A 523,142-nucleotide genomic window follows, 5' to 3' on the forward strand; every position below is an offset into this window, starting at 1 on the left:
CCGACGCGCGTTTCGGTGCATTGGTTTCTTATGTCTCCTTTGATAGGGTGGTTTCGTTGATGCGGAACACAGACCAAGGAGGCCTTGTGGCAAAAGCCGACATCAAGTTAGCCTTTTGCCTGCTGCCAGTGCACCTGATTGTTATCACCTTTTAGGTTGTCGTATAGATGGTCTATTTTATTATGATACATGTCTGCCCATGAGTTATTCTATTTCGTGTCACTATTTCGAAATGTTCAGCTTTTTTTTTGGAGTTGGTTGTATGTTTTGAGACTGGCTCTACAGCTATTATACATTACTTAGACCATTTTTTATTCGTCTCTCCGCGAGATGATGACCACTGCCGTTTTCTCCTTGATTCTTTTGTCACCTAATACGGCATTTTGTGGTCCCCCTTTCACCAGATAAAACCATTGATCCCACTAGTAAGTTATCCTTCCTCGGTATTAAACTGGACTCCGATTAAATGGTTTTTACCACAAGAAAAACTCCTGAATATGATTCTAGGTTTTTGTGCTGTTAGCAAAGTGACACTGAAGCAGATGCAATCCCTACTTGGTCTCATGGTTTTTCGCCTGCCGGGTTATGCCCATGAGCTGGGTTTTTTCTTGGCACCTGTTGCTTTCCACCAGAAGTATCTCTAGACGGGAACATCGCATAAGGGTGACCAGACCTATGAAGGATGATCTGAATGTTTGGAGGATTTTTCTTCAAAGCTACAATGGTCGTTGTCAATCAACCGAAGTTTCCAATACCAAGTTAAGAGTTATTTACTGATGCTGCTGGGTCCTCTGGTTTTGGGACTATTTTTTGTAACAAATGGTGTGCGGATGCCTGGCCGGAGTCATGGTACAGCTCGGATCTGTGCAGTTTTGAGGTGCAAAGTTCTCAAACAGGAGGGCATGTTTTTGCACAGACAATTCCGGCATCGTAAACTGCATAAACAACCTTACAACTTTATCATTACTGATACTGGTGCTGCTTAGGCATTTGGTTTTTCATTGCCTTCAATTTAATATTTTGCTCATGTCATGTTCCAAGGTTTAAAAATGCTTACACTGATGCTCTATCAGGTTCTAGTTGGCAGGAATTCTGGAAAATCATGCCAGAAGCTTCCAAGGAAGGCAATCCATGTCCTCCTCTGCTATGGGATATACCAATGAGCGGATGATGTCTTTGCTCAGGTCTTCAGTGGCTTCTGCCACCTGAAACATGTATTGTATTGAGGTAAGGCATGGAACGAGTGGTGTGAATTGGTGGAGCCGGAGATCAGTGATATACATTTTTCTTCCCTTTTAGTAAAGGTTATTCAGTATTTTTTATACCTCAGGGACTTGGGGATAAGTTTTCATTTTCGCTTACACAGTATGGTCGATTCTAGAAATCCCATCCACTATGCTGTAACATCTGGACACTGCGGGTTTGACGCTGCATAGACATGCAGCATTAAACCCGCAGCGGCTCCTGACCGTGGGCACATATCCTTATGGTCTGAAAACTACAGAATATCCTATTGAACACCTATGGAGAAATCTTAAAATTGCTGTTGGGAGAAGGCACCCTTCAAATATGAGAGATCTGGAGCATTTTGCAAAAGAAGAGTGGTCCAAAATTCCAGTTGAGAGGTATAAGAAGCTTGTTGATGGTTATAGGAAGTGATTGATTACTGTTATTTATATCCAAAGGGTGAGCAACAACATATTAAGTTGAGGGTGCCAACAATTTTGTCTGGTCCATTTTTGGGGTTTTGTGTGAAATTATGTCCAATTTACCTTTATTCCTCAGTTTTTTTTGTGTTGTTCCAATACACACAAAGGAGATAAACATGTGTATAACAAGCCATGTGTAATTGCAATAATTTTCTGGGAGAAATACTTCATTTTCTGGAATAATTTCAAGGATACCAACACTTTCAGCCACGATTGTGTATGTATATACCCACTGGGCCTGTGAGGGTGAGGGGCCTGCCGACTCCATTGCTTATTTCAACTAGATGTGCGTCCGAGGACGCACATTCAGCTGAAGTGTATTGTGTTGCAGAGACCCATCAGATCCGTGCACAGCAATACACACTGGCTGACAATCAGAGGCCAGCAGCTGATGTCGAAGTGCACATGACTGGAAGCGCATGGCAGTGATGTTATGCGCTCCCATCACTTGCACACTGAAGTCAGCTGCTGGCTTCAGAAGAGGAAGCCACGCGGGGGAGCAGATGCGTGGGTGTTACGGATCTGGGTGGTGGAGCCTCTGTGCTGCGGTGCAAGGAGGGACCATAGGGGCGTAACTAGGTATCAACTCGGACTGACCAAGGTCGCACGGCGGCTCAATCGACTCCGTGAACCAGGGAAGGACCGAGCAGAGGGACCAGGTGCTACTCTGGACCAGTCCTTGTATGACAGCAGGTGACTCCCATGGGTCACAAGGCAGGGACTGACCGATACAGCCGATGAGCAGGGCAGGCAGGCTGACGGGTGATCCGGGTAGACGGACTGGCAGACACCATGGGTAACTGGCAGGAGCCTCCAGGTAAGCTGGCTGGTAGGCACGGCAGGTAACTGGTACGTTCTCCGGGTAGGCAGGCAAGCCTGACCCATAGACAGACTGGCGGGTTTGGACCGTAAGCAGACTGTCGGTCTGGACTGGTAGTCAGGCTGGCGGACTGGACTGGTAGTCAGGCAAGCAGCGGGACCTGAGAGCTGAAGCAGAGTTAGTACACAGAGCTACAACCTTGCCATTTTGGAGGAGGTGTCTTTTAAATGAGAAGTCATCCGGCCATTGGCTGGGGACTCCTTAGGATGGCGCGCGTGGCCCCTTTAAGAAGGAGGGAGCGCGCACTTGCCCTAAGCACAGTGCCCGGGAAGCTGTGCGCGCCAGCAGCAGCAGGAGAGCCGGAAGACCCCGGGCCAGGAGTGCGGAGGTAAGAGGGACGGCGTCTCTGCCTGTCAGAGGGCAGAGACGCCGATGCTACAGTACCCTCCCCTTTACGCCCCCTCTTTTTTAGGCCTGAAAAAAAAAATTTAAGAAGAAGCGGGGCGTGGATGTTCTCCCTGGGTTCCCAAGTTCTCTGGGCCAAACCCCTTCCAATCCACCAGAAAAAAGTTTTTTCCTCGTACCCTCTTGGTGGCCAGAATGTTCTCTACCTCATAGACGTCCTCAGACCGGAGCTGGGGAGGTACCTGGATCGTCGGAAAAAGAATTAAGAACAACCGGTTTGAGGAGAGATACGTGGAAGGAGTTGGGAATCCGTAAGGTGGCCGGGAGTTTTAACTTGTAGGCCACTGGATTGATTTGCTTGAGGAATTCAAATGGACCGATGAACAGTGGACTAGAGATGAGCGTTGTTCGACTCGAACTGTTCGCCAATCTCAAATTCGAGCTGTTTTGGGCGGTGTTCGAGCCGTTCGGCGAACACGAACGATTTGAAAAAAATTTGGCTGTTCGAAGTTATGTTCGATAACTGTTCGTGCACCAAAATCATAACTGGATTTTTTCTCAGTAATGATGAAAATTAATGTTAATACGCAGTTTGAGTGTACAGCGGGGCGGGGGGAGGGGCAGGGGATGGATCTCTGCAGGAATAATGAAGATCTCCATTTTTTTTTCTCTTTCCCGCATTTACAGTGGGGAGGTGCAATCTGTCAGCCTATCAGCAGCGCACACACGGAGCGAAGTGCTTTTTTTCACACAAGCAAGGGCATGTGTCATTGGCAGTGTATCTCACATGTCCTTGCCCTATAAGACCCAGCCATTTTCCCCATCGCCACCATTTTCTCACTGCTGCAGCTGCGTGTTAGACGGCACCGCTGTTGCTGTGTGCGCTATACCTTGTTAATTTCAAGCCAATTTTCGCACAAATCTACAGATAGCTTGGGAGTAGGGAATAGTTGTGATTGCAGTCCTTTTAAGGACTAGGTTACAGCATTTCCTACGACTTTTATCAGGCAGGTCTGTGCTCTTAAATAGATAGGTTGGGAGTAAAGACTAATTGTAATTGCAGTCCTTTTCAGGACTAAGTTACATCAGTTCCTATCAGTTTTTGCCAGGCAGGTCTGTGCCAGTGCTGTGCAAGTTTTTTTCACAGCATTTGGCTAAATCTAGTAAAGCTAATCCTTTTTGGCCTATTGCAGAGTGTGTTAGTCAGTGGAGTAGCCTATCTGTGTTGCAAGCTACACCACCTGTGTATAGAATACCAATTTTTTTACTGCACCTAGTGAAGTAAAACCTTTTGGGCATAGCATCATTCTATTAGTCCATCTATACTGACCTCCATCAGGTTGCAAAATGAATTTAATTTTTTTTTGCATCTAGCTCTGAAAAAATATTTGGGCTTCTAGCAGTGTGTGGGACTTGTTCTATTAGTCCATCTATACTGACCTCCACCAGGTTGCAAATTGAATATAATTTTTTTCTCCATCTAGCTCTGAAAAAATATTTGGGCTTCTAGCAGTGTGTGGGACTTGTTCTATTAGTCCATCTATACTGACCTCCATCAGGTTGCAAATTAAAAATAATTTTTATCTGCATCTAGCTCTGAAAAAATATTTGGGCTTCTAGCAGTGTGTGGGACTTGGTCTATTAGTCCATCTATACTGACCTCCATCAGGTTGCAAATTGAATATAATTTTTTTCTGCATCTAGCTCAGAAAAAATATTTGGGCTTCTAGCAGTGTGTGGGACTTGGTCTATTAGTCCATCTATACTGACCTCCATCAGGTTGCAAATTGAATATAATTTTTTTCTGCATCTAGCTCTGAAAAAATATTTGGGCTTCTAGCAGTGTGTGGGACTTGGTCTATTAGTCCATCTATACTGACCTCCATCAGGGTGCAAATTGAATATAATTTTTTTCTGCATCTAACCCAGCCAATAGTGTTGGCCTAATACCACAGTTTGGCCACTCAGCTCTGCTTGGTTCCCATCCATTGTTTTTTTGTGCAAACAACTCCAGAGTTGTGAATTAGTTAACCACCAAAATGAGTGGAAAAAGGCCTGCTGCTGGTGGAAAGGGGAATAGGCATGTTGGGAAGGGGAAAAAAAGGTTGTGTCCGTGGGGTAGGTGTTAAAGCAACAGTAACATCTGCAGAAGAAAGACCATCTTCCAGCCAAACTAAAATGTCTACTTCTTTTAGCGGACAATGTGATAAGATCCCTTTCTTACGGCCACGCCAATCGCTACAAATTCCAGATGAGGCACAAAAACAGCAGGTGCTTCAACGGATATCAAGTGCTCCTTTAAGTGGGCTCTCCTCCACATCAACTTCAACATCACAAATACTCCAGTCCTCAGAGGTGTCACCCCAATCGCACTTGCTTCCTCACAGCTCCCAAATCTCCAGCTGCCCGTCTGAGTATGAGGTAGAACAGATGGTTGAGTCTGCAGAGCTGTTTACTCATACTATAGCCTGGGAATCAGAGGTCGGCTCCAGCACTTCTGTGAATCCAGACGAGGAAATGATCTGCACTGATGCCCAGAATCTTTATGAGTCGGATCCAGGACCAGACGCAGAAGGTTCTGACCATAATGTAGACCCTCATTCCCAAACTGTAACTCCTGTTGGTGGAGACAATGAGGAAGACGATGATGAGACTCAAATACCTGATTGGAGCGACAACTTTAGTTTTTTGTCAGGGCAGGAACAGGTTGGCTCTGAGGACGATGGGTGTGACAACACACAGGGTGATGATGATGAGGTTGGAGATCCCACTTACTGTCAACCCACAGTCAGCCAAGAGATGAGGTTAGCAGAGGAGGTGGAGGAGAATGTTAGTGACGACGAGGTCAGGTTGCGCCTTCCTGGACAGAGACGTAGTACTGGAAGCACGTCAACAACTGCATCCTCAAACACAACTCTGCCTCTCACCACAAGTCGTGGTGACTCTTCAGGTCGCATGGGTGCTAAGCCTTGCATAGCCTGGGCATTTTTTCAGATCGATAAAGATAACCCAACTCGTGTTATCTGTAACATTTGTCAGCAAAAGCTAAGTAGAGGCCAAAAAATACATAGTTTGAGTACTTCATGCATGAACCGGCACATGGACATGAAGCATAAGTTGCAGTGGGAAGCTCACTGTGCTACATTGCGGCCTAGCCGGCCGGGCCAACCACCGTCTGCCACATCTTGTGCATCCGCGGCCTCTTCATCCTCTGTGACTGGGGGACAGCAGTCACACCTGTTTTGGGACGCAGACCTGCCACCTCTTTACCCGCAACAGCCAGCGTGATTGGCAGGTCATCATTTTCTTTGGAGGTGGTAACACCAGCTGGTGTTGAGCGCTGTCTGACATCGATAGCACCACCTTTGGATCAAGGCAACCTAACATGTCCGCCTGCATCTTCCTCACAGACCGGCAGTTTGCCGGGGACACCCTTATCAACCCTGTCTAAGCACAATAGCCAGCCCTCGGTCCCTCAGATGTGGACAAGTAAAAGACCATTTCCTCCTAGCCATGAGAAAGCTAATAGGTTGAATTTCACCATCTGCAAGCTCTTGGCTACAGAAATGCTGCCTTTCCGCCTGGTGGACACAGAGGATTTTCGAGACCTTATGTCCGTCGCAGTGCCCCAGTACCAGATGCCCAGTCGGCACTACTTCTCAAAGAAAGGTGTGCCTGCGCTCCACCAGCATGTCGTACACAACATAACCGCTTCTTTGAGAAACTCTGTGTGTGACAGGGTGCATTTCACCACAGACACTTGGACGAGTAGGCATGGACAGGGGCGTTACATGTCGCTGACTGGGCACTGGGTAACTATGGTGACAGCAGGACAAGGGGCTGCTGTCCAAGTCTTGCCGTCCCCACGAGTTGTGCGTCAATCCTCTTTATCTCAAAGTTCCTCCACTGCTTCAGCCTCCTCAACCTCCTCTCGCTCCTCCACCTGCACCCAAAGCCTGTCTGGTCATGCCACAAGCTTTCTAACTGCGCAGAAGGGATCCTGCACACCTACTTACTATGCTGGCAGTAGGGCTCAACGTCATCAGGCGGTTTTTACTTTGAAATGTCTGGGAAATGTGAGTCACACAGCTGAGGAGTTGTGGTCAGCTCTGGAGAACCAATTTCATGAATGGTTGACTCCACTGGACCTGAAACCAGGGAAGGCCGTGTGCGACAATGCTGCAAACCTGGGTGCGGCCCTTCGCCGGGGCAATGTCACACACGTGCCTTGTATGGCTCACGTGTTGAACCTGGTTGTCCAGCAATTTTTAGCCCACTATCCCGGACTAGATGGCCTTCTGCAGAAGGCACGGTCGCTGTGTGCTCACTTCCGCCGTTCGCATCCTGCAGCTCAGCGACTTACATCTCTACAGAAGTCGTTGGGCCTGCCACTTCACCGGCTAAAATGCGATGTGCCTACCCGGTGGAATTCAACTCTGCACATGTTGCAGCGATTGTGGCAGCACCGACAAGCCCTGGTACAATACGTTCTGACGTATAGCCTGGGCCAACGAGATCCAGAGGTGGGGCAAATCACGTTGGAGGAGTGGTCTCAGATCAGGGACCTATGCACCCTTCTGCACAGTTTTGAAATGGCGACGAAGATGTTTAGTGCTGATGATGCCATTATCAGCATGACTATTCCGGTGATTTACATGCTGGAGCACATGTTAAACAGAATTCAGAGTCAGGTGGTGGCACAAGAGGAGGTGGAGGAAGTAGAGGAGGAGGAGTTGTATGCGGAAGGGCTAACATCTGCAAGGTCCAGAAGGTCGGCAGCACCAAGGCGGCAGGCATGTGAGGGTGGGGGAGATGGTTTTACCAGGGCGCATGGTAGCAGCCAAACTAGTGAGGAAGGTGCAGGAGCCCAGGAAGAAGTAGAGGACGAACTGATGGAAGACTCATCAGATGAGGGAGACCTTGATCACATTTCTGTTGTGCGAGGTTGGGGGGAGAGGACAGAGGAAGGAAGCATGATTGTTACCTCGCCACCAACACAACAGGGACTTGGTGCTCCTGGATGCGCAAGACACATGAGTGCCTTCTTGCTGCACTACCTGCAACATGACCCTCGAATTGTGAGAATTAGAAATAATCCTGACTACTGGGTTGCCACACTGTTAGATCCCCGGTACAAAAGTAAATTTGCAGAAATTATTCCTGCCATAGAAAGGGATGCACGCATGCAGGAGTATCAGCAGAGACTGTTGCAGAATCTTACATGTGCTTTTCCACAAAACACCAGTGGTGCACGTAGTGAATCTTACAGTTCCAACTTGCCAACCTTGGGACCGTCGAGTGTTCAGCACTCAAACCGTAACAGAAACACAGTATCTGCTGGTAACATCAATTTTGCAGAATCATTTCACCACTTTTTTAGCCCATCCTTTGCAAGGCCACAGGAGACAAGAAGTCTGACACATAGTCAACGCCTAGAGACGATGGTACAGGAGTATCTCCAAGTAAACATTGAAGCCATGACTGTGTCACTGGACCCTTGCTCTTTTTGGGCTTCCAATCTGCATAAATGGCCGGAGCTAGCCACTTACGCCTTGGAGATCTTGTCATGCCCCGCAGCCAGCGTTCTGTCTGAAAGTGTGTTCAGCACTGCTGGTGGTGTGCTGACAGATAGGCGCACGCGGCTCTCCACTGATAATGTAGACAGACTCACGTTCATAAAGATGAACAAATCATGGATCCGAAACGACTTTTCTACCCCTGTGTCATCCTGGGGAGAGTAAAAGCTTGATGATTGGTTAAAATCACCTCACCAACCGTTTTAAGCTTTCAAATTACTAATCATGTTTATCTGTATCTTGGCTGGAAAATAATTTGGGCTTTGTAGCAGTGTGCAGTACTGATTCTATTAGGCCATCTATACTAAGCTCCACTAGATTTAAAATTACTAATCATGTTTATCTGTATCTTGGCTGGAAAATAATTTGGGCTTTGTAGCAGTGTGCAGTACTGATTCTATTAGGCCATCTATATTAAGCTCCACCAGATTTAAAATTACTAATCATGTTTATCTGTATTTTGGCTGGAAAATAATTTGGGCTTTGTAGCAGTGTGCAGCACTGATTCTATTAGGCCATCTATACTAAGCTCCACCAGATTTAAAATTACTAATCATGTTTATCTGTATCTTGGCTGGAAAATAATTTGGGCTTTGTAGCTGTGTGCAGTACTGATTCTATTAGGCCATCTATACTAAGCTCCACCAGATTTAAAATTAATAATAATTTGTAGCTGCATCTAGCCCGGAAAATAATTTTCTGGCTCCGAGATGCGCAGGACATATAAGTGCCTTCTTGCTGCGCTACCTGCAACATGACCCTCAGATTGTCAGAATTCTAAGTAATCCTGACTACTGGGTTGCCACACTCTTAGATCCCTGACACTCTTCGATCAACTTTTTCATTTTAATAAAGACCAAAAAAATGGTCATTTTTGAAATTATAAGCATTAGCAGGTTATTAGAAACTGAAATCAAACAGTTTTCAACTCAAAACTTTATTCTAGGTGATGTTAAATTTGCACATAGGACCCCTTGTTCGAAAGGAGCTTCTGAACTCTCTCGTCCATTGAATTTGTCAGGTTTTGGATGGTTTCTGCTTCAATTGTTTTGCATGAGGACAGAATACCCTCCCAGGGCTGTTGCTTAGATGTGAACTGCCTCCCGCCATCATAGACACTCCTTTTGATGATGCTCCAGAGGTTCTGAATGGGGTAGAGGTCAGGGGAGCATGGGGGTCACACCATAAGTTTGTCCCCTGTTATGCCCATATCAGCCAGAGATGCAGATGTGTTATGTGCAGCATGAGACGGTGCATTATCATGCATGAAAATGATCTTGCTGTGGAATACACGGTTCTTCTTCTTGAACCATGGCAGGAAGTGCTGTTTGAGAAACTCCACATACATTATGGAGTTCATCTTTACCCCTTCAGGGATCCTAAAGGGGCCGACAATCTCTCTCCCCATGATTCCAGCCCAAAACATTACTCCACCTCCTCCTTGTTGGCGCTGTAGCCGTGTTTGCGTGGGGTGTCCATCAACCAGCCATCCTCCACTCCATCCATCTGGACCATCGAGCATTGCACGGCACTCATCCGTGAACAAAACAGTTTTGAAATCAGTCTTCATGTAATGTTTGGCCCACTGGAGCCGTTTCTGCTTGTGTGCAGTGGATAGAGGAGGTCGACAGGATGGCGTACGCACAGCTGCAAACCTCTGAAGGACCCTGCATCTTGTTGTTCGGGGGACGTTGGAGGCACCAGGAGCTTCAAAAACTTGTCTGCTGCTTTGACAAGGCTTTTTTGCCGCTGCTCTTTTAACCTGACGTAATTGCCTGTAGGAAAGAGTCCTCAATTTGCCCTTATCAGCACGCACACATGTGTACTGTGAATCAGCTACATACTTCTTGATTGCCAAGACACTTCATCCTGATCATCGCACAATGTTGATTGTAGTCATGCCTTGACCTAAACACTCCACAATTTGTTGCTTCTCAGCAGCCGACACATCCTTTTTCTTTCCCATCTTGGCAGAAAATGTAGGCTGCTTAATAATGTGGGACAGCCTTCTTAAGTAGTCTTGCCTTTCATTGGACACACCTGCCAAACTAATTAGCACAGGTGTCTGCAATTGCTTACAGTGATATAAAGAGCCCTGACACACATCACCATCAATGAGTTTAACTGACAAACAAACAAATTCTTCCCTTATCACTCCTAAACACTTTTTGCATAATAATTTGGAACACAGTGTACATGTGCTTTTCCACAAAACACCAGTGGTTCACGTAGTGAATCTTACAGTTCTAACTTGCCAACCGTGGTCTGTATGGAGTTGTTCAATAAAGGGCCCAAAATTAAGATAACATAGACGGGAGAGGTCTCTATGAATAGGAATTCCTAAGTATTTGATACCCTGTGACGGCCAGGCAAAGGGAAAGTTAGACTGGATGGAATCCTGTATGGATTTGGGGAGGGAGACATCGAGGGCCTCAGACTTCGCTGCATTGATTTTAAAATTTGACCATGTAACAAAGTGATATATTTCAGCCATAACAGAAGGGATGGATATATATGATTGAGTGATATATACTAGGACATCATCAGCAAATAGAGAGCACTTGTACTCTGTGCCTCCCACCTCAATCCACCTAATATTGGGGTTATGGCGAATTGATGAGAGCAGGTGCTCCGTCACTAGGATGTATAAGAGAGAGGACAGAGGACATCCCTGCCTTGTCCCATTGGTGATTATGAAAGGTGATGAAAATGTTCTGACGCGCCCCCTGGGCCTTGGGACACCCGGAGCCGGACCCTTTTTGGTGGATGCTGGTGGTTGTAGTCTCTGTGGCGGCGACCCGGTTCCGTGGCTCAGGGCGGTCAAACCAGTGGCGGAACTATTTATGTGTTTTTGAAGCTTAAATGTCCGACTACGCCACCCATGGATTGGGGTCAGAGTGAACCGCCGCTGCAGAGCAGACCGCTGAGGCTGGTGTTGTGGGTGCAGCAGAGCGTAGCATAACTCCCCACGGGAGGAGTATAGCCTCAGGGCAGTGTATGCGGAGGATGGGGGTGATGGTGCAGGGCAGCAGCAGTAACGACACGGAGTCAGTGATGCAGTCCAGGGCCTTTATTCACAGTTCTTATTATCCAGACCACTTCTGCAGGTAACGGCTGCCCACGTCATACTGTGCTCACCAGGTGAGGGGCTCGGACAACTCCCAGATAACTTTGGAGCGATTCACAGGACCCCCTTTGTGTGTCCTTTGTCTGGCCTTTCTTACCAACCCTTCTGTCCGGCTGCCTCGGGCCTCCTCTTGGTAAACTTGGCGCCAGTTTCCCTGACCCTATGTGGTGCCTTCCTGTGTCACATAAAATGTCACAGCCTCCGGTTTCTAGCTGAGGGTCGTTTCCCGCCTCCACTAGTTTCGGGGACCGGTCTCCCCCTTTGGCCTGACCCCTCCACGCAGGTGGATTCTGGCGTGCGGTGGCGACTCGCCCGTCCGCACCCCTGGGATCCCTTCGCTCCTCGTTCCTGGAGCCTTCTCCGCTCCTCTTCCTTCCTTCTCCCTCTTCCAGGCCTGGGCCTCTGTTACTAGGCCCGCCTCCGGAGCAGAGCTCATGCAGAGCCCCTGCTCCCTGTCACTTCTGCTCAGACTTCTCTGCACTGAACTAAGATGGTGCCCACCTTTTATACTCCCTTCTCAATGCACCCAGGAACTGCTTCCTCCCTGCTCCTGCACTACAGGGTTCCCCTTCCTCAGTGTTCCCTCCCCCCACTCCAGCCAGGGACAGGGACTGTCGTGCCCATCTCAGGGGCATATTGGTCGCCCTGCCCCACTGCAATGTGAGGTAATGCATGCAGGTGTCGGGTCCTGATCCACACTCCATCCTTACCTGAGAGTGAGATATCACACCTCTGGGTGAGGTGCAATACCTCTGTAGCAACAGAGCCCTCAGGGTGCTACAGTTCCATTTATCTTCAGCCTAGGTGACGTATTGCCATACAGGGCCGTGATTTTGGCTATAAAAGGGTCCCCTAGACCCCCAAGCTTTTTAAGAGAATAATATATGGCGTGCCAGGAGACTCTATGGAATGCTCTCTCAGCATCCAACGAGAGTATCTAATTACAAATTTTTAACTGCATCTAGCCCAGGAAATACTTTGTGCCTAGTAGCAGTGTCTGCTAGTCAGCGGATTATCCTGGCTGTTAAGCAAGCTACACCACCTGTAGTTTGGACACTTAATTTTTTCAAAGGAAATGCTTCGGGACCACGGGATACTCAGTGAAGAGCATCAGGAGGCACCCAAAGGCATAGGGGCTGGGACTGGCGGTAGGATGCCTTGAGGTGGACAGCCGAGCTCGATCCTTATAAAAGCTTTCTAACTGCAGCAGCTTTAGTGGACGCTACTGGAGCTGGAATTACGCGGCTGCTGGCATGAGACTTGCCCTCCAATAGATCCTTGTAAAAGGATTTAAAGTGTACTCATTCAAATTAGAGAGACAATTTAAAATAAAAAGCTTAGAGCTGCCTCCACCACAGGGGGGCTCGCTTGACCCACCAGCGGACAGGCACCAGTATTGGGAGAGGGGGGCTGGCCGTCAGGGTCCACCGCAGCTCTGGCACAAACCCGGCGACACGGAGGTGGCACGGGCAGGAACGGACTGGCCGTGTCGGCTTCTCACTTTTTGGATTTTAGAAGGGCATGACATGCCTATATCTGTGTCTCCCCCTCCTTTTACTCCTCCACCTCTTTTCTTTTCGCATGACTATATGTACTTGTCACTCTTCCATGTGTTAGTTATGTCTTCTGAGCAGTTTGTCAGCTTTTGGACACCTTTGAAGGTGTTTTCTATGTGTTTCTATGTGTTTTTGTTTGCCTGCCATTGGTTTTAACAGTGTTCGAAGGTGTTCGACGAACAGTTCGGCAAACACACGGGTGTTCGACGAACTGAACCGAACTCGAACACTACGGGGGTGGCTCAACACTACAGTGGACCCAACTTATAGGAAGGTATTTTGAGACGAACATGTTTGGAGGAGAGCCAAACCTTGTCTCCCGGACGGAATTGAGGTGGGTCCAGACGTCTCTTGTCGGCATGTCTCTTCATCCGCTCGGAGGATTGAAGAAGTGCGGATCTAGTGTCCTCCCAAATAGTGGAAAATTCACTGACCAGAGACTCCGAGGTAGGATTGTCCACTGAAGCGGAGACGGGAAACTGAATCTGGGGGTGTTGACCGTAGACCACAAAGAACGGGGACTTGGAAGAAGATTCGCTCTCATGGTTGTTATAGGAGAACTCGGCCCATGGTAGGAGCTCTACCCAATCGGTATGGTGAGCGTTGACAAAGTGCCGGAAGAAGCTGGTAAGGATCTGGTTGATACGTTCCACTTGGCAATTGGACTGAGGATGATAAGCGGAGGAGAAATCCAGAGAGACATCCAGCAGCTTACACGTAGCTCTCCAGAAGCGCGAAGTGAACTGGACCCCTCGATCAGACACAATGTGGAGGGGTAGGCCGTGGAGACGAAAGATGTGATGGATGAAGTCCTTAGCCAGCACAGATGCAGACGGGAGACCAGGCAGAGGGATAAAGTGGGCCATTTTAGTAAAGCGGTCAGCGACCACCCAAATGACAGTACAACCGGCAGAAACAGGGAGATCAGTAATAAAGTCCATAGCAATGTGTTGCCACGGGGCAGCAGGTATGGGAAGAGGCAGGAGACGGCCGGCTGGAAGATGTCTGGGAACCTTGTTGCGGACACAGGATGAACAGGCCGTGACGAAGACTACGACATCCTTGTGCAGGGAAGGCCACCAGTAATGCCGGGTAATGAGCTTGAAGGTCTTCCTCTGACCAGCATGGCCGGCTAATTTATATGAATGACCCCAGTGAAGAACCTTCTTACGATCAGGAACCGCTACAAACGTCTTACCGGGTGGGAAACGAGACAGGTCCAAGGGAGCCACATTCATCACTTTGGAGGGATCGATGATATGCATATGCTCCTCCTCTTGATCGGCAGACAGGAAGGATCGGGACAAAGCCGACGTTCTTGTCTGCAGGGCGGTAATTTATTGTAAAGTTGAAACAGGTGAAGAACAAAGACCACCGGGCCTGACGAGGATTAAGTCTTTGGGCATTTTGTAGATATGCCAGGTTTTTGTGGTAAGTGTAGATGACCACCAGGTGCAGAGCCCCCTCTAGCAGGTAACGCCACTCCTCCAGTGCCAATTTGATGGCTAGCAGTTCTCGGTCTCCTATGGAGTAGTTGCACTCGGACGAGGAGAAGAGCTTGGAGAAGAAGCCGCAGATTACCATTCTCCCGGACAAAGATTTCTGGGTGAGCACCACTCCGGCTCCGGAAGAGGAAGCATCAACCTCCAGAAAGAACTGTTTGTTGCAATCCGAACGGTGCAGCACCGGGGCAGAAGAGAAAGCTTGTTTTAAGGAGAGGAAGGCCTCCTCCGCTTCGGACGTGCATTCCTTAGGATTTGCTCCCTTACGGGTGAGCGCAGAGATGGGTGCAGTCCGGGAAGAGAAATGTGGGATGAAGAGGCGGTAATAGTTAGCGAAGCCCAGGAACCGCTGAATCGCCTTCAACCCCACTTTAAGACGGCAGAGACTTTCTCGGGGTCCATCCGTAGACCAGTCTTAGAGACAATATAGCCCAGGAAAGGAAGAGAGGTCTGCTCGAAGAGGCATTTCTCAAATTTTGCGTATAGGCGATTCTGCCTGAGCCTAAGCAGGACCTGACGAACATCCCTCTGGTGTGTGGGTAGATTCGGAGAGAAGACCAATATGTCGTCCAGGTACACCACCACGCATGAATATAGGAGGTCATGGAAGATGTTGTTAACTAGTTCTTGGAAGACGGCTGGAGCATTACAGAGACCGAAGGGCATCACACCGTCCCGGGTATTGAATGCCGTCTTCCACTCGTCTCCTTGGCGGATCCGGACCAAGTTATACGCCCCACGAAGATCGAGCTTGGTGAAGATCTTCGTGCCTTTAAGGCGGTCGAACAGCTCTGAGATGAGCGGCAGGGGATATCTGTTTTTGATAGTAATCTGGTTGAGTCCCCTATAATTGATACAGGGGCGAAGTGAACTGTCTTTCTTTTTTACGAAGAAGAATCCTGCTCCAGCCGGGGAGGTCGATTTCTGGATGAATCCCCTAGCCAGATTTTCTTTGATATACTCAGACATGGCCCGGGTTTCGGCCAGCGACAAGGGGTAGATATGCCCCGGGATGGAGAGGCACGGGGTACCAGATCGATAGGCAATCATATGGCATGTGAGGTGGCAGTGTTTCTGCTTCCTTCTTGTCGAAGACATCTGCATAGGACCAGTAAAGTGCTGGTAGACCAGGTAAATTAGCCGGAGTAAACGGGGGTCGAGCTGGGCAACCAAAACCAGGCAGGTCTCATGGCAATCCTGCCCCCAACGGAGCACCTCACCGGATCGCCAATTCACAACGGGTTCATGTCTCTGTAGCCAGGGTAGACCTAGCAAAAGGGTGTGAGAGAGTCTGGATAGCACATGGAAGGAGATCCTATCCAATTGCAGCATTCCCACCTGAAGGGTTACAGGCTCTGTGACGAGCAAGATGGTCATCGGAAGGATTCTTCCATCCACAGAAGCGACTGCCAATGGTTCAGCCAGAAGTTTGGTGGGAATCTGATACTTCTCTGCAAGGGAATGAGAAATGAGATTCCCAGCGGCTCCGGAATCCAGGTGGGCGGATTCAAAGAAGCGGGTCTCTCCACAGGAAATAGAAACGGAAAGAGTCAAGGACGGAGAGGATTTACTCTTGCCTAGGACGACCTCTCCGAGCGGTCCTAGACACTGGAGTTTCCCGGCTTCACCGGACAGGAACGGATCAGATGCTCCTTACTACCAGAGTAGAAACAGCTCCCCTCGGCTCGGCATGTTTCTTGGCGAGACTTGACCATCTTGGTCTGGTCGATCTGCATGGGTTCGGGTGAGCGTGCTCGGGGAGTTGCTGGTTGGGAGGCAGGTTTCTGGAAAACAGGAGCAAGACGAGGAAATCTTTTTTCCCGGTTAGTCTCCTTAGCTCGTTCCAGGAAACGGATGTCAATCAGGGTAGCTAGTGACACCAGGTCATCCAGGATGGTAAGAATGTCCTGGCCGGCTAGCTCGTCCTTGATCCATCCGGAAAGACCCTCCCAGAAGGTGGACACCAGTGTCTCATTGTTCCAGGCAAGCTCAGATGCAAAGGTATGGAACTGTATGGCATACTGGCCCACGGTGAGACTCCCTTGGCGGGTAGGCAGAGTCGCCGCCGGAGCTGGTGCCGCTCGGCTCGAGGCGGACACAGGTGGGATGGACAGCGTGTCCAGGTGAGAGTTGACAGACCACAGGTAGGTCAGGATGGTTTCCTGTTGGGATCTCTGACAAGAAACCTCCTGGTACAGGTCAGCAAGCGCAGAAGCCTGGGGGCCACTGGGTTCCATGGCCCGTGCAAACTGTTACGGATCCGGGTGGTGGAACCTCTGTGCTGCGGTGCAAGGAGGGACCATCAAGAGAATGCCAAGAGTGTGCTAATCAGTCATCAAAGCAAAAGGTGGCTACTTTGAAGAACCTAGAATATAAGACATATTTTCAGTTGTTTCACACTTTTTAGTTAAGTATATAATTCCACATGTGTTAATTCATAGTTTTGATGCCTTCAGTGTGAATGTACAATTTTCATAGTCATGAAAATACAGAAAAATCTTTAAATGAGAAGGTGTGTACAAACTTTTGGTCTGTGTGTGTGTGTGTATATATATATATATATATATATGTATATGTATATGTATATGTGTGTGTATATATACATATATATATATATATATATATATATATATATATATATATATATATATATATATATATATATATATAATATATATATATATACATTCTATTGCCTGCACATTAAGTGGATAGACACTTAAAGGTATAAATACACCCTCTTCATAAACTAGTGATTCTTATTAGCAAGTTAAACATAGTAAAACCCTCAGCACTTATAAGGTGGAAGGAAAAGTAAAAAGCTGGTTCATATTGACCACTAAATAAACAGCAGTCTTCGTAATGCATTTATTGAGTTTCTGCATGGTTTCTTTCATCTGCTATTACAGTCATTTAAATGTGAGATATTGGACAGACCGGTCAAATTTAATTTGACCCTTTTTAACACAATAGATTCTTTTCACTTCAGGTGCTGAGAATGAAAATCAGGCAACATTAAACACACTAGAATATGAAGTGCCCATAGGTTATTGATGGGAGTAGGAAAAAGACATCATGTCCTGTACACTTTCATTAAGGCAAAAAAGATGAAAATTGGAGTCTTCAGCCATTCTAGTTAACAATTCTTCTCTTTCCTCTTATACAGAAAAGTAAATGAATAACAAATAGCAAATTAAAGAAATACCACTTTCAATGATACTAAGGCGTTATGCCCATGACTCTCTTCCAGTTCAGAGAATTAGTGTCGTAAAATGGTAGAATGCAATCTTATGTGGGTTTCCTTAATTCTGTTTGTACCATGGTAACTTTTAAATGCATTCCAAGTGCCACTATATTAAAAGAAAATAAGAAACAGAAGATAATGGAGACTGATAAATCACACCCATTTAAAAATGGTTGTTCAAGATGTCATTTGTTCTAAATTCATGACAAGGGCAAATTATATTTAACACCTTAATCAACTTGCAAATTTTATAGGGGCTATGTCCCTTACAATGCTCTGCATTTAGTTTAGACTGTTATAGATTTTCTGTAAAGGGAACCTGAAAACTAATACATGTTGTCCTAATGAATTTCCGAAACGTATGTTTGACTCTGAAACATTGCAGCCTTTCAGGGAAAATCATACTTTAAAAGCAGCTGGAGATCTAACCACATGAGTGACTAGTTGGAAAGTCCAGTCCCTGAAGGCTTCTCCCACCCACTCCTCTTGAGTGACAAGTCTTCCTGTATGCATGGATTGGGAGAGACCTCTGAGCCACTGCCAGCAGACGGGGAGAAGCCACTGGGTTCCCAACTTTCCAACTAGTCACCTGCGCGGCTTGGTCCCCGGTGTTTTTTAAAGTATGTTTTGCTCTGAAATGCTACATTGTCTCAGAGTCAGACATAAGTGGCAGAAATTCTAAAGCTAGTACCTGATACAAGTTGCCTATGGTTCGGGCAGCATGGATGAGCTGTCAGGTTCTTCTTATCCTTTAGCACAAAATGGCGTACATGTACGTCATGTCCATAAATGTCCGGTCTATCAAAATATAAAATTAATTAACCCATTTGGTAAACACCATAAAGAGAAATAAAATCAAAATTCCAGAATAATCAGTGCTCACAACTTCGTATGTAGCCCAAACTGGTATCAATAATACCTTCAGCTCTCCTTAGAAAAACATGCCCTTACACAGCTCTATTGATGGAAAAATAAAAACATTATGGGTCTCGGAAAATGGCAACTCAAATCAAAACTTTTTGTTGCAAATTTCAGAATTTTTTCAGAATTAGCAAATGTTTCTGAAGAATTTCACATGCATGTCTATGTTGAGAATTGTAGTCAAACATACCGTATTTTTTGGACTATAAGATGCACTGGACCATAAGATGCGCCTAGGTTTTAGAGGAAGAAAATAGAAAAAAAATTTAAGCAAAAAATGTGGTCATGATGCACTTTTATGGGGGAGGGGTCTGATGATGATCCTGTTATAGGGATAATGTCCCCCAATTCTGTACTAATATCCCCCCTCCTGGTATATATGTCTCCATCCTGGTATACATTGCCACCCATCCTGATATATATGATCCCCATCCGGGTATATATAATCCCCATCCTGGTAAATATGGTTCCCATCCTGGTATACATAGCCCCCCATCCTGGTATATATGCCCCCCCATTCTGGCATACATGGCATCTCATCCTGGTATAAATCCCCCCCCCCCCATCCTGGTATACATGGCTCCCCTATCCTGGTATATATGAACCCCACCCTGGCATATATGAACCCCATCCTGGTATACATGCCCCTCCTGGCATACATTGCCCCCCCATCCTGGTATGCATGGCATCCCATCCTGGTATACATGGTCCCCCATCCCCATCCTGGTATTTATGGCCCCCCTCCCCATCCTAGTATACATAGCCCTCATCCCCATCCTGGTATTTATGGCCCCCCTCCCCATCCTGGTATGTAATGGCCCCTATCACGCTGCACACATAAAAAAAAATAAACAATTCTACTCACCTTCCCTCTGCTCCCTTGCAGCACGGCATACTGTTCTGATGCCATGCACCCCCCACACGCCGAGGTTAGTTGCCGGAAGATTCACTGCTCCTCACACCCGGGACTATGGGAGTGGAGAGCAGTGAATATTAATTTACTTTAATAGCTGGCACACTGTTAGCTGAAAATTTGTGTCAAGACTAGAAAATTGCTGCTCACAGACGCTCTCCATTCAATCTCACTGAGCTACAGCTGGTTTGCAAAGAAAAATGGGCAAAAATTTCAGCCTCAAGATGTGCAAAGCTGGTATGCCCCAAAACATACCCCAAAGACTTGCAGCATTAATTGCTGTGAAAGGTGGTTCTACAAATTAATGACTCAGGAGGGCTGAATACAAATGCACATCACAATTTTCAGATTTACAGTATATTTTTAAAATATTTAGAAAACCATGTATCATTACCTTTACACTTCACAAATACAGTACAGACCAAAAGTTTGGACACACCTTCTCATTTAAAGATTTTTCTGTATTTTCATGACTATGAAAATTGTACATTCACACTGAAGGCATCAAAACTATGAATTAACACATGTGGCATTAGATACTTAACAAAAAAGTGTGAAACAACTGAAAATATGTCTTATATTCTAGGTTCTTCAAAGTAACCACCTTTTGCTTTGATGACTGCTTTGCACACTCTTGGCATTCTTTGATGAGCTTCAAGAGGTAGTCATTGGAAATGGTCTTCCAACAATCTTGAAAGAGTTCCCAGAGATGATTAGCACTTGTTGGCCCTTTTGCCTTCACTCTGCGGTCCAGCTCACCTCAAACCATCTCGATTGGGTTCAGGTCTGGAGACTGTGGAGGCCACATCATCTGGAATAGCACCCCATCACTCTCCTTCTTGGTCAAATAGCCCTTACACAGCCTGGAGGTGTGTTTGGGGTCATGGGCCTTTTGAAAAATAAATGATGGTCCAACTAAACGTAAACCGGATGGAATAGCATGCCGCTGCAAGATGCTGTGGTAGCCATGCTGGTTCAGTATGCCTTCAATTTTGAATAAATCCCGAACAGTGTCACCAGCAAAGCACCCCCACACCATCACACCTCCTCCTCCATGCTTCACAGTGGGAACCAGGCATGTAGAGTCCATCCGTTCACCTTTTCTGCGTCGCACAAAGACATGGTGGTTAGAACCAAAGATCTCAAATTTGGACTCATGAGACCAAAGCACAGATTTCCACTGGTCTAATGTTCATTCCTTGTGTTCTTTAGCCCAAACAAGTCTCTTCTGCTTGTTGCCTGTCCTTAGCAGTGCTTTCCTAGCAGCTATTTTACCATGAAGGCCTGCTGCACAAAGTCTCCTCTTAACAGTTGTTGAAGAGATGTGTCTGCTGCTAGAACTCTGTGTGACATTGACCTGGTCTCTAATCTGAGCTGCTGTTAACCTGCGATTTCTGAGGCTGGTGACTCGGATAAACTCATCCTCAGAAGCAGAGGTGACTCTTGGTCTTCCTTTCCTGGGGCGGTCCTCATGTGAGCCAGTTTCTTTGTAGTGCTTGATGGTTTTTGCAACTGCACTTGGGGAGACTTTCAAAGTTTGCCCAATTTTTCGGACTGACTGACCTTCATTTCTTAAAGTAATGATGGCCACTTGTTTTTCTTTACTCAGCTGCTTTTTTCTTGCCATAAAACAAATTCTAACAGCCTATTCTAATCAGCTGTGCATCCACCAGACTTCTGTACAACACAACTGATGGTCCCAACCCCATTTATAAGGCAAGAAATCCCACTTATTAAACCTGACAGGGCACACCTGTGAAGTGAAAACCATTTCCGATGACTACCTCTTGAAGCTCATCAAGAGAATGCCAAGATTGTGCAAAGCAGTCATCAAAGCAAAAGGTGGCTACTTTGAAGAACTTAGAATATAATACATATTTTCAGTTGTCTCACACTTTTTTAAGTATATAATTTCACATGTGTTAATTCATAGTTTTGATGCCTTCAGTGTGAATGTATAATTTTCATAGTCATGAAAATACAGAAAAATCTTTAAATGAGAAGGTGTGTCCAAACTTTTGGTCTGTACTGTACTTGTTACTTTGTGTTGGTATATCACATGAAATCCTACCAAAATACATTTAAGTTTGTGGTTGTAATGTGAAAAAATGTGGAAAAGTTCACGGGGACACCTGCTTTGGATGATATGGGGGAAGAATTCATGTCTGCTCCATCGTGCTTCCAAACATGTATAGCATGGTGCAGTAAATTACTCCTCACCAGAATTTATACATGTGTATCATGACGTGAATAGGGGTTAAGTTCTATAGAGCAATATTGCCTCTCATACGGATTCATATGAAACCTGACCAAAAGAAAGTTGTGGCATGCATGTTGCAGAGATATTGTATTGCCTTACAGCAGCATTGCTTCTATGGGTGATTATAAATCTAAGATATAATGCCATAAAGAGAAATTATGGCACCTGGAACACTTACAGTTCCATAATGCAGAATTACTCTATAGGTTTTGTACATGTGACTCTTTTACACACAACATGGAAATATACCTGAAAAGTATATTAGAAGAGGGGGTACTGCCCATATTAGGTTCCAATATATTAACTGCCCCTTTATTAGTGATATCCAAGTAACTTTAAAAGTTACTAAGTTAAAAGCATCTGTCACAATGATTTTACTGAATAAACTAATAGTATGACTGTATAGACCATATAGAATAATAAAAATGATAGCTTTTTTGTAGTAATTTGTTGTACTAGTGCTAAGGAATCAAGTTATGAGTAGTGAAGACCGAGCATACTCGCAAGTACTCGGTATTCGCCCGAGCATCTCAGTACTCGAGATGCTCGGAGCTCGCTGAGTACTTGCGAGATGCTCGGGCGGATGCTTGGGTCCCCTCCCGCATGTTTGGCGCTCTTTAGAGCACCAATCAACATGCAGGGATTGCTTGCCACTCATTGTAATGCAGCAGCCATGATGGTTGTGACATTACAGTGATTGGCTGGCCACACAGCGTCATCAGGTCTATATCAGACCTGGCGCCGCCATGCTCGTCACAGTCACTCCGGAATCAGACAGTGTAGGGAGAGGTGCTGCTGCGTCAGGGAGAGATTTGCTTGTTTCTAGTTAGTGTAGGGAGAAAAACCGTACATTACACATATCCATCTTAACAAACAGTCCATCTGCAGAGATACCAGGCATGCAGGGTATATAGGCAGGCAGTGTATATAGCACAATAGGTTTCATTCCAATTCAACCTTCTGCTGCTGTTAGATATTTCTATACAAAGGCCCAGGTCTCAGGGGCCAGGAGTACTTTTTTTTGGATCTTAATCCTCATTATTTGCTTAAAAAGCAATCCAGAGAACACCGTTTTTCTGCGCCATTTGCTTGTTGGCACTGCAGAATACAGCCAGGTCCTTTCCATATTACAGCGCTAGTAAAATTGTGTTTTCTCTGTCACACAGATCACATACATGTTTTCAGAAAATACTGCCATTTTTGGCCTCCATTCCAATTTTTTTTCACTGTGTCAGCGAAGTTTTTGACACCGGTTTGCTCTTTAAACTAGTTACCTACAGGCCAGGTATTCAAAACTCTGTTTTCTCCGACACACGGATCACATATACGTTGTCAGAAAATACTGCCATTTCTTGCCTCCATTAAAAATTTCTTTCAGTGTGTCAGTGAAGCAATTCACACTAGTTTGCTGTTCAAACTAGTTACCGTCAGGCCAGGTATTTAAAAAACTGTTTTGTCCGTCACATGGATCACATATACGTTGTCAGAAAATACTGCCATTTCTGGCCTCCATTAAAAAGTCTTTCAGTGTGTCAGTGAAGCAATTCACACCAGTTTGCTGTTGAAACTAGCTACCTACAGGCCAGGTATTTAAAACTCTGTTTTCTCCGTCACACGGATCACATATGAGTTCGCTCCAAACTCAGTCATTTGTAGTGAGCGTGGAAGATACTGTCCTCCATTTAAAATGGGCAAGGCACTTGGCAAGGGATGGGGAACTGGATGTGATGGTGATGGTGCATGCAGAGGCCGAGGACAAGGCCGAGGGCAAGCTGAAATTGTGCCACAACAAACACCCACATCTTCTCGCCCGACCTTCCTGTCCCAATTCCCAGGGGACCACAGCACACCACTATTGAAGCCAGAGCAGTGTCAAAAGGTTATTGGTTGGATAGCAGATAATGCTTCCAGTCACATAGCCGCCACCACCACCACCACCCTGTCTTCCACACGGTCAAGTCTCAGTAGCCGTGAGTCTGGACCGCATATTCCTCACCCTGATCCTCCTTCCTCCCACCATGCCGAGTGTCCGGAGACAACTGATCCCACACTTGGACACTCTGAAGAACTGTTCACTTTTCCATTTATAGATTCGGGCCTCTCGCCTGGTCCACTTGAAGCGGGGCAAGAAGAGATCGCATGTAGCGATGCCCAAATATTTGAGCAGCCACGGTCACATGAAGGCAACAGTGGTAAAGTGTCACAAGAGGTGGACGATGATGAGACACAATTGCAAGAAAGTCAGGAGGAGGACCAGGGTGCGGACGTAGAAGACGAGGTGGTGGATGATATAGTAACTAACCCTACCTGGCAGGAGGACATGCAGAGCGAACACAGCAGTACACAGGGGGAGGGAGGCAGAGCACCCCAACAGGCAGGAAGTAGCAGTGTGGTGGCCGCAGACAGAAGGCAGGCAACCATTCCGCGTAACACCAACACGAAGGAAATTGCCAGTACAACTGTTAGGTCTTCCCGAGTCTGGTTGTTTTTTAAAGACTCTGCCGATAACTCCAAAAAGGCCATTTGCATCACTTGCCAGGCCAGCATCAGCAGGGGTGGCAAAACGACCAGCCTGACCAGCACCAGCATGATCCGGCACATTGCAGCAAAGCACCCGACTTTGTGGGCCGAACCCCAGGGTCCAGGAACAGTGTCTGCGGGTGGCACCATTGCTTCTTCCGCTGTTGTACATGCAAGCCAATCCCCTGTCCATGGTGCATGCGAAGATGCCTCCTGCCCTGCACCTGTCGTTGCACACTCTCAAGTAGCAGCATCAGGAAGCAAGTCCATGTCCTTGTACCAGCGCAGCATTCAGTTGTCCATACCCCAGTCCTTGGAACGCAAGCGCAAATATGCAGCCAATGCCCCACAGGCCACACTACTAAATTCTCACATTTCAGGACTGCTTGCGCTCAAAATGTTGCCTTTTAGGCTCGTGGAGACGGAAGCATTCCGCAGCCTGATGGCGGCGGCTGTCCCTCGGTACTCGGTCCCCAGATGCCACTATTTCTCCCAGTGTGCCATCCCCGCATTACACAAGCACGTGTTGCAAAAAATTAGCCGTGCCCTCAACAATGCAGTTAACGTGAAAGTCCACCAAACCACGGACACGTGGACAAGTGATTGTGGGCGGGGATGGTACATCTCGCTGACGGCACACTAGGTTAACATAGTGGAAGCCGGGACCCAGTCGGACCTTGGGACGGAACACGTCCTCCCAACACCAAGGATTGCGGGCCCTAGGTCAATCAGGGTTGCCCCCACGATCTACAGCTCCTGCACCTCATCCTCCTCAGCCTCCTCCTCCTCTTCAGCCTCCATCTCCGAAATGACCACATCAGTCACAAGCTAGAAGCACTGCATCACTGCCTCGGCCAAGCGACAAAAGGCTGTGCTGAAGCTAATATGCTTAGGTGACAAACCGCACAATGCTGAAGAGTTGTGGACAGCTCTGAAAGAGCAGGCAGATCTGTGGCTCACACCACTGAACCTACAGCCAGGCATGGTCGTGTGTGACAATGGCTGGAACCTGGTGACGGCTCTGAGGCGAGGCGAGCTCACAAACGTACCATGCCTGGCCCATGTGCTTAACCTCGTGGTTCAGCTGTTTCTCAAATCCTACCCGGAGCTGCTGGATCTGCTTGTTAAAGTATGCCGCCTGTGTGCCCATTTTAGAAAGTCAGCTACAGCTTCTGCCGCCCTTGCCGTGTTTCAGCAGCATTTGCAGCTTCCGGCTCACAGACTGGTGTATGATGTCCCCACGCATTGGAACTCTACTCTGCAGATGTTGGGAAGGATTTGTGAGCAGAAGAAGGCAGTTGTTGAGTACCAGCATCAACAAGGCCGTCGGTATTCAGTTCAGACTCCACACATAAGACCTCAGGAGTGGACATGGATGTCAGACATATGTACCATCCTCCAAAACTTTGAGGACTCCACCAAGATGGTGAGCAGCGATGACGCCATATTTAGCGTCACCATCCCACTTCTCTGTCTTCTGAAACGCTCTCTGCTCACAATCAAAGAGGATGCATTGCAGGCGGAGCACGATGAGATGGAGCAAGGAACCATACAGGGTGATTACACACAGCCCAGCCTCATTTCATCCCAACGTGGATTGGGTGACAATGAGGAAGAGGAGGAGGAAGGACAGGAGCTAGTTTTATGCGCTATAGACGGTACTACCTGCACAGCAGTCATACTGTCTGTTCAGCGTGGATGGCCAGAGGACAGAGAGGAGGAGGAGGAGGAAAGCATGGTCAGTCATCCTCTTGGTGAGGACATGGAAGTCTTGCCTGTTTATGTTATGCTGCCTTTCCCATGAGCTCACGTTCTCAAAATTTTGGGTGACAGTTATTACTGGTTGGTGACATTTTTAGACCCACACTACAAGGAGAGCTTTATATCCCTTATTCCTGAGGCGGACAGGTCTACAAAAATGGGGCTGTACCAGAAGACCCTTGTTGCGGAACTATTAAAAAAATTCCCATCTGAAAACGCTGGCAGCAGCGTTGGACAACCAAGGAGTACAGGCGAGAGAGACACAACTTCAATCCAGCAGAGGCAGGGGAATACTGTCAAAGTTCTGGGAGAGTTTTCTCAGCCCCTCCAATCACACAGGCCCTGAGGCGCGGGGTACTTTCACAAGGAGTGCAAAGTTTGGGAAGATGCTGAGGGAGTACCTTGCTGACCATACCAACGTCCTCCGTGATTCCTCTGTGCCTTATAATTATTGGGTATCCAAGCTGGATACGTGAAATGAACTGGCGCTCTATGCCTTGGAGGTCCTGGCCTGCCCTGCCGCCAGCGTTTTATCAGAGCCGGTTTTTAGTGCCACTGGTGGAGTTATAACAGATAAGCGCATCCACCTGTCAACTGAAAATGCTGACAGACTGACTCTTATAAAAATGAACAAGGCTGGATTGGGCCAGACTTCTCAACACCACCGAATGATAGCAGCGTAACATAAACTCAAATCCAATGTCTTTTCTTGGGAGGTGTATTCCCATGCACCTTTTCACACCCAGACATGGGTATACGCTTCCTGATTTTGACCATATGCTCTTGTCCTCCTCCTTCTCCTCATCCTCCACCACCATATCACCAGGGTGACCATGGTCCGTGATGCAACACCCACGTAATTTTTTTAAAGGGTGCTTATGATGCCCGTTAAAAAAAAAAATTTATACAGTATGTTCATGTATAACCCCCAGGGGTAAATGTTTGTCAGCCCATACACTTAGTGTATGGGCATTACAAGTATAGGAGGCCCACTCCTTTCTAATGGGAACATTTTTTTATGAGGCCCTCCTCCACGTCTCTTCCAAGGGGCATTGGAGTGCCTCCAAATTTTTGGCAACCCTTGCATTCACTGCATAGGCAAACACAATGGGAGACCCACTTCCTAATAATGGGAACATATTTTCAGGAGGCCCTCTGACCTCAGCGTCTCTTCCAAGGGGCATTGGAGTGCCTCCAAATTTTTGGCAACCCTTGCATTCACTGCATAGGCAAACACAATGGGAGACCTACTTCCTAATAATGGGAATATTGTTTTCAGGAGGCCCTCCTCTAAGTCTCTTCAAAGGGGTATTGGGGTGCATCCAAATTTTGGGCAGCCCTGGCACTCACTGTATACGCAATAACAGTATAGGAGACCCACTCTTTAGTAACGGGAACAATAAAACATAGCCGGCTGATGGCTCTCTAAGAATAGTAAGGACGGACTGCTGGCCTTTTAAGAATAGTAAGGGCCGCCTGATGGCCCTATAAAAATAGGCTTTGAGACTTTCAGAGTCCCTCCTTCGTAAATGAAACACGATGTGTCTGATGATATCTCACACAGTTCAGGGCCAGATAAGGTTGTAAAATGTTAAAATGACATTTCCTGGTGAATGCATTTGTCACGGTTGAAAGCAATGCAAAACTGAAAAAACGCATCAAAAGCGCTACGTGTGAACATAGCCCAAGGTGTGGAGGAGCATTTTTGGTTTTGGTTATTTATTTTGCTTTATATACAAGTCATTACTCTGGAAAGGATGTTCCTTAACATATTTCCCAGTTTAATCCATTTTGGTTTCGTTTTGGTATGTTTTATTGTGAGTCCGTAAAAGTGGCGTAATACTCTGACAACGTTGTTGACAGAAGTGACCTGGGAGTCAGAAATGCTTCCAGGGGTCTTCTCCATGCTGTCCCCATGTCATTTGATCCATGTTCCCATCTTTTTGGGCAATTTTAGGCCCTCTGCAGTCCGCCGGGGGAAGCCGCCTGAAAAATGCTCACGTTTCCCATAGACTTACATTGGGCTCATTGCTCAGGTCGAGCACCCGAGTATTCCAATGTGCTCGACCCGAGCATTTTAGTGCTCGCTCATCACTAGTTATGAGGCAACATGTAAATTGGTCTATAAGTGCAAGGGGGACTGTCAATACCCTCTGACTGCATCATCACGCCCCTGAAGCACTTCCAGGCCAATTTGGCTGTGGCTTCAAAGTTTGATTTTTCAGTGCTGGTTTTCTGAATTACTACAATAAAAGTATCATTTTTAGGATACGCTCAAACTAGCGTACAACATCCGATGATTCTCTCATGCGAGAGAATCGGACGCTATACACAAATGACCCTCGGCTCAAACTTTGTCAGAGTTTGATCCAAGTGTCATTTTACTGTGATCCAATTCTCTCGCATGCGAGAATCGGATCACAGGTGTGCAGAAGATGGAGAACTTAATTTCTCTATCTTCTCCCTTCTGTGAGTCAGAGTATATCGGACTGCACTCGGATGACATCTGAGTTCAGTCCAATGATTTGCACACACCCACAGACTTGTATGGGTGCGCGTCATCTGATGTATGGTAATATAGATGTGGGGGAAGTCTGGGAGGAGAGAGAGTTTTTTTCCAGCTCTAAAGTTTGGGTTCCAATTGTTTCCAACGGGGCTCATGTTCTTGTTGAAGTTCGGGTACACGAACCAAACTTTGGACTAAAGTTTGGTCAAGTATCAGAAGCCAAACTACCACAGGTCTGCTCATCCCTATACGCTACCTATCGCAGTATGCAGCATTTTTTTTCTCATGCTGACTAGGCACTCCTCAATAGTAGAACATTGGAGCAAGTGCTATCCGATGAAACATTGGGTAGCACTCGTCCGAGTTATACGTCGGCTACTCGCTAGTGTGAGCGAGTCTTTATTGTTACATAATGACATATACAGCCCTACAACTAGTATCAATAGTAAAATTGCTTTGACAGGTTCCCTTTAATTAAAGGGTAAAATGTGAGAGGGCTCATTAGTGACATGTCAGGAGATTTGTGCAGTGGAAGTCTGGCTGCACTGCTTCCTAAACAGAGGGGCAGAATCAGGCAGTCAAGCTCTGCTCTTCTCTGAGAATGAAGAGGGGCTCAACAGTAGGTCTATGAAGCTGTGTTTAGTTTTACAAGAGAGCACCTGTGAGCCAAAAAGCAGGTCTGATGAACTTGGGCCCATCCATGTATTTTAATGGATGTCCATTTGTATGAAATACATTTCTATGAGTACTGTATTACATTTCTACAACTTGGAGAATTTACAGAGCCATTATGCAATCATATTTGTGAGTTGTGATGCTGGTTTGATTACATTTTTATTGCTGCTTTTTGGATTTTTAGCTTATGCATTTGACACTACTTTAAAAGTATGTGTAAAAATACATATTTCATAAGGTGTCACATATTTGTAATGGATGTATCAATAACACCGTGCATGAATAGTGCTGTATCTGTTAATTATATTCATTTTAGAAAGATTTCTCAAAGAAGTAAATAAATCTTTTTAAGATCTACAAGATGTATTTACCAATTATTACATTAGTAATAATTAATACTGTGTATTCTGTACATGAAAAAATCACGTTGATTCACTCAATACTGAGTGGACAACTACATAAAATGTGCTTGATAATTACTACTAATAATTTTTATTTATATAGCGCCAACATGTATTTCACAGCATTTTATAATTAGACAGGGACATGTAAAGACAATAAAAACAATACAATGTGACAAATTTCAACAGTTACAGGAGGAATGAGGGCCCTGCTCAGAAGCTTACAATCTATAAGGAAGTAGGGGGGACACAATAGGTAGAACGTGCTGTTATGTGTGGTCCAACAATCATATAATAAATAAGGATTTTAATATTAAGCTGCATGATCCGGTCATCAGCCAGGATCTGTCTAAATGCAGTTATCATGTGTGGTTGGGTGCATGGAGAATGTGGAGACAGATGAATAAACAGTAGCAAATTATGATTAATATTTAGAAGGGAACAGGGGAGAGTTGGGTTAGTGAGTTGAGCTAATAGGCTTGTCTAAACCGTTGTGTTTGTAAAGTATGCTTAATAACATACGGGATAGACGTTAGTCGGATCGTTTGGGGTAGTGCATTCCAGAAAATTCTTGGAGACGGAGGTGCGTGGTTCAGATTATGGAGGATGTTAGTCTTAGATCAATTGCAAATACAATATAGAATGCGCTATTGAAATTTGTAAATAAATATTGTGACAAAGTCACTGGTAAAGTGCTGGAGTGATATGTTTCACTGAGGCTATTAGCTTCAATGATGTGAAACCTGGAAGTCTTTTTAATGGGCTAGGTTTTTAGGTGAACAGCTGTAGAGTGGGTGGGAGGCTGTTCACCATATCTCCACCCCGGGGTGTGGTCTGAGACATAAGTAGCCAGCCTGTTGAGTCATATGGTGTTCAGTGTTTATGGAGAAGCGCACTCCAGAGAGAGGAGCATGTGTTTGTGCTAACCTGGACCATGTGTTTTTTTGTCTGCTAACCCTGAGTGGCTGCACCCCGGCAGAAGTGAGGACTGTGTGGTACATTTTCTTTTTGCTTTGCCATTTTTGCCAGAAGGGTCATGTTTACTTTTATGAATTTTATATTGGTTTGTGCCGTACCTGAATAAACCAATAAGTGATTTAAAGAAACAGCATTCCTGTTTTACCTCCATGTGTTGCCGAGTGAGCTGATCTAGCACAGGTGGTGCTAGAAGTGCGGGGCAAGATGCCCAGGAACCAAGTGTGACAGCTGTTGACAGACTGCATGTCCTGGGTGAAGGCAGCTACAGGGATAGAAGCGGTCAGACAAAATGGAGGAGCTGATCAAGCACCCTAAGTCAGCAGCAGCACTAATAGCATCGGGAGCAGCAGCAAGTACAGCAAGAGACAAATAAACTCCTGATGCAGTAGATTCAACACCAACAGCGGTAGATGGAACTCCTGGCAAGAGATGTCCACAGCAGATAAACCTCCCCTCCCCCAAATTCAGGTGATGACTCGCATATCCGGAAAGCGGTAAGACGAGCCATGCAAAAGATGACCCCAGGTAATGGTGTGGAGGCATTTGTGATTGTTTTTGAGCAGGTAGCAGAGTGGGAGAAGCTGGCACGAGAGCAGTGGACAGAGGTGCTGGCCCTCTATCTAACTTGCAAGTCCCAAAAGGCTTACATTACAGGATGCACAGGAAAATGCCAAATTAAAAACTGAAATTTTGGCATGTGCTGGTGTTACAATGTCGGTCAGAGCACAAAGGGTCCACCACTGGGCGTATTAGGGTGACAAAACCCCTCGCTCCCAAATGTTCGACTTATTGCATCTTGTTCAGAAATGGTTGCAGCTGGAGTCCTGCACTCTAGCCAAGATGGTAGTGCGGGTTGTCATGGACAGATTCATCCACTCCCTCCTTAGGCCGGTGCAGACCTTGGTTGCCTAGGTTGGTAATTATTGTCAGTCCTGTCCTACATGTCAGTTAACTGCTCCCGTGTCCTACTTCTGCAGTCCCCTGATCCCGCTGACCATTATAGAGGTTCCATTTGACAGAATTGCAATGGACCTGGTAAGGCCCTTAGTTAAGACTGCCAGGGGTCATCAATACATCTTGGTGGTGTTGGACTATGCAACACTGTACCCAGAGGTGGTACCATTGAGAAACTCCTCCACCAGGAGTATAGCGCAAGAGGTAGTCCATATCTTCTCCCGGACGGGCATTCCAAAGGAGATTCTGACAGACCAAGGTACTCCTTTTACGTCCAAACTAATGAGGGAGTTGTGTAAGGTTCTCCAAATTACCCAACTCTGGATGTCCGTGTATCATCAACAGATAGACGGCCTGGTGGAGAGGTTCAACAGGACCCTGAGGTCTATGCTTAAGAAGGTTGTGGAGAAGGATGTCTGAGACTGGGACTGCCTATTACCGTACCTACTGTTCTCCATTAGAGAAGTCCCTCAGGCCTCTATGGGGTTCTCTCCCTTCCAGCTGCTATACGGACTGCACCCCTGGGGACTTCTGGACATTGCAAAGGAGACCTGGGAAGAGGAGGTAACACCCCACCGAAACGTCATCGAACATGTGGCCCAGATGCAGGGCCAGATCATGAGGGTGATGCTGATTGTAAAGGAGAGCCTCCTTCAAGCACAAGAAGCCCAGGCAAGGGTCTACAATTGGTCGGCGAGACTGAGACGGTTTAGCCCTGGAGACTGCGTGTTGGTGTTGATCCCCACTATCGAAAGTAAGTTCCTGGCCAAGTGGCAAGGACCATACGAGGTGGTCAAAAAAGTTGAGTGATGTCAACTACAAGGTCCACCAACCTGGGAGAAGAAAGCTGTACCACATTAACCTGCTCAAACAGTGGCGAGACAGGAAAACAGTAAAAGCTACAAGAGGCGTTCATTAAAATTTCCACTGACCCATTTCTATTTATCACAGGATGCTGAAACTTGACATGTCTAATGAGATAAGTCTATATACGTTACGTGCCAATTTGCAACTCAGAACTGATAACGGTCTTGATTTTACAGGTGCTGAAATGGTGTGAGGTTTGATTATGGACCCAGTGGAATACAGAGCAGTCATCAAGTTCCTGTACTTGAAAGGCCGCACACCAAAGGAGATTTTTGATGAGATGAAAAAGGTTTATGGTGTTGATTCCCCATCATATGATGTAGTCAAGAACAGGCCTCGTCAATTGAAGTGCAGTCAGACTTCGGTGCAAACAGTTTCAATTCCAGGACGACCCCACTCTGCTACTGATGAACACACCATCCAGCAAGTGGAGGTCGCCATTTTGGAGAATTGTTGCGTAACCTTTCACCACCTAGCCCCCCAAAATGTCAAGATTAGTCTGTGGAAAAAATCATCCAAGACCATCTTCGCATGCATTAGGTATCTGCTCCCTGGGTTCCCCGGCTGCTCACATCTTTCCAGAAGCAGGAAAGAGTCGAATGCTCTCAGGCTCTATTGACGATGTGCCATGGAAACCAGGAGGACTTTTTCAACAGATTGATCACACAGGATGAAAGCTGGGTCCATCACTATTATCCTAGGGCTAAAGTCCAGTCGATGCAATGGAAGCATCATGACTCATCGCCTCCAAAGAAAGCACATACCCAACCCTCGGTAGTATTGATGGATTTCCTAGCAAAGGGTACCATGATCACTGGGGAATACTATGCTTCACTGCTCCGGAAATTGCGGGAGGTCATCAAAACCAAGAGACGTGGCACGCTCACCAAAGGTGTCCGCCTTCTGCAAGATAATGCACCAGTTCACAACTCACATGTTGCCCAAATGGAAGCATGTTCCTGTGGCTTTGAAATTCTACCGCTTCCCCCTTATTCACCAGACCTCGCACCATCGGACTTCCACCTCTTTCCAAAAATGAAGTTATTTTTGAAGGGCAAGCATTTTCCAGATGAGACTCTGATTTACGAAGTCACAACGTGGCTTTTGGAGTAAACTGTTGACTTCTACAAGCAAGGTGTTCACAGTTGCTTAAAGTGTGGGAGAAGTGTGTGTCTCTAGGAGGCACTTATGTAGAGAAGGACTAATAACTGCCAAATTTCATTGCTCTCAGTACACAGGAAGTGGGTCAGGGGAAATCTTTAATGAACACCCCTCGTACATGCCAGGGGGCCCATCCTGAAGCCTGAGTCAAGGATATCACAGTGGCAAAGACATTGTCATCGGCCCAGAAGCAACAGTGCCAAGAACTGCTTCAGTGAAACCGGGACCTGTTTTCGGAGCTGCCAGGTTGTACGCAGGTGGTGAAGCATGAAATCCTTATGGAACCGCATATAAGGGTGAACCAAAGGCCATACCAGATTCCCGAAGTGCTAGGCAATCACCCCTCCAGTGAGAGTGGGTGAGGGTGATTGTTCATCAGCATTCTGCATCTTTGTTACCTCCTTCTAACAAAAGGGGGCCGGCCGTGTCCTGGTGTGCATTTTTCTTGAAACCTTGGCTGGTGAGTACCATTGCCTTTTGCTATTTTCTAATTTGATTTTGGAATTTTTTTAAAAATTCTGTTTATTGTTCTTGCTATGCTGTCTGTTTTTAATGTTAGAGTAGGGACTCGCAAAACCGTGAGATCCCTTGACGATGGGTTGCGAGCTTACGTATTTTGGCCAAAATATTAACTAATACCTCATATGATATTTTTTGCACTTTTTTATCTGCCAGGGCATGGCCAGGTCCAGTAATGGTGACCTTGCGAGTTGGGGCTTCGCAACTTTGCGATGCACGGATAGGGTGCCGGGCATCCCGCCTAATTGAATAGGAGGGGCATGTAATAGGATGCTGGCTAGGCACGGTGCCGCGAGTGTGTGAATTGCACCCTACTGCAAGTTTCATCTGTGTGCAGCTTTAGTGCTAGGCAATCACCCCTCCAGTGAGAGTGGGTAAGGGTGATTATTCATCAGCATTCTGAACCTGTGTTACCTCCTTCTAACAAAAGGGGGCCGGCCGTGTCCTGGTGTGCATTTTTCTTGAAACCTTGGCTGGTGAGTACCATTGCCTTTTCTATTTTCTAATTAGATTTTGGAATTTTTTTAAAAATTCTGTTTATTGTTGTGGCTATGCAGGGTTTACTATAAACCCAAAGAAATGTGCCATGGGGAAAGAAGAGGCAAAATACTTGAGCTACATCATTGGAAGGGGCAAAATAAAGCTGCAAGTAAATAAGGTGGAGGCTATTCAAAATTGGCCGCAACCGTACTCCAAGAAGCAAGTTTGGGGCGTTACTGGGAATTGTGGGATACTATCAGCGATTTATCGCAAATTTCACCATGATCGCCACCCCCCTGACTGATCTTCTTAAGGGCATAAGATGACAATGACCAAATTGTCCTCTGAAGTGGAGATGGCATTCCAGGAGTTGAACCTCGCCCTATGTAAAGAGCCAGTCTTGGTCGCACCTGACTTCACTCTATAATTAGAAACAAACAGTACAGACAAAGCAATAAACTGAATCTTTTTTAAAAAAAAATCCAAAATTCAAATAGAAAATAACAAAAAGCCAATGGTAGTTACCAGCCAAGATGTTCAAGGAAAATGCACAAAAGGCTGCAGAAAGCCCCCTTTTGTAAGAAGGAGGTAACACAGGTGCAGAATGCTGATGAACAACCACTCTCAACCTCTTACTACATGGAGTATTTTCTATTTGAATTTTGGATTTTTTTATAAAAAAAAAGATTCCATTTATTGCTTTGTCTGTGCTGTTTGTTTTTAATTATAGAGTAGGGACTCGCAAAAAAATGAGGACCCTTGACGCTGGGTTGTGAGCTTACTTATTTTGGCCAAAATATTAACTAATACGTCATATTTATTGTTGAGCGAGCATGCTCAACACTGCTCGGTACTCGCCCGAGCATCTCACTACTCGGGATGTTCAGCGAGCACCGAGCATTTCCGGGTTTCTCGGGCGGGAGCTCGGGTCTCAGCCCTGCATGTTTGGCGCTCTCTACAGAGCCAATGAACATGCAGGGTGTAACATCTCTGGCGGCGTGCTTGCATGGCTTACCACCTCCCACCATGCAAGACCGCAATCTTGCCTATCAGGCAAGGCTGCACATTTTGCTCCAGTACCTGCTGTTAGTATGTGTCTTGTCTGCTGGCTTAGGGCGGTGGCGCTGTTGCTTTCTGATTCTTAAAGCTACAGTGTGCGCAGTCCTAATGCGTCCCCAGTGGGGAGTCACTGGATACTTAAACCCCATCCACCCAGTAGGAGGTTCCGGAGCAACACTTTCATTCAGTGTGTGCCTTGCAACTGAGTTGCCAGGTCCTGTCCTGTATTTTGTCTGTTTCCGCCCCTGGGGGCTGTATACCCAGGCCTGTTACCTATCTGTGACTTCTAGTCTGTTTCCGCCACCCTGGGGGCTGAGTTCCCAGGGTCGTTCCTGTATCTTGTTCCTGGTTCAGTTCCTGTCTGAACAGTGTCCTAGCCCGATACCTGTCTCTATGTCCGAACCTTCCCTTTTCCTGCAGCGTCTGAACCTGCACCTAACTTCAACGCGTTGTCTCTGTACTTCTGTTTGTGAGTTTTGAGTCCACTCGCTACTTCATTGTAAGTACCTTGTGTGTATCTGGTTTTACTTGTCCCCTTTCCCTGCCTCCGTATCTACCTCCTGTGTTTTAATCATCTTCCTGTATTTTCCTGTCTGTTCCATGAGAACAGAGCCCTGTCCTGTCTGCCTGCACCTTCTGCTCTGTTCTGCTCTGCTTATTCACCGCACCTGCGGTTCCGCTCTGCTCTGCTTGTTCACCGCACCTGCGGTGCCGCTTTGCTCTGCTTGTTCACCGCACCTGCGGTTCCGCTCTGCTTGTTCACCACACCTGCGGCTCCGCTCTGCTCTGCTTGCTCACCGCACCTGCGGTTCCGCTCTGCTCTGATTTTTCACCGCACCTGGGGTTCCGCTCTGCTCTGCTTGTTCACCACACCTGCGGATCCGCTCTTCTCTGCTTGTTCACCGCACCTGCGGTTCCGCTCCGCTCAGCTTGTTCACCGCACCTGCGGTTCCGCTCTGCTCTGCTTGTTCACCGCACCTGCGGTTTTGCTCCGCTCTGCTTGTTCACCGCACCTGCGGTTTTGCTCCGCTCAGCTTGTTCACCGCACCTGCGGTTCCGCTCTGCTCTGCTTGTTCACCACACATGCGGTTCCGCTCTGCTCTGCTTGTTCACCGCTCCTGCGGTTCCGCTCTGCTCTGCTTGTTCACCGCACCTGCGGTTTCGCCCTGCTCTGTTTGTTCACCGCTCCGGCGGTTCTGCCCTGCTTGTTCACCACACCGGCGGTTTCGCTCTGCTCTGCTTGTTCACCGCATTGGCGGTTTCGCTCTGTTCTGCTGTCCACTGCACCTGCGGCTCCGTTCCTGTGTCCCAGTTTGTACTGGTCCCTATCCTGCCTGCGTTCCTACCTGCCAGTACCCGCCTGTCTGCATACCAGCCGTGCCTGCCAGTGCCCACCTGTCTGCATGCCAGCCGTGCCTGCCAATACCCACCTGTCTTCATACCAGCCGTGCCAGCCAGTACCCACCTGTCTGCATGCCAGTCTAACCTGCCTGTTCCTGCATTCCCCGGTATGGGTCAACAACTGTGGCCGGGGTCTGACCTGGAGTCGCACCTGGTCCCTCTGCTCGGTTCCTCCTTGGTCCACGGAGTCGACTAAGCCGCCGTGCGACATTGGTCGGATCGGGTTGATACTTAAATACGCCTCTCCAGGCACTCCTCGGTTCATGGTACAGTGGGATCACTAATCACGCTCACGCCAGTCAGTCCGGACGCGAGCGTAACATTAACCTTTTGGTATTTTTTTCCCCCAAAAAAATAATTGAGTGTGTCTGTGAGTGTTCAGACACAAATATATCTGTTTAAAAGAGTCTGGTGTAGGCCAGAAAACTAGAACTGTGGTTTTGCAGTTCCATGGTTCAAATCTCTGTATTATCCACTTTTTTTGCATAAAAAAAAAAACATTTTGAGTGTATCGCTGACAGTTCAGACACAAATATATCTGTTTAAAAGATTCTGGTGTAGGCCAGATAACTAGAACTGTGGTTTTCCTCTTCCACAGTTCAAATCTGGGTGTAATCCACCTTTTTGCATAAAAAAAACATTTTGAGTGTCTCGCTGACTGTTCAGACACAAATATATCTGTTTAAAAGAGTCTGGTGTAGGCCAGATAACTAGAACTGTGGTTTTCCTCTTCGACGGTTCAAATCTCCTTATTCTTACCCTTTTGCCATTGATAGTGCGAGTGTAAGCTATTTTACTTCATTTACAATGGGCGCGGGGTACTCTTCACAAGGAGTGGAAAGTTTCAAAGGATGGTGAGGGAGTACCTTGCCGACCGTACCAGCGTCCTCCGTGATTCCTCTGTGCCTTTTAATTATTGGGTATCCAAGCTGGACACTTGGAATGAACTCGCTCTGTACGCCTTGGAGGTCCTGGCCTGCCCTGCCGCTAGCGTGTTATCAGAGCGTGTTTTTAGTGCCGCTGGGGGAATTATAACTGATAAGTGCACTCGCCTGTCAACTGACAATGCTGACAAGCTGACCCTTATAAAAATGAACAAGGGCTGGATTGGGCCAGACTTCTCATCACCACCAAATGACAGCAGAGTAACATAATGTCAAATCCACTGTGTTATTTCGGGAGGTGTATTCCCATGCACCACTTCACACCCACACATGGGTATACGCTTCCTCATTTCGGCTGTTTTTTGCTCTTCTCCTTATCCTCAGCCTCCACCACCACTATACCACCAGGGTGACCGTGGTCCGTGTTGCCAGCATTGCAAGTTCCTCCGTCCTAATTTTTGGCAGCTTTTGCTTGGAAGGCATGGGCAAAGACTATGGGAGACCCACTCCCAAATAATAGGAATAATGTTTTTAATATGCTATATTGCATGGCTCTTGTAAGGGGCATTAAACCGTCTTGTTAAGCTACTGTGACCTCCACGTCTCTTCCAAGGGGCATTAAAACCATCTTGTTAAACCACTCTGAACTCCACGTCTCTTCCAAGGGGCATTAAAACCATCTTGTTAAGCTACTGTGACCTCCACGTCTCTTCCAAGGGGCATTAAAACAGTCTTGTTAAACCACTCTGAACTCCACGTCTCTTCCAAGGGGCATTAAAACCGTCTTGTTAAACCACTCTGACCTCCATGTCTCTTCCAAGGGGCATTAAAACCGTCTTGTTAAACCACTCTTAACTTCACGTCTCTTCCAAGGGGCATTAAAACCATCTTGTTAAACCACTCTGACCTCCACGTCTCTTCCAAGGGGCATTAAAACCATTTTGTTAAGCTACTGTGACCTCCACGTCTCTTCCAAGGGGCATTAAAACCATCTTGTTAAACCACTCTGAACTCCACGTCTCTTCCAAGGGGCATTAAAACCGTCTTGTTAAGCTACTGTGACCTCCACGTCTCTTCCAAGGGGCATTAAAACCATCTTGTTAAACCACTCTGACCTCCGCGTCTCTTCCAAGGGGCATTAAAACCGTCTTGTTAAGCTACTGTGACCTCCACGTCTCTTCCAAGGGGCATTAAAACCGTCTTATTAAGCTACTGTGACCTCCACGTATCTTCCAAGGGGCATTAAAACCGTCTTGTTAAACCACTCTGAACTCCACTTCTCTTTCAAGGGGCATTAAAACCATCTTGTTAAACCACTCTGAACTCCACGTCTCTTCCAAGGGGCATTAAAACCGTCTTGTTAAACCACTCTGAACTCCACAGCTACTCCAAGGGGCATTGAAATGTTGTTTTTAATTAACTCTAACCTCCACGACTCTTCCAAAGGGCATTGCATTTCCTCCTAATTTTAGTCAGCTTTTGATTTTCAGTGCATAGGCGAACACTAAGGGAGACCCACTCCCCAATAATGGGTAGAAGGTTTTTAGTATGCTGTAATCCACGTCTGTTTCAAGGGGCATTGTAGTTCCTCATAATTTTTGGAACACCTGCCATTCACTGCTTAGGCCAACAGTATACAGGAGACCCAGTTGCTATAAATGGAAAAAACGGTTTAGTTAAGGCCCTCTGACCTCCATGTCACTTCCAAGGGGCATTGGAGTGCCTCGAAATTTTTGGTAGGCATTGCATTCACTGTATGCCCTATAACTGTGTAGCCGAACTGCTCCTTTTGGTACAGAAACATATCCTACATGACATGTGTGGTTAACTGGCCTGATATTGATGTGAATGGTCCCTGTTCCTCCTGCTCTTTCTCCTTTGCCACCACCTCATCCATCATTCATCACCTGAAGCTTTGTTTTAACAAGAGTCATACAACTGAGATAGTAGCAGGAAAACATCCAGCAATTCTCGGAGGAGGTAGGATATGCGCCAAAACGCTGACCACCTCAGGCCTAGCCACTACTACATACATGCGCTTGCATTCCAAGGAACAGAAAGCTAAGGAGATGGATGGCCTCATGATCATTAATAATTTACTCGTTGTGCAGGAGGCCAACCACTGCTGCTGTCTACCTTCTGAACTTTGTGTTGAAGCCTGATTGACCCAGGACCCACAATCCTCTATGTCTGGAGGACGTGTTGCATATCAGTGTCCAACTGTGTCCCGGCTTCCACAATATTAACCCAGTGTGAAGGCGTCAGTGAGATGGACCATCCCTGGCCACATTCACTTTTCCACGTGTTTGTGGTTAGGCTGTCCTTCCCACTAAATGCACTGGTAATGTTTTGGTATGCGCGCTTGTGTATAAGGCGCACCAGGACAAATAGAGGCAGCTGGGGACCGTTTATGGACACCCGGTCACCCCCCAGGCGGCTGGGGACTATGTGTGGGCACCCGACCGCGGGGCGGCTCGGGACCGAGTATGGATATCAGGCCGCCGACGCAGCTCTGGTGGCCAGATTCCGCCTCCACATGCCTAAAAGGCCCAATTTCAAGTGCAAGCAAGCAGTATGGTATTGCAGCCTGGGGGTGGGTGGGTGGCAGGCTGCATACTTGCGCTTGCATTGCAAGGAATGGGGGAGGTACAATTGAACACTGCCCTGGGACAAGGACTTGCACGGGGATAGTTGCAAGTCTGCATCTTCTGATGTGGCAAGGATCACTTCTGATGGGTGACCTGGGTGTTAGAGATGCTTCCAGGGGTCTTCCCCGTGCTGTTCCCATGTCTTTTCAACACTGTATGCATGTGTCACACAGCACATGGCCAGATAAGGTTGTAAAATGTTAAAATGACATTTCCCGATGAATGCATTTGTCACGGTTGAAAGCAATACAAAAGTACAAAAACACATAAAAAATGCTACTTGTGAACATAGCCCAAGGTGTGGAGGAGTATTTTTGTTTTGGGTTATTTATTATACCTTATACACAAGTCTTTACCCTGGAAAGGATGTTCCTTAACATATTTCACAGGAAAGCAGTTTCAGTTTCGTTTTTGAACGTTTTATTGTGAGCCCGTAAAAGTGGCTTAATACCTCTGACCACGTTGTTGACAGCAGTGACCTGGGGGTCAGAAATGCTTCCTGGGGCGATGCCCATGCTGTCCCCATGTCATTTGAGCACTGTCACTATCGTTTTGGGCACTTTTTAGGCTTTCTACAGACTGCCGGGGGTGCCGCCGCAAAAATGCTCGGGTCTCCCATAGACTAACATTGGGCTCGTTGCTCGGGTCGAGCACCCGAGTATCACGGTGAGCTCGGCCCGAGCTTCGAGCACCCGAGCATTTTAGTGCTCGCTCAACACTTGTCATATTATATTTTTCTGCCCTTTTTTCATCTTACAGAGTGCAGCCAAGCCCATCAATGATGACTTTGTAAATTAGGGACTTTCGCCTATGTTATGCACTGATAGGGTGCCGGGCATGCCGCCTAATTGAATAGTAGGGGCATGTAATAAGTTGCTGGCTAGACACGGTGCTACATGAGTGTGAATTGCACCCTACTGCCAGTTTCATCTGTGTGCAGTTTTAGTGCTAGGCAATCACCTCCTCCATGTAGTAAGAGGTTGAGAGTGGTTGTTTATCAGCATTCTGCACCTGTGTTACCGCTTTCTTACCGCCAGAAGGGCGGTGTTTACTTTTATGAACTTCATATTGGTTTATGCCTTACCTGAATAAACCAATACGAGATTTAAAGAAACAGCGTTCCTCTTTTACCTCCATGTGTTGCCGAGTGAGCTGATCTACCACAATATAAAGAAAAATACTAAATCATATTTATCTACTTCCAGACTGACCGTAGACTTTTAACATCCGAGTAGTCAACATTATACTCTGCACTGATGTTCTAAAACATCACTGGATAGTATAGCAGCTGAACAAGATTGTGCAGATATGGAAGCAGGTAGCTGGCTGTCACACATAGCCGGACTCCCCATAGACCAGTCAGAGAGAGTTTATTACTGTATCTGATAGTGCTTTCTCCTCTGAACCCAGTAATTATTGTTCACACTGATCACTGGGTGTAGGGAGGAAGCAGAAGAGGCCCTGTCCTAGGAGTTGCAGTCAGCTCTGTTATGCAGCCTGGAGGCTGAATCACTCCTGCAACTGGGGCTAATATATCAGACCCAGTTACAGGGGAAATTTGATTTTAAAAGTATTTTAATATTGAAATGCCCCCAAAGGTCTTTGTGCCTCCTGTAAGGTTATAAATGTATGAAATAAATGAAAAATAAAGAAATAAAAACCCTGTAAAATTAACTAAATTTAAGAAAAGAAGACACTGCCAATCTAAATCACTGTCTAAAGCAGAAAACATGTATCTGATATATAAAATAATTCTTATGGTAAAATATATGTTTTGAAAATGTTAAAAATTTATTTTAGCAGTCCTTTCTGGTCATAAAAAATGTGAAAAATAGCCTCATAATTGCTTTATTTTCCCACTGATATAACCTGATATCACCAAAACACAAAATAAAGAAAGAGTATGAAACATAAAAATTATTGAAAAGAAAAATTGAAAAGAGACTGCACAGGCAATCACTGTAAGTATCACTGGTTGCAATGGACAATACCTCTTTTGTTTGACCAAGCTGGGATTAGCTCAGCCGTGTAAGAGTAGCCAGGGTCTATTCCGTTTAGTTAGCAATCGGACAAGGATAGGGATTTATGTTTTTGATTTTGCTTTGGTGATGTGCAATTTGTGGAAAGCAATAAAACTGAACATGTTTGGACCAAAACCTCATTCTTGTGTGAACGCTAACTAATGCCTACCTACCCATGAGACTGAAACCCTAAAGTTGGTGGATGTAATGCGGGCGTGAAGTCCCAGAGAGCACAGGCAATTGCAGTGTAAAGATTGAATGTCCTGGATAAATGCAACTACAGCATTGCAAACACAGTTTAAAAGCATGGAGGAACTTGTTAAGCAATTGGTCCAGGTGCAGCACCAGCAGCAGCAAACCTAACAGGAAACCAACTGATTCCTAATCCACCATTATCAACAGCAACAACAGGAGTTAAAGTGTAGCACCCTGAGGATTCGGCTGCTACAGGGGTATTGCACCTCAACCCAGAGGTGTGATATTCCACTCCCGGGTAAGGATGGAGTGTGGATCTGAGCTCGGTAGGCTGCATGCACTACACACATCCCATTTCCGGGGAACAGGCCGACGGTACTCCCACTTAGAAATGTGCAGGTACGACCGAGTCTGTTCCTGGCTGGAGTGGGAGGGGGGTGGTACATCCCAAGTAGTGTAGGGGCAGATAGGGGGAGCAGCCTGGGTAAAGATAGGAGCTCATTGGGTGCTGGTCACCTGAGCTCACACATAGAGGGTGTATATAAGGTGGGCACCAACTAAGATCAGGGTCAGTCTGTCAGCCTTTGCAGAGGAGTCACAGGAAGAGGAGCAGAGCAGATCCAGAGAGAGAGAGAGGAGAAAGAAAGAGAGACCCAGAGGGGGAAACAGAAGAAAGGACTCTAAGACCCCAACTAAAAGCACCGGGTGAAGAGTCGGCATCAGGGTACCGGAACCCAAGCTGGTGGGGGCAAAAACACACCCCAGCCAGAGACCGGAGGCCGTGGGCAGCGTCTGCCACGGCCACCCACCACATCCACCACGAAGGCATACCACACGGAGGGTCAGGGAACCCAAGGCCAAGGGTCACCCAACAGAAGGCCCGAGGGAGCTGGACCTGGGTGGATCAATAGTGGGGACGGCCAGAGGAAAGGACAGAAGGAGAGCTCAGGGTCACGCTCCGGACTTGCTTGGGGGTTGGCTGGATCCAGGACCTGGTGGACGCAGCACGGCTCGGGTGGTCACTTGAAGCTGGAGTGACCGGAACATCAGCAGTGAGTAAATACCCTAAACTGCACAACCCGACTCTGTCTTCCTTTAACATCTATGCTGCACCACCACAACCCCCATCCTCTGCACCTGACCCCCTGAGGCTATACCCCACCCGTTGGGGGTTATACCACCAAAAGCTGCACCAACACCATCAGCCTCAGCGGACCCTGCTGCAGCGGCGGCCATAGTGACCGCAATACAACGGGTGGCGTAGTCGACATTAAGAACTTATTAACATCTGTAGGACTGCCACATACAACTGAGTTTGACACCCTGGGCACGGACCGGGTCACAGCCACTCGGAAGACTACAACTCCCATCTGATCCGGCTCCGGGTATTCCCCTAAAGAATATGGCCCAGGGGGCGCGTCAAAAGCAGCAGCTTTTGCAGCAGCAGCAGTTTCAGCAGTAGTTACAGTAGGTTCAGCAGCATCACCAGCAGCAGATGACTCTCCTAGCAGAAAATGTCTGGACCAGGGAGATGCTAGTCAAAATGAGGCAAACCGTATGGGAGGCTTTACATAAGATGACTCTGGAGGAAGACATCAAGGCATTTCTGACTGTATTTAAGAGGGTGGCAGACAGAGAGATACTGCCCCCAGAGCTATAGGCAGAGATCATAGCTTCATACCTTACTGGGAAATCGCAGAAAGCATACTACGACCTTACCCTGCAGGATGCCAAGGAGTATGACAAGCTGAAGAAGGAGATTATGGCATATTTGGGCATCACCTTGTCAGTCTGGGCACAAAGGGTGCACCTCTGATGCTAATAAAGGGACAAACCTCGGTCCCAGATGTTTGACTTGTTACACCTGGTGCAAAAATGGATGAAGCCTGAGACCTGCTTTCCAGCCCAGATGGAGGAAAAAGTGGCAGTGGACCGATTTATCCACTCACTACCGAAATCTGCACAAAGCTGGGTTGCCAAAGGAGATTTCAAGAATGCAGATGACCTTGTGGGTCTTGTGGTAAGATACTTGGCTATGGATAACTCCCTGAGCAACTAAAGGAGTCTGAGGTCATATTTATGGAAGACCCCAAAGAAGAGGCCCAAGTCCACCTCTGAGAGGCTGACAAAGACCCAGGAGGGGTCAGAGCCAGGTGCAAAGAGTACATCTTGTTCCATTGTCTGTTGGAGGTGTCGTGTCCCAGTTCTTATATCAGCCATTTGTCCCTTGACCTAGGAGCCAATGGACTGCAGCGTAGGCCTGCGATACTCTCGCTTTGTCTACCCTGCCTGCAGTGCTGTTTCTCACCCTGGCAAGGGACCTCAAGAATGCCAGGTGACTGTGAATGGTGTCCAAGAGACAGGACTTCTTTACTCAGTGATTCTCGTGACCCTGGTAAGGGCCATGCTCCCACATCTGCTAGTGCCTGGGAACAAGGTGGCGTAAGGTATATCCATGGAGTTGCCAAGAACTATCCCATGTCACAGGTCGACATAGGCACAGAGGGTGGTCCGGTGTCCCATGAAGTAGGAGTAATCAAGGACTTAATGCATGCTATTGTTATCGGACGTGACTTTCTATTGTTCTGGGACTTATGAGCTAAAGCTTCAGCACCCAGTAGTCCAGTATGCCACCAGGAGTTGGCTATAGTAACATGGTCACATGAGGTAAACAGTGAAGTTCCTTTCACTGTACTGGCTAGAGAGGAGGATGATGAAGCATCCCTTGAAGTCAAAGTCGCTGACCCGGAGGAGTCACAAGACAACTCAGGGACTATCCAGCTCAGAGACTTAACGGTAAAAGGTACTCAGAAAAAATGTAAGTGTGTTAAATGGTTTTCCCAGAAGCTGATAATCATTTTCCAGAATTTGCTAGACATAATGATCTGTTGTGTCAAGGGACTAAAGTGAGGGGCCAGGTAAAAGGGCGCCTCCTCAAGGCACAAGGGGCACAATCCAGATGGTATAATTGGTTTGAGTAAGACAATTTAAGTCTGGGGATTGAGTACTTGTGTTAGTGCCCAGAAAGAAGAACAAGTTCCTTAACCAGTGTCAGGTCCCTAAAAGGTGGGAGAAGTCAACTATAAAGGACACGGCCAGGGAAAAGGAAGCACTTTCCCATATATTATGGCAACCAGCTAAAACCCTAGAGTGATAGCAACCCACTAGAAACCCCTTGCAGGGGCAGGGTTTTGAAGTTACCAGGTCACTGGTTAGGTCATCAAACATGAACCTAACACTCGATTCAATTTAAAGCCCTGGAGAATTCCTGAGGCCCACAGGCAGGTAATCTCAGAAAAGGCAAAACAGAACATGTCATGGTTTGGGGTTGCATGAGAGCTGCCGGCTGTGGGAAGCTGCAGTTCATTGAGGGAAGAGGATTCCAGTGGCAACCTGTGAAGCTCTAGTGAACTAAATGCTCAAGAGAGTTAAGACAGTGCTTGAAAATAATGGTGGCCGCACAAAATATTGACACTTTGGTCACAATTTGACCATTTTCACTTAGGGGTGTTCTCAGTTTTGTTGCCAGCGGTTTAGACATTAATGGCTGTGTGTTGAGTTATTTAGAGGGCAGACCAAATTTATACTGTTATACAGGCTGTTCCCTGACTACTTTACATTGTATCAAAGTGTCATATCTTCAGTGTTGTCCCATGAAAAGATATAAACAAAAATTTACAAAAATGTGGGGGGTGCTCTCACTTTTGTGATATACTGTAGATGCTGATATGATCAGAACTAGTGTTGAGCCACCCCCGTAGTGTTCGGGTTCGGTTCGGTTCGTCGAACACCGGGATGTTCGAGGAACTGTTCGTCGAACTGTTCGTCGAACACCTTAGAACACCGTCGAACACCGTTAAAACCAATGGCAGGCAAACAAAAACACATAGAAACACATAGAAAACACCTGCAAAGGTGTCCAAAAGCTGACAAACTGCTCAGAAGACACTCTCTTTAAAAAAGCCGGCCGGCAAATTCAGCAGCGGCATACACCGGTACCCGACAATTTAGACAAGAAGGAATAGAGCATCACACATAGATTAGATAGATAGAAACATGTCAGCCACATATATAAGAAGTACAGTGACAGTGTTGCTTACTGCACTTGTCATTTAGTGTAAAGGATTTATTAAAAAAAATATTAGTGTTTTCATGCACCGTCTCTTTAAAAAAGCCGGCCGGCAATTCAGCATCTGTACCCGACAATTTAGAGCAGAAAGAATAGAGCTTCACACACATAGATTAGATAGATAGAAACATGTCAGTCACATATATAATAAGTACAGTGATAGTGTTGCTTACTGTACTTGTCATTTAGTGTAAAGGATTTATTTAAAAAAATAATAGTGTTTTCATGCACTGTCTCTTTAAAAAAGCCGGCCGGCAATTCAGCAGCGGTACCCGACAATTTATAACAGACAGAATAGAGCTTCACACATAGATTAGATAGATAGAAACATGTCAGTCACATATATATGAAGTACAGTGATAGTGTTGGTTACTGTACTTGTCATTTAGTATTAAAATAAAGGATTTATTATTAAAAAAATTGGCGTGGGGTTCCCCTTAATTTTAGGCTCTAGCGGAGGTTAAGCAGACGGCTGGGGCAGATGTTTGAAGCCTGGGAAGGGGGTAATACCCACGGAGCTTCCCAGGCTACTAATATCAGCCCCCAGCTGAATACATAGCCTTTACTAGCTATTAAAATGGGGGACCCCCCAAAAAAAATGACGTGGGGTCCCCCCTAATTTAATAGCTAGCAAAGGCTAGGCAGACAGCTGGGGGCTGATATTAATAGCCCAGGAAGGGAGCCATGAATATTGGCCCCCTCCCAGGCTAGAAACACCAGCCGTCAGCCGCCCCAGAAATGGCGCATTCATAGGATGCGCCAATTCTGGCACTTAGCCTCGCTCTTCCACGCTGCCCTGGTGCGGTGGCAGGGGGTAATAGGGTTGGGGTTGATGTCAGCTTATAATGCCAGCTGACATCAAGCCCAGGTTAGTAATGGAGAGGCGTCTATAAGACACCCCCATTACTAACCCCATAGTCAAAGTTAAAAGAAAACACAAACACCCAGAATAAAGTCCTTTAATTGAAATAAAGACACAATCCTTTATTGTTCTAAATTAAACCATACTTACCGTCACGCCCATTCCAGCTGAAGCCAACGATCTCCTGCAATAAAAGAAAAATAATAAAGCAACCTCATCCTTACCTTTCCATGGTTCCCACGACAGCTTCAGCTCTGCTACATCGAGATGACAGGCTGGACCGCAGCAGAACGATGCCATCCAGCCTGTCATCCCGCAGACACTGAGAAGCGCAGGCTTGCTTGCGCTGCTCAGCGTCTCTCTGTGACGACATCCAGATGAGCCGAGTTCATGTCCAATGAACTCGGCTCACCTCATGCACGTCACTGACAGCGTGGGAAAATTCTCACGCTGAAGCGCTGATTGCAGGAGAATTTTCCCACGCTGTCAGTGACGTGCAGGAGGTGAGCTGAGTTCATTGGACATGAGCTCACCTCATGCACATCACTGACAGCGTGGGAGAATTCTCCTGCACTCAGCACTTCAGCGTGAGAATTTTCCCACGCTGTCAGTGACGTGCATGAGGTGAGCCGAGTTCATTGGACATGACCTCGGCTCATCTGGATGCCGTCACAGTGAGACAGTGAGGAGCGCAAGCATGCCTGCGCTTCTCAGTGTCTGCGGGATGACAGACTGGATGGCAGCGTTCTGCTGCGGTCCAGCCAGTCATCTCGATGTAGCAGAGCTGAAGCTGTCGTGGGAACCATGGAAAGGTAAGGATGAGGTTGGTTTATTATTTTTCTTTTATTGCAGGAGATCGTTGGCTTCAGCTGGAATGGGTGTGATGGTAAGTATGGTTTAATTTAGAACAATAAAGAATTGTGTCTTTATTTCAATTAAAGGACTTTATTCTGGGTGTTGTGTTTTTTTTAAATACTTTACTAGAAATTCATGGCGGTCATGTCTAATACTGGCGTGACCCCATGAATTTTGGGCTTGGGGCCAGCTGATAATACCAAGCTGGCCCTAACCCCTTTATTACCCAGTGAGCCACCGCACCAGGGCCCTGGATGAGTTGGGTACAGCGCCAGAAGATGGCGCTTCTATGAACGCGCCATTTTCCGGGGTGGCTGCGGACTGCAATTTGTAGCGGGGGGGGGGCCCAGAAAGCTTGGGCCTCCCTGCGCTGCAGATTCCAGCCCCCAGCTGCCTAGTTGTACCTGGCTGGACACAAAAATAGGGCGAAGCCCCACGTACTTTTTTTTTAATTATTTCATGAAATTCATGAAATAATTAAGAAAAAAAGGCCTTCCCTATATTGTTGTGTCCGGCCAGGTACAAATAGGCAGCTGGTGGTTGGGGGCAGCCCGTTCCTGCCTGCTGTACCTGGCTGGACACAAATATAGTGCGAAGCCCCACTTCAATTTTTTTTAATTATTTCATGAAATTCATGAAATAATTAAGAAAAAAAGGGCTTCCCTATATTGTTGTGTCCGGCCAGGTACAGCAGGCAGGAACGGGCTGCCCCCAACCACCAGCTGCCTATTTGTACCTGGCCGGACACAACAATATAGGGAAGCCCTTTTTTTCTTATTTCATGAAATAATTTAAAGAAAATTGACGTGGGGCTTCGCCCTGTTTTTGTGTCCAGCCAGGTACAACTAGGCAGCTGGGGGCTGGAATCCCCAGCGCAGGGAGGCCCAAGCTTTCTGGGCCACCCCCGCTGCAAATTGCAGTCCGCAGCCACCCCGGAAAATGGCGCGTTCATAGAAGCGCCATCTTCTGGCGCTGTACCCAACTCATCCAGGGCCCTGATGCGGTGGCTCACTGGGTAATAAAGGGGTTAGGGCCAGCTTGGCATTATCAGCTGGCCCTAAGCCCGAAATTCATGGGGTCACGCCAATATTAGACATGACCACCATGAATTTCTAGTAAAGTATTTAAAAAAAACACAACACCCAGAAAAAAGTCCTTTAATTGAAATAAACACACAATTCTTTATTGTTCTAAATTAAACCATACTTACCATCACGCCCATTCCAGCTGAAGCCAACGATCTCCTGAAATAAAAGAAAAATAATAAAGCAACATCATCCTTACCTTTCCATGGTTCCCATGACAGCTTCAGCTCTGCTACATCGAGATGACAGGCTGGACCGCAGCAGAACGCTGCCATCCAGCCTGTCATCCCGCAGACACTGAGAAGCGCAGGCTTGCTTGCGCTCCACAGTGTCTCTCTGTGAGGGCATCCAGATGAGCCGAGTTAATGTCCAATGAACTCGGCTCACCTCATGCACGTCACTGACAGCGTGGGAAAATTCTCCTGCACTCAGCGCTTCAGCGTGGGAGAATTCTCACACTGAAGCGCTGAGTGCAGGAGAATTCTCCCACACTGTCAGTGACGTGCAGAAGGTGAGCTGAGTTCATTGGACATGAGCTCACCTTATGCACGTCACTGACAGCGTGGGAAAATTCTCCAGCACTCAGCGCTTCAGCGTGGGAGAATTCTCATGCTGAAGCGCTGAGTGCAGGAGAATTCTCCCACGCTGTCAGTGACGTGCATGAGGTGAGCTGAGTTCATTGGGCATGAACTCGGCTCATCTGGATGTTGTCACAGAGAGACGCTGAGCAGCGCAAGCAAGCCTGCGCTTCTCAGTGTCTGCGGGATGAGAGGCTGGATGGCAGCGTTCTGCTGCGGTCCAGCCTGTCATCTCGATGTAGCAGAGCTGAAGCTGTCGTGGGAACCATGGAAAGGTAAGGATGAGGTTGCTTTATTATTTTTCTTTTATTGCAGGAGATCGTTGGCTTCAGCTGGAATGGGCGTGACGGTAAGTATGGTTTAATTTAGAACAATAAAGGATTGTGTCTTTATTTCAATTAAAGGACTTTATTCTGGGTGTTTGTGTTTTTTTTAACTTTGACTATGGGGTTAGTAATGGGGGTGTCTTATAGACGCCTCTCCATTACTAACCTGGGCTTGATGTCAGCTGGCATTATAAGCTGACATCAACCCCAGCCCTATTACCCCCTGCCACCGCACCAGGGCAGCGTGGAAGAGCGAGGCTAAGTGCCAGAATTGGCGCATCCTATGAATGCGCCATTTCTGGGGCGGCTGACGGCTGGTGTTTCTAGCCTGGGAGGGGGCCAATATTCATGGCTCCCTTCCTGGGCTATTAATATCAGCCCCCAGCTGTCTGCCTAGCCTTTGCTAGCTATTAAATTAGGGGGGACCCCACGTCATTTTTTTGGGGGGGTCCCCCATTTTAATAGCTAGTAAAGGCTATGTATTCAGCTGGGGGCTGATATTAGTAGCCTGGGAAGCTCCGTGGGTATTACCCCCTTCCCAGGCTTCAAACATCTGCCCCAGCCGTCTGCTTAACCTCCGCTAGAGCCTAAAATTAAGGGGAACCCCACGCCAATTTTTTTAATAATAAATCCTTTATTTTAATACTAAATGACAAGTACAGTAACCAACACTATCACTGTACTTCATATATATGTGACTGACATGTTTCTATCTATCTAATCTATGTGTGAAGCTCTATTCTGTCTGTTATAAATTGTCGGGTACAGATGCTGAATTGCCGGCCGGCTTTTTTAAAGAGATGGTGCATGAAAACACTATTATTTTTTTTGATAAATCCTTTACGCTAAATGACAAGTACAGTAAGCAGCACTTTCACTGTACTTCGTATATATGTGGCTGACATGTTTATATCTATCTAATGTATGTGTGATGCTCTATTCTTTCGGTTCTAAATTGTCGGGTACAGGTGTATGCCGCTGCTGAATTGCCGGCTTTTCATGTTTCACTGTTGGCACTGTTCCCATCGATTTGGGCAATCACTGTAATGCCACAACCACCATGGCTGTGGCATTACAGTGAGTGGCAGACAATCCCTGCATGATTGGTGCTCTAAATAGCGCCAGACATGCAGGACACGCTTTTGGTGCACGAACAGTTATCGAACATAACCTCGAACAGCCGAATTTTTTGCAAATCGTTCGGGTTCGTCGAACAACTCGAACACCGCCCAAAACAGCTCGAATTTGAGATTGGCGAACAGTTCTAGTCGAACACCGCTCATCTCTAATCAGAACCTCATTGCTCAATACATTTACAGTAGTTTATATAGACATACTGAACTGTATTTTCTCCTGTATTGCGTTCAAATGTTCATCCCCTAGAATCCAAAACATTCAAGAGCTTCTCAGTTCTGCAGATAAATCTCTACATGATCCCCCTAATATATTCATTACATTTTCTTATTTGTTTCACTAACAACAGGTAATAAAAGTTACATATATATTTTTAAACAACCAGATGATAAAGAGCCTGGAAACAGCAGGAGCATACATTTTCAATGTATTTGTCAAAATTCCATGTAGAGAGGCCGTCTGCACAGAGAAAGTTGTCAGAAAACAATGCTGTGTTTGGAAACTTAACAAAAAGTATTTTTTTATGACCCTGATGACCCTGGGTATTTTCAAATTCTTCATTCATGACAATAAAACAACATCTCTTTTTACATCACCACAACTTCTGTGTTACATAGGAAATCTTATGTTATTTTTCAGCTTTTAACACTTTTAACGACCAATGATATATATGTACATCATATGACCATTAAAGGTCTTGTACGGCCCTATGGTACAAGCAGGCCCGTATTGGCAATTTTCCGAGGGGCGCATATGCATGGTGGGCCGGCGGCTCTGAACTGCCAAATGGGCCGCCAGACCTTTTAAAACTTTTAAATGAAGCCCCTGTGTGCCCACGCTGTCTCTCTTGCACGCGCTGGCACGGGCTGCCGCATGCATTTGCATATGCGCTGACAAGGACCTCCTGTGCGCGCATGCCCTAACAAGGCTGCACAGCATCCGTGACGGCCCTTGTCACCACGTGCATGCCACCACGGCCCTTGTCAGTGCGTGCAAGAGAGACAGCGTGGGCACACAGGGGCTTCATTTAAAAGATATTTTTCAACTCACCGGTACCAGTAATTGTGAACCGGGATCAGCTCCTCTGCATGTCAGATGCTGCACGTGCTGCAGCTCCTCATCCATCTCTCCTCTATCTCCCATCTCAGGGACCTGGGTGAGTCCCAAAATGGAAACATTTATGTATAAACAGCATTCACAGTTTTACCTGTATAATATATATACAATATATCGATGATACGGTGACTGTTGTATATATTGTAATGCAGTGGCTTGCTGCATTTCCAAAATGTCAGAGGAGGAGTGTTCTAGCTGACCACGTACCTCCCCTTCAGGTGACTGATCACATGACTGTGACATCATCACAGGTCCTGTACGCACAGAAGGCTATATAAATCCAGGTCGTTTTTGAAAAAGTAAAGAAGCCTGGTCCCTGTTTCTGGGACACCATTAGCCTGGAGAGGCAAGAGGCCTGGTCCCTGTGTCTGGGACACCCGTAGCCTTGGAAGGCAAGAGGCCTGGTCCCTGTGTCTGGGACACCAGTAGCCCTGGAAGGCACGTGGCCTGGAGACAACTTCTCGGGAGCCTTAATCCACATCTGTGGCAGAACAGAGCTGATAGAAGCAGCTAAGACCCGGCAAAGGTAAATTGGTGCTTTAAATGAATATTGATGTTGTACCTTGAAGTCTGTATCTGAAGCCAAGCGGGCATAGCTGCCACTGAAAAGGCTCTAGGATATTATCTGTGTAACATTCCTGCGAGCCACTGAGATGGACTATGTTATAAGCAGCTTATGATGTGTAATAAACTGCTGGACTTCATATTACCGGAAAACGTTGCATGTGTGCTTTAATTGACCCAGTGAAGTGAGTGCCCTTCAACATGATCATTAGCGCTACCTTACAATATGTTATGTAGTTGAGACTGCAATTATACACAGCAGCCTATATATGACAGCAATTGCTGTGTATAATTGCAGTATAACCTATATAATGTATATACAGCAGTAGCAGTATCACCTATATATTGTATATACAGCAGTCTGTATACATTATATAAGTTATACTACAATTATACACAGCTGTTGCTGTAATATATATAGACTGCTGTGTATAATTGTAGTATCACCTACATAACATATATACAACAGTCACCGTATCACCTACATAATGTATATACACCAGTTTATATACATTATATAGGTGATACTGCTGTATATACAGTACAGACCAAAAGTTTGGACACACCTTCTCATTTAAAGATTTTTCTGTATTTTCATGACTATGAAAATTGTACATTCACACTGAAGGCATCAAAACTATGAATTAACACATGTGGAATTATATACTTAACAAAAAAGTGTGAAACAACTGAAAATATGTCTTATATTCTAGGTTCTTCAAAGTAGCCACCTTTTGCTTTGATGACTGCTTTGCACACTCTTGGCATTCTCTTGATGAGCTTCAAGAGGTAGTCACCGGAAACGGTCTTCCAACAATCTTGAAGGAGTTCCCAGAGATGCTTAGCACTTGTTGGCCCTTTTGCCTTCACTCTGCGGTCCAGCTCACCCCAAACCATCTCGATTGGGTTCAGGTCTGGTGACTGTGGAGGACAGGTCATCTGGCATAGCACCCCATCTCTCTCCTTCTTGGTCAAATAGCCCTTATGTAGCATCGGCGTCTCTGCCCCCTGCTAGGCAGAGACGCCGTCCAACTCGCCTCCTCGCTCCCCGCGCTCCCCGCTCTGCGTTCTCCAACGCTCCTCTTCCTGCTGCCGGCGCGCGCAGCTCCCCGGGCACTGTGCTTAGGGCGCGCGCCCACGCGCTCCCTCCCTCTTAAAGGGGCCGCGCACGCCGTCCTAAGAAGTCCCCGGCCAATAGCCGAGGATCCTCCCATATATAAGGCACCTCCTCCAAAATGGAGGTGCCTGAGCAAAAGTTGTTGCACAGTGTTTCTGACCTCTGCTTCAGCCCTCAGGTTCCGCTGCTAGCCAGACTACCAGTCTTGCCCGCCAGCCTGTTACCTGCCTGTTACCTGCCGTGCCTGCCAGCCCGCACACCTGGGAGCACTTGCCTGTTGCCTGCCTGTTACCTGCCATGCCTGCCAGCCCACTCACCTGGGAGCACTTGCCTGTTGCCTGCCTGTTACCTGCCGTGCCTGCCAGCAAGCTCATCTGGGAGCACTTGCCTGTTGCCTGCCTGTTACCTGCCGTGCCTGCCAGCCCGCTCACCTGGGAGCACTTGCCTGTGACCTGCCTGTTACCCGCTTGTTACCTGCCGTGCCTACCCGGAGGCTCCTGCCGTCACTTGCCGTGACCACCTGCCAGCCTACCTAGAGACTCCTGCCGTCACTTGCCGTGACCACCTGCCAGCCCACCTAGAGACTCCTGTCGTCACTTGCCATGTCTACCTGATAGCCTACCTGGAGGCTTCTGCTCACCAGCCTGCCTGCTGTGCCTACCTGCTATTCCGGTCAGTCCCTGCCATCTGTACCATGGGAGTCACCTGCTCCCTTACAAGGTCATCCCCAGAGTAGCACCTGGTCCCTCCCTGGTCACGGAGTCGTTAGCCGCCGTACGACCAGGGTCGGTCCGAGTTGATACTTAGTTACGCCCCTCTGGGTCCCTCCTTGCACCGTAGCACAGAGGTTCCACCTCCCAGACCCGTAACACCTTACACAGCCTGGAGGTGTGTTTGGGGTCACTGTCCTATTGAAAAATAAATGATGGTGCAACTAAACGCAAACCGGATGGAATAGCATGCCTCTGCAAGATGCTGTGGTAGCCATGCTGGTTCAGTATGCCTTCAATTTTGAATAAATCCCCAACAGTGTCACCAGCAAAGCAATCCACGCCATCACACCTCCTCCTCTATGCTTCACGGTGGGAACCAGGCATGTAGAGTCCATCCGTTCACCTTTTCTGCGTCGCACAAAGACACGGTGGTTGGAACCAAAGATCACAAATTAGGACTCATCATACCAAAGCACAGATTTCCACTGGTCTAATATCCATTCCTTGTGTTCTTTAGCCGAAACAAGTCTCTTCTGCTTGTTGTCTGTCCTTAGCAGTGGTTTCCTAGTAGCTATTTTACCATGAAGGCCTGCTGCACAAAGTCTCCTCTTAACAGTTGTTAAAGAGATGTGTCTGCTGCTAGAACTCTGTGTGGCATTGACCTTGTCTCTAATCTGAGCTGCTGTTAACCTGCGATTTCTGAGGCTGGTGACTCAGATAAACTTATCCTCAGAAGCAGAGGTGACTCTTAGTCTTCCTTTCCTGGGGCGGTCCTCATGTGAGCCAGTTTCTTTGTAGCACTTGATGGTTTTTGCAACTGCACTTGGGGACACTTTCAAAGTTTGCCCAATTTTTCAGACTGACAGACCTTCATTTCTTAAAGTAATGATGGGCACTCGTTTTTCTTTACTTAGCTGCTTTTTTCTTGCCATAATACAAATTCTAACAGTCTATTCAGTAGGACTATCAGCTGTGTATCCACCAGACTTCTGCACAACACAACTGATGGTCCCAACCCCATTCATAAGGCAAGAAATACCACTTATTAAACCTGACAGGGCACACCTGTGAAGTGAAAACCATTTCCGGTGACTACCTCTTGAAGCTCATCAAGAGAATGCCAAGAGTGTGCAAAGCAGTCATCAAAGCAAAATGTGGCTACTTTGAAGAACTTAGAATATAAGACATATTTTCCGTTGTTTCACACTTTTTTGTTAAGTATATAATTCCACATGTGTTAATTCATAGTTTTGATGCCTTCAGTGTGAATGTACAATTTTCATAGTCATGAAAATACAGAAAAATCTTTAAATGAGAAGGTGTGTCCAAACTTTTGGTCTGTACTGTATATTATATAAGTGATACTGCGACTATACACAGCATTCACAGTATCACGTATGTAATGTATGTACAGCAGTCTCAGTATGATATATATTCAACAGTTGCGGTGTCTCCTATAGATATATATGTGTGTCTCCTATGTGGTGTATGCATCATAATGCAGTGCAGTCTTAATATAGTGTGTAAGGTAGAGTTGTGTGTATGTATAGTATATAGTGTAGAGATGTTTATATAATATGATTTATATGTATATAGTGTGGACTCCACACTATATACACTGCTATATCTCTACAATGTATAGTATATACACTGCTCCACTCTAGATTCCTTAACACAGCATATAGTATAGAGTTGTGTATGTTGTGTATATGACGCGCCCCCTGGGACATATTCCTTTTTGAGGGGAATACCCGGCACCGGATCAGATGGGGGGTTGTAGTCTCCGAGCGGCTGTGACCCGGCCCCGTGCCCAGGGCGTCAAGCTCAGTGTTATGTGGCAGTCCTACAGATGTTATAAGTTCTTAATGTCGACTACGCCACCCGTTGTGATGCGGTCACTATGGCCGCCGCTGCAGCAGGGTCCGCTGAGGCTGATGGTGTAGGTGCAGCTTGTGATGGTATAACCCCCAACGGGTGGGGTATAGCCTCAGGGGGTCAGGTGCAGAGGATGGGGGTTGTGGTGGTGCAGTGCAGACGGCAATGAAGACAGAGTCGGGTTGTGCAGTTAAGGGTGTTTACTTACTGCAGATGTTGTACTGGTCACTCCAGCTCCGAGTGACCACCCGAGCCGTGCTGCGTCCACCAGGTCCTGGATCCAGCCAACCCCCAAACAAGTCCGGAGCGTGGCCCTGAGCTCTCCTTCTGTCCCGTTCTCTGGCCGTCCCCACCAGTGATCCACCTAGGTCCAGCTCCCTCGGGCCTTCTGTTGGGACACCCTTGGCCTTGGGTTCCCTGACCCTTCATGTGGTGTGCCTTCGGGGTGGATGTGATGGGTGACCGTGACAAACGCTGCCCACGGTCTCCGGTCTCTGGCTAGGGTGTGTTTTCTGCCCCCACCAGCTTGGGATCCGGTACCCTGTGCCGACTCCTCACCCGGTGCTTTAATTTGGGTTCTTGGGTCCTCTCTGTTTTCCCCTCTGGGTACTCCTTCTCTGCTCCTCTCTCACTCAGGGTCTCTCTCTTGCTGCAGGCTGACTTCCTCTCTGCTTGCTGTCTGCTCCTCTGTAGCTGTCTTGCTGTCTCCAACTGACTTGTTCTCTGCATCTGACCCTGATCTTAGTTGGTGCCCACCTTATATACACCCTCTATGTGTGAGCTCAGGTGACCAGCACCCAATGAGCTCCTATCTTTACCCAGGCTGCTCCCCCTATCTGCCCCTACACTACTTGGGATGTACCACCCCCCTCCCACTCCAGCCAGGAACAGACTCGGTCGTACCTGCACATTTCTAAGTGGGAGTACCGTCGGCCTGTTCCTCGGAAATGGGATGTGTGTAGTGCATGCAGCTGACTGAGCTCAGTTCCACTCTCCATCCTTGCCCGGGAGTGGAATATCACACCTCTGGGTTGAGGTGCAATACTCCTGTAGCAGCCGAATCCTCAGGGTGCTACATTTACTTCCCCTGTCCTGTGTACATGGTGTAAATCTCAGTATCTGCTCTAATTATGAATGTGTGTATGTATGTATTGGTGTATATATATAAGCAGCACTCCAATTCTCCGATTAATTGTGGAAAAAGTGGAGGACTTTTCTTTATTAGCCCTTGTGGCAACGTTTCGGATCCATAACAGAACATTTCTCTGTTATGGAACCGAAACATGGCCACAAGGGCTAATAAAGAAGAGTCCTCCACTTTTCTCTTATTTAATCGGTGTGCTGCTTTTTTTCTTTTTATAAATCCCTTTGTTTTAAGGGTATGTGTCCTGAAAGTATTTCACCCACTGCTTAAGATTTGGTGGTGCTCAGTTATGACACGTATATCAGGGCTGACGTCACCACCCGGAGTACCGGGGAAAGTGACGGAGCCCTGGACAAATGGAGGGTCCACTAGCCACCGGGGACTTGGCACACTGTGGGGCTCAGGACTCTTGGTCCCCGACCTCACCGAGTCATACTTTTAACTGTTTCGATATCCTGGATGCCAATACTGTTGAAAACAATGATGGGTGAGGGAGCCGTTCCCTGATTCTCCCTTTCCCATCATTCCCCCTCTGTGTCTGATCTCTGTGAGTTCTCAGCGATGCAGGCATGATGATTTTCACTACAGCGCCTTCTGTGCTGAGCAGTGCAGAGGGTCGAAAGACGCTGAGGAGACCAGAGCAGGTGGTATGGGGTGAGGTGAGTATTTGATATTTTTTATGTATGGAGCATTATATGGGGCCCATTATACTGTATGGAGCAATATATAGGGCCAATTATACTGTATGAAGTAATATATGGGGCCCATTATACTGTATGGAGTAATATATTCGGCCCATTATACTGTATGGATTAATTTCAGTTTTTCTTTTTCAATAAATTTGCAAAAATTTCTACATTTCTTTTTTTTTTTTTTCAGTCAAGATGGGGAGCAGAATGTACTTTAATGAGAAAAAAATGAACTTTTTAGAAGTTACCAAATGGCTGCAATGAAACAAAGAGTGAAATATTTAAAGGGGTCTGAATACTTTCCGTACCCACTGTATGTTCAGTAAATGCACTCAATACTTGGTCGGGGCTCCTTTTGCATCAATTACTGCATCAATGCGGCGTGGCATGGAGGCGATCGGCCTGTGGCACTGCTGAGGTGTTATGGAAGCCCAGGTTGCTTTGATAGCCGTCTTCAGCTTGTCTGCATAGTTGGGTCTGGTGTCTCTTATCTTCCTCTTGAAAATATCCCATAGATTCTCTATGGGCTTATGGTCAGGCAAGTTTGCTGGCCAATCAAGCATAGTAATACTGCTGTTTTTAAACCAGGAATTGGTACTTTTGGCAGTGTGGACAGGTGCCAAGTCCTGCTGGAGAATGAAATTTCCATCTCCAAAAAGCTTGTCAGCAGAGGGAAGCGGAAGTGCTTTAAAATTTCCTTGTAGAGGCTGCGCTTGACTGGTCTTGATAAAACACAGTGGACCCACACCAGCAGATGACATGGCTCCCGAAACCATCACTGATTGTGGAAAATTCACACTAGACCTCAAGCAGCTAGGATTGTGTGCCTCTCCACTCTTCCTCCAGACTCTGGGACCTTGATTTCCAAATGAAATGCAAAATATATTTTCATCTGAAAACAACACTTTGGACCACTGAGCAACAGTCCAGGTCTTCTTCTCATTGGCCCAGGTAAGATGCTTCTGGTGCTGTCTATTGGTCGTGAGTGGCTTGACACAAGGAATGCGACACTTGCAGCCCATGTCCTAGATATGTCTTTGTGTGGTGGCTCTTGAAGCAATGACTCCAGCAGCAGTCCACTCCTTGTGAATCTCCCCAAATTTTTGAATGGCCTTTTCTCAACAATCCTTTCAAGGCTGTGGTTATCCTGGTTGTTTGTGCTTCTTTTTCTACCACACTTTTTCCTTCCACTCAACTTTCCATTAATATGCTTGGATACAGCACTCTGTGAACAGCCAGCTTCTTTAGCAATGACTTTTTATGGCTTACCCTCCTTGTGGAGTGTGTCAATGACTGCCTTCTGGACATCTGTCAAGTCAACTGTCTTCCCCATGATTGTGGAGCCTGCTAAAACAGACTAAGGGACCTTTTTAAATGCTTAGGAAGCCTTTGCAGGTGTTTTTTGTTAATTATTCTAATTTACTGAGATAATGACTTTTGTGTTTTCATTGGCTGTAAGACATAATCATCAACATTAGCTGAAATAAACACTTAAAATAGATCAATCTGTTTGTAATGACTCTATATGATATATGAGTTTCACTTTTTGCATTGAAGAACTGAAATAAATTAACTTTTGATGATATTCTAATTTTGTGAGAAGCACCTGTACTTGTAGTCACATGACCTCCCATTCCCTGCACCGACATCAGTGAATCCTTGCTGTATGCAGTACGCTTTGAGGATTCTCAAGTCTGAAGTCACATAGAGTGACTGCAGACTTGAACCCCAAAGTCAGACAACCCCTTTAAGGAAATATGAATGCTTCAAACACAGTCAGCGTCAGCCGTAATATACAGCTGATATCCACCTCTAACTTTCATGGTTAAAGCTACATACTAATAGGTACCAGGCATTTAAGCAGAGAGACACAGGGGAGGTGCTAATGTGTTGATATGGCAACTGGGGACCCATTAATGGTTCTATTAGCTCCCATCTTTGCACTCTCTAGACACAGCTTCACACAAGATTTCTAAATTTACATTATACTGCAATAAATAGCTATTTCACTGTATTGTACCTTTGATCAAGCAGGTCTAGGTACTCTAAGAAGACTAACATATAATTTTAAAAATAGTTAAACATTTAAAAAACAAAAGCATAAATTATTCCAAATATTAAATCATTAATTTTAAATATTTTACTTTATTATTTAAAGAGAAACTAAACCTTTATAAGGTTCTTTCATATTTCAATGCCAGGGGCATAGCTTGAGACCGAAACCAGGTCTGTGGAGTCAGGGGGCCTCCTTCAGTTGAATGTGCATCCTCAGATGCACATTCTGTGGAAGTGTATTGTCGTGCACAGTCACCAGCACACTGAACACGCCGTTGGCCAATCATAGGTTTGTAGCTGACGTTGGCATACTCATCAAGGGCAGTGTATGACGTCACTTCTATATGCCTCCCTGCCCCTTTGCACTGGATATAGATGAGAGGACACCGAATGTCATGGGAGCGAGGAAAGATAAAAAGAATAATTTCTTTGTTTGCTTTTAAATGACTTAGATAAGAGCACCAGGATTGAAGACATTATAAAACAAAGGGTCTAAGATGGAAGACCTTATTAAACAAAGGGGCCAGGATGGGGACGTTATTAAACAAAGGGGCCAGGACAGGGGCCATTATTAAACAAAGGGGCCAGGACGGGGGCCATTATTAAACAAAGGGGCCATGATAGGGGGCATTATTAAACAAAGGGGCCAGGATGGGGGGCAATATTAAACAGAGGGGCCAGGACTGAGGACATTTTCAAACAAAGACAGCTGAAAAAACAAAAAAAAGGAGTGCCAGCCAGAGAGCTAGATAGATCCACACTGGGAGGTGATAAGTTAAAGCACCACTTACTTTGTAGGGGTGAGGAAGATTCCTATCCCCCTTTATGTCCAGGTCAGCCTCTCCTCTTCCTTGCACAACGGATGATACAGTGAAAGTTATGTGCGGAATTGATTACGAATCCTGATTAGCACCCTCTCCCCCCACAGGCCGCCATGAAGCACGAGCATATTATTATCTCCAAACTGAAAGTAAAGATTACGCAAGAACCACAGGATGGATTTCATCAACCAAGGTATCATTTTAATTAGTGTAATGTTGCCCATCTGTTTGATGTTTTATCTATGTTTCTTAATCCTTTCTCTTAGGATCAGGGTGGTTCTTCTCACATACTGGAGCCCACAAGGGCACTCCAGTATATAAATGATGCACTTTAAGAATTGTTGGATTTCAAAAAATTCCCTTGTGGTATTGCTCTTAAATGTTTTCTGTCTATGGGTGATCACTTCACATGTCACACTTTTCCTTCCCACATTTGTATACCCCTTTTATATTGAAACAAATATTATTAGTAGCATTGATAAGTTTCTTTTTCTTTAGATTTGAATATTAGGGGTCTATGATTTCTTTAATTGTTTTTGCTTTCCTGTAAACCATGGTTGGATGATTCTTAAAGCCTTCACCAATTATGGATCATTGTTCAGGATCGCCCAATGCGTCTTAAAAATATTGTGTATTTGTTTGGCATTATTACTACCTTATTTTTCGAACTATAGGACACACTTTTTTCCTCCAAAATTTTGGAGGAAAGTGAGGGATTGCATTTTATAGTTTGGTTGTACCTTATAATGTGGCTGTGGGGGGAGGAGCGGCAGCATTGGAGGATCGGGTCACAGGAGGCAGGAGCCAGCTTCTGGGTGATCACATGTGCTTGCTATTAAAGAGAATAAATATTCACTGCTCTCCACGCCCATAGTCTCTCCCACCTCTAGACGCAGGCTTCAGTGCATAGTGGTGGGAGGGACTATGGGCATGGGGAGCAGTGAATATTAATTTTCTTTAATAGCGGGCCCACATGATTGCCCCCCAGCTGCAGGAGTCAGTGGCTGCTGCTAACAGTGTGCCAGCTATTAAAGAGAATGAATATTCACTGCTCTCCACGCCCATAGTCCCTCCCACCTCTATGCACTGAAGCTGGTGACGAGAGATGGGAGGGACTATGGGCGTGTGGAGCAGTGAATATTCATTCTCTTTAATAGCGGTCACATGTGATCACCCAGCCGTTGCAGGAGCCGGCAGCTGTGGCTAACAGTGTGCCTGCTATTAAGGGGAATGAATATTCACTGGTCCACACGCCAAAAGTGCCAGGCATGGGGAACAGTGAATATTCTGGCCGCTGACCTTGGTGTGTGGGGGCGCATCGTAGTGACGTCATGCGCTGCTTACACGCTCAAATCAGCTGATGTCACCAGAACAGGATGGTTATTTCATTTTTTTATGTGTGCGGCGTGATGGGGGGCCATATATACCAGGATGGGTGGTCATGTATACTAGGATGGGGGGGGGCATGTATACCAGGATGGGGATGGGGGGCTATGTATACGAGGAAGGGGGCCATGTATACCAGGATAGGGGTGGCATGTATACCAGGAAGGTGTGCCATGTATACCTGAATGGGAGGGTGGGGGGGTCATGTATACCTGGATAGCGGGTCATATATACCAGGATGGGGGATATTAGTACAGAATTGAGAGACATTACCCCTATAACAGTGTCAGCAGCAGACCCCCCGCCCCCTTAACAGTGCATCATGACCACATTTTTTGGTTCAATTTCTTTTTCTACTTGTCTCCTCTAAAACCTAGGTGCGTCTTATGGTCCGGTGCATCTCATAGTCTGAAAAATACGGTGTATCTACTGACAAAAGCCAAATTATATTTTCTTTCCAAGGCTGAGTTTTTATCTTTATTCATCTTGTTACTAATGCACTATGATCTATCTATTTGCCCATTCTATGATTTGTTAAGGATAGCCATTTTCATGTAAGCTATCACCTATTTTATTCATCTGAGCTAAAGAATCTTTTTCCTCTGTAAAATTCCTCCTCATGCGCATCATCTGACCGGTGTACTAAATGTAACAGGCAAAACTGAATAATGGCGTCTCTTATCCTTATTATAAAGTGTGGCTTTTCTGGATTTACTTTTAGCCCTCATAAAGGCAAATTTTATTGATTGTTTGCTATAACCTCTACTAGAAAGTCTGTTCTCGAAGGAAAGTGTAGTCATCTGAACAGCTAAGTCTGGCCCAAAACAAACTCACCATTAGGCATAGCCTTTATTGTTTGTTGAGGATGGCAACTGGAAGATTGCAAAATGGTGTTTTCTATGATATCCTTCCTAAAAAGAAAAGTGTGATCTTGGTAGTAGAGAGGATTGCATGGGTGAGTATCAAATACACTTTGAAGGCATGAATGAAGATGTAGTTTCTTTTTTTCCCTGATATCGTCTTTGGGCATCTGCCAGTAGCCCTCCCACCCCCACCCCTCCTCCTCCTCTTGTGTTTTTTTGTCACATTATATGAATTGTCCATCTCCCAATGATTACCAGAATTGGAATTGTCTAAACTAGAATTGTTGGATTCACATTCACATTCTGAAGATGAAAAGGAAACCCCTTTATTCATATAGCTGTCTCTTCGTACTCGTGCACTGTTGGGGCTGCGGTACTTGAGAATAGATTTTACTTTAGGTTCCTCTTGCTTTTTATTTTTCCAAACATAGACTCTGTCATTTTTAGAATTCATTAACCCCTTTATCCCCGAAGGTGGTTTGCACGTTAATGACCAGGCCAATTTTTACAATTCTGACCACTGTCACTTTATGAGGTAATTACTCTGAAACGCTTGCACAGATTCCCCTGATTCTGAGACTGTTTTTTCGTGACATATTGTACTTCATGATAGTGGTAAAATTTCTTCGATATCACTTGCGTTTTTTTGTGAAAAAAAACGGAAATTTGGCAAAAATTTTGAATTTTTATGCCTTTAAATCAGAGAGATATGTCACACAAAATAATTAATAAATAACATTTCCCACATGTCTACTTTCCATCAGCACAATTAGCTATAAGGGTTAAAAGTTGACCAGCGATTTCTCTATTCCAACAAAATTTACAAATCCATTTTTTTAGGGACCAAATCACATTTGAAGTCACGTTGAGTGGTCTTTATGACAGAAAATACCCAAAAGTGACACCATTCTAAAAACTGCACCCCTCAAGGTGGTAAAAACCACATCCAAGAAGTTTACTAACCCTTCAGATGTGTCACAGGAATTTTTGGAATGTAGAAGAAAAAAATCAACATTTAACTTTTTTCACAAAAATGTTACGTTAGACCCCAATTTTTTTTTACAAGGGTAACAGGAAAAAATGGACCCCAAAATTTGTTGTGCAATTACTCCTGAGGACGCCAATACCCCAAGTGTGGGGGAAAACCACTGTTTGGGCGCAGAGCGGAACTTGGAAGGGAAGGAGCGCCATTTGACTTTTTGAATGTAAAATTTGCTTGAATAATTAGCAGACGCGATGTTGCGTTTGGAGAGCCCCTGATGTGCCTGAACAGTGAAAACCCCCACAAGTGACACCATTTTGGAAACTAGACCCCTCAGGGAACTTATCTAGATGTGTGGTGAGCACCCTCAACCCCCAGGTGCTTCACAGAAGTTTATTACATGGAGCCGTGAAAATAAAAAAATCTAACTTTTTCCACAAAAATGATCTTTTAGCCCAAAATTTTTTATTTTTATAAGGGTAAGAGGAGAAAATGAAACCCAAACATTGTTGTGTAATTTCTCCTGAGTACGCCGATACCCCATATGTGGGGAAAATACACTGTTTGGGCACATGGTAGGGTTCAGAAGGGAAGGAGCACTGTGTGACTTTTTGAACGCAAAATTGTCTGGAATCGAGATCGGATGCAATGTCGCGTTTGGAGAGCCCCTAATGCACCTAAATAGTGGAAACCCCCCACAAGTGACCCCATTTTGGAAACTAGACCCCTTACTGGAGGATTGTGCACTTTTGTCCAAACCAGGAAGTTGTCCAGGGGAAGAGGTGCTTGAGTAGTTGTAGTGTGAGGAAGAAGGAGCATCATGGAGTTCTCGGTGCAATGGAGAGAAGTGTACGCTCTGCATGTACAAGCTGCACAAGGCCGGGTCCAGTCCCTAGAGCACAGAGACTTCCAGAGTCTGTGCTAAACTGTGAGTCTGCTCGGTCTTTATATAACGAGCAGGAAAGTGTTTTACCTGGGAGCTCAGCAACCGCATGGAGTCAAAGACATTGCTGCAAGAGAAAGTGGGTGTTCTGACAGGATTCATGTTGCCTGCTCACTGGAAGGGATCACAGATCCAGTAACTGTTTACCTTGGACCTCTGGGGATCCAAGGAATCGTCTACCAGAGGTATAATTAGCAGCAGGAAGGCTACACAACCTCACAGCAGAGAATCTGAACCCTTACCATGCAGGCCTGACCAAAACCCTGTATGTGAATTGCATAGAAGCTTCTTGAACTGCTTGCAGAACTCCAGTAAAAGGTAAAAACTGGTTATTACCCTTTCTAAAGCTAATTATTTTTTGCTGCGCCATTCCTGCTCCAACTTCCCTGGGAGCCAGCCCTGGTTGGGAAGGGTTAATCATCTGGCACTGCTCATCACCACCTAACTCCCAGGGATCTTCACTAGCACAACCCTAACACAACCCTAACCCTAGAGTTTATTTTTTACGCCATTCCTCGTGCGGTATAAGTGATTGGACGACTTTATTCTTCGGGTCGGTGCGATTACAGCAATACTAGATTCATATCGGGTTTTTATGTTTGGCAGCTGTCACACACTTAAAGACGCTTTTTTTTTGCAAAGACTAGTTTTTGCAATCACTTTTCCATATTTCGTCCAGCAGAGTCATGTTAGGGCTTGTTTTTTGCGGGACAAGTTGACGTTTTTATTGGTACTATTTTCGGGCACGTGACATTTTTTGATCGCTTTCTATTCTGATTTTTAGGAGGCCGAATAAACAAAAACCAACAATCCAGGAATTGTTTTTTTTTATTCCGTTCTGAGTATGGTAAAATTGGTAAGGCAGCTTTATTCTTCAGGTCAGTATGTTTACTGCGGTACCACATTTATATTGTATTTTTTTATGTTTTGGCTAGAGATGAGCGTTGTTCTACTCGAACTGTTCGCCAATCTCAAATTCGAGCTGTTTTGGGCGGTGTTCGAGCCGGTCGGCGAACACGAACAATTTGAGAAAAATTCGGCTGTTCGAGGTTATGTTCGATAACTGTTCGTGCACCAAAATCATAACTGGATTTTTTCTCAGTAATGATGAAAATTAATGTTAATACGCAGTTTGAGTGTACAGCGGGGCGGGGGGAGGGGCAGGGGATGGATCTCTGCAGGAACAATGAAGATCTCCATTTTTTTTTCTCTTTCCCGCATTTGCAGTGGGGAGGTGCAATCTGTCAGCCTATCAGCAGCGCACACACGGAGCGAAGTGCTTTTTTTCACACAAGCAAGGGCATGTGTGATTGGCAGTGTATGTCACATGTCCTTGCCCTATAAGACCAAGCCATTTTCCCCGTCGCCACCATTTTCTCACTGCTGCAGCTGCGTGTTAGACGGCACCGCTGTTGCTGTGTGCGCTATACCTTGTTAATTTCAAGCCAATTTTCGCACAAATATACAGATAGCTTGGGAGTAGGGAATAGTTGTGATTGCAGTCCTTTTAAGGACTAGGTTACAGCATTTCCTACGACTTTTATCAGGCAGGTCTGTGCTCTTAAATAGATAGATTGTGGGAGTAAAGACTAATTGTAATTGGAGTCCTTTTCAGGACTAGGTTACATCAGTTCCTATCAGTTTTTGCCAGGCAGGTCTGTGCCAGTGCTGTGCAAGTTTTTTTCACAGCATTTGGCTGAATCTAGCAAAGCTAATCCTTTTTGGCCTATTGCAGAGTGTGTTAGTCAGTGGAGTAGCCTATCTGTGTTGCAAGATATACCACCTGTGTATAGAATACCAATTTTTTTACTGCACCTAGTGAAGTAAAATCTTTTGGGCATAGCATCATTCTATTAGTCCATCTATACTGACCTCCATCAGGTTGCAAACTGAATATAATTTTTTTCTGCATCTAGCTCTGAAAAAATATTTGGGCTTCTAGCAGTGTGTGGGACTTGGTCTATTAGTCCATCTATACTGACCTCCATCAGGTTGCAAATTAAAAATAATTTTTTTCTTCATTTAGCTCTGAAAAAATATTTGGGCTTCTAGCAGTGTGTGGGACTTGGTCTATTAGTCCTTCTATACTGACCTCCATCAGGTTGCAAATTAAAAATAATTTTTTTCTTCATTTATCTCTGAAAAAATATTTGGGCTTCTAGCAGCGTGTGGGACTTGTTCTATTAGTCCATCTATACTGACCTCCATCAGGTTGCAAATTAAAAATAATTTTTTTCTGCATCTAGCTCTGAAAAAATATTTGGGCTTCTAGCAGTGTGTGGGACTTGGTCTATTAGTCTATCTATACTGACCTCCATCAGGTTGCAAATTAAAAATAATTTTTTTCTGCATCTAGCTCTGAAAAAATATTTGGGCTTCTAGCAGTGTGTGGGACTTGGTCTATTAGTCCATCTATACTGACCTCCAGCAGGTTGCAAATTAAAAATATTTTTTTTCTGCATCTAGCTCTGAAAAAATATTTGGGCTTCTAGCAGTGTGTGGGACTTGGTCTATTAGTCCATCTATACTGACCTCCATCAGGTTGCAAATTGAATAAAAAAATTTTCTGCATCTAGCTCTGAAAAAATATTTGGGCTTCTAGCGGTGTGTGGGACTTGGTCTATTAGTCCATCTATACTAACCTCCATCAGGTTGCAAATTAAAAATATTTTTTTTCTGCATCTAACCCAGCCAATAGTTTTGGCCTAATACCACAGTTTGGCCACTCAGCTCTGCTCGGTTACCATCCATTGTTTTTTTGTGCAAACAACTCCAGAGTTGTGAATTAGTTAACCACCAAAATGAGTGGAAAAAGGCCTGCTGCTGGTGGAAAGGGGAATAGGCGTGTTGGGAAGGGGAAAAAAGGTTGTGTCCGTGGGGTAGGTGCAGAAGAAAGACCATCTTCCAGCCAAACTAAAATGTCTACTTCTTTTAGCGGACAATGTGATAAGATCCCTTTCTTACGGCCACGCCAATCGCTACAAATTCCAGATGAGGCACAAAAACAGCAGGTGCTTCAACGGATATCAAGTGCTCCTTTAAGTGGGCTCTCCTCCACATCAACTTCAACATCACAAATACTCCAGTCCTCAAAGGTGTCACCCAAATCGCACTTGCTTCCTCACAGCTCCCAAATCTCCAGCTGCCCGTCTGAGTATGAGGTAGAACAGATGGTTGAGTCTGCAGAGCTGTTTACTCATACTATAGCCTGGGAATCAGAGGTCGACTCCAGCGCTTCTGTGAATCCAGACGAGGAAATGATCTGCACTGATGCCCAGAATCTTTATGAGTCGGATCCAGGACCAGACGCAGAAGGTTCTGACCATAATGTAGACCCTCATTCCCAAACTGTAACTCCTGTTGGTGGAGACAATGAGGAAGACGATGATAAGACTCAAATACCTGATTGGAGCGACAACTTTAGTTTTTTGTCAGGGCAGGAACAGGTTGGCTCTGAGGACGACGGGTGTGATAACGCACAGGGTGATGATGATGAGGTCGGAGATCCCACTTACTGTCAACCCACAGTCAGCCAAGAGATGAGGTCAGCAGAGGAGGTGGAGGAAGATGCTAGTGACGACGAGGTCAGGTTGCGCCTTCCTGGACAGAGACGTAGTACTGGAAGCACGTCAACAACTGCATCCTCAAACACAACTCTGCCTCTCACCACAAGTCGTGGTGGCTCTTCAGGTCGCATGGGTGCTAAGCCTTGCATAGCCTGGGCATTTTTTCAGATCGATAAAGATGACCCAACTCGTGTTATCTGTAACATTTGTCAGCAAAAGCTAAGTAGAGGCCAAAAAATACATAGTTTGAGTACTTCATGCATGAACCGGCACATGGACATGAAGCATAAGTTGCAGTGGGAAGCTCAGTGTGCTACAATGCGGTCTAGCCGGCCGGGCCAACCACCGTCTGCCATATCTTGTGCATCCGCGGCCTCTTCATCCTCTGTGACTGGGGGGACAGCAGTCACACCTGTTTTGGGGCGCAGACGTGCCACCTCTTTACCCGCAACAGCCAGCGTGATTGGCAGGTCATCATTTTCTTTGGAGGTGGTAACACCAGCTGGTCTTGAGCGCTGTCCGACATCGATAGCACCACCTTTGGATCAAGGCAACCTAACATGTCCGCCTGCATCTTCCTCACAGACCGGCAGTTTGCCGGGGACACCCTTATCAACCCCGTCTAAGCACAATAGCCAGCCCTCGGTCCCTCAGATGTGGACAAGTAAAAGACCATTTCCTCCTAGCCATGAGAAAGCTAAGAGGTTGAATTTCACCATCTGCAAGCTCTTGGCTACAGAAATGCTGCCTTTCCGCCTGGTGGACACAGAGGATTTTCGAGACCTTATGTCCGTCGCAGTGCCCCAGTACCAGATGCCCAGTCGGCACTACTTCTCAAAGAAAGGTGTGCCTGCGCTCCACCAGCATGTCGCACACAACATCACCGCTTCTTTGAGAAACTCTGTGTGTGACAGGGTGCATTTCACCACAGACACTTGGACGAGTAGGCATGGACAGGGGCGTTACATGTCGCTGACTGGGCACTGGGTAACTATGGTGACAGCAGGACAAGGGGCTGCTGTCCAAGTCTTGCCGTCCCCACGAGTTGTGCGTCAATCCTCTTTATGTCATTTTTCCTCCACTGCTTCTGCCTCCTCAACCTCCTCTCGGTCTTCCACCTGCACCCAAAGCCTGTCTGGTCATGCCACAAGCTTTCTAACTGCGCAGAAGGGATCCTGCACACCTCCTTACTATGCTGGCAGTAGGGCTCAACGGGAGGAGTATAGCCTCAGGGCAGTGTATGCGGAGGATGGGGGTGATGGTGCAGGGCAGCAGCAGTAACGACACGGAGTCAGTGATGCAGTCCAGGGCCTTTACTCACAGTTCTTATTATCCAGACCACGTCTGCAGGTAACGGCTGCCCACGTCGTACTGTGCTCACCAGGTGAGGGGCTCAGACAACTCCCAGATAACTTTGGAGCGCTTCACAGGACCCCCTTTGTGTGTCCTTTGTCTGGCCTTTCTTACCAACACTTCTGTCCGGCTGCCTCGGGCCTCCTCTTGGTAAACTTGGCGCCAGTTTCCCTGACCCTATGTGGTGCCTTCCTAGCGGGTGGAGCAAGGGGCTGCGCCACATAAAATGTCAGAGCCTCCGGTTTCTAGCTGAGGGTCGTTTCCTGCCTCCACTAGTTCGGGGACCGGTCTCCCCCTTTGGCCTGACCCCTCCACGCAGGTGGATTCGGGCGTGCGGTGGCGACTCGCCCGTCCGCACCCCTGGGATCCCTTCATTCCTCGTTCCTGGAGCCTTCTCCGCTCCTCTTCCTTCCTTCTCCCTCTTGCAGGCCTGGGCCTCTGTTACTAGGCCCGCCTCCGGAGCAGAGCTCATGCAGAGCCCCTGCTCCCTGCCACTTCTGCTCAGACTTCTCTGCACTGAACTAAGATGGTGCCCACCTTTTATACTCCCTTCTCAATGCACCCAGGAACTGCTTCCTCCCTGCTCCTGCACTGCAGGGTTCCCCTTCCTCAGTGTTCCCTCCCCCCACTCCAGCCAGGGACAGGGACTGTCGTGCCCATCTCAGGGGCATATTGGTCGCCCTGCCCCACGGCAATGTGGTGTAATGCATGCAGGTGTCGGGTCCTGATCCACACTCCATCCTTATCTGAGAGTGAGATATCACACCTCTGGGTGAGGTGCAATACGTCTGTAGCAACCGAGCCCTCGGTGCTACAGTTCCATTTATCTTCAGCCTAGGTGACGTATTGTGATACAGGGCCGTGATTTTGGCTATAAAAGGGTCCCCTAGACCCCTACCCCAAGCTTTTTAAGAGAATCATATATGGCGTGCCAGGAGACTCTATGGAATGCTTTCTCAGCATCCAACGAGAGTATCTACTTACAAATTTTTAACTGCATCTAGCCCAGGAAATACTTTGTGCCTAGTAGCAGTGTCTGCTAGTCAGCGGATTATCCCGGCTGTTAAGCAAGCTACACCACCTGTAGTTTGGACACTTAATTTTTTCAAAGGAAATGCTTCGGGACCACGGGATACTTAGTGAAGAGCATCAGGAGGCACCCCAAGGCATAGGGGCTGGGACTGGCACTAGGATGCCTTGCGGTGGACAGCCGAGCTCGATCCTTATAAAAGCTTTTTAACTGCAGCAGCTTTAGTGGACGCTACTGGAGCTGGAATTACGCGGCTGCTGGCATGAGACTTGCCCTCCAATAGATCCTTGTAAATGGATTTAAAGTGTATTCATTCAAATTAGAGGGACAATTTAAATTAAAAAGCTTAGAGCTGCCTCCACCACAGGGGGGCTCTCTCGACCCACCAGCGGACAGGCACCAGTATTGGGAGAGGGGGGCTGGCCGTCAGGGTTCACCGCGGCTCTGGCACAAACCCGGCGACACGGAGGTGGCACGGGCAGGAGCGGACTGGCCGTCTCGGCTTCTCACTTTTTGGATTTTAGAAGGGCATGACATGCCTATATCTGTGTCTCCCCCTCCTTTTACTCCTCCACCTCTTTTCTTTTCGCATGACTATATGTACTTGTCACTTTTCCATGTGTTAGTTGTGTCTTCTGAGCAGTTTGTCAGCTTTTGGACACCTTTGAAGGTGTTTTCTATGTGTTTCTATGTGTTTTTGTTTGCCTGCCATTGGTTTTAACGGTGTTCGAAGGTGTTCGACGAACAGTTCGACGAACAGTTCGGCGAACACACGGGTGTTCGACGAACCGAACCGAACTCGAACACTACGGGGGTGGCTCAACACTAGTTTTGGCGCTTTTACACAATAAAAACAATTTTATAGATAAGAGAATTTTCTTTGTATCACTTTATTCTGAGAGCTATAACTTTTTTATTTTTCGGCTGATGGAGCTGTATGGCGGCTTGTTTTTTGCGGGACAAGGTGATGTTTTTAGAGGTACCATGTTTACTTACATTTGTCTTTTTGATCGCGTTTTATTCCCTTTTTTTGGTGGTATGGTGATAAAGCATAGTTTTTTGCTTCGTTTTTAATTTTTTTTTTTTGCCGTGTTCACTAAAGAGGTTAACTAGTGGGACATTTTTATATGTCAGGTTGTTCCGGACTCGGCGATACCAAATATGTCTACTTTTATTGGTTTGCTTGTTTTTTCATAATAATATTTAGCTATGAGTACAGAATATTTTTATTCTTTTTGGATTTTTTTTATTTTTTTTTATATTTTTACAATTTTTTTTCACTTTCTGACACTTTTTTTTTACTTTTACACTTTGATTTTTTGCAGGCTGATCACTTGTATAGCATAGAGATGCAGCAGGATCTCTATGCTATGCTGCGTGTCAGTGCTGCACAGGCAGAAGTTACTTTGATCGCGCACTGCGCATGATCAAAGTATCTTCCTGCTGCCTGGTGACCCGGATGTCATCATGACGATATTGGGTCACCATGACAACTACCGGGACCCAGCACAGACAGTGTGGGACGCCGGAGAGGAGGTAAGTAGGTCGCGCTTACCTCCCCTTGCTCCCGGAATGCTGCAATCAACTTCGATCGCAGCATTTCGGAGGTTAATGTGCTGGGAGCTGTGCGGCACTGCTCCTTGCACATAGCTGACACCCGGCAGCGATCGCACCGCTACTAGGACAACCCCTTTGTTCCATACACAACCACAGGCTTTTCATTCACAAGGACTCAATAGTACACAGCATTCTTTATCCTGCATGGAGATGGAGGGGGGAAAGGGTGTGATGAGGGAGATGATCTCTATGACCGGCTTCCTTCCAGTCTTTATCTTCCTGGCTGATAATAATCCACACTTTTAGTGAAGGGAGTCTAACTGACCTTTGTTTAGCCCTCCTAACCTGAATTCTATTCCCTTGCCTTCTGTCAGATACAGATCATACGCCACCTTTCTCTTCGGCTCCGGCCAGACAGTAAACAACTTCCCCACAATCCACCTGGGGCTCTGCTAAAATACTCCCCTTCTCCTGTGACTGTGTTAACCCCTCTGGTTGCTGGATGCCTCTGCAGCACAACACTTTGTCTCCTGTGCTTGTGTTACTTCTAATAGTTGCTGAATGCTTTTAAACAACAGCACCACTTCTGCATGTCACACTCTGCAACAGCACCACTTCTGCATGTCACACCCTCTTAAACTAAATGTTCAGCCCCATTAAAATAAAAACACTTATACTCACCTTCCATGCTGGCTCTGTTTCAATGGTGTCTGCACTCTGGGTCCTAGGGCTGTGATGCGATGGAATGACATGTGATGCCCAACGACCAATCAGTGCTGGCATCACTGTCACCACCTTCGAACAAACTGAACATGAAGGGGTAGCCAGTCTGGAGCTGATTCCGGACTTCCTCTTCATGTTCAGTTCGTACAAAGGCCGGGACAGTGACGCCAGCGCTGATTGGGCGCCGAGAATCACATGTTATTCTACTGTGTCACAGCTCCAGGACCACTCAAGTTCCGACACCGCTGGAGCACAGTCGGCACAGGAAGTGAGTATAGGTGTTTTTATTTTATCAAGGCCGAACATTTAGTTTAAGAAGGGGTTGTCCTAGTAGTGGCCAACCCCTTTAAGTCTCTGCTGCATTTGATCTTTTTCAACTTAGTGCTGGAATCTTCCAAGGAGTTGAGGTTATCAGGCTTTTTTTGATAGAAAATGTGTATAGTCCGTGGAATCCATATATTTGGTGTCTAATGTCCTCCTTAAATTTATTCAATCTCAAATCCTCATTGATAACAATTAAATCCATAAGTTGTAGTGAACATTTCATGATTTCATGAGGATATCGTTCCATGGTAATAGAAAACTATCAGAAAAAATATATATTTTTTCAAACATAACTTGCATGGTATCATCTTTCTGTTATATAATTCTTCAAGTATACAATTCCTGGCTGGATAATTTTTCCAATTGATACAGGGAAAATATATATTCTTGTACCGTGTTAGCCAGTAGTTAGAAAAATATTTAGATTTGAGAGTTTTTTATGTGTTTTGGATGGAAACTGTCCCATTAAGGTATGTAGGACGGTCGATTGGTTTCCGGTACAAGGATGTCTCTATTTCATTGTTCTATAGCTTGATGATGGTGTCCAAAAAGTTAATTTCAGTACAGGAGTAGTTGAGTGTTAGGTTGATGGTGGGATGAAATCGATTAAAGTGTTCATGGAACGTCTTCAGCTGTTGCTCAGACCCCGTCAACGGCAAAAACTTAGAACAAGGATGAATCATCATCGCCACACAATAAAAGAAAAAAGAACAGATCTGCCTGTAGCCAAGCATTTTTGTTCCCCTGATCACAACATAAAAGATATGAAATTACTAGTATTAAAAGGTAACTTCAAATCTCAAAGAGAAAGAAGAGTCTCAGAATATAAACTGGTGATGACCTTTAACACTTTCAGAGCAGGAATGAATGTGTCGCATGGATTTATGTCATTCTACATCAACTAAGGAATGTACTCCTCAGAATTGTGAGGCCATCACAACACTGGACCTGGTCACAGGACAATAAAACCTTCACACTCCGTATCTATTAACTGCTAAAATATTTATAGCCAGAACTGTTTATCTCTTCCATAATAACTCTGCTTTTCATCACCTGTCTTACCTATTGCATTTTTTTTTCTCTTGTGTGTCTTATTGTGTATAAATATGTGACTCTTCAGATTTTGTGGTATACTATGCCTGATGAAGAGACCTGAGTAGTCTCGAAAGCTTGCAATTTGTTACCATCTTTTCAGTTAGCCATTAAAAGGTATCAACCACTGAAGACTCGCAAATCTAAATATATCCAATTAATACATTAACCCTTTAAGTTCAGACAAATCAGATGTTTGGTAGTCAGAGTCCTCAAACACCTGTGCTAATTTCAGTAAGCGTTGGTCAATGTTGGTGAGTCATTCACATTGCACATATAAAACGTAATAAGACCAAAAGATTATCACAAATATATTGTTATATTATTTATAGGGTATATAAAATAACATCCAAAGGGGTAAAAACTAGACTCTATGTGTCCCAGATGTACCTCAGATGAAACAGACCTTATACACATGATGTGAACATGTCTATGCTTACAGATGTTCTAGACTATGGTCTTAAAAGGAATTTGTCAGCAGATTTTTGCCACTTCATCTGAAAGCAGAATGATATAGGCAAAGAGATGCTGAATCCAATGATGTATCACTTAGTTTACTGGGTGAAGCCATTCTGACACAATCAGAGGGGAAAAAACAAAAACAAGCAAAATACCCAAATAACTGGAAGTAAATGGGTAAATCGCACAGTGCAAAAATAATGATAAATAATAAAGGGTATTTAGTTAACATAATTTCGATCAAAATAATGTAAAAGCCATCCCACCACTTCATGGTAACCCTTATGGGACAGTCCTAACGCTAATATTAAAACCTTACCATTTGTCAAGTGACATGCATATGGACAAGGGCAGAGAGACTGAACCCGTAGTAGAGACATAGACTTGAGCGGCAGAATGAACCTTTCAGCTCAGACAAAGGGCTGCCACACCCTTAAATGCACTAAAGCACACTAAACTGCAAACAAAAAACCTGGGAGTCTGAACTGAAACGTAAATTGATGTGCATGCTGTGACGCCAGCGCTGATTGGGCACCGAGAATCACATGTTATTCCACCGTGTCACAGCTCCGGGACCGCTCAAGTTCCGACACCGCTGGAGCATAGTCGGCACAGGAAGTGAGTATAGGTGTTTTTATTTTATCAAGGCCGAACAATTAGTTTAAGAAGGGGTTGTCCTAGTAGTGGGCAACCCCTTTAAGTCTCTGCTGCATTTGATCTTTTTCATATTATTGATGGAATCTTCCAAGGAGTTGAGGTTATCAGGCTTTTTTTGATAGAAAATGTGTATAGTCTGTTGAATCCATATATTTGGTGTCTAATGTCCTCCTTAAATGTATTCAATCTCAAATCCTCATTGATAACAATTAAATCCATAAGTTGTAGTGAACATTTCATGAGGATATCGTTCCATGGTAATAGAAAACTATCAGAAAAATATATATTTTTTCAAACATAACTTGCATGGTATCATCTTTCTGTTTATATAATTCTTCAAGTATACAATTCCTGGCTGGATAATTTTTCCAATTGATACATTAACCCTTTAAGTTCAGACAAATCAGATGTTTGGTAGTCAGAGTCCTCAAACACCTGTGCTAATTTCAGTAAGCGTTGGTCAATGTTGGTGAGTCATTCACATTGCACATATAAAACGTAATAAGACCAAAAGATTATCACAAATATATTGTTATATTATTTATAGGGTATATAAAATACCCCTTTGGATGTTAAAAACTGATCTAAAACTAGACTCCATGTGTCCCAGATGTACCACAGAGGAAACAGACCTTATACACATGATGTGAACATGTCTAGGCTTACAGATGTTGTAGACCAGGGGTCTCAAACTCAGCTTGGCATATGGGCCGCACACGAAAAAACATTTAATTTGGGGGGCCGCATTATTTGCATGACAAAGTGACATTTTTAGTGATACCATTTTATTTTCTATACACCTTTTGAACTGGTCCTCATCTTGCAGACATGGTCTCCCCTACAGGTCCCCCATACTGCAGACATGGTCCCCCATACTGCAGACATGGTCTCCCATCCAGGTCCCCCATACTGCAGACATGGACTCCCATCCAGGTCCCCCATACTGCAGACATGATCTCCCATCCAGGTCCCCCATACTGCAGACACGGTCTCCCATCCAGGTCCCCCATACTGTAGACATGGTCTCCCATCCAGGTCCCCCATACTGCAGACATGGTCTCCCATCCTGCAGACATGGTCCCCCATACTGCATACATGGTCTCCCATCCAGGTCCCCCATACTGCAGACATGGTCTCCCATCCAGGTCCCCCATATTGCAGACATGGTCTCCCATCCAGGTCCCCCATATTGCAGACACGGTCTCCCATCCAGGTCCCCCATATTGCAGACATGGTCTCCCATCCAGGTTCCCCATATTGCAGACATGGTCTCCCATCCAGGTTCCCCATAATGCAGATATGGTCTCTCATCCAGGTCCCCCATATTGCCGACATGGTCCCCCATCCAGGTCCCCCATATTACAAACATGGTCCCCCATATTGCAGACATGGTCCCCCATCCAGGTCCCCCATATTGCAAACATGGTCCCCCATATTGCAGACATGGTCGCCCATATTGCAGACATGGTCCCCCATCCAGGTCCCCCATATTGCAGACATGGTCCCCATATTGCAGACATGGTCCCCCATATTGCAGACATGGTCTCCCATCCAGGTCCCCCATATCGCAGACATGGTCTCCCATCCAGGTCCCCCATATTGCAGACATGGTCTCCCATCCAGGTCCCCCATATTGCAGACACGGTCTCCCATCCAGGTCCCCCATATTGCAGACATGGTCTCCCATCCAGGTTCCCCATATTGCAGACATGGTCTCCCATCCAGGTTCCCCATAATGCAGACATGGTCTCCCATCCAGGTCCCCCATATTGCCGACATGGTCCCCCATCCAGGTCCCCCATATTACAAACATGGTCCCCCATATTGCAGACATGGTCCCCCATCCAGGTCCCCCATATTGCAAACATGGTCCCCCATATTGCAGACATGGTCGCCCATATTGCAGACATGGTCCCCCATCCAGGTCCCCCATATTGCAGACATGGTCCCCATATTGCAGACATGGTCCCCCATATTGCAGACATGGTCTCCCATCCAGGTCCCCCATATCGCAGACATGGTCCCCCATCCAGGTCCCCCATATTGCAGACATGGTGCCCCATATTGCAGATGACTCGCCCCCTGGGCCGTGGGGCACTCGGATCCGGGCAATAGGGGGAACGATGGGAGTAGTAGTGGCAACCCGGTTCCGTGGCTCAGGGTGGTCAGGCCAATGGTAGTCTGCTACGTTCTGCTGATAATGTCCGACTACGCCACCCGTGGATTGCGGTTATTAGGAACCGGCGCTGCATGCAGACCGCTGGGGCTGATGAGGTGTGCAGCTAGGGTAGTATGACTCCCCACGGGAAGAGTGCGGCCCCAGGGCAGTATAATGGATGTTGGGAGTGATGGTAGTGAGAGTCCCAGTACCGGTAGTGCTGGAGGCGCGAAGGAGCACACAGACAATAGGTTGCAGTCCAGGGTCTTTACTGAAACAGGTAAACTGACCCATAAACAGTCCCAGCTAGGAGGGGACCTGGATGTCTGAGAGCAACGGGGAAATTGGCCCTGGTCAGGGTGAGGGTGTAGGCCTACCGTGCTTTCTGCGCTCCTTCTGGCTATCTCCTTGTTATAGGGTAACAGCCCACGTTTCCGAGCTTTCTGTGTATTCTCGCCTGTATGGCCTGCGACGTGGGTTCCTTTCTGCTCCCAGCCTTGTACGGCTTTACTGGTCCCTTCGGTTGTGGCAGGGCCTCCAGGCTTCTTAGGCCAAGGAATATACAGTCCCTTGCGGACTGGTTATCTGCTGGGGGATGTGGAATCCTCCCAGCCTCAGACACCAAAGTCTGGTAAATTAAGTCCTCTTTCTGCCAAGACAGGCTCTCTTCGCCTCTTGTCTCTGGCTTGTGGCTCTCCTCCTGCCACACTTCCTCTTAGGTGCAGTGCAACTGTCTGTCCCTGCTCTGCTCTGGGACAAGTCTCAGTGCTGAGACAGGCCATCAAGTTCTCTCTAACCCTGCCCCCAGCACCAGCTTTTATAGGGGCAGCCTGCTCCCCCTACTGGCCTGAGACAGGAGGCATTGCATGCTAATATTCCCCTGACTAGAGAACCTCCCCCTTGCTCTCAGACACAGCTTTATTACATTTTGTGGCATCCAGGCCAGGGTGACACATTCCCCCCTAGTAAAATTTAGTACTCCGGGACTAAACAATAAACAGAGACAATATGCATAACCATAAAACATTAATAGACAAACGACGCACAGATTGAGTTCTTAAGGTCACAGTGTGGCCTGTGACCGGGTGTCCATATCACCAGTACAACGGGGAGCCGTAACCAGGTGGGGGTCTGTCCTACCCCAAGTCCTTTACAGTCTTAGTTCATTCCTTGTTTAGGCTCCGAACGCAGTCCATACAAGGTCCCAGTTATACAAAGTCCATAACCTTTGAGTCCTTACGGTAGCTGCAAGAAACTGAAACATAGAATTACCAAACATGCATATAACTTGGCAAACAATTCAACATTTGGCAACAAGGTTATTTACAATTTAGTGCATCCTATATTCTCCAGCGAGCGGGTATCTGCCCCTTTGTGCTCCTGGTTGACCTCCTTAACCCACTGTCTGGTGGTGGACCAACCTGGCTTTCCCCACTAGCGTTAGGGGTACAGCTACCAGCTGGGTGTACAGGTAGGGCAGGCAGCTGTCTGCGGGTCCTTTGGCTTACCGCAGGCATGGCAGGCTCACTGTCAGCAGAGGGTTGACTCTCCTGGGCTGCTGGTACAGGCTCTTCTGCCTCTGGAACCGCTTGCTCCTCTTCACCTTCCGGCTCTTGTGTTGGTTGTTGCTGTGCCGGTTGCAGGAAATGCAGGACGGGTACCACTATGGCATCATTTATGCGAGTCCAGGACTGAGGGAACTCTCCGAGAACGGTGCTGATCATTTCTTCCTTGTCCTCTGCGGGTTCAAGGTCACTCTGATCTTCTTCTGCACTACGGAGTTGCTCGGGGCATCTTTTGAGGTGGTCCCTGGAGACGACACTAGTGGTTTCTCCTCCGTCCTTGGTGATTATGTACACCTTTGGGTTGTCGTGGTCAGACTGCAGTACGGTGTAAGGTTCCCTTTCCCACTGGTCGTCCAACTTATGTAGCCTTCTCTTTCGCTTTAGGACTTGCTCACCAGGTTCTAGGGGACCAGCAGGGGCGTGATGATTGAAGAGTTTTTCTTGCCTCTCTCTCACCTGGGCCAGGCTCTTCTCCACACTCTCCTGTACCTTCTTGTACTGCAGTTGCCTTTCCGTATCCCAGTCCGCATCCGGGGAGGTATCCTCAGGTATTAGGACTCCCATCTCCAGGTCTACGGGCAGCTTACCTGGTCTAGCTCGCATCAGGTAAGCCGGGGTGCAGTTTGTAGCATTCACCGGGATATTGTTGTATAGGTCTATCAGGTCTGGCAGTTTTTCTGGCCACAGGCTGCGTTCCTCCAGGGGCAACGTCTTCAGGAGATCAATGACTATATTGTTCATCTTCTCACACATCCCGTTGGTTTGGGGGTGGTAAGGCGTTGTACGAATCTTCTTACAGCCATAGAGGTTGCAGAACTCCTGGAAGATTTCAGCCTCGAACGCTGGACCCTGGTCTGTCAGGACCTGTTCCGGATACCCGTGTGGACGGCAGAAATATTGCTGGAAGGCTCTGGCCGCTGTTTGGGCTGTCAAGTCTTTTACCGGGACCACCACGAGAAAACGGGAATAGTGGTCCACGATTGTCAGGGCATAGATGTACCCTGACCGGCTTGGAGCCAACTTGACATGGTCTAGAGCTACTAGCTCAAGAGGCTGCGTGGTGACGATGGGCCTCAAGGGTGTCTTCTGGCTGGTGCGGTCCTTCCTCCTTTGGTGACAAAGGACACAGTCTCTGCACCATTTTTCTACAGCTCCTCTCATGCCGACCCAAAAGAATCTTCCTCTTAGTAGGAACTCCAGTTTCTTCCAACCGAAGTGTCCCGCTCTGTCATGGTAAGCTCCCAGGACCATAGCTGCATCCCGCCTTGGAACCACGACTTGCCAGGTCAGCTCGTGCGTCCGGTGGTTGACAATCCTTCTGCACAACTTGCCTTCGTAGAGGAACAGCTTGCTCTTCTCTTTCCATAGCTGCTTGGCTTCCTCTGGGGCATCTGGATTTAAGCGGGCATCTTCCCGGGTCAGCAGATCTTTCACCAGGCGGATTGCAGGGTCACTATCTTGGGTCTCGGCCCAGCTGTGGTGAGGTAGGGGATTGATCATCACAGCTGTTAGATCCTCCTCCTTCACGCGGTGAGAGTATTGAGCGGCTCCATACCGGTGAAACGCGGGGAGTTCTACCTCCTCCAGCTCTTCTGGGTCTTCGTCACCTTCAGGTAAGTGAGGCATCCTCGATAGGGCGTCAGCGTTGGCATTGGTTTTTCCGGCCCGGTACTTGATCACGAAGTCATAGTTGGAGAGACGGGCCATCCACCGCTGTTCTAGGGCACCCAGTCTTGTATTGTCCAGGTGTGTCAACGGGTTGTTGTCCGTGTACACGGTGAACTTCGCGGAGGCCAGGTAATGCTTGAAGCGTTCCGTCACGGCCCACACCACCGCCAAGAATTCTAGCTTGAAGGAGCTGTAATTCTCCGGGTTCCTCTCGGTGGGCCTCAGCTTCCGGCTGGCGTATGCGATCACCCGTTCTCTGCCCTGTTGGTTTTGGGACAGTACCGCTCCCAGTCCCACATTACTGGCGTCCTTGTGGAGAATAAAAGGCTGGCCATAATCAGGGTAGGCCAGGATCTCATCCCCCGTGAGGGCCATCTTCAACTGGCGGAAGGACTCTTCTTCTGGTTTATCCCACTTGAAGGGTGGCTTTTGACTTCTGGACTTAGACTGTCCGATCAGTAGGTCTTGCATTGGAGCTGCCATCTTGGTAAACCCAGGGATGAATCTTCGGTAGTAGCCTACCAACCCGAGAAACTGTCTCACCTCTTTGATGTTCGAGGGGCTTGGCCAGCTCTTGATTGCCGTGACCTTGTCAGGGTCGGGGGCCACTCCTTCCGCGCTTACCACGTGCCCTAGGTACTGGACCTTTGGTTTCAACAGGTGACACTTCGATGGTTTCACCTTCAGGCCGTAGCCTGCCAGGGCTTCGAACACCTCAGCCAGGTGTTTGAGATGGTCCTCGTAGGTCTTCGAATAGACGATCACGTCGTCCAGGTAAAGGAGGACCGTGTCAGTATTCCGGGTTTTCTAGGTAACCTTGTGAATGATTTTGCCCTTTGTTAAGATGGAGTTTGCTGTTTTTGTATGCCCTACTTCGTGTTCGTTTGTTTAAAACCCAGCTCAGGTGCTGGCTTCCTTGCTGGAGTATTCTGCTTCCGTTTCCCTTCAGTCCAGCTGCCTTGTCCTACTATTATCTCCCAGATCTCTTGTGTATTTACCAGGTTAATCTTCACGTGTTTCTCAGCAGTAGCAGCAGCAGCAGCAGCAGTGAGCTTCTACCTGTGGCTCTGGACATTCTCTGCATATGTAAGCTACACTCACTGTGTTATCATTAACCTGTTGACTTTGGAATTTAACCCTTGGCTCACTCTACCCGGTAAGAACTGTGTTTCTGAACTGTGTTGTTGTTTAACCCTTCGTTCACTCCCTCCGGGGAGGGCTGCGGGAACTATTTACTGGAATATTACTTAAATGTGAACTTGTTTCTGGACTTCCCTGAATCTACGCCTCATCTAGGATTAACTTGTGAACTTGTTCTTGGACTTCCCTGTGGCCACGTCACTAGTGTGTCAGACTTTCCTTTTGATCACATTTGTGTGAGGACTCCGTCGTAAGAACATTGCAGACTTTGCTATATAGGTTCCAAAGACTTAATATCGCTGGACTTATTTCATTGTATGTCACTACGGGTTATCTGTATATTGTTTTTGGGTGTTATTGCTGTTGCACAAATACATTATTTGCATTAAAGAAACCCGTCTCTGCTTGTTCATTGCCCCACGCTATCAGAATCCTCGAGTTCCTACAATAGTATTACAGGATACTCCAGCCAAAAGGAGGATTCTGCTGGGGCAATGACGGAGACACGGGCAGACAAGCTGTTCACCATAATTAACTCCTTGCAGCAGGAGATAGAGGTTATACACAATAAGATTAGAGACATGGCATCCCAGGTTGACCACAACGCACAGGTGTTTGGTCAGGCTCTCCAAGATCTACGTACTAAGTTAGAAGTCCGGGAGGCCTTACCTACTGAGCCTACATCATCCACTAGTATGCCCAAAATGCCTCCATTCCGGTTTAATGGTGACCGAAGTCAATTCCGTGGGTTTGTTAACCAATGTATATTATTCTTTGATGCACATGCCTCCTATTACCGGTCTGATAGATCTAAGGTTCTATGTATTATCATGTTGTTGACATCACGGGCACTGGCTTTGGCAAATCCTATGGTTGAAAGTCATGATACCCGTCTAAATAATTTGGATGATTTTCTGACAGCCATGGCACAAATGTTCGACGATCACAACCGCCGTGCTACCGCTGAATCTGCCTTGCTTTCCTTACGCCAGGGGAAACGTTCAGTCATAGAATATGTTACTGAATTTAAAAGGTTAGTGGTGGACACCAACTGGGATAACAATGCTTTATTGCCAATCTTTAGAAAGGGTTTGTCTAGTGCAATCAAGGATGAGCTAGCTCGTTCAGAGTCTCCACAGGAGTTTGAGTTGTTTTTACAACACTGTGTTCGTATTGATATCCGTCTAACTGAACGCAGACAAGAAAAATGGGCAGCTGTAAATCGTATCACTAATTTCTCTCTTCCGTCTAGGGAAACCACAGGCAAAAACTTGCGGGAGGCCGAGGAGGTGCCTATGCAGGTGGACTCGCTACAAAAACGTGAGAGTAATGAACGCCGCGAATACCGTCTCCGTGAGCGCTTATGTTTTTATTGTGGCCAATCAGACCATTTCCTTATCAATTGTCCTAAATGTCCCAGGCGACCCAACAAGGTGTTGGCGGTAGTAGGGGATTATGATAACACTGACGCTGAGTCTGAAGTTTCGGAGACCAGTCTACATCTAGATGCTGTTTTTCCCCCTATATTGATGCCGACTTCCTCTAAAGACCAAGGGGAGAAATATTCACATTGTTCTCTTCCTATTCAGATTCAGTGGGAGGGACAGTGGATATCAAGTTTCTGCCATGATAGACTCTGGAGCAGGTGGGAATTTCATGGATTCTTCTTTTGCCAGGGAACATGGTATAAAGACGCAACTAAGAGCTTCACCAGTCACTATGGAAACGGTGGATGGTTCCCCATTAGTTTCTGGACCAGTAGATCGGGAGACAGTGCTTCTGGAGTGTAAGATGGAACCAGACCATCAAGAAACACTTTCATTCATGTTAATATCTTCTCCTCATTTTCCTGTAATTTTAGGAATTCCCTGGTTACGGTCACAAAATCCAAACATCAATTGGGAAACCAAGGAGATATCCTTCCTCCCGAAGTGTAGTCCTACCATCAGTCCAGCGGTAGCGGTTCCAGTCACCCAGAACTTGGAAGAGGCAATACAGGTACCCACTCTCCCTCTGGTTTACCAGGAATTCTCGGACGTTTGTGACAAGAGGAAGGCAGATCAACTTCCCCCACATAGACCGTATGATTGCCCCATAGAATTGCTTCCTGGGGCAGCGATACCTTTCGGCCATGTTTACCCGCTGGCGGCTCCGGAATTAAAATCATTACGAGAATATATAGATGAGAATTTAGCCAAGGGGTTTATCCGACCATCTTCTTCACCAGCGGGAGCCCCTATATTCATTGTAAAGAAGAAGGATGGGACTCTAAGACCCTGCATAGACTACCGGGAGTTAAATAAGGTAACCATTCGTAACAGGTACCCGTTGCCGCTAATTCCGAAATTGTTGGAAAGAGTTCGCCAGGCCAAAGTATTTACCAAATTAGATCTTCGCGGGGCATATAATCTACTTCGTATACGTCCCGGAGACGAATGGAAGACAGCTTTTAGATGCCGGTATGGACATTATGAATATTTGGTGATGCCATTCGGACTCTGTAACGCTCCTGCTGCTTTTCAATATTTAGCCAACGATATTTTCAGGGATTTATTGGACCAATATGTGGTAATTTACCTGGATGACATTTTGATCTTCTCTGATTCCTTACAGGAACATCGGGAACATGTTAAGATTGTGCTTAGACGTTTGAGAGATAATCATTTGTACATCAAACTCGAAAAGTGTGAATTTCATTGCTCCGAAATCCAAGTTTTAGGCTATATTATTTCTCCTCAGGGATTGAATATGGAGTCTAGCAAGATCCAGGCAATCTTCGACTGGCCGGTACCAGGAAACATTAAAGAGGTACAACGATTCATTGGTTTCGCTAACTTTTATAGACGTTTCATCCGAAATTTTTCAGAAGTTGTCCGTCCCATCACTCTCCTCACCAAGAAGGGGAAGAAGTTTATATGGTCTTCGCAAGCTCAGGGAGCCTTTGATCGCCTCAAGGTTTGTTTTACCACGGCTCCGATATTGATGCATCCGGATCCTGCACTGCCTTTCATCGTGGAGGTGGACACTTCTGACTGTGCATTGGGAGCTATCCTCTCACAACGTACCGGAGACAAAGGTTTGCTGCACCCGTGTGCCTTCTTTTCTCGTAGGTTATCTTCTGCTGAACTGAACTATGATATTGCAGATAAGGAACTTTTGGCAATTCTTTCCGCCTTTAAGGAATGGAGACATCATTTGCAGGGAGCAACTCAACAGGTAGTAGTACTCACGGATCATCGTAATTTGGAATTCCTTAAGTCTGCCAGGTGTCTTTCTCCTCGACAAGCTAGGTGGAGTTTGTTCTTGAACCAGTTTAATTTTATTATTTCGTACCGCCCAGGTTCACGTAATGGGAAAGCTGACGCATTATCCCGAATCCATATGGTGGACTCCGTGCCTGGGACCCCGTCTAAGACCATCTTGTCTGATGCCAATTTCGTAGGAGTGCTCCAGGACCGGGACTTGTGGCAGGAGATCAAGCTGGCCTATGACGGTGACGTATTTCTTGCTGCTCCACCTGACAACATGAATCTTGTCCTTTGGAATGGTGTGTGGCTTAGAGGTCGATGTATTTATGTCCCGGAGGCTGTGAGACTTCGAATTCTCAAATTGGTCCATGACTCTGTATTGGCTGGTCATAGGGGGGTACAGAAGACGCAGGAATTTTTAAGTCGTTTTTTTTGATGGCCTACCTGTTTGAAAGATGTGAATGACTATGTCCGCTCTTGTGAGGTTTGTGCCCGGTACAAAGTTCCTCGCGTGTCACCTACTGGTCTTCTTAAACCGCTACCTGTACCGTCTCGCCCTTGGGGGTCTATTTCGATGGACTTTATTGTGGAGTTACCCACCTCTGGCGGTAAAAATACTATTTTGGTGGTAGTAGATCGTTTAACGAAGGCTGCTCATTTCATTCCGTGTACCGGACTTCCTTCAGCTACAGAGACAGTGGATCTGGTTATCCAGAACGTTTTCCGGCTGCATGGGGTACCAGATGAGATCATTTCTGACCGGGGAATACAATTTACCTCTAGATTCTGGAAAGGATTTTGTTCTGCGCTCCACATTAATGTTTGCTTGTCTTCTGCATACCATCCTCAGACCAATGGGCAGACTGAACGGACAAATCAAACCTTGGAGCAATATCTACGCTGTTACGTCAGTCATTTGCAGGACGATTGGCTGAAGCTACTTCCTTTAGCGGAATTTTCATACAACAACTCTCAGAGCAGCTCTCCGAAGGTAACGCCTTTTTTTGCCAATCTGGGATATCATCCAAATATTTTGCCTAGGTCTCCGGTTGCTATTTCGGTACCGGCGGTTGAAGATAGAGTGGCGGTGTTGCAACGTAATCTGGAAGTTTTGAAGGACACCCTGACCGTAGCACAGGAGCGTTACAAGAAGTCGGCCGATAGGTGCCGGTTTCCGGAACCTATGTATAAGGTAGGAGACGCGGTTTGGTTGTCTACCAAGAATCTAAGATTGGGTGTTCCTTCGCAGAAACTGGGACAGAAATTCATCGGTCCATTCAAGATCACTGGGATTGTGAGCTCTGTTGCCTGTCGGCTGAAGCTACCACGGACTTTAAAGGTACACCCAGTATTTCATGTTTCTTTATTAAAACCGGTCTCTCCTAACACGTTTCAGGGACGTATTGTATCTCCCCCTCCACCACTGTTGGTTGATGGTGAAGAGCAATTTGTGGTACAGGATATTGTTGATTCGAGACTTCATGGGAACCGGCTTCTGTATCTAGTCAGATGGCAAGGTTACTCTCCCGAAAACGATTCTTGGGAACCAGTAAGTAACATCAATGCTCCCCTGAAGGTCGCTCAGTTTCATCAGAGATACCCGGACAAGCCTGGTCCCGGATCGTCCGGAGGCCGTCTTTAGGGGGGGAGTAATGTCAGTATTCCGGGTTTTCTAGGTAACCTTGTGAATGATTTTGCCCTTTGTTAAAATGGAGTTTGCTGTTTTTGTATGCCCTACTTCGTGTTCGTTTGTTTAAAACCCGGCTCAGGTGCTGGCTTCCTTGCTGGAGTATTCTGCTTCCGTTTCCCTTCAGTCCAGCTGCCTTGTCCTACTATTATCTCCCAGATCTCTTGTGTATTTACCAGGTTAATCTTCACGTGTTTCTCAGCAGTAGCAGCAGCAGCAGCGAGCTTCTACCTGTGGCTCTGGACATTCTCTGCATATGTAAGCTACACTCACTGTGTTATCATTAACATGTTGACTTTGGAATTTAACCCTTGGCTCACTCTACCCGGTAAGAACTGTGTTTCTGAACTGTGTTGTTGTTTAACCCTTCGTTCACTCCCTCCGGTGAGGGCTGCGGGAACTATTTACTGGAATATTACTTAAATGTGAACTTGTTTCTGGACTTCCCTGAATCTACGCCTCATCTAGGATTAACTTGTGAACTTGTTCTTGGACTTCCCTGTGGCCACGTCACTAGTGTGTCAGACTTTCCTTTTGATCACATTTGTGTGAGGACTCCGTCGTAAGAACATTGCAGACTTTGCTATATAGGTTCCAAAGACTTAATATCGCTGGACTTATTTCATTGTATGTCACTACGGGTTATCTGTATATTGTTTTTGGGTGTTATTGCTGTTGCACAAATACATTATTTGCATTAAAGAAACCCGTCTCTGCTTGTTCATTGCCCCACGCTATCAGAATCCTCGAGTTCCTACAATAGTATTACAGGATACTCCAGCCAAAAGGAGGATTCTGCTGGGGCAATGACGGAGACACGGGCAGACAAGCTGTTCACCATAATTACAATAGTATTACAGACCGTCTCCAAGTTTCGGTGCCCTAGACAGCATTCCATCAGCCTCTGGAAGGTCCCTGGTGCGTTGCAGAGCCCGAAAGGCATACAGTTGAACTCACTCAGTCCCATCGGGGTGGTGAAGGCGGTCTTCTCCTTGTCAGCCTCTGCCACAGGAACCTGCCAGTACCCGCTAGTAAGGTCCAAAGTAGAAAAGAAGTTAGCTGATTTTAGTGCGGCTAAAGACTCCTCTATTCTAGGCAGCGGGTATGCGTCTTTGTGGGTGATACGGTTGATTTGTCTATAGTCCACGCACATTCTCATGGTGCCGTCTTTCTTTTTCACCAGAACCAAGGGGGCTGCCCAGGGGCTACAGCTGTCTTTAATGACCCCAGCTTCTTTCATTTCTCTTAGCATGCCCTTGGTGTTCTGATAATGTGCAGGGGGTACAGGCCTTTGTCTCTCTTTTATTGGTGGGTGGCTCCCTGTGGGGATGTGGTGTTCTATCCCCTTTACTCTGCCGAAGTCTAGCGGGTGCTTACTAAAGACTCTCTCGTACTCCTGTACCACCCGGTAGACTCCTTGTTTTTGGTGCAGGGGAGTGGAGTCAGCACCCACATGGAGTTTCTGGCACCAGTCCTCCTTTTGCTTCTGGGAGCCATTACCCTCCGCCTGAGGAGATGGAGGCAAGGGTTCCACGGCCCTGATAGCTTTGTGTTCGACAACAAACAGTTTGGCGAGTGTAGCGTACCTGGGTAAGTGTACTTCCCTCTCCCCAATGTTGAGGATACGGACGGGCACCCTCCCATGACGGACATCAACCACCCCCCGGGCTGTCAAAATGGTGGGCCTGCTGTCTGAGTACACGGGTTCTACCATGGCTTGGTAGTCTCTACCTCTCAACCCGATTGCAGTCCGACACCAGATCATCATTTCACTTTTGGGAGGCATGGAAATGGGGAATGGGTCACTCAGTCTTACGCTACCGATCTCACCACCAGACAGTTCTACCTGCTGCCGTCTCATCAGGGCTTTTATCTCCTTGTTGAGGACTCTCTGTTGGCTGGAACTAGCATTCACCGCCACCTGTTGTAGAGTTACAATTACCTCTGAAAGACAATTTTCAATTACGTTAGTACCCACAGTTATTTTAGGGTGACTTTCACGTCGGTCAATGTCCACAATAATTACTCCCTGTGCCGGTAGTTCAACTTTACCAATCTTAATGGTCATCTCCTTGAACCCCATCTGCGGCACGGGTAAGCCATTACTGGCGATGATGCTCAAGTTACTGTCTGGATACCGTGTGATATCAGCATCAGTCCAATACTTAAAAAGTACATAAGGGATAGTGGTTACTTGTGACCCAGTATCCAGCAAGGCGCTCATGGGGATACCGTCCAGCACCACGGGTAAAACCGGGCGCCCCCCAACGTACTTATCACGCCAATTATAAGGGCCTGGTGATCTTAAGCCTGGGGGTTGGCCCTCTGCCCCAGGTTGGACCCGTTTAAATTACAGTACCTGGAAATGTGTCCGGGCTGGTTGCATCGACGGCAAATGGGCTGTCCATCCTCTGCGTAGCGGTCTGTGGGCCTCCCTCGGAACGACGGGATCCTCCTCTGTCGACGCCACGGGACATCCTCCGGACTTGAAGCCAGCTCGATGGGTCTTGACGGGTCCACTTGCAACGCCTGGACGGTCCTGGTCAATGCCGCGACGCTCCTGGTCAGCTCCTGGACTTGGTGGTGCAGGTCTTTCGACGGGGCTTGGTTCAGGGCCTGTGCATCAGCCCCCACGGGGTCCATAGAGGAGGGCGCCGCCTCCTGGTGGTAGGTGAGAGCAGGGCGCCGGGGGTTTATAGCGCCGCTGGTTGCAGATTCACGGAGCACCCTTATGGCCCTGTCCTTAAATTGGGCAAAGGTCAGGTCGGGGTTCTGAAAGAACATGAGGCGCAGCTGGGCCCTGTGGGAGCTGGACAGCAGACCTTCTATGAATTGTTCTGTTAGCAGTTTATCCGTTTCCTGCACACTGCCAGGGTCAGTTTGTTGGATAGCCCTCAGGGCTTCCTGCAGATTTAGGGCATAGTCTCTGATGCTGTCCTGTGCCCGCTGCTTACATCCATAGAACCTCATTTTAATTTCAGCGGAGGTACGTGTGTCAAAGGTACCCCGCAGCCGGGCCAAAATACCCTTCACAGTCCTTTTCTCCTCAGGGGGCCATGATTTTACCTCCCTTTGGGCTGCGCCAGTTAACTGCCCTGTTAATATGCTGACCTTCTGTTCCTCTGTCAGGGGGTAAACCTGGAACAAACTGTACAGCCTTTCCTTAAAGTCAGTTAGGGCATGGGGCTCCCCTGAGTACTTGGGCAGCCAGGCCGCTCCAGGGATGTAGGGCAGGGAAAAGGGCATCACCGCTGCTGCAGCCGCGTTGGTGGTAGTGGGCGCCTCTGTGTCCGACATCTTCCTCCCCCCTAGTCAAGCGTGGCCTACTTTCCGACGATCCTCTTCTGTAGGCCGAGGCTCCGCTGCTGCTGCTATGGACGAGGACCTGGCGTCGCGTCCTGATGACGTCAGCGTCGCTCTCTCTCCCTTCCAGGACCTTGCGCAGCGTCGGTGCGTGGGGCGGAGCTTCGGATCTCGTGCGGTTTTGACGTCCACGTCCCTCTTCTTCCCGCGTGGCGTCCTGAAGATGGCGTCCGATGGCGGGAAACAGCTGCGGATGGCGGGAAGACGGCAGAAGACGGCGGGAAACGGTCCAAGATGGCGTCTGATGGCGGGAATCGGCTCTGGATGGTGGGAAACTTCGCCACAGGTAAGTTACAAAAGTCTTTTTTCAGGCACGCAGTACCCGGTGGTTGCGGGCACGAAATCCTGCCGACTACGCCAAAGCTGACTCGCCCCCTGGGCCGTGGGGCACTCGGATCCGGGCAATAGGGGGAACGATGGGAGTAGTAGTGGCAACCCGGTTCCGTGGCTCAGGGTGGTCAGGCCAATGGTAGTCTGCTACGTTCTGCTGATAATGTCCGACTATGCCACCCGTGGATTGCGGTTATTAGGAACCGCCGCTGCATGCAGACCGCTGGGGCTGATGAGGTGTGCAGCTAGGGTAGTATGACTCCCCACGGGAAGAGTGCGGCCCCAGGGCAGTATAATGGATGTTGGGAGTGATGGTAGTGAGAGTCCCAGTACCGGTAGTGCTGTAGGCGCGAAGGAGCACACAGACAATAGGTTGCAGTCCAGGGTCTTTACTGAAACAGGTAAACTGACCCATAAACAGTCCCAGCTAGGAGGGGACCTGGATGTCTGAGAGCAACAGGGAAATTGGCCCTGGTCAGGGTGAGGGTGTAGGCCTACCGTGCTTTCTGCGCTCCTTCTGGCTATCTCCTCGTTATAGGGTAACAGCCCACGTTTCTGAGCTTTCTGTGTATTCTCGCCTGTATGGCCTGCGACGTGGGTTCCTTTCTGCTCCCAGCCTTGTACGGCTTTACTGGTCCCTTCGGTTGTGGCAGGGCCTCCAGGCTTCTTAGGCCAAGGAATATACAGTCCCTTGTGGACTGGTTATCTGCTGGGGGATGTGGAATCCTCCCAGCCTCAGACACCAAAGTCTGGTAAATTAAGTCCTCTTTCTGCCAAGACAGGCTCTCTTCGCCTCTTGTCTCTGGCTTGTGGTTCTCCTCCTGCCACACTTCCTCTTAGGTGCAGTGCAACTGTCTGTCCCTGCTCTGCTCTGGGACAAGTCTCAGTGCTGAGACAGGCCATCAAGTTCTCTCTAACCCTGCCCCCAGCACCAGCTTTTATAGGGGCAGCCTGCTCCCCCTACTGGCCTGAGACAGGAGGCATTGCATGCTAATATTCCCCTGACTAGAGAATCTCCCCCTTGCTCTCAGACACAGCTTTATTACATTTTGTGGCATCCAGGCCAGGGTGACACACAGACATGGTCCCCCATATTGCAGACATGGTCTCCCATCCAGGTCCCCCATATTACAGACATGGTCCCCCATCCAGGTCCCCCATATTACAGACATGGTCCCCCATCCAGGTCCCCCATATTACAGACATGGTCCCCCATCCTGGTCCTTATCTTGTAGACATGACCCCCATTCCTGTTCCACCCCATACTGCGGCCAGGGTCCCCGTCCCCCCATACTGCGGTCAGGGTCCCCGTCCCCCCCATACTGCGGTCAGGGTCCCCGTCCCCCCATACTGCGCACAGTGCCCCCCTGTGCTGTATTTCACATGACCGAGAAAAAGAAAAAAAAAGATTCTCACCTGTCCTCCGTTCCCTCGGCGTCCTTTATGCACCTGTGGCCCACAGGCACAGACCCCGTAACGATTGCGGCTCTCTCCAGCAGCCGCCGACATCAGTGTATTGCCGCGCAGAGACCGGCTCTCTGCACAGCAATACCAGTGTCAGCCGCCAGCCTATCAGAGGCCAGCAGCTGACCTCTGCGCATGGCAGTGACGTCATAAGCCGCTGCGCTGGAAAGCAGATGTCAGCTGCTGGCCTCTGACAGGCCGGCGGTTGACACTGATATTGCTGTGCAGAGAGCCGGTCTCTGCGCGGCAATACACTGCATTACAGCTGATGTCGGCGGCTGCTGGAGCGAGCCACGATCGTTACGGGGTCTGTGCCTGCGGGCCGCAAGAAGCAGCCGGAGGGGCAGCATGCGGCCCACGGGCCACGTGTTTGAGACCCCTGTTCTAGACTATGGTCTTAAAAGGAATTTGTCAGCAGATTTTTGCCACTTCATCTGAAAGCAGCATGATATAAGCAAAGAGATGCTGAATCCAATGATGTATCACTTAGTTTACTGGGTGAAGCTGTTCTGACCCAATCAGAGGGGAATAGCATATGAGTGTGGCAAGAAAGTTGATGGAAAATATGTCATTAGTAAATACGTGAGTATATAAAGTAAATCCACACCAAGTAATGCATAGGATAGTGACAGCAAAAAAACGGACAATCTATATGAATTAGATAAAAGAAAAGAGAGCAAACCAACCAACAAGCCCAGTAAAGTCAGAAGTGTATTAGAGTACGTATATACTTTATTGAAAATCAGGAAACCAAAAAATGGGTATACAAAGAAGCAGGGACGCACACACAGAATTTATAAAAACAGAACATCACAATAGGGAGTCATATTTCCATAATATAGTACAATGCAAATAGATGTATAGGACCATCAGTCACCAGTTAACAGGGTGTAGAAGTGCCCAATATAAAGTGCAGGTGCAAACAATCAGATAGAGAGTAGTAAGGGCTGTACTTACTGCTAATATAATGAAGTAACTGGAGACTCCCGGTTGAGTGACATCTACCCCGACGCTCATGTCGGCAATGGCCTTCATCAGGGAGTCTGTATGTACATAGTCTACTGACAGCTGCTTATCACAGGAGGGGGCGAAGTTGGATCAGGAGTAGGGTTGAGCGAGTATGTTCTGTTAACCCTTTCGGCTAGTATGCTCGGGCCGAGCTCCGAGTAGTTACAGCTGCTCGGTGATATGGTTGAATCGCTCCTGTGTGCATGATTTGCAACTGTTTGACAGCTTTATTACATGTCAGGAATGTGTAAGAAATAGACATTCCTCCCATGTAATAAAGCTGTCAAACAGTTGCAAATCATGCACACGGGAGCGATTCAAACATATCACCGAGCAGCTGTAACTACTCGGAGCTTGGCCCGAACATACTCGCCGAAAGGGTTAACAGAACATACTCGCTCAAAACTAATCAGGAGGCATGCATGTGCCAGCTAGTCACAGCAATGATAATGTCCTAGTGATAAAACCTTCATTGTAAAAAACAACAGCACACAGCTTAAAGGGAATCTGTCAGTGGGTTTTTGCTATGTAATCTGAAGACAGCATGCTGTAGGGGTTAAAACACAGATTGCAGCGATGCCTCTATTATCAGTCTCTGAAGTTTTATTTCCTTACAATAATTGTTATAGCACCAGGAGCTTATCATTGCTATGAGGAGCTGGTGGTGTGAGCTTAGGTCCAACTCTCCCCCTCCAGGATAGGCGCCTCACTGTCTATGGACATTGTATATACATAGCCTGGTGTGGGCGGGGGCAGCTTCCTCAGCTCTGCTGTAGTGCTAAATCTAAAAGCTCTGATTGTGTGAGAATGGTTGCACTCAGTAGTCTAAGTGACACATCATTGGATTCAGCTTCTCTTTGCCTATATCAGGCTGCTCTAAGATGAGGTAGCAAATACCTGACAGATTCCTTTTACTAAGTGACACATCTTTGAATTCAGTGTTTTAACCCCTAGCTTATGCTGTCCTCAGATTACATAGTAAAAAACCTGCTGTAAGATTCCCTTTAACCCTTTCACGACATGCGCCGTACATATACGACGCATGGCTTGTCTCCCCCTTTGATGTGGGCTCCGGCGTTGAGTCCGCACCTTTCCAGGGACATGACAGCTGATCTGATCAGCTGTCATGTGCCCCTAACAGCCGAGGGTGGAATCGCAATCCACCCACAGTTGTTAACATGTCAAATGCCGCTGTCAATCTCTGACAGCGGCATTTAACATGGCTGCGTCGGAAGCGGGTCACTAATCCAGCCCATCTACACCAGTGTCACACAACTGCGGGTCGCCAATGGGTTTGCATGACAACCCGGGGTCTGCAGCAGACCCCTGCAGTTATCATTGCCGGGATGCTATGAGCGCTGCCCAGTGGTCGGCACTCATAGCAAGTGAGCATTTCTGCTACACACAGCAGGGCTGAAGCCCTGCTGTGTGTAGCACAGGCAATGAGATGATCGCAGCTTCTAGTCTCCCATGGAAACTATTGAAGCTGGTGAATTGTAAAAAAATTTTTTTATAAATATTAGAAAAAATATAACAGTTGAAATCACTCCCCTTTCATCCCATTTGAAATAAAACAATAAAAAAAATCAAATATACACATATTTGGTATCGCCGCGTTCATAATCGCCCGATCGATCAATATAAATAAAGAATTAATCTGATTGGTCAACGGTGTAACGAGAAAAAAAATCAAAATGTCAGAATTATGTATTTTTTGGTCTCCATAACATTGCAATAAAATACAATATCGAGCGATAAAATCATTGTAAATGGTATCAATAAAAATATCAGCTCGGTGCTCAAAAAATAAGCCCTCACCCGGCCCCATAACCCGAAAAATAGAGACGCTATGGGTCTCGGAAAATGGCAACTTTTTTTTTTTTAACAAACTTTCGATTTTTTTTTCACCACTTAAATAAAAAAGAACCTATACATGTTTGATATCTACAAACTCGTAATGACCTGGAGAATCATAATGGCAGGTCAGTTTTAGCATTTAGTAAACATGGTAAAAAAGAAAAACAAATGTGGAATTGCACTTGTTTTTGCAATTTCACCGTACTTGGAATTTTTTTCCAGTTTTCCAGTAAACTATATGGTAAAATCAATGGTGTCGTTCAAAAGTACAATTTGTCCCGCGAAAAACAAGCCCTTACAAGGACATATTGACGGAATAATAAAAAAGTTATGGCTCTGGGACGAAGAGGAGTAAAAAACGAAAGAGCAAAATCTGAAAAGCGCAGCGGCGTGAAGGGGTTAAAATTAACAAATCTAGTAATGGGAGTGACAGTTAGTAGAGATACTATAATATGTATTTTGGGGTATGCAGATGAAATGTTTGTTGATGAACAAGGAAAGGTAACAATTGCTAGACTTTTATATACAGTCAGGAAATTAATTACTTCACATTGGTTGTCGGAATATCCGCAAACGTGTAGGAAATTTGTTAATAGGGTTATTATTATCGATAAAAAAAAGGGTTTACCTTAAACAAGGTAGACCTTTTTAATATGAAAAAATATGGGCTGCTTGGTTTAATAATCCAAGGATAGCAACATCTGAACTGTTGTGAGAAGAATATTTCAGAGATAAATATGTCAATTTCTAACAAGTATATAACTGGAACATTTGTATTGTGAGGTGCCTATGGTTACAAATGAGGAAACCTAGGAGCCTCCAAATTCACATATACGCTGAATCGGCCAAGTAAATTACAAGTAATATTTGCTAATTTATTATACCTTGAAATATATTAATGGACACTTAATTCGCAGTTTATTTTCGGAAGAAAAACGAATGTCACAAAAGTAGAAATTGATTTTAATAAGATATTTGCTTATACTGAAGAGATATGTCGTGCACAATTTGTTGGTTTGTTTTTGTTTTATGATATTTCTTTGATTATGTATCAAGCTAACAAGGTAATAAAGGTTATCTGATTTAAAAACAAAAGAAACCAAGATGGGGGACATCACTAACCCCTTAAGGACCAAGCCACTTTGTACGTTAATAACCGATCCTCATTTTTCAATTCTGACCACTGTCACTTTAAGAGGTATTAACTCTGGAACGCTTCAATGGATCCCCCTGATTCTGAGATTGTTTTTTTTTCATGACATGTTGTACTTCATGTTAGTGGTAAAATTTGTTGATATGATTTTCATTTATTTATGAAAATATCAATAATTTGACAAAAAAAAATTAAAATTTAGCAATTTTCAAACTTTAAATATTTCTGCACTTAAATCAGTAAGTTATACAACACAAAATAGTTAATAACATTTTCCATATGTCTACTTTACATTAACATCCTTTTTGAAACATAATTTTTTTGTTAGGAAGTTAGAAGGGTTAAAAGTTTATCAGCAATTTTCCATTTTTCCAAAACCTATTTTTTTAGTGACCACATCACATTTGAAGTGACTTTGTGGGGCTATATGACAGAGAATAGACAAGAGTGACATCATTTTAAAAACTGCACCCCTCAAGGTGCTCAAAACCACATTCAAAAAGTATATTAATTCTTTAGGTGCATCACAGAAATTAAAATAATGTGGAAGGAAAAAATGGAAATTTCACTTTTTCCAACAAAAATATTGCTTTAGCCCCACATTTTTCATTTTCACAAGGGTAACAAAAGAAAATGGACCATACAATTTGTTGTAAAATTTCTCCTGAATATACCGATATCTGATATGTAGTGGAATACTACTGTTTGGGCGCACGACAGGGCTCGGAGAGGACCATTTGACTTTTGGAATGCAAAATTGTATGTAATAGATAGTGGACGCCATGTCGCATTTGCAGATCCCTTGATGTGCCTAAACACTGGAAACCCCCCACAAGTGACCCAATTTTGGAAACTACACCCCTCAAGGAATTTTTTTAGAGGTGTGGTGAGCATCTTGAACCCACAGGTGCCTCACGGAATTTTAAAATATTGGACAGTGAAAATTAAAAATGACTTTTTTGCCCCAGAAATGTTGTAGTAGCCTCAACTTTTTCATGTTTACGAGGAGAGACTTGGACCACAGGAGAAAATAGACCATATAATTTGTTGTGCAATTTCTCCTGAGTACAGAGATACCCCATTTGTGGTCAGAAACTCTTGTTTTGGGCACACGGCAGAGCTTGAAAGGGAAGGAGTTCTATTTGATATTTGAAGTGCAAAATTGTCTGGAATAGATTGTGGACGCCATGCCACATTTGGAGAACTGCCAAGGTTCCAGAACAGCAGAAGCCCCCACAACCGACCCTATTTTGGAAACTACACCTCTCTAAGATTTCCTCTAAGAGTGTAGGGGGAGTGCATTTCACAGAATTGAATAACATTGGGCTGTGAAAATGAAAAGTTAAATTTTTTCCACTAAAATGTTTTTTTAGCCCCAAGTTTTTAAATTTCAAAGGGATAATAAGAGAAAATGGTCCACAAAATTTGTTATGCATGTCTCCTGAGTACGGCAGTGCCCCATATGTAGTCAAAAACTACTTTTTTAGGCACAGAGCAAAGCTAAGACGGAAGAAGATCCATATTGGAGTGCAGATTTGCCTGGAATGGCTTGCGGGTGCCATGTCACATTGACAGAGCCTCTGAGGTGTCAGAACAGCAGTACCCCCATAAGTGACCCCATTTTATAAACTACACCTCTTAATGAAATCATCTAATGATGAAGTGAGCATATTGACACCACATGTGTTTCACAAAATGTTCACCATTGATCGGTGAAGAAAAAAAAATTAAATTTTTACCACTATAATGTAATGTTGTATAATGTTGCTTTAGCCCAAGATTTTACATTTTCACAAGGGGAAATAAGTAAAAATGACCACATAATTTGTTACACAATTTCTCATGAACAATACCCCATATGTGGCTGTACAGTACTGTTTGGCCGCACGGTGAGACTTGGGATGGAAGGAGCGCTATATGACTGTTGGAGAAAAAAATTTCGTACAATAGTTTGCAGACTCCATATCCAGAGCCCCTAAGTGCCAGAAGAGCAGAAACCCCTCAATTGAACCAAACTTGGAAATTACACCGCTCTGGGAATTCCTCTACATGTGTATTGATGATTTTGACTCCATGGGTGTTTTCCATAAACAAGCAGCAATGAATGTTCCTAAGTGAAAATGCAAATATGTCATTGTAGTTCCCATACATTGTAGTGCCCAGTACATTGTAATGCCCATACATTGTGCCCAACACGTGCTACAGGAGGCATGAACCCGGTAAATTAAGTGGGCTGTCCTCAATACTTTAATGCCAAACATGTGGACGCTAACTGAAGTATAGGCACACTGTGGAACTCTGGAGGAGGAAGGCATTTGGATTTGGGAGCGCAGATTTCGCTGGATTTCTTTTGGTGGGAGCCGCATCACTTTTCCAGAGCTTTTGTGCTACAATTAATGTGAACACCTCTTACATTTCTGTTAACACATGATGAACCTGAGTGGGGACTTGTTTTTTTGTTGGGTTAAGTAGAAGCTTTGATTGGTGTCATTTTGGGGTACAGAACATTTTATATCATTTCACATTTATTGTGCGCTCTAAGCTGAGCACTTACATCAGAGTTTCCATCTAAATCTACAAAATACGTGATTTTGATGAAACCCCCAAGGGATCCATTCACAAATGAGGCAGCAGAAATACTCTGGACTCTGTGTGGCTTCAGTTCGGTGGTATCCAGCTTTCAAGAGGTACACAAAACGGTGGCTGACCACACTTTTATGCACGCCTAAAAAGACGGGCACCACCGGATGATAGGACAGACTCCACAGTGTCCCCATCTGTCTCATTATAGGGAATCTTCCACCACAGGTTCCATCTGAATCACGTATTTCAGAGATTTACATGGAAACCCCCGTGTAATAGGATGCTGACTAGGCACGGTGCCGCGAGTGTGTGTGAATTGCACCCTATTGCAAGTTTCATCTGTGTGCAGCTTTAGTGCTAGGCAGTCGCTCCTCCAGTGAGAGTGGGTGAGAGTGATTGTTCATCAGCATTCTGCACCTGTGTTACCTCCTTCTAACAAAAGGGGGCCGGCTGCGTCCTGGTGTGCATTTTTCTTGAAATCTTGGCTGGTGAGTACCATTGCCTTTTGCTATTTTCACATTTATTGTGCGCTCTAAGCTGAGCGCTTACATCAGAGTTTCCATCTAAATCTACAAAATACGTGATTCTGATGAAACCCCCAAGGGATTCATTCACAAATGAGGCAGCAGAAATACTCTCGACTCTGTGTGGCTTCAGTTCGGTGGTATCCAGCTTTCACGAGGTACACAAAACTGTGGCTGACCACACTTTTATGCACGCCTAAAAAGACGGGCACCGCCGGATGATAGGACAGACTGAGTCCACAGTGTCCCCATCTGCCTCATTATAGGGACTCTTCCACCACAGGCTCCGTCTGAATCACGTATTTCAGAGATTTACATGGAAACCCCTGTGTAAGCACTCATCGTAGCGCACAGGATAACTGTGTGCTGAGCCTTACTGCGATCTTTGGGAGACAGAATGAACAAATAAACAGCAGGTCAAGAATTGGTTTTATTTATTTTTTACGCCGTTCACAGTGTGTATAATATATATGATTAGACGACTTTATTCTTCAGATTGGTGCGATTACAGTGATACCAGATTTATATAGTTTTTTCTGTTTGGCTGCTGGCACACACCAAAAAACGTTAAATATTGCCATATTTTGAGAGCTATAATTTTTCTCTATTTCTACCTACAGAGTCATGTGAGGGATTATTTATTGCGGGACGGGTTGACATTTTTATTGTTACCATTTTCGGGCACATAACATTTTTTGATCGCTTTCTACCCCGATTTTTGGGAGGCAGGATAAACAAAAACCTGCAACTCAGAGATTTTCTTACACTATTCTTCGTGTGGTAAAAGTCATTAGGCAGCTTTATTCTTTGGGTCAGTACAATTACAGCGATACCACATTTATATACTTTTTTTTATGTTTTGTCGCGTCTACACAATAAAAACAAGATCATAGAAAAAATATTTGTTTTGTATTGCTATATTCTGACAGCTATAGCTTTTATATTTTTGCATAGATGGAGCTGTGTGGCAGCTTGTTTTTTGTGGAACAAGATGACATTTTCAGAGATACTATTTTTATTTATATTCGTGGTTTTGATCGCTTTTTATTTCACTTTTCTCCAACGGTATGATGAAAAAGCATAGGTTTTTTTCCACTTTTTTTTTTACGCCGTTCACTAGTGTGACAGTTTTATAGATAGTCGTTCTGGACGTTGCGACACCAAATATGTGTAGTTTTATTGTTTATTTTTGTTTTTACATAAATATGTGTATTTATTGGTGTTGGGTGGGGTTGTTTTTCTTATAATTTTTTCAATCTTCTTAACTTTTTTTATTTTTTTTAATTAGTCCCTCTATGGGACTTTAATTTTTTTTACTCTGATCACTGGTCTCATTGGTCTCATGCATTTCAATGCACCAGCTCTGCAATGCATGAGACCTGTGATATTACACAGGCAGATCACCTGTTACACCCTACCTATGGCTGGGTCTAATGGGCCACTGTACCTGGCACACCAGGAGGTCCTTGTTTGACCTATGGGTGCCATGACAACCATTGGCCTCCCGTGATTTCATTGTGGGGGGTGCCGATGGTGGTGAGAGAGGGCTCCCCCTCCCTCTAACAACCTTGCATATGCCGCAGTCGGTATCGATCGCGGCATCTGGAGGGTTAATCAGTCAGGGGCAGTGTGGGCACTGGCCCTAGCTGATACCACAGGAGCTCAGCTGTCAGTTGCGCCAAGTTTCCGGCAGTGATCGTGCAGGGAAGTGCTGATATTTCAGCACCTCCAGCACAATCATGCTGTGACCGGTCAGTCAGATTGACTGACCGATTACAGCAATCAAAGAGTGGGGACCGCTGAAATGGGTTAATGCGTCAATGGCCAATGCCGCTCAGCTGTCAGTGACAGTTTTAATCCATGATGGATTTAGAACTTCATGATTGTGGGAACTGACACCTGTTCATGACGTGCTATGTCTGTCATTGGTCATTAAGGGATTAAACATACTGACCAGGATTACAGGATGGACCCTATTACAGGTTGGGAGATACTAAAGAATGAGGCCAGAATGAGGCATACTATTTCAGGATTGGAGACATTATTAAATGGATGGACATTATTAAGGTAAGGGTCCAGGATAATCACTGTTATGAGGGCCATACATTATTTGTTTATGGTAATAAGTGGGGCACATAATTACGGTATGGGGCTAATTGAGGAATGTTGATATTGTATGCAGGCCAGAATAAAGGACACTATTACTCCAGGATGGTGGACAGTACTAACATTCTCCATTGTGGCCCATACAGTATTAATTATTAATTTATGAAGCCACAATATGGGATGTTCCAACTGTATCAAGGTATAAAATGTGGACAGTACTACTGTATGGTGGCAAAAAATGGTGTACGTAACGTTACTACTGTATTGTTGCCACTGGGGAGGGGGCATTATTACTGTATTTGAGCACAAAATTGGACATTACTACTGAATGGGGACATAAAAATACATTTTAGTATAGCATGGGGGCCTTAAAAGAGGACATAAGCATTAATAAGGTATGGGGGCTACAGAGGGAGACATTTCTACTTTGAGGGGGTAACAAAAAAAGACATCACTACTGTAATAAATTTGTGTGGATTCTGTTAATAGGGGAAACAAAAGGGGAGGTACTGTTACCATGCATGAAACCAGGACGGTATTATTGCACTTTTCTTCTTTATCTGGCACAGTGTAGAAGTGGGGAAAAAGTGTAGAGGGCAATGTAGAAGTGATCAGTCATAGACAGGGCTGCGACCAGGAATTTCAGGGCCCCATGCTGGCAAAATTTTCGGACCCCCTTGAGACTCCGCCCAGGCTCCACCCAGCTCTGCCCACACCCCTCGAACCTTCCATAGTCACACTGCCCACTCTTGGAAAAACTCCACTTCTGCACCACGTCCTCACCAATCACACATTAACAGTTCCCATTGAACACCATATCACATATATAGCCAGCAGCCTATGTTTTGGCCGAAAGATTTTTTAAGCCACCACCACGACAAGGTACACTCTTTTGGCAGGGTCCTACTCTACTCTAACCTATTAAACATTTCTTAAAATATTCAATACTCATTTTAGGTATATTTTTATTTAATTTTCTTTAAGGGAATGTGTCACATAAGTTTTTTAAAATAAACAATAATATCACATACAAGGGACAAATACCGTTACACCATGGCCGGACCACATATTACCACCACATAGTGACCGAATAATATCACATACAAGGAATACCGCCACACCATAACCAGACCACATATTACCACCACATAGTGACTGAATAATACTACATACAAGGAACAAATACTGCCACACCATGACTGGAGTACATATTACCACCTCATAGTGAGGGCTGGCTCCAGGTTTTTGTGGGCCCCGGGCAAAAGAGTCTCAGTGGGCCCTTTAACACGTACCACCATTCATGATGCACAGATACAGCATAGAAATATAGGTATACAACACAGGGCCCAGGCTGTCCCCTCATCCTTCACATATGCAGACATGCACACCACACACGGTATGCACACATGCACAGTACGCAGACATGCACACACGCACAGTACGCAGACATGCACACACACATGGTACACAGATGACATGCACACACACGGTAAGCAGACATGCACACACACATGGTACGCAGACACGCACACACAGTACACAGACATGCACGCACACACGGTACGCAGATATACACGCACACACGGTACGCAGACATGGACGCATGCACAGTACACAGGCATGCACACAGTACGCAGACATGCGTGCACATGCAGACATGCACACATACAATACACAGACACGCGCATACACAAACATTTACACGGATATGTGCACATACAGGCATATATACATATTTGAACACAAATTATTAAAAGCACATATAAAACAGACTATATATATATATATATATATATATATATATATATATAGTCATACACACACACAGTCATACACACTGACATACACACACATTCACATCATACATACATGCACATGCACACACACACTAGAAATATATTTAATATGGAGATTGGGGTAGCTGGCAACAAGCCTCGCTCACCTGCCCCCGGCCTGTGTCTGGTCCAGCTCCTCAGATATGTGCAGGGCCACCGGTGTGTGTGTCACAGACATGGCCCTGGACCATCAGGGGGGCCCACTTGCCGTCAGGGCCCCGGCTGCTCCCCCAGCATCTGTGCAGGGCCGCAGGTGCTGCTTGATTGCCGGCACTTCACCAGACATGGCCGCGTGCAGTGCGCTGCTTTGGAAGTGCACTGAGCTGTAGGGTGAATTGCTGCAAAAGGAAAAAAAAAAACTCCTTAAATCTTCTTCCTTAGCGAGTGTGAACGAGCTGAGTGTGACCGGAGCGTAAGTGCAAACGAAAGTAAGTGTGTGACTTGTTTTTCAGTGACTTTGGATTCAGGGAGTTTGGAAGGGAAGAATTTGGACTGAATTGCTGTCTGTATTTTATTAACTCTTTACATTTCTTTTTACTTAACATTTCTGTCTAGTGCAATCCCCATTAGGAAATGAGCTCCATTATTGGCAATGCTATCCAGTGTACATCTTGCCACATGTATGCATTCCTTGAACAGTTGGTCGTGGGTGCATACTGCTGTGCGAGATGTGAGCACGTTGTGTGTTTGGAAGCCCAGGTACTGGATCTAAATGAGCAGCTGGCAACACTGAGATCCATTGACAATATGGAAAGGAGTCTGCTGCTCACTGGGGTAGATGTGGGGGAGGGTGGTAGTAGGGAGCTTCAGGACAGTGAGGCCGCTAGCTGGGTGATAGTTAGAAGGGGGGTAGAGGGAAGAGTGCCAGGGAGGCTAGTCCTGATCTGGCACACCCCAATAAGTTTGCAAAGTTGGCAAATGAGGGGGGTGACGGTACAGGGAAAGCCGGAGGAGTGTCAGCTCCAGTAAGGAGGGAAATAGGAGAGCAGGGCAGGCCAGGCAGGTGCTGGTAGTGGGGGACTCAATTATTAGGGGAACAGATAGGGCAATCTGTCACAAAGACAGGGATTTTCGAACAGTGTGCTGCCTACCTGGCGCTCGAGTCCGGCACATCACTGACCGGTTTGACAGATTACTGGGAAGGGCTGGTGAGGACCCAGCGGTCATGGTGCACATTGGCACAAATGACAAAGTTAGAGGTAGGTGGAAGGTCCTTAAAGATAATTTCAGGGAATTAGGCTGCAAGCTGAAAGCAAGGACCTCCAAGGTGGTATTCTCTGAAATACTACCGGTACCACGTGCCACGCCAGAGAGGCAATGGGAGATTAGGGAGATAAATAAGTGGCTCAAGAACTGGTATAGGAAGGAGGGATTTGGGTTCCTGGAGAACTGGGCCGGCTTCTCAGTTGGCTACAGACTCTACGCTAGGGACCGGCTGCACCTCAATGGGGAGGGTGCAGCTGTGCTGGGGGAGAAAATGGCTAGAAGGTTGGAGAAGTGTTTAAACTAGGGATTGGGGGGAAGGGTATTCATTTTATAGATGAGGAAGATAGTGCAGATAGTGACCTAAGCACAAATAAAGAAATTGGGGGTGGGGTTAGAACAGTCAATAAAGTAAGAAGGAATAGAGGTACAGAGAGATACATAAAATGCATGTACACTAATGTCAGAAGACTCACCAACAAAATGGAGGAATTAGAATGAATTTTGTTGGAAAATAATTATGACATGGTGGGGATATCTGAGACGTGGCTGGACGAGAACCATGACTGGGCAGTTAATTTACAGGCCTATAGTCTGTTCAGAAATGACCGTACGAACAAGCGAGGGGAGGGGGTGTGTTTATATGCAAAATCATCCTTTAAACCGATCTTGCGGGAGGATATACACTACCGTTCAAAAGTTTAGGGTCACCCAGACAATTTTGTGTTTTCCATGAAAACTCATACTTTCATTTATCAAATGAGTTGCAAAATGAATCGAAAATATAGTCCAGACATAAACAAGGTTAGAAATAATGATTTTTATTTGAAATAATATTTTTTTTCTTCAAACTTTGCTTTCGTCAAAGAATGCTCCCTTTTCAGCAATTCCAGCATTGCAGACCTTTGGCATTCTAGCTGTTAATTTGCTGAGGTAATCTTGAGAAATTTCCCCCATGCTTCCTGAAGCCCCTCCCACAAGTTGGATTGGCTTGATGGGCACTTTTTGCGCACCATACGGTCAAGCAACTCCCACAACAGCTCAATGGGGTTGAGATCTGGTGACTGCGCTGGCCACTCCATTACAGATAGAATACCAGCTGCCTGCTTCTTCCCTAAATAGCTCATGCATAATTTGGAGGTGTGCTTTGGGTCATTGTCCTGTTGTAGGATGAAATTTGGCTCCAATCAAGCGCTGTCCACAGGGTATGGCATGGCGTTGCAAAATTGAGTGATAGCCTTCCTTATTCAAAATCCCATTTACCTTGTACAAATCTCCCACTTTACCAGCACCAAAGCAACCCCAGACCATCACATTACCTCCACCATGCTTGACAGATGGCATCAGGCACTCTTCCTGCATCTTTTCAGTTGTTCTTCGTCTCACAAATGTTCTTCTGTGTGATCCAAACACCTCAAACTTTGATTCGTCTGTCCATAAAACTTTTTTCCAGTCTTCCTCTGTCCAATGTCTGTGTTCTTTTGCCCATATTAATCGTTTCCTTGTATTAGCCAGTCTCAGATATGACTTTTTCTTTGCCACTTAGCCCTGAAGGTCAGCATCCCGGAGTCGCCTCTTCACTGTAGACGTTGACACTGGCGTTTTGCGTGTACTATTTAATGAAGCTGCCAGTTGAGGAGCAGTGAGGCGTCGATTTCTCAAACTAGAGACAATAATGTACTTGTCTTGTTGCTCAGTTGTGCAGCGAGACCTCCCACTTCTCTTTCTACTCTGGTTAGAGCCTGTTTGTGCCCTCCTCTGAAGGGAGTAGTACACATCGTTGTAGGAAATCTTCAGTTTCTTGGCAATCTCTCGCATGGAATAGCCTTCAATTCTAAGAACAAGAATAGACTGTCGAGTTTCACATGAAAGCTCTCTTTTTCTGGCCATTTTGAGAGATTCATAGAACAAACGTAATGCTCCAGATTCTCAACTAGCTCAAAGGAAGGTCAATTTTATTGCTTTCAAATCAGCCAAACCATTTTCAGCTGGGCTAACATACTTGTGCAAGGGTTTTCTAGGATTTTCTAAGCATCCATTAGCCTTCTTACACAGTTAGCAAACACAATGTACCATTAAAACACTGGAGTGGTGGTTGTTGGAAATGGGCCTCTATACACCTATATAGATATTGCAATAAAAACAAGACGTTTGCAGCTAGAATAGTCATTTACCACATTAACAATGTATAGAGTGTATTTCTGATTCATTTAATGTTAGCTTCATTGAAAAAAAATGTGCTTTTCTTTCAAAAATAATGAAATTTCTAAATGACCCCAAACTTTTGAACGGTAGTATATGTGAATCTAATGGAAATGTAGAGTCCCTGTGGGTGGAGATAAGGGGAGGGGGGAAAAATAATAAATTACTGATAGGGGTTTGTTATAAGTCTCCAAAAATAATGGAAGCAGCGGAGCATATCCTCGTAAAGCAAATAGATGAAGCAGCGACTCAAGGAGAAGTCATTATTATGGGGGACTTCAACTACCCTGAAATACATTGGGGGACAGAAACCTGTAGTTCAAGCAAAGGTAATAGGTTTTTGACAACTATGAGAGACAATTACCTTTCACAACTGGTTCAGGACCCAACAAGAAGGGGGGCACTGCTAGACCTAATATTAACCAACAGGCCAGACCGCATATCAAATATACGAGTTGGGGGTCACTTGGGTAATAGTGATCACAAAATAATAAGTTTTCATGTAACCTTTAATAAGATGTGTAGTAGAGGGGTTACAAGGACACTAAACTTCAGGAAGGCAAATTTCCAACGGCTGAGAGATGATCTTAGTGCAATAAACTGGGACGATATCCTGAGACATAAAGCTACACAAAGCAAATGGGAGACATTTATTAGCATCCTGAATAGGACCTGTGCACAATATATACCCTATGGGAATAAACATGCTAGAAATAGGAGGAAACCACTATGGCTAAATAGAGCTGTAAGGGGCACAATAAGTGACAAAAAGAAAGCATTTAGAGAACTAAAGCAAGTAGGTAGTGATAAGGCATTAAATAAATATAGAAAATTAAATAAATTCTGTAAAAACCAAATCAAGGCAGCAAAGATTGAGGCAGAGAGAATCATTGCCAGAGAAAGTAAAAATAACCACAAAATATTCTTTACCTACATAAATAGTAAAAAACTAAAAAATGATAGTGTTGGCCCCCTTAAAAATAGTCTGGGTGAAATGGTGGATGAGGATGAGGAAAAAGCCAATATGCTAAATGATTTTTACACAAGAAAATCGCATGACAGAAAACATGATTAGTGATAACAAAAATTCTCCATTAAATGTCACTTGCTTAACCCAGCAGGAAGTACGGCAGCGTCTAAAAATCACTAAAGTTGACAAATCCCCGGGCCCGGATGGGATACACCCACAAGTGTTGCAGTAATTAAGTAATGTCATAGATAGACCATTATTTTTAATCTTTAAAGATTCCATAATAACAGGGTCTGTACCACAGGACTGGCGTATAGCAAATGTGGTGCCAATATTCAAAAAGGGGACAAAAACTGAACTTGGAAATTATAGGCCAGTAAGCTTAACCTCTACTGTGGGTAAAATACTGGAGGGTTTCCTAAGAGATGCTATACTAGAGTATCTGAAGAAGAATAACCTCATGACCCAATAACAACATGGGTTTACGAGGGACCGTTCCTGTCAAACTAATCTGATCAGTTTTTATGAGGAGGCAAGTTCCGGACTGGACCAAGAAAATGCAGTGGATGTTGTGTATATGGACTTTTCAAAAGCTTTTGATACGGTTCCACACAAAAGGTTGATACATAAAATGAGAACAATGAGGATAGGCGAAAATATATGTATGTGGGTTAAGAATTGGCTCAGTGATAGGAAACAAAGGGTGGTTATTAATGGAAAACACTCAGACTGGGTCTCAGTTAACAGTGGGGTACCACAGGGGTCAGTATTGGGCCCCCTTCTTTTTAACATATTTATTAATGACCTTGTAGGGGGCATACAGAGTAATATTTCAATATTTGCAGATACACTAAACTCTGCAGGGTAATCAATACAGAGGAGGACAATTTTATATTACAGGAGGATCTATATAAGCTAGAAGCTTGGGCTGATAAATGGCAAATGAACTTTAATGGGGATAAATGTAAGGTAATGCACTTGGGCTGAGGAAATAAAATGTATAATTATATGCTTAATTGTAAAACACTGGGCAAAACTGTAACTGAAAAAGACCTGGGTGTATTGGTGGACGACAAGCTCATGTTTAGTGGCCAGTGTCAGGCAGCTGCTGCAAAGGCAAATAAATTAATGGGATGCATTAAAAGAGGCATAGATGCTCATGAGGAGAACATAATTTTACCTCTATACAAGTCACTAGTGCGACCACACTTAGAATACTGTGTTCAGCTCTGGTCTCCGGTGTATAAGAAAGACATAGCTGAACTAGAGAGGGTGAAGAAGAGCGACCAAGGTTATTAGAGGACTGGGGGGTCTGCAATACCAAGACAGGTTATTACACTTGGGGTTATTTACTGTAGAAAAACGATGGCTTAGGGGTGATCTTATTACTATGTACAAGTACAGTGGTGGGGAAAAGTATTGGCACCCCTGCAATTCTGTCAGATAATACTCCGTTTCTTCCTGAAAATGATTGCAATCACAAATTCTTTGGTATTATTATCTTCATTTAATTTGTTTGCAAGGAAAAAACACAAAAGAGAATGAATCAAAAATCAAATCATTGATCATTTCACAAAAACTCCAAAAATGGGCCAGACAAAAGTATTGCCACCCTCAGTCTAATACTTGGTTGCACAACCTTTAGCCAAAATAACTGCGAACAACCGCCTCCGGTAACCATCAATGAGTTTCTTACAATGCTCTGCTGGAATTGTAGACCATTCTTCTTTGGCAAACTGCTCTAGATCCCTGATATTTGAAGGGTGCCTCCTCCAAACTGCCATTTTGAGATCTCTCCACAGGTGTTCTATGGGATTCAGGTCTGGACTCATTGCTGGCCACCTTAGAAGTCTACAGTGCTTTCTCTCAAACCATTTTATAGTGCTTTTGGAAGTGTGTTTTGGGTCATTGTCCTGCTGGAAGACCCATGACCTCTGAGGGAGACCCAGCTTTCTCACACTGGGCCCTACATTATGCTGCAAAATTTGTTGGTAGTCTTCAGACTTCATAATGCCATGCACACGGTCAAGCAGCCCAGTGCCAGAGGCAGCAAAGCAACCCCAAAACATCAGGGAACCTCCGCCATGTTTGACTGTAGGGACCGTGTTCTTTTCTTGGAATGCCTCTTTTTTTTTCCAGTACACTCTATGTTGATGATTTTTCCCAAAAAGCTCTACTTTTGTCTCATCTGACCAGAGAACATTCTTCCAAAACGTTTTAGGCTTTCTCAGGTAAGTTTTGGCAAACTCCAGCCTGGCTTTTTTATGTCTCGGGGTAAGAAGTGGGGCCTTCCTGGGTATCCTACCATACAGTCCCTTTTCATTCAGACGCCGACGGATAGTACAGGTTGACTCTGTTGTACCCTCGGACTGCAGGGCAGCTTGAACTTGTTTGGATGTTAGTCGAGGTTCTTTATCCACCATCCGCACAATCTTGCGTTGAAATCTCTAGTCAATTTTTCTTTTCCGTCCACATCTAGGGAGGTTAGCCACAGTGCCATGGGCTTTAAACTTCTTGATGACACTGCGCACGGAAGACACAGGAACATTCAGGTCTTTGGAGATGGACTTGTAGCCTTGAGATTGCTCATGCTTCCTCACAATTTGGTTTCTCAAGTCCTCAGACAGTTCTTTGGTCTTCTTTCTTTTCTCCATGCTCAATGTGGTACACACAAGGACACAGGACAGAGGTTGAGTCAACTTTAATCTATGTTAACTGGCTGCAAGTGTGATTTAGTTATTGCCAACACCTGTTAGGTGCCACAGGTAAGTTACGGGTGCTGTTAATTACACGAATGAGAGAAGCATCACATGATTTTTCAAACAGTGCCAATACTTTTGTCCACCCCCTTTTTAGGTTTGGTGTGGAATTATATCCAATTTGGCTTTAGGACAATTCTTTTTGTGTTTTTTCATTGAAGACAAATTAAATGAAGATAATAATACCAAAGAATTTGTGATTGTGATTCATTTTCAGGAAGAAACTGAGTATTATCTGACAGAATTGCAGGGGTGCCAATACTTTTGGCCACCACTGTATATGAGGGGACAGTACAAAGACCTGTCTACTGATCTTTTTACTCTGAGGCCAGAGACGGGGACAAGGGAGCATCTTCTACGTCTGGAGAAAAGAAGGTTTAATCATAATCACAGACGGGGATTCTTTACTGTAAGAGCAGTGAGACTATGGAACTCTCTGCCGCATGATGTGGTAATGAGTGATTCACTATTAAAATTTAAGAAGGGCATGGATGCCTTTCTTGAAAAGTATAATATTACAGGTTATATATACTAGATTCCTTGATAGGGCGTTGATCCAGGGAACTAGTCTGACTGTCGTATGGAGTCGGGAAGGAATTTTTTCCCCAATGTGGAGCTTAGTGTTTGCCACATGGTTTTTTTCTGCCTTCCTCTGGATCAACATGTTAGGCCATGGGTTGAACTAGATGGACTTAGTCTTCCTTCAATCTTAAAAACTATGTTACTATGTTACTATGATTCGACACACAAGAACAATTAAAGGCGCAGTGCAGACCCTGGCATGTCATTACTACCAGACACAGCTGCACAGCTCACTGCATGCGGCCATGTCTGGTGAAGTGCCGGCAATCAAACAGCACCAGCGGTCCTGCACAGATGCTGGGGGAGCAGCCAGGGCCCTGACAGCAAGTGGGCCCCCCTGATGGTCCAGGGCAGCAGCATTTGCCCGGGTGCGCCGGGTGCTGACGCTGGCCTTGCTCATAGTGACCGAATAATACGACGTACAAGAGACAAATACCCTTACATCATGACCAGACCACATATTACCACCACATAGTGACCGAATAATGCCACATAAAAGGAACAAATACCTCCACACAGTGCCAGACCACATATTGCCACCACATAGTGACCGAATACTACAATACTGATCATTAATAAAAAAAACACAATACTAATTTAACCATAAGCGCCGTTATACACAGGAGTTCTGATCATAGTATACAGTGTATAGTGTCAGTGTACAGGTAATAGTGATCAGCAGTGACATTATAAGCAGGAGCTCAGTGTATAGTGTCAGTGTACAGGTAATACAGGGATCACCAGTGACATTATACACAGGAGCTCTGCGCATAGTGTCAGTGTACAGGTAATGCAGTGACCACCAGTGACATTATACACAGGAGCTCTGTATATAGTGTCAGTGTACAGGTAATACAGGGATTACCAGTGACATTATACACAGGAGCTCTGTATATAGTGTAAGTGTACAGGTAATACAGTGATCACCAGTGACATTATATACAGGGGCTCTGTATATAGTGTACATGTAATACAGGGATCACCAGTGACATTATACACAGAAGCTCTGAATATAGTGTATAATGTACAGGTAATACAGTGATCACAAGTGACATTATACACAGGAGCTCTGTACAAAGTATATAGTGTATAGTGTCAGTGCAGATAACACACTCTCTAGATGAAGTTCTTAATCTTCGCTTTTCTCCTTCATCCAGCGCAGACCACCATCACTTCTTCCAGGCAGGACTTGTCTCTGCATAAAATAACGCACAGTTATCTAGAGCACATTCCCCAACTTCGATACTCTGCAGCTGAATACAGATGTGCACCCACCATTAATATATTAGTTATTATGCAACCCACCATTCCAAATATAAATTGTAATCCACCACTGCGTCCCCACTAACTCTAAAGAGCCACTTTCCCCATCTAATAAATATATAAATTAATCAGAACCTGTACTCTTTCCCCCAATTCATTACCAGTCACACTCCGTCATCCTCAATGCCCCCTTTCCCAATTTATTATAATTACATGCCCCCCTCCACCTCAATTCATTTTGTCATGTCCTCTCTCTCACACACGCCCTCTTCATCATCATTTACTCGTCCCCACCCCCAATTCATCATCATTTGATGTCCCCCACCCTCAATTCATTATCGTTTGCTCTCCCCACCACCACCCTCAATTCATTATTTTCTCTTCCCAATCCCCCACTCACAATTCATTTGCTCTCCCCCCTCTACTCCTAATTCATCATTAGCTCTCCCCACCCCCACTTCATCTTATGATCTCCCCACCCCCCACCCCAAGTTTATCATGTGCTCCCCCACCCCCCACTCCCAGTTCATCATATGCTCTCCCAGCTCATGTGCTCTCCCCACCGCCCACTCCCAGTTCATCATATTCTTTCCCCACCCCCCACTCCTAGTTCATCATGTGCTCTCCCCACCCCCCACTCTCAGTTTATTATATGCTGTCCCTATCTTCCCACTCCCAGTTCATCATGTGCTCTCCCCACCCCCCAATCCCAGTTCATCATGTGCTCTCCCCATCCCACACTCCCAGTTCATCATATGCTCTCCCAGTTAATCAAATGCTCTCCCCACCTCCACTCCTAGTTTATCAAGTGTTCTCCTCACCCTTCCAAGACCATTTAATTAATTTTGTTTAAAAAAATAGTTTTTCATAATCACCTCCCATACGATTCCCTGCAGGCGCAGCTCCACTTCTGGACAGGCATCCTAGCGCTCAATGTCGGCGAGTATGTGTACGCGTCGTCTCCAGCGCATCACAGAAGAGGTGGAGGGACTCCCTTGGAGCTGTTCGTCCGTGAGAGCTCCAAGGCTGAAGCTCCCTGCGCTGAGATGTACGCCGCCGGCGGCACGCCAGCACACGATGCCCCGGGGCCCGGTGAGCAGAAGCACAAGAGGAGGGGCCCCAGACCGGGCCCTTGCTCTTTACTGCTATTCACCGGGCCCCATAAAACAGTAATGCTCTGATGGCAGCCCTGGTCATAGATATGTGTGTTACTACAGAGACAAGACCTTGCTGAAAGAAGTCATATCGGTCTGTTCCAGATGAAAATAACTTGAGTTTATGAGTGGACGGCAACTTTAGTGACCAGTGCCAGGCATCTGCTGCCAAGGCAAATAAAATAATGAGATGCATTAAATGAGGCATAGATGCTCATGATGAGTACAGTCATGGCCAAAAGTTTTGAGAATGACACCAAAATTATATTTTCACATGATCTGCTGGCCTCTGGTTTTTATTAGTGTTTGTCTGATGTTTATATCACATACAGAAATATAATTGCAATCATATTATGAGTACCAATAGGTTATATTGACAGTTAGAATGAGTTAATGCAGCAAGTCAATATTTGCAGTGTTGCCCCTTCTTCTTCAAGACCTCTGTAATTCTCCCTGGCATGCTCTCAATCAACTTTTGGACCAAATCCTGACTGATAGCAGTCCATTCTTGCATAATCAATGCTTGCATTTTGCCAGAATTTGTTGGTTTTTGTTTGTCCACCCGTCTCTTGATGATTGACCACAAGTTCTCAATGGGATTAAGATCTGGGGAGTTTCCAGGCCATGGACCCAAAATCTCTATGTTTTGTTCCATGAGCCATTTTGTTATCACCTTTGCTTTATGGCAAGGTGCTCCATCATGCTGGAAAAGGCATTTTTGGGCGCCAAACTGCTCTTGGACGGTTGGGAGAAGTTGCTCTTGGAGGACATTCTGGTACCATTCTTTATTCATGGCTGTGTTTTTAGGCAAGACTGTGAATGAGCCGATTCCCTTGGCTGAGAAGCAACCCCACACATGAATGGTTTCAGGATGCTTTACAGTTGGCATGAGACAAGACTGGTGGTAGCGCTCACCTCTTCTTCTCCGAATAAGCTGTTTTCCAGATGTCCCAAACAATCGAAAAGGGGATTCATCAGAGAAAATGACTTTGCCCCAGTCCTCAGCAGTCCACTCCCTGTACCTTTTGCAGAATATCAGTCGGTCCCTGATGTTTTTTCTGGAGAGAAGTGGCTTCTTTGCTGCCCTCCTTGAAACCAGCCCTTGCTCAAAGAGTCTCCGCCTCACAGTGCGTGCAGAAGCACTCACACCAGCCTGCTGCCATTCCTGAGCAAGCTCGGCACTGCTGGTAGTCCGATCCCGCAGCTGAAACAGTTTTAAGATACGGTCCTGGCGCTTGCTGGTCTTTCTTGGGCGCCCTGGAGCCTTTTTGACAACAATGGAAGCTCTCTCCTTGAAGTTCTTGATGATGCGATAGATTGTTGACTGAGGTGCAATCTTTGTAGCTGCGATACTCTTCCCTGTTAGGCCATTTTTGTGCAGTGCAATGATGGCTGCACGTGTTTCTTTAGAGATAACCATGGTTAACTGAAGAGAAACAATGATACCAAGAACCAGCCTCCTTTTAAAGTGTCCAGTGATGTCATTCTTACTTAATCATGACTGATTGATCGCCAGCCCTGTCCTCATCAACACCCACACCTGTGTTAATGGATCAATCACTAAAACGATGTTAGCTGCTCCTTTTAAGGCAGGACTGCAATGATGTTGAAATGTGTTTTGGGGGTTAAAGTTCATTTTCTGGGCATATATTGACTTTGCAAGTACAGTAATTGCTGTTAAGCTGATCACTCTTTGACATTCAGGAGTATATGCAAATTGCCATTACAAAAAATGAAGCAGTAAACTTTGGAAAAATTACTATTTGTCTCATTCTCAATACTTTTGGCCATGACTGTACATAGCTTTGCCTCTATACATGTCAATAGTGAAGCCACACTTAGAATACTGTGCACAGTTTTGGTCTCCAGTGTATAAGAAGGACATACAGTATCTCACAAAAGTGACTACACCCTTCACATTTTTGTAAATATTATATCTTTTCATGGGACAACACTGAAGATATGACACTTTGGTACAATGTAAAGTAGTCAGTGTACAGCTTGTATAAGGGTATGTGCACATGATGACTCCCAGCCTGTGGCCCCGATGCTGCAGAGGATATGCAAATGAGCCGCAGCTTATTGTTTTTCACATGCGGACTTTCCCCATAGGGGTTAGGTCTATGGGGAAAGCCCGTGTAACATGCAGGGTGGTATTCATGGGCGAGTGTAGCAGTGTTTTCTTCATCACACCGGCCCACTACACAAATATGGGGATGTGTTTGTCCCTGGATGTGTGTGGTGTGCTGTATGCTGTAGAAGTCTTTACTCACTTTCATCCTGGGTTCGGACGGGTGCAGATCCTCTGCGATGTCAATAAAAGATGACACCATTCCTTTAAAAACAAAACAGTCCAATTTACTTCTTCAGCACGGCCATAGAAATGGGATTACAGGTACAACACTTGTTGAAAAACACAGCATTCACAGATGGTAAAGCACAGTCTTAATCCCCACACGGTGCTAATCACGGTGAGACTCGGACCTAGGGGAACTGCCTCTGGACTTTCTGTGGGGAAGCTCCTGCTTCTACCCACGGCTCCCAATACCTGACTCTAGCAGGGACTATGGCGCTTCTGAGGCTCCCTAGTTCAAGCACGTCCATTACTGCCTATCGGCTGGAAGAGGCCAGGATCCACAAATTGACCTTTAGAGTATAGATTAAACTGTGGTGTGCCCGCTCCTGTTAATCCTCCTGGTTTCTCCTACACACACCCGTCTCTCTTCTTCTCTGTCTCTCCTTCTTCTCTCTCTCTCTTAAACTGACTAAGATGGCCAAATCTCACTCCCAGAGATCCCTCAGTCTCTAGCTTGTCACTAAGGGTGGCCCCCAAACTAGTTAACCCTGTGTCCCACTGACATAAGGGTAATGTAGTATCAAACAATACCTCTGCTGCCATCTAATGGCAGTACCTGAAAATAACACATTTTCAGATGACTAAAACATACATAGAATTACTAAAACAGTACAGTTCTATAGGGGAGTACAGTAGACATTCTCCACACACCCCTCACACCCGCATGCGGACCCGCAGGTGAAATTGACATGCTGCGGCAGGTTATTTTCCGTAGGTGACCCGCAGGTGCCCAGAGACGCATAGTGGACATGGGATTTCTACAAATCCCATCCACTATGTTGTAACATCTGGCCGCTGTGGGTTTGACGTTGCATACGTCTGCAGCGTGAAACCCGCAGCGGCTCTGGATCGTCTGCACACACCCTCACAGTGTAAATTTGGTTTGCCATCTAAATAATTCAACACACAGCCATTAATGTCAAAACCGCTGGCAACAAAAGTGAGCACATAGCTGAAGTTGAGCAGGTGCAGAGAAGACCAACCAAGTTTATTAAGGTAATGGGCGGACTGCAATACCAAGACAGTTTATCAATCTTGGGGTTATTCAGTTTGGAAATACAAAGATTTAGGAGAGATCTTATTACAATGTACAAATATATGAGGAGACAGTACAGAGATCTTTCTAATGATCTTTTTACACTTAGGCCTGCGACAGGGACAAAGCGGCATCCTCTACATCTAGAGGAAAGAAGGTTTAATCATAATCACAGACGCAAATTCTTTACTTTAAGAGCAGTAGGACTGGGGAACTGTCTGCTATATGGATGCCTTTCTTGAAAAATATAATACTACATCTTATGGGTACTAAATTCTGTGATGGGTTGTTGATCCAGGGTACTATTCAGACTGCAGTATGTGGAGTCAGGAAAGAATTTCTCCATTAATATGGGACAGTTATCATCTGCCTCATGGGGTTTTTACCTTCCTCTATATAAACATTGGTGATGAACGAGCATGTTCTGTTAACCCTTTTGGCGAGCATGCTCAGGTGCTCGCAGAGTATCTTCAGCGTGCTCGGGTGTTATGTTTAAGTCACTCCGTGCGCATGATTTGCGACTGTTTGACCGATTTAATACATGCGAGGAATGCCTACTTCTTAGGCATTCCCCACAAGTATTAAAGCTGTCAAACAGTCGCAAATCAAGTGACTCAAACATAACACCCAAGTACGCTGAAGATACTCGGCGAGCACCCGAGTATGCTCGTAAATCTCGAGTAACGAGCATGCTCGCTCATCACTAAGAAACATGTTAGACTATAGGTTGAACTCAATGGACTTATGTATACCTTCAACATTAAAAATTATGAAACTATGAAAATTGAGTTTTTGGGATGGCTTCTTCTCCCAAGTCATTTGACAAAATCCTTTAAATAGTCGCTATGGACTTTTAGGATATGTACTTCTAATAGGTGGAACTTGAGTCCATGCCTTCCTCTTCTCTGAAGAGGTTACTTGGATACAATGAAGAAAAAAATGTTGTTTGATCCAGATATAGGTAATTTAATGTATATAATGTGCTAGTGGGAGAGTAAAGCTAAATGGACAGTGTCAACCAGGGAGTGTTCCCTTGTGTGAACTCAGAGATAGCCAGGATATACTCACCTCTTTCTCATTTCTGTGCCAATAAAGAGACAAATCAGCAGCCAAATGATCTGCAATATCACACCAGGAGCAAGTAGTATTCAATGACATGTATCTTCAGAGGATTCAGATACATTAAAAATAATTGTCTCTTTGTGTCTCAACTATCTAAGGAAAGCATATTATTATGACAGGTCCAGCTAGCTAAATATTATGCCATAAAATGGCCAAGAAGAAGTCATTTACTTTGACCCTTCAAGCTGTAGGACATGGAGTTTAAGAGGTTAATAATTCTTTCTTACCATTTCCAGTTGGACATGAGACTTTAGAGAAATCAACCTTTGCTGGTTGTGTCCCTGATTAGCAGCTGTAAATAAAAGACACCAGGGTGTGCGTTAATTACTGAGGTTAATGATAATTCAGAGCAGCTTTACATTTCCTGCTCTCTTCAACAAGTCACTTAATCATCTGATTGGAAGAGTCAATCAATTGTTTTACAGCCCAGACGATTTCTAAAGGTTATAGCAATACACAAGTCGAAATTAAATAGAGCACAAGTTCCAATCTGGACACACAGCATTTTGCAGCAAGAAAAAAAAACAACTCAAAAGTATCAGATAAAAATGTCTCCATCCTGAGAGCATACTTGGCTTTAAAGCTCTTTTAATCTATTTATTAATGCCCTTGTAGAGGGCTTAGATTTGCCTTTGAACCAATCACTGTTTTGATGAGAACACATAGAATATTGTTTACAGTGTTGGATACAAAACAGACATTGCAAAGCTAGAAAAGTGTGCAACCAAAGCAATAAATTATATTGCAGTATATATGGCTGATATATTATCAAAATTGGGGTTATTCAGTCTGGAAGCAATAATGACTTAAAGGGATATTCACGTTTCAGCAAATTAAATGCTATGCTTTGTATAATAATAAATGTAAAATTACAAATCAAAGTGATTGGCTGCAGTGGTGATGTGAGTTGTAAACATGATATCACCTCTGCAGTCAAAATACGGCTCGTACAGAGACCAAGGCAGCAGCGGGGAGCCCGTCTGAGGGGAGAAGGGTGAGTACCATCTGTCTTTGTAATTTTACATAACTGAAATCATTTGGCAGTTAATGACCTGTCATGGCCCCCATCCTGTAATAAGGTCCCCCTTCCTGGCCCCCATCCTGTAATAATGTCTCCCATCCTTACCCCCATCTTGTAATAATGTCTCCCTTCCTGTCCCCATCCTTTAATAATGTCTTCATCCTGGCCTCATCCTATAATAATGTTCTCTTTCCTGGCATAACGTCTTCCTTCTTAGCCTCCATACTGTAATGATATTTTCCATCCTGACTCTTATCCTATAATAATGTTCCCATCCCGGCCTCCATCGTTTAATAATGTCTTCGCCCTGGCCCCATCCTGTGATAATATCCCCTGTTCTGGCATAATCACACTGACACTCATCCTGTAATAAGGCTGCCAACTTGACTTTTTAGGGTTTTTTTTTAAAGCTTCTGAAAAAAATCATGTACAGACAACATTTTGTACAGACATATTGGAAAACCATAATAAATTATTATGATTATAAGTGATACATGGCTACAATCCATAATTCAGATATGAAGACATTAGGCTTATTCATTGTAAACTGTAAAATGATAATAATTACAGTCAAAATAATTTGTTTAAGTTTCTTCATCTTCAAAAAATCACAAATGCCTTACGTTTTTTTACAGACAGGGCAAAAAAGGGACACATTTTTATGGACTGTCCTGGAATTTCTGGACGGTTGGCAACCCTGTACTCACCCCATGCTTTAATAATCTCCCAATCCTGGTCCACATCCTATAATAATGTTTTCCATCCTGGCCCCATCCCGGCATACTGTCTTCGTCCTGACCCCTATCCTGTAATAATGACCCCTTAGTGCCTGAAATCCTGTAGTAATGCTCCGTTCTTGGCCCCTATCCTGTAAAAATGTCCCCATCTTGGCTCCCATTCTGTAAAAATGCCCTCCATCCTGGCCCTCATCCTGTAATAATGTCACCATCCTAGCTCCCATCCTATAAATAATTTTGCCGTCCTGGCCCACATCTTCTAATGATGTCCTGGTCTGGAACCAAGGACCCAGTCAGACTTAGTCATGTCTTTCATGCTGTTCTCTTTGATGCCATGCCCGGCGAAGACATTCCTGAAATTCCTCCTGAAAGCTGAAGGCTACCAGGAGGAATAAAGTTAAGTTTCACCCAGAAGCCAGGCTTTCAGTGCTTATTACATGTAGTTAATGGTAGATGTCATCAAATTTGAGTCAAATTTTCTGAAATTTGGAGGCTCCAATAAGTTCGAATAATTTTTGATTCTATCAGTTCGAATAGACAAAAAAGGCCCTCCACCTTTTTACACATTGCAGAGTATTGCATCAGCATCATCACATTAGCCTCATATCTGCAGGTTAAAAGAGTTTTTTGACATGACAGGTTCCCTTTAAGCAAGCATGTATACATACAATTAAAAAAAAAAACAGTTTTAGCTGCTTTCTTGCTAAAGTATCTTTAGTCACAAGGTTAGAACTTTACTACAAAATTCATCTTTGATATAAATTTTACCTATTTGTTATTTACCTGTATGTGAGATACATATAAAGCGGGAAGGAAGTGCTGAACACATCACCAATGTGATATAAGACACACTTTTTTCCTCCAAATTTGGGAGGAAAATGGGGATGCGTCTTATAATCCGAAGTGAGCTTACCGGGTGGGGGCGGCAGCAGTAGATAAGAGTCACAGGAGGCAGGATCGCTGTTTTAGGAAGCCAGCGGTGGCGGCAGGAGTGGGGCGATGCTACAGGCCCTGAGCTCTCATAAGATGTCGGTGCCAATTAGCGTAGTCCTCTTTCCCAATGTTTTCCCATTGGTGTGCTTTGAGAAAATGGTCGCCTGAGGCAGCACATGCACAGATTGAGATCTCGGAAGACGGGACATCTCTTGAGATCTCAATCTGCACATGTGTCGCCTCCAGTAGCCATTTTCCTGAAGCCAACGAAAGGGAAATCATTGAGAAAGGTGACTGTACTCACCAGTGCCGACATCTTATGAGAGCCCGGGGCAGGAAGCATCGCCCATTATTGCCGCCGCCGGCCTCCTGAAGCAGCGACCCTACCTCCTGTGACCCTGTTTTTCTATTTTACACTCCAAAATTTGGAGTGTGTCTTATGGTCCGATGCGTCTTACAGTCTGCAAAATTCGATAAATATATTTCTAAAGATACTATTGACATGAAATTCTCACCAGATGTCGGTAACATCCCATCCAATCCACATAGGCAAAGAAATCAAACCATACATGTCCATAAATTGATTTATGTGTAATAATGAGAAATGACACAGTGAAAAAGTATTGAACACGCTTACTGAAATGTATTTAATTCTTCATACAAAAGCCTTTGCTGGTTATAAAAGTTTCAAGATGCCTCTTGTATGGAGAAACTAGTCGCATGCATTGCTCAGTTGTGATTATGGGCCATTCATCTACACAAACACTCTTCAAATCCTGAAGGTTCCATTGGCTCCCTCTATGAACTCTGAGCTTTAGTTGCTTCCATAAATTTTCTATTGGATTCAGTTCAGGAGATTTACTGGCCCATTCTGGCAGCTTTATTTTCTCTCTCTAAAACCAATTGAAAGTGTCCTTGGCTCTGTGATCATTGTCTTGCTGAAATGTCCACCCTTGTTTCATCTTCATCATCCTGGTAGATGGCAGCACATTTTTATAAAAAATGTCTTGGTACATTTGTGCTTTCATCCTTCCTTTAATTATATGAAGTTTGACATTGTCATATGCTAAAAACATCCCCACACAATGATGTTCCCATCTTTAAACTTCACTGTTGGTATGGTCTTTTTGGGGTGCGTTTTTACCTCCAAAAATGGTGTGTGTTATGGCATCCAAAGAGTAAAATTTTGGTCTCATCTGACCAGACTTCATTCTCCCAGTATTTTACAGGCTTGTCTAAATGTTGTTGAGCAAACATTCAAAGAGCTTGAACATGCTTTTTTTTCAGCAATGGAGTCTTGCTTGGTGATCGTGCATACAAGCCATGGCAGTTACTTATGGTTTGTTGTTACCGACATTTGGTGATAACTTCATGTCATAGCACTTTTAGAAATATATTTACTTAGAAAATTGGTGACGTGTTAAATACTTATTTCACCCGCTGCACATTTCACAATGCTCATGTAGAGTGTTAAAAAATGTTTTAAAATAATTTGAACTTCTACATTTTGAGCTAATTTTATTGTTTTCATAGTTTTTTATTATTGTATTAATTGTACTGGTGTGTGGAAAAATACATTTTTGTGGGTTATATTCTGAAGGATAGTAAGTTGAACTGCATGCATGTGTATCTTTTTAGTCTTACTATGTCACTAAGGGAACGTCCGATTATATCAGATGAGTGCTATCCGTGGTTTTCACGGATATCACTCATACCCATGATATTTTATGGGGTTATGCGCATGTCTGACTTTTTATCAAACCACTTGGCTGATTTTGAGTGTTGGATCAAAACTGGCAATGCAAGTCTATGGGTCAGTGAATGTAATCAAACCAAGCTTGGATGACATTCGAGTTTGGGCTGATTTTCACTGACAGAATGGAGAGGATGGACAAACTTTTTCCTTCTCTCTTCCGAGAAAAACTGATACCACTTTGATCAAACTCCCATCAGAATAATCCGACCATTTTTCTCGGAGAGAGAGAAAACGGTCGTGTGCAAATACCTTAATTGTGAGCCATTAAATTAGTTTTCAAGAAGTTTAAAAAACTGTTCAGCCGTTCATACCTATACCAATGTATGCTCCCATAAGTGTTGCAATATTTTATTAATTCATTTTTTTATATATATTTTCTTTGAAGAATTTGAAGATAGTAGCAAAATCGGTTAGTCTGTTGCATTCTTTACAATTTTGATTTAGGTGGATTGATTCCGTAATGTCTACTTGTGATCCAGCAGCCCCCTTTAGCATTGGCATACGGGAATTTTGCCTTTATCCTGATACACTTTTTTGCTCATACATACAGGAGGATGGAAGTAGTGAGATAGTAGCCTGTTGCTATCTTGGTTTGTGCATGCTTCTTCCCTCCACTACATTAAAAAGGTAAAAGGAAAAGCAATCTAATTCAACACTACATGAAATAGAAAGCACGCTGGAGCCATGGTAACCTAATCTTGCTTGATTTTATAGACATCTCTTCATTATGTGGCTTCTTTTGAGATCTATTGATTACTACAGCTACTTGGAGAATGCTCAACCAGCTCATCTCGGGTATTTCAGACTTCTCGGCTAAAAGAGGTCTGCTGAAGGACCCTATTTTAGGAACTTTCAATTCAGTCGTCTTTTATGCACATTTTCTAAAGCAATGCCTGCATCTTTTGTGGGGCCCATAATGCCCATATTATGTTGTGTGTTTTCTAAACCAAATAGAAGAGAAATTAAAGAGTGAAAAATATGAGGAGGTTACCTGGCAGAGAAAAGTCTGACAAATAAGCTGCTCCTAAATATGTATACTTTGGCTTTATGCAAACAGATTGAGGGAAAAATCTATACAAAAAAAGTGGGAAGCTATTAATAAATCTATTTCCCACTAAGAAAAAAAACATTAAGTATAAAGTAGCAACATTAAGTAGACCCACAATATTTTATTCGAAATAGCAATTATCAGTTATAATCTGTAGGGAAGAAGAAGGCAGCAAAGGTTCAGTTTATGTGCCGCACCACCTCACGGCAAATAAAGCATTACAGCTGAACTAATAAAATCAATTAACTGTCCATGTAATGCATAGACATGAAGGCTCCTCCACAGTCACGCTACATACTCATTAATGGGAGATTTTTGGTGACTGTGAAATAACTGTGAATAAAAAAAGGGGCAGTAATGGTTGTCACTTAACCTTCCAAGTTGTGAAAATGGTTGAATAGAACTGGCAGCTTGTGAATTTTTCACAGACATGCACATTTTTCACAGCTTTACATTTAACCATATGCTTCTTGCACAAGATGAAAAATATTAATTGAACTTTCTAGAGGACAATGCTTCCATAATATGGCATACAGAATATAAAATCTGACTAAAATGTACCATATACAACACTGTAGAATATTAAAGAAACAATAGAGTTCCCACAGAAGTCCACTGTGGTTTGGAAACCTTATCGCTTCTTCTATATCTTCTCTATCTTCTGAACTTTCCTCTAAGCTGATTTATTTTTTACATCAAAATTTAACTAGTTAAATTAGTGGTAATCGAGCACTAAAATGCTCGAGTGCTCAGCACTCGAATCAAGCAGGACGGACGCTTGGACGAGCACGACTCGAGCATTTTTCCGGAAGACCCTACCCGGAGGGCTGGGGGGATAGGAAATCGCTGAAATGGATAGAAAGAGCACTCAAACGGAATGGGAACAGTATGGGAAAGACACCTGGATGCATTTCTGACTCCCAGGTCGCTGCTGGAAACAACGTTCTCATCAGAGTATTACGCAACTTTTACGGACTCACAATAAAACATACAAAACTGAAGATAAAGTGGATTTTACAGGAAATGTTAAGAAATATTCTTTCCTGTATAATCTCTTATATATAAAAGCAAAATTAAAAAGAGGAAAAAAAAGGCCTCCTCCACCCCTAAAAAGAAGGATCATCGCTCATCGTATTTCCCCGTCACCTATGACTAAAGTAAATATAGTAGAGGGGAAAATAAGACTACACCCACCGGTAGTCACTGATGAATGAAATTTTAACATTTTACTCCCTTATCTGGGCATGTGGTGTGTGTGACTTAGTCAGACACATCCTGTTTAATTTACAAAGGAGGGACTCTGAAACTTGCAAATCCTATGCGGACAATGCAAGAACTGCCAAAAATTAGAAGGAAGAGGGACTCCGATACACCCTGTATTAGACATGAAGGCGGACCTCATACACATTCTGTTAAAAATGTTAGGTAGAGGGACTCCTAGACTCATAAAGCTTATGCACTAAGTGCAAGGACTGCCAAAAATTAGAAGGAGGGAAGGAGGGACGCATTTGGTGAAAATTTGGAGACAGTGATGCATAATGACCCTCTAAAAATTTGGAGTGAGGGCCGCATGATTACCCTTCATTTGAATTGGCTTTATGTTCCGCTGATGTCATCCGGTGAGGTTGAGAAGTCTAGGTCAATCTAGACCTTGTTCATTTTGAGTGAGGGCTACATGATGATGATGGCTCTCTAAAGATTTTGAGTGCAGGACGCCTGTTGACCCTATAAAGACTTTGAGTGAGGGCCGCCTGATGACCCTATAAAGATTTTGAGTGAGGGCTGGCTTATAACCCAATAAATTTTTTGAGTGAGGACCGCCTGATGACCCGGTTGATATGGTGGAGGAGGACAAGAAAAAGTAGAAACCATGAACCGTACACCATTTTTGGGAGGGAAGGGGTGCATGAGAATACACCAGAAATAAAGGAAAATTTGAATTGGCTTTATGTTCTGCTGCTGTTATCCGGTGGGGTTCAGAAGTCTGTGCCAATCCAGGCCTTGTTCATTTTGAAAATAGTCAGTCTGTCAGCATTTTCAGTTGATAGGAACATCCGCCTATCAGTAATTATGCCCCCGGTGGCACTAAAAACCCAGATCTATGACCTCTGTCGCCAGCGTTGTCCGATGGGAATTTTTTTACTAATTGTTTGACTAGGGGCTTCTGGTATTGCACCACTTTACTAGCCCTCTCCGCCGCAGGAAGGAGAGATGGAAAGTTTCCCAGGTCGGGTCAGTGACTTCATCGTCCACTACCTCATCTTCCACTTCCGTACTCTGATCCTCCTCACTTGTTGACTTAATAACATCACTTGTTAGCAATTGTGTCTCATCATCATCTACCTCTTGAGAAATTTATTGCCATTCCCCACCATCGTCTTCTTCTGACCATGGCTGTTCAAATATTTGGGCATCGCTACACATGAGCTCCTCATGTCCCTCTTGAAGGGTGAGAGGCCAGGGTTACAGGGTTTCAGTGTGAGAGGCCAGAATCAATAAATGGAAATATAAAGAGCTCTTCGAAGTGTCTGAGTGTGGGATCATTTGTCTCCTGGGACTCGCCATTGTTGGAGGAAGAAGGATCTGGGTGAGGATAATGTGGTCCAGACTCTTGGCTAGTGAGACTGGACCATGTGGAAGATAGGGTGGTGCTGGGAAACATACTAGAAGCATTATCTTCCATCCAACTGACCATCTGTTTGCACTGTTCTGGCTTCGAGAGTGCTGTCCCATGCCCCCCCTGCAAAGTCGGACAGGAAGCTAGGTCTCGAAGATGAGAGTGTTTGTTGTGCTCCCTTCCACAGCAGGCACAGTTTCACCTAGCCCAGGGCCTCGGCCTCTGCATGCACCATCAGCAGCACGTCCACTTCCCTGTCCCTTATCGCACACCTTGCGCATTTTCAATTAGGTACAGTGGGGAAAATAAGTATTTGATCCCTTGCTGTTTTTGTAAGTTTGCCCACTGACAAAGACATTAGCAGTCTATAATTTTAAGGGTAGGTTAATTTTAACATTGAGAGATAGAATATCCAAAAAAAATCAAGAAAATCACATTGTATAAATTAGATAACTTTTTTCATTTTGCAGTGAGAAATAAGTATTTGATCCGTCTGGCAAACAACACTTAATACTTGATAGAAAAACCCTTGTTGGCAAGTATAGCAGTCAGACTTTTTTTGTAGTTGATGATGAGGTTTGCACACATGTCAGGAGGAATTTTGGTCCACTTCTCCTTGCAGATCATCTCTAAATCATTAAGATTTTGAGGCTGTCGCTTGGCAACTCAGAGCTTCAACTCCCTCCATAAGTTTTCTATGGGATTAAGGTCTGGAGACTGGCTAGGTCACTCCATGACCTTACTGTGCTTCTTTTTGAGCCACTCCTTTGTTGCCTTGGCTGTATGTTTTGGGTCATTGTCTTGCTGGAAGACCCAGCCATGACCCATCTTCAATACTCTTACTGAGGGAAGGAGGTTGTGGCCAAAATCTCGCAATACATGACCCCATCCATCTTGCCTTCAGTACGGTGCAGTCGTCATGTCCCCTTTGCAGAAAAGCACCCCCAAATTATAATGTTTCCCCCACCATGCTTCACGGTTGGGACGATGTTCTTAGGGTTGTACTCATCCTTCTTCTTCCTCCAAACGCGGCGAGTTGAGTTAATGCCAAAGAGCTCAATTTTTGTCTTATCTGACCACAGCACCTTCTCCCAATAACTCATAGAATCATCCAGGTGTTCATTGGAAAACTTCAGACGGGCCTGCACATGTGCCTTCTTGAGCAGGGGGACCCTGCGGGCACTGCAGGATTTTAAACCTTTAAGTCGTAATGTGTTACCAATGGTTTTCTTGGTGACTGTGGTCCCAGCTGCCTTGAGATCATTAACAAGTTCCCCCATGTAGTTTTAGGCTGATCTCTCACCTTCCTCATGATCAAGGATACCCCACGAGGCGAGATTTTGCATGGTGCCCCAGATCGATGTCGATTGACAGTCATTTTGTATTTCTTCCATTTTCTTACTATTGCACCAACCGTTGTTTCCTTCTCATCCAGCGTCTTACTTATGGTTTTTAGCCCATTCTAGCTTTGTGCAGGTCTATGATCTTGTCCCTGACATCCTTAGAAAGCTCTTTGGTCTTGCCCATGTTGTAGAAGTTAGAGTCAGACTGATTAATTGAGTTTGTGGACAGAAATCTTTTATACAGGTGACTATGTAAGACAGCTGTCTCTAATGCAGGTAACGAGTTGGTAAAGAGCATCTAACTTGTCTGTAGAAGCCATAACTCATAATGGTTTGTAGGGGATCAAATACTTATTTCTCACTGCAAAATGCAAAAAAAAATATCTAATTTATACAATGTGATTTTCTTGATTTTTTTGGGGGGTGATATTCTATCTCTCAATGTCAAAATTAACCTACCCTTAAAATTATAGACTGTTCATGTCTTTGTCAGTGGGCAAAAACAGCAAGGGATCAAATACTTATTTCCCCCACTGTATACATGCCTGAAAACTTTCCAGTATTAATACTGCAATAGTAATATTTATTCCTTTAAAGCCCAGGGCGTACTAATACTTATCTGTGCCCTGGGACTTAAGAGCCTGATATGTATTAGTACGCCCTGTCTTTAATGCGGCACCGCGATCGAAGTCGCGGTGATCGCATTAAATTTCCGACACCATCTTACCTCTGGGTAGATGGCGTCGTCATCCCAGGGGCGGTCACCGCCCCATGACCCCCTGTAATGAATGTAAAGCCCCCAGACTGTGATTGGAGCAATCGATAATGACTTTGATCGCTCCAATCAGAGTACCTGAATACAGGTGACCAGGTGGTCACAGGAAGGTGTCACCTCCCTGTGACCCCCTGTGGTGCATGCTCTGCCCCAGCCATGTCTGACTGGTGCGATCAATGTCACCAATCAGATGGTTGGGGTAGAGTATGCACCACAGGGGGTCACAGGGAGGTGACACCTCCCTGTGACCGCCCGGTCACCTGTATTCAGGTACTCTGATTGGAGTGATCGATGTCATCATTAGAGATGAGCGTTGTTCTACTCGAACTGTTTGCCAATCTCAAATTCGAGCTGTTTTGGGCGGTGTTCGAGCCGTTCGGCGAACACGAACAATTTGAGAAAAATTCGGCTGTTCGAGGTTATGTTCGATAACTGTTCGTGCACCAAAATCATAACTGGATTTTTTCTCAGTAATGATGAAAATTAATGTTAATACGCAGTTTGAGTGTACAGCGGGGTGGGGGGAGGGGCAGGGGATGGATCTCTGCAGGAACAATGAAGATCTCCATTTTTTTTTCTCTTTCCCGCATTTGCAGTGGGGAGGTGCAATCTGTCAGCCTATCAGCAGCGCACACACGGAGCGAAGTGCTTTTTTCCACACAAGCAAGGGCATGTGTCATTGGCAGTGTATGTCACATGTCCTTGCCCTATAAGACCAAGCCATTTTCCCCGTCGCCACCATTTTCTCACTGCTGCAGCTGCGTGTTAGACGGCACCGCTGTTGCTGTGTGCGCTATACCTTGTTAATTTCAAGCCAATTTTCGCACAAATATACAGATAGCTTGGGAGTAGGGAATAGTTGTGATTGCAGTCTTTTTAAGGACTAGGTTACAGCATTTCCTACGACTTTTATCAGGGAGGTCTGTGCTCTTAAATAAATAGGTTGTGGGAGTAAAGACTAATTGTAATTGGAGTCCTTTTCAGGACTAGGTTACATCAGTTCCTATCAGTTTTTGCCAGGCAGGTCTGTGCCAGTGCTGTGCAAGTTTTTTTCACAGCATTTGGCTGAATCTAGAAAAGCTAATCCTTTTTGGCCTATTGCAGAGTGTGTTAGTCAGTGGAGTAGCCTATCTGTGTTGCAAGATATAACACCTGTGTATAGAATACCAATTTTTTTACTGCACCTAGTGAAGTAAAATCTTTTCGGCATAGCATCATTCTATTAGTCCATCTATACTGACCTCCATCAGGTTGCAAACTGAATATAATTTTTTCTGCATCTAGCTCTGAAAAAATATTTGGGCTTCTAGCAGTGTGTGGGACTTGGTCTATTAGTCCATCTATACTGACCTCCATCAGGTTGCAAATTAAAAATAATTTTTTTCTTCATTTAGCTCTGAAAAAATATTTGGGCTTCTAGCAGTGTGTGGGACTTGTTCTATTAGTCCTTCTATACTGACCTACAGCAGGTTGCAAATTGAATATAATTTTTTTCTGCATCTAGCTCTGAAAAAATAGTTGGGCTTCTAGCGGTGTGTGGGACTTGGTCTATTAGTCCATCTATACTGACCTCCATCAGGTTGCAAATTTAAAATAATTTTTTTCTGCATCTAGCTCTGAAAAAATATTTGGGCTTCTAGCAGTGTGTGGGACTTGGTCTATTAGTCCATCTATACTGACCTCCATCAGGTTGCAAATTAAAAATAATTTTTTTCTGCATCTAGCTCTGAAAAAATATTTGGGCTTCTAGCAGTGTGTGGGACTTGGTCTATTAGTCCATCTATACTGACCTCCATCAGGTTGCAAATTAAAAATAATTTTTTGTCTGCATCTAGCTCTGAAAAAATATTTGGGCTTCTAGCAGTGTGTGGGACTTGGTCTATTAGTCCATCTATACTGACCTCCATCAGGTTGCAAATTAAAAATAATTTTTTTCTTCATTTAGCTCTGAAAAAATATTTGGGCTTCTAGCAGTGTGTGGGACTTGTTCTATTAGTCCTTCTATACTGACCTCCAGCAGGTTGCAAATTGAATATAATTTTTTTCTGCATCTAGCTCTGAAAAAATAGTTGGGCTTCTAGCGGTGTGTGGGACTTGGTCTATTAGTCCATCTATACTGACCTCCATCAGGTTGCAAATTAAAAATAATTTTTTTCTGCATCTAGCTCTGAAAAAATATTTGGGCTTCTAGCAGTGTGTGGGACTTGGTCTATTAGTCCATCTATACTGACCTCCATCAGGTTGCAAATTAAAAATAATTTTTTTCTGCATCTAGCTCTGAAAAAATATTTGGGCTTCTAGCGGTGTGTGGGACTTGGTCTATTAGTCCATCTATACTGACCTCCATCAGGTTGCAAATTAAAAATAATTTTTTTCTGCATCTAGCTCTGAAAAAATATTTGGGCTTCTAGCAGTGTGTGGGACTTGGTCTATTAGTCCATCTATACTGACCTCCATCAGGTTGCAAATTAAAAATAATTTTTTTCTGCATCTAGCTCTGAAAAAATATTTGGGCTTCTAGCGGTGTGTGGGACTTGGTCTATTAGTCCATCTATACTGACCTCCATCAGGTTGCAAATTAAAAATAATTTTTTTCTGCATCTAGCTCTGAAAAAATATTTGGGCTTCTAGCAGTGTGTGGGACTTGGTCTATTAGTCCATCTATACTGACCTCCATCAGGCTGCAAATTAAAAATAATTTTTTTCTTCATTTAGCTCTGAAAAAATATTTGGGCTTCTAGCAGTGTGTGGGACTTGTTCTATTAGTCCTTCTATACTGACCTCCAGCAGGTTGCAAATTGAATATAATTTTTTTCTGCATCTAGCTCTGAAAAAATAGTTGGGCTTCTAGCGGTGTGTGGGACTTGGTCTATTAGTCCATCTATACTGACCTCCATCAGGTTGCAAATTAAAAATAATTTTTTTCTGCATCTAGCTCTGAAAAAATATTTGGGCTTCTAGCAGTGTGTGGGACTTGGTCTATTAGTCCATCTATACTGACCTCCATCAGGTTGCAAATTAAAAATAATTTTTATCTGCATCTACAGTACCTCTGAAAAAATATTTGGGCTTCTAGCAGTGTGTGGGACTATTTGTATTAGTCCATCTATACTGACCTCCATCAGGTTGCAAATTCAAAATAATTTTTTTCTGCATCTAACCCAGCCAATAGTTTTGGCCTAATACCACAGTTTGGCCACTCAGCTCTGCTCGGTTACCATCCATTGTTTTTTTGTGCAAACAACTCCAGAGTTGTGAATTAGTTAACCACCAAAATGAGTGGAAAAAGGCCTGCTGCTGGTGGAAAGGGGAATAGGCGTGTTGGGAAGGGGAAAAAAGGTTGTGCCCGTGGGGTAGGTGTTAAAGCAACAGTAACATCTGCAGAAGAAAGACCATCTTCCAGCCAAACTAAAATGTCTACTTCTTTTAGCGGACAATGTGATAAGATCCCTTTCTTACGGCCACGCCAATCGCTACAAATTCCAGATGAGGCACAAAAACAGCAGGTGCTTCAACGGATATCAAGTGCTCCTTTAAGTGGGCTCTCCTCCACATCAACTTCAACATCACAAATACTCCAGTCCTCAAAGGTGTCACCCAAATCGCACTTGCTTCCTCACAGCTCCCAAATCTCCAGCTGCCCGTCTGAGTATGAGGTAGAACAGATGGTTGAGTCTGCAGAGCTGTTTACTCATACTATAGCCTGGGAATCAGAGGTCGACTCCAGCGCTTCTGTGGATCCAGACGAGGAAATGATCTGCACTGATGCCCAGAATCTTTATGAGTCGGATCCAGGACCAGACGCAGAAGGTTCTGACCATAATGTAGACCCTCATTCCCAAACTGTAACTCCTGTTGGTGGAGACAATGAGGAAGACGATGATAAGACTCAAATACCTGATTGGAGCGACAACTTTAGTTTTTTGTCAGGGCAGGAACAGGTTGGCTCTGAGGACGACGGGTGTGATAACGCACAGGGTGATGATGATGAGGTCGGAGATCCCACTTACTGTCAACCCACAGTCAGCCAAGAGATGAGGTCAGCAGAGGAGGTGGAGGAAGATGCTAGTGACGACGAGGTCAGGTTGCGCCTTCCTGGACAGAGACGTAGTACTGGAAGCACGTCAACAACTGCATCCTCAAACACAACTCTGCCTCTCACCACAAGTCGTGGTGGCTCTTCAGGTCGCATGGGTGCTAAGCCTTGCATAGCCTGGGCATTTTTTCAGATCGATAAAGATGACCCAACTCGTGTTATCTGTAACATTTGTCAGCAAAAGCTAAGTTGAGGCCAAAAAATACATAGTTTGAGTACTTCATGCATGAACCGGCACATGGACATGAAGCATAAGTTGCAGTGGGAAGCTCAGTGTGCTACAATGCGGCCTAGCCGGCCGGGCCAATCACCGTCTGCCATATCTTGTGCATCCGCGGCCTCTTCATCCTCTGTGACTGGGGGGACAGCAGTCACACCTGTTTTGGGGCGCAGACCTGCCACCTCTTTACCCGCAACAGCCAGCGTGATTGGCAGGTCATCATTTTCTTTGGAGGTGGTAACACCAGCTGGTGTTGAGCGCTGTCCGACATCGATAGCACCACCTTTGGATCAAGGCAACCTAACATGTCCGCCTGCATCTTCCTCACAGACCGGCAGTTTGCCGGGGACACCCTTATCAACCCCGTCTAAGCACAATAGCCAGCCCTCGGTCCCTCAGATGTGGACAAGTAAAAGACCATTTCCTCCTAGCCATGAGAAAGCTAAGAGGTTGAATTTCACCATCTGCAAGCTCTTGGCTACAGAAATGCTGCCTTTCCGCCTGGTGGACACAGAGGATTTTCGAGACCTTATGTCCGTCGCAGTGCCCCAGTACCAGATGCCCAGTCGGCACTACTTCTCAAAGAAAGGTGTGCCTGCGCTCCACCAGCATGTCGCACACAACATCACCGCTTCTTTGAGAAACTCTGTGTGTGACAGGGTGCATTTCACCACAGACACTTGGACGAGTAGGCATGGACAGGGGCGTTACATGTCGCTGACTGGGCACTGGGTAACTATGGTGACAGCAGGACAAGGGGCTGCTGTCCAAGTCTTGCCGTCCCCACGAGTTGTGCGTCAATCCTCTTTATGTCAAAGTTCCTCCACTGCTTCTGCCTCCTCAACCTCCTCTCGGTCTTCCACCTGCACCCAAAGCCTGTCTGGTCATGCCACAAGCTTTCTAACTGCGCAGAAGGGATCCTGCACACCTCCTTACTATGCTGGCAGTAGGGCTCAACGTCATCAGGCGGTTTTTACATTGAAATGTCTGGGAAATGTGAGTCACACAGCTGAGGAGTTGTGGTCAGCTCTGGAGAACCAATTTCATGAATGGTTGTCTCCACTGGACCTGAAACCAGGGAAGGCCGTGTGCGACAATGCTGCAAACCTGGGTGCGGCCCTTCGCCGGGGCAATGTCACACACGTGCCTTGTATGGCTCACGTGTTGAACCTGGTTGTCCAGCAATTTTTAGCCCACTATCCCAGACTAGATGGCCTTCTGCAGAGGGCACGGTCGCTGTGTGCTCACTTCCGCCGTTCGCATCCCGCAGCTCAGCGACTTACATCTCTACAGAAGTCGTTGGGCCTGCCACTTCACCGGCTAAAATGCGATGTGCCTACCCGGTGGAATTCAACTCTGCACATGTTGCAGCGACTGTGGCAGCACCGACAAGCCCTGGTGCAATACGTTCTGACGTATAGCCTGGGCCAACGAGATTCAGAGGTGGGGCAAATCACGCTGGAGGAGTGGTCTCAGATCAGGGACCTATGCACCCTTCTGCACAGTTTTGAAATGGCGACGAAGATGTTTAGTGCTGACGATGCCATTATCAGCATGACTATTCCGGTGATTTACATGCTGGAGCACATGTTAAACAGAATTCGGAGTCAGGTGGTGGCACAAGAGGAGGTGGAGGAAGTAGAGGAGGAGGAGTTGTATGCGGAAGGGCTAACATCTGCAAGGTCCAGACGGTCGGCAGCACCAAGGCGGCAGGCATGTGAGGGTGGGGGAGATGGTTTTACCAGGGCGCATGGTAGCAGCCAAACTAGTGAGGAAGGTGCAGGAGCCCAGGAAGCAGTGGAGGACGAACTGATGGAAGACTCATCAGATGAGGGAGACCTTGATCACATTTCTGTTGTGCGAGGTTGGGGGGAGAGGACAGAGGAAGGAAGCATGATTGTTACCTCGCCACCAACACAACAGGGACTTGGTGCTCCTGGATGCGCAACACACATGAGTGCCTTCTTGCTGCACTACCTGCAACATGACCCTCGAATTGTGAGAATTAGAAATAATCCTGACTACTGGGTTGCCACACTGTTAGATCCCCGGTACAAAAGTAAATTTGCAGAAATTATTCCTGCCATAGAAAGGGATGCACGCATGCAGGAGTATCAGCAGAGACTGTTGCAGAATCTTACATGTGCTTTTCCACAAAATACCAGTGGTGCACGTAGTGAATCTCACAGTTCCAACTTGCCAACCGTGGGACCGTCAAGTGTTCAGCACTCAAACCGTAACAGAACCACAGTATCTGCTGGTAACATCAATTTTGCGGAATCATTTCACCACTTTTTTAGCCCATCCTTTGCAAGGCCACAGGAGACAAGAAGTCTGACACATAGTCAACGCCTAGAGACGATGGTACAGGAGTATCTCCAAGTAAACATTGAAGCCACGACTGTGTCACTGGACCCTTGCTCTTTTTGGGCTTCCAATCTGGATAAATGGCCGGAGCTAGCCACTTACGCCTTGGAGATCTTGTCATGCCCCGCAGCCAGCGTTCTGTCTGAACGTGTGTTCAGCGCTGCTGGTGGTGTGCTGACAGATAAGCGCACGCGGCTCTCCACTGATAATGTAGACAGACTCACGTTCATAAAGATGAACAAATCATGGATCCGAAACGACTTTTCTACGCCTGTGTCATCCTGGGGAGAGTAAAAGCTTGATGATTGGTTAAAATCACCCTACCAACCGTTTTAAGCTTTCAAATTACTAATCATGTTTATCTGTATCTTGACTGGAAAATAATTTGGGCTTTGTAGCAGTGTGCAGCACTGATCCTATTAGGCCATCTATACTAAAGCTTCACCAGATTTAAAATTAAAAATAATTTTTAGCTGCATCTAGCCCGGAAAATAATTTTGGGGCTCCGAGATGCGCAAGGCACATAAGTGCCTTCTTGCTGCACTACCTGCAGCATGACCCTCATATTGTCAGAATTCGAAGTAATCATGACTACTGGGTTGCCACACTCTTAGATCCCCCAAACTTTTCGATCAACCTTTTCATTTTAATAAAGACCAAAAAAATGGTCATTTTTGAAATTATAAGCATTAGCAGGTTGTTAGAAACTGAAATCAAACAGTTTTCAACTCAAAACTTTATTCTAGGTGATGTTACATTTTCACATAGGACCCCTTGTTCGAAAGGAGCTTCTGAACTCTCTCGTCCATTGAATTTGTCAGGTTTTGGATGGTTTCTGCTTCAATTGTTTTGCATGAGGACAGAATACCCTCCCAGAGCTGTTGCTTAGATGTGAACTGCCTCCCGCCATCATAGACACTCCTTTTAATGATGCTCCAAAGGTTCTGAATGGGGTAGAGGTCAGGGGAGCATGGGGGTCACACCATAAGTTTGTCCCCTTTTATGCCCATATCAGCCAGAGATGCAGATGTTTTATGTGCAGCATGAGATGGTGCATTATCATGCAGAAAAATGATCTTGCTGTGAAATACACGGTTCTTCTTCTTGAACCATGGCAGGAAGTGCTGTTTGAGAAAATCCACATACATTATGGAGTTCATCTTTAGCGCCTTCAGGGATCCTAAAGGGGCCGACAATCTCTCTCCCCATGATTCCAGCCCAAAACATTACTCCACCTCCTCCTTGTTGGCGCTGTAGCCGTGTTTGCGTGGGGTGTCCATCAACCAGCCATCCTCCACTCCATCCATCTGGACCATCGAGCGCTGCACGGCACTCATCCGTGAACAAAACAGTTTTGAAATCAGTCTTCATGTAATGTTTGGCCCACTGGAGCCGTTTCTGCTTGTGTGAAGTGGATAGAGGAGGTCGACAGGATGGCGCATGCACAGCTGCAAACCTCTGAAGGACCCTGCATCTTGTTGTTCGGGGGACGTTGGAGGCACAAGCAGCTTCAAAAACTTGTCTGCTGCTATGACAAGGCTTTTTTGCCGCTGCTCTTTCAACCTGACGTAATTGCCTGTAGGAAAGAGTCCTCAATTTGCCCTTATCAGCACGCACACGTGTGTACTGTGAATCAGCTACATACTTCTTGATTGCCAAGACACTTCATCCTGATCATCGCACAATGTTGATTGTAGTCATGCCTTGACCTAAACACTCCACAATTTGTTGCTTCTCAGCAGCCGACACATCCTTTTTCTTTCCCATTTTGGCAGAAAATGTAGGCTGCTTAATAATGTGAGAGAGACTTCTTAAGTAGTCTTGCCTTTCATTGGACACACCTGCCAAACTAATTAGCACAGGTGTCTGCAATTGCTTACAGTGATATAAAGAGCCCTGACACACATCACCATCAATGAGTTTAACTGACAAACAAACAAATTCTTCCCTTATCACTCCTAAACACTTTTTGTATAATAATTTGGAACGCAGTGTACATGTGCTTTTCCACAAAACACCAGTGGTTCACATAGTGAATCTTACAGTTCTAACTTGCCAACCGTGGTCTGTATGGAGTTGTTCAATAAAGGGCCCAAAATTAAGATAACATAGATGGGAGAGGTCTCTATGAATAGGAATTCCTAAGTATTTGATACCCTGTGAGGGCCAGGCAAAGGGAAAGTTGGACTGGATGGAATCCTATATGGATTTGGGGAGGGAGACATCGAGGGCCTCAGACTTCGCTGCATTGATTTTAAAATTTTACCATGTAACAAAGTGATCTATTTCAGCCATAACAGCATGGATGGATATATGTGATTGAGTGATATATACTAGGACATCATCAGCAAATAGAGAGCACTTGTACTTGGTGCCTCCCACCTCAATCCACCTAATATTGGGGTTATGGCGAATTGATGAGAGCAGGTGCTCCGTCACTAGGATGTATAAGAGAGGGGACAGAGGACATCACTGCCTTGTCCCATTTGTGATTGTGAAAGGTGATGAAAATGTTCTGACGCACCCCCTGGGCCTTGGGACACCCGGAGCCGGACCCTTTTTGGTGGATGCTGGTGGTTGTAGTCTTCGTGGCGGCGACCCAGTTCCATGGCTCAGGGCGGTCAAACCAGTGGCGGAACTATTTATGTGGTTTTCATGTTTAAATGTCCGACTACGCCACCCGTGGATTGCGGTCAGAGTGAACCGCCGCTACAGGGCAGACCACTGAGGCTGGTGTTGTGGGTGCAGCAGAGCGTAGCATAACTCCCCACGGGAGGAGTATAGCCTCAGGGCAGTGTATGCGGAGGATGGGGGTGATGGTGCAGGGCAGCAGCAGTAACGACACGGAGTCAGTGATGCAGTTCAGGGCCTTTACTCACAGTTCTTATTATCCAGACCACGTCTGCAGGTAACTGCTGCCCACGTCGTACTGTGCTCACCAGGTGAGGGGCTCAGACAACTCCCAGATAACTTTGGAGCACTTCACAGGACCCCCTTTGTGTGTCCTTTGTCTGGCCTTTCTTACCAACACTTCTGTCCGGCTGCCTCGGGCCTCCTCTTGCTAAACTTGGCGCCAGTTTCCCTGACCCTATGTGGTGCCTTCCTAGCGGGTGTAGCGAGGGGCTGCGCCACATAAAATGTCAGAGCCTCCGGTTTCTAGCTGAGGGTCGTTTCCTGCCTCCACTAGTTCGGGGACCGGTCTCCCCCTTTGGCCTGACCCCTCCACGCAGGTGGATTCGGGCGTGCGGTGGCGACTCGCCCGTCCGCACCCCTGGGATCCCTTCATTCCTCGTTCCTGGAGCCTTCTCCGCTCCTCTTCCTTCCTTCTCCCTCTTCCAGGCCTGGGCCTCTGTTACTAGGCCCGCCTCCGGAGCAGAGCTCATGCAGAGCCCCTGCTCCCTGCCACTTCTGCTCAGACTTCTCTGCACTGAACTAAGATGGTGCCCACCTTTTATACTCCCTTCTCAATGCACCCAGGAACTGCTTCCTCCCTGCTCCTGCACTACGGGGTTCCCCTTCCTCAGTGTTCCCTCCCCCCACTCCAGCCAGGGACAGGGACTGTCGTGCCCATCTCAGGGGCATATTGGTCGCCCTGCCCCACGGCAATGTGGTGTAATGCATGCAGGTGTCGGGTCCTGATCCACACTCCATCCTTACCTGAGAGTGAGATATCACACCTCTGGGTGAGGTGCAATACGTCTGTAGCAACCGAGCCCTCAGGGTGCTACAGTTCCATTTATCTTCAGCCTAGGTGACGTATTGCGATACAGGGCCGTGATTTTGGCTATAAAAGGGTCCCCTAGACCCCTACCCCAAGCTTTTTAAGAGAATCATATATGGCGTGCCAGGAGACTCTATGGAATGCTTTCTCAGCATCCAACGAGAGTATCTAATTACAAATTTTTAACTGCATCTAGCCCAGGAAATACTTTGTGCCTAGTAGCAGTGTCTGCTAGTGAGCGGATTATCCCGGCTGTTAAGCAAGCTGCACCACCTGTAGTTTAAACACTTAATTTTTTCAAAGGAAATGCTTCGGGACCATGGGATACTTAGTGAAGAGCATCAGGAGGCACCCCAAGGCATAGGGGCTGGGACTGGCAGTAGGATGCCTTGCGGTGGACAGCCGAGCTCGATCCTTATAAAAGCTTTTTAACTGCAGCAGCTTTAGTGGACGCTACTGGAGCTGGAATTACCGCGGCTGTTGGCATGAGACTTGCCCTCCAATAGATCCTTGTAAATGGATTTAAAGTGTATTCATTCAAATTAGAGAGACAATTTAAATTAAAAAGCTTAGAGCTGCCTCCACCACAGGGGGGCTCGCTCGACCCACCAGCGGACAGGCACCAGTATTGGGAGAGGGGGGCTGGCCGTCAGGGTTCACCGCGGCTCTGGCACAAACCCAGCGACACGGAGGTGGCACGGGCAGGAGCGGACTGGCCGTGTCGGCTTCTCACTTTTTGGATTTTAGAAGGGCATGACATGCCTATATCTGTGTCTCCCCCTCCTTTTACTCCTCCACCTCTTTTATTTTCGCATGACTATATGTACTTGTCACTTTTCCATGTGTTAGTTATGTCTTCTGAGCAGTTTGTCAGCTTTTGGACACCTTTGAAGGTGTTTTCTATGTGTTTCTATGTGTTTTTGTTTGCCTGCCATTGGTTTTAACGGTGTTCGAAGGTGTTCGACGAACAGTTCGACGAACAGTTCGGCGAACACACGGGTGTTCGACGAACCGAACCGAACTCGAACACTACGGGGGTGGCTCAACACTAGTCATCATCGATCACTCCAATCAGATTACATGACAGGGAGGTGACTGTCCTGTCACAACCCTATCACCCCCCTGTGACCGCCCTACAGACCCTCACGTCTGATCTGTCTGTCGCTGGGCCTTGTAGTGCCACAGAATATTCTGTCACACCACAAGACCATCTTCTCACCTGCTCCAGTCGCTGCTGCTGCTGCTCCTGCATCTTCTGCTCCGGCGTCCTGGGTCTCCTTCTCTTGACCTGATGTGGTTCCTGCTCCAGAGCCTGCTGCTCATCCTGCTGAAGAACAGAGAAGACTTTGGTAAGTCCAACTCTGTTCTCCCCTCATCCACCCCAATCCCCCCTCCCCCCTCTTTTTACCCCCCTTCCCACTATTTTTTTTTTTGTGCGTCCAGCAGCGGTCTCCAGCTCCGCTCCCGGTCTCCAGCGCCGCTCCCGGTCTCCAACGCCGTTCCCGGTCTCCTGCTGCGGGCTTCCGGTCTACTGCCCCAGGCTCCCGGTCTCCAGCGCCGCTCCCAGTCTCCAGCTCCGGGCTCCCGGTCTCCTGCTCCGGGCTCCAGCTCTTGTCTGGGTCTTCTGTTCCGGTCCTGCTGCTGATCCTGCTGATCCTTTGGTAAGTCCATCTCTGATCTCCCCTCATCCACCCCAATCCCCCTCTCCCCACTCCCCTGTATTTTTACCTCCCTTCCCACCCCAATTCCCCTCACCCCAGTGTCCCTGTTAATTCTCTCGGTTCTGGTTTCCAGCTCCAGTACCTGTCTTCTGCTCTGGGCTCCCGGTCTTCTGCTCTGGGCTCCCGGTCTTCTGTTTTGGGCTCCCGGTCTAATGCTCTGGGCTACCAGTCTTCTGCTCTGGGCTCCCGGTCTCCTGCTCTGGGCTCCCGGTCTCCTGCTCTGGGCTCCCGGTCTCCTGCTGCTGATCCTGCTCCAGAGCCTGCTGCTGAAAGAAGAACAGAGAAGACTTTGGTAAATCCATCTCTGATCTCCCCTCATCCGCCCCAATTCCCCTCTTCCCACTCCCCACACATCTGTGGACTCATCCATCAGCCGCCGAGTGTTGATCCGTGACATAGTTCACCAATCCACACTCGTGCTCGCTGTTTGCACCACATACAGTAGTTCCTTTTTCCACACACTCTAAATAAAGTACTGACACACACGCACCACATACATAACAAAAAATGTCCCGCTCATCCCAGACTCGCTATTCAGCAGAGGAGGCATATGCTTTTCTTGCCTCCGACACTGACAGCGAGGGCGAGGATCCCACATTTCTTTATTTTCCTGACTCCTCGTCGTCTTCTTCCTCCTCCTCTTCTTCCTCCTCTTCCTCTTCCTCCTTAGGTGCTACTGGACCGCCCCGCAGTCGTCCCAGGAGAGAAGATGATCCAGCTTCCTCCACTACTAATCCCATATGGACCTCGCCCCCTGAAAATTATGAGCCACTAATTCCTGATTTCGTGGCGGAATCAGGAATCAAGTTTGACACTACTGGCCTCACAGAAATAGACTTTTTCAAAGTCTTTTTCTCTGAGGATTTCGTAAACCTCATGGTGGGCCAAACTAATTTATACGCTCATCAGTTTTTGGAATAAAACCCCTCTTCATCATTTTATAACTGGTCTCCTGTAGACACAGTAGAAATTATGAAGTTTTGGTCCCTGGTCCTTCATATGGGGATCCCGAAGAAGCCAGAACTTCGGCAATACTGGAGTGCTGACGTTTTGTATAACACTCCAGTGTTACGAATGATCATGATCCGGAAACGTTTTCAGGCCATCCACAAGTTCTTGCATTACCAAGATAATGCAAGGTGTCCTGCATGCAATGACTCGAACTTTGATCGTCTTTTCAAAGTTCAGCCGGTCATCAAACACTTCAACAACAAGTTTGCTGAAGTGTACGTGCCCCAAAGGGACATCTGCGTGAATAAGTCCTTAATCCATTTTAATGGGCGTCTTGGATTCCGGCAGTACCTGCCCAGTAAGAGGGCTAGGTACGGAATCAAGCTGTATAAACTGTGTGAGAGTACCTCAGTGTTCACTCACAAGTTTAGAGTTTACGAAGAGAAGGACTCTCGGATTGAACCCCCTGAATACCCCCCTGTTCTGGGAGTGAGTGGGAAAATTGTGTGGGACTTGGTGCACCCACTGCTGGATAAAGGTTATCACCTGTACGTGGATAACTTTTATACCAGTGTCCCTCTCTTCAAGTCCCTCTCTACGCGACGTACCGCAGCCGGCGATACTGTCTGCAAAAATCAGAGAGGCCTCCCAAAGATGCTAATTGGGCAGCTGCTCTATGGGGTTAGAGCAGAGCCCAATGTAGCGACCACCTGCTGGTGGTCAAGTACAAGGACAAGAGGGATGTCCTTATCTTGACCACCATACATGGTGATGGCAGCACACTCAGCACTGTACAAGGTTCCACTACACAGGTCGCCAGACCAGACTGTGTAGTGGGGTACAACAAGTTCATGGGGGGAGTTGATCTCTCTGATCAAATTCTCCAGCTGTACAGTGCTTTGAGAAAGGCCAGAGTGTGGTAAAAGAAGCTGGCCGTGCACATCGTATAGATGGCAATGCACAACGCTTTCCTTCTGTCACAATGTGCAGGCCAGACTTCTACGTCGTATCTTCACTTCCAGGAGGCAGTTATCAAGGCCCTAATAAGGGGGCACTTGTTGGGCATTTTCACTGTTTAGGCACATCAGGGGCTCTGAGAATGTGATATGATGCCCGCAGACCGTTCCATCAAAGTCTGCATTCCAAAACGTCACTCCTTCCCTTCCGAGCCCTGACATGCGCCCAAACAGTAGTTTTCTCCAACACATGGGGTATCAGCGTACTCAAGAGAAATTGCACAACAACTTTTGGGGTCCAATTTCTCCTAGTACCCTCGTGAAAATAAAAATATTGCGGCTAAAAGATTAAAGGATAATTTTTGTGGGAAAAAAAAGATTTTTTTTTTTCACGGCTCTACGTCATAAACTTTTGCAAAACACTTGGGGGTTCAAAGTGCTCACCACACATCTAAATAAGTTCCCTGAGGGGTCTAGTTTGCAAAATGGGGTCACTTGTGGGGGGTTTCCACTGTTTAGGCACATCAGGGACTCTCCAAACGCGACATGCGGTCCGCTGTTAATTCCAGCGAGTTTTGCATTGAAAATGTCAAATGGCACTCCTTCCCTTCCGAGCCCTGCCGTGCGCCCAAACAATGGCTTTCCCTGACATATGAGGTATTGGCATACTCAGGAGAAATTACACAACAACTTTTGGGGTCCAATTTCTCCTAGTAGCCTCGTGAAAATGAAAATATTGCAGCTAAAAGATCGTTTTTGTGGAATAAAAATGATTTTGGCTCTACGTCATAAACTTTTGCAAAACACTTGGGGGTTCAAAGTGCTCATCACACATCTAAATAAGTTCCGTAAGAGGTCTAGTTTCCAAAATGGGGTCACTTGTGGGGGGTTTCCACTGTTTAGGCACATCAGGGGCTCTCAAAACGCGACATGGGGTCCGCTGTAATTTCCAGCAAGTTTTGCATTGAAAACGTCAATTGGCGCTCCTTCCGTTCCGAGCCCTGCCGTGTGCCCAAACAATGACTTTCCCCCACATATGAGGTATCAGCATACTTAGTAGAAATTTTACAACAACTTTTAGGGTCCAATTTCTCCTGGTACCGTTGTGAAAATAAAAAAATTGTGGTCTAAAATAACATTTTAGTGCAAAAAAGTTAAATGTTAATTTTTTCCTTTCACGTTCAATTAATTGGTGTGAAGCACGTGAAGGGTTAATAAACTTCTTGAATGTGGTTTTGAGCACCTTGAGGGGTGCAGATTTTAGAATGGTGTCACTTTTGGGTATTTTCTGTCATAAAGGCCCCTCAAAGTCACTTTAAATGTGATGTGGTCCAATGGTTTTGTAAATTTTGTTGTAAAAAATGAGAAATGGCTGGTCAACTTTTACTTTTAACCCTTATAGCTCCCTAACAAAAAAAAATGTTGGTTCCAAAATTGTGCTGATGTAAAATAGACATGTGGGAAATTTTATTTATTAACTATTTTATTTCTCTCTGATTTAAGGGCATGAAAATTCAAAGTTTGAAAATTGTGAAATTTTTCAAAATGTTCGCCAAATTTCTGTTTTTTTCACAAATAAACGCAAGTGATATCGAAGAAATTTTACCACTATCATGAAGTACAATATGTCATGAAAAAACAGTCTCAGAATCAGGGGGATCCGTTGAAGCGTTCCAGAGTAATTACCTTATAAAGTGACAGTGGTCAGAATTGTAAAAATTGGCCTGGTCATTAACGTGCAAACCACCTTGGGGGTAAAGGGGTTAAACCCTGCCTAGATGCCTCTAATCCTAAGCTTTCCCTTCACTGAATGCAGGTAATAGTGGTTTTACTACAGAAAGGAAAATATTTAGCCAGGGCCGGCGTCAGCACCGGGGCCCTGAGCAGGCGGGGGGAGCCCACTCACCGTCGGGCACCCCGGCGTGCTATGGGACCTGTGAGCGGAGGAGAGCGGTGTCAGTGCCCGCCCCCCCCCAGCTTGCTCAGTGCCCCAGCAGCCAGCGGCACAATACTTACCTCTCCTCATGCCTCCACAGCAGCTCCGGTCTCTTCCGCGTCATCTGACTGTGACGCCTCATGTAAGAGCGCGCGGTGACGTCTTTCCACCGCGCTCTCTCCTGAGTTGTCACAGCGCAGAGCGGGAAGATGCCGGTGATGCTGGAGTCCAGAGCAGCGGCAGCAGGTGAGAAGTAAGGTGAGTATTTTGATTTTTTTTTAATGTATGGAGGTATGGGGCATTATAAGGGAGAGGGGGTGTGTGACATCCTGCATGGGGCATTATAAGGGAGGGGGGGTGACATACTGCATGGGGCATTATAAGGGAGGGGGGTGTAATCCTGCATGGGGCATTATAAGGGAGGTGTGGTGTAATCCTGCATGGGGCATTATAAGGGAGGGGGTGACATCCTGCATGGAGAATTAAAAGGGGGGGAGACATCCTGCATGGGGCATTAAAAGGGGAGGAGTGACATCCTGCATGGGGCATTAAAAGGTGGGGAAGTGACATACTGCATGGGGCATTAAAAGGGCGAAGAAGTGACATCCTGCATGGGGCATTAAAAGAGGGGAGTGACATCCTGAATGGGGCATTAAAAGGGGGGGTGACACCCTGCATGGGGTATTATAAGGGGGTGTGATATCCTGCATGGGGCATTATATGGGGGAAACAGCCTGCATGGGGCATTATAACGGGGGGGACAGCCTTTGTGGGGCATTATGTGGGGGGAACAGCCTGCATGAAGCATTATGTGGGGGGAACAGCCTGCATGGACAGTGATATCTGTGCATCATGAATCGTCGTATGTGTTAAAGGGGCCCATTGAGACTCTTTTGCCCAGGGCCCACAAAAAACTGGAGCCAGCCCTGTATTTAGCCCAGACAAGAACTGTTGTTTAAATGCTGCCTCAGTAGCGTTGGTACACAAGTACTGCAATAGCAATATTAAGCCCTGTCTAGATGCCTCTAATCCTAAACTTTCCATGCACTGAATGCAGGTAACAGCAGTTTTATTACAGAAAGGAAAATATTTAGCCCTCACAAGGACTGTTCTTTTAATGGTGCAGCAACAGTACACAAGTACTGCAATAGTAATTATAAACCCTGCCTAGATGCCTCTAATTCTAAACTTTCTCTCCACAGAATGCAGGTAAAGCGGTTCTACTAGAGAAAGGAAAATATTTAGCCCAGACAAGGACTGTTGTTTTAATGCTGTAGAAGCAATATACAAGTTCTGCAATAGCAATATTATTAAACCCTAACTTTAACCTTCTCTAAACTCCGCTCCCCCACCTATAACAACTCTTCCTGAACTGCTTCCTGAACACAGTGTGCCGAGCATCGCGTCACCAGGTCCTATATAAGACCCCCATGACGCGATGTGGCTGGCCAATCACCGTAATATAGGTAGCCAACATGGCTACGGCATTACCGTGCATGGCGGGCAATCCCCGCAGGTTCACCGGCTGTCTAACAGGTGCCAAACATGCGGGGCGGGGACTCAAGCATGGCGCTCGAGCACCCCTGATACTCGATTGAGTAACAAGCATGCCCGAGCATCATGATAGTGACTGCAGAGACCAATGGTATAACCCTTATAAATGATGTCCCTCACGCTTCTCTTTAGCCAAATAACATACAACTTATATCATGAATCGTTTAGTTGGATGGCGGTCAGCCACAGCTCTTATTTCAAATTCAACCATTTCAAAACAGGTAATGTACTGTATCAAGTAAATTATCATTGAATTTGAAGCAGTATGCAAACAACCAGACTCACACTTAGCAAAAAGTGTTGCCTCTTTTTTTGCCAAAATAAGTAACTATTAACCACTAAGAGGGAGTCCTTGTACACCTATACAGAGCAACAACCCCACTAAAACACTTCCTCTATTCCATCTTCCAAGCCTAAGAAAAAAAAATGTCTAGGTTAGTTTTGTTTAAATTACTCCATCAGGCATCATGTTACCCAAATTCTGTCCTCTGGGCTGCCAAAATAATATAGTGGTGTCCTATAACACATACAACAGGAATGTGAAAAGAACCAAAGAAATTAGAAAAAGGCACAAAAAAGATCTGGTTGTCCCTGTAAGAGTCCTCAAATCACCCTCTAACCTTAATATTTCTATTTTAGCTCCCTTTAGCTTGAGTAAAGCTCACAGTTTTATGAGCAGAAACATCTTCACATATGGGCTAATAAAGTCAGTTTTTTAAGTAACTTCCTGGAGTGCTATATATCTTTTTTTAGAATTTATCTTACAATAAAAGAGTCCATAATAAATGTGATGACTGTGGATTGTGGTGAAACTTGCTGCGGATTACTGGCCAAGACCAGCATGACATCACTGTACAAAGCACACTGCAGAGCTTCTGGTTGAGTCCTGCCTCCTGCATTTTGGGATGTTCTTGACAAGGGGTACACAACATTTTTGGTCCAAGGGTCACAATGCCATATCGAACCAATCTCAAGGGCTGGAAAAAATTTAAAGAGGTACTTACATGAATACATCACCAGACCCAACATCAGTACATTAATTCATCACCAGAACCAAGTTTTGAGTATTTGAGGAGGATTTGGAGAGATTGTGCTCACATTCTGCTGCAAAAATTAAGTGTGAAGATATGCTAACTTACGTTGAGTTTTTGGAGCAGAAACTGACCAGAATCTCACCAAATCCTCCTCATAATCTTAAAACTCTTTTCAAGTTTTAAAAAAGCCTTGAAGGACGTTTTGGATTGCTATGTGTGTACAATATCAGATCCACCATCAGCACATAAATGCAGCGGCAGAACCACTGTAAGTACATGAATGCAGTGCCAGAACCACTGTCAGTACAAGAATGCAGTGCCAGAACCACCGTCATATAAATGAGTGACGTACAGCAACAAATTGCAATCACAGGTCAGCCCATTATACAATTGTATCACATGAACCTACAACTCCCAGTATGTAATTAACAATGTAAGGCGATACTGGGAATTGTTGTTAACATTCATCATCAGACTATGGAGCATACAGGAGGGATGAGACACAGGAAGGATTACAAATAAACAATTACATACAGGTATCTTATAGGTGACATTGTCTCTGATTGAAGTCATTCACATCCCTTTTATGTCTCCATGTAGCCCAGTTACCATGAAGAGATTTCATGCCCAATGCTCTTCTCTGTCTTCAGCTGTGCTTCCCAACATCATGCCCTTAAAAATAAAAGTATCATTATGCTGCCCTATAAATAAAAATATCTCCCATGCTGTGCCCCTGAATCAATAATTGCCCCTCACTGTGCTTCCTGCACAAAATATCCCCCCACACTGCCCTTCTCCAAAATATCTCCCCACACTGCCCCTCTGCAATATATCCTTCCACACTGCCCCTCTGCAAAATTTCCCCCCACACTGCCCATCTCTAAAATATTTCCCTACACTCCCCCTCTGCAAAATATCCCGTCACACTACCCCTCTGCAAAATATCTTCCAAAAGTGCCCCTCTGCAAAATATCCCTCGCAAACTGCCCTTCTGCAAAATATTCTCCCACTGCCCCTCTGCAAAATATCCCCCACTGCCCCTCTGAAAACTATTCCTCAATTGCCACTCTAAATAAAGTAAACCCCCACCACCACTGCCCCCTTTCACAATTGTCCCCCTATTATGTGCCCTCACAGTAAACATTAACCACCTCTTCCTCTAATCCACAATGATAAAACATTTAATCTTCGGATCCTTGATGTAGTGCAGTAAGTTGGTCGCACTATCTCCTCTCATCTGTGGCGCTTAGGTGCTGAGGTGCCAGCAGCAGTGTGATGACGTCAGCAGTGTGTTGACCTCATCACTTCAATGCATGTCAGGGCCGGGGCTGACAAGCGCTGCTCTGCCCCAGTCTTGGCACTACAGTGTTCAAATGTATTCACATCTGAAAGACACAAATACATTTTAACATAAGAAGGAAGGAAGGGAACCGACGCATCCTGGACACAACATCCTTTGGCAGGCATCATGCGGCCCGCGGACCTTATGGTGTGCAGGCCTGTTCTTGACTGACAAGCTACCTTTTCTTCAAAGCACAGACTTGAAATCTGTACTTTGTTCTTTGAATGTACTGCTTTAGGAAGTAAGAACCTGGAGGTCACATCACCAAATGTGACAGCTCAGGAACAGAGCAGAATTTAGAACTTGTGGGAGGAAGAAAGATTAAAAATCGAATTGCATTCGTACCAATGTAATCCTATGGTTATGTTTTCAATGGTATTTTTTTCCTCCTGCTCTGATTGGATCGTGACTGGATAGAAGAAAAAATGCAGCATGCTGTGATTGCATGCAGAATTCAGATCGCATGCACCTATATGAGGGGGGGGGATGCAGACAAACAGTCACGTGTTCTATCTTCTTTTTTTTTTCGGGTAGAACATATAAGTGAACCTTGGACATCTGAATGGGTAATGGCGTGTGGCTAAAACTGCTCCTAGACATGGTGGATTTTGTTTCATATAGCTTGTTAATTGGCTGCATGATTTTGCCAGTAATTCCAAAGTATTCCCCATAAAACTGCACAATCATTTATATCATTGCTGAAGGCTGTGTGGTTTTGCTTGTAAAACTGCAGTATTTCAGGCAAAAATTGTAAGACTAATTAATAAGCTATCTGAAACCCCTACCCACTGGGTGTAGGCATGGTGTCAGACTCATCTATAAAAAGTTAATTAACTATGGATTTGTTTGTTTTAACCCTTTCCCAATGTAGGCACTATTTTTTAACCATATCCATTTGAAGAGCAGTGCAAGTTGCATTTTTTTAATGACATAAGTGAATTCATAATATAATCTATTGGAAAACAGCAATTCTACAGTTTTTTTTTGTTTTTACAATGTTCAAAATAATGTGCAAAATAAATTTGATGTAAACTTTATTTTTTGGTCGTCATATTTGTCTACATTTTTATATTTTAATGACTTTTACAAAATCAAAATAACCTTCATGGTTTGGTTTGGTTTATGTTTTGGCTTGTATTTTGAAAGACATAACGTTTTAAATTATTTTGATCACTTTGTTATTCATTTTTTGAAGGGACAGAGGTTACCAAATAGCAGCAACGCTGTCATTTTTATTGTACATATTTTTTTATGTAATGAATTGGAAAAAGAGCACAAGCTACATTTAAAGGGAACCTCTCATGTTGAAAATGGTATCCGATCTGCAAGCAGGATGTTATTGAACAGGAGGAGCTGATTAGAATGATATACATTTCAGTTAGAAAAGTTTCAGTAAGATTTGTATTTTATTCATTGAAATCCCTGGTGTTTGTATGCATGTGAGTCCAGTGGGCGGTCCTACTCAGTGATTGACCGTCTTATCTGGATGACTGTGCAATCACTAGTAGGACCGCCCACTGGACTGATTATAAACACCAGGGATTTCAATGAATAAAATACACGTTATACTGAATCCTTTCCGACAAACTTATATATCATTCTGCTCAGCTTCTCCTTCTCTGTATCATGCTGCCCAAGGACTTGGAAATATTTTTTGAAAAAAGTTTAATCTGTTTCAATATTTTTTTTATCTCACTAAGGAACGTGTACAAAACATTAAAGTACAAACATAGCCGACATTTAGATGACCATGATAATTCATCGACATCATGCGAACTACATACACCTTTTGGCTTCCTCTGTGCATGTACGTCGAATGTTGGGAAAAGATATAAGTCGTTTTGACATTGCTGTGCATATGTTTCTTTTTTTAAAAAAAAAATAGCACTTTTTCGGGTGGGTTCCAGGCAGAATCTGCCTGAAAAAGATATCATATGCACAATCCTTAACAGTCAATCTTGATTTCCAGTTTTTACCCATCGTTTTATTCCCCTATACTCTGTTATAAGTTACATGATGCATGAGCACAGCACCACATGCGCTGTTAGAGCCAGTACCTCCTCTGCCTGTTAGAATGCCGTGTGATTATCCTCTTCTCTATATAATTCCAAATAAGATAATAGATTTATAAATATACAATTAGGGAGGCAGTACTGTCATCTTCTACATTATGGCCCCGATTTATCAATTGCATTTTTAAGTGACTTTTGATTGTTCTCTTGTGGCTTTCGCTGCTGTTTATTGCATCAAATGGTGCCTTTTTACAGCAAAAAGTCACATAATCCTTTAAAAAAAAAATTGACATTTTGAAAAGTCGCATAAGATGAGTTAGGCTAAAATATGTGGCGAAGAAAAAACACATCCACATTGTCGGGGGGGGGGGGACAGATGAAAACAAGTAAAGTTAACTTAGAAAAAAAGAAGAAATGAAAAAATGAACAAGGAGAAAATAGAAAAGTCAATATTAGAATCATATTTACTCTGAAAAAAAGCACAAAAACTATAATGAATTAACAGGATTAAACAGGAACTGTTTAATCATCAGCAACTGTGATAGGAGTTTCTGTTTCTGCGTGGAGAACTTGTGTTGTACAGTCCATTCAGTTTCATCACACTGGAACTTCTTCTGACCCCCTTGAGAGAATAAAAAAGATTGTATTCCCAGTGAGTTACTATGAAATCATATCATGATCCAACTGAGAGAATGAAATCCATGTATTTTCAGATTCAAAGAAACAACTAAATAAGGTAATAATAGCTGAACTGTATATACTGGAGGACTAGGTAAAGGAAGAATATAGAAAAAAAATCACTAAAGTTGTACTTTAAGCTCTGTAATCATTTCTTTAAAGGGGATGTCGCATCTTCATTAATGGGTAAAATTGTGAAATGCTTGTAAAAACAAGCTACTTTGCAATTTAACTTTTATTAAAACACCTCTGCGTTCCTCAGCTACCTTGGCAAGGAGCACGTACAGATTGCTGGCTCCATGATTCAGAGCTTGAAAGCACCGTTCTGAAGCTGGCCTGGGAAAGTACAGCATGGGAGAATGCCCAGTTCCGACCAGCAGTACAGCCATGCTACTGATCTAAACTGTCAATTTTCAGGAGTGCAGCGCCCCCTGCAACCAAATGGTCAGGTGCAGGAAAGAGGCAGGAAGCAGTGCAATCCTGAAATAGGATGAGACAAGCCCTTTCATTGAAACTCACATCCTTGACCACCATCTTACACACATCCATACCAAAAATTGTGACTATGCAAAACCGACAATCACCTGTTCTTCCCAAACCTGGGATGCCTGTGTGAATAGATGACACCTTTCTTAAGGAGCCGTGTCAGCAACCACCTAATGAGGTTCTTTAGACAGCATGTTGTAATGGTTGATTCACTACTAAAATTCAAGAAGGGTCTGGATGCCTTTCTTGATAAATACTGTATAATATTACAGGTTATGAGTACTAGATTCTATGATGGGACGTTGATTCAGGGAACTAGTCTAATTGCCGTATGGAGTCAGGACAGGATTTTTCCCTTAATATGATGCTATTAATGTCTGCCTCATGGGGTTTTTACCTTCCTCTGGATCAACATGTTAGGCTATAGGTTGAACTCATTGGACATATGTTTACGTTCAATTGTAAAACTATGAAACTTTAACTGTCCTGAAGAATTGAGTAGGGTCTTCCTTTCTTCTCCCCACTGCAGCAACCAGACTCTTCCAGGTTTTTTTCACAAACCAAAGGAAGAGAGAGGATACTTTCTCTAACAAAAATACATCTAGGTTGCCTTAACACTTTTTATCATTACTGTTCATGTTATACTGAATTTATATTTTAGTAGAAAGATATTGATTTCATGTAGTGTTAGCTTAATCTGCAACATTGGAAACACCATCATACTGCATGAATCATGAATCTAGGATAGCGCCGTGAATGCAGCTTCAGAATATAGTTCATCTTGATAACCTATGGTTATGTCACTCACAATCATTACATTGACCTGATTAAGCTAGCACAAATGTGAGCTTGTTAACACGACCCGAGCTGTGAAAATGTGAAAAGACACCTATATAAATATATATCTGCAAACTTCTGCATATATTGTACCTGTAAGTGTATTATAAACAAAATAGTTGAAAGCTGACTTTACAATCAAATAATAGCAGCTTGATGATGTCTGCCTACAGGATAACACTGTCAATCACATGAATAGAAGAATGACAGATGATAGATGGGTCCTAACTGTTCTTAGCTCCTAGTAGCTCTGTGGTATCGTTGCCGAAAGTCACAATTTTTCCAGGAGAATCCTGGAAACTGCACATCAAAAGGGTGCACAAACAAACAAACAAAATTGGGCACTTAAATGTCCCGAATTTCGCTTTCTAATTTTTGGCAACTATACCGTTGGCCCTAAGCGTCAATGTGTCCAAGTGCAACATCTGGTGGAGTTTTGTGGGCTTGGTCCATCTGGATAAACCTTATGATAAAGCTGCTTTCACATGACCATATTTTAATGAGCATTTTGCATTAGTATTTAAAATGAATAAAGAGAAAATTTCAGCTCACCCCTGAGATGTAATCCCAGTCCGGCATGGAGCACGGCGTCCTCGCTGCTGCACAGCGCCTGGGTCAATGAGAAAGTGAAGATGGATCCAGCTCAACACACCGGGCAATTAATTAAAATTCAACAATCTTTATTGGCAAATCCTTTTAAAAACTTGTAGAAAAGACAAAAAATGGACATCTCAGACGACAAAGCATGTACTATGGGGTGGTGTGTATAAAATATTTTGCCATGCGCGTTAGAGCAGTCAGACTTGTGAATGTCCTACCAGAAGAGGTAGTAATGGCAGACATTTAAAAAAGGGCTAAATACTTTTCTCACAATGAATGGCATTGTGGGTTATAAATAATCTAGCAATAGATAATGTATAACTGGTTAAGATTTGAATTTAATGGACTTATTTCTTTTTTTCAAGCTATGTAACTATGTAAAATATTACTTTGCCTGAAGCTAGGCTTCAGAGGAGACTTCAATTTTCTCTATGTATAGCAATACCATAGTATTGCAATATATAAAAGGACTAAAATATAAGAAATAATGTTTTTAATATAAAAATTCTAAAAAAAAAAACCTTTACCTCCATTAAAAATAAAGACATTTGAAAAAAACATATCTGGTCTCACAACATAAAATTTTGATCTATCAAAACGTATGATTGATTTACCTGTTATGTAAAAGCTGCAAAGAAGAACAAAATACAAACTCCAGAATTAAGAATATTTGGTTGCCACGACTCCAACAAAAAAAGCAGTAAGAAGCAATCAGAACATTTTATGTACTTCAAAATAGTATCGGGTCAACACAAAAAAAAAAAGTTTTTACAAACCTTTGTCAATGGAAAAATGAGAACGTTACAGGTCTTTCTTAGAATTCAGATTTTTCTTTTTTCATCACTTTGAAAAAAAAACTTTGCAACTTTGGTATCATTGTAATCGTTCTGACCTGGAGAATCATTTCAAGGAATATCGTAAAATCAAAATCTAAAAAAAAAAGTCAAAATTCCAGGTTTTTTTTTGTGATTTCACGCACTTGGAATTTTTTACCGTTTTCCAGGATATTTTATGCTAAAATGAATGGCTACATTCAAAGCTACAACTCATTGCGCAAAAAACAAGCCCTCATATAGCTTTGGCGACAGAAAATGAACAAGTTATGGCCCTTTAAGAAGGCAAGGAAAAAACGAACGCATGAAAATGAAAAATCACCCACGTTCGTTGGGAGTTACAGAAACAGAAACAGCAGAAATGAAATGCAACTTTCAGTCCTTTATAGCATTTTCATAATTGTCTATGTTGGGAATACCCTTTATTCAGTGAAAAAATAACAGTAATAAACCTATATAAAAAATATAGGCCTTCAGAAAAAACATTGACTATGTCATTCTATTTCTTTATTGCACCGTACGCCACATAGAGTGGCTTGCAAAAGTATTCACCCCCTTGGCATGTTTCGTGTTTTGCTTCTTCACAACCTGGAATTTCATTGTGTTTTTTGAGGGTTTGCATCAGTTCATGTAAAGAACATGCCTACAATTATGAACATCTGGTTTTCTTTTTATCGTGAAGCAAACAGCAAATAAGACAAAGTAACTGAACACATCAGTGTGCATAACTATTCACCCCCCTAAAGTCAATACCTTGTAGAGCCTCCTTTTGTGGCAATTACAGCTGCAAGTCTCTTTGGATAAGTCTCTATGAGTTTTCCACATCTTGCCACTGGGATTTTTGCAATTACTCAAGGCAAAACTGCTCCAGCTCCTTCAGGACAGATGGTTTCCTCTAGTGAACATCAATCTTCAAGTCTGACCACAGATTCTCAATTGTATTAAGGTCTGGGCTTTGACTAAGCCACTCCAAAACCTTTACACGTTTCCTCTTAAACTACTCGATTGTAGTTAGCAGTAGCCTTTGGGTCATTGTCTTGTTGAAAGGTGAACCTCCATTTCAGTCTCAAATCACTGACAGGCTGAAACAGGTTTTGCTTAATAATATCCCTGTATTTCGTGTAAGGGACCTAGGGTGGCTGTGATGGTGATAGAATGCTGTGTTCCTTCACCCCAGATCCCAGACAAAGACAAGAGTACCAATCTTCCCGTGTTGTGCTTGTGATGCATGGCACTTACGTTTTGGCTGCAGGTCTTCTCAATCCTTGATCCTTTTCCTTCAGGGATCACCACCTGCACACTAAAGGACTTCCACTCCTTTTTGTAAAAAACAACTTTACTTTCAGTTTTCAATTCAACGTAGCAGGATGGACAGTTGCATTGTCAGGGTTACCGTTCTTTACACAGCACATGTTCTTAATTCATCGTCCGTCCGTCTGCCCGTCTTAAGCTATCCCTTTCTCTTAGTTGGCCGCTTTGACCCTTGAGATGCTCGAGACACATGCAGCCTTGTGAGTCCCGCACAGCCTTCTCTGGACTTATCCCCAACCGTCTGATCCTCTGCTCCGGGAGGTTTTGGAGGAAGCCTCACTGCTACCGCTTGTGGATCGTAGGTCCCGAATAGAGTTGAGCCACCCCCGTAGTGTTCGGGTTCAGTTCGGTTCGTCGAACACCGGTGTGTTCGCCGAACTGTTCTTCGAACTATTCGTCGAACACCGTTAAAACCAATGGCAGGCAAACAAAAACACATAGAAACACATAGAAAACACCTTCAAAGGTGTCCAAAAGCTGACAAACTGCTCAGAAGACACAACTAACACATGGAAAAGTGACAAGTACATATAGTCATGCGAAAAGAAAAGAGGTGGAGGAGTAAAAGGAGGGGGAGACACAGATATAGGCATGTCATGCCCTTCTAAAATCAAGAAAGGCTGGAGTAAAAATCTAAAATCAGCCTACCAACACCCAGATGTCGTGATAAGAAAATTAAAAAAATAAATATCTTTAGGTAGAATGGCAGTTCCATTCAGAACACTTTACTTACAAGACGTAGTGGTATCCCCGTTGTGAGTTGTGCCAAAAACGGAACCCTATACATTCGGACTAATCCACCATTTGTCATATCCAAAGGGCAGGTCAGTAAACGACAACATCGACGCGGAACCAAGTACAGTAGTATATACTGTACATCCTTTGACAAGGCAATCAGGCGGATAAAGAAGTTGGGAAGGGTCACTCTAATGGCCAAAACAGACATTGATGCGGCGTTCCGGTTACTTACTACCTGTGCCTCCGAATAGTGTCCACCTGTGAGGGTCATGATGACATTCCACTCGTCCTCCAGTCACTCCAAATTCAAACTATTGAGCATGGGTCAACCATTCAAAGAATGAGTCAGACAACAAGCTGGTTCAAACTCAGAGCACGCTCAAAAGACTACTACAGACAACGTTCTCAGCAATGTTCTGTGTTTATTCCTACATACACAAACCTAAATACACTACATGATGGGGGGGAAAGGGGTTGTCCGGGGCGGGGTAAGCCATGAAAGTCCAGTGTCTGGCCACTCCTGATTGGTCCACATCTCCTTATCTCAGTCTCTGGGCAGATATTGCAGCCGTCAGTTTATAATCTTGTTTCGTTTCTCTGAAATAAGTCTTGGCAACACTGGAACTGTCTTAGTTTAAGTTTCGATTTGAGTATTACGTAGCAAGGAAAGCTTATTGTTATAAGACACAAAATGGTGGTTAGTACATTAGCAAAAAAGCGTATAAAAGTTACAAAAGTATAAAAGTTACAAATATATATATTCTCTTTTACCCCGACATTCCCCCCTAAACACTAAGCTTTCCTTTGCTTCGGGGCCTTTGAGACTGTCCATGTGTGGGGAGAGGGGAGGTGGATTTCTTCACCCAATCATCTTAGAAGCTGCCCCCTTATGGGACGCCCCCAGACAATCGAGCCCTATCCTGGGTGACACATGGAGTTCTCCCAACTGTCCCTAAACTAAATCTTTCAATTGGACTTTGTCATGGGGGGGCTGGTCAGGCTTGTTCAAAGGAGTGTATTTCTCCATATCTTCTCTTGATTCAGAAAGGTCCCGGAGGTTGGGACAGCATTGGTTATATTTTTCCTGTATAAGGGGAATATGCAGCACAGGACCACCAGGCCCAATACTAGTAGACCTCCCATTACTAGACAAACTTGTTGGATGTTGGAGGAATCCCTTGAGCCCTCCCAACCAACCTGAGAAGAAGGAGGTATCTACCCCTGTGTGGTAGCTGTCCACCCTGGGACAGACAGTAAGCATATGGAAAGGATATAGAAGAAGGTAGTCATCTTTTATAGACTCGCTTTGTCTCTCTTGCAGTGGGAGGCGTGAATCCAGGTGCTCTTGCCCTCAAGCTTCAGAGCCGTCGGGGTGGTGAGAAGCACAGTGTACGGTCCCTCGAACCGCGGCTGGAGGCAGTCTTTCCGGACAAACTTCTTCACATACACTAGATCGCCTGGGATGAAATAATGTACTGCATCACCTGTAGATTCTGGGAGAGAAGCAGATACTGGAGAGCGGGTGTTAGTCAATTCTCTAGACAAGGCAATCACAAATTTTACCACTCTATCATGTGTTTCAGACAACTCTTGGGGCCTAATCTCTCCTATCTTGGGTGGGGGTCCCAAACAAAATTTTATAGGGAGTCAGCCCATGTTTGGCCTGAGGAGTGTGTGTGATATGATACAATACTATGGGGAGTAGGTCGGGCCAGGGGAGGGGATGATCTTAGGTCATTTTCAAGAGCTGGGTCTTGAGTGTGGAATTCATTCTCTCCACTTTGCCTGAACTGGCAGGATGGTATGGAGTGTGGAGGCCCAAATCTGTTCCCAACATATTCCAGAGTTCTTCGTAGATATTTGCTGTGAAAGCTGGTCCTTGGTCCGATTCTATGACTTGGGGAACTCCAAATCTGCAGGCAATTTCGGTGATCAGTTTCTTGGCTGTGACTTTAGCAGTCATGTTGACAACCGGGTAGGCCTCGGGCCAGGCTGAGAACATATCCACGGCTACCAAAACGTACTCCTATTTTCCTGCTTTAGGCATTTGGATATGGTCGACTTGTATTCTCTGCCAAGGGTAGTCTGGTTTAGCCAGGTGTTGGAGAGGGACCCGTGCCATACACGTTGGGTTGCAGGTAGAGCAGACAGAGCAGGATTTTGAGTACGCAGTCACAGTGGAAGAGATTCCGGGTGCAAAGTAGTTTCTTGATACATGCCAAGGCTTGATTCTTTCCTCTGTGTGTAGGCCCGTGAGCCCATGCTGCCACAGCTGAGTACATGCGTCTAGGCAAGCAAGGCTTCCCATCCACTTGGTAAAGAGTCGAGTTGACCTTTGAATCTTTGCGACCTGCCAGCACGGCTCCTGCCGATTTCCATTGCTTGACTTCTTCAGTGGGGGTCTTCCTTTGTTCCTCACACAATTTTTCTTCAGGCATCCTGACCCCCCTGGATTCCACTCGTGTCTCCACTGGACTTGTATGATCTTCCGCCGGCTGTTCTTTGGCTCTTGCTCTAGTGAGCGTCACAGCTACGGTTTGCAGGGTCTCCCCCATCTCTTCTTCCTTTTCCTGCCACTTTGATGACACATTCTCCACTGCCGCAGTCTTGGCTGCTTGGTCAGCTAGGTGGTTGCCCCTGGCTTCTCTGGATTCTAGTCTTCCATGAGCCTTGACCTTGATAACAGCAACCTGAATGGGTAGTTCCAGGGCCTTCATTAGGGCCTTAATCCATGAGGCATGTTTCACTGGTGTACCTGCAGCTGTGATGAATCCTCTAGACTTCCATAAGAGTCCAAAATCGTTGCAAATTCCATGTCCATACCTGGAATCGGTATATATATTCGCCGTTGTTCCTGCTGCCAGGTGGCAGGCCTCTGTGAGAGCCACAAGTTCAGCTTCTTGTGCAGACATGTATGGTGGTAGAGCTTCAGCCTTGAGGACTGTTAGGTCCGTTGTGACAGCATATCCCGTGTGGAACTTCCCTTGAGGGTCTGCGAGCGGATGTGCCACCATATTCTCTGGAGCAGAAGTCTCTTCCTGCAAAATTTTTATACAATCATGAGGTTCCACCAATGGACCTTCACCCTCTTCACCTTCCCCCCTAGAAGGTGGAAGCAAAGTGGCAGGATTGATAGTCAGACATCTGGTAAATGTTATATTGGAGGGCAACAATAGGGAACACTGCAGCCGCAGGTGTCTTTGGTTGGTTAGATGTTTCGGAGATGTTTGTTGCAGAACAGCTGAGAGATCATGGCCGGCCTGTATAACTAGATCATGTCCAAGGACGATATCAGCTGACTTGTCAAGGAGGATGTGAGCAGCGTGGACCGCCTTAAGGCACGTGGGGGCAGTTCGGGCGACAGGGTCCAGGCGGGCTGAGTAGTAGCCCAAAGGCCGATACTTATGATCATAGCGTTGTGCTAGAACTCCAGAGGCATGACCTTCCGATTCCGAGACAAAAAGGTGAAATGGCTGAGTATAGTCTGGTAAGCCCAAGGCCGGGGCAGAGACAACAGCCTGTTTAAGGCGGTCAAAACATAGTCTGTGTTGATGAGAAACACGTGGATCTTCAGCATGAAGCCAAACTGAGCCTTCATCCATGAGACGGTCGTACAGAGGTTGCATGAGCTTTGAGGCATCAGGGATCCATTGCCTGCAGTAAGTGATGAGGCCAAGGAAAGTCTGCATAGCGGAGTAGGTGGTTGGGAAGGTGATATCCATGATGGCTTGTTTTCTTTCTTCAGTCAGATGTCTAGCACCTTGTGATATACAATGTCCGAGGAAAATGACCTTGGGCAGACACCATTGGACTTCGCCTTTCGAGACTTTACAGTTAGCTGAGTGAAGAAACCAGAATAGGGATGCTGACATCTCTGGCAAATTTTCTTCAGTGCCACAGAGTAAAAGATCATTCACATACTGTAGAAGGGTGACCTGAGGGTTCTCTTGAACCCATAGCTCCAGAATAGACTTCATAGAATGAGTGAATTGGTTAGGAGAGTTCTGGGCTCTTTGCGGAGTCCTGGTCCATGTAAGCTGTGCTCCTTGAAAGGTGAAGGCAAAAAGAAACCACGAATCTTCATGTAAGGGTATACTGAAGAAGGCGTTGGCCAGATCTAACACCGTAAACAAGGTGGCCGTTGGAGGCACCTGAGACAAAAGGGTGTTTGGGTTGGGTACCACTGGAGTTTCTAAAATGGTAGCTGCATTGACGGCTCTGAGATCCTGAACCAACCGGTATCTTGGAGGCTCTCCCGGAGCGGTTTTCTTTTTTTACAGGAAAGAGGGGTGTATTGCATGGAGATACACATCTGACAAGGACTCCTGATTCCAGGAGGGAAACGACTTGGGTACTCAAGCTTTGTTCTTGTGCAGCCTTGAGGGGGTATTGTGGCAACCGTGGGTACCTATGTCCAGGCTTGAGGTGTACTCGGACCGGGGGAACCTGCAGGAGGCCGACGTCCTCTGGCCCACTGGACCACAGAGAGTGAGGGAACTGTGAGGTATCAAGAAGAGTGTGAGGTTGTATGGTCATCATCATGAGAGGGAAGGCTTTAAGAACACAGCGGTCTTCAGTCCCTTGTTCGGAATGAGGGTCCCGCAAAAGAAGCTCCATACCATGGTTTCCGAAGGTAATTGTTGCCTTCATCCGCTCTAAGAGATCGGCTCCCAACAGATTGACAGGGCAAGTTTCAGAGACCAAGAATCTTGTGAGTACTCCGGTGAACAGTCCTGCAGACACAGGGACTGTGAGTGGAGAAGAAATATGTTGGCCTTCTACCCCAACACAGGTGAGGGTATCCGGTGATAGGGATACAGAAGGAGGGAGCTATGCAGAGGAAATGACAGATGTGGCCGCCCCAGTGTCCAGGAACTCCAGTAGTTGATGGTCCACCTGTAAAGTGACAGTCCCACAGGCGGCCGTGAGATGCGTAGCCGGGAAAGTGGACACTGGTTGACCGAGCCGTCATTGGCGTGGATGAGATGGTTCACGGGAAGGTCCATGGTTGTGTGGACCGTCATGAAATGAGCGGTCATGGTACTGTCTGCGGGTTGGACAGTCTCTGAGAATGTGGTCAAGGCTACCACACTCCCAACACAACATTCGTCCTCCAGAATCACGAGATTGTCTTCTGTTTCTAGATGGTCCCTTGTCATCTCTTCTGTCTTGTTTTCTATATGTGGGAGGAGTATCATCACCTGTGCCTTTAACCATTACCCACTTGATTCCATGTTGGTTGCCAGGGGGTGGGTAGCTTTCTTGAGCTTGATATACCATGGCAGGAGCGGTTTTCTTCTTTGGCTTAGTATCCTTTTCCATTTTTAGCATTGATTTTTGGAAAGCTTTAACGATGTCCACCGCGTCGTTGAAAGAAGAAGAACGAATCTCGGGCCGTACTCTCAGGACTTCATCTCTGAGAGCGTCTTGTAGGCCATCTACTAGGGCCTGAACCAACAGGGCGGCCTGCGTCTTGACGTGAGGACTGTATCCGAGATCCTCAAAATGCATGCTGAGTCTTGCAGCATATCTTTCCACAGATTCATCAGGGTCTTGTTGAACATCTTATACAGACCCAGCTTGATCTGACAAGCGATCCTGAGCCCAGACTTTTAACTGTTTCATGTATTCTAGGCCGGATTCATACGTACTAAGGGGTCCTGCTTTTGTGGAATCCATGGCCTTTTGAAAGCTCTCCGTTTTTGGCTAAGTGAGCCTGGCATTCTGCAGCCAGAGTAGAACCAGCAGCAAAAACAATTTTACGAGCCAATCCTCCAGCATGGGTCATAGGGTGTTTGCAGGGTTGATTATGGCCCCCACCCGATGTGTAAGGATGTCACCATAGCCTATTGACAGAGTGACAGGGCGTCCTCATGAGTCTACTAGATTCCGGGAGCGGCAGGGGTCCCAGACTTCTGAGGGGCTGGGGGGTGGTGCTCTTTCAGCAGTTGCTTGGAGCAAGGGCCGGAGTATGGGTAATGAATGTGGGGTGGAGGATGCCATAGGAGACGTATGGGGTAAAGGGGGGGGGGGGCTGGAGTATCTTGAGCCCATCCCTCATCTGGCTCCGTATCGTCTTGAGTAACAGTATGTTGGTGGAGGGAGAGCAGTCTGGCCTGAAATTCTGGGGAGTTGAGGAGGATATCCCCAGGGTTGTGGGTGACTCCCATAGGAAACAGGGGAATCGTCTCAGCATCGTGGACTGGAGCAGAGGGTGTCACATTAGTTTCAGATGGGTGCTCTGGGACTGCGGGCTTTTCCACCTGTGCTGGTGGCTGGTAATATGCACCGGACGGATCTAGTAGTGGATATAGGCCGGATTGGGGCTTTCTGGGCCTCCCACAACAAGTAAGAGGTGTAGCAAGATGGCCGTGGGAGGGAGGAGTTAGAGTGGAAGTGGGATTGTTCTTGGAGGCAGGAAAAGGTGTAGTAAGATGGCCGTGGGAGGGAGGAGTTAGAGTGGAAGTGGGATTGTTCTTGGAGGCAGGCTGGGCATCGTGCCATGGGCGGCCCCCCCCCCCACAGACACAGCAGAACTCCGCCCAAAGTGGGTTTTGCTCTCAGCACATACGACACGTCCATCCTTCCGATGATTTAGCGTCGTCGCCATTATAGGGTGGTGGCTGAGGGCTCGGTGTAGTGACAGGCATCAACGGGGTTACGGCCAATTTAGGGTCACATAACAAATCACATTCTGCAGCTTTCATGTATCCGAACAAAGGCTCGGCATTCTCTGTTCCCCCCTGCACCATCTACTCTAAGATGTGCCTGAGCCTGGTGCAGAAGTCCTCACCCAGCTTTCCCAATTTCTGTGTAACACATTCTTTCTACACTGAAAACTAAAGCCTGCCTGTACTGGATAAGCTTATCATATTATACAAATTCCTAACATTCTTCTTGCCTTCTTGCCTTCCCGTAACTCCACTAATTGGCTTAACTCCCACAGCAGCATTCGGCAACTTACGAGATCTTTCAAATTTGAATATACGCAACATTTTCTTATAGAATGCAATGATCTGTCGCGACTCAGATCACTGGTGCAGCCGACAGGTCGCCACCCGTCAGTGTAGAGTACTCCTGAATACACTGATAAGACAGAGAGTACACCTCAATCTATCCCTTCCCTAACCTTGAATGGCGACTTTACAGTACGACTCACCACGGCACCCTGACTGACAGCAGAACCCCTCCTTATGAGGTTTCTCTGTATAAGACGAAGAGTACCCCTCAATCCGTCTTCTTTCCTACTACGGCACCACCCGTCAGTGTAGAGTACACCTCAATACACTGATGAGATAGAGAGTACACCTCAATCTATCTCCTTTCCTAACTTTGACTTTACAGCAGTCTCTGTGGTAGACGAAGAGCACTTCTCAATTCATCACAGATCCTTTCTCCCTTACACTACAATTCAGGAATGCTTTGAAACCTCGATTATCAGTCACGGGAGGCAGCTATCTAAGAAAAGTACAGTGACCGGGGGAGGAGGAGGTGGTGTTCACACGAGCACGCACAGGCATGCGACGTCACTCGTTTTAACACTTGCTGGTTCAGGACGTGGTGCGGGACGCCTAAGGTCTCACCACTCGACCGGTCACCCACCCAGATCCAACCTGACAGCCCCACAGAAACCACTGCAGCTGACACACAGGCAAGTGAAACATATATATTATATATATGTTTACTTACCGTGTTCGATGGAGGTTGATCAGGCCTCAAATTCAGCCACCGCGGTCACCACCAGGGAAGTCAGCAATATGGGTCCGGGAGGGCGGCGTACCGCTAGCCACGCCGCACGTTGAGCGCCATTTGTGAGGGTCGTGATGACATTCCACTCGTCCTCCAGTCACTCCAAATTCAAACTATGAGCATGGGTCAACCATTCAAAGAATGAGTCAGACAACAAGCTGGTTCAAACTCAGAGCACGCTCAAAAGACTACTACAGCCAACGTTCTCAGCAATGTTCTGTGTTTATTCCTACATACACAAACCTAAATACACTACATAATGGGGGGGAAAGGGGTTGTCCGGGGCGGGGTAAGCCATGAAAGTCCAGTGTCTGGCCACTCCTGATTGGTCCACATCTCCTTATCTCAGTCTCTGGGCAGATATTGCAGCCGTCAGCTTATAATCTTGTTTCGTTTCTCTGAAATAAGTCTTGGCAACACTGGAACTGTCTTAGTTTAAGTTTCGATTTGAGTATTACGTAGCAAGGAAAGATTATTGTTATAAGACACAAAATGGTGGTTAGTACATTAGCAAAAAAGCGTATAAAAGTTACAAAAGTATAAAAGTTACAAATATATATATTCTCTTTTACCCCGACACACCTATTGGGCTGCTTCTGGGAAGGAGCATACTATGTAGATTGCTGTTTGCCCATGGGGTGGTCCAGATCCTGCTCACTATTTGAGGCGTTTAGTTGCTTCCTCGAATGCGTTGTAATGGACGTTTCTAAGGGGGCACTTATTATCCATTACCTCGACAACTTCTTATGCCTGGGCCCAAGAGATTCGCCACAGTGTGAATACACGCGGTAGTCCACCTGTGAGAAGGAGAGAGCTGGAGAGAGAGCGGACACCACAGAGCCGAGGGGTTAGATGGAGAACGGAAGAAGGAAAGAGGGAGGGAGGTAAGGGAGTACAGTGGAAGGCCGACCTGAGCTCCCCCACGTTCCTGCTGGGCGGGGAACAGCCCTGGGAAGAAAAGCCGCTTGCGCATCCCTTTGAGGTTACGGGCGCGAGCGGGCAGAGGGACTACGCTGGAGTGCGAAGCCGACACGGCCAGTCCGTTCCTGCCCGTGCGACCTCCGTGTCGCCGGGTTTGTGCCAGAGCCACGATGGACCCTGACGGCCAGCCCCCCTCTTGCAATATAAAGTATCAAGTGCTCCTATCAAGTGCTCCTTCAAGTGGGCTCTCCTCCACCTCAACTTCAACATCACAAATACTCCAGTCCTCAGAGGTGTCACCCCAATCGCACTTGCTTCCTCACAGCTCCCAAGTCTCCAGCTGCCCGTCTGAGTATGGGGTAACACAGATGGTTGAGTCTGCGAGCTGTTTACTCATACTATAGCCTGGGAAACAGAGGTCTGCTCCAGAGCTTCTGTTAATCCAGACGAGGAAATGATCTGCACTGATGCCCAGAATCTTTATGAGTCGGATCCAGGACCAGATGAAGAAGGTTCTGAGCATAATGTAGACCCTCCTTCCCAAACTGTAACTCCTGTTGGTGGAGACAATGATGAAGACGATGATGAGACTCAAATACCTGATTGGAGCGACAATTTGACATTTCGGTCAGGGCAGGAAGAGGTTGGCTCTGAGGACGACGGGTGTGAGAACACACAGGGTGATGATGACGAGGTTGGAGATCCCACTTACTGTCAACCCACAGTCAGCCAGTTGATGAGGTCAGCAGAGGAGGTGGAGGAGGATGCTATTGACGATGAGGTTAGGTTGCGCCTTCCTGGACAGAGACGGAGTACTACAAGCACATCAACAACTGCATCCTCAACCACAACTCTGCCTCTGACCACAAGTCATGGTGGCTTTTCAGGTCGCATGGGCTCTAAGCCTTGCATAGCCTGGGCATTTTTTCAGATCGATAAGGATGACCCAACTCGTGTTATCTGTAATATTTGTCACCAAAAGCTAAGTAGAGGCCAAAAAATACATAGTTTGAGTACTTCATGCATGAACTGTCACATGGATATGAAGCATAAGTTGCAGTGGGAAGCTCACTGTGCTACAATGCGGCCTAGCGGGCCGGGCCAACCACCGTCTGCCCCATCTTGTGCATCCGCGGCCTCTTCATCCTCTGTGACTGGGGGGACAGCAGTCACACATGTTTTTGGACACAGACCTGCCACCTCTTTAAACGCAACAGCCAGTGTGATTGGCGGGTCATCATTTCATTTGGAAGTAGAAACACCAGCTGGTGTTGAGCGCTCTCTGACATCGAGAGCACCACCTTTGGATCAAGGCAACCTAACTTTTCCGCCTGCATCTTCCTCACAGACTGGCAGTTTGCCGGGGACTCCCTACTCAACCCCGTCTAAGCACAAAAGCCACCCCTCGGTCCCTCAGATGTGGACAAGTAAAAGACCATTTCCTCCTAGCCATGAGAAAGCTAACAGGTTGAATTTCACCATCTGCAAGCTGTTGGCTACAGAAATGCTGCCTTTCCGCCTAGTGGACACAGAGGATTTTCGAGACCTTATGTCCGTTGCTGTGCCCCAGTACCAGATGCCCAGACGGCACTACTTCTCAAAGAAAGGTGTGCCTGCGCTCCACCAGCATGTCGCACACAACATCACCACTTCTTTGAGAAACTCTGTGTGTGACAGGGTACATTTCACCACAGACACTTGGACGAGTAGGCATGGACAGGGGCGTTACATGTCGCTGACTGGGCAATGGGTAACTATGGTGACAGCAGGACAAGGGGCTGCTGTCCAAGTCTTGCCATCCCCACGAGTTGTGCATCAATCCTCTTTATCTAGAAGTTCCTCCACTGCTTCTGCCACCTCAACCTCCTCTCGGTCCTCCACCTGCACCCAAAGCCTGTCTGGTAATGCCACCCGCTTTCTAACTGCGCAGAAGGAATCCTGCACACCTCCTTACTATGCTGGCAGCAGGGCTCAATGGCATCAGGCAGTGTTTACTTTGAAATGTCTGGGAAATGTGAGTCACACAGCTGAGGAGTTGTGGTCAGCTCTGGAGACCCAGTTTCATGAACGGTTTTCTCCACTCGACCTGCAACCAGGGAAGGCCGTGTGCGACAATGCTGCAAACCTGGGTGCGGCCCTTCGCCGGGGCAATGTCACACACGTGCCTTGTATGGCTCACGTGTTGAACCTGGTTGTCCAGCAATTTTTAGCCCACTATCCCGGACTAGATGGCCTTCTGCAGAGGGCACGGTCGCTGTGTGCTCACTTCCGCCGTTCGCATCCCGCAGCTCAATGACTTACATCTGTACAGAAGTCGTTGGGCCTGCCAGTTCACTGGCTGAAATGCGATGTGCCGACACGGTGGAATTCAACTCTGCACATGTTGCAGCGACTGAGGCAGCACCAACAAGCCCTGGTGCAAAACGTTCTGATGTATAGCCTGGGCCAAATAGATCCAGAGGTGGGGCAAATCACGCTGCAGGAGTGGTCTCAGATCAGGGACCTATGCACCCTTCTGCACAGTTTTGAAATGGCGACGAAGATGTTTAGTGCTGACGATGCCATTATCAGCCTGACTATTCCGGTGATTTACATGCTGGAGCACACGTTAAACAGAATTCGGAGTCAGGTGGTGGGACAAGAGGAGGTGGAGGAAGTAGAGGAGGAGTCGTATGCGGAAGGGATAACATCTCCAAGGTCCAGACGGTCGGCAGCACCAAGGTGGCAGGCATGGGAGGGTAGGGGAGAGGGATTAACCAGGGCGCATGGTAGCAGCCAAACTGTTGAGGAAGGTGCAGGAGCCGAGGAAGAAGTGGAGGACGAACTGGCGATGAGCATGGAAGACTCATCAAATGAGGGAGACCTTGATCACATTTCTGTTGTGCGAGGTTGGGGGGAGAGGGCAGAGGAAGGAAGCATGATTCTTACCTCGCTAACAACACAACAAGGACTTGGTCCTCCTGGATACGCAAGACACATGAGTGCCTTCTTGCTGCACTACCTGCAACATGACCCTCGGATTGTCAGAATTCGAAGTAATCCCGACTACTGGGTTGCCACACTCTTAGATCCCCGGTACAAAAGTAAATTTGCTGAAATAATTCCTGCCATAGAAAGGGATTCACGCATGCAGGAGTATCAGCAGAGGCTGTTGCAGAATCTTACATGTGCTTTTCCACAAAACACCAGTGGTGCACGTAGTGAATCTCACAGTTCTAACTTGCCAACCGTGGGACTGTCGAGTCTTCATCACTCAAACCGTAACAGTAACACAGAATCTGCTGGTAACAGCAATTTTGTGGAATCGTTTCACCACTTTTTTAGACCATCCTTTGCAAGGCCACAGGAGACAAGAAGTCTGACACATAGTCAACGCCTAGAGAGGATGGTACAGGAGTATCTCCAAGTGAACATCGAAGCCATGACTGTGTCACTGGACCCTTGCTCATTTTGGGCTTCCAATCTGGAAAAATGGCAAGAGCTCGCCACTCACGCCTTGGAGATCTTGTCATGCCCTGCAGCCAGCGTTCTCTCTGAACGTGTGTTCAGCGCTGCTGGTGGTGTGCTGACAGATAAGCGCACGCGGCTGTCCACTGAGAATGTAGACAGACTCAAAGCTCCAAAGCTTCAGCGTCTGCTAGTCAGTGTAGTAGCCCAGCTCTGAAGCAAGCTACACCGCCTGTGTATCTAATAAGAATTTTTAACTGCATCTAGCCTAGGCGATACTTTGGGCGTAGTAGCCCAGCTGTGAAGCAAGCTGCACCGCCTGTGTATCTAATAAGAATTTTTAGCTGCATTTAGCCCAGGCAATACTTTGGGCGTAGTAGCCCAACTGCGAAGCAAGTTGCACCGCCTGTGTATCTAATAAGAATTTTTAACTGCATCTAGCCTAGGCAGACTGTGGGGACCCCCAACCAAACCTAGATGCTCAGCCCCCCTACCGCCCCCCTTTCCTTGACAATACAATAATGTAACTCTTACAACTGGATGGGTGAGGATGGGTCACAGCTTTATTAACTCTTTATATTCATTCCATTAGAAAGGCATTTTATTTCTAAAATAATTCAGCTTGTTGCAGCATGCCCTGTGTCTCCACACTGGCAAGTTGGCCAACAAGTGTAACTCTCCAACATGTCCTTTCTATTTCCAGGCCACGGAGGATGCTGTGTACTCGTATGCAGGACTCTGACCCCCATCCATCACTCTTAACGCTTGTTCCACTCCGTCCTGGAGTCCTGACAGGAATATGTCCAGTCCAATATCAATTAAGTGAACACCGTCGGGCCGTATGAGGCCTGCTTTATCTCCTTCCAGTTGTCGGTGTCGTCTCACTACACTGCCTCTGTCTCTTCTAAATTTTGCCATCCGAATATTTATTACCCACCTTGTCCGTTCGATGGCCGTGATGTCTCGCGCACCTTGCCATACCGCTATCGGCACAATCTCTTACCATACTATAGTTAGTTTTGTGAAAAATTCTCTGAAGCGCTCAGTGTCTAGTTTCATTATTGCCATTAGTTATGCGTAGAGATGAGCGTTGTTCGACTCGAACTGTTCGCCAATCTCAAATTCGAGCTGTTTTGGGCGGTGTTCGAGCCGTTCGGCGAACACGAACGATTTGAGAAAAATTCGGCTGTTCGAGGTTATGTTCGATAACTGTTCGTGCACCAAAATCATAACTGGATTTTTTCTCAGTAATGATGGAAATTAATGTTAATACGCAGTTTGAGTGTACAGCGGGGTGGGGGGAGGGGCAGGGGATGGATCTCTGCAGGAATAATGAAGATCTCCATTTTTTTTTCTCTTTCCCGCATTTACAGTGGGGAGGTGCAATCTGTCAGCCTATCAGCAGCGCACACACGGAGCGAAGTGCTTTTTTTCACACAAGCAAGGGCATGTGTCATTGGCAGTGTATGTCACATGTCCTTGCCCTATAAGACCCAGCCAGTTTCCCCGTCGCCACCATTTTCTCACTGCTGCAGCTGCGTGTTAGACGGCACCGCTGTTGCTGTGTGCGCTATACCTTGTTAATTTCAAGCCAATTTTCGCACAAATCTACAGATAGCTTGGGAGTAGGGAATAGTTGTGATTGCAGTCCTTTTAAGGACTAGGTTACAGCATTTCCTACGACTTTTATCAGGCAGGTCTGTGCTCTTAAATAGATAGATTGTGGGAGTAAAGACTAATTGTAATTGCAGTCCTTTTCAGGACTAGGTTACATCAGTTCCTATCAGTTTTTGCCAGGCAGGTCTGTGCCAGTGCTGTGCAAGTTTTTTTCACAGCATTTGGCTGAATCTAGCAAAGCTAATCCTTTTTGGCCTATTGCAGAGTGTGTTAGTCAGTGGAGTAGCCTATCTGTGTTGCAAGATATACCACCTGTGTATAGAATACCAATTTTTTTACTGCACCTAGTGAAGTAAAATCTTTTGGGCATAGCATCATTCTATTAGTCCATCTATACTGACCTCCATCAGGTTGCAAATTGAATATAATTTTTTTCTGCATCTAGCTCTGAAAAATATTTGGGCTTCTAGCAGTGTGTGGGACTTGTTCTATTAGTCCATCTATACTGACCTCCATCAGGTTGCAAACTGAATATAATTTTTTTCTGCATCTAGCTCTGAAAAAATATTTGGCCTTCTAGCAGTGTGTGGGACTTGTTCTATTAGTCCATCTATACTGACCTCCATCACGCTGCAAATTCAAAATAATTTTTTGTCTGCATCTAGCTCTGAAAAAATATTTGGCCTTCTAGCAGTGTGTGGGACTTTCTCTATTAGTCCATCTATACTGACCTCCATCAGGTTGCAAATTCAAAATAATTTTTTGTCTGCATCTAGCTCTGAAAAAATATTTGGCCTTCTAGCAGTGTGTGGGACTTTCTCTATTAGTCCATCTATATTGACCTCCATCAGGCTGCAAATTAAAAATAATTTTTATCTGCATCTACCTCTGAAAAAATATTTGGCCTTCTAGCTGTGTGTGGGACTTGTTCTATTAGTCCATCTATACTGACCTCCATCACACTGCAAATTCAAAATATTTTTTTGTCTGCATCTAGCTCTGAAAAAATATTTGGCCTTCTAGCAGTGTGTGGGACTTTCTCTATTAGTCCATCTATACTGACCTCCATCAGGTTGCAAATTAAAAATAATTTATATCTGCATCTAGCTCTGAAAAAATATTTGGCCTTCTAGCAGTGTGTGGGACTTTCTCTATTAGTCCATCTATACTGACCTCCATCAGGTTGCAAATTAAAAATAATTTTTTGTCTGCATCTAGCTCTGAAAAAATATTTGGCCTTCTAGCAGTGTGTGGGACTTTCTCTATTAGTCCATCTATACTGACCTCCATCAGGTTGCAAACTGAATATATTTTTTTCTGCATCTACCTCTGAAAAAATATTGGGCTTCTAGGTGTGTGTGGGACTTGTTCTATTAATCCATCTATACAGACCTCCATCAGGTTGCAAACTGAATATAATTTTTTTCTGCATCTACCTCTGAAAAAATATTTGGGCTTCTAGCTGTGTGTGGGACTTGTTCTATTAGTCCATCTATACTGACCTCCATCAGGTTGCAAACTGAATATAATTTTTTTCTGCATCTAGCTCTGAAAAAATATTTGGCCTTCTAGCAGTGTGTGGGACTTTCTCTATTAGTCCATCTATACTGACCTCCATCAGATTGCAAATTAAAAATAATTTATATCTGCATCTAGCTCTGAAAAAATATTTGGCCTTCTAGCAGTGTGTGGGACTTTCTCTATTAGTCCATCTATACTGACCTCCATCAGGCTGCAAATTAAAAATAATTTTTATCTGCATCTACCTCTGAAAAAATATTTGGCCTTCTAGCTGTGTGTGGGACTTGTTCTATTAGTCCATCTATACTGACCTCCATCAGGTTGCAAACTGAAAATAATTTTTTTCTGCATCTAGCTCTGAAAAAATATTTGGCCTTCTAGCAGTGTGTGGGACTTTCTCTATTAGTCCATCTATACTGACCTCCATCAGGTTGCAAATTAAAAATAATTTATATCTGCATCTAGCTCTGAAAAAATATTTGGCCTTCTAGCAGTGTGTGGGACTTTCTCTATTAGTCCATCTATACTGACCTCCATCAGGTTGCAAACTGAATATATTTTTTTTCTGCATCTACCTCTGAAAAAATATTTGGGCTTCTAGCTGTGTGTAGGACTTGTTCTATTAGTCCATCTATACTGACCTCCATCAGGTTGCAAATTGAATATAATTTTTTTCTGCATCTACCTCTGAAAAAATATTTGGGCTTCTAGCTGTGTGTGGGACTTGTTCTATTAGTCCATCTATACTGACCTCCATCAGGTTGCAAATTGAATATAATTTTTTTCTGCATCTAACCCAGCCAATAGTTTTGGCCTAATACCACAGTTTGGCCACTCAGCTCTGCTCGGTTTCCATCCATTGTTTTTTTGTGCAAACAACTCCAGAGTTGTGAATTAGTTAACCACCAAAATGAGTGGAAAAAGGCCTGCTGCTGGTGGAAAGGGGAATAGGCGTGTTGGGAAGGGGAAAAAAGGTTGTGTCCGTGGGGTAGGTGTTAAAGCAACAGTAACATCTGCAGAAGAAAGACCATCTTCCAGCCAAACTAAAATGTCTACTTCTTTTAGCGGACAATGTGATAAGATCCCTTTCTTACGGCCACGCCAATCGCTACAAATTCCAGATGAGGCACAAAAACAGCAGGTACTTCAACGGATATCAAGTGCTCCTTTAAGTGGGCTCTCCTCCACATCAACTTCAACATCACAAATACTGCAGTCCTCAAAGGTGTCACCCCAATCGCACTTGCTTCCTCACAGCTCCCAAATCTCCAGCTGCCCATCTGAGTATGAGGTAGAACAGATGGTTGAGTCTGCAGAGCTGTTTACTCATACTATAGCCTGGGAATCAGAGGTCGACTCCAGCGCTTCTGTGAATCCAGACGAGGAAATGATCTGCACTGATGCCCAGAATCTTTATGAATCGGATCCAGGACCAGACGCAGAAGGTTCTGACCATAATGTAGACCCTCATTCCCAAACTGTAACTCCTGTTGGTGGAGACAATGAGGAAGACGATGATGAGACTCAAATACCTGATTGGAGCGACAACTTTAGTTTTTTGTCAGGGCAGGAACAGGTTGGCTCTGAGGACGACGGGTGTGATAACGCACAGGGTGATGATGATGAGGTTGGAGATCCCACTTACTGTCAACCCACAGTCAGCCAAGAGATGAGGTCAGCAGAGGAGGTGGAGGAAGATGCTAGTGACGACGAGGTCAGGTTGCGCCTTCCTGGACAGAGACGTAGTACTGGAAGCACGTCAACAACTGCATCCTCAAACACAACTCTGCCTCTCACCACAAGTCGTGGTGGCTCTTCAGGTCGCATGGGTGCTAAGCCTTGCATAGCCTGGGCATTTTTTCAGATCGATAAAGATGACCCAACTCGTGTTATCTGTAACATTTGTCAGCAAAAGCTAAGTAGAGGCCAAAAAATACATAGTTTGAGTACTTCATGCATGAACCGGCACATGGACATGAAGCATAAGTTGCAGTGGGAAGCTCAGTGTGCTACAATGCGGCCTAGCCGGCCGGGCCAACCACCATATCTTGTGCATCCGCGGCCTCTTCATCCTCTGTGACTGGGGGGACAGCAGTCACACCTGTTTTGGGGCGCAGACCTGCCACCTCTTTACCCGCAACAGCCAGCGTGATTGGCAGGTCATCATTTTCTTTGGAGGTGGTAACACCAGCTGGTGTTGAGCGCTGTCCGACATCGATAGCACCACCTTTGGATCAAGGCAACCTAACATGTCCGCCTGCATCTTCCTCACAGACCGGCAGTTTGCTGGGGACACCCTTATCAACCCCGTCTAAGCACAATAGCCAGCCCTCCAGATGTGGACAAGTAAAAGACCATTTCCTCCTAGCCATGAGAAAGCTAAGAGGTTGAATTTCACCATCTGCAAGCTCTTTGCTACAGAAATGCTGCCTTTCCGCCTGGTGGACACAGAGGATTTTCGAGACCTTATGTCCGTCGCAGTGCCCCAGTACCAGATGCCCAGTCGGCACTACTTCTCAAAGAAAGGTGTGCCTGCGCTCCACCAGCATGTCGCACACAACATCACCGCTTCTTTGAGAAACTCTGTGTGTGACGGTGCATTTCACCACAGACACTTGGACGAGTAGGCATGGACAGGGGCGTTACATGTCGCTGACTGGGCACTGGGTAACTATGGTGACAGCAGGACAAGGGGCTGCTGTCCAAGTCTTGCCGTCCCCACGAGTTGTGCGTCAATCCTCTTTATGTCAAAGTTCCTCCACTGCTTCTGCCTCCTCAACCTCCTCTCGGTCTTCCACCTGCACCCAAAGCCTGTCTGGTCATGCCACAAGCTTTCTAACTGCGCAGAAGGGATCCTGCACACCTCCTTACTATGCTGGCAGCAGGGCTCAACGTCATCAGGCGGTTTTTACTTTGAAATGTCTGGGAAATGTGAGTCACACAGCTGAGGAGTTGTTGTCAGCTCTGGAGAACCAATTTCATGAATGGTTGTCTCCACTGGACCTGAAACCAGGGAAGGCCGTGTGCGACAATGCTGCAAACCTGGGTGCGGCCCTTCGCCGGGGCAATGTCACACACGTGCCTTGTATGGCTCACGTGTTGAACCTGGTTGTCCAGCAATTTTTAGCCCACTATCCCAGACTAGATGGCCTTCTGCAGAGGGCACGGTCGCTGTGTGCTCACTTCCGCCGTTCGCATCCCGCACCTCAGTGACTTACATCTCTACAGAAGTCGTTGGGCCTGCCACTTCACCGGATAAAATGCGATGTGCCTACCCGGTGGAATTCAACTCTGCACATGTTGCAGCGACTGTGGCAGCACCGACAAGCCCTGGTGCAATACGTTCTGATGTATAGCCTGGGCCAACGAGATCCAGAGGTGGGGCAAATCACGCTGGAGGAGTGGTCTCAGATCAGGGACCTATGCACCCTTCTGCACAGTTTTGAAATGGCGACGAAGATGTTTAGTGCTGACGATGCCATTATCAGCATGACTATTCCGGTGATTTACATGCTGGAGCACATGTTAAACAGAATTCGGAGTCAGGTGGTGGCACAAGAGGAGGTGGAGCAAGTAGAGGAGGAGGAGTTGTATGCGGAAGGGCTAACATCTGCAAGGTCCAGACGGTCGGCAGCACCAAGGAGGCAGGCATGTGAGGGTGGGGGAGATGGTTTTACCAGGGCGCATGGTAGCAGCCAAACTAGTGAGGAAGGTGCAGGAGCCCAGGAAGAAGTGGAGGACGAACTGATGGAAGACTCATCAGATGAGGGAGACCTTGATCACATTTCTGTTGTGTGAGGTTGGGGGGAGAGGACAGAGGAAGGAAGCATGATTGTTACCTCGCCACCAACACAACAGGGACTTGGTGCTCCTGGATGCGCAACACACATGAGTGCCTTCTTGCTGCACTACCTGCAACATGACCCTCGAATTGTGAGAATTAGAAATAATCCTGACTACTGGGTTGCCACACTGTTAGATCCCCAGTACAAAAGTAAATTTGCAGAAATTATTCCTGCCATAGAAAGGGATGCACGCATGCAGGAGTATCAGCAGAGACTGTTGCAGAATTTACATGTGCTTTTCCACAAAACACCAGTGGTGCACGTAGTGAATCTCACAGTTCCAACTTGCCAACCGTGGGACCGTCAAGTGTTCAGCACTCAAACCGTAACAGAACCACAGTATCTGCTGGTAACATCAATTTTGCGGAATCATTTCACCACTTTTTTAGCCCATCCTTTGCAAGGCCACAGGAGACAAGAAGTCTGACACATAGTCAACGCCTAGAGACGATGGTACAGGAGTATCTCCAAGTAAACATTGAAGCCATGACTGTGTCACTGAACCCTTGCTCTTTTTGGGCTTCCAATCTGGATAAATGGCCGGAGCTAGCCACTTACGCCTTGGAGATCTTGTCATGCCCCGCAGCCAGCATTCTGTCTGAACGTGTGTTCAGCGCTGCTGGTGGTGTGCTGACAGATAAGCGCACGCGGCTCTCCACTGATAATGTAGACAGACTCACGTTCATAAAGATGAACAAATCATGGATCCGAAACGACTTTTCTACCCCTGTGTCATCCTGGGGAGAGTAAAAGCTTGATGATTGGTTAAAATCACCCTACCAACCGTTTTAAGCTTTCAAATTACTAATCATGTTTATCTGTATCTTGGCTGGAAAATAATTTGGGCTTTGTAGCAGTGTGCAGCACTGATTCTATTAGGCCATCTATAATAAGCTCCACCAGATTTAAAATTACTAATCATGTTTATCTGTATCTTGACTGGAAAATAATTTGGGCTTTGTAGCAGTGTGCAGCACTGATCCTATTAGGCCATCTATACTAAGCTCCACCAGATTTAAAATTAATAATAATTTTTAGCTGCATCTAGCCTGGAAAATAATTTTGCGGCTCCGAGATGCGCTAGACACATAAGTGCCTTCTTGCTGCACTACCTGCAACATGACCCTCATATTGTCAGAATTCGAAGTAATCATGACTACTGGGTTGCCACACTCTTAGATCCCCCAAACTTTTCGATCAACCTTTTCATTTTAATAAAGACCAAAAAAATGGTCATTTTTGAAATTATAAGCATTAGCAGGTTATTAGAAACTTAAATCAAACAGTTTTCAACTCAAAACTTTATTCTAGGTGATGTTACATTTTCACATAGGACCCCTTGTTCGAAAGGAGCTTCTGAACTCTCTCGTCCATTGAATTTGTCAGGTTTTGGATGGTTTCTGCTTCAATTGTTTTGCATGAGGACAGAATACCCTCCCAGAGCTGTTGCTTAGATGTGAACTGCCTCCCGCCATCATAGACACTCCTTTTGATGATGCTCCAGAGGTTCTGAATGGGGTAGAGGTCAGGGGAGCATGGGGGTCACACCATAAGTTTGTCCCCTTTTATGCCCATATCAGCCAGAGATGCAGATGTTTTATGTGCAGCATGAGATGGTGCATTATCATGCAAAAAAATGATCTTGCTGTGAAATACACGGTTCTTCTTCTTGAACCATGGCAGGAAGTGCTGTTTGAGAAAATCCACATACATTATGGAGTTCATCTTTAGCGCCTTCAGGGATCCTAAAGGGGCCGACAATCTCTCTCCCCATGATTCCAGCCCAAAACATTACTCCACCTCCTCCTTGTTGGCGCTGTAGCCGTGTTTGCGTGGGGTGTCCATCAACCAGCCATCCTCCACTCCATCCATCTGGACCATCGAGCGCTGCACGGCACTCATCCGTGAACAAAACAGTTTTGAAATCAGTCTTCATGTAATGTTTGGCCCACTGGAGCCGTTTCTGCTTGTGTGAAGTGGATAGAGGAGGTCGACAAGATGGCGTATGCACAGCTGCAAACCTCTTGTTATGCACACGCCCGGGCTAAGCGGCGTGTGCGTGTGATTGGTAGTGATTCCACTGGACCGTGCCGGAGAGTGAATGCCTGGAGGGGCGTGACTAAGTATTCACCCGATCCGACCAGGGTCGCACGATGGCATACGACGCCAGTGCACCAAGGAGGAACCGAGCAGAGGGACCAGGTGCTACTCCAGGACAGACCCCGGACACGGCTGTTGACCCACACAGGGGAATACAGGAACAGGCTGGTAGGCTGGCACACAGACTGGTGGGTATAGGCAGGCACGACTGGTATGCAGGCAGGCGGGTATGCAGGCAGGGGGGTAAAGGCAAGCACAGCTAGAGTGCAGACAGGGAGGCACTAGCAGGTAGGAACACAGGCGGGATAGGACCCAGTACACACCGGGACTCAGGAACAATACAGGCAGAGGGTTACAGGCAAGCACTGCTAGAGTGCAGACAAGGCTGAGCAGGGAGGACAGGGCTCTGTTCACACGGAACAGACAGGAAGGGAAAGACAGAGCCAGATACTCACACAGTACTTGCAGAGAAAACAAGCAGGAGTTAGGTACGAGTTCAGACTCTGCAGAAAAAGGAAGGGAACGGACATAGAGGCAAAACAGGTAAAGGACAGGAGAGTGTTCAGACTGGAACTGAGTGTACGGAGGAGACCGACACTGCAGCGGGATACAGGAGCGGGTCAGGGAATACGGCCCCCAGAGAGGCGGAACGAACAGGCAAGGAGCGTGTTCAGACAGGACAGACCAGAAACAGGAGCGGGTCTAGGAAATCGGCCACTAGAAGGCGGAACGAACAGGCAAGGAGCGTGTTCAGACAGGACAGACAAGAGAACACAGAAAGGACTCAGTTCGGACACGGGAACTAATACCGCAAAGCAGGAGACATACAGGACTTAGTTCAGACACGGGAACTAATACCGCAAAGCAGGAGACATACAGGACACAGTTCAGACACGGGAGCTGATACCGCAAAGCAGGAGACATACAGGACTCAGTTCAGACACGGGAACTGATACAAAAAGCAGGAGACATACAGGACTCAGTTCAGACACGGGAACTGATACAAAAAGCAGGAGACATACAGGACTTAGTTCAGACACGGGAACTAATACCGCAAAGCAGGAGACATACAGGACTAAGTTCAGACAGGCCTGGAAATACAGCCTCCAGGAAAGGCAGACAAGGAAACAAAGACGGGACCTGGCACCTTCAGAGTGCAAGCACACACTGAAGGAAAACACTTATGCTCAGGCAGGGATAGAAGGGAGCTGCTGAGCTATATACCAAGTGACAGACAGCAATAGGCTGAGGACGCACAAGGGGTGTGACCCACAGCAGGTACAAAAGGCAGGAAGTGATCGGGCGCCGCCCTTAAGCAGCAGAAACAGACACAAACAGACAGCATGGAGGGAAGCCAGAGAGACATTCTGGACAGGAGATCAAGTGCGCCCTCTTGCACAGTGGGAGATGGACCACCATGCAAGGACGCCGCCAGGTATGTTACAGTACCTCCCCCCTTACGCCCCCTCTTCTTCAGGCCTGCCAGAATCTTCCGCAGGGAATTCGAGGGCCAGTCGTTCACTGGGTTGGAGGGGGACAGAGACTTAAGGGTAATCTCTGCTTCGAGGTACATCTTGTCAAGCTCACAGGAAGAAATAGACGGGTTATCACGTACATAATGAGGAAAAGTCACTGTCTCTTTGTTATCTGGTGGTATCCCGGAGGATTCAGGAAACAACTGGAGGTCCTCCGCCGGGTCAGAAGAGTGCAGAGGCTCAGAGAAAACAACTGCTTCAGAGTACACTAGGTCGGACTCACTGGAGGAAGCAGGCGAGGTATCGGGTACCGAGTATAGGAAAGTCTCTGTCCATTCACCACCAGGTGGCACCCCGAAGGGTTCTGGAGACAGCTGGCGGTCCTCCGCCTGGTCAGAGGGGTGTAGAGACTCACGGGTAACCTCTGCTTCAGAGTACACTAGGTCGGACTCACTGGAGGAAGCAGGCGAGGTATCGGGTACCGAGTATAGGAAAGTCTCTGTCCATTCACCACCAGGTGGCACCCCGAAGGGTTCTGGAGACAGCTGGCGGTCCTCCGCCTGGTCAGAGGGGTGTAGAGACTCACGGGTAACCTCTGCTTCAGAGTACACTAGGTCGGACTCACTGGAGGAAGCAGGCGAGGTATCGGGTACCGAGTATAGGAAAGTCTCTGTCCATTCACCACCAGGTGGCACCCCGAAGGGTTCTGAACACAACTGGAGGTCCTCCGCCTGGTCGGAGGGGTGTAGAGACTCGGGAGTAACCTCTGCTTCGGAGTACACTAGGTTGGACTCACTGGAGGAAGCAGGCGAGGTATCGGGTACCGAGTATAGGAAAGTCTCTGTCCATTCACCACCAGGTGGCACCCCGAAGGGTTCTGAACACAACTGGAGGTCCTCCGCCTGGTCGGAGGGGTGTAGAGACTCGGGAGTAACTTCTGCTTCGGAGTACACTAGGTTGGACTCACTGGACGAAGCGAGCGAGGTATCAGGTACAGAGTATAGGAGAGTCTCTGTCCTTTCGTTACCAGGTAGCACCCCGAAGGGTTCAGGAGACAACTGGAGATCCTCCGCCTGGTCGGAGGGGTGTAGAGACTCGGAGGTAACTACCACTTTGGGGTACCCATTGTCAGGCTCACAGGACGAAGCGGACAAAGTATTGAGTACCGGGTGTAGAGAAGTCTCTCTCCATTTGTCATCGAGTGGTATCCCGGAGGATTCAGGAGGCAACAGGGGATCCTCCGCCAGGTAGTAGAGGTGCACAGACTCAGAGGTAACCACAGCTTTGGAGCATCCTTGGACATGCACACCGGTTAAAGAGAGAGAAGCATCTGATGCCGGGTGCAGGAAGTTCTCCTGTGTGGAGTCTGGATGGGCAGAAGTCTCTTCGGGCAGGAGAACTGGTGCACTACCCACGCACATTACCCATTGGGGTTTCTCCGGGATACAGGGAGATGAAGCTTCAGTAGGGACTTCAAGGTTGGGGTCAGGAGGTCTCAGGGAGGACAGACCCTGGCGTGACGGCTTGCCTCTACGTCTAGCACGTCTGGACTGCCTCTTGAGGTTGAGAGAAGTATTCCGGAAAGCGTAGTCACCCTGTGAGGATTCTAGGTGGGCAGTAGTCTCATTGGGCTGGAGGACTATTGCGCTACCCACACACATTACCCATCGGGGCTGCTCCGGGATATTGGGAGGTGAAGCTTCAGCAGGAGCCTCCGGGTTAGGATCATCGAAGACCATTAGAAAGGCCACCAGGAAGGCCATTAGGTCCCGGAGGATCGGATCCTGTGTTTCATATAGGGGGTTGATCCATTCCAAGGCATCACCCGCCAGGTAAGACATCATAAAGGCCACTTTAGCCCAATCGGAAGGAAAGTAGAGAGGGTAGGCCTTAAAGTGTAGCATGCATTGCTCCACAAATGCACGACACTGTCTTGGATCCCCATAGTAACGTGGCGGATCCGCAGGAACGAGAGCTGATAGATCCATCTGGACGGTGCGTAATTCGCCTGGAACTCAGCTAAGGGAAAAAAAAATTATTTATTTATTTTAATGCATATATTCGCTGGAAAACTTCTCAGAGGGCGAAGGCCGTGGGGCTCAACGGGAACCATGGCCTGAGCATGCTGTTATGCACACGCCCGGGCTAAGCGGCGTGTGCGTGTGATTGGTAGTGATTCCACTGGACCGTGCCGGAGAGTGAATGCCTGGAGGGGCGTGACTAAGTATTCACCCGATCCGACCAGGGTCGCACGACGGCATACGACGCCAGTGCACCAAGGAGGAACCGAGCAGAGGGACCAGGTGCTACTCCAGGACAGACCCCGGACACGGCTGTTGACCCACACAGGGGAATACAGGAACAGGCTGGTAGGCTGGCACACAGACTGGTGGGTATAGGCAGGCACGACTGGTATGCAGGCAGGCGGGTATGCAGGCAGGGGGGTAAAGGCAAGCACAGCTAGAGTGCAGACAGGGAGGCACTAGCAGGTAGGAACACAGGCGGGATAGGACCCAGTACACACCGGGACTCAGGAACAATACAGGCAGAGGGTTACAGGCAAGCACTGCTAGAGTGCAGACAAGGCTGAGCAGGGAGGACAGGGCTCTGTTCACACGGAACAGACAGGAAGGGAAAGACAGAGCCAGATACTCACACAGTACTTGCAGAGAAAACAAGCAGGAGTTAGGTACGAGTTCAGACTCTGCAGAAAAAGGAAGGGAACGGACATAGAGGCAAAACAGGTAAAGGACAGGAGAGTGTTCAGACTGGAACTGAGTGTACGGAGGAGACCGACACTGCAGCGGGATACAGGAGCGGGTCAGGGAATACGGCCCCCAGAGAGGCGGAACGAACAGGCAAGGAGCGTGTTCAGACAGGACAGACCAGAAACAGGAGCGGGTCTAGGAAATCGGCCACTAGAAGGCGGAACGAACAGGCAAGGAGCGTGTTCAGACAGGACAGACAAGAGAACACAGAAAGGACTCAGTTCGGACACGGGAACTAATACCGCAAAGCAGGAGACATACAGGACTTAGTTCAGACACGGGAACTAATACCGCAAAGCAGGAGACATACAGGACACAGTTCAGACACGGGAGCTGATACCGCAAAGCAGGAGACATACAGGACTCAGTTCAGACACGGGAACTGATACAAAAAGCAGGAGACATACAGGACTCAGTTCAGACACGGGAACTGATACAAAAAGCAGGAGACATACAGGACTTAGTTCAGACACGGGAACTAATACCGCAAAGCAGGAGACATACAGGACTAAGTTCAGACAGGCCTGGAAATACAGCCTCCAGGAAAGGCAGACAAGGAAACAAAGACGGGACCTGGCACCTTCAGAGTGCAAGCACACACTGAAGGAAAACACTTATGCTCAGGCAGGGATAGAAGGGAGCTGCTGAGCTATATACCAAGTGACAGACAGCAATAGGCTGAGGACGCACAAGGGGTGTGACCCACAGCAGGTACAAAAGGCAGGAAGTGATCGGGCGCCGCCCTTAAGCAGCAGAAACAGACACAAACAGACAGCATGGAGGGAAGCCAGAGAGACATTCTGGACAGGAGATCAAGTGCGCCCTCTTGCACAGTGGGAGATGGACCACCATGCAAGGACGCCGCCAGGTATGTTACACCTCTGAAGTACCCTGCATCTTGTTGTTCGGGGGACGTTGGAGGCACCAGCAGCTTCAAAAACTTGTCTGCTGCTATGACAAGGCTTTTTTGCCGCTGCTCTTTTAACCTGACGTAATTGCCTGTAGGAAAGAGTCCTCAATTTGCCCTTATCAGCACGCACACGTGTGTACTGTGAATCAGCTACATACTTCTTGATTGCCAAGACACTTCATCCTGATCATCGCACAATGTTGATTGTAGTCATGCCTTGACCTAAACACTCCACAATTTGTTGCTTCTCAGCAGCCGACACATCCTTTTTCTTTCCCATTTTGGCAGAAAATGTAGGCTGCTTAATAATGTGAGACAGCCTTCTTAAGTAGTCTTGCCTTTCATTGGACACACCTGCCAAACTAATTAGCACAGGTGTCTGCAATTGCTTACAGTGATATAAAGAGCCCTGACACACATCACCATCAATGAGTTTAACTGACAAACAAACAAATTCTTCCCTTATCACTCCTAAACACTTTTGCATAATAATTTGGAACACAGTGTACATGTGCTTTTCCACAAAACACCAGTGGTTCACGTAGTGAATCTTACAGTTCTAACTTGCCAACCGTGGTCTGTATGGAGTTGTTCAATAAAGGGCCCAAAATTAAGATAACATAGATGGGAGAAGTCTCTATGAATAGGAATTCCTAAGTATTTGATACCCTGTGAGGGCCAGGCAAAGGGAAAGTTGGACTGGATGGAATCCTATATGGATTTGGGGAGGGAGACATCGAGGGCCTCAGACTTCGCTGCATTGATTTTAAAATTTGACCATGTAACAAAGTGATCTATTTCAGCCATAACAGCATGGATGGATATATGTGATTGAGTGATATATACTAGGACATCATCAGCAAATAGAGAGCACTTGTACTCGGTGCCTCCCACCTCAATCCACCTAATATTGGGGTTATGGCGAATTGATGAGAGCAGGTGCTCCGTCACTAGGATGTATAAGAGAGGGGACAGAGGACATCCCTGCCTTGTCCCATTGGTGTTTTGTGAAAGGTGATGAAAATGTTCTGATGCACCCCCTGGGCCTTGGGACACCCGGAGCCGGACCCTTTTTGGTGGATGCTGGTGGTTGTAGTCTTCGTGGCGGCGACCCGGTTCCGTGGCTCAGGGTGGTCAAACCAGTATTGCTACCACTATTGGGAAGAATTCCAGGAGTGTCTGTTTTTTTGTAAGCACTTGTTCTGCCCAATACAGAGGCCATAAGCTTGTGCACCATTGGTTATTTAGTATCGCTGCATATCCATACAGATGGGCTACTCCAATGAGTAACAGACACTGCTACAGGCCCAAAAGGTTTTACTTGGCTAGATGCAGTAAAAAATTGTTATTAAATACAAAGGTGGTGTAGCTTGGTACAGATGGGCTACTACAATGAGTAACAGACACTGCTACAGGCCCAAAAGGTTTTACTTGGCTAGATGGAGTAAAAAATTGCTATTAAATACAAAGGTGGTGTAACTTGGTACAGATGGGCTACTACAATGAGTAACAGACACTGCTACAGGCCCAAAAGTATTTACTGGGCTAGATGCAGTAAAAAAAATTTATTAAATACAAAGGTGGTGTAGCTTGGTACAGATGGGCTACTACAATGAGTAACAGACACTGCTACTATGCCCAAAAGGTTTTACTGGGCTAGATGCAGTAAAAAATTGTTATTAAATATAAAGGTGGTGTAGCTTGGTACAGATGGGCTACTACAATGAGTAACAGACACTGCTACAGGCCCAAAAGTATTTACTGGGCTAGATGCAGTAAAAAATTGTTATTAAATACAAAGGTGGTGTAGCTTGGTACAGATGGGCTACTACAATGAGTAACAGACACTGCTACAGGCCCAAAAGTATTTACTGGGCTAGATGCAGTAAAAAATTGTTATTAAATACAAAGGTGGTGTAGCTTGGTACAGATGGGCTACTACAATGAGTAACAGACACTGCTACTATGCCCAAAAGGTTTTACTTGGCTAGATGCAGTAAAAAAATGTTATTAAATACAAAGGTGGTGTAGCTTGGTACAGATGGGCTACTACAATGAGTAACAGACACTGCTACAGGCCCAAAAGTATTTACTGGGCTAGATGCAGTAAAAAAATGCTATTAAATACAAAGGTGGTATAGCTTGGTACAGATGGGCTACTACAATGAGTAACAGACACTGCTACAGGCCCAAAAGGTTTTACTTGGCTAGATGCAGTAAAAAATTGCTATTAAATACAAAGGTGGTGTAGCTTGGTACAGATGGGCTACTACAATGAGTAACAGACACTGCTACTATGCCCAAAAGGTTTTACTTGGCTAGGTGCAGTAAAAAATTGGTATTAGATACACAGGTGGTGTAGCTTGCAACACAGATAGCCTACTCCACTGACTAACACACACTGCTAGAGGCCCAAAAGGATTGGCTTAGCTAGATTTAGCCAAATGCTGTGAAAAACACTTGCACAGCACTGGCACAGACCTGCCTAGCAAAAAGTGCTAGGAACTGCTGTAACCTAGCCCTCAAAAGGGCTGCAATTACAACTAGTCCCTACTCCCTAAACCTATCTGTCTATTTAAGAGCAAATTCGCTTGCAATTCACACAGTTGCAAAGTATAGCGCCCACAGCAGCAGCGGTGCCGTCTAACACTCAGCTGCAGCAGTGAGAAAATGGTGGCAACAGGGAAAATGGCTGGGTCTTATAGGGCAAGGACATGTGATATACACAGCCAATGACACATGCCCTTGCTTGTGTGAAAAAAAGCACTTCGCTGCATGTGTGCGCTGCTGATAGGCTGACAGACTGCACCTCCCCACTGCAAATGCGGGAAAGAAAAAAAAATTGAGATTGGCATTATTTCTGCAGAGATCCATCCCCTGCCCCTCCCCCTGCCCACTCTACGCTGAAACTGTCTATTAACATTTATTAACTGTATTACTGTGAAAAAATCCAGTTACGATTTTGGTGCACGAACAGTTATCGAACATAACCTCGAACAGCCGGATTTTTTGCAAATCGTTCGGGTTCGTCGAACGGCTCGAACACCGCCCAAAACAGTTCGAATTTGAGATTGGCGAACAGTTTGAGTCGAACAACGCTCATCTCTAGTCCCGAACGCTATAGGACAGCCTGTGTCAGATTTACAGGCCGACATTTCTCTGCTCGACCGGCAGTGCTCCTACTGTTTCCCTGGTCCTACAACAACTGCCCTCAAACAGGAACTTCCCCCTCTCGTTACTGTCCTGCTCCTCCCACACTGAGCAGCTCCCAATTCTTTAACTATTTCCTAGCTTATCTATCTTAAAGTGCCTGCCTCTGCACTACCCCAATCTACCTACCTAAACCTACACTAACCCTGCAGTTAACACGTCTGACAACTGTCAAATGCATGTTCATATACATATAATAAACAGAGTATATTATAATATGCACAAGGAGGGAAGAGGCGCATGACCGTTTCGGTCACCCCCTTACATTCGCACTATCCATCTTCCCCTCGTTTTAGCCCATTTTCCCTATCCCTGCTGCCGAAAAACATCCCCACAGCATGATGCTGCCAACACCATGTTTCACTGTGGGAATGATGTTCTTGGGGCGATGAGCTGTGTTGGTTTGGCACCAGACATAAAGTTTACCTTGGTGGCCAAAAAGTTAAATTTTGGTCTCATCTCACCACAGCACCATCCTCCATACATTTGGGAAGTCTACCATACGTTTTTTGGCAAACTCAAAACAGACCTTACAAATTTTGTGTATAAGTAAAGGCTTTTTCTCTGCCCACTCTTCCATAAAGGCCACCTCTATGGAGTGTATGGCTTAATGTGGTCGTATGGACAGATCCTCCAGTCTCTGCTTGGGAACTCTGCAGTTCTTTCAGGGTTACCTTTGGTCTCTGTGCTGTCTCTCTGATTAATGCCCTCCTTGTCTAGGTTGAGAGTTTTGGTGGGCAGTTCTCTTTTGGCAGGTTTGTTGTGGTACCATGTTCTTTCCATTTGATGATAATGGATTTGATGGTGCTCCAGGGATCATCAAAGATTGAGATATTTTTTATAACTTAACCCTGACTTCTTTGGAGATCTCCTTAGTTTTCATGGTGTTGTTTGGATAGTGGTGCCTCTTGCTTAATGGTGTTGCAGCCTCAGTGGCCTTTCAGAAAAGGTGTGTATATACCGACAGACCATGTGACACTTAGATTGCACACAGGTGGTTTTTATTTCACTAAGCATGTGACTTTTTCTCACTTCACTTCACCAACTTAGACTATTAAGTGCTGATGCACACACGAATCATAGTAACATAGTAACATAGTTTTTAAGGTTGAAGGAAGACTAAGTCCATCTAGTTTAACCCATAGCCTAACATGTTGATCCAGAGGAAGGCAAAAAAAAAACATGTGGCAAACACTAAGCTCCACAGTGGGGAAAAAAATTCCTTCCTGACTCCATACGACAATCAGACTAGTTCCCTGGATCAACGCCTTATCAAGGAATCTAGTATATATAACCTGTATTATTATACTTTTCAAGAAAGACATCCATGCGCTTCCTAAATTTTAGTAGTGAATCACTCATTACAACATCATGCGGCAAAGAGTTCCATAGTCTCACTGCTCTTACAGTAAAGAATCCCCGTCTGTGATTATGATTAAACCTTCTTTCCTCCAGACGTAGAAGATGCCCCCTTGTTCCCGTCTCAGGCCTCAGAGTAAAAAGATCAGTAGAAAGATCTTTGTACTGTCCCCTCATATACTTGTACATAGTAATAAGATCACCTCTAAGCCTTAGTTTTTCCAAAGTAAATAACCCCAAGTGTAATAACCTGTCTTGGTATTGCAGACCCCCCAGCCCTCTAATAACCTTGGGCGCTCTTCTCTGCACCCTCTCTAGTTCAGCTATGTCTTTCTTATACACCGTAGACCAGAACTGTACACAGTATTCTAAGTGTGGTCGCACTAGTGACTTGTATAGAGGTAAAATTATGTTCTCCTCATGAGCATCTATGCCTCTTTTAATGCATCCCATTATTTTATTTGCCTTTGCAGCAGCTGCCTGACACTGGCCACCAAACGTGAGCTTGTCGTCCACCAATACACCCAGGTCTTTTTCAGTTACAGTTTTGCCCAATGTTTTACAATTAAGCATATAATTATACATTTTATTTCCTCTGCCCAAGTTCATTACCTTACATTTATCCCCATTAAAGCTCATTTGCCATTTATCAGCCCAAGCTTCTAGTTTACATAGATCCTCCTGTAATATAAAATTGTCCTCCTCTGTATTGATTACCCTGCAGAGTTTAGTGTTATCTGCAAATATTGAAATACTACTCTGTATGCCCCCTACAGGGTCATTAATAAATATGTTAAAAAGAAGCGGGCCCAATACTGACCCCTGTTGTACCCCACTGTTAACTGAGACCAAGTCTGAGTGTGTTCCATTAATAACCACCCTTAGTTTCCTATCACTGAGCCAGTTCTTAACCCACATACATATATTTTCCCCTATCCCCATTGTTCTCATTTTATGTATCAACCTTTTGTGTGGAACCGTATCAAAAGCTTTTGAAAAGTCCATATACACAACATCCACTGCATTTCCTTGGTCCAGTCCAGAACATGCCTCCTCATAAAAGCTGATCAGATTAGTTTGACAGGAACGGTTCCTCGTAAACCCATGTTGATATTGGGTCATGAGGTTATTCTTCTTCAGATTCTCTAGTATAGCATCTCTTAGGAAACCCTCCAGGATTTTACCCACAGTAGAGGTTAAGCTTACTGGCCTATAATTTCCAAGTTCGGTTTTTGTCCCCTTTTTGAATATTGGCACCACATTTGCTATACGCCAGTCCTGTGGTACAGACCCTGTTATTATGGAATCTTTAAAGATTAAAAATAATGGTCCACCTATGAAGTTACTTAATTCCTGCAGTACTCGCGTGTGTATCCCATCCGGGCCCGGGGATTTGTCAGCTTTAATGATTTTTAGACACCGCCGTACTTCCTGCTGGGTCAAGCAAGTGATATTTAATGGAGAATTTTTGTTATCACTGATCATGTTTTCTGACATGCGATTTTCTTGGGTAAATACTGTTGAAAAAAAATCATTTAGCATAATGGCTTTTTCCTCATCCTCATCCACCATTTCACCCAGACTATTGTTAAGGGGGCCAACACTATCATTTTTTAGTTTTTTACTATTTATGTAGTTAAAGAATATTTTGGGATTATTTTTACTTTCTCTGGCAATGAGTCTCTCTGTCTCAATCTTTGCTGCCTTGATTTGGTTTTTACTGAATTTATTTAATTTTCTATATTTATTTAATGCCTCATCACTACCTACTTGCTTTAGTTCTCTAAATGCTTTCTTTTTGTCACTTATTGCGCCCCTTACAGCTCTATTTAGCCATAGTGGTTTCCTCCTATTTCTAGCATGTTTATTCCCATAGGGTATATATTGTGCACAGGTCCTATTCAGGATACTAATAAATGTCTCCCATTTGCTTTGTGTAGTTTTATGTCTCAGGATATCGTCCCAGTTTATTGCACTAAGATCATCTCTCAAACGTTGAAAATTTGCCTTCCTGAAGTTTAGTGTCCTTGTAACCCCTCTACTACACATCTTATTAAAGGATACATGAAAACTTATTATTTTGTGATCACTATTACCCAAGTTACCCCCAACTTGTATATTTGATATGCTGTCTGGCCTGTTGGTTAATATTAGGTCTAGCAGTGCCCCCCTTCTTGTTGGGTCCTGAACCAGTTGTGAAAGGTAATTGTCTCTCATAGTTGTTAAAAACCTATTACCTTTGTTGGAACTACAGGTTTCTGTCCCCCAATGTATTTCAGGGTAGTTGAAGTCTCCCATAATAATGACTTCTCCTTGAGTCGCTGCTTCATCTATTTTCTTTATGAGGATATTCTCCGCTGCTTCCATTATTTTTGGAGACTTATAACAAACCCCTATCAGTAATTTATTATTTTTTCCCCCTCCCCTTATCTCCACCCACAGGGACTCTACATTTTCATTAGATTCACATATATTCTCACGCAAGATGGGTTTTAAGGATGATTTTACATATAAACACACACACCTCCCTCGCTTGTTTGTATGGTCATTTCTGAACAGACTATAGCCCTGTAAATTAACTGCCCAGTCATGGCTCTCGTCTAGCCATGTCTCAGATATCCCCACCATATCATAATTATTTTCCAACAAAATTAATTCTAATTCCTCCATTTTGTTGGTGCGGCTTCTGGCATTAGTGTACATGCATTTTATGTATCTCTCTGTACCTCTATTCCTTCTTACTATATTGACTGCTCTAACACCACCCCCAATTTCTTTATTTGTGCCCAGGTCACTATCTGCGCTATCTTCCCCACCTATAAAATGAATACCCCCCCCCCCCCCCCCTCAATCCCTAGTTTAAACACTCCTCCAACCTTCTAGCCATTTCTCCCCCAGCACACCTCACCCTCCCCATTGAGGTGCAGCTCATCCCTAGCGTCGAATCAGTCGCCAACTGAGAAGTCGGCCCAGTTCTCCAGGAACCCAAACCCCTCCTTCCTACACCAAATCCTGAGCCACTTATTTATCTCCCTAATCTCCCGTTGCCTCTCTGGCATGGCACGTGGTACAGGTAGTATTTCAGAGAATACAACCTTGGAGGTCCTTGCTTTAAGCTTGCAGCCCAATTCCCTGAAATCATCTTTAAGGACTTTCCACCTACCTCTAACTTTGTAGAGGATTACAAAACTATTTAAACACAGGTTGTATTGTAACAAAATAGGTAAAAAGCAAAGGGGGTGAATACTTTCGCAAGCCACGGTATTTTCATATGTACTATTTCCTATGCCCCAGTTATGATTTCTCAGTATCATCACAATAAAGTGGCGTTATATTTTAATTAACAATATAACATAAACTTGTTAACGAAGGAGAGTTATAGCAGATCATATTGTCTATGACATCTTTACTGTATCACTCTTATCATGCATCTAAGTGTAATTATGATATTTACAGTTTCTCCATTTTTTATTAGTACGTTTTTTAGATGTGCTAATTGCTACTTGTTCATAGAAATAGCTTTGAAATCTGACATGTAGAGTGTTGAATATAAGATTAGTCAATAGTGACCTCTAGTGGTAGAAACCAAAACTGATCTCTGCACAGAATACACTGAAACCCTTGCAGCGCAACTTATGACATTCCTGCCCTTGGTGCACTAAATCTAATATATGCACAGCTTGTAGCACTATTATACTTAGAAGGCACTGTGTGGTGGTATTATACTTAGGGTGCTTGTATCAGTATAAGGCCACGTTCACACATTCAGTATTTGGTCACTATTTTATATCAATATTTGTAAGCCAAAACCAGGAGTGGGTGAAAAATGTAGAAGTGGCATAGGCGGATTACAATGAGTGCAATTTGGGCTATCGCCCTAGGCTCCAGGGGGCCTATGGCCAGATTTCCCTCGTTATAATGTGTGCGCTGCTGATGTGGAGCACATATCCCGACAGGCAGGGGCATGCTGGACCGGAGGCACCCTCATGCTGTATCTGGGGAGCTACGTGTGGCCTCATGCTTTATCTGGGGGCGCCGTGCGGCCTCATGCTGTATCTGAGGGAGCGCCGTGCAGCCTCATGCTATATCTGGGGAGCTATATGTTGCCTCATGCTGTATCTGGGGAGCGCCATGCGGCCTCGTGCTGTATCTGGGGAGCTATATGTTGCCTCATGCTGTATCTGGGGAGCGCCGTGCGTCCTCATGCTGTATCTGGGGCGCGCCGTGCATCCTCATGCTGTATCTGGGGCGCGCCGTGCAGCCTCATGCTGTATCTGGGGAGCGCCGTGCAGCCTCATGCTGTATCTGGGGAGCGCCGTGGAGCCTCATGCTGTATCTGGGGAGCGCCGTGCTTCCGCATGCTGTATCTGGGGAGCGCCGTGCGGCCTCATGCTGAATCTGGGGAGCGCTGTCCGGCCTCATGCTGAATCTGGGGAGCGCCGTGCGGCCTCATGCTGAATATGGGGAACGCCGTGCGGCCTCATGCTGAATCTGGGGAGCGCCGTGCGGCCTCATTCTGAATCTGGGGAGCGCCGTGCGGCCTCATGCTGAATCTGGGGAGCGCCGTGCGGCCTCATGCTGAATCTGGGGAGCGCTGTGCGGCCTCATGCTGTATCTAGGGAGCTACGTGCGGCCTCATACTGGACATAGGGAGCTACGTGCGGCCTCATACTGGACATAGGGAGCTACGTGCGGCCTCATACTGGACATAGGGAGCTACATGCGGCCTCATACTGGACATAGAGAGCTACGTGCAGCCTCAACTAGACATAGAGAGCTACGTGCGGCCTCATACTGAACATAGGGAGCTACATGCGGCTTCATACTGTATATAGATGGCTACGTGCGGCCTCATACTGTATATAGATGGCTATGTGCGGCCTCATACTGTATATGGATGGCTACATGGGGGCTCACACTGTATTTAAGGAGCTATATGGGGGCTCATACTGTATATAGGGAGCTATGTGGGGCTTATACTGAATATAGGGAGATTATGTCTAAGCTCATACTGTATATAGGGGGATGTCAGCATACTTAATTGTGCTCAATGATAAGTCATACAATTAATGTAAAAAATAATTATAATTAATATGTTAATATTAATATTGAGCAGAATTAATTTCAGCCTAATGGTTCGGCCTCCACAACAGTCTCGGTCTCTCATGTGGCCCCTTGGGAAAATTAATCTCCCACCCCTGTTCTATTTTGTGTAGCGCTATATTATGCCATATCACCATAAAGTGATATAATTGTAGTACGCTCTCTCTAGAAAAAATCACCGTATACTGCTGTACTCTTACAAGTAATAAAATGTAACCTTGCATAATTAATCATTAAAATTTGAACATACAAAAGACATAACACCCAAGTGATACCCAACATAAAGCGGACCATAAGATGTCCCTATAAAAATGTCATACTCACCCCTACCTATCTGCGGAGGTTGGCACCCTAATCCTGCGCCTGTGGCGCTCCCGCTCTTTGGCGGCTGTCCCTTCTGGCCCTATCAGTCCCTACTGCTATACAGGAACAGACCTAAGGTGCTAGTGCTGTAAACTATAAAATGCAAGAAATTGAAAAAAAGGGAAATTGAACATAATTTCACACAAAACCCCCAAAATGAGCCATACAAATATGTTGGCACCTTTACAAAATGACAGGTAAACAACTTTGTTTCAAGCATGTGATGCTCGTTCAAACTCACCTGTGGCAAGTAACAGGTGTGGGTAATATGAAAATCACATCTGAAAACAGATAAAAAGGGGAGAGGTTGACTCAATCTTTGCATTGTGTGTCTATGTGTGCCACACTAAGCGTGGAGAACAGGAAGGAGAGAAGAGAACAGTCTGAGGACTTGAAAACCAAAATTTTTAGACAATATCAACAATCTCAGGGTTACAAATCCATTTCAAGAGATCTTGATGTTCCTTTGTCTACGGTGCACAACATAATCAAGAAGTTTACAACCCATGGCACTGTAGCTAATCTCCCTGGACGTGGACGGCAGAGAAAAATTGATGAAAGGTTGCAACGCAGGACAGACAGGATTGTGAATAAGCAGCCTCAGTCAAGTTCCAAAGAAATTCAAGCTGTCCTGCAGGCTCAGAGTGCATCAGTGTCAGCACGAACTATCCATTAACATTTGAATGAAATGAAACACTATGGCAAGAGACCCAGGAAGACCCCACTACTGACACAGAGACATAAAAAAGCTAGACTGCAGTTTTCCAAAATGTACGTAAATAAGTCAAAATCTTTCTGGGAAAGTATCTTGTGGACAGATGAGACCAAGATAGAGATTTTTGGCAAGGCAAAGCAAATCATTCTACTGTTTACCGAAAATGGAATGAGACTTACAAAGAAAAGAACTTAGTACATACAGTCAAATATGGTGGAGGTTCAAAGATGTTTTGGGGCTGTTTTTCTGCCTCTGGCACTAAATGTCTTCACTGTGTGCATGGCATCATGAAATCTGAAAATCACAAAACAACTTTGAGTTGCAATGTAGTGTCAGATAGCTGGTTTGCATCATAGATCATGGGTCTTCCAGTTGGACAATGATTCAAAACATACTTCAAGAAGCACCCAGAAATGAATGGAAACAAAGCCAGGCAGGGCAGATTGGAAATCCAGGTATGCATACGTGCACAGAATCATATACATATATCCACATGCACTCTCATGTGCACACAGAGAAACATATAAAATGAAACACCCAACAAATGTATTCTTCAAATAGAAATAATTTTATTCAATAAAGTGCAAAAATACAATACAGCAGGGATATATACAAAAAAGTAGTTCACTTTCTGTGCATAATGCTACCTTAAACAGACATTGCTGTAGCTCCATAGGAGAAACTCCTTCACGCTGAGAAAATGCAAGGAAGAACAGGATACCTGCACACCTGTGCGACGTTTCTGGGGTGACCTCCCCCTTGTTTAAGCCACAGAGAAACACACATACTATATACGGTATATACCAACCATTACAAACAGTGGGGAAAATAAGTATTTGATACACCGCCAGGGTCAGACTGGGGTGTCTGGGGCCCATAGGAGGAATTGACCCTAGGGGCCCACCCTACAGTGGAGCGTCGACTGTAAAACACAGGGGGCTCCTGCACATCTCCTGTGCGCCACTATAACTGGGACGTACAGTACAATTACGGTAGTTTACATTAAAGGGGTTCTTTGTGAAAACAAGTTATCACCGATTCACAGGTTAGATACGTGATAACTTATTGATCAGTGGAATCCAACCATTGAAAACCGCACAGAAGAAGGAAGAACTTTTATCCCTGACAGGGCACTTTTATCCCCATTTTATCCCCATTTTAAAATGGAGTGGTAGGTCAGATGTCTGACCACAGCTCCAGTCATCCTCTTTGGAGCTTCCAGAAAGAGCCAAGTGAACTGCTGGCAGCCACTGAGGGAATGAATGGATCAGTGGTTAAGTTGCACATGCCGCTCCAGTCTAATGGGATAAAAGTTCCACCTTCTGCCGATCGGCCGGGGCCCAGCAGTCGTCCCCAACAAATCAATAACTTCTCCTTAGGCCATGTTCACACGTTCAGTATTTGGTCAGTATTTTACATCACTTATTTGTAAGCCAAAATCAGGAGTGGAACAATCAGAGGAAAAGTTTAATAGAAACACGTCACCACTAGTGTTGAGCGAACATGCTCGACACTGCTCGGTACTCGCCCGAGCATCACGCTACTCGGGATGTTCGGCGAGCACCGAGCATTTCCGGGTTACTCGGGCGGGAGCTCGGGTCTCCGCCCTGCATGTTTGGCGCTCTTTACAGAGCCAATGAACATGCAGGGATTGCCAGCCAGTCACTGTAATGCTGCAGCCATGTTGGTTGTGGGCATTACAGTGATTAGCTGGCCGCACAGCGTCACCTCGAGTATTTAAAACCGGGCACCGCCATCTTGGACGCAGTCGCTCCGGATTAGACAGTGTAGGGACAGCGCTGCTGATTTAGGGAAAGATATAAACTGCGAAATAGTTAGTGTAGGGTCTGTAAAGGCTGCCAGAACAAACAAACAGTCCTTTTCAGGACTAATATCCATCCCAGATACCAGGCAGGCAGGCTGTATAGGAGACACAGTGGTTATACCAGCAAACGCTGCATTCCAGTCCTGTGTGCTCCTGTTGCTGAAATTGCTGGACTTAGCACCAGGTGTCGGGGGCCAGGAAAAATCCTTTTTTTTCATCTAAATCCTCCTTTTTTTTTCCTCCTTCACACTGTACAAATACCCGTCTTATTAACCTTTTGGTGTCCCCCCCCCCCCCCCTCAAAAAAAAAGCGTGTCTCTGATTTTTCAGACACAAATATAACTGTTGAAAATAGTCTGGTGTAGGCTAGAGAAACAGAAGTGTTGTTTTGCACTTCCACGGTTCAAACCTCTGTATTATCCATTTTGGGCCATTTGTATCTAAAAAAAAAAAACAGTTTGAGTGTGTCGCTCACTGTTCAGCCGCAAATCTATATATTTAAAAAAGTCTGGTATACCCCAGTAAACAATAACTGTGGTTTTGCCATCCCACGGTAAAAAATCTCTATTATTCAGGTTTTGGTATATTTTCCGTAAAGAAAAACAGTAGTGTCTCCTGACTGTTGTGACACAAAAATATATCTGTTGAAAATAGTCTTGTGTAGGCCCGACATCCCAGTGTGGTTTCGCAGTTCCATGGGTCAAATCGCTGTACTATCCAGTTTTGGGCCTTTGGTATCTAAAAAAAAAAGCAGTTTGAGTGTGTAGCTCACTGTTCAGCCGCAAATATCTCTATTTAAAAAAGTGTGGTATACCCCAGTAAACAATAACTGTGGTTTTGCCATTCCACGGTAAAAAAATCTCTATTATTCAGGTTTTGGTATATTTTCCGTAAAGAAAAACAGTAGTGTCTCCTGACTGTTGTGACACAAAAATATATCTGTTGAAAATAGTCTTGTGTAGGCCCGACATCCCAGTGTGGTTTCGCAGTTCCACGGGTCAAATCGCTGTACTATCCAGTTTTGGGCCTTTGGTATCTAAAAAAAAAGCAGTTTGAGTGTGTCGCTCACTGTTCAGCCGCAAATATCTCTATTTAAAAAAGTGTGGTATACCCCAGTAAACAATAACTGTGGTTTTGCCATCCCACAGTAAAAAATCTCTATTATTCAGCTTTTGGTAGTTTTTTCCGTAAAGAAAAACAGTAGTGACTCCTGACTGTTGTGACACAAAAATATATCTGTTGAAAATAGTCTTGTGTAGGCCCGACATCCCAGTGTGGTTTTGCAGTTCCATGGGTCAAATCGCTGTACTATCCAGTTTGGGCCTTTGGTATCTAAAAAAAAAGCAGTTTGAGTGTGTCGCTCACTGTTCAGCCGCAAATATCTCTATTTAAAAAAGTGTGGTATACCCCAGTAAACAATAACTGTGGTTTTGCCATCCCACGATAAAAAATCTCTATTATTCAGCTTTTGGCAGTTTTTTCCGTAAAGAAAAACAGTAGTGTCTCCTGACTGTTGTGACACAAAAATATATCTGTTGAAAATAGTCTTGTGTAGGCCCGACATCCCAGTGTGGTTTCGCAGTTCCACGGGTCAAATCGCTGTACTATCCAGTTTTGGGCCTTTGGTATCTAAAAAAAAAAAGCAGTTTGAGTGTGTCGCTCACTGTTCAGCCGCAAATATCTCTATTTAAAAAAGTGTGGTATACCCCAGTAAACAATAACTGTGGTTTTGCCATCCCACTGTAAAAAATCTCTATTATTCAGCTTTTGGTAGTTTTTTCCGTAAAGAAAAACAGTAGTGTCTCCTGACTGTTGTGACACAAAAATATATCTGTTGAAAATAGTCTTGTGTAGGCCCGACATCCCAGTGTGGTTTCGCAGTTCCACGGGTCAAATCGCTGTACTATCCAGTTTTGGGCCTTTGGTATCTAAAAAAAAAAAGCAGTTTGAGTGTGTCGCTCACTGTTCAGCCGCAAATATCTCTATTTAAAAAAGTGTGGTATACCCCAGTAAACAATAACTGTGGTTTTGCCATCCCACTGTAAAAAATCTCTATTATTCAGCTTTTGGTAGTTTTTTCCGTAAAGAAAAACAGTAGTGTCTCCTGACTGTTGTGACACAAAAATATATCTGTTGAAAATAGTCTTGTGTAGGCCCGACATCCCAGTGTGGTTTCGCAGTTCCACGGGTCAAATCGCTGTACTATCCAGTTTTGGGCCTTTGGTATCTAAAAAAAAGCAGTTTGAGTGTGTCGCTCACTGTTCAGCCGCAAATATCTCTATTTAAAAAAGTGTGGTATACCCCAGTAAACAATAACTGTGGTTTTCCTCTTCCACGGTTCTAATCTACTCTTTATTACCCTTTTTCCATTGATAGTGCAAGTGTAAGCTATTTTACTTCATTTACAATGGGCAAGGCGCGTGGCAAGGGACGTGGAAGTGGACGTTCTGGTGATGGTTCGTGCAGAGGACGGGGCCGTGGCCAAGGTGAAAATGTGCCACAACCAACAGCCACATCTTCTCGCTCCCACTTCTTGACCGAATTACTAGGGAAGCACAGAACAACACCAGTATTGAGAACTGATCAGTGTGAACAGGTTATTAATTGGAGAGCAGATAATACTTCCAGTTACCTGGGCACCACCACCTCCGGTCTGTCTTCCACACGGTCAACTCTTAGTAGCCGTGAGTCTCGACCGCATACTCCTCCTCACCCTGATGCTCCTTCCTCCCACCATGCCGAGTGTCGTCAGACAGCAAGTGATCCCACACTTGGACACTCTGAAGAGCTGTTCACTGGTCCATTTCCATATTTGGGCCCCTCGCCTGATACGCTTGAAGTGGTGGAAGAGGAGATCCGATGTTGCGATGCCCAAATATTTGAACAGCCACGGCCACAGGAAGTCAACGTTGGCAATCTGTCACAAGAGGTGGACGATGACGAGACACAATTGCCAGGAAGTGAGGAGGAGGATCGTGGTGCGCAAGTGGAAGAGGAGGAGGTGGTGGATGATCTAGTAACTGACCCAACGTGGGAGGAGGACATGCAGAGTGAGGCCAGCAGCACACAGGGAGAGGGAGGCAGAGTACCCCAACAGGCAGGAAGAAGCAGTGTGGTGGCCGCAGACAGAAGGCAGGCAACCGTTCCCCGTAACACCAACACGAGGGACGTTGCCAGTACAAGCGGTAGGTCTTCCAGAGTCTGGAATTTTTTTAAAGACTCTGCTGATAACCCCAAAAAGGCCATATGTTCCACCTGCCATGCCAGCATCAGCAGGGGTGACAAAACTACCAGCCTGACCACCACCAGCATGATCAGGCACATGGCAGCAAAGCACCCGACTTTGTGGGGCGAAACCCAGGGTCCACGACCAGTGTCAGCGGGTGTCACCACTGCTTCTTCCACTGTTGTGCGTGCAATAGAACCCCCTGTTGTGTGTGCAAGGCAATCCCCTGTCCATACTGCATGTAAAGATGCCCCCTCCTCTCAGTCTTCACTTGTTATGGCAGTTTCTCAAGAAACAGCATCAACGTCCACTTCCACGTCCCACCGCAGCGTTCAATTGTCCATATCCCAGACCTTTGAACGGAAGCGGAAATTCGCAGCTAACGCCCCACAGGCCACAGTCCTAAATTCGCACATTTCACGACTGCTTGCGTTGGAAATGCTGCCTTTTGGCTGGTGGAGACGGAATCCTTCTGCAATCTTATGGCGGTGGCCGTCCCTCGGTACTCGGTCCCCAGCCGACACTATTTTGCCCGGTGTGCCATCCCCGCACTACACAAGCACGTGTCCCAAAGCATCTGCCGTGCCCTCAACAACGCAGTTACTGGGAGAGTCCACCTGACAACGGACACGTGGACAAGTGCTTGTGGCCAGGGACGGTACATCTCTCTGACGGCACACTGGGTAAACATAGTGGAAGCCGGGACCCAGTCGGACCTTGGGACGGAACACATCCTCCCCACACCGAGGATTGCGGGCCCTATGTCAGTCAGAGTTGCCCCCACAGTGTACAGCTCCTGCGCATCCTCCTCCTCCTCCTCATGTTCAGCTTCCATCTCAGATATCACCACATCAGTTACAAGCTGGAAGCATTGCAGTACTGCCTCCGCCAAAAGGCAACAGGCTGTGCTGAAACTCATAAGCTTAGGTGATAAACCTCACACTGCTTGTGAGTTGTGGACAGCTGTGAAAGAGCAGGCAGATCTGTGGCTGAGACCGCTGAACCTACATCCCGGCATGGTCGTGTGTGACAATGGCCGTAACCTGGTGGCGGCTCTGAGGCGAGGTGAGATCACACACGTACCATGCCTGGCTCATGTGCTTAACCTCGTGGTTCAGCGGTTTCTTAAATCGTACCCCGAGTTGCCAGATCTGCTCGTCAAAGTACGCCGCCTGTCAGCTCATTTTCGCAAGTCGGCTACAGCTTCCGCCGCCCTTGCTGTGTTGCAGCAGCGTTTGCAGCTTCTGGCACACCGACTGGTGTGTGATGTCCCCACACGTTGGAACTCTACCCTCCACATGTTGCAAAGGATTTGTGAGCAGAAGAGAGCAGTTGTGGAGTACCAGCTGCAACAAGGCCGTCGATATTCAGGTCAGACTCCACACATAAGACCTCAGGAGTGGACCTGGATGTCTGACATATGTACCATCCTGACAAACTTTGAGGAGGCCACCAAGATGGTGAGTGGCGATGAAGCCATCATTAGTGTCAGCATCCCACTTGTCTGTCTTTTGCAACGCTCTCTGCAGAGAATTAAAGAGGAGGCATTGCAGCCAGAGTATGATGAGATGGATCAAGAAGCAGTAGCGGGCGATTACACACAGCCCAGCCTCATCTCATCCCAACGTGCATTGGGGGACAATGAGGGAGAGGAGGAGGAGGAGGAAGAACAGGAGCTGCTATCATGCGTTGTAGACGGTAGTACCTGTACAAGTGTCATACCGTCGGTTCAGCGTGGGTGGCCTGAGGACAGGGGGGAGGAGGAAGAGGAGGAGGAGAGCATGGTCAGTCGTCATCTTGGTGAGGACACGGAAATCTTGCCCGTTACCAGTCTGGCACGCATGGCTGACTTTATGTTACGCTGCCTTAACCGTGACCCTCGCGTTGTCAAAATGTTGGGTGACAGTCATTACTGGTTGGTGACACTTGTAGACCCCCGCTACAAGGAGAACTTTCACTCTCTTATTCCTGAGGTGGAGAGGTCTACAAAAATGGGGCAGTACCAGAAGGCCCTTGCTGCAGAACTCTTAAAAAAATTCCCATCTGAACACGCTAGCGGCAGAGGTCACAGTTCGTTGCCCAACCAAGGCGTACAGGCGAGAGAGATGCAACTCCAATCCAGCAGAGGCAGGAAACATTGTCAACGTTCTGGGACAGTTTTCTGACACCGGCCCAGCTTACAGGCCCTGAGGCGCGGGGTACTCTCACAAGGAGTGGAAAGTTTCAAAAGATGGTGAGGGAGTACCTTGCCGACCGTACCAGCGTCCTCCGTGATTCCTCTGTGCCTTTTAATTATTGGGTATCCAAGCTGGACACTTGGAATGAACTCGCTCTGTACGCCTTGGAGGTCCTGGCCTGCCCTGCCGCTAGCGTGTTATCGGAGCGTGTTTTTAGTGCCGCTGGGGGAATTATAACTGATAAGCGCACTCGCCTGTCAACTGACAATGCTGACAAGCTGACCCTTATCAAAATGAACAAGGGCTGGATTGGGCCAGACTTCTCATCACCACCAAATGACAGCAGAGTAACATAAAGTCAAATCCACTGTGTTATTTTGGGAGGTGTATTCACATGCACCGCTTCACACCCACACATGGGTATACGCTTCCTCGTTTCGGCTGTTTTATCTTCTTCTCCTTATCCTCAGCCTCCACCACCACTATACCACCAGGGTGCCAGCATTGCAAGTTCCTCCGTCCTTATTTTTGGCAGCTTTTGCTTGCAAGGCATAAGCAAATACTATGGGACACCCACTCCCCAATAATGGGACTTATGTTTGTAATATGCTGTACTGCATGGCTCTTGTAAGGGGCATTGCAAGTTGCTCTGTCCTAATTTTTGGCAGCTTTTGCTTGGAAAGCATAAGCAAATACTATGGGAGACCCACTCCCCAATAATGGGACTTATGTTTGTAATATGCTGTACTGCATGGCTCTTGTAAGGGGCATTGCAAGTTGCTCCGTCCTAATTTTTGGCAGCTTTTGCATGCAAGGCATAAGCAAATACTATGGGATACCCACTCCCCAATAATGGGACTTATGTTTGTAATATGCTGTACTGCATGGCTCTTGTAAGGGGCATTGCAAGTTGCTCCGTCCTAATTTTTGGCAGCTTTTGCTTGGAAAGCATAAGCAAATACTATGGGAGACCCACTCCCCAATAATGGGACTTATGTTTGTAATATGCTGTACTGCATGGCTCTTGTAAGGGGCATTGCAAGTTGCTCCGTCCTAATTTTTGGCAGCTTTTGCTTGCAAGGCATAAGCAAATACTATGGGACACCCACTCCCCAATAATGGGACTTATGTTTGTAATATGCTGTACTGCATGGCTCTTGTAAGGGGCATTGCAAGTTGCTCCGTCCTAATTTTTGGCAGCTTTTGCTTGCAAGGCATAAGCAAATACTATGGGACACGCACTCCCCAATAATGAGACTTATGTTTGTAATATGCTGTACTGCATGGCTCTTGTAAGGGGCATTGCAAGTTGCTCCGTCCTAATTTTTGGCAGCTTTTGCTTGGAAAGCATAAGCAAATACTATGGGAGACCCACTCCCCAATAATGGGACTTATGTTTGTAATATGCTGTACTGCATGGCTCTTGTAAGGGGCATTGCAAGTTGCTCCGTCCTAATTTTTGGCAGCTTTTGCTTGCAAGGCATAAGCAAATACTATGGGACACCCACTCCCCAATAATGGGACTTATGTTTGTAATATGCTGTACTGCATGGCTCTTGTAAGGGGCATTGCAAGTTGCTCCGTCCTAATTTTTGGCAGCTTTTGCTTGCAAGGCATAAGCAAATACTATGGGACACCCACTCCCCAATAATGAAACTTATGTTTGTAATATGCTGTACTGCATGGCTCTTGTAAGGGGCATTGCAAGTTGCTCCGTCCTAATTTTTGGCAGCTTTTGCTTGGAAAGCATAAGCAAATACTATGGGAGACCCACTCCCCAATAATGGGACTTATGTTTGTAATATGCTGTACTGCATGGCTCTTGTAAGGGGCATTGCAAGTTGCTCCGTCCTAATTTTTGGCAGCTTTTGCTTGCAAGGCATAAGCAAATACTATGGGAGACCCACTCCCCAATAATGGGACTTATGTTTGTAATATGCTGTATTGCATGGCTCTTGTAAGGGGCATTGCAAGTTGCTCCGTCCTAATTTTTGGCAGCTTTTGCTTGCAAGGCATAAGCAAATACTATGGGAGACCCACTCCCCAATAATGGGACTTATGTTTGTAATATGCTGTACTGAATGGCTCTTGTAAGGGGCATTGCAAGTTGCTCTGTCCTAATTTTTGGCAGCTTTTGCTTGCAAGGCATAAGCAAATACTATGGGAGACCCACTCCCCATGAATGGGACTTATGTTTGTAATATGCTGTACTGCATGTGACGCGCCCCCTGGGCCGTGTGTACACGTGTGTGGGATACCCGGTGCCGGGTCTCTGGTGTCTGTAGTCTCTGTGGCGGTGACCCGGTCCCGTGGCTCAGGCTGGTCAAACCAGTGGCAGTCTTTCTTAGGTTTTGAGGTTAATTGTCCGACTTCGCCATCCGTGGATTGCGGTCAGGGAGTACCACCGCTGCGAGGCTGGTGTTGTGTGCGCAGCAGAGAATGGGATAACTCCCCACGGGAGGAGTATAGCCTCAGGGCAGTGAGTGTGGATGATGGGGGTGATGGTGCACGAGCGCCTCAGAGTCTTTGCAGTGCAGTTCAGGGTCTTTACTGATGATTATAAGGTAGACCCTCCCGGGAGTACTGGCTAGCATAAGAGGCCTGGTCAGTCTGTGAGCAAGCAGGAGTTCCCCTGGCCAGGTGGAGTTGTAGGCCTCCCCGTCTGTCTGCACTCTTCCTGGCTACCTTGCTGTAAGCGGGTAGAAGTAGCCCACGATCCTGAGAGTACCGTGTAGTGCTCACCCGTATGGCTGGTGACTTGGGGCCTTCTGTTAGCCTCCGCTCCACGACGGCGGTGCTGGTCCCTTGCTTGTGACTGAGCCTCCGGGCTTCTATGGCCAGAGGACCTGAAATCCCCTGCCGGCTGGTTTCTGCTGCTGGATATATAAGTCCTCATAGCCTCGGACTCCTGTGTCCGGTTCCTATTGTCTTCTGCCAGGGCGAGCTCTGCTCAGCTTCCAGCCCCTGGTCTTTAGCTCCTAGCTCCTACAGAGCTCCTTGCTGTTACTTTCCCTTGCTCTCACTCTGACTCTGACTGTTCTCTGTTCTCTGACTCACTCAACCCCGCCCCAGATCCAGTTTATAAGGGCAGAATTCTCCCCTCCCAGGACTGGGGCAGGAGGATTTTGCATGTTTAAGGGATCCTGACCAGGAAACCTCCCACTTGCTCTCCAACGTAATATCTCTATTACTGTGGTGACCAGACCCCTGGGGTGCCACACATGGCTCTTGTAAGGGGCATTGCAGTTCCTCATAATTTTTGGAAAGCCTTCCATTCACTGCTTAGGCCAACAGTGCACAGGAGACCCAGTTGCTATAAATGGAAAAAAAGGTTTAGTTAACGCCCTCTGACCTTCATGTCATTTCCAAGGGCCATTGGAGTGCCTCAAAATTTTTGGTAGGCATTGCACTCACTGTATGCCCTATAACTGTGTAGCCGAACCGCTCCTTTTGTTACAGAAACATATCCTACAAGACATATCTGGTTGACTGGCCTGATATTGATGTGAATGGTTCCTGTTCCTCCTGCTCTTTCTCCTTTGCCACTACCTCATCCATCATTTATCACCTGAAGCTTTGTTTTAATGGGAGTCATAGAACTTGGATAGTAGCAGGAAAACATCCAGCAATCCTCGGAGGAGGTAGGATATGCGCCAAAACGCTGACCACCTCAGGCCTAGCCGCTACTACATACATGCGCTTGCATTACAACAAAACAAAGCAGATGCTAACTTCTATCATCCTCATTATGCTCCTCACCTTGGCACTCTCAACTCCCCTGATGGAGAAGCCAGGGCCCACCGGAGGAGTCTGATAGTCCGGTGGGCTCGGCCAATGCTGCCCTAAAGCAGGCCAGGCTAAGAAAAGTGTGGGAAAGGTTACCGGGACAAATAGGGGTGGCTGGGGACTGAGTATGGACACCCGGCAACCCCCTGGAGGCTGGGGAGCAAGCGGGGACACCCGGCCACCAGGCGGCTGGGGACTGAGTGTTAGAACCTTGTTCTTAGGTTTTTTCCTTTGCTGGTCACATGACCTTGTTGGCCTATTTAATCCTGCTCTGCCCTTCTGGCTTTGCTGGACTTCATTGTTTAACTACTTTCTAGCTAGCCTGTGCTCTGTATCTAACTCTGTTAGTTTGCTTGGTCTACGGACCTCTATGTTCTATATATTTTGTTTGTTCGTCTGTCTGCTACTATTTCTGTTAGGAGGTGTCCCATTTTCCTCCCAGTCCTTAGTACTTGTAGGGATTCCTTCCCCACATCTATAGGTCTCCGTACAGACTAGCTTAGGACTTTAGCAGGTCTGATCGCAGGATCAGGTCCCCTGTTACATCGTAGGGATTAAGCTGAGTTCTATCGTAGGGACAGATCTCCTCTCTTTCCTTAGCTCTGGTAGCAGAACATAACAGTAAGTCCAGCCCAGCAAATGCTCTAAGGAAAGATTTTTTTTCTGTTCCATCATGGTGTCGGTTCTGGATTTGGCTAAACACCTGCAGGCACTCTCTTTGGAGGTGACTGAGCTCCGTCAGCACGTGAGTAACTGTCCTGGAGCACATTTCTTGGAGCCTAAGGTACGTTTGCCGGATTTATTTTTTGGTGAACACCGAGAATTTTTTTCATTTAAAAATGCTTGCTTATTGTATTTTCGTTTGAGACCCAAGTCCTCTGGGGATGATTCCCAGCGCATAGGGTTTATAATGTCACTTTTGCGCAAAGAGCCTCAGGAGTGGGCCTTTTCTTTGCAACCTAGTGATACATGCTTCAGTTCAGTGGATAGTTTTTTTTCTGCTTTGGGACTATTATATGATGATCCTGACTGTGTCTCATCAGCTGAGACTGAGTTAAGACGTTTGAGACAGGGATCAGGTAATGTGGAAAAATATTGTACTCATTTCCGTCGATGGTCTACTCAAACAGGGTGGAATGATTCTGCTCTGAAAAGTCTATTTCTTGCTGGGCTCAGTGAAAGGGTTAAAGACCTGCTAATTGCTTATCCTACACCTGAAGATTTGCAACAGGCTATGCAATTAGCTATACGGGTGGATAGGAGACTGCGTGCAAGGGTTAATGAGAGCAAATCCTCTGCTATGTCAGTTTCTGGTTATGAGAATGTGTGTACTAACAGTGGTGAATCGATGGAGATTGGTGCGATGGCACTTCGCTCTCAAGAAAAAGATCGCAGATTTTCTGAAGGCTTGTGTTTCTATTGCGGAAAATCTGGTCATTTAATTAAAGACTGTGAGCTGCGTATCAAGAAAGAAAAAAAAATGGTCAGTCATGCCCGTATTGCCTGTTTAAATTCCAAGGGTGTATTTTTAGCTGCTTCCACGATTGCTCAGGAAAAATTAATGGAATTTCGGGTGTTTGTTGATTGTAGGTCTACTCTGAATGTAATTGATGGGGGATTCTTGGAAAGACTCAATTTAAAACCCGAACCTTTATCATCCCCCATTGCTGTGGTTTCTGTGGATGGTTCCCCTTTGAAGAATATTACTCTCAAGGTCTGTGAATTTCCTCTCACTATTAATGGTGTTCACCATGAGAAATTGGATTTGGTAGTGTTGAATAACTTGCCTTCTCCAGTAATATTGGAATTGCCCTGGTTAAAATTTCACAATCCTGTACTGGATTGGTCTACCAGTGAAATTAAATCCTGGAGCCATAAATGTTATGACAAGTGTTGTAACGGGCGTATTGCAGCTTTGGATAGGGGAGAATTGCCTGTTCCTATTCAGGATTTTTGGAGAGTTTTTTCTGAGAAGGAATCGCAGGTTTTGCCTCCCCATAGAGACTATGATTGTTCTATTGAATTTGTCCCTGGAGCGACTCTTCCTAAAAGTCGTTTATTTAACCTTACTATTCCTGAGAGAAAGGCTTTGGAGGAATACATACAGACAAGTTTGGCCGCCGGTCACATTAGGCCCTCTAAGTCTCCTGTGGCGGTTGGATTTTTTTTTGTAAAAAAAAAGGACGGCGGTTTACGTCCTTGTCTGGATTTTCGTGAGATTAACAAAATTACTGTACGCAATCCTTACCCACTGCCATTGATTCCTGATCTGTTTAACCAGTTAATGGGGGCCAAGTGGTTCTCTAAAATTGACCTTAAGGGGGCATACAATCTGTTGCGCATGAAGGAGGGTGACGAATGGAAGACTGCTTTTAACACTCCTGTGGGTCATTTTGAGAATATGGTTATGCCTTTTGGTCTTACTAATGCTCCTGCATTTTTTCAGAATCTTATTAATGACATCCTTAGACCTTTGATCGGCAAAAATGTGGTTGTGTATTTGGATGACATTTTGATTTATTCGCCGGATCTGGAGTCTCATTGGCGGAGCGTACGTGAGGTATTACAGTTATTAATGGACAATTCACTTTTTGCTAAGCTGGAGAAATGTGAGTTCGCTGTACAGAGAATTAGTTTTTTGGGTTACATTATCTCCAGCGAAGGTTTTGAGATGGACCCGGTTAAAGTTCAAGCTGTACAGGAATGGCCTAGGCCTATTGGTTTGAAATCGATACAGAGGTTTTTGGGTTTCGCCAATTATTACAGAAAATTCATAAAAAAATTTTCTAGTATTGTCAAACCTCTGACCGATCTCACCAGGAAAGGTGCTGATGCGGTTCAGTGGTCTTCTGAGGCTATTGAAGCTTTTGTGTATCTCAAGGAGAGGTTCACCTCTGCTCCCATCCTTATGCAGCCTGATGTGACTAAGCCGATTTTGGTTGAGGTTGATGCTTCCTCTGTGGGGGTTGGCGCAGTATTGTCTCAGGATAACGGGGATGGATTACATCCCTGTGCCTTTTTTTCAAAAAAATTTTCGGAGACTGAACTGAATTACGATATTGGTAATCGGGAATTATTGACTATTAAACTCGCATTTGAACACTGGCGCCACTTCTTGGAAGGTGCGGAATTTCCAGTTCAGGTTCTTACGGATCATAAAAATCTGATATATCTTGATGCTGCCAAGCGCCTGAATGCCCGTCAGGCTAGGTGGGCACTGTTTTTCTCGCGGTTTAATTTCTCCGTTACTTACATCCCTGGTACTAAGAATGTTAAGGCGGATGCCTTGTCTCGCAGTTTTTCTCCCATAGTCGGTGCTGAGAAAGAGGAGAACATTTTACAAGAAGGTGTTGTGATAGCTGCTTTGGACTCCGTTTTGGAAGATGAGATTCTTAAAGCACAGGAGAATTCCCCATCTAACACTCCTCATGGGAGGTTGTTTGTGCCTGGGACCTTTAGGAGAGATTTGTTTGTTGAGTGTCACGAATCTCGGTTGGCAGGTCATCCCGGAATCTCTGAGACCAAGAGACTGGTGGGTCGCAGTTTTTGGTGGCCTGGATGGCAGAAGGAAGTCATTAAGTGGGTGCGCCAATGTACTATTTGTGCTAGATCTAAGTCCTCACATACTCCTGCTGCGGGGTTGCTTTGTCCTTTGGAGGTTCCCAGTGCTCCTTGGACACATTTGGCTATGGACTTTATAACTGACCTTCCCCCCTCTGAGGGTTTTACTGTCATCTGGGTGGTCGTGGACCGTTTTAGCAAGATGTGTCACTTGGTTCCCTTCGTCAAACTGCCCTGCGCTAAAACTCTCGCTAAGGCCTTTGTCAAGGAAATTGTCAGACTTCATGGCGTTCCTACTGACATTGTTTCTGATAGGGGTCCTCAGTTCGTGGCTCGTTTTTGGCGTGCCTTTTGTGACAGGTTGGGAGTTCATTTGTCGTTCTCGTCCGGATATCATCCTGAATCTAATGGCCAGACAGAAAGGAAAAACCAGGATGTTGAGCAGTTCTTGCGTTGTTTTGTGGCAGACAATCAAGAGGGGTGGTCTGAGTTTCTGCCACTTGCTGAATTTGCTCTGGACAATCATACATCTTCTTCTGCTGGTTGTTCGCCTTTTTTTTGTTGTTCTGGGAGACATCCGTCGTTTGGGTCGTTCTCCAAGTTGGGATCTGCCGTGCCTGAGGAGGAGAATTTTTCCGGTGATTTGGAGAGAGTTTGGACGGATGTGCGTGGTAATCTTCAGGAGGCCAACAGAAAATCTAAAGACTACTTTGATAGGAAACGACAGGAGGTTTTGTTCGCTGTTGGTGACATGGTTTGGTTGTCCTCTAGGAATCTGCGGTTGAGGATTCCTTCTAAGAAATTGGGTCCCAAGTTTGTAGGGCCCTTTAAGGTGCTTCAGGTTGTCAACCAATCTGCTGTTAGGTTGGAGGTTCCTACCTCCTGGAGAATTAATCCGGTATTTCATGTCTCTCTGTTGAAAAAAGCTGTTGTATCGGATTGTGACGCCTCTGCCTCTGTTCCTCCGGTGGTGGAGGACGGGGAATATGAAATTTCTCGCATCCTTAACTCTAGACAGTATAGAGGTAGTTTGCAGTATCTTGTGGCCTGGAAAGGTTTCGGACCCGAGGATAACTCTTGGGTGAGGTCGGATGATGTTTCCGCGTCCAGACTTATCAGAGCGTTTCACAGGAGATTTCCTGATAAGCCTGGTGCTAGGGGATCCGGAGGATCCTCTTAGAAGGGGGGGTACTGTTAGAACCTTGTTCTTAGGTTTTTTCCTTTGCTGGTCACATGACCTTGTTGGCCTATTTAATCCTGCTCCGCCCTTCTGGCTTTGCTGGACTTCATTGTTTAACTACTTTCTAGCTAGCCTGTGCTCTGTATCTAACTCTGTTAGTTTGCTTGGTCTACGGACCTCTATGTTCTATATATTTTGTTTGTTCGTCTGTCTGCTACTATTTCTGTTAGGAGGTGTCCCATTTTCCTCCCAGTCCTTAGTACTTGTAGGGATTCCTTCCCCACATCTATAGGTCTCCGTACAGACTAGCTTAGGACTTTAGCAGGTCTGATCGCAGGATCAGGTCCCCTGTTACATCGTAGGGATTAAGCTGAGTTCTATCGTAGGGACAGATCTCCTCTCTTTCCTTAGCTCTGGTAGCAGAACATAACACTGAGTATGGATACCAGGCCGCGGACACAGCCATGGCGTGGTGGCCAGATTCCGCCTCCACATGCCTAAAAGGCCCAATTTAAAGTGCAAGCAAGCAGTATGGTATTGCAGCCTGCGGGTGGGTGGATGGCAGGCTGCATACTTGCGCTTGCATTGCAAGGAATGGGAGAGGTACAATTGAACACTGCCCTGGGACAAGGACTTGAATGGGGATAGTTGCAAGTCTGCAACGACAGGTGCAAGGTGGGAGGCATCTTCGCATGTACCATGAACAGGGGTTTGGCATGCACACACTACAGCGGAATAGGCTCTCCTTCTCACTAAATGCACTGGGGAGGGCACAGGTAATGTTTTGGTATACGCGCTTAATCTTATGTATGAGGCACACCAGGACAAATAGGGGCGGCTGGGGACTGAGTATGGATACCTCGCTGCCGAAGCAGCCATGAGGTAGTGGCCAGCTTCGGCCTCCTCCAAACTAAAAGGCCCCATTTCAAGTGCAAGCTAGCAGTATGGAATTGCAGTCTGGGGGTGGGTGGGTGGCAGGCTGCACACTTACACTTGCATTAAAAGAAAACATAGCAGATGCTAACTTCTGTCATCATCATCATGCTCCTCACCTTGGCACTCTCAACTCCACCGATGGAGAAGTCAGGGCCCACTGGAGGAGTCTGGTTCTCTGGTGGGCTCGTCCAATGCTGCCTAAAGGAGGCCGGGCTAAGAAAAGTGTGTGGGGGGATGTTCCAAGGAGAAATAGGGGCTGCTGGGGACCGTTTATGGAGACCCGGCTGCCCCCAGGCGGCTGGGGACCGTGTGTGGACACCCGGCTGCGGGGCGGCTGGGGACCGAGTATGGACACCCGGCTGCCGGGCGGCTGGGGACTGAGTATGGATTCCAGGCCGCCAACACAGCCATGATGTGGTGGCCAGATTCCGCCTCCACATGCCTAAAAGGCCCAATTTCAAGTTCAAGCAAGTAAGCAGTATGGTATTGCAGCCTGAGGGTGGGTGGGTGGCAGGCTGCATACTTGCGCTTGTATTGCAAGGAATGGGGGAGGTACAATTGAACACTGCCCTGGGACTAGAACTTGCATGGGGATAGTTGCAAGTCTGCATCTTCTGATGCGGCAAGGATCACTTATGATGGGCACACTTTTAGACAGTGACCTGGGAGTCAGAGATGCTTCCAGGGGTCTTCTCCATGCTGTTCCCATGTCTTTTCAGCACTTTATGCATGTGTCACACAGCACATGGCCAGATAAGGTTGTAAAATGTTAAAATGACATTTCCCGGTGAATGCATTTGTCATAATTGAAAGCAATACAAAAGTGCAAAAACGCATAAAAAATGCTACTTGTGAACATAGCCGAAGGTGTAGAGGAGTATTTTTGTTTTTGGTCATTTATTTTAACCTATACACAAGTCTTTTCCCTGGAAAGGATGTTCATTAACATATTTCACAGGAAAAAAGTTTCACTTTCGTTTTTGAACGTTTTATTGTGAGCCCGTAAAAGTGGCTTAATACCTCTGACCACGTTGTTGACAGCAGTGACCTGGGGGTCAGAAATGCTTCCTGGGGCGATCCCCATGCTGTCCCCATGTCATTTGAGCACTGTCACTATCGTTTTGGGCACTTGTTAGGCTTTTAAAAGACTGCCGGGGGTGCCACCGCAAAAATGCTCGAGTCTCCCATAGACTAACATTGGGCTCGTTGCTCGGGTCGAGCACCCGAGTATCACGGCAAGCTCGGCCCGAGCTTCGAGCACCCAAGCATTTTAGTGCTCGCTCAACACTAGTCACCACTTCTGTATTTATCACCCACTCCTGGTTTACAAATATTGATGTAAAATACTGACTAAATACTGAATGTGTAAACGTGGCCTTAGGATAGGCAATTACTTGTTTTCACTGGAGAACATCTAAGTGCATATTTGCTACTGTGTAATAGACATAGGACAGGGAAGAGTTAAACGTCCAAGTAATTAATCTCTAATAAAGAATCTTCCCCTTACTGACATCAGAGAGAACAAGTGACCTCCATACACAACACAATCCACTATACCAAGACCAATAATACTACATACAAAGAACAAATACCACCACACCGTGACAAGACCACATATTATCACCACATGGTGACCAAATAATACTACATACTAGGGAGAAATACCGCCACACCATGACCAGACCACATATTACCACCACATAGTGACCAAATAATACAACATACAAGTAACAAATACCGTCACACCATGACCAGACTACATTACCACCATTTAGTGACTGACTAATACTACAATAATGATCATGACTAAAAACCACAATACTAATAACAAAAATATTACCACTGGTGACATTATATACAGGAGCTCGTTATATAGTGTCAGTGTACAGGTAATACAGTGATCACCAGTGACATTACTCTATGTACAGAACTTGTGTGTATACAGTCAGTGCTGATCACTGTATTACCTATACAATATATACAGAGCTCCTGTTTATAAGGTCACTGGTGATCACTGGGTTACCTGTTCACTGACACTATGCACAGAGCTCCCATGTATATAGTATACAGGTAATACAGTGATCACCAGTGACCTTATACACAGGAGCTCTGTATATAGTTTCAGTGTACAAGTAAAACAAGGGTCACCAGTGACATTATACACAGGAGCTCTGTATATAGTGTATAATGTACAGGTAATACAGTGATCACCGGTGGCATTATACACAGGAGCTCTGTATATAGAGTACTTGTAATACAGGAATCACCAGTGACATTATACACAGGAGCTCTGTATATAATTTACAGGTAATACAGGAATCACCAGTGACATTATACACAAGAGCTATGTATATACTACAAAGTATATAGTGTAAGTGTACATGTAATACACTGACTCACCAGTGAAGTCTTTAAGTGAAGTGCTTCATCTTTGCTTTTCTTCTTCATCTAGCACAGACCGCCATCACTTATTCCAGCCAGGACTTGTCTCTGCATAAAATAACACACAGTTATCTATAGCTGATCGCTTCTAGAGCACATTCCCCACTTTTTCCCCAATTTCTACACTACATCAGCTATGTCAGATGAAGAAAAAAGCGACATAGTGCCGCCGTGCACAGTAACAGGGCCTCCCTTTTTTCCTCCATGGAAGATAGTATCATCAAAAGTAAATTATATTACAGCAATAATAATGTCCCCTAGTTGGCCCCTACAGTAATTATGTTCCCACTTGACACCATAAACTAATAATGTACATACCTCATTCTGGCCCTCATACTCTAATGGTCATCGATCCTGGCCCTCTTTATTTACTAATATCCCCCATTCTGGGCCTATATGTATCCCCCCCATATCCTGGGCCCCTACATGTCCCTCCCATATCCTGGGCCTCTATGTATCCCCACCATATCCTGGGCCCCTATGTATCCCTCCCATATTCTGGGCCCCTATGTATCCCCCCATATCCTGGGCCTATATGTATTCCCCCCATATTCTGGGCCTCTGTGTATCCCCCCTATATCCTGGGCCTATATGTATCCCCCCCATATCCTGAGCCTATATGTATCCCCCCCCCCCCATATCATGGGCCCCTATGCATCCTCCCCATATCCTGGGCCTATATGTATCCCCCTTCATATCCTTGGCCCCTATGTTCTGGGCTCCTATGTCCACTCACTACCCTGCCCATGCACATAGGGAAAATAAAAGAAATCTTCTCACCTTCCAGCACTGCCCCAGCAGCGTCCTCTTGCAGCTCATAACAGTGTGGTCTTTAATATGGCCACCAACCCATTAAAGGCCGCGCTGACGTCTGTGTGCAGCGCATATCAATGAAATTTAAGTTCTTATGATCAGCAGGGTCCTCTCTTTCTCTCCTATGTAATGTGTGAACTATTATGTTCAGTTGAGTCCTTTCTCTCTCTCTCCTGTAGAGTGTAAGCTCTTATGGTCAGCAGTGTCCTCTCTCTCTCCTGTACAGTGTAATTTACCATGGCCAGGATCCTCTCTTTTGAAAAGTGTATGCTCTCATAATCCAGCGGGGTCCTATCTCTCCTGTAAAGTGCAAGCGCTTATGGTCAGTAGGTTCCTCTTTCTTTCCTGTAGAGTGTGAGCTCTTATGGTCAGCAAGGTTATCCCTCTCCTGTAGAGTGTAAGGTCTTGTGATCACCAGGGTCCTCTCTCTCTCCTGTAGAGTTTAAGCTCTTATGCTAAACGTTTTCACTCTCCCCTCTTCTTTAAGTGTATTTTCCAAATAGTCATAAGCTTTCTGCTATCAACGTTTGCACAAATTTATTCAGCGCAAATCAAATTTTTTTCTGTAAATTTTTTAAAGATCTCTAAATTCATCTCTAGTTACCTGCTAATCGTATAGGAGTTGGATATTTTTTGGCCAAAATCCTAACAAGTCCTAAACCACTGTCTACAACCATAAGCAGTCAAAAATATTGCAACTTATTAGGCTGTGTGCCCACGTAGCGTTTTTCAAGCGTTTATGCTGCGGAATTTCCGCAGCAGAAACGCTTGTGAAACGCTAGGTAATCCGCACCCCATGGTCCCCAAGGGGATTCCGCATGTTCTATGCACATGCTGCAGATTTTTCCGCAGCGTTTATGCTGCGTACAAAAATCCGCAGCATGTCATTTAATTTTGCGGAAGCGCAGCGGAACTCCCGCCATTGACTTGCATTGAAACGCACAGAAACCGCGACTGTACATTTTTACAAGCGGCTTCTATGCGTCTCTATGTGCGGATGGTACCCAGTTCTGGAGGAGAGGAGACTCTCATCCAGACCTGGGTACCATTGTACCTGTAAAAAAAGAATAAAATAACAAATAAAGTTTATACTCACCTGTCCGGCGTCTTCTCTCTGAATGCCAGCAGCGCTGAAGGACCTTCGGTGACGTCACAGTCATGTGACCGCAGGCCCTTCACCGCTCTGTCTCGCGATATGCCGGCAGCCGGGAACCAGCCAGGAAGCAGCGCTGCAGCCATGCCGGGGCCTCGGGGGTGAGTATAGCTTTGTTTTAATTTTTACGGTTCACACTGTATAAATCCATGCTGTTTGCATGGATTTATACAGTGTGACCTAGTTGTCAAGCACTTTCCAAGTGATGCTATCGCCTAGAAAGCGCTTGTCAATCTGCATGCGGAAACGCATGTGAACCCGCATGTATTCTGCAGGAAAAACGCATGCGCAATCTGCATGCGTTTTTTTCTGCCAGGGAGATGCAGAAATGCTGCAGAAATTTTCTGCTTCATTTCTGCATCGTGGGCACATAGCCTTAAGGTTTTTACCCCACATTCCAGGCTTAAGCACCTTAAAGGGAATCTGTCAGTTGTATTAATCCTACTAAACCATCTATATGGGCATGTAGGTCATAGAAAATTAAATGAAATTATACCTTGATATTTACAATCCGATGTCTTTTTCCTGAGAAATTCATGTATTTCTTAATATGTAAATGAGATGTTAAGAACTATGGGAAGGACACAGCTTTGCACGAGATTCTGCCTCCAAAGCGTATTTTAAATGAAAGAGGGCGTTACCAGTGTGAGACATGTAATAACAGACAGTCTGCTCTCCTGATCTACATGTCTCACACTGGTAATAACTTTCATTTCAATAAGCTCTGCAGGCAGTATGTCAGGGAGAACTACATCTGGAATAAGACATTGGATTGGAGATATCAAGGTATTATTAACCTTCTATAACCTACATGCCTATACACACAATGTAAGAGGGTTGATCCTATTAATAATAGATGCCCTTTAAAGAGAATGAGTAGTAGGAAAATGGCGGGTGATCTGCGCTGCTGATGTACATCTGATCAAGGATACAAAATCAAAAGAAGATATTGACGATGCAGTTTATTCTCTATATGTTTTGAAGTATTACAACTTCTTCTTCAGGAGAACCATGAAGATCTTTATGGTTCTCCTGAAGAAGAAGTTGTAAAACTTCAAAACATATAGAGAATAAACTGCACCGTCAATATGTTCATTTGATTCTGACTCCTTGTTCAGATGTACATCAGCAGCGCAGATCACCTGCTATTTCCCTACTGCCCACATTACCACATTGGATCTACCAATCTGAGGGGCTGCAGCAGCTGAAACCGTATTTAATGCTTTTTTAGAGTTGTGTTTCACAGAACCAGATCAGGCGAGCAGAACCACCTCTGATCACTACGTTAATCTGGATAATACCCTATTGCACTTTCTTTGTTCCCTAGCCATTTCCTCACTTTAAAAAAAATGCAGATCATAGAAAGGCATGCAGATCATAGGAAGATGATAAAAAATGATACCTTGATATTTCTAATCTGAAGTCTTATTCCAGAGAAATCCACATTTTCTTAATATGTAAATGAGTTGTTAAGAACTATGGGCCAGACACTAATCTGCTTGAGAATCTGCCTCCAGAGATTATTTTAAGGCCACATTCACACGTTCAGTATTTGGTCAGTATTTAACATCAGTATTTGTAAGCCAAAATCAGGAGTGAAACAGTCAGAGGAAAAGTATAATAGAAACACGTCACCACTTCTGTATTTATCACCCGCTCCTGGTTTTGGCTTCTAAATACTGAGGTAAAATACTGACCAAGTACTGAGCGTGTGAACGTGGCCTAAAATCAATGGTGGCATAACCAGTGTGAGACATGTAACTAAGGCCTCTTTTACACGTCAGTGTCTCCGGTATGTGTGGTGACAGTTTCCACACGTACGGGAGACACTTACACTCAAATGAATGGGTCTGCACCACATGTCAGTTTGTTTCAATGGATACCCACGGTGTGTTTCCAGCCAATTTTGCATTCAAAAAGTCAAAAAGGTGCTCCTTCCCTTCCGAGCCCTGCCGTGCATCCAAACAGTAGTTTCCCCCCCACAAATTTTGTGGTCCATTTTCTTTTGTTACCCTTGTGAAAATAAAAAAAATTGGGTCTAAAGTAAAAATTTTGTGAAAAAAAGTTAAATATTCATTTTTTCCTTCCACATTGCTTCATTCCTGTGAAGCATGTGAAGGGTTAATAAACTTATTGAATGCGGTTTTGAAGAGTTTGAGGGGTGTAGTTTTCAGAATTGTGTCACTTTTAGGTATTTCAACGTCACTTCAAATGTGATGTGCTCCCTAAAAAAATGGTATTGTAAATTTTGTTGGAAAAATGAGAAATCGCTGGTCAACTTTTAAGTCTTCTAACTTCCTAACAAAAAAAAATTATGTTTCAAAAATTGTGCTGATGTAAAGTAGACATGTGGGAAATGCTATTTATTAACTATTTTGTGTGACATAACTCTTCGGTTTAAGGGCTGTAATGCAGTGGTATTCACACAGTATGGTAACGAGTAGTCCAACTTAAAAGTCTTTATTTTGGCAACTTACAACAAAAAGGCACAATTTATCCTCTGGATCGCAAAAGGATCATGCATCACAGTCCGTAACACTCCATTGCCGTGAGCGACTGCACCATCGTAACACTCGTGGGTGCGTCAGTAGCTTTGCTTCTCTGGCTCAGACCTGTGTTCAAACTCACACAGTTCTATCCTGCCCAGCACTCCTGCTCTGAAGCTTGCAAACCAAAAACTCACACACCCAAACCTCAACTGAAAATTTAAATGGGTTTCGTGGACACGAGCCACACCCAAGACCCGGAGTGGAGGGAGAAATCCATCCCACTTCCGATCCTATAGATCTCTCCAAAAATAAAAGTCAATGTCAGGTTTTCTTAAATCTAACTTGGTCAAATAGTTTGACCAAATCCACTCTCTCTTTTATTTTGCATTTTAACCACAGCTGTGGCTGTGATGACAATGCACTCCAGTGGGTTCAGTATTCCTCTATGCGAATCCTGCGGTACACATAAAAACCCTTGCATATGATTCCACTCGCTGCCTTACGGCATAAAAATTCAAAGTTTTAAAATTATGAAATTTTCGCCAAAATTTTTTCACAATGAAACGCAAGTCGTATCGAACAAATTTTACCACTATCATGAAGTACAATATGTCACACAAAAAAACTGTCTGAGAATCAGTGGGATCCGTGGAAGCGTTTCAGAGTTATTACCACATAAAATGACACTGGTCAGAATTGTAAAAATTTGGCTTGGTCATTAAGGTCAAAATGGACTCTGTCACTAAAGGGTTAATACAGATCATGATGTGGAAAATAAGCATTGCCAAAAATTTTAAATAAATAAATCTAACATCAAAGTCTAATTTAAAAAATAGGACATTTTCTGTTGACACATTCCCTTGAAATGTGATATTATGGCTTTTTATTTATTGAATACATTTTTATAAATATATAGAGTATTGTGTGGTGTTAAACCTCAAAAGTTGCTGTTGTTACTTAGCCAGAACCATTATCTCATTAACGTATCTTTGGTTGTCTGGTAGGCCTTACAGGTTTTTACTGTCCAATACGCAGTTTCACCATAAAGGTATGTAAGAGGGAGGCATCCTTCAATGCCTAGTCCATTGAAAATCTGTTAACACATTTCTGAGATTTTTTTATTATTATTTTCATAGTATGGATATTTTCAGTGTTGTAGATGCAATATATTTGTTATAGGCTCACTTGGTGAAGATTATTTTCCAAGCCGCCAGTCTGGGTAAGCATAACGGACCAGAGGCGATAGTGCAGCGTAGAGAGTCTAGATGGACGACATGTGGATCAGCAAGGACCCGAACAAGAGTGTATGCAGGATGGCAGACAAACAAGTAGAGCAGACAGCACAGATGAAGCAAGGAAAGTTGTGCAGATACATACTGGAAGATCAGCTGTATAGAAGTCTTGAATCTTCCAGCAGGGCAATGGTTAATAGCAGTGATGTAAAAGATATAAATGCAGTCTGGTATGCTCCAGCAGGACAATGATTAACAGAAAAGTAAATGCCAAGCTTTAGACCCGCTTGAAGAGATGCATTACCTTGATCACAGAGGTCAGGTGTAAACAGGGCAGAGAACAGTTGCAAGGACTTGTAACTTACATGCTGAGAGGTTGGTGTGGACAACACGCCATAAGCTACACTTAGCTTGGAAATAAAGCTGGTTCAATCATGGAAGTCAGGAGTCAAAGACGTCAGACACCAGGCTGGAGCTCAACCAAATGAAGTATACAAAATTGAGGCAACCATGGACAATGCTACGTAATACCCAAATACCTGACCTAGAGTGAAGTCAGAGGAGTTTGTCAGTTTCTTGAGCAACTCGTCGTGGACTACTGCAAATGGAGGCGGCCATAAGAGAAGGAATCAAGGCCTGGCACTTGTGCTGAAACAGTACATCCTCCCTTTTGGGGCCCCACCCAGAAGAGTATGTTACAGAAAAAAAGGATGCTTGGTATGAAATCGCAATGGCAAGATTGGAGCATTAATATTCTTTTTAGTGACCCAACATCACTCTTCGGGACCATGTTCTTTCCAGTCTAACATTTAGAAAAGATTCCCATGAACCTTCCTGCAGTAAAGAATTTGGCTGATCTAATTTGGTTGATCATATTCTATGTTAGGCTCTGAGGCAAGAGCAGGAGCTGTCTTGACAGTAGATAATTTATTGAGGATGAAAAGATAGTAAAGAGGTATGAAAAGCATTTGAAACGTTTAATGAGGAAGGTACCGTCAGACAGAAAGTGAGTAGATGGATTTACTGAATTATCTGGAGTGGTCTGTAAATGTATGTTTTGCTGGAAAGTCAAACATTATCACCAGGAGAGATGTTAGCGTAGTCCATCATCATTGTTCTTAAATTTGGTCACTACTGCGGCAAAATTGGATTGCACCACAGTCCAGATGTCATGAATTTCTAGAGAGACACTGTTCTTAGCAGGAAGTTGACTATTTGATGCAATTGGCAAAGGAAGACAAAGCTCTCCACCATACACTGTGGCAGAACAAGATTTTCCTGAAGACTCAGAAAATGAATGTTATGAGAAATTTGGCACAGGGAAGAATCCAGCCAAATATCTTGATGAGAATTAGAGAAAATTGATAGGTATTACTCTATACAGTGGCTTGCATAGGTATACACCCCCCTTTGCATTTTTCATGTTTTGCTACCTCACAACATAGGATTTCACAGATTTTTTTTGAGGGTTTGCATCAGTTCATGTAAAGAACATGCCTGCAACTGTGAACATTTGGTTTTCTTTTTATTGTCAAGCAAACAATAAATAGGACAAAATAACTGACAACTTCAGGGTGCATAACTATTCACCCCCTAAAGTCAGTACTTTATACCCCATATGTGGGTTTTACCCCACATATGGGGTATAAGCATGCTCTGGAGATATTGCGCAACACATTTTGGGGTCCATTTTTCCTGTTACCCTTGTGAAAATAAAAAAAATTGGGTCTAAAGGAAAATTTTTGTGATGAAAGTTAAATGTTCATTTTTTCCTTCCACATTGCTTCAGTTCCTGTGAAGCACCTGAAGAGTTAATAAACTGTCTCTTGCGGTTTTGAGCACCTTGATGGGTGCAGAATTGTGTCAGTTTTGGGTATTTTCTGTCATATAGGCTCCTCAAAGTCACTTCAAATGTGATGTGGTCCCTAAAAAAAATGGTTTTGTAAATTTTGTTGGAAGAATGAGAAATCACTGGTCAACTTTTAACCCTTATAACTTCCTAACAAAAAAATAATGTTCCAAAAATTGTACTGATGTAAAGTAGACATGTGGAAAATGTTATTTTTTATTTTTTTTTATAAAGTCATATGGAATAAATTTTACCACTATCATGGAGACCAATATGTCCCGAAAAAATAGTCTGAGAAACAGTAGGATCCGTTGAAGTGTTCTAGAGTTATTAAATCATAAAGAGACACTGGTCAGAATTGTAAAATTTGGCTTGGTCATTAATGTCAAAATTGGCTCTGTCGTTAAGGGGTTAATGGTGTTGCAGCCTCTAATTATTAATAATAATTTTTATTTATATAGCGCCAACATATTTCGCAGCACTTTACAATTAAGTGGAGACATATACAGACAATAAATTCAATACAAGGTAAGATAGTTTAAACAGTTACATTAGGAGTGAGGTCCCTGCTCGCAAGCTTACAATCTAGACGCCTCTGTGGCCTTTCAGAAAAGGTGTGTATATACTGACAGACCATGTAACTGCACACAGGTGGACGTCCTTTCACTAAGCATATGACCCCCGAGGGTTCGGTCGCTACAGAGGTATTGCACCTCAACCAGAGGTGTGATATTCCACTCCCAGGTAAGGATGGTGTGTGGACCGGGACTCAGTTAGCTGCATGCATCACACACACCCCATTTCCGGGGGACAGCTCAACGGTGCTCCCATTAGTACAGTAATGCAGGCACGACAGACCATGTCCCTGGCTGGAGTGGGGAGGGGGGAGGAAAACCCAGTGATGTAGGAGCAGGAGGGGATGGTTTCTGGGCATAGGTAGGAGCCCATTGGTTTCAAGTCACCTGGGCTCATACACAGAGAGGGAGGTATATAAGGTGGGCACCATCTTAGAACAGTGTTCAGTCTGAGAGAGGAAGTGACAGAGCAGGGCCTCTGTGGAGCTCTGCTCCGGAGGCGGGCCTAGCCTGTGAGGCCCAGCCAGCACTGAAAGAGAAGAAGTCAGTGCAGAGAGTTGGAGAAGAGAAGGAGTTCAGCCAGAGAGGGCTGACAGGGAGCTGTGGCTCAGTCTGGGCCCAGCTCCACGAGGCAGGCCTGGAGTGGAGGCCAGAACCAGAGGAGAGGAACGGAAACAGAAAGGAAGAGAAAGGAAAGTAAGAAGGAACAGAACACCAAGAGAGGCCCAGAGACACGAAGGCAGAAGGAACCCTAAGGACCCAGGAGATTGCGGGTGACGGGTTGGCAGAACAGGGTACCGGATCCCAAGTTGGTGGAGGCGACTAATCCTCATCCAAGCACCGGCGGTCGTGACCATTTACTGGTGCGACCCCTCACTACACCTACTAGAAAGGCACACCACATAGGGTCAGGGAAGTGGACACCCAGCCTCCCAAGAGAAGACCCGAGGCAGCTGAAGTAGTGTCACTGGTGGGGCACGGCTGATGAAAGGATAGAAGGGAGTCCTGTGCCACACTCCGGAATTACCTGGGGGTTGATCGAGCCCCCTGCCTGGTGGACGCAGCACGGCTCGGGCGGTCCTATCTGTGCACAAGTGACCGGGATGAGAACTGTGAGTAAAGAACTTGAACTGCAACACCTTGTCTCTGTGCTTTCTCACCTTATACAGCACTACTAGTGCTGGGACGCCCGCACCATCACCCCCACCATCTACTACACTGCCCTGGGGCTGCACCCTTCCCGTGGGGAGTTACACTACCTCAGCTGCATACACCATCAGCCCCAGCGGTCTGCCTTGCAGCGGCGGTTCGCACTGACCGCAATCCACGGGTGGCGTAGTCGGACATTAAACCATAAAAACCCTATAAAGACTGCCACTGGTTTGACCACCCTGAGCCACGGGACCGGGTCGCGGCCACAGTGACTACAACCCGCAGCATCCACAAAAAGGGCCCGGTTCCGGTTCCCCACGTGGCCCAGGGGGCGCTTCACTTGCACCAGAAATTTTTAGAGGCTTCATTGCAAAAGGGGTGAATACATATGCACATGCCAATTTTTAGCTATTTGATCCCATAACTTAATTTATGCCTATATTTTTCTCACTTCACTTCACCAATTTAGAATATTTACTGCTGATGCATCACACACAAATCAGATTACAAAAATATTTAAACACAGTTTGTAGTGTAACAAAATAGGAAAAAAGCCAAGTGGGGTGAATACTTTCACAAGTCATTGTAGATAAATTGATTAATCTCTCACTTTGCCCATTATATTGAGGGTGATAGAGAAAAAAAATAAGGATATTTTTAAATTCTTGCTGAGCGCCCTCCAGAACCTGGAAACAAACTACACACAACGGTCAGATACTATATGAGCTGGAAGACCGTGGAAACAAAAAATGTCTTTGAAGAACACTTTGGTCAACTATGAACAGGGTCGGTCCCGAGTAGGACGTAGAGGGGACCCGCTGGTTTCAACTTAATGTGCCTCCTCGGACACACATTCAATTGAAATGTATTGCCCCATCGTCGTTGCAGTAGGCCACCGACCTAGCAGAGGCCGGTGGCTGACGTGTGTGTCCCAGTCACAGACAGCGCATGACAGTGACGTCGCCAACGTATGACGTCACTGTCATGTGGCGCCTATGACAGGCACACTCACGTCAGCTGCCGGCCTCTGCTAGGTCGGCGACCTTTTTTAACATGAGCGCACGGGATGTAAGAGGATGCCGTGCGACGCCGGGAACTCAGGCAGCTAAGAAGGATCTTTTTTTAATGCTTTACACTTCTGTCACTGTGGATGTGGCATGATGCTGGGGCCAGGCCAAGGGTCATAGGGGGCACAGCCTGGGCCAACGTACATAAATCCCCTAGGTCCCTTGGGCCTGGCTGTGCCCCCTTGGCCCCTGGCTGTCCCCCCTCTAGGCTCCTGTCTGTGTCCCCCTTGACCCCTGGCTGCGCCCCTTGGCCCCTGGCTGTGCCACCTTGGCCCCTGGCTGTGCCACCTTGGTCCCTGGCTGTGTCCCCTAGGCCCATGTCTGTGCTCTCTAGGTCCCTTGGCTATGGCTGTGCCTCCTATGATAGAGGGCACAGCCAGGGCCAAGGAACCTAGGGGGCCAGGATGGGGCACATTATTAAATAAAGCGGGCCAGGATGAGGGACTTAAAGGGAACCTCATCCCTCCAACCCAGCAGCATTCACTTATTTATGAGTAAATTCCCTGTCTAACCAGCCCTGCATAACGTTTTCCTGTAAAAATAAGGCTTAAAAAAGCATTTATATTGTCCCCGTTTCCTATGCTATCACGAGGTTCAAAGGCTCACTGTGCATGATCAGAGGTTCAGAAGATGGCTTCTGGTCATGAGCAGTGTGCCTCTGAAGCCGAGAAGCGTAAACCCATCTGCAGAGGTGCAGTGACGCTGCCGAAATGTGCGGAGCACATGTGCGAGACTTGCAGGTGCTGGCGATAATGACAGCTCCTGCAAATTAGGTCATCACGCCCACAGGAGCGTGATAACATGAAAAGAGGACTGACTATCTAGGGGTAACTAGAACCCCATTGACTAGTCAAAACTCTCATTAGCATAGCAAACGGGGACAATATAAATGCTTTTTTTAAACATCATTTTTGCAGAAAAACATAATACAGGGCTGGTTAGGCAGGGAATTTACTCATAAATGAATGCTGCTGGGTTGGAGAGCATGGGAGACCTGACAGCTTCTCTTTAATTACTGTATGGGGGCCAGAATGAGGGACATACATTATTAGTTTATGGTGGCAAGTGGGTGAAATTATTACTGCTGTAATATAATTTACTTTTTAGGAGACTGCTTTCCATGGGGGGGAACAAAAGGGGGGTCATGTTACTGTGCAGGGTATAGTGTAGAAGTCAGGGAAAAAGTGGGGAATGTGCTGTAGAAGAGATCAGCTATAAATGACTGTTATTTTCTGCAGACATAAGTCCCAGCAGGAAGAAGTGATGGCGGTCTGTGCCAGATGAAGAAGAAAAGTGAAGATGAAGGACTTCACCTAGAGACGTCACTGATGAGTCATTGTATCACATGTACATGCACACTTTACACTATATACTGTACAGAGCTACGGTATATAAAGTCATTATTCACCAAGTCCAAGAAAATTCTAAACAACACTAGACACTGTGAAAATATCACTATACACTTAATCCCATGCGGTTATTCATTTCAAACCCATCGGATGACAGAGACTCTAGTTTAAATTAAAAATTAATATTTTTATTCATTATTTATATTAAAAAACAGAAAGCAGAAAAATATTTAAAAATGACAGGGGACATCCAGGAAAGAGAGATGCAATATATAGCTTGGTCATATCACATTCATCATAATTGTATAACAAAAACTAAACCACCTTGTTCACATGATGTCTATTTAGACCATTATTATGGACAAATGTAAACAGATTTGACAAAGTGAAAATGCAAAGTGCAAATTGTGCTATACTCAGTCGATCAATATAATAATGAAATAAATTACAGGGTGGGGAGTCAGACATTTGAATCTATGATCATAAAGTGCTTTTTTTTTGGAAGTGCATTGAGGTGAAGGGTACATTGCTGGAAAAGGGAAAAAAAAACTCTTTAAATCTCTTAGTTTGCGAGTGTGAACGAGCTGAGTGTGTCCGGAGTGTAAGTGCGAACGAAAGTAAGTGTGTGACTTGTTTTTCAGTGACTTGGATTCAGGGAGTTTGGAAGGGAGGACTTTGGACTGAATTGCTGTCTGTATTTCATTAATTCTTTACTTTTCTTTTTACTTAACATTCTGTCTATTGCAATCCCCATTAGGAAATGAGCTCCATTATTGACAATGCTATCCAGTGTACATCTTGCCACATGTATGTATTCCTTGAACAGTCGGTCGGGGTTGCTTACTGCTGCGCGAGATGTGTGCACATTGTGCGTTTGGAAGCCCATGTACTGGATCTAAATGAGCAGATCCATTGACAACATGGAAAGGAGTCTGCTGCTCACTGGGGTAGATGTGGGGGAGGGTGGTAGTCGGGAGCTGCAGGACAGTGAGGTCGCTAGTTGAGTGACAGTTAGAAGGGGTGGTAGAGGGAAGAGTGCCAGGGAGGCTAGTCCTGATCTGGCACACCCCAATAAGTTTGCAAAGTTGGCAGATGAGGGGAGTGACGGTACAGGGGTAGCACTACTGCAGCAAGGCATGTCCCCTGAAAGCCGGAGGAGTGTCAGCTCCAGTAAAGAGGGAAATAGGAGAGTAGGGCAGGCCAGGCAGGTGCTGGTAGTGGGGGACTCAATTATTAGGGGAACAGATAGGGCAATCTGTCACAAAGACAGGGGTCGTTGAACAGTGTGCTGCCTACCTGGTGCTCGAGTCCGGCAAATCGCTGATCGGGTTGACAGATTACTGGAAGGGGCTGGTGAGAACCCAGCGGTCATGGTGCACATTGGCACAAATGACAAAGTTAGAGGTAGGTGGAAGGTCCTTAAAGATGATTTCAGGGAATTAGGCTGCAAACTGAAAGGAAGGACCTCCAAGGTGGTATTCTCTGAAATACTACCGGTACTACGTGCCACGCCAGAGAGGCAACGGGAGATTAGGGAGATAAAGAAGTGGCTCAAGAACTGGTGTAGGAAGGAGGGATTTGGGTTCCTGGAGAACTGGGCCGACTTCTCAGTTGGCTACAGACTCTACGCTAGGGACCGGCTGCACCTTAATGGGGAGGGTGCAGCTGTGCTGGGGGAGAAAATGGCTAGAAGGTTGGAGGAGTGTTTAAACTAGGGATTGAGGGGGAGGGTATTCATTTTATAGGTGAGGAAGATAGTGCAGATAGTGACCTGGGCACAAATAAAGAAATTGGGAGCGGGGTTAGAACAGTCAATAAAGTAAGAAGGAATAGAGGTACAGAGAGATACATAAAATGCATGTACACTAATGCCAGAAGCCTCACCAACAAAATGGAGGAATTAGAATGAATTTTGTTGGAAAATAATTATGACATGGTAGGGATATCTGAGACGTGGCTGGACGAGACCCATGACTGGGCAGTTAATTTACAGGGCTATAGTCTGTTCAGAAATGACCGTACAAACAAGCGAGGGGGGGGGTGTTTATATGTAAAATCATCCTTAAAACCTGTCTTGCGGGAGGATATATGTGAATCTAATGAAAATGTAGAGTCCCTGTGGGTGGGGGAGGGGGAAAAAATAATAAATTACTGATAGGGGTTTGTTATAAGTCTCCAAAAATAATGGAAGTAGCGGAGAATATCCTCGTAAAGCAAATAGATGAAGCAGCGACTCAAGGAGAAGTCATTATTAAGGGAGACTTCAACTACCCTGAAATACATTGGGGGACAGAAACATGTAGTTCAAGCAAAGGTAATAGGTTTTTAACAACTATGAGAGACAATTACCTTTCACAACTGGTTCAGGACCCAACAAGAAGGGGGGCACTGCTAGACCTAATATTAACCAACAGGCCAGACCGCATATCAAATATACAAGTTGGGGGTCACTTGGGTAATAGTGATCACAAAATAATACGTTTTCATGTAACCTTTAATAAGATGTGTAGTAGAGGGGTTACAAGGGGTTACTAAACTTAGGGGTTACTAAACTTCAGGAAGGCAAATTTCCAACGGTTAAGAGATGATCTTAGTGCAATAAACTGGGACGATATCCTGAGACATAAAGCTACACAAAGCAAATGGGAGACATTTATTAACATCCTGAATAGGACCTGTGCACAATATATACCCTTTGGGAATAAACATGCTAGAAATAGGAAGAAACCACTATGGCTAAATAGAGCTGTAAGGGGCGCAATAAGTGACAAAAAGAAAGCATTTAGAGAACTAAAGCAAGTAGGTAGTGATGAGGCATTAAATAAATATAGAAAATTAAATAAATTATGTAAAAAACAAATCAAGGCAGCAAAGATTGAGGCAGAGAGAATCATTGCCAGAGAAAGTAAAAATAACCCCTAAATATTCTTTAACTACATAAATAGTAAAAAACTAAAAAATGACAGTGTTGGCCCCCTTAAAAATAGTCCGGGTGAAATGGTGGATGAGGATGAGGAAAAAGCCAATCTGCTAAATGATTTTTTTTCAACCGCATTTACACAAGAAAATCGCATGACAGAAAACATGATCAGTGATAACAATAATTGTCCATTAAATGTCACTTGCTTAACCCAGCAGGAAGTACGGCGGCGTCTAAAAATCACTAAAGTTGACAAATCCCCGGGCCCGGATGGGATACACCCGCGAGTACTGCAGGAATTAAGTAATGTCATAGATAGACCATTATTTTTAATCTTTAAAGATTCTATAATAACAGGGTCTGTACCACAGGACTGGCGTATAGCAAATGTGGTGTCAATATTCAAAAAGGGGACAAAAACTGAACTTGGAAACTATAGGCCAGTAAGCTTAACCTCTACTGTGGGTAAAATGCTGGAGGCTTTCCTAAGAGATGGTATACTAGAGTATCTGAAGAAGAATAACCTCATGACCCAATATCAACATGGGTTTACGAGGGACCGTTCCTGTCAGACTAATCTGATCAGCTTTTATGAGGACGCAAGTTCTGGACTGGACCAAGGAAATGCAGTGGATGTTGTGTATATGGACTTTTCAAAAGCTTTTGATACGGTTCCACGCAAAAGGTTGATACATAAAATGAGAACAATGGGGATAGGGGAAAATATATGCATGTGGGTTAAGAATTGGCTCAGTGATAGGAAACAAAGGGTGGTTATTAATGGAAAACACTCAGACTGGGTCTCAGTTAACAGTGGGGTACCACAGGGGTCAGTATTGGGCCCCCTTCTTTTTAACATATTTATTAATGACCTTGTAGGGGGCATACAGAGTAATATTTCAATATTTGCAGATGACACTAAACTCTGCAGGGTAATCAATACAGAGGAGGACAATTTTATATTACAGAAGGATCTATGTAAACTAGAAGCTTGGGCTGATAAATGGCAAATTGTTATGTTCTGCTACCAGAGCTAAGGAAAGAGAGGAGATCTGTCCCTACGATAGAACTCAGCTTTATCCCTACGATGTAACAGGGGACCTGATCCTGTGATCAGACCTGCTAAAGTCCTAAGCTAGTCTGTGCGGAGACCTATAGATGTGGGGAAGGAATCCCTACAAGTACTAAGGACTGGGAGGAAAATGGGACACCTCCTAACAGAAATAGTAGCAGACAGACAAACAAACAAAATATATAGAACACTGAGGTCCGTAGACCAAGCAAACTAACAGAGTTAGATACAGAGCACAGGCTAGCTAGAAAGTAGCTATACAATGAAGTCCAGCAAAGCCAGAAGGGCGGAGCAGGATTAAATAGGCCAACAAGGTCATGTGACCAGCAAAGGAAAAAACCTAAGAGCAAGGTTCTAACAGTACCCCCCCTTCTAAGAGGATCCTCCGGATCCCCTAGGACCAGGCTTATCAGGAAATCTCCTGTGAAACGCTCTGATAAGTCTGGACGCGGAAACATCATCTGACCTCACCCAAGAGTTATCCTCGGGTCCGAAACCTTTCCAGGCCACAAGATACTGCAAACTACCTCTATACCGTCTAGAGTTAAGGATGCGAGAAATTTCATATTCCCCGTCCTCCACCACCGAAGGAACAGAGGCAGAGGCGTCACCATCCGACACAACAGCTTTTTTTAACAGAGAGACATGAAATACCGGATTAATTCTCCAGGAGGTAGGAACCTCCAACCTAACAGCAGATTGGTTGACAACCTGAAGCACCTTAAAGGGCCCTACAAACTTGGGACCCAATTTCTTAGAAGGAATCCTCAACCGCAGATTCCTAGAGGACAACCAAACCATGTCACCAACAGCGAACAAAACCTCCTGTCGTTTCCTATCAAAGTAGTCTTTAGATTTTCTGTTGGCCTCCTGAAGATTACCACGCACATCCGTCCAAACTCTCTCCAAATCACCGGAAAAATTCTCCTCCTCAGGCACGGCAGATCCCAACTTGGAGAACGACCCAAACGACGGATGTCTCCCAGAACAACAAAAAAAAGGCGAACAACCAGCAGAAGAAGATGTATGATTGTTCAGAACAAATTGAGCAAGTGGCAGAAACTCAGACCACCCCTCTTGATTGTCTGCCACAAAACAACGCAAGAACTGCTCAACATCCTGGTTTTTCCTTTCTGTCTGGCCATTAGATTCAGGATGATATCCGGACGAGAACGATAAATGAACTCCCAACCTGTCACAAAAGGCACGCCAAAAACGAGCCACGAACTGAGGACCCCTATCAGAAACAATGTCAGTAGGAACGCCATGAAGTCTGACAATTTCCTTGACAAAGGCCTTAGCGAGAGTTTTAGCGCAGGGCAGTTTGACGAAGGGAACCAAGTGACACATCTTGCTAAAACGGTCCACGACCACCCAGATGACAGTAAAACCCTCAGAGGGGGGAAGGTCAGTTATAAAGTCCATAGCCAAATGTGTCCAAGGAGCACTGGGAACCTCCAAAGGACAAAGCAACCCCGCAGCAGGAGTATGTGAGGACTTAGATCTAGCACAAATAGTACATTGACGCACCCACGTAATGACTTCCTTCTGCCATCCAGGCCACCAAAAACTGCGACCCACCAGTCTCTTGGTCTCAGAGATTCCGGGATGACCTGCCAACCGAGATTCGTGACACTCAACAAACAAATCTCTCCTAAAGGTCCCAGGCACAAACAACCTCCCATGAGGAGTGTTAGATGGGGCATTCTCCTGTGCTTTAAGAATCTCATCTTCCAAAACGGAGTCCAAAGCAGCTATCACAACACCTTCTTGTAAAATGTTCTCCTCTTTCTCAGCACCGACTATGGGAGAAAAACTACGAGACAAGGCATCCGCCTTAACATTCTTAGTACCAGGGATGTAAGTAACGGAGAAATTAAACCGCGAGAAAAACAGTGCCCACCTAGCCTGACGGGCATTCAGGCGCTTGGCAGCATCAAGATATATCAGATTTTTATGATCCGTAAGAACCTGAACGGGAAATTCCGCACCTTCCAAGAAGTGGCGCCAGTGTTCAAATGCGAGTTTAATAGCCAATAATTCCCGATTACCAATATCGTAATTCAGTTCAGTCTCCGAAAAAAATTTAAAAAAAAAGGCACAGGGATGTAATCCATCCCCGTTATCCTGAGACAATACTGCGCCAACCCCCACAGAGGAAGCATCAACCTCAACCAAAAACGGCTTAGTCACATCAGGCTGCATAAGGATGGGAGCAGAGGTGAACCTCTCCTTGAGATACACAAAAGCTTCAATAGCCTCAGAAGACCACTGAACCGCATCAGCACCTTTCCTGGTGAGATCGGTCAGAGGTTTGACAATACTAGAAAATTTTTTTATGAATTTTCTGTAATAATTGGCGAAACCTAAAAACCTCTGTATCGATTTCAAACCAATAGGCCTAGGCCATTCCTGTACAGCTTGAACTTTAACCGGGTCCATCTCAAAACCTTCGCTGGAGATAATGTAACCCAAAAAACTAATTCTCTGTACAGCGAACTCACATTTCTCCAGCTTAGCAAAAAGCGAATTGTCCATTAACAACTGTAATACCTCACGTACGCTCCGCCAATGAGACTCCAGATCCGGCGAATAAATCAAAATGTCATCCAAATACACAACCACATTTTTGCCGATCAAAGGTCTAAGGATGTCATTAATAAGATTCTGAAAAAATGCAGGAGCATTAGTAAGACCAAAAGGCATAACCAGATTCTCAAAATGACCCACAGGAGTGTTAAAAGCAGTCTTCCATTCGTCACCCTCCTTCATGCGCAACAGATTGTATGCCCCCTTAAGGTCAATTTTAGAGAACCACTTGGCCCCCATTAACTGGTTAAATAAATCAGGAATCAATGGCAGTGGGTAAGGATTGCGTACAGTAATTTTGTTAATCTCACGAAAATCCAGACAAGGACGTAAACCGCCGTCCTTTTTTTTTACAAAAAAAAATCCAACCGCCACAGGAGACTTAGAAGGCCTAATGTGACCGGCGGCCAAACTTGTCTGTATGTATTCCTCCAAAGCCTTCCTCTCAGGAATAGTAAGGTTAAATAAACGACTTTTAGGAAGAGTCGCTCCAGGGACAAATTCAATAGAACAATCATAGTCTCTATGGGGAGGCAAAACCTGCGATTCCTTCTCAGAAAAAACTCTCCAAAAATCCTGAATAGGAACAGGCAATTCTCCCCTATCCAAAGCTGCAATACGCCCGTTACAACACTTGTCATAACATTTATGGCTCCAGGATTTAATTTCACTGGTAGACCAATCCAGTACAGGATTGTGAAATTTTAACCAGGGCAATCCCAATATTACTGGAGAAGGCAAGTTATTCAAAACTACCAAATCCAATTTCTCATGGTGAACACCATTAATAGTGAGAGGAAATTCACAGACCTTGAGAGTAATATTCTTCAAAGGGGAACCATCCACAGAAACCACAGCAATGGGGGATGATAAAGGTTCGGGTTTTAAATTGAGTCTTTCCAAGAATCCCCCATCAATTACATTCAGAGTAGACCCACAATCGACAAACACCCGAAATTCCATTAATTTTTCCTGAGCAATCGTGGAAGCAGCTAAAAATACACCCTTGGAATTTAAACAGGCAATACGGGCATGACTGACCATTTTTTTTTCTTTCTTCATACGAAGCTCACAGCCTTTAATCAAATGACCAGATTTTCCGCAATAGAAACACAAGCCTTCAAAAAATCTACGGTCTTTTTCTTGAGAGCGAGGTGCCACCGATCCAATCTCCATCGGTTCACCACTGTTAGTACACACATTCTCATAACCAGAAACTGACATAGCAGAGGATTTGCTCTCATTAACCCTTGCACGCAGTCTCCTATCCACCCGTATAGCTAATTGCATAGCCTGTTGCAAATCTTCAGGTGTAGGATAAGCAATTAGCAGGTCTTTAACCCTTTCATTGAGCCCAGCAAGAAATAGACTTTTCAGAGCAGAATCGTTCCACCCTGTTTGAGTAGACCATCGACGGAAATGAGTACAATATTTTTCCACATTACCTGATCCCTGTCTCAAACGTCTTAACTCAGTCTCAGCTGATGCGACACGGTCAGGATCATCATATAATAGCCCCAAAGCAGAAAAAAAACTATCCACTGATCTGAAGCATGTATCACTAGGTTGCAAAGAAAAGGCCCACTCCTGAGGCTCTTTGCGCAAAAGTGACATTATGAACCCTATGCGCTGGGATTCATCCCCAGAGGACTTGGGTCTCAAACGAAAATACAATAAGCAAGCATTTTTAAATGAAAAAAAATTCTCGGTGTTCACCAAAAAATAAATCCGGCAAACATACCTTAGGCTCCAAGAAATGTGCTCCAGGACAGTTACTCACGTGCTGACGGAGCTCGGCCACCTCCAGAGAGAGTCCCTGCAGGCGATGAGCCAAATCCTGAACCGACACCATGATGGAACAGAAAAATCTTTCCTTAGAGAATTTGCAGGCTGGACTTACTGTTATGTTCTGCTACCAGAGCTAAGGAAAGAGAGGAGATCTGTCCCTACGATAGAACTCAGCTTTATCCCTACGATGTAACATGGGACCTGATCCTGCGATCAGACCTGCTAAAGTCCTAAGCTAGTCTGTACGGAGACCTATAGATGTGGGGAAGGAATCCCTACAAGTACTAAGGACTGGGAGGAAAATGGGACACCTCCTAACAGAAATAGTAGCAGACAGATAAACAAACAAAATATATAGAACACTGAGGTCCGTAGACCAAGCAAACTAACAGAGTTAGATACAGAGCACAGGCTAGCTAGAAAGTAGTTATACAATGAAGTCCAGCAAAGCCAGAAGGGCGGAGCAGGATTAAATAGGCCAACAAGGTCATGTGACCAGCAAAGGAAAAAACCTAAGAGCAAGGTTCTAACACAAATGAGCTTTAATGGGGATAAATGTAAGGTAATGCACTTGGGCAGAGGAAATAAAATGTATAATTATATGCTTAATTGTAAAACACTGGGCAAAACTGTAACTGAAAAAGACCTGGGTGTATTGGTGGATGACAAGCTCACGTTTAGTGGCCAGTGTCAGGCAGCTGCTGCAAAGGCAAATAAAATAATGGGATGCATTAAAAGAGGCATAGATGCTCATGAGGAGAACATCATTTTACCTCTATACAAGGCATTTGTGTGACCACACTTAGAATACTGTGTACAGTTCTGGTCTCCGGTGTATAAGAAAGACATAGCTGAACTAGAGCGGGTGCAGAGAAGAGCGACCAAGGTTATTAGAGGACTGGGGGGTCTGCAATACCAAGACAGGTTATTACACTTGGGGTTATTTACTGTGGAAAAAAGAAGGCTTAGGGGTGATCTTATTACTATGTACAAGTATATGAGGGGACAGTACAAAGACCTTTCTACTGATCCTTTTACTCTGAGGCCTGAGACGGGGACAAGGGGGCATCTTCTACGTCTGGAGGAAAGAAGGTTTAATCATAATCACAGACGCGGATTCTTTACTGTAAGAGCAGTGAGACTATGGAACTCTCTGCCACATGATGTTGTAATGAGTGATTCACTGTTAAAATTTAAGAAGGGCATGGATGCCTTTCTTGAAAAGTATAATATTACAGGTTATAAATACTAGATTCCTTGATAGGGCGTTGATCCAGGGAACTAGTTTGATTGTCGTATGGAGTCGGGAAGGAATTTTTTTCCCCAATGTGGAGCTTAGTGTTTGCCATATGGTTTTTTTTTGCCTTCCTCTGGATCAACATGTTTGGCTATGGGTTGAACTAGATGGACTTAGTCTTCCTTCAACCTTAAAAACTATGTCACTATGTTACTATGTATGTTAAGTACTTATATTTAAAAAGAAAAATGTCTGCATTAATCCATTCCATTAAATAGACTGTAAACAACTGCTTACAGATATGCAAAATGCCATGGAATAGTCAATGTTCCCTTTAAAAATTGTTACAAACTGACCATATTAACAGCATTTACCTCTCAGAACCCCTACGCCGTTTCGCTGTTAGGCTTCTTCACCCCCGGAAGAAGCTTAACAGCGAAACGGCGTAGGGGTTCTGAGAGGTAAATGCTGTTAATATGGTCAGTTTGTAGCAATTTTTAAAGGGAACATTGACTATTCCATGGCATTTTGCATATCTGTAAGCAGTTGTTTACAGTCTATTTAATGGAATGGATTAATGCAGACATTTTTCTTTTTAAATATAAGCACTTAGCACTTTATGATCATAGATTCAAATGACTGACTCCCCACCCTGTAATTTATTTCATTATTATATTGATCGATTGAGTATAGCACAATTTGCACTTTGCATTTGCACTTTGTCAAATCTGTTTACATTTGTCCATAATAATGGTCTAAATAGACATCATGTGAACAAGGTGGTTTAGTTTTTGTTATACAATTATGTAGAATGTGATATGACCAAGCTATATATTGCATCTCTCTTTCCTGGATGTCCCCTGTCATTTTTATAAATTTTTCTGCTTTCTGTTTTTTAATATAAATAATGAATAAAAATATTAATTTTTAATTTAAACTAGAGTCTCTGTCATCCGATGGGTTTGAAATGAATAACCGCATGGGATTAAGTGTATATAATGTCACTAGTGATCACTGTATTACCTGTACACTATACACTATATACAGAGCTCCTGAGAATAATGTTACTGGTGATCCCTGTATTACCTGTACACTGGCACTATATACAGAGCTCCTGTGTATAATGTCACTGGTGATCCCTGTATTACCTATACACTGACACTATATACAAAGCTCTTGGGTATAATGTCAGTGGTGATCCTTGTATCACCTGTGCACTATACCATATATACAGAGCTCCTGTGTATAATGTCACTGGTGATCACTGTATTACCTGTACACTGACACTATACTTTAAACTAGACACTCCTGTGTATAATGTCACTGGTGGTAATAACAGTGTTGTTAGTATTGTGTTTTTTATTTATGATCAATATTGTAGTATTCGATCACTATGTGGTGGTAATATGTGGTCCGGCCATTTTGTGGCGGTATTTCTCCCTTGTATGTGGTATTATTATAACTTCTTTTAACCAAAGAAGCCCTGTAATGTAAATTACCATAATTGTATATCCCAGTTATGGTGTGCACGCAGTAGATGTGCAGGAGCCACCTGTGTTTTACAGTCGACGCTCCACTATAACTGGGATAACGGCTAACAGATATTTGCATATAGCTGTAGGGTGGGCCCTAGGGTCAATTCAACCTGTGGGCCCCAGACACCCCAGTCCGTCCCTGGCTGTGAAGCAGATGGAAGTCCTGGTAAAGAAACAAAACTAGACATCTTAGAGAATTGGTACACCATGATACAGATAGTAAATCCATACAGCTCTGGAAATCACAAAGTCCATAGAAGTTTCAACCCTATGCTCTTGTGTTATTTGAAAAGGCTGAAGAGAGTACCAGTAACTTTTACCAAAGAACACCAAAAGTCATACACTTAAAAAAATAAATATATAAAAGAGGCAGCTGTACACTTCAAAGTTACTAACTTAATGCCTTTAGAGTTGAAAATTTTGGTGATGTACTTGTACTTACAAACATTATTTGTTTTTACATCCCCGCATTTGTAACCAAGCGAGACATAACATTTTACATTCCTGTAAATATTGGTAAATGATATCTATTTCTTTTTGCAAAACAAAGGTGCCATTTTTGCCATAATCATATGTAAGCATTACAATTAAAGTAATGTTTATTATGGGTTAAATGCAGGAAAAATAACAACTATCCAAAAAGGACAAAGACAGTGGCACTCACATATTGTTTTTCATCCTTTATTCACAAAGCCATCTCATAAACATGCAGTGGGAGAGGGAGCTGGAATGCCGAGTCTTTTTTGATCCAGCCCAGTGGCGTACCACCAATGGGTCCCGTGAACCGATACAGTATCCTTGATGCCAATACAGTTGAAAGAAATTATGAAAGAGGGAGCATCGGTTGAGGCTCCCTCCCCCATCATTCTTCCTCAACACCTGAAGCAATGCAGCGGGTGCGATGGCGTCACTACATGGCACCAGCTGCGCTAAGATGTGTGGTGCTTCAAAACACTCGCTGCAGAGACCGGAGCAGCAAGGGAATGAGGAGGAGAGGTGAGTATTGTATTTTTTAAAACTCAGTGAGTACATTGTGGTAGCCATAATACTGAATGGAGGACTATTGGGGATGTATTACACTATATGGAGGACTATGGGGAGTCTATTAGACTATATAGAGGACTGTGGGGGGTGCATTATATTATATGGAGGACTATGGGGGTGCATTATACTATATGGAGGACTTATGGGGGTGCATTATACTATATGAAGGACTATGGAGGGTGCATTATACTATATGGAGGATGCATTATACTATATGGAGGGCTATGTGGAGCCCATTATAATATTTGGAGGGCTACGTGGGAGCCATTATAATATTTGGATGGCTATGAGGGGGCCATTAAACCGTATGCAAGTAATTATACAGTGTGAAAGTTTGTGTGGGGTTCATCATACTGTTTGGAGGGCTAGTGGGGGCCATTATAATAATTGGAGGGCTATGTGGGGGCCATTATAATATTTGGAGGGCTATTTGGGAGCCTTTATACTTTGAGGAAGGCTAGTGGGGGCCATTATACAGTGTGGAGAGTTGTGGGGCCATTATACTGTATGTAAGCCCATAATACTGCACTGAGGGGTGTGTGGAGGTCAAAGTTGGGGAATCATACTTTGTTGGTGTCACCATACTTTCCCGGGGAAGTTGAGGTGGGGCACAGTAGGGTCATCATACTGTGCGTGTGTATGGTACTGTGGAGGAATTCACTGTGGGGGTATCATATACAGTAGTGTGAGTGGGGCACTTTTGTTGGGTTTATAATTTATTGATGCAATGAAAGGAGAATCTAGAGCTTCAGTAGGAGGAAAATTACTGTAAAGGATGCAAAGTTGTGATATATGCTCTTCTGTAACCCCGACGAATAGGGGGCCAATTTCGAGATTCTGCTATGGGGCCCCATGATTTCTATTTATGCCCCTGCTCCCGCCCCTGTTGCGTATTGATAAGATGCTATTTTAAATAAAGGAAGAAAAGCAAACTTGGTAAGTGCCAGTGCTTTTTTCTTTTTTTGGATAGTTTTTTTATAGCTGATTAAAGGGAACCTATCATGTCCAATAACTCTGTTAACCTTCAGATTTTTTTGTCAGTCTGCAGATTAATAGAGTTATGAAGGTGCCTGACTGCAGTGCTGAAAGTGTGTCACGTGGGAGAAAATGAACTTTATTTCTCCTGGCAGCCACCAACTTTTTGTAATGCAAGAGTGCTCGGAAAAATTACAGTCACCGCTCACACCACTGAGAGTGGTGGCTGTAAGCATGCCATATCACCGACTGACTGTCATCTCAGCAGTGCATTAGTAAAGAGACTGCTGTCAGTCAGTTAGAGGGAGTACTTACAGCCGCCACTCTCAGTACTGGCTCCAGTCACGCCAGTCCAGTTTCTACCGCTTGCCACCCTTTAAGTATAGCTGCCAGGCACCTATATAACATTATTAACCTGCAGATTAAAAATACATCTGCAGGTCAATAGCAGTATCGGACTTGACAGGTTCCCTTTAAAGTTGAGAATCCTCGTCATTAACCCCCAGAGGAATTTGGATAAGTGGTTGATTTTTATACCTTTATAAATAGTTCCGGTCATCCATCCTCTGCAATTACATGTATAAAAAACAATTACACCATTTTTACTTACTTCATTTATCAATTCCCATAAATAATGGGTAATGTTTGGGCCGTCTATTACAATTACAGGGATACCAAACATGTCTATGTTATTTACAGGTTTGGTTTGTGACATTAAAAAAGTATTACCAAAATGTTTCCAGTATTATAATAACTTTCTAGAAAGAAAGTTAATTCATATTTTTCAGCTTTTCTTTTTTTTTAACCAAAATGTACTGTAGAAAAAGACATATATATATATATACCAGTATAATGTGTATGTACAGAAGAATACTACTTAGGCAGTAAAAATTCTATATACTATTTTAGGAAGAGAAAATTCTCATACTCAAAAGTATAGCCTGTGGCTCATGCGGATGTCCGTTCAAATCGGTCCGAGCACTAATGTACGGACTGGCCGCGGGTCTCCCAACCAGAGCATGACAGCTTCATGTATTTCTATGAGGCTATCACACTCGAGTTGATAGCCTCACAGCAGTTCTTACGGCACAGGACATTACTTTTATTCGCTATATACAAAACACAATATAATAAACAACCAGTATCAGGTCCCTGGCTGGGCCCCTGTGTGAATGAACCAAATGCTAATGCAGTATATCTGCACCCATTCATTGCACTGAATGATTGTAACAATATTTAGCAAACATGCAAAGAAATTAAAGAATGACCCCATCATTCATGATAGAAACTTATTTTGAATTATTTATTAATGAGGGAACAATTTCCATGATACAGAACATGCAGGTACTATTTACAACTGTACATAGGGCAGCTTTCCTACCCTCATTCATAAATAGGATTTACAAACTCCAATAAATAACATGGCTCCCCCAGGAATGAGGTTTGTTTGCTTAGTTTCATAAAAAAAAATAATATCTTACAAAAATTATCTAAAAATTATTTTCTATAGGTCTCAGATTAAAGAGTCACTATAGAGAAGGGCACATTGGGTTGATGTCCCCACATTGCAGTGGAGTCTATGGAGGTCAGACATTTCATTTATAGTTGGATTGTGGCTCTGCTCTAAAGCTACACTTACCAAAGCCTCCTAAGTGGTGATCATCTGACAATAACTGGTCAAATTGCTTTCTTTTACTATTTCATGCCCTCATAAATATGTTACTCACTTCATCATCGTCAGGTGAATTACACCTAAAAGACCCTTCTCATAAATATCAGGCCCCCAGCCTTTCACACTGAGCTTGACCGTAACTAACTACTAAGCACGCCCAGCAGTTTACTTGGCTCCATTCCTTGTTGGCTTGCCATCTTTTGAACATCAAAGCCAAGATGCATGAGAAACTGGACCACACTCATCTCCTGCCCTGTGAAATGGTCTCGGATTGAAGGGCAAGTGGGGTTACACTGTGGCCATGGACAACTGTCCATTAAGTGAAAGGGACAGCCCTTTAAGGGGGTCTTGCTGTTCTTATTTGTTTCCTGCAGACTGCGATCCCAACAATGAAGTGCACGGGGTAGAGATGTCCCACGAACTTGAACTTCTGTCCAGTGGCTACAGAAAAAAAATGTTTATAATGTTAGTGGAAGCAAAATCATATGCAGAGGTCAGTATTACACAATCAATAAGCTTCATGAGCACACAATCAGAATACCTATTTAATTGTTGGACAAGAGAAATTTGATTTGCTGCCTATGGCTGGATTTAGGAAATGCTTTCCATATTAAGCGGCACCACAAATTTCGGATGGGTCATCTACCCACCACCATAGAAGTAGCCACTGATAAAATACTTATTTCATAACCACAATGCAATACAATAATCTACAAAGCACCTTTTTCTCATCAGTGTATATGATTTTTACAATAAAACATTTTTATATACCAAGTATTTTTTTAACTAAAGGACAGATACAGTGTACAGTATTTACAAAGTGTACCACTAGATGGAGTATTAATATGCACTTTCCCATTTCATATGTTGCTTATAGTAGACAAGGTTCACGGAACTCCTCATGGTTGGGTGCACATGTAAAATATCACTCCTTAATCCAATCAGTGAAGAATATTCAACTCTCTAAATGTACAGTGGTGGCCAAAAGTATTGGCACTCCTGCAATTCTGTCAGATAATACTCAGTTTCTTCCCGAAAATGATTGCAATCACAAATTCTTTGGTATGATTATCTTCATTTAATTTGCTTGCAAGGAAAAAACACAAAAGAGTATGAAGCAAAAATCAAATCATTGATCATTTCACACAAAACTCCAAAAATGGGCCAGACAAAAGTATTGGCACCCTCAGCCTAATACTTGGTTGCACAACCTTTAGCCAAAATAACGGCGAACAACCGCTTCCGGTAACCATCAATGAGTTTCTTACAATGCTCTGCTGGAATTGTAGACCATTCTTCTTTGGCAAACTGCTCCAGGTCCCTGATATTTGAAGGGTGCCTTCTCCAAACTGCCATTTTGAGATCTCTCCACAGGTGTTCTATGGGATTCAGGTCTGGACTCATTGCTGGCCACCTTAGAAGTCTCCAGTGCTTTCTCTCAAACCATTTTATAGTGCTTTTGGAAGTGTGTTTTGGGTCATTGTCCTATTGGAAGACCCATGACCTCTGAGGGAGACCCAGCTTTCTCACACTGGGCCCTACATTATGCTGCAAAATTTGTTGGTAGTCTTCAGACTTCATAATGCCATGCACACGGTCAAGCAGTCCAGTGCCAGAGGCAGCAAAGCAACCCCAAAACATCAGGGAACCTCCGCCATGTTTGACTGTAGGGACCGTGTTCTTTTCTTTGAATGGCTCTTTTTTTTTCCTGTACACTCTATGTTGATGCTTTTTCCCAGAAAGCTCTACTTTTGTCTCATCTGACCAGAGAACATTCTTCCAAAACGTTTTAGGCTTTCTCAGGTAAGTTTTGGCAAACTCCAGCCTGGCTTTTTTATGTCTCGGGGTAAAAAGTGGGGTCTTCCTGGGTATCCTACCATACACTCCCTTTTCATTCAGATGCCGACGGATAGTACGGGTTGACACTGTTGTACCCTCGGACTGCAGGGCAGCTTGAACTTGTTTGGATGTTAGTCGAGGTTCTTTATCCACCATCCGCACAATCTTGCGTTGAAATCTCTCGTCAATTTTTCTTTTCCGTCCACATCTAGGGAGTTTAGCCACAGTGCCATGGGCTTTAAACTTCTTGATGACACTGCGCACGGAAGACACAGGAACATTCAGGTCTTTGGAGATGGACTTGTAGCCTTGAGATTGCTCATGCTTCCTCACAATTTGGTTTCTCAAGTCCTCAGACAGTTCTTTGGTCTTCTTTCTTTTCTCCATGCTCAATGTGGTACACACAAGGACACAGGGCAGAGGTTGAGTCAACTTTAATCCATGTTAACTGGCTGCAAGTGTGATTTAGTTATTGCCAACACCTGTTAGGTGCCACAGGTAAGTTACAGGTGCTGTTAATTACACGAATTAGAGAAGCATCACATGATTTTTAAAACAGTGCCAATACTTTTGTCCACCCCCTTTTTTAGGTTTGGTGTGGAATTGTATCCAATTTGGCTTTAGGACAATTCTTTTTGTGTTGTTTCATTGAAGACAAATTAAATGAAGATAATAAGACCAAAGAATTTGTGACTGCAATAATTTTCAGGAAGAAACTGAGTATTATCTGACAGAATTGCAGGGGTGCCAATACTTTTGGCCACCACTGTATGTGTTTGGAAAAGAACATTCTATAATTAGTAGGCAATACAAATATACATGTGATATTTCGGTCCAGACCCTCAGACCTTCATCAGAAACATGAATTGACTAGTAGATAGCAGTGCCAATGTGAAGTTGGAACAACAGCACCATGTGCAAGGCAACTGCCATCATGAGAGGAGTCGTCTTAGACATTGTACTGTCCTTCTTACTTCTTGATACTTCTATCTTCTGTGCAATTTGAAACGTCACATTTATATATGGATTGCTTATAAATGAAATTATCAACTTTTCAAAACATATACATTTGAAGTGCTGAGTTTTCTTCACCTTTTATATGTTGCTAAATGTTTCAGGTTATTGCGCATGAACAGTTGGAGTGGAACCAATGTATTCTGGGAATTCAGGCTTAGACCACAATGCAAGATAGCAGTGATTAAAGGGAATCTGCAACAGGATTTCACTCCCCCCACCCCCCAAACTATTTATATGTCCATGTAGCCCTTTCAAAGCCCAGCATTACCTTTACATGACCAGTTCCTTCCTCCATTACTGAGAAATTAGCGTTTAAAGTGATATGCAAATGGCTATATTAGGTCTGAACCTCTGTGACTCCAGCTCTGTTCCTCACCCTGTGCCACCTCCTTCTGCTTGACTGATAGTCTCTATGCTGTTTGACTTCAAGCAATTGAGTCATCAGTCAAGCAAGAGGAGGCGTCGCCGGGCAGGGAACAGAGCTGGAGTGACAGAGGCTTTAGATATGCCTTAGTTCTTCTGCCTCATTTGCATATCAATTCAAACATTTATTTCTCAGTAAAGGACTGGCCATGTAAAGTATTGCTGGACTTGTTTTTGAAAGATCTACATGTGCATGTAAATAGTTTGGGGGGAAAGCATCCTGCTAACAGATTCCCATTGTGTGCCCAAATATAAACTGGTCATATTATAAGGGAAGAATATATATGACTAATAGTGTCTGGACAAGGTTTCAAGGTTTTCTACAGTTGTATTCATATTACACAATTCTGTGTGAGCACAATTCTTCTCTAATAGTTTGCTACACTGTATCAATCTAGGCAAAATGTATCATCACGTAGACCCATAGGATTGTATAGTATGGATACAACTGTAGAACCCTTTCAGCTGTAAGAATTGGAGTTTTCATCTTCTGAATAAAACAAGAATGTTTCATTTGACTGACAGGAAGCAGAACTTAAACATTTAAAAACACTAATTATTTTAAAGATTGTAGAAATTCTCATGAACAGGGTTTCAGCTTTACACAAAGTTTAGGTTCTTCGACAAAATTTTAGAAATTTCTACTACATTGAATTGCTATAGGACTGGCATGGTTTGCCTGCTGGTATGCAAATCAGTCTGTGCCTGATTTCCAGCTGAAAGCAAACATTTTCCCTGAAGACCAAGGAGAAGGAGGTTATGAGACTTACTTCCTTGTGATGACTTCATGAGACAGACAAGCAGGAGCAAAGCTGGCCCTACAAGAAGAAAGGACACAGTAAGTGAATATCTCAGAAGTCCTGCACAGTGGTCAGCGCAGAAGTCAAGATAATTTTGGATATGTACCCCACATCCTTCAAGGTGCTGCGCAGCTCACGACCCAAATTCTGAATGTAGTTCCATTGGTTTTCCTGCACTGGCTGCCCACTCAAATGGACATTGTCCACCGTCAGTTGGGCCTCATCAAATAACCACTGCACCACAAACACAGGACCTGCAATAAAAACAATACATATATCAATCAAAAGCAGGGCTGTGGAGTCGGTAAGCCAAACCTTCGACTCTGACTCCTCAATTTCCATGACACCGACTCCGACTCCCTCATACATGGCCCATGTTTAAGTGATAAATTTACTGTAGCACAGATTCATCTCAGCTAAAAGTCTAGACCCTTAGATCAGGAATAGGACAGACATTTATAGGACATTTCATAACTTTCCCAAATTCTTATGACAAAATATTCCCCACAAACTGCATTGAACTACTGTACCCAATTTATTATATATTTTAGGAGTTGAAGTCGGTCCATTTTATACCGACTCCACCAAAATGGCTCCGACTCCACGACTCTGACTCCACAGCCCTTATCAAAAGGACATCTTATAGAGAGAAAAGAAAGTGCTAAGTGCCCTGTTATGTTACTGGTCTTACTACAAGGTACAGAGCCAACTATTTGTGACGATGAACCAGTCAATTGTATCTAGCTCCTCCAGAAATCAGACCCCGTTTATCATCATGTTGGAAAGTCTCTTTTCCACAGTACATAGAGATTCTGTATCTGTATGAATACCTATGATTGGTATATATTAACAAATTCTAATGTATAGGTTATGGCAGACAATAAAATAAACAAAAAGCTGGAGTGGTACTTTATTGTGAAAGCATATATGAGTAAATTGTATATATTTCTATTTTAACCACATCTAAAAATTTAGTTTTCTACCTGAACAACCACATTAATATTATAGTTGTACAGTATTTGCCAGCCCATGAGGGGGCATCCTATGGGCCTTTGTAGGGGGCATTCTATAGGCCTTTTTTGTGCCTCTCTATTCCTGAGATATTATCCTCTCTTACTTTTTGTACTTTATGTGCTTCTGTGGCACCCCAGGGGTCTGGTTTCCACAGTAATAGCAGTATTACGTCTGTGAGCAGGTGGGAGGTCTCCTGGGCAGGAATCCTAAGCATGCCACACCTCCTGCCCAGTCCTGGGAGGGGAAGAACTTCCCCTATATAAACTGGGGCTGAGGCAGGGTTAGAGTGAGGAGTTCCAGACAGAGACGGAGTCTGGTCTGGACACGCAGAAACAGGGACAGATAGACATCAGGAGCTCTGTAGGAGCCAAGGAGAAGCGCCAGGGGCTGGAGCTGTGCAGAGCTCGCCCTGGGAGAAGGTACTAAAACCGGACACAGGAGTCCGAGGCTGTGGGGACTAAGATATACCCAGCAGCAGAATCCATCCGGCAGGGGATTCCAGGTCCTCTGGCCATAAAAGTCCGGAGGCTCAGTCACAACGAAGGAACCAGCACCGCCATCCCAGAGCGGAGGCTAACAGGAGGCCCCAGGTCACCAGCCATACGGGTGAGCACCACACGGTATACCCAGGGACGTGGGCTACTTGTAACCGCCGAAAGCAGGGTAGCCAGGAAGGGTACAGACTAACGGGAAGGCCTGCAACTCCACCTGGCCAGGGGAACTCCGGCTTACTCGCAGACTAACCAGGCCCCAACTACTAGCCAGTACTCCCGGGGGAATTTGCCTTGTACCATCAGTAAAGACCCTGTTAGCACCGTTAGTGCTGGGACATCCACACCATCACTCCCAACATCATCCACATCCGCTGCCCTGAGGCCATACCTCTCCCGTTGGGGGGTTATATCAACATTGCTGCACACCTATACCACCGGCCTCAGCGGTCTGCCCTGCAGCGGCGGTTTCATAACCGCATTCAACGGGTGGCGTAGTCGGACACTAATACCATCATACCAATAACCGCCACTAAGTTTGACCACCCTGGGCGCGGACCGGGTCACCGCCACACGAAGACTACTACCCCCATCGGATCCGGCTCCGGGTATCCCCCGCGCGCACGCGCGCCGCACTACAGCACTGGCCCAGGGGGTGAGTCACTTCTAGTCTTGTTATCCAAAAAGGAGTGCTTGTCAAATTGGCGCCCACAAAGCAGAATAATGGATCACGCTCACTTGCTAAATAGATTTAAACAGAAGGTGAAAAAAGGGAAGAGGGGGCCATATCTCAGGAATGGAGAGGTGCAGGAACAAAAATAAAAAAAATAAATTCCAGACTTGGGGGAACAGCAGCATCTTGAAGGTAAAAAACAGCAGGTAAAAAAAATCCATATTTATGGTAAGTGATAAGTCCACTTTAAGAACAGGTAAACATACGTGTAAGAATTCTTCTTCCCCATTAATAAATGATAGAGCTGACAGTATTGCATTTCAAAGGCAGACAAAAATAGAACTTGCCATGTCTGGTGTGCAGATGTCAACCAGCTGGCGACATACAACAACTTCTAATTCTGGATATGCGTCTGGGACCCAGTACCATTTGCCATAACCATGCCATTTATCAATATCTGACCCCTACCATGATCAGGACATGTATGCACCTCCTTTATTGCTATAATTGTAGAACATGACATTTACTATATAAAATATACTGTACCAAGGCTTAAAATACATTATACCAAAGTTAATTGTTACTCAACTTCTGACACCTTTTATTGTGCCCTTTGATATATCTAAAAATAACATGGAACTTATACAAAGAGTTAAATTAGACTACCACAAAGTAGTATACCCTAAACTGTAAATTTTAAGCAAATTAGACAATGGAGTCAGAAATACTAAGATATGAATTAATGTTTTTTATATTATTAATATATTTCTATTTTTCTATAGTCTAGTACGGCTGATACATGATAGTAATAGGAAATTAACCTGTTGGCAAAAAAACAACAACAAGATCTCAAGGATGTAGTGTCTAGTGTAAAGTGAAACAATTTCACATGGACAGCCATATTTTTTTATTAAAGAGGTTGTCCCACAAACAAAGTACAGTATATTTTAATTAATAGATCTTAGAATTAAAATAAGTTCCAAAATTGGATGTGTAAAACAAATATTCTTGTGCTGAGACAATTTCATCAATGTGTCCCTGCTATGTACTGTGTAATGACTGTGGCTGACCATGCAGAGCTGCTCCAGTTTATGTTAGCAGGTCCTGGCCAAAAAAGATAGAAAGTCACTTATGATAACTAAGTGTGCAGATCCAACACTTTTCTGTGCCTTAGGTAGCATAACACATTTCCCTCCCTGTTTTATCACAGGAGTGAGTGTTTCTGACATGTCTCCAGCCCTGTGGGCTCATCCTAAATCTAGTCAGTGACATATAAGCTGAGCAGTTGCTGGAGCTCCTAGGTCACTGACTTGATTTATGAAGAGCTCAAAGGGCTGTATGAACGATTACTCCTGTGATAAAACAGGAGAGGAAATGTATTACCTCAGGCAGGAAAATATTACTTCAAAAAGCAGCAGCTGCAAACAACTTGTAACATCCCTGGCGGCGTGCGGGCAAGGCTTACCACCTCCCACCATGCAAGACCGCTATCTTACCTATCAGTCCAGGCTGCACACTTTGCTCCAGTACCTGCTGTGTGCATGTCTCTTCTCTGATTGATTAGGGCGGCGGCGCGGTTACTGCCTGTTTCTTATAGTTACTGTGTGCACAGTTCTAATGCGCCCCCAGCCTATTGCTGTGAGTCACTGGATACTTAAACCCCCTCCACCCAGTAGGAGGTGCCTGAGCAACACTTTCTTTCAGTGTGTTCTGTGCAACTGAGTTGCCAGGTCCTGTCCTGTATCTTGTCTGTTTCCGCCACCCTGGGGGCTGTATACCCAGGCCTGTTACCTGTATCTGTGACTTCTAGTCTGTTCCGCCACCCTGGGGGCTGTATACCCAGGCCCGTTACCTATATCTGTGACTTCTAGTCTGTTTCCGCCACCCTGGGGGCTGAGTTCCCAGCCTCGTTCCTGTATCTTGTTCCTGGCTCAGTTACTGTCTGAACAGTGTCCTAGCCCGTTACTTGTTTGTCTCTATGTCCATATCTTCCCTTTTCCTGCAGTGTCTCAACCTGCACCTAACTCCAACTTGTTGTCTCTGTACTTCTGTTTGTGAGTTTAGTGTCCGTGCCTGCCAGTACCCACCTGTCTGCATGCCAGCCGTGCCTGCCAGTACCCACCTGTCTGCATACCAGCCGTGCCTGCCAGTACCCACCTGTCTGCATACCAGCTGTGCCTGCCAGTACCCACTTGTCTGCATACCAGCCGTGCCTGCCAGTACCCACCTGTCTGTATGCCAGCCTAACTTGCCTGTTCCTGCATTCCCCGGTGTGGGTCAACAGCTGTTACCGGGGATGACCTGGAGTAGCACCTGGTCCCTCTGCTCGGTTCCTCCCTGGCTCACGGAGTCGACTGAGCCGCCGTGCGACCTTGGTCGGACCGAGTTGATATTTAGTCACGCCCCTCCAGGCATTCCTCGGTTCATGGTCCAGTGGGATCACTAAACATGCTCACGCGCACTCAGTCCGGGCGTGTGCGTAACATAACTGCTGCGTCGTGTCTGTATACTCACTAATCATAAGCAACTTACCACAACTCCTGGACAGGGAAGATGACATATGTGCTGACTAGTGTTGAGCCACCCCCGTAGTGTTCGAGTTCGGCTCGGTTCGTCGAACACCCGTATGTTCGCCGAACTGTTCGTCGAACACCTTCGAACACCATTAAAACCAATGGCAGGCAAACAAAAACACATAGAAACACATAGAAAACACCTTCAAAAGGTGTCCAAAAGCTGACAAACTGCTCAGAAGACACAACTAACACATGGAAAAGTGACAAGTACATAGAGTCATGCGAAAAGAAAAGAGGTGGAGGAGTAAAAGGAGGGGGAGACACAGATATAGGCATGTCATGCCCTTCTAAAACCAAAAAAGTGCGAAGCCGACACGACCAGGCCGTTCCTGCCCGTGCGACCTCCGTGTCGCCAGGTTTCTGCCAGAGCTGCGGTGGACCCTGACGGCCAGCCCCCCTCTCCCAACACTGGTGCCTGTCCGCTGGTGGGTCGAGCGAGCCCCCCTGCGGTGGAGGCAGGTCTAATCTTTTTAATTTAAATTGTCTCTCTAATTTGAATGAGTACACTTTAAATTCTTTTACAAGGATCTATTGGAGGGCAAGTCTCATGCCAGCAGCCGCGTAATTCCAGCTCCAGTAGTGTCCACTAAAGCTGCTGCAGTTAAAAAGCTTTTATAAGGATCGAGCTCGGCGGTCCACCGCAAGGCGTCCTACCACCAGTCCCAACTCTTATGCCTTGGGGTGCCTCCCCAATGCTCTTCACTGAGTGTCCCGGGGGCCCGAACCATTTCCTTTGAAAAAATTAAGTGTCCAAACTACAGGTGGTGTAGCTTGCTTAACAGCTGGGATAATCTGCTGACTAGCAGACACTGCTACTAGGCACAAAGTATTTCCTGGGCTAGATGCAGTTAAAAATTTGTAATTAGATACTCTCGTTGGATGCTGAAAAAGCATTCCATAGAGTCTCCTGGCACGCCATATATTATTCTCTTAAAAAGCTTGGGGTAGGGGTCTAGGGGACCCTTTTATAGCCAAAATCACGGCCCTGTATCGCAATACGTCACCTAGGCTGAAGATAAATGGAACATTTTCATCACCTTTCATAATCACCAATGGGACAAGGCAGGGATGTCCTCTGTCCCCTCTCTTATACATCCTAGTGACGGAGCACCTGCTCTCATCAATTCGCCATAACCCCAATATTAGGTGGATTAAAGTGGGAGGCACTGAGTACAAGTGCTCTGCATTTGCTGATGATGTCCTAGTATATATCACTCAATCACATATATCCATCCCTGCTGTTATGGCTGAAATAGATCACTTTGTTACATGGTCAAATTTTAAAATCAATGCAGTGAAGTCTGAGGCCCTCGATGTCTCCCTCCCCAAATCCATACAGGATTCCATCCAGTCCAACTTTCCCTTTGCCTGGCCCTCACAGGGTATCAAATACTTAGGAATTCGTATTCATAGAGACCTCTCCTGTCTATGTTATCTTAATTTTGGGCCCTTTATTGAACAACTCCATACAGACCACGGTTGGCAAGTTAGAACTGTAAGATTCACTACGTGAACCACTGGTGTTTTGTGGAAAAGCACATGTACACTGTGTTCCAAATTATTATGCAAAAAGTGTTTAGGAGTGATAAGGTAAGAATTTTTTTGTTTGTCAGTTAAATTCATTGATGGTGATGTGTGTCAGGGCTCTTTATATCACTGTAAGCAATTGATGACACCTGTGCTAATTAGTTTGGCAGGTGTGTCCAATGAAAGGCAAGACTACTTAAGAAGGCTGTCCCACATTATTAACCAGCCTACATTTTCTGCCAAAATGGGAAAGAAAAAGGATGTGTCGGCTGCTGAGAAGCAACAAATTGTGGAGTGTTTAGGCCAAGGCATGACTACAATCAACATTGCCAAGACACTTCATCCTGATCATCGCACAATCAAGAAGTATGTAGCTGATTCAAGGGAAAATTGAGGACTCTTTCCTACAGGCAATTACGTCAGGTTAAAAGAGCAGCAGCAAAAAAGCCTTGTCATAGCAGCAGACAAGTTTTTGAAGCTGCTGGTGCCTCCAACGTCCCCCGAACAACAAGATGCAGAGTCCTTCAGAGGTTTGCAGCTGTGCGTAAGCCATCCTGTCGACCTCCTCTATCCACTGCACACAAGCAGAAACGGCTCCAGTGGGCCAAACAATACATGAAGACTGACTTCAAAACTGTTTTGTTCACCGATGAGTGCCGTGCAACGCTCGATGGTCCAGATGGATGGAGTGGAGGATGGCTGGTTGATGGACACCCCACGCAAACACGGCTACAGCGCCAACAAGGAGGAGGTGGAGTAATGTTTTGGGCTGGAATCATGGGGAGAGAGATTGTCGGCCCCTTTAGGATCCCTGAAGGGGTAAAGATGAACTCCATAATGTATGTGGAGTTTCTCAAACAGCACTTCCTGCCATGGTTCAAGAAGAAGAACCGTGTATTCCGCAGCAAGATCATTTTCATGCATGATAATGCACCGTCTCATGCTGCACATAACACATCTGTATCTCTGGCTGATATGGGCATAAAAGGGGACAAACTTATGGTGTGACCCCCATGTTCCCCTGACCTCAACCCCATTGAGAACCTCTGGAGCATCATCAAAAGGAGTGTCTATGATGGCGGGAGGCAGTTCACATCTAAGCAACAGCTCTGGGAGGGTATTCTGTCCTCATGCAAAACAATTGAAGCAGAAACCATCCAAAACCTGACAAATTCAATGGACGAGAGAGTTAAGAAGCTCCTTTCGAACAAGGGGTCCTATGTGCAAATGTAACATCAACTAGAATAAAGTTTTGAGTTGAAAACTGTTTGATTTCAGTTTCTAATAACCTGCTAATGCTTATAATTTCAAAAATGACCATTTTTTTGTTCTTTATTAAAATGAAAAGGTTGATCGAAGAGTGTGGGGGATCTAAGAGTGTGGCAACCTAGTAGTCAGGATTATTTCGAATTCTGACAATCTGAGGGTCATGTTGCAGGTACTGCAGCAAGAAGGAACTCATGTGTCTTGCGCATCTAGGAGCCCCAAAATTATTTTCCGTGCTAGATGCAGCTAAAAATTATTATTAATATGAAAGCTGGTGGAGCTTAGTATAGATGGCCTAATATAATCAGTACTGCAAACTGCTACAAGGCCCAAATTATTTTCCAGCCAAGATACAGATAAACATGATTAGTAATTTTAAATCTGGTGGAGTTTAGTATAGATGGCCTAATAGAATCAGTACTGCACACTGCTACAAGGCCCAAATTATTTTCCAGCCAAGATACAGATAAACATGATTAGTAATTTGAAAGCTTAAAACGGTTGGTGAGGTGATTTTAACAAATCATCAAGCTTTAACTCTCCCCAGGATGACACAGGGGTAGAAAAGTCGTTTCGGACCCATGATTTGTTCATCTTTATGAACGTGAGTCTGTCTACATTATCAGTGGAGAGCCGCGTGCGCTTATCTGTCAGCACACCTCCAGCAGAGCTGAACACACGCTCAGACAGAACGCTGGCTGCGGGGCATGACAAGATCTCCAAGGCGTAAGTGGCGAGCTCTGGCCATTTATCCAGATTGGAAGCCCAAAAAGAGCAAGGGTCCAGTGACACAGTCATGGCTTCAATGTTTACTTGGAGATACTCCTGTACCATCGTCTCTAGGCGTTGACTATGTGTCAGACTTCTTGTCTCCTGTGGCCTTGCAAAGGATGGGCTAAAAAAGTGGTGAAATTGATGTTACCAGCAGATACTGTGTTTCTGTTACGTTTTGAGTGCTGAACACTCGACGGTCCCACAGTTGGCAAGTTGGAACTGTGAGATTCACTACGTGCACCAATAGTGTTTTGGGGAAAAGCACATGTAAGATTCTGCAACAGTCTCTGCTGATACTCCTGCATGCGTGCATCTCTTTCTACGGCAGGAATCATTTCTGCAAATTTACTTTTGTACCGGGGATCTAACAGTGTGGCAACCCAGTAGTCAGGATTATTTCTAATTCTCACAATTCGAGGGTCATGTTGCAGGTAGTGCAGCAAGAAGGCACTCATGTGTCTTGAGCATCCAGGAGCACCAAGTCCCTGTTGTGTTGGTGGCGAGGTAACAATCATGCTTCCTTCCTCTGCCCTCTCCCCCCAACCTCGCACAACAGAAATGTGATCAAGGTCTCCCTCATCTGATGAGTCTTCCATCAGTTCGTCCTCCACTTCTTCCTGTGCTCCCGCAACTTCCTCATTAGTTTGGCTGCTACCATGCGCCCTGGTAAAACCATCTCCCCCACCCCCACATCCCTGCCGCCTTGGTGCTGCCGACCGTCTGGACCGTGCAGATGTTAGCCCTTCCGCATACAACTACTCCTCCTCTACTTCCTCCACCTCCTCTTGTGCCACCACCTGACTCCGAATTCTGTTTAACATGTGCTCCAACATGTAAATCACCGGAATAGTTAAGCTGATAATGGCATCGTCAGCACTAAACATCTTCATCGCCATTTCAAAACTGTGCAGAAGGGTGCATAGGTCCCTGATCTGAGACCACTCCTCCAGCGTGATTTGCCCCACCTCTGGATCTCACAACGTATTGCACCAGGGCTTGTCGGTGCTGCCACAGTCGCTGCAACATGTGCAGAGTTGAATTCCACCGGGTAGGCACATCGCATTTTAGCAGGTGAAGTGGCAGGCCCAACGATTTCTGTAGAGATGTAAGTCGCTGAGCTGCGGGATGCGAACGGCGGAAGAGAGCACAAAGCGACCGTGCCCTCTGCAGAAGGCCATCTAGTCCGGGATAGTGGGCTAAAAATTGCTGGACAACCAGGTTCAACACGTGAGCCATACAAGGCACGTGTGTGACATTGCCCCGGCGAAGGGCCGCACCCAGGTTTGCAGCATTGTCGCACACGGCCTTCCCTGGTTTCAGGTCCAGTGGAGACAACCATTCATGAAACTGGTTCTCCAGAGCTGACCACAACTCCTCAGCTGTGTGACTCACATTTCCCAGACATTTCAAAGTAAAAACCGCCTGATGACGTTGAGCCCAGCTGCCAGCATAGTAAGGAGGTGTGCAGGATCCCTTCTGCACAGTTAGAAAGCTTGTGGCATGACCAGACAGGCTTTGGGTGCAGGTGGAGGACCGAGAGGAGGTTGAGGAGGCAGAAGCAGTGGAGGAACTTTGAGATAAAGAGGATTGACGCACAACTCGTGGGGACGGCAAGACTTGGACAGCAGCCCCTTGTCCTGCTGTCACCATAGTTACCCAGTGCCCAGTTAGCGACATATAACGCCCCTGTCCATGCCTACTCGTCCAAGTGTCTGTGGTGAAATGCACCCTGTCACGCACAGAGTTTCTCAAAGAAGCGGTGATGTTGTGTGCGACATGCTGGTGGAGTGCAGGCACACCTTTCTTTAAGAAGTAGTGCCGACTGGGCATCTGGTACTGGGGCAATGCGACGGACATAAGGTCTCGAAAATCCTCTGTGTCCACCAGGCGGAAAGGAAGCATTTCTGTAGCCAAGAGCTTGCAGATGGTAAAATTAAACCTCTTAGCTTTCTCATGGCTAGGAGGAAATGGTCTTTTACTTGTCCACATCTGAGGGACCGAGGGCTGGCTGTTGTGCTTAGACGGGGTTGAGAAGGGTGTCCCCGGCAAACTGCCAGTCTGTGAGGAAGATGCAGGCGGACATGTTAGGTTGCCTTGATCCAAAGGTGGTGCTATCGATGTCGGACAGCGCTGAACACTAGCTGGTGTTTCCACCTCCAAAGAAAATGATGACCTGCCAATCACGCTGGCTGTTGCGGGTAAAGAGGTGGCAGGTCTGCGTCCCAAAACAGGTGTGACTGCTGTCCCCCCAGTCACAGAGGATGAAGAGGCCGCGGATGCACAAGATGTGGCATAAGGTGGTTGGCCCGGCCGGCTAGGACGCATTGTAGCAGTGAGCTTCCCACTGCAACTTATGCTTCATATCCATGTGCCGGTTCATGCATGAAGTACTCAAACTATGTATTTTTTGGCCTCTACTTAGCTTTTGCTGACAAATGTTACAGATAACACGAGTTGGGTCATCTTTATCGATCTGAAAAAATGCCCAGGCTATGCAAGGCTTAGCACCCATGTGACCTGAAGAGCCACCAGGACTTGTGGACAGAGGCAGAGTTGTGTTTGAGGATGCAATTGTTGACGTGCTTCCAGTACTACGTCTCTGTCCAGGAAGGCGCAACCTGACCTCGTCGTCACTAGCATCCTCCTCCACCTCCTCTGCTGACCTCATCGACAGGCTGACTGTGGGTTGACAGTAAGTGGGATCTCCAACCTCGTCATCATCACCCTGTGAGTTCTCACACCCGTCGACCTCAGAGCCAACCTCTTCCTGCCCTGACAAAAAACTAAAGTTGTCGCTCCAATCAGGTATTTGAGTCTTATCATCGTCTTCCTCATTGTCTCCACCAACAGGAGTTACAGTTTGGGAACGAGGGTCTACATTATGGTCAGAACCTTCTGCGTCTGGTCCTGGATCCGACTCATAAAGATTCTGGGCATCAGTGCAGATCATTTCCTCGTCTGGATTCACAGAAGCTCTGGAGCCGACCTCTGATTCCCAGGCTATAGTATGAGTAAACAGCTCTGCAGACTCAACCATCTGTTCTACCCCACACTAAGACAGGCAGCTGGAGACTTGGGAGCTGTGAGGAAGCAAGTGCGATTGGGGTGACACCTCTGAGGACTGGAGTATTTGTGATGTTGAAGTTGAGGTGGAGGAGAGCCCACTTAAAGGAGCACTTGATATCCGTTGAAGCATCTGGCCTCATTGTGCCTCATTGTGCCTCATCTGGAATTTGTAGCGATTGGCGTGGCCGTAAGAAAGGGATCTATTCACATTGTCCGCTAAAAGAAGTAGACATCTTAGTTTGGCTGGAAGATGGTCTTTCTTCTGCAGATGTTACTGTTGCTTTAACACCTACCCCACGGACACAACCTTTTTTCCCCTTCCCAACATGCCTATTCCCCTTTCCACCAGCAGCAGGCCTTTTTCCACTCATTTTGGTGGTTAACTAATTCACAACTCTGGAGTTGTTTACACAAAAAACAATGGATGGGAACCGAGCAGAACTGAGTGGCCAAACTGTGGTATTAGCCCAAAAGTATTGGCTGGGTTAGATGCAGAAAAAAATTATATTGAATTTGCAACCTGGTGGAGGTTAGTATAGATGGACTAATAGAACAAGTCCCACACACTGCTACAAGCCGAAATATTTTTTCAGAGCTAGATGCAGATAAAAATTATTTTGAATTTGCAAACTGGTGGAGGTTAGTATAGATGGACTAATAGAACAAGTCCCACACACTGCTACAAGCCGAAATATTTTTTCAGAGCTAGATGCAGAAAAAAATTATATTGAATTTGCAACCTGGTGGAGGTTAGTATAGATGGACTAATAGAACAAGTCCCACACACTGCTACAAGCCGAAATATTTTTTCAGAGCTAGATGCAGAAAAAAATTATATTGAATTTGCAACCTGGTGGAGGTTAGTATAGATGGACTAATAGAACAAGTCCCACACACTGCTACAAGCCGAAATATTTTTTCAGAGCTAGATGCAGAAAAAGATTTGATTGAATTTGCAACCTGGTGGAGGTTAGTATAGATGGACTAATAGAACAAGTCCCACACACTGCTACAAGCTGAAATATTTTTTTCAGAGCTAGATGCAGAAAAAAATTAGATTGAATTTGCAACCTGGTGGAGGTTAGTATAGATGGACTAATAGAATGATGCTATGCCCAAAAGGTTTTACTTCACTAGGTGCAGTAAAAAAATGTGTATTCTATACACAGGTGGTGTAGCTTGCAACACAGATAGGCTACTCCACTGACTAACACACACTGCAATAGGCCAAAAAGGATTTGCTTTGCTAGATTTAGCCAAATGCTGTGAAAAAAAACTTGCACAGCACTGGCACAGACCTGCCTGGCAAAAAGTGATAGGAACTGATGTAACCTAGCCCTGAAAAGGACTGCAATTACAATTAGTCTTTACTCCCAACCTATCTATTTAAGAGCACAGACCTGCCTGAGAAAAGTCGTAGGAAATGATGTAACCTAGTCCTTAAAAGGACTGCAATCACAACTTTTCCCTACTCCCAAGCTATCTGTAGATTTGTGCGAAAATTGGCTTGAAATTACAAAGTATAGAGCACACAGCAACAGCGGTGCCGTCTAACACGCAGCTGCAGCAGTGAGAAAATGGTGGCGACGGGGAAAATGGCTGGGTCTTATAGGGCAAGGACATGTGACATACACTGCCAATGACACATGCCCTTGCTTGTATGAAAAAAAGCAGTTCGCTCTGTGTGTGCGCTGCTGATAGGCTGACAGATTGCACCTCCCCACTGTAAATGCGGGAAAGAGAAAAAAAAATGGAGATCTTCATTATTTCTGCAGAGATCCATCCCCTGCCCCTCCCCCCGCCCCGCTGTACACTCAAACTGCGTATTAACATTAATTTTCAGCATTACTGAGAAAAAATCCAGTTATGATTTTGGTGCACGAACAGTTATCGAACATAACCTCGAACAGCCGAATTTTTTTCAAATCGTTCGGGTTCGCCGAACGGCTCGAGCACCGCCCAAAACAGCTCGAATTTGAGATTGGCAAACAGTTCGAGTCGAACAACACTCATCTCTAGTGCTGACCATGAAATGGAGCAACTCTGCATTGTCTTACACAGCAAATAAAAGTATATACTGTAGTTGGGTCACACTTATAAGATCATCTCGGCACATGAACATTTTTTAACACATCCAATTGTGGAACTTATTATTGTTACAAAATCTAACGGTTAAAATCTATTTTATCTATGGGACAACCCCTTTAATTTAAAGAGAAACAAAACTTTTTTTGTTTCATTTTTAAACTAGAAATGTAATTTGGAAACATTTTGAAATATGGTTAATTACCCTATTTTACAGCTTCAATGCAGATAATAGGTGCGAAAGTGTGTGCATAGATCCGTACATCATATCTTAAGAACGGATCTACCAATTATGAGGCAAGAGGCAAGTAGTCCTCCATAGTGCGCGCGCTATTTCTTTATATATATAAGTCACGGTGAGAGGAGTACAGGAGCTGGGTATGCACAACGCTCTGACTGTGACTGCTATATACAAAGAGACAGTGCGCATACTATGAAAAATTTGCTCAGCCGAGTCTTGGAGATCAATACTCAATATATGGAGAATGGATCTATGTACTTATTAACCCCTTTACCCCCAAAAGTGATTTGCACGTTAATGACAATGCCAATTTTTACAATTCTGACCACTGTCACTTTATGAGGTAATAACTCTGGAACGCTTCAACGGATTCCACTGATTCTGAGACTGTTTTATCATGACATATTGTACTTCATGATAGTGGTAAAATTTCCTCGATATGACTTTATTTGTGAAAAAATCAGAAATTTGCGAAAATTTAGGAAATTTCACAATTTTCAAACTGTGAATTTTCATGCCCTTAAATCAGAGAGTTATGTCACACAAAATAGTTAATAAATAACATTTCTCACATGTCTACTTTACATCAGCACAATTTTGGAATCAAAATGTTTTCTTGTTAAGAAGTTATAAGGGTTAAAAGTTGACCAGCGATTTCTCATTTTTCCAACAAAATTTACAAAACCATTTTTTTTAGGGACCACATCACATTTGAAGTGACTTTGAGGGGCCTTTATGACAGAAAATACCCAAAAGTGACACAATTCTAAAAACTGCAACACTCAAAGTGCTCAAAACCACATTCAAGAAGTTTATTAAACCTTTAGGTGCTTCAGGAATTTTTAGAATGTGGAAGAAAAAAATGAACGTTTAACTTTTTTCATAAAAATGTTACTTTAGACCCAATTTTTTTAATTTTTCAAGAGTAACAGAAAAAATGGACCCCAAAATTTGTTGTGCAATTTCTCCTGAGCACAAGTGGACGAAAACCACTTTTTGAGCACACGGCAGGGTTCGGAAGGGGAGGAGCGCCATTTGACTTTTTTTAAATGTAAAATTTGCTTGAATAATTAGCGGACGCCATGTCGCGTTTGGGGAGCCCCTGATGTGCCTAAACAGTGGAAACCCCCCACAACAGACACCATTTTGGAAACTAGACTCCTCAGGGAACTTATCTAGATGTGTGGTGAGCACCTTGAACCTCCAAGTGCTTCACAGAAGTTTATAACATTGAGCCGTAAAAATAAAATTTTCACATTTTTCCCACCAAAATGTTTTTCAGCCCCCAATTTTGCATTTTCATAAGGGTAACAGGAAAAATTGCGCCATACCATTTGTTGTGCAATTTCTCCTGAGTAAGCTGATACCCCACATGTGGGGGAAAACCACTGTTTGGGCGCACGGCAGGTTTCGGAAGGGAAGACGCGCCATTTGACTTTTTGAATGAAAAATTTGCTTTAATAATTAGGGGACGCCATGTTGCATTTGGGGAGCCACTGATGTGCCTAAACAGTGGAAACCCCCCCATAAGTGACACCATTTTGGAAACTAGACCCCTCAGGGAACTTAACTAGATGTGTGATTCACAGAAGTTTATAACGTAGAGACGGGGAAAATAAAAAAATCTAACTTTTTCCACAAAAAATATATTTTAGCCTCAATTTTTTTATTTTACTAGGGTAAGAGGAGAAAATGGACCCCAAAAACTTTTGTGTAATTTCTCCTGAGTACGCCGATACCCCAAATGTGGGGAAAATACACTGTTTGGGCGCACAGCAGAGTTCAGAAGGGAAGGAGCACTGTGTGACATTTTTGAATGCAAAATTGGCTGGAATCGAGAGTGGGTGCCATGTAGTGTTTGGAGTGCCCCGATTCGCCTAAACAGTGGAAACCCCCCACAAGTGACCCCATTTTGGAAACTAAACCACTCAAGGATTTTATTAAGGGGTTTATTGAACATTTTCAGCCGAGAGGTACGACACAGAATTTGATAACATTAGGTCATCATATTGAATAAGTTGTCATTAGTCTTGCTCGCTGCTTGAGTTTTCATCGGGTACTCGGGTATGCACCATGTATCGCGGGTGCTCAAGTGACATGCTCGAATCCCCGCCCCGCATGTTTTACGGTTGTTATACACCCAAAAAGAACATGCGGGGATCGCTCGTGCATGGCAGGCAATCCCCGCAAGGTTTTTTTTGGCTGGGAAGCATATGGGGCGGAGAATCGAGCATGTCACACGAGCACCCTCGATACTCTGTGCATACCCGAGCACCCAATGCAAACTCAAGTAGCGAGCACTTGTGCTTAACACTAGTCGCCATATTGTCATCATTTTTTTTCTTTACCTTTGAAAAGCTCCCAACTCCAACACAACTCTAACCCTAGCACAACCCTAACCCTAGCATAACCCTAACCCTAGAGATTATTTTCTATGCCTTTCCTCGAGCGGTATAAGTGATTAGACAACTTTATTCTTTGGTTCGGTGCGATTACAGCTATGCAAGATTCATATCGGGTTTTTATGATTGACTGCTGTCGTACACTAAAACCCCTTTTTTTTTTTGCAAAGACTAGTTTTTGCATCACCATATTTTGAGAGCTATAATTTTGCATATTTTGGCCGTCAGTCATGTGACTGCTTGTTTTTTTGCGGGACAAGATGACATATTTATTGGTACCATTTTCGGACACGTGACACGATTTTTTGGAAGCTTTCTATTCTGATTTTTGGGAGGCAGAATAAACAAAAAACAATTCAGGAATTTTTTTTTTTATGCCGTTTCGTGTGTGGTAAAATTGATAAGGTAGATTTATTCTTCGGGTCAGTACGTTTACAGCAGTACCATATTTATATCTTTTTTATGTTTTGCCGCTTTTACAGAAAAACTATTTGATAGAAAAAATAATTTTTTTGTATCACTTTATTCTGAGAGCTATAACTTTTTTATTTTTCGGCTGATGGAGCTGTATGGCGGCTTGTTTTTTGAGGGACAAGATAACGTTTTCAGGGGTAACATTTTTATTTACATTCATATTTTTGATCGCGTTTTATTCCATTTTTTGTTTTGCGGTTTGATGATAAAGCATCGTTTTTTGTTTTGTTTTTTTTTTTTCTTTTTTTACCGTGTTTACTAAAGGGGTTAACTAGTGGGACAGTTTTATAGGTCATGTCATTCCGGACGCGGCGATACCAAATATGTGTACTTTTACTGGTTTGTTTTTTTCATAATAATATTTATTTATGGGTACAGTATATTTTAATTTTTTGGGGGATTATTTTTTCCCTTTTTTTCATATTTTTAAAAATGTAAAAAAAAAATTCCACTTTGACACTTTTTATTACACTTACACTTTGTACCACCATGGGACTTTCACTTTTTGCAGGCTGATTGCTTGTATAGCATAGAGATGCAGCAGCAGCATCTCTGTGCTATGCAGGCTGTCAGCCCTGCATGCAGAAGTTACTTTGATCGTGCAATGCGCATTATCAAAGTAAGTTTCTGATGGCTGGTGACCCGGATGTCGTCATGACGACACAGGTCACCATGGCAACTACCGGGACCCAGCAGACACAGCACGGGACCCCGGGGATCCAGCAGACACAGCACGGGACCCCGGAAACAAAGTAAGAGGCGCGAACTTACCTCCCCTTGCTCCTGGAATGCTGCAATCGACTTCAATCACAGCACTTTGGGGGTTAATGTGCCGGGAGCAGTGCCACACCACTCCTGGCACATAGCACCGGGTGTCAGCTGTGAGAATCAGCTGACACACGGCGGCGATCGCCTCACACAGCTTGTGTGCGGGCGCAATGGCACTGCGCGCAATAGTACGTACCTGGTCCAAAAGGCCCAGGGCACAAGGATGTACTATTACTGATAATGTCAGAAAGGGGCTAAAACACAATTTTGCACCTATTTTCTACATGAAGAAGGCAAAATAAGGTCATTAACCCTAATATGAAATGTATCCAAATTACATTTCTAATATTTTTTAATTGAAGAAAAAGGTTTATTTGCTCTTTAAGTCTTACAGAGCTTAAGAAAAATTGTCTGTGTTGCCTACTGCAACCAATTACAGTACAGATCTCAATTTTAAGGAAATGAGCTGCCCTGTGATTGATTGATAAGGGCAACAACTAGTTTTTTTTTAATACAGTCATGACAAAAGTGTTGGCACCCTTGAAATTGTTCCAGAAAATGAAGTATTTCTCTCATAAAATTATTGTAATTACACATGTTTTGTTATACACATGTTTATTTTCTTGGTGTGTATTGCAACAACACAAAAAAACATAAAAAAGACAAATTAGACATAATTTCACACAAAACCCCCAAAATGGGCCAGACAAAATTTTTGCCACCTTTACAAAATTATGGGTAAAGAACTTTGTTTCAAGCATGTGTTGCTCGTTCAAACTCACCTGTGGCAAAGTAACAGGTATGGGCAATCTAAAAATCACACCTGAAATCAGATAAAAATGGGAGACGTTGACTCAATCTTTCTATTGTGTGTGTGTGTGTGCGTGTGTGCCACACTAGGCATGGAGAACAGAAAGAGGAGAACTGTCTGAGGACTTGAGAACCAAATTTGTTGAAAACTATCAACAATCTCAAGGTTACAAGTCCATCTTCAGAGATCTTGATGAAATGAAACGCTATGGCAGGAGACCCAGGTGGACCCCACTGCTGACACAGAGACATAAAAAAGCTAGACTGCAGTTTACCAAAATGTGCGAGAGCAAGCCAAAATCCTTCTGAGAAAGCGTCTTGTGGACAGACAGATAAGACTAAGGTACTTTACTTTTTGGTAAAGCACGTCATTTTCAGTTTTTTTGTGTTGTTCCAATACACACAAAGGAAATAAATAGTTGTATAACAAAACGTGTAATTGCAATAATTTTCTGGGAGAAATACTTCATTTTCTAGATTAATTTCAAGAGTGCTAACACTTTCGGCCGTGTCACTCCGTCACATAATATATATATATATATATATATATATATATATATATATATATATATATATATATATATATATATATATATACAGTACAGACCAAAAGTTTGGACACACCTTCTCATTTAAAGATTTTTCTGTATTTTCATAACTATGAAAATTGTACATTCACACTGAAGGCATCAAAACTATGAATTACCACATGTGGAATTATATACTTAACAAAAAAGTGTGAAACAACTGAAAATATGTCTTATATTCTAGGTTCTTCAAAGTAGCCACCTTTTGCTTTGATGACTGCTTTGCACACTCTTGGCATTCTCTTGATGAGCTTCAAGAGGTAGTCACCGGAAATGGTCTTCCAACAATCTTGAAGGAGTTCCCAGAGATGCTGAGCACTTGTTGGCCCTTTTGCCTTCACTCTGCAGTCCAGCTCTCCCCAAACCATCTCGATTGGGGTCAGGTCTGGTGACTGTGGAGGCCAGGTCATCTGGCGTAGCCCCCCATCACTCTCCTCCTTGGTCAAATAGCCCTTACACAGCCTGGAGGTGTTTGGGGTCATTTCCCTGTTGAAAAATAAATGATGGTCCAACTAAACGCAAACCGGATGGAATAGCATGCCGCTGCAAGATGCTGTGGTAGTCATGCTGGTTCAGTATGCCTTCAATTTAGAATAAATCCCCAACAGTGTCACCAGCAAAGCCCCCCCACACCATCACACCTCCTCCTCCATGCTTCACGGTGGGAACCAGGCATGTAGAGTCCATCCGTTCACGTTTTCTGCATCGCACAAAGACACGGTGGTTGGAACCAAAGATCTCAAATTTGGACTCATCAGACCAAAGCACAGATTTCCACTGGTCTAATGTCCGTTCATTGTGTTCTTTAGCCCAAATAAGTCTCTTCTGCTTGTTGCCTGTCCTTAGCAGTGGTTTCCTAGCAGCTATTTTACCATGAAGGCCTGCTGCACAAAGTCTCCACTTAACAGTTGTTGTAGAGATGTGTCTGCTGCTAGAACTCTGTGTGGCATTTACCTGGTCTCTAATCTGAGCTGCTGTTAACCTGCGATTTCTGAGGCTGGTGACTCGGATAAACTCATCCTCAGAAGCAGAGGTGACTCTTGGTCTTCCTTTCCTGGGGCGGTCCTCATGTGAGCCAGTTTCTTTGTAGCGATTTTTGGTTTTTGCAGCTGCACTTGGGGACACTTTTAAAGTTTGCCCAATTTTTCGCACTGACTGACCTTCATTTCTTAAAGTAATGATGGCCACTCGTTTTTCTTTACTTAGCTGCTATTTTCTTGCCATAATACAAATTCTAACAGTCTATTCAGTAGGACTATCAGCTGTGTATCCACCAGACTTCTGCACAACACAACTGATGGTCCCAACCCCATTTATAAGGCAAGAAATCCCACTTATTAAACCTGACAGGGCACACCTGTGAAGTGAAGACCATTTCCGGTGACTACCTCTAGAAGCTCATCAAGAGAATGCCAAGAGTGTGCAAAGCAGCCATCAAAGCAAAAGGTGGCTACTGTGAAGAACCTAGAATATAAGACATATTTTCAGTTGTTTCACACTTTTTTGTTAAGTATATAATTCCACATGTGGTAATTCATAGTTTTGATGCCTTCAGTGTGAATGTACAATTTTCATAGTCATGAAAATACAGAAAAATCTTTAAATGAGAAGGTGTGTCCAAACTTTTGGTCTGTACTGTATATATATATATATATATATATATATATATATACATATATATATATATATATATATATATATACACACAGTACAGACCAGAAGTTTGGACACATCTCATTTAAAGATTTTTCTGTATTTTCTTGACTATGAAAATTGTACATTCACACTGAAGGCATCAAAACTATGAATTAACACATGTGGAATTATATACTTAACAAAAAAGTGTGAAACAACTGAAAATATGTCTTATATTCTAGGTTCTTCAAAGTAGCCACCTTTTGCTTTCATGACTGCTTTGCACACTCTTGCCATTCTCTTGATGAGCTTCAAGAGGTAGTCACCGGAAATGGTTTTCACTTCACAGGTGTGCCCTGTCAGGTTTAATAAGTGGGATTTCTTGCCTTATAAATGGGGTTGGGACCATCAGTTGTGTTGTGCAGAAGTCAGGTGGATACACAGCTGATAGTCCTACTAAATAGACTGTTAGAATTTGTATTATGGCAAGAAAAAAACAGCTAAGTAAAGAAAAATGATTGGCCATCATTACTTTAAGAAATGGAGGTCAGTCAGTCAAAAAAATTGGGAAAACTTTAAAAGTGTCCCCAAGTACAGTTGCAAAAACCATCAAGCGCTACAAAGAAACTGGCTCACATGAGGACCGCCCCAGGAGAGGAAGACCAAGAGTCACCTCTGCTTCTGAGGATAAGTCTATCCGAGTCACCAGCCTCAGAAATCGCAGGTTAACAGCAGCTCAGATTAGAGACCAGGTCAATGCCACACAGAGTTCTAGCAGCAGACACATCTCTTCAACAACTGTTAAGAGGAGACTTTGTGCAGCAGGCCTTCATGGTAAAATAGCAGCTAGGAAACCACTGCTAAGGACAGGCAACAAGCAGAAGAGACTTGCTTGGGCTAAAGAACACAAGGAATGGACATTAAACCAGTGGAAATCTGTGCTTTGGTCTGATGAGTCCAAATTTGAGATCTTTGGTTCCAACCACCGTGTCTTTGTGCGACACAGAAAAGGTAAATGGATGGACTCTACATGCCTGGTTCCCACCGTGAAGCATGGAGGAGGAGGTGTGATGGTGTGGGGGTGCTTTGCTGGTGACACCGTTGGGGATTTATTCAAAATTGAAGGCATACTGAACCAGCATGGCTACCACAGCATCTTGCAGCGGCATGCTATTCCATCCGGTTAGCGTTTAGTTGGACCATCATTTATTTTTCAACAGGACAATGACCTCAAACACACCTCCAGGCTGTGTAAGGGCTATTTGACCAAGAACGAGAGTGATGGGGTGCTACGCCAGATGAACTGGCCTCCACAGTCACCAGACCTGAACCCAATCAAGATGGTTTGGGGTGAGCTGGACCGCAGAGTGAAGGCAAAAGGGCCAACAAGTGCTAAGCATCTCTGGGAACTCCTTCAAGATTGTTGGAAGACCAATTCCGGTGACTACCTCTCGAAGCTCATCAAGAGAATGCCAAGAGTGTGCAAAGCATTCATCAAAGCAAAAAGTGGCTACTTTGAAGAACCTAGAATATAAGACATATTTTCAGTTGTTTCACACTTTTTTGTTAAGTATATACAGTTAGGTCCATATATATTTGGACAGAGACAACATTTTTTTAATTTTGGTTCTAGACATTACCACAATGAATTTTAAACAAAACAATTCAGATCCAGCTGAAGTTCAGACTTTCAGCTTTCATTTGAGGGTATCCACATTAAAATTGGATGAAGGGTTTATGAGTTTCAGCTCCTTAACATGTGCCACCCTGTTTTTAAAGGGACCAAAAGTAATTGGACAGATTAAATAATTGTAAATAAAATGTTCATTTCTAGTACTTGGTTGAAAACCCTTTTGTTGACAATGACTGCCTGAAGTCTTGAACTCAAGGACATCACCAGGCGCTGTGTTTCCTCCTTTTTGATGCTCTGCCAGGCCTTCACTGCGGTGGTTTTCAGTTGCTGTTTGTTTGTCGGCCTTTCTGTCTGAAGTTTAGTCTTTAACAAGTGAAATGCATGCTCAATTGGGTTGAGATCAGGTGACTGACTTGGCCATTCAAGAATATTCCACTTCTTTGCTTTAATAAACTCCTGGGTTGCTTTGGCTTTATGTTTTGGGTCATTGTCCATCTGTAGTATGAAACGACGACCAATCAGTTTGGCTGCATTTGGCTGGATCTGAGCACACAGTATGGCTCTGTATACATCAGAATTCATTCGGCTGCTTCTGTCCTGTGTCACATCATCAATAAACACTAGTGACCCAGTGCCACTGGCAGCCATGCATGCCCAAGCCATCACACTGCCTCCGCCGTGTTTTACAGATGATGTGGTATGCTTTGGATCATGAGCTGTACCACGCCTTCGCCATACTTTTCTCTTTCCATCATTCTGGTAGAGGTTGATCTTGGTTTCATCTGTCCAAAGAATGTTCTTCCAGAACTGTGCTGGCTTTTTTAGATGTTTTTTTAGCAAAGTCCAGTCTAGCCTTTTTATTCTTGATGCTTATGAGTGGCTTGCACCGTGCAGTGAACCCTCTGTATTTACTTTCATGCAGTCTTCTCTTTATGGTAGATTTGGATATTGATACGCCTACCTCCTGGAGAGTGTTGTTCACTTGGTTGGCTGTTGTGAAGGTGTTTCTCTTCACCATGGAGATTATTCTGCTATCATCCACCACTGTTGTCTTCCGTGGGCGCCCAGGTCTTTTTGCATTGATGAGTTCACCAGTGCTTTCTTTCTTTCTCAGGATGTACCAAACTGTAGATTTTGCCACTCCTAATATTGTAGCAATTTCTCGGATGTTTTTTTTCCTGTTTTTGCAGCTTAAGGATGGCTTGTTTCACCTGCATGGAGAGCTCCTTTGACCGCATGTTTACTTCACAGCAAAACCTTCCAAATGCAAACACCACACCTCAAATCAACTCCAGGACTTTTATCTGCTTAATCGAGAATGACATAACGAAGGGATTGCCCACACCTGTCCATGAAATAGCCTTGGAGTCAATTGTCCAATTACTTTTGGTCCCTTTAAAAACAGGGTGGCACATGTTAAGGAGCTGAAACTCCTAAACCCTTCATCCAATTTTAATGTGGATACCCTCAAATGAAAGCTGAAAGTCTGAACTTCAACTGCATCTGAATTGTTTTGTTTAAAATTCATTGTGGTAATGTCTAGAACCAAAATTAGAAAAATGTTGTCTCTGTCCAAATATATATGGACCTAACTGTAATTCCACATGTGTTAATTCATAGTTTTGATGCCTTCAGTGTGAATGTACAATTTTCATAGTCAAGAAAATACAGAAAAATCTTTAAATGAGGTGTGTCCAAACTATTGGTCTGTACTGTGTATATATATATATATATATATATATATATATATATATATATATATGTGTCACTCCGGTTGCTCTCCTGTGTGAACTGAACCCTACTAAATTTCTGCCAGCATGTTATATGCTGGGGGTTAACTCTCTTAAAGGATGTGGTTTTATGGGAATGGCAAAGAGGGTGGGAGGCCATTCCCCTACCTACCCTCAGGGTGTGGCTGAGACAGGGGTAAATACTCAGTCAGTAGTTTGCTCTGTGTAGTGTGTGGTCTGGAGAGGGAAGTCTCCAGTCTGTGTTGGGCTGAAACCAGAGAGCAACACTGGAGGACTGGTGTTGCTAAAGACTTCTCTGTGCTACCTGGAGCAGGCCGAGCCTTGCTTGCTAATAGACTCTGTTATACTTTCTCTTTTGTTTTCCCGTTAACCCCGAGAGGACCTGTTTATTTTTTATATGGAAAAAATATTAATAAGAATAATTCAGCTCACCCCTTTTCAGTCGTCCTCCTACATTCTGTATTCTCCCCTGTGCACGGATTAGCCTTTGGCTCCAGGCAGATTGAAGATAATGCAAAAAGTTCTGTGATTAATCCAGCGACTGTGGGCAGTAGAATTTTTTAAAATGTCCAGTTTATTTTGTACTCATTAAAATACAGTGCAGCATGTTGCAACCACAGGGCTAGACAGTTGTTCCTAAAGTCTAGCCCTGTGGCTGCAACATGCTGTACTGTATTTTAATGTGTTTTAAAAAATTCTACAGCCCACAGTCGCTGGATTAATAACAACACTTTCTGGTTTATTTTTTATAGGATGCTGCTGGAGTTTATGCCGCATAATAAGCGCGCAGGAAGTTTTACCCGAACTGTGTGTCCTGTGTCTACCTCCAGAGAGCCGAGCAAGTCACTTTACCACAATAGATAGATAGATAGATAGACACATACACTGCTCAAAAAAATAAAGGGAACACTTAAGCAACAGAATATAACTACAAGTAAATCAAACTTCTGTGAAATCAAACTGTCCACTTAGGAAGCAACACTGATTGACAATCAATTTCACATGCTGTTGTGCAAATGGAATAGACAATAGATGGAAATTATTGGCAATTATCAAGACACCCTCAATAAAGGAGTGGTTCTGCAGGTGGGGACCACAAACCACATCTCAGTACCAATGCTTTCTGGCTGATGTTTTGGTCACTTCTGAATGTTGGTTGTACTTTGACACTCGTGGTAGCATGAGACGGACTCTACAACCCACAGAAATTGTTCAGGTAGTGCAGCTCATCCAGGATGGCACATCAATGCGAGCTGTGGCAAGAAGGTTTGCTGTGTCTGTCAGCGTAGTGTACAGAGGCTGGAGGCACTACCAGGACAGGCCAGTACACCAGGAGACATGGAGGGCGCCATAGGAGGGCAACAACCCAGCAGCAGGACCGCTACCTCCGCCTTTGTGCAAGGAGGAACAGGAGGAGAGCCTTGCCAGAGCCCTGCAAAATGACCTCCAGCAGGCCACAAATGTGCATGTGTCTGCACAAACGGTTAGAAACCGACTCCATGAGGGTGGTATGAGGGCCCGACGTCCACAGATGGGGGTTGTGCTCACAGCCCAACACTGTGCAGGACGCTTGGCATTTGCCACAGAACACCAGGATTGGCAAAGTCGCCACTGGCGCCCTGTGCTCTTCACAGATGAAAGCAGGTTCACACTGAGCACATGTGACAGACGTGACAGAGTCTGGAGACGACGTGGAGAGCGATCTGCTGCCTGCAACATCCTTCAGCATGACCGGTTTGGCAGTGGGTCAGTAATGGTGTGGGGTGGATTTTCTTTGGAAGGCCGCACAGCCCTCTATGTGCTCGCCAGAGGTAGCCTGACTGCCATTAGGTACCGAGATGAGATCCTAAGACCCCTTGTGAGACCATATTCTGGTGCGGTTGGCCCTGGGTTCCTCCTAATGCAGGACAATGCCAGACCTCATGTGGCTGGAGTGTGTCAGCAGTTCCTGCAAGATGAGGGAATTAAAGCTATGGACTGGCCCGCCCGATCCCCAGACCTGAATACGATTGAGCACATCTGTGACATCATGTCTCGCTCCATCCACCAACATCACGTTGCACCACAGGCTGTCCAGGAGTTGGCGGATGCTTTAGTCCAGGTCTGGGAGGAGATCCCACAAGAGACCATCCGCAACCTCATCAGGAGCATGCCCAGGCGTTGTAGGGAGGTCATACAGGCACGTGGAGGCCACACACAATACTGAGCCTTATTTTGACTTGTTTTAAGGACATTGCATTAAAGTTGGATCAGCCTGTAGTGTGTTTTTCCACTTTAATTTTGGGGGTGACTCCAAATCCAGACCTCCATTGGTTAATAAATTTGATTTCCATTGATGATTTTTGTGTGATTTTGTTGTCAGCACATTCAACTTTGTACAGAACAAAGTATTCAATGAGAATATTTCATTCATTCAGATCTAGGATGTGTTGTTTGAGTGTTCCCTTTATTTTTTTGAGCAGTGTATTTAGTTTCTATACATTGTATAAGAGATCTATTAAGCTAGGTAAACTTATGGATTCCTTTTATTTTCATAATGAAATTCACAAACCATTATTCAGAAGGCAGCTTTACAAACCATTATTATGTGGATATATTCTTCAATCATGAGTTTCGCACACAAACTTTTTTTATTTTGCTTTTGTAAATGCTACTTGGCATGGAGTGCCAATGCCTAGCTTGTTGGTTAACAGTGTACCTAAGTCCTTCTCATGCTCCCCTTTCAATTTTTATTACATTTGCATTTTTTTAAGGAACAATGAATACATTACATTTTATTCAGGATGAAAAAAAACAAAAAGTCATTCACTTTTTCTTTTGATATGGAGTCATTTACACAAGACCCCAAAACGCTCTATAAAAGGAGATCGACTTCATCATTCATCATTTATTCTACAGATTGAATGTCGGCTTTCTTCAAAATGATCAATTAAAGAGTAATGGTTAAAAGTGGCCAGGATTTGCTCTAATTTTATTCCCGCTGCTCCACTGAGTATTTTGATTCTTGCTTTTTTTTAATTCTACCATACAGTTCCAGAGATATTGGCCTTTTTATTTAGGGCTAATCTTTATGGTCTATACAACGGGGAGTTGCTCACATGGTGATAATGCCGAACAGCCTAAAGTAACATCCCCAGAGAATCCTGTGAGCCACACCCCTTTGGAAAACATCATAACAATTAATATTAAATGAAAAGGCCCATATCTCTGTAACCGTATGGCATTTCCAGGGGTCAACGGAAAGAAAATAAAAGTAAAAACTGGCAACTTTTGGCCAGGTAAAAGGCCCTCTCTAAAACACTCTTCCATTATAAGATACAGACTTGGGCAGGTCCTCTATAGTGTTAAATATATAGTTCTGCAACAGTTTTACACTGCTTACTTCTCAGTGCTGGGTAGATCTTGTAGCCAAAGAAGCAATTCCATTCTTCCCCTTCTTTGAATTGTTGCTTACACCTTTCTGGAACGACCCCATTCCAGTATCTGATATAAAGAGAGAATGTTTATGTAAAAGACCAATTCACAACAAAATGATATTCTATAAATCTGGTCCCTGCTTTTGAAGTTTAATATGTATGTTGTCCCTCTAGATGTGTATTTCTAGGCAAGATTCTAGATAATAGTTCCTTAACTAGACAAAATGCACTTTCACACGTTTTAGTGTATAACCCCCAAATGCAACAGTTCATACTGTAGTCACTAGGCAAGACATAAAAAAAAATTCTTACAGTTTAATACATGCTCAGGTTATTTTCATTTAGACTGTCCAATTACCTGATTCCTCTTTGTATGGCCTCTGTAGGGGCACATGTGATAATATCTGTGCAGTCAGTCCTCCGGTACTGCTGATTATCAAGAAACCAGCCAGAATCCGAAAGACCGCGTACTTGGATCCCTGTATAGCCCAGTTCTTCTAGTTGCTCAGCCACCAGGTCTACATTTAGAAGAACACCTGTTCCACCAGCACTAGAACAGTGAAGAACAAGAATTTAGTGATATTCATACAATCAGTATGGTCTGGTCACATACAGTGGGTACGGAAAGTATTCAGACCCCTTTAAATTTTTCACTCTTTGTTTCATTGCAGCCATTTGGTAAATTCTAAAAAGTTAATTTTTTTCTCATTAAAGTACACTCTGCACCCCATCTTGACTGAAAAAAAACAGAAATGTAGAAATTTTTGCAAATTTATTAAAAAAGAAAAACTGAAATATCACATGGTCATAAGTATTCAGACCCTTTTCTCAGTATTGAGTAGAAGCACCCTTTTGAGCTAGTACAGCCATGAGTCTTCTTGGGAATGATGCAACAAGTTTTTCACACCTGGATTTGGGGATCCTCTGCCATTCTTCCTTGCATATCCTCTCCAGTTCCATCAGGTTGGATGGTGAACGTTGGTGGACAGCCATTTTCAGGTCTCTCCAGGGAAGCTCAATTGGGTTTAGGTCAGGGCTCTGGCTGGACCAGTTAAGAATGGCCACAGATTTGTTCTGAAGCCACTCCTTTGTTATTTTAATTGTGTGCTTAGGGTCATCGTCTTGTTGGAAGGTGAACCTTCGGCCAAGTCTGAAGTCCAGAGCACTCTGGAAGAGGTTTTCATCCAGGATATCTCTGTACTTGGCCGCATTCATGTTTCCTTCAATTGCAACCAGTCGTCCTGTCACTGCAGCTGAAAAACACCCCCAAAGCATGATGCTGCCACCACCATGCTTCACTGTTTGGATTTTATTGGGCAGGTGATGAGCAGTGCCTGGTTTTCTCCACACATACCGCTTAGAATTATCACCAAAAGTTCTATCTTCGTCTCATCAGACCAGAGAATCTTATTTCTCATAGTCTGGGAGACCTTCATGTGTTTTTGAGCAAACTCTATGCGGGCTTTGATATGTCTTGCACTGAGGAGAGGCTTCCGTCGGGCCACTCTGCCATAAAGGCCCGACTGGTGGAGGGCTGCAGTGATAGTTGACTTTGTGGAACTTTCTCCCATCTCCCTACTGCATCTCTGGAGTTCAGCCACAATGATCTTGGGGTTCTTCTTTACCTCTCTCACCAAGGCTCTTCTCCCACGATTGCTAAGTTTGGCTGGACGGCTAGGTCTAGGAAGACTTCTGGTGGTCCCAAACATCTTCCATTTAAGGATTATGGAGGCCACTGTGCTCTTAGGAACCTTGATACTGCAGAAATTCTTTTGTAACCTTGTTCAGATCTGTGCCTTACCACAATTCTGTCTCTGAGCTCCTTGGGCAGTTCTTTTGAGCTCATGATTCTCATTTGGTCTGACATGCACCGTGAGCTGTGAAGTCTTATATAGACAGGTGTGTGCCTTTCCAAATCAAGTTCTATCAGTTTAATTAAATACAGCTGGACTCCAATGAAGGAGTAGAACGATCTCAAGGAGGATCACAAGGAAATGGACAGCATGTGACTTAAATATGAGTGTCTGAGCAAAGGGGCTGAATACTTATGACCATGTGATATTTCAGTTTTTCTTTTTTAATAAATTTGCAAAAATTTCTACATTTCTGTTTTTTTCAGTCAATATGGGGTGCAGAGTGTACATTAATGAGAAAATAAATGAACTTTTTAGAATTTACCAAATGGCTGCAATGAAACAAAGAGTGAAAAATTGAAAGAGGTCTGAATACTTTCCGTACCCACTGTTATGTCAAGTCTTATTCTATCACGGACTTTCGCTTATCAAAATCAAACTCTCACCTGCTTCCAGCTAAAAGAAGGACTTTAGCCGTGTCCAGACCTTTCCCCAGAAGTTCCTTCACAACCTCTTGTATAATAAGTGAACCCATGAAAGCATAATCACCTAAAATAAAAGGAAAACAATGTTGTATGAAGGAACTATTCAGAGTTAGTTGTCTAATTCTGAGCAACCCCTCTTCAAGTGTTCTGTGATGGTATATACACCCAAATGGAGATGTCACCACTATGAAGCAAATTAGACATGAGGAGATATGATTATCTTAAACTTGCCATGAGATTCGATGAAGGATTTTGATAAAACATAGCAACATTATTTCATTTTCAGTTGCTTATGTAGTGCCAACATATTCCAGAATGCTGTACAGAAATCAATATCATTTTTTTCAATCTTTTTCCATTTCTCAAACACACAAAATTCATAAAAAGATGATCAACCTGTTACGTTTTTTTCAAGTTTGAAAGGATACTGGAGAACAAACACCATTCAAATAGATGTTTCCCTAACTGTTTAAAGACTCAATTGTTAATCACTGAGCTACTCATATGGCCTGATTATAGAATAAAAAGAAGAAGCTGATGAAATATTGGACTGAATTATTTGTTTACCCAAATTTAACCATGCCTACTATGTCAAAATACATACTTTTTTCAGTTTTGGGTGAAGCTCCACTCCAGACATCACTGGAACAGTATGGAATGAATCTGCAGAGAGCAACGTCATCATGAGTATAAATTCTCATAAAAAAGATAAGTCTAGTGAATAATTAACTATTATGAATGTAGTAAGGTGGACAAAGACGCGGGTCATACTTACACCATGTTTGCATTCCACCAGTGTGGATTCTCCTCGGGCTGAGTTGACAAAATTCCTGAAGCTGAAACATGAAATGAAGCGTGACACAAACTCATGATTGGCACGCAAACTTACATGCATGACTTTAGTGTGACACGTAGGTGACCAGTAAGTGTACATTACAGAATGAGAGGAGTTACATGGATAGAACAATACCTACAAAAGACAAAAAATATATCTCATACCCTACCATCATTATATATAAATGTAAAGCAAAGTTGAAGTAATGCATATAAAAGGGTAGACAAATAGGACCGGGTCCCAACTCCAGACCACCTAGGCCCGTGGTAAGCTACATATATACCAATCAGCTCAACAAAGGGCATGCCACACCCTTAAATTGCACAGAATGCAAACAAGACAAAAAACCAAGCAATGTGAACTGAGGTCTAAGATGGTAGACATGCAAGAAATAGGAGCATGTTCACACTAGCAAAAAGAAGCAAAACCTACAAAAGACAAAAAATATATCTCATACCCTACCATCATTGGGACCCGGTCCTATTTGTCTACCCTTTTATATGCATTACTTCAACTTTGATATACAGTAAGGTTTTTAATATAGACAGTATAGGTACCGTCCCAATTTAGGGTCACCTTGCCGCTGGTGGGACGGCTTGTATACTTTTTTGATCAAAAATAGTTCACTAAGTACCCTATATTTATTATGCAACTTTGCTTTACATTTATATATAATGATGGTAGGGTATGAGATATATTTTTTGTCTTTTGTAGGTTTTGCTTCTTTTTGCTAGTGTGAACATGCTCCTATTTCTTGCATGTCTACCATCTTAGACCTCAGTTCACATTGCTTGGTTTTTTGTCTTGTTTGCATTCTGTGCAATTTAAGGGTGTGGCATCCCCTTTGTTGAGCTGATTAGTATATATGTAGCTTACCACGGGCCTAGGTGGTCTGGAGTTGGGACCCGGTCCTATTTGTCTACCCTTTTATATGCATTACTTCAACTTTGATATACAGTAAGGTTTTTAATATAGACAGTATAGGTACCGTCCCAATTTAGGGTCACCTTGCCGCTGGTGGGACGGCTTGTATACTTTTTTTGATCAAAAATAGTTCACTAAGTACCCTATATTTATTATGCAACTTTGCTTTACATTTATATATAATGATGGTAGGGTATGAGATATATTTTTTGTCTTTTGTAGGTTTTGCTTCTTTTTGCTAGTGTGAACATGCTCCTATTTCTTGCATGTCTACCATCTTAGACCTCAGTTCACATTGCTTGGTTTTATGGATAGAACAATGCAGACAAAAGACATATTTGCACCCTAGGATGGTTGGATATAAATCACAACACAGTGTGCGGACCACATACCTTTTTTAGTAGCTGGCCATCCTTTAGAGCTCATGAGTCTCCTCATTGTGTCATAGCGGAGGTCACAGTTCTCACGGCTAATGCAGTACCAACCACCTTTAAAGGAGTAAAGGGGTAAAAATATCAGCACCAAGGATACTGGAGAGATTATAGAAAAGAGTCACTTCGATTGATCAGAATTATGAATTTCAGATGTGCAATTCATTTTATTTCATAGTAGATGTAAGCCGTCACTCAACGTCCCAGAAACTGATATAGATAAGAAACTGAAACTAACATTTTAACAACTTGAGAAAAATAAGACACTTCTTTTATTTTATATGACAGTGTCCTATTGGACTGGCCTCAACAAGAACAGTCTCACGATTATTTGATTTTGGAGCATCCATAGCAGCAAATAGAGACTAAATCAGCATCATTGACAACTATGAAACCTGCATTTTTTTTCCAATTACAATAGTGAAGCTAGAGGTAAATTGGGACCAAAATAGCTAGGTGCCTTATCCAAATCACTTTCTTTGGGGACTATAACAAAGGTGAAGTCATATTCTAGCCTTAAAGAGGACCTTTCTTTAAATTTTTAATGTTGCACTGGACGGTGTACTTCTTCTCCCTGTATGTTGCAGCCCATACTCAAAGGAAGAAGAACAGGCTCCACCATAGCTTAGAGCAGATTTCTCAGTGTCAGAGGTATAATGACCTAAAGCCCTGGTCACTTGATCTAACCTCCTGCATGAGTCAGTGTGAGTCAGCTGAGTGTGAGTCAGCTGCATGAGTCAGTGTGAGTCAGCTGAGTTTAGCTGTGTCACATTACAAACCCTTCTATCAGCTCTCCTGATTGCTGAGTGTGACAGTAATCATACTTATGTCTGCTGTGCTCAGCAACTTGTAATTGCTCTACAGTGAGATCAAGGCGGTTATTACCTCTCACACACGAGAAGCCCGTTCTGCTCTTACTGCACAGTGATTAGAAATTGAGGACAGACATATGTGTCATACAGACACTTTGAGCTCTCAGCTATAAACAAACAATGCGTGGAGAGGGACAGTACAGCAGAGATTGCAGTGCTAGGATAGGAGGAGAGCTGAAGGGTTTGTAATGTGACACAGGTAAAGTTAGCTGTGCTGCCCCTCCCTCACACTGACTCGTGCAGGAGGATAGACCAGGAGATCAGGATTGTCCGTCATACATCACACACACACTGAGAAATCTGCTCTACGCTATGGTGGGGAATGTTCTTCTTTCTTCAGTGTGTTACTGCCTGCTTATGATTGGTCAGCATCACACAAGAAGTATATGCCCCCAGTGAAGACTGTCTGATAACAACCACTTTGACTTTAAAAAAAAAGTAAGCTACCGTAATTAGGTGCCAAATACTTTGTTAATATCTCCGTAACGGAGAGGCGAAAATAAAATGAAAAAAACTTTTGATTTTGCTATGCAGCTACTACACAGTTTGTCCAGTTCAACATGAAAAGATTGGTGCAACGTCCTCTTTAAGATTCAAGTAGAGGAACGGTGATTTAAATAAAAAAAGTTCAAGTTTTATTATGACACAAATTCAAAAATGATTATCTCATTCAGACAACCCCCTTCCATGTGGTATTTAGGGTACATTGGCATTGTAGGGGTAAACCTGTCTGCTTGGGATCCTTTTCTTTTAGCCAGGATGGACAAATTCTGCAAAGTGCAGCTCCTGTTTTGGATTGTTCAGAAGGACTATAAATGTTACATAATGAAACGTGCAGATACTACAGGGAAAATGTGAGTCAGCATCTGTAGCAATTAGTTGACTGTAGGCAACATTACTGAAATATATATACTGTAAAATTATACCACAAAGTGATATTTCTTAAAAAACTGAAGCGAAGTTTAGAAAAAATTAAGAAAAAATAACAGTATTAAAATACACAAATGCTATATTATCTTAAGGATCTGTAGTTAGTAACTTCCATACATACATGGGTTAATTGTCAGACACAATTACACGCAGTATAATGAGTGCTTTCCAAGTCAGGTCATCACCTTTGACTCCAGGTCACACTTACATGTCACTCATTCATTCAAAAAAATGTGTTTTGGAAGCAAATTATGTTCTTACAACTCTTCACCGCAAGCTCTGTTTATTTTCTCTTGCTTAACTTGGGCAGAAGGCCTAAAATCTTGAGTAAAGAGGGAAAGATAAAAGTGAAGTTTTACCTTCCAAGAAGACGAGCCACCGCCGGCTGCCTTTGGACTCTTTTAGGTAGTAACTAGAATGTAAACATAACAGAGTCTTAGTCCATGGTGGTGGGAGCATCAAGGAGGTGATGAACACTTATCAAAGGAAAGTGATGGCCTGATGGAGTCTATATACACTTTTCTTTAATGTAGCTCTGTACACAGATAGAAAGCAGACACAGACGTCTTATGTGCCTCACACACAGCTTATATTTTGAGTTTTACTTCCAGCCAAATAAAGGATGTGTGCAGAATATACAATATATACATATCGTTAAATTCTATTTAAAACTGTGAAAAGATTAGGAGGAATTCGGAAGAAAATAAGAATCAAAGTTCTAATGTAAACTGTGAGGACAACTGGAGCCTTCAAGATATTTGTAGACCACATTAAAAGAAATCTCCAAATATACAGAAATACCAGAAGATTACATGTGCTTCATTATCTTAAGAACTTAAGCTGGGAGAAGTGGTCTAGTACGAGATTTTCTTAATCATATCTTTCATACATACAGAAGATAGAAGTCCACAATCTACTACTTTTTTATAATTTTTATAATTGATGATTTGGGCAAGTGTACAGAAGGGACTACACAGAGCAGAGAACCACTACAAAATGTGGTTAAGGAGGGCCTATGACAACCATACATTACAAAGACAGTAATGTAAGGGGGCTGTTCAAAGATTCCCAATGTCCATGCCAGCACCTTCAGGGACAACATTTTTACAAACCAAATTGTAACAGGCTTCTTAAAAATTGTTAGGATTACAGAAACCTACAGTAGTCTATGATTACAAACAGCCATCTTTAATATTAAAACAAGACTAGACTATGGTTCTCACATCTTAGATCTCATCAATGTGAATTCTGGAAAGTACCACACACCCTACTGCACTGCCTAAGAAGGCAATTCAGGAATGACGTATGGCCTGCAAGAAGGCTGCCCCCAATGAAGCTTTCAAAAGTAAAAAAAAAATAAAGAAATAGCTACAACATTATAAAATAGCATTATTTCTCTTGTATGCACATAAAGGGGTTATCCAGTTAAAACAAATTATCTAATCATAAGATAGGTGATATCTTGCTGATTGGACCACTGAGACATGGACCGATTGGTGGAATGGGAAATTTAGATCTCCATTGGGGAACTTTTATCCCATATATAATGGCATGGCAGGTTGGATGCCCAAATACCACTCTCTTAATTCTCTATGGAACTGCAGCAAAAGCCTAGCACAGTGTTCGTCAGCCCCATAGGAAATGACTGGAGAGCAGGTCAAGCATGAGCACTGCCACTCCATTGTAACAGGGATAAGAGTTCCCCATTCTCCCGATTCATGCAGGTCCCAGCAGTTGGCCCGCCACTGAACAACAAGTTTTCAAATATCTTCAGGACAGATGATAACTTCTTTAAAGAGGTTGTACACTACCGTTTCATTGATGAGCTATCCTTAGAATAGGTCATCGATGTCTGATTGGTCAGAGTCTGACACCCGGCACCCCCGTTGATCAGCTGTTCTCGGTGTTGGCGGCGGCGACAAAAATCAATAGATAGGAGGCGGATGTGTAGTACCCTGCCGCGGCCACTATCAGAAGACAGAGCAGCTCTGCAATGGAGGGGTTCCGGTCAGCGCTTGTCGCCGTCGACACAGAGAGCAGCGGATTGGTGGGAGGTGCCAGGCGTCGGACCCCGTCTGGTCAGACATTGATTAACTATTCTAAGGGTAGGTCTTTGATGAAAAAATAGTGGACAACCTCTTTAAAGATAAATAATAAAACTAACATTAAATGTATCAGGCATTTACATTATAGCCCTCAGCCAGACAACCATGCTCCATAAGACTAACCATTATAGTATTGTAAAGAGTCTACTCTCCACAGACACTTACCCAGCTGGACTCCCATCATTGCAGGTGATAGAGTGGTTACTCAAAAGATGTAACTTCATCTCCTCATCTAAACGCTGTGCTGAGCAAGGGTACAAAGACTGTGCCAGGTTCTTAATCTGAGTCATAAAATTGTCCATATTTCCCTCTACAGCAGTGAAATCCAATGGGAAGCTCTCGCCGCCTGCTTCAGTTCGCTCACGGCTGCTGGGTACAAGCTGCTGGCCACGTCTTCTCCAGCTCTTCCTGCTGCCTGCGGGAATGATGCTGAGGAGGAGCAAAAAAATCACACAGATGCCGCCAGCCATGCCAAGCACTGAGTGCCGTCCTGTGGGAGAAAGCAATATAATATTTACAGGATTTTGAAACCACTTTTTCAAGTAAAATATTACAGAATTCAGAGTTACTGTGGGTTTGTGGTAGAGGTGGAACTTTAAGGACTCCTCTTTAAGAGTTGAGAAAGTCTGGCACATCTTTTGTTCTGGAGGACCGAGGAAACCTTTTCATTACATGAACAGCCCATTCATTTTAACAGAACATCATAAGTAGTATTAAAAGAGATTCAATTGTGTAGAAGAAGGTAGAACGTAAAGGGTCGAATACAACTGACTTGGTAAAAGGAGTTCAGGATTTCTGATTGATATTAATCATAACTTCCCAATCCACAATTTATAAAGGGTATGATTCTCTTTTGTTCTTTTAGAAAACAGCAATACTTTTGTAACTACCCTGTACTCGCTTGAATATGGCTGAGCTGCAATACAACTCATTCAGTAAAGTTGACTTTTCAGTGGTCCGCAATAAAAAAATATCAAAAAGACTAAATGTTCAGTATCTTAATAGATTTGTATGTGTCTTGGCTGTATCACTCCTTGGATATGTCCAGAACTCCTTGGAAATATTTTTTTTTTCATTTAGGCATTATGCAAATTTTTATTTTTCTTAAAGGGGTTCTCCAAAATAATTAAAACTCCGCACACAGGCAGTAATACATCTAGAATAATTAAATAATATATACTAAGCCTTTCAATCCCAGAGATTCCAGCACCATGCCCCTGCTGAACTCTGCTGCTCTTTTATTTAACTTGGCTGCAAGACATCTTTTCCTGTATACCTCTCATAACTGCTGCAGCCAATCACTGGCATCAGTGATCTTGTGAGTGATTGGTTGCAACAGTCACTTGGGGCATAGAGAACATGACATCAGCAGGTCTACTGGAGACCGATTGGGGATAACAGGGACATAGTGCTGGAATGATTGGGAGCAAAAGGGTAAGTAAATATTGCATTATTATTTCAATAACTTGGATATATTGCTCACTGTGTGCAGCTTTAAAGCTAGTATATTTACTTAAAGAAGTTGGCCACTGCTTATTAATAGATAGCCTATCCTCGGGAAAGGCCATCAATATCAATACCCCCACTGACCAGCTGTTACCGGCACCAATTGGAAGTTCTTGGATGCTGTCAAAACATAGCAACTTCTTCAAAATTATGTTGGTGGAGGCAAGGTACTGCAGATCCCCCTCCTATTCATTTGATGAGGCCGTGGATCTCCAGTAGCTGGCCGTGGCCACTGTAGAGATGATGGAGGTGCTGTATTCCGGCAGCATCCAAGAAATTCCTGTCGTCATTTGAATAGGGGTGGATCTACAAAACCCGGTAGTGACCACACTAGAGAACACCGAGCTGAGAGCTGATATGTTCCGGTAGCATACAAGAACTTCCAGCTGTCATTTGAAAAGGGGGTGGATCTGCAGTACCCAGCCACGGCCACAATAGAAATGATGGAGCTGGTGTGTTCTGTCAGCATCTGAAAACTCCCAGCCGCCACCGGTAACAGAGTAGGTTCTAGGTGTCGAACTCCCACCGAATAGATATTGATGGCCTATTCCAAGGACATACCATCAGTAAAAAAAAAGTAGTGGCCAACCTCTTTAAGTTTCTTTTTTGCTGCAAGACTGCAGTTGTACCTAGACCAAAAGCCACTTAGTTGCATTGGAAAACTACCTTACATCAATTGAGACACAATGATTTGGGAGCAATGATATATATCTTTGTAGCTCCTGGTACCTGGTTTACAGACTGTGACTAAACCAATTACCGCCCTCAACTTCTGCATCTAGCAATGCAATATAAGATTGCATGATATGTTGATACCACACATCAGCCATAACAGCCTTAAAGTTCATCAGTGAAATTAGTCATACATAGACTATTGGTTAAGGGCTTCAAACAGCAGGATGCAAAGAATTTTATCAGCACCCAAGGTGTAAGTACTTTATAAATATATATATATATATATATATATATATATATATATATATATACAGTAAAGACCAAAAGTTTGGACACACCTTCTCACTTAAAGATTTTTCTGTATTTTCATGACTATGAAAATTGTACATTCACACTGAAGGCATCAAAACTATGAATTAACACATGTGGAATTCTATACTTAACAAAAAAGTGTGAAACAACTGAAAATATGTCTTATATTCTTGGTTCTTCAAAGTAGCCTCCTTTTGCTTTGATGACTGCTTTGCACACTCTTGACATTCTCTTGATGAGCTTCAAGAGGTAGTCACCGGAAATGGTTTTAACTTCACAGGTGTGCCCTGTCAGGTTTAATAAGTGGGATTTCTTGCCTTATAAATGGGGTTGGGACCATCAGTTGTGTTGTGCAGAAGTCAGGTGGATACACAGCTGATAGTCCTACTGAATAGACTGTTAGAATTTGTATTATGGCAAGAAAACAGCAGCTAAGTAAAGAGAAACGAGTGGCCATCATTACTTTAAGAAATGAAAGTCAGACAGTGAGAAAAATTGGGAAAACTTTGAAAGTGTCCCAAAGTGCAGTTGCAAAAACCATCAAGCGCTACAAAGAAACTGGCTCACATGAGGACCGCCCCAGGAAAGGAAGACCAAGAGTCACCTCTGCTTCTGAGGATAAGTTTATCTGAGTCACCAGCCTCAGAAACCGCAGGTTAACAGCAGCTCAGATTAGAGACCAGGTCAATGCCACACAGAGTTCTAGCAGCAGACACATCTCTAAAACAACTGTTAAGAGGAGACTTTGTGCAGCAGGCCTTCATAGCTGCTTGGAAACCACTGCTAAGGACAGGCAACAAGCAGCAGAGACTTGTTTGGGCTAAAGAACACAAGGAATGGACATTAGACCAGTGGAAATCTGTTCTTTGGTCTGATGAGTCCAAATTTTAGATCTTTGGTTCCAACCACCGTGTCTTTGTGCGACGCAGAAAAGGTGAACGGATGGACTCTACATGCCTGGTTCCCACCGTGAAGCATGGAGGAGGAGGTGTGATGGTGTGGGGGTGCTTTGCTGGTGACATTGTTGGAGATTTATTCAAAATTGAAGGCATACTGAACCAGCATGGCTACCACAGCATCTTGCAGCGGCATGCTATTCCATCCGGTTTGCGTTTAGTTGGACCATCATTTATTTTTCAACAGGACAATGACTCCAAACACACCTCCAGGCTGTGTAAGGGCTATTTGACCAAGAAGGAGAGTGATGGGGTGCTACGCCAGATGACCTGGCCTCCACAGTCACCATACCTGAACCCAATCGAGATGGTTTGGGGTGAGCTGGACCGCAGAGTGAAGGCAAAAGGGTGAACAAGTGCTAAGCATCTCTGGGAACTCCTTCAAGATTGTTGGAAGACCATTTCCAGTGACTACCTCTTGAAGCTCATCAAGAGAATGCCAAGAGTGTGCAATGCAGTCATCAAAGCAAAAGGTGGCTACTTTGAAGAACCTAGAATATAAGACATATTTTCAGTTGTTTCACACTTTTTTGTTAAGTATATAATTCCACATGTGTTAATTCATAGTTTTGATGCCTTCAGTGTGTATGTACAATTTTCATAGTCATGAAAATACAGAAAAATCTTTAAATGAGAAGGTGTGTCCAAACTTTTGGTCTGTACTGTAAATATACTGCTCAAAAAAATAAAGGGAACACTCAAATAACACATCCTGAATGAAATATTCTCATTGAATGTGCTGACTACAAAATCACACAAAAATCATCAATGGAAATCAAATTTATTAACCAATGGAGGCCAGGATTTGGAGTCACTCCCAAAATGAAAGTGGAAAAACACACTACAGGCTGATCCAACTTTGATGTAATATCCTTAAAACAAGTCAAAATGAGGCTCAGTATTGTGTGTGGCCTCCACGTGCCTATATGACCTCCCTACAACGCCTGGGCATGCTCCTCATGAGGTTGTGGATGGTCTCCTGTGGGATCTCCACCTAGACCTGGACTAAAGCATCCGCCAACTCCTGGACAGTCTGTGGTGTAACGGATGGTGGATGGAGCGAGACATGATGTTCCAGATGTGCTCAATCGGATTCAGGTCTGGGGAACGGGCGGGCCAGTCCATAGCTTCAATGCCTCCATCTTGCAGGAACTGCTGACACACTCCAGCCACATGAGGTCTGGCATTGTCCTGCATTTCAAAGAACCCAGGGCCAACCGCACCAGCATATGGTCTCACAAGGGGTCTGAGGATCTCATCTCGCTACCTAATGACAGTCAGGCTACCTCTGGCGAGCACATGGAGGGCTGTGCGGCCCTCCAAAGAAATGCCACCCCACACCATTACTGATCCACTGCCAAACTGGTCATGCTGAAGGATGTTGCAGGCAGCAGATCGCTCTCCACGGAGTCTCCAGACTCTGTCACGTCTGTCACATGTGCTCAGTGTGAACCTGCTTTCATCTGTGAAGGGCACAGGGCGCCAGTGGCGACTTTGACAATCCTGGTGTTCTGTGGCAAATGCCAAGCGTCCTGCACGGTGTTGGGCTGTGAGCACAACCCCCATCTGTGGATGTTGGGCCCTCATACCACCGTCATGGAGTCGGTTTCTAACCGTTTGTGCAGACACAGGCACATTTGTGGCCTGCTGGGGGTCATTTTGCAGGGCTCTGGCAGTGCTCCTCCTGTTCCTCCTTGCACAAAGGCGGAGGTATCGGTCCTTCTGCTGGGTTGTTGCCCTCCTACGGCCCCCTCTACGTCTCCTGGTGTACTGGCCTGTCTCCTAGTAGCGCCTCCAGCCTCTGGACACTACGCTGATAGACACAGCAAACCTTCTTGCCACAGCTCGCATCGATGTGCCATCCTGGAGAAGATCCCACAGGAGACCATCCGCAACCTCATCAGGAGCATGCCCAGGCATTGTAGGGAGGTCATACAGGCACGTGGAGGCCACACACAATACTCAGCCTCATTTTGACTTGTTTTAAGGACATTACATCAAAGTTGGATCAGCCTGTAGTGTCTTTTTCCACTTTAATTTTGGGGGTGACTCCAAATCCAGGCCTCCATTGGTTAATAAATTTGATTTCCATTGATGATTTTTGTGTGATTTTGTTGTCAGCACATTCAACTTTGTACAGAACAAAGTATTCAATGAGAATATTTCATTCATTCAGATCTAGGATGTGTTATTTGAGTGTTCCCTTTATTTTTTTGAGCAGTGTATATATACATACATATATATACACACACATATATATATATATATATATATATATATATATATATAATATATATATACACTGTGTGCAGAATTATTAGGCAAGTTGTATTTTAGAGGATTATTTTTATTATTGATCAACAACTATGTTCTCAATCAACCCAAAAGACTCATAAATATCCAAGCTTAATATTTTTGGAAGTTGGAGTGGTTTTTTTTTTAGATTTGGCTATCTTAGGAGGATATCTCTTTGTGCAGGTGACTATTACTGTGCAGAATTATTAGGCAACTTAATAAAAACAAATATAATCCCATCTCACTTGTTTATTTTCACCAGGTAAACCAATATCAGTGCACAACATTTAGAAATAAACATTTCTGCCATGCAAAAACAAACACCAAAAAAATTAGTGATCAATATAGCCACCTTTCTTTATGATGACACTCAACAGCCTTCCATCCATAGATTCTGTCAGTTGCTTGATCTGTTTTCAATCAACATTGCGTGCAGCAGCCACCACAGCCTCCCAGACACTGTTCCGAGAGGTGTACTGTTTTCCCTCCCTCTAGATCTCACATTTTATGATGGACCACAGGTTCTCTATGGGGTTCAGATCAGGTGAACAAGGGGGCCATGTCATTATTTTTTCTTCCTTTAGACCTTTACTGGCCAGCCATGCTGTGGAGTAGTTGGATGTATGTGATGGAGCATTGTCCTGCATGAAAATCATGCTTTTCTTGAACGATACCGATTTCTTCCTGTACCACTGCTTGAAGAAGTTGTCTTCCAGAAACTGGCAGTAGGTCTGGGAGTTGAACTTCACTCCATCCTTAACCCGAAAAGGTCCCACAAGTTCATCTTTGATGATACCAGCCCATACCAATACCCCACCTCCACCTTGCTGGAATCTGAGTCGGAGTGGAGCTCTCTGCCCTTTACTGATCCAGCCTCTGGCCCATCCATCTGGTCCATCAAGAGTCACTCTCATTTCATCAGTCCATAAAACCTTTGAAAAATCAGTCTTAAGATATTTCTTGGCCCATTCTTGACGTTTTACCTTATGTTTCTTGTTCAAAGGTGGTCGTTTTTCAGCCTTCCTTACCTTGGCCATGTCCCTAAGTATCGCACACCTTGTGCTTTCTGATACTCCAGTAACGTTGCAGCTCTGAAATATGGCAAAACTGGTGGCGAATGGCATCTTGGCAGCTTCACGCTTGATTTTCCTCAATTCATGGGCAGTTATTTTGCGCCTTTTTTGGCCAACACGCTTCTTGCGACCCTGTTGGTTATTTGCCATGAAACGCTTGATTGTTCGGTGATCACGCTTCAAAAGGTTGGAAATTTCAAGACTGCTGCATCCCTCTGCAAGACATCTCACAATTTTGGACTTTTCAGAGCCCGTCAAATCTCTCTTCTGACCCATTTTGCCAAAGGAATGGAAATTGCCTAATAATTAAGCACACCTTATATAGGGTGTTGATGTCATTAGTCAACACCCCTCCTCGTTCAGAGATGCACATCACCAGATTTACTTAATTGGAAGTTGTCTCTCAAGCCTATGCAGCTTGGAGTAGTATAAAAAGTATCATGTGATCAAAATACTCATTTGCCTAATAATTCTGCACACAGTGTATATACACACAGTGGCTTGCAAAAGTATTCACCCCCTTGGCTTTTTACCTATTTTGTTACAATACTACCTGTGTTTAAATTTTTTATAATCAGATTTGTGTGAGATGCATCAGCACTAAATAGTCTAAGTTGGTGAAGTGACAAAAATCTAGGCATAAATTAAATTTATGGGATATAATAACTAAAAAAATGGCATGTGCATATGTATTCACACCTTTTGAATCTCCTAAAAATTTCTAGTGCAAGCAATTACCTTCATAAGTCAAATGCTTAGTGAAAGGAAGTCCACCTGTGTGCAATCTAAGTGTCACATGGTCTGTCGGTATATACACACCTTTTCTGAAAGGCCACAGAGGCTGCAACACCATTAAGCAAGGGGCACCACTAACCAAACAACATCATGAAGACAAATGAAATCTCCAAACAAGTCAGGGACAGAGTTGTTGAGAAATACAAGTCAGGGTTGGATTAAAAAAAATATCTCAATCTCTGATGATTTCCCGGATCCATTATCATCAAGTGGAAAGAACATGGTACCACAACAAACCTGCCAAGAGAAAGCCGCCCACCAAAACTCTCAGCGTGGGCAAGGAGGACATTGATCAGAAAGGCAGCACCGAGACCAAAGGTAACCCTAAAGGAGCTGCAGAATTCTTAAGCAGAGACTAGAGTATCTGTCCACATGACCACAATAAGCTGTACACTCCATAGAGGTGGCCTTTATGGAAGAGTGGGCAGAAAAAAGCCTTTACTTACACATAAAAAATGGAAGGCTTGTTTTGAGTTTGCCAAAAGCCATGTGGGAAATGCTCCAAATGTATAGATATAGGTGCTGTGGTCAGATGAGACCAAAATTGAACTTTTTTGCCACCAAGGTAAACACTAAGTCTGGTACCAAACCAACACAGCTCATCACAAGAACACCATCCCCACAGTGAAACATGGTGGTTGCAGCATCATGCTGTGCATTTCTTTTTCGGAAGAAGAGACAGGGAAAATGGTCCGAGTCAAGGGTCAGAGGGATGGTGTGAAATACAGGGATATTCTTGAGAAAAATCTATTTCAGTCTGTCAGTGATTTGACACTGCAATAAAGGTTCACCTTCCAACAAGAAAATAACCCACACTTGGAAGTTTTTCTTTAACCACTTTATATAGGTGTAATATTATGTGATGTTTACTCTATTTTTAGGATTGAGAAAAGCGGCAGCTTATGAATATCACAGACCATGCGGCAAGTGCACAAAATGGAGAGGACTCCAGCGCTGCAACAGATAGCCAGGAATTTCATGAAAATGGTTGTTAGATGTAAGTAATATACTGGAATCAGGGTCCCCGTCACTACTTTATGCTCCCTTAAATAGAAATAGCACAGCAAAACACTGGTAAAAGGTTCCATATAACTCCAGAATATTAATTGTGGGTCACAGAACTATAGTTCTACAAGTCAAGGAATTTAGTTAAGACGTAAAATTCAGAATGCGTCTCAGACTGCAGCTGCATTATTCATTATAATACTCAGGTTACTTAAGAAATAGTGAAGTGATGAGTTCAGAGCTGCCCACTTATAAAAAAGATATGTTTCACAGAAGTTTGTACTTTAGCCTTCTTAGCAATTACTGTATAAAGTAATGATAAAAGATTTTAAGTAGGAATCTCTGATCATCGACATTGAATTTTGTCAAACAATATACATATTACCAAAATCAACTCCAGGACTTATGGTGCCACTTGCTGATGGGTCAGTCTGTGAATAGGAACTAATCATAAAATCCTGCTGAAACAGTAGAAAGAGTATGAGCATGGTGAACCTATACTTACCTATATACCAATACCAGCACTATCACAGAACACTGAAGAAAATCTAGGTTACATCCCTTTATTAAAAACAAGCCAAAATCAGCAACTAAGAACAGCATAAAAGAAGGCCATCGGAAGAAGTAGTCCATTCAATGTAATGTCACATTTAACCTGAACCAAAATCAGCTCTGGTGAAACAATCCCTCTAACAAGACATGGCCTGAATCAATAAACAAACATCCGTAAGTTAAAAACTTTCTAAACCCAATGCAATGTGACATTTTCAAAGTAGCCTTATGAAGAACGTTCTAGGTAAAGTTCAATGACAAGAACATGAGGTATACTACAGATTGGCCACTGCATGCAGAATTCAGCTCTTGGCATTTCTTAGGTTATTTTGTATTAAGTTATATTGAAGTTTTCATTGTCTTGCTACTAAAGAAAAAAAATATTACTTGCCCCAGAATTGCTCCATATTGCTTCTCAAGTCTACAACATTGAGGTCTTCCCTAGTCTAACAAACATATACACTTCATGATACTACTACAACATGTATCACCAAAATGTGAAGCTTACGTTATTAAACATTTCAACATTTTATCACTGGAAATGCTTCCTTTAAATAGCAGGAAAGATAGCCGAAAAAATCAAACCATCAGAAAATGTTCTACACACATCAAGTGACACTGAGGACATTCCCGATATTTAGCTCATGCTATGTCAAACTGAAATAGGTGGAGCTGTTTGGAAGAGGCCACATAATATAGAACTGCTGTTGTGATCACTGTTCCTGCCTCTGAAATGCAGAGAATGTCATAGTTATCAAAAATTTTAGGCAGGCACAGGAACAGCAAAAGCAGTTCTGTAATGTGTGGGTCGTACCACAACAAACAGCTTCTCATATCATATCTTCTGAAACTGAAGATACGATTAGATGGAAGGGCAGGTAAAATTAGCCTTAAATAATTAATAAACACTATATTAGGAGAAAGTTATTTGTATGTATAAATGCAGCTACAATGGTACTTGAAAGTTTGTAAACCTTTCAGAATTTGCCATATTTCTGCATAAATTTTACCTAAAACTTCAGCTTTTCACACAAGTCCTAAAAGTAGATAAAGAAAGCCAAATGAGTCAAAAATATTAGACTGTCATTTTTTAAGTGAGGAACATGATCCCATATCACTTGTCTATGAGTGCCAAAAGCATGTGAACCTTTGAGATTGGCAGATGATTTGAAGATGAAATTAGAGTCTAGTGTTTTCAATCAGTGGGATGAAAATCATGTGTGAGCGGGTGACCGGTTTTATTTTAAGATAAGGAATCGATGAAAGTCTGGTTTTCACAACACATGTATGAGGAAGTGTTTCATGGTATGAACAAAGGAGATTTCTGAGGACCTCAGAAGAAGAGATGTTGATGTTCATCGTGCTGAAAAAAATTATAAAACCACCTCTAAGCTGTTTTTACTCCACCAATCCACAGTCAAACAGATTGTCAACCCACAAAAAGCACTCAGAGACCAAGGCATATAATAATCTGAGAGGTCGCAAAGGAATCCAAGGTAGCCTCTAAGCAACTAAAGGCCTCTCTTACAATAGCTAAAGTTAATATTCAGGAGTCCACCATCAGGAGGACACTGAGCAATAATGGTGTGCATGGCAAGAGTGCAAAGAGAAAGCCACTGCTCTTCAAAAAGAACATTGCCGCTCATATGCAATTTGCTAAAGATCGCCTGGATGAGACAAAAATAGATATTTTTGGATTAAATGAGAAGTGTATTTTTTGGGAAAGAAAAACACAGAATAAAAACTACATACCATCTGTGAAACACGTGGTGGTAGCATCATGGCTTTGACTCGTTTTGCTGCATCTGGGCCAGGATAGCTTGCCATCCTTAATGGAACAATGAATTCTGAATTATACCAGCAAATTCTAAAGTAAAATGTGAGGAGTCTGTACATGAGCTGAAACTCAAGAGAATGTGGGTCATAGAGGAAGACAACAATCAAAAGCACACACGTCGTTCTACAAAAAATGGTTAAAGAAAAATAATGTTAAGGTTTTATAATGCCAAGTGAAAGTTCTGACCGTAATCCTATACATATTTTGTGGAAGGACCTCAAGTTAGCAGTTTATGGGAGAAGAATAACAGAGTTGATGCTGTTTTGTAGGTAGGAATGGGCTAAAACTCCTCCAAGCTGATATACAGGACTAATTTACAACTGTCAAAAGCATTTAGATTGGTATTGCTACACTCACTGATGTATTATATTCAAAAATATCTACTCATTTGTAAAATGACAATTTCTAATATTTTTGACTCTTTTGCTTGATTTGGTTTTCTTTTTCTACTTTTCGGACTTGTGCGAAAATCTGATGTAGTTTTATTTCAAATTTCTGTAGAAATATGGAAATTCTTAAGGGTTTCCAAAATTTCCAGCACCATTGTATGTGGGGGCTATGAAAAAAAATACAAAGTTCTGGATTTGGTCATGCAATGACGCTCAGACAGTCCAGGGAGAGAAGCGATTAACTTAATACGTAGATGGGAAAACACTGCAACACAATACAGACATTTGAAGTCTGTGCCAAGGTTTTAAACTTGAAAGCGAATGAGTGCTGCAAGAATTCATTGGAGTCATTTACGTGTACTCGTCTTTAGAGATGAGCGGTGTTCGACTAGAACTGTTCGCCAATCTCAAATTCGAGCTGTTTTGGGCGGTGTTCGAGTTGTTCGACGAACCCGAACGATTTGCAAAAAATTCGGCTGTTCGAGGTTATGTTCGATAACTGTTCGTGCACCAAAAGCGTGTCCTGCATGTCTGGCGCTATTTAGAGCACCAATCATGCAGGGATTGTCTGCCACTCACTGTAATGCCACAGCCATGGTGGTTGTGGCATTACAGTGATTGCCCAAATCGATGGGAACAGTGCTCACAGTGAAACATGAAAAGCCGGCAATTCAGCAGCGGCATACACCGGTACCCGACAATTTAGAACAGAAAGAATAGAGAATCACACATAGATTAGATAGATAGAAACATGTCAGTTACATATATATGAAGTACAGTGACAGTGTTGCTTACTGTACTTGTCATTTAGTGTAAAGGATTTATCAAAAAAAATAATAGTGTTTTCATGCACCGTCTCTTTAAAAAAGCCGGCCGGCAATTCAGCATCTGTACCCGACAATTTAGAATAGAAGTAATAGAGAATCACACATAGATTAGATAGATAGAAACATGTCAGCCACATATATACGAAGTACAGTGACAGTGTTGCTTACTGTACTTGTCATTTAGTGTAAAGGATTTATTAAAAAATATAATAGTGTTTTCGTGCACCGTCTCTTTAAAAAAGCCGGCCGGCAATTCAGCAGCGGTACCCGACAATTTATAACAGACAGAATAGAGCTTCACACATAGATTAGATAGATAGAAACATGTCAGTCACATATATATGAAGTACTGTGACAGTGTTGCTTACTGTACTTGTCATTTACTGCAAAGGATTTATTAAAAAAAATAATAGTGTTTTCATGCACCGTCTCTTTAAAAAAGCCGGCCGGCAATTCAGCATCTGTACCCGACAATTTATAACAGACAGAATAGAGCTTCACACATAGATTAGATAGATAGAAACATGTCAGTCACATATATAATAAGTACAGTGACAGTGTTGGTTACTGTACTTGTCATTTAGTATTAAAATAAAGGATTTATTATTAAAAAAAATTGGCGTGGGGTTCCCCGTAATTTTAGTCTCTAGCGGAGGTTAAGCAGACAGCTGGGGCAGATGTTTGAAGCCTGGGAAGGGGGTAATACCCACGGAGCTTCCCAGACTACTAATATCAGCCCCCAGTTGAATACCTAGCCTTTACTAGCTATTAAAATGGGGGACCCCCCAAAAAAATGACGTGGGGTCCCCCCTAATTTAATAGCTAGCAAAGGCTAGGCAGACAGCTGGGGGCTGATATTAATAGCCCAGGAAGGGAACCATGAATATTGGCCCCCTCCCAGGCTAGAAACACCAGCCGTCAGCCGCCCCAGAAATGGCGCATCCATAGTGCAGCGCTGAGTGCAGGAGAATTTTCCCACGCTGTCAGTGACGTACATGAGGTGAGCCGAGTTCATTGTCGGCTCATCTGGATGCCGTCACAGTCAGACACTGAGGAGCGCAAGCATGCCTGCGCTTCTCAGTGTGTGCGGCATGGCAAGCTGGATGGCAGCGTTCTGCTGCGGTCCAGCCTGTCATCTCGATGTAGACCATGGGAACCATGGAAAGGTAAGGATGAGGTTGCTTTATTATTTTTCTTTTATTGCAGGAGATCGTTGGCTTCAGCTGGAATGGGCGTGATGGTAAGTATGGTTTAATTTAGAACAATAAAGAATTGTGTCTTTATTTCAATTAAAGGACTTTATTCTGGGTGTTTGTGTTTTTTTTAACTTTGACTATGGGGTTAGTAATGGGGGTGTCTTATAGACGCCTCTCCATTACTAACCTGGGCTTGATGTCAGCTGGCATTATAAGCTGACATCAACCCCAACCCTATTACCCCCTGCCACCGCACCAGGGCAGCGTGGAAGAGCGAGGCTAAGTGCCAGAATTGGCGCATCCTATGGATGCGCCATTTCTGGGGCGGCTGAGGGCTGGTGTTTCTAGCCTGGGAGGGGGCCAATATTCATGGCTCCCTTCCTGGGCTATTAATATCAGCCCCCAGCTGTCTGCCTAGCCTTTGCTAGCTATTAAATTAGGGGGGACCCCACGTCATTTTTTTGGGGGGGTCCTCCATTTTAATAGCTAGTAAAGGCTAGGTATTCAGCTGGGGGCTGATATTAGTAGCCTGGGAAGCTCCGTGGGTATTACCCCCTTCCCAGGCTTCAAACATCTGCCCCAGCTGTCTGCTTAACCTCCGCTAGAGACTAAAATTACGGGGAACCCCACGCCAATTTTTTTTAATAATAAATCCTTTATTTTAATACTAAATGACAAGTACAGTAACCAACACTGTTACTGTACTTATTATATATGTGACTGACATGTTTCTATCTATCTAATCTATGTGTGAAGCTCTATTCTGTCTGTTATAAATTGTCGGGTACAGATGCTGAATTGCCGGCCGGCTTTTTTAAAGAGACGGTGCATGAAAACACTATTATTTTTTTTAATAAATCCTTTGCAGTAAATGACAAGTACAGTAAGCAACACTGTCACAGTACTTCATATATATGTGACTGACATATTTCTATCTATCTAATCTATGTGTGAAGCTCTATTCTGTCTGTTATAAATTGTCGGGTACCGCTGCTGAATTGCCGGCCGGCTTTTTTAAAGAGACGGTGCACGAAAACACTATTATATTTTTTAATAAATCCTTTACACTAAATGACAAGTACAGTAAGCAACACTGTCACTGTACTTCGTATATATGTGGCTGACATGTTTCTATCTATCTAATCTATGTGTGATTCTCTATTCCTTCTATTCTAAATTGTCGGGTACAGATGCTGAATTGCCGGCCGGCTTTTTTAAAGAGACTGTGCATGAAAACACTATTATTTTTTTAAATAAATTCTTTGCAGTAAATGACAAGTACAGTAACCAACACTGTCACAGTACTTCATATATATGTGACTGACATGTTTCTATCTATCTAATCTATGTGTGAAGCTCTATTCTGTCTGTTATAAATTGTCGGGTACCGCTGCTGAATTGCCGGCCGGCTTTTTTAAAGAGACGGTGCACGAAAACACTATTATATTTTTTAATAAATCCTTTACACTAAATGACAAGTACAGTAAGCAACACTGTCACTGTACTTCATATATATGTGACTGACATGTTTCTATCTATCTAATCTATGTGTGATGCTCTATTCCTTCATGTCTAAATTGTCGGGTACCGGTGTATGCCGCTGCTGAATTGCCGGCCGGCTTTTTTAAAGAAAGCGTCTTCTGAGCAGTTTGTCAGCTTTTGGACACCTTTGAAGGTGTTTTCTATGTGTTCCTATGTGTTTTTGTTTGCCTGCCATTGGTTTTAACGGTGTTCGACGGTGTTCTAAGGTGTTCCACGAACAGTTCGACGAACAGTTCCTCGAACATCCCGGTGTTCAACGAACCGAACCGAACCCGAACACTACGGGGGTGGCTCAACACTACTCGTCTTCTATCATTCAAATTCAGCATGGCTTATGAGAATCACTGGTACCTAGGATCTCAATGGACTACGTGGTCATGACTAGAGATTCAGTCACAAAATAGACAAATATGTTCTAATGGGGAAAATATGTAGCTGTCAATGGAAATAAAATAACTATTATATCAAAAAGACTAGCACGAGAAGCAAAAATGCACTGATCTGGGCATAAGGGCTCATGCACATGGGCGTATTTCAGAAGATTTTGGTATGAATCCATAGTACGGTAGCCACAGAAATGTATAGGTTCACGGTATATCTCTTTATGCTTACAATTTCAAGCTTTTTCACTTAGATTAATTCAGCATCTATGAGTAAAATAGACTATAAGGCTACGGTCACACTATCAGTATTTGGTCAGTATTTTACATCAGTATTTGTAAGCCAAAATCAGGAGAGGAACAATCAGAGGAAAAGTATAAGGGTATGTGCCCACGATCAGGAGCCGCTGCGGGTTTGACACTGTGTGCTTATGCAGCGTCAAACCTACAGTGTCCAGATGTTATAGCATAGTGGATGGGATTTCTAGATATCCCATATCCACTATGCGTCTCTGTGCACCTGCAGATCACCCGCGGACACGGATATGGGGCACGTCTTTCAGGACTGCAGAATGTCAATTTCTCTTGTGGGTCTGCATGTGGACTTTCCCCATAGACTAATGTGGCACCCCAGGGGTCTGGTTACCACAGTAATAGAAATATTACGTCTGAGAGCAAGTGGGAGGTTTCTCTGGTCAGGAGCCCTTAAGCATGCAACACTTCCTGCCCAGACCTGGGAGGGGAAGAATCTGCCCTTATAAACTGGGTCTGGGGCGGGATTAGAGAGTTAAAGCCTGGAGACAGTTCCAGACACAGGGCAAGAAACAGCAGGAGCTCTGTAGGAGCAGGAGCTGAAGACCAGGGGCTGGAGCTGAGCAGAGCTCGCCCTGGCAGAAGAGACTACTACCGGACAACGGAGTCCGAGGCTGTGGGAACCTCTAAGTCCAGCAGCAGAACCCAGCCGGCAGGGGATTCCAGGTCCTCTGGCCATAGAAGCCCGGAGGCTCAGTCACAAGGAAAGGACCAGCACCGCCATCGAGGAGCGGAGGCTATCAGAAGGCCCCAAGTCACCAGCCATACGGGTGAGCACCACACGGTATACTCAGGGACGTGGGCTACTTCCACTCGCTTACAGCAAGGTAGCCAGGAAGAGTGCAGATAGACGGGGAGGCCTACAACTCCACCTGGCCAGGGGAACTCCTGCTTGCTCGCAGACTGACCAGGCCCCTTATGCTAGCCAGTACTCCCGGGAGGGTCTGCCTTAATATCATCAGTAAAGACCCTGAACTGCACTGAGTCGTTCCTGCTTTCTCACCGCATACAGCACTACCAGTACTGGGACGTCCGTGCACCATCACTCCCATCATCCACATTCCCTGCCCTGAGGCCATACTCTTCCCGTGGGAAGTTATCCCATCTTTTGCTGCGCACACCACACCAGCCTCAGCGGACTGCCTCGCAGCGGCGGTACACCCTGACCGCAATCCACGGGTGGCGTAGTCGGACAATTAACCTAAAACCCATAAAAGACTGCCACTGGTTTGACCACCCTGAGCCACAGGACCGGGTCGCCGCCACGGAGACTACAACCCCCAGAGACCCGGCTCCGGGTAACCCACACACGTCCACACTAGGCCCAGGGGGCGCGTCACTAACATCTATGAGGAAAGTAAGTAAAAATCGCAGCCGCTCTCTTACATAAAATGAGAGTGGAAGCCGCGTGGCTATTCCGCAGTGTCGGAGCCGCAGGCTGCTACGCATCGTGGGCACACAGCCTAATAGAAACACGTCACCGCTTCTGCATTTTTAACCCACTCCTGATTTTGGCTTACAAATACTGGTGTAAAATACTGACCATATAATCAACATGTGAACATAGCCTAAAGGCGATGAAGAAAAAAAAAAGGATGCCATGATGCTTTTGGTTCCATAATGCAGAATAATAGGGACTGCATATCACTGTGCAGACTTGGTGCACACAGATTTTGCCAAGTGTTAATGGTACCAGTTCTTAATAAATAAAAAAATATATATACATTGTAGAGTTTCCAGAGTCTATGTCTAAACACAAGATCATCCACTACTCATCCACACTATAAAGCGACTGTTGTAATTTGTAGATTTACTCGTTACTTAGCCTGCCCCTTTTCCCTTGCGACATCTCACCATGACTTGGTAGATGCTGACACTCATCCATTGCTGAAAAGTAGATGCAAAGTATTTCAACCAAAAATGGACTTTCACATGAACCTGTGGATACAAATCTAGACTAGGTATAATCTTCATCTTTCATCTCTTCAAGATGAAGCACAGACATGAATGTGAAAGCCCGCAGTATGCAATCAGCACACATCCCATTCATTCAGCTCACTATTCCCACCCACACTTGACCACCATGGATACCCTACAATACTGTTCTTCGTTTCTACTGTACTTTAGCCATAAAACATTCTGAATACATTTCATTGTACTGAGTGAATAGTGAGTATCACAATGACTTCAGAAGAAAAGGCAAATTCTTTTCTATAGATCTCACAATGACCAGATCAGTGGGATTCTGTGAGTCAATACCTCTACAATATCACCAGACTTTCTCTGTTTTATTGTAGCTGGTATTTTTTTTTGTCATAGTCTTTTATTACAATCTATTAGGTCCTGTAGGGAGGAACAGTATTCTTTCAATACCACTAATCAAAGCTATCGTTCTGAAATTAATAGGTATTTAAAGGAGATGGGAAAGCATCAGCATCTGTAAGCCCACAAATCTCATCTGAAAGGAAAGGTCCATTTGTGTCATTGTCTCCAAGCACTTTTAATTAGTAGGGTTTACAAATGACCTCGGAATAGTTGTCATATCCTTGAGCCCAAGCTGAAGGAAATCCTTCCAGGGCCAGAAGTCTGCATGCATCAGTCTGAGAAAGGGCATTAATGTTAAACTGGGAGTTCATTGTATTTGGGTAGAATGTGTTCCCATAAATCATGAGATCTACATTTTGCATGATTTGTGATGTAGACTCACTGGTAACCTCTGACATAAGAATACTTTATGCGTGCATGCTTTAAGAAAAAGCCAGAAGATTTTGAAAATAACCAAATGATATATCAAAGAGACAAGGCACACAGAAGAGCATTGAGACTCATAGCATGTCCTATTCATATCGGTTTTACCGATCAAGACTCAGCCATTAAAGTCAATGGGGATCCGAGTAAGGGCTTATGTGACGCGCCCCCTGGGCCGTGTGTGTGTGGGGATACCCGGAACCGGACCTTTCGTGGATGCTGGGGGTTGTAGTCTCCGTGGCGGCGACCCGGTCCGTGCCCAGGGCGGTCAAACCAAATGGCCAGTCAATATGCTGAATGTCCGACTACGCCACCCGTGGATTGCGGTCAGAGTGAACCGCCGCTGCAGGGCAGACCGCTGAGGCTGGTGTTGTGGGTGCAGCAGAGAGTAGTATAACTCCCCACGGGAGGAGTATAGCCTCAGGGCAGCAAGTGCGGAGGTTGGGGGTGATGGTGCACGGGAGCAGCAGTAACGACACAGAGTCCTGTAATGCAGTCCAGGGTATTTATTCACAGTTCTTTATCCACGTTACTCCAGCTGGTCATAATGTCCCTCGTCGCACTGTGCTCACCAGGTGAGGGGCTCGGCCGACTCCCAGATAACTTTGGAGCGTTTCACAGGACCCCCTTTGTGTGTCCTTTCTCTGGCCTGTCATACCCCACCAGTGACCACATTTCTGGCCGGCTGCCTCGGGCCTTCTCGGGTAAACGTTGGTGCCGTTTCCCTGACCCTATGTGGTGCCTTCCTAGCGGGTGTAGCGAGGGGCTGCGCCACATAAAATGTCACAGCCTCCGGTTTCTAGCTGAGGGTAGTTCCCCGCCTCCACCAGTTTCGGGGACCGGTCTCCCCCTTTGGCCTGACCCCCCTACGCAGGTAGATTCGGGCGTGCGGTGGCGACTCGCCGGTCCACACCCCTGGGGTCCCTTCGTTCCTTGAGCCTCCTCCGCTCCTCTTCCTTCCTTCTCCTTCCTCCAGGCTCCTCTTCCTTCCTTCTCCTTCCTTCAGGCTCCGGCCGCTCTCTCAGGCCTGCCTGCGGAGCAGAGCTCGGTCTGAGCCTCTGCTCCCTGTCTTCTCCTCTTACTGAACTGAACCCAGAACTAAGATGGTGCCCACCTTTTATACCTCCTACTCGGTGCACCCAGGAACTGCCCTCTCCCTCCTATGCACTACAGGGTCCCCCCTTCCTCGGTGTTCCCTCCCCCCACTCCAGCCAGGGACAGGGACTGTCGCGCTCCACTTGGAGCATATCGGTCGCCCTGCCCCCGGAAATGTGGTGTAATGCATGCAGGTGTCAGGGTCCTGATCCACACTCCATCCTTACCTGGAAGTGAGATATCTTTTGTGAAGAAAAAACGGAGAGTGGTGGTCATGGGGGATTCCCTGTTGAGAGGAACAGAGGCCGCTATCTGCAGGCCAGACATAACCTCAAGAGAAATGTGCTGTCTTCCAGGAGCAAAAATTAAAGATGTGTCTGACAGGATATCAAGACTCTTCAGACCTACAGATCACTACCCATTCCTGCTAATACATGTGGGAACAAATGACACCGCAAGAAAGGACCTGGAAACCATCTGCAGAGACTTTGAAGACTTAGGCAAGAAAGTGAAAGAATTGGGAGCGCAGGTGGTCTTCTCATCCATCCTCCCAGTGGATGACCATGGAACAATGAGGTGGAATAAGATTCTACAGGTGAACAACTGGCTACGTCGATGGTGCCGTCAACAAGGATTTGGATTTCTGGATCACGGAATGAATTACCTATACGATGGACTACTTGCTAGAGATGGGGTGCACCTTACGAAGACTGGAAAACATGTATTTGGAAGTCGCCTTGCTACACTCATCAGAAGAGCTTTAAACTAGAACAATGTGGGAAGGGAAGCAAAAGGCCAGAAAAAGCCATACAGCTGACAAATACTATTGAGATCTCTGCTACTGGAAGTGGAAAGGAAGAACAAAGACAAAACAATTTAAATAATAAAAATATGGGAGGAAGAGAAACCAATCACAAACTAAAATGTTTTTATACAAATGCACAAAGCATGGGCAACAAACAAGGAGAATTGGAACTACTAATGCAGGAAAAGGAATATGATGTCATTGGAATCACTGAAACTTGGTGGGACGATACACATGATTGGAATAAAAGGCTAAAAGGATGCAACTTATTTGCAAGAAACAGACTTGATAAACGAGGAGGAGGTGTCGCATTGTATGTTAGAAAAGCGTATATCTGCACAGAGATTGAAGCTTCAGAGACTGGGAGTTCTGTGGAAACTGTTTGGGTAAGAATACAAGGAGAGAACAACGGAAAGGACATCATTGTAGGCATTTACTACAGGCCACCTGGGCAAGCTGAAGATATGGATGAACTCTTTATGTATCAAATGACCAAGTTCTCCAAAAAATATGACGTAGTGGTCATGGGAGATTTCAACTATCCAGACATTTGTTGGGAATCTCTCTCAAGTAAAACTAACAGGTCAAGCAAATTCTTATCCTCTCTTGCTGACAACTTTATCTTCCAAAAGGTAGGGGAGAAAACAAGGGGATCTGCTACTTTGGATCTAATCCTTATAAACAGGGAGGAAATGGTTGAGGAGGTAAAAGTGGCTGAGACCCTAGGAGGCAGCGATCATGCTATTATAGAATTTTGGATAACTAGAGGAGGAAGACATGTGAAGACTCAAACTTCAAGGTTAGATTTTAGAAAGGCAGATTTTAAGAGACTCAGAAAGAGAATAGGAGGGATCCAATGGCTGGATGTCCTTAAGGACAAAAATGTCCAGGAAGGATGGGAAATTTTTAAAAATGAGATTCTCAAAGCACAATCGTTAACAATCCCGAAAAGTAGGAAGAATGGGAAGCATTTAAGGAAACCAGGATGGATGAACACAGAACTTAAACACATGCTAAAAAGAAAGAAAGAAATGTTTATTAAATGGAAAGAGGGAGGCATATCTAAAGAAGATTATAATGCAGTCTGCAGATCCTGCAGAGCACGTATCAGGTTAGCTAAAGCTGACAATGAATTAAGGCTTGCAAGAGATGTCAAAAGCAATAAAAAAGGATTTTGGGGGTATGTCAAAAGTAAAAGAAAAGTCAAAGATGCTATAGGATTTTTACAGGATGAAAATGGAGAAATAGTAAGAGAGGATGTTGAGAAGGCCAAACTTTTTAATTCCTATTTTGCATCTGTTTTCTCTCAGAAAGAAAATGTAACATCAACTGATCTTCACTGTCCTTTTAAAGGAATAGAAGAATCCAAGTTATCTGTAAACAGAAAGATTGTGAGGGAATATTTAGCTAACATAAATGAGTTCAAGTCTCCAGGTCCAGATGAATTACACCCCAGAGTACTGAAGGAGATCGTAGAAGAAATTTTAGAACCACTCTCCATAATCTTTGAAAATTCTTGGAGAACAGGAGAAGTCCCAGAAGACTGGAGAAGAGCAAATGTTGTTCCTATCTTCAAAAAGGGGAAGAAGGTGGACCCAGGGAACTATAGGCCAGTGAGTCTGACTTCTATACCAGGAAAGATCTTTGAACAAATTATTAAACAACATGTATGTAAGTACCTGGATAAGAATGAAGTGATTAACCAGAGTCAGCATGGGTTTGTAACTAACAAGTCATGTCAGACTAACTTAATTTCCTTCTATGACAGAATCACTGACTGGGTGGATCAGGGAAATGCTGTAGATATAGTATATCTTGACTTCAGCAAAGCATTTGACAAAGTACCTCACACCATCCTTATTGAAAAAATGACCAAGTATGCAATGGACCAGGCAACTGTTAGGTGGATTCATAACTGGCTTAGTGATCGGACTCAAAGGGTGGTTGTAAATGGCTTCACATCCAGCTGGATGAATGTCTCAAGTGGGGTACCACAGGGCTCCGTCCTGGGACCTGTATTGTTCAACATCTTTATCAATGATTTAGATGAAGGAATTGAGGGTAAACTGATTAAATTTGCTGATGACACAAAGCTAGGAGGGATAGCTAATACTAGAGAAGAGAGAGAGAGGATTCAAAAAGACCTAAATAAACTGGAGCAGTGGGCAGCAACCAACAGAATGATTTTTAACAGGGAAAAATGCAAAGTACTACATCTGGGCAATAAAAATGAAAAAAGCATATACAGAATGGGAGGAATAGAGCTAAGCAACAGTACATGTGAAAAAGACTTAGGTATACTAATAGATCATAGACTGAACATGAGTCAACAGTGTGATGCAGCAGCAAAAAAGGCAAATACAATTCTGGGATGTATTAACAGAAGCATACAGTCTAGATCACGTGAAGTCATTATCGGTCTTTACTCCTCTTTGGTCAGACCTCATCTGGAATACTGTGTACAGTTTTGGGCACCACATTTTAAAAAAGACATAGACAAACTGGAGCAAGTTCAGAGAAGAGCGACCAGAATGGTGACTGGTCTGCAAACCATGTCCTATGAGGAACGGTTGCAGGATTTGGGAATGTTTAGCTTGCAAAAAAGAAGACTGAGAGGAGACTTAATAGCTGTCTACAAATATGTCAAGGGCTGTCACATTGTAGAAGGATCATCTTTATTCTCATTTGCACAAGGAAAGACTAGAAGCAATGGGATGAAACTAAATGGGAGGAGACACAGATTAGATATTAGAAAAAACTTTTTGACAGTTAGGGTGATTAATGAGTGGAACAGGCTGCCACGAGAGGTGGTGAGTTCCCCTTCAATGGACGTCTTCAAACAGAGGCTGGACAGACATCTGTCTGAGATGATCTAGTGAATCCTGCTTTGAGCAGGGGGTTGGACCAGATGACCCAGGAGGTCCCCTCCAAATCTACCATTCTATGATTCTATGATTCTATGATTCTATGATTCATCTGGTTGAGATGCAATACCTCTGTAGCGACCGAACCCTCGGGGCGCTACATATGCAGATGTATGGACTGGCCACCGGTCTCCCAATTTGTTTATGACAGCCTCATAGAATTATATGAAGCGGTCACTCCCAGGTCAGGAATCCGGCGGCCAGTCAGTGCATTGCTGTCCGTGCCGCAAGGACGTCTGAACGAGCCCTTAAATGGATGACACACTGAAGACCTACTGACCTATTGTGTACTTTAGAGCTGTGTCTGAGCTTTATCAGTTTTTAATTGATACATTGCTAAAAGTTAATAGATAAAAAAGTTCAGACTGTCTACTGCTTCATTAAAAAAATGGATCAGAAGGAAAAGGGAAGCAACTAAGATGCAACTAGGATGACACCTAGAAGAAAAATCAGTCTGTTTCTCTCAGATGGCAACACCCAAAGAGATGCGTGAATGTAGACTTAGACATTGGTGCCACACTGTAACATAAATAAATTACTTTGATATATGAAGTATGGTGAATATTTAATTCCAGGCACCACAAGTAAAGAGAAAATAATGGAGAAGCAGAGGGATGTCCAGTTCTAGGTGATGTCACTATTGTGCCAAATTTAAGCCATTTCTTGGTGACAGTGTACATATTGTTGAGCACAGCAAAAAGTCAAAATGTAGTTATACTGCATTAGCAAGGTCTCTCCCTGGTAAATATTTCAAAGCAGAGGGGTTTCAAGATGTGCTGTTTACGCTGTGTTCTGATGTGCTGTTCAAGCTCATTTGACATAGCATGATAGCACCAAGAATTAGGCAACACTGAGGACCATAGATGCAGCAGTCGGTCAAGGAAACAGTGCAGTAGATAAATGACACATCATGCTTATATCCCTTAGAAATCGGAGGATGTCCAACAGTGCTATCAGCTCAAAACAGGGGTAAACCAGGGGGACCAAGGTACACTCATTTACAGTTCAGAGACGTCTGGCCTGAAGTGGACTTCATGTAAGAGTTGTGGCAAAAAACATATTTTTGACATGAAAACAACTAAAAAGTGACTCAACCAAACACAAAAATATATGAATGGGGGTGGGGAAGAAAGATCTAAATTTGGCTGCCAGAAAAGGAAGTTTGTTCGCTGGAGGGCTGGCGAGAAGTACAATAATGGGTGTCTGCAGGCAACAATGAATCATGGAGGAGTTTAAGGATGCATTTCAGCAAATGAAGTTTGGGATTTGGTTGGGATTAATGGTGTCCTTCATGCTGGGAAATACAGGCAGATACCTATCCATCATGAAATACAATCAGGTTGGCCAAAATTAATTCTGCAGCAGGACAATGACCCTAAACAATCTTCAGTGTGAAGAACAAGGAGTCCTGGAAGTGATGATATAGCCCTTACAAAGCCCTGATCTCAACATCATCAAGTCTGTGTGGGATTATTTGAAGAGACAGAAGGATTTTCTGCAAGCTTACAAAAGAAGAACTGTGGTTGGTTCTCAAAGATGTTTGGAACATCCTCCCATGCTGTTTTGAAGGTAAAGGGTGGTCACACAAAATATTGATTAGATTTCTCTATTGTTCCTTTGATTTGCAATTTGATAATTGATAAAAATAAACTATATATACACTACATCAAGAATACAATCAGCATGAATGAAGTCAGACCTTGCTGGGCAAGTCAGATTTTTCCTTGACTACTCTCTGACTTCCTGCACTTTGTGGCATCACGATTGTCCGATTGCTGCTCAGAATAGTAATGATAATATTATTTATATCTTTAAATGTATATTATACACGCTCACACATGTTATAATCCTTTACTTTGTTTTTTTTTTAATTATTCCTAAACAAAAGGATCTGACAAAACTTATTTTTCAGAACTATCCTAATATTAGGCTTAATGATAAAAGTGAATAAGTTTGTCATTTCCTATAACTTTTTTCAACCCCCAAAAAAGAAGTGAATGGAACATTAACTTCTAAATAGTCCCAATTGTTTCAAGCTGCATTTAAAAAAATAAAACTGACAAAAAATTTCAGTTTGTGTCCACTGTAAATAAGTTTCCCCAAAGGGAACGATCTGGATAACTATTTCTTATTGGGCCAGCTGTGAACTCTTCTAAGCAGTGATGATGAAGGAAGAAGGAAGAAGATTTTCAGGGATGTTTCTCTTATTCAAAATATTCAAAATAAGAGTAAAATAGTTGAACCAAACGGTAAAGAAATGTCCAAAAGTAACCTCACCTTTCTTGAAAAAGACCTAGGAAATAAAAGATAACAGTGATGCAGAAAATAGTAATGCAGCAGGAACCATTGAAAGTCTATTAAGCAGGGGTGGACATAACATTGGTGCAACCTGTGCGGCCGCACAGGGACCCAAGAGGTAAGAAGGCCCATTTTTACCTCCAAAACAGGGGCAATTTTGTATTTTTAGAAGCTCTTGAGCTGCAAAGGGCCCATATGTTGTTCTTTTGCACAGGGGCTCTTTTCTGTCTGAGTCCGCCAGTGCTATTAAGTATGCTGTAATAAATTGTGAGACAGCTCTAGAGATGTTCCAACATAATCAGTGGTGCTCAATGATGTATTAAGAACAAAATAGAATAAACAGACACATTCATATGCTAGTGGTTTCCTAAGATGTAATCACATCTGGAGTCTATGGTCTCTGGATCTTATAAAGGCAGAGTACATTGGAAAGTTTGTCAATGTTTCATCCCACATTGAATAGGCTTTGGGTTTCAATACCTTCCATTTTCAACATCTATGCTTTTTATTGGTATATAAAAAGATTTTATTATATTCAGAAGCAAAAGGCCTATCTGATGAGTGGTACTACATGGGCAGGGTTTGTTCAGGTATTTGATGCAGTTTTAAAAGCTAAAACAAGGTGTAGCATATAAAACTAAAAGAAAGCATAAGGGTATGTGCACCAGCCATATTTTTCAGATGGATTCTGTCTAAAACCCACCTGAAAAAGCGCCCAGTAAATGTTAAAAATAACGAACATATGCACAATAATGTTAAAAAGACTTGCTGTGCATATGTTCTGTCTGCTGTAACTTCCTTTAAGCGCTTCTGCTTTCAAAAGCTATGAAGCTGCTAAAAAAAGTGTGCTAACCATAAATCAGGTGGCTTCTATTTGGAAGATGTTACTACAGTGGCTTGCAAAAGTATTCGCCCCCTTGGATTTTTACCTATTTTGTTACATTACAACTTGTGTTTAAATATGTTTGTAATCCGATTTGTGTGTGATGCATCAGCACTAAATATTCTAAGTTGGTGAAGTGAAGTGAAATGAGAAAAATATAGGCATACATTAAATTTATGAGATCAAATAACTAAAAATTGGCATGTTCTTATGTATTCAACCCTTTTGCTATGAAGCCCCTAAAAAATTCTGGTGAAAATAATTACCTTCATAAGTCACATGTTTAGTGAAAGGAAGTCCGCCTGTGTGCAATCTAAGGGTCACATGGTCTGTCAGTATATATACACCTTTTCTGAAAGGCTACAGAGGCTGTAACACCATTAAGCAAGAGGCACCACTAACCAAACAACATCATTAAGACCAAGGAGATCTCCAAACAATTCAGGTACAAAGTTGTTGAGACGTACAAGACAGGGTTGGGTTATAAAAAAATATCCTAAACGCTGATGATCCCCAGGAGCACCATCAAAACTATTATCATCAAATGGAAAGAACATGGTACCACAACAAACCTGCCAAGAGAGGGCCGCCCACCAAAACTCTCAGCCTGGGCAAGGAGGGCATTAATCAGAGGGGCAGTACAGAGACCAAAGGTAACCCTGAAGGAGCTGCAGAGTTCCCAAGCAGAGACTGGAGCATCTGTCCATATGACCACAATAAGTCATACACTACAAAGAGGTGGCCTTTATGGAAGAGTGTGCAGAAAAAAACTTTGCTTATACATAAAAATTGTAAGGCTTGTTTTGAGTTTTCCAAAAGCCAAGTGGGAGACTCCCCAAATGTATGGAGGAAGGTGCTGTGGTCACATGAAACCAACAGTTTACTTTTTGGCTACCAAGGTAAACGCTATGTCTGGCGCCAAACCAACACAGCTCATCACCCCAAGAACACCATTCCCATAGTGGAACATGGGGGTAGCATCATGCTGTGGGGATATTTTTTGGCAGCAGGGACAGGGAAAATGGTCCGAGTCAAGGGTAAGATGGATGGTGCGAAATACAGGGATATTCTAAAGCAAAACCTGTTTCAGTCTGTCAGTGATTTGAGACTGGGGCGGAGGCTCACCTCCCAACAAGATAATGACCAAAGCATACTGCTAAAGCAACACTCGAATGGTTTAAGGGGAAACGTGTAAATGTTTTGGAGTGGCCTAGTCAAAGCCCAGACCTTAATCCAATTGAGAATCTGTGGTCAGACTTGAAGATTGCTGTTCACCAGAGGAAACCATCTAACTTGAAGATGCTGGAGCAGTTTTGCCTTGAGGAATGGGCAAAAATCCCAGTGGCAAGATGTGGAAAGCTCATAGAGACTTATCCAAAGAGACTTGCAGCTGTAATTGCAGCAAAAGGAGGCTCTATAAAGTACTGACTTTAGGAGGGGTGAGTAGTTATGCACACTCAAGTTTTCAGGTATTTTGTTTGCTTCACAATAAAAAGAAAACCAAATGTTCACAGTTGTAGGCATGTTCATTACATGAACTGATGCAAACCTCAAAAAAACAGTGAAATTCCAGGTTAGGAGGTAGCAAAACACAAAAAATGCTAATGGACGTGAATACTTTTGCAACCCACCATATGTTATTCATAAAATATATATATGTAAAGTTTTTTAAAAAGAGCTGCCGCAAAAACTATGGAAAGGATGAAACTTCAAGAAAAACACCATCAACATTTTCCTGAAGAGTCTTCTGCTTCAAAAACGATGCAGATACGTGTAGACGGAGTCTTTTTGCTTCAAAAACGTAAGAAAAAAACTCAATGTGAACCTATCCACATTTGTATAAAACCCTTTTATATCTCTACATAAGACAGAAATCAGCTTGGTAATGGTTTACCAGAAAAGGAGGCTTGTTTAGTTGCCTGGATGTAACATCCCCAGAGGCATGCTTGTATGACTTACCATCTCCCACCATGCAAGACCGCAATCTTACCTATCAGGCCAGGCTGCACACTTTGCTCCAGTACCTGCTGTTTGTATGTCTCTTGTCTGCTGGCTTAGAGCGGCGGCGCTGTTGTTTCCTGATTCTTAAAGCTACAGTGTGCGCAGTCCTAATGCGTCCCCAGCCTATTGCTGTGAGTCACTGGATACTTAAACCCCCTCCACCCAGTAGGAGGTGCCAGAGCAACACCTTCATTCAGTATGTTCTGTGCAACTGAGTTGTCAGGTCCCGTCATGTATCTTGTCTGTTTCTGCCCCTGGGGGCTGTATACCCAGGCCTGTTACCTACCTGTGACTTCTAGTCAGTTTCCGCCACCCTGGGGGCTGAGTTCCAGGCTCGTTCCTGTATCTTGTTCCTGGTTCAGATCTTGTCTGAACAGTGTCCTAGTCTGTTACCTGTTTGTCTCTATGTCTGTACCTTTCCCTTTTCCTGCAGTATCTGAACCTGCACCTAACTCCAAATTGTTGTCTCTGTACTTCTGTTTGTGAGTTTTGTGTCCACTCGCTACTTCATTGCAAGTACCTTGTGTGTATCTGGTTCTGCTCATTCTGTTTCCCTGCCTCCGTATCTAACTCCTGTGTTCCAGCTATCTTCTTGTGTTTTCCAGTCTGTTTCATGTGAACAGAGCCCTGTCCTGACTACCGCATCTGCGGGTTTTGCTCTGCTCTGCTTGTCTACCGCATCTGCGGGTTTTGCTCTGCTCTGCTTGTCTACCGCATCTGCGGGTTTTGCTCTGCTTGTCTACCGCACCTGCGGTTTTGCTCTGCTCTGCTTGTCTACCGCATCTGCGGGTTTTGCTCTGCTCTGCTTGTCTACCGCACCTGCGGGTTTTGCTCTGCTCTGCTTGTCTACCGCACTTGCGGTTTTGCTCTGCTCAGCTTGTTTACCGCATCTGCGGGTTTTGCTCTGCTCAGCTTGTTTACCGCATCTGCGGGTTTTGCTCTGCTCTGCTTGTCTACCGCATCTGCGGGTTTTGCTCTGCTCTGGGTTTTGCTCTGCTCTGCTTGTCTACCGCGCCTGCGGGTTTTGCTCTGCTCTGCTTGTCTACCGCACCTGCGGGTTTTGCTCTGCTCTGCTTGTCTACCGCACCTGCGGGTTTTGTTCTGCTCTGCTTGTCTACAGCACCTGCGGGTTTTGCTCTGCTCTGTTTGTCTACCGCACCTGCGGGTTTTGATCTGCTCTGTTTGTCTACCGCACCTGCGGGTTTTGCTCTGCTCTGCTTGTCTACCGCACCTGCGGGTTTTGCTCTGCTCTGCTTGTCTACCGCACCTGCGGGTTTTGCTCTGCTCTGCTTGTCTACCGCACCTGCGGGTTTTGATCTGCTCTGTTTGTCTACCGCACCTGCGGGTTTTGCTCTGCTCTGCTTGTCTACCGCATCTGCGGGTTTTGCTCTGCTCTGCTCGTCTACCGCACCTGCGGGTTTGGCTCTGCTCTGCTTGTCTACCGCACCTGCGGCTCCGTTCCTGTGTCCCAGTCTGTACTGTTCCCTATCCTGCCTGCGTTCCTACCTGCCAGTACCCGCCTGTTTGCATACCAGCTGTGCCTGCCAATATCCACCTGTCTGCATACCAGCTGTGCCTGCCAGTATCCACCTGTCTGTATGCCAGCCTAACCTGCCTGTTCCTGCATTCCCCGGTGTGGGTCAACAGCTGTGACTGGGGTCTGACCTGGAGTAGCACCTGGTCCTTCTGCTCGGTTCCTCCCTGGTTCACGGAGTCGACTGAGCCGCAGTGTGACCTTGGTCGGACCGAGTTGATACTTAGTTACGCCCCTCCAGGCACTCCTCGGTTCATGGTACAGTGGGATCACTAATCATGCTCATGCCAGTCAGTCCGGGCGTGTGCGTAACACTGGATCAGTGGTGACATATGGACAACGTACTTTAGACACCTGGGACCTCATATATCATTGTTTTTGCGCTTTTTTTCTGGACTAAAAAAAGGTTCTAATAGTGACTTGTTTTTTTGTGTATATATTTTTTTTTTTTTTAAAACATGAATCCAAACAGAAAAGTCAGTTAGTCACTGCTGGGAGCTGCTATATATACACTGCTCAAAAAAATAAAGGGAACACTCAAATAACACATCCTAGATCTGAATGAATGAAATATTCTCATTGAATACTTTGTTCTGTACAAAGTTTAATGTGCTGACAACAACATCACACAATAATCATCAATGGAAATCAAATTCATTAACCAATGGAGACCTGGATTTGGAGTCACCCCCAAAATTAAAGTGGAAAGACACACTACAGGCTGATCCAACTTTGATGTAATGTCCTTAAAACAAGTCAAAATAAGGCTCAGTATTGTGTGTGGCCTCCACTTGCCTGTATGACCTCCCTACAACGCCTGCGCATGCTCCTGATGAGGTTGCGGATGGTCTCCTCCCAGACCTGAACTAAAGCATCCGCCAACTCCTGGACAGTCTGTGGTGCAACGTGACGTTGGTAGATGGAGTGAGACATGATGTCCTAGATGTGCTCAATCGGATTCAGGTCTGGGGAACGGGCGGGCCAGTCCATAGCTTTAATGCCTTCATCTTGCAGGAACTGCTGACACACTCCAGCCACATGAGGTCTGGCATTGTCCTGCATTAGGAGGAACCCAGGGCCAACCGCACCAGCATATGGTCTCACAATGGGTCTGAGGATCTCATCTCGGTACCTAATGGCAGTCAGGCTACCTCTGGCGAGCACATGGAGAGCTGTGTGGCCCTCCAAAGAAATGCCACCCCACACCATTACTGACCCACTGCCAAACCAGTCATGCTGAAGGATGTTGCAGGCAGCAGATCACTTTCCATGGAGTCTCCAGACTCTGTCACATCTGTCACATGTGCTCAGTGTGAACCTGCTTTCATCTGTGAAGAGCACAGGGCGCCAGTGGTGACTTTGCCAATCCTGGTGTTCTGTGGCAAATGCCAAGCGTCCTGCAAGGTGTTGGGCTGTGAGCACAACCCCCATCTGTGGACGTCGAGCTCTCATATCACCCTCATGGAGTCGGTTTCTAACCGTTTGTGCAGACATATGCACATTTGTGGCCTGCTGGAGGTCATTTTGCAGGGCTCTGGCAGTGCTCCTCCTGTTACTCCTTGCACAAAGGTAGCGGTCCTGCTGCTGGGTTGTTGCCCTCCTACAGCCCCCTCCATGTCTCCTGGTGTACTGGCCTGTCTCCTGGTAGCACCTCCAGCATCTGCACACTATGCTGACAGACACAGCAAACCTTCTTGCCACAGCTCGCATTGATGTGCCATCCTGGATGAGCTGCACTACCTGAGCAACTTCTGTGGGTTGTAGAGTCTGTCTCATGCTACCATGAGTGTGAAAGCAGAACCAACATTCAAAAGGGACCAAAACATCAGCCATTGGTACTGAGATGTGGTCTGTGGTCCCCACCTGCAGAACCACTCCTTTATTGAGGGTGTCTTGATAATTGCCAATAATTTCCATCTATTTTCTATTCCATTTGCACAACAGCATGTGAAATTGATTGTCAATCAGTGTTGCTTCCTAAGTGGACAGTTTGATTTCACAGAAGTTTGATTTACTTGGAGTTATATTCTGTTGTTTAAGTGTTCCCTTTATTTTTTTGAGCAGTGTAGTTTCACTTGCCTGGTTTACATATGATCTCCTGTTGGTCTTGTGCTTTTTCCTGTAAGGCCACGGCCCCGCTATCAGTATTTGGTCAGTATTTTTTCTCAGGAGTGGGAGCCAAAACCAGGTGAGGAACAATCAGAGAAATGGTATAATAGAAACTCCAATTCTGCAATTATTATCCACTCCTGGTTTTGGCTCCCACTCCTGAGAAAAAATACTGACCGAACACTGACCAAATACTGATAGAGTCCCTTTAAGGCAACAGCCCCACTATCAGCACAGAATGACTGTTCAAACTAAACTCTGCCGCTCGGTGCATCATGGCGGGGCTAATCATTTAAATACACCTTCCCACCTCCTTGTTTTCCCACAATCTCCACCCACCCATTTCTTTGATTGACAGTTCTGTCTGCATAGAGCTAGAAAAAGGCGGCGATAGATGGAAACCAAGCAGGTTGGAAGGGGTATATAAATGATTGTCCATGCCATGATGCACGGAGCGCCTGTACTTAGTTTGAACAGTTGTTTGATGCGACAGGGACTCTGTCAGCACAGAATAACTGTTCAATCCAAGTACAGGCACTTGGTGCATAATGGAGTGGCCAAACAATTATAGGGCACCTTTCCACTGCTTGGTTTCCATCTTGGTTCTCCACGTCAATGAAAGAAATTTTTAGAGGAGGGAGATGGAGGGAAAACACGCAGGTTGGAAGTTGTCCTATAAATGTTTGGCTGCGCCATGATGTATCGAGCCCCTTTACTTGGATTGTGCTCTGTGCTGACAGAGTCCCTTTAAAGGTGTAGGCCCATTCCCTGACCACTTTTCCATCTTCTGATTTTGTTCGTTGACTGCCTTCCTGATTCTGAACTGGCAGCTGACTCCATGGGCCTAACTCAGCGGCCCCTGTGTAAATCCAGATTCCTATACAATGTTTAGAGGGTGAAGGTTAGGGCAACCATTGGGGTTGGTTGCCATTGGGGTTGGTAATCGGAGTGACTTGCACTAAGCTTGTCCATGAAAGCCATTTTTAGGCTGCCAGGTGACCACTGATAGACCCACGTTATACTACCTTTTTGGGTTGTCTAATAATGATGTCCATGAACTTTATCTTACTGTACCATACCAAATCCTAACTGTGTGTAATATACTGTATAATATAAGTGGTCTTCCCATATACGATTTGCATGCTTACAGACAGCTCTCTTCCTGCTTCTCTCAATGGAACATTGGATCATTGAGAGAAGCAGAAAGGAAAGCTATTGGCCTGTGATCACACGTATGCAAATCACATATCAACGGTTACGTGACGATGGCCCAGATGAGCAAACAGAGTGGAATTCTGCAGAATACAATTGCATACAGTCCTTGTTAAAATATATACACTACCGTTCAAAAGTTTGGGGTCACCCAGACAATTTTGTGTTTTCCATGAAAACTCATACTTTTATTTATCAAATGAGTTGCAAAATGATTAGAAAATAATGTCCAGACATTGACAAGGTTAGAAATAATGATTTTTATTAGAAAGAATAATTTTCTCCTTCAAACTTTGATTTCGTCAAAGAATGCTCCCTTTGCAGCAATTACAGCATTGCAGATCTTTGGCATTCTAGCTGTTAATTTGCTGAGGTAATCTTGAGAAATTTCACCCCATGCTTCCTGAAGCCCCTCTCACAAGTTGGATTGGCTTGATGGGCACTTTTTGCGTACCATACGGTCAAGCTTCTCCCACAACAGCTCAATGGGGTTGAGATCTGGTGACTGTGCTGGCCACTCCATTACAGATAGAATACCAGCTGCCTGCTTCTTCCCTAAATAGTTCAAGCATAATTTGGAGGTGTGCTTTGGGTCATTGTCCTGTTGTAGGATGAAATTGGCTCCAATCAAGCGCTGTCCACAGGGTATGGCATGGCATTGCAAAATGGAGTGATAGCCTTCCTTATTCAAAATCCCATTTACCTTGTACAAATCTCCCACTTTACCAGCACCAAAGCAACCCCAGCCCATCACATTACCTCCACCATGCTTGACAGATGGCGTCAGGCACTCTTCCTGCATCTTTTCAGTTGTTCTGCGTCTCACAAATTTTCTTCTGTGTGATCCAAACACCTCAAACTTTGATTCGTCTGTCCATAAAACTTTTTTCCAATCTTCCTCTGCCCAATGTCTGTGTTCTTTTGCCCATATTAATCTTTTCCTTTTATTAGCCAGTCTCAGATATGGCTTTTTCTTTGCCACTTAGCCCTGAAGGCCAGCATCCCGGAGTCGTCTCTTCACTGTAGACGTTGACGCTGGCGTTTTGCGTGTACTATTTAATGAAGCTGCCAGTTGAGGAGCTGTGAGGCATTGATTTCTCAAACTAGAGACTCTAATGTACTTGTCTTGTTGCTCAGTTGTGCAGCGGGGCCTCCCACTTCTCTTTCTACTCTGGTTAGAGCCTGTTTGTGCTCTCTTCTGAAGGGAGTAGTACACACCGTTGTAGGAAATCTTCAGTTTGTTGGCAACTTCTCGCATGGAATAGCCTTAATTTCTAAGAACAAGAATAGACTGTCGAGTTTCACATGAAAGTTCTCTTTTTCTGGCCATTTTGAGAGGTTCATGGAGCAAACAAATGTAATGCTCCAGATTCTCAACTAGCTCAAACGAAGGTCAATTTTATAGCTTCTCAAATCAGCCAAACTGTTTTCAGCTGGGCTAACATACTTGTGCAAGGGTTTTCTAAACATCCATTAGCCTTCTTACACAGTTAGCAAATGTGGCACCGCTGAGGGTTCAGTCGCCACAGAGGTACTGCACCTCACCCAGAGGTGTGGTGTCTCCTTCTCTCAGGTAAGGAGGGAGTGCTGCCCGGAACCCCAACACCCGCATCCAACACTACACTACTCCAGGCCGGCTGGAAGGGCAAGATGCACTGTGTTTCTGCTGAGCCCTGTCCCTGGCTGGAGTGGGGGGAACCAAAGAGAGGGGGAACCAGTAGTGGGTGAGGGTGGAGGATGTAGAGTAGAGGAGCACCATTATAGGAGTTATATAAAGCGAAGCCATCTTAGGGTGGCAGGACAGAGTGTGAGTGTGGATTCAGTGAGAGGAGGGGAGCAGAGTCTCTTCAGGAGCTCTGCTCCAGAAAGGGGCCTAGTAATAGAGGCCCAGTAGGGGAGCAGAGGAGAAAGGCTCCGGTAACATAAGGGATCCCAGGGGGTACGGTGAGTGCAGGACGGCACCCGTACGCCCGGACCTGCCAAGTGTCAGAGGGATCAGGCCGCAAGAAGGGAACCGGTCCCTGGACCAGCCGTATTACTCCAGGTCTCGGCTGGAAAACCGGAGGCTTCTGCACTTCCATGGTGCAGTTGCCACAGTCTCACCCTAGTCACCGTGAAGGACATCAAGGAGGTCCGGGAACTCCAGGTTGCCCAGATGGACTTCAGAGCACCCGATCGGGACTGTGTGTGGGGAAGCGCAGGGCAGGAGGGAGAAGACCCGGCGCGAGAAGTCGGTCTAGTAAGGAACATAAAGAAAGTGGGGTTCCGTCAAGCGCTCCTGATATACTTGAGAAAGTGCTGGACCCCTTGTCTGGTAGACGCAGTGCGACGCGGGAGGCTGACACCCGTACAGTGTACCTGAGGAACTTGAACAGAACTGTGAGTAAACTCAGATGACAGCACTCCACTGCCTCCGTCAGTTATTTCCGCTGCACCATCTCTCCTGCACCACAAGCCCCAGCATCACCATCATCTATACTACACTGCCCTGGGGCCCGCTCCACCTGTGGGGAGCCGTTCCAACCCAGCTGCCCTATCAACCGCCCCAGAGGTCTGAAGCAGCGCTGGTACCTATTACCAGAAACCACAGGTGGCATCACGAACACTTCCTAAGAACTACAAATCCCATATAAATATTTTCCTTCCCCTTTTTGTTGACCGCCCTGGGCCACGGGCCGGGCCGCCACCACTGTGACATATCCCTTCCCCAGCATTTATAGGCCCGGGCACCGAGTACCCCACGGCCCTGGGGGCGCATCACAAACACAATGTACCATTCAAACACTTGAGTGGTGGTTGTTGGAAATGGGCCTCTATACAGTTATGTAGATATTGCAATAAAAACAAGACGTTTGCAGCTAGAATAGTCATTTACCACATTAACAATGTATAGAGTGTATTTCTGATTCATTTAATGTGTTCATTGAATGTGCTTTTCTTTCAAAAATAATGGCATTTCTAAATGACCCCAAACTTTTGAACGGTAGTGTATACCTGGCTCAGAGAACCCCTTTAAGGTCTTCAATACTGCCCTCTGCTTGTAGAAAAATACTTACATATTTCCACACTCTTAATATTTAAATCAGTTGCCATGCAAAATCGCATTCTCACTGAGCAAATCAGTTTCCTTTTTGTATCATGCAAAATATCTCCCTCGTCTGTATGTAAAACTCATCCCGGTGCTGAATTATTCAAATTCCCTACAATAGTCACCATGCAAAACACACAGCTCACATATACCATTAGTCACAACCCGTGTCTCCATTTAATAAAAATGTCCATTACACAATTTATTCTCTGGAACATTGAGTGATCATCATAAGGGGGCTCCTATAGAAAGCCATGAAAAAGATATCAATTAATGAGAGAGAATGTTCTTCGAGATTGAAAAAATAAAACTGGTTTTAGTCATCCCCTCTGTAAAGATTTCGTGGTCATAGAGAGGCATCCTCTAATCACAGCATCCTTTCTACAGGATTGTCCATTGTAATCGTTTAACCCTGCGCTGGACAAAACCTAACCAGCAGCCGATATAAGCTCTTTGCATTTTATACATTTAGCGGCAAATTGCTTCCACCCAGTGCAGAATGCATGGAGCTAAATGCTGCCACTGACAGCATCATGGTCTCTCCCCCAGCAGCAGGGGCCACAGACTGATCCTGAGAGCTGAGGAGGCTTACAAAAGGTGCCACATAATGACAGCATATCGCAGGAAACTAAATACAAGAGATGGCAATGGGACAATGGAGTGTACCATCCTACAAGCAAAGGAAGCATCGCTAAAACTGCATGCAAGGGAAGAGCAGAGTCTTTGATGGAACAATAATTGCTTCATAGCAAGCATATCAAGCCAAGATGATGGGGACCACTGCAGCTACAGAGACATTGGTCCCGGTTAATCAAGATCGGCATTGTTCACATCTGTCTTGATCAGGGAGCGTGGTGGAGTCAGAAGTGCCTTTTAATGAATTAGGCACGATTTAAAAGGGGCGGGCGCCTCACCACAAATCTTACTCCAGTCCGTCACTTTTAAAATATACCTGATTTAAACTGAACTTTCGTTCGTGGGAAAACTCTTTAATGAATCAGGCGCATTTGAATCCATCATGCCTCTTCATCAAGACTGGCGTGAACAATCAGACACTGGAGTAAGATTTGTGACATAGGGTGCACCACTATTCATCATGACCTAGACAAGCAGGTATCACTACGCCCCGTTTCAGCACCGACAATGTTGGCAGAACTGGCTGAAACTGGCTTGAAAATGCTGAAAATCACATGGCACAAAAATGTTGAGACTTTTCAAAGTGTTTTATGCCAGTTTTCTAGAGTAAACACTTTGATGAATTAAGACCATTATGTACAAATCTTAAAGTAGTACTTCCCCCAAATAATCAAGTTATTCCCTATTCATTGGATGGGAGATAACTTCCTGATTATTGGGATCTGACCACTGGGACTCTCAGTGATCCTCAGAGCAGGTCTTTAAATCCCTGAGAACGCGGATCTACAGCCCCGTCCTGAACAAAATGGAGGTGCGCATGCTCGACATCCGCTTCATTCATTGTCTATGGGGCTACTAAAAGCTGTGCTCGGCTATTTCCGGCAGTCCCATTGACATTGGAGAGGAAGGCTGCAGAGTCCCAGATTCGTGCTCCAAAACCCTGATATCAGAACCGCTGGGGCTTCCAACAGTCAGGCCTCCAGCAATGAGCAAGTTATCCCCTAAATAGAGGATAACTTGATTTTTTATAAAAAACTCTTTAAATGTAATTCAAGGTGAAAATATGTAATGCATGTATACCAACATCAACTCTAGCCATAGCTAGCAGAGATGAGCAATTCGACTTGCACTGCCCTGGTCCAGAGTCCAGGCAGGGATGCTGAGTCGAGGATGCCAGATGCAGAAATGAAGACCACCTACCATGGCGGCTCGGGTTGTATGCCAGACCAAACAACACAAATCAATTTGCTCATCTCTAATAAATAGCTCACCATCTTGTCATTATGCTAATCCAACAGCAGACTTGACTTTGGCAGTAATTAAAGCGGTTGTCCACTACTTGCACATTGGATAGGGCATCAATGTATGATCGACCTGAAGCTATACTACCCTTAACTGTGCACGCTGATACAATTAAGCCACATGCAGTGGCGTACCGCCATGTGGCCTCTATGGGGTCCGTGAGTAAGGGAGACTGATACAGTTGAAAGCAATGATGAAAGAGGGGACGCCAGCTCACACTCCCTCCCCCATCATTCTTCCTCAACGTCTGACGTATCAGCGCAGCCGCTGCTATACCGTCACTACATGACGCCTGCTGAGCTGAGATGTGCGGGTGCTTCAGATCGCTCGCTGCAGAGACCTGAGCAGTGGTGGAATGACGAGGAGAGGTGAGTATTGTATTTTTCTTTAAATTGAGGTGGCAATAATACCGTATAGAGGACTATGGGGAGTGCAGTATACTGTATGGAGGACTATGGGGAGTGCAGTATACTGTATGGAGGACTATAGGGTGCATTATACTGTATGGAGGACTATGGGGAGTGCAGTAAACTGTATGGAGGACTATAGGATGCATTATACTGTATGGAGGACTATGGGTTGCATTATAGTGTATGGAGGACTATGAGACTGAGTGCATTATGCTTTAAACATGCCTCAATCACGCCCATACTCAAAAAGCCCTCGCTTGACCCATGCTCTGTGTCTAGATATCGCCCCGTATCACTTCTTCCCTATTCCTCAAAACTACTGGAACAACACATCCATCTTGAACTGTCCTCCCATCTCCCTCCTGCTCCCTCTTTGACCGCTTACAATCTGACTTCTAACCGCATCATTCCACTGAAACTGCCCTGACTAAAGTCACCAATGACCTATTAACAGCCAAATCCAAGCAACACTACTCTGTCCTCCTCCTCCTGGACCTGTTGTCTGCCTTAGACACAGTGGACCATTCCCTCTTACTACAAACTCTCTCATTCTCTTGCTATCACAGACTATCTTGGATCTCTTCATACCTAACAGACCGGACATTCAGTGTCTCCCACTCACACACCACCTTCTCATCTCACCCCCTATCTCTTGGTGTCCCCCAAAGGCCAGTTCTAGGATCTCTGCCCTTCTCCATCTACACCTTTAGCCTGGGACAGCTCAGAGTCCCACAGCTTTCAATATCATCTCTATGCTGATGACACACAGATCTACCTCTCTGGACCCGACATCACCTATCCAGAATCCCACAATGTCTGTCCTCTATTTCATCCTTCTTCTCTGCTCGATTTTTAAAACTTAATATGGGCAAAAAAGAATTTGTCATCTTTCCCTCCATCTCACTCAACGCCCCAACAGGCCTATCCATCAAAGTCAATGGCTGCTCACTCTCCCCAGTCCCCCAAGCTCACTGCCTCCGGGTAACCCTGGACTCTGATATCTCCTTCAAACCACATATCCAAGCACTTTCCACTTCCTGCCAATTCCAACTCAAAAATATTTCCCAGATCGGTACATTCTTTAACCAAGAATCTGCAAAAACACTAGTGCACGCCCTAATCATCTCTCGCCTCGACTACCGCAACCTCCTCCTCTGTGGCCTCCCTTCTAGCGCTCTCGCAACCCTCCAATCTATCCTAAACTCTGCAGCCTGACTAATCCACCTATTCCCCCGCTATTTCCCGGCCTCTTCTCTTTGTTAATCCCTTCACTGGCTCCCCACTGCCCAGAGACTCAAGTTCAAAACCCTAACCATGGCATACAAAGCCATTCACAACCTGTCTCCTCCATACATCTGTGACCTAGTCTGACAGGACTTACCTGTACGCAACCTCCGATCCTCACAAGATCTCCTTCTCTGCTCCCCTCTTATCTTCTCTTCCCACAATCGCATACAAGATATTTCCCGTGCATCCCCCCTACCCTGGAACTCTGTACTCCGAAGACCTACCTCTTTCAACAAGCCTACAACCTTAAATAACGATCGTTCCAATATACTGCTGCATGACCACCTCTACCCTCACCTACTGTATCCTCACCCATCCCTTGCCCTCGTGGGCAGGGTCCTCTCTCCTCCTGTACCAGTCGGTGACTTGTATTGTTCAAAATTAATGTACTTGTTTTTTATTATGTATGCCCCTTTTCACATGTAAAGCACTATGGAATAAATGGCGCTATAATAATAAATAATAATTATACTGTATGGAGGACTATAGGGAGTGCAATATACTATATGAAGGACTATGGGGAGTGCAGTATACTGTATGGAGGACTATGAAGAGAGCAGTATAATGTATAGAGAACTATGAGGAGTGCAGTATATTGTATGGAAGACTATGGGGAGTGCAGTATACTATATGGAGAACTATGGGAAGTGCATTATACTATATGGAAGGCAATGTGGGGCCCAGTGTACTATATGGAGGGCTATGTGGGGTCCATTATAATATTGCAGGGCTATGTGGAAGCCTTAATACTTTATGAAGGAATATGTGGGGGCGATTATACTGTATGCAAGCAGTTATACAGTGTGAAGGTTTGTGTGAGATCCATTATATTGTGTTGAGGGCAGTGTGGAAGGCATTATACAGTTTGGGGGCTAATGCAGGGGCAATTATACAGTTTGGGGACTAGTGTGGGGGGCAATTACACAGTTTGTGGGCTAAAGTGAGAGCCATTATACAGTTTGGGGGCTAATGCAGGGGTCATTATACAGTTTGGGGGCTAATGCAGGGGCAATTATACAGTTTGGGGACTAGTGGGGGGGCAATTACACAGTTTGTGGGCTAAAGTGAGAGCCATTATACAGTTTGGGGGCTAATGCGGGGGGCTATTATAGAGTTTGGGGGTTAATGGAAGGGCCATTATAAAGTTTGGAGTGTACAATGGGGGCAATCACACAGTGTGGGGACTTCTGTTAAGTGCCCTCATACAGTGTGGGGAGCTCTCATACATTGTAGGGACATCTGTGGGGACCGTCAAAAAGTGTGGGAACTAATGTTGGGGCCATTATACAGTTTGAGGCTTACTGTAGGGGCCATTATACAGTATGAGGGTGAGATTGGGTTCTACTGTGGGGGCCATTATACAGTTTAAGGGCCTGTGTGGGGACTACTGTGAAGGCCATTATACAGGATGGGGCCATTATACAGTATATGGGCTTCTGTGGGGGTCATTATACTGCGTTTTGGGGGAGCAGTGGGTACATCATACTATGTATAGAGGATCTCTGTAGGTATCATACTGTGTATAGGGGAGCTGAGGCCCACCATACTGTGTATAGAGGAGCTGTACATTGGGGGACTCAGTGGACATTATTAAATGTTAAGTGGCCACTTAAGAATTATTGTTATAGGGGCACTCAGAGTATTGTGGCCTTCAAAGGGACAAAATGTGGATACTGTTTTCTAGGGCATTTGCACATTGCATTAATATTTTCTAGGGGGTAGTTTGTAAGATTGCGAGCAGGGCCATCTCTCCTCCTGGTATCTGTTGATTTATGTGATTATTATTATTCTGTAATGTCTTTTATTGTCTGTACAAGGCCCCTCTAAAATGTAAAGTGCTGCGGAATATGTTGGAGCTATAGAAATAAAAACTATTATTATTATTACCATCTAGAGAGCACAAAGAAGGCATTATTACTATATAAGTGGCACAGTAGTGAGCATTATTATGGGGGGCACTAAGAGCAGCGCTGTTATTGTGACAAACAGTAGGTACAGTAATAAGGACACATATGGCAGCAGTGGCTCAGTATTGGGGTATTAGCAGGTTGAGGCGTTTTTACAGGTTGGGAATAGATGGGGACAGTGCTGGAAATGTGAGAAGTCAAATGTGTCTGTGTTGTAAACTGTGCAGATGAGTCGTGGCTATAGACGTTGTCATGTCAATCTGAGCCAGAAGGAAAAGACGGGGAAAAATGGATGACTCCATCATAAAGAACGTCAGCTGTAAGTTACTATATATAACTGTACAGTAATTACTTGTATGTTCAGCAGGACTGGCATCTACCACTGTATGAACACTATACGGCGGTAATATCAGTTTGCCACCAAAGTTGCAATCAGGGTTACCGGCTAGGGGCCCACTCAGATGTTTCGCCCCCCTGTAGCTGAACCCCTAGCTACGGCTCAATAACATGAAAACGAAACAGTACTGTGTGCCCTAATGGAGCTTTTCCCAATTAAATTCAGTCAGAAAGTTATTCCAAGAGTATTTGATGCAATTTTTTCTGTGCATTTAGGAGCAGAAACTATTTCTAAATCCTCGTAGAAAAACCTGTGAATGAATCATTAGGGTGCAGATTGGTGGAGGTAAGAGTCCTAGAAGTAAAATTTGTACCTATCAGATATTTATGGTATTATACACTTTCGATATGCCATAATTGTCACAGAAGGTAATAACCCTTTAATTTGTAGTGCAGCCCCAGGATTGGTTCAGTATGAGAACATGGCTCTTCGACCAAAAAAGGTTGTGTACCCCTGAGCTACATACATTGAATAAGTTGTTCTAGATTGCCTCTAAAAGTGTATCTGATCCCTCTTTCCTTATTATTACCCTTCTCTGTTCTCGCATCACAGTACCCTCTTGCACTATGCCTACCCTTCTTCTCTCACTCCCCGCTCCTCCATCCTCCTACCCACACCCCTTCCTTTTCTATGGTTCTGGGTGTCGCCGCTCCTCTTTGATCTCAGCTTTTTTTGGCATCCTTTTTTTTTCTCCAAACCACAAGCAGTGTCTATGGAGCGGGTGAGGGGAGGAGGGAAAATGAGAGGGTAAACAGAGGCCCGTATCTTTAGCAGAGGGCAACAGAATGATTAATGTAAATGAGAAGTCTTTGATGAAGATTCTTTTGCAGGAATACTTTTGGGTAAACCTAAAAATGTGGAGAAAACGAGCCTTGTACTTTCACTCGCAGAGAATAAAGTGCCTTTTATGGGCTAATGCCTAAAGAATCTTATGCTTATAGAATTTAGACTAAAAGGCAATTCCTTAACATTATCAGAAACTACAGTCTGAGCTACGGCAGTGTTCCCACAGGAACCAACAGGGAGCATTAAGGGAATCGGTCTGCTAAAAAAAATCCTATTAACCTGCAGATATAGTACTAATCTATATAGTATTAAACATGTTTGGTAGTCTCAGTAGAAGAGCGGCTACAGGTAAAAATGAAGTTTGATTCTCCCTGTAGCAGCTCACTTCCAGTCACTGGGGTGATGCAGGGGGCGATAATAGTCAGCGCTCACTACCAGGCTCGGACTGGTCCACAGGAGAACAGGAGAATCCTCCGGTGGGTCCCAGTACAAAAGTGGGCCACCACTCTCTTATATGAGCAGTACTTGGCACTATGTCCAGACAGAGGCAGCATCTTATTCATGTAACAATCTACCCAGCTCATTGTTATATAAATTTGTGATTGAGGATAATGTCACATTTGCATGTAGCTGAAAAGTGAGGCCCTGGAGTTGGTTACTGGTGGGCCCCTGACACCCCAGTCCGACACTACTCACAATGTTCACACCTACTGCACCTTGACTGATAGAACTCTCTGTAATGTGTGCGGAGCAGGATGTTGGTCAAGGTGCAGGAGCAATGATTACTATGTAGTGAGCGCTGACTGTTAGCCCATGGGCCACCCCGATGGCTGTAAGCAAGCGGCTGCCAAGACAATATAACTTCATTATCTCCTTGTAGGAACTCTTCTAGGTAAACCGTATTTAACAGCACATTACCACTATAACTGTAGGGAAATACCATTTTTTTAGCGGACAGGTTCCTTGTAATTGCCTGTCAGCCATCAATGAGCTGCAACTACAGACTTCAGTCTACTGCCAATTGCCTCTTTGTAATTAATTTTCACATGCAGTCGCTTAAGAACCACGGACATGGAGAAATCATGTCTGACAATTTACCAAGAAGTCGTCTGGTTCTTTACCAGGTCCCAGAAACCCTTTATAGAAAGCCTCTCCTACCAGATCTGGATCAATGTTACCTGACATGGTGTAACGGACAGTTTAGAAAGAAGTGAGCTGATGAATTTAAAGCGCCACCACACATAGCTGGGTCATCTATACCAGGGTTCCCCAACTCCAGTCCTCAAGGCCCACCAACAGGTCATGTTTTCAGGATTTCCTTAGTATTGCACAGGTGATAATTCCAGCATCAGCACAGGCAATAGTTACATCACCTGTGCAATACTAAGGAAATCCTGAAAACATGACCTGTTGGTGGGCCTTGAGGACTGGAGTTGGGGAACCCTGATCTATACAACCCATAGCAGGTGGACAGTACAGAATACCAACAAGGGACTTCTCTTGAAACCCAGATTAGCAATGTTGATGTACCAATCCACTGCCAGGTCATCTAACCCAATCGATCTACTATAGCAATTACCGTACAATGTTCCTAGTCTAATTAAATAGTAATCACTGTGGATGAACCCAGCCTTAGATTTGGATCCATATCATTTTAAATTGGGTCTGTACAAAAATGATGAGTTTCAAGTCAGACCAATGTCCTGAGAATAATTATTGGGGTGACCAGTTGAGCTGGCAACGAACTCCCAGCGCTGGTGTGTAATATATGATCAGGATGGAGCGCATGGTTCCAAATAATCGCTGCCTTTCTTGCTAGCAGACAGTACATGGACTAGAAAAGCCACATTTGTGACTGCTGGTAACCTCAGTAGAAGAAGGCAGGTGACAGAGAGTCTGCTCGCACTATGTATTTACTGCACATGATCTAGACTACGCCTGCCAGACTCATCCACCACATATACAGAACAGCCGCTGTCCCCACATGGCATCCTGATGTTTCCCACTGTTACAAGACTCCAGTCTGCTGCCACTTCATGTCATCACCAGCTCTGAAGAGCAGTCGCACATAATCCCTGCGGCTCCTTCACTGCACACACGTGGCATCCTCAGTACTACTTCAAAGCACTTGTATGACATTGTTAACACTCAGTCACTGTTACCACAGCCCAGGCTTACTGCCTCCTCAGTCCTGCACCCATGTCACCTCAATAAAAGACTCAATATATATAATTACATGTCAAATTAGAGGAAACCTTCTCAATGTTCTTTGCATGTACAAAGCATCCAGTGTCCTGTAAATAAATCAAAGCAGATCTTAATTCTTAGATATTTTCCTGCTGAGCAGGTGTCACATAAACAGGACCTGTCACCGAACTGACATGTCTGTTTTACTAAATACTTGTATTCTCAATGAGACAACAGTTCTGCAGTGTTTATCATAGAACTGCACATTGTGCTGTTACTCGGTTCTTCCTCCTGAATATTTATGAATAAATAGACAACTGGGTGTTATTATTCCCATTGTAGAGGAGGCGTGTCCCTACACAGCCTGACACTAGCAGCATTGATTGGACAATATCGGAACCTGCAGGGACACACCCCCATCTAGTAACATCCAGTCGTCAATTTATTCATAAAATTCTAGGAGGAATAACAGAGGAACAGCACAATGCAAGGTTTTAAGAAAAGATTATCCAGGGTTGTTTTTGTTTTTTTTTAGGTAGAATATAGATAGATACTTACTAAGGGCTAGCTCACACAAAACAAAAATTGCAGCAGGCTGCGATTTGCAGTGCAAAATGGATCGCACGCACCCAGTCTATGTGTGGGTGGAAAACATCGGGTTGCACTTGGATGACATCTGAGTCTGATTTCCGCGGACTCACACAATGGAGAAGATGGAGAACTTTTGTTCTCCATCTTCTCCTTACCTGTGCTACGATTCTCTCATCCAAGAATCGGATCACACTAAGCTGATGCTCTGGTCAAACCTCGGATCAGAGTTTGATCAGAGTGTCATTACCATGATCCAATTCTCTCAGAGGAGAGATTATACGCTGGTGTGGACACGGCCTAACACAGATGTCTCTAGAGCTAACAGGCTCCTTTACCTATGTTGTTCATTTATCAATACATTATCACTTGCAGATGTCATAGTATAACTCTGCTTTCAATCCTGCCTGACAGGCAACAGAGCAATGATTTGCCACTTTCCTCACTGTGCATCTACTGGCATATTGTATAGGATGTATCGGATGTATAGTATAGGATTATATAGGATGTATAGCAAGTAGACCTCAGAGCTGGGCACAGTAAATTTACCATTAGCAAAGTGGGAATATTCTCAAATAGTATAAACTGGATTGTGTTACTATTAGGTGATATTATGATACAGTATGAGCATGAAGGTTTGGTGAGTGGTATTCACATACATTCAGATAGACGATATCCAGGATACAGCCATAGGATTGTAAGCAAGTAATGCAATCCTATGGATGACAGGCATGGAAATAAACATTCCCTCTCTACCACCACAGTCATCAAGATCAGTGCTTTAGGATAAGTCACATGTGGCTTACCACATTAGTTTTCTGTCATTTTTAAGCACAGTTCTGTAGAAAGAGCAGTACAGAAATTTCACAGAGTAAAATGTGACAAAATCCAATTGCTGAACACCAAACATCTAAACCTAGGAACAAGCTATAAGGGCAAGCTATGGCCATTGATCTCTATGAAGCAGAGAATCCTTATAGCATCTTGTCTTGTATGGATGTGGAGTATACAGCCACAGTCTAGGAGATCAACACCTGTGGAAATAATTTTAGGGCTACATGTGCTTGATACGGCCAGTGCATGTATGTTTCATTATCACGTACCAAGCTTTATATATTGTATAGAGTGTAAAATCAAGGACGCTTCTGTAGGGATAAACACAATATATTAAGAAATCAATTATTTTGCATAAAAGTCTGGAAAATGTGTCTACGAACGCAATAACTCAGCAACCCTTCTACTGTTCCCTGCAACTACAAAGCCCCTGACCACACTTACTAATATACATCACATGCTCCATAAAATGATGCATGCCTGCATAAATAACAAAAATTCTACAATGCACTACAATTACTAAAGAAGGGCACCTTTTCTGGGACACTCACCTAGAGTTTTTTTGGGATTATGAAAGATGATATCCAGGGATCTAGCATCATTTTATGGCACCAAAGTCACACATAGCAAGGTACCTATACTGTAAGGCACTTATAACTTTTAATACTTTAAACCAATAGAGTCCATAGCGGACAATGAAAGTGACAGATGTAGGAAACATCTGTCACCGCTGGACACCACTTCTGCTGCCCTGAGGCACAGGCAAATGACTGACCAACACATAGGGGGGAAGCCCCAGACCAAACCCTTTACCTGGAGGAGCAGCAGCCACAGCTCAGCAGTCACAGCAGGGTTAACAGGCCCATCTTAAACAATGCTCCCATTTGTACTAGTGACAATATTGATACAAAATAACAAGAATGAATATAACATTTACCTATTAGATGGCAAATATTAGAGCTGTTGCTAAGGGTCTGTTCTTTGCGTCCTCCTCCTTTAAGTCTCGATTCAGAGTTACTCTTTAAGGACTTTGTGATCCAAGCAATAGCAGAGAAGGGCAGGTGCTGGCAGAGAAGACGTTACACAGGGTAATATCCAGCTAGTGACATTCCAGAAGATGCTGGCTATGGAAGGAGACAATCCTAGGAGAAGGCAGCACTATAAAGCCTGGAGCTTGTCTCAATGGGTCCACCTTTGGAGGGTTGAGATGGGTGGGAAGGAGACCCGACCCCCTCTCCAGTTACCAGGACAATAATCATGTAATGTAGACAGAGCTGAAGGTGAGGACTGGAGAAGCAGGAGAACCACTGAGCCTCGCACACGGCACATCTACACACTTACAAACTGCAAGCAGGGAGGAGGAGGGGGCTTTAAATTAACCCTTTGTGACCTCCCCCTCCTGCATATGTCCTCATTAAGTAGCCGTTAAAGTCATCAGGGTGCAGCCACTTATTGGTCTTTTGCGGGTAAATGGGAAGTAATTTGAGAGGAGATGAAAAGTTTCAAAGGACTGAAGAGCTGGAGATGAGATCAGCGCGTCCCACATCCGTCCCGGGGATCAAGGGGAGGAGGGAGAGCTAATACTGATATAATAGTAAAGAATGAGGTGCCATGTGATCCCAGAGCATGGGGTGCAGGTGGGGGATAAGGGGGTCTCCAGTGACGCTGCAGGACGTGATGTCATCACAAAGACACAGAGGTGCTCCTTATAATCGCTCTTACTGATAATAAAGTACTCCTCCTGATCTTACCCACTGACAATGGGATGCTCCTCCTGATCTTACCCACTGACACTGGGATGCTCAACCTGATCTTACCCACTGACACTGGGATGCTCAACCTGATCTTACCCACTGACACTGGGATGCTCCTCCTGATCTTACCCACGGTCAATGGGAAGCTCCACCTGATCTTACCCACTGACACAGGGATGCTCCACCTGATCTTACCCACTGACACTGGGATTCTCCACCTGATCTTACCCACGATCAATGGGATGCTCCACCTGATCTTACCCACGGTCAATGGGATGCTTCACCTGATCTTACCCACTGACACTGGGATGCTCCACCTGATCTTACCCACTGACACTGGGATGCTCCACCTGATCTTACCCACTGACACTGGGATGCTCCAACTGATCTTACCCACTGACACTGGGATGCTTCACCTGATCTTACCCACGGTCAATGAGATGCTACACCTTATCTTACCCACTAACACTGGGATGCTTCACCTGATCTTACCCACGGTCAAAGGGATGCTCCACCTTATCTTACCCACTAACACTGGGATGCTTCACCTGATCTTACCCACGGTCAATGGGATGCTCCACCTTATCTTACCCTGTAACACTGGGATGCTCCACCTGATCTTACCCACTTACACTAAGATAATTCACCTGATCTTACCCACTGACAATGGGATGCTCCACCTGATCTTACCCATTGACACTGGGATGCTCCACCTGATCTTACCCACTGACACTGGGATGCTTCACCTGATCTTACCCACAGTCAATGAGATGCTCCACCTTATCTTACCCACTAACACTGGGATGCTTCACCTGATCGTACCCACGGTCAATGGGGTGCTCCACCTTATCCTACCCAGTAACACTGGGATGCTTCACATGATCTTACCCACTGACACTGGGATGCTCCACCTGATCTTACCCACTGACACTGGGATGCTTCACCTTATCTTAACCACTGACAATGGGATGCTCCACCTGATCTTACCCACTAACAATGGGATGCTCCACCTGATCTTACCCACTGACACTGGGATGCTCCACCTGATCTTACCCACTGACACTGGGATGCTCCACCTGATCTTACCCACTGACACTGGGATGCTTCACCTTATCTTAACCACTGACAATGGGATGCTTCACCTGATCTTACCCACTAACAATGGGATGCTCCACCTGATCTTACCCACTGACACTGGAATGCTCCACCTGATCTTACCCACTGACACTGGGATGCTCCACCTGATCTTACCCACTGACACTGGGATGCTCCACCTGATCTTACCCACTGACACTGGGATGCTTCACCTGATCTTACCCACGGTCAATGGGATGCTCCACATTATCTTACCCACTAACACTGGGATGCTTCACCTGATCTTACCCACGGTCAATGGGATGCTCCACCTGATCTTACCCATTGACACTGGGATGCTCCACCTGATCTTACCCACTAAAACTGGGATGCTTCACCTGATCTTACCCACGGTCAATGGGATGCTCCACCTTATCTTACCCAGTAACATTGGGATGCTTCACCTGATCTTACCCACTGACACTGGGATGCTCCACCTGATCTTACCCACTGACAATGGGATGCTCCACCTGATCTTACCCACTGACACTGGGATGCTCTACCTGATCTTACCCACGGTCAATGGGATGCTCCACCTGATCTTACCCATTGAAACTGGGATGTTCCACCTGATCTTACCCACTAACACTGGGATGCTTCACCTGATCTTACCCACTGACAATGGGATGCTCCAACTGATCTTACCCACTGACACTGGGATGCTTCACCTTATCTTAACCACTGACAATGGGATGCTCCACCTGATCTTACCCACTGACACTGGGATGCTCCACCTGATCTTACCCATGGTCAATGGGATGCTCCACCTTATCTTACCCACTTACACTGGGATGCTCCACCTGATCTTACCCACTGACACTGGGATGCTTCTTCTGATCTTACCCACTGACACTGGGATGCTCCACCTGATCTTACCCACTGACACTGGGATGCTTCACCTGATCTTACCCACGGTCAATGAGATGCTCCACCTTATCTTACCCACTAACACTGGGATGCTTCACCTGATCTTACCCACGGTCAATGGGGTGCTCCACCTTATCCTACCCAGTAACACTGGGATGCTTCACCTGATCTAACCCACTGACACTGGGATGCTCCACCTGATCTTACCCACTGACACTGGGATGCTCCACCTGATCTTACCCACTGACACTGGGATGCTCCACCTGATCTTACCCACTGACACTGGGATGCTTCACCTGATCTTACCCACGGTCAATGGGATGCTCCACATTATTTTACCCACTAACACTGGGATGCTTCACCTGATCTTACCCACGGTCAATGGGATGCTCCACCTTATCTTACACAGTAACACTGGGATGCTCCACCTGATCTTACCCACTAAAACTGAGATGCTTCACCTGATCTTACCCACGGTCAATGGGATGCTCCACCTTATCTTACCCAGTAACACTGGGATGCTTCACCTCATCTTACCCACTGACACTGGGATGCTCCACCTGATCTTACCCACTGACAATGGGATGCTCCACCTGATCTTACCCACTGACACTGGGATGCTCCACCTGATCTTACCCACGGTCAATGGGATGCTCCACCTGATCTTACCCATTGACACTGGGATGTTCCACCTGATCTTACCCACTAACACTGGGATGCTTCACCTGATCTTACCCACTGACAATGGGATGCTCCACATGATTTTACCCACTGACACTGGGATGCTTCACCTTATCTTAACCACTGACAATGGGATGCTCCACCTGATCTTACCCACTAACAATGGGATGCTCCACCTGATCTTACCCACTGACACTGGGATGCTCCACCTGATCTTACCCACGGTCAATGGGATGCTCCACCTTATCTTACCCACTTACACTAAGATGCTTCACCTGATCTTACCCACTGACAATGGGATGCTCCACCTGATCTTACCCACTGACAATGGGATGCGCCACCTGATCTTACCCTCTGACACTGGGATGCTCCACCTGATCTTACCCACTGACACTGGGATGCTCCACCTGATCTTACCCACTGACACTGGGATGCTTAACCTGATCTTACCCACGGTCAATGGGATGCTCCACATTATCTTACCCACTAACACTGGGATGCTCCACCTGATCTTACCCACTGACACTGGGATGCTTCTTCTGATCCTACCCACGGTCAATGAGATGCTACACCTGATCTTACCCACTAACACTGGGATGCTTCACCTGATCTTACCCACGGTCAAAGGAATGCTCCAACTTATCTTACCCACTAACACTGGGATGCTTCACCTGATCTAACCCACAGTCAATGGCATGCCCCACCTTATCTTACCCTGTAACACTGGGATCCTCCACCTGATCTTACCCACTGACACTGGGATGCTCCACTTGATCTTACCCACTGACACTGGGATGCTCCACCTGATCTTACCCACTGACACTGGGATGCTCCACCTGATCTTACCCACTGACACTGGCATTCTCCACCTGATCTTACCCTCTGACACTGGGATTCTCCACCTGATCTTACCCACTGACAATGGGATGCTCCACCTGATCTTACCCACTGACAATGGGATGCTCCACCTTATCTTACCCACTAACACTGGGATGCTCCACCTAATCTTACCCTCTGACACGGATTCTCCACATGATCTTACCCACTGGCAATGGGATGCTCCACCTGATGTTACCCACTGACACTGGGATACTCCACCTGATCTTACCCACTGACACTGGGATTCTCCACCTGATCTTACCCTCTGACACTGGGATTCTCCACCTGATCTTAATCACTTACATTGGGGTGCTCCACCTGATCTTACCCACTGATACTGGGGTGCTGGTGCAGGATAAGTGTACCATGTGATCAGAGACATATGGGTGATACACTGTTGTTCCTCCATTTAATGACAGTGACACTGGGATGCTACATGTGTGTCCACTCAGTGATACAGTAATGCTACATGTGATCATAAACTTGTGACACTAGGGTGCTCCATGTTATCATATTCGTTGACACTGGGGAACTCCATCAGATCTCGATGACACTGGAGAGCCCCATGTGATCTCATTAACTGACATGTAGGACAATTTAATGGCTGCTTATTAATAAGTATGGCACAAGAAGATTATTGACTCGAACATTTAGAAATCTAAAGTAAGTCCTTTTTCTTAAAAGTATTTATCTTTTTCAGCCAAAATATGCACCATTGGGGCAGATTTATTACAAGGAATCTGTCCGCAGGATTTCACTTTCCAAACTATTTCTATGTGCATGTAGCTTTTTCAAAGACAAGTCCAGCAATACCTTTTCATGACCAGCCTGTTCTTCCATGACTGAAAAATCAGAGTTTAATTTCATTGGCAAATGAGGCTGAAGGCCTACAGTATGCTAGATCTGAAGCCTGTGCCACTCCAGCTCTATTTCCTACCCAGTGACACCTCCTCCTGCTTGACTGACAGCTCCTTTGCCTGGAGCCACATATCATAGAGGCTGTCAATCAAGCAGCAGAAAGCGGCGCAAGATGGGAAATAGAATCTGAGTGACAGAAGCTTCAGATATACAGCCTCATTTGCATATCACTTCAAAAGCATTTCTTAGCAACAGAGGAATGACAAATGTATTGCTTGGTTTATCTTGGAAAGAGATTATATGAATATATATATATATATATATATATATATATATATATATATATATACAGTGCTGGCCAAAAGTGTTAGCACCCCTGCAATTCTGTCAGATAATACTCAATTTCTTCCTGAACATGATTGCAATCACAAATTCTTTGGTATTATTATCTTCATTTAATTTGCCTTCAATGAAAAAAACATGAAAAGAATTGTCCTAAAGCCAAATTGGGTATAATTCCACACCAAACCTAAAAAAGGGGGTGGACAAAAGTATTGACACCCTTTGAAAAATCATGTGATGCTTCTCTAATTCGTGTAATTAACTTACCTGTGGCACCTAACAGGTGTTGGCAATTGAGCATGGAGAAAAGAAATAAGACCAAAGAACTGTCTGAGGACTTGAGAAACCAAATTGTGAGGAAGCATGAGCAATCTCAAGGCTACAAGTCCATCTCCAAAGACCTGAATGTTCCTGTGTCTTCCGTGCGCAGTGTCATCAAGAAGTTTAAAGCCCATGGCACTGTGGCTAACCTCCCTAGATGTGGACGGAAAAGAAAAATTGACGAGAGATTTCAACGCAAGATTGTGCGGATGGTGGATAAAGAACCTCGACTAACATCCAAACAAGTTCAAGCTGCCCTGCAGTCCGAGGGTACAACAGTGTCAACCCGTACTATCCGTCGACGTCTGAATGAAAAGGGACTGTATGGTAGGATACCCAGGAAGACCCCACTTCTTACCCCAAGACATAAAAAAGCCAGGCTGGAGTTTGCCAAAACTTACCTGAGAAAGCCTAAAACGTTTTGGAAGAATGTTCTCTGGTCAGATGAGACAAAAGTAGAGCTTTTTGGGAAAAAGCATCAACATAGACTGTACAGGAAAAAAAAGAGGCATTCAAAGAAAAGAACACGGTCCCTACAGTCAAACATGGCGGAGGTTCCCTGATGTTTTGGGGTTGCTTTGCTGCCTCTGGCACTGGACAGCATGAACGTGTACATGGCATTATGAAGTCTGAAGACTACCAACAAATTTTGCAGCATAATGTAGGGCCCAGTGTGAGAAAGCTGGGTCTCCCTCAGAGGTCATGGGTCTTCCAGCAGGACAATGACCTAAAACACACTTCCAAAAGCACTATAAAATGGTTTTAGAGAAAGCACTGGAGACTTCTAAGGTGGCCAGCAATGAATCCAGACCTAAATCCCATAGAACACCTGTGGAGAGATCTCAAAATGGCAGTTTGGAGAAGGCACCTTTCAAATATCAGGGACCTGGAGCAGTTTGCCAAAGAAGAATGGTCTACAATTCAAGCAGAGCATTGTAAGAAACTCATTAATGGTTACCGGAAGCAGTTGTTCGCAGTTATTTTGGCTAAAAGTTGTGCAACCAAGTATTAGGCTGAGGGTGCCAATACTTTTGTCCGGCCCTTTTTTGGAGTTTTGTGTGAAATGGTCAATGATTTGATTTTTGCTTCATTCTCTTTTGTGTTTTTTCCTTGCAAGCAAATTAAATGAAGATAATAATACCAAAGAATTTGTGATTGCAATCATTTTCAGGAAGAAACTGAGTATTATCTGACAGAATTGCAGGGGTGCCAATACTTTTGGCCAGCACTGTATATATATATATATATATATATATATATATATATATATATATATATATATATATATATATATACAGTACAGACCAAAAGTTTGGACACACCTTCTCATTTAAAGATTTTTCTGTATTTTCATGACTTTCAAAATTGTACATTCACACTGAAGGCATCAACACTATGAATTAACACATGTGGAATTATATACTTAACAAAAAAGTGTGGTACAACTGAAAATATGTCTTATATTCTAGGTTCTTCAAAGTAGCCACCTTTTGCTTTGGTGACTGCTTTGCACACTCTTGGCATTCTCTTGATGAGCTTCAAGAGGTAGTCACTGAAAATGGTTTTCACTTCACAGGTGTGCCCTGTCAGGTTTAATAAGTGGGATTTCTTGCCTTATAAATGGGGTTGGGACCATCAGTTGTGTTGTGCAAAAGTCAGGTGGATACACAGCTGATAGTCCTACTGAATAGACTGTTAGAATTTGTATTATGGCAAGAAAAAAGCAGCTAAGTAAAGAAAAACGAGTGGCCATCATTACTTTAAGAAATGAAGGTCAGTCAGTGCGAAAAATTGGGCAAACTTTGAAAGTGTCCCCAAGTGCAGTTGCAAAACCCATCAAGCGCTACAAAAAAACTGGCTCACATGAGGACCGCCCCAGGAAAGAAAGACCAAGAGTCACCTCTGCTTCTGAGAATAAGTTTATCCGAGTCACCAGCCTCAGAAATCGCAGGTTAACAGCAGCTCAGATTAGAGACCAGGTCAATGCCACACAGAGTTCTAGCAGCAGACACATCTCTACAACAACTGTTAAGAGAAGACTTTGTGCAGCGGGCCTTCATGGTAAAATAGCTGCTAGGAAACCACTGCTAAGGACAGGCAACAAGCAGAAGAGACTTGTTTGGGCTAAAGAACTCAAGGAATGGACATTAGACCAGTGGAAATCTGTGCTTTGGTCTGATGAGTCCAAATTTGAGATCTTTGGTTCCAACCACCGTGTCTTTGTGCGACGCAGAAAAGGTGAATGGATGGACTCTACATGCCTGGTTCCCACTGTGAAGCATGGAGGAGGAGGTGTGATGGTGTAGGGGTGCTTTGCTGGTGACACTGTTGGGGATTTATTCAAAATTGATGGCATACTGAACCAGCATGGCTACCACAGCATCTTGCAGCGGCATGGTATTCCATCCGGTTTGCGTTTAGTTGGACTATCATTTATTTTTCAACAGGACAATGACCCCAAACACACCTCCAGGCTGTGTAAGGGCTATTTGACCAAGGAGGAGAGTGATGGGGTGCTACGCCAGATGACCTGGCCTCCACAGTCACCAGACCTGAACCCAATCGAGATGGTTTGGGGTGAGCTGGACTGCAGAGTGAAGGCAAAAGGGCCAACAAGTGCTAATCATCTCTGGGAACTCCTTCAAGATTGTTGGAAGACCATTTCCGGTGACTACCTCTTGAAGCTCATCAAGAGAATGCATAGAGTGTGCAAAAGCAGTCATCAAAGCAAAAGGTCGCTACTTTGAAGAACCTAGAATATAAGACATATTTTCAGTTGTTTCACACTTTTTCATTAAGTATATAATTCCACATGTGTTAATTCATAGTTTTGATGCCTTCAGTGTGAATGTACAATTTTCATAGTCATGAAAATACAGAAAAATCTTTAAATGAGAAGGTGTGTCCAAACTTTTGGTCTGTACTGTATATATATATATATATATATATATATATATATATATATATATATGTATATATATATATATATATATATACACACACACATACATATACAGTCATGACTGAAAGTGTTAGTACCCTTGAAATAGTTCCAGAAAATGAAGTATTTCTACCAGGAAAAAAGTTTTATTACATATGTTTTGTTATACACATGTTTATTTCCTTCTTTTTTATTAGAACAACACAAAAAAACTGAGAAAAAAAGGCAAATTGGACATAATTTCACACAAAACTCCATAAATGGGCAGGACAAAATTGTTGGCATCTTTCCATAATTGTGGATGAACAACTTTGTTTCAAGCATGTGATGATCATTCAAACTTACCTCTGACAAGTAACAAGTGTGGGAAATATGAAAATCACACCTAAACCAGATCAAAAGTAGAGAAGTTGACTCAGTCTTTGCATTGTGCATCTGTATGTGCCACACGAAGCATGGGAAAGAGAAAAAGGAGAAGAATACTGTCTGAGGACTTGAGAACCAAAATTTTTGAAGGTTACAAGTCCATTTCCAGAGATCTTGATGTTCCTTTGTCCACGATGCGAAACATAATCAAGAATTTTACAACCCATGGCACTGTAGCTAATCTCCCTGGACGTGGACGGCAGAGAAAAATTGATAAAAGGTTACAACACAGGATAGTTCGGATATTGGATAAGCAGCCCCACTCAAGTTTTAAAGAAATTCAAGTTGTCCTGCAGGCTCAGGGTGCAGCAGTGTCAGTGCAAACTATCCGTCGACATTTGAATGAAATGCTACGGCAGGAGACCCAGGAGGACCCGACTGCTGACACAGAGACTTTTTTGGCAAAAAGCTAGCCTGCAGTTTGCCAAAATGTATGTGAGAAAGCCAAAATCCTTCTGGGAAAGCGTCTTGTGGGCTGATAGAGCTACTGTTTACCAAAAATGGAATGAGGCCTACAAAGAAAAGGACACAATACCTAGTCAAATATGGTGGAAGTTCAAAGATGTTTTGGCCTTGTTTGCTGCCTATGGCACTGGATGCCTTGACTGTGTGGCCAGCAATGAGTACGGATCTAAATCCAATTGAACACCTTTGGAAAGATTGCTGTTGGGAGAAGGCACCCTTCAAATAAGAGAGACCTGGAGCAGTTTGCAAAAGAAGAGTGGTCCAAACTTCCAGTTGAGAGTTGTAAGAAGCTTGTTGATGGCTATAGGAAGCGATTGATTGCAGTTATTTATTCCTAAGCGTGTGCAACCAAATATTAAGTTGAGGGTGCCAACAATTTTGTCCGGCCAATTTTTGGGGTTTTGTGTGAAATTATGTCTAATTTGCCTTTTTTTTCCTCTGTTTTGTTTTGTGTTGTTCCAATACACATAAAACAAATAAAGAAACATGTGTAATTGCAATAATTTCTGGGAGAAATACTTCATTTGCTGGAATGATTTCAAGGCTGCCAACAATTTGGTAATGAGTCATGACTGTATATATAGTTTAGGGGTGAAAGCCTCCTAACATATTATTTTTAAAAGGAACCTGTCAAGACTCCCAAGCCTTCCAAACTTCCCCCAACAGATTTTAGAGCCTTATTTCTGCATTCATATAATGTGCTTGCTGTCCCATATACAGTATGTCAAAATAACTTGTATTAGTGTTGCTGAACATATGTGGGACTCAGCATCACTACGCCTCCCTGAGAATGTACAGTGAAGCCAGGGGAACTCTCTCCGCCATCATCGGTGCACTGCACATGCCCAGGAAGGCGTAGTGCCACCGAGTCCTGATCGGCTGGGCATCAGTCATGCCTATGAGATGTGATTAAAGGATCTGATGATGGTCTTGTCTAGGTAAATGAACACCCTGCTGGACTAGTCTTAGGTATAGACATATGGCTAAATATACTTTGTTTTAGAATATTTTACAACTCCTTTTCATTTCCCGTTTCTACACTTTTTACAATTCTCTGTGAAATTCTTAAATACACACAAAAAATTGAAGCAGAGTTGGTCACAAATCCATGACAAATCTGCATGTGTTATTTGCACATTTTGCTGCGGACTTCACCCTTTTCCATTACTAAGCATTAAACAATGTGAAATCTGCAATGAAAATCCACACAAGAATGAGCATGCAAAATTAGGAAAAGAGCAAGATTTTCTGAAACAGCTCCACTTATGCGTATGGCCAGTGTCTGGTATTGCAGCTAGCTAACACGCATATATGAACACGTCCCAACATGGACACATAGGTATCTTTATGTTACCCATATATACTTTTAGGAAGCGACTCATGTAGAGGTGGTGTATAAAAGGCGTTTTATACTATTAATGAAATGTATGCTGGGGTAAGATATACCAAATTTATTAAAAGATACTCTTAATGAATATGGTGTATTAATTTTGCACGTCACTGCCAGAAATGTATGCCAGGCAGTGGCCAGCGTACGTTTCTGTTGTCATTTACACACCACTTTTTTGGCCGTAAATTATGATGAATCTGCGCACTTGGGCATCTCCGTCCTTCCCGAGCTCTGTCTGCTTTTTAAAAAGTTGGCACAGCCGGCCATGACTGGAGTAAAAATGCCAAAAATCGCTTCATTTTTGCTAAATTTCAAGCAGTTTTACATCAGAATCCTGGTGAAAACTGGTTGAAGAATTGAGGTCATACAATATATAATGAATACCTGTTCATATCTTTGACTCCATTATGTTTAGTTCCATGGAGGCTCCTTTGTATGAACTTGGAAAATCTAGCACATATCTTATTCCTCATCATTCATCTAGCTGAGACCCTAAGTGAAATATGTAGAATTTAACTGGAAATCTAAGTTTTCTATTATTCTATTCGGTAGGTACGAGTCTCCTGCACAGGTTATATATGCTAAGGAGGCAGTCATTATGGTATTCATAGTGGATTGTGGATACTCATGCTTCCACTTCCCATCTGTCCTGCATATGTCAGTATTCTTTCTAATGCTATCACTCTAAGGAACAGGAAGCTTTGGATATAGGATACTGTACATGCAACCAGACACATCATTACTTTTATTAGAATTCCAGCGGTCATACCTAGTTGATATACACTGCTCAAAAAAATAAAGGGAACACTTAAACAACAGAATATAACTCCAAGTAAATCAAACTTCTATGAAATCAAACTGTCCACTTAGGAAGCAACACTGATTGACAATCAATTTCACATGCTGTTGTGCAAATGGAATAGACAATAGATGGAAATTATTGGCAATTATCAAGACACCCTCAATAAAGGAGTGGTTCTGCAGGTGGGGACCACAGACCACATCTCAGTACCAATTTTCTGGCGGATGTTTTGGTCACTTTTGAATGTTGGTTGTGCTTTCACACTCGTGGTAGCATGAGACGGACTCTACAACCCACAGAAGTTGCTCAGGTAGTGCAGCTCATCCAGGATGGCACATCAATGCGAGCTGTGGCAAGAAGGTTTGCTGTGTCTATCAGCGTAGTGTCCAGAGGCTGGAGGCGCTACCAGGAGACAGGCCAGTACACCAGGAGACGTGGAGGGGGCCGTAGGAGGGCAACAACCCAGCAGCAGGACCGCTACCTCCGCCTTTGTGCAAGGAGGAACAGGAGGAGCACTGCCAGAGCCCTGCAAAATGACCTCCAGCAGGCCACAAATGTGCATGTTTCTGCACAAATGGTTAGAAACCGACTCTATGAGGGTGGTATGAGGGCCCGACGTCCACAGATGGGGGTTGTGCTCACAGACCAACACCATGCAGGACGCTTTGCATTTGCCACAGAACACCAGTCGCCACTGGCGCCCTGTGCTCTTCACAGATGAAAGCAGGTTCACACTGAGCACATGTGACAGACGTGACAGAGTCTGGAGACACAGTGGAGAGCGATTTGCTGCCTGCAACATCCTTCAGCATGATCGGTTTGGCAGTGGGTCAGTAATGGTGTGGGGTGCCATTTCTTTGGAGGGCCGCACAGCCCTCTATGTGCTTGCCAGAGGTCGCCTGACTGCCATTAGGTACCGAGATGAGATCCTCAGACCCCTTGTGAGACCATATGCTGGTGCGGCTGGCCCTGGGTTCCTCCTAATACAGGACAATGCCAGACCTCATGTGGCTGGAGTGTGTCAGCAGTTCCTGCAAGATGAAGGCATTAAAGCTATGGACTGGCCCGCCCGTTCCCCAGACCTGAATCGGATTGAGCACATCTGGGACATCATGTCTCGCTCCATCAACAATCGTCACGTTGCACCACAGACTGTCCAGGTGTTGGCGGATGCATTAGTCCAGGTCTGGGAGGAGATCCCACAGGAGACCATCCGCAACCTCATCCGGAGCATGCCCAGACGTTGTAGGGAGGTCATACAAGCACGTGGAGGCCACACACAATACTGAGCCTCATTTTCACTTGTTTTAAGGACATTACATCAAAGTTGGATCAGCCGGTAGTGTGTTTTCCCACTTTATTTTGGGGGTGACTCCAAATCCAGGCCTCCATTGGTTAATAAATTTGTTTCCATTGATGATTTTTGTGTGATTTTGTTGTCAGCACATTCAACTTTGTACAGAACAAAGTATTCAATGAGAATGTTTCATTCATTCAGATCTAGGATGTGTTATTTGAGTGTTCCCTTTATTATTTTGAGCAGTGTACTATTATGGAACCTCCTTTAAAATTCCCTATCCCTCATAGTGAGTTATTCTCTTCAGATATTGGAAATTATTACTATGATTGATTATTTTTGCTTAGCTTGTAGGATACATAATGGTATATCCATGCTTAAGCTATACTGTTATGTGTGCCATTCACTTCATGGCACACATAGACTAAGTAGAGACTCGCCTCTGTAACTGCAATGTTTGGAGGCCTAGGTCCTCTATGCATAAAGGATTCTAACAAAAAGTATCTGTGTTGCCATTGCTTTCTTTATTTCCAACCCTACTCTGAAGAAAAATCATACTATTTGGTTTCTATGAACAATGATAATGCATTTAGATAGACCAGTAGTTATGCTTGAAGGCCACCTACCAAAGTAACATATCACTGCAGTGTAGTGGGCATGGCCGTCTGGACAGGGTCAGGTCCAGAGGATCTCAGACAGCCATGATCATAACAGTTGTTATAATGACCATGCCAACATGCTTTAAAGGGAATCTGTCACCAGGTTTTTGCCACCTAATCTGAGAGCAGCATGATGTAGAGGCAGAGACCCTGATTCCACCAATGTAAAATGATGAGCAAAAAGGTCACAATGTTTTGAACTTTTGACTTTCAGGCTCCATATCTCACCATCCACTACTGATTGGAACGTGAGACTACCATCATTTTATAGACAATCATCTTGGCTATCGCATACATAAATATAACTTGCAACTAGTAGTTATGCAGATTCTTGTAATGTCGCTGCATTGTTACTATTTTGCTCCTAAAAATCTAAATTTTATTTTTTATTATTTTATTAGTATTTTATAAATCCACCTTTGGCTTTTAACACTTCCTGAATCCTTCTGGGCATGCTCTTTATCAGATTCAAACATGTCTCAACCTAAATCTGATACCAAGTCTCTTCTACACGTTCCCAAAGTTGGTACATACTGGTGAACTGATTTGAGTATGTATACAGCTTTTTCTTCAACTCTGCCCACAAGTGTTCGATTGGGTTGAGGTCTGGGGACTGTTGGGGACGATCCAGCATATCTACTTCATTATTATTAAACCATTCGACGTATGCTTCTGGTCGTTGTCCTGCTAGAACACTATGTCATCCTTTTCATACCCATAGTACTTGAGTGTACGAAGTAACTCATTTTGTAGCATACTCACATATAGCTCAGCATTGAGACCACCATCAATCCTGATCAAGTATCCAACACCTTTGGCTGTGAAACAACCCCATATCATTAGGCTTCTTCCACCAAACTTAACAATTCCTTCAATTTCTTGATCTGTTAGCCCATTTTTCCCTTGTTTCTTCTAGACCCATTTCCACTCATCAGAGCCTAGTCTATTGACTTTCGTCTCGTTGCTCAAATCTTTTACTGTCCACTTTTCGTACCTTTTTGCAAACTCGAGCCGACGTTTCTTATGACGATATTGAAGTTGAGGCTTCTTCACCTGTTTTCGAGCCACAATTCCAGACTTGTGTAACGTGCGTCACAAGGTGCTTGCATGGATGTCTGTGATCTCACTATTACAAAGCATATGAGCCACCTCTACTGCTGTGTTTGTCGCGTAACAACTGGTAGACCTTGTGATGAGACGACTTGTTGACTCTGATATTTTGCCTGGACATCCACCTCTTAGCTTTTGAATGGATGGACAGACTTCATTTCGTATTCTTCCAACGGTCACGGCACTCACATGATGCAGTTTGGCAATTTTCTTGGCTGAGAGACCGCTATAGATGAACTGGATGATGGTGTTTCTCTTTTCTTGAGAAATCTTCTTCATGGCTGCTCCTCAATTCGAACCAGTGACTTTTCGCTTGGGAATCTACACACTGAGCTTTTAGGGAATGTGAGAACAGGTTGTATTTTGTAGCATACAAGAAGAGAATGATTTTTCCACCAACAGAAGCAAAACAGCAACAATTCAGTGACATGACAAGAATCTGCATAACTAACCATATGCTAAATAAAATCCAATCAAGAGATAGAAGTATAGATGCAATAAAATCCAAGTTTATTCGAAAAATTATTAAAAAAGGGGTTGTGATAAAACAATATATATAGGAGAAGTAGAAAGTGAAGGTACCCACAGTAACAATTGGTATATGTAATTGTTGGAATTTATATATAGCCACATTCATGTATAAATCATCAGTTAGCCTGTGGATTAAAGTGACTTGTGCTCAGTGCGTATCAATACAGGAAGTACCACAAATAAACCAAAATGGGTAATTCGTATTGCACCAAATTGTAACAAATAATACTCCGGGGCTAAAAAATGGTTAGTACCACAATACAAAGAGATAATTCCAATCCAGGGCTATATTAGGTAGAAAGTAGAAAACTTCAATAAAATCTCCAAGCACTAATGAGCACAGATCAGAAGCAGAAATAATTAGATCAATCCGAATAGTACCATCAGACAATAAGGACTAGTGTCAATCATAGACGATATGGGTTGATCGAAAGATGTCTGTGATTGTGCGGACACAAATATAGTTCACATGTGCTCCCAGTGCTGTGAGAGATTAAATATACACATAAATAAGGGCTATATTCAAATGCATAATGAAAAGGCTTCAAAATAATCCCCAAATCCCAAATAACATAGGTAGTGACACAATAGATCAATCAAAATAACAATAGTGTCATATATTAAAGGCCCATGTGGTTATAACATTATGATTAATTAAGGAGGATACATAGGGCAAAAAGCAGAAAAAACAAAAATAAGAATAGGGATAGGAAGAGGGGAGGAAGCAATACAACCTTGTTACTTGTGGGAAAGGAGGCAACCCCATATGCTAAATAGTTGCAAGTCATATTTATATATGCGATAGCCAAGATGATTGTCTATAAAATGATGGTAGTCTCAAATTCGAAGCAGTAGTGGATGGTGAGATATGGAACCTGAAAGTCAAAAGTTCAAAACATTGTTACCCTTTTGCTTGTCATTGTATCCCTAGGCTACTTGCTGTAGTTTTGATAAAATCACTGTTTTAGCAGCAAGAGATGGAGCACTAGTAAACATGCTGACATGTAATCCTCCATATTCATGAGCTCTGTATAACCCCGCCAACACCACTGATTAGCAGCTATCTGTGTACACTGTACATGGGCAGAAAGCTGCCTATCAGTGTTGTGGTGGGATTATACAGAATTCAGTATTCAGATAACTGCTAGATCTGCAGAACACAAAACAGTGATTTTATCAAATCAACAGCAAGCAGACTTGTGTCTTCATAAAGAAAACTTCTTTATTTAGCCCAGATTAAAAAGCGTTATGGTAGACACAAGCGGCACAGAAACAACTAATTGGCTGGAGGGTTACACATACAAGCCTCCAGGCAACACGTTACTGACCTACATGGTCCTTTGTCCAAGTCTAGGCTTGGACGCGAGTGCCGGCTTTTTCATTTGGTTTAAAAGCCAGTGATAGCTTCCCTTTAAAGGAAATCTGTCAAAAACATCTCGCCACAAAAAGTACCACCACTACGGGAGAGTTCTGTTGCTGCAGTTTCCAATTAACCACTGACAAATATCAAAAATACTAGTATCATTCTTACAACCACCAGCTAAAACGATTTTAGATCTTATGACAGATGGTTGTCTATGATAGATAGTAGGGCTATTGGAATATTCATCTAATGGAGTAAATGCCTCCATAAAAAATAACCACCTGCCCAGCCTATGTATATTTTAATCACTGGCCTCACAATAGGGTAGAAATGACACCATCCAGTTACTTTCTCTCTTAAAATTAGAGACAATCCACCCACAATTTTGAGCATTGAGTAACATGCTATGCAGAGATGATGAACTGTATTCCCTAAACTCCTCCAACCCAGGATTCTGGTCAACATGAAACACAGTCATTTTGATTGATAGGAGGAGTAAGGTAGAAAGAATTCATCTTAGCTAATTTATTGGCTGTCACCATAACCAAAACCAGAAATGTGAACTTCCATAATGTATCCTGCAGATTGGAGAGATCAGATATCACACGCCTTGATCTTCAGGAAGATGAATCAGGATTACTTCAGATCCATGCAAGAAGGCTTCAGACTAACAATTTTATATGGAAGAATGGAAATATGTAACAGCCCTTTATAGCTGACCCCCAAAGCAATCAGTGGACTCACCATGTTCCCCATTTCATCCACTAACCAGCTAGCATTCATTTCTCCATTAGACCTCATCCTATTTCACGTAAAGCCATTCTTGTTACCTGGATGTGCACAAGTGTCAGTCGAAAGCACAGTTTATAGTCCATTTGTATGACATAGTAGTTTCTGCAGAACATTTATTGAACAATTGTATCATGGAAATGATACTAGAGAAAAAAGTGGAGACGACCAAAAACCATGAAACAATTAGTAGAAGAGAGGTGAGGGTGAAGGGGCTGAAGAGGGTATGGTTGTAACTAAGTAGAGGGTTCTGGAAATGAAAGGGCTTTTTAAATTATTGACTGAATGTAGAGGATATGTCAAGCCTTGTGATCTAATGTCTAAGTGAAAGGGACTCTTAGGGCTTGCTCACATGAGCGTCTAACATGGCTGAGTGCTAACCAATGTTTTATCAGATAGCACTCAGCCCAATGTTATACTATGGAGCAGTGCCGACTAGTGCTTTTTTTCTCATGCTGATTTGGCATGAGAAAAAAATTGCAGCATGCTACGAGTGCATCTGATAATCGGAGCATGCGCAAGTCTATGGATGCGTGTGAAACATCGGACTGCACTCAGATGTCATCAGCACCCTGAAATCGGGATTGTGTGGTCTTGATGTTTGCCATGACAATCCAAGGCTAAGTAATGGCCTTAGAGTCTGCCGGCTATAGTGGCCTGTTCTGATGTTAGCAACATTTAGGTGGTAAAAATATAATTTTTCATTCCTGTCATTGCACTGTGTGTTAATTCCTGAAAAGCACCTGAAGGGTTAATAAACTACCTGACAGCAGTTGTGAATAGGCTGACTGGTGATGTTTTTAAAATGCTGTCACTGTTGGGAATTTCCCAATATATGGGTCCCCCAAAGTCACTTTAAAACTGAATAGGTCCCTAAAAAACAAGTTTTGTAAATTTCCTTGAAAAAAAAATGCTGCTAAACTTTTAAACCTTCTAACATCCTAACAAAATAAAAGGACATTTTACAAATGGTGCTGATGTAAAGCAGACATGCGGTAAAGGTTATTTGTTAACTATTTTGTATGGTCTGACTGGATTAACAGTATCAAAGTTTACACAAAATTTATCGACCTAAATTTACCACTAACATAAAGTACAATATGTTACGAAAAAACAGTCTCAAAATCAGTGGGATACGTGGTGGTTTGCTTCACCCATGAGGGTGAGAGTGTGTAAGTAGATGGACATATTGCCCTTGTTTCCCCCTTGAAAAACAAGTGCATAATTGTAATGTAAAATGTGAATTGTGCTGTACGTTAATGGTGTTAATGATGTGTCTTGTTTGACAGTAGGGAAAGTGAGAATTAATGGTTGGGACTAGCCCAGAGCGGGAGGGGCCAAGCTGTAGGGAGAGAGACAGTTTCCTGTCAGAACATCAGAAAGGGCCCAGTGTGCGTAGAAAGCAGATCTAAGGCCTGATCAGTAAGCGGTGCCTCATGATGTAGGTATCCCTAACGTGAGAGGAGACAGAGGATAGTGAGATTCTAGCGCAGAGAGTAGGAGAAAGAAGTGACTGAAAGAACAGAATGATTGATTAGACCATGTCCCTGCACGGTCAGACACAGCCATTACACAGCACATAGCAGGGGCACATTTGTAAGATTATCTCAGCACAGGGACATTTTTTAAACACATCCAATTGTGGAAATTATTATCATTCCAAGATCTATTGATTAAAATGAACTTTTCTTTGTGGGAAAACCCCTTTTGGTACCGACAACACTGGCAACATAGCCCCCTTGAAGGGAAAGAAGACGCGGACATGCGGGATGAATAAAGGACTTTTGCTAGCTGGACTGTAGTACAGAGCTGGGTTGTGGTGATGTAGAAAGGAACGATAAAGATAGAGAACAAGCAAGTAAAGAGGAAGGATTGAAACTGTGTGGAAAATGCTCCATATTGTTCATCAAGTTCTGTACCCGCTATCTACTGTATATAATCCCACCCAAATTGTCGATGAGTAAAAAGTTTATTTTTGACTGGTGGTCTCCCTCCTTGAACTGTCAAATATCTGGTCCTGACTAACCAAAGTCATCGGTTACATGCGGCCTGCAAGGGCGTAGCACCCTCACAGCACAAGTCCTCACATCCAGCTCGGACCCCCAGCTTCATGTAACATGCCGTGGCGTAAGAGATGAGTACTTTACTCACAGCTACCGCCCCACACCACATTACAAGTGTACACTTGTACATCACAAGTATCTCTGATAATATTTTGGGAAACTCCATCACATTGGATCTTGGCTTGCCACAGTCAATGCATCTAAGTAGTTTTTCTTAGAAAGAGGGCTCCCTCTAAGAAAAGTCCCTGGCAGGCTTTTCAAAGTATGTTTACTCTTAAAGGCTGCAGCATGTCAGGGTAAAGCATACCTGGCTGCAATCATATAACCAGGCTCTGAATCACGCTGCTTGTGGTTAGAGCAGCAGGAATCTAATGTTCCCTTTAAAGTAACATACAAACAACCCTTATGTTGCAAGCTCAGTGACGGACCTGAGAGGGGGCTGTTTTTTTGTAGGATAAATTAGGGGTTTTAGAGGTAACATTTTGGGGTACATAATTTTCAATTGCTTCCAGAATAAGACTGGATTGCCAGTCTACGCTGAGCACTTATGTTGGGGTTTCTGCGTAAATCCCACAAAAATGCGATTCAGACGAAACCCCCCAACGGAGCCACCCACCATAATGAGGCACATGGAGACACTTTGGAGTCCATTTGACTGCTCCGGTGGCCTCCATCTTTTTAGGCATTTATCTCGATCTGCGCATGCTCCGGCAGCCATTTTATCGAAGCACAGCGCTATGTACGGGATAGGGAACCTTTCCTCTGCTCACCGCCAGCTTCTGAGGACGAGGCCGCAGCGTCGCCCCACACCAACCTCCGCTCACTGCCGACTTCTGAGGACGGGGTCCGCAGCATCGCCCGACTCCTGCCTCCGCCGCCAATCTCCGGTATGTGTGACCCCCGCTCCACCACTGCTGCCCCCCAGATGAACAGGATTATAAGGCGCACCATTTTATTTAAAAAAAAAACACATTTTTTTCCTATTTTGCACTTTTGGGGTGTGTCTTATAATCCGGCGCGTTTTATAATCCGAAAAATGCGGTATAATTTTTTTTATGCTTCGCTCTTTTTACAGACTAAAAACAGTATTTTACAAAAAAAAATTTGATTTTGTATCATCATATTCTGAGAGCAGTAACATTTTTATTTTTTTGCCGCATGAGCCATATTATGGCTTGATTTTTGCGGGACAGTTTGGCATTTTTATTTCTTATACGTTTTTTTTACATACAACTTTTTGATCGCTTTTTATTCACTTTCTTGTGAGTCAGTATAATGAAAAAGGGTCATTTTTGGCATGTTTTATTTTACGGCATTCGCCAAATGGACTAAATAACGTGACCGTTTTATAGAGCAGGTCAGTCCTGATGCGGCGATACCAATTATGTGTACGTTTTTTTGTTTATTTTTGTTTTATCACAAATGCTGCATTTTGAGGGGCGAAACGGATTTTAGTAATTTGTGTGCGCTTTTTTTAATGTTTTTTTTTACATATTTTATTACACTTTTTTTTTTACCTTTTCACTATCTCCCACTGTGGGACATGTGTAATTTTCACTTTGATCGCTGGTCTCACACACTGCAGTACTTGTGTACTGCAGTGCATGAGACCTGTCAGTGAATCACTGACTCAGCCTCACTGTGCCTGTGAGAGCCAGCTTATTGCTGGATCTCATGGTACCATGGTAACCATCGGAAGCCGCGATTCTCATCGCAAGGCTTTGATGGTTACTAAGGGGGTCTTGCGACCTACTTGTAACCACTTAAATACGAGCGCTCGTAGCGCTGTCTCGATTGACAGCAGTATTTAAGGGTTAATCAGCCCCAATACCAGCCGGGGCTGATACTGCAGGGTGTCAGCTGTCACAGACCGTTGATACCCACGGGAATCGCCGCCGCCAGGCAGCGCTATACACTTATGCCTCAGAGCCGTGAAAGAGCGGTTCTGAGGCATAAGTACCCTTAACTGCTGCCCTAAAAATGCGTTATGACGTTCGTTAAGGGGTTAAAGTGGATGCTGTAATACAGTCATGGCCAAAAGTATTGAGAATGAGACAAATAGTAATTTTTCCAAAGTTTACTGCTTCATTTTTTGTAATGGCAATTTGCATATACTCCTGAATGTCAGAGTGATCAGCTTAACACCAATTACTGTACTTGCAAAGTCAATATTTGCCCAGAAAATGAACTTTAACCCCCAAAACACATTTCAACATCATTGCAGTCCTGCCTTAAAATGAGCAGCTAACATTGTTTTAGTGATTGATCCATTAACACAGGTGTGGGTGTTGATGAGGACAGGGCTGGCGATCAATCAGTCATGATTAAGTAAGAATGACATCACTGGACACTTTAAAAGGAGGCTGGTTCTTGGTATCATTGTTTCTCTTCAGTTAACCATGGTTATCTCTAAAGAAAAACGTGCAGCCATCATTGCAATGCACAAAAATGGCCTAACAGGGAAGAGTATCGCAGCTACAAAGATTGCACCTCAGTCATCAATCTATCGCATCATCAAGAACTTCAAGGAGAGAGCTTCCATTGTTGTTAAAAAGGCTCCAGGGCGCCCAAGAAAGACCAGCAAGCGCCAGGACCGTATCTTAAAACTGTTTCAGCTGCGGGATCGGACTACCAGCAGTGCCGAGCTTGCTCAGGAACGGCAGCAGGCTGGTGTGAGTGCTTCTGCACGCACTGTGAGGCGGAGACTCTTTGAGCAAGGGCTGGTTTCAAGGAGGGCAGCAAAGAAGCCACTTCTCTCCAGAAAAAACATCAGGGACCGACTGATATTCTGCAAAAGGTACAGGGAGTGGACTGCTGAGGACTGGGGCAAAGTCATTTTCTCTGATGAATCCCCTTTTCGATTGTTTGGGACATCTGGAAAACAGCTTATTCGGAGAAGAAGAGGTGAGCGCTACCACCAGTCTTGTCTCATGCCAACTGTAAAGCATCCTGAAACCATTCATGTGTGGGGTTGCTTCTCAGCCAAGGGAATCGGCTCACTCACAGTCTTGCCTAAAAACACAGCCATGAATAAAGAATGGTACCAGAATGTCCTCCAAGAGCAACTTCTCCCAACCGTCCAAGAGCAGTTTGGCGCCCAACAATGCCTTTTCCAGCATGATGGAGCACCTTGCCATAAAGCAAAGGTGATAACTAAATGGCTCATGGAACAAAACATAGAGATTTTGGGTATTATACTGAGCAGCTATAGTCTTCAGCTTTGTGGTGCCGCTCTGGTACATATGGGCCAACCTGTGACCACAACTTCTGACTGACCGGAAGGCAGAGGTAATGGTCACAATTTTTCTATGCAAGTATATGGGATCCTCTTTCTGTCTCTCGCAGCCTTAGGGTATGTGCACACTATCCGTATTGGCAGCGCTTTGAACACAGTATACTTTATGCTGCGTCCAAAGCGCTGAACGCAGGTGAATCCACATGTGTTCATTGAACCATGTGGATTCACCGCATTCAATACACTGTAGTGATCTAATTTCTCTTGCGGAGACTAGTGACTCCGCAAGAGAAATTGACATGCTGTGGTCTGGAAAGACGCGCCACATATCCGTGTGTGATCCGCAGGAGCATTGAGACGCATAGTGGACATGGTATTTCTACAAATCCCATCGACTATGCTCTAACATCGAGCTGCTGGTTTGACGCTGCATAACACGCAGCGTCTTCTGACCGTCAGCACATACCCTTAGGCTGTGTGCCCACTATGCGTTTTTTAAGCAATTCCGCTGCAGAAACGCTTAAAAATGCTTGGTAGAAGGTCTGCCATGGTCCCCAATGATAATCCGCATGTGCTGAGCACATGCTGCGGAAATTTCCGCTGCGGATTATCGTTGCGGAAAAATCCGCAGCACTACCAATTATTTTGCGGAAGCGCTGCATTTTTGCCGCCATTGACTTGCATTGGAACGCTTAATATCCGTGTCACTGGATCTGTACATGCGGATGCCATGCGTTTCAATGTGCGGATGGTACCTGTGTTTGGAGAAGAGGAGACTCTCCTCCAGACCCAGGTACCATAGAACCTGTTAAAAAAAAAAAAAAAGACTAAAGGACCTGTGGTGACGTCATTTAGTCATGTGACGGGTCACGCGACTGCTGACGTCGGCAGGTCCTTTAATCTACCACGAGCTGCTGGCAAGCCGAGACAAGGACACCGGGGGCCATCAGAAGGTAAGTATAATATTTATTTATTACCATTCTTTCGGTCACACTATATAAATCCATGCCGGTTGCATGGATTTATATAGTTTGACCAAGTTGTCAAGCACTTTCCAAGTGATGCTAAAATTGCTTGGAAAGCGCTTGACAACCCGCATGTGGAAATGCATGTGAAGAACGCTTCACTTCCGCTTGTCCCTGGGAGGAAAAATGCATGTACAATCCGCATGTGTTTTTTCGCCAGGGAGATGCAGAAATGCTCAGGAAAATCCGAAGCATTTCTGCATCGTGGGCACATAGCCTTATACTGTGTTGTGACTTCCGGATCACCCAGAAAACACTGGAGCGATCCAGCAAGTCATATACTGCTTGAGACCAACTGGAACGGCGCCTGGAACAGAAGAAGACGGTGGGTGGTAAGTATAACACCGGGGGCAGGGAACTTAGATTACTGGCACCACTCTTGCAGTAAAGTGAAAAGAAAAAAAAAAACGCTAAAGTGTTAAAAATGCCTGAAAAAATTCCAGTGAAAAGACACCCTAAAAATGCTAACAAAACCCCAAAACAATGGCAGAAAAAAAAAAAGTTTAAAAAGTGCTCATGATAATAAATAATTTTTATTTCTATAGCGCCAACATATTCCGCAGCACTTTACATTACAGAGGGGACTTGTACTGACAGTAAAAACATACCTCAGATACCAAGAGGAGAGAGGGCCCTGCTTGCAAGCTTACAATCTATGAGGAAACGGGAGGCACGAAAAGAAAAAGACGCCTTCGATTTATGAAACTCCAGAGTAAAGGAGCAATTCCTGGAGTGTCTTCTGCTTGAAAAACAGACGTGTTTGACTCCTGGAAAAAGACGCCCTAATTCATCAGAGCTTTTAGGCCAGAAAATGGTCGTTTTGAAAAGTCATAAAATTGTCGCACAATGCGAGGCTGTGCAAAAAGTTAGAGACTTTTGGCGTTTTCACGCCATTTTCATCTAGCTGTGACAAATTGGGTGGAGCTGGGATGTGGGGACACCCTCTTGTCAAATTCACGGCAACATGTGGCTTATTTAGGCCACAAATCTTACTCTAGTCCCTGACGGCAAAGCACATGTAACTGTGCCTGATTCAGGACGAGCCTCACACTCCGCACTGCCTCTCTTAAAGACCATGAAAAATGCCAGATTTGATGAACTGTGAACACACATTAAAATGTTTTTACCAAAAAAAGCTAAAAAAAAATAAATAAAACATCACTTATTTCTACAAAATCTCTGAAAAAGGAGACTTAATAGTGCTGTCCTCAGACTATAAAGGACGAGGAGCAGCCATAACTTATGAAGTCTTTACACACAGCTCGTCACAAACGTTTTTCCCGCCTAAAGTCAGAGTGGCGCCATTTATCAGCGGACCATCCTGACTGGGATGTAACCAGTGTTCTCTAGTGAAGAGGTGGGCACGGTGAGGAGAGTCTGCTGACGGTCACACCGCCCCCTCACATGTAATGACTGTACGGGCAGACACTTTTCCAGACTCTTTTTTTTTTTTTTTGTCTGGCAGATTGTGTTTCAATAAAGTTGTTTGAAAGATTTTCTCCGACGTCAGGCAAAATGGCATCCAAAGGAGCTGCGGTGTCAGTTCTGGCTCCTAACGGGCATCGGCAGACTGTAAAGGTGACAGCGGGCACCCCACTTCTGCAGGTAAACCCCTCAGCTGCACACGAACGAGCGCTCGGTACAGGGCAACAGCCGGTAACCCCGCCCACATCGCCGCAGGGATTCTACTGCTTGTATTCACCTGTCACTGGCGGGGGAGTCACGTGACAGGCTGCTGCACGTGACTCATCAGCATCTCCTGCACTATAGGACTACAACTCCCAGCATGCGCTGCTTGGCAGCTGTGGGGGGAGCTGGCACTTGGAGTATCCCAGCTCTGTGTAATGTGTCCATGGCATTTTGCTGTGTCACTGTGCGGCTGACACCCAGCTTCACATTCCTGGGCTTGTCAGCAGCTCCTAGTGTGTAGAAATGAGGCCATTCTTACTTTTTCTGCTGCCCGCTGAGTAATTTCCTATCAGAACTGGTCACCCTGCCATCATAGTGAGGCGTCTGTGTCAGCACGACCCCATGATAGGTGCCAGAATGGTAATAGAAAGCTTTGGGCCCGCTCCAGGTCGCCGTGGCCTCCTTCATTTTCAATATTTCCACCAGGGCGTCGTTTTGTAGTTTTTCTCACTACCATTTTAGGGTCTATACCACTTTCTGGTCAGAACCGGCGATTGCGCCTTTACCATTTTTTGTTCCACCTTGGTGTTTACCATACAACTTAGCTGGGTCAGTTACGCATGCAGCAACACCAAATATGCTAAGGGGACGGGGTGATATGAAGTTTTATATTTTTACTTAATATATATATTTTTTACTTATGGGTCTGTGATCACCTGACCCCTTCTACAATACTGTAGTTATGGCAAAGTATTGTACAATCACCAGCCTTTCCATCCTGATACGTGACTCAGACGGGTTGCAGCTTGAAATATGTGACGGTGGCCATCTTTATCACATTTTCAGAGAACCCCTCTAAATGCCGCAGTAACTAAGAGGTTAAACTTCTACAATTGGATCTAGCTCTGTTCGCATCAGTTGGACTCGGCTGTATAAGGATAAGTTCCCACTGAGTTTTTGACACTATGTAATTTTGTTGCTCAAAAAAACAGTTCCATCAAAGTGGATGGGATTTACAGAAATCTGCCCGCTGGGCTTTTTTTTACACTGCGTAAACTGATCTGCAGTGCATTTTTGGAATCTATAGCATGTCCATTTATTTTGTGGGTGCGCTGAGTTTTACGTGCAGATTTTCACTATAGACTTGCATTAGATGCAGAAAATTCGCTGGTATGAAATACATATGTTTTTAGTGTGTTTCCACTTCAGAAGTGCCCTAAAGACGCATGTAAGACGCGCATGACGATCAATAACGCTTTTTCAAAGCCAAGTACCACCAACTGTAAGGAACAAAGCAACTTTATTTGAAAATGACAAGAGACAAAAACTGCAGCGTCAATGTAAGGAAACATACTTGAAAAACCCCACATGTAACCTAATTTACTTAAGAGTAAGTTCACGTGTTGCTTTTTTTTGCAGCTTTTTTTTCTTTTCCAAAAACCAGAGCGGTGGCAGGAAAAATGATGCTTACAATACAGGCATTTTTGTTGCATTTTGATTGGGTTAAAAAAAAAAATTGCAAAAACAGTGAAAGAATTGACATGCTGCGTCTCGGCAAAAACAAAGAAGGGCTCGAAATTTTCGCGGGAAAAAAAATGTAGCATGTGCGTGAGATTTCAGGAATCTTATAGATTATGCAGGTACTGTAAAATGCTGCAAAAACTCCACGTGGGAACATATCCTAATAGGTGCATAAATATTGCAAATCTGCAACATCAAAAACTCCCCAAATACTCCTCATGGGGAACATAGCCTAAGGCCCCAGCCCAACTATCAGTATTGGGTCAGTATTTTTTCTCAAGAGTGGGAGCCAAAGCCACGAGTGGGTGATAAATGCAGAATAGGTGACTTGTTTCTATTCTACCTTTTCTCTGATTGTTCCACTCCTGGTTTTGGCTCCCACTCCTGAAAAAAATACTGACCAATTACTGATAGTGGGGCCGTGGCCTAACAAATCTCCAGCCCCCTCCATACATGCAGTGTGCACATCTGCCATACATGTACAGCGGATGATGTAAGTTGAAACTGTGCAGAGTGGGCCCCAGGACTATCTCTGATGTGCCATCCCTGAGAAAACTGCGCTGTAACTATTAGAGTATGTGCACATTATCCATACTGGCAGCGCTTTGAACGCTGTATACTGTGTGCTGCGTCCAAAGCGCTGAACGCAGGTGAATCCGCATGTGTTCATTGAACCATGCGGATTCACCGCATTCAATACATTGTACTGATATAATTTCTGTTGTGGAAACTAGCGACTCTGCAAGAGAAATTGACATGGTGCGGTCTGGAAAGACGTGCTGCATGTCCGTGTCCGCTGGTGATCCACCGGTGCACTGGGGCGCATAGTGGGCATGGGATTTCCACAAATCCCATCCACTATGCTGTAACAGCTGGCCGCTGCGGGTTTTTGCGCTGCATAACACGCATTGGCTCCTGACCGTGTGCACATACCGTTAGGCCATGTGTATTTTATAGCGATCACATCGTGGGCACAAATGGTGACTTGGGCGCTGATGGGTCTCTATTGGAATGTATGGAGACTGTAAGACCACGTTCACACATTCAGTATTTTACCTCAGTATTTGTAAGCCAAAACCAGGAGTAAAACAATCCGAGGAAAAGTATAATAGAAACACGTCACCACTTCTGTATTTATCACCCACTCCTGGTTTTGGATTACAAATACTGAGGTAAAAACCTCACTAAATACTGATAGTGTGAACATGGCCTAAGAATGATCCTGCTATATACATTCTGCGTAATCCACTCTTTCTCTATTCACTTTAATAAAGGGTAAAAAGTCATATCTGGACATTTCTGTGGGAATCTTTGCTCTTGGAGACTACACCACATACATTTCTAAGGACTCGTGCGAATCCAGAAAAGTATCCATACGTTACTATGGGCCTATGCTGTACAGTTATGTTCCTCCATTATGTGTGGTGGTTCATGGTTGCAGCTTCGCCGTGTGCACGAACCCTAAGAACCTTAGTTTTATTTAATTCATTACCACAGTTTTATTATATTTCTATTAACCAAACAACTCTAAACGCAGGAACAATTTCTATATAATGAAAAGCCAGAGGAACAGTTTTGAAACCTCAGACACATGGAACACAGATTTTTTTGTCAAGTGAATTGTAAAAGCTGCAGCATGGCTAATATGTCATAGCAAAATCCACTTGTGACATATGCAGAAGGTGTGCCCAGAATCTGAACTCCCCCTTAGTCCAGCTTCACAACTTCAACTAGGACGGTCCCAGTATGGACCCCTATATCCAGGCCATGAGGCTGTTAACATCAGGTCAGGAGACTCGCAGCTGGTTTGGACGTTGCGGTCCTTCCTCAGACTTTGAAAGTCGAAATTATGAAACCGCCCTGAAAGAGGATATTTATAATTAGAAAAACATACAGTAGTTGCTTTCTTCCAAAACAGAGGCACACCTGACCAGAAATGGTGTTACAATTGTATATCAACCTCTTTACTTTCAATTCATTAAAACTGCAATACCAGACACAACCCGTGCATAGGTGTGGCACTGTTTTTGGGAGAGGTCAGCCATGTTTTTTTAATCTTGGTCAATCCCTTTAATCATACTGCTTTTTTTTCATAATAAAAGAAGGGGTTCGGATATGTTGGGAAGTTGAGTGGGGGGTGGGGTGGAGTGTTGGAAGAATTGGATAAGAATCCTTTAGAAATCGGCTAGTTTTTGCTGAAATAATATGTACATACCCAAATATGTGTGTATACACATATAATGTGTGTAATTATATTATTGTCATACATTGTGGATTTGTTCAGTTTTGATGGGTCTATTTCCAGGTGCTGGAAGAAGTCTGCAAGAAACAGAATTTCAATCCCAGAGAATATAACCTGAAGTGAGTGTGTAGTAATAAGGGTCTTGTATCATCGTTCACCCCCCCAGTCTACACTAATATTATAGGGGTAGTAGTCTCTTCTAATAAATTATCAACATACATTAAAGGGGTTGTCCTGGCAAAACTAGAATTTTACCACTGGCTGGGTATGTTAAAAAAAAATTAACAAACTGCTATAATCACCTACTGGCACCAGCATCCAGCGCAGGCTCCTCTGTGGTCTGCGTTTAGAAGGAAGTCATCACCTCATCAGTGACGGTAGGTTGTCATTTTTTTAATATACCAAGCCACTGGTAAAATTTTAGTTTGGACCGGACAACCACTTTAAGCTAGTGAGTGTTCAGTGGACCCAAACTCTTGATTGTGGGGCACACACTACTATTCAGCTGAGCAATCATGTATCCTCAGGATCAACAAGGGTCCCATTAGCATCTAAAAAAGCCTCTATATGTGGAGCCACTCATCAATGATGAATCCTCTCCAACAATAAATTGGAACTATAGTTCTTGTCTTGTTATTCTCAAGTGGATATTACTAAAAAGATTACTACACTTCTTGAGCACCATACACAGATGCCTTTTCTTTCAGACCTGTTACTCCTGTGTGATAACATTGGCTCTGACATTTTTGCTTATCATAATTAAAGAGAATCTATCACAAGGTTTTAGCTACCCCATCTGAGAGCAACATGATGTCGGGGCAAGTGGTGCAGCAGTTGTGATAGAATCACAGTTTTCTGCAGATATAGCAGTTCTCTAAATGCTGAGCGCTAAATAACCCAACCCACACTACGGATTGGCAGATTTCTTTGTAAATGTGCATAGGCAAAAAGCTGCTAATCAATGATGGAATGTGGTTGGACCAGGAGGCACGAGACACCTGGTCCTGTAGTGATAATCTGTTGATAAAACACTAAAAGCATGCTCCTTGTATATGTCCATGGCGGGATGTCACCGTCTGTGTTTGGATCATTCTCCCTGAGCTCTACATTGTTACTTGTAAAGGCATTAATAATTTTATCATTCACCTGCAGATTTCAGAGGACCGTTCTGGATCTCTCACTTCAGTGGCGATTTGCCAATCTTCCCAATAATGCCAAACTGGAGATGGTGAGCTCCGCTCAGCAGCGTGCTGGAGCAGAGAATACGGTGAGATGCCTTCTGCGTGGTTCCAAGAATTCTGTCTTTTTCTGGCGATGAGGAATATTTGTGGTTAAAGCACATATTACGTTTACAAGCATTTTCCTGGTTTTACACAATACTATGCTGTGGCGGGTGCACCCTGCAGAGAGCCTTTCCTTTATGTGCTGCCTGCCTTGTATAACAGATGGATATTAAATCATCGTGCATCTAAGTATAGCATGAAATGTTAGTTTTCCCCAGGTACTATATGCACTTGGCTGCGTTTCTGCTACTGGAACGACGTGGTGTCCATATTAATGTCCAGCTATATGGCTCTATATAACGGCTATGTAATGTGCATTATAGTTATTTAACATAAATTTAAAACTGAAGTGGCAGCTCCCGCTCTGATAGAACTAGTGGATCCATTCCTTTAAATAGCTGGGATCTCATACTACATTGGATGGATAGACACAACTTTCCCTTCTGGTGATAGCTGAAAAAAGACAGACTTGCAAGATCCAATATATATAAAATTGTTACAGATTTTGCGGTCTCTTTATTCCTCCAAGAACTTAAATAAATGTCCATTTTCTATCTTCGTGTCCTAGAAAGTTCGAGTAGCATTGCAGTTGGAAGAAGGGGCAAGGTTACTGGATGAATTCCTCTGCGGCCAAAGTCTTTGGGAAGTCCTGACCCATTTTCCACAGACTAGGTAAGTGCAGAATCCATTAGTTATGTATTACTACAATATTATCCAATAGAATGCATGTATATATTAAAATAGTGAAAAATTAAGATGTTGTGTTCAGCAACTAAAAAGCACATTACCCTTTTGCTGGAGAAAGTCGACATGTTAGACTGTCTGTTCAGTAATGCTCATGACGTAACCTGATAGATGTTCCAACATGTTCAGTATTTACGCTAAGTAAGCTTCAGCATTCACTGAATTTGTCCATAGCCTTTACTTATTCCACTGAGGCCAAAAAAGGTTATCCTTTTAGCCTCCTTGGAGGTAGTATGGGCTGACATACCAATTTTTAATTGCAGCCGACTGTCTTTCCCTACACAATATACCAATGCAGTAATAAGATTCACCGCCAACTACATAGCACTGGCAATTCTACACATGGAGCCGACACAACAATATAGCAGTACAAGGCATAGATAAGCATCCAGTCGGTATTGGTACCTCAGTAATATCCTTCTGTTGCATTGGCAGAATATTTCTACCTAGTTATATATTTTTGTAGTTCAACTGGTTAAAAATTCAGTGTTTCGCATCCTTCTTTTATACATGTGCAAAAGCCAAATTTTCAGGATGCATCTTCGTCCACTATGTGCTGAGCTTTTTCGCCATACAGGAGTGGAGCAACTCTTGGGAACAATCACAAGATGGCCTACATGGATATAAATCTTACAGGTTTTTTTGTGACTTTTCCCTTTAAGGAGATGGATTTTGCAGTTGTAAAAGGCACAATGGAACATGCTAGAAAATGGCAAGTCCAGTAAGAAAGGAGAAACACCTGTAATTAAGAAAGGTCTCTATAGAATGGTATACAAGTTGTGAGATGCTGTCTCCAGGACTATATTAGACAGTTTCAATCTAAAATGCTGTTTATAGCACTGTGTTTGCCCAGGTTCTGGTCTTTCTGGGAGGTTTGGGTACTCTGACTCTCAGCTACACAGATGAGATGATTGTCTGATTTTTAGGTTTAGCTTTAGTGATGTTGTTTCTATTTTTCAGGGTGTGTTTGGAAGAGATTGCTCCTGGAAGCATTGCCGTATGCATTTATATGCGGGATGAGGTAAGGTAATGCCCAAGCAGGAGAATACAGCACCAGACAGCTCGTTAATGAGTAATTCATTTACGCCTGTGTTTCCAGCTCACACCTCTCTGTGTCCTCAAATCCCAAGAGCTGATGTACGACAGTGGCCAGAGAGTCCCATCAACAGGCTTTGAAGTTCTAATAAAAGTGCATCATTAAAATGGGCTTAAAAGGAACACAGATGACTTCATTATACAGTTGGCATTGCGCTGTGTGTGCCCAACTTCTTCTAAAAGCTCATGTTAGAGCAAATGAGAGAGCCACTTGTATCCATGGACATTTGGGTTGTTACAGGAATGTTTTCATCAGTATTTCTAATGTGACTCCATTTACATTATAGTCATCAATTCCTGGAATATGTTCTACTATGGGGCTGGCCACATTGAGACTAGTTATATATATATTTTTCATGTGAATGCATTATAGGGATGCTTAAAACAACAAGCCCTCAATATTTGCAGTGTGGATAAATAGCATTCATTCCATTATTTTGGACACATCCTAAAATGAGAGCTGAAAGGTAAAGAACGCCAGAAACCTGTGATTGTTTCTGTAAGGTGACACAGAAAAAGAAATGCTGTAGTTTCTTCACAAATCCATCGCAAATGTACAATTGCAAATGTACAATGAATTGGTAGAGAAAGACATGTGTGTTCCTTGTAGATTGCGACACGGATTTGCTGAGGATTTCACCAATTGCTGTGCAAAGGTTAAAATCCATGATGTACCAATTCATAGCATGTCTTCAAATCTGCTGCAGAAATCAAATAAAAACCTCATTCACTTGTGTTTTTTATCAATGCACAACGATTCTGAACAAGGCCTTCAGAAAAGGCCTTGATGGTCCCATGGTGAAGTGAAGGATCAGGCAGGTTGGCTTTATTACACATACAGGATTTTGGCTGCTGTGGTAGACTGTACATGGCAAATATAGTCCTGATGATATATTATCTCTCAGGTCTCAGGTGAGCAGTCATTAAGACAGACAACCCTCCAGTCTTTGGGTCTTACAAGTGGAAGTGCCATAATCAGGTGAGAGTGTTTGCACCGACTAATCTATTCCTTACTTAAATATCCAGATTTTTTTAATGGCCTTCACAAAATGTAATAATAACATATATCCCTTCAAGGTTTGTAGTGCGGGAGAATAAGCCTTCTGGAAACAGGCAGCCTGAGATACTTCAAGAAGAAACAAAGAAGAACACTTCTGCCCATAAGACTGCGAGAGAAAGTCCTCCAGTAACCAAGAAAGCAGTACGGGAACCTAGTGCTGCTGATCAGAAAGAGCTGCAGTCCAGTGACACTATGAAGCTAGAGCCTAGTGCTGCTCTTTTGCAGGCAGAAGATGACGGGTTATCATCAGCACAATCTATCAACCAAAGTTATGTGACAGACGGACGGCCTGATTTGGAATGTGACAAGCCTGGACCTTCCTCTGTAGGCTCATGTAAATCATCTGCTCAGCCACAGGTGACTTCATTCCTGCCTTTTCAAGGTGGTGGCCATCGTCTAGGAGGTGCCAATGTCCCTACAGAAGCTAATACGCCCAATGCCACAGCCCAAGAGCCTTTCCAGAGTCCAGGCCCTTCTAAGGCAAAGAAATCCAAGACTTATGACAATGAAAGTGATTCGGGGGTGAGCACTGGAGAATATTGTAGGGATTATCTGATATTACATTGGGCTAACACTTATTACATCTAAGGGGTTTCTTTGTGGATATAATATTGATGGCCTACCCTCCTATCTGCTGAGGGGACATCTGGCACCCCTGCTGATTGAGGAGTGGCAGTGATCTCCGTGTCCGCTCCATTATTTACCAGTCAAGACTCTGTACTTTCAGTATTGGCTGGGCCTGGTGTTACAGTTCTGTCCAATTATCAGATACATGCCACTGTGCCTGGGAAATAATGAAGAATTAATATAGTGCTCTTGCAAAATCCTTCTAAGATGTAAAATCTGAAAATTATTGTGATTTTATTTATTTTTATTTTTTTTCTTTTTAGCCAATAGACAGACAGAGCCTTGTGTGCCACTTGGATTTGGAGGAAAGTGTGAGTGCCAGTTCTCTGGAGCTCCCAGATAACTTTTTTGAGGTCACAATGGATGATGTAAGGAGAAGATTTGCTGAACTCAGAGGTGAAAGGTGAATAAACCTGTTTTGTTTTTCTTTTTACTTCTATGGAATCACAGTTTTTATGAAGGACACTGTGGAGAGTTTGTCTTGCACATTTTCTGACCCTGACATTATATATGTGTGTTAATGGCATCAGCTGCAGAATTTAGTTTTAGTATAATGGGAATGGTATATGTTGTAAATTATATGTCAATAATTGACAAATACAGAGTATTGAAAATGCCTAGAGAGGTATTCTGGTTTACATAAATTGCCATTTATCCAGAGGGTAGGTCATATTTATTGGATGAATGAGGGTCTTTTTACCCCTGTTTTTCCGTGACTGCAAGCTCACGTGCAGGGGTAGTTAAATGGGGTGGCTGGTCACATGCACCCTGCCGCTCCATTCTGCTGAGCCCAACCGCGCCATTCTGCGTCGATGGCACTGAAGATAGTCAGGAGTAACCTCGGCTCAGCTATCTCTGCCAATATCTTAGACTTTGAATGGAGCGGTGACCAACTACTCAAACTCATCTTGGCTGCGTTCTTGCAGAATTGGGAGAAGGGGGGAAGCGTCACTCACACTGATCTAACTATTATTACCTATCCAGCAGATAGATGAAAAGTTAGATAAACTGGAACCCCTTTTTTAGGCATTTTCACTAGTCTCCATACTTGTCAATTATTGAGACTGTATTTGCTACATTTTACCTTTCACATTATAGGATTCTTAAAAGTAAAATCTGCAGCTTGTAAAATCATGTCTCCCTTGTTGGTGAATAGTGTATTTACATAGCAGTTAATTTATGCTGATGTTGTGTAGAAGAAAGGAAGACAGGCCCAAACAATACCTTGAAAATCCACCTTAATTCTAATAATACATGGTCACAATCGGTATACTTGCACAAATGGGGCTTCATAGGTGATTTATACCAGTTGCCTTAGATACCCTTTTCATAGTCCTGAAAGTTGTCTGACCGTTACTAGGCCATGTAATTACTTGCTGATCGTGGTGGTCCTGGCGCAGGGATCCTCACTGATATAGAGAATGAATAAGTGGTCTCCCAGCTCCTCTTCAAGAGTGACGCTGTGCAGAATATTACAACTCTGCCCTTTTCTGGAGAATGGGACTTAGTGGCTGTGACTTGCTGCAGACAGAATTCCCCTTTTAAGTTGCCATAAGATATTTGTACAACAGCTCTGGTTCTCCACTGAATGTTAGCTAGCATTTAATTCTACTCTTTAAAAGGTATAGAATTTTTTTGAAGCAGCTTGATCACCTGTCTAATATAATTTTTCTCATTAGGAAGCGGCTTGAAGAAGCTCCTCTACTGACTAAAGCTCTGAAGGAGGCACAGCAAAAGGAGAAACTGGAGCGTTACCCAAAGGTAGGATCTTGAAGACTGCATAGTTTTAGACTAATTCATCCATAGTCCCTAACTATAACCTCAAATTTGTCGGTACTGGGGGCATTAAAAATATGGATTAGACAAGAATCAATCATCACTGTGACAACTGATCTCTTCTTGCCCTTTACACAAGCCGATAATCAGCAAATGATTGTAAGAGTGCGTGTTCCCTATTATTTGCCAGTATAAATATTCTTGTAATTACACCATGAACTACAGTAGCAAAGCGCTCAATCATTAGGTGATCAAAAGTCCAGCACATCCATAAAATACCAACTTTCTTGTAGATCAATCCATTAAAATGTAATACGCAAAGCCTTTGATTGATGAGACGCGTTTTGAACTACACAAGTTGTTTGTCACAGCAATAAAAAAAAGTTTTGATTTTAGGGATGTGTTGGACTTTTTATCTTTTGTGTCCCTGACATTGGGGTAGTTGATCCCCAAAGCAGCTGCTAGTGCTCTACCAAACAGAAAGGGTGCATGCAGTCATGCATTTCTTAGATGCTGGTTGATAACAGAAACAGTGGCGGTCAGGTCCATAGGCTGGATACAGTGATGCAGCTCAGCCCCATATGGACATTCTCACACTCCCCTATAACCGTGCCCATTTCGATAGGCAGGCAATAATGGTGGATAAAATAGGCACCCACTATACCCACTTCATTAGTCCATATACTCTGCTGTTCTCATGACACATAGACCGATCTAAGTCATGAAGCCCAAATGCAAGTTTAGTTCAGATGATATTGTCTTGTTTTGGACCTCATGTGTCCCGTTGTTGCATTTGGTGGTCTCGTTCTGTTGATGGTCTGCGTCTTCTCGACGGTGAGGTTGTGGTTCTTAGTTGTTTCCTCTTCACAATGACAGAACTTATATTTACAAGGAAGGTGACAGTGCCATGACTGCGTCATGATGGAAGTCATCAAGCTTGTCAATGATTTGCATTGCATAGGCTCCATTTTTTGATCCTGTTGGGCATCGTTTATTCTCCAGCGTCCATGCCAGTGTAAAATAGGAGACAAATGAAAGATATGGATCAGTGCAAAGGGATTTACCATCCTCCTCTCTCCATACCTGGCACCATTTGCAGCCAAGTCATTGAATGGAACCAAAAATATCATCTTCTAGGACTATCTTATAGGGCATTCCATATACCCGATGCTGTGTGAGCCTGCTTGTATAGCATTCGGCTGTTGCAACCAATTTAAATCTGATACACAGATGTTTCCGCTATAAAGTTTTCGGATTTAACCCTCTGGATATTTTAAGCAGAATATTAGTAGTTAGTAAGGGTTTGTTTACATTGGAGGCTTTTACTGGGTAATGCTCCCAAAGTATACTTCAGATGGAGAAAATATATATATGTACAGAGAATAGCCTTGCTTGCAGGTCCAATTGTAATAATACTTACACTGATTATAAGTATTTGATAGCTTCATTTATCCATAATCGGGCAATTTGCAAATATGAGACTGTCCCTTTTTTACTGGTTAGATTTTGTAAAATCACTATACTGGTAACAAGTTTTCATACATGTTCATAAAAATGTTTTCAATTTCTTAATTCATTGTTGCATTCCTGCTTCCCTTTTGAATAATTTTAAAAGATCTGATTGCTGTCAGTGAATAAAACATAATTGCCTAAATTATTTTTCTGAATTTTGTCCGGCTCCTACAGTCACGCTTAAAGTCACTAGGTAAAAGTAACCAGTGTTTGCTCTTATTTTATTCCCACTGCTCTCCTGAGTAAGCAGTTGTTTTTTTTTGCCACACAGTTCCAGCCATATGACTTTTTTTTTTTTAGTGCTAATTTTCATGTTTTTTTTGCAAGGGGGCGTTGCTCACAGGGTAATAATTTACCCTAAATAGAAGTTCCATAGGAATGAATTTGGAATAATCCTATAATAATGGGAGACTATTTCACATTTTTTATAAAGTTAGATAATCTTTACTGTATGATAGTAAACATAATAAAACATTAAAATACAAAGGGTAAATGTGTCAGGAAGGAAACAAGTCCTATAGTATACCTTTATTTTAATCTTGAAATAGTCCACCATAGGTTGCAGTTGCAGCAATAAATCTTAGGGGAAAGTGCAAGTAGATATCAACCAAAGGAAACTGAAAATCCAAGTGGAAACTAACATACACAAACTGCAATCCACTAGAAGTGTTCCTCATTGTACTACATTGGTTAACTTCTCTAACCTGGTTCTCTTCCATGTTCAGTGTCGGACTGGGGTGCCAAGGGCCCACCAGTAACCAACTCTAGGGCCCAACTTTTCAGCTACATGCAAATGTGACATTATCCTCAATCACAAATTTATATAACCATGAGCTGGGTAGATTGTTAAATGAACAAGATGCTGCCTTTGTCTGTACATAGTGATTCAAGTATATAGTGCCAAGTACTGCTCATATAAGAGGGTGGTGGCCCACTCTTCCACATGGGCCCCCCGGAGGGTTCTCCTGTGGACCAGTCCGAGCCTGTCCATGTTTATAATATGATGGCTGTTCCTGTTTATGATTATACTTTCACCTGAAAGTAACGCTTCTATGGGATTTATCATATACTATATATGCCTTGGGAGACCAGGCTTTAGGTGATCTTACGGGTTACCAGCACCATATTATGTGAGTTGCAGTTTCCACCTGGATTTTGTTGGAGGATTTCTTTGAATCATATCTACTTGCAGCACTTGTACTTTTCCCCAAGATTTATTGATGCAACTGCAATCTATGGTGGTCTATTTCAGCACACCCTTGCAGAAATCTTAAACACCTTGACCTACACTCACTCTCTGAATCCCTTCACCCTCTTACAGACATTAGTTCCTTACATGATGCAGACGTTGCTGCCACTTTATACAACACCGCTACAGCTGCAGCTCTCAATTTGGTCGCCCCCCTCACACATACCAAAGCTCGCACAACCAACAGACAACCCTGGCACACCATCCTAACTAAAGAAATGCGACGGGCCTTATGGGTCGCTGAGCGTAGATGGAAAAGGTCCCACACCAATGAGCACTTCACGGCATTCAAACAGTCCCTCACTACCTTCAAGTCCACACTCACTGCAGCAAAACAAACATACTTCTCATCTCTCATATCCTCCCTGTCTCACAACCCTAAACAGCTATTTAACACCTTCAATTCTCTCCTGCGTCCCCCAGTGCCTCCTCCCTGTCCTATTAATTCAGCCTAAGACTTTGCCTCATTCTTCAAGCAGAAGATTGACACCATCAGACAAAGCATTTGCCTAAAATCCCCAGCGCCCCTCCTCATATCCACTCATCCCTCCTCTTCCAAAACCACCTTGTCCACCATTACAGAAGATCAACTTTCCTCTTTACTTTCCAAATCACACTTCACCACCTGTAAACTTGACCCAATCCCGTCCCATCTTGTCCCAAACTTTACCACTATCTTCATCCCCACCCTAACCCACCCTTTCAACCTGTCACTAACAACTGTCGTCTTCCCCTCATGCTTCAAACATGCCTCAATCACACCCATCCTCAAAAAGCCATCCCTTGACCCATCCAAAGCAGTCATCAAAGCAAAAGGTGGCTACTTTGAAGAACCTAGAATATAAGACATATTTTCAGTTGTTTCACACTTTTTTGTTAAGTATATAATTCCACATGTGTTAATTCATAGTTCTGATGCCTTCAGTGTGAATGTACAATTTTCATAGTCATGAAAATACAGAAAAATCTTTAAATGAGAAGGTGTGTCCAAACTTTTGGTCTGTACTGTATATAGAACACCTATCAGATTAAACATTAGTTTTCAGTGAAATGGTAGTTTTTGTGGGGTAGTGCACAGTGGTTAGCACTATACTGTACCTAAGTGGCTCAAGGAAAGACTACCCGCGACTGATGACAAGTCATAGACTCCTAGAGCTCAGTGATGCACACTCTGCAAAGGCTAGCGTGTCTGGTCTCACCCCGCAGAGGAGCTACTACAGGACAAATTGCCGAAAACGGTAATGCTTAACATCTCCAGAGGCCTTTTCTGAGGCTGATGTCAATGCCAGGCATGCATACTGAAGAGCATTTTCTAATCATGCAGTTTATATCTGCAGGGTTATTTTTTCTACATAATTTCAAGGTGACTACAGGTTTAATCTGTATTAGGAGCCTAGAATAGAAAAGCCCAAATTGCATATCAAATAGAAGGATATTATGGGGATTCCTATGTGTGCCACATTGATATTTCTCATTTTCCTCTGAAGTTGACTTTTTTAATTTTTTTTTTTTTTTTTACCAACCCTTTAGTAATTTGTCTATTATTAGGCAGTAACGTGATCCCAATTCCAAAACTGTGAAACAGGTTTTATCAGGCAATCTGAAAGTGCGACTGTGATCGTCAGAGACTGAAGACTCCCAGCGCACAAGTATGCTTTGATCTGGATTTAATGGAAAATTTGTTGTTACCTACTAAGCACTTCCCATAATTGAGGATGTTACAGATTCTTGATGGATAAAGTGAGAATTATCAGAAATAAAGATTATTTTAGGAAAAAGGTCTGGAGAGGCTACTGTATAAAGAAAGCATCAGTGTCCTCCATTTCCCTTTTACAAACAAAAAAATTAATGATATTTAAAAGACAATGGTCATATTGGTCCATTTACTATAATCTGCTATTGTCATGGATAGTTCCTTTTAATTCTTTAATTTGTGGCAGAAGTGATGACATACAGATTTACAGCTAGGTCTAGAAACTAGGTCTAGAAATATTTGGACAGCGACCGAATCTTCATGATTTGGGCTCTGCATGCCACTATTTTGGATTTAAAATGAAACAACTGGGCTGCAGTTGAAGTGTAGACTTTCAGATTTAAATAAAGGAGATGAACAAAAATATCAAGTGAAACGTTTAGGAATTGCAACCATTTTTCTACCAAGCCTCCTCATTTGAAGGGCTCAAAAGTAATTGGACAAATTAACTTTATGATAGTATAAAAAATGAACATTTTAATTTATTGTAGAGAATTTTCTGCAGGCAACGACTACCTGAGGTCTGGAAGCCATGGACTTCACCAAACGCTGGGTTTCCTCCTTTGTGATGCTTTGCCAGGCCTTTATTGCTGCTGACTTCAGTTGTTACTTGTTTGAGGCTTTTTCTGCCTTAAGTTTTGTCTTACTCATGTGACCTGCTGCTCGATGGGGTTTAGATCTGGTGATTGATTTGACAATTGCAGAATATTCCACTTCTTTGACCCAAAAGATGCTGCAAAAGCAACCCAGGAGTTTTTTAAGGCATTGTCCATCTATACTGTGAAGCGTCGTCCAATCAACATTGCTGACTTTGGTTGAATCTGAGCAGAAAGTATCTCCCTGTACACTTCAGAATCCATCTGACTGCTTCTGTCTTCAGTCACATCATCAATAAACACTAGTGACCCGGTGCCATTGGAAGCCATGCGTGCCCATACCATCACACTGCCTCCACCATGTTTTACAGGGGATATGGTGTGCTTTGGATCATGAGCCTTTCCAAGCCTTCTCCATACTTTGTTTTTCCTATTTTCCTGGTACAGGTTGATCTTAGTTTCATCTGTCCAAAGAATGCTTTTCCAGAACTGGGCTGGCTTCTTTAGATGTCTTGACTAAGTCTAATCTGGCCTTTCTATTTTTAAGGCTGATTAATGGTTTGTACCCTGTGGTGAGCCCTCTGTATTTGCCCTCATGAAGTCTTCTTTGTATGATAGACAGTAGACTTAGATACTGAAACACCTACTTCTTGGAAGGTGTTCTTCATTTGGGTGGATGTTGTGAAGGGATTTTTCTTCACCATGGAAAGGATCCTACAATCATCCACCACTGTTGTCTTTTTTTAATTCACTAGCTCACCATTAAACTATTTTTTTTTTTTTGCAGAATGTACCAAACTGTTGATTTGGCCATTTCTGCTATCTCTTTGATGGTTTTCTTCTTTGTTTTAAGCATTTTTGATGGTCAGTTTCTCTTCCATTGAAAGCACATTTGACTGCATAGTGTGGGTTCACAGCAACAGTTTCCAAATGCAAATTCCACAACTGGAATAATCTCCAGACCTTTTACCTGCTTACTTGATGATGGATTAACAAAGTAATAGCTTGATCTGGATGAATTACTGATTCAATAACTCCACTCAGTCAGGAGGCCAGAATGAGATAGAGAACTACCTGACTTTTACAGGCCTGTCATTTCCATCCTTGGGCAGCACAACTATTACCGCCTCCATATAACGACTTTGGTAACACCCCTGATAAAAATTCATTATTAATCATTTCCAAGTAGTTCGGTAATATTTCTTCCTCAAAATATTTATAGATTTCTATCGGAAGGCCATCCGATCCAGGGGCCTTGTCATTAGCCATTTTCCCAAAGCCTGATTAATTTCTTTCAAGGAAATTGGCTGATCTAAAAAAAAATTTAACTTTATTCTCCAGAGTTCTCCCTGAGGGTAATTCGCCAAATAATGGTGTGCGTAATTGACCTTTGACAAATATAGATTAGAATAGAAGCTATGTAAGACCTTTAAGTCCTGACTGCCATATTGTCCTCTACATCCCTCAATAGTCTCTCCCCTTCTCATAGAATTCTACGTTTATTATGGGCCTGTTCTAGTTGGAATGCCTGAAGCTGTTTTTGCAATTCCTTCCACTGTGATAGATTTTTAGGGTTATTATTTTGAATAAACAGCAATTCAGAATCCCGAACTCTGTTTTTCTAGGTCTACCCCCTTCTTTTGTGAGTTACATAGGTTGAATAAAGTCCTAGGTCCACCAAGTTCAACCTACCTCCAACAATTGTACATTTTGTCACTATAACCCACAATGTTGTGCACTGAGGAAATCATCCAGTCCTTTTTTAAAAGCTGTTATAGTGTCTGCCATTACTACCTCTTGTGGTCGGGTGTTCCACAGTCTGACTGCTCTAACTGTAAAGAACCCTTTCTTATTTAGCTGCCGAAATTGCCTTTCTTCCACCCATAAGTTATCCTTAACAGACTTTATTTCTCTTTTTAACGCGCCCCTCAAGAAGGCCTTCATTGCATCTCATACCACGTTTATATGTGCCAAGCCCAAATTAGTGGAGAAAAAATTCGATAGTTGCACCCTGACATTTTTACACTCAATAATTTTAAGCCAAAATGGATTAGGCCTCCATTCCTGAGAGAACCTAGACCTCATCGGATCCACCTGTAGCTGAAACCATAGGGGAGAGTGATCTGAGAACGACCTAGGAAAATATACTATATTAACGAGCCCCAGAATCATAGAAGGATTACATAGTACTAAATCAATTCTTGAAAGGGATTGATATGTCGATGAGGCACAGGAGTAGACTTTTGACTTCTTTCCAGATATCAACCAGGCCCACCTCCTTAATAAGTAAAAAAGGGGAAAGACTGCACTTCTGGCTGGGGTGGTTCAAAAGTAGAATCCTAATCCATCAGCAGTGTGTAAGAAAACTTGGCACTCGTTTGGTGTGATAAACAGGGAAACAATTTTATTTGTATGTCCAGACAAAAACTAGAGACATTTTGGTCAAAACTTGACCTTCATCGGTCAGTTGGATAGGAAAGAAACTGCAAATACTGCGCAGGGTGAGGCTATGCAATGTCCACCGCTATGCAAGGCATTGCAATGCTTTATAACAACAATCAGAGCCTTGAAAGTGAAAATCCCATAGAGGGACTCAGTTAAAAATATATATATATATTGTACCCATAAATAAGTATTTTTATGTAAAAAAAATAAAAAATAAATAAAAAAGTACACACATTTGCTATTGCCACGTATTTAACGACCCGACCTATAAAACTGTCACAGTGGTTAACCTCTTCAGTAAACACTGTAAAAAAAATATTAAACGAGGCAAAAAATTATGCTTTTTCATCATGCTGCCAAACAAAAAGTGGAATAAAACGCGATCAAAAAGATGAATGTAAATAAAAATGGTATCTCTGAAAACGACAACTTGTCCCGCAAAAAACAAGCCACCTTACAGCTCCATCAGTGGAAAAATAAAAAAGTTATAGCTCTCAGAATGCCTGCGATGCAAAAATAATTCTTTTTTCTGTAAAATAGTTTTTGTGTAAAAGTGCCAAAGCATAAAAAATTATATAAATGTGATATCGCTGTAATCATACTGACCCGAAGAATAAAGCTGCATTATCCATTTTACCACACGAGGAGAACGTCATAAGAAAAACCCAAAAAACAATTCCTGAATTGCTGGTTTTTGTTTATTCTGCCTCCCAAAAATCGGAATAGAAATTGATCAAAAATGGTATATACCTGAAAATGGTACCAATAAAAACTTCAACTCGTCCTGCAAAAAATAAGCCCTTACATGACTCTGTCGGCAGAAATAGGGAAAAATTATAGCTTTCAAAATATGGCGATGCAAAAACTAGTTTTTGCAAAAAAAATATGTGTCTTTTAGTGTATGACAGCAGCCAAACAGAAAAAAACTATATAAAATCTGGTATCACTGTAATCGCATCGACCTGAAGAATAAAGTCATCTAATCACTTTTACCACATGAGGAACTGCGTAAAAAATAAATAAAACCAATTCTTCACCTGCTGTCGATTTGTTCATTCTGCCTCCCAAAGATCACACTAAGGCTCGGCAAACAATCATCCTCTTGAATGCTGAGCGCTTACACCGGGGTTTCTGTGTAAATCTTTGAAATACGTGATTCAGACAGACCCCCAAAGGAAGATTCCCTATAATGAGGCAGGTGGAGTCACTTTGGACGTGGTCTGGCCTATGATCCAGAAGAGTGTCTGTCTTTTTAGGCGTGCATAAAAGATTGGTCCTCAACAGGTTTGTGCACTTCTGAAAAGCAGGACACCGCTGAACAGAGGCCAGAAGGAGTCCAGAGTAATTGTTGTCTCATTATTATAGTGATTGGATTGTACTGTGCAATTTCTCCTGTTACTCTTGTGAAAATGCTAAATTTGGGGCAAAAGCAACATTTTTGTGGGAAAAATTAAAACGTTTATTCCTTCCATATTGCTGTAAATCCTGTGAAGCACCTAAAGGGTTAATAAAGTTCTTGAATGTGGTTTTGAGGATTTTAAGTGGTGCAGTTTTTAGAATGGTGTCACTTACGGGTTTTTTCTGTCATATAGTCTCCCCGAAATCACTTCAAATGTGATGTAAAAAAATGGTTTTGAAAATTTTGTTGTAAAAATGAGAAAATGCTGATCAACTTTTAACCCTTTTAACGTCCTAACAAAAATAGCTCAAACAAAATGGCGCTGGCGCATGAACAGTACATCTTTCGGCAAGTGATGCTCACAATCTGTGCAAGCTCCGCCCACTGGTTGCCACCAGCGCTGGAGCCAAAATTTTACTTTTTTTGAAGACTGCACTATTAAATGCGCAGGTGCAGTATTTAAAATAGGAGGCAGGTCACTGAAAGTTCAGTGACCTGACCTTTAAGGCCAGAGCACCCAATAAAGAACCGCCCACCGGCCCGCCCCAGAGCACGAGCATCTCATTAACTCAAAACTGCAAACACAGATTAAACAACAACCACAAGACGGATTTCTTCAACCCAGGTATCATTTTAATCTGTGTAACAGCGCCAACCTGACAATGCTTGTAGTTTACTTATCAAAATCCTGATCACAGTAGATTTCTTTGCCAAAGGTATCTAGCAACCACTTTTCAAAAAGCCTCCCTGGTCTCTCCCTTACACCTTTTCAGGGATTCCTAGCAGCCTGATATTATTATGCTGCAGACGATTTTCTAGATCATCAGTCTTGGCCATTAAAGCTGCTTGCCTGTGACTCTGGATGTCTCTGTGGACAGGCCGAGGGTATCCTCCAGCTCACTTACTCTCCCCTCCCCCTCCACAGCAGTTGTGCGCTCCGCTATTTTTTATGCATCGTGCCGGATTGTCAGACTGGTCTGTTAGCGTGGCCAGTGTGGAATTACATTTGTTAAGTGTTCAAAATATCCATTAAAGATGGGGATTCTCCTAAAGATTTTACACCAAGGCTGCTCCCTGCATGCTTGGAAATCAGCTCTACATTATTGTGCACATTTGATGCTGTGCCATGGGGGACATGGTCACTGACCTCCGTTTCTGTGGGCTATGTGTGACTGCTCTATGAGCGTATTACTCCAGCCTCCCCTCCTACATCTCTCTGCCTCCGGCCACAGGACGCGCGGGCGCCATATTGGATGTCTGATGGTGCCACTCTGTCCTTCCTGCTGATCTTTCTGCTTCAGGTCATCTTCATCACCGCAGTCTGGAAAAAGCACTTCCAGCCTCCAGGAACCATCAGCCACCTGGTAGGAGTCTTTTCTCCCCGAAATTGCGCTTCAAGATGTGTCTTACAGGATGAATGCAGCGAAAGCTCTCCGAAGACACATCTTCAATGCATGCACACTAGGCCATGCGTCATGGCAGGTTACTGTCCATTCACATAGATACATTGATGAAATAAAGATGGCTGTATCACAAGTACATTGGTAGTACGCTTTTATTCTTTACCAATACCCTGAAGATCCACTCCTGTTTATGGTTAGGATCTCATTATTATCCATATGTTAGTAAAAGCTTCTTGTGTGAATGAGTCTTTACATCTACAGTGATGAGGCTTCATATTGTAACCGGATTCTACTGACTAGATACCATGTAGGTCAGATATAAGGGAATTTTTCAAGCACTGTGCAACCAATTTTATTTTTTTATGAAGTCTAATAGTGTGATTTGTTCTTGGCTGATAATTCCTGTCATGTCTCTGCACACATCGTCCTTTCATGTAGGATTTCAGAAGAGATCTTGCTTTTATAGTTTGTGTGAATGGTTTCTGTCTAGACAGGTTAGCAGTCTTCCTTTGACAAAGCCATAAGAAGATAATAATGTATACATCCTAGCATATAACCCAAATAGGAAGGATTTAATCCTCATATAGGCGCACTTTATTACATTAGCGTGCCAGGGTCGTACAAACTGCTGGATTATCTCATTTCATAGAATATTGTTAGTGTTTAAAATATTGGTCTACCTGGAATTACGGTCATGTTGATTCTGTATCGTTTATCCACTTTACATTTTATGGCTCCGATCTGAATACTGTTTGGATGTTGATGAAGCCTTGCTGATCTGATATGACAGTTTTTTTAAGTGTGAGATTAGCAGGAATCTCATAAGTAGTTCTGTTGTTATGAATCCATGATGCCAACTGTCAAGGCAGCTATTAAAGAGATTCTTCGGGCATATAATATTGATGACCTATCCATCGATATTAAATTAATGGGTGTTCAACACCTAACACCGATGCCTATCAGCTGTTATTAACTCCAGTGGTGGACGAATGTAATAATTGAAAGGCACTGAAGCGCACCGCTCCGTTCAGTGTGTATCAGCCTCTTCTGGGTATTGCTGATCAACTCTTAGTTTAGAGGATACGACTGTCTGGAAGAGTTGTGCTCACTATACACTTTTACCAAATATGGGCAAGAAATGTCATTAAAGTGTAAGTAGCTTTGATGACAAATCCCAATAACTTGGAGACATTCCTCCATTTATATGATTAGGATATATGGGAACCGCCATGGGCACTTCACCACCATATATGCCGAAAATTCTGTACATGAGCATTAAATCACTATTTGTTTGGCTTTATTATGCTGCGTTATAACTCAGATCCTGTCTATTGCTATAGTTTATATATAATATGCGATGGCTTTCCTCATCAATGAGTCAATGCAAACTGACACATGAAAGATGAAGCTGAAATGTGGCATTTAAGTTTTCAGGACAGGATACTTAATCTAATGTCTGCTCCATGGTCACTTTTTCAGGTTGTTCTCCGCATCCTGTTCCCTGACCGATATGTTCTGCAAGGTTTTTTTCGTGTATCAGAAACAAGTATGTGACTATCTTTCTGTACATTCCTCTTTCATTTACCATTTTACAATATTGAAATGCTGATTTTTATTCACTTTCTTGGCAGTTGGTGCAGTGCGGGAATTTGTGACAAACCATCTGGAAGAACCTGAGATCCCATTCTACCTCTGTATGTCAGCACTATCACCTGTGATCCTACTGCTCCTAACAATCTTCTCCTATATGGCTTAGTCATAGGTAGTGTAGTAATCTGCCATAGTGCTAAGATGGAGCCTTTCCACTTTGCCACAAGTGACAGCACATGATTGTTAGGCATCCACCTTGCACCAGCATTGTCATAGATGGTCATGACAGGCAGGTGGGAGGGTGGAGAAGGTCAGCACAAAAGAATAGAGTTGAACTGTCTTAGGTGACTAATCATAGGGAACAGAGTATGCCTACAAAACATTAGATTATAATAAAAATACACTAAATATCCTCACATTTGCCGTCGCTATTGTTGTCTGATTATTGTTTTTTAGTTTTATCCCTGTTGTTGCAGATGTGTGTTGGAAAATTATCCAAGATTGATTTCTCAGATTTAAAAAATATGAAGTATAGTTGCAGTTTTTATGTCCGGATTGTATTTTTTTTTTTTTTAAGTAAAGCCAATGCAGTGAATAGCTGATAGTTGTGAGCCCCACTGCTCTAAGCCCTGGCCATAAGCACAGTGACCATGGCAGGGAAAATGCATTGCAAAGAACAAAACACATGACTGTTTCCAGAGCAGCAGACTGATGACGCTGTTTGTGAGTGGGGTTTATTTAATTGAGGTGGGTGCCGAGCAGGATATTATGTTTATGAGGACAATGTGCTCTAATCAGACATATAGACTCAAGTTATCAATAAAAAAAACAAAAACTTGAATGTACTTCCCTTTTGAGTGGAGAGAGAAGTGCAAAAAAACCTCTTTCCTAATAAATGTAATGTCATTCTTTTAAGCCACGGGAGCGTGTATTCACTATACCTGCTAGCTATAGAGAATTTTATGTTTTCTTTTGCAGTACCCTTAGATGGTTGCAGCTTCCTATACACTAAATATTGACTAGCACTTCTTGCTTTTAAGGATGTATCATCATTCTAAACCCCCTTGTAATAATGTAACCTTACTTTTGTTTTCCTTGTAGTTATTACTCCTCCAAGAACTGAGTTGGATGACTCCCTTTCCCTTTTCCAGGTATGTGACTTTTCGGGTATTACTGTTTCTATGTCCAGTATATCTAGCCATACATGGCAACAAATCTTCAGCCGGATCCACACAGGTAAGTAAAGCATTCTGTCAACATCACTGGAAATCCACAATCACATCATTGCAGCTGATATTGTGGCTGCTGAAAGCATCACTCTGCATGTCTAATTTTAAAAGCATATATGTTGGGAAATCCCATAATGATCTTAAAGATTTTTAGATCCTCTTTGCGTTTGGCAAATAAAAACAAATGATGTGAAAGCAAGGTAACCGTTACTAAGAAGTGTAAAAGTGTATAGAACAGGGAAAGGGACTATCAGAAGACTAAAACATCAGTATGCATGTCATTGCGGCAAACAATGAATAGTAAAATGCTATAAGCTGTTAAAGAGGTATGTGAGATCCTACAGACTGAGTAGGTAATAATTACCAGTAAACAGGGATATAGTAGCCTAGTGTAGGTTTATATTATTACTATCCACTGTATTCTGCTTGTTTTATAGGATTCCTTTATACCTGCATGATATACTTTAGACCCTTTTTCCTATAAACACAATATATTTCCTCAGAAGATAAAGAAAAAAGATCCCTTAAAAAAATCTGGATGCAAGACCTTCTTTGTGCATCCTATACCCTTCTGGTCATTCTATATAGGATCAGTTTGCTGTGTGGGTCTCTCCATCCTCCTCTACAGTAGTAACCTGAGACCCCTGCTTGTGTGTTCAGGCTGGAGTCGGTTCCTGGGAGGAGAGGGGGCTCTGAGCTCTTGGCAGCTTGTGAAGGGGTCTTTCTTCTCTGTAACGTTCCGGCAGCGGAGCCTCTCCTGCCTCAGACTTTCATCTTGCTGGCAGCCCTGTTATTCTTGGCTGGCTTTCCATGACTGCTGTTCCTAATAGAGGCGCTTCCACTGAACCTTAAACTACTCAATAAAAGTGTCACCGGTGGAGGGAGGTCCTTCCCTAAGGCTCAGAGGGCAATAAGACACATCCTGTCGTGATGAAGATTGTGTATGTTGCTGGAAGAGGGTACTTAGATCTGAAGAAGGACTGCTCATGTGTGATTTCAGTCTCACTGGTGATGGGTGTGTTTTTTTTTCCATGTGGAAAAGTTATCAGCCTTTTAAACTTGTTCTGATCAAAAAGAAAAGCTGTGAAGATTTCCTCCTCTATATATCTCTAAGCAAGAACTAAGGTGATATATTTTATTGCATCTGTCAGATTTTTGCATTATATAGATTATATATATCCCCAAAAAAGGGCACTGCCAAGTTTCAAAGTGATTGTGAAATACTGAAGCACCCCCATTTTTCGTCAGTTAGCAGGTTATTATTCTCTACTTCCATAGATTCTCTTAGACTTTATCCCCTTCACCCCCCAGCCTGTTTTCACCTTCCTAACCAGGCCAAATTTCACAGTTCTGACCAGTGTCACTTTATGAGGTAATAACTCTGGAGCGCCTCAATGGATTCCACTGATTCTGAGACTGTTTTTTCATGACACATTGTACTTTATGGTAGTGGTACATTTTGGTCAATGTGATTTGCGTTTATATATATATATATATATATATATATATATATATATATATATATATATATATATATATATATATATATATATATATATATATTATATAATATATATATATATATATATATATATATATATATATATATATATATATATATATATATATATATATATATATATATGAAAATACCAGAAATTTTCCAAAAAAATTGAACATTTTGCATTTTTCAAACTTTGAATTTTTATACCACACAAAACAGATAATAAATAACATTTACCACATGTCTACTTTACTACAGCATCATTTTTGGAACATTATTTTTTGGGGGTGAGAAAGTTAGAAGAGTTTGAAAGTTTATCAGCAATTTTTCATTTTTCCAACAAAAACACCTGTGGGCTCAAGGTGCTCACCACACCTCTAAATATATTCTTTGAGGGGCGCAGTTTCCGAAATAGGGTCACTTGTGGCGAGTTTCCACTGTTTAGGCACATTAGTGGCCTTGCAAATGAGTCATAGAGACTGTTATCGATTCCTGCCAAGTTTTCACTCCGAAAGTCACATGTCGCTCCTTCTCTTCCGAGCCCTGCCGTCCACCCAAACAGTAGTTTTCCCCCACATATGGGGTATCGGTGTACTCAGGAGAAACTGCACAACAACAACACAATGTTTGGTCCATTTTCTCCTGCTACTCTTGTGAAAATAAAAAATTTGGGGCAAAAGCAACATTTTTGTGGGAAAAAGTATAATTTTCATTTTTAAAGGACAACATCCCATTTGAAGTGACTTTGAGGAGCTTATGTGACATAAAATACTTAAAACTGACACTATTTTAAAAACTACACCCCTCAAAGTCCTCAAAACCACATCCAAGAACTTTATTAACCCTTTAGTTGCTTCACAGGAATTAAAGCAATGTGGAAGGAATAAATGAACATTTTAATTTTTCCCACAAAAATGCTGCTTTTGCACCAAATTTTTCATTTTCACAAGAGTAACAGGAGAAAATGGACCCTATTTTGGAAACTACACCCTCAAAGAATATATATAGATGTGTGGTAAGCACCTTGAGCCCACAGGTGCTTCACAGAATTTTATAACATTCAGCTGTGAAAATGAAAAAATAAATTTTTCCCACAAAAATATTGCTTTTGCCCCAAATTTTCAAAGGGGTGACAGGAGAAAATGGACCGTACAATTTGTTGTGCAATTTCATTGATACGACATATGTGGTGGAAAACTACTGTTGGGTGGTTGGCAAGGCTTAGAAAGGAAGGAGCCCAATTTGAATTTTGGAGCGCTTTTTTGGCTGGAATAGATTGAAGACGCTATGTCACGTTTGAAAGGCCCATGACATTCCAAAACAGGAGAAACCCCCACAAGTGACCCCATTTTGGAAACTATGCCTCTTGAGGAATTCATCTAGATTCATCTAGGGGTGTAGTGAGCATTTTTAACTCTTAGGTAATTCACAGAATTGTATAATATTGAGCTGAGTAAATGGAAAATTACCATTTTTTTCCACTAAAATGTTTTTGGCCCCAAGTTTTTAATTTATTAAAAGGAATAATTAGAGAAAATGAATGGTACAATTTGTTACAAAATTTCTCCTGAGCACGTCAATACCTCATATGTGGTTGAAAACTACTTTTGAGGCATAGTCAAAGCTCAGAAGGGAAGAAGCGCCATATTGGAGTGCAGATTTTGCTGGAATACTTTGAGGATGCCATATCACATTGGCAGAGCCCCTGAAATGCCGGAAAGGCATTGGACAGTGAAGTAAAAATATTTTAATTTTTTACCATAAAATTTTGTTTTAGCCCCAGATTTTACATTTTCACACTGGTAAATGTGTAAAAATGGCACCAAAATGTGTCATACAATTTCTGCTGATCTTGGCAATGCCCCCCATATGTGACTTTTGAAGAACAAATTATCGTAGAATAGTTTGCGGACTCCATATACAGGGCCTCTAAGTGCTAGAAGAGCAGAATCCCCCTCAAGTGACCCCATTTTGGAAATTACACCTGTCTGTGAATTTATCTACAGTTGTAGTGATGATTTTGACTTCATGAGTGTTTTCCAGAAACAAGTAGCAGTGAATGTTGCTGAGTGAAAATTAAAAATCTGCCATTGTAGTGCCCAATATATTATAGTGCCCATACATCGTGCCCAGCTCGTGCTTCTGGAGACATGCACCCTGTAAATTATTCGTGCTCTCATTGCTACAGAAATGCCAAACATGTGGATGCTAAATTTAGTTTAGGCACACTGGGGGGCTCAGAAGGGAGGGGGGCATTTGGATTGGGAGCGCAGATTTTTCTGGATTTCTTTTGCGGGGCGAACAGTTATAGCGGTTTTCAGGAGACTTTTGTGCTACTAGTAACGTGGAAGCCCCCTATATTTCGTTGACAGGTGACGGACCTGAGTGGGGACTTTTATTTTGTGGATTGAGTTGAATCTTATTGGGAACATTTTCTATAAAATTTTGGATCACACTTTTCCTGTGCTCAACGCTGAGCACTTATATCGTGGTTTCCATCTAAATCTCCAAATAGCATGATTCAGATGAAACCCCCGTCTGATCTATTCACTGTAATGAGGCAGTAGAGTTACTCTGGGCTTTGTTTGGCCTCTGTTCAACTGTATCCTTCTTTTCAGATGTACACAAAACTATGGCGGACCGCTCTAAAAATATGCTTAAAAAGAGGGACACTGCCAGATCATAGGCCAGACAGAGTCCAAAGTGACTCCATTTGCCTCATTATAGGGAATTTTCCATTAAGGAATCCTTCTGAATCACTTATTTCAGAGATTCACATGGAAACCCCAGTGTAAGCGCTCAGCGTAGAGCACAGGATAGATGTGATCCGAGCCTTACTACAATTTTTGGGAAGGAGAATAAACAAGTCAAGAATTGGTTTTAGTTTTTTTTTCACCCTTCACCGTGTAGTATAAGTGATTAGACAACTTTATTCTTAGGATCGGTGCAATTACGATACCAGATTTATATATATTTTTTTGGCTGCTATCAGAAACTAAGAATTTTTTTTTTTACAAAAAAAAGTTTTTGCATCTCCATATTCTGATAGCTATAATTCTATATTTCAGCCAATGGAGTCCTGTAAGGGCTTGTTTTTTGCGGGATGAGTTGGAGTTTTTATTGGTGCCATTTTCGGGCATGTAACATTTTTTGATCGCTTTCTATTCCAATTTTTGTGAGCCATAGTGAAGGAAAACCAGCAATTCAGGAACTGTTTTTTTTTTTTTTTTTGTAATGCCGTTCTCTGCGTGGAAAAGAGATAAGACAACTTTATTCTTCAGATCAGTACGATTACAGCGATAAATCTTTTATATAATTTTTTTTATGTTTTGCTGCTTTTATACAATAAAAACAATTTTTTAGAAAAAAGAATTGTTTTTGCATCTCTATTTTCTGAAAGCTATAGCTCTTTTTCTATGCTGACGGAGCTGTATGGCAGCTTGTTTTTACGAGACAAGATGAAGTTTTCAGCTGTATCATTTTTATTTACAGTCAACTGATTGATTGCGTTCTATTTCACTTTATGTTCTGCGATATAATGAAAAACAATAGTTATTTGCCACTTTTTTATTTTATGGAGTTCACTGAAGGGGTTAACTAGTGTGACACGACATTACCAAATATATGTAATTTTTTTTACATAAATATGTGTGTCTATTGATATAATATTTTTTTCATTTTTGTTATTCTTTATTTTGTGATTCTTGTTGTTTTTAAACTTTTTTTTTTTTTTACTTAGTCCCTCTATGAGACTTTAAAGGGGTTTCCTATGAACAAAGTACATTTTAATTACGGTAATAGGTCGTGGAATAATATTAAGTGATACATCGTTGGATTCAGTTTCTCTTTGCCTACATCATGCTGCTTTCAAATGAGGTAGCAAAAACCTGCTGACGGATTCCCTTTAATTTTAATCAATAAATCTTGGAATAATAACTTCCACAATTGGATGTGTTTAAATAAAATGTTCCTGTGCTGAGATAATCTTATAAATGTGCCCCTTCTGTGTGCTGTGTAATGGCTGTGTCTGACTGTACAGGAACATGGTCTGATCATACCACAGCTCCTGGGCAGCAGATTTTTTTTGTGAGGCAAAATATTTCACTGCCTGTTTTTAAGCAATGTTTTATCTCAAAGAAAGAATCATCTGCAATCCCATGCTGTCCTATCTGTATACTCTTTTGCTTCTCCCCCTGCCCAGGAGCTGTGGTATGATCAGACCATGTCGCTGTACGGTCAGGCACAGCCATTACACAGCACACAGAAGGGGCACATTTATAAGATTATCTCAGCACAGGAACATTTTATTTAAACACATCCAATTGTAGAAGTTATTATTATTCCAAGATCTATTGATTAAAATTAAAGGGAATCTGTCAGCAGGTTTTTGCTACCTCATCTGAGAGCAGCATGATATAGGCAAAGAGAAACTGAATCCTACGATGTATCACTTAGATTACTGGGTGCAGTCGTTCTGACACAATCAGAGCTTTTAGATTTAGAATGAAGCAGAGCTGACGAAGCTTCCCCCGCCCACACTAGTCTCTCCATGTACAAAGTCCATAGACATTGAGGTGCTTAGTTGCCGGACTAGTCTGGCAATGTTAAGCTGTCAGTGACAAATCCTTCACAGTTAGTAAACAACAGCAGGTATTTGGTCAAGTGCCACATCCCTGATTTCTGTGTTTCAACCTTTATCTCCTGCTGTCTTCAGATTACATAGCAAAAACCTGCTGACAGATTCCCTTTAACTTTGTGGGAAAATCCCATTAAGTTCTATTACTCTTATCACTGGTATAATGCATTGCAATACCCCAGCACTGTAATGCATTATAGCTGTCAGTTTTACACTAACAGAACACCTTTTAGGCCATGCTCCTGGCATGGTCTGACAGGTCACCCTAACTTTCAGACCCGGAGGTCATCATTTGACCTATGGTTGCCATGACCATGATTAGCAGCCCATGATTGCGTTGCGGGGGTGCCGATCAGAAGAGAGAGGGAGCCCTCTCCCTCTCTCAGCCGTCTAAATGCTATGATGGCTATTGATCGCAGCATTTAGAGGGTTAAATCACTTAAGTGGAGCTTCTGGTGGCGATCATGCGGGCATAGCGCCTGTTCCAGCTCAATTGGCAGGACGTACCGGCGCGTCCTTTTGCGGGAATGCACTTCAAAATAGGATGTACCGGTACATTCAATGTTGAGAAGGGGTTGAATGGAGTCTGTCAGCTGGTTTTTACTATCAAATCTGAGAGCAGCATGACGTAGGGGTAGAGACCCTGATTCCAATGCTATGTCTCTTGTTGGTTTCCATGCTGTCATTTTGATACAATCACTGTTTTCTCTGCTGCAGATCTAGCAGTACACAGAATGCTGAGCTCTGTATAACTCGCCCACACCACTGACTGGCAGCTTTCTGTGTACACTGTGCATAGGCAGAAAGTTGCCAATCAGTGGGGGGCGGGGTTACACAGAGCAGGAGAACTACATGGTACAAGACAACTAGTCCTGTAGTGACTATCCCCTACTGATAAACACACGTTTTATTAAAACAACGACACAAGCCCAATAAGTGACGCATTGCTGAAAGCAGGGTCTCTGCCCCTACATTCTGCTGCTCTCAGATTACATAGCATAAACCTACTGACATATTCCCTTTAAGCACAGGAGAACCCACACTAGAATATCAGGGTATTGCATATTCAATTCTATTACCTGATCACAGGAGTTTGTTCATGAATCCATTTTCATGCAGCAAATTTGCTTACAACATGGACCTAAGGCTTAGAATGGTTTTGGGCAGCGGTAATGCTGCATTTTAGTGTCCATTTTCATGCCGTAACTGTGGTCCCATTGGAATGAGCTTAGATCACCAACCATCTCTGACACACTTACTAATGGGCTTTCCAATACTGCAAGTTATAGCATATATCTTGGTCTTCAATATGCTGTAGCTTGATTCACCTGCAGAAGTAGTAAGGCCACGTTCACACATTATTTTACATCAGTATTTTACCTCAGTATTTGTAAGCCAAAATCAGGAGAGGAACAGTCAGAGGAAAAGTATAATAGAAACACGTCATCACTACTGTATTTATCACCCACTCCTGGTTTTGGCTTACAAACACTGATGTAAAATACTGAAGGTATGAACATGGCCTATGTTGCTTCTTGGAAAATAAAGTCTCTGGGTACATCCACGCTGGACATTTTTGCCTTATGTTGCAAAGAGTATAAGCAGCAGAGCCAGTAAATTTATGCTGCGGATTTTCCCTACAGCATGTGGATCGGAATATCTCATCCACAATTGAGGTACTTTATTACACAGGAGAATTTCCTTCCAGAAAGTCTGGATGGAAAATCCCATGAGTATCTGCCTATGTGAACATACCTTAAAGGGGCAGCCCGCCTATAATACCTTCTGTTTGCAAGAACAGCCTATTCACTGAGGAAAAGAATGGGATCTCTAGTGACACCTATTGGATGTAGCAATAGACAATATCAACCCTTTAAAGAGTCTTGATACAAAATATCTCCATTAGAATTTAGCTTTTTTGGGGTTCTTGCCCCTTTTTAGTGACATACAGTAACAAGCTCCTAATGACGATAAGCTGGTAAGGGAAGGGAAGCTGTTATCGGAAAATAACTTATTGTTTTTAAATCGGGTTTTTGTGGTAAAAGTACTTTTTTTTAAATTTTTTTGACAATGTTTTTTCTTTTAAAAATAAAAAAACAACTTGCAATTCTCACACTGCCCTCTGGGACTTTTTTAGACTCCCAACTTCCTGTTTTTTTTAGGAAAAGTAACATGTACATTAGCCACAACCCCAGCCCTATCTTTTATACTGAAGGTCCTAATGAGCATGTGCAAAACTCATTGTGAATGAAGGGGAGCAGAGTCAGATGGGACATCAGCTATTGCAATTGGTGGATCCTGTGTTATTAGCCATTAGTTATTGTCATTGTAATCCTCTCTGTGCTGATAAGAGAATTGCTGAAAATACGGGAAGTAATGAGTATAAAATAACCCCAGTGGCCATTGTGTAACGTGCAAGATTACTAATTGTGTGTTCTAATAAAGATTGTGATGTGAAAAAAAAAACATTACCAACATATAAAATAATACATGTAATACAAAAAACAGATTTAAATAACGGGCCATTTTCTAATAAGAGCTTTTTGTTAAGAAATAATGAGAAAATCCCTTAAAATAACTTTCAGGGATGAGCTTTCATTGTCCTTCCACTGGTAAAACCGTAAAGTTGTAGTAAATAATTGGAAATGATTTGTGACTAGGACTCAGGCATTGGAGTTTCCCTTTAGTTTGGGTTGAGTAGATCCGCCTCCTCAGGGTATCTCTCCTGGAATCTCACCCTGTGTCCTTCCTGCATCATAGCCACAGGATGTTTTTGCCAAATACTAGTAGTAGTTTTAATAATTAAGATGGTTTAGGTTTTGTCAAGGTCTCACTTGGATTCTCCCGGATGGCCGCAGACCCCATAATTATAGCGTACTTGTTCTGGTTGCTCTGGTTCCTCTCCGTTGTTCGCTGGTGGTTCCTTCCTGTCTGATGCTTTTGATCTGCTCCCTGTGAAGACATCGCTCAAGCCTTAAACGTCATTTCAAAAGCTCTCAGATCATCCTATGTGTCTCTAAATGTTTGCACTCTGGATTCTGCCCGTCATCCCCGGCTCGCTCTTTGAAGTGCTCTTGGTCCCATTGATCTTCAAACATCAAACTAAACAGACCTGTGGCACTTTAATCAGCTACCATCCTGGGATGGAAGGAATGCTGCACATGCCACCAGCTTTCCCTGCTCGGGGACACTTGATTGTTATATTCTTCTGTTTATGTCTGAAGAAACAAACACAGATTTGGTGACAGATGTACATAATGCCTCCTCTCTGTTCCCCTGGTCTCTGCCACTCTTTTTTTTTCCTTCCACTATTTATACTTTTTTTTTCTTCCCTGTATGACTTTATTCTTTGTGTATCTGTGGCTCAGTGTCGCCGAGCCCTGTTGTCTTTGTGTTCCTATTGCTGGGTGTATGTGCGGCCTGTTCCTCCCTGCAATGAATTCTCTGTGACCCTCGGGGCCTTTTTCCTCACGAGGCTTTGAAGTGTTTGCCCAGAGATTGACTGACAAGGAAGTTTTAGTGGCGGCACCAGGGGGAATGGACAAAAAAAGGGACGCGCTTTGAACTAAAGATCTTTCAGTTGGGAGATGCTGGCTTTAGTTATCTCCTTCACTATGTTAATTATTCACCACGATAATTGGGGGGGAAGAGTAAAGAGAGAGAGGAGGTTATTAAAAAATTCCAGCACTAACACGCTACACAAACCTCATTTTCCAGCTTCCCGCGTGCATAAAAGAAATGTTGTGTTTAAAGGGGGCTAGTGTGTTTCAAGGGGGAGCGAGGGGCCCTTTCTAAGCTGTCCTTTCTCTAAATAGTGAAATCCCTACAGATGAAACATCAAAGCTTTGGCGAGTGTTCTCTCTCTGAGTTTTGACCATGTCTGGTACTCTGTAATTAAAGTTTACGGAAAGCTGTCTTTGTTTTCCGATGGCATGCAACCTTACACAATACAGATAGAAAAGGAAATGTTAAAAAGCCCCATAATGTGTCCTGCCGCTGTGCTGCACCCATCTGACCTACACGGGCAGCACTCCTTAGGGTTTGTTCACACACTGCAGATTTCCTTGCAGATATTTTTGTGACTGTCCTATTCATTTAAATAGAACTTGCAGAAATCTATATGCCTGCCACTAAAACAATCCCATTCACTTGAAAAGAGCTGAAATTTCTCTAGCCCTGAGGAGTCTGCAGCGCTATGTCATCTCCTGTCATACACATCAGCACATGTTCTGAACTCAAAGGGGAGTATGTACCTGATACCCAGGGACCAGATGATGCAATCACATAGGCTTGGCTCCGTCCTGGTGACGTTCCTGGTAGTAGTAGTAGACCTTGAACGTATGGACGTCTTCTGGTATGCAGGTGCACTGATGTTACTGTCCAGTTGTATTCATTCTAGTTGAACAATGTGATATCATGTGTTACAAAGAGAATGGACTTAAGGCCCCGTCACACATAACGAGATCGCTAGCGAGATCGCTGATGAGTCACGTTTTGGTGACGCAATAGCGATCTCGCTAGCGATCTCGTTATGTCTGACAGGTAGCAACGATCAAGCCCCTGCTGTGAGATCGCTGATCGTTACAAAGCTTCCTGGACCATTCCTGGGTCGTTGCGCTCCCGCTGGGCAGTGTGCATCGCTGTATTTGACACCTTGTCAACGACCTCGCTAGCGATTCAGAACAGACACGTAGAGGTGCATAAATTGGACTTTTCTGCGTTCATCGTCCCCGATTGGTGGTCGCTACTGCGTCCTTGTTTTTTCAGATCCCACCAGCGTTCTCCGGCTGTGACTCCACTTTGAACAAATCAGACATCTTTAGCGAAGTAGGTATTGTTTGGGGTCTCAAATGAGTTTCCATTTTTAATTCATTTATAGGACATCTACCAATTATCTTCTATCATTGCTCTTCAGGGAGTGAGGGCTTGGCTTCAATAGCGATCTCGTTAGCGATCTCGTTATGTGTGACGGGGCACCAGGACCGTTAAAATACTGGCAGCAGTTGTCGCAGCAGGTCTTCGCATCATGGGTGTTTCTGCCATGTCCCACTGGTTGAAGGCCTGCAATTGCAGGATCGTTTGCACGCTATTCACCGAGCTCCACTTCCCCATTGGCTCGGTCCACAGAGTCCACAAAGCCAGGCGGACAGTACGTAATTGCATCACGTCGACGAAGAAAGTTTTGAAGCGTGCAACAGGCCAAAAGAACAGAGTCTATTGATTTAAGCTTCATGTTAATTGGCGTATGAAAAACTCTGAAGCGGTTGGCCACAACAGCGTGTCAGAAAACGTGCTGTGTGGGTGTGTGTGCACGAGACCCCTAAAATATCTGCCCATGCAAAAGCATATATATACAGATAGAAGCCAAGCCCTCCCTCCCTCCCTGAAGAGCAATGATAGCAGATAATTGGTAGATGTCCTATAAATGAATTAAAAATGTAAACTCATTTAAGACCCCAAACAATACCTACTTCGCTAAAGATGTCTAATTTGTTCAAAGTGGAGTCACAGCCGGAGAACGCTGGTGGGATCTGAAAAAACAAGGACGCAGTAGCGACCACCAATCGGGGACGATGAACGCCGAAAAGTCCAATTTATGCACCTCTACGTGTCTCAGTTCTGAACCGCTAGCGAGGTCGTTGACAAGGTGTCAAATGCAGCGATGCACACTGCCCAGCGGGAGCGCAACGACCCAGGAATGGTCCAGGAAGCTTTGTAACGATCAGCGATCTCACAGCAGGGGCCTGATCGTTGCTACCTGTCAGACATAACGAGATCGCTAGCGAGATCGCTATTGCGTCACCAAACCGTGACTCATCAGCGATCTCGCTAGCGATCTCGTTATGTGTGACGGGGCCTTTAGTTCCAGGGAATGTACCACTGCCAGAATCCCTCCATACCACTTGGAGAGATAAGAAAATAAACACATGTTTGCACTAACTGCAGGTTACCATTTGGTGAAAAAAATGTTATGCACCCATCCTTGTATGCCAGTATCGTGGAGAGTGGATACCACCCAAGTTCAAAAATCCTATAAGGAAAGGGGTAATGATCTCTTGACATGATGCTCCTTCTTAACTGACTCCTTTTACAGATTTTTCTTTCTGGTCAGGCTCCTGAAATGAGTCAGATTAAAGGGGTACTTTCATTTTATAGTGAATGTATAACACTTTAATATGGCATCACTTGATCAGTAGAAGTATGACTTCTGGGATCCATGGATCTTGAAAACTAAGGTGCAGCTCTGCTGGTTTAGAGGATGCCGCACTAAGCCAATATTGCTGCCCATTCACTATCGACACACTATGCTGGATCCCACCCTATAACAGATATGACAATTTTCTGCCACACATGGGCAATTACAATTTCCCAGTGCAAATCGAACGGGTAGTCCAATAACATCTGTAGGATTATGCAATAATACTATACAGTATATACCACATGGGAGATTTATATAGGATACATTAGGTCTAGGGGTTCTGTAATAATTATCATATTACCCTACTTAAGAGGATTAATACATATTTTGCATGATTTGATCATTTCCCTTTACCAGTTTGTATACTAATCCTAGAGATATGTTGTCACTGTGACACTTTCTTTGGCACTCTTAGCACTTTATACTTTTTTTTGCCTCTGTTGTTCTTTTGACACTATTTTACCCTAATCAGACTGTTCTTAGGCATTTTATGTCTTGTTTATCATTATAACACCGTTACCTGACAATCTTGCCATAATATAGGGTTTTGGGTCATCAGCAGCAATTTTTTACCTATATGATAATTTGTATTTTGTTACTGTGTTATTTCATCTTGTGGTGTGTGCGCGCTCCTTCTTTTGCCACCACATACCCACTTGTACTTAAAATAAAGGTATTTTACTTTATCCACCTACAGTATGTTCAGACCACTTTTTCGGTTATATTGGTTTGGCACTATTGACATCTGTACAGGTCAAACTTGCACGAATCATAGTAATATGACATCACTTTGAATAATGGGAATACGCCTTTTACCTCTTAACGAACTAGGCCTGCTCTGTCCACAGTAGGTGCTGGCTGTGTGATACATCCAGCACCTGCCTCTAACATCAGTGACCAGAGCTAGCTCCAAACACTGCTAATTAGTCATTGAGATGCCAATGTCAATCACTGACTGCCATTAAAATAGTTTGAAAAGGTATGGACACGATTGAATACCATATCAGCCGGTGGCCTAATGAAGGCCCCCGTTCCAGCCATCTTGGTGCCCCTTTGGCTGAGCTTCATAGGATATCACTATTTTAATTATATACTGCAATACTAATGCTTTGCAGTATGTAGTATACACTACATACTAGAAGATGACCGGTTCAGGTCCCCCTGGTGGGAGTAAAATAAAATGTATAAAGTATTTAAATATTGGAAAAAAAATCACAATACAAAACATAAAAGTTTAAATCACTCTCTTTTTCCCACTCCAAAGAAAAAGAAACTTAAGTATATTTGGTATCGCAGTGTCCGCAAAAGTAAGATCTAGTGAAAATATAAAATGATTTAACCCATACAGTTAACAAAGAAGCAATAATTAAAATACCACAATTGCCCTTTTTCAGTTGTTGCACCCCCCCCCCCCAAACTACAGCTCAGTGCGCAAAAAACAAGCCTTCACACGGATCGCATAAAAAAAAAAAAAGTTCTCATATGGCAATGTTGACAAAAATAGAAACTGAAAAAGTTATGGCTTCTTGGAAGATAAAGAGAGAAAACAAAAGCGCAAAAAAATGGCTACATCTTTAACCCCTTAACGACTGTCATAACGCATTTTCACGGCGGCAGTTAAGGGTACTTATTCCTCTGCGCCGTGAAAATGCGTCACTGAGGAATAAGGCTGTAGCGCCCCTCAGTCGGAAATTCTCCGGGATAGCTGAGACACATGATCAGGGCTGTTTTTTCCTGTCACCCCCCCCCCCCCCCCCCCACACACACACACACACCTTTCTGTAAAAAAAAAAAAAAAAAAAAAAGTCATGTGCAGTGCGCCGGCATCAATAAGGAAATCTCCCTATTTGTTCCTTTTAATCACTGTGATAAACCCTATCACGGTGATCAAAAGAAAAATAGTAATAAATCAAATCTCCCTTTGCCCCCCCCCCTCCTCCTTAGTTAGATAAAAACTATAAAATAAATACTTTTTTCCATTCTTTGCTGTTAGGATTAGGGTTAGGGTTAGGTTTAGGATTGTGTTAGGTTAGGGTTGTATTAAGATTAGGTTTAAGATTGGGTTAGGGTTGCGGTTAGGATTAGGGTTGGGTTAGGGTTAGGATTAGGGTTAGGGTTGTGTTAGGATTAGGGTTAGAATCATAGAATGGTAGAGTTGGAAGGGACCTCCTGGGTCATCTGGTCCAACCCCTGCTCAAAGCAGGATTCACTAAATCATCTCAGACAGATGTCTGTCCAGCCTCTGTTTGAAGACGTCCATTGAAGGGGAACTCACCACCTCTCGTGGCAGCCTGTTTCACTCATTAATCACCCTAACTGTCAAAAAGTTTTTTCTAATATCTAATCTGTGTCTCCTCCCATTTAGTTTCATCCCATTGCTTCTAGTCTTTCCTTGTGCAAATGAGAATAAAGATGATCCTTCTACAATGTGACAGCCCTTGACATATTTGTAGACAGCTATTAAGTCTCCGCTCGGTCTTCTTTTTTGCAAGCTAAACATTCCCAAATCCTGCAACCGTTCCTCATAGGACATGGTTTGCAGACCAGTCACCATTCTGGTCGCTCTTCTCTGAACTTGCTCCAGTTTGTCTATGTCTTTTTTAAAATGTGGTGCCCAAAACTGTACACAGTATTCCAGATGAGGTCTGACCAAAGAGGAGTAAAGACCGATAATGACTTCACGTGATCTAGACTGTATGCTTCTGTTAATACATCCCAGAATTGTATTTGCCTTTTTTGCTGCTGCATCACACTGTTGACTCATGTTCAGTCTATGATCTATTAGTATACCTAAGTCTTTTTCACATGTACTGTTGCTTAGCTCTATTCCTCCCATTCTGTATATGCTTTTTTCATTTTTATTGCCCAGATGTAGTACTTTGCATTTTTCCCTGTTAAAAACCATTCTGTTGGTTGCTGCCCACTGCTCCAGTTTATTTAGGTCTTTTTGAATCCTCTCTCTCTCTTCTCTAGTATTAGCTATCCCTCCTAGCTTTGTGTCATCAGCAAATTTAATCAGTTTACCCTCAATTCCTTCATCTAAATCACTGATAAAGATGTTGAACAATACAGGTCCCAGGACGGAGCCCTGCAGTACCCCACTTGAGACATTCATCCAGCTGGATGTGAAACCATTTACAACCACCCTTTGAGTCCGATCACTAAGCCAGTTATGAATCCACCTAACAGTTGCCTGGTCCATTGCATACTTGGTCATTTTTTCAATAAGGATGGTGTGAGATACTTTGTCAAATGCTTTGCTGAAGTCAAGATATACTATATCTACAGCATTTCCCTGATCCACCCAGCAGGTGATTCTGTCATAGAAGGAAATTAAGTTAGTCTGACATGACTTGTTAGTTACAAACCCATGCTGACTCTGGTTAATCACTTCATTCTTATCCATGTACTTACATACATGTTGTTTAATAATTTGTTCAAAGATCTTTCCTGGTATAGAAGTCAGACTCACCGGCCTATAGTTCCCTGGGTCCACCTTCTTCCCCTTTTTGAAGATAGGAACAACATTTGCTCTTCTCCAGTCTTCTGGGACTTCTCCTGTTCTCCAAGAATTTTCAAAGATTATGGAGAGTGGTTCTAAAATTTCTTCTACGATCTCCTTCAGTACTCTGGGGTGTAATTCATCTGGACCTGGAGACTTGAACTCATTTATGTTAGCTAAATATTCCCTCACAATCTTTCTGTTTACAGATAACTTGGATTCCTCTATTCCTTTAAAAGGACAGTGAAGATCAGTTGATGTTACATTTTTTTTCTGAGAGAAAACAGATGCAAAATAGGAATTAAAAAGTTCGGCCTTCTCAACATCCTCTCTTACCATTTCTCCATTTTCATCCTGTAAAAATCCTATAGCATCTTTGACTTTTCTTTTACTTTTGACATACCCACAAAATCCTTTTTTATTGCTTTTGACATCTCTTGCAAGCCTTAATTCATTGTCAGCTTTAGCTATCCTGATACGTGCCCTGCAGGATCTGCAGACTGCATTATAATCTTCTTTAGATATGCCTCCCTCTTTCCATTTAATAAACATTTCTTTCTTTCTTTTTAGCATGTGTTTAAGTTCTGTGTTCATCCATCCTGGTTTCCTTAAATGCTTCCCATTCTTCCTACTTTTCGGGATTGTTAACGATTGTGCTTTGAGAATCTCATTTTTAAAAATTTCCCATCCTTCCTGGACATTTTTGTCCTTAAGGACATCCAGCCATTGGATCCCTCCTATTCTCTTTCTGAGTCTCTTAAAATCTGCCTTTCTAAAATCTAACCTTGAAGTCTGAGTCTTCACATGTCTTCCTCCTCTAGTTATCCAAAATTCTATAATAGCATGATCGCTGCCTCCTAGGGTCCCAGCCACCTTTACCTCCTCAACCATTTCCTCCCTGTTTATAAGGATTAGATCCAAAGTAGCAGATCCCCTTGTTTTCTCCCCTACCTTTTGGAAGATAAAGTTGTCAGCAAGAGAGGATAAGAATTTGCTAGACCTGTTAGTTTTACTTGAGAGAGATTCCCAACAAATGTCTGGATAGTTGAAATCTCCCATGACCACTACGTCATATTTTTTGGAGAACTTGGTCATTTGATACATAAAGAGTTCATCCATATCTTCAGCTTGCCCAGGTGGCCTGTAGTAAATGCCTACAATGGTGTCCTTTCCGTTGTTCTCTCCTTGTATTCTTACCCAAACAGTTTCCACAGAACTCCCAGTCTCTGAAGCTTCAATCTCTGTGCAGATATACGCTTTTCTAACATACAATGCAACACCTCCTCCTCGTTTATCAAGTCTGTTTCTTGCAAATAAGTTGTATCCTTTTAGCCTTTTATTCCAATCATGTGTATCGTCACTCCAAGTTTCAGTGATTCCAATGACATCATATTCCTTTTCCTGCATTAGTAGTTCCAATTCTCCTTGTTTGTTGCCCATGCTTTGTGCATTTGTATAAAAACATTTTAGTTTGTGATTGGTTTCTCTTCCTCCCATATTTTTATTATTTAAATTGTTTTGTCTTTGTTCTTCCTTTCCACTTCCAGTAGCAGAGATCTCAATAGTATTTGTCAGCTGTATGGCTTTTTCTGGCCTTTTGCTTCCCTTCCCACATTGTTCTAGTTTAAAGCTCTTCTGATGAGTGTAGCAAGGCGACTTCCAAATACATGTTTTCCAGTCTTCGTAAGGTGCACCCCATCTCTAGCAAGTAGTCCATCGTATAGGTAATTCATTCCGTGATCCAGAAATCCAAATCCTTGTTGACGGCACCATCGACGTAGCCAGTTGTTCACCTGTAGAATCTTATTCCACCTCATTGTTCCATGGCCATCCACTGGGAGGATGGATGAGAAGACCACCTGCGCTCCCAATTCTTTCACTTTCTTGCCTAAGTCTTCAAAGTCACTGCAGATGGTTTCCAGGTCCTTTCTTGCGGTGTCATTTGTCCCCACATGTATTAGCAGGAATGGGTAGTGATCTGTAGGTCTGAAGAGTCTTGATATCCTGTCAGACACATCTTTAATTTTTGCTCCTGGAAGACAGCACATTTCTCTTGAGGTTATGTCTGGTCTGCAGATAGCGGCCTCTGTTCCTCTTAACAGGGAATCCCCCATGACCACCACTCTCCGTTTTTTCTTCACAACATTCTTCTTTCTCCATCCAGGAGGATTCTGAGGGCTTACAAGGTTATTCATTGCTGGCAAAGTCTTATTTTGCTGTATTTCTTCATGGTTCTCCTGCGTGAGAGCCTGGTACTGGTTCCTGAGCAGTATGGGTGCTGACTGCCTCTCGATCCTCCTGCTTCTCTGGGTCACATGCTTCCATTCCTCTGTTTCGTCAGGTGCAGTTCGAATTTCTTCTCTTTCTGAATCATGAAGAGATAATTCTGCTCTGTCTAAGAACTCTTCACCTTCCTTAATGATTTTCAAGGTAGTTAACCTCTCTTCTAGATTTCGCAACTTTTCCTCCAACAGGGACACAAGCTTGCATTTCTGGCATGTGAAGTTTGGCTTTTCCACTGGCAAGTCTGTGAACATGTAGCAGGATATGCAGCTCACCAAATGGCTCCTGGACTCTTCCATGTTCTTACTGTTAATGTTCTGAAAACAGTGAAAAAAGTTTAAAAAAAAAAGCCTCAAAGCCTCCCCTGGTTGTGTTAGGGTTGTGTTGGGTTTAGAGTTGTATTAGGGTTAGGGTTGTGTTGGGGTTGGATTTTTTCAAAAGTAAAGAAAAAAAATGATAACGATATGGTGACTAGTGTTGAGCACAAATACTCGCTACTTGAGTTTTCATCGGGTGCTCAGGTATGCACCAAGCATCGCGGGTGCTCGAGTGACATGCTCGAGTCCTCGCCCCGCATGTTTCGCGGCTGTTATACAGCCTATAGCCAAAAAAAAACATGCGGGGATTGCCTGCCATACACTAGCAATCCCTGCATGGTTTTTTTTTGGGTGTCTTAACAACTGTGAAACATGCAGGGCGGGGACTCGAGCATGTCACTCGAGCACCCGTGATACTTGGTGCATACCTGAGTACCCGATGCAAACTCAAGTAGCGAGCACTTGCGCTCAAAACTAATGACATATTCAATATGATAACCTAATGTTATCAAATTCTGTGTCATACCTCAAAATGTTAACTATACCCCTTGATAAAATCCTTGAGGGGTGTAGTTTCCAAAATGGGGTCACTTGTGGGGGGTTTCCACTATTTAGGCACATCAGGGGCTCCCGAAACACGACATGGCGTCCACTAATTATTTAAGCAAATTTTACATTCAAAAAGTCAAATGGCGCTCCTTCCCTTCCGAGCCCTGCCGTGCCCCCAAACAGTGGTTTTCCCTCAAAATATGGGTATCAGCGTACTCAGGAGAAATTGCACAACACATTTTGTGTCCCATTTTCTCTTGTTACCCTTGTGAAAATAAAACATTTGGGGCCTGATGTAAAATTTGTGTGAAAAAAGTTAAATGTTCATTTTTTCCTTCCACGTTGCTTCAGTTCCTGTGAAGCACCTGAAGGGTTAATAAAGTTCTTGAATGCGGTTTTGAGCACCTTGAGGAGTGCAGTTTTTAGAATGGTGTCACTTTTAGGTATTTTCTGTCATATAGGCCCCTCAAAGTCACTTCAAGTGTGATTTGTCTCTAAAAAAAATGGTTTTGTAAATTTCGTTGGAAAAATTAGAAATCGCTGGTCAACTTTTAACCCGAATAACTTCCTAACAAAAAAAAATGTTGTGCTGATGTAAAGTAGACGTGGGAAATTTTATTAACTATTTTGTGTGACATATCTCTCTGATTTAAGGGCATGAAAATTCAAAGTTTGAAAATTGCAAAATTTTCACCACATTTCCGTTTTTTTTTCCCCACAAATAAATGCAAGTCATATCGAAGAAATGTTACCACTATCATGAAGTACAATATGTCATGATAAATCCTTCTCAGAATCAGGGGGATCCATTGAAGCGTTCCAGAGTAATTACCTCATAAAGTGACAGTGGTCAGAATTGTAAAAATTGGCCTGGTCATTAAGGACATAATTGGCTCCGTCACTAAGGGGTTAAAAAGAACCTATCACCAGATCAAACATGGCAATTTTGCTCATATTTTATTCTCCCTGCTCCCCTAAATATTTTTTTGTTTTAATTAAATCCGCCTAGTTCTACTTTTTCTGGTCTTTGCCAAGGGAAATAATGGTGAAGCATAAAGACATTCCCCCAGAGAATCCTGTGAGCACCTTCCCCTTGTAAAGACCAGAAAAGGTAGTACTATATATAAAAGCCCATATCTCCAGAACTGTATGGCAGATTTTATTGTTTAAAGAGCTGAATACTCACGGGAGCAGCGGGAATAATAAAAAAGAAAGAACAAAAACTGCCCACTTATCACCTGGTGACAGGTCCTCTTTACTGGACAACCACACATAATTGTTTATTTTCATTATTTTATATGATTGGGTGTGGAGATTGGTGGGGTCTGGATCCACTTGTCTAATGAGCTCATATTGAGCCCATACTCCACTCTGTGCACTCAAGGACGAGCAAGGCACTCCTGCTTCCTGAGCAGCTCTCTTCCAACAGTCAGACACATGTTTCAAATGAATAGTTGAGGTCTCAGGACCCAGACCCCCACTAGTCTGCAAAAAGGAAGCATAAAGTGTAGGTACTCTTTAAGAGGTTAAGGGCTGGTCAGTATGGAAATCCATCTAGAAATCTCAGATCCCATAGACTTTGGTTATAAGATTCTGCATACTGGTGGCAGCGGGATACAGACATTCTCCATTTACATCGGTTGTCTCAACTTGAGAAGAGATTCATTTGTTTTATTGTAGAATTTTTCCTCCTGTCTGCGGGGACTAGAATGTAGCAATAAACACTACCCAAGTTTCACTTCAAAGGCCCTAGTTACATGGAATTTTCTGGGGATTTGTTCCACTTTCAGTAAAGGTATTTATTGGTCGCTATGTGTCCACAGAGCATTTCAAGAGTAGATAAATGACAAGATATCTGTATTTACTGCATATGCTTCAATAACTATATATTGCAATTTAATATACCTCCTTCCGTCCTCACCTTTAGGGTATGTGAACACGATGCAGAAATGCTCAGGATTTTTTCCTGAGCATTTCTGCATCTCCCTGGCAGGAAAAAACGCATGCGGATTGTACATGTGGATTGTACATGCGTTTTTCCTGCCAGGGACATGCGGAAGTGAAGCGTTCTTCACTTTCATTTCCGCATGCGGGTTGACAAGCGCTTCCCAAGCGATTTTAGCATCACTTGGAAAGTGCTTGTCAACTTCACACTATATAAATCCATGCAAACGGCATGGATTTATATAGTGTGTGAATGTCAAAAAAATAAATATATACTTTACCCTCTGATGGCCCCCGGTGTCCTGCTTCGCTCGGTCCCGGCTACCGGCAGTGAAGACTGAAGGACCTGCCGACGTCAGCGTCACGTGACCCGTCACATGACTCTGACGTCAGCGAAGGTCCTTCTTCATTCAACCGCGAAGTGCCGGGAACCAAGCAGGAGCGCTGAGCGGGCCGTCAGAAGGTGAGTATATATATATATATATATATATATATATATATATATATATATATATATATATATATATATATATATATATATATATATATAATATTTTTTTTTATTTTATTCTTTTTTTTTGTAATGGTACCTGGGTCTGGATGAAAGTCCTCTCATCCACACCCGGGTACCATCCGCACATTAGACCGCATGGAATGCGCATCAACATATACAGTGATGCGGATTCCATGCGGTCTAATGCAAGTCAATGGCGTCAAAAAAGCAGCGTTTCCGCAAAATTAATTGATATGCTGCGGATTTTTGAGCGCAGCGTTTACGCTGCGGAAAAATCCGCATCATGGGCACAGCACATGCGGATTTCAATTGGGGAACATTGCTGCCCTTCTACCATGCGTTTTTCATGCGTTTCCGCGGTGTTTACGCAACTGCAAAAACGCCGCGGAAACGCATTAAAAACGCATCGTGTGAACTCAGCCTTACTTATGGGTTTTAAAGGCATATTCCAGTCACGCTACTTTTATACAACGAAAAGGTTTTCCATTGTTGCCATATATTTCCTGTGCATATAATTACATATAAGTACACATATATATATATCCTGTACATATAATAAATTTCCTCCCTTAGGGTATGTGCGCACGATCAGGATGTGAAGCAGGAATTTCCTGAGCGTTTCTGCATCTCCTTGGCAGGAAAAACGCAGTGCATTTTTTATGCGTTTTTTTATGCGGTTGTGAAGCATTTTTTTACATCAATCAATGCTTTTTGGAGCTAAATAAAGTTATTTGGTGGGACATTGCTTAAACCCTTGGAATACTGTCAGAACTCGGGTGAGTATATTGGTTAATTTGAATGATTAAAGAATGTGTCTGTTGTATTTCAAATAAAGTGTTTACTCTGTGTCTGTGTGTTTATTCAACTATTTACTTTACTTTAATTTACTTTAATTAGTTTTGGTCAATGAAAGGTCTGATTGACACTTTGTCATCACCAAACAAAAGAGCTAGGTGTCAGCTAGTCCCATTCACCCAATCTTCAATAGCATTTCTATTCACGTAATTTATGTGGCTGATGTGAGCTGGTATTTTTAGCCTGGGAAGGTGCCATTTGCCCCTGGCCATTAAATAACATCTCACAGCTGGTTTGTTAGCCTCTACGTCTCCCCCAATCAGCACTCAGCAGCGCTTTGGATGCAGTGCATTTTTGTTGCATCCAAAACATGGTGTTCTAATGCCACACTTTTGTTGTCGGTACATGTAAATCCACCGCATATAATGACACTTCAATCAGTCAAAATCTGCAGCGGAGACTAGCGTGTCCGCTACAGAAATTCACATGCTATGGCTGAGTTTGGGTACATGGCCACCATCAGGAGCCGCTGTGTGTTTATACAGCGTCAAACCCGCAGTGTCCAGATGTTACAGTATAGTGGATGGGATCTCTAGAGATCCCATGTCCACTATGCGTGCATCAGAGGCTGCGGATCACCCATGGACACTGACATGCAGCGCGTCTTTCAGGACCGCAGCATGTCAAATTCTCTTGCAGAGTTGCTATTCTCTGCAACAGAAATTTCACCACTAGAATGTATAGAATGCGGTAAATACGCATGGTTCAGTGAACACGTTTGGATTTACCTGCATTCAATAGAATGCAACATTTTGGACGCAGCAAAAATGTGTCCAAAGCGCTGCTACGTCCGGATCGTGGGCACAGAGCCTAAAATTGAAAAAAAAAAAAAAAAAAAAATGACGTGGGCTCCCGCGTCATTTTTATAACCAGCAGAGGGAAAGCCGACCGCTGGGGGCTCATATAAGCCAACACTGTTCCCTGGCTATTAATATCAGCCCACAGCTGTTTGTTTAGCCTTTACTGACTAGATTACAGGGGGACCCCAGAAAAAAATTGACATGGGGTCCCCCTATAAAATCTAACCAGCAAAGGCTAAACTAGACAGCTGTGGGCTGATATTAATAACCAGGGAAGGGGCCATGGGTACTAGCCCCCTTCGCGGCTATTAATATCACTCCTCAGCAGTCCCAGAAATGGCGCATCCATAAGATGCGCCAAATCTGTCGCTTAGCCCTTGCTCTTCCCACTGCCCTGTAGCAGTGGCGAGTGGTGTAATGCGGTTGGGGTTAACATCAGCCTTCTATTGGCGGCTGACGTGAAGCCCAGGTTAGTAATGGAGGGCGTCTATACGACGCCCCCATTACGAACTGTGTGGTAAAATGATCGCCGTTTTTTCAATAAAAGACACTACCAGAATAAAGTATTTAATGAAATAAAAAACACACAGTTCTACAATTTTTTTTATTACACTCCGTCCGCGAAGCCATCAATCTCCTGAAAAAAATGTAAAATAACAAACAACCATATCCCTCACATGTCCGCTGTCAACGACGCAGTCCACATATCGCCAACTATTGTCCCACAATGATCCGGGTCACTTCTGCAGCAGTGACATCAGCAAGCACTGATGTCACTGCTGTAGAAGAAAGCACTGTATACTGACAGGGATGTAAAATCGCACCTATCAGTATACATGCTGCAGGAGGTCACTGGGGTTGATCAGCTGATCAGCCCCGGTGAGCTTACCACCCTGGGAACAGTCTTGCGAATATTCCCAGGGTCACGCGACCACAAGCGGATCGGTCGTCACGCGACCGCCAGCGGATCGGTCGTCACGCGACCACCAGCGGATCGGTCACGTCAGCGCAGGTCCTGGCAGCTCGGTACACTGCGGGGAGCGAGCCCGCTCTCTGCAGTGTACCGCAGGCCGCCGGGGAGACGGCAGCTGATCAGTGACGTCAGCGCAGGTCCTGGCAGCTCGGTACACTGCGGGGAGCGAGCCCGCTTTCCACAGTGTACCGCAGGCCGCCGGGGAGACGGCATCACCGGGGTCCAGGAGGACACCGGCGGCCGCGGGATAGGTGAGTATAAGCTTTATTTTTTTATTTTTTCTACTGCTCCTCCCATCCACGCCGCTCTCGCTGTTATCAGCGAGAGCGGCGGTCGGATAAGAGGAGATGTAGTCCTCTTCTCCCGACCCGGGTACCATCCGCAGTGTGTTTCCGGTGCGATTTCGCGCCCATTGACTTTCATTGAAACGCAGCATATCTGCAGGTATACAGGGTGGTCCAAAAATAGGTGGCCAGAAAATAATAACATTAATTTGATTTATATATAAAATTATATTTACTAACACAGGCATAACATTAACAATTAAATTTTATTTAGAACAATAATACAAAAACCCTTACATTTTATCAACGCAGGTGCTCAAACTGTTTTCCATTACAATTTTCACAGCTTTGAAGTCTGCCTCTTACGCTTCGACAAACTTTTTTTCACAAGTCTCTTTGGGTATTAATTTCTTTATGCATCTCTTATGTAATTTTTCAAATCACTGACACTTTTTGGTTTTCGACTATAAACTTTGTCCTTGAGTACTCCCCAAAAGAAAAAATCCATTGGGGTCAAGTCTGGTGAACGTGCCGGTCAATCAAGTGGTCCTCTTCAGCCAATCCATTTATTAGGAAATGTTTCATCAAGATACTCGCGGACTACTCTTGAATAATGTGGAGGGGCCCCATCTTGTTGGAAATAAAGGTGATTTGAATTAGGCTGTTGCTGTAACTGGGGAACAACTTGATTCATTAGAATTTCGAGATACTTATCTCCTGTGACTGTTCCATCAAAAAATATTGGTCCTAAAACACCAAAACTTGAAATACCACCCCAAACATTGACACCAGGCTCATTTAGTTGTTGCTCTAATGTTAAATGCATGTTCTCATTATACCAGTAAATACAATTATGTCTGTTAATATGGCCGGATAATTTGAAAGAAGCTTTATCACTCCACATAATCTTATCTAAAATTACTGGATTTTCTTCAGTTTCGTTAAGCATAATCTCACTAAATTGCAGCTGCCTGTCTGGATCATCCTCCAATAAACCATGAATTAGACGTGGACGATAAGTTTTCCACCCAGTAGATTTCAGGATTCGCATGATAGAAGCTCGTGAAATTCCCAACTCCAAAGAGGCTCTTCTGGTGGACTTTTTTGGACTCTGAACAAATGTTTCAGTAACAAGTTGTTTATTATCTTCCGTACAGACTGTTTTGGGTCGACCAGTTTTTGGAGCATTAAGGATTGAGCCAGTGGCATTGAATTTGTCACGAATGTGGTAAATGGTTTGTCTCTTTGGGGATTGAGTACCAAATGTTTCAACCCAATTTGCTCTAACGGTTTCAGCATTTTGAGATTTCCAATACTCTGTTAAAATCCATTTTCTTTTATCTGTACTTAAATGATTTGCCATTATGTGTTATCTGAAAATAAAACAAATTTGGGGGAGATCTATCTGTGAAAACTAGATCTGTGAAACAGGCTCAGTTGCCCTTAGCAACCAATCAGATTCCACCTTTCATTTTCCAAAAGTCTGTGAGGAATGAAAAGTGGAATCTGATTGGTTGCTAAGGGCAACTGAGCCAGTTTCACTTTACACCATGTTTGATAAATATCCCCCTTCATAACCTTATTACACTTTCTGTCCACCTACTTTTGGACCACCCTGTATATAATATTATACCTGCGAGTTTGCTGCGATTCAATGCAAGTCAGTGGGCGCGAATTCGCTGCGGAAACGCCCAAACAATGGTCATGCTGCGGTTTTTACCGCAATGTGAATCCGGATTCGCATTGCTATACCTGGCAGACCTATTACAAGCATTTTCGCAGTGGGAAAATCGCTGCGAAAACGCATCAAAAAACGCATCGTGTGAACTTAGCCTTACAGTTTTTGAGATCTCCACTTGCTGTCATTCAGCAGAAACCTGTTTTTTTTTTTCTTCCAGTGGATATCTGCTCTGGTAGAGTGATGAACACTCACTGCAGGACTGGTTACAATTACATAGATGAGAGCAATGCTCACTATCCCGAAACTACCGCCAGTTCCCTCATCATACAGATGTCCATGAAAAAGACCTTTGCATAGATCAAAACGTAGGATGATATCTGTTTTATCTTTTTGCTGGATCAAATAATTAACAGCTAATTTAAGCAGAATTCATTGCTCTCATCTATTTCTGATCTCGGATATTAGATTGAATATATCCTTTGTATGACGGTTCATCATTGGCATTATACTAATGTGATCCAAATCAATAATAAATGGGGCATTTTTTTGTGGTGTAGCTTAAAGTAGACCAGCTGTTTCAACTTTTAGGACTATAGAAATCCTGCAACATTACTGAGTGTTTTTCTTATATACAGTCTTTCTCATCGTTATTGGCACCCATGAAGTTTAAATACATAGTGTGAAATATCTCCTGAAAAAATTTAATCCAGTGAAACCATTTTCTTGTATAGAGCACTCGTGTTAAATACAAAAGAGCAAATGATAAAACAAAAAACAATGGGAGGGAAAAATGGAAAAACCTAAAGCTTGCTTTGTCACTGGTACTGGTACCTTTTACATTAATTTAGTATGGAAGCACATTTTGACTTGCCTGTGGTAAACCACAAAAGAGATTCACCTGTGATTGTCGGTGCTTATGTGACATGAATTAGACAATGAATGATGACTTCACTGTTTTAAAAAGCCACATGGTAAGTCCTGTTCCTTTGTCACAATGGTGAAGACAAAGGAGCCGTCTGAGGACATCAGAACTGCTACTATTAGCAAGCACAAGACTTCCAAACGACGTAAGGCCATTTCCGAAGACCTTGGTATCCCAGTTTCAAAAGTGCGCAATGCTAAGAAGTTTGCCAAGCATGGAACCATCAAGAATCGCCTTGGACATGGGGGAAAGAGGACAATTGACAAGAGATATCTTCTTCGAAGGTTGTAAAAAACACCACGTCAATCATCCAAAGAGCTGAAGGCCAACCTGGAACAGTCTGGGGTCATCGTTTCAACAAGTACAAGATGCCGCACACTAAACCAATCAGAGCTTTATGGGCAAAGGCCAAGGAAGAAACCATTGCTGAGGAATCTGTTACACAACGGTAGATTTTATCTTTAAGTGCTTCAATCGTTTGCTGTTGGAGTTCTACTTCTTTTCGACATCAGTAGTTACCCCAAGGAACGACTGATCTTTGTCAAAGAGTGCCTTGAAAACCCACAGTCCTTCTGGAAAAATGTTCTGTGGACAGTTGAAACAAAAATAGAGCTTTTTGGCAATGCAAAGCAGCAATTTGTTTACTGATTAAGCTTATAAGGAAAAGAACACCTTACTAACAGTTAAGCATGGTGGAGAATCCATAATGCTGTGGGTTTGCTTTGATACGTTCAAGGCCTCCACTACCAGGCGCATCACAGGAATCATGAAATCAGAGAATTATCAAGAGATTTTAGAGCGAAAGGTCCTACCCAGTGTAAGAAAACTTGGGTTTGATTCAAAGATCATAGGTCCTCCAGCAAGACAATGACCCAAAGCAGGAATGGTTGAAAAAGAAAAAAATGGACTGTTTTTAAAATGGCGAGCAATGAGTCCTGACCTCAATCTTTTGGGGTGAGCTGAAATCTGCCATTGGGAAAAAGAACCCTGCAAACATTCAAGAGCTTGAACAAACTGCAAAGGAAGAGTGGGAGAAAATTCCAGCTGAGAAGTGCAGGAAGCTTATAGATGGCTACAAGCAACGTTTGGAGGCTGTCAGCAATGCCAAAGGGTGTGCAACCAAGTATTAATTAGGGGTGCCTTTATTGCTGCACATGCTATTTATTCTGTTTTTTTCTTTGAAATTGTAACATGGAAGTTGAAAAACAATGTTTTATTGTTGTATTACTTTGAGCCACTAATTAAAAATTCCTGAGGATATAACTGGTATATTTCCATTTATTTCTGAAGATAATGGACAGTATATGAAGAAAATGAAGCTGTGCCAATAATGGTGCTCAGCATTGTACGTGACAAAGATGGGGCGTTCTGTTTCCTTAGTGCAGAGAACAATTTTCTTGCTCACCCACACGTGAATATCATGGCTGCCTGTTGCCACAACTTGTGAGCTATTCTGTATTTATGTTCTGAGGAACAGATCAGCCCCCTCAAAGCGGCAACACTAAGGTTATAATGGGATTGAGATGATATATTTTACTATGACCCTATCCTTGCATGAAGCCCACTGGAGTTGTTTCAGTCTCACCAGACCAATCAGCCTGAGGGATAAGAGGGTCTTAGCTGATCATACACTGGGCAGTTGGATGCTTACTCACATGATTCTCCACCCTTGTGTGTATGGCTGATCGTATGGTGCATATCTGCAGCTATAAAACATGTCAGGATGTACATACACAAGTGCATCTTTATGATTGTCGTGTAGGTTTATTACATTGTTACATACTATATTTTATACATAAACTGATATTTGCTCTTGGGTTTTGTCATCTCACCCCCAGGCCCAGCTTTTTCCTGCTGCTGTTGTTCATTTTGGGTCACCAAAACAGAAAGGTACGATCTTATGGAGGACCAATTTTTTCTGTCATGAAATGTGTGTTGTCGTAATGCATAAACGGTAAGTCACAACTAGTGATGAGTGAGCGTGCTCGTTTAACCCTTTAAACTAGCACGCTCGGGTACTCGCCGGGTATTTGCGGTGTGCTCGGCATTTAGATTTGATCTGCCGCGGCTGCAAGTGTCGCGGCTGTTAGACAGCCGACACATGCAAGGATTGCTCATTTGTTAGGCAATCCCTGCATGTGTCGCTGCTAACAGCTGCGACACATACAGCCACGGCAGATCGAACCTAAATGCCGAGCACGCCGCAATTACTCGGCAAGTACCGGAATGTACTCGTTTAAAGGGTTAAATGAGCACGCTCACTCATCACTAGTCACAACATGTTGTTTGCTGACATGTGCAGTCACTCTCGGACCATCGTATTATTGCACTACTGCTTTCACATGTCGTCATTTCATCAATATGAGTGAAGCATTTTACATTACTTCCCACAAGGTCATGAAATAATCTCTGATGATGTAGGGTGTTGCTTTTTTCAGCCTCTGATCCTCTGTTTAAGTGCTATGAACATAAGTCTGCAGGATATGTCCTATAAGGCTATGTGCCCACGTTGCATTTATGAAGCAGAAAATTTCTGCTTCATTTCTGCAAGTCCTCTCCCGGAAAAATGCATGCGGAAACGCAAAATTAAATGACATGCTGCGGATTTTTGAACGCAGCATAAACGCTGCGGAAAAATCCGCAGCATGGGCATTGACATTGCGGAATCCCATTGGGGACCATAGGGTGCGGATATACATGCGTTTTTCAAGTGTTTACGCTGCGGAAATTCCGCAGCATATACGCTTGAAAAATGCTACGTGGGCACACAGCCTTAAGCCGTGAACATGGAAGGAGGTCCCCTGTTTTAGACATCCCCCCTCTATGAGCTAGAACAGAGAGCTGCTTTGTAAGAGTGTTTCCCATTCTGGAAAACTCAAAATGTCTTTGTATTACAATGACGGACAGCCATCTGAATAGTAGCTATATAATTGTATATTTTGCCTGTAGTGGCTTTTGCATGGAATATCTCTCAGTAGCCTTAGGCTGTGTGCCCACTATGCGTTTTTCAAGCGTTTTTGATGTGTATTTTCTGCAGCGTAAACGCTTGCAAAACGTTTGGTAATCCGTGACCCATGATCCCCAATGAAAATCTGCATGTTCTGTGCCCATGCTGCGGAATTTTCCGCAGCTGATTTTCCTTGCGGAAAAATCTGCAGCATGTCCATTATTTGTGCGTTTCTGCATGCGGATTTGAGGTCCCAATGCATTTGAAAAACGCAAGTCAAATCCGCATGTGAAAACGCTTCAAAAACGCGTGTAAAATCCGCAAGCATTTTTACTGCCAAGAACATGCAGAAACTCTGCAGAAATTTTCTGCTTCGTGGGCACATAGCCTTAGCGTCTGCAAGTGAAAAAAGGTTTGTGCCAGAACCAGGCAACCTGGCCTTTGCTTCTCGAAAGTTGTCGCCAATAAAATGTCACATACAGCAGCCTCTTATATCACACACTCAACAGAACACCAACACAAGTGAACAGGGTGTTTTTTTTTACCCAAAATAATTTCCTGAAATACTCTGTTGCTGTGATTCTCACACCCATGTCCAATATCATCCTATGTCCAGCTTAGCACTTAATGTAGCTCTCCAACTCCAAGGCCAGTATATACAGGTGCATCTCACTAAATTAGAATATCATCAAAAAGTTACTTTATTTCAGTTCTTCAATACAAAAAGTGAAACTCATATATTATATAGAGTCATTACAAACAGAGTGATCTATTTCAAGTGTTTATTTCTGTTAATGTTGATGATTATGGCTTACAGCCAATGAAAACACAAAAGTCATTATCTCAGTAAATTAGAATACTTTAGAACAACAGATTCAAAAATGTTTTTAAAATCTGAAATGTTGGCCTACTGAAATGTATGTTCAGTAAATGCACTCAGTACTTGGTCGGGGCTCCTTTTGGATCAATTACTGCATCATTGTGGTGTGTCATGGAGGCGATCAGCCTGTGGCACTGCTGAGGTGTTATGGAAGCCCAGGATGCTTTGATAGCAGCCTTCAGCTCGTCTGCATTGTTGGGTCTGGTGTCTCTCATCTTCCTCTTGACAATACACCATAGATTCTCTATGGGGTTAAGGTCAGGTGAGTTTGCTGGCCAATCAAGCACAGTGATACTGTTGTTTTTAACCCCTTAAGGACCAGAGCATTTTCCGTTTTTGCGTTTTCGTTTTTTGCTCCCCTTGTTCCCAGAGCCATAGCGTTTTTATTTTTTGGTCAATATGGCCATGTGAGGGCTTATTTTTTGCGGGACGAGTTGTACTTTTCAACGCAATTACTAGTTTTACCATATCGTGTACGGGAAAAAAATTCCAAGTGCGGTGAAATTACAAAAAAAGTGCAATACCACAGTTGTTTTTTATTTATTTTTTTTACCACGTTCACTGAATGCTAAAACTGACCTGCCATTCTTATTCTACAGGTCAGTACGAGCTCATAGACACCAAACATGTATAGGTTATTTTATATTTAAGTGGTGAAAAAAAATTCCAAAATTTGGTAAAAAAAAAAAAAAAAAATAGCGCCATTTTCTAAGACCTGTAGCGTCTCCATTTTTCGTGATCTGGGGCTGGGTGAGGGCTTATTTTTTGCATGCCGGGCTGACGTTTTTATTGATAACATTTTGGGGTAGATCTGATGTTTTGATCGCCCTTTATTGCAATTTTGCTGCGACCAAAAAACGTAATTCTGGCGTTTAGAATTTTTTTCTCGTTACGCCATTTACTGATCAGATTAATTCTTTTTTTATATTGATAGATCGGGCGATTCTGAACGCGGCGATACCAAATGTGTGTATGTGAGGTTTTTTTTTTTTAATATTTTATTTTGAATGGGGCGAAAGGGGGGTGATTTAAACTTTTATATTTTTTAAATTTTTTTTTTATATTTTTAAAAACGTTTTTTTTTTCACTTTTTGCATGCTTCTATAGTCTCCATAGGAGACTAGAAGCAGCAACTATCCGATCGCCTCTGCTACATACAGGGGATCAGCAGATCCCCTGCATATAGCAGAATTGGTCCTGTGCTATGAGCGCCGACCACTAGGTGGCGCTCATAGCGACCAGCTCATGACAACCACAGGCGTCTGCTGCAGACCCTGGGTTGTCATGCCCACCCATCGGTGACCCGCGATCACGTGACGGGGTCGCCGATGGGCGGGGCTTAGGACGCGCTTCCCGGAAGCGCGCGTTAAATGCCACTGTCGGAGATTGACAGCGGTATTTAACATGTTAACAGCTGAACCGGGGGAGGAGTCCTATGACGTACTAAAACGTCATGGGTTGCAAAGGGGTTAAACCAAGTATTGGTACTTTTGGCAGTGTGCACAGGTGCCAAGTCCTGCTGGAGAATGAAATTTCCATCTCCAAAAAGCTTGTCGGCAGAGGGAAGCATGAAGTGCTCTAAAATTTCCTGGTAGACGGCTGCGCTGACTTTGGTCTTGATAAAACACAGTGGACCTCCACCAGCAGATGACATGGCTCCCCAAACCATCACTGATTGTGGAAACTTCACACTAGACCTCAAGCAGCTTGGATTGTGTGCCTCTCCATTCTTCCTCCAGACTCTGGGACATTGATTTCCGAATGAAAATTGGAACTCTGGGACCTTGTGAAGTGTGTTAATGACTGCCTTCTGGACATATGTCAAGTCAGCAGTCTTCCCCATGATTGTGGAGCCTACTGAAACAGACTAAGGGACCTTTTTAAACGTTTAGGAAGCCTTTGCAGGTGTTTCTGTTAATTATTCTAATTTACTGAGATAATGACTTTTGTGTTTTCATTGCCTGTAAGCCATAATCATCTACATTAACAGAAATAAACACTTGAAATAGATCACTCTGTTTGTAATGACTCTATATAATATGAGTTTTACTTTTTGTATTGAAGAACTGAAATAAATTAAACTTTTTGATATTCTAATTTAGTGATATGTACCTGTATGCATCAAGATCTGCTTTTCTGTGTGGGGCTACTCACAAAAGTCACTATCTGGAGTCCCGATCCTCTAGCTGTTTGCTAGACTTGGTGCTAATGCAACAAGCTGACAGACAGCTGTGAGCCATTCATCATGGTCCTGTGAGCCATAAGCTGGGGATCCCTGATCTATATGGACCTAGTAATATTGTAGATGACTTGTGTGGGTAATATGTCACTAGCTCCTGGCTAATCAAATTCCCCACATTAACTTACCCCACAATATGGTGGCTTTACACTATCTCTACATGTACAAAAATAACGGAAACATTTTAATATTTACATACATCTCCTTCCTCGCTTTACAGAACAATTCCTACAGCAAAACTTTGTGAATGAAGTGATCTCTCTTTCTCAGGCTGACATTATCATTGCCAGGTAACTGAGGCCTTAAATTAATACAGAAGGGCACAATGTGTTGCTGTCCACTTGTCCTGAGTGATGACGTTCTACCTCGGCAGGGCCATGCCACGTATCGCAGCTGTGTCAGCAGCACCTGTGATGGAGGAGTATCTGGAGAGCGGCTCAGAAGCAGCTCACAGAGCACCAGAGAATTATGAAGAGCTGTCAGGAATCCCTGACTCTCATCAGCAAGTTCAAAGGGATCACGGCAAAGTACCCAAGTGGTTGAAACTACCAGGTAATGAGTGCACATGGCTGAACCACACGTGGTCTGGGTTTAGGTTATAGATTATTCCTGCTGAATGTACCTTCTACATCCACATGCTAATTGCTGATGCTTCTGATTTCCTCAGGAAAGAACTGAGTGACGTTCCTCTTTACGGGAGTCTGAGGCACTAAACATTCTGGTTACCAGTTATTTGGAGTTCTTTCTGCGGTTGAACGTTCTGCATTGATTGGTTGATAGGATCTTGCAAGTTCCTAAAGCTGAACTGACACAGTTGTAATTGTACTACATGCGCGTCATGTCTTGCTTCAGCAGTGCTGAAATAAGTGCGCACAAGGAAAGTTGTTTGCATCATTAAATTAAAGTTTCTTTTTTGCTATGCCTTTTTCCCCCGTTATTTTTCTGTTCCACACAACGTTAACCTTTGCTTACAGCATGTGAGCCAGTGGCGTGAATCCGGTGAGTTTGACATTTTGTATGGTGTGATGACTCTTGTCTAGATTGATGGTAATGTTCTGTAAGTGGAAAAAAAAAAAACTTTTAATGGATGAACATGTCCTTTTGGAAGCTGTTTTCTAACTGCGTTGGATAATGATCCAAAATGATGCCTCCGAAGGCACAACACAGCCTTGTGTTAACGATGCAGGAGACTACTTAAAATGTCCAAATGTCTTTGAAGTCAGCTACTTGGCTCTGATCTCTTTCCACTTCACCATATTGACTTTGCTAATTACTCATCCTCCAACAACAAGGAACCCAAGCTGAAAAGATCCTTTTTACCTCGAGTTTGTCTGCACTCCCCGTTTCCTCTACCCCGTGCTTTCCTTGGCTGGTGCTTTTCCTGGGTTGAAATTGTCCTTTGTTGGCACAGCTTCCTCGGTGAGGTTGCGTCTGAGCCACACATGAGATGCCGGAGCTGATAAAAGGGACAATCCTTGGCATTTATAACCAGCAAGGAATAAAATGCACTCAGTGTTCCTCATAATATTTTGCGTCACCTCGTTCTACAACTACACAATTTTCTTTCCTCTGATGAAGCATGGAAAACAGACCTGAATCTATAATGACACTCCTGGTCTTTGTGTTTGTGCGCTAAGATGTCGTTAATTGTGACTGCTCCGACACCAAAGTGCATATGGAAAGTTAATTAAGGACCTGCACCTTTCCACTGGTGACAGTCACTTCTCCCCTCCCTACGTACACAACTTAATATCAATTGACCAAGCATCAAAGCAACACCTGTCTTTGTCCCTAGTCAGGGAATGTTTTCCTTCATGCCTAATGATTTCCAAATGCTTAAAATAGAGGGGGTGGGTTGACTGCAGAGTTAGAGAGGAGCTATAGTTTTAGCAGACGCAAAGGGACTGCTTGGTATTTAGAGACAGATTGAGTTTAAAGAGAATTTAGGGGATGTTTTAGAAAAGGGGGAAAGAAAACTTTTGGGAGGTTTTCTGCACAGAGAGGAGTCATGCTGTCTGAAGAACTCAGTCTGTTTTCGGAAGTGTTTCTCAAGATGCTCATGAAAAAGTTTCCCCATTTGCTCTATAAACTTCTTTGAAGAGTGGCCAAAATTGCAAATGACGAGCAGTATGTTCTAAGAGATGAGATAAGCAACTTGTGATTGGGCTGCAGATTCATCAGAAGAGAATGAATACATGTGGTTGGATTGAGCATTCTTGTGCTTGTTCTGTAAGTGGTATCTGTGGAGACAGCCAAATCAGAGCCCAAAGAACGCTTAGAAATGAATTTTCTAATAATTTCTTCAGTTGCTATTTTCTATCAAGTTAGGAACCCAGGCTAGCCTTTTTTATTGGTTACATCTGGGAAAAATGAAGTGACATTCTATAAAGCCACAATTAGGTAGAGCTCACAAGCTAAGAAATGAAACTATATATTTGCATTATTGCTAACGAGTCTTTATGAAAAATGTGGGTAGTATTCGAAGAAAACATTCTTACAACTCCAATTGTTGGTTTCTCACTTCTGAATGACAAAGCTGGGATGAAAGATAAGTTATCACATAACTAAGCAACATTGCTAGCCAACAATGTGAGAAAGCTAGGTGATATCTGTTATAAAAGGCTGGGCATAAAGCTTTGTTTACATAGCCATAAAATGGCAGCACATTGGGCATACTCCAGAATTCCTTCAAATCTGACACAGAGCAATTAATTCACTTTGTGCAAATGGGGTTTTAAAAATAACCTGAATAGGATTCAGGTTCGCTGACCGCCACCAATCAACTGTCACGTAGTGACAAGGGACTGTGGGCACCTACCGTATTCTTCAAACTAGGGGTGCCCTAGGTTATCCCTGTCCCCCGGATGGTGGAGATGCCAGGGTCTCATACCTTGCTATGCTCCTATATGTTCCGTCCCCCACCCAGGGAGGTGTGAGGTCGAAGTGTATAGGCAAACACTAACCTGACAGACAGCGGTAAACAGACAGGGATAAAAGAAAACTACAGTCATACAAATACACTCACATAAAAAGAGTGGAAAACAGGAGGAACAGGAAGGGAGAAACCAAATGCGAGAGGATAACTATAAACATGCAAACCAACTCCACACAGCAACCTCCTGAAAAACTCTCCAACCACCTACTCCAAACACTGAACTCTCTTCTTCAACTCCAAACCAGGTAGTGGTAACTATCACTGGCAAGATCATAAGCAAGGAGGGTTCTTATACCTGCTAGAACAGGGTTCCCCAACTCCAGTCCTCAAGGCCCACCAACAGGTCATGTTTTCAGGATTTCCTTAGTATTGCACAGGTGATGTAACTATTGCCTGTGCTGATGATGGAATTATCACCTGAGCAATACTAAGGAAATCCTGAAAACATGACCTGTTGGTGGGCCTTGAGGACTGGAGTTGGGGAACCCTGTGCTAGAAGCAAGGAACTCAGAACAACTGATACAACCCAAGACAGAGAACTCCAGGAGTCCAACTAAGCAGTTTAACCCTTGCACCACCAGAGCAAAGAAACGTCAGAACTGCTACTAGGACTGTGAAGCCGTTCTAACTACCGGAGGTGTATGTCTCACCAGACGCTGTAGTTATCTGACTCCACTCTGTCGTGGTATTCCTGTGACATCAACTATCAAGGGTGGTAATAGGCTGACAGGCTGTATATTTGGGCAGATATAGAAAGAGAACTTTGAAAATAAGCTATATTTAAAACACCTTTAAAGAGTCATAGGGGTGGTACCAATCCTCAAGAGTGACACTGACCAATCTCCCTCCCAAAGTCGACACCATCTAGCACGGGTTTGCACAACTTTTTTTGGTCGAAGGGCCACATTGACATACTGAACGGCAGTCCACAGCAAAAGGGAGGTTGATTCAGCACTTCAAGAAAATGAAACTTCATTCCATTAATAATCCATCCATAAAAACATGTGAAAGTCCACATCATAGTAATAGATTACTATATCATCCGAGGAGAAAGTCCCAAAACAGATATATTATAGAGTCCTGCTTGACGCGTTTCGAAGTGATACTTCTTATTCAGATATAAAGTTTTCATTTTCTTGAAGTGCTGGATCAACCTCCCTTTTTCTGTGGACTGCCTTTCCTTGGCTTTTGGATCCTGTGCATTCGTGGATGGGTGAGCTGATCATTTCTGTTTTTTATATTATTGACATACTGAACCAATCCTGGGGCTGCACTAAAAATTAAAGAAGTATTATCTTCTGTGACAATTATGGCATATCGAAAGTGTATAATACCATAAATATCTGATAGGTACAAATTCTACTTCTACTTCTAGGACTCTTAACTCCATCAATCAGAATTCTCATGGTACTTCAGAAATTTTTTTTTTTTCAACAAGGATTTAGAATCCGATTCTGCTTTGAAATCCACATAAATGCATCAAATACTCTTTGAATTAGATTCTTACTGATTATAATGGGAAAAGCTGCTGTAGTACACATAGTGCTGCGTTTTGCCATATTATTTTGAACATTTCCCAGTAAAACCAGCAGGAAGTTTATTCAGAATATTTGAATTTTGCTGTAAAATCGGCTTCTAAATCCTCATAAATAAAGTCTGAATTTACCCTAAAAGAGAAAGATGTCATACATGCCCACGGCTCTCTACATTAGGTTATGGGTTTTGTACCTACCGCCTAATGTTTCACAACTTCCATAAACTACACTTGAGCGAGTGGCAGACACTGAAGATCACCCATCTAATTCCTACTCCTTTTCCGAAGTGCAAAACCGGTTTAGAGACCCCATTCTCCTGATATATAAGGCATGCAGAGATGTCTACACGGAGCACCATTAGAACTTGCCCATCTCTGCTTCTCAGCTGCCGACCACTACTCTTCTCTTCTCTTCTGTGTGTGTAGCTGCTCAACTATAGTCAGACAAGCATTTTTCTGTCCATATGGTATCTCTACCCCAGCTAAGAAACACACATTCCCAGTTTGTCCATATCATGTGAAGTAAAATGTGATTCATCAGACCAGCTTCTCACATAGCACCATCGTCCAGTTCTGATGCTCCAGCTCATTTTAATAATTTTTATTTACGTTGCACGAACATATTCGGCAGCACTTTATAAGAGCACGCAAGCTTTGAAGGTAATAGTTAACACAAAAGGTAAAATGTGCTTGAAGAGTCTGGTCCAGCCATCTTTATAACAGGTATTCATGTAAAGCTGCATGAACCAAGCACCTATCGGTATTTGCCTATATCTGGATACAACGGGATACTGAGTGCACAGAGGATGTGGGAACAGGTTCCAAGGAAAACGTAGGAAGGGAGAGCAGTTAGCAACAGAAAATAATCAGTTATTTTGTAGTAGTGCAATGGTGATGTCAAGAGAAGTACAGTTAGGCTGCGTGCCCACTATGCGTTTTTCAAACATTTTTGGCGCTGAATTTCTGCAGCAAAAACGCTTGGTAATACATGCCCCATAGTCCCCAATGATAATCCGCATGTGCTGTGCACATGCTGCGGAAATTTCCGCTGCGCATTATCATTGCGGAAAAATACGCAGCAAGTCCATTAATTTTGTGGACACGCAGCAAAATTGCCGCCATTGACTTACATTGAATTGCTTAATATCCGCATGACTCTCCTCCAGACCCGGGTACCATAGTACCCGTAAAAAAAAAAGAATTTAAAATAAAAAATAAACATATACCAGTACTTACCTTTCAATGGCCCCCGGTGTTTTCTTCGGTGCGTCTGGTCTCTTGTACAGCTCGTGGTGGTCTAAAAGGACCTGCGGTGACGTCATTTAGTCATGTGACAGGTCACGCGACCGCTGACGTCGGCGGTCGCGTGACCTGTCACATGACTAAATGCCGTCACCGCAACTCCTTTTAGACCACCCCGAGACACCGGACGCAGCGAAGAAAACACCGGGGGCCATCGGAAGGTAAATATGTTTATTTTTTACCTTTTTTTTTTTTTTTTAAAACTATTACTTGGTCACACTATATAAATCCATGCCGGTTGCATAGATTTATATAGTGTGACCAAGCTGTCAAGCACTTTCCAAGTGATGCTAAAATCTCTTGGAAAAGCGCTTGATAACCCGCATGTAGAAATGCATGCAAAAACGCTTTACAAACGCTTCTACCTGGCAGGAAAAACGCATGTAAAATCCGCATGCGTTTTTCCTGCCAGGGAGATGCGGAAAAAATCTGCAGCATTTCTGCATCGTTGGCACTTAGCAAATACAGTAGGTCAAGAAATATTTTAACAGTGACAAGTTTTTGGCATTTTAGCTGTTTACCAAAACATATTCAAGATAGTTATATAATCAATATGGGCTTAAAGTGCAGACTCTCAGCTTTAATTTGAGAGTATTCACATCCTAATTGGAGTAAGGGTTTATAAATAGAACTCTTCAATATGTAGCTGCCTCTTTTTAAGGGGACCAAAAGTAATTGGACAGTTATCTCAAAAGCTCAGAATGGGCTATTCCCTCTTTAATCCATTATAAATTATGCAGGTAAAAGGTCTGGATCCGATTCCAGGTATGGCTAGCTGTTGCTGTTAACCCACAACATGCAGTCAAAGGAGCTCTCAATGGCAGTGAAACGTACCATCATTAGAAATCCATCAGAGAAATAGCAGAAATGTTACATAGGTTGAAAAAAAGACATAGATCCATCACGTTCAACCTTTCTCCCCCAATTAATTTGGCCAATTATTTTTCAGCCCCCGAAATCAGGAGGCTTTGTAGAAAAATGGTTACAATTCCTAAAGTGATAAACAGTGATTAACATGGCAAACTATAGGAGAAGCTTTGACATTTATTTATTTCTTTATCCATACTGGAAAATGATTGATGACACACTGGTGGAAACCACTGACACCGGTACCAGTTTTTCACGTATGTGTTTTATACAGAAATGTGAAGGAGACCTAAGAAAGAGCAGAAAGTTCCACTGAGAACCAGGTTAAAAAGAAGTTGTGGAGTGAAAACAAGGTATAGTAGGAGCAGAATAGAGAGACAGCAGATGGTTCAGTGATTTATGACAGCATCTTTTGCAATGGGAGATAGTTTGGAAAGGTTTTAATAACGTGAATACTGTATGTGAGCTATAAATGGGTAGAGAAAGGGATTGATGTGTATGGATTGCACTGCAGGTAGGGAAGATCGGTACATTTCAAAGAAAACAGCTACCAAAATGAAGATGGTATTAGTAAGCGTTGAAAGCCAATTTTGCAGCATATTTCAGTTGTTAACAAATTTGTTTGAGTATTTTGCCTAGAATAGATGTCTTAACTGCAAGGCACATGAACACAGATGATCTCTGCCCTTATGTCTCCACCAAGCTAAATCTCATATTAGGCTCTTTCAGCATGAGAAGTCACACCACATGAAAATCGCTCACAGTGTCTTCTCGCCATTCTAACACATCAACCTATATCCCACTCCTGGACAGGTGCCATCATTACAATCAATGTCATCCACTACAAATGGCAGTGGTTTTAATGTTATTGCTGACCGAGTACAGGCCTTATGAATACCGACTAGAAACAATAAAACTTTTTTCCAACCATAGTTAATTTTTGCTTTGAATGTTACATCAGTATTACAAATTAGGTTACACAACGGTTTCCTATAAAGATGTAGTGCTTATTAATACAATAGAATATCACCATCTACTGGTGAGAATAGACATGTACAATCGCTGCTGAACCATTTCTGCACTGAATGCCAAAATGTTTGTTAACTCGTTATCTTCCAAAATCTAGACAACCAGTACACGCTCCATCAGACAAATGCTAACAAGGTAGTTATATGGGGACAACCACACTTCTCCATGGATGTTGGCTTTGGCAGCAGTGGAGAAGCGCTGACGGAAAAAGCATATACATAGTAATGGTGTGTTTATTACCAGATCTAGGGTGGTGTTGGTGAGAAGCTGGGAAAACTTGTGACAAGGCATTAGCGTTTGGCTGACAGGTTTAATAAACACATTAGAAAGGTTTGTGGTTTCCAAAAAATTGAAAACAGGTCTTATGTTTTTTTTTTTCTTGAAAAGCTATGATAAAAAGTTATTTATTGAGAATATAGTCATAGGTCTTGTAGAAAACGAGAAGATCAGGCTTGGCGGCATCCTTAATGTTGGACTGAGGATAGTCTGGTACAGATGATCAGTACATGGGCATGGCACAAGTGCCCCATCTAGAAGTCCAGCAGCTGGAAGAAAGGAGAAAGTACTTAAAAGGATTCAGATACTAGACCAGCTATGCGTTATATGAGGGGCCGGGAACTTACCAGCTGAGGCAGAATCTTCTCCACATGTTCTATTTCCACCACAGGCAAATCTTCAGCCAGGGCCTGACGCGCTGCTCGGGCAGCTGCCTCTGTAAGACCAATGAAGTACAGATAATTCATGGCAATGGTGGAATTAAGGCGCTTATTCACACCCTTGATGATTTTGTTTAGGAACTAAACTTTGAATATGATGTTGCATGTCTGGCAGGCACTTTAATTGCTGCAGATCTGTGGGGATCTGAGTCCTGAGGTCCCCACCAATCAATCAACAGATTCCTGAACAGATCAGCAGCCCGCATTGGTGTACGGATTCAATAGAAAGCTCATGCCTTCTACTTAATCTGTACTCCGCAGTATGTGCGCACTACAGACAGGGACCCCCAATGGTACGCAGGCAATGGGGGGGTACAAATCTTACTTAAAGTTTAGTTACTCTTAAAGGGAACCTGTCACCAGGTTTGCCCCATATGAAATATAGGCCGTATATAATCCCGCGATCCAGTCTGCAACAAAAGAAAAACACCTTTTATTATACTCGCCTGCAGGGCAGTTTGGTCCGATGGGCGTCACTGGTCCTGGTCTGGAACCTCCCTTCTTTTTTGGATGCATCCTCCTTCTGTGCATGACGCATTCTACGTCATCCACACACTGTCCCATGGCATAGCAATCCTGCGCAGGTGTACTTCTGTGTCCTGACCAGGGCAGAGCCAAATATTGCAGTGCGCATGTGCCAGGAAAGGTCAAAGAGCCCCAGCGCACTGCTGTTCTTTAGTCAGCCCTATTCAGGGCAGAGAAGTACGCCTGCGCAGGAGGAGCGCGATGCCGGGGGACACTGTGTGGATGACGTAGAACGCGTCATCCACACGAAGCACAGAATGAGGACTGCATCGAAAGGGAGGTGACAGATACCCTTTAACGGATCTAGCAACACTGGATCACTACACTGCCTGTTCACACCAATCTTGGAAGACTAGCCTATGCAAAAATCGCTGCTTACTGCACATTGGAGGGCTTTTCGCAATATAAAAACTCCACCTTTCCACTGTCACGGTAGTTAGCATCAGATTGCTCTGGTCCTATCAATTAGAAAAAGGATCTTGTCCTGTTGAATGGAACAGCAGGTAAACATGCACACTGCCACTTTAATTTCTTCTCGTTGAGGCCAATTTTTCGTTTTCTTTCTAAGGCTATATTCACACATGTTGGGTTTTTCAGCATCACAAATATGCAGCAAAACCTAATGTCTGGCAGGAAATCAGCTGCGTCAAAAACGCTGCGTTTTTTTTGACTGTCCTTCTGGCTCTATTTGTGCATGTACATAAAGTTCTGTGAAAAAATGAACCCCATTCTATTTTGCCATCAAAAACACTGAAAAAAACACTGATGCAAATTTTGGTGCGATTTTGATGTCTTTTTTTCAGAGTTCTTTTTTCACCGCCCATTACTTCCTATGGGTGAAAAAACGCTGAAAGAAGTGATAAGCTCTAATTTCCAAAAACCCAATCAAGGCACAAAATACGTAACAAAAAAACATGATGCGTGAACAGAGAATTCTGGTTTGCATAAAAATCTGCAGCAAAACCCAACATGTGTGAACATAGCCTTACTCTTCTTGGGCATGGGTTGTAGTGAATATTCATGAACTTTAATAGCAGGCACACAGACCGCAGAGCGGCAGCAGGAGTACAGGAGAATGAATGGTCACTGCTCCGGTCGCTGCAGTCTTAGGGCACATGCAAAAGTCCGTGCAAATCGGTCCGAGCATGGACCGTTAATGCACAGACTGGCCATGGGTCTCTCGACCCAAGTGTGACAGCCTTATTCATGTATTTCTATGAGGCTGTCACACTCGGGTAGGGAAAGCAGAGTCCAGTCCATGCATTGCTGTCCGATCTTGGGCTGATTTGTAAGGATGTCTGAATGAGCCTTTAAGCAGATGTTGGCTATGTAAAACAGCCAGAATCTGCCGAGTATGAAGCAGGCTCTGTTCCCGAGCCCACAACGATATGGGGACCAGACAAAGGATGCATTACTACATCATATGGGAAGGGGTTACTCGGAGTCTATGGGACTAAGGCCATGGCCCCAATATCAGTATTTGGTCAGTATTCAATCAGTTTTTTTTTCTCAGGAGTGGGAGCCAAAACCAGGAGTGGGTGATAAATGCAGAATTGGTGCACTTGTGTCACCACACAGCTGACTGATGACCAGGGAACTGGGGCTCCTATCCTGTCCCTAACACTAGGGGGAGCCCTAGCTCGCCCTATTCCCCAGGATACCTCTGAAGGTGAGGATGCCGGGGCCTCCGCCCTCACCCTAACTCCTGAGTTAGCCCTCCGTCTGTTCTCCTCCCCCACCCAAGGAAGGGGGCGCTACTGTTGCACCCACCCGACAAACAAGGCTACACAGACAGGGGTAAACCGATAACTCGAGGCACACTAAATATTCAATCACATATAAAAGAGGAAAAGCACCAGGGTGTGAAGGTAGGGGAATAAACCAAAATGGAGAAGGATATGGAATTACCATGCGTACAAACCAAACAACAGTCTCTGATAATTCTTCCAACTCTCCTTCTCATAATAACTCCTCTCCCTCCGTTAGCCATGCAGCAAAAGCTAGCTCTGACCAGGAGTAATATCAGAGCCCAGATTATAAAGGGAAAGGAGAGGCTAACCGAGCTCAGCTGTAAGTACCAAGATTTCCAACTTGGCCGTTTAACCCGTTTTGCCAGAAGAAATAAAACATGTCTTAAAATGAAGGAGAAGTGCTTCTTCTCAGAGCTGGAGTAGGAAACCCCGTGACAACGTCTTTCTATTATACTTTTTCTCTGATTGTACCTCACCTGGTTTTGGCTCCCACTCCTGAAAAAATATACTGACCGAATACTGACCAAATACTGATAGTGGGCCTGTGGCCTTAGAGAGAGATACTCAAGTGCTGCATTTGGCCCACTAATTTAAATGAGACTTTTTTGTGATAGGTGGGGTCCAAATGTTGGGACACCCAGTGAGCTCACACTTATCACCTATCCACTTGAAAAGGGTTCCATACTGTTACAGAGACTGGAATTGGAATGGGATACACTATGTCCTAATTAGAACTCTAAGTAGAGAGCAGTTTTTGTACCTAGCTGTGAACATAGCAACAATTATCCCATAATGCAAGACGATTCCAGCTACACAGGAGTAAAGTTGTTGGATGGCTGCCAGGTGAGAGCACATAGTAAGAGAAGCAGAATAACACAGTGGTACCTTCTCCCTCCTTAGCAGTAATACAGTGCGAGCTCCTGGGCCTATAATTTGCAGCAATACTTCTTGAGTCTAAGAGCAGTGACGCTCTGCCATAGGAAACAGTCATGGTTAAAGGGGCCTGAATTCGTAATCATCTTAAACGTATAGCTCCCGACCGTCCTGGATTCAGCAGGACTTTCCTAATTCGAGGGCTCAGTCCCACCACACAATACTCACCCTCTGGGCTCATACTCATTTATGAGGAAAAACGGACAAGCGCAATCAGATTTAAAAATAAAAAATATATTGGATTGCATTCTGACTAATGTTATTCTATGAGTCCCAGCTCATCTGCAATTTTTTTTTCTCAGCTCAGATCAGACTGAGAAAAAAATAATAATATCAAATCGCACCCATCTCCTTGAAAACCTGACAATTCATCTGCTGCATACAGTAAAATCACAGCGTGCCAGTCAGGATAGATATATGTACATAGAATAGATCTAAAGAGGTCAGTGACATATAATTAGTACAGTGCAAGTGTATCTTACTGTACATGTATTTCATTAATAAATGAATAAATCTGTGAAAAAAAATGGGGTGGGACCCCCTGAAATTTTATTAACCAGCAGAGGGAAAAGTAGACAGCTGTGGGTAATGTTTATAACCTGGGAAGGAGGGCAGTAGATTAATACCCACAGAGCTTCCCAGGCTATTAATACCAGCCCACAGCTGTATACTTAGCCTTTACTGGTTATTAAAATGGGGGACTCCCCCCAAAAAAGATGTGGGTCCCCCCTATAATTAATAATCAAAAAAGGGTAGGCAGACAGCTGCAGGCTGGGAAGGGACCATGGATATTGGCCCACTCCTAGACTAAGAACATCAGCTCTCAGCCGCCCCAGAAAAGACGCATCCATAGGATGCGTCAATTCTGGCGCTTAGCCTCCGCTCTGAACACTTGCCCTGGTGCGTTGGCAAGTGGGTTAATAGGGTTGGGATTGATGTCAGGTTTGTTTTGGCAGCTGACATCAACCACAGGAGTTAGTAATGGAGGAGGAGTCTATAGGACGCCCCCATTGTCAAATTGTAAATAAAACACCCAGAATAAAGTCCTTTATTTTAAATAATGACAGATCAGTTCTCATACTTTGCACTGACGAGGGCCAATAGCCTGAATCCCCGTGTCTGCAAATTGAGATTCTGAATTGACTATTATCCTAAGTCATATTGCAAGACTCGTTAAAGGGTTGATTGTGACTTGTAGGATTGCTGCTTCCAATAGATGGCGCTATAGAGTTCAAGTCCTCTTCCTCTCTGAAGAGGCAATCTGCATATTGGACTCCTTTATTGAAATTTAAATAAAAAAAAAAAAGTTATACTCCTTTACGCGTAATCCACTGAAGCCAATATCCCCTGTAAAAGACAAAAAAAAAATAACCAACCATATCCCTCACCTGTCCGTCGAGTACATAATTTATTTGTCTAGCGCTTATCTACTCGTCGAACAGGTGAGGAATATGGTTGGTTGTTATTTTTTGGTCTTTTACATGGGACATAAAGGTGAGTATAACTGTTTTTAATTTAACCCCTTTACAACCCAAGGTGGTTTGCACGTTAATGACCAGGCCAATTTTTACAATTCTGACCACTGTCACTTTATGAGGTAATTACTCTGGAACGCTTCAACGGATCCCCCTGATTCTGAGATTGTTTTTTCGTGACATATTGTACTTCATGCTTGTGGTAAAATTTCTTCGATATCACTTGCGTTTATTTGTGAGAAAAACGGAAATTTGGCGAAAATTGTAAAAATTTTGCAATTTTCAAAATTTCAATTTTTATGCCCTTAAATCAGAGATATGCCACACAAAATAATTAATAAATAACATTTCCCACATGTCTACTTTACATCAGCACAATTTTGGAACCAAAATTTTTTTTTATTGGGGAGCTATAAGGGTTAAAAGTTGACCAGTGATTTCTCATTTTTCCATCAAAATTTACAAAACCAATTTTTTAGGGACCACATCATATTTAAAGTCACTTTGAGGGGTCTTTATGACAGAAAATACCCAAAAGTGACAGCATTCTAAAAACTGCACCCCTCAAGGTGCTCAAAACCACATTCAAGAACTTTATTAACCCTTCAGGTGCTTCACAGGAATTTTTGGAATGTGGAAGAAAAAAATGAACATTTAACTTTTTTCACAAAAATGTTACTTTAGACCCAATTTTTTTTATTTTCGCAGGGGTAACAAGAAAAAATGGACCCCAAAATTTGTTGTGCATTTTCCCCTGGGCACCAAGTGACACCATTTTGGAAACTAGACCCCTCAGAGAACTTATCTAGATGTGTGGTGAGCACCTTGAACCCCCAGGTGCTTCACAGAAGTTTATAACAATGAGCCGTAAAAATAAAATTTTCACATTTTTCCCACAAAAATTTTTTTTCAGCCCCCACTTTTGCATTTTCATAAGGGTAACAGGAGAAATTGCACCATGCTGTTTGTTGTGCAATTTCTCCTGAGTAAGCAGATACCCCATATGTGGGGGAAAACCACGGTTTGGGCGCACGGCAGGGTTCGGAAGGGAAGGAGCGCCATTTGACTTTTTGAATGTAAAATTTGCTTGAATAATTAGTGGACACCATGTTGCATTTGGGGAGCCCCTGATGTGCCTAAACAGTGGAAACCCCCCACAAGTGACCCCATTTTGGAAACTAGACCCCTCAGGGAACTTATCTAGATGTGTGGTGAGCACCTTGAACCCCCAAGTCCTTTACAGAAGTTTATAACATGGAGCCGTGAAAATAAAAAAAATCAAACTTTTTCCACAAAAATGATGTTTTAGCCCCAATTTTTTTATTTTCACAAGGGTAAGAGGAGAAAATGGACCCCAAAAACTTTTGTGCAATTTCTCCTGAGTACGCCAATACCCCATATGTGGGGAAAATACAGTGTTTGGGCACACGGCAGAGTTCAGAAGGGAAGGAACACTGTGTGACTTTTTGAACGCAAAATCGGCTGGAATCGAGAGCGGACGCCATATCGTGTTTGGAGAGCCCCTGATGTGCCTAAATAGTGGAAACCCCCCACAAGTGACCCCATTTTGGAAACTACACCCCTCAAGGATTTTATCAAGGGGTATATAGTTAACATTTTGAACCCAGAGGTACAACACAGAACCATGTATCGCAGGTTCTCAAGTGAAATGCTCGAGTCCCCGTCCGCATGTTTCACGGTTATTAGACACCCAAAAAAAACATGCGGGGATCGCTCGTGCATGGCAGGCAATCCCCGCAAGGTTTTTTTGGCCGCGAAGCATATGGGGCGGAGACTCGAGCACCCGCGATACTCAATTCATACCCGAGCACCCGATGCAAACTCAAGTTGCGAGCACTTGCGTTCAACACTAGTTGCCATATCGTCATCTTTTTTTTTTTACTTTTGAAAAAAAAAACAACCCTACCCTAACATTAGCACAGCCCTAACCCCAACCCCAGCGTTTATTTTTGACGCCGTTCCTAGTGCGGTATAAGTGATTAGACGACTTTGTTCTTCGGGTCGGTGCGACTACAGAGATACCAAAATCATATTGGGTTTTTATAATTGACAGCTGTCACACTAAAAGACATACAGTGCTGGCCAAAAGTATTGGCACCCCTTCAATTCTGTCAGATAATACTCAGTTTCTTCCTGAAAATGATTGCAATCACAAATTCTTTGGTATTATTCTCTTCATTTAATTTGTCTTCAGTGAAAAAAAAAAAACACAAAAAGAATTGTCCTAAAGACAAATTGGATACAATTCCACACCAAACCTAAAAAAGGGGGTGGACAAAAGTATTGGCACTGTTTGAAAAATCATGTGATGCTTCTCTAATTCGTGTAATTAACAGCACCTGTAACTTACCTGTGGCACCTAACAGGTGTTGGCAATAACTAAATCACACTTGCAGCCAGTTAACATGGATTAAAGTTGACTCAACCTCTGTCCTGTGTCCTTGTGTGTACCACATTGAGCATGGAGAAAAGAAAGAAGACCAAAGAACTGTCTGAGGACTTGAGAAACCAAATTGTGAGGAAGCATGAGCAATCTCAAGGCTACAAGTCCCTCTTCAAAGACCTGAATGTTCCTGTGTCTTCCGTGCGCAGTGTCATCAAGAAGTTTAAAGCCCATGGCACTGTGGCTAACCTCCCTAGATGTGGACGGAAAAGAAAAATTGATGAGAGATTTCAACGCAAGATTGTGCGGATGGTGGATAAAGAACCTCGACTAACATCCAAACAAGTTCAAGCTGCCCTGCAGTCCGAGGGTACAACAGTGTCAACCTGTACTATCCGTCGGCGTCTGAATGAAAAGGGACTGTATGGTAGGATACCCAGGAAGACCCCACTTCTTACCCCGAGACATAAAAAAGCCAGGCTGGAGTTTGCCAAAACTTACCTGAGAAAGCCTAAAACATTTTGGAAGAATGTTCTCTGGTCAGATGAGACAAAAGTAGAGCTTTTTGGGAAAAAGCATCAACATAGAGTATACAGGAAAAAAAAAAGAGGCATTCAAAGAAAAGAACACAGTCCCTACAGTCAAACATGGCAGAGGTTCCCTGATATTTTGGGGTTGCTTTCCTGCCTCTGGCACTGGACTACTTGACCGTGTGCATGGCATTATGAAGTCTGAAGACTACCAACAAATTTTGCAGCATAATGTAGGGCCCAGTGTGAGAAAGATGGGTCTCCCTCAGAGGTCATGGGTCTTCCAGCAGGACAATGACCCAAAACACACTTCCAAAAGCACTATAAAATGGTTTGAGAGAAAGCACTGGAGACTTCTAAGGTGGCCAGCAATGAGTCCAGACCTGAATCCCATAGAACACCTGTGGAGAGATCTCAAAATGGCAGTTTGGAGAAGGCACCCTTCAAATATCAGGGACCTGGAGCAGTTTGCCAAAGAAGAATGGTCTACAATTCCAGCAGAGCATTGTAAGAAACTCATTGATGGTTACCGGAAGCGGTTGTGCGCAGTTATTTTGGCTAAAGGTTGCGCAACCAAGTATTAGGCTGAGGGTGCCAATACTTTTGTCTGGCCCATTTTTGGAGTTTTGTGTGAAATGATCAATGATTTGATTTTTGCTTCATTCTCTTGTGTGTTTTTTCCTTACAAGCAAATTAAATGAAGATAAGACCAAAGAATTTGTGATTGCAATCATTTTCAGGAAGAAACTGAGTATTATCTGACAGAATTGCAGGGGTGCCAATACTTTTGGCCACCACTGTATTTTGTAAAATCTAGTTTTTGCATCGCCATATTTTGAGAGCTAGAATTTTTCCATATTTTGGCCGACAGAGTCATGTGACTGCTTGTTTTTTGCGGGATGAGTTGACGTTTTTATTGGTGCCATTTTCAGGCACGTGACATTTTTTGAGCGCTTTCTATTCCAGATTTTGGGAGGCAGAATAAACAAAAACCAACAATTCAGGAATTGTTTTTTTTTTAATTTTTTTATTCTACTCCGCGTGTGGTAAAATTTATAAGGTACCTTTATTCTTCGGGTCAGTACGTTTACAGCGGTACCACATTTATATTGTTTTTCTATGTTTTGACGCTTTTACACAATAAAAGCTATTTTATAGAAAAAATTATTTTTTTGCATCGATTCTGAGAGTTATAACTTTTTGATTTTTCGGATGATGGAGCTGTATGGCGGCTTGTTTTTTGCGGGACAAGATGACGTTTTCAGCGGTACCATTTTTATTTATATTAGTCTTTTTGATTGCGTGTTATTCCATTTTTTGTTTGGCGGTATGATGATAAAGCATTGTTTTTTGCTTCGTTTTTTTAATTTTTACAGTGTTCACTGAAGGGGTAAACTAGTGGGACAATTTTATAGGTCAGGTCGTTCCGGACACGGCGATACCAAATGTGTACTTTTATTGTTTTGTTGTTTTTTTTTCAGAATAATATTTATTGATGGGTACATTATATTTTTATTTTTTGTGGATTATTATTTTTTTTTTATATTTTTAAAAAATTTTTTTTTTTCACTTTGACAGTTTTTTTTATTTGTTTACTTTGTCCCACTATGGGACTTTCACTTTTTTTATTCTGATTGCCTGCATAGCATAGGGATGGAGCACCATCCCTGTGCCATGCAGGCTGTCAGCGCTGCACAGTGAGAAGATAGTTTGGTCATGTACTGCGCATGACCAAAAAATCTTCCTGCTGTCTGGTGACCCGGATGTTGTCATGATGACATCGGGTCGTCATGGCAACATCCGGGAAGCCGCGGCAGACAGTACTGGAGGTCGGAAGAGGAGGTGAGTATACCGATCACCTCCCCTTAGCCTCCGCAATGCTGCGATCGACTTCGATCGCAGCATTGCGGGGGTTAATGTGCCGGGAGCGGTGCGGGACCGCTCCCTGCACATTGTCACAGCTGACACCCGGTACTATTAGCTGACACCCGGCGGCGATCGCGCCCGCACAGCCTGTGTGCGCGATCGCGATGACGTACTAATATGGGTCAGGCTCTTAAAGCCCAGGGCACAGACGCGTATTAATACGTCATGGGCTTTAAAGGGGTTAAATTTCAATAAAGGAGTCTGTCATTCCATTCCAGAGGTTATATTATTTGTTTTATGGTTTATATTAGATATCCATAAGAGTGTAACTAGTCGATCAATATTTTTCATTTAATCTACTTATCAATAATCTTTTTTTCCAGTAAACCGTTTGTTGCCAAGAATAACAGCTGGCTTTTTTTACCACGTGTGGATTTATGTATATATGACCATTTGATGAATCGGTCTACATCAGCTATGTACCTGAGAAAGTGGACGGGACGTCCACGAAACACGTAGTAATCATAGCTTTTAGTAATAAACTACAAGATTGTTAATTATACACAATCTCTCGGCAAATTTCTTCACCACGGAGGAGCGCGTTTTTTTCCCGGCACCACTTTCATCCTATGGAGACTATTGAAGCATGCAGAAAGTGGAAAAAAAATGTTTTTAAAAAATATGAAAAAAATATAAAAAAAAAAAAAGTTTAAATCACCCCCCTTTCGCCCCATTCCAAATAAAATAAAAAAGTAACCCACTTACACATATTTGGTATCGCCACGTTCCGAATTGCCTGATCCATCAATATAAAAATAGAATTGGTCAGATCAGTAAACGGCGTAATGAGAAAAAAAATTCTAAATGCCAGAATTACGGTTTTTGGTCGTCGCAACATTGAAATAAAATGCAATAACAGGCGATCAAAACATCACATCTGCCCCAAAATGGTATCAATAAAAAAAGTCAGCTCGACATGCAAAAAATAAGCCCTCACTTGGCCCCAGATTTAGAAAAATGGAGACGCTACGGGTCTCGGAAAATTGCGCCATTTTGTTTATTTTTTTTTTTTAGCAAACTTGGGATTTTTTTTCACCACTTAAATAAACAAGAACCTATACATGTTTGGTGTCTACGAACTCGTAATGACCTGGAGAATAAGAATTGCAGGTCAGTTTTAGCATTCAGTGAACGTGGTAAAAAACAAACAAAAACAAAAAACGTGGAATTGCATGTTTTTTGCAATGTCACATCACTTGGAATTTATTTCCCATTTTCCAGTACACGATATGGTAAAACCAGTGATGGCGTTTAAAAGTACAACTTGTCCTGCAAAAAATAAGCCCTCACATGGCCATATTGAACGAATAATAAAAAGGCTATGGCTCTGCGAAGAAGGGGAGCAAAAAATTAAAACGCAAAAATGGTAAATACTCCGGTCATTAAGAGGTTAATGCCTGGGAAGCTCCATGGCTATTACCCCCTTTCTACACTATAAACATCAGCCCCCAGCTGGTTAATAAAATTTCGAGTGATCCCACGTCATTTTTTTCAGAAATGTATTTATTACTAAAATAAATGTACAGTTAGCTACACAAGCAAAGCAATGATTTTCTCACTCACATTTCTATCTATGTTTAGAAGAATATTTCCTTTGAAAACTATCTTTAAATGACAGAATTACTCTATGTAAAAGCTCATGTTAAAAATCAAATCGCATACGGATTGCATTCGCATGTCATTCGGATGCTAAGTGAGAAAAATCATATGGTGCTCGCATGAAAAACACATCAGATTTGTCAGACTTTTCAGGAACAACATCGGACAGTTTGTTTTTTTTACGGTGATGGGTATCAGCCCTCTCCGACAGATAGAGATACCGTATTTTTCAGATTAGAAAATGCACTTTTTTCCCCACACAAAATTTTGGGGGAAAACGGGGGTGCATTTTATAATCCAAATGTAGTTACCGGCTGCAGTGGAGCGGGGTCCCAGGATCTATGCTGCAGGTCGCAGGCTGGAAGGAGGGGGGGGGGGGGGGTGTACGGTGGTGCGGGGGCTCCGCCGACATTTTGTGAAAGCCCGGAGCCCCAGCAATTTCCATTGTTTTCAATGCAGTGGACTTCGTGAAAATGGCCACCAGAGGCAGCACATGCACAAATTGGGATCTCATCTCCCAAGATGTCAATGTGCACATGTCCCACCGGAGGCGGCCATTTCCCGAACTCCACTGCATTAAAAACCATGGAAATTGCAGGGGCTTCGGGCTTTCACAAAATGTCGGTGGAGCCCCCGCACCACCGAGCACCCCCACCTTCCAGCTTGGGGCCTGCAGCATCACCCACTCCTGCCTCTGCTGAACACCCTCTCCTACCAGCCTGGGGCCCAAAGCATCGCCCCACTTCTGCAGAAGCGACCCTGCCTCCTGGGACTCCGCTTCACCACCGCCATCCCCCAGGTAAGCTCCTGTAAGAGCGGACTATAAGACCACCATTTTCTTCCTATTTTCCTCCCCAAATTTGGGGGTGTGTCTTATAATCTGCAAAATACGGTAATTTTGTACATAGAAATACACTGCTATGTCCCTGTATTCTAGAGGTGAAGAAAAAAGGTCAGATTTTTTTTGTTTCTACAAAATTACTAAAAAATAATAAAATACAAATTATAAAAATGTCAGTTTCTCCTTTTTGACCTCTATAATTGCAAGCAGGCTCTAAAGCTATTGAACCACAGGCTCCAGTGATGTCACTGGGAGGATTTTGTTTGTATACATGATCTGTACTGCAGGCAGATCATACTAATACATTGTATATAACAGTGTAAATGTCACGCAAGGTGTGGGAAAGACTTCGTGCAAAACAGAGGGAAGAGGGAAAGGGAGCCCAGACACTAGGGAAAGGGGAGAGTAGAGACCTCTTAGTCTGGTCTAGTGTCACCCTGTCTCAACTTCCGTCCCTATATTGGCTCTTCACCAATCGTCGCACGTGTGCCTCGCCCTGACTTATGGCTAAGGCTAGGGAAGGAAGGAGATGATCATTAGTCGATCTACACTGAACTCTATAGACAACAAGGGTAGACAAACGGGGGAATTGCTTAGCTTTAGATGACTCCAAACAAATGCACACATGGCCTCAAGCTCCAGAGAGGAACAAAGTACTGCTCTTGCTAAAGCCTCACAAGTAGTAATGAATATCGCCGACACCTCCCTCTCAGACACACCAGGTAATTATACATCCAGGCCAGGGAGCTAATTAGCCAGAGGGAGGTAGCCGCTGGGTCCTAGAGACAGCCAGCCTTTAAGAAGATGTCTGTAATGCCAAACAGAGATCTCCTGCAACCAACTTAATGCGACCGTCTGTCACCTCTGACACATAGTATCTCTATGTCCCAATATTCTAGAGGGAGAATAAAAGTTTTTTTTGTTCCCATAAAACGACAAAAAAAAAAAAAGAAAAAACACAATAATTTCATTGTTAATGCGCTCTTTTAAAAAAATAACAAAATCAGCAAATATGGACATATTTGGGTCCCTGTAATCGTAACGATTCGCACAACACAGCAACCAGATCGGTAAATGGTGTAGAAAAAATAAATAAATCTGAATGAATATATATATTCATTCAGTGTCTACGGATACCGCGATCTCCGGCGCCATACACCTCCTCTTACCTGTAATGGCTCCATGCGTTCTTCTGTCTGGAGCCAGACTGCGCGTCAAGCATGCGCAGTCTATAAAGGCTTCAGACAGGGACGCTTGCAGCGTTATATTATAGATAGAGATAGATATATATACTAGCTATTGAACCCATTCTACGCCCAGGTAGCGAGCATTTTTATTGGTATATGGTCTCCCATCCTGGTATGTGCTGCCCCCATCCTGTCCCGGTATGCATGGCACCCCTCATCCCCCAAATCCTGGTAGCGTCCCTGTCTGAAGCCTCTATAGACTGCGCATGCGCGACAAGCAGTCTAGCTCCAGACAGAAGAACGCATGGAGCAGTTACAGGTAAGAGGAGTGTATGGCGCTGAAGATCGCGGTATGCATAGGCACTGAACGCATACCGCGAACTCCGGCGCCATACTTAGATACTTACCTGATCGGGAGGAACGTTGCCGCGGTGCCTCGCCGGAGGCCAGGGCAGGAGTGAAGGCGTCGAAGTCAGTGCATGCGCATAGCGCTATCCGGCGCCATTTTACTGAAGATACATTTACAGTGTGTCTTCAGCAAAATGGCGCCGGACAGCGCGGTATGGGCACGCGCGTACTCCGGCACCACAGGACACCGCAGCACTGGAGCACAGAGAAGAAAGGTGAGTATAAAAGTGTTTAATTTTTTTTTGTGTGTACAGTGTGAAAGGGATGGGGGGGGGGTACCACGCATTCCAGGATTGGGGGATTGAGGGGTACCACACATTCCAGGATTGGGGGATGAGGGGACCATGCATACCAGGATTGAGGGGATCATGCATACCAGGATTGGGGGGTGAGGGGACCATGCATACCAGAATAGGGATGAGGGGTACCATGCATACCAGGATTGAGGGATGAGGGGTGCCATGCATACCAGGATGAGGGGTACCATACATACCAGAATAGGGATGCGGGGTGCCATGCATACCAGGATTAGTGGTGAGGGGTGACATGCATACCAGGATAGGGATGAGGCGTGCATTTGCATACCAGGATAGGGATGAGGGCAGCACATAACCGGATGGAGGAACAGGATTGAGCAGCACAAATACCAGCATGAGAGACCATATACCAATAAAAATGCTCATCACCCGGGCGTAGAACGGGCTCAATAGCTAGTATATATATTACACTGCTCAAAAAAATAAAGGGAACACTTAAGCAACAGAATATAACTACAAGTAAATCAAACTTCTGTGAAATCAAACTGCCCACTTAGGAAGCAACACTGATTGACAATCAATTTCACATGCTGTTGTGCAAATGGAATAGACAATAGATGGAAATTGGCAATTATCAAGACACCCTCAATAAAGGAGTGGTTCTGCAGGTGGGGACCACAGACCACATCTCAGTACCAATGCTTTCAGGCTGATATTTTGGTTACTTTTGAATGTTGGTTGTGCTTTCACACTCGTGGTGGCATGAGACGGACTCTACAACCCACAGAAGTTGCTCAGGTAGTGCAGCTCATCCAGGATGGCACATCAATGCGAGCAGTGGCAAGAAGGTTTGCTGTGTCTGTCAGCGTAGTGTCCAGAGGCTGGAGGCGCTACCAGGAGACAGGCCAGTACACCAGGAGAGGTGGAGGGGGCCGTAGGAGGGCAACAACCCAGCAGCAGGACCGCTACCTCCGCCTTTGTGCAAGGAGGAACAGAAGGAGCACTGCCAGAGCCCTGCAAAATGACCTCCAGCAGGCCACAAATGTGCATGTGTCTGCACAAAAGGTTAGAAACCGATTCCATGCGGGTGATATGAGGGCCCGACGTCGACAGATGCGGGTTGTGCTCTCAGCCCAACACCGTGCAGGACGCTTGGCATTTGCCACAGAACACCTGGATTGGCAAAGTCACCACTTGCGCCCTGTGCTCTTCACAGATGAAAGCAGGTTCACAATGAGCACATGTGACAGACATGACAGAGTCTGGAGACGACGTGGAGAGCGATCTGCTGCCTGCAACATCCTTCAGCATGACCGGTTTGGCAGTGGGTCAGTAATGGTGTGGGGTGGCATTTCTTTGGAGGGCCGCACAGCCTTCTATGTGCTCGCCAGAGGTAGCCTGACTGCCATTAGGTACCGAGAGGAGATCCTCAGACCCCTTGTGAAACTATATGCTGGTGCAGTTGGCCCTGGGTTCCTCCTAATGCAGGACAATGCCAGACCTCATGTGGCTGGAGTGTGTCAGCAGTTCCTGCAAGATGAAGGCATTGAAGCTATGGACTGGCCCGCCCGATCCCCAGACCTGAATCCGATTGAGCACATCTGGGACATCATGTCTCGCTCCATCCACCAACGTCACGTTGCACCACAGACTGTCCAGGAGTTGGAGGATGCTTTAGCTCAGGTCTGGGATAAGATCCCACAGGAGACCATCCGCAATCTCATCAGGAGCATGCCCAGGCGTTGTAGGGTGGTCATACAGGCACGTGGAGGCCACACACAATACTGAGCCTCATTTTGACTTGTTTTAAGGATATTATATCAAAGTTGGATCAGCCTGTAGTATGTTTTTCCACTTTAATTTTGGGGGTGACTCCAAATCCTGGCCTCCATTGGTTAATAAATTTGATTTCCATTGATGATTTTTGTGTGATTTTGTTGTCCGCACATTCAACTTTGTACAGAACAAAGTATTCAATGAGAATATTTCATTCATTCAGATCTAGGATGTGTTATTTGAGTGTTCCCTTTATTTTTTTGAGCAGTGTATATATACAGTCTGCGTTAAAATTGGAAAAAAAAATGCAATTTCACAATTCTTTTTTGGGGGTTTAATTTACCATGTTCACTCTATGGTAAAACTGACCTCGAAATATGATTTCCCAGATCAGTACGAGTACGCAGTTGCCAAACATGTATAGGTGTGGCAGAGCGGCTTCCGGTGCGCACGGCCATCTTTCTGAAGCTGTGATCTACAGGAAAATGGCTGCCAACGTGGCAGATCGCATGCTCCGGCGGCCATTTTCCTGTAGATCAGCTTCAGAAAGATGGCCGCGTGCACCGGAAGCCGCTTACAGCAAGACACTGGCCCCAGTACCCAGCAAGGCCCCAGGCAGATACCTCTTCTGCTGACGCCGCGGCCACCTGCTGCCGCCGATCCCACTCCACCACCACCGGTAAGTTACTTTCGGACCATAAGGCGCCCCCCCCCCCCCATTTTCCTCTCAAATTTGGGGGGGGGGGGGGGCGGAGTGCGTCTTATGGTCTGAAAAATACGGTATATATTTTTTGAGATCTGGGGCTGTGTGATGGCTCCAATCGGATTAAATGTACTTTATATTTTGCTAAATTGGACTTTTCTGAATGCAGCGACACCAAATGTGTATTTTTTATGGGGCAAAAAGGAAGAAACTTGAACATGAGTTTTTTTTTCAGATTTTTAATAGCTTTTTTTTTTTGTTACTTTATTTAATAGTCCCCTTAGGAGGCTTGAAGCTGTGATTATCCGATTGCCTGTGCTATACATAATAGTGCTTCAGCCCTGCTGCAAGGAGATTCATGATGACAAGCACGGGGGTCTTCAGCAGACCTCCAGCTGTCATGACAACCCATAGGATCATGTGACACGGGCGCCAATGGGCAGGATGAATGACGCGCTTCCGTCTAGTGCGTGTTAAATCCCACTGTCAGTGTTTGACAGCATGATTTAACTTGTTAACAGGCACATGATGGCTGAATAAATCAGTCAGCATCTGCGGGGAAAGATGTGGGCTTGGCGTGTGAGCTCATATCATAGACAGGGACACAACCTTAGATGTAAAATATATGTCAAAGGTCGTGAACGGGTTAACTGTCCAAGCAAAATGGATGTGATTTCTATGTAAACTGCGCCCCCTGTGCGTAAAAAACTGCAGTTACTTTTTTAAGTGCAGAATCAAAACTTTTTTGTACTAGAACAAACACATTAAAAACGCAGCTTCACATCTGCATCAAAAAAGGATAAAATAAACGGGAAAAGGCATAAAAAAATGCAGCAAAGATGCATAGTTTGGTGCGGACACCTGCAGAAAAGAAAAAAAAAAAAAAACTACAGTATTTAACTTGTGTGAACATGACTTTACAGACACAAAAACGCCAGATGTCATATAGTGAAGCTACATAAAAACGAGAACTGGCTGCTACAACTGTGAATGAATTAACAAAAAATAAATCCTTATGTCTCAACTAGAGATGAGCAGGATGCACAGAGGACGTCGCACCAGCTCTGGCTGATCAAAAGCCGTGCAGGGAATGCTGGAAGGTATGAGATTCACAGCCTCCCGTCCAGCTGTCAGGCAGCACTGACCTGCGCGCTGGATAGGAGTCCCGTGAACTGATCCGCTCATCTCTAGTCCCAACTGTTTGCAGGTGGACAGTCTCAGAGTTGGGTCTACGCCCTGCAGTCTGGGGCGTCTTCTGAACGCCCCTCTGACATCTCTTCCTTCCAGGGTAGAAAGAAATGGTAAATGGGTGTGGCTAGGGAGAGTGACCAAAATTTGCCGCTTTGCGCTACATAGCTTATCCCTCTGTTCTTCAAAACTTGGGAGGTATGTTAAATGTGATGGTTACTGGTGATCGATTTAACCTCAGATTATCAGTCTCCACAACACATTGTGTTTATATATGACAACATATTGCTCCCCTGCTGGAAGGTGCATAATATGACTTAGGGGTCTCTAGAAGGAATTCTTCCAACCACTCAATTATGCCCAGTTGATAATAAGATGGGTGGTGGTTACAGTAATTGAATTGATATAACAGAGTCTGGAAGGCATGAGGTCTGGCCCCTGACTCCTCCAGCTCCATGAGAAGTGGCTAGTGTACTCACCATGGACAAATACTCTAAGTAGCTCTGACAGAAGTAGTATGGCGTCACCACTGACTGAAACACAAGAAAGACAATCTGTTATAATGCATATCAGCCACAAAAAAATCCCAACATGAGCAAACGGGCTCATAATATACAGGTGGCCATGAAGAGAAGAGAAGTACTGGCCAGAATGTGGCTGACCATCCCAACGATCCAACCAACAACATGCAAAGTAATATAGCACGTCCTGACCATACCAATTTCCGTTTTTTTTTTTTCCTCCCCTTTTATGTTTAAGTTTTTAATTTGTCTGTCGATATAACCGTATGGTGTTTTATTGCGGGATGGGTTATAGTTTTGAATTGCACCATTCACGTTACCATATAATGTACTGAAAAATCAGGAAAGAAACATTCCATGTGGGGTGAAATGGTGTAAAAAACACAATTCTGACAATGTTTAAGTTTTATCTTTATGGAGATCACAGTACAGTAAAAATGACCAGGTAACAGGATTTTCCAGGTCTGTACAATAAAGACCCATAACTTTGTTATTTTATTGTCAGTGAGGCTGTATTAGGGCTTGTCATTTGAGGGCAAACTGTAGTTTTTAATGGTCAAATTTTGGGGGTACATAACTTTTTTTGCCATACATTCCCATAATGAGCATTTAGTGTGTTTCTGATGTTGCAGATTTTCCGCACCCATTAGGGTATGTGCATATGTTTAGTAGTAGAAAAATCTGCAGCAAAAATCAGCGGTGTCAGGAAAAATGCGTAAAATATGAGAAATTTTATGTGTTTTTTCCCTGTTATTCAAAAGGGTGAAAAATGCTGCAAAAATCCTAAAAGAGTTGACAAAGATCAGCAGAAATCCCATTCACTTTGCTGGTTCTGTAAACTGATGTGTTTTTTTTTCCCAGCGGCAAAACCGCAATGAAAAACGTAACGTGTGAACAAACCCTTGAGTAAATCAGGTTACTTGCATTTTTTCAATGTGTTTTTTAGTGCATTTTTTTCTATGCGTTTTCATTTCTCTTTGGTGTGTCAGGTTTTAAATAAAGCTGCTTTGTTTTTGATACATCCTGGTATTTGGCTTTGACAAAAACTTTATTGATACAGTCATGTCTGGATTACATGCGTTCTTATGGTGTTACTACAGTGGATATGCACTAAAAAAAAAATGTGCGTTTTTTTAACACGTGGATACGCATTTTTTCTATATATTGCAGAGTGGGCATGAGATTTCTATAAATCCCAACTACTTCGCTGGAACTGTAAGACGCTGCAGTTTTGTATGCAACAAAAATACACAGTGGGAACTTATTCTCATACAGCCAATAGAGTCCAACTGATGCAAATGGGCTAGATCTAAACCCAGCAGTTTAACCTCTTTGATATACAGGTGCATCTCACTAAATTAGAATATCATCAATAGGTTCATTTATTTCAGTTCTTCAATACGAAAAGTGAAACTCATATTATATAGAGTCATTACAAACAGAGTGATCTATTTCAAGGGTTTATTTCTGTTAATGTTGATGATTATGGCTTACAGCCAATGAAAACACAAAAGTCATTATCTCAGTCAATTAGATTAATTAATAAAAAACACCTGCAAAGGCTTCCTACGCATTTAAAAAGGTCCCTTAGTCTGTTTCAGTAGGCTCCACTATCGTGGGGAAGACTGCTGACTTGACAGATGTCCAGAAGGCAGTCACTGACACACTCCACAAGGAGGGTAAGACACAAAAGGTCATTACTAAAGAAGCTGGCTGTTCACAGAGTGCTGTATCCAAGCATATTAATGGAAAGTTGAGTGGAAGGAAAAGGTGTGGTAGAAAAAGGTGCACAATCAACCGGAATAACCGCAGCCTTGAAAGGATTGTTAAGAAAAAGCCATTCAAAAATGTGGGGGAGATTCACAAGGAGTGGACGGCTGCTGGAGTCATTGCTTCAAGAGCCACCACACACAGACATATCCAGGACATGGGCTACAAGTGTCCCATTCCTTGTGTCAAGCCACTCATGACCAATAGACAGCGCCAGAAGCGTCTTACCTGGGCCAAGGAGAAAAAGACCTGGACTGTTGCTCAGTGGTCCAAGGTGTTGTTTTCAGATGAAAGTAAATTTTGCATTTCATTTGGAAATCAAGGTCCCAGAGTCTGGAGGAAGAATGGAGAGTCCACAATCCAAGCTGCTTGAGGTCTAGTGTGAAGTTTCCACAATCAGTGATGGTTTGGGGAACCATGTCATCTGCTGGTGTAGGTCCACTGTGTTTCATCAAGATCAAAGTCAGCGCAGCCGTCTACCAGGAAATTTTAGAGCACTTCATGCTTCCCTCTGCCGACAAGCTTTTTGGAGATGGAAATGTCATTCTCCAGCAGGACTAGGCACCTGTTCACACTGCCAAAAGTACCAATATCTGGTTTAAACAACAGTATCACTGTGCTTGATTGGCCAGCAAACTCGCCTGACCTTAACCCCATAGAGAATCTATGGGGTATTGTCAAGAGGAAGATGAGAGACACCAGACCCAACAATGCAGACGAGCTGAAGGCTGCTATCAAAGCAACCTGGGCTTCCATAACTCCTCAGCAGTGCCACAGGCTGATCGCCTCCATGACACACCGCATTGATGCAGTAATTGATGCAAAAGGAGCCCCGACCAAGTACTGAGTGCATTTACTGAACATACATTTCAGTAGGCCAACATTTCGGATTTTAAAAACATTTTTGAATCTGTTGTTCTAAAGTATTCTAATTTACTGAGATAATGACTTTTGTGTTTTCATTGGCTGTAAGCCATAATCATCAACATTAACAGAAATAAACACTTGAAATAGATCACTCTGTTTGTAATAACTCTATATAATATATGAGTTTCACTTTTTGTATTGAAGAACTGAAATAAATTAACTTTTTGATGATATTCTAATTTAGTGAGAAGCACTTGTAATTAGTGATAGCGGCACTTAAAAGGATGCTCTGAAAATGTGATAAAGATGGCCACCGTCACATATTTCAAAACTCACAAAAAACTCATTGTGAGAAAACAACCTCAAAGATCTGGGCCAGTTGTAGATCTCAGCTGACACGTGCAGTGTATGGAGGGTGAATGACGGAAAGGGATTAAAAAAAAAACAAACAAACCTGTGTGCTTGGGCAAAATGGCAAAGGATCTGCTACATTCAGATGATTATTCCATTTGCTGGCAATGGGCTGCACAGTGAAGCACAGGCCAACACCGTCCCCCTCCCTGCTGCACAGCAATCATGTGGTTCTGGTCACCAGTATGGAACCTATAGTGTAGGCGCCTATGTATCCGCTAGGTATTAGAATTAGCTGTATAGTTATCAATGGTTTGCTGGTGTTGAGACGTCCATGGTAGGTGTGGGGCAGGGTATAAAGAGGGCTTGATAAAGCGTCGTGTGTACTGCGTGTTGGGCGCTGTTTGCTCATGCTGCAGTATGGAATATTGGGTCACTGTTTATCATATGGGGCTTGTGCAATGGATTATTATGCTGCTGCCTTTTCTCTACTTTCCTGGCATCTTTAGTGCAGAGGCTTTATAGGATTAGGTTGTCACCCCTGCACCTTGGTAAGGTGTAAGATTTAAGCTATGTGCCCACGTTGCATTTATGAAGCAGAAAATTTCTGCTTCATTTCTGCAAGTCCTCTCCCGGAAAAACGCATGCGGAATTCCGCACGCGTTTATCGCGCATTTTTCGCGCGTTTATCACGCGTTTTCCACATGCGGAATTGCCTTGCGTTTTTTATGCATTGGACTAAGGCAATTCCGCTTGCGGAAACGCAAAATTAAATGACATGCTGCGGATATTTGAACGCAGCATAAACGCTGCAGAAAAATCCGCAGCATGTGCATAGAACTTGCGGAATCCCATTGGGGACCATGGGGGGGCGGATTACCTAGCGTTTAACAAGCGTTTCCGCTGCGGAAATTCCGCAGCATAAACGCTTGAAAAACGCTACGTGGGCACACAGCCTTAGGGTCAGGATAATAAGTCTAGTCCTCCAGCTCCTGTCCCATATGTGGCTTTGTTTTTTCTCTATTTATTTACTGTGATTATGAGAAGCCTTCCATAATTAATGTGGGTCATTATTATGCATATATATTTATACATCTAGGGGTAGTTATCTTAGTAGTTTGCCACCATATATAGGGGGATGTCTCCCCTTCAAGTATTAGGGTATGTGCACACGTTCAGTATTTGCAGAAGAAACATTTGCTACAAATACTGATGTGTTGGCAAGAAAAGCACAGCATAAAATACATGCGTTTTCAATGCATTTTCCCCATTCATAGTATCTGCAGGAAAAACGCTGAAAAAAACTGACGTGCTGCAGATTTAAATCAGCAAGGAAAATTTAAGCAATGTGTGCATGAGACTAAGACCACGGCCCCACTATCAGTATTCGGTCAGTATTTTTTCTCAGGAGTGGGAGAGAAAACCAGGAGTGGGTGATAAATGCAGAATAGGTGACTTGTTTCTATTATACCTTTTCTCTGATTGTTCCACTCCTGGCTTTGGCTCCCACTCCTGAGAAAAAAATACTGACCAAATACTGATAGTGGGGCCGTGGCCTAAGGATTCTCATTCACTGCTGTAACTAGGAAATCCTTCAGGTTTTATGACAAAACGGTGTATAAAAAAAAAAAAAAAAAAACGCAACATGTGCAAGAAGCCTTCATGGCCTCCGGTATATTTTCCCTCTATACCTCCCCAGCATCAATAAGTTACACATTATTATCTTTTTGTAGGTGTAGGACGTTCCGTGGCTTTATAAATATTTGTGCAATACTGGATACAGCGTGCAGTTTTTCGTTCTGTGATGTAGCTTTGTAGCTTGGATCCTTTTCTTAGGGTTATGGTGGGGTTTATTTTGCACAAACAAATTACCTGTAATGCACACGCCCGGGCTGAGCGGCGTGTGCGTGCGATTCCACTGGACCGTGCCGGAGAGTGAATGCCTGGAGGGGCGTAACTAGGTATTCACCCGATCCGACCAGGGTCGCACGACGGCATACGACGCCAGTGCACCAAGGAGGGACCAGGTGCTACTCCAGGACAGACCCCGGACACGGCTGTTGACCCACACAGGGGAATACAGGAACAGACTGGTAGGCTGGCACACAGACTGGTGGGTATAGGCTGGCTCGACTGGGATGCAGGCAGGCAGGTATGCAGGCAGGGGGGTACAGGCAAGCACAGCTAGAGTGCAGACAGGGAGGCACTAGCAGGTAGGAACACAGGCGGGATAGGACCCAGTACACACTGGGACTCAGGAACAATACAGGCAGAGGGGTACAGGCAAGCACAGCTAGAGTGCAGACAGGGAGGCACTAGCAGGTAGGGACACTGGCGGGATAGGACCCAGTACACATTGGGACTCAGGAACAGAACCACAGATGTGGCGGACAAACACAGCAGAGTGAGGCCGCCCAGAGAGGTGAGCGAGAGCAGGGCAGGACAAGGCCGCCAGGAGCGGTGAGCAAAGGGTCAGAGCTGAGCGAGACTGCCGGAGCAGTGAGCAAGAGTAAAGCAGGACGAGGCCACCTGGAGCGGTGAGCAAAAGGGTCAGAGCGGAGCAAGGCTGCCGGAGCAGTGAGCAAAAGGGTCAGAGCGGAGCAAGGCTGCCGGAGCGGCGAGCAAAGGACCCAGAGCAGGCTAGAACTGCCGGAGCGGCGAGCAAAGGACCCAGAGCAGGCTAGAACCGCCGGAGCGGTGAGCAAAGGAGTCAGAGCAGGCTAGAACCGCCGGAGCGGTGAGCAAAGGAGTCAGAGCAGGCTAGAACCGCCGGAGCGGTGAGCAAAGGAGTCAGAGCAGGCTAGAACCGCCGGAGCGGTGAGCAAAGGAGTCAGAGCAGGCTAGAACCGCCGGAGCGGTGAGCAAAGGAGTCAGAGCAGGCTAGAACCGCCGGAGCGGTGAGCAAAGGAGTCAGAGCAGGCTAGAACCGCCGGAGCGGTGAGCAAAGGAGTCAGAGCAGGCTAGAACCGCCGGAGCGGTGAGCAAAGGAGTCAGAGCAGGCTAGAACCGCCGGAGCGGTGAGCAAAGGAGCCAGAGCAGGCTAGAACCGCCGGAGCGGTGAGCAAAGGAGCCAGAGCAGGGGGGACAGGGCGCTGTTCACACAGAACAGACAGGAAGAGAAAGGCAGAGCCAGATACCCACAGGGTACTTGAAGTGAAGTAGCGAGTGGACCACAAACTCACAAACGGGAGTACAGAGACAACAAGCAGGAGTTAAGTACGAGTTCAGACTCTGCAGAAAAAGGAAGGGAACGGACATAGAGGCAAAACAGGTAAAGGATAGGAGAGAGTTCAGACTGGAACTGAGTGTACGGAGGAGACCGACACTGCAGCGGGATACAGGAGCGGATCTGGGAATACTGCCCCCAGAGAGGCGGGACGAACAGGCAAGGAGCGTGTTCAGACAAGACAGACAAGATACAGGAGCGGGTCTAGGTAATCGGCCCCTAGAAGGCGGGAGGAACAGGCTAGGAGCGTGTTCAGACAGGCCTAGAAATACAGCCTCCAGGATAGGCAGACAAGAGAACACAGAACGGGACCTGGCACCTTCAGAGTGCAAGCACACACTGAATGAAACACTATGCTCAGGCAGGGATTGATTGGAGCAGCTGAGCTATATACCAGGTGACAGACAGCAATAGGCTGAGGACGCACAAGGGGTGTGACCCACAGCAGGTACAAAAAAGCAGGAAGTGATCGGGCGCCGCCCTTAAGCAGCAGAAACAGACACAAACAGACAGCATGGAGGGAATCCAGAGAGATATTCTGGACTGGAGATCAAGTGCGCGCTCTTGCACAGTGGGAGATGGACCACCATGCCAGGACGCCGCCAGGTATGTTACATTACCCAACTATTTAGCCATTCTTTACAGGTATAACAGTGCAGATGATTGTCCTATAGTACATAGTCAGACCATCACACTATACATTTGTAGTTTCAGCTGATAATGTCCAAAAAACACCCAAAACTTGACCATTCATATTTTCTAACTCCCATACGACGGTCGGATGAAATGGTTGTCTGTAATGTCGGCTGCCATTTATCCGATGTGTCTGAGCGGTGTACGGTCCATACTTTTAGTTTTCTCTTCTTCCAGGTGCATGTGCAGCAGTTTGGAGACTAGGCTCTGTAAGAGAAAGAGTAGCCTTTAACCCCGTCAGGACCAGCCCCTATTTAGGCCAGAGTTATTCGTTCCAGCATCACAGACTGATATTATTGTAAAAACATATGCAGTTTTCAAGATATTAACATTGGTTTTGTTTATCGTCTAGGATACCGACCACCGCTGTTGTCTAGCCTACAAGCTCTTTTCCCATTGAGCTTGTAAGCGCTGTGCTACAGCTGGCTGACATCACCGGAGTGCACTGGTACCTCAGTGCAGTGTTTACAAGCTAGACAGCCACGTGTTAATGTCTTTTTCCACAGGGGACCTGTCAGGGCCGGTTTTGTTTGGTATTTTATGTTGGGCCATAACTTTTTCATTAGTGGGCACCATGTGGCAGTTTAGATGTCACCACTTTTCCAGAATAAAAGCATTTTTCATGTTGAAATAATCATTTGAGTCCCCACATTAAAGGTCCAGTTTCTCGTGACAGCAGCTCGATGGGGGGTAATGCAGGGGGTCACTACTGCTATGGGGGGTAATGCAGGGGGTCACTACTGCTATGGGGGGTAATGCAGGGGGTCACTACTGCTATGGGGGGTAATGCAGGGGGTCACTACTGCTATGGGGGGTAATGCAGGGGGTCACTACTGCTATGGGGGGTAATGCAGGGGGTCACTACTGACGAACCCCCAGGAGCTCAAAACGTTACCACGCCATTTCAAAGCAGTTCATAACCATGACCCACGCACGCTGCAGGTGCGTGGCATAGACGTGGTACACTTGGGCTCCCGGGGTGGAAATGCTAACCAATGTCTAGCACAAAAAGAGGCCAGATGGATCATCACTTTGGACACCCTGGCTCCGCGTGGCCTAAACGAAAGTCTTGGGTTCTCACCATTTCTGTGATTATGGCTCTTTGCTTCTTGATGCTCTCCCTTGCTCCCCCGTGCCCGGCTGTCTCGATGTCCCTGGAGCGCCTCTGGGGGCGTGTCTTTTGGCACGCTCCCTGACACGCGCCCGGGACATGACGGCTTGGGTGCGTGCAACGTGGTTCCGGGCGCACGCGCCATCATACTCCAATGAGCTCCCCTGACCCTTGGATCACATGACGGGTCAGGGGCATATATAAGTAGGTCCTGTAGGCGCTCTAAGAATGCGCCTCTTGATAAAGACCGGCGAAACGCGCATCGGGGCACGCCGCCATCATCTCTACCTCTGTTGGGAGGTTCCAGGGACTGGAGGGCTTTTTGGACACTGTTGTGGGTGAGTGGCATACCTGATCCTGATATAGGGGGGTGGTCTGGGCAACAATTGGGATTACTCATATAATCTGATGCAACTGTGCACTGATATTGTATGTAATATAATACTAAATTTCCCATATCCACCTCCTCTATGTATGTGCAACCGCCCTTATTTACATATTTATATGATTATACATTTTGTTTGCCCTGTCACCCTTGTGACCCCCCAATATTAGGCACCATGCACTTTATATCCTCTTTTATGTGATGTTTCGTACTTGCTATGTAATTTCTATTTAATAAAATCATGCTCTTTATGCCACATTACTCATTTGTTCTCCTTTTTCAATATATCAAATATGTGAGTAGGCAATTATCGGCCCAGGGTTTGACAACTTTGTCTACATACCGTGGTCCATTAAGCTCTACATGGTGGGCCACTGTTTGTTCATCTGCTATGGGGGCAATGCAGGGGGGTCGCTACTGCTATGGAGGCGACGCAGGGGGTCACTACTGCTATGGAGGCGATGCAGGGGGTCACTACTGCTATGGAAGCAACGCAGGGGGTCACTACTGCTATGGAGGCAACGCAGGGGGTCACTACTGCTATGGAGGCGACGCAGGGGGTCACTGCTGCTATGGGGGCGATGCAGGGGGTCACTACTGCTATGGAAGCGATGCAGGGGGTCACTACTGCTATGGAGGCGATGCAGGGGGTCACTACTGCTATGGAAGCGACGCAGGGGGTCACTACTGCTATGGAGGCGACGCAGGGGGTCACTACTGCTATGGAGGCGACGCAGGGGGTCACTACTGCTATGGAAGCGACGCAGGGGGTCACTACTGCTATGGAGGCGACGCAGGGGGTCACTGCTGCTATGGGGGCGATGCAGGGGGGGTCACTGCTATGGGGGCGACGCAGGGGGGGGCACTGCTATGGGGGGTGACGCAGGGGGGGGGCACTGCTGCTATGGGGGCGACGCAGGGGGGGGTCATTGCTGCTATGGGGGCGACGCAGGCGGGGGGGGGTCACTGCTATGGGGCAACGCAGGCGGGGGGGGGGGTCACTGCTATAGGGCAACGCAGGCGGGGGGGTCACCGCTATGGGGGCGACACAAAGGGGGGGGTCACCGCTATGGGGGCGACGCAGGGGGGGGGGGTCACCACTATGGGGGCAACGCAGGGGGGGGGTCACTTATGGGGCAACGCAGGGGGGGGTCACTGCTATGGGGGTGATGCAGGGGGGGGGTCACTGCTATGGGGGCGACGCAGGGGGGGGGGGTCACTGCTATGGGGGAACTGGGGCAGTCTGCTCTTGGTTCCATAGGTAGTTTCTAAGCCATTATGTATGCAGTATTCAGTGTAAGATCACACAATCCATAGCGGGACATGCAGAAGCACCACGCAGAGAACTCCATGAGCAGTGAAGCAATGTAACACTTGCCTTACGAAACTCCACCGACTCTTCTTCCCGCTCCATCCTTCCTATCTGCCGCTTAGCCCTTCTCCTCCCCTAATCTAAACACGGAGCTGAGCGAGCAGCTGATTGGTGGATGGGCCTGTCAATCATAGCAGTCTCCACCAATCAAATCTCCCGCGGTGATTCCAAACAGAATTCTAAACACAAGAGTGCGCAGTGTAACGCGGAAGTCTGTCTCCAGGTCTTCTAGTGACATCACCGAGGGTGGCTATGTTTCCGAAGATAAAAGGCTACTTAGTTTTTATTAGGCGGCGTTGATAAAATGGCGCCGGTAATGGAGTCATAATCTCTCTGTAGTAGTCCTTTGGGTCTGACAGATTGAACTCAGTGCCTTCCTGGTTACATGTTGTGTGTACATGGAGAAACCGATAGCAGGTACAGGTAAGTGGCTGTCAGGTGTGTTATTTCCATATAGTGCATGGGTACTATATACTATGTGTAGGTTCACATTGTCTGGTTTTTTGACTTGTTTGCATTCTGTGCAATTTAAGGGTGTGGCATGCCCTTTGTTGAGCTGATTGGTATATATGTAGCTTACCACGGGCCTAGGTGGTCTGGAGTTGGGACCCGGTCCTATTTGTCTACCCTTTTATATGCATTACTTCAACTTTGATATACAGTAAGGTTTTTAATATAGGCAGTATAGGTACCGTCCCAATTTAGGGTCACCTTGCCGCTGGTGGGACGGCTTGTATACTTTTTTTGATCAAAAATAGTTCACTAAGTACCCTATATTTATTATGCAATTTTGCTTTACATTTATATATAATTATGGTAGGGTATGAGATATATTTTTGTCTTGCTTCTTTTTTGCTAGTGTGAACATGCCTCTGTTTCTTGTATGTCTGCCATCTTAGACCTCAGTTCACATTGTCTGGTTATGTGTAGGTAGGGTAGGGTCTTATGACCACTTGTGTCTTCTCGTGCCACAACATGACTAGCAGTGCAGTGTCCGTAGCCATGCAATGGCCATATGAGCAAACCCCATAGAAGTGAAAGGGAGTCGGTGGGCATGTGAGCCTACAGCAGGTAAGCCTTGCTCTGCCTTTAGCGCCTGGCATCCTATGATCTGAGCCTGGCCATGTTATATAATATGGGACACCCCAATGTGCCTTGGTCACATGGCATAGCAGGGCACCAGTATGTGGGCAATTGGCATGGCGGCGCTCCAGTACAAGGGCACTTGGCACGGCGGTGCTCTGGTACCTGGGCACTTGGCACGGCGGCGCCCCAGTACCTGGGCACTTGGCACGGTAGCGCCCCGGTGCCCGGGCACTTGGCACGGCAGCGCCCCGGTGCCCGGGCACTTGGCACGGCGGCGCTCCGGTACCCGGGCACTTGGCACGGCGGCGCCCTGGTACCTTGGCACGGTGGCGCTCCGGTACCTGGGCACTTGGCACGGCGGCGCTCCGGTACCTGGGCACTTGGCGCGGCGGCGCTCCGGTACGTGCCTTAGTGCACGGCGGAGTTGTTATGGTGAGTGCAGGGTTGGGGTTAGTGTTAGAAGTCAGAGTTGTCAGGGCAGCGACCTGCCTATTGCCAGTTTGGGGGAACAGTTTGCTCATTGGTCATTACATACAGTACACCCATATGCATCATCTCTCCTCAATTAATGAATAAATGAGCTACACCCTTAAAAACATGATTTTTTTTTTTAAATCAAAAATGTATAAGCCCATCTACCACTGACCTCATTACAGAAGGGACCATGATTCTGCAGCCTCGCCTCTCCATGTTCCTTGGCCGTAAATAAACTGGAGAAGAAACGGATCCAGATATAATTTGCTCCAATTAAAATAGTCATATTAGGATGAGCAGATGTCACTAAATGGCTTTCTGACAGATACGCATTTCATACAATTCCCCAGAGCCCCTTCATACTGCACACAGTTATGACACTTACCTGTGACTGTGCTCAGGTCACATCTGCACTGGATCACTGTAGCTGGCAAATGGCTGTAATATATAACCATCACTGATACGCTGCGAATTTTCACCATTGTCAATGCTTAAGATCACAAAGTCTTGATTCCATATATAAAGGGAATATCTTTTACCAACTAACACAAAAAGCCCTTTTATCTATTTATTATGAAAGATAATCTTTAATAGTCATATTTGACAAATATAACGTAAAGTGCCCATATAAAGTGACCTAGTGCAGGCAGAAATATACATTCATCATGATTAATTTTTCCTATTTTCACACCTTACTGAAGACGATAATCTTTCACTACTTGATATATAATATATAGGTGTGAACTTGAACAAAAACAGCCTATACATAATAGGTCACTAATCTTAAAAACAGCAGGAGAAGGTTATTGTAGGTGGGACTTATGAATACATATCTATTATTTCCCAAACTGCATCAATATACCACATACATGTCAAGGGCTCAACCCTATAAATGGAGTCCTTAATCAGATGCTTTACACATATTACAGTATGATATTCACAAGGTTAACAGTGCTAATCCCCCTCACAGTTTGAGTTTATATAATAAGCTGATACTCCATTCCAAAATACTTTTTCAAGACAATAACATGATCAAAGATAGAGCTCTCTGCAGGATGATCTTCTCCTGATGAACCACTAAACAACGGGGAAACGCGTTGAGGAGTTTGGAGGAATGATGGGGGCAACCTAAATACATATTTCAGATAAGTCCTATCTTTGATCATGTTATTGTCTTGAAAAAGTATTTTGGAATGGAGTATCAGCTTATTATATAAACTCAAACTGTGAGGGGGATTAGCACTGTTAACCTTGTGAATATCATACTGTAATATGTGTAAAGCATCTGATTAAGGACTCCATATATAGGGTTGAGCCCTTGACATGTATGTGGTATATTGTTGGAGTTTGGGAAATAATAGATATGTATTCATAAGTCCCACCTACAATAACCTTCTCCTGCTGTTTTTAAGATTAGTGACCTATTATGTATAGGCTGTTTTTGTTCAAGTTCACACCTATATATTATATATCAAGTAGTGAAAGATTATCGTCTTCAGTAAGAAGGTGTGAAAATAGGAAAAATTAATCATGATGAATGTATATTTCTGCCTGCACTAGGTCACTTTTTATGGGCACTTTATGCATGTTATATTTGTCAAATATGACTATTAAAGATTATCTTTCATAATAAATAGATAAAAGGGCTTTTTGTGTCCATTGTCAATGCTGCAGCATATATCCATATGTATTCCATGCGGATTTTGCAGCGGAAAAACCTGCTGCACGTGGACCTACACTTTATATTGACTCACTTAGGGTATGATTACAGTGGTGCAAATTCTTTTTGCTGAAAAATTAGCAAAGTGGATGAGATTTCTCCCCATCTCATCCACTTTTTGCATAAAAAAATCAATGCGGATTTTATCCCGTGATGCATTTATTTAAAATCTGCAGGAAATCCTACTAGTGCAGCATTCACACATCCGTATGTCATGCTGTGGGTACTGGCTGCTAATGTCTTGACCCAAACTTGATAGCCTCCTAGACATGTATAGGGTTCTCAAGTTTGGATCAAGAGGCCCGCGGCGAGTCTGTGCATCACAGTGTGTACTCCGATTATGTCACATATAGTGTGCATCTTCATGTACTGGTCATGCGTGGTCTGCTTGGTTTTTCTATAGGTGGAAGCGTTTGAGCCCTGACGAAATATTCTGTTCGCACGCAAGTGATGGATGAACTGAAACGGTTATATATCATGCTGTGCCAGGAGAAGGGGGCAGAGCCCCAAGATGCAGTACTGAAGGAATTACAGAAGATGAAAGAGTCTTGTGGACAAGGGAAACTGGATTTGTCCACCCAGAATCTCTCCATGGAGTCCTGCCAGGTCCTGGGTCTCCTCCTGCAGAATGATGTTACCTTCTCACATGTCGTCCTCAGTGATTGCATGCTCAGCGAAGATGGTAAGTGCCCAACAATGCCAATGGTATGCACACTAATGCACACATTATGGATAATCCTTTTATGTTTTCACAGGTTTAAAACTTATTTTGCAAGGCCTCCGCAATAATGCTGTAGCTAAGTACCTGGACCTGAAGGTCAGTGTGATTTTATTTGACTCTCCTGAGTTTTTTGGTGGCTTTGTGGTGTAAGACCATCTGTATTCTTCCAGGGTAATAATCTGCGTGGTGAAGGTGCAGAAGCATTGGGGAAGCTCTTGAGACACAACACCTCTGTAACCAGGTCTGTGATGTCCTGCTTCTGTCTCTTATCTAACGGTAGTGTCATTGTAGTCCTGACATCATTATTATATCACTAGAGCGAGAACCTTTTATGCTTCAGACAGGAAATGATGAGATGCAGAAATAAGATTCATTACAAGGTTTTATAAGTTCACATGTACTACTTATTTATGGAACGCTAAGTGCACATTACAGGGTTTGTCTGCTGCATAATGTACAGGAACCAGTATGCACAATTCTACAGGTTATCATTACGTAGACAGACCAGGTCTACTGCAGGATGTTTTTTAATAAATGCCATTTACTCCAGTCTGACGTTGGAGTGGAACAACCTCGGCATGTGGGAAGATGGATTCTCCCTTTTGTGCGATGGACTTAGCTGTAACCAAACTCTTCAAAGATTAGATCTCCGAAACAACCAGATCAACCATAAAGGGGCGGAAGAATTGTCCACAGCCCTGAAACAGAACCTCACGCTACGAGAATTAGGTATGGAGTACATAAGCTTCAAGGTAGTCAATTACTTGCCAATGTTAGCAGATGGTCCTCCTGATAAGGCACGTGGTGACATGTGAGGGATAGCCTGATGCAACATTCAGTCTTATATCTGATTGAAGCCAAGCAGAAGACTGGCGGCCCTATATGTAGATCTGTATCATGGCTAATGCAGACATACACAGTCATAAGACTAATCCTAATACTCCTATGTACTCTACAGCCAGATAATAAGACAGTCTTTGCTACATTGATATTGCTCTCCACAGACTTGCGATGGAATAATATTGGTCTCCTGGGAGGACGTGCCCTTCATGATTGTCTTCAGAGTAATAGAACCATACTGAAGATGGAGCTGTCAGGAAACAACATCCCCAGTGACATCTTAAAGGCTATTGGTAAGAAAAGCGTATCATGAGGTTGACACAAGCTGTATGATCCTGATGAAATAATGAATTGCTCAGTTGACTATTAGTAGTGACTCCATGTTTCCTACTTGCTGGCTTATTTCTTATGAATGTGTGTGTATTCTCTCCCTGGAATTGAGTGTCTCCCTGTATTATGGGATTAGAGACCAAGTTTATGTACTCATGTTAAGTATTTGGGGCAGAAATTTCTGCATCTTTTGGCAGCAAAAATGCATCATAAAATAGGTGTATTATTGCCTTGTTTTTGATGCATTTTTGGTGCAGATTTTTCCCCACTCATTAGTATGGGTGAAGTCTGCAGCAAAAACTCTGAAAGAACTGACATGCTGCAGATTTATATCTGCAAGTAAAAAATAAACAATGTGTGTATAAGACTTCAGGATTCTCATTCACTTTGCTGGCATCAAGAAACCCTTCTGTTTTTGTATCAAATCAGCGCAGAATAAACGTGATCAAAAATCGCAACAAGCTGCAACGCGTGCTTAGGCCCTAAGGCATGTGTTACTTGCAGATTTCATTGTGGATCAGGCTGCAGATTTCTCTCTATATAACTAAGCACTGAGTAGGGGGAAAATCTGCCTAACAATGAGTATTATATCTCCACACCTTGCCTTCATTTTCATGCACATTATTTTCCACAAAGTGTGACTGGGATGTTGAAGAACCCATTTACTTCTATTCTACTGTAAATTACTGCAGAGCCGTGGTGCGGAATCCATACCGCATATCTGAGACAAGTCTACGACATGTGAACTTTGTTCTGAGTAATAAGGAATACTGTATTATCTGATGGCCAATTAAAGCAGACATTGTAATGGGTACATTGCAAATTCAGGTATTCCTTCTACAGTATACAGCACTGTACTGATATTTATGAAGCCCATATATAAGTGATAAATCAAAGAACAAAACATGCTTAGTCGCAAGATGCTTTCTCTAGTCCGAGCAGCCGGTGCTAGACCTGACCCATCCAACAACATGGACCATGTCGTTGTTTTTTTTTCTCTCCTCTCCTTTTTATATAGATATTTTTCCATGGCAATGAGCCAGATAGCTTTATTCCCAAACTCTGTATGCGACAGTTGGTGTCCTATACAACTTTCTGGCTATGGCTTTTTTAGGGGCTACACATGGCATGTTATCACATGCCTAAGGATGCATTCAATGGGTGTGAGTTCAATAGTGATCTTATGCACAGGGCTGATTAGGTCAGTAACCCTTATCTAAAGTCAGACTAGCTTAGAACATGAGCACATCTAAAGCATCAAAACGGTGACTTGCTCTTTACATCCATTGCATGTAGGATTGCCCTGTAACCCAATGTAGTATGAGAACAGTGGAGTTGTGAATACACTGTGCAGTAGACATAGATGTGGTAACGTGTGCTTCACCTAGACTCTTAGGTAAGAACCTATGTCCCATGATATCTCCGCTTCTTCTCCCATTATGTTTTAATTAGCAAAGGATCTCCTGTTCTTTAACCAGAATGAATATATATGCAGATGCCATCAGTAGGAAATGCTGCCTTATGCTTAGAGGAAGGGGGCAGTCACAGCCTTGAATATCCAGGCGGCTGCCTTTATAATTCTGAAGATCTGTGCTTGGTGTACTTCCAGAATTATTACTACTCATGTATACAGCGCTGGGGTCGAAAACTAGGTATTAGTAAGCAGGTCATGAAACCCAATTGCAAAAAATGATTTTTAGCTCCACATACATGCATTTAAGTTGGAAAGAAAATGTCCCCAAAGGTGGACGACCCAGTAATAACCTGTATTGGCTGCCATCTATATATATATAATCGTCTTATCCCATCTGTCTGTCTGTCTGTCCAGGAAATCCCGCGTCGCTGATTGGTCCGGCCGCGGCCAATTAGCGACGTGGGATTTCAGAAAAAGATGGCGGCCGTTAGCGGCTCATCTGCCGGACCGAGGTCAGCGGCGATGCAGCAGGGAGATGACCAGCGCTAGCCGCTCATCTCCCCGCTGCTGGCAGCACAAGTACCCCAACAGGCGGCGCCGCTGACCTCCATGCGGCTAACGTCGGGAGATCAGCAGCTTGTCCCTATGATCTCCCGATAGCAAGTGTGAATGGAGGACCGGGGAGCGGTGCCGCCGGTCGGGATACTTCTGCTGCGAGCAGCCGCTCATCTCCCGGCTTCTCGCAGCGGAAGTAGCCGCACAGGCAGCGCCGCTCCCCGGTCCTCAGTAATACTATTCGCTGATTGTTCGCGGGCTGCCGCGACCAATCAGAGATATTGGCAGCAAATTTAAACACCGTTTTGCTGATCGGTCGCGACTAATCAGCGATTTTAGGGCCAAATTTAAACAAGCTCTCCGGTCCTCACTAACACAGTTCGCTGATTGGTCGCGGCCGCCACCCGCGACCAATCACCGATATTGCTGCCAAATTTAAACACAGTTTTGCTGATTAGTCGCGGTTGCCGGCCGCGATCAATCAGCGATTTTGGCGCCAAATTTAAACAACGCTCTGCTGATTGCGTCCTATCGGCCGCATACATATTCTAGAATACCCGATGCGTTAGAATCGGGCCACCATCTAGTTTCATACATATTTACCCTGCAGCTTTAAAGGGTTAAGACCACCATACAGATTAGAGAAAAGTCTCAGATTTTGGCGGGGCCATCTGACCATGTCATGAGTATTGGGGCCTCCCAACTCTTCAAGAGGAAAGAGGTATTGGCATATTTTTGTCCGATCCTTTATTTTTCATCTATATATATAATTGTCTTATCCCGTCTGTCTGTCTGTCCAGGAAATCCTGCGTCTCTCATTGGTCCGGCCGCTGTCTGTCCAGGAAATCCCGCGTCGCTCATTGGTCCGGCTGCAGCCAATCAGCGACGTGGGATTTCAGAAAAAAGATGGGGCCGTTAGCGGCTCATCTGCCGCACGGATGTCAGCGGCAATGCAGCGGGGAGATGAGCGGCGCTAGCAGCAGAACTACCCCGACCGGCGCCGCTGACCTCCATGCTGCTAACGTCGGGAGATCAGCGGCTGGGGCCGCTGATCTCCCGACGGCAAGTGTGAACGGAGGACCGGGGAGCAGCGCCGCCTGTCAGGATGCTTCTGCTGCGAGCAGCCGCTCATCTCCCAGCTGCTCGCAGCGGAAGTAGCCGCACAAGCAGCGCCGCTCCCCGGTCCTCACTAATACGACGCTGATTGGTCGCGGTCGACGCCCGCGACCAATCAGCACTATTGGCGCTACATTTAAACAACACTCTGCTGATTGGTCGCGGCCTCCGGCCGACCGCGACCAATCAGCGAGATTGGCGCCAAATTTAAACACTGCTCTGCGAGATTGGCGCCAAATTTAAACAACACTCTGCTGATTGGTCGCTGTCGCGACTAATCAGCGATTTTTGGCGCCAAATTTAAACACCGCTCTGCTGATTGCGCCCGGTCGGCCTCATACATATTCTAGAATACCCGATGCGTTAGAATCGGGCCACCATCTAGTGGTATATAAGAGACGTTGAGCAGCAGCATCTCCCCTCCTTCACTTGCAGCCTGAGGCGCATGTGTATGGGAGCTGGGCGACTTCTATCTAAGGGGTATGTGCAGCCTAAGTCTGAGAGACCACATGATACATTGCTGTGCCAAGCTCTCTGCACTGGCTAAGAGAAGGGGGCTCAAGTGCTGACCACCTTTTATTGTAGCAATTAACCCAATATAATGTAAAGACTCATTTCTGACTGTACGCTAGATTGGCACATTAGCTGCTGCTGAAAACTGAGCATTTTCCTAATTTCCAGTTGTCGTGCAGTTTTAAAGCTTTTTCTGCAGTGCACATCCCTATGATGAGGCTGCCTCATGCAGTGCTGGACCCCAGAGTCTGTCGCTTGTCATTTAATACTGTAGTATGCCTAATAATTTTCTACTAATATTACGTACAGTTCATGGGTATAGCAAGAACGAGATCCCACAGGGGACCTTTGTCTTCTGATGAGAGAAAATCACCCTTTTTGTAGGACTTATATGGAGATGTGTTCATTTTACCCTCTTCTGTCATTGTTAGTATACTGGATATAATGGGTATATGTTTATATAGGGAGACAATGATGTCTTTGGTGATTTGGATCATCAGATTGGGAGATGCTGTTTGCATACATTTTTATGAAGAACAGTACTCATTGTACAGTCTGCACTGTGATGTACTGTGATACATAACGTCTGTAGATAAAAAAGTGCTTTTTTTTTTTTAAAAGGGTTGTCCAGTTTAAGCAAGATATTACCTGTCCACATGATAACTTGTTGATCTGAGGGGATCTAACTGCTGGGACCCCCATCAATCAGCAGATCGGGCCACCTTTAGCCCCATTAGAATGAAGCAGCAGTGTTCATGTGACACCTCCACTCCATTCATTCTCTGTGAGGCTGTTGAGCACTTTGCTAGACTTTTCCGGCAGTCCCATGGAAAATGAATGGAGTGGCCCTCGGGTGTCTGATCTGCTGATCCACTTTGTACCGTGGATCAACATTCTTGGTATGGGATAAAAACTCTGCTGATCGGTGCATGTCCCAACAGTCAGGCCACCACCGACTGGCAAGTTGTCACCTATCCTGCAGATAAGTGATAACTTTTTTCACAGGAGAATCCCTTTTAAGACCGTTTGTTGTCTTGAAATATTTTGAATCTTTTGTGAAAGTCTAAAGATTGGTCTAAGGTGCAAATATGTATAGACCCTAATAAGAATTTTCCACTTGTGACAATAGTCTTTTCTTTAATATAATTGTTTCAGACAACACCCATTGTCATTCAGTGAAGCAATTATTCGGCAGATATAATCTCTTAAGACCTTCATATACATACAGTGCTGGCCAAAAGTATTGGCACCCCTGCAATTCTGTCAGATAATACTCAGTTTCTTCCTGAAAATGATTGCAATCACAAATTCTTTGGTATTATTCTCTTCATTTAATTTGTCTTCAATGAAAAAAACACAAAAAGAATTGTCCTAAAGCCAAATTGGATATAATTCCACACCAAACCTAAAAAAGGGGGTGGACAAAAGTATTGGCACTGTTTGAAAAATCATGTGATGCTTCTCTAATTCGTGTAATTAACAGCACCTGTAACTTACCTGTGGCACCTAACAGGTGTTAGCAATAACTAAATCACACTTGCAGCCAGTTAACATGGATTAAAGTTGACTCAACCTCTGTCCTGTGTCCTTGTGTGTACCACATTGAGCATGGAGAAAAGAAAGAAGACCAAAGAACTGTCTGAGGACTTGAGAAACCAAATTGTGAGGAAGCATGAGCAATCTCAAGGCTACAAGTCCCTCTTCAAAGACCTGAATGTTCCTGTGTCTTCCTTGCGCAGTGTCATCAAGAAGTTTAAAGCCCATGGCACTGTGGCTAACCTCCCTAGATGTGGACGGAAAAGAAAAATTGACAAGAGATTTCAACGCAAGATTGTGCGGATGGTGGATAAAGAACCTCGACTAACATCCAAACAAGTTCAAGCTGCCCTGCAGTCCGAGGGTACAACCGTGTCAACCCGTACTATCCGTCGGCGTCTGAATGAAAAGGGACTGTATGGTAGGATACCCAGGAAGACCCCACTTCTTACCCCGAGACATAAAAAAGCCAGGCTGGAGTTTGCCAAAACTTACCTGAGAAAGCCTAAAACGTTTTGGAAGAATGTTCTCTGGTCAGATGAGACAAAAGTAGAGCTTTTTGGGAAAAAGCATCAACATAGAGTGTACAGAAAAAAAAAAGAGCCATTCAAAGAAAAGAACACGGTCCCTACAGTCAAACATGGCGGAGGTTCCCTGATGTTTTGGGGTTGCTTTACTGCCTCTGGCACTGGACTGCTTGACCGTGTGCATGGCATTATGAAGTCTGAAGACTACCAACAAATTTTGCAGCATAATGTAGGGCCCAGTGTGAGAAAGCTGGGTCTCCCTCAGAGGTCATGGGTCTTCCAGCTGGACAATGACCCAAAACACACTTCCAAAAGCACTATAAAATGGTTTGAGAGAAAGCACTGTAGACTTCTAAGGTGGCCAGCAATGAGTCCAGACCTGAATCCCATAGAACACCTGTGGAGAGATCTCAAAATGGCAGTTTGGAGAAGGCACCCTTCAAATATCAGGGACCTGGAGCAGTTTGCCAAAGAAGAATGGTCTACAATTCCAGCAGAGCATTGTAAGAAACTCATTGATGGTTACCGGAAGCGGTTGTTCGCAGTTATTTTGGCTAAAAGTTGTGCAACCAAGTATTAGGCTGAGGGTGCTAATACTTTTGTCCGGCCCTTTTTTGGAGTGTTGTGTGAAATGATCAATGATTTGATTTTTGCTTCATTCTCGTTTGTGTTTTTTCCTTGCAAGCAAATTAAATGAAGAGAATAATACCTAAGAATTTGTGATTGCAATCATTTTCAAGAAGAAACTGAGTATTATCTGACAGACTTGCAGGGGTGCCAATACTTTTGGCCAGCACTGTAAACATGGTAATTGTGGTGAGGCATCAGATGGTTTCCCTCACACTTGTGGGATTTTAGGATTCGTAACGGAGCAGATAACAAAATGACATACATGTGCATCAGTTTTCAATCTATTAGAAAAAACGCCATTAAAATATGAGAATATCAGCTCAAGATTTCTCAGTTTTATCATAGACAGTAGAGGTTCAGTGATGACTACTATGCACCACTTTGTCGTTACACCCTCCCAGGGTAATTTCCTCTACTTAACCCGTCTCCCAGCCTAATCATGATTACTGTACCCCAAGGCTTCCGTGATGCCCTACTCAGGCCGTACACTCATCTTTTACTCACCTAAATGAGTGGTGATCTGGAGTTCAGGTATTGATGCTTTGGCCTTTGGTTTGCTCTAGGGTAATGCTCAAGTTGTTTCATAGGTTCATTTTGGGTAAATGTAGAATAAAATCATATATACGTGAAGCAGATTTCAGGGTGTGCTATGGAGGTGATAATCCCGTTCATGTCCGTTCTGATTGCTTCTGATTTTTCACTAAAATTCACCCCCCACAATACATAGGGTGAAATTCGGAACAAATCAGCAAGAAAATGTGTGTTTTAAATCTCATGTAACGTGAATTTTGCTGCAGATTTGCAGACATAATCTCATGTCTGATTTTACTCTTATGTATACTTCTGTACTATTATGGGGTCTTGCCCCTAAAACACTCTCGTTTAGAGTATATACACTCACTAAAGGATTATTAAATATCCAATAGATAGGTGATCACTTAGAGATAGGTAGGAGTGTGACCACACGGAGACCCTGTAATCTCAGGAACTCCCATAGAAAAACAATGAAGCAGTGTTGCCAATAAGCGGCCACAGCTCCATTCTGAGAGAGGCATATCAGATACAGGGCCCTGAAAAGTATTCATAACCCATGAACTTTTCCACATTTTTTCACGTTACACCTACAAAATTAAATGTTTATTTGGATTTTATGTGCTATGCTAACACAAAGTAGCAAGTATTTGTGAAGTGTAAAGGAAATTATACCTGGTCTTTTAATTATTTTAAAAATCTAAATCTGAAAACTGTGACGTGCATTTCTATTCAGCCCCTCTGAGTCAATATTTTGTAGGACCACCTTTCGCTGCAATTACTGCTGTAAGTCTTTTGGGGTCTGTCTCTACCAGATTTGCACATCTAGAAGCTGACATTTTTACCCAATCTTCTTTGCACACTAGCTGTAGCTTAGAGAGTGGATGGAGGCGTCTGTGAACAGCAATTTTCAAGTGTTTCACAGATTCTCAAAGGGCTTTAGGTCTGGACTGTGACTGGGCCATTCACACACATGAATTTGCTTTCATCTAAACCATTCCATTGTAGCTCTGGTAGTATGTTTAGGTCACTGTCCTGCTGGAAGGTGAACCTACTCCCCAGCCCCAAGTCTTATGCATCCTTTAACAGGTTTTCCTCCAGGATTGCTGTGTATTTAGCTCCATACATCTTCCCTGTCCTTGCTGAAGACAAGCATCCCCACAGGATGATGCTGCCACCACTATGCTTGAAGGTGGGGATGGTGTTTTCAGGGTGATGTGCAGTGTTATACTTCACACATAGCGTTTTACACTTTGCCCAAAAAGTTCTACTTTGGTTTCATCTAACCAGAGCACCTTATTCCACATGCTAGCTGTAACCCCTAGGTGGGTGTTTGCTAACTGCAAATGGGACTTCTTATGGGTTGCTTTCAAAAATGGCTTTCTCCTTGCCATTGTTCCAGATTTCTGGAGTAAATGACTAATAGTTGTCCTGTGAACAGATTCTCACACCTGAGCTGTGGATCTCTGTAGCTTCTCCACAGTGACCATGGACCTCTTGGCTGCTTGTCTTATAAGTGTTCTCCTTGCTTGGGATGTCCGTTTAGATGGACGGACATGTCTTGGTGGGTTTGTAGTTGTGCAATACGCCTTCCATTTTTGGATGATGGATAGAACAGTGCTCTGTCAGATTACAGGGAGATGAATACAAATGCATGTCACAATTTTCAAATTTATATTTTTAAAATAATTAGAAGACCATGTATAATTTCCTTTACACTTCACAAATACTTGCCACTTTGTGTTGCTATATCAAATGAAATCAAATCCCAATAAAATAAATTTACGTAAAGGCACTGTAGATGATGGGAAACGAAATAGATGTAGATATAACTTGGCACTCACAAAGGTTGCAGTGAATGAAAAAGTTTGTTCATCTAGGCAATCTTTATAGTTTAACGTTTTCGGTCCTACAGTCCTGTATAGGATGTACAGAAATAATGAAAATAAATCACAAAATAATGAAATGTACAGATGTGCAATTCCAGATTCTGTGTTTGTTATTTAAATCTTATTCAAAATAGGTAATCAAGCAGAATACTCTGTTGGATGACATATTACTGATGTATACGAAAATAGTGCAATATTGTGAAATACATATATAGATCATCTATGCCATAGTGTCAATCTAAGGATATACCAGAAAGGATATAGGATGATCTAGTTTGTGGTATGGGACTGAGGTACATTGGTGGAGTGGTATATTGCAAGATTACCCCTGGAAGCTGGAGGATAGCGCTCATGTCTGCGACGCAAGATGGCGCTCTATGTGGCTGCTACCTGCTTCTGTCTTTGTAGAGAAATCGATCCAGCTCACTCGCATGCAAGGTTCCCGTGGTTCAGAGCAACAATAGCGTCTATGCCTTGACGTGAAAAAGTCCAAGTAAAGGAAGGAAAGTCCAGCTCCTCGATCACGGAAAAGTCTTTATTTCAGTGTGAAGGAGTACAAAACGTCAGTGCAGTTTAAGATCTCATGATAAGCAGGTTAAAACATCTACTCGTTTCAGGTGAGTACACCCTTAGTCATGATGTCCATCATCTAAGAAGTCTCCAGGTTCGTGGAGCCAAACTTTCCTTCTTTTACTTGGACTGTAGATGATTACTTGCGGATAGGTAGCGGTGTGACTGCTGGACACCCCTGTAATCTCAGGCAGTCCCATGCAGCGACAATGTAGCAGTGTCACCAATAATCGGCCACAGCTCCATTTTAACGAAGCATTTCAGATAGGTAACTTTGAATGAAATTGTCAGCCTCTTACTGTATAACCCACTAGACTGGAAATCTCCCCAACCTCAACTTTATAGGGTCAAACAGAAATTGCATTTGTGTCTCTGCTACAGAACACTCCATAGATTATAACCTGGAAAGACATACGGTAAAGAAGGAGACTATAAATCAGAGGCAGATCCTAACCAAGGAGGTACAGAACTTGAAGCAGGAGAAGAATAAGCAGGTGGGTGATGTGCACAGGTTTTTTTCATGATTTCCTTCCAGATTCTTCATAACTATGTGGCTTCTCCTATAGTTCCTGGACTTAATGGGGACCATTGATAAACAGCGGGAGGAGATGAGCCGCAGCACAAGGTTGGTCTGCCTGCTTGATATCTTCATTTAGAAAATCATGTTTTTTTGTTTTTTATTTCTCCTCTTCTCTTTCTGTTACTATTAGAACGACAACTTTGCACGCCAGCAAACTTCAAGAGGCATTGGACGACAGGAAGTCGGTTGTAAATTCACTGACCTCCAAGTAAGGGTCTCTGCGAGTCATTATCATCAGATTTAAGTGAAGCTCCATCTAGGATTTATGTCCTGATTCATGTGCCAAGAAAGTTCCTGGTGTATATGTGAAATGTATGCATTGCCCCTTTAGTCATTCACCCAGTAAAGGGCCAAGGCAGTGTGCTTTTAGCCTCTATCGGGCTTGTATTGAACCTGATATCGGTATCGCAGTATACAGTAAAAATTAGTCTCCTATGAAATCCATCCCAAGGCTGGGCTTCACTGGAATGCCATGACAACAGCAACAGGGTGCCTTCAAGTTCGCCATGAAAACCCATTGGTTCTTTGTGGTCACATAACTGACTGTAAGTGATAAGTGCCCAAATGGACGCCCCATCGCTCTACTTGACTCAAAGACTGACTGCAGCATTTTACCTCTTTCCTCCGCAGACAATTTTAATTTTTTCTCTTTTTTTTTCTCCCCCTTCTTCCAAGAGCCTTTTTTTTTTTTTTTTTTTTTTTTTTTTTTTTGCGTCCAAATAGCCGTATGATGGCTTGTTTTATACTGTGTACTGAAAAAAGGAGAAAAAAAAAAACAAATGTAAGAAATGGTGAAAAACAAATGCAGTGGTAAAAATGACATGGCGGCATGATTCTCCAGTTCAGTACCACTACGGTGATATAATATATTTTGCTTTTACTGCGGCAAATACCAGTTACTAGGTATTTACTGTTCCAACCAATTACTGCCGTCCTTATAATATAAAAGATACCTCCGCCTCTTATAACAGATAAAGTAGGGTCAAAACGCACATTGGGGTGGTGGCTAATGCGCTGACACATTTTTACTTAATATGAGTGGTTAGTACTATGTATTATGATATATGTACATGCTCTAGACTTCAGTGTGTTACACTGCACCATTTTCTAGGCATGATCTTTTAGATTTTCTATTAGAGATGCCACTATTTTGTAAGAGCCCTCTGCCATCTAGTGGCTTTTCATGATAATGCTTTATACTTAATAGTTCTGTGTCCTGCATCAGCCTCTCCTCTATTTTCTTGTGCTTTTTATCTACATATGTTCTTTTCACAATTTGTGTATGTTTTCAATAAATTACGAATATCCTGTATTCTGTTCTGCTTTTGCACAGCTGCAGCTTGTTACAATGTATCAGTGAAGGTAAAAGAAAGACTTGTACTGTCGCTGTGATTAGCACATGAGAGATTGTCCAGAATGGTACATTGTGACAAACTATCTGCTTTGTGAATAGGATTTTGGTTCGGTTCTAATCCACATTAAGGGTCCTTAGTATGAAAGATCAAAGCAAACTAACGGGGTCCCTTACATTTCATTCATAAGTATACATGCCCTGTATGCCATCTGTTCAGCTTTTCCTTGCCCCATTTCACATCACAGTTTGGTCTCTTACTATGTGAGTGTATAGGGAGAGACCAGTCAGTCTAGAAGAGCTGGTCGGGGAGAACCTGCCGGAAACTGGCCTTGGTGAGAATGATGTTTTCTCTGGAACGCCACAGCATTTCAGAGTAAACTGTACATGCTGCTATAAATCAGCCACTGTCTGATCTGTGCTGCACGTGGTTCGAGCAGCATGAAACTCCTAACAGGGTGTAAGCATGTCTTCTGCCTGCAGGTTACACATGACTGATGCCGCCCTGGCTTTATCACAGCAGAAGGTGCAAGACCTTGGGGTGATCCTGACTCAGACGAAGCGTGAAGGCTCCAGCATGAGGGAACTGCATGCCAAGGAACTGAGGAAGGAGAAGGAGGTCAGGAGAGGTGTGAGGGATGGGGTGACTTCAGGGGAGCTGTGGGACAGGCAGAATTGCAGATAACTATATGATGTGCTTTGAACAGGTACTGTGTTCTAGGAGAAAGGTGCACTTAAAAAGGTATTCCAGCCTGAAGCATGTCACCTATCCACTGGATAGATAAATGCTATATTGGAGGGGGGTTCGCTTGCCAAGGCCCACCTGGTAATCAGAATGGAGGTCGTTGGTCTTTCAAAACCAGAAGATTACTATTTGAATGGAGCAACAATTCACTCCATCACTCAGTCTATGGCACTGCCACAAAGCGGCTGATAAAGGCTTCCAGTTCGAGTACCCCATGTGGTTCACTGTGCTTTGCCCTCATGTTGCTCAAGTACATGATTTTATGGAACATTGGGTTTTTTTTTGTAATGGGAGAAAAAGAATTGATAATTAAGCTGTGCAAACCCAGAACTTTGTTTATAATTAGTGGCGCTGGCCAAATGGTAACGTTAAGGTCCATCTACGCTGCGCTATGGAAATGTTTGGCAGTCATCGAATATCCTGATTACACAGGCAGACCGCACTTTCGATGCGATCTGTAATGGATCGTTCAGTATACATAGCCTGCCATTGTCCTCGACAGCACAAGTTTTGTTTGCACAGGACGATGTGCTGCTGAGGACAATGATCTTTTGATCATTTCACCTGACGAACGAGCATTTTGTCGGGTGATCGGCAGCCTGTGTAGACTGCAAGATAACGATAGAAGGAACGCTCGTTCACAATTATTGTGCAGCGTAAATGCCACTCTCATAGCAACTAGTCAGTAGTTATAGGTATTAGGCAATAGGGAGAACCTTGTCCGATGCCCCTTTTTCCAGCATTTGGTTATCAAAGGTGGGTGTCCCTAGTCTGAATTCCCCTGTATGAGGCAGAATAAAGAGCAGCTAACCAGTAGCAGTAACAACTCACAAAATCAGCTATTTTCTGCAGACCTCAGGAGCTGAACCCACTGTGATCAGCTGGTAACCGGAGTGGCTTCCATGTTAACCCCTTAGCATCATTTGCCATATGTTTATTACACTGATGCTAAATAGCTTCTTTGCTTGCCACTAACTATGCCGGCATCGCTCACAACAGCCAATAATGGAAATTACAATGTCCCCAGCTGTTTAACCAATTAGATGCCATGTTCAATAAATGTCACCCCATCTATTCCCTACAGGGTGCCAGCGAGAACACCCCCAGGTCTGCCATCTGTGTACAATACTCTTCTTCTTTTTCTACATGATGAAAATAAAAAAAAATGCTATTCTATTTTTCTTTATCATAGCTTTATCCAAAAATGGAATAATGGTCAATAAATTCTATACCCTAAAATGGAATCAAAGTAAACTACTACAGCTTAGCCCACAAAAACAAACAAACATAAAAAAATGACTGAAGTATTAAAAGAACAACTACCTAATACACACATAGTAACGATAATATTTTAGTATTACCACAAGATTGAACACCATAAAAACAAATCTAAAAAAATATATATATGTGGAGTTGCTGCTGAAATTCTAACCCCCCTCTCATACCAAAAAAATCAAAAAAAGTTTGAGTATTATATATACTTCAAAATGGTGCTATAAATAAAAATTCAACTCATGCCGTAAAAAAAAAAAAGACCTCATACAGCACCTATTTATGCAGTTAAAGTCAAGAGTTAGAAGGGTTTGTGCTTAGACGTATAGGGATCATGTAGTGAAATATTAGGGGCAGGAAGCGGTCGGCTGCATGTCATGACATTTAATCCATTTTTCTATACATAATTTCTTTAGGAATCTGCAATGCGGGAAGCAAAACTCAGACAAGAAATGGCAGGTGCCAATGAGAAAATACTGCTCTACCGCAATAAGGTATCATAAGGTATCGCTAGGTCTGCATCTGTAATGTACTCACAGACTAAGTGTTTTAGGCGGATGTGTCCTCAGATTTCACAATACATACTGTAAGGGATCGGCTCTCAGGTAGAGGTTGGTGCATACACAAGGATCTAGTTGCTTCAAAATTGATTTATTTATTAAATGTCCATAAACCTACCAGTGTAACAAATACACATCTTCTGGGGACAAAACATTTAACAGACCCAAAATGGAAAATAGTCCATATACACCACGGGCTCACCTGTTTAAATGTCAGTCCTCACTCAGCCTCTAGCAGAGACTGAGCAACACAGGCAAGCTCTTTCCACCTTGCAGACACCACCCTAATGATACAGCTGGACTTCCTTATATCTGCCGTATCAGGCCCCGGAGTGGGGATATGTGAGCAGCCAGTCCCACCCATCTCTCTGACTGCTCGTAATTCTGGCCCTGGACACGCCCTATTAGCTCTCTCAGCACTATATGTGCTTGAGCCTGCTTTTCCGGGCTTACATCACTGAGGCTAAGAGCCTCAATGATACATATCTCCCCTCAGGAACCTGTCCAGCGGCCATCTTACAATACATTATTAAATACATCTCTTTGACCTGATAGTTATGGTACATTTACTTTGAAAATCTGTGTCGGAATCTATATATAATCCTGATAAGATATGCATTTTATTTCTAGATTGAAACCGCTCATGAGTCCAAGTGTATTCAGTGTCCTCTCACCCAGCCTGACTGACAACTACAGCTTGTAGTGAGCAGTGTGAGATCTCCGCAGGGAGGAGGGACACTGAAGAGCTGTAAATCTGGTTAGGTAGGCGACTTTAATTTTTCAAAAAAACATTATACAGACATACTGATATGAATTATCAAAGTACACCAGCCTCATTGGGTCCAAAGGCCGTCATACGCATTAGACTTACATCGGCTGGACCTGGCAATATCTGATTCCGATTTTTTATTTTTTTTTCCTCAGTGAGATACGGCACTGCCAGAGGAGTCTGGCAGCAGCTCCCTCATAAATAAAACACTATGTATGGAGGAATCTGTAGAGATGACTGTCGGCCAAACGATTGGCTGAGCCATCATTTAGCTGACAGCTGTCTATTGCGTATGGGGAGCTTTAGAGATCTATTTAATATTGTATGTATATTGTATACAGAAATCTGATGAGAGATTTGCTTTGAAGCTACATTGTCCGTGTGTTGTCTGTTTTTTTTTTTTCTCAGACTGCACACACACCCATAGTTTCATGAATCTATACACAGATCCTTGAAAAACACGGATCCGCGTGTGAGATCCTTGGGAATCTGACCACATTCTATTCTAATCCGTGTTTGCAGATCAGAATTGGCCATTCCTGTCTACGGTGATCTGTGGAAGACGGAAGGCTTCAGATTTGCTTCATTTTTCATCTGTGTCTCACAAATCTGTTTTGCTTAGTGATATATTTGAATAAAAACATGTGACCTTTTTAGGGGTCTTTTCATTGGCTTGGGTATAGAGTTGAACTTTTAAAGTTCGGGGTTCGTACCTGGCACTTGGTGTCTAGTGCTAAACTCCGAACATGGACTTCTCCCGGTAGTCTGTGTTAATGTTCGGAGTTCTGGAGGAAGACCAGGGAGAGAGAGAACAATTGCTGGAGTTTTGGGAGAGGAACTTTGTCCCATTGTCTGATGTGGGATTCTCCCAGCTCCTTAGTCTGGGTCTTTGCTGGATTTTTTATTTCATAATGTGCCAAATGTTTTCTATTGGTGAAAGGTCTGGACTGTGGGAGGGCTGGTTCATCACCCAAACTCGTCTGTGACGCCATGCTGTTGTGATGGATGCAGTATGTGGTTTAGCATTGTCTGGCTGGAATATGCAAGGCTTTTCCCTGAAATGCTTGTTGCCTGGATAGGAGCATATGTTGTTATAAAACCTCTATATAAATCTCAGCATTGATAGTGCCTTTTGAGGTGTGTAATCTGTCCATATAGGCACTTATGCAACTCCATATCACCAGAGATGCAGGCTTTTGTACAGTGTGCTGATAACAAGCTGGATGGTCCCTCGCCTATTGAGCCCGCTGGACACGGCATCTGGGGTTTCCATAAAGAATTTAACATTTTGCTTCATCTGACCACAGAACAGTTTTCCATTTTAACTCAGTCCATTTTAAATGAGCTTTGGCCCAGAGAAGATGGTGGCATTTCTGGATTGTGTTTATATAGGGTTCATTGTTCCACATTTTTTAGGTGCAGTTGTTCACAGATTGGTGAACCTCTGACCATCTTTGCTTCTGAGAGACTCTGCCTCCATAGCATGCTCTTTTTAAACAGTTGTGTGACTTGGTTGTAAATTGATCCTCCAACTGTTTTTTATTACCACTTACTTTTCCAGCTTTTAGTTAACCCTGTCTTAAATTTTTTGAGATGTGTTGCTGCCATCAATTTCTAAATTTAGTTAATTTTTTTTTCAAATGAAATGGACACATGTCTACTCTTCACCTTCTGGTCTGTACTCTGTGTTCTGTTGTGAATGAAATTATAGCTATAAGAGATTTCCTAATCATTGCATTCTTGTTCTCTTTACCTTTTACACAGCTGTCCCAACTTTTTTTGGAATTGGGGTTGTATAATCTTGGGTGGATTTTTAGCCCAAATGTCTTAGAAAAACCATTTCTGTGATACATGTTTATTAGTGAAGCTGAAGAAATGCAGACATGGAGAATAGAAGAAAAAGAAACATTCCCACTTTCCAGTGATAGACAGAGATACACCATAGCCTGTTTTACTGGTTTAGTGCTTGGATGAGCCACTTTCTTAAAGAGATCTATTCAAAAGTCCAGCTGGTGTCTCCCATGAGAAGCTAGAAGAAATTGAGAAAAGCTATTGGGACAAGGTGACCTTAAGGCTGTGTGCCCACGATGCGTTTTTGATGCGGATTTGCAGCGCGGAAACTCTCCAGAAACGCATTGCATACCTTATTCGATGGCTTCCTATGACATTCTGCAAGTTCTGTGCACATGGTCAGAATTTTTTCTGTGCGGATTTTACTCGCAGAAAAAATCCGGACATGACCAATTCTTGTGCGTTTCTGCATGCAGATTTGCCTATAGAATGCATTGGAAAAACACATGCAAAAACGCATGGAAAAACCGCATGCGTTTTTCTGCCAAGAAGATGCAGAAATGCTCAGGAAAATTTCTGCTTCATTTCTGCATCGTGGGCACTGAGCCTAAGGCTGTGTGCCCGCGATGCGTTTTTTAAGCATTTCTGCAGCAGCGATTCCGCCACGGAAACACTTAAAAAACGCTTGGTAGAAGGTCTGCAATGTTCCCCAATGATAATCCGCATGTGTTGTGCACATGCTGCGGAAATTTCCGCTGCGGATTATCATTGCGGAAAAATACGCAGCACTACCATTAATTTTGCGTAATCGCGGTGTTTTCGCCGCCATTGACTTGCATTGAATGGCATAATATCCGCATCACTACATGTACATATGCGGATATTAAGTGATTCAATGTGCGGATGGTACCCGGGTCTTGAGAAGAGGAGACTCGCCTCCTGATCCGGGTACCATAATACTTGTAAAAAAAAAATAATTTAAAATAAACATTATACTCACCTTCTGATGGCCCCCAGTCTCTTTAGCGATGGCTCCCCGGCGGCTCGCGATGGTCTAAAAGGACCTTCCATGATGTCATTTAGTCATGTGACGGGTCACGCGACCGCTGACGTTGGCGGTCGCGTGACCTGTCACATGACTAAATGACGTCATGGAAGGTCCTTTTAGACCACCGCGAGCCGCCCAACGCACCGGACAAGGAGACCGGGGGCCATCAGAAGGTGAGTATAATGTTTATTTTTTATTTTTTACCATTCTTTTACTATTAACTTGGTCACACTATATATATCCATGCTGGTTGCATGGATTTACCGTATTTTTCGGACTATAAGACGCACTTTTTTCCTCCAAAATTTTGGAGGAAAGTGGGGGTGCGTCTTATAGTCCGAATACTATATTATTGTATGGCCGCATGGTGGTCGGTGTGGGGGAGCGGCAGCGGGGGATCAGCGGGGTACAGGATGCAGCAGCTCCCTGCTGTAGCCTAGCTGTGCCCGCTACTAAAGAAAATGAATATTCCCTGCTCCCCACGCCCATGGGTGTGGCGAGCAATGAATATTTATTTCTCTTAATAGCCAGCACACTGGAGCTGCAGCGCGGCTCCTGCTACCGCTCTGCGGTCTGTGTGCCCACTATTAAAGCTCATGAATATTCGCTACAACTCACTCCCATGGACTCGCACAGGGTCCCGGCGTGGGGAGCAGTGACTATTTCAGCACAGCGTCTCACACTGTCTGAGGGCGCCCTGCCGTGCGTGGCTCACACAGTGAGAGTGTCGGTAGCAGAGCGGGACAGCGCTGGAGGAGACAGGAGGTGAGTATGATTGTTAATTTTTTTTAATTTTTTTTTGTAGGCAGCGTGATGAGGGCTCAGAGGGTGCCATGCATACCAGGATGGGGGCTCAGAAGGTGCCATACATACCAGGATGGGGGCTCAGAGGGTGCCATGCATACCAGGATGGTTGCTCAAGGGGTGCCATGCATACCAGGATGGGGGGCTCAGAGGGTGCCATACATACCTGGATGGGGGCTCAGAGGGGTGCCATACATACCAGGATAGGGGCTCAGAAGGTGCCATGCATACCAGGATGGGGGCTCAGAAGGTGCCATACATACCAGGATGGGGGCTCAGAGGGTGCCATGCATACCAGGATGGTTGCTCAAGGGGTGCCATGCATACCAGGATGGGGTATCAAGGGGTGCCATGCATACCAGGATGGGGGGATAAAGGGGTTCCATGCATACCAGGATGGGGGATAAAGGGGTGCCATGCATACCAGGATGGGATGGGGGCCACTTATACCAGGATGGAGGGGCCATACATACCAGGATGGAAGATATTAACAGAATTGGGGGACATTACCCCAATACCAGTGTCAGCAGCAGACCCCCTCCCCCATAACAGTGCATCATGACCACATTTTTTGCTTACATTTTTTTTTCCTATTTTCCGCCTTTAAAGCCTAGGTGCGTCTTATGGTCCGGTGCGTCTTATAGTCCGAAAAATTCGGTATATAGTGTGACCATGTTGTCAAGCACTTTCCAAGTGATGCTAAAATCGCTTGGAAAAGCGCTTGTCAACCCGCATGCGAAATCGCATGTGAAAAACGCGGGACATACGCTTGTCCCTGGCAGAAAAACGCATGTAAAATCCGCATGTACAATCCACATGCGTTTTTTTTTGCCAGGGGAGATGCAGAAACGCTCAGGGAAAAATCCGGAGCATTTCTGCATCGTGGGCACATAGCCTAAGAGTGCGGCAGTTCTCTAATGATCGTTCAGGTGCTAGTGTTCAGACCCTTACCACTGAGATTTTAAGGAAACCTGTCATTGAAAGGCTATTAACCTGCAGATATAGTGTTAATAACATTACAATGCTGTCCAGCCACCTTACTGATAGCGTGGCTACCAGGAGAAAATGAACTTGGGAGCTGCCGGATTTCAGTCATAGAACCATGCTGTGCACGCCATGAATGGCAGCTATAAGCACTCTCTGCACACATGCGCTGTGGGCAGTGACCGCGCATCTGACTGAAAGCCAGCAGCTACCAGGAGGGATAAAGTTAATTTCCTGCAGATTAACCCTATATACTTGCAGGTTAAAGTGAGCCTGACAGCTGATACCGTGGATCGGGCAGCATGTATCAGTTAGTGGCTGCAGGATTCCAGCCATTATATGTAGTGATGAGCGCGGTGTTCCATTCCCCGCGGCCGTTTGTCAGGCAATCCTCCCCATGTTTTGTGGCTGTCTAACAGCCCTGAAACATGCAGCCGCGGGGACTCTAACATGTCACTCAAGGAATGATGCATTTAGATGAGTAGATAACCGACTAACTATTTCATTCCTGATTATCTGCTCATGTAAACATGTCAGCAAATTGCAAGTTTGTTGGGTGATCATATCATTGATCCCTGTAAAAAAAATAAAATAAATAAAATCATTATCAGCAGCACATTACCTTGTGTAAACAGGGAAGATGCCACCAATAACCTGATACTGTATGGGAACAGAGTGACCATTGTTCGGCCGCTTGAGTAAACAGGACAGTAAATGAGCGGCAAACTAATATATATAATCCCTAATTAAGGTGCATTGATGGGTTGAAATCAACACGTCCAGATGCACCATAAGCGTAATGTCCTATATAGGGAACAGTACTCTATTGGGTTCCGATATTGAAGCACTAAGTGCTTTGAGCGGTTTGTTTGGTTCTGTGATTATTATGTATTTATTTATTCCTTGTGCTTCATGCCCCATAGGTGGATGAGCTGGAGAGAAAGTGCAAGATGCAACAGGAACAACTGTTTGACTTGAAGCAGGAGCTCACAAACACAAGTGCAGAGCTGAAGCTACGGGCCGTACAGGCAGAAGGTAAGGACCGAGCCATCTCCTGAGTATGGATGAGATACTGGTATTCTTTTCTTGTATTGGTCTAATGGTGTCTTGCTCACAGAACGCTTGGAAGCAGAGAAAAGAAGATTTCGGCAGATACAAGATGAAGCCAGTGTGCTGCGTCAGAAAGAAGTATGTAGATAGACTGATCAATAAGGAGGATTTTCTCCTAAACTATTTATCACCCTTCCATTTCTCCCTTCACTTCTATAAGAATTTGCCGAGAAAGCGGAGCTGTCATTCTTATACAAGTGAAAGGAGAAGTGGTCACCCATATATTTTATTCACACAGAGGAATTGGGGACAACTGTTATTGGCATCAGTAATGGTCCAAGTGGTCAGACACCCAGCGATGATATATTTAGCACTGTTTCTGGGGAAAATCCCTTTAATATTGCTGGCCCTCACCCCTTTAATTACTGACCATAGCCTATTATGTAATCACAGGTAGCGCACATGACACGTCACATGGAGGACAGTGAGAGGATGGCACAGGAGAGGATGCAACGTCTTGAAGCTACAAAGCTGGCCGTTGAAGAGGTGAGATGATACATTTGTCACCTTTTAGAACATAAACTGACACATGGTTCAGCTGTAAAAGAAAAAACGTATAAAAAGAATTCTAAATGGGCGCACACATATTCCATGACGCTCAAGCGGTGGTAAAATCAGATGATCTGTCTGCATGAGAGTGAAAAATATGATCACCATGGACTGTGTTCATTTGGAACCACTTAAACCGCCAGCTGGAACAGCTTAAAGAGAATCTGTCAGCAGGTTTTGTATGTAATCTGAAAGCAGCATAATACAGGGGAAGGGACTCTGATTCCAGTGATGTGTGACTGGATTGTGTATTTCTGTTTCAATAAAACCAGTGTTTTATCAGCAGGAGGTTATCCTTAGAAGGCTACTTGTCTCATACCATTTAGCCCTTCCTTGTCTGTGTAACCCTGACCCTGTCACTGATTACCGGCTTTCTGTCAATATACAGTGTGCACAGAAAGCTGCCAATCAGTGATGTGGGTGGGGTTATACAGGGCTCAGTATTCAGACAACTGCTAGATCTGCATCAGGGAAAACTGTGATTGTATCAAAATGACAGCATGCAAACCAGCAAGTGACACATCGCTGGAATCAGTTTCTCTATCTCTATATCATTCTGCTCTCAGATTACATATCAAATACCTATTGACAGGTTCCCTTTAAAGAGCACCATGACCAATCTGCGGTTTCCCTTTTTATTCAGTAAAAGAGAGAATAGCCCCAGATTGGTGATTTGTCTAAACAGTCATGGCACCCTTGAAATTGTCCCAGAAAATTAAGTATTTCTCCCATGAAATTATTGCAGTTACACATGTTTTGTTATACACATGTTTATTTCCTTTGTGTGTATTGGAACAAGACAAAAAAAATGAGGAAAAAAAGGCAAATTAGAATCATTTCACAACAAAACCCCCAAAATGGGCTGGACAAAATTGTTGGTACCCTCAACCTAATATTTGGTTGCAGACCCTTTGGAATAAATAACTGCAATCAATCACTTCCTATAACCATCAACAAGCTTCTTACACCTCTCAATAAGATAAGATAAGATAAGATATACTTTATTTTATCCCGGAGGAAATTGCGGTATCACAGCAGCAGAACACAGATCTCGAACATGACACATATAATAACAAAACATTTGGAATGCTTTAGACATTGCTTTTCAGCTCTTTCATGGTACACAACACCTCCCAGTCTGTACAGTCAAAGCAGTCTTGTAACGCCTCCTCTGCTGCTGGACACCACTTCCTTATCTTTTTTAATTGTCACTGGTTGTTTGCGGACGTCTGGTTGGTAAGCAGGAGACAATAGTATGAGGTTGTGGTCAGATTTCCCCAGGGGGGGTAATGCAGCCGATGAATAAGCATTCTTAACATTAGCAAAGAGGAGATCCAGTGTGTTGTTGTCCCGTGTAGGACATTTGACATATTGATAGAACTTTGGTATTGCAGATGAGATCTTTACTCGATTGAAATCCCCAGAAATTACAGTTAGAGAGTTTGGGTGTTTAGTCTGAAGCCGGGCCATCACCCCTGACAACACATCCCCAGCAGCCTCTGGGTTCGCAGATGGTGGTATATACATCACAACTACAATAACAAGAGTGAATTCTCTAGGCAGATAGTAAGGCCTGAGGCCCACTGCTAACAGTTCAATATTTGGACAGCAATGTTTCTCCTTAACAGTTACATGCCCCTGATTGCACCATCTGTTGTTAATGTAGAGTATCACTCCTCCACCTTTTTTCTTGCCGCATCTAACTCTCTCTCTATCAGCCCGAACCATTTGAAACCCTGGTACCGAGACACATGAATCTGGGACCTCCTCATGCAGCCAGGTTTCTGTAAAGCACATGAGACTGCATTCCCTAAACTCCTTCTGGGTCTTACTCAGAGCCAGCAGTTCATCCGACTTATTTCCCAGCGATCGTACGTTACCCATGATAATGGATGGGACCACTGGTTTAAACCTTCTCCTCCAGGACTTGATCTTCTTGCCTGCTCTGCAGCCTCTGAAAGGTCTCCTTATTTCCCGTGGAACATTCAGTATTGCCACTGCTGGAGAAGACTTTATCCTGCGCAGTTCCAGAAGACGATCCCTAGAATACACTGCTCGTTTAGCAACAGACCTAGGGTCCACCATCCCGTCATTATTCCCACCCGTCACACCAGTCCTCTCCATGGCAAATCGTATACAGTGACCTCCACCGCTCACATATGGCTGTATCCCTGTCACAGGCTGTGGGTAGCAGCATGCATCCTTCAGTAGCATTAGCTGAGATGGTCCGTATTGCTTGCCCCAGAGTGTCTGTACCTGCAGGAGACTTGTAAGTGGTGGAAGAAGATCCAGGTGCAGATCTCGTGCTGTGTGCCCAGCAGCAGTTGATAGTGTGGGAAGTGTTGTATCTTCCATCCTGGACCACTCTTCTTTTGCAAACTGCTCCAGATCTCTTATATTTGAAGAGTGCCTTCTCCCAACAGAAATTTTAAGATCTCTCCACCGGTGTTCAATGGGATTTAGATCCGGACTCATTGCTGGCCATTTCAGAACTGACCCGCGTTTTGTTTCCATCCATTTCTGGGTGCTTCTTGAAGTATGTTTGGGGTCATTGTCCTGCTGGAAGACCCATGACCTAAGATGCAAACCAAGCTTTCTGACACTGAGCACTACATTGCAACCCAAAATCCTTTGGTAATGTTCAGATTTCATGATGCCTTGCACATAATCAAGGCACCCAGTGCCAGAGCCAGCAAACCAACCTCAAAACATCTTTGAACCTCCACCATATTTGACTATAGGTACTGTGTTATTTTCTTTGTAGGCCTCATTCTGTTTTCGGTATACAGTAGCATACTGTGCTTCAACAAAGAGCTCCATCTTGGTCTCATCTGTCCACAAGTCGCTATTCCAAAAGGATTTTGACTTACTCACGTACATTTTGGCAAACTGCAATCTAGCTTTTTTATGTCTCTGTGTCAGTAGTGGGGTCCTCCTGGGTCTCCTGTGATAGCATTTCATTTCATTCAAATGTTGATGGATAGTTTGCGCTGCCAAGGATGCACCTGAGCCTGCAGGACAGCTTGAATTTCTTTGAAATTTGATTGGTGCTGCTTATCCACTATCTGGACTATGCTGCATTGCAAACTTTCATAAATTTTTCTCTACCGTCCACATCCAGGAAGATTAGCTACCGTGCCATGGGTTGTAAACTTCTTGATTATGTTGCGCACCGTGGACAAAGTAACATCAAGAACTCTGGAGATGGACTTTTAACCGTGAGATTGTTGATATTGTTCAACAACTTTGGTTCTCAAGTCCTCAGACCATTTTCTTCTCCTCTTTCTATTCTCCCTGCTTAGTGTGGTACACACAGACACACAATGCAAAGATTGAGTCAGCTTCTCTCCTTTTTATCTGGTTTCAGGTGTGATTTTCATATTGTCCACACCTGTTACTTGCCACAGGTGAGTTTGAATGAGCATCACATGCTTGAAAACGAAGTTGTTTACTCACAATTTTGGAAAAGTGTCAACAATGTTGTCCGGCCCATTTTTGGGGTTTTGAGTGAAATGATGTCCAATTTGCCTTTTTGTCCCCTCTGTTTTTTGTGTTGTTCCAATACACACAAAGGAAATAACAAAACATCTGTAATTGCAATAATTTTCTGGGAGAAATTCTTCATTTTCCGAAACTATTTCAATTGTCCCAACACTTTTGGCCATTACTGTATAACATAGTACTAAAACCACTCAGAAGTAGCCATAATGCCTCTTGAAAGGGCCCAAAATTCTATTAAAGTCAGGCCCAAACTTCTGGGTTGTGAGATTCCAGCATACAGAGTGGGGCCCACTATCCTCCACGGTCACTCTTTAAACTAATCCAGCGCTGACTGGTATTTTAATAAGCTGTGACTGAGCGGTAATCGCTGTATTGATGTTACTGTACAGTAACACCTTAAAGGGGTTTTCCCACAAACAAAGTAGACTTTAATCAATAGATCTTGGAATAAAAAAGTTCCACAATTGGCTGTGTTAAAAAAATGTTTCTGTGCTGAGATAATCTTATAAATGTGTCCCTGCTGTGTGCTGTGTAATGGTTGTGTACTGACCATGCAGGAACATTGTCTGATCATACCACATCTCCATGGCAGGGAGGAAGCAAAAGAGTATACAGACATTACAGCATTGCAGATGATTCTTTTTGTGAGGTAAAACATTGCTTAAAAACAAGCAGTAAAATGTTTTGCCTCACAAAAAGAATCAGCTGTGATCCCATGCTGTTCTGTTTGTATACTCTCTTTTGTTTACTCTCCTGCCCAGGAGCTGTGGTATGATCAGACCATGTCCCTGCACGGTCAGACACAGCCATTACACAGCACACAGAAGGGGCACATTTATAAGATTATCTCAGCACAGGGACATTTTATTTAAACACATCCAAATGTGGAAATTATTATTATTCCAAGAGCTGTTGATTAAAGTGTACTTTGTTCGTGAGAAAACCCCTTTAACCACTTCCCGATATGGCCAAGTCTCCTCGAAGTCTTCTCTTTTGCAAGCTAAACATTCCCAAATCCTCTAATTATTCTTCATAGGACATTGTTTGCAGACTGGTCACCATTCTGGTCGCTCTTCTCTGAACTTGCTCCAGTTTTTCAATGTCTTTTTAAAATGTGGTGCCCAGAACTGGACACAGTATTCCAGATGAGGTCTGGCCAAAGAGGAGAAGAGGGGGATAATTACTTCACGTGATCTAGTCTGTATGCTTCTGTTAATGCAACTCAGAATTGTGTTTGCCTTTTTTGCTGCTGCATCACACTGTTGACTCATGTTCAGCTGTGATTGATTAGTATACCCAAGTTTTTTTCACACGTGCTTTTGCTTAGCCCTATTCCCCCCATGCTGTATATGCTTTTTTCATTTTTCTTGCCTTCACTTCCACCTGGGTCTCCAAGTCAGTCTGAGCCTGGGCTAACCTCTTTTGTCAAGGCATCCTTTCCAGGGCCCCTGACAAAGAACTGGCTGATCTTGCCGATCAAATTGCCCATGCGAGTAAATACATTCTCACAGCATCTTGACGCCGTGGGCTTGTTGGTGCTAGCTTCCAGCAACATCTTAGCCATTCCATTCACATCTTAGCCATTCCATTCAACATCTCAGCCATGAGTCCTATTGCTCAAGGTTTGGAATGCAGATGCGGCCTCCAAAAAAATCCCTCACCAGTCTCCCCTTCCAGGATCTAAGGCTGTTCGGAACCAGACTGGACCAAATCAGCTCAGACACCACCGAAGGGAAGTGTACCTCCCTTCCTCAACACAGACCGAAATGTCTCCCTGCTTGAAAACGCACCATGCAGTTTCGTTTTCTTCCTCTGGGACCTCTAACCGCCGAGACAGCTTCCCGGAACAGTGGGATAAGAGGAGACCCTCCTTTAAGCCAGCCCATTCCTGGCAGCCATTAAATCAAGCCCTCCCGATCCAGGTCCTTCAGATTTTCCTCCGCATGACTGGTTGTCCCCACCAGGGGACTCTCCCAGGGTGGGCGGCCGTCTTCTCCTATTCAGGGACTCGTGGCTTTTGGTAGTTGACAAAGCCTGGGTCAGAGAGGTCGTCTCCACCGGTTACAAAATGGAGTTCTCATCTATCCCCCATTATCGCTTGTTTGAATCCCAGCCCCCAAGGGATCCCTCGCTGGTGTCCGTTTCTTCTAGGCAATTTCCTCCCTTCTCCTGTCAGGCGTCATTGTTCTCCTTCCCTCCGTGGAACGCTTCTCGGGTTTCTACTAAAACCTTTTTGTGGTCCCAAAAAAGGATGGTTCTGTCCTTCCTATACTAGACCTCAAACTCCTAAACAAGCGAGTGTGGCTCTGCTGCTTCAAGATGAAATCGCTCAGTGATTGCCTCCATGGAGCCTGCAGAATTCCTCTGTTCAGTGGACATCAAAGACATCTACCTTCACATCCCAATCTGTGCATCTCACCAAAGGTTCCTCCACTTCGCAGTTCAGGAACTCATTTTCAATTTACAGCTCTCCCCTTCAGCCTAGCGTCTGCTCCCAGAGTCTTCACGAAAGTCATGGCCACTGTCATGGCTCTTCTTCGCCCCAAAGAAATTCTAGTCATCCCCTACTAGGACGGGGCCTCGATCAGCAGATCGTCCAATCAGGACTGCTGCGAGAGTCTTCATCTGACTCTCTACATGTACTCTTGCCTGGGCTGGCTCATCAACACAACAAAGTTGTCTCTGATCCCAGCCCAGCACCTAGTATACCTAGACATGCTCTTCGATACTGCACGCGCCAGAGTTCTTCCCGAAGAAAAAGTCTCCTCTCTTCTTCACTTGATTCGTTCTTTTAGATGCCCATCACCATGTCCGCTTCGGACCTGCATGAGTTTTCTGGACAGGATGGTAGCCGCAATGGAATCGGTTCCCTTAGCACAGTTTCACACTGGCCCCCTTCAACTGGCACTTTTTGTCGAGTTGGGACAAAAAAGATTTCATTACTGGACTGTCCCCTTCTCCTTCACCTGCAAGAGGGGACCCTGGGAAAGGAGGTCTGGATGATCCGGATATTTTCATGGGACCTCTGCGATGAGATTGACCACTTCTGTGTACCACGCTCTCCTGGGCCAGTCGGGAGCCACAAAGATGATTGGCACTCCTTCCTACTTGATGTTCTTGATAAGCTTAGGGATCAGCGGCAGAGGTGGAGCGCGGAATCATTGGCACTTTCCTGCATCCACAACTTATGTCACCTGCAAGTAAGACAGTCATTGACTTGGTGGCTTTTCTCTCCCTTCATTCGCCATGTGAGATTCTTCCTCTCGCTACACTGGCAGATTGTGACTGGACGCTAGCCTGCTCGGTTGGGGAGCAGTCTTACAACACTTCACGGTCTAAGGCTGTTGGAAACCTCGGGAGTCCTTATTCCCCATTAACATTTTGGAGCTCCGATTCATCTATCTCTCGCTCAGGCACTGGCAGGACCTTCTAGCGGGCCACACTATGCGCATCCAGTCCGACAATGCCATGGTTGTGGCATACATCAATTACCCGGGCGGAACGCAAAGCAGATTCGAAGTCTCTCGAATTCTGGCCTGGGCCAAACAGAAGGTGCCTGCAATCTTAATAAGTTGTATGGGCCTCTCCTCAGGCAAGTGAACCCTGAAGCCATCGATGTTCAGGCAGATATGTTAACGGTGGGGCACGCCCGACGTCGACCTAGTGGCATCCTGGGTGAACAACAAGGTTCCGCGGTTCGTGTACAGGTCTCTCAACCCCCTCGTGATTGGCTCTGATGCCCTAGTTCTTCCGTGGTCGCAGTTCCACCTTCCTTACCTTTTTCCACCTCTGCCGCTGATCCCTAAGCTTATCAAGAAGATCAAGTAGGAAGGAGTGCCAATCATCCTTGTGGCTCCCGACTGGCCCAGGAGAGCGTGGTACGTTGAAGTGGTCAATCTCATCGCAGAGGTCCCATGAAAACATCCGGATCATCCAGACCTCCTTTCCCAGGGTCCCCTCTTCCACCAGAATTCAGTCTCTCAATTTTAACAGCATGGCTGTTGAAGCTGCAGTCCTGAAAGATGTAGGCTTCTCTGTCCAGGTTATTCAAACCATGATTAAAGCAAGAAAGCCCGCATCTACCATCGCACCTGGAAAGCCTTTTTTCGCTGGTGCAAGGCCAGCCAGATGTCCTTCCCCATCCCTTCCTGTCTGGGCTATCACTCAGCTCTCTTAAGGGCTAAATCTCTGCCTTTTCAGTCCTATTTCAGAAGAATCTAGCTTCCCACTCCCAGGTCAGGACTTTCTTACAGGGAGTTGCTCATTCTGTTTGTCCCTATCCTCTCTTGGACCCCTGGGATCTTAACGTGGTTCTGAAGGCTCTTCAGGGTTCCCCTTTGAACCTCTTTGAGATGTATTTGTCCTGGCTGTCCTGGAAAGTTGCCTTTCTACCGTAGTGGCGATCACCTCTATCAGGCGCGTCTCGGAGCTGGCGGCCCTTTCCTGCCATTCGCCCTTCTTTGTTCTTCACCAAGACAAGGTGGTGCTCCGCCCTGTTCCTTCTTTTCTTCCGAACGTGGTATCTCCCTTCTACCTTAACGAGGACATTGTTCTTCCATCTTTCTGTCCCTCTCCAACTCGCCCTCAGTAGCAGTCTCTCCACAAGTTGGATCTCGTCAGAGCTCTATGTCTATATCTTTCCAGGACGACACCTTCCAGACTCAGACTCTTTGCGGTGACCCTCGGGAATCACAAACAGAGATCTCCCAGCCTCCAAGACCACAATCTCCCACTGGATTCGTTCTGCTATCCTGGAAACGTATCGGGCACAGGATAGGCTGCCCCCACCCTGGGTCAAGGCTCACTCCACACATGCAGTGGGGGCTTCATGGTCCAGTCATCATCAGGCCTCTGTTCGCAGCTCTGCAAGGCTGCTACATGGTCCTCTGTGCACACCTTCTCAAAATTCTACAGAGTTCATACCTATGTCATGGCCTGATGCAAGCCTAGGCAGGAAGGTTCTGCTAGCGGCAGTCGCCTCGGACCTAGACCTGTTATGGGCATTCTTCAGTTCTCCTTTTCCACTCTGGTGACTGCTTTAGGACGTCTCATGGTCTCCTGTGTCCCCCAAATAAGTGTTAGAGAAAAGAGGATTTTGGTTACTTACCGTAAAATCACTTTCTTGGAGCCTTCATTGGGGGACACCGTTCCCACCCCTGTTTACCTATATTGGGATTTGTTTAAGGTTCTTGTTTCTTGCTGCCTCTCCTCTTGCTTTCTCACTAACTGATTCGCTTTGTGCCAGTTAGTGGTTGTACCCTGTTGAGGAGGATCTGTTTTTTTTTTTTTGCTTAATGTCAGCATCCTAGTGGCAGCAGCATACACCCATGGGCTCCTGCGTGCCCGATGAAGGCTCAGGGAAAGGTATTTTACAGTAAGCAATCAAAATCATCTTATTTTTACTAGCACTTTGCTGTTATAACCATTTAGGAAATTGCAACAACCTATTTAAGCTGTCCTCTATGTGTAACTTGCAGGGATTCTATTGATACGATCATTACCTCTAACCATCATGTTCCTCTAGTCACAAAGACAGGTAAACCAGCTCTACACTCCAATGAATCCTGTATCCCAACATCATACACCCCTATTTGTGTGATATGGAGGTAGTACATACATGTCAAACTCTGGCCCGCAGGGTGATTTATATTTTGCCCTTGACACCAGACCCACCACCCCTATGTGGGGCCCATTATACTGTATGGAGCACTATGTGGAGCCCATTATACTGTATGGAGGACTATGTGGGGCTCATTATACTGTATGAAGAACTATGTGGGGCCCATTATACTGTATGGAGCACTATGTGGAGCCCATTATACTGTATGGAGGACTATGTGGGGCCCATTATACTGTATGGAGGACTATGTGGGGCCATTATTCTGTATGGAGGACTATGTGGGGCCCATTATACTGTATGGAGCACTATGTGGGGCCATTATAGTGTATGGAGGACTATGTGAGGCCCATTATACTGTATATTGATTGGCCGACGACCTTATCCAAGTTTTTCATGTTGGCCCTTTGTGTGTTTGACATCCCTGAGGTAGTAGGATGTTTTGGTTATCTACGACAAGGTTTGGACAGCTGCTTCTGTACCTCCCATAGAATTCAGTGTAGAGTGACTTCACTATGCCTGCTGTTATTAGGGGAACACGCACCCTTGTACTTAGGATGGGATGCTTGTATTGCATTTGTGGAAAACCCCTTAAATATGTTATGGGATTGCATATTTTGTCTGTTTTTGGATATATATTACATGTACTCCTTCCTTGTATATTATTTGGAGTACCTGTAATTTGCAGCTCTTTAGATTTGGCTGGAAACCCTCTACTATTAGTCTAAAATCGCCCCAGGTCAGCTGCTCATCACTTTCATTAATGATGTTATTGATCTTTCTCCTCAGGAGCTGAGCAGGATAAAGTTAACATTAGCCAATGAACGTGCCCAAGCAGAAGAGGAGATTCAGAAAGCAAGGAGCACAGCCCAGCAGGAAGAGGTGAGGATTAGCTCTATCTCTACCTTCCAGGCAATCTTAACCACAGGATCAGCATTATCTTTGCTTTCAACAGCAGTCTGCAGGAAAAAAAGCTTGTTATGGAATCAAAGGACAGATAACAGTCCTGGCCAGAACTGAGAATAATGTATCAGTCATATCAGTGCATAATCACGATACATCTCAGCAAGCAATATTAGAAGGTTTATCTATGAAATATCAGAAGAGGTTCTTGACATAGGCTACCAGCAACAAGCATGGTCGGGGCTCTGTTCTCGTGAATCCTCAGACCTCTGTACAAGATCATCTTCTAGGAGCCTATTCGTATTCCCAAAGGACTAAGCTAATGGCAAATTATTGGATTTGTTAGACAATTAGAAGTCTGTATTGACACCATACTTTATTTCTTTACGGAAATGACTTTATAAAAAAGGTAGGTTCCTTATATAGCTAGTCATTGTGCCCCCATATACAACTATGCACACTGCCCTCATACAAAGTATTCCAGAAATGGACTAAATGATATGTACAATAATTGAGTAGGTAATAATCAAAATAAATGATTTTCTTAGTTGTCTCTTAGGAGAAACAGTCTGCTTATTTTCCAGAAACGCCAACCCTCTTGGGCCGAGTCTGTAATTGAACTTTGTGTTTCTCAAAGGAATGAGCTGCAGTACTAGACGGAGATACTGTTTCTAGTAAAAATAAAGACCTCTTGTTCTGAATCTCTTAAAGGGGTTGTCCAAAATTTAGAAATATAAAATATTTCTTTCAGGCATGCACTTAAAATATTAAACCGTGGCATACTCACCTTCTAGGGCATCTGCAGATCTAGTGCAAGCCTGCACCAACTACGGAAGCCATGCTTGCTCCGTGAGGAAGTCAGCGGACCAGTTCAGTCTGTGATGGGGTACAGTGGTCCTCTGACTTCCAAACAGTGCAGTCATCGCTTCCGGAGCCAGAACAGATCTCTGGATCCTTGGGGGCACTGCTGGATCTGTGGGGGCACTGAAAGATAAGAATACCACCATTTTTATTTCAAGCATATACATGCCTTTAAAAATAATAATTTCTAGATTTTTAACCCTTACGTACATGTGGACCTGGACAATTTTATCTGTTGCAGTAGGAACAAAACTATATTTCTAACTCCACTTATAGGTCGCTACCCTGTAAGTTAATGTCTGACCCACCTGCACACAGTTCTTGCACCTCATCAGCACAGAACAAGGTTTTGTTTGGATGGGTGAGATGCGTCTCTGGGAGCAATGGGAAATGCAGATTGAGAACATTCTGGTGTTGAGATTTCTGTACTGATAGGAAGCAAGAACAAGAAGCAGCTGTTTGCACACAACTGTGATTATAATGGCCTATAGAATAAAGTTAATGTTCTGACTCATGGCACACAACAGAAGTAAAAAAAAAAATCGCAAAAAAAAACTTAGGCATTGTTGCTTTTTTTTTTTTTTTTTACACTTTACTACTACAATGGACTCCATCCTCCAGTTATGTTTGATTTATATACTCGTCACTTATATCTGCTCATCAATGACTTAATGAAATGTTAATGTTATCTTCCTCTCTCTGAGCAGCAGCAACATGCCGCCATTCTGCAGGACAAGATACGAACTGTAACCCAGTCCCGGGATCAGGCTCAGAATCAGGTCTTGCAGCAGAAGCAACAAGTTGGGGAACTTCAAGCTCAAAGCAACCAACTGTGCCTGGAAATAGAGGGCCAAAAAAGGCGAATTGATGGCTTACAACAGGTAGGCATGACTTAAAAACATATGTAGAATCACAGTCACCCATCAATGGGCAGAAGATCTTACAGTTCAGTATTGGCACATGGCAAAATCACAACCCCTCTGAGTTATAACGTTGAGTTATACTCATGCTAAATGGCCATATTGCTGCTGATCTAACAGTTCAACCAAAATGCCATTGTCCTAATTTATGCCAACAACACTTGGGTCTGCAGGGATGTGTCAGAATCTTATCAATGTTCACTGATTAAAAGGAAAGTCCAGAACTTGGGTCATCAGTATAAGATCAGTGGGATCCTGGCAAATATTCACCCCTACCAATCAACTCTTTGCAGCTCCCATGGCGGCTGGATGTATATACTGTACAGAGTCAGAACAATATCAGTTCTTTTATTATTTTATAACAATTGCTGCTGTTGAGCAACTTTTTGAAAATTCTGGATAATGCTGGAAAAAATTTCAAAAAATGTATAAATTCCATTTTTATCCATTACTACACACTAAAAAATATAAACAAATTAAATGCTACCACAGATTTACCCAAAACTGATGCCTAAAAATATGACTTGTCCTGCAAATAACAAGGCCTCAAATAGCTACAAAGCTTTAAAAATAAAGTTATGGCTTACAGAATTCAGGAAGGCAAAAAATAAAAAAATATTACATGGGTTTCCCAGTGACAAGCATTAATCACATACCTAGTGGAAAAGTGATAAATGCTAGATGACCCCTGAGACCACCACTGATATCTGGACTGCTACTATGAGGAGATTGGATGGAAAGGAGTTGATTATGCATTCTGCCGCTCTACTCCAAATCTATTGTACGGATAGCCAAGCACTCCATATTAAAGTGATAATCCAGCTAGGCTCACTTTTGCATCGGACTGTTGCGGAATAGGACAGTTGTGTGGTACTTGCCGCTCATGCCAGCAGATATCTGTGAACATGTGCCTTATATTCACTATAAAGTACAGGAGAGAACATGTTGCCATATATAATGGGCCTAGTTTTAGTTCAGAGTATTACTCGTGTATAATTAATTAGAAGCTTTGGCTACATGCGAAACTTGCTTTACCACATAGGATTGGAAATGTACACATAAATCTGCAGTGATGATCTCTATACCTGCAGGAGTTATCAAAGAAGGACCAAGAAAAAGTGTCGGAAGTAACAAAGGTGCGAGTCGAGCTGCAAGAGCAGATAGGACACCTTGAAGCTGAGTTGATTGCACAGGAAGGGCTGAAGGAGAAGATTTCCGCATTGGAAAGACAGCAGAAAGGTACTGCCTAGGAGAATGCCGGTCTATACAGGGTATATACAATCAATACAACACTGGCTCATTTATGCATCATTAAAAATTGACTATAAGGCCAGTTTTAGACAAGGGTCTTATGGTATCACATACTGGCCCAACCGCCAGGTCTGATGACCCAACTGACATAACCAAACACTTCATAGATGCCAAGACTTGTCTTTGGAGAAGAGGGGCCAAGGCCAAAAGAAGATGAACCATGCACAATGTATAAATATAGAAGATACTTTATTATTAAACATACAGATGAGGTAGATAGGTACACATAAAATGATACACTGGTGGAAAATACCGGAGCATATGGCGGAAATAGTCACTGAATGTCTATATAGAGACAGACCACAGTCACGATCGCTATTCAATTAAACTATTTGCATAAAGCCACAATATCTACTAAAGTGTGAATGTGACAACCAGCGGTCAACCTGAACCCGTATCACATATAATAATAATAATGGTGCCTAATAGCATGAAAAGATTACCTAAAGAGATCAGGGGACCGTGGTGCAACAAAAGCCGGCGGAGCTCCAACCTCTCCAACTTTAATAATAAAGTATCTTCTATATTTATACATTGTGCATGGTTCCTCTTCTTTTGGCCGTTGGTCCCTCTTCTCCTGTTACACAATATGATGAACCTATCATATATTGAGTCCCAGTAGGGCAGTACCAAATATGAATGATAAGATCTTTATTTTTATTATTACATGGAGTGTACTGCTTTTCTCTGCAAGTTCCCCTTATTCAAGACTTGTCTTTGTAACACAGGTGTGCAAATATGCCAGAAACTTGCTTGTGTAAACCAGGCCTAGATATGTCATGTGGAGAAGACATAGCAGCACTCAGTGAGCTCTATGAAATCTGCAGATGTTCAATATACAAATTGTTAAATTGCATTACTGCTACTGTACTAAGAAATATGCGTGTCTGTTTTGATCAAATTGTTTGAGCCCACATGCCTTGACAAAGTGAATCATACCGACTGATTGCTGCAATGAGCAGGCTCACCCCTCTTGTGGTTGTAGGCCTATAGAGTGAACTTGTGGTTAATTCATGAGCCAGCTCGATTCTGCTTGATTTACAATTATGGACAGACAGGAAGAGTGCCCCACTAAGATGGAGCCGTCACCCCCAGTACCTACCACATGGTCATTAATGCGGATGTCCAGTTAAAGCTCCACTCCAGCAGGGTTTTTTATTGCAGCGCTGGAGTGGTGCTACTAATCTAAGTTCCCAGCTCTAGTTTAATACTTACCAGCTGCCATCTTCATCTTTTATCGTCATTGCCCCGGTCTGTTTCCAGCAGTTTGTGACCTGTGTTTCCTGGGCGAGCCAGAAGATATAGCTCAATGCAAGTCTGAGAGCAAGTGTCTCATAGACCTACATTGAGATCTTATGACCATGACCTCTGACTTGTGGTCAGTCAGAAGATGGTGGAGCGCAACCGGAGCGGCACCGAGAAGAGCTGAAGACAGCGGCTGGTAAATATGATCCTAGGGTCAGGGAACCTAGATTAGTAGCACCACTCCGGCACTGAAATAAAAAATTGCTGGAGTCGTTCTTTACAACAAGTTATCTCCTATCCATAGCTGATATGTTGATCAGTGGGGGTCCTGCACCGATCGGCAGAACAGAGAACTTTATCCCTTTTAGAATAGAATAGCAATCCGCATGCTGGACCCCCTGCTCTGTGCTGCGATCATCTGTTTCCAGCAGCCCCATAATGAATGGAGTAACTGCGGCTCCATTTTGTAACCGGTATATAGGTTCCTTGTCTAAAATAACAATTTTCTGATCCGTTGATCAGTGCAGGTATTAGCAGTGGAACAACCACTGATCATGAAGTCATTACCTATACTGCGGATGGGTGATAACTAGTTTTAATCTCATGTAATACTATTGTAGAAAAAACGACTTAACTCTTTCCACTCTGATATTTGTTAAAATGACATAATAAAAAAATTCAAGGGAGTTTCTGTAATTTAATAAACCTACTATCATGCTGCAATAATTAGTAGAAGAGATTGCCCTAATTCCATCATGGTAGATTGTATTGTGTGATACCTCTGTGTTCTTCCCCCTCTCACTATAGTACAGGCCAATACCCACCGTGAGATGCTGCTGGATAAAGAAGGGGAGATCTCTTCCCTATTGGAGAAGCTAAGAATGAAGGACGCTGAGATTCTAAGGATGCGAGAGGAGGAAGCACAGAGAGCCAGCTTGCTACAGAGTGCCATCCTAAACTATATTAGTAGCCCACTTGGCTCCACCAGTGGGAGGAAATAAACCAAGCTCTCCTAGCTCTGTACATGCAATAAGCCACAAGTGCCTTCCACAAGCCTATGAAGTGCTGAGACCAGAGCACTCTTCTGAATACCGTGTGCACATTCACTGATCATCATTGGATAGTAATTTATTTTGTACGTAATGCATTTTATATGTTTTGTAATTACTTTTTAATAAAACATTTTTTTCTGTATTTTATACTTGTGTACATTATTTATTTTTTATTTGTATTAAGCCTCAACGATGGCTAAGCACCGCGCTAAAATTATATATATTTAATTATCCTCCTGAACCCAGTTTAATTTTACAGCAAGCACAACATGAGTCCATTGTTTTCTTAAACATATATTTAAAAGAATCTTATTGATATGTAGTCATTCAGTAATCGGTAACAGATGAGAATTTGTAGTTTCTATAGGGGTATTCCAATGTTCCCATGAATACTTATACTATATAAGGGGTATTCCTCTCTTCCCATGTTTTTATAAGACATATGGGGATTCCCATCTTCCCATGATTTCTTCTAGTAGATAAGGAGTATTCCCGTCTTCCCATGGTTTCTTATACGGTTCTCCTCTTCCCATGGTTTCTTATAGTATCCGCATCTTTTCATGATTTTTTATATAAGGGGTAATCCCTTTTTCCCATGATTTCTTATTATATATAAGGGGTTTTCTCATCTTCCATTGTATTCTTATAACATATAAAGGGTGCTATTTTTCTCCCATGTTCTCATAAAACGTAAAAGAGTTAGTCCCCTTTTCACATGTTTTCCTATAATATATAAATAGTATTTGCATTTTCCCATGGTTTCTTATATACAATTAGTATCCCCATCTTCCCATGATTTCTTATAACAACATATTTATTTATTTATTTTATTCACTTATATAGTGCCATTCATTCCACAGCGCTTTACAGACATTATGGGCACTCTCCCCATTGGGGCGCACAATTTAAATTCCCTATCACTATGTCTTTGGAGTATGGGAGGAAACCCATGCAAACATGGGGAGAACATACAAACTCTTGATGGGATTTTTACCCACGACCCCAGTGCAGCAAAGCAACAGTGCTAACCTCTGAACCACCGTGCCCAACATATAAGGGGTATTCCTCTCTTCCCATGATTTCTTCTGGTATATAAGGGGTATTCCTCTCTTCCCATGATTTCTTCTGGTATATAAGGGGTATTCCCCTCTTCCCAGGATTTCTTCTGGTATATAAGGGGTATTCCCCTCTTCCCAGGATTTCTTCTGGTATATAAGGGGTATTCCCCTCTTCCCAGGATTTCTTCTGGTATATAAGGGGTATTCCCCTCTTCCCAGGATTTCTTCTGGTATATAAGGGGTATTCCCCTCTTCCCAGGATTTCTTCTGGTATATAAGGGGTATTCCCCTCTTCCCAGGATTTCTTCTGGTATATAAGGGGTATTCCCCTCTTCCCAGGATTTCTTCTGGTATATAAGGGGTATTCCCCTCTTCCCAGGATTTCTTCTGGTATATAAGGGGTATTCCCCTCTTCCCAGGATTTCTTCTGGTATATAAGGGGTATTCCCCTCTTCCCAGGATTTCTTCTGGTATATAAGGGGTATTCCCCTCTTCCCAGGATTTCTTCTGGTATATAAGGGGTATTCCCCTCTTCCCAGGATTTCTTCTGGTATATAAGGGGTATTCCCCTCTTCCCAGGATTTCTTCTGGTATATAAGGGGTATTCCCCTCTTCCCAGGATTTCTTATAATGTATAAGTAGTATCTGCATTTTCCATGGTTTGTTATAACATATAAGGGGTCTTCCCATGTTTCCTTATAACATATGAGGGGTATTCCCATCTATGCCATTCATAGCAGTCTACATGCGGCGACTGGAGGAATTTTAGAACCAGGCGAGTGGGCCGTGCTTTGTTGCTCTCATAACTTCATTCACTAGCATGGAAGGTAGTCAGCCATGCCTGGTCCATTATGTTGTTGAATTTTTCCTGAGGCTGAGGTCTGACAAGCGTATGTTACATTGCCTGTTATTAATCCAGGAAACAAAGGACATTTTATCATCCGTATTTCACATCGGGCGGCTGCACCCCTTAGGCCATGTTCACACGTTCAGTATTTGGTCAGTATTTTTCCATCAGTATCTGTAAGCCAGAACCAGGCGTGGGTGATAAATACAGAAGTGGTGACGTGTTTCTATTATACTTTTCCTCAGTTCCACTCCTGACTTTGGCTTACACATACTGAGGTAAAATACTGACCAAATACTGAGGTAAAATACTGAACTTGTGTACGTGGCCTTAGCCATCATGTTGTAGCCTTATGGCCTCACAGCCATTTACTGAAGGTTCGCACAATGCTTTGTTACAGTGAGGTATCCTATGTTATCCTCTGTCTAAGCTGTATATTGATAATCACAACGTTTTATTTTCGTCATTTATTACCAGTGTAGTATTACAGTAATGTCCTAGGAGATATGACATCTAGTCCCCTCAGTTCTACAACTATTTCTAACAAGTCTCCATAGAACATTCGGCTATTTCCGTCTCTATTCATTTCTAGGGTCCACGTTTCGTCTGTTTCCGGCAGCATTCGTGCTGGCACTCGGCTATTTTCGTTTCCTTATACCTCTACTTGAACCCCGTCTCGTTTGTTTCCGGCAGCATTCGGCCTGACGTTCGGCTATTTCCGTGAACACTCGGATGTGTCAGTTCTCATCACTTCGGCTCCTCCAGGCTTCCCAGCTCCCGGTATCTCCGGTGTTTTGTCTTCAGCTGCTTCACATTCGCCCGGGAGATGCAGGCCATCAAATGCGTGGTAGTGGGAGATGGGTGAGTGGTTACAGAGCAGCTGTGCTGTGACCCGCCGGGTGTATAGTGATGCAGAGGCGGAGCCCGGGGTTAATTCTCCTGTATCATCCGGGCTGCACCCATAGTCCCACACCATCTACTGTATGTGCAGCCTATGTGTCCGTCCATTCTGTGCTGCAGGTAGAGCATCCCCTCATCTACACACAGCACATGTACAGCACACCCTGTATACAGCCATACCGTATATACAGCCATTACATCACTACATATCTGCACCCAAGACCACATCGACGTGTACCTGCCGGCAGCGTATGTCACACATCTGCACACAGGTACACACATCTATACCAGCAGTACGCAAAACACACATCTATACCAGCAGTATGCCATACACACATCTATACCAGCAGTATGCCATACACACATCTATACCAGCAGTACGCAAAACACACATCTATACCAGCAGTATGCCATACACGCACGGGTACACACATCTATACCAGCAGTACGCAAAACACACATCTATACCAGCAGTATGCCATACACGCACGGGTACACACATCTATACCAGCAGTATGCCATACACACACTGTTACACACATCTATACCAGCAGTATGCCATACACACATCTATACCAGCAGTATGCCATACACACATCTATACCAGCAGTATGCCATACACACATCTATACCAGCAGTATGCCATACACACACTGTTACACACATCTATACCAGCAGTATGCCATACACACATCTATACCAGCAGTATGCCATACACACACTGGTACACACATCTATACCAGCAGTATGCCATACACACACGGCTACACACATCTATACCAGCAGTATGACATACACACACGGGTACACACATCTATACCAGCAGTACGCAAAACACACATCTATACCAGCAGTATGCCATACACACATCTATACCAGCAGTATGCCATACACACATCTATACCAGCAGTATGCCATACACACATCTATACCAGCAGTATGCCATACACACACTGTTACACACATCTATACCAGCAGTATGCCATACACACATCTATACCAGCAGTATGCCATACACACACTGGTACACACATCTATACCAGCAGTATGCCATACACACACGGCTACACACATCTATACCAGCAGTATGACATACACACACGGGTACACACATCTATACCAGCAGTACGCAAAACACACATCTATACCAGCAGTATGCCATACACACATCTATACCAGCAGTATGCCATACACACATCTATACCAGCAGTATGCCATACACACATCTATACCAGCAGTATGCCATACACACATCTATACCAGCAGTATGCCATACACACACGGCTACACACATCTATACCAGCAGTATGCCATACACACACGGCTACACACATCTATACCAGCAGTATGCCATACACACACGGCTACACACATCTATACCAGCAGTATGCCATACACACACGGCTACACACATCTATACCAGCAGTATGCCATACACACACGGCTACACACATCTATACCAGCAGTATGCCATACACACACGGCTACACACATCTATACCAGCAGTATGCCATACACACACGGCTACACACATCTATACCAGCAGTATGCCATACACACACGGCTACACACATCTATACCAGCAGTATGCCATACACACTGGTACACACATCTATACCAGCAGTATGCCATACACACACTGGTAAACGCATCTATACCAGCAGTATGCCATACACACACTGGTACACGCATCTATACCAGCAGTATGCCATACACACACGGGTACACGCATCTATACCAGCAGTATGCCATATACACACGGGTACACGCATCTATACCAGCAGTATGCCATACACACACTGGTACACACATCTATACCAGCAGTATGCCATACACACGGGTACACACATCTATACCAGCAGTATGCCATACACACACGGGTACACACATCTATACCAGCAGTATGCCATACACACACGGGTACACGCATCTATACCAGCAGTATGCCATACACACACGGGTACACGCATCTATACCAGCAGTATGCCATATACACACGGGTACACACATCTATACCAGCAGTATGCCATACACACTTGTACACACATCTATACCAGCAGTATGCTATACACACACTGGTACACACATCTATACCAGCAGTATGCCATACACAAGGGTACACACATCTATACCAGCAGTATGCCATACACACACGGGTACACACATCTATACCAGCAGTATGCCATACACACTTGTACACACATCTATACCAGCAGTATGCTATACACACACAGGTACACACATCTATACCAGCAGTACGCAAAACACACATCTATACCAGCAGTATGCCATACACGCACGGGTACACACATCTATACCAGCAGTATGCCATACACACACTGTTACACACATCTATACCAGCAGTATGCCATACACACATCTATACCAGCAGTATGCCATACACACATCTATACCAGCAGTATGCCATACACACATCTATACCAGCAGTATGCCATACACACACTGTTACACACATCTATACCAGCAGTATGCCATACACACATCTATACCAGCAGTATGCCATACACACACTGGTACACACATCTATACCAGCAGTATGCCATACACACACGGCTACACACATCTATACCAGCAGTATGACATACACACACGGGTACACACATCTATACCAGCAGTACGCAAAACACACATCTATACCAGCAGTATGCCATACACACATCTATACCAGCAGTATGCCATACACACATCTATACCAGCAGTATGCCATACACACATCTATACCAGCAGTATGCCATACACACACTGGTACACACATCTATACCAGCAGTATGCCATACACACACGGCTACACACATCTATACCAGCAGTATGCCATACACACACGGCTACACACATCTATACCAGCAGTATGCCATACACACACGGGTACACACATCTATACCAGCAGTATGCCATACACACACGGCTACACACATCTATACCAGCAGTATGCCATACACACACGGCTACACACATCTATACCAGCAGTATGCCATACACACACGGCTACACACATCTATACCAGCAGTATGCCATACACACACGGCTACACACATCTATACCAGCAGTATGCCATACACACTGGTACACACATCTATACCAGCAGTATGCCATACACACACTGGTAAACGCATCTATACCAGCAGTATGCCATACACACACTGGTACACGCATCTATACCAGCAGTATGCCATACACACACGGGTACACACATCTATACCAGCAGTATGCCATATACACACGGGTACACGCATCTATACCAGCAGTATGCCATACACACACTGGTACACACATCTATACCAGCAGTATGCCATACACACGGGTACACACATCTATACCAGCAGTATGCCATACACACATCTATACCAGCAGTATGCCATACACACATCTATACCAGCATTATGCCATACACACATCTATACCAGCAGTATGCCATACACACACTGTTACACACATCTATACCAGCAGTATGCCATACACACATCTATACCAGCAGTATGCCATACACACACTGGTACACACATCTATACCAGCAGTATGCCATACACACACGGCTACACACATCTATACCAGCAGTATGACATACACACACGGGTACACACATCTATACCAGCAGTACGCAAAACACACATCTATACCAGCAGTATGCCATACACACATCTATACCAGCAGTATGCCATACACACATCTATACCAGCAGTATGCCATACACACATCTATACCAGCAGTATGCCATACACACATCTATACCAGCAGTATGCCATACACACACGGCTACACACATCTATACCAGCAGTATGCCATACACACACGGCTACACACATCTATACCAGCAGTATGCCATACACACACGGCTACACACATCTATACCAGCAGTATGCCATACACACACGGCTACACACATCTATACCAGCAGTATGCCATACACACACGGCTACACACATCTATACCAGCAGTATGCCATACACACACGGCTACACACATCTATACCAGCAGTATGCCATACACACACGGCTACACACATCTATACCAGCAGTATGCCATACACACACGGCTACACACATCTATACCAGCAGTATGCCATACACACTGGTACACACATCTATACCAGCAGTATGCCATACACACACTGGTAAACGCATCTATACCAGCAGTATGCCATACACACACTGGTACACGCATCTATACCAGCAGTATGCCATACACACACGGGTACACGCATCTATACCAGCAGTATGCCATATACACACGGGTACACGCATCTATACCAGCAGTATGCCATACACACACTGGTACACACATCTATACCAGCAGTATGCCATACACACGGGTACACACATCTATACCAGCAGTATGCCATACACACACGGGTACACACATCTATACCAGCAGTATGCCATACACACACGGGTACACGCATCTATACCAGCAGTATGCCATACACACACGGGTACACGCATCTATACCAGCAGTATGCCATATACACACGGGTACACACATCTATACCAGCAGTATGCCATACACACTTGTACACACATCTATACCAGCAGTATGCTATACACACACTGGTACACACATCTATACCAGCAGTATGCCATACACAAGGGTACACACATCTATACCAGCAGTATGCCATACACACACGGGTACACACATCTATACCAGCAGTATGCCATACACACTTGTACACACATCTATACCAGCAGTATGCTATACACACACAGGTACACACATCTATACCAGCAGTACGCAAAACACACATCTATACCAGCAGTATGCCATACACGCACGGGTACACACATCTATACCAGCAGTATGCCATACACACACTGTTACACACATCTATACCAGCAGTATGCCATACACACATCTATACCAGCAGTATGCCATACACACATCTATACCAGCAGTATGCCATACACACATCTATACCAGCAGTATGCCATACACACACTGTTACACACATCTATACCAGCAGTATGCCATACACACATCTATACCAGCAGTATGCCATACACACACTGGTACACACATCTATACCAGCAGTATGCCATACACACACGGCTACACACATCTATACCAGCAGTATGACATACACACACGGGTACACACATCTATACCAGCAGTACGCAAAACACACATCTATACCAGCAGTATGCCATACACACATCTATACCAGCAGTATGCCATACACACATCTATACCAGCAGTATGCCATACACACATCTATACCAGCAGTATGCCATACACACACTGGTACACACATCTATACCAGCAGTATGCCATACACACACGGCTACACACATCTATACCAGCAGTATGCCATACACACACGGCTACACACATCTATACCAGCAGTATGCCATACACACACGGGTACACACATCTATACCAGCAGTATGCCATACACACACGGCTACACACATCTATACCAGCAGTATGCCATACACACACGGCTACACACATCTATACCAGCAGTATGCCATACACACACGGCTACACACATCTATACCAGCAGTATGCCATACACACACGGCTACACACATCTATACCAGCAGTATGCCATACACACTGGTACACACATCTATACCAGCAGTATGCCATACACACACTGGTAAACGCATCTATACCAGCAGTATGCCATACACACACTGGTACACGCATCTATACCAGCAGTATGCCATACACACACGGGTACACACATCTATACCAGCAGTATGCCATATACACACGGGTACACGCATCTATACCAGCAGTATGCCATACACACACTGGTACACACATCTATACCAGCAGTATGCCATACACACGGGTACACACATCTATACCAGCAGTATGCCATACACACACGGGTACACACATCTATACCAGCAGTATGCCATACACACACGGGTACACGCATCTATACCAGCAGTATGCCATACACACACGGGTACACGCATCTATACCAGCAGTATGCCATATACACACGGGTACACACATCTATACCAGCAGTATGCCATACACACTTGTACACACATCTATACCAGCAGTATGCTATACACACACTGGTACACACATCTATACCAGCAGTATGCCATACACAAGGGTACACACATCTATACCAGCAGTATGCCATACACACACGGGTACACACATCTATACCAGCAGTATGCCATACACACTTGTACACACATCTATACCAGCAGTATGCTATACACACACAGGTACACACATCTATACCAGCAGTACGCAAAACACACATCTATACCAGCAGTATGCCATACACACATCTATACCAGCAGTATGCCATACACACACTGGTACACACATCTATACCAGCAGTATGCCATACACACACTGGTACACACCTCTATACCAGCAGTATGCCATACACACATCTATACCAGCAGTATGCCATACACACACTGGTACACACATCTATACCAGCAGTATGCCATACACACACGGCTACACACATCTATACCAGCAGTATGCCATACACACACGGCTACACACATCTATACCAGCAGTATGCCATACACACACGGGTACACACATCTATACCAGCAGTATGCCATACACACACGGCTACACACATCTATACCAGCAGTATGCCATACACACACGGCTACACACATCTATACCAGCAGTATGCCATACACACACGGCTACACACATCTATACCAGCAGTATGCCATACACGCACGGGTACACACATCTATACCAGCAGTATGCCATACACACACTGTTACACACCTCTATACCAGCAGTATGCCATACACACATCTATACCAGCAGTATGCCATACACACATCTATACCAGCAGTATGCCATACACACACTGGTACACACATCTATACCAGCAGTATGCCATACACACACGGCTACACACATCTATACCAGCAGTATGACATACACACACGGGTACACACATCTATACCAGCAGTACGCAAAACACACATCTATACCAGCAGTATGCCATACACACATCTATACCAGCAGTATGCCATACACACATCTATACCAGCAGTATGCCATACACACATCTATACCAGCAGTATGCCATACACACACTGGTACACACATCTATACCAGCAGTATGCCATACACACACGGCTACACACATCTATACCAGCAGTATGCCATACACACACGGCTACACTCATCTATACCAGCAGTATGCCATACACACACGGGTACACACATCTATACCAGCAGTATGCCATACACACACGGCTACACACATCTATACCAGCAGTATGCCATACACACACGGCTACACACATCTATACCAGCAGTATGCCATACACACACGGCTACACACATCTATACCAGCAGTATGCCATACACACTGGTACACACATCTATACCAGCAGTATGCCATACACACACTGGTAAACGCATCTATACCAGCAGTATGCCATACACACACGAGTACACACATCTATACCAGCAGTATGCCATACACACACGGCTACACACATCTATACCAGCAGTATGCCATACACACACTGGTACACACATCTATACCAGCAGTATGCCATACACACACTGGTACACGCATCTATACCAGCAGTATGCCATACACACACGGGTACACACATCTATACCAGCAGTATGCCATATACACACGGGTACACGCATCTATACCAGCAGTATGCCATACACACACTGGTACACACATCTATACCAGCAGTATGCCATACACACGGGTACACACATCTATACCAGCAGTATGCCATACACACACGGGTACACACATCTATACCAGCAGTATGCCATACACACACGGGTACACGCATCTATACCAGCAGTATGCCATACACACACGGGTACACGCATCTATACCAGCAGTATGCCATATACACACGGGTACACACATCTATACCAGCAGTATGCCATACACACTTGTACACACATCTATACCAGCAGTATGCTATACACACACTGGTACACACATCTATACCAGCAGTATGCCATACACAAGGGTACACACATCTATACCAGCAGTATGCCATACACACACGGGTACACACATCTATACCAGCAGTATGCCATACACACTTGTACACACATCTATACCAGCAGTATGCTATACACACACAGGTACACACATCTATACCAGCAGTACGCAAAACACACATCTATACCAGCAGTATGCCATACACACATCTATACCAGCAGTATGCCATACACACACTGGTACACACATCTATACCAGCAGTATGCCATACACACACTGGTACACACCTCTATACCAGCAGTATGCCATACACACATCTATACCAGCAGTATGCCATACACACACTGGTACACACATCTATACCAGCAGTATGCCATACACACACGGCTACACACATCTATACCAGCAGTATGCCATACACACACGGCTACACACATCTATACCAGCAGTATGCCATACACACACGGGTACACACATCTATACCAGCAGTATGCCATACACACACGGCTACACACATCTATACCAGCAGTATGCCATACACACACGGCTACACACATCTATACCAGCAGTATGCCATACACACACGGCTACACACATCTATACCAGCAGTATGCCATACACACTGGTACACACATCTATACCAGCAGTATGCCATACACACACTGGTAAACGCATCTATACCAGCAGTATGCCATACACACACGAGTACACACATCTATACCAGCAGTATGCCATACACACACTGGTACACGCATCTATACCAGCAGTATGCCATACACACACGGGTACACACATCTATACCAGCAGTATGCCATATACACACGGGTACACGCATCTATACCAGCAGTATGCCATACACACACTGGTACACACATCTATACCAGCAGTATGCCATACACACGGGTACACACATCTATACCAGCAGTATGCCATACACACACGGGTACACACATCTATACCAGCAGTATGCCATACACACACGGGTACACGCATCTATACCAGCAGTATGCCATACACACACGGGTACACGCATCTATACCAGCAGTATGCCATATACACACGGGTACACACATCTATACCAGCAGTATGCCATACACACTTGTACACACATCTATACCAGCAGTATGCTATACACACACTGGTACACACATCTATACCAGCAGTATGCCATACACAAGGGTACACACATCTATACCAGCAGTATGCCATACACACACGGGTACACACATCTATACCAGCAGTATGCCATACACACTTGTACACACATCTATACCAGCAGTATGCTATACACACACAGGTACACACATCTATACCAGCAGTACGCAAAACACACATCTATACCAGCAGTATGCCATACACACATCTATACCAGCAGTATGCCATACACACACTGGTACACACATCTATACCAGCAGTATGCCATACACACACTGGTACACACCTCTATACCAGCAGTATGCCATACACACATCTATACCAGCAGTATGCCATACACACATCTATACCAGCAGTATGCCATACACACACTGGTACACACCTCTATACCAGCAGTATGCCATACACACACTGGTACACACCTCTATACCAGCAGTATGACATACACACACGGGTACACACATCTATACCAGCAGTATGCCATACACACACGGGTACACACATCTATACCAGCAGTATGCCATACACACACGGGTACACACATCTATACCAGCAGTATGCCATACACACACGGCTACACACATCTATACCAGCAGTATGCCATACACACACGGCTACACACATCTATACCAGCAGTATGCCATACACACACGGGTACACACATCTATACCAGCAGTATGCCATACACACTGGTACACACATCTATACCAGCAGTATGCCATACACACACTGGTAAACGCATCTATACCAGCAGTATGCCATACACACACGAGTACACACATCTATACCAGCAGTATGCCATACACACACTGGTACACGCATCTATACCAGCAGTATGCCATATACACACGGGTACACGCATCTATACCAGCAGTATGCCATACACACACTGGTACACACATCTATACCAGCAGTATGCCATACACACGGGTACACACATCTATACCAGCAGTATGCCATACACACACGGGTACACACATCTATACCAGCAGTATGCCATACACACACGGGTACACGCATCTATACCAGCAGTATGCCATACACACACGGGTACACGCATCTATACCAGCAGTATGCCATATACACACGGGTACACACATCTATACCAGCAGTATGCCATACACACTTGTACACACATCTATACCAGCAGTATGCTATACACACACTGGTACACACATCTATACCAGCAGTATGCCATACACAAGGGTACACACATCTATACCAGCAGTATGCCATACACACACGGGTACACATCTATACCAGCAGTATGCCATACACACTTGTACACACATCTATACCAGCAGTATGCTATACACACACTGGTACACACATCTATACCAGCAGTATGCCATACACAAGGGTACACACATCTATACCAGCAGTATGCCATACACACACTGGTACACACATCTATACCAGCAGTATGCCATACACACACGGGTACACACATCTATACCAGCAGTATGCCATACACACACGGGTACACACATCTATACCAGCAGTATGCCATACACACTGGTACACACATCTATACCAGCAGTATGCCATACACACACGGGTACACACATCTATACCAGCAGTATGCCATACACACACGGGTACACACATCTATACCAGCAGTATGCCATACACACACTGGTACACACATCTATACCAGCAGTATGCCATACACACACTGGTACACACATCTATACCAGCAGTATGCCATACACACACTGGTACACACATCTATACCAGCAGTATGCCATACACACACTGGTACACACATCTATACCAGCAGTATGCCATACACACACTGGTACACACATCTATACCAGCAGTATGCTATACGCACTCGGCTACACACATCTATACCAGCAGTATGCCATACACACACGGGTACACACATCTATACCAGCAGTATGCCATACACACACTGGTACACACATCTATACCAGCAGTATGCCATACACACACTGGTACGCACATCTATACCAGCAGTATGCCATACACACACTGGTACACACATCTATACCAGCAGTATGCCATACGCACTCGGCTACACACATCTATACCAGCAGTATGCCATACGCACACGGGTACACACATCTATACCAGCAGTATGCCATACACACACGGGTACACACATCTATACCAGCAGTATGCCATACACACACGGGTACACACATCTATACCAGCAGTATGCCATACACACACTGGTACACACATCTATACCAGCAGTATGCCATACACACACTGGTACACACATCTATACCAGCAGTATGCCATACACACACGGGTACACACATCTATACCAGCAGTATGCCATACACACACGGGTACACACATCTATACCAGCAGTATGCCATACACACACGGGTACACACATCTATACCAGCAGTATGCCATACACACACGGGTACACACATCTATACCAGCAGTATGCCATACACACACGGGTACACACATCTATACCAGCAGTATGCCATACACACATCTATACCAGCAGTATGCCATACACACACTGGTACACACATCTATACCAGCAGTATGCCATACACACACGGGTACACACATCTATACCAGCAGTATGCCATACACACACGGGTACACACATCTATACCAGCAGTATGCCATACACACATCTATACCAGCAGTATGCCATACACACACTGGTACACACATCTATACCAGCAGTATGCCATACACACACTGGTACACACATCTATACCAGCAGTATGCCATACACATATTACACATTTAAACACTGGTAAATACATCTCTCTGCCAGCAGCACACCTTATAATGTGTTTCTATTACACATCTACAGACTTGTGCATACATATATACACTGGTACATATATCTAGCTTACAGTAGTGTGGAGTATAATTTGTATATAATACACATGGGTACATACATCTACCTGCCAGCAGTATACCGTACAATCTGAATATATTAGATATTGGTACATACATCTTCCTGCCAGCAATATTCTATAGAAGATGCCTATATAGTTTCTATACTGACATGACTGACTCCACAGGCCTTATAAGCCTCACCAGGGCTCCCTTGCCCCACTGCCATTGTAAAATTGGCCACCTAAGGGTGGGGACTTGCCAGAAGGACCAGACATCCTTCTCTGCTGGGAGACATAAAGGGGTGGTTGAGGTGGCACTGTTCAGTATCAGGAGTGTCTGTTATCACCCAAATACATCCCTATATAAAGTACATGAAAATACTTGTCACGTATGACTAGTTAACAGTGGCACAATGAAATCATATACATTTTATATTAGGCTTTTCTAACATGATCATACATTATATAGGCGATGAGGAAGTCCGCTACATATACCGTATTTTTTGGATTATAAGATGCACTTTTTTTCCCCAAAATTTTGGGGGAAATGGTGGTGCGTCTTATAATCCGAATGTAGCTTATGGGAGGAAGGGGGCAGCTGCGGTGGAGCGGGTTCCCAGGAGGCAGCGTCAGTGCTGCAGGAAGCTGGTGGCGACAGGAGTGGGGAGATACTGCGGGCCCCGGGCTGGGAGGAGGGGGTGTTCATCCGTGCAAGGCTGTGGCGGGCCCCGGGCTTTTACAAAACGTCGGCGGAGTCCCCTCACTTCCCATTGTTTTCATTGCGTTGGAGTTTGGGAAAATGGCCACCGGAGGCGGAGCGTGCTCAGATTGATATCTCAGCTCCCATAGAAACATCTGACTAAAAGATCAAAAAAAACTGAAGCAGGGAAGTTTGTGAAAACCAAAATTCGTCAGTACCTTTGGCCACGACTGTATATATGTAATATATGAAGATTGTACATCCCTACTGTATGGTGTAATGGATTGTACGCCCCCGTTGTATGGTGTAATACATTGTACGCCCCCGTTGTATGGTGTAATACATTGTACGCCCCCGTTGTATGGTGTAATACATTGTACGCCCCCGTTGTATGGTGTAATGGATTGTACGCCTCCCTTGTATGGTGTAATGGATTGTACGCCTCCCTTGTATGGTGTAATGGATTGTACGCCTCCCTTGTATGGTGTAATGGATTGTACGCCTCCCTTGTATGGTGTAATGGATTGTACGCCCCCCCCCCCTTGTATGGTGTAATGGATTGTTCGCCCCCCTTTTATGGTGTAATGAATTGTTCGACCCCTCCTTGTATGGTGTAATGGATTGTTTACCCCCCCTTGTATGGTGTAATGGATTGCACGCCCCCCTTGTATGGTGTAATGGATTGTACGCCCCCCCTTTGTATGGTTTAATGGATTGTACGCCTCCCCCTCCCCTTGTATGGTGTAATGGATTGTACGCCCCCCCCCTTGTATGGTGTAATGGATTGTACGCCTCCCTTGTATGGTGTAATGGATTGTACGCCTCCCTTGTATGGTGTAATGGATTGTACGCCCCCCTTGTACGGTGTAATGGATTGTTCGCCCCCCTTTTATGGTGTAATGGATTGTTTGACCCCTCCTTGTATGGTGTAATGGATTGTTTGCCCCCCCTTGTATGGTGTAATGGATTGCACGCCCCCCTTGTATGGTGTAATGGATTGTACGCCCCCCCTTTGTATGGTGTAATGGATTGTAGGCCCCCCCTTCTTTGTATGGTGTAATGGATTGTACGCCCCCCTTTTATGGTGTAATGGATTGTCCGCCCCCCCCCCCCTTGTATGGTGTAATGGATTGTACGCCCCCCCCCCTGTATGGTGTAATGGATTGTATGCCTCCCCCTTGTATGGTGTAATGGATTGTACGCCCCCCCCTTGTATGGTGTAATAGATTGTACGCCCCCCCTTGTATGGTGTAATGGATTGCACGCCCCCCCTTGTATGGTGTAATGGATTGCACGCCCCCCTTGTATGGTGTAATGGATTGTACGCCCCCCCTTTGTATGGTGTAATGGATTGTAGGCCCCCCCCTTCTTTGTATGGTGTAATGGATTGTACACCCCCCTTTTATGGTGTAATGGATTGTACGCCCCCCCCCTTGTATGGTGTAATGGATTGTCCGCCCCCCCCTTGTATGTTGTAATGGATTGTACGCCCCCCCCTTGTATGGTGTAATGGATTGTACGCCCCCCCCCCTGTATGGTGTAATGGATTGTACGCCCCCCCCTTGTATGGTGTAATGGATTGTACGCCCCCCCCTTGTATGGTGTAATAGATTGTACGCCCCCCCTTGTATGGTGTAATGGATTGTACGCCCCCCTTGTATGGTGTAATGGATTGTACGCCCCCCTTGTATGGTGTAATGGATTGTTCGCCCCCCTTGTATGGTGTAATGGATTGTTCGCCCCCCTTGTATGGTGTAATGGATTGTTCGCCCCACTTTTATGGTGTAATGGACTGTGCGCCCCCCCCCTTGTATGGTGTAATGGATTGTTCGCCCCCCTTTTATGGTGTAATGGATTGTACGCCCCCCCCCCCTTGTATGGTGTAATGGATTGTACGCCCCCCTTGTATGTTGTAATGGATTGTACGCCTCCCCCTCCCCTTGTATGGTGTAATGGATTGTACGCCCCCCCCCTTGTATGGTGTAATGGATTGTTTGCCCCCCCATGTATGGTGTAATGGATTGCACGCCCCCCCCCCTTGTGTGGTGTAATGGATTGTACGCCCCCCTTGTATGTTGTAATGGATTGTATGCCTCCCCCTCCCCCCTTGTATGGTGTAATGGATTGCACGCCCCCCCCCTTGTATGGTGTAATGGATTGTACGCCCCCCCCTTGTATGGTGTAATGGATTGTACGCCCCCCTTGTATGGTGTAATGGATTGTACGCCCCCCTTGTATGGTGTAATGGATTGTTCGCCCCCCTTGTATGGTGTAATGGATTGTTCGCCCCACTTTTATGGTGTAATGGACTGTGCGCCCCCCCCCCCTTGTATGGTGTAATGGATTGTTTGCCCCCCTTTTATGGTGTAATGGATTGTTCGCCCCCCTTGTATGGTGTAATGGATTGTTCGCCCCACTTTTATGGTGTAATGGACTGTGCGCCCCCCCCCTTGTATGGTGTAATGGATTGTACGCCCCCCTTGTATGGTGTAATGGATTGTTCGCCCCCCTTTTATGGTGTAATGGATTGTACGCCCCCCCCCCCTTGTATGGTGTAATGGATTGTACGCCCCCCTTGTATGTTGTAATGGATTGTACGCCTCCCCCTCCCCTTGTATGGTGTAATGGATTGTACGCCCCCCCCCTTGTATGGTGTAATGGATTGTACGCCCCCCTTGTATGTTGTAATGGATTGTATGCCTCCCCCTCCCTCCTTGTATGGTGTAATGGATTGCACGCCCCCCCCCCCCTTGTATGGTGTAATGGATTGTACGCCCCCCCCCTTGTATGGTGTAATAGATTGTACGCCCCCCTTGTATGGTGTAATGGATTGTACGCCCCCCTTGTATGGTGTAATGGATTGTACGCCCCCCTTGTATGGTGTAATGGATTGTTCGCCCCCCTTGTATGGTGTAATGGATTGTTCGCCCCCCCTTGTATGGTGTAATGGATTGTTCGCCCCACTTTTATGGTGTAATGGATTGTTCGCCCCCCTTGTATGGTGTAATGGATTGTTCGCCCCACTTTTATGGTGTAATGGACTGTGCGCCCCCCCCCCTTGTATGGTGTAATGGATTGTTCACCCCCCTTTTATGGTGTAATGGATTGTACGCCCCCCCCCTTGTATGGTGTAATGGATTGTACACCTCCCCCTCCCCTTGTATGGTGTAATGGATTGTACGCCCCCCCCCTGTATGGTGTAATGGATTGTTTGCCCCCCCTTGTATGGTGTAATGGATTGCACGCCCCCCCCCCTTGTATGGTGTAATGGATTGTACGCCCCCCTTGTATGTTGTAATGGATTGTACGCCTCCCCCTCCCCCCTTGTATGGTGTAATGGATTGCACGCCCCCCCCCCCTTGTATGGTGTAATGGATTGTACGCCCCCCTTGTATGTTGTAATGGATTGTACGCCTCCCCCTCCCCCCTTGTATGGTGTAATGGATTGTATGCCCCCCCCCCCCTCCTTGTATGGTGTAATGGATTGTACGCCCCCCCCCTTGTACCTTGTATGGTATAATAGATTGTACGCCCCCCTTGTATGGTGTAATGGATTGTATGCCCCCCTTGTATGGTGTAATGGATTGTATGTCCCCATGTTTTTGATGTAGCATAGTGTACATTGTTCTTCATATAATTGTACTTTCCTGCATAAAACTTATCCATGTGTCCTAAAAGACAGAGCTCCCATTCATGAATACAAGAGTTGTCCACAGCACTCTGGGAAAAAGAGCGTCAAAGTCTGAAAACCGCCAAGCTTGATAAAGACCTCAATGGTCGAAACATTGCTGTTATTTCACGTGTATGGAGGAATTAAGTCTTATACTTTTGCAACTTCCTGGTGAGCTTTGTCATTGCATTACATGGATTTGTGTATGGAGGCCCCATACAGATGTATGTCAAGGGAGCTAAGGTTCCGGCAGTCTAATGTGTATGAAGACCCCGCCCCCATTCCCCCCAAGGCTGTGGAGTCGTCGAGTCTGTGTCCATTTTGGTGGAGTCGGAATTGGAGTCGGTATAAAATGGACCGACTCCAACTCCTAAAATATATAATAAATTGGGTACAGTAGTTCAGTGCAGTTTGTGGGGAATATTTTTTCATAAGAATTTGGGAAAGTTATGAAATGTCCTATAAATGTCTGTCCTATTGCTGATCTAAGGGTCTAGACTTTTAGCTGAGATGAATCTGTGCTACAGTAAATTTATCACTTAAACATGGGCCATGTATGAGAGAGTCGGAGTTGGAGTCGGTGTTATGGAAATTGAGGAGTCGGCGTCGGAGGCTTGGCTTATTGACTCCACAGCCCTGGTTCCCCCGGCGCTCTGCCCCTGTCTCCTGTGCACAAGGTCTCAGCAGCAGCACAATGAAATGACGTCATCACCGTGACTGCTGTCTCACACGCTGATTGGTGGAAGATGGAGCAAGCGGCCCTGTCCTCCACCAATGTATTCACCGCTGTTTGTATCCTGAGGATACAGATAGCAGTGACAGCGGGCGGCATATGGACCGAGGCAGGGGGAGGTCCCTGTGCGGCCCGTGGGCTACTGTTTCAGCACTTCGGCTGGTTCGGTCCACAGGCCGGACTGGAACAGGCAGAGGACCAGATGTGGCCTGCGAGCCGCAGTTTGCCCAGGTCTGTCATAGACCATGCTAGTGGTGTGAAACCTGTGACTCCAGGGCATGTTGGGAGACCACAGGTTTCCAACCTTTAGCTTATACCTTTATTACTATAACTTTACATTTTCACATTCCATTATAACACTCACGTTCCATCCGTCTTCAACGTTGCTGATGGATAAAGATCAGAATGATTGTGGGATGAATGTAGGGAAAGGATTTGTTGAGGATTTTCTGTGCAAATTGAATAAAACAAATGACAAGGGATGGCTTTGCTTTATATGTCATGGATGTTCTTGTGGACCTTTGCTGCAGATCTGACCTATCACAATACAGGCGGTGACATTCCTGGTATTATCCCCATGCACTGGACTATAATACAGGCTGGCATTTATGATTACAATGAGATTAGTAATGCAGTGTATTACATAGTTTGCATGTTAATACTACATGTGACTGTAAAACTGTCTTACACTTAGAGTTACTACTGTCCATTCTTTTTTAATTGTACAAATAATGTAACGGCCAGGGGGTGACATATCATTGGTGCAGCCGCACGGGGGCCCAATAGGTGAAGGGGCCCACTGCTACCTCCAAAGCAGGTTTAATTGTGCACAATGATGAGCTATTGGACTGCAAAGAGCCCATGTATTGTTCCTGCACAGAGGTCTCTTCTATGTCCGCCACTGGGAACAGCAAATACTGTCTCTATATACAGACATAATTTAATACCTCCTGCTCCTCACTACTGATGCCCAGCTCCCCCACCGCTCTTCTCTTTTCCTCATCTGGTATTGTCAGTCCGCTGCAACAACTTATAGGCGCTGATCATGCCAGAAGAGGAGACTTGCAGGAGGAGCAGCGGAGAATCGGTAGGTGACACTGGTTAGTATATTTAAAGCAGTCCTTTGTAAAATAAAAAAGGGGTAGACATAAACAACCCTTTTAAAGGGGGTTTCTAACCTTTAGGCAATTCCAACATATCCTAGTGATATCCAATAAATGTAATCAGTGGGGTCTGACTGTTATGGCCTCTCCTATTCCTAAAGCAAAGGTGCTGTGACTACATCAGAGACTCATCTTCACTAAGGAGATGCTTATTGGCTGTAATGGCCTGACTTGGTGTACTAGTATATGCGGATGTGAAACGGTGCTTGAAAATACCGCCACTGCCAGCCCTATATTTTAGTGATCAGAGAAGGTTAGACGTAAAATTACAGACATTGTGCCACTTTGACAAAACGACTGTTGAGATCTGATAGGATCTTCTGGTGATCTACTCTATGGTTATTCATCTGGCCATGGATGTAGCAATGTTCTCACACTCGATTATTTTATATGTCAGTAAATCTAATATGCTGTAACTTGTGTGAATTCCAATGCTGGTGATTCCATCTCTCCTCAGAGCTGTGGGGAAAACCTGTCTTCTAATTAGCTACACAACGAATGCATTCCCAGGAGAATACATCCCAACTGTGTGAGTATCCAGACACTGTGTGTCAGTGCAGTGGGTGGGTCGGAGGGCTAGACACCTGGCATGGGTGCCAGAAGTGTAGTTGGCATGATGGGCATGGCTGTAGTCAGGTGACACATTGTTTGATATGAAGCCTTATTTGAGTGAAAAGCAACAATTGTAGACGTCAATAAATGTGAAATGCTTCTTTTTTCATTTATTCATTAGTAAGATGCAATAGGAACCCAGCATAATTATAAGACGGTCATCTTAAAGTGTAAGGGCTCATTCAGACACCAGTCCAAGATCAGTTTATAACGAAGAGAAAAATGGAGCCTTAAATTGCTTAGAACGATTATTCAAATTTTATTGCATATAAAGATTAAAATCAGTTACAAAAAACACCCATATAACATTTATGCACAAAAATGTGATCAACACAGACCTCAGGCTGTAAGTGGCCAGTGGCGCCAATTACAATATGTTTTAATGAATAGTAACTATGCCACAAGGACATTCCTATACACAGTACATGCTGATAGTGTCTAGTGAGTCCTTAAGTTATACAATGAACCAAAAGGAAGGTATAATACCTAGTACATCTTAGTAGCTATCGATGGGCTCAAGGGAGAATACATATTAGATAATTGGACTCATAAACATACCCAGCAATTGAGAATGGACGCCAATGAGACTGTCAGCCTGGTGAGAGGATTCCCCACGTCCACTACGCACGTTTCACTTGTATAATTGACCGCTTCATCATGGGGGAATATGCATCTTTACCTTCCAGGACCTTCTTATACCATGTGATGAGTCACATGGTGTAGCCTCAGCCAATGAGTGATGGTTCTAACGGCGCATGCGCGCCTTCTCATCCGAGCTACCGCCCCCCCAGAGGCGTCACGCACCGTGCGCATGCGCGGGAGCTGGGACGCGTCACAGGGCTCCTGGTCATGCGCACAGCCCTGTGCGACACCGCAAAGGACACAGCGCCAGACAAGGGGTGGGCGCATGTGCACCGCATCACAAATGCCACATGTGGGCAAGGGCAACCACATAAATCCCACCCCTAAGAACAATTACAAGAAATAGATGTGCAAATACGTATATATATATATTACAAACAATTTAGAGGTTCACACAGAGGGTTCTCTTGGTGGTTCGTCCTGTTAACGTAGATACATTGTCTTAACACAAGGAGCAGCAGTTTTCCCTAAGGTGATGGCCCTAAAGCAACTCTGTATTGGCTTTCAAAAGGAAGATCACTGTCAGGTAAGAATAAAGAAATAAACAATAAATGACAAATAACACATAAAAAATAATAAAATATCATTATATAAATTAAAAAACAAGGAACAGAAAAAAACAACCAGGGGAGGTAGGGATGCCTACAGGAAAGGCACAAAACTAACAGTCTCATTGAGACCATGCGGTACCATAGAACCCAGGACTGTGATCCATCGAATCTCCTTTTGGGCCAATATCTTTTTCAGGTTGCCCCCTCTAATGCCAACATGCACAACATCAATGCCTTTAATGGCCAAAGTCTTCGCATTGCAGTTGTGAAACTGTCTAAAATGTCGTGGCAGGGTTTTTAATGTAGAGGGATCGGCCACTGTGCTGGGAGAAGCAATATCACGAACATGTTCCCTAGTCCTCACCCTCAGCTCCCTGGATGTCAAGCCCACAAACACCTTTGGGCAGCCACACGTGGCATAATATACCACGTGGGTCATGCCACAGGAAATATATTGGTTGATATTAAATTGGCGCATTCCATCGACAGAGCTGAAGGTGGTGGCACGGGATACATTAGCACATGCCGCACAGTGGCCACATGGAAAGCAGCCTTTTAGAGGGCGTCTAGCACCGAATGGATTGGGGGTACGGGGAGCATAATGGCTCCGAGTTAGAATATCGTTGAGATTCTTCGAGCGACTTGGAGTCATCATTAGGGTGGCTCCAAGGCTTTCCGCCAAACAAGGTTCCGTCATGAGGATCGGCCAATGTTTTTTCATCGCCGCCCTCATGGTGTCCCATTCATGGTTAAATGTGGAGATGAACCTGATCTTCTGATCAGATCCACGTGCACTCACTCTGGGTCGGTGTAATTGGCCACGAGTGTTATTTTTGGCCCTATTATATCCTACCCTCACATTCCTATGGCTATACCCCCTTTGGAGGAACCTGTCCCTAAGATCACCGGCCTGCTTCTCAAACCGCTCATCTGTGGAGCATATCTGTCTCATTCGAAGGTACTGACCAACCGGGACGGCCCTGATGGTAGCACTGTGATGAGCCGATGAGACATGCGGCAGAGAATTCACTGATGTTTCTTTCCTGAAGACGTCAGTCTGGAGAAAGGATAATTCATCCACCTCCAGACTGACGTCCAGAAAATCAATCTGTTTAGTGCTGTATTTATAAGTAACTTTAATGTTTAGCAAATTCTCATTCAAGCTGCCCATAAAGTTGTTGAGCTCCCCCAAAGTACCCTGCCAAAAAAATAAAACATCATCAATATACAGTGGCATGTAAAAGTTTGGGCACCCCTGGTCAAAGTTAGTGTTATTGTGAACAGTTAAGCAAGTTGAAGATGAAATGATCTCTAAAAGGCCTGAAGTTAAAGATAACAGATTTCCTTTGTATTTTAGGCAAAAAATATATATTTTTTAATCTTTTACATTTTAAAAATGACGAAAAAGGAAAATGGACCAATTCAAAAGTTTGGGCATCCTGCATGGTTAGTACCTAGTAGCACCCCCTTTTGAAAGTATCACAGCTTGTAAAAGCTTTTTGTAGCCAGACGAGAGTCTTTCAATTCTTGTTTGAGGGATTTTCATCCATTCTTCCTTGGAAAATCCTTCCAGTTCTGTGAGATTCCTTGGTCATCTTGCATGCACTGCTATTTTGAGGTCTAGCCACAGATTTTCATTGATGTTGAGAAGAGGGGACTGTGAGGGCCATTGTAAAACCTTCAGCTTGCACCTTTTGAGGTAGCCTATTGTGGATTTTGATGTTTGTTTAGGATCATTAACCATTTGTAGAAGCCATCCTCTTTTCAACTTCAGCTTTTTTACAGATTGTGTGATGTTTGCATCAAGAATTTGTTGAAATTTCATTGAATCCATTGTTCCCTCTACCCGTGAAATGTCCCCTGTACCATCGGCTGCAACACAACCCCAAAGCATGATTGATCCACCCCCATGCTTAATAGTTGGCGAGATGTTATTTTCCTGAAATTTGGTGGCCTTTTTTCTCCACACATACCTTTGATCATTGTGGCCAAAGAATTCTATTTTAACCTTTTCGGTCGACAGAACTTGTTTCCAAAATGTATCAGGCTTGTTTAGATGCTCTTTTGCATACTTCTGATGCTGAATTTTATGGTGAGGCTGCAGGAGAGGTTTTCTTCTGATGACTCTTCCATGAAGGTCATATTTGTGCAGGTGTCTCTGAACAGTAGAACAATGAACCACAAAGCTAGTCTGCTAAATCTTTCTGTAGGTCTTTTGAGGTTAAGTGGGGGTTCTGAATTGCCTCTCTAGCAATCGTACGAACAGCTCTCACTGAAATTTTGCTTGGTCTTCCAGACCTTATCTTGACCTTCACTGTTCCTGTTAACTGCCATTTCTTAATTACATTTCAAACTGAGGAAAGGGCAACTTGAAAACACTTTGCTATCTTCTTTTAGCCTTCTCCTGCTTTATGGGCCTCCACCATTTTCATTTTCAGAGTGCTAGGCAGCTGCTTAGAATAACCCATGGCTGCTGTTTTTTTGGCATAAAGTTAGAGGAGGCTTGGTTTTTATAAAGCTGGGAAATTTTCATCACCTGGCATTTCCTAACGATGGTAGTGAACAAGCCATAACCCTAACAGGCTAATTAAGGTCAGAAACCTTGGTCAAAATTATCAAAGCACACAAATCTCCAAGGGTGCCAAAACTTTTGCATAAGCCCATTTCCCTTATTGTAATTTTTTAAAATGAAAAAAAAAGACAATATATACAGTACAGACCAAAAGTTTGGACACACCTTCTCATTTAAAGATTTTTCTGTATTTTCATGACTAGGAAAATTGTACATTCACACTGAAGGCATCAAAACTATGAATTAACACATGTGGAATTATATACTTAACAAAAAAGTGTGAAACAACTGAAAATATGTCTTATATTCTAGGTTCTTCAAAGTAGCCACCTTTTGCTTTGATGAATGCTTTGCACACTCTTGGCATTCTCTTGATGAGCTTCAAGAGGTAGTCACCGGAAATGGTCTTCCAACAATCTTGAAGGAGTTCTTAGAGATGCTTAGCACTTGTTGGCCCTTTTGCCTTCACTCTGCGGTCCAGCTCACCCCAAACCATCTCGATTGGGTTCAGGTCTGGTGACTGTGGAAGCCAGGTCACCTGGGGTAGCACCCCATCACTCTCCTTCTTGGTCAAATAGCCCTTACACAGCCTGGAGGTGTGTTTGGAGTCAATTTCCTGTTCAAAAATAAATGATGGTCCAACTAAACGCAAACCGGATGGAATTGCATGCCGCTGCAAGATACTGTGGTTGCCATGCTGGTTCAGTATGCCTTCAATTTTGAATAAATCCCCAACAGTGTCACCAGTAAAGCACCCCCACACCATCACACCTCCTCCTCCATGCATCATGGTGGGAACCAGGCATGTAGAGTCCATCCGTTCACCTTTTCTGCGTCGCACAAAGACACGGTGGTTGAAACCAAAGATCTCAAATTTGGACTCATCAGACCAAAGCACAGATTTCCACTGGTCTAATGTCCATTCCTTGTGTTCTTTAGCCCAAACAAGTCTCTTCTGCTTGTTGCCTGTCCTTAGCAGTGGTTTCCTAGCAGCTATTTTACCATGAAGGCCTGCTGCACAAAGTCTCCTCTTAACAGTTGTTGAAGAGATGTGTCTGCTGCTAGAACTCTGTGTGGCATTGACCTAGTCTCTAATCTGAGCTGCTGTTAACCTGCAATTTCTGAGGCTGGTGACTCAGATATACTTATCCTCAGAAGCAGAGGTGACTCTTGGTCTTCCTTTCCTGGGGCAGTCCTCATATGAGCCAGTTTCTTTGTAGCGCTTGATGGTTTTTGCAACTGCACTTGGGGACACTTTCAAAGTTTTCCCAATATTTCGGACAGACTGACCTTCATTTCTTAAAGTAATGATGGCTACTCGTTTTTCTTTATTTAGCTGCTTTTTTCTTGCCATAATACAAATTCTAACAGTCTATTCAGTAGGACTATCAGCTGTGTATCCACCAGACTTCTACACAACACAACTGATGGTCCCAACCCCATTTATAAGGCAAGCAATCCCACTTATTAAACCTGACAGGGCACACTTGTGAAGTGAAAACCATTTCCGGTGACTATCTCTTGAAGCTCATCAAGAGAATGCCAAGAGTGTGCAAAGCAGTCATCAAAGCAAAAGGTGGCTACTTTGAAGAACCTAGAATATAAGACATATTTTCAGCTGTTTCACACTTTTTTGTTAAGTATATAATTCCACATGTGTTAATTCATAGATTTGATGCCTTCAGTGTGAATGTACAATTTTCATAGACATGAAAATACAGAAAAATCTTTAAATGAGAAGGTGTGTCCAAACTTTTGGTCTGTACTGTATATTTATTTGCCTAAAGTACAACTGAAATATGTCATCTTTAACAATATGCTTTTTAGAGATCATTTCATCTTCAACTTGCTTAACTGTTCACAATAACAGTGATTTTGACCAGGGGTGCCCAAACTTTTACATGCCACTGTACCTCAGCCAGCCCTGCACATGGTCCACCACCTGCACGCACCCGCCGCCAAAAATGCCCCTTTCCCAATAGCCAAGAATAGGTTGGCGTACGAAGACAAATTGGAGGAGCTCAACTATCAGATCACACAGCGGGCCATCCCGGTTGCTCCCCCCAAGAAAAAAGCGGACAGCTTCCAACCCATGGTTATGGTCAATACACGTATACAGAGACTCAATGTCTGCCGTTACTATCAAATCTGACTTCACAAAGATCCCGTCAACCCTATTCAGGACGTCTGTCGTGTCTAACATATGAGGGGAGAGTTTCCACCAATGGTTTTAGGTAATAATCTATGAACCTACATACAGGGTCACAGAGTCCATCAATCCCTGACACGATCGGACGTCCCGGGGGGTTGACGGGATCCTTGTGGATCTTAGGAAGCAGATAGAAGGTCGGGATCCTAGGGTAGGATACCGTTAAGCCCTCCCAAACCTTCCTAGTGATTATGCCCATATCAAAAGCCTTGAATAATATATCCTGTAATTGTCTGGAAAAGGAAGACAGGGAACTATGAGGTAATTTCATATATGTGTTTCTGTCCCGTAACTGTCGGAAAGACTCCTTTTCATATAACGTATTAGGCCAAATCACTATGTTTCCCCCCTTGTCCACTGCTTTAATTATTACGTCGTCAAATTGTTGGAGTTCAGGCATAGCTGATCTCTGCTGTTGTGTGAGATTATCAAAACGTCTCCTTACGGATATATTCCAAAATTCTTCCGTAACCAATTTAGTGAAGATCTCTACAGGTGCGCAGAGGGACAAGGGGGGAAACCTAGTAGACCTAGGCATAATAGCAGAGGGGAACATACCTTCCTGTGAGGGTAATTGCTCTCTCAAAAGATCTTCTAGAGCCTCCAGGGCTATAATCTCAGCTGAAGTGTCTAAACCGTGTTCTGGCATCCTTTGAGTATTATGCAATTTCCTGAGGATTAATTTCCGAGAAAAAATATGAAGATCTTTTAAGGCTGCAAAAAAATTAAAAGAGTTAGTTGGGGAAAAAGTGAGGCCTTTAGCCAATACCTCGACCTGTGATTTAGTCAATATATGGTTTGAAAGGTTAATTACCTGCAGAGTATTATTGTTATTATTTTTTTTGCTATTCATTTTTGAATTTGTGGGGGGCACCTGGCGTGTAGGCTGTCTCCCTCTATTTCTTGTTATGGCCATTGAGCTCTCCTCCTCTCTTTCCCTCCATTTCTGTATTGCTCCAGAATTATGTTCATTTCCCGACGCCACCGATATACTGGAGGCTGACCTGGATCGTGATTTGGAGCTAGATCTAGAGGGAGCCCTTGACCGATTTTTCGGTGTCCTCCATCTATATACTGTGTTCAGTTGTTGATCGTTAATATCCCTTCGTAGTTTTTTGATCGTCACTTCTTTGACCTCCTTCTCCCATTTTTGATAATCCTGATCAATCCCATCATTAAACTTCTTCAGAGCCTCAACAGAAAGTTCACTTTTAATTGTAGTTTATAGTTCATCCATCTCTGACTCCATCTCAGTGAGAGTGGATGAATTTAATTCAGATAACCGTCTCCGGAAGCCAGTAGAACACGTATTAGACAATTCTTCCCATTTATCTTTGAATACATCATTATCTACAGGGAATGCTGGAAACACCTGGATCCTTAGACCCCTTGGTATTAACCCCCTCTGTATGTATTTTTCAAGAGAGTTCTTTTTTTTTTACCATATCTTTGTATTTTGTCATTTTTTCCTGTAAGCATGCACCACCAACCCCAAGGTCAGTGTCATCACCGTCTTTGAAAACATAATTTAATTGCAGGAGCCATGTCTCATCATATGTCTTATAATCCATGTCAACCCAGGGCAGAACTGTGGATAACACAGAAATGGCAATTATTATACAACAACCCATTGGGATCACCAACATCATAATTAGAGGTTCAAAAATGGGAACAATGCCCCTTTTATCCCCCAAAGCAACTCCATATACATGCCATAGTTCATAACGAAGAGAAAAATGGATCCTTAAATTGCTTAGAACGATTATTCAAATTTTATTGCATATAAAGATTAAAATCAGTTACAAAAAACTCCCATATAACATTTATGCACAAAAATGTGATCAACACAGACCTCAGGCTGTAAGTGGCCAGTGGCGCCAATTACAATATGTTTTAATGAATAGTAACTATGCCACAAGGACATTCCTATACACAGTACATGCTGATAGTGTCTAGTGAGTCCTTAAGTTATACAATGAACCAAAAGGAAGGTATAATACCTAGTACATCTTAGTAGCTATCGATGGGCTCAAGGGAGAATACATATTAGATATTTGGACTCAAACATACCCAGCAATTGAGAATGGACGCCAATAGGACTGTCAGCCTGGTGAGAGTATTCCCCACATCCCCTACGCACGTTTCACTTGTTTAAGTGACCGCTTCATCATGGTGGAATATGCATCTTTACCTTCCAGGACCTTCTTATACCATGTGATGAGTCACATGGTGTAGCCTCAGCCAATGGGTGATGGTTCTAATGGCGCATGCGCGCCTTCTCATCCGAGCTACCGCTCCCCCACAGGCTTCACGCACCGTGCGCATGCGGGGGAGCTGGAACGCGTCACAGGGCTCCTGGTCATGGTGGAATATGCATCTTTACCTTCCAGGACCTTCTTATACCATGTGATGAGTCACATGGTGTAGCCTCAGCCAATGGGTGATGGTTCTAATGGCGCATGCGCGCCTTCTCATCCGAGCTACCGCTCCCCCACAGGCTTCACGCACCGTGCGCATGCGGGGGAGCTGGAACGCGTCACAGGGCTCCTGGTCATGCGCACAGCCCTGTGCGACACCGCAAAGGACACAGCGCCAGACAAGGGGCGGGCGCATGCGCACCGCATCACAAATGCCACAGGTGGGCAAGGGCTACCGCATAAATCCCACCCCTAACAACAATTACAACAAATAGATGTGCAAATACGTGTATATATATTACAAACAATTTAGAGGTTCACACAGAGGGTTCTCTTGGTGGTTCGTCCTGTTAACGTAGATACATTGTCTTAACACAAGGAGCAGCAGTTTTCCCTAAGGTGATGGCCCCAAAGTCCAAGATCAGACTGCAATGCACGGACTGGCCGCTGCTCTCCTGACCTGAGCATGACAGCTCTGTGTATTTCTATGAGGCTGTCATGATCCGGTCAGGAGACCTACTGTCAGTCCGTGCATTAGTGGTCTGTGCTTGGACCGATTTGCATGGACGTCTGAATGAGCCCTAAGGCTATGTCCACGCGCTGAGTATTTGCACCAAAAACCAGAGTGTTGGCTGGAATAACACTGCGTACAATACGTGCATTCTTGGTGCCTCTTTACATGTGATTTTGCTGCATTTTTACTATTTTTCCCATTCATTTCAATAAGTTAAAAACGCTGAAAGAATTGATATATTGCAGATTTTTTTTTAAAAAAAAACATTGATGGTTAAAATCAATAAGGAAAGATAAGCAGTATGTGCAAGACATTTCAGAAATCTCATTCATTTTTCTTCCATGAAAAATACACGCAATGTGTGAACAAGCCCTAAGGGTAGAAATAAAGTACTAACGTGAAGTTGACTTTTTATTATTATTGCTTTATGATCAGAGGAATCATGTAATCCCGGTTACTACTAACCATCATCTAAGCTTCCAGATTATCTTGAGGTTCTGTCCAAACTTTCCAGAAAATCAGAATTAAACTGGGTATTTGCTATGTTAGAGGTAATGTTCATCCGATTATATCCATAAAATAGACGTATCTTCAATCCTCTTTCGTGTAACAAGCAATTCTGCAATTTTTCTCTATCTGTGATCTGGTATAAGGGTGAAAAGATCATTTTTTTGTAAAGACCCCAAACAACATTAAAGTAAAATTGTCTAATTCCCCCCAATTTTCAGGAGAGTGAACGAATTTCTCCCGACTCTTGCCCGGCAGATGATGCCAGAGGGGAAAAGAATCAGACATTTTGAATTTAAACTCCCTGGTTCTGATTCATCAAGACCGCCGTTGTTCACGCTGATCTTGATGAGAGCGTGCTGGAGTCAGATACTTCTTCATTATTCTGGAGTGGCGTGAGCCATGCTAGAAATCTTACTCCAGTCAGGGACTGAAGTGAAATTTGTGGCGTAGGGAATGTCACAGCTGATCATGAATTAGACGAGCTGTGGTGTTCCTGCCCCAAGTGATCCCCCATACCGCCGCATCTCTCGCCATTGTGGCAGTGCTGGGAGAAACTGGTGTGAAAACATCAAAAGACGCGAGGAGTTGCGCCTAACTTTTTTGACTTTTCCAAGCTTTTACACCAGAATTCTGGCGAGAAAACTTTGATGATTCTGGTCCCCTGTCCTTTCTTTCTCCACTATGGTGTCTGGCAGCACCCTACTCTCTCCCCATCCATACACAGCAGATGCATTCGTGACCGAACCACGCGTGCACATGTATGGGAGAAATAGCAGTCACCTAAATGACAGCTGTCTGATAAGTAAAAGGCCAACTTAGCTTAAACTTTGAGTTCAAATTTGGAGGAAGAGGATTTGAAAGATTCCTGAGATGCGGGAGGAGTTCCACTTTCCAAAGTTCCTGCAGTGTATAATGTTCCTTTTTTGACTACACGTAAAATGAAGTATTAATAAACTGTTCTCACACAGGTTTGATAACTACTCTGCCAATGTGATGGTAGATGGGAAACCAGTCAATCTTGGTCTTTGGGACACAGCAGGTCAAGAAGATTATGACAGACTTCGGCCTTTGTCCTACCCTCAAACGGTGAGTGAGTGAGGCATCTTCTCTGAATTCACCCTGTATTTGCAATGATCACTTGGCATATGTACCGATATAGCCAATTAGTGTTGTATCCCACGTGACTACATACGATGGGATACGTCACAGCCTTCCGATGAACGTATACTTCAGTAGCTCCTGCCAACTTATACCACCAATGCTGGGCTCTGACATAGTCTGAACAGAGCTTTAGGTGTCTTCAAGGAGCACTTGGAGATTGCCAAAGTATTGTAAACTGACGGGATATCCAAACTTTACGAATGGTATCATTTAACAAATTCTAAATTGTATGTCACAATAAAATCTGCAAATTGGGAGCAATAGTGATTCTACCGAGATCTATCCAAAGTGTATGGGCACCTACATTGTATAGGGCTCTCACAAGGCCAAACCCTGCTGATTTCTGCCCGACTGGCTTCTGTCACCCATGGCAATCAGGTGTCGTAGTGAGACTTGCCTGTCCTTCCGCTGGGGAAAAGTAGAACTAAATGAGGACTATTGAAATGAATAGGAGCCCATGTAAAACATGAACACACCGGGTCTACATCGGGTGGCACTGTAGTAAATCATATGCATAGAGGGTCATGTTTTGAGAAAACCCCTTTATCTCAGTTGTCAGAGTGAACAAATAAAAAAAAAACAAGTAAAGGATAAATCAGCTATTATGCTAATAAGCCGTGGGTATATCCATTGGTCATAATGTCTATATTAATATATGTCTCATATTATCACACTTCTCACCTCCAGGACGTCTTCTTGATTTGCTTCTCTCTGGTCAGTCCTGCTTCATTTGAGAACGTCAGAGCAAAGGTAACAAGCACTAAATATAAAATATTATATCATGTCATCGCGTGTAGTGATGACCTCAAAGGGGGCTGGCTGGCTAATGTTTAGAGCCAATACAGCCCCCTTCTCTTTGTCTATATCAATCCTAATGGAGATGAGGGCTACATTAGCAATTAAAGGAAAACTATCATCAGAAAATAAGATATTGTTTAAACCAGGTTTTTATCTTAAATTACTAAAAAAAAAATATTGGCAACTTTTTTCACACATCACAATTTGTGTTGAAAATTAGAAATCTTGCAATTTTCTACTGAGGCTTTTTTAGACTCTGATTTACTGTTGTTTCAGGAAAAGCAACATGTACATCAACCACAATGAACAGACTCTACCCTATCTTTTGTACTAAAGCATCTAATGAGTGTGTGCACAGGTCATTGTGAGAAGGTGGAGCAGGGCAGCTGTGACATCACCTATAGTAATTGATAAATCCTGTGTTATCAGCTATGTATAGAGGTGTTACCTGTCATTGAACCCTGCCTGTGCTGATAATGAGCCTGCTGAAAACTCTTTCTGAAAGGACCTCCCATTGATGAAGTAGTCCTGTGCCCTTAACAGAGAAACACCCCCAAAACATAATGTTTACACCTCCATGCTTGATAGTGGGGATGGTGTTCTTTGAGTCATAGGCAGCATTTCTCTTCCTCCAAACACAGCGAGTTGAGTTAATGCCAAAGAGCTCAATTTTTGTCTCATCTGACCACAGCGCCTGCTCCCAATAACTCACAGAATCATCCAGGTGTTCATTGGCAAAATTCAGATGGGCCTGCACATGTGCCTTCTTGACCAGGGGGACCTTGTGGGCACTGCAGGATTTTAAACCTTTAAGGCGTAATGTGTTACCAATGGTTTTCTTGGTGACTGTGGTCTCGGCTGCCTTGAGATCATTAACAAGTTCCCCCCGTGTAGTTTTGGGCAGCTCTCTCACCTTCCTTATGATCAAGGATACCCCACGAGGTGAGATTTTGGATGGTGCCCCAGATCGATGTCGATTGACAGTCATTTTGTATTTCTTCCATTTTCTTACTATTGCACCAACAGTTGTCTCCTTCTCGCCCAGCGTCTCACTTATGGTTTTGTAGCCCATTCCAGCTTTGTGTAGGTCTATGATTTTGTCCCTGACATTCTTAGAAAGCTCTTTGGTCTTGCCCATGTTGTAGAGGTTAGAGTCTGACTGATTGAGTCTGTGGACAGGAGTCTTTTACACAGGTGAATATGTAAGACAGTTGTCTTTAATGCAGGTAACGAGTTGATCAGTAGCGTCTGACTGGTCTGTAGGAGCCAGAACTCATAATGGTTTGTAGGGGATCAAGTACTTATTTCTCACTGCAAAATGCAAATACATTTATCTAATTTATAAGATGTGATTTTCTTGATTTTTTTTCGATATTCTATCTCTCAATGTTAGAATTAACCTACCTTTAAAATTATAGACTGTTCATGTCTTTGTCAGTGGGCAAACTTACAAAAACAGCGAGGGATCCAATACTTATTTCCTTCACTGTAGATAAGTTATGGTACATCAAGTAATTTCTTATGAATATATGTGATACGCTCACACATGATATAAGGTTTTAAACATAAATACATCTATTTGTAGTGGTATCCAGAAGTCCGACACCATTGTCCTAATACTCCTATCATTCTGGTGGGCACAAAACTGGATCTGAGGGATGACAAAGACACCATTGAACGACTGAGGGACAAAAGACTATCGCCGATCACATATCCCCAAGGTCTAGCCATGGCTCGAGAAATAGGTAAGATATGCAAAGGGTAAACCTGTACTAAATCTATATCACTGCTCCCTGTATCACACTGTAGTAATGACCCCGCACTGAAGAGCTGGTAGTCACAGGTTGCTCTCCTATCTGACCGTATAATGGCTCTGCAGGGTCAGACAAATAAGTATTGTACACCTGAAGAGACTTATACCCCATGATCACCAGGTCTCCAGTCTGTATGTCCTTCCTAGAGCAGGAGTGTGGCATGGAGGGATGGTATAGGTGGTGAATGTCAGATGAAGTAGCTCTGAAACACCATTTCTTTAACACTTTGAAACAAAGATATAATATTTCTCCCACTTATGTCAACTTCTAGAAGCCGCTCTAAGAATTTTGCCCAATTTTTCTTGAATATCAAATCCATCTTGATCATTGTTGGGAGTAAAATGGAGTTAAATATGCTAAGTACCGTATTTTCCGGAGTATAAGACAACTGGGTGTATAAGACAACCCCCAACTTTTCCAGTTAAAATATAGAGTTTGGGATATACTCGCCATATAAGACTACCCCCTCTTCTAACGCACATACGGTAAAAATTAAAAAAAAATCTGATTTGATTTCAATATGGTAATTTTAAAGTGATGAACCTTACCGGCAATTGGCTGGTTGTCGTATACAAATCCTGCTTGGATTGGTCAGCTCTCCCTGCCTGTCCAGCTCTCCGTCTCAAGGACTATCAGAGAGGTAGCACATCCCTCTGGCCCGCTCTTGTATCCTATTACCGGTACCTCCATCTCTGCCTCTCTGATCTCGCGCATGCGAGCCTGCACCGCTTCACTGAAGTCCTCAGGAGCGAGATCTGAGAGGCAGAGAAGGAGGTAATACAAGGGCGTGCCAGACGAGTGAAAGAGGTGTGTTTTTCTGGGCACAGCGCCGCTCTCTCTTTTTTCCATACCCCAGGCTTCCCGGCCGCCTGCACCTTGCTTCACTTACACTTTCCCGGTGAGGCGCCCCCTCACCTCATCACTGCAGTCCTCAGGAGCGAGATCAGAGAGGCAGAGAAGGAGGTACCGGTAATAGGATACAAGGGTGGGCCAGAGGGATGCGCTACCGTTCTGATAGTCTTGGAGACAGGGAGGGCTTATAAATTACCATAAATACCGTATTTTTCGGACTATAAGACGCACCAGACCATAAGACGCACCTAGGTTTTAGAGGTGGAAAATAGAAAAAAAAATTAAGCGAAAATTGTGTTCACGATGCACTTTTAAGGGGGAGGGGGTCTTCTGCTGACACTGGTTTAGGGGTAATGTCCCCCAATTCTGACAATAGCCCCCATCCTGGTATATATGCCCCCCCCTTCCTTTTATACGTGGCCCCAATCCCCATCCTGGTATGCATGGCACCCCTCATCCCTGTCCTGGTATGCATGGCACTCCTCATCCCTGTCCTGGTATGCATGGCACCCCTCATCCCTATCCTGGTATGCATGGCACCCCTCATCCCTGTCCTGGTATGCATGGCACCCCTCATCCCTGTCCTGGTATGCATGGCACCCCTCATC

General features: G+C 44.1%; 5 protein-coding genes across 6 annotated transcripts in view; 3 read left to right on the plus strand and 2 right to left on the minus strand.

Annotated features, from left to right (window-relative positions):
- Window positions 1-239,384: 239,384 nt before the first annotated feature.
- On the minus strand, window positions 239,385-327,700 carry NOTUM (notum, palmitoleoyl-protein carboxylesterase). Its single transcript, XM_073681223.1, has 12 exons — window positions 327,091-327,700; window positions 279,636-279,960; window positions 277,725-277,777; window positions 275,525-275,620; window positions 274,149-274,209; window positions 273,978-274,036; window positions 273,335-273,437; window positions 271,394-271,585; window positions 271,002-271,102; window positions 243,953-244,100; window positions 243,817-243,864; window positions 239,385-240,208 (listed from the first exon to the last, which is right to left on the minus strand). The coding sequence occupies exons 2-12, from the start codon at window positions 279,938-279,940 to the stop codon at window positions 239,908-239,910; spliced, it is 1,467 nt and encodes a 488-aa protein (XP_073537324.1). The 5' UTR covers window positions 279,941-279,960; window positions 327,091-327,700; the 3' UTR covers window positions 239,385-239,907.
- Window positions 327,701-352,541: 24,841 nt separating this feature from the next.
- ASPSCR1 (ASPSCR1 tether for SLC2A4, UBX domain containing) lies at window positions 352,542-410,186 on the plus strand. Its single transcript, XM_073684143.1, has 16 exons — window positions 352,542-352,690; window positions 356,541-356,596; window positions 357,630-357,744; window positions 358,329-358,432; window positions 359,465-359,525; window positions 360,505-360,578; window positions 360,677-361,181; window positions 361,550-361,689; window positions 362,966-363,047; window positions 374,899-374,965; window positions 375,051-375,113; window positions 376,111-376,160; window positions 405,040-405,091; window positions 409,488-409,557; window positions 409,641-409,819; window positions 409,935-410,186. Exons 1-16 carry the CDS (start codon window positions 352,601-352,603, stop codon window positions 409,943-409,945), a joined length of 1,719 nt encoding a protein of 572 aa, XP_073540244.1. The 5' UTR covers window positions 352,542-352,600; the 3' UTR covers window positions 409,946-410,186.
- A 5,876-nt stretch (window positions 410,187-416,062) lies between these two features.
- CENPX (centromere protein X) lies at window positions 416,063-445,605 on the minus strand. The gene is made up of 5 exons (XM_073684145.1): window positions 445,456-445,605; window positions 442,737-442,788; window positions 435,633-435,686; window positions 417,558-417,646; window positions 416,063-417,479 (listed from the first exon to the last, which is right to left on the minus strand). Exons 1-5 carry the CDS (start codon window positions 445,489-445,491, stop codon window positions 417,465-417,467), a joined length of 246 nt encoding a protein of 81 aa, XP_073540246.1. The 5' UTR covers window positions 445,492-445,605; the 3' UTR covers window positions 416,063-417,464.
- A 47-nt stretch (window positions 445,606-445,652) lies between these two features.
- On the plus strand, window positions 445,653-487,021 carry LRRC45 (leucine rich repeat containing 45). Its single transcript, XM_073684144.1, has 18 exons — window positions 445,653-445,872; window positions 449,133-449,411; window positions 449,485-449,546; window positions 449,621-449,691; window positions 450,001-450,179; window positions 450,455-450,583; window positions 460,283-460,395; window positions 460,468-460,526; window positions 460,612-460,689; window positions 462,316-462,451; window positions 464,266-464,343; window positions 470,729-470,840; window positions 470,923-470,993; window positions 471,309-471,401; window positions 481,372-481,464; window positions 483,054-483,227; window positions 484,358-484,505; window positions 486,630-487,021. Exons 2-18 carry the CDS (start codon window positions 449,180-449,182, stop codon window positions 486,821-486,823), a joined length of 2,022 nt encoding a protein of 673 aa, XP_073540245.1. The 5' UTR covers window positions 445,653-445,872; window positions 449,133-449,179; the 3' UTR covers window positions 486,824-487,021.
- Window positions 487,022-489,459: 2,438 nt separating this feature from the next.
- RAC3 (Rac family small GTPase 3) overlaps window positions 489,460-523,142 on the plus strand; it is a 40,264-nt gene continuing 6,581 nt past the window's right edge. The window contains exons 1-5 of one of the 2 annotated variants that reach the window (XM_073684146.1): window positions 489,461-489,640; window positions 508,340-508,411; window positions 518,878-518,995; window positions 519,758-519,820; window positions 521,454-521,613. In XM_073684146.1, coding sequence (XP_073540247.1) covers window positions 489,606-489,640; window positions 508,340-508,411; window positions 518,878-518,995; window positions 519,758-519,820; window positions 521,454-521,613 — 448 coding nt within the window. In that variant the 5' untranslated portion in view covers window positions 489,461-489,605. Of the gene's footprint in view, window positions 489,641-508,339; window positions 508,412-518,877; window positions 518,996-519,757; window positions 519,821-521,453; window positions 521,614-523,142 lie in introns of both variants that reach the window. The other variant, XM_073684147.1, reaches the window with a different exon arrangement.

The sequence above is a fragment of the Phyllobates terribilis genome, unplaced genomic scaffold, assembly GCF_046119375.1.
Source record: "Phyllobates terribilis strain yellow unplaced genomic scaffold, ASM4611937v1 Scaffold_5__5_contigs__length_657084704, whole genome shotgun sequence".
NCBI classification, from domain to species: Eukaryota; Metazoa; Chordata; class Amphibia; order Anura; family Dendrobatidae; genus Phyllobates; species Phyllobates terribilis.

Bases quoted from the DNA above. Each gene is read 5' to 3' on its own strand.
- CENPX (XM_073684145.1), bottom strand. From the start codon at position 445,491: ATGGAGCGGGAAGAAGAGTCGGTGGAGTTTCGTAAG. The intron at 442,789-445,455 runs GCAAGTGTTACA...TTTCTCTTACAG, and splicing joins AGTCGGTGGAGTTTCGTAAG to AGCCTAGTCTCCAAACTGCT. The intron at 417,647-435,632 runs GTGAGTACACTA...TTGGTCTTACAG, and splicing joins ACTTAGAGTATTTGTCCATG to AGGCAGCTGCCCGAGCAGCG.
- NOTUM (XM_073681223.1), bottom strand. From the start codon at position 279,940: ATGGCTGGCGGCATCTGTGTGATTTTTTTGCTCCTCCTCAGCATCATT. The intron at 275,621-277,724 runs GTAAAACTTCAC...ACTCCTTTAAAG, and splicing joins GTGGCTCGTCTTCTTGGAAG to GTGGTTGGTACTGCATTAGC. The intron at 271,103-271,393 runs GTAATTGGACAG...TCTTTATATCAG, and splicing joins GCCATACAAAGAGGAATCAG to ATACTGGAATGGGGTCGTTC.
- ASPSCR1 (XM_073684143.1), top strand. From the start codon at position 352,601: ATGGCATCCAAAGGAGCTGCGGTGTCAGTTCTGGCTCCTAACGGGCAT. The intron at 359,526-360,504 runs GTAAGGTAATGC...ATTATCTCTCAG, and splicing joins GCATTTATATGCGGGATGAG to GTCTCAGGTGAGCAGTCATT. The intron at 361,690-362,965 runs GTGAATAAACCT...TTTTCTCATTAG, and splicing joins GCTGAACTCAGAGGTGAAAG to GAAGCGGCTTGAAGAAGCTC.
- LRRC45 (XM_073684144.1), top strand. From the start codon at position 449,180: ATGGATGAACTGAAACGGTTATATATCATGCTGTGCCAGGAGAAGGGG. The intron at 464,344-470,728 runs GTATCATAAGGT...CATGCCCCATAG, and splicing joins TACTGCTCTACCGCAATAAG to GTGGATGAGCTGGAGAGAAA. The intron at 470,841-470,922 runs GTAAGGACCGAG...TCTTGCTCACAG, and splicing joins ACGGGCCGTACAGGCAGAAG to AACGCTTGGAAGCAGAGAAA.